General features: G+C 43.6%; 5 protein-coding genes across 12 annotated transcripts; 3 read left to right on the plus strand and 2 right to left on the minus strand.

The window, feature by feature from the left end:
- The first annotated feature begins 2,445 nt into the window (after positions 1–2,445).
- LOC135550700 (active breakpoint cluster region-related protein-like) lies at positions 2,446–265,904 on the plus strand. 6 transcript variants are annotated; one of them, XM_064981734.1, is made up of 23 exons: positions 2,446–3,598; positions 95,381–95,559; positions 110,428–110,526; positions 113,053–113,238; positions 139,890–139,997; positions 140,505–140,565; positions 148,270–148,322; positions 151,198–151,338; positions 152,339–152,460; positions 156,304–156,472; positions 158,617–158,739; positions 164,019–164,094; positions 164,625–164,729; positions 171,997–172,071; positions 194,083–194,180; positions 194,360–194,491; positions 253,344–253,403; positions 253,968–254,077; positions 255,553–255,692; positions 256,842–256,976; positions 257,174–257,279; positions 261,110–261,275; positions 263,844–265,904. In XM_064981734.1, the coding sequence occupies exons 1-23, from the start codon at positions 2,743–2,745 to the stop codon at positions 263,931–263,933; spliced, it is 3,390 nt and encodes a 1,129-aa protein (XP_064837806.1). In that variant the 5' UTR covers positions 2,446–2,742; the 3' UTR covers positions 263,934–265,904. The 6 variants fall into 6 exon arrangements, with proteins under 6 accessions (XP_064837806.1, XP_064837807.1, XP_064837808.1 ...); XM_064981735.1 differs by having other exon boundaries at positions 2,447–3,598; positions 261,110–261,260; XM_064981736.1 differs by lacking the exon at positions 2,446–3,598 and adding an exon at positions 60,855–61,266 and having other exon boundaries at positions 261,110–261,260.
- Positions 265,905–265,933: 29 nt separating this feature from the next.
- On the minus strand, positions 265,934–269,652 carry LOC135550701 (mitochondrial import inner membrane translocase subunit Tim22-like). Of its 2 annotated transcripts, none has more exons than XM_064981741.1 (4): positions 269,365–269,652; positions 268,842–269,038; positions 266,885–266,957; positions 265,934–266,778 (listed from the first exon to the last, which is right to left on the minus strand). In XM_064981741.1, the coding sequence occupies exons 1-4, from the start codon at positions 269,621–269,623 to the stop codon at positions 266,702–266,704; spliced, it is 606 nt and encodes a 201-aa protein (XP_064837813.1). In that variant the 5' UTR covers positions 269,624–269,652; the 3' UTR covers positions 265,934–266,701. The 2 variants fall into 2 exon arrangements, with proteins under 2 accessions (XP_064837813.1, XP_064837814.1); XM_064981742.1 differs by having other exon boundaries at positions 266,688–266,778; positions 266,867–266,957.
- A 48,616-nt stretch (positions 269,653–318,268) lies between these two features.
- LOC135550702 (cytospin-B-like) lies at positions 318,269–469,514 on the plus strand. Of its 2 annotated transcripts, XM_064981743.1 has the most exons (15): positions 318,269–318,504; positions 327,946–328,122; positions 329,691–329,826; positions 389,498–391,044; positions 397,491–397,698; positions 399,143–399,216; positions 399,478–399,653; positions 404,443–404,639; positions 405,083–405,189; positions 405,381–405,453; positions 406,293–406,437; positions 409,876–409,978; positions 438,073–438,189; positions 459,219–459,278; positions 468,434–469,514. In XM_064981743.1, the coding sequence occupies exons 2-15, from the start codon at positions 327,970–327,972 to the stop codon at positions 468,521–468,523; spliced, it is 3,186 nt and encodes a 1,061-aa protein (XP_064837815.1). In that variant the 5' UTR covers positions 318,269–318,504; positions 327,946–327,969; the 3' UTR covers positions 468,524–469,514. The 2 variants fall into 2 exon arrangements, with proteins under 2 accessions (XP_064837815.1, XP_064837816.1); XM_064981744.1 differs by lacking the exons at positions 318,269–318,504; positions 327,946–328,122; positions 329,691–329,826 and adding an exon at positions 366,643–366,762.
- Positions 448,701–449,807, minus strand: LOC135549203 (uncharacterized; the record flags this gene model as incomplete). Its single annotated transcript, XM_064979238.1, has 2 exons — positions 448,701–449,495; positions 449,691–449,807. Coding segments are annotated over 2 exons (912 nt in total), but the record flags the coding sequence as incomplete, so codon positions are not given.
- A 1,085-nt stretch (positions 469,515–470,599) lies between the features above and the next one.
- Positions 470,600–498,156, plus strand: LOC135550703 (adenosine receptor A2b-like). The gene is made up of 3 exons (XM_064981745.1): positions 470,600–470,705; positions 470,940–471,383; positions 492,514–498,156. The coding sequence occupies exons 2-3, from the start codon at positions 471,064–471,066 to the stop codon at positions 493,283–493,285; spliced, it is 1,092 nt and encodes a 363-aa protein (XP_064837817.1). The 5' UTR covers positions 470,600–470,705; positions 470,940–471,063; the 3' UTR covers positions 493,286–498,156.
- The last annotated feature ends 57,364 nt before the right edge of the window (positions 498,157–555,520 follow it).

A 555,520-nucleotide genomic window follows, 5' to 3' on the forward strand; every position in this document is an offset into this window, starting at 1 on the left:
CATGTGGCCTAGTGGACCACGCAAAGGAGGTGTGGGAAGCCCAGCCGACCCCCTTATGCAGCATGGTAGGGCACATGGAGACGATGAGGGAGTGGATGACAGCCATATGGCCAGTAGTAAGGGAATGACCAAAGCACCCAAGCCCAGATCGACAATCGGGGAACCGAATCCAGAGAATTCCAAGTGGGAGACAAGATGCTGGTCTTAATCCCCGTGGCAGAAAGTAAGTTCCTGGCAACATGGCATGGGCCATATGAGGTGATAGAGAAGCTGGGACCTGTCAATTACCGTGTACAGTAGCAGGGGAGACGGAAACCCCAACAGATTTACTATGTGAATCCATTGAAGAGGTGGAACGAGAGGACAGCCTTGGCCGTGTTGTGGTCAAAATCTGGAACGTCAGCGGTACCAGTGGTGGTCCCGAGCAATGAGGACCTCGACCCGGTCCAGAAGCAAACGCTCCGGGAGCTCGTCGATTGGGACACGGCGATGTTCTCCGAGAAGCTGGGCTGCATGACCCTCATTGAACACCACGTCTGCACCCTGCACGGGGAAACGGTATGAAAGAGGCCATACTGGATCCTGGAGGTCCAAAGGAAGGCCGTGAAGCAGGAAGTGGAGGCTATGCTGAGGATGGGGGTCACTGAAGAGTCCCACAGCGCATGGTGCAGCCCCATCGTGTCGGTTCCCAAACCAGACGGTAGCCTGCGCTTCTGTAATTACTTCCAGGGTGTAAATGACATCGAATGTTCGACAGCTACCCCATGCCAAGTTCATCGACCGATTGTGAAAGGCCCGGTACATCAGCACCCTCAAACTGACCAAAGAATATTGGCAGGTACCATTGGCAGCCTCCTCCTGGGAGAAGACAGTGATTTATCTCGACACTGGACGGCTTATATCAGTACCAGGTGCTCCCATTCGGTCTCCACAGAGCCCCGCCCACGTTCCAGCGCCTTATGGGCCGAGTCCTCCGACCCCACCAACAGTACCCAGCGGCCTATTTGGATGATATCATCATCAACAGCCAAGGTTGGGAAGATTACCTGATGTGCGTCAAGGCGGGTGGAGCACCCAATCGTACACATAAACTGATACCAAGAGAAAAAAGTACTTAATTGTTGAGAAAGAGTATCTCTATCGAGAAGGGAGACATACGTCACACTGACGACAGCCCCCTTGCCGACAGAGCTGGTTGTGAGATTGCTCACCTGCTGGACGAGTCCCATAAAGCTGCCAAAAGGGCAGCACATGGGGGTGGGGACTGGGGAAGAGAGGTTACACCCATATAGTTGTGCGCAGTACCAGAGATAATGGAGGTAGCTTGGTTTTGTTCCCCACAGGATACAGCAAGACTCCGGAGCCCACAAGATGGTATCCCGGAGTGGAGACCTATTATTTATTTTTTATGATTTAAATCAACACCCTTAAACTAATACAAGTCTGTCTGTTTTGTGTAAACGTCTTGACCAAACCCCCTGGTCTGCCACAGTAGACACATAGTTCTTAACCATTCTGTCATAGCTGTCCCTGCAGCCAATACAGCTCAGCCTGGACAGCATGATACACATGTAAAATGTCTACTGGGCCTCCTAATGGTGTTGACAGCAGGATAGCAATGGAATGTGCCTTAAAACAGAAAAAGACATGCCTCTATTATATGGACTGGCGACATGTATGATTAACACAAGAACCAATGTAAATGTTAACATAAGATAATATAAAACACTCTCTGAAGCAGACACATGAGGACATTATTCATTAATATAATCTAACAAATCATAGATCCTATTCTAAAATATTATAATTATGTAAGATTATACATTCACATCAGCAGGGGTTTTCCTATTGTCAGAATAGGTCATTCATGCTTGAATGTTCAACGCTTGAACAATCATGTCATTCCATGAGGGAGTTCTATTAACCTGAGCCGCCGTACATCATTCTATGACCGGTGACGTGAACGGGAAGGAAGGAGCCCATCCTAAAAAAAACAACAGTTATCTTCTGCTCTGCTCGGTGATGTTGTCAACAAGGCAGCATGGTGCAACATCCAGAAACATAACATATATTTTCCATAAAATAAATGTTCGAATTTTCTAAAATGTTTTAATTGGGAAGACAGTTAACGCGTTTTTATCAAAAGCAATCACTTTTGCATGTGACAACACCATACATAGCTGGAACACTTCCCTAGTTAAATAAAGGTTAAATAACAAAAATAAAAACACCGAATCCGACTCATTACTCCACGTGCTTAAACTAGCCTCGGCTGCGTCACTTTTGTTTTGATCCGACTTCGCTGTGGGCTTTGAACCAGGCTCCTGGATCACGCCCGGGAGGCAGCCCGGTTCCAAAACGAATGCAATCACATTTTATCCGGGTTAAACTGCTTCCAGCGGGTTAACTCGGGCCAGATCGGATCCCCTCATTCCAAAAAGGAACGCCCCAACAAAATCACTTTGACTGTTGCGTTTAATTGGTTTTACGTCACCACCTATCTGAATACCGGAAGCCGAAAGTTTTTTTTTTATCTGGGTAAAGGAACACTGTATCATATGCCTGCGTGGGAGATGTAACAAGTGTGTGTAGTGCACCAGTACGACGAAGTGTTAAGTTTGGAATGAGTTTGTAGGATTCTTTTGCAGAGGAAAAGGTTCCACATGCGATAGAAACAACAATATAAACAGTATAATCCCCTCAAGGGTGGTTACATCGAATCGCTGATCTTCGCGGGGGAGAATGTGGGAGCAAGATGAATTCGAAAAACATTGGAAGAATGAATTTCCTGACGGAGAAGCACCTAAAATGGATTTAACCTCGATGGAAGATGTCGAGTCAGAGCTGGAGAAATGTAAATCGAATCTCAAAACGCTGCAGCAGGCGCTGTTGGAGGAGAAATTCAAGGTGATATATTTCCAGACCACCATCGCTCGACAGAAGAAAAGTTATGACAAGGTGATGTGGGAAGACGGTAAAGACGAAAACTTGAATCTTGAACATTTATTATCAAGTACAGAAACGGAAAGAAAATCGCTGATGACAAACGAAAAGCTAGACAGGGAATGTATGAACGTTCTTGGTAATGGAAGCATGAAACTGCAGACGCCAGGCAGCAGAGGTACCAAACCAGAGCCGCCGATCAGGATCAGTAGCAGGACAGGTAAACCTATACCCCCCGCTCCCCCGCGCAAGTCCAGCTTCCAGAAACAAGTGAATACGATCTCATCCGAGCTCTCTCAAGCGGATGGAAACTGCATCGGTCGCATAGGGAAATTGAATTCCGTGAGCGAAAGCAACAGCGGAGAGGCCAGTGACCACGAATACGAGGATGCGGAGCTCAATGAGAATTTCGTAAAGGGCAACATGGTGACCCCCAAAACGACCGTCAGAGACAGCCAGAGGTCGAACACCCAACGGGACACCCTGCGTCCGTTGCGGCACAGCAGGGACTTTGACTCCAGTGATGATGGGAGGTTGTCTCCTTCCTGCATTCCTGCGCACTTCAGGGCATCCCGTACCGGTGGGTCCGGGCGCAGCACTCCAGACAGACGCAGTGATGGCAACTTGAGTTCCGACCATGAAGACTCCTCTTCAGGTAAGATATCTGTTTGTTTGGCCACATCAGTTGAGGTTTACACAGCCCTTTATCATGCATGTAATCCGGAAAGAGCTATTTGTAAAGTAATTGTTTAATGGCATGTGCACCAATAAGACAATGATGAGATAATGCTATCGATGTATTGCACTGCATGGCAGCAACATTGAAAGAGATCGTGGCTGTGTAGTGTTGAAAAAGGTGTTAAATACTTTCCATCAGGTTCCACAATGGCAGGTAAAACCATATTCCACATCGAAATAGTTTTAAAGTAGTTAATAACTTGACAGTTCACACATGACTAGGTGAGAGGAAGGAAAAGGTCTTGGAAACGTTTGTCACTCATTTTGTGACACATCCCTCTGCTGTCATCTGTGTCAAAAGTATCTATATAGTTCTGTGATGCACATGTATTTGGGGAAATATGAAGGAGTGGGACTTGAAATGGATGAGTGGTTCATTAGGGACAGTGGAGAGAGCAGAGCTTCCTAGTGCAGACCTAGTGCCATAGCGATGACAATCTAAATGCCTGTGACACAATCCAGTCTGGCACTCAGACAACATCAGTCTCTGGAAGTCGGGGTGCTGAGGGAATTGTTATAACCAATGTAGTGGTCTAGCGCGGGCAAAAACACATTTGTTAGAACCTTTACTTGTTTCATAAAGAAGTGCACTGAGCCATTACTAGTCCTGTGTTATCTGTAGCGAGGGCTACATTGTTAGAGAGGAGAGATGTATCTTGTCAGTATATCCATAATCTTTGCTCCAGCTAAACTTGAAGAAGACAGTAGGTCTAACTACTTACAAAAAGAATGTTTAAAAAAAATGGAAATGTTAGGTGCAGTGAAATGTGGTGGTCTGATGATGGTCTACTAAAGCAAGTAAATGACAGTATGACATGGGACCCAAACCGACTGCACGCGTGTGCCATTGTGTGCCATTGTGTGCCATTGTGCGCCATTGTGTATTGTATTTTGTCCCCCCACACCAAACGCGATCATGACACGCAGGTTAAAATATCAAAACAAACTCTGAACCAATTATATTAATTTGGGGACAGGTCGAAAAGCATTAAACATTTATGGCAATTTAGCTAACTCGCTTGCACTTGCAAGCTAATTTGTCCTGGGATATAAACATTGAGTTGTTATTTGACCTGAACTGCACAAGGTCCTCTACTCCATCAATTAATCCACACACAAAATGGTCAACTGAATAATTTCTAGTCATTTCTCCTCCTTCCAGGCCTTTTTCGTCTGACTTTATATTGCGATTGGCAACTTTCATAAATTAGGTGCATTACCGCCACTGAGTTCATTTGTCTTTCAGACACCCACGTGTGTATAACCAATGAGGAGATGGCACGTGAGTACCTGCTTCTATAAACCAATGAGGAGATGGGACAGGCTGGACTTGCAGCGCGATCTGTGTCACAAATAGAACCGACTTCTATTTAGCCCTTGGCAACGCAGATGTTCGCTGACGTGCGGGAGCAGTGTGGGTGCAATTATTGAATAATATAGATTTCTACATTTATTTTGCAACATGCGCATGCGACGCGAGCGGTGTAGTCAGCCTGTTAGATTGAAAGATATATAAGGTAATTTCGTCAAACTTGAAGCTCTCCATGCTTATTAGTTGCTCATTCAACATATTTGCTTCGACTTCACACAATCCTGTTTTTAACAGTTTCCTTAACTGTTTTACATTCCCTGAGATCAACCAGAAATATTTCCTTGGCCAAATATGACCAGATTTTTATAAAAAGGCTGCACGTGGTCTCTCGTTTGTGCATAGTCAAATTTTGCAGAGGCAAGAAGAAATGGGTAGGTCCTCTTTGGTTCAGTCCGGAGTGCACGGAGCTTAACTACGCCACTTCTAACAATGTTGCTCATTTAGTGAAGTTAGATCATAGCTGAATCAATGTCTTGGGAGATCAGAATGATTAATTAGTATTTTACATAACATAACCAACATGTAATGGCATAGTATAACGTTACTCTTACACCAAAAACAGAGATTTTAGGACATTTATCTCATGTGGCCAAAACTCAACGGGGGGTTCTGACAAATGTTTTTATTCATGTATGCTACAATGTCCCGCAGAGTAAGTCATCATTATGTCCCGCATCCCGTCTCTGTGTTATGTCAGTTGGTGGTAAACGGCTCTGAATGTGTCAGATGCAGACCATTTCCTTCAATGAGCTGTTGGAGTCAGTTGTGTTGTTGAGTGCTCAGCAGGAAACCGTTCTAAAAGAAACTTGCAAATGAGTCATTCTGAGAGCAGGTTACCTCACAAGGCCTGTCTTTGTGTACACTGAGTGAAAGACTGAGTGTGCTCCTAAAAGAAGGCATAAATGTTAGCCAGTTAGAGATGAGTGTTTGCAAATTTGTATTGCATCTTAAGTGTACAAAACATTAGGAACACTTTCAGAACATCCTCAGAACAGCCTCAATTCATCGGGGCATGGACTCTACAAAATGTCGAAAGTGTTCCACCTGGATGCTGGCCCATGTTGACTTCAATGTTTCCCACAGTTGTCAAGTTTGCTGGACATCCTTTGGGTGATTGACCATTCTTGATACGCACAGGAATCTGTTGAGCGTGAAAAATCCAGCATTTCTTGACGCTCAAACTGGCGTGCCTGGCACTTACAGTGCATTCGGAAAGTTTTCAGACCCCTGGACCTCTTCCACATTTTGTTACAGCATTATTCTAAAATTGATTAAAAATGTCCCCTCATTAATCTACTCACTACCCCATACCATAATGACAAGGCAAAAACAGGTTTTTATAAAAACATGCAAAATGATTATTTTTTAAATCACATTTACATACAGTACCAGTCAAAAGTTTGGATGCCTACTTATTCAAGGATTTTTCATTATTTTGACTATTTTCTACATTTTAGAAGACATCAACAACTATGAAATAACACACATTGAATCATGTAGTACCAAAAAAGGTTTGGGCTGCAATCTGAGGTGCAGTTAATTACAGATTCATGAGGCTGATAACTCAAATGAACTTCTCCTCTGCGGCAGAGGCAACTCTGGGTCTTCCTTTCCTGTGGCGGTCCTCATGAGAGCCTGTTTCATCATAGTGCTTGATAGTTTTTGCGACTGCACTTGAAGAAACATTCAAAGTTCTTGAAATGTTCCGGATGGACTGTTGTTTCTCTTTGCTTATTTGGACTGTTCTTGCATAATACGGTCTTTTACCAAATAGGGTTACCACCCCTATCTTGTCACAACTGATTGTCTCCAATGCATTAAGAAGGAAAGGAATTTCACAAATGCATTTTTAACAGGGCACACCTGTTAATTGAAATGCATTCCAGGTGACTACCTCATGAAGGTGCTTGAGAGAATGCCAAGAGTGTGCAAAGCTGTCATCAAGACAAAGGGTGGCTACTTTGAAGAATCTAAAATGTATTTTGATTTTTCTTTAACACTTTTTTGGTTACTATATGATTCCATGTTATATTTTATAGTTTTGATGTCTTCACTATTATTCTACAATGTAGAAAATAGTACAAATAAAGAAACTCCCTTGAATGAGTATGCGTGTCCAAACTTTTGACTGCTACTGTAAGTATTCAGACTTTTTACTCGGTAATTTGTTGAAGCACCTTTGGAAGTGATTAGTCTTCTTGGGTATGACGCTACAAGCTTGGCACACCTGTATTTGGAGTTACTTCCATCCTTCTCTGCAGATCCTCTCAAGCTCTGTCAGGTTGAATGGGGAGTGTCGCTGCACAGCTCTTTTCAGGTCTCTCAAGAGATGTTCGATCTCGTTAAAGTCCGGGCTCAGGCTGGACATTCAGAGACTTGTCCCGAAGCCTCTCCTGCTTTGTCTTGCCTGTGTGTTTAGGGTTGTTGTCCTTTTGGAAGGTTCTCTCATCTCCACAGTGGAACTCTGGCACTCTGTCAGAGTGACCATTGGGTTCTTGGTCACCTCCCTGTCCAAGGCCCTTCTCCCCTGATTGTTCAGTTTGGCCGAGTGGCCAGCTTTCGGAAGTGTCTGTGGTTCCAAACTTCTTCACGTTTTAAGAATGATGGCGGCCACTGTGTTCTTGGGGACCTTCAATACTGCAGAAATGTTTTCGTACCCTTCCCCAGATCTGTGCCTCAACACAATCCTCTCTCGGAGCTCTACGGACAATTCCTTCGACCTCATGGCTTGGTTTTAGCTCTGACATGCACTGTCAACTGTGGGACCTTATATAGACAGGTGTGTGCCTTTCCAAATCATGTCCAATCAATTGAATTTACCACAGGTGGACTCCAATCAATTTGTAGAAACATCTCAAGGATGATCAATGGAAACAGGATGCACCTGAGCTCAGTTTCGAGTCTTATAGCAAAGGGTCTGAATACTTGTAAATAAGGTATTTCAGTTTATTTTTAATTCATTTGCAAACATTTCTAAAGACCTGTTTTAGCTTAGTTATTTTGGGGTATTGTGTGGATTGAGGAACAAGATGTATTTAATCAATTTTATAATAAAGCTGTAACATAACAAAATGTGGAAAAAGTGAAGGGGTCCGAATGCTTTCCGATTGCACTGTATGTCGTGGTGCAATAATGTTTTGTATTTGTATCTATTATGGCTCCCCAATTTCTGCTGCCAAGGCAATTTTTAGGACTAACTTATTCCTTGCTTCCCATTCCGAAACTAACTGCAGCTCTTTAAGTGTTTTAGTCATTTGTCGCTGTAGTAGCTGACATTTGTAGTGTTGAGTCATCCGCATACATAGACACACTGGCCTTACTCAAAGCTAGTGGCATGTTGTTAGTAAAGATAAAAAAAATCAAGGAGCCTAAACCGATACCCTGGGGAATTCCTGATTCTACCTGGATTGTTTGAGGCTTCCATTGAAGAACACCCTATGTTTTCTGTTAGACAAGTAATTCTATCCACATTATAGCATGAGTGTAAAGCCATAACTCAAGTTTTTCCAGCAGCAGACTATGATTGATAATGTCAAAAGCTGCACTGAAGTCTAACAAGACACTCCCCACAATCTATTTATCATGAATTTCTCTCAGCCAATCATCAGTCATTTGTGTAAGTGCTGTGCTTGTTGAGTGTCATTGCCTATAAGTGTGCTGAAAGTCTGTTGTCAATTTGTTTACTGTGAAATAGCATTGTATCTGGTCAAACACAATTTTTTCCAGAAGGTGACTAAGGGTTGGTAACAGGCTGTTTGGTCATCTATTTGAGCCAGGATAGGGGGCTTTACTATTCTTGGGTATCAGAAATACTTTAGCTTCCCTCCAGGCCTGAGGGCCCACGCTTTCTAGTAAGCTGAAATTGAATATCTCGCAAATAAGAGTGGCAACATCGTCCACTATTATCCTCAGTAATTTTCCATCCAGAATGTCAGACCCCGATGTCTTGACATTGTTGATAGACAACAATTTCTTCACCTCTTCCACACGGACTTTATGGAATTCAAAAGTTTGGTCAGATATACTTGGATGTGTAGTGTCAATGTTTGTTGCTGGCATGTCATCCCTAAGTTTGCTTATCTTGCCAATGGAAAAAATAATTAAAGTAGTTGACGATATCAGTTGGTTTTGTGATAACTGATCCATCGAATTCGATGAATGATGGAGCCGTATTTTAAGGTGTTCTAAAGCTTTTTTACTATCATTCTTTATATAATTTCTTTGTTTCATAGAATATTTTTTTATTTAGCTTAGTCACATGATTTGTTAATTTGCAGTACAGTTGGGCTGCCAAACTTTGCCATACCTTTTTCCTCTCAAACATAACATCTTTCAATTCCTCATCAATCCAAGGGGATTTAACAGTTTTTACAGTCATTTTCTTAATGGGTGTGTGCTCATTAGTAACTGGAATAATAAATGTCATAAATGTCAAGTGTAGAATTTGGTTGCTCCTCATTTACACACCATAGATCAGCAAATATTCTTTACATCAACATATGAATCACTGCAAAACTTGTTGTATGACCTCTTATACACTATATTAGGCCCAGCCTTTGGAACTGATATGGCTATTATATTGTGATCACTACATCCTATGGATTTTGATACTGCTTTAAAGCACATTTCTGCAGCATTAGTAAAGTTGTGATCAATACCTGTTGTTGATTTCATTCCTGTGCTGTTTGTAACTTCACTGGTAGGTTGACTGACGTCCTGAATAGAGGTCGACCGATTATGATTTTTCAACGCCGATACAGATTATTGGAGGACCCAAAAAAAAGCAGATACCGATTTAATTGGACAATTATTTATTTGTAATAATGACAATTACAACAATACTAAATACTTATTTGAACTTAATATAATACATCAATAAAATCAATTTAGCCTCAAATAAATAATGAAACCTGTTCAATTTGGTTGAAATAATGCAAAAACAGTGTTGGAGAAGAACGTAAAAGTGCAATATGTGCCATGTAAGAAAGCTTAACGTTCAAAATCCTTGCTCAGAACATGAGAACATATGAAAGCTGGTGGTTCCTTTTAACATGAGTCTTCAATATTCCCTGCTGCCTACCACTGCTCAGTCAGACTGCTCTATCAAATCAGACTTAATTATAACATAATAACACACATAAATACGAGCCTAAGGTCATTAATATGGTCGAATCCGGAAACTATCATCTTGAAAATAAGACGTTTATTCTTTCAGTAAAATACGGAACTGTTCCGTATTTGATCTAAGGGGTGGCATCCATTAGTCTAAATATTCCTGCTACATTGCACAACCTTCAATGTTATGTCATAATTACGTAAAATTCTGGCAAATTAGGCGGCCAAAACTGTTGCATATACTCTGCATGCAATGAACGCAAGAGAAGTGACACAATATCACCTGTTAAATATTGCCTGCTAACCTGGATTTCTTTTAGCTAAATATGCAGGTTTAAAATATATATATACTACTGTGGATTGATTTTAAGAAAGGCGTTGATCTTCATGGTTAGGTACACATTGGAGCAATGATACTCACCGCATCAATTATATGCAACTCAGGACACGCTAGATAAACTAGTAATATCATCAACCATGTGTAGTTAACTAGTGATTATGATTGATTGCTTTTTATAAGATAAGTTTAATGCTAGCTAGCAGCTTACTGCATTTGCGTAACAGGCAGTCTCCTTGTGGAGTGCAACGAGAGAGAGGCAGGTCATTATCGCGTTGGACTAGTTAACTGTAAGGTTGCAAGATTGAATCCCCCAAGCTGACAAGGTGAAAATCTGTCGTTCTGCCCCTGAACGAGGCAGTTAACCCACCGTTCCTTGACCGTCATTGAAAATAAGAATTTTATTTTTTTATTTTTTTATTTCACCTTTATTTAACCAGGTAGGCTAGTTGAGAACAAGTTCTCATTTGCAACTGCGACCTGGCCAAGATAAAGCTTAGCAGTGTGAACAGACAACACAGAGTTACACATGGAGTAAACAATTAACAAGTCAATAACACAGTACAAAAAAGGCGAGTCTATATACATTGTGTGCAAAAGGCATGTGTTCTTAACTGATGTGTTCTTAACTGACTTGCCTAGTTAAATAAAGATGAAATAAAATTTTAAAAAGGCAAAATCGGTGTCCAAAAATACTGATTTCTGATTGTTATGAAAACCTAAAATCGGCCCCAATTAATCGGCCATTCCGATTAATCGGTCGACTTCTAGTCCTGAACCAAGTTGCAGGCACTGGTTACAGTTTGAAGCTTTTTCTTGAGTGGGCAGCTTGATGAGAGCCAGTCAATATTTAAATCACCCAGAAAATATACTTCTCTTTTGATATCACATGCATTTCACACATTATCGAGATACTGAGTTTTAGCACTTGATGGTCTATTGCAGCTTCCCACCAGAATGGGCATTAGGTGAGGCAGATGAACCTGGGATGCTGGCCTTCTAGGCAGAGTTGCAAAGAAAAAGCCATATCTCAGACTGACCAATGAAAAGATTAAGATGGACAAAGGAACTCTTCACCTCTTCACTGTTGATGTTGAGATTTGTGATTTTCAGGTTCGATTTAATGATGCTGCCAGTTGCAGACTTGTGAGGTGTCTGTTTCTCAAACTAGACACTCTAATGTACTTACTTGTCCTCTTGCTCAGTTGTGCACTGGGGCCACCCACTCCTCTTTCTATTCTGGTTAGAGCAAGTTTGCTCTGTTCTGTGAAGGGAGCAGTACACAGTGTTGTACAAGATCAACAGTTTCTTGGCAATTTCTCGCATGGAATAACCCACAAATGCTGATGAAGGCCAGTTTTATTGCTTCTTTAATCAGAACAACAGTTTTCAGCTGTGCTAACATAATTAGAAAAGGGTTTTCTAATGATCAATTAGCCTTTTAAAATGATCAACTTGGATAAGCTAACACAATGTGCCATTGGAAGACAGGAGTGATGGTTGCTAATAATGGGCCTATGGCAGATTGTTTTTATGGAATATCTAAGTTTCCAGCTACAATAGTAATTTACAACATTAACAATGTCTACACTGTATTTCTGATCAATTTGTTGTTATTTTAATGGACAACAAATGTGCTTTTATTTCAACAACAAGGACATTTCTAAGTGACCCCAAATATTTGAACGGTAGTGTATATTTCTACTCTATCCACCAAACAACTGACAAGGCATTCTGTTTTGGTTAGCCTAATGCTATTAAAACTGGGTTAGACTGAACAACATGGCTGCTGTACTTTTCACACGTGTTCCTTTGGAAGAGTGAACAAACCTGTGTTTGTTACGTTGCTGGAGATTCCTTTTATATCTTGTTCATAAGACAAACTGTATTTATTCCTTCCTTTTCCATGTCTCCCTCTCAGAAATGCAGGGCCTGTCGAGGCCCATCCTGCTCTGCCTGTCTGCTCACAAAACAGCCAGCTCTAACTCAGTTGTGTGCGTGCCTGCCCACCCATGGAATATTTTAGTATACTTAGGGGCAATTCCTCAGTAACAGTGATGCTAATTTGTTAAACATTTAATTATATATATATATATTTTTTCATTTTCCAATTCAGAACATTCAAAACAAGTGAAAAGATATTAGACAGCAATAGGACAAAGTGACAGTAACAGACAAGCGTAAATAAATAAATAATAATAATTGTATATACAAACATACAATAAGTAATAATAGAGTAAAATTAATAATGAGACATTGGACCTGCCGTAAGCTACATATATTATACATTACTTGTGAAACATTATATAAGGGTTATATAGACATTCAATCAATGTGATGTGGGGGGAGATTCTCTATATAGTCAAAAGGTTGCCAAATTCTGTAAAATGTTTCAAACTTATTCCACAAGCAGTAAGTGATTTTTCTCCAGTGGGATACAACTATTAACTTCCGATAGCCACATTGCAACTGGCAGGGGGAATCCGATTTCCATTTAAAGACAATATATTGGCAATCGCAAGCAATATTTCTGTTAGCTTTATAGTATGGCTTTGCCTAAGATTGGTGTTAGTAAAGTTACCCAGTAGACAGACCTCTGGGTCTAAAGGGAATGCAACCCCGTGAATTGAGGATATGGTATCGCATACCCCCTGCCAGAAACCGTGTAGTTTTGAACACTGCCAAGTGGAATGGAGGAATGTTCCTTCATCTGAGCCACATCTAAAACATAGGGAGATATCAGGGTGATGGAGGAAATTAAACTGGATCAGTCTGTATCTGGAGTTCAATGTGGATGTAACACCATCCCTGAATAGGCCACTCCATAGACCCTCATCAAGATCAATACCCAGATCTTTTCTAAGTCGGGGTTTATCAAGCTCAGGCGGTGTTTGTCCTGAAATAAGAGCATTGTAAACCCTGGAAATGGTCTTGAATAGTGGTTGGTCTGCGTGGCAAAGTTGTTCAATAGGTGACATCTTAGGTAGGTTCCATTGTCCCTTGAGAGTCACCCTAATAAAGTTTCGTGGTTGTAGGTAGCTAAAGAAGTCCCTGTTTGGCAAGTGGTATTTCTGTTTCAGCTGATCAAAAGATATAAGAACTCCCTCCTCATAACAATGTTCCAGAAGAGTGATCCCCTTATCAGACCATGGTCTAAAGTTACTACTGGAAAACATAGGAATCAATCTATTGTTCCATGAAGGGGTTTTAGGAGAAAGGAATCCCTCTCGTCCGAACAGCTCGTGCAGTTTGCACTATGACGGGACAGAAGGTATGATTAAACAGTTGTCTGTGATGGTTTTTATAGATTTTCTGTCCCATTTGTAAAATAATTCTGCCCTAGTGTCATCATTTACCTCAGACTTTTCAATGTTCAACCTTGAGGGAGAGGGCCCATTGTCAAACCTCTGAGCCAGAAACCTAGACTGTGCAGCCCAGTAGTACATTCTAAAATTGGAGGATTTAAGCCCCCTTGACCGTAATCAAGGGTCAGTTTTTCCAGGCCAACCCTAGGGGTTTTGCCATGCCATATAAACCGTCTGGTCAGCTTGTCGAGAGAGGAAAAGAATGCTGTGGGCACAGGGATAGGGGGAGAGGGTAACAAATAGAAATCAGGGCAGGACATTACATTTTAATAACATTGACTCTATCCAGTAGAGTGAGGTAAATCCATCCATTTACAAAGGTCACCCTCCACCTTTTGTAACAGGCTGGCCAGATTGAGTTTATATTGGTTGTTCAGGTTACCATCCACCATTATGCCCAAATATGTGAAGCCCATAGGCAACCATCTATAAGGAAACTTGTGTTTGATGCTATGGTGGTCAAAGACAGACAGCGGTAAGATTTCGCTTTTATCAAAATTGACATATCTATAGAAAGAACTATAACACTGTTGTAGGATCTGCAAGTGAGAGAGGGAGTGTTCTGGGTTTGTTAGAAATAAGGTAAGGTTGTCCGCAAAGAGTGATAACATATGGGTATGAGAGCCCACCTCAAAGCCATGTATGTCTGGGCACGTTCTAATAACCTCAGCCAACGGTTCGATGGCAAAGAGGTGGGCACTAATTGGGCAACCTTGTTTGTTTCCCCTATAGAGAGGGAAAAAGAAGGAAGTAATCCCATTGGTAGCAATCCTAGCTTTAGGAGATTTGTAGAGGGATTTTATCCAATTTATAAACACGATACCTAAACCAACTTTTCCAAGATGGGAAAAAGGTATGGCCATTCAACTCTATCAAAGGCATTTTCAGCGTTGAGGGAGACTGCGACACAAGGTATTTTGTTTTTGTTAGCAAGGTGAATTATATCAAAGAAGCTTCTGAAATTATTGGAGGACAATCTATTAATTATGAAGCCAGTCGGATCTGGGTTGACCAACAGGGGAAGACATGACTCCAGTCTCTTAGATAGCATCTTGGTGACCAGTTTACAATCCGTGTTAAGGAGAGAGATTGGTCGATAGGAGGCGCACCTTAGCGGGTTTTTCCCTTTTTTGTGGATTACAGTAATCACTGTTTGAGAGAGAGACTCTGGAAAGCAGTTGTCTTCCCTGGCTTTTTTAAGTACCTCCATAAGGTAGGGGACCAACAGCTCCCTAAATTCTTTATACAACTCTGGAGGGAAGCCATCCTCCCCGGGAGATTTATTAGAAGGTAAGGATTTAATGGCCTCCAACTATTCAGGAACTGAAGTGTTCACTCAGGCGGACTCTGTCTTCATCTGACAGGCTTTGGAGGTTGAGATTGGAGAGAAAGGAGTCGATCTCTGATAGATCATCGCTTGATTGGGAAGTGTAGAGGTCTTCGTAGTATTTCTTAAGTATCATTAATTTCAGTTGGGTCGAAAGATATCTCATTAGTATGAGTTTCTATAGCATTAATTGTCCTCTTAGTTTCCTCTGCTTTCAGTTGCCATGCCAATACTTGGTGTGCTTTCTCTCCAAGCTCGTAATAACGCTGTTTTGATTTAGTGATGACCTTCTCAGCTTGATATGTGTTCAGAATATTATATTTCAGTTTTTTTATTTACCAAAAGCCTGTATAGATCATTAGTCGGGCCTCTTTGGTAGGTTTTCTCTAGCTCAGAGATTTCAGATTCAAGGACATTCAGTTCCACACCATGTTTTCTCTTCAGCCCTTTAGTATAGGAAATGATCTGTGCCCCCAGATAGGCCTTCAATGTGTCCCAAAGAATGAAGCTGTCAGGAGCAGAGGGTTTAAACACAAATGCACAAAATTCAGGTTGCTTTAGGAGTGTAGAATTTAGTCTCCATATATATGCTCCATTTACCTTGGTAGGAATGGAGATTGATAATACCAGAGGAGAATGGTCACTAAGCAATCTGGGGAGATACTCAATATCTAACACTCTATGAAACAGTTGGGTCGAAAGTGGGTGTGAATATAAAGAGTAGTCCCTATCCTGTGGGTGCAACTGTCTCCAGATGTCTAACAAATTAAGATCTTTCATGAATAACATGGTGAGCTTGCCGGGTTTGGTAAGAAGTGAGGGTTTATCAGAGGACCTATCAAGAACTGTATCTAAACAAAAATTATAATCTCCTCCAACCAGTAGCCATCCTGGTGGTGCTTGAGCGACCTGAAGGAAGACATTCTGAATAAACATATGGTCATCGAAGTTAGGTGCATAAATAGGGTCCAAGACTGAAAACATATGCCCCCGCACCAAAACAAACCTGCCCGAGGGATCAGAGATGGTGTTGTTGATGCAGAAGGGGATGTGTCTACTTAGCAACATTTCAGTTCCTTTTGCTTAGGAGTTAAAACCTGTCCTACCCATTCCCTCTTCAATTTCTTGTGTTCAATGGCTGTAAGATGTATTTCTTGTAAAAACACAAGTCGGCCTTTAATTTCTTAAGGTATGTATACTCTCTTCCTCATAATCGGGCTGTTAAGACCTTTTACGTTGAATGTGACGTATTTTAGTGGATTAAACATAAGTTGGGTTTCAAATATGTAACCGAATTGAAATCTCTCATATGTAAATTGTGTATGTAATGTTTCAACTTTAGTTTGAACACTAAAGTGACCTATGTGTCTCTTTAGGGAGGAAACAACAATACACATAGAAAAAAAAATCATTTGAAATCCCACCCCGATTGTCGGACTGAAACAACAATCCCAACAATCAAACATGAATACACTTGTAGAGATACGTTGATGCTGGCTTTCCATCTTGCTCTTACTAGCTAAACCTTGGCGTTAACTAAAACCTGTTAGCTTTCTAAGTTGAAAACAAACGTTGTGAATAGACATTTATGGCTGAATATTTACTGCCCTCACTAAGGGCTGCTTGAGTCTCTTTTCAGGAGAGGAGAAACATAAATGGGGGGGAGCAGTGGGCCTAAGCCCACTAATTTGCTTTGCCCAATGGATATTGACTATACCAAAATATACTCTCCTGTAAATGTAATAGAACTCACCCCGGGGAAAAAACGGTTAGTTGAAAATGGACAAATCAATAACAGCGATCAAATTGCGGGGTAAACGGATCCAAATTCCAAGACCATATCAGCAGTTCAGTCCCAGGACAGCACAGATAAGAAAAAAACAAAAACCAGAGAGACCATCCTGGTTCAGACGTGGTTCAGTTCTTTGAGAAAAGTGAACACTTCTCCCACTGTGTTGAAGAGATGGCTTCGGCCTTTGTACTGAACTTTCATCCGCGCAGGGTGGATGAGGTTGCCGGTGATGTTCTTCTCCTTCAGTGCTTTGGCGGCAGGTCTGAACTGTTTGCGACGTCTGGCGAGATCCGCGCTCATATCCGGGAAAAGGCTGACCCTCTTGCCCTCGATGGTGATGTCCCCTATGGCTCTTGCGAGTTGCAGTATCTTCTCTCTGTCCTAGAAATGGAGGAACTTGATCAGGACGGCCCGTGGGGGCTCATCTGGCCTGGGTTTCGGCGCTGATGTTCTGGGGCGCGTTCGATTTCCAACGGCTTGGCGAAGTTTATTTATGTCTTGGACATCTGGGATCCATTGAGTGAAGAAACGGACCGGGTCACGGCCCTCGCTGTCCTCTTTCAATCCCACCACACGGATATTACTACGTCTACTCTGGTTCTCCATCTGGTCTACCTTGTTTTTGAGGTAGGCATTGTCCTTCTGCAGTTGTATCAGAACCTGGTCATGTTGAGCGACGGTATCTTCAACTGTGCTAATGCACAACTCTGCCTCAGTCGTTTTCAAAAGGAAATCATTCATGGAGGATTTCAGGTCGTCAATGGAAGAATGGAGTTAAGCCGATTTCTTGTCAATTTTCAGAGAAAGACCTTTGTTACCATCCCGAATTTCCCAGAGGAGAGTAGCCAGCATGTCGGCAGGCTCGCAAGAGCCTTTGAAGAACTCGGTTTGTCAACGTCTGCTCATCACGTCTGGCATCACGCGCTTCCTCAGACAAATCTTTTACTTTAAAATGTATGCCAAACAAAACCAATGATTGCAAAACAATGCATATAATACATTGGGAAGATAAACAATTAAACAATTTCTACAACCATACAACTCTCTGCACAAGGACAACTTCTAAAGCTGCATTATGTAACTTTTTGGGGTGACTTGACTCAATTCAAGTAGGTATTAGTTATAGATCTCATTGAAATCATGTCTATGAAGCGGTCGATTTGTTCTATGTGCGCTATTTCTATGCTTCCTGTGTTTAAGTTTAGTTCTTGTATCTTTTACTTTCGTGTTTTGTACACCAGCTGAAAATATAATATTTTTAGTTATGGAAAATATGTTACAGCGATTTAGATTTCACTATGATTCTCTACACTATACTTGCTTGTTTTGTCACATAAACTGAAATTAGGCTAACTATTAGAATTTTAGCAGCCAGGAAATGGCGGAGCGATTTCTGAGTAGTGCATCTTCAACAATTTAGACTGAGAATTTGGCAAAAACTCATTTATTTGAAGAACAGTGCAGATGTAAAGTTTGGTAACAGAATGACAAGCAGCACAAACCACGTCTGCAAATTTTGTCAGATTTTGAAATTATGCTTTACAACGAAAGCAATCCAAGCGTTTGTCAGTTTATCGATCGCACGATAAACATTAAGTACACTTAGCATCAGGTAGCTCGGTCACGAAAATCAGAAAAGCAATCAAATTAATCGTTTACCTTTGATCTTCGGATGTTTTCACTCACGAGACTCCCAGTTACACAACAAATGTTCCGTTCCACAAAGATGATTTTTATATCCAAAATATCTCCGTTTGTTTGTCACGTTATGTTCAGAAATCCACAGGAAAGAGCGGTCACGACAACGCAGACAAATTCCAAATAGTATCTGTAATGTCCACAGAAACATGTCAAATGTTTTTTTATAATCAATTCTCAGGGTGTTTTTAAAATATATAATCGATAATATATCAACCTCAAATGTATTTCACAGTAGGAGAGGGGAAAACAATGGTTGTCCAAATTCTGTTGCGTGAGCAAAACTCATGTGACCACTTGACGCGATGTTATTGCTCTGGATCATTTTTCAAAATAAAAGCCTGAAACTGTCTGAAGACTGACACCTTGAGGAAGCGATAGGAAAAGGAATGTGGTTGATATCCCTTTAAATGGAGCAAAGGGAAGCTATGGAACATGGAGATTTCAAAATAGAAGCTACTTCCTGCTTTGATTTTCCTCAGGGTTTCGCCTGCAATATCAGTTCTGTTATACTCACAGACAATATTTGACAGTTTTGGAAGCCTTAGTGTTTTCTATCCAATACTAATAATAATATGCATATATTAGCAACTGAGACTGAGGAGCTGGCCGATTTACAATGGGCACCTTTTCATCCAAGCTACTCAATACTGCCCCTGCAGCCATATGAAGTTAATGTTTAAGAACTATCAGGCAGTGTAGTCAGCTATAACCTTAGACAGAGATAAGGAATGCAATAGTTATTCTGCATTTTAAAGTTGTTTTAAGTTAGGTTATTTTTCTACCAAGCTCTGTTTTGGACGTTGAAACTTAGCAATGTGTAGCCTGTGTCCGAAACACCCTAGTCTTTTCCATTTGTTCAGCTCCAATGCTTTGACCATGTTCGATCCCCTCTCGGTAGTCATACATACTTGACACAAGTCTTTCAAGCCCCAGGATGAAAGTGCCTCTCTCATCCCAGCTACAGTTATTTCGTCCATGTGGTCGTCTGGGAAATGAGAGGTCAGAAGGCATTCGCTTCACAACTTCCAGTTGTCGTCAATGTAATGAATCATGAGGCTAATGTATGGCTCTGTGGTCTGGTTTGACCATAAGTTTGCAGTGACAGAGAAGAATGCAGCGTCATGGATTTCGTTGGCAACTCTGTCCAGACATTCTGTGTAGAGTTTTGGCAGACATGTTTTGCTGAAGTATTTACAGCTTGGGATCTCGTATCTTGGGTCTCGAGTTCAAATTAACTTTCTGAAACAGTCTTTCGAATTGATTCCATGTCTTTCTCTATGTGATACATAATTGCACTCTCTATCTCATTCCACTTGTTACTCTTCTTGTCATAGGGAGTACCACTATTGAATGATGCGTTGAGTGATAGCTGAGTACGGGTCTGGCTTGAAGATTTCTTGGGACTTGCTCCACTGCTCCGGGGATTTGTTGCATGGATTCTGGTAGATGCTTCAAATTCTCGCACATGCAGGGTTTTCAGGCAGTGACAAAGATTGCTGGTGTTTCCACCTTTGGCTGGCACAATGCGTCAACACAACTTACACAGACAGTACTGTTTGTTGGTTGAGGTCTTCAAGCCAAACCAGTTTCCAACTAATTCTTTGTCATCCTGCAAATTTTAAATTTAACCTTTTAATTAGTCAGTTAAGAACAAATTCTTATTTACAATGACCACCTACCGGGCAACAGTGGGTTAACTGCCTTGTGCAGGGGCAGAACAACAGATTTGTTTTTTATTTTTTACCTTGTTAGCTTGGGGATTCGATCCAGAAACCTTTCGGTTACTGGCCCAATGCAAATCACCCTCAATGGCGTCATTTTACTTGTTTTCAGTCGTCCTCAATACTTGATTTTCGGACACTTTTGCTAATTAAAGGAGTTTACTTCACTAAATGTTTGCTCAAATCAATTCAAATTTTATTTGTCAAATACACATGGTTAGCAGATGTTAATGCGAGTGTAGCAAAATGCTTGTGCTTCTAGTTCCGACAATGCGGTAATAACCAACAAGTAACCTAACTAACAATTCCTAAACTACTGTCTTATACACAGTGTAAGGGGATAAAGAATATGTACATAAGGATATATGAATGAGTGATGGTACAGAGCAGCATAGGCAAGATACAGTAGATGGTATCGAGTACAGTATATACATATGAGATGAGTATGTAAACAAAGTGGCATAGTTAAAGTGGCTAGTGATACATGTATTACATAAGGATGCAGTCGATGATATAGAGTACAGTATATACGTATGCATATGAGATGAATAATGTAGGGTAAGTAACATTATATAAGGTAGCATTGTTTAAAGTGGCTAGTAATATATTTACATTTCCCATCAATTCCCATTATTAAAGTGGCTCTGCAGTTGCGCATGCTTGTTTGTTGTATGTTTTTAGTGAAAGAGAAACATTTTGAACTAGCCCACTAGCCTGTATCACTCCACTGAAATGTTGAACGAAACAAAAACACCTTATTTCATACATTTAATTAAATTATCATGATATGCACGATATGGCAAAATCCATATCATGGCACAACACCATACCGGTATTCACGTTCATACCGGTATACCGCACACCCCGTGTGTGTGTGTGTGTGTGTCAAACACTGACCGCTTATTACAGTACAGTAAACTATATGGTAGTGCTGGGACGATACCAGTATCCATACTTGCTACTGTCGTGGCAAGCAAACAAAACACCAAGCGGATTTGACTACTTTAGGAAAACATTTGTTGTCATCCAGAGTCAGAGTGATTTTTCCAAGCTGAAGCACATCATATTTTACATACAGCAGGTTTTGAAAGGACCGAAGAGTTACGTCTGCTTCGTGTTTTCATTTTTGACATTGAAAAAATATTTCGATACTGGTATCATCACTATTTTCAAGTTTGAGTTTCTCTTTCCAAACAAACGTAGGCTACACATCATAGGATAATTGATGTGGCTTATGTCATTATTTAGTTACTTTGTAAGGAGACAGTTGAGACATTTTCAATTATTATAGGCATTTAGAGAATGTGCTTATATATGGATGTCAAGCTGCTGGCTGTTACTGCCAGTTCTCAATGGCCTGTCTGTGGCGTTACCTTGGTGATCAGTGTGTCATCGTGGCAGCTCGGCTGCTTCTTGCAGTACCTCGTCTGCCTTTGTTAATATGAGCAGAAGATGGGCAGGAGCCCACCACACACCATAGCCTGCGCCGAAGGTGTGAACTCTAAGCCCAGGCTTACTCTCTAAGCAGCTGAGCTCAAGTGAAGACAGTGTGGAGAGAAGCTGGCTACACCGTCACTTTTACAGGTGTAGTCTTCTTTTTCTAGGCCGATATGTCTGTTCCCAGGCCTATATTATGTCACTGCCACACTTGTTATTTCCACCATGTAAGTCTAGACTAGTCATCCACCTGCCCCTCAATCACTCTCTTAGGATCCCCAGGGTTTAGTGGGCTACTCTTTGTGACATGTGACAATGTCATCATGTCTGTGGGTCATTCAGATCATGCTGTGCCCTGCTTGTCCTCTCAGTTCCTTCATTGACTCGGGTTGGCAACACTGGAGTCAGCTCATCCCCTTCACTCAACATCCAGTCACAGCAGCAGCCAGACAAGAGGAAAGAGACTTCTTCAGAAGAAAACTGATAGATATGGGGTCTCTTTATAAACAATAGTCTGTTGGTCCCTGGAGTATACAGCATATTGTACCTTCACTTTAAATGTGTAGCTATAGCACTTAATTATGTTGTGTAGTTTCTGTGTTTTCCTGTTTTATGTACAGTCTTTTTAAGCACATGACCAAGTGAATTTCCCCCTGGTGAGTTAATAAAGTTAACACCAGTAGTCGTTTTTATTAACTCAACCCCCCCCCTCCCTAACATAACTAAACTGTAACATAACAACAGTAGTTGTGGAGGGGGGGGTGAGTTAATAAAAATGATTACTGTTGTTATGGTACAGTTTAGTTATGTTAGGGAAGGGGGGGGGCTCATTAGTGGTATTGGGGGTGGGGGAAGGCAGAGTTCCTGGGGGGATCAGGAATTCAGCCAAACACCACATCTTCTATTGTTTGTCTTCTCATCTACTCTGATTGAAGGGGTTTCAAAGGTCAGACTCCTCAGCCAACTCTGCTTGAGTCATTAACAAACTACTGAAGGACAAACATCCCAGCTGTCTGTACTACTGTTTGGGCCAGGTCTCTCCAACTCTGTTCCTGGAGTACTACCTTCCTGTAGATGTTTGCTCCAACCCCAGTTGTAATTAACCTGATTCATCGTATCAATCAGCTAATTATTAGGATCAGGTGTGCTCGATTTAAGAGTTGGAGTGAATGTACATGAGAGTCCTGGCCTATGGTCTATAGCTTTAGACCACATATTTGTAGACTTGGAGTATGGAGAAAAGACCAACACTCCCTCCCTCCCACACACTCACTCACTCACTGTGTCACACAGTCAGGTTCTAATAGCAGGGCAACATGGCCCCTGTTTCTTTCTCTGCCTCCCATTGATCTGAAATCAGAAAAACCACTGCCCTGCTGATTGGTTGCCGGCTCTGGCTGCCATAGAGACCACGGTAAGGTGCAGGAAATGTGGTGGCGAGTTGATGTGATGGTTTGTGGCAGCTGGGTTGTGTCTACTCTGGGCTAATCCTCCATAGAGCTGCTCATTCACTCCTCTCCTTCAGGTTATTTTGTGCCCAATAGAAATTAATGGTAAATAGTGTATTGTCATTGGAGTCACTTTTATTGTAAATAAGAATAGAATGTTTCTAAACACTTCTACAGTAACGTGGATGCTACCATGATTACAGATAATAATGTGTGAGAAAGTTGCAGTCGCATAAAAATCATACCCCCAAGACATGCTAATCTCTCACCATTACTTACGATTTCATTCAGGATTATCCGTAATCATGACAGTATCCACATTAACGTAGAAGTGTTTAGAAACATATTCTTAATTACAATAGGTGACTCCAAAATGACACTACATTATTTACCATTAATTTCTATTGGGCACAAAATAATCATAAACACAACCAAAACAAACAGCAAATGCAGCCAACAAATTTGTAGAGTCACAAGTTTGATGTAGTCATTACGTACTATGAATATGGGACCAACTACTACACTTTTTTAAAAAATACACCGATAAGTGAATTTGTCCCAATACTTTTGGTCCCTTAAAAGGGGGGGGGGGGGGGGGCATAATTTCTAAACGGTTCACCTGATATGATTAAAAATACCCTCAAAATAAAGCTGACTTTCTGCACTTTACCTCCATAGTCATAATAATAATAACTTGGTTCTGCATAGAGAATTAGTTTTATATTGGAATTGTAGCTATGCAACTAAGATACTATGCAGATCATTCCACCAATTCGGTGCCTTTTTGAGATGTGTAACTTGGTTGAAAAATACATTAGATTTGACCTAATTTTAACATTGTCATAAAGAGCAGATGTTCAATTGCATAAAAATTAAAACGATTCCCATCTCAAGAGGTTAAATATAAAAAAGGACCATAGTAAGTAGCTGTTAAGTTACACGGTTTTGACCGTAACGGGTGTTGACCCCAACATGGTTGACAATTTTATTGGAGGGACATGTCAAAATGTGGAATTTTGGCACTTTTTTTTAGCAAGTCTTGATTCATATAAAAATCAGATGTAATGAATTCTCCTTGTGGCCTATATTACAGACCACTTCACTGGATATAACAGGCTTTTAAAATGCAATGTTGGTGCACAAATTCTACTTAAAATATCAGAGACTCAAAAGGCACTCATTTTGTGGAACGAACCATGCAACTATGAGGAAGCACTCAGTCAGAACAGCATCGCATCACTTGTTGTGTATAAAAGTGAAATGCACTTCAATATCATTATGTCAATACATTAGGAAATGTTGAATAAAGGAGCTCCTGCCCACTGTGCTTGCGAAGTATCACTTGTTTGTTTTGTCAACATTTCAGCCTCTCGAGTCACAACTTTTTATTGTTGGTTATGGTGTAAAGCAGGTTGCAACAAATACAATGGGTAACCATGCAACACAATAGGTAACCATGTGCATAGACTTCAGGAAGCATACAACACCTGCATCTGCAACATCTATCAGAAGTCAGAACATAGAGATTGTAAAGGAATATAAATATCTGGGTGTCGTCTTGGACAATAACCTTCAGTTACCCTGTCTCTATCATCAGGCGTCTCACCTACCTCTTCGTTATCCTTCAAGGGACTCACTGCTGTAACTGGCAAACTGCCTTTCCACTCTCCGCTGTCTTTCCAGAGCGCGCGCTGATGCTGCAACTAGCAAGTTGGTTGTCTTCTCTCTTCAGTCACGTGCTGCATTCTGTTATGTGAACGATTAGCTGAGCCTTGGATACAGCCAGTGTTGCTCCAAAACTGCATCGCTCATTCACTTACAGCCAGTAGTGATCACACACTGACACTCAATTTGCTCACACACAAACATGCACACATTTATACTGACTCTACACACACGCACTCACATACACGATGCTGCTTCTCTGTTTATCATATATCCTGATGCTTAGACACCTTTCCCCAATACATATCTACTTCTATCAGTCCAGTATACCTGCACATAGTAAATATGGTGTCGTGTCTTTGGCTTTGCAGGATTAAGTGATATGACATGCTATTCTATAAAATCCTTTCTCTGTAATTAATATTACCTGATTGGGCTAATCATGTAAATGTAATTAACTAGAAAGTCGGGGCATTTAACCCACCGTTCCTAGGCCGTCATTGAAAGTCAGAATGTGTTCTTAACTGACTTGTCTAGTTAAATAAAGGTGAACAAAAGATATACAGTGCCTTGCGAAAGTATTCGGCCCCCTTGAACTTTGCGACCTTTTGCCACATTTCAGGCTTCAAACATAGATATAAAACTGCATTTTTTTGTGAAGAATCAACAACAAGTTGGACACAATCATGAAGTGGAACGACATTTATTGCATATTTCAAACTTTTTTAACAAATCAAAAACTGAAAAATTGGGCGTGCAAAATTATTCAGCCCCTTTACTTTCAGTGCAGCAAACTCTCTCCAGAAGTTCAGTGAGGATCTCTGAATGATCCAATGTTGACCTAAATGACTAATGATGATAAATACAATCCACCTGTGTGTAATCAAGTCTCCGTATAAATGCACCTGCACTGTGATAGTCTCAGAGGTCCGTTAAAAGCGCAGAGAGCATCATGAAGAACAAGGAACACACCAGGCAGGTCCGAGATACTGTTGAAGAAGTTTAAAGCCGGATTTGGATACAAAAAGATTTCCCAAGCTTTAAACATCCCAAGGAGCACTGTGCAAGTGATAATATTGAAATGGAAGGAGTATCAGACCACTGCAAATCTACCAAGACCTGGCCGTCCCTCTAAACTTTCAGCTCATACAAGGAGAAGATTGATCAGAGATGCAGCCAAGAGGCCCATGATCACTCTGGATGAACTGCAGAGATCTACAGCTGAGGTGGGAGACTCTGTCCATAGGACAACAATCAGTCGTATATTGCACAAATCTGGCCTTTATGGAAGAGTGGCAAGAAGAAAGCCATTTCTTAAAGATATCCATAAAAAGTGTCGTTTAAAGTTTGCCACAAGCCACCTGGGAGACACACCAAACATGTGGAAGAAGGTGCTCTGGTCAGATGAAACCAAAATTGTACTTTTTGGCAACAATGCAAAACGTTATGTTTGGCGTAAAAGCAACACAGCTCATCACCCTGAACACACCATACCCAATGTCAAACATGGTGGTGGCAGCATCATGGTTTGGGCCTGCTTTTCTTCAGCAGGGACAGGGAAGATGGTTAAAATTGATGGGAAGATGGATGGAGCCAAATACAGGACCATTCTGGAAGAAAACCTGATGGAGTCTGCAAAAGACCTGAGACTGGGACGGAGATTTGTCTTCCAACAAGACAATGATCCAAAACATAAAGCAAAATCTACAATGGAATGGTTCAAAAATAAACATATCCAGGTGTTAGAATGGCCAAGTCAAAGTCCAGACCTGAATCCAATCGAGAATCTGTGGAAAGAACTGAAAACTGCTGTTCACAAATGCTCTCCATCCAACCTCTCTGAGCTCGAGCTGTTTTGCAAGGAGGAATGGAAAAAATTTCAGTCTCTCGATGTGCAAAACTGATAGAGACATACCCCAAGCGACTTACAGCTGTAATCGCAGCAAAAGGTGGCGCTACAAAGTATTAACTTAAGGGGGCTGAATAATTTTGCACGCCCAATTTTTCAGTTTTTGATTTGTTAAAAAAGTTTGAAATATCCAATAAATGTCGTTCCACTTCATGATTGTGTCCCACTTGTTGTTGATTCTTCACAAAAAAATACAGTTTTATATCTTTATGTTTTGAAGCCTGAAATGTGGCAAAAGGTTGCAAAGTTCAAGGGGGCCAAATACCCTCGCAAGGCACTGTATATATCAGCAAATCGGTGCCCAAAAATACAGATTTACGATTGTTATGAATACTTGAAATCGGCCCTAATTAATCGGCCAATCCGATTAATCGGTCGACCTCTAGTGTGTGTGTGTGTGGTCACAAGCGTTCAATAATAAAGGCTGTCATGGCGAACTGTATTATCAATGTATTGTTTATTCTGTGGACTTGAGTGTAATTTGCAGTAACGTCTAGGTAACAAATAACATTGGACCTATGAGCTAGGTTCACATTTACCACATTTTATTTTACACACAGAGACCGATCATGTAGATCATATTCTTTGTTGTTTAATTAGTTAACCTGTATTTCAAGAAGGGATCCAGCCTAAGTCACTCGAAATTAGCATTTTAAAGTTGGTATATATATTTTCTTATATTTTTTCTTTATTCCGCAAGCAGGCATTTTTTGCATGTTTCTATGCAACAAAAAAGTGTCAGCTTTTTGGGCCCTCACCAGTTTGCATCCCTGTATTTAGCAGTCTTATGGCATGGGGATAAAAGCTGTTCAGGAGCCTGTTGGTGTCAGACTTGATGTACCAGTCCCCACTTTTTTTCACCTTTATTTAACCAGGTAGGCTAGTTGAGAACAAGTTCTCATTTGCAACTGTGACCTGGCCAAGATAAAGCATAGCAGTGTGAACAGACAACACAGAGTTACACATGGAGTAAACAAGTCAATAACACAGCAGAAAAAAAGTCTATATACATTGTGTGCAAAAGGCATGAGGAGGTAGGCAAATAATTACACATTTGCAGATTAACACTGGAGGAGTGATAAATGATCAGATGGTCATGTACAGGTAGAGATATTGGTGTGCAGAAAAGTAAATAAATAAAAACAGTATGGGGATGAGGTAGGTAAAATTGGGTGGGCTATTTACCGATAAGACTATGTACAGCTGCAGCGATCGGTTAGCTGCTCAGATAGCAGATGTTTGAAGTTGGTGAAGGAGATAAAAGTCTCCAACTTCAGCGATTTTTGCAATTCGTTCCAGTCACAGGCAGCAGAGAACTGGAACGAAAGGCGGCCAAATGAGGTGTTGGCTTTAGGGATGATCAGTGAGCTACACCTGCTGGAGCGCGTGCTACGGGTGGGTGTTGCCATCGTGACCAGTGAACTGAGATAAGGCGGAGCTTTACCTAGCATGGACTTGTAGATGACCTGGAACCAGTGGGTCTGGCGACGAATATGTAGCGAGGGCCAGCCGTCTAGAGCATACAAGTCGCAGTGGTGGGTGGTATAAGGTGCTTTAGTGACAAAACGGATTTCACTGTGATAAACTGCATCCAGTTTGCTGAGTAGAGTGTTGGAAGCTATTTTGTAGATGACGTCGCCGAAGTCGAGGATCGGTAGGATAGTCAGTTTTACTAGGGTAAGTTTGGCGGCGTGAGTGAAGGAGGCTTTGTTGCGGAATAGAAAGCCGACTCTAGATTTGATTTTCGATTGGAGATGTTTGATATGAGTCTGGAAGGAGAGTTTACAGTCTAGCCAGACACCTAGGTACTTATAGATGTCCACATATTCAAGGTCGGAACCATCCAGGGTGGTGATACTAGTCAGGCGTGCGGGTGCAGGCAGCGAACGGTTGAAAAGCATGCATTTGGTTTTACTAGCGTATAAGAGCAGTTGGAGGCCACGGAAGGAGTGTTGTATGGCATTGAAGCTTGTTTGGAGGTTAGATAGCACAGTGTCCAAGGATGGGCCTTAAGTATACAGAATGGTGTCGTCTGCGTAGAGGTGGATCAGGGAATCGCCCGCAGCATGAGCAAAATCATTGATATATACAGAGAAAAGAGTTGGCCCGAGAATTGAACCCTGTGGCACCCCCATAGAGACTGCCAGAGGACCGGACAGCATGCCCTCCGATTTGACACACTGCACTCTGTCTGCAAAGTAATTGGTGAACCAGGCAAGGCAGTCATCAGAAAAACCAAGGCTACTGAGTCTGCCGATAAGAATATATGGTGATTGACAGAGTCGAAAGCCTTGGCCAGGTCGATGAAGACGGCTGCACAGTACTGTCTTTTATCGATGGCCGTTATGATATCGTTTAGTACCTTGAGCGTGGCTGAGGTGCACCCGTGACCGGCTCGGAAACCAGATTGCACAGCGGATAAGGTACGGTGTGATTCGAGATGGTCAGTGACCTGTTTGTTGACTTGGCTTTCGAAGACCTTAGATAGGCAGGGCAGGATGGATATAGGTCCGTAACAGTTTGGGTCCAGGGTGTCTCCCCCTTTGAAGAGGGGGATGACTGTGGCAGCTTTCCAATCCTTGGGGATCTCAGACGATATGAAAGAGAGGTTGAACAGGCTGGTAATAGGGGTTGCGACAATGGCGGCGGATAGTTTCAGAAATAGAGGGTTCAGATTGTCAAGCCCAGCTGATTTGTACGGGTCCAGGTTTTGCAGCTCTCTCAGAACATCTGCTATCTGGATTTGGGTAAAGGAGAACCTGGAGAGGCTTGGGCGAGTAGCTGCGGGGGGGGAGCTGTTGGCCGAGGTTGGAGTAGCCAGGCGGAAGGCATGGCCAGCCGTTGAGAAATGCATGTTGAAGTTTTCGATAATCATGGATTTATCGGTGGTGACCGTGTTACCTAGCCTCAGTGCAGTGGGCAGCTGGGAGGAGGTGCTCTTGTTCTCCATGGACTTCAGTGTCCCAGAACCTTTTGGAGTTGGAGCTACAGGATGCAAATTTCTGCCTGAAGAAGCTGGCCTTAGCTTTCCTGACTGACTGCGTGTATTGGTTCCTGACTTCCCTGAACAGTTGCATATCGCAGGGACTATTCGATGCTATTGAAGTCCGCCACAGGATGTTTTTGTGCTGGTCGGTGCAGTCAGGTCTGGAGTGAACCAAGGGCTATATCTGTTCTTAGTTCTGCATTTTTTGAACGGAGCATGCTTATCTAAAATGGTGAGGAAGTTACTTTTAAAGAATGACCAGGCATCCTCAACTGACGGGATGAGGTCAATGTCCTTCCAGGAAACCCGGGCCAGGTCGATTAGAAAGGCTTGCTCAGTGTTTTAGGGAGCATTTGACAGTGATGAGGCGTGATCGTTTGACTGCGGCTCTGTAGCGAATACAGGCAATGAGGCAGTGATCGCTGAGATCCTGGTTGAAGACGGCGGAGGTGTATTTGGAGGGCCAGTTGGTCAGGATGACGTCTATGAGGGTGCCCTTGTTTACAGATTTAGGGTTGTATCTGGTGGGTTCCTTGATGATTTGTGTGAGATTGAGGGCATCTAGCTTAGATTGTAGGACTGCCGGGGTGTTAAGCATATCCCAGTTTAGGTCACCTAACAGAACAAACTCTGAAGCTAGATGGGGTGCGATCAATTCACAAATGGTGTCCAGGGCACAGCTGGGAGCTGAGGGGGGTCGGTAGCAGGCGGCAACAGTGAGTCTTATTTCTGGAGAGAGTAATTTTTAAGATTAGTAGTTCGAACTGTTTGGGTATGGACCTGGAAAGTATAACATTACTTTGCAGGCTATCTCTGCAGTAGACTGCAACTCCTCCCCCTTTTGGCAGTTCTATCTTGACGGAAAATGTTATAGTTGGGTATGGAAATCTCATAATTTTTGGTGGCCTTCTTGAGCCAGGATTCAGACACGGCAAGGACATCAGGGTTAGCAGAGTGTGCTAAAGCAGTGAGTAAAATAAACTTAGGGAGGAGGCTTCTGATGTTGACATGCATGAAACCAATGCTTTTTCGATCACAGAAGTCAACAAATGAGGGTGCCTGGGGATATGCAGGGCCTGGGTTTACCTCCACATCACCCGCGGAACAGAGGAGTAGTAGTATGAGGGTGCGGCTAAAGGCTGGTCGCCTAGAGCGATGGGGACAAAGAATAAAAGGAGCAGATTTCTGGGCATGGTAGAATATATTCAGGGCATAATGCGCAGATGGGTAAGGTGGGGTGCGGGTACAGCGGAGGTGAGCCCAGGCACTGGGTGATGATGAGAGAGGTTGTATCTCTGGACATGCTGGTTGTAATGAGTGAGGTCACCGCATGTGTGGGAGGTGGGACAAAGGGGGTATCAGGGGTATGAAGAGTGGAACTAGGGGCTCCATTGTAAACTAAAACAATGATAACTAACCTGAACAACAGTATACAAGGCATATTGACATTTGAGAGAGACATACAGCGAGGCATACAGTAATCACAGGTGTTGAATTGGGAGAGCTAGCTAAAACCGTAGGTGAGACAACAACAGCTAATCAGCTAGCACAACAACAGCAGGTAAAATGGTGTTGACTAGGCAGGGAGGGTCGGATTAACTACACACAGAGCCTGAGTGCGGCTGGGGCCGACAGATAAAACATAAACAAGCAGAATGGAGTACCGCGATTGTAGCCAAGTAATCAGTGTCCAGGGGGCAGCGGTGGATGGTGCAGGGAAGCTAGACTGGCGAGCATTATCCAGGCAAAAAATAACTGGCTGGCTGTGCAGAAGGTAAAAACCGCTAACAATGACTAAATAGCTTGTAGCTAGTTAGCTGGTTAACTTCTGGAGGTTCTTGAATGTGTTCTAAAAATTAAAAATAATAGCGATTCCGTGTCACATTGGGTGGGGCAGGTTACCGGGAGGTATAATCGAATTAAAAATCGAAAAGAGATTGAAAGTAAATATGGGTCCAGTGAGTGGTTGGGCTGGCTGGGGACGCGGCGATTCAGACAGTTAGCAGGCCTGTGCTAACAAGCTTACAGTTAGTAGGCCGGGGCTAAACAAGCTAGCAGTTAGCAGACAGGGGCTGAGCAAGCTAGCAGTTAGCAGGCCGAGTTAGTGAGCAAGCAGATAGCAAGGTGTTAAATCTGTTTATGCCAGATCCATGCTACATTGGGTGAGGCGGGTTGCAGGAGAGTATTTAGATGTTGAGGTTTAGCAAAATGTTTTAAAAGATATGCGAAGAAAAATATGTAAAAAAAAAACGATATATACAAGGGACACGACACGACAAGACGTCTGACTGCTACGCCATCTTGGATAAGCCTTGCGGAAGTAGAGAGAGAACAGTCTATGGTTTCGGTGGCATGAGTATTTTTAACAATTTTCTGGGCCTTCCTTTCACACTGCCTGATATACAGTTGAAGTTTGAAGTTTTTATACACTTAGGTTGGAGTCATTAAAACTTGTTTTTCAACCACTCCACAAATTTCTTTGGCAAGTCGGTTAGGACATGTACTTTGTACAATGACACAAGTCATTTTTACGACAATTGTTTACAGACAGATTATTTAACTTATAAATCACTGTATCACAATTGCAGTGGGTCAGAAGTTTACATATACTAAGTTGACTATGCCTTTAAACAGCTTGGAAAATTCCAGAAAATGATGTCATGGCTTTAGAAGCTTCTGATAGGCTAATTGACAAAATTTGAGTCAATTGGGGGTGTACCTGTGGATGTATTTCAAGGCCTACCTTCAAACTCAGTGCCTCTTTGCTTGACATCATGGGAAAATCAAAAGAAATCAGCCAAGACCTCAGAAAATAATTGTAGACCCTCACAAGTCTGGTTCATCCTTGGGAGCAATTTCCAGACGCCTGAAGGTACCACGTTCATCTGTACAAACAATAGTACGCAAGTATAAACACCATGGGACCACGCAGTCATCATACCGCTCTCCTTGAGATGAACGTACTTTGGTGCGAAAAGTGCAAATCAATCCCAGAACAACAGCAAAGGACCTTGTGAAGATGCTGGAGGAAACCGGTACAAAAGTATCTATTTCCACAAGGAAGAAGCCACTGCTCCAAAACCACCATAAAAAAAGCCAGACTGTGATTTGCAACTGCATATGGCAACAAAGATCGTACTTTTTGGAGAATTATCCTCTGGTCTGATGAAACAAAAATGGAACTGTTTGACCATAATGACCATCGTTATGTTTGGAGGAAAAAGGGGGAGGCTTGCAACCCGAAGAACACCATCCCAACTGTGAAGCACGGAGGTGGCCGCATCATGTTGAGGGGGTGCTTTGCTACAGGAGGGACTGGTGCACTTCACTAAATAGATGGCTTCATGAGGCAGGAAAATGATGTGGATATATTGAAGCAACATCTCAAGACATCAGTCAGGAAGTTAAAGCTTGGTCGCAAATGGGTCATCCAAATGGACAATGACCCCAAGCATACTTGCAAAATGGCTTAAGGACCACAAAGTCAAGGTATTGGAGTGGCCATCACAAAGCCCTGATCGCAATCCCTTAGAAAATTTGAGGGCAGAACTGGAAAAGTGTGTGCGAGCAAGGAGGCCTACAAACCTGACTCAGTTACACCAGCTCTGTCAGGAGGAATGGGCCAAAATTCACCCAACTTATTGTGGGAAGCTTGTGGAAGGATACCCAAAACATTTGACCCAAGTTAAACAATTTAAATGCAATGCTACCAAATACTAATTGAGTGTATGTAAACATCTGACCCACTGGGAATGCGATGAAAGAAATAAAAGCTGATCTGGCAGAGTTACTACACCTCAAGAATTTAATTTTGCGAAAGGCTTGGCATACTCGGGATACCCGTACTGACTGGCTCTCTTTCAGGCAAATGAGAAATAAGTGGATTCCCAGAAGGCCAAGGTTAGTTACTTTAAGGAGCAGTTCTCTTGCTGTGGGACTAACCACAAGAAGTTCTGGGAAACGGTAAAAACCAGGAACAAATCCTCCCCTTCACAGCTGCCCATGTCCCTTTTAAAGTTGTTGATGTCTTTGTTTACTGACAAGGAGCACATGATTGAGCTCTTTAATCACCACTCCATGCCTCCTTGCCAGTCCAACATTTTCTCATCTCCCAGCCCTTCTAATGTGACTAGCCCTGATGCTCCTCCCTCTTTTTTTCTCTCTCCTGCCCCACTACAAAGTTTCTCCCTGCAGTTAGTCATTGAGTCCGAGGTTCTAAATGATGTCCTTAAACTTGACCCCAAAACACCATCCGGGTCAGATGTTTTGGGTCCTTTCTTCTTTAAGGTTGCCAAGCCTCCCTCTGACCTTTTTATACCTGTTTCCCCTCAGGTTCCCATTGCTTGGAAGGCTGCCATGGTTTCTCCTTAATTTAAAGGGGAGAGCAAGCTGATCCTAACTGTTATAGGCCTATTTCTATTTTGCCCTGTTTATCAAAAGTGTTGGGGAAAAACTGGTCAATAATCAACTGACTGGCTTTCTTGATATCTATAGTATTCTCTCGAGTATGCAATCTGGTTTCTGCTCAGGTTATGGATGTGTCACTGAAACCTCGAGCGGCTAGATGTTCTTTACCATTCGGCCTCAGATTTGCCACCTATGCTCCTTATAAGGACACATCACTACACTCTATGCTCCTCTGTAAACTGGTCATCTCTGTATACCCGTCGCAAGACCCACTGGTTATTGCTTATTTATAAAACTCTCTTAGGCCTCACTCCCCACTTTCTGAAATGCCTACTGCAGCCTTCATCCTCCACATACAACACCCGTTCTGCCAGTCACTTTCTGTTAAAGGTCCCCAAAGCACATCCCCTGGGTCGCTCGTCTTTTCTGTTCGCTGCAGCTAGCGACTGGAACGAGCTGCAACAAACACTCAAACTGGACAGTTTAATCTCAATCTCTTCATTCAAAGACTCAATCATGGACACTCTTACTGACACTTGTGGCTGCTTCGCGTGATGTATTGTAGTCTCTACCTTCTTGCCTTTGTGCTGGTGTCTGTGCCCAATAATGTTTGTACCATGTTTTGTGCTGCTGCCATGTTGTGGTGTTACCATATGCTGTTGTCATGTGTTGCTACCATGTTATGTTGTCTTTGTTTTCTCTTGATGTCGTGTTGTGGTGTCTCTTGTCAATGTGTATTTCATCCTATATTTTTATTTTTAATCCCAGCCCCTGTCCCCGCAGGAGGCCTTTTTGTATGCTGTCATTGTACTTAACTGACTTAAATTTGTTATTTACTGACTTTCCTAGTTAAATACACAAATAATTAAAGGAGAAGAGGTGCTGTCGAGCCTAATTCACAACTGTTTGTGGTGGAGGTGATGTTGCCTACCCTCACCACCTCTGGTCGGCCCGTCAGGAAGTCCAGGATCCAGTTGCAGGGGGAGGTGTTTAGTCCCAGAGTCCTAAGCTTGTTGACCAGCTTTGAGGGGACAATGGTGTTGAGCACTGAGCTGTAGTCGATGAACAGCATTCTCACATGTATTCCTCTTATCTAGGTGGGTGAGGGCCGTGTGGAGTGCAATTGAGATTGTCATTTATGAATCTGTTGGGGCGGTGTGCAAATTTGAGTGGGTCTGGGATGATGGAGTTGATGTGTGCCATAACCAGCCTTTCAAAGCACTTCATGATTACAGATGTGAGTGCTACAGGGTGGTAATAATTGTGGCATGAAGCTTTCAGAGTTCTTGAACAGGAAGGATGATGGTCAACTAAAGATGTGGAGATTATAGACTAGGACAAGAAGATGTTGAAAATGACCTTGAATATGCCTGCCACTTGTTCTGTGCATGCTCTGAGAATGCGCACTGGAATACCTTCCATCCCCGTGACCTTGCGAGTGTTGACCCGATTAAAGACCTTACTCACTTCGGCCTTGGAAAGCGAGATCACCCAGTCCTCTGGGTCAGCGGGGGCCCTCACGCATGGTACGATGTTGTTATTGTGGAAACATGCATAAAATGCATTGAGTTTGCCTGGTAGAAAGGCATTGTTTGGCAGATAATGGCTGGTTCTTTCTTTGTAATCCGTAATGGACTGTAGCCCCTGCCACATGCGGCTAGAACCACTCCCTACTAACTTCTTGGTGACGGGGGCAGTATTGAGTAGCTTGGATGAATAAGGTGCCTAGAGTAAACTGATCTGTCCCAGATGTTAATATATGCATATTATTATTATTAGTAGGATTGGATAGAAAACACTCAAAGTTTCTAAAACTATTTGAATAATGTCTGTGAGTATAACAGAACTCATATGGGAGGCAAAACCTGAGAGAAATCCAACCAGGAAGTGGGAAATCTGAGGCAAGTTTTTTTTTTTTAACTCAACCAATATCCCACTGTATCTACAATAGGGGCTATGTTTCACTTCCTAAGGCTTCCACTAGATGTCAAGTCTTTCGAACTTTGTTGAGGATTCTAATGGGCAGTGGGACCCGAAATGAGAGAGGAATGAGTCGGGTGTCTGGCACATTGCCACAGGCTCTGAGGCGCTGTCACGAGAGAGTTAGCTCTCGTTCCATTGCTTTTCTACAGACAGGAATTCTCTGGTTGAAACATTATTGAAGATTTATGATAAAAACATCCTAAAGATTGATTCTATACTTAGTTTGACAAGTTTTTATGGGCTGTAACGGAACTTTTTGAACTTTTCGTCTGACGTTCAGTGGGACCTGACCACGCTTTTGGATTTGTTTACCAAACGCCCTAACAAAAGTAGCTATTTGGACATAAATGGACATTATCGAACAAATAAACATTTATTGTGGAACTGTGATTCCTGGGAGTGCATTCTGATGAAGATCATCAAAGGTAAGTGAATATTTATAATGCTGTTTATGACTAATGTTGACTACCCAATATGGCGGATATCTTTTTGGCTGCTTTGTTGTCTGAAAGCTGTACTCCATGAAAGCTGTACTCCACTTGCATGGTTTGCCTTTTCTGTAAAGTTTTTTTGAAATTTGACACAGCGGTTGCATTAACTTCTTATGGCTGCAATCCTGTTAACGGGATGATATGACAACAGCCAGTGACCGTGCAGAGCGCCAAATTCAAAACATAAGTCCTCAAACATACATGTACCTTATACCATTTTAAAGGTAGTCTTGTTGTTAATCCCACCACAGTGTCCGATTTCAAATAGGCTTTACGGCAAAGCACCACAAACGATTATTTTAGGTGACCACCAAACCACAATAACAACAGCCATTTTCCCAGCGTAAGAGGAGTCACAAAAAGCACAAATAGAGATACAATTAATCACTAACCTTTGATGATCTTCATCAGATGACACTCATAGGACTTCATGTTACACAATACATGTATGTTTTGTTTGATAAAGTTCATATTTATTAAAATATGAGTTTACATTGGCGCGTTACATTCACTAGTTCCAAAAACATCCAGTGATTTTGCATAGCCATATCATTCAACAGAAATACTCATCATAAATGTAGATGATAATACAAGTTATAAAGATGGAATTATAGATATACCTCTCCTTAATGCAACCGCTGTCAGATAAAAAAAACAAAACTTTACGGAATAAGCAAACCATGCAATATTCTGAAACGGCGCTTAGTCAATAGCCGCCGTGTTGGCGTCAATATAAACAACAAATTACATGATAAATACTCCCTTTGATCTTCATCAGAAAGCATTCCAGGAATCCCAGGTCCACAATAAATGTTTGTTTTGCTCGATAATGTCCGTTATTTATGTCCAAATACCTCCGTTTGTTAGCGCGTTTGGTATACATATCCAAACGCTCATTCTGGTCAGCGTTACATCGGCCAAAAAGTTATATTGCAAGTCGAAGAAACATTTCAAACTAAGCACAGAATCAATCAATTGAATGTTTTTAACATATAGCTTCAATAAAGTTCCAACCGGAGTATTCCTTTGTGTCTTGATGAGCAATGGAACGCAAGTGGATACCATGAAGAATGAGCGTGATCAGAAAATGGCTGACTGCCAGTCACCTGATAGATTCTGTTCTCATTCAGTCCCACAACACAGTAGAAGTCTCATTCAAATGTCTATAGATGGTTGACATCTAGTGGAACCCCTAGGAAGTGGAACATCATTAATATCTCAAGGGGATTTCATTGGGAACATTGGTGAATACATACGAAGCTCAGATTTCTCACTTCCTGTTTTGATTTCTCCTCAGGATTTTGCCTGCCATATGAGTTCTGTTATACTCACAGACATCATTCAAACAGTTTTTAGAAACTTGAGTGTTTTCTATCCAAAACTAATAATAATATGCATATCTTAGAAACTGAGACAGAGGAGCAGGCTGTTTACTTTGGGCAACTTATTCATCCAAGCTACTCAATACTGCCCCCCAGCCATAAGAAGTTTTAAGGAGAAGTATATCTCTAATTCCATGTATAACAGTTGTATTTATCATTTATAATGAGTATTTCTGTAAATAGATGTGGCTCTCTGCACAATCACTGCATGTTTTAGAACTACTGAACGTGACGTGCCAATGTAAAATGAGATTTTTTGATATAAATATGAACTTTATCAAACAACATACATGTATTGTGTAACATGAAGTCCTATGAGTGTCATCTGATGAATATCATCAAAGGTTAGTGATTCATTTTACCTCTGTGCTTTTTGTGACTCCTCTCTTTGGCTGGAAAAATGGCTGGGTTTTTCTGTGACTTTGTGGTGCTTTTGCTGTAAAACATTTTTGAACTCAGACACTGTGGCTGGATTAACGAGAATTTTATCTTTTAAAATGGTGTAAAATACTTGTATTCATGAGGAATTTTAATTATGAGGTTTTTGTTGTTTTGAAGTTGGCGCCCTGCACTTTAACTGGCCGTTGGCGAGATGCGACGCTACCGACCCAGAGAGGTTTTAAACAATATCAAAGGTGATTTGAAATGCATTTAAACACTATACACTTCCCCTTGAAATGATTGTTCTTAGAGCATTTGCCATCATTATCATGCTGACCATGACTGTGATGCTGACAGTAACAATGATAATGTCTGCTGATATATTAGTGTTGGTGAAATGACCATAATTATACTTCTCATAAGAATCTACAATACCAGTATGATGACATGGCAGCATTGAATATGGACACAGAGAGCTACATCCTGTATTTATTTATACAGTGTTCTCTCTCTCTCAACTCCCCCACCAACCACAGCTAGGTTTTAGGTTACCATGGTCACCATATTAAATGTCAGCTGGCACCCATTTACCATAGAGTCAAGAGGGAACAGTTTTCTTGAGTGTATCACAGGTCTTTATTAAACCCAGTCGTTATGTTCCCTCAAAGTTGCGCTTGGGCGTGCAGCTCCCTGCCACTGCCACAGAAGAAATATCAGCCCGCGCAAAGAAGCATTAGATTGAACGTCACTCAACTTTCTAGTTTTCCTGCTTTGTTAATACTATCAACATTTCCCTTTACTGTGGCAATTGTGCCTGAATCAATGCAATATTAGCCACTTTCAATGCAACATACCGAAACAAAACTAACTATGCATTGGATTAACATGATGGCGCCGGAGAGGATGGCTGCTGTTTTATTGGTTCTTAAAACCAACCGCACTATATTTTTTTCCCCCCCCCACAATGTTGCTGCTACCTTCTCATAGGACCGAAAAGAGCTTCTGGACATCAGAACAGCGATTACTCACCTTGAATTGGACGTATAATCTTTATTTTGTGAGTCGGATGGGAAGGATATACTCCAAACACCCGAACAGGCCCTCATCCCCGTCATTCACTGGAGAAAGAAACTTAAGATTTTGCTGAAAGAGACCGGAATGCCTTGTGAGGATCAGGCGACGAGTGACTAAGCTGCCTTTGCCATCCGTACTGTTAGCCAACGTTCAATTGCTGGAAAATAAATGGGATGAACTGAAAGCAGGTATATCCTACCAATGGGATATTAAACTTTATCTTATGTTTCACCGACGACATTAATAACATACAGCTGGTGGATTATACACTATCGTCAGGATAGAATGGCAGCCTTTGGTGAGACACGGGGCGGCGGCCTATGTATATTTGTAAACAACAGCTGGTGCACAATATCTAAGGAAGTCTCGGTTTTTCTCGCCTGAGGTAGAGTATCTCATGATAAGCTGTAAACCACACAATCTACCTAGAGTTTTCAACTGTATTTTTCATAGCTGTCTACATACCACCACAGACCGATGCTGGCACTAAAACCGGGCTCAATGAGCTGTGTACCGCCATAAGCAAACAGGAAAAGGCGGCGCTCCTAGCGGCCGGGGACTCTAATGCAGGGAAACTTAAATCCATTTTACCTAATTTCTATCAGCATGTTAAATGTGCAACCAGAGGGGAAAAATATCTAGACCACCTTTACTCCACACACGAAGACTCATACAAAGCTCTCCCTGACCCTCATTTGGCAAATCTGACTATAATTCTATCCTGGTTCCTGCTTACAACCAAAAATTAAAGCAGGAAGCACCAGTGACTCTGTCTATAAAAAAAGTGGTCAGATGAAGCAGATGCTAAACTACAGGACTGTTTTGCTAGCACAGACTGGAATATGTTTAGCTCAATTACCTTAGCTTTCTTGGGAATAGGAACAATGGTGGCCCTCTTGAAGCATGTGGGAACAGCAGACTGGGATAGGGATTGATTGAATATGTCCGTAAACACACCAGCCAGCTGATCTGCGCATGCTCTGAGGGCGCGGCTGGGGATGCCGTTTGGGCCTGCAGCCTTGCGAGGGTTAACACGTTAAATGTTTTCCTCACGTCGGCTGCAGTGGAGAGTCCGCATGTTTTGGTTGCGGGCCGTGTCAGTGGCACTGTATTGTCCTCAAAGCGGGCAAAAAAGTTATTTAGTCTGCCTGGAAGCAAGACATCCTGGTCCGTGACTGGGCTGGTTTTCTTTTTGTAATCTGTGATTGACTGTAGACTCTGCCACATAGCTCTTGTGTCTGAGCCGTTGAATTGCATTTCTACCTTCTCTATACTGACGTTTAGCTTGTTTGATTGCCTTGCGGAGGGAATAGCTACACTGTTTGTATTCGGTCATGTTTCCGGTCACCTTACCCTGATTAAAAGCAGTGGTTCGCGATTTCAGTTTCACGCGAATGCTGCCATCAATCCACGGTTTCTGTTTTGGGAATGTTTTTATCGTTGCTATGGGAACGACATCTTCAACGCACGTTCTAATGAACTCGCTCACCGAATCAGCGTATTCGTCAATGTTGTTGTTTGACGCAATACGAAACATATCCCAGTCCACGTGATGGAATCAGATTGGTCGGACCAGCGTTGAACAGTCCTGAGCGCGAGAGCTTCTCGTTTCAGTTTCTGTCTGTACGCAGGGAGCAACAAAATGGAGTCGTGGTCAGCTTTTCCGAAAGGAGAGCGGGGGAGGGCCTTATATGCGTCGCGGAAGTTAGAATAGCAATGATCCAAGGTTTTGCCAGCCCTGGTTGCGCAATCAATATGCTGATGCAATTTAGGGAGTCTTGTTTTCAGATTAGCCTTGTTAAAATCCCCAGCTACAATGAATGCAGCCTCAGGATATATGTATTCCAGTTTGCAAGGAGTCAAATAAAGTTTGTTCAGAGCCATCGTTGTGTCTGCTTGGGGGGGAATATATGCGGCTGTGATTATAATTGAAGAGAATTCCCTTGGTAGATAATGCGGTCGACATTTGATTGTGAGGAATTCTAAATCAGGTGAACATAAGGACTTGAGTTCCTGTATGTTGTTGTGACCACACCACGTCTCGTTAACCATGAAGCATACGCCCCGCCCCTCTTCTTACCAGAAAATGTTTGCTTCTGTCGGAAATCCGCTGGCTGCACCGACTCCGATAGCGTCTCTCCAGTGAGCCATGTTTCCGTGAAGCAAAGAACGTTACAGTCTCTGATGTCCCTCTGGAATGCTACCCTTGCTCGGATTTCATCAACCTTATTGTCAAGAGACTGGACATTGGCGAGAAGTATGCTTGGGAGTGGTGCACGATGTGCCCGTCTCCGGTATGAATCGTCAATGGCGAATGAACCTCTTTATGCCGGAGTTTACTACATGGGTTGGTCTTCCAACACACAAACATTACATATTGCCGTTCACCTCAGCTCATTGGCTATCTACCCAGCTAGATTTCAAGATGATCAGTGGTCATTGGGTTAAAATACAGTCAATCAACGAAACAGCAGGCAAATCATTGGTGCATATTGGTTTCATTACTTGTTGCCTTCAAATCGGTTTCTTTCAGTCAATACGTCCCGCGAAATGACCCATCAGGTTTGGTTGTGTTAGAAAGAAACCAGTTGATTGCAATGAAACCAAAGATGACTGGAAAAGTCACGTTTTGCGTGTGTATTTACCTCGAATGTGTCGTCAAATGGAATGAGACGGAATTCACTACACAAGCGGTTCACAAAATGTTTCGTGTTAGGCTATAGAAATGGATTTCATCAAACAAAAGACCATTCATTGTGTAACTTTGAGCATTGGGATTGCAAACAGAGGAAGATCGTCAACGGTGAACAATTTATTTTATTGCAGTTTGTGATTTTGTTACGCCTGTGCTGGTTGAAATAGTTTTTTTATGGGGCTCTATCCTCAGATAATCGCATCGTATTCTTTCGCAGTAAATCCTTTTTTAAATCTGACAATGCAGTTAGCCTAGAATCTTGCTAATCCATCTAAACATGCGAGACACTTCATGAATGTTTAATATGACTATTTATGTAGCGAACACCGTATGAATTTCATCCCGCTACCGGGTTCAGTGCGCAGAGAGTTTAACAACACAGCCATCACGCTGATCCTCAACATGGGGGCCCCTCATGGGTGCGTGCTCAGTCCCCTCCTCTACTCCCTGTTCACTCATGACTGCATGGCCAGGCACGACTCCCACACCATCTTTAAGTTTGACGATGACACTGACAATGATGAGACAGCCTATAGGGAGGAGGTCAGAGATCTGACCATGTGGTGCAAGAACAACAACCTCTCCCTCAATGTGATAAAGAGATCGGCGATGTATGTGGACTAGAGGAAAAGGAGAAGCAAGCACATACCATTTCTCATCAACGGGGCTGTAGTGGAGCAGGTTGAGAGCTTCAAGTTCCTTTGTGTCCATATCACCAACAAACTAACATGGTCCAAGCACACCAAATCAGTCGTGAAGAGGGCATGACAATACCTATTCCCCCTCGGAGACTGAAAATATTTGGCATGGGTCCTCAGATCCTCAAAGTTCTACAGCTGCACCATCGAGAGCATCCTGACTGGTTGCATCACTGCCTGGTATGGCAACTGCTCAGCCTCCGACCACAAGGCACTACAGAGGGTAGTGCGTATGTCCCCGTACATCACTGGGGCTAAGCTTCCTGCCATCCAGGACCTCTGTACCAGGTGTCAGAGAAAGGCCCTAAAAATTGTCAGACTCCAGCCACCCTAGCAATAGACTGTTCTCTCTGCTATTGCACGGCAAGTGGTTCCAGAGCGCCAAGTCTAGGTCCAAAGGCTTCTAAACTCCTGAACATCTAATCAAATGGCTAACTTTTTCATTGCCCCCCCATTCTATGCTGCTGCTACTCTCTGTTATTATCTATGCATCATCACTGTAATAACTCTACCTACATGTACATATTACCTCGACACCCGTGACCCTGCACATTGACTAAATACACTACTCAAAAAAATAAAGGGAACACTAAAATAACACATCCTAGATCTGGATGAATGAAATATTCTTATTAAATATATATTTTTTCTTTTTTTCTTTACATAGTTGAATGTGCTGACAACAAAATCACACAAATTATCAATGGAAATCAAATTGATCAACCCATGGAGGTCTGAATTTGGAGTCACACTCAAAATTAAAGTGGAAAACCACACTACAGGCTGATCCAACTTTGATGTAATGTCCGTAAAACAAGTCAAAATGAGGCTCAGTAGTGTGTGTAGCCTCCACGTGCCTGTATGACCTCCCTACAACGCCTAGGCATGCTCCTGATGAGGTGGCGGATGGTCTCCCGAGGGATCTCCTCCCAGACCTGGACTAAAGCATCGGCCAACTCCTGGACAGTCTGTGGTGCAACGTGGCGTTGGTGGATGGAGCGAGACATGATGTCCCAGATGTGCTCAATTGGATTCAGGTCTGGGGAACGGGCGGGCCAGTCCATAGCATCAAAGCCTTCCTCTTGCAGGAACTGCTGACACACTCCAGCATATGGTCTCACAAGGGGTCATCATGGGGAAGGTGAAGGATCAGCCTAGACCTACACAGCAGGACCTGGTCAATGACCTGAAGAGAACTGGGACCACAGTCTCAAAGAAAACCATTAGTAACATACTACGCCATCATAGATTAAAATCCTGCAGCGCACGCAAGGTCCCCCTGCTCAAGCCAGTGCATGTCAAGGCCCATCTGAAGTTTGCCAATAACCATCTGGATGATCCAGAGGAGGGATGGGAGAAGGTCATGTGGTCTGATGAGACAAAAATAGAGTTTTGGTCTAAACTCCACTCGCCGTGTTTGGAGGAAGAAGAAGGATGAGTACAACCCCAAAAATACTATCCCAACCGTGACGCATGGAGGTGGAAACATCATTCTTTGGGGATGCTTTTCTGCTAAGGGGACAGGACGACTGCACCGTATTGAGGGGAGGATGGATAGGGCCATGTATCGCGAGATCTTGGCCAACAACCTCCTTCCCTCAGTAAGAGCATTGAAGATGGGTCATGGCTGGGTCTTCCAGCATGACAATGACCCGAAACACACAGCCAGGGCAACTAAGGAGTGGCTCCGTAAGAAGCATCTCAAGGTCCTGGAGTGGCCTAGCCAGTCTCCGGACCTGAACCCATTAGAGCATCTTTGGAGGGAGCTGAAAGTCGTATTGCCCAGCGACAGCCCCGAAACCTGAAGGATCTGGAGAAGGTCTGTATGGAGGAGTGGGCCTGCTGCAGTGTGTGCAAACCTGGTCAAGAACTACAGGAAACGTATGATCTCTGTAATTGCAAACAAAGGTTTCTGTACCAAATATTAAGTTATGCTTTTCTGATGTATCAAATACTTATGTCATGCAATCAAATGCAAATGATTACTTAACAATCATACAATTTGATTTTCTGGATTTTTGTTTTAGATTCCGTCTCTCCCAGTTGAAGTGTACTTATGATAAAAAATTACAGACCTCTACATGCTTTGTAAGTAGGAAACACTGCCGATTTTGCAGGTTATCAAATACTTGTTCTCCCCACTGTATGTCTATAATAAAATGTTATGGGATGCCTACATTTTTTTTAGGTAACATTGGTTAGCAGTATGGCTGTCACTTAGACCTAAGCCTACCACCTTTTCATAATGCTTCTCTCAGGATCCCATTCCATTTTGAAGCACTTACGAAATACCTAGCTAATTTTCTGTTTGTCATTATTATAAAACAGCATCTGTGTTTAGAACATGAGACTTTCAGTTCCCTTATTCTCTTGTCTTTGTGTCTGTGTTGTCTTACAATGTTTCCTATGTCCAGTACTCTGTCTCTTTGCACTCCTTGTTCTTCTCAGTTCCCCCTTAGTCAGGTGAGAGGGAAACAGACCGACGAACAAAGGTTTGGGTCTTGCGTAATAACCTACAGCTCACCAGTCAGAAGTCATACTCAGCATAGACTATACAGTGTTTCCTCTTGGATTATTTGCCAATGGCACGGTTTTAGAGACGTTCTTGGCCGCAGAGACAATTTGGCTTATTTGAATCTAATTTCCTGTAATTCTACACATTTCTCATAGAGCTAAGACAACAATTGCAATTGCAAAGCTTGTTTGCTGCAATTCTACACATTTTGCCATGAGGTTGAGATAATTTTCCTTATTAATGTTAGTGTCCTGCAATTATACACATTATGCCTTGTTCTTATGCTATCTGAGTAAATCAAACAACAAAGTCAATTTATTTTAAATTTTAAATTTCCACATGTCCCTTTTGATGCGGTGAATGATGAGGTTCTTGGGGTCATAGGCAGCATTCCTCCTCCTCCAAACACGGCGAGTTGATGCTTTTTGGCATCATCTGACCACAACACTTTCACCCAGTTGTCCTCTGAATCATTCAGATGTTCATTGGCAAACTTCAGACTAGAGGTCGACCGATTATGATTTTTCAACGCCGATACCGATTATTGGAGGACCAAAAAAGCTGATACCGAGTAATCGTCCGATTTTTGTATTTATTTGTAATAATGACAATTACAACAATACTGAATTAACACTTATAATATAAAACATCAATAAAATTAATTTAGCCTCAAATAATGAAACGTGTTCTATTTGGTTTAAATAATGCAAAAAACAAAGTGTTGGAGAAGAAAGTAATATGTGCCATGTAAAAATGTGTGCCATGTAAAAAAGCTAACGTTTACGTTCCTTGCTCAGAACATGAGAACATATGAAAGTTGGTGGTTCCTTTTAACATGAGACTTCAATATTCCAAGGTAAGAGGTTTATGGTTGTAGTTAATATAGTATTTATAGGACTATTTCTCTCTATACCATTTGTATTTCATATACCTTTGACTATTGGATGTTCTTATAGGCACTATAGTATTGCCAGTGTAACAGTATAGCTTCCGTCCTCCTCACAATGCAAAATGTTAAACAATGTATGTTAAAGGAATGGCGTCCTGTCTGATCAGGAGAAATTATGGTCTTCCAATCTAAAGGCCAGGATTTTAGCCAGGATCTTCGTCCGTGTTAAGCGATTTAAATATTTTACCAAATTTTTGATTAGCAGAGTGTCCAAGCTTAGTAGAAAGTGGGGGGGCGGCGGCGTAAGACTCTTTACATCAGTAATGTGGCTGTTTGAACCAATTTTTGTTGTTAGAATTTGAGAGCTGTATATTGAGGTTTAGAAGGATCCCATTACTGGTTATTGGTGATGTGCACAGCACCCGCTTGCCCATAATCTAACATTGAATGTGTGCATGTCTCCTTTCAAACAGACATGGGTCTGGACTGATTCAGTCAGCTGAGGAGAGGAGGAATGAGAGGGAGGCAGAAAGCTCAGTGGGAGCCAGGGGGTTAAACAGACAAGTCTCCTGCATTATTCACTCTCTACAGCATTCTTTACAATGGCTACAGCTCCACTGAGTCACTATAGATACTCACTGGGCTTAGAGAGGAATATGCCAGAGCAGCTAGACTCATAGCTGTAAAGTCGTGACTTTCAACTACTGCCCTCTGGCATGTTAGTAAGGCGTACGTAGTGAACTGATGACACATTAAATAATAAGATAGGGGCACTATTCTCTCAAACACCACATTTTATGCTCCAATTTGATTAGAATTAGCCTGTAATCCTACACTTGGGGTCCTTAATCCGTGTTGGCAGAATCTGAACTCTAGAGGGCTGTAGTGTCTCTGTTAATATGAACATGACAAAGGGAAGAGGGCAATTCCATGGTAAAAGAGTGAGAGTCACTTATTCACTTTTAAAATGAATGCCAAGCAATAACCATTGATTGCAAAGTTTAACAAACTATACACCTTTACTAATTTACTTGAGGAACAGTGTAGATACAAAGTTTGGTAACAGAATCTCCTGCAGTTTTTTGTGTGACCACAATATCCACAAAATATGTACTCCAAATTAAGATGTGACGATGTCAGCTATGATATGACACCTTGAGTTTGTAAAAAAATCTATTTTGGTTCTCGTCATGGTGATGTATTCTGAATAGGTACACAAAGGTAGACAAATATAGTATCCTCATTTGCATGTTTGGTTATTATTCTAATGAGCTCCACCCCCAGACCAGACCAAATTTGTACCAATCACAGGTGTCTGTTTCACAAGTTGGACATCACAGAACAGTTCAGCACATTACGTTCTACTTTATTGTGCTGTACTCTGGGTTCGCACAAGGTGCTTAAAGTACTTGAATTTGGCACTCTGAAATTCAAGTCCTGGAATATCTCAAGTTAGAAATTGAAAAGTACATGATCTAAAATGAGAGAACATAAAAATGTATTTGTTTCAATTGCTTAACACTATGGGCTACTTACTGTATGTTTGAGCTTAAACTCTATTGGACCAGTTCGGTTCGCTACTGGAGCAGTAGGGAGAATTGAAAACCACAACTGAATAATTGAGGAAGAAAATGCCGGCTTGTATTTTGTAAATAAAAATACATAACAAAAAAATGAATCACCTTGAGTTAATAATGATATGTGAAATTTGTACAATGAGCTCAATATGAAAAGACATCAATAGTACAATGGATTTAGATATCGGCCATATATCCTGCCTATAGAGTTGGGTGCACCCTAGTAAACTATCGTAATCTGAGGATCTCTCAGATTTCAAAGTTTAATAGCAATACAATAAACATGAATCCACAGAAAATACTGACACAAACCACTATGAGATGGAATCAATTGCACGGTCACTCACATATCAATAAACACTAAGGTGTCTAAGTGTAGCATGTGCTTATAACAATCCCACTGCAATGTATGTTGCAATGATGTCTTTAAAGAAATGTTTTATCACACCGTAGTATGGCAGTGCAAATTCAGTGTTCTCCAAGGAAAATAAATCTTTGCAAGCATATCTTCTTATTGATGTCCTGGGTTCGGGCGGCTCGCCATCCTTGGTGGAACTGAATCCATACTCAAACACCTGACCTGTTTTACAAACAGGATCACACAATATATATATATATACCATGAGTAACTTTTTATATAACCATTAATATAGTGCTTAGCTTTAATCTCCTACAGGAATAAGAAAATGAAACTTAGTCAAAATGCTTTACACTTTAACTACAGCACTAGGCTCACGTGGACAAAAACTAGCCCGGGCAAATGAAAAGTACTAGTGCTTACACTTACGTCATTTCTTATAAAGTCATCGAAAACAGAAGTGTACCAAAATGATTTATGATACTTTTATATAATGTGATTAACTAGTATGACAACTAAAATAGTTCATGCATGATTACCATGATCACTAACGTTTGCTATTTCAATTGATCGATAACTGAGCTAGCATAAATGTTAACGGCTTGTGCGGATGTATAGTTCAGTATGAACAAGCAAAATGCTAGCAATAGCTTAGCTAGCCTAATCGCTATCAGCTCGTTTTTCCCTCAATCCCTTCACAGTACGTTTGTGTATGACTGTTTGTTAATATCCAGTTCTCTTTTTTTAGATCAGTTTTATACAACTTCTCAACAATTTCAAACTTTGTTTTTCTTCCATGGAATGGCAGTAGCTCTTCACGTTCCATTCTTGCTCTATTTTTATTTTTATTTTTTTGCATGTTGGCGCCAACTGGTGTATAACGTGAGTTTAGTAGAGGGACTAAGAATATTGAGTTTTGATTGGTTCAAAATAAACTGCTAGTCATGCAGCTTCTGACAGCTGATTTGTAATAGCTTTCAATTTAAACATAGCAATATAGTATACTATGATTGGTTGCTGGAATCTCACTTGTAACGATTAGTATCCAACATTAGTTGGCCTGCATTACATATTGGTCTTGAGAATTAATCATGAATGATTCATATATGCTAGTTATGCTCGCCTCCTCCCCCAGATCTGCCTTGTTAGCAGCGGATTCATTCACCACTCTGTCGGGAAACTCCGCCCACGACATAGGCTGAGAGGTGAAACAAACTACCTCAGCCCAGATCTACATTGGCAAGTAGTAGAGACGCCACTGACAGTGGGAATTCCTTTAACGCCCCTCGTCTCCTGCCATGTCAACAAGCATCCCCCCCCCAGAGAATGAGTGTACAGTCATGGCCAAAAGTTGAGAATGACACAAATATTCATTTTCACAAAGTCTGCTGCCTCAGTTTGTATGATGGCTATTCGCATATACTCCAGAATGTTATGAAGAGTGATCCGATGAATTGCAAAGTCCCTATTTGCCATGCAAATGAACTGAATCCCCCAAAAACATTTCCACTGCATTTGAGCCCTGCAACAAAAGGACCAGCTGACATCATGTCAGCGATTCTCTCATTAACACAGGTGTGAGTGTTGATGAGGACAAGGCTGGAGATCACTCTGTCATGCTGATTGAGTTCAAATAACAGACTGGAAGCTTCAAAAGGAGGTTGGTGCTAGGAATCATTGTTCTTCCTTTGTCAACCATGATTACCTGCAAGGAAACACGTGCCGTCATCATTGCTTTGCACAAAAATGGCTTCACAGGCAAGGATATTGCTGCCAGTAAGATTGCATCTAAATCAACCATTTATCGGATCATCAAGAACTTCAAGGAGAAGGAGGCTTCAGGGCGCCCAAGAAAGTCCAGTAAGCTCCAGGACTGTCTCCTAAAGTTGATTCAGCTGCAGGATCGGGGCACCACCAGTACAGAGCTTGCTCAGGAATGGCAGCAGGCAGGTGTGAGTGCATCTGCACGCACAGTGAGGCAAAGACTTTTGGAGGATGGCCTGGTGTCAAGAAGGGCAGCAAAGAAACCACTTCTCTCCAGGAAAAACATCAGGGACAGACTGATATTCTGCAAAAGGTACAGGGTTTGAACTGCTGAGGACTGGTGTAAAGTCATTTTCTCTGATGAATCCCCTTTCTGATTTTTGGGGCATCCGGAAAAAAGCTTGTCCGGAGAAGACAATGTGAGCGCGACCATCAGTCCTGTGTCATGCCAACAGTAAAGCATCCTGAGACCATTCATGTGTGGGGTTGATTCTCAGCCAAGGGAGTGGGCTCACTCACAATTTTGCATAAGAACACAGCCATGAATAAAGAATGGTACCAACACATCCTCTGAGAGCAACTTCTCCCAACAATCCAGGAACAGATGGTGACGAACAATTCCTTTTCCAGCATGATGGAGCACCTTGCCAAAAGTGATAATTAAGTGGCTCAAGGGAACAAAACATTGATATTTTGGGTCCATGGCCAGGAAACTCCCCAGACATTAATCCCATTGAGAACGTGTGGTTAATCCTCAAGAGGTGGGTGGACAAACAAAAACCCACAAATTCTGACAAACTCCAAGCATTGATTATGCAAGAATGGGCTGCCATCAGTCAGGATGTGGTCCAGAAGTTAATTGACAGCATGCCAGGGCGGATTGCAGAGGTCTTGAAAAAGGGTCAACTTTGAAAATATTGACTTTGCATCAACTTCATGTAATTGTCAATTAAAGCTTTTGACACATAGGAAATGTTTAATTATACTTCAGTATTCCATAGTAACATCTGACAAGAATATCTAAAGACACTGAAGCAGCAAACTTTGAAAATGAATATTTGTCTCATTCCCAAAACATTTGGCCCCGACTGTACTACTGGTGAATAAGTCGCTGATATTTCCGTCAGATGTCGAACAAGCTAGGTAGTTATAGCTAGCTACCTGGCTAATAGCCCTTGAACTAACTGGCTAGAAGGATGAAGTTGGACGCTAACGTTGAACGGAGCCTGTTCTCAGCAGGAGCAGTTGACTGAAATTAAGCTAGCGATAATCAAAAGATGGCTACTAGAAGTTTTCATAACAAAATACTTTTTCTTTATAGAGAGTAGTGAGACAGACTGGTGAGTCAGGCTGCAGCGGAGGCGAATGAGATACATAGAGAGAGGAAGCATTGACGCAAGCAGGGAGAGAGGTTAGTAGTAAGTTATAGTGGTTCCCAAATTTGTGGGGTCCCTGAAAATGAAAATAGGATCCCTGGAGGGAGTCTTTTAATCTTAAACACATTAATAACTTGTTGCTCTTCAAATATGTATAGAATACAACAAAGGGCCTTTTAAACTGTCAGAATTCACAGCCTGTGGGACCGAAACGATTTGTAATAAAAATGTACATATTAGTTGGCAGGGGCCTTCAACATGATTGTTTTGATGGATTTCTAATACTGATTCTAATATTGACTCTTAGCTTTCATTTGACACCACATGGTATGTGCCCCTATAAACTTCACGTTGGTGGGTCCTTTTACATGGAAATGACCAATATGATAGTGGCACATTTCCATAGTAGTAATAGTGTCAGTTCTGTGTGTAACTGGGTTAACCAAAGGGCTGTGTTACTGTGACTGATGGCTATGACTCTCCCAGGATGGAACAGTAGACTCCGGGTATGATTCTGGATGATTGATATTTCCACAGTGATTTGTGAGGTGCTACGTGAGTATCTCTCCGCCTACCTCTTATGGATGTTGGTGTGTTGCTTTTTGTCTTGTGTCTGCTGCACGTGCTCTGGTTGTATTATCAAAGGTTTGTTAGATAGCACCAGTTGGTGTCAATTCCATTCCAATCTCCTGTAAAATTCCAGATTAACTTTAAGCAAAACATAACTGGCAACATTATTTCTATGACAAATGTTAAAATATGATGGCCATGCAACGCTTTTGCAAAGAATTGCTTGCTTTTCATTATAAGATCTTCCAACTATCAACCTTGTGAGGCTGCCAGCCAAATAGCGTGGCACTTCTGTTGTCATCTGATGAAAATAAAGCAATTTTCTGCCAAAGTGTTGTACTAATGTATGTTCTGTGAAGGAAAACTAAAGTTTCATGTCCCTGATCACTCTTGAAGCATAGAAATACTTGCTTTCAATATAAATGTGACTCACCTGCTCCCGCTTTCTCTCGTTGTGCTATTTACAAAGTAACGCTGGCTCAACTTCTGGGGAACTACAGTAAGCTTCATAATGTAAAATAAGGTGACTGGTGAAATTAAGAACGAGATCTGCTTTATCTCCTAACGTATTGCACAAGTTGACTACAGGTATTTACTTAGCTTAGTAGCTACAAATATTAACATTTATTGAAAAACTTCAAAGAAATAGCATTTGGTTTTTGCTCTGACATGCACTGTCAACTGTGGGACCTTTATATAGACAGGTGGGTGCTTTTCCAAATCATGTCCAATTATTTGAATTTACCACAGGTGGATTTCAATCAAGTTGTAGAAACATTTCAAGGGAAATCAATTGAAACAAGATGCATCTGAGCTCAATTTAGAGTCATAGCAAAGGGTCTGAATACTTGTGTAAGTATGGTATTTCCGTTTATTTTTATGCATTTGCCAACATTTCTAAACTTGTTTTCACTTTGTCATTATGGGTTATTGTGTGTAGATTTAAAAACAAATAATTTATTATTTAGGCCGTAATGTAACGTGGAAAAAGTCAAGGGGTCTGTCTGATTGCTTTCCGAATGCACTGTATCTGCCATTGTGAATCTTAGACTCCAGTCTGTGAGGCACATCGATCTGCAGGTTGAACATGGTGAGATTGTTGCCTCCTAAATTGATAGTGCAGTTTGTTTAGGTGATTTTACAGCGAACTAGCTCAGTGCTGATATTGTCTTTTGTATTATTGTGTGTAGCTATGTTTGCTAGCCAGCCAGTAGGTGGGTATTAGGAGAAAGTGACTGGTATCAGGATCCATATTCATCCAGGATTTATCAAGCAATGTTTTCCTATCATATCGCAAATCTCAGTTTTGGATGTAACTGAGATGATTCTATTTACACTTTGTAGTCGATTTTGACACTAGAATAAAAAGTAAGATGTGTCCAAAGACAAACCATGGGATTGACAAGGTAAGAGGGAAAGCAGGAGAGAGAGGGAGAGGTGTGGGGACGGAAGATTGATTCGAAAGAAACGGTGCAGGTATGGCAGCAGAGTGAAAGGTGGGTGGGCGAAAGAGAGGGAAGATAGGTGACCGAGAGAGAAGCAGGGATGATCGAGAGGAACCTTAAATTCGGTTGTGAGTAGGTTGGGATTTTAGGTAGGTTGTGGGAGTGTGTCAACCCTGTCCTCACAACTCAATAGTCCCAGCCAATGCCCTTTGGCACAGATCTAGAATCAGCTCACCCTTCCCACATCCTAACCCTAACCATTTGGGATGAAAATACAAAACTTATCTTGATCAGTATCTAGGGGCATCCCCTTCCATCTATCTCTACCAACTATCAACCTTGTCTGCCATGACTAGCACCAGACTACACCCTGAAATCCCCTTTCAATAATGCACACCGATTCCCATGTCTTCTCCCCATCCCCCCTAAACAAAACCAACACCGAGAGATGCAGTCAGAAACATGAACCATCTAATGTCTCCTGTTTCTAATGTGTAGTAGATGACGTTGCTTTGCCTGATAAGCCCTACACACAGGGAGCAGGTTCTGTAGCTGTAGTGATCTTCTGGTGTTCTAGTATAGTTCTACAGTCTTTATCAGAACGCTTCTAATGGCAGTTTTTGGCTCTTTTTTTGGATGATCCTTCCTTTCTTTTTTGTTAAATTGATATTGTACATTTTATCAAAATGTCATTTTTCAAAAGAAAATTTGTGTCATTGGTATGTGTAATGAGTTGACTGAAGTGCCATCACTACTAGAGAAGAGCAGAACACATCTCACACACACTATTCATCCAAGAGCAGCTGTAACCTAGCTTCAGTCTATTATTCTGTGCATCCAGTACACCATCAATGCAGTGTCCCCCCCTCACCCCCCTAGTGAGGTAGCCAGTGAAGTGGAAAACAGAGCTTTCTTCTTGTATATGGAACTAAAGGGGCTGTACAATTCCCCCCCCCCCCCATCACACACTCCGCCCCAATGCCAGCGGCGCTTTGGGGGAGCGGATGCACCCCCCCCCCCCCCCCTGGTAGAGTGGTAGAGACTGACTGCCCCGTAGAGACAGATGAGGGAGGGGAGAATAGCGTAGGTTGAGTGGAGGAGAGGTACTTGTAAGCCCCCCTCTTCCCTCCATCTCTCCTCCCTCTCTTTCCCTAGGGAGACGGGTGGGGCTGGAGTGGGGTGACGGGAGAGGGGTTAGATGAGTGTGAAGAATGGTTCAGGGGGGTATCTGGGCAGAGTAGAGTAGGGGAAAACACAACGTGTTCATTGGCTGGTGGGCCGGCCTGTTAAGTGTGTACGCACACATGAACACACACGTGCATCCCCCTCCCCATACCGATAGGCTGTGTTTGTGCCATAACCAGCAGGATTGGTGAATGCCATAGCCACATATCCTGTGTTGAATAATGTAGGAGTTGGAGCAGTGTATGGGCTGGGTATGGGGTCATACCTGAACTGGGCCCCAAAGTGAAGTGGTTTCCTGCCCCCTGTGACAGCCAGCTAACCTGTCTGTTTTGGGGGTGTTGTGTATGGTTTGATGCCGTGCCATTTTTGCCATCCGTTGTTACCCGGATTCACTGGTCCACTGATTGAGAGTAGTGTAGTTTAGGCCAAATTTGTCTCTGTACACATCACTGAGCCTGTTGTTTGACGAGGATCTACAATGAAGGGAATTGATTACTGGCTGTAATAATTCCCTCATTCATTAGACATTGTAATGAATAATGAGGAGTTTCATGTAATTCATTTCACCGGAATTCTATTCCAGTAACATACATTGGTATTGATTGTGTTGTGTTCTCCTGGCGATGCTGATTAGTGGTTTGTTGGACAGTATTGGCTATGTGTGTTTGATACAGCAGTGTTGTATCTGACGAGATCAACCAGATGTACTGGGGCTGGTGCTCCAAGGCCTTTGTAAGGAGGTGAGAGGTTGTGTGGTTGCTGTGCTTCCCAGAGAGGGTAGTGATAGGGTCATGTTACCCCCTTGGACTGGACTGGATTGGGCTATTTAGTGTGACCCTACCATCTGGTCTCCTAGTCACACAGTATGACCCAGAATTGGACAGAGCATTGAACTGGGTGGAACACTGGGATGCAGGTGTACATCAGATGGACAGACACGGACAGACGGACAATAGTTTTAGAAGTCTATTCTCCTCTCGTGGGAAATCAACCAATACCTTTGTCAGTCTGTCACAGTACTGTAGAGACTGGGTAATGGCCTGTTTTACCCCACAGCGTGACTGCCCATTAATATTTGATGCTGGAAAGAATTGTGTCGCAACGGGAAGGCTAACACACAGCGTTACAAGTGTATTCTCTTTGTTTAGCCTTGCCCGCAGATGATGGCCGTTTTAGTGTGTGTGTGGGGGAGGTTGGTATTGGCTCGCTTCCCAATGCCCTGGAGGATGAAGTATGCTCCCCCCCCACACACACACACACACACACACACACGTGTCGTTCTGTGACTGTGATGTGACAGAATGAGGGAGCGCTGCCCCGTTGTCCCATTTTGAAGACAAAGGATGATGATCAGTGCTCTGCTCCTCATAAATCCAACATTGATGAAGAGCCACTTACCCTCTCACTCTCTCACTCACACGCTGCTCTTTGTCTTTGTTTATCTAAACCCACGTGTGTGTGTGTGTGTGTGTGTGTGTGTGCCTGCCAGCCAGTGTTTGGGAATGTTTGTATGTGACCCTTCAAATGAACTCTCTCGCCTCCATCTACTGTTAGATTCATAATAACATACAATGATATACTTTAGTTTCAATTACAGAATCAGGTGCAAACAGTGGAATGCCATCCAGGACCTATATAATAGATGGTGTCAGAGAAAAACCCATAAAATTGTCAGATTCCAGTCACCCAAGTTATAGACTGTTTTCTCTGCTACTGCACATCAAGCGGTACCGGAGCGCCAAGTCTAGGACCAAAAGGCTCCTCAACAGCATCTACCCTCAAGCCATAAGACTGCTGAACAATTAATCAAATGGCCACCTGGACTATTTATATTGACCCCCCCCCCCCCCCTTTGTACACTGCTGCTACTCACTGTTTATTATCTATGCACAGTCACTTCACCCTACCTAAACTCAGCAAAAAAGAAACGTCCTCTCACTGTCAACTGCATTTCTTTTCAGCAAATTTAACACTTGTAAATATTTGTATGAACATAAGATTCAACAACTGAGACATAAACTGAACATGTTCCACAGACATGTGACTAACAGAAATCGGAATAATGTGTCCCTGAACAAAGGGGGGTCAAAAGCAACAATCAGTATCTGATGTGGCCACCAGCTGCATTAAGTACTGTTGTTTTTATTTCTTTACGTACCTATTGTTTACCTAATATATTTTTTTGCGCTATTGGTTAGAGCCTGTAAGTAAGCATTTCACTGTAAGGTCTACTACACCTGTTGTATTCGGCACACGTGACAAACTTTGATAAGATTTGCAGTGCATCTCCTCCTCATGGACTGCACCCGATTTGCCAGTTCTTGCTGTGAGATGTTACCCCACTCTTCCATCAAAACACCTGCAAGATCCTGGACATTTCTTGGGGGAATGGCCCAAGCCCTCACCCTCCGATCCAACAGGTCCCAGACATGCTCAACGGGATTGAGATCCAGGCTCTTCGCTGGCCATGGCAGAACACTGACATTCCTGTCTTGCAGGAAGTCCCGCACAGAACGAGCAGTTTGGCTGGTGGCATTGTCATGCTGGAGGGCATGTCAGGATGAGCCTGCAGGAAGGGTACCATATGAGGGAGGAGCATGTCTTCCCTGTAACGTACAGCATTGAGATTGCCTGCAATGACAACAAGTTCAGTATGATGATGCTGTGACACACCGCCCCAGACCATGACGGACCCTCCACCTCGGTCCCGCTCCAGAGTACAGGCCTCGATGTAACGTTCATTCCTCGGTGTAAACGCGAATCCGACCATCACCACTGGTGAGACAAAACCGTGACTGATTAGTGAAAAGCACTTTTTGCCAGTCCTGTCTAATTTAGAGACGGTGGGTTTGAGCCCATAGACGACGTTGTTGCCAGTGATGTCTGGTGAGGACCTGCCGTACAACAGGCCTACAACTCCCGAAACCAGCCTCTCTCAGCCTATTGCGGATAGACTGAGCACTGATGGAGGGATTGTGGTTACATCTGCAGTCCTCATGCCTCCTTGCAGCATGCCTAAGGCACGTTAACGCAGATGAGCAGGGACCCTGGGCATCTTTCTTTTGGTGTTTTTCAGAGTCAGTAGAAAAGCCTCTTTAGTGTCCTAAGTTGTCATAACTGTAACCTTAATTGCCTTCTGTCTGTAAGCTGTTAGTGTCTTAACGACCGTACCACAGGTGCATGTTCATTAATTGTTTATGGTTCATTGAATAAGCATGGGAAACAGTGTTTAAATCTCTTTACAATGAAGATCTGTGAAGTTATTTGGATTTTTACGAATTATCTTTGAAAGACTGGGTCCTGAAAAAGGGACGTTTCTTTTTTTGCTGAGTTTACATGTACAAATTACCTCAACTAACCCTTACCGCACACACTGACTCGGTACCGGTGCCCCCTGTATATAGCCTCGTTATTCTTATTGTGTTACTGGCAAATTCCATCTGGCACATTGCGCCCAGTCTATTGGGGAGAGACAGAGCAGCGCTCTGGGCCAACTCTGTCTCAAGGAGGGGATCCTCCCCCTAGGCTTGAAGTTGTTCTGCCACACTTATCCCTCCCATGTATCTGTCCTGTCTTCCCATCCTAAAGGGGAGAGGGAGAGATGTTTTGGCGGGATTAAGGAAAGAAACTAGGGGTGGAAAAGCAGGTGTTGATGAGGTCTGAGGAGAGCACTTCCCTCCTGTTCCCCCCATCTTGAAGGAGAGAGGGGTTGAAAAGAAGGTGTTTAAGGAAAGGGGGGTTGGAGGGGAGAGGGAGCACTTTAGAGTGGCTTTGTTGCCTGCAGCATGACTTTCAAATCTCTCACAGACAGACACACACACAGACAGACACAGACCGTTAATTGGTTCGTTATCGTTAGGGAGGGGCATTGAAACAGTGATTCCTCAGGTCCTGAAGCCGTCAGATGTATCTGCTGCTACAAGCCTCAACACTAATATGGTAATACATAAAACACTCAAAACACTGATAGTAAAGGATTTGATTAATTAGCTGGTCCGCAGTCTATATCAGTGTTCTGTGGCTTATATTAAGAAAAATATATGGTATTATTTTTGCACTGTTGGAGGGAGATACACAAGCATCTGCAAATCTATGTACATGACCAATAAACTTTGATTTGAGTTAAATGCCATTGAGTGACGTGTTTGGTAAACTGAATTTGGGTGAATGCCAAGTTTGCTGTGTGTGTGCTGTATGTGCGTTTCGGTGGGTCAGAGGGAGGGAGAGGGAGGTGGCGGGAGGAGATGGAAAGGGTGAGGGTGGGTGTGGAGGGCGGGTGGGAGAGGGAGGTGGCGGGAGGAGATGGAAAGGGTGAGGGTGGGTGTGGAGGGCGGGTGGGAGAAGATTGGGAGACGGAAAGCACAGACTGTTAACAGGAGTTTCTCGTGATTCCAAAAGTGTTTGAGTTTGTGTGAGAGAGAGAGGGGTCAGCCAAAAGGACTGGAAGACGCTGCTTGTTTCCACGGGAACTGAGGAGAGGAAAGGAAAGATGACATAGCCCATCTTCCCCAGACATGCCTTCTCTACTCCTGCTCTCTCTACCTCTTGTTCTTTCTCTTCAGCACGACCCTTCTCTACACCCACACCTCTCTGACCCTTTACTGTCATCTGTTGTAGACTTCCTTTTATTTTAATCTCTCTCTCTTGTTTCTGATCTCTCCTCTTTTTGATCTCTCCTCTGATCTCTCATCCTCAGCAGGAACTGAGACTCAGTCTCAATGCATTACACACACACACACACACACACACACACACACACACACACACACACACACACACACACACACACACACACACACTTGACATTCACCAAGGTTCAGCTTGCAGTGAACTAATCTATTTTGTCTCTGACACGAGCACAACAACCCTTTTGCCCCCATCACTCCCTAACTCCAACAGTCTCAAACAGAGAAAAACATGGTTCACCTGCATCGACTGGTAGTGAATTGTTAGTAGTGTATACTGTGTCTTTAGTGCGGGCCAGTACAGCCAGCAACTGTTGTTTTGTCCAGTTATGACAGAGGCTTATTTGTGAAGCCACTCATGACACATTAGCACACCCAGGCTTTAGGAGACCAACAGCACAGTCCTCCTAGTCCATGACTACCCAGGCTTTAGGAGACCAACAGCACAGTCCTCCTAGTCCATGACTACCCAGGCTGTAGGAGACCAACAGCACAGTCCTCCTAGTCCATGACTACCCAGGCTGTAGGAGACCAACAGCACAGTCCATAGTCCTCAAGAAAACGGGGCTATTGCAACCTCTTCTGCGAGGGCGAGGAAGATGGGGAAATGAGGAGGAGTGCGAGCGAGTATCAACCATTCAGTTTTGACATCTCTCCCGTCAGATTAACAGACACAACATACACATATAGTGTTCCGTTTTGGATGTTGTTCTCATACAAGAGAAAGAGACAGAAATAAAGAGTGCACAGAAGAGAAGGAGAGCGAGAGTGGATTAGAAGAGAGAGCGAGGGTGGATTAGAAGAGAGAGCGAGGGTGGATTAGAAGAGAGAGCGAGGGTGGATTAGAAGAGAGAGCGAGGGTGGATTAGAAGAGAGAGCGAGGGTGGATTAGAAGAGAGAGCGAGGGTGGATTAGAAGAGAGAGCGAGGGTGGATTAGAAGAGAGAGCGAGGGTGGATTAGAAGAGAGAGCGAGGGTGGATTAGAAGAGAGAGCGAGGGTGGATTAGAAGAGAGAGCGAGGGTGGATTAGAAGAGAGAGCGAGGGTGGATTAGAAGAGAGAGCGAGGGTGGATTAGAAGAAGAGCGAGGGTGGATTAGAAGAGAGAGAGCGAGGGTGGATTAGAAGAGAGAGAGCGAGGGTGGATTAGAAGAGAGAGCGAGGGTGGATTAGAAGAGAGAGCGAGGGTGGATTAGAAGAGAGAGCGAGGGTGGATTAGAAGAGAGAGCGAGGGTGGATTAGAAGAGAGAGAGCGAGGGTGGATTAGAAGAGAGAGAGCGAGGGTGGATTAGAAGAGAGAGAGCGAGGGTGGATTAGAAGAGAGAGAGCGAGGGTGGATTAGAAGAGAGAGCGAGGGTGGATTAGAAGAGAGAGCGAGGGTGGATTAGAAGAGAGAGCGAGGGTGGATTAGAAGAGAGAGCGAGGGTGGATTAGAAGAGAGAGCGAGGGTGGATTAGAAGAGAGAGCGAGGGGCTCTGCGCGCACGCTCAAGAAATAGAAAGAGCGAGAGAGGGGTTGGGAGTGAGTGAGCAAAAGAGAGCTAAGGGGAGGGAGTGCTTTCTGTCTACCCTAGCAACGGTTGGCTGTGGCAGTCTCTAGCCTGCTGTTGGAGCTCAGCCTGACAGCAACTGCTGATGTCGAGGGCTGTGGATACACACATTTTTGTTCTCTCCGCCTGTTGGACCCAGTTTATGTGTATTTTGTCTTCTTTTGTTTCCTGAGATGACGACTGCCTTTCACCCGTGAATAAGAACAACAAAAAGAGTGTGTATTCAGCGGAAGCAGAGGAAGAGAGAAAAGGTATTGAGTGATAGAGAAGGAAGGAGAAGCGGAGAAAGGGAAAGAAGCATTTTTGAAGAGGAATCATTGCTGGAGGATGGAGCCCCTGAGCACTCGTGGCCTCCCCCGACTGTCTTGGATAGATACACTCTACAGCAGTATGTATCACTCTCTCTCCTCTTCTCTTCCTCCATCCCTCACCCACCACGTTCTCTGAGCTGGGAAGTCTGATCTCATTAGGAACAGACACGCTCGCACACTGGGTTGTGTCACGACTCCCAATGAGTGCCCATCACTATAGCTGTCCATAACAACACACCCCAGTCCTATATGTATTATTTTAGCCTTCGAGGAGCACTGTTTTGGCCATTAATCTAAAGTGTGTGTGTACAGAGAAACGTCAGTGCCTGTATATCCCGCTCTTCTAATGGTGATATTAGGTCATGTGTCTACTTTGGAGAGAACAAATATATTAGCATATTTAACCAACCAGGACATGTCGAAAGTGTTGGATGCTACTCTGAAAATGTAGTTTACCAAGCTACCAATCACTTCACACTGGAAGAGGTTCATCTTCATTAAAGCTACCCTTAAGAAAAATTGTAGTTTACTGAAGCTACTTCAAAAAAGTAGTTCACTACATCCAAACTACATATGTACATCTGAAATGTCAGACTATAAATTGAAAGAACAGGTCGCTTTGGTGTCATAAGCTTCCAGAATATGTCATCTTAGCCTATTAAACACAAAAATAATGTTTCAAGTGAGAAGTAGGCAGGTCTGATGCAAAGAATTACAATTATTGCCTTCTTCACCTATATTTAATTTTTTGGCAAAAAAAAATATTGAACTACTTAAAACACTACCTCCATTTGACTTTCGTTCAACTACCACCAAGCTACTGCCAGATGTACTTTCATTATTTTAGTTATCTGTAGTTCACTACTCCCCAACACTGCCACCTGACAGCGTTAATGGTGCAGAGATGTTGGTATAGTGTTCTAACCAGGACACAAGCTGTGATGGTGCATTATTCAGTCATTCCGTTTATTGTCCATGTAGATTCTTCATTGTGGTCAGTGTTTTTATTGGACAATTTCTGTGAATGCATGTTTTTTTTATCATGTAGGGTAGGTTAATGTAGTGCCTGACTAAATGTTTGTATAGAAAATGATTATGAATCATGATGATTAATGTATGTTTCAATGTAGGATTGGAATATTCTTGAAGATCTGTACTTAAGGAGCTAGTTGTTGTCTTTAGTCAGCATTCTATGTATGCAATAGCTTTTAAGCTGAGGTGTGTGTGTGTGTGTGTGTGTGTGTGTGTGTGTGTGTGCGACTTACCCATACATGCATGAGTCGTGATGTGATTCCGATGGTCTCCGAGACTTGTCTCAAAGGAGAGATTAGGTTTATGTAACAGCTTGTGGTCATTTATTCTGCTGTATCGCTATTGTTCCCAGTTAATCTGCCCATTGAGGGGGGACAGAGAGGGATTGAGAGCGGTGAGAGAAAGAGGGGTGGTAGGAAGGTAGAGGAAGAGAATAGGGAAGAGTGAGGGGAAGGTAGAGGAAGAGTGGGGAGAGCGAGGGGAAGGTAGAGGAAGAGTGGGGGAGAGCGAGGGGAAGGTAGAGGAAGAGTGGGGGAGAGCGAGGGGAAGGTAGAGGAAGAGTGAGGGGAAGGTAGAGGAAGAGTGGGGGAGAGCGAGGGGAAGGTAGAGGAAGAGTGGGGGAGAGCGAGGGGAAGGTAGAGGAGGGGTGGCCAGTCCTCTTCTGGCTGTGCCAGGTGGAGATTATAACAGAACATGGCCATTGAGGCCAGATAGTTCTTCATGATGTTCATAGATGACCAGCAGGGTTGTACAGGGTGTAACATGTCAGCACAACCCGCGATCACACAGGGGGTTGTTCACCGGATAAGTACAGTTATTCATCATTAGTCAGGATTATTCATGCATGTTTATTTTTTTCGCAAATGATCACCCTCTTCTCTGCTGCACTACATATTAAAATGCATCAAGCAGACCACATTGAAAAGACTGTATGAGACAGTCAGTGGTGGTCTAACAATGAATAAAGACCATCTGGGCCGGGTGTGAAGTTTGAAGTGGCTAGCAGCCGGTGGTTGAAGAAATTGTCTCGTTTGGCAGCAGCACTGATAAACTAACACAACGAAAGTGTCATTACACATCTCATTTCCTGTGTGAGTAGATGTCTAACGTCTGTACAGCACTTTGAGATATCAGCTGATGTACGAAGGGCTATATAAATTGATTTGAACAAAGACCTTCAAATGAAGGAATAACAAGAGACCGTGTTGACTCAGATGGCCCTGGAGTTTAGTGTTAGATTAAATTGAAGGCTACTTCCATTATATTGAAGGCAATGTATGTTTCTTCCATTTCTTGTCCTCTTTCTCCTCTCTTGTCCTCATCCTTCTATCATCCCTTCATCAGTGGAGTGACAGATCAATTGGACAGTCAGTGAGGGTGATGATTAATGTCGCAGTAAATCACACAGGTTGTGGAGAAATGTTTGACTCTTTACTGCAGCAGTCTTGGCCAAACCACTCATGCCCCTCTGATTATATTCAGTTGCACTCTCGCCGCCTCACACACACTTGTCCCTCATTCATACAAAGTTCTTCCTCTCTTCAGCGAAGAGAGTTCAGATTTCTCATCTGCCCCCCTCTCTGCTAAACCCCTTTTCAGAGAGGCAACCTACAGACTCGTGGAAACTCTGCTTGGGTACAATAACATGCACAGCCGTGTGTGTGTGTGGATAGATCTAGGCTAGCATTATCTAGGCTAGCATTAACAGTTTATCATTTGTTTTGACAAACTCCATATCTTGCAAATAGGATATTTCTGTCCATGTGAGCACTGAGGTTGGTTTCAGCGTCTCGTCTCCAGTATTTTCACTTTAGCTCAATGCCAAAGCCAACGGTACACTTTCACTATATTATATTCAGAGAAATCGTCTGGAGTCATATGACGCTGATGCGTCTCAAAGGAGAGGGATTATGTAAGAGACAGACTATAGCATTAAGTATGGCAGCAGAGGACACACACACACACACCTAATCCTAGTCACTGCAGGGAAGGCTGACTTGGGAGTACCAAGATTTTAGCTCCACACGTGTCAAGAGGCAGTACCACTGCTGTGCCAATCCTGTACACAACTATAGCCAGCTGCCTGCAGTGTTGGTGCACTGGCCACTGTGCTACACTGTGATGCCAGGCACCAGGCCACTAAGCTACACTGATGCCAGGCATCAGGCCACTGAGCTACACTGATGCCAGGCATCAGGCCACTGAGCTATACTGATGCCAGGCATCAGGCCACTGTGATGCCAGGCATCAGGCCACTGTGATGCCAGGCATCAGGCCACTGAGCTACACTGATGCCAGGCATCAGGCCACTGTGCTACACTGTGATGCCAGGCATCAGGCCACTGAGCTACACTGATGCCAGGCATCAGGCCACTGAGCTACACTGATGCCAGGCATCAGGCCACTGTGATGCCAGGCATCAGGCCACTGAGCTACACTGATGCCAGGCATCAGGCCACTGTGATGCCAGGCATCAGGCCACTGTGATGCCAGGCATCAGGCCACTGTGATGCCAGGCATCAGGCCACTGTGATGCCAGGCATCAGGCCACTGTGATGCCAGGCATCAGGCCACTGTGATGCCAGGCATCAGGCCACTGTGATGCCAGGCATCAGGCCACTGTGATGCCAGGCATCAGGCCCTCCTAGTTGGCTGTGTAATGATGTCAGCCATTAGAGCTCCAGCGGAGGTTTGTAATACCCACTACTTCACATACATGTTTAATGGTATTTTCAGATGTGAACACGGCACTGTTTTACTTTAATATTTGTGTTGTGTGGCCGGTATTGAACTCTGATTTGAGTTGAGGGCTGGTTTATGAAGCAGAGACTGAGGTCCAGGGTTTGAAGCCTAAACAGTATGAGAGAAGCTGTTGTAAGGTTAATCTTATGTTCAGAAATGACAATCACCATGGGGTCATTCCATGTGAAAGGTGATTGAATGCAGTGTGGCATTTTGAGCAGGGGGTTAGTTGGATGGTTGGTTCATGGCGGATGCAATGCTAAGACATCTATCTAGACTATTAGGTCTGAGTGCCTGGTTATGAAGCCAGCGTTCTGCTCACTGTAGAAGTGATCACATCAGCAGTCTAACGAAGAGCCTGGTCTGTGTGTTGAACTGTGTATGTCATTGCTAACATAGAGGGAATTGATCCTACTTCTATGAGTTCGCCAAGAGAATAATGGAGTCTGTATGTGGACCTATTTACAGCCACTGTGGATCCATTGTGTTAGCAGTGTACTAACCCCTGATGCCTAAAGAGCTGAGTGCTTAATGATGGTTATTATTGTATCTGAGCATCAGGGTGTGTGTGTTTGTCTCTGTTTTAGCAAATGGGGACAATAAAGTGATTTTGGAGACCTTCCCAGAAACTAGAGTGAGATGGGAAAGAGGGCAGAGAGAGTGAGTGTGTCAGGGGTGATATAATAGGCTACTAGCTGAAGGTGTGTAACCCATTCGTCACATTCACCCCTGCAAAAAACTATCTCATTGTGTCGAAATCAATTGGTCTCCTGTGGATGGATGGTACTGTGGTCTCCTGTGGATGGATGGTACTGTGGTCTCCTGTGGATGGATGGTACTGTGGTCTACTGTGGATGGGATGGTACTGTGGTCTACTGTGGATGGATGCCAGGCATCAGGTCTCCTGTGGATGGATGGTACTGTGGTCTCCTGTGGATGGATGGTACTGTGGTCTCCTGTGGATGGATGGTACTGTGGTCTCCTGTGGATGGATGGTACTGTGGTCTCCTGTGGATGGATGGTACTGTGGTCTACTGTGGATGGATTCTACTGTGGATGGGATGGTACTGTGGTCTACTGTGGATGGGATGGTACTGTGGTCTACTGTGGATGGATGGTACTGTGGTCTACTGTGGATGGATGGTACTGTGGTCTACTGTGGATGGGATGGTACTGTGGTCTACTGTGGATGGGATGGTACTGTGGTCTACTGTGGATGGATGGTACTGTGGTCTACTGTGGATGGATGGTACTGTGGTCTACTGTGGATGGGATGGTACTGTGGTCTACTGTGGATGGATGGTACTGTGGTCTACTGTGGATGGGATGGTACTGTGGTCTACTGTGGATGGATGGTACTGTGGTCTACTGTGGATGGATGGTACTGTGGTCTACTGTGGATGGGATGGTACTGTGGTCTACTGTGGATGGATGGTACTGTGGTCTACTGTGGATGGATGGTACTGTGGTCTACTGTGGATGGATGGTACTGTGGTCTCCTGTGGATGGATGGTACTGTGGTCTCCTGTGGATGGATGGTACAAATAATTCACTAAACCCTTAACCTCAACTAAATCTTGTAATAAATAATGTAAAAATTGAGCAAATTGAGGTGACTAAACTGGTTGGTGTAACCCTGGATTGTAAACTGTCATGGTCAAAACATATTGATACAACAGTGTAGCTGAGATGGGGAGTCCATAATAAAGCGTTACTCTAACTCCTTTACAGCACCATCAACAAGGCAGGTCCTACAGGCCCTAGTTTTGTTGCACCTGGACTACTGTTCAGTCGTGTGGTCAGGTGCCACAAAGAGAGATTTAGGAAAATTGCAATAGGCTCAGAACAGGGCAGCATGACTGGCCCTTGGATGTACACAGAGTGCTAACATTAATAATATGCATGTCAATCTCTCCTGGCTCAAAGTGGAGGAGAGACTGACTTCATCACTACTTGTATTTGTGAGCTGTCAAAATGACTAGCACACAGCTTGGACACCCGTCCATACCCCACAAGACATGCCACCAGAGGTCTCTTCACAGTCCCCAAGTCCAGAACAGACTATGGGAAGCACACAGTACTACATAGAGCCATGACTACATGAAACTCTATTCCACAACAGTTAACTGATACAAGCAGCAGAATCAGATTTAGAAAGCAGGTAAAAATGCACCTCATGGAACAGCAGGGACAGTGAAGCAACACATGCATACATACGTGATAACATACACACGTGAATACATACACATGTGAATACATACACACGTGATAACATACACACGTGATAACATACACACGTGATAACATACACACGTGATAACATACACACGTGATAACATACACACGTGAATACATACACACGTGAATACATACACACGTGAATACATACACACGTGAATACATACACACGTGATAACATACACACGTGAATACATACACACGTGATAACATACACACGTGATAACATACACACGTGAATACATACACACGTGTGCACATGGATTTTATGTTGTAGATATGTGGTAGTGGAGTGGGGGCCCGAGGGCAAACACGCTTAGTGTTATGAATTTATTGTAAGGTTTTAAAAATTGTATTACTGCCTTAATTTTGACAGACCCCAGGAAGAGTAGGGGTCCTCACTATTCTTAGACAATTAAGGCAATGGCTCTATTTTGTCTCCTAACTTCACTGCTGCCTCAACACCAATATGCTGGGCTACAATTTCAGTCATTTCTTAGAGGGATGCATTGTGCCATCCCCACAGCCTCCACAATGGAATAGTCTACTCAGACAGGCGCAAATCAGACAGGTGTCTTGTACACCATACATTTTTTGCTTTATGTTTGACTCAACAAATCTCGGTTGAACAACGGCCTATCGACCAAACAATAGACACAGCCTATAGACACTCATTCTGTGGAAAACAAACAACCAATCTATCACTATCTATTGACTTTTTGCCTTTGTTTGATCCCAGGTGTGAAACCTTTAAACCACACACCCATTAAACTGCTAATTTGAGTCCCTGTGTTTTTCTGTGTGTGATTAAAGATTGATGAAATGGTATGGTGTGCCCTTCCCCCAGTAGGTTCTCCCCCCCACCCCGCTGGTCTCTGAGGTTTCTGTCTCTTGGCTTCTTGCCAGGTAGTGTTACAGTATTTATGGGAGATAAAAACAAAATGGCTTCTCTCCGTGTGTGTCTACACTGAAAAGGTCAGAACCTAGAGAGGGAGAATCACTATTGGGTCCTCTGTTATTGACCCAGTCAAACCCAGCAAATGACTACTATTTCTACTGCTTCAACGTGAGGATTGCTGTTCAGTGTCTTTCTACTACACACACTGCTAACTCTGTCTCTTCAAAGCACCATGTTTTATATGTCGTGACCTTTTGTAATGAGAGCCAAACTAAAATCAATGTTGCACAGGCCTACAAATCAAATGTTATTTGTCACATGCGCCGAATACAACAGGTGTATGTAGACCTTACCATGAAATACTTACTTACGAGCCCTTTTCCAACAATGCAGAGTTACAAAGTAAGAACATTTGCAAATAGAAAATAGTAACACAATAATGAAGCTATGTACAAGGAGTATTGGTACGGAGTCAATGTGCAGGGATATGAGGTAGTTTTAAGGCATCCACCCGCACCTCTCTGATTCAGAGGGGTTGGGTTAAATGCAGAAGACACATTCCAGTTGAAGGCATTAAGTTGTACCACTGACGAGCTATCCCCCTTTCCCTTGTTGAGGTAATATATACATGTAGGTAGGGGTAAAGTTGACTAGGCAATCAGGATAGATAAACAGAGTAGTAGTTGCATATGTAAAAGTGTATGTTGGCGTGGAAGTACAGTATGTGTGAGTGAGAGTCCAGTGAGTGTGTAGGCAGAGTCCAGTGAGAGTCCACTGTAGTTCTCCTACAGTTTCTGTGGCCCTGCAGAAATCTAATTAACATCATAATAAATCCCCAAATCCCCATATTCTCAAACGTCTGTGGCATCTGAACGGTTTGGCCTATAAACTATTTTGTCCCCTCTGTGGAAAGTAGAGGTCGACCAATTAGGATTTTTCAACACTGATTCCGATTATTGGAGGACCAAAAAAAGCTGATACCGATTAATCGGGCGATTTAAAAATAATACATTTTATTTTTATTTGTAATAATGACAATTACAACAATACTGAATACTTATTTTAACTTAATATAATACATCAGTAAAATCAATTTAGCCTCAAAGAAATAATGAAACATTTGTTTTAAATAATGCAAAGACAAAGTGTTGGAGAAGAAAGTAAAAGTGGAATATGTGCCATGTAAAAAAGCTAACGTTTAAGTTCCTTGCTCAGAACATGAGAACATATGAAAGCTGGTGGTTCCTTTTAACATGAGTCTTCAATATTCCCAGCTAAGAAGTTTTAGGTTGTAGTTATTATAGGAATTATAGGACTATTTCTCTCTACGATTTGTATTTCATTCACCTTTTGACTATTGGATGTTCTTATAGGCACTATAGTATTGCCAGTGTAACAGTATAGCTTCCGTCCATCTCCTCGCCCCTACCTGGGCTCGAAACAGGAACACATTGACAACAGCCACCCTCGAAGCAGCCTTATCCATCGCTCCACAAAAGCCGATCAAGGGGAACAACTACTCCAAGTCTCAGAGTGAGTGAGGTATGAAACGCTATTAGCGCGCACCCTTCTAACTAGCTAGCCATTTCATATCAGTTACACCAGCCTAATCTCAGGAGTTGATAGGCTTGAAGTCATAAACAGCGCAATGCTTGAAGCACAGCGAAGAGCTGCTGGCAATACGCGCGAAAGTGCTCTCTGAATGAATGCTTACGAGCCTGCTGGTGCCTACCATCGCTCAGTCAGACTGCTCTATCAAATCATAGACTTAATTATAACATAATAACACACAGAAATACGAGCCTTAGATCATTCATATGGTCATATCCAGAAACTATAATTTCGAAAACAAAACGTTTATTATTTCAGTGAAAAACGGAACCGTTCCGTATTTGATCTAAATATTAGTCTAAATATTCCTGTTACGTCATAATTACGTAAAATTCTAGCAAATTGGTTCGCAACGAGCCAGGCGGCCCAAACTGTTGCATATACCCTGACTCTGCGTGCAATGAATGCAAGAGAAGTGACACAATTTCCCTAGTTTAATATTGCCTGCTAACATGATTTTCTTTTAACTAAATATGCAGGTTTAAAAATATTTAAGGCATTGATGTTTATGGTTTTGTACACATTGGAGCAACGGCAGTCCTTTTTCGCGAATACGCACTGCATCAATTATATGCAATGCAGGACACGCTAGATAAACTAGTAATGTCATCAACCATGTGTAGTTAACTAGTGATTATGATTGAAAGATTGTTTTTTAATAAGATAAGTTTAATGCTAGCTAGCAACTTACCTTGGCTTACTGCATTCGCGTAACAGGCAGTCTCCTCGTGGAGTGCAATGTAATCAGGTGGTTAGAGCATTGGACTAGTTAACTGTAACGTTGTAAGATTGAATCCCCCGAGCTGACAAGGTAAAAATCTTTTGTTCTGCCCCTGAACGAGGCAGTTAACGCATCGTTCCTAGGCTGTCATTGAAAATAAGAATGTGTTCTAAACTAACTTGCCTAGTTAAATAAAGGATAAAAAAATTTGTAAAAAAATATATATATTTAAAAAATAGTCCAAATCGGCGAGGTTGGGTATTGATGTTGGGCCGTCAGGCCTGGCTCACAGTCGGCGTTCCAATTAATCTCAAAGATGTTCAATGGGGTTGAGGTTAGGGCTCTGTGCAGGCCAGTCAAGTTACTCCACACCGATCTCGACAAACCCGTTCTGTATTGTCTTCGCTTTTGGCATGGGGGCGTTGTCATGCTGAAACCGGAAAGGGCCTTCCCCAAACTGTTGCTACAAAGTTGGAAGCACAGAATCGTCTAGAATGTCATTGTATGCTGTAGCGTGAAGATTTCCCTTCACTGGAACTGAGGAGCCTGAACCATGAAAAACAGCCCCAGACCATTATTCCTCTTCCACCAAACTTTACAGTTGGCACTATGCTTTCAGGCAGGTAGCGTTCTCCTGGCATCCGCCAAACCCAGATTCCATCAGACTCTGTAGTGATTCATCACTCCAGAGAATGCGTTTCCACTGCTCCAGTCCAATGGCAGCGGGCTTTACACTACTCCATTCAACATTTGCTATTGCGCATGGTGACCTTAGGCTTGCATGTGGCTGCTTGGCCATAGAAACCCATTTCATGAAGCTGAAAGTTGAAAGTCACCATTGTTTGTCTATGGGGATTGCATGGCTGTGTACTCACTTTTATACACCTGTCAGCAATGGGTGTGGCTGAAATAATAAAATCTGCTTATTTGAAAGGGTGTTCATATACTTTTGTGTATATATAGTGTAGTTTAGTGCCTAAAATAAGGGGTTAAATACATATACAGTACCAGACCAAAAGCTTGGACACACCTACTCATTCCAGGGTTTTTCTTTATTTGTACTATTTTCTACATTGTAGAATAGTAGTGAAGACATCAACACTATGAAATAACACATATGGAATCATGTAGTAACCAAAAAAAATGTTCAACAAATCAAAATATATTTGAGATTCTTCAAAGTCGCCACGCTTTGCCTTGATGACAGCTTTGCACATGTTTGGCAATCTCTCAACCAGCTTCACCTGGAATGCTTTTCCAACAATGTTGAAGGAGTTCCCACGTATACTGATTACTTGTTGGCTGTTTTTCCTTCACTCTGCGGTCCAACTCTTCCCAAACCAGCACTTTTTGAATGAGGTGGTGTGTCCAAACTGTTGGCTCGTTCTGTAGTTTCTTGATATCTCTTAGATATAGTACAGACACTTCAGAACAAACTTCCTTATAGATTTTTTGTTGTTCCATGAAGAGAATCAATGCATTTCTTTGGGCTAATAATTCAAAATGGTCTTAAAATTCAGAATCAAGTAGATAAATTATCCTTGGTCTTATGGCTTGTGGGTAGAAACTATTCAGGAGCATGTTGGTCCTAGACTTGTCTCATTATCTCTATTGCACACAGGAAAGAGTACCAGAATTGATCATATGGGAAGAGAGAATCTTGGATTTTACAACATGACAGCCCCCTCACTCCCTCTCTTACCCTTTCTCCATCTACTTCTCTTTCCTGGTGGGGAGAAACCATAGAGTATTGATTGTCTTGGCTCGCACTGGAGAGAATCAGAGGTGGCGGAATCATTTAAATGTGGCACCCACCATCTGATTGACTTACATCATCAGTATGCTGTACTGGGGAGCTCATGGAGACTGTTGCAGATGGCTGCAAATTTGAAGAGGTGTAAGATGGAGAGGGAGGGACATTTTTCCCATCTGCTCACACGTGGACAGGTAATTTACTTTTGTTTTCAAATCCTGTCCTCCTCCTCCTGTGCAGCCACGTGAGTTCAGTTCACTCTATTTTCCATGGAGAATACTGGATGTGGATGGACTCCACTGTAAGAGCATTACATAACACCCCACATACACCCACACTCCCTCTCTCCACCCCCCTCCTCTTTCTTCACATTCTCTTTACCCTCTCTCGCCGTTGCAGTCTCCCTCTCTTTTTGATCATTGCTCTGTCTTCCTCCCTCTCTCTTTCTCTCTCTTCACACTGTCTCTTTATCGACACACACATCCCCAGCCCCAGTCTCAGGGCTTACAGTAGAGAGGACAGTGAAAGCCTTGTGCAGTGGCTCTGTCAGGGTCTGTCCTGTCATCTCTTATACAAGGGGCTTATTCAGGGGGATGCGATGTTGCACAACATTGCTATAGACACACACACCAGTGTACTGTATTGAGCTGTACTGTATGTGGGTGTATTTTGGCATGAAGTAAGCAGTGATATATAACCCTCTACCTGTGTCAGACTAGAGGACGGGACGCGGTTGAGGGTTTTTAATCTTTGCAACCCTGATTCATGTTATCACAGATTAAAACTGGTTCTTTGGATCCTGGATGTTGATTGGTTGATATGTGGGACAAATACTCCTGCAAAATACCATGACGTGTTAATGTCATAATTCCACTGTCCCACAGCCCCGCAGAAAAATCATCAATTTCTCTCTTGGGAAAAAGGTGACGACACACAATTTTTCCGTGCTCCTATTTGGTTTTCAAAAGTTGGATTGTATATACCGACCTGTCTCCCTCAACAACCTGTGCAACCATGTATCATTTTACAAATGCTATATATCCCGTGCCAGCAAAGAGGCAAGCGCTGGCTGTCACCAACCAGCACCAGTGCCATGGACAGCTCTTCCACTTGTGTGCCATCAATGGAAACGTCACTATTAACATCACCAACTAGCTTGGTTAGCTCGGACTCGCCAATCATAATAGTTGTTGCCTATTTAGGCCTATTAGATATTTATTAAATCATTTTATGTCTCATTATTGAATCTCTGCTAGCTAGCTAAATGCCATTTATTTACTTAGCATTTATTTAGTAGGTCAAAATATGATAAGAACTAACGACTTGCCCGCTTGGGTAGCAACTTCAGAATGCAATAAGAAATTCACCCATTAAAATAATATATTTTTTAAACAAACATCATGGCAAACTTTTTATAAATACAATAATGCCCTTTAAACCGGGAGTTATCGTGTGACAATAATGCCCTTTAAACCGGGAGTTATCGTGTGACAATAATGCCCTTTAAACCGGGAGTTATCGTGTGACAATAATGCCCTTTAAACCGGGAGTTATCGTGTGACAATAATGCCCTTTAAGCCGGGAGTTATCGTGTGACAATAATGCCCTTTAAGCCGGGAGTTATCGTGTGACAATAATGCCCTTTAAGCCGGGAGTTATCGTGTGACAATAATGCCCTTTAAACCGGGAGTTATCGTGTGACAATAATGCCCTTTAAACCGGGAGTTATCGTGTGACAATAATGCCCTTTAAGCCGGGAGTTATCAATAATGCCCTTTGTGACAATAATGCCCTTTAAACCGGGAGTTATCGTGTGACAATAATGCCCTTTAAACCGGGAGTTATCGTGTGACAATAATGCCCTTTAAACCGGGAGTTATCGTGTGACAATAATGCCCTTTAAACCGGGAGTTATCGTGTGACAATAATGCCCTTTAAACCGGGAGTTATCGTGTGACAATAATGCCCTTTAAACCGGGAGTTATCGTGTGACAATAATGCCCTTTAAACCGGGAGTTATCGTGTGACAATAATGCCCTTTAAACCGGGAGTTATCGTGTGACAATAATGCCCTTTAAACCGGGAGTTATCGTGTGACAATAATGCCCTTTAAACCGGGAGTTATCGTGTGACAATAATGCCCTTTAAACCGGGAGTTATCGTGTGACAATAATGCCCTTTAAGCCGGGAGTTATCGTGTGACAATAATGCCCTTTGCCCTTGACAATAAAACCGGGAGTTATCGTGTGACAATAATGCCCTTTAAACCGGGAGTTATCGTGTGACAATAATGCCCTTTGACAAAATGCCCGGGAGTTATCGTGTGACAATAATGCCCTTTAAACCGGGAGTTATCGTGTGACAATAATGCCCTTTAAACCGGGAGTTGTCGTGTGACAATAATGCCCTTTAAACCGGGAGTTGTCGTGTGACAATAATGCCCTTTAAACCGGGAGTTATATTATCACATTATAATTCCCGGGTTCTCAGGAATTATTTCTTAAGTGGCCTACCTATGTCGCCAGTGGCCCGGGTTGGCCAGCTAATTTGCGTGTACGGTGCTGGGTGCCATGGTAACGGTGGTGGTGGTTGATGTATGCATGTGGCATTTGAGAGAGAGAGAGGGTCCTTTATCTCTTTCTCTACAGGCATACGGCTGAACAGCCTCATCTGATGACGAGACCTGCTTCTGTCATTTCCTCTGTTCTCCCTCTCCTGTAAAACATCACTTTCCCTGTCCCTCCTCCTTTCAGTACGGCATGCTATGGTTGTCAATCACTTTGTGTGAGAGGTTGGACTATGCATTTGTGTGTGTGTGTGTGTGTGTGTGTGTGTGTGTGTGTGTGTCTTTTATTATGTTCCCGTCAAGCCCACATGCATATTTCACCAACATATACAAGAAGTGTGTTCAGCCCACTTCGACAAACAATTTGGATCATTTGTCGAGAAATTTGATGACGTGTCATTATAGTTTTGCTCACATTCTAGCCTACTCATGTGATCTAGTGTGAACCCATACTACAGTACCTCTGTGCTCACCATCTCATCTTAACCCCACTGGCGTAGCACACAGTGCCGCATATGAACACGTCATGAGCCATGATTTATTACTATTTTTGAATGACAGGAAACTGCTAACTTTTCCCTCAGGCTCATGTCAAAATGTGTAAAATAGCATGATCTCAGCTATACAACGGCATATGTTTCTCTCTGCCCCAAGGCTAAATAAGTTATCAACATCTACACAGCCTTTAGAAAGTGTTCACCCCCTGTTACTTTTAACACATTTTGTTGTTACAGGCCGAATTTTAAATCCATTCAATTCAGATTTTGTGTCACTGATCTACACACAATACCCCATAATGTCAGAGGAATTATGTTTACAAATGAATGATATCTGAAATGTCTTGAGTTAAGTATTCAACCCTTTTGTTATGCCTAAATAAGTTTTGGAGTAAAAATTTGCTTAACGAGTCACATAATAATTTGCATGGACCTACTCTGTGTGCATTACTTGTGTTTAACATGTTTTTTTTGAGTGACTACCGATCTCTGTACACCGCACATAGAATTATCTGTAAGGTCCCTCAGTCGAGAAGTGAATTTTAAGCACAGTTTTTCCAATGGTTTGCAAAGAAGGGCACCTATTGGTAGAAAAAATAAATAAATAAAGCAGACATTGAATATCCCTTTGAGCATGGTGCAGTTCTTAATTACACTACAAAGATACAGGCGCCCTTCCAAACTCAGTTGCCGTCGAGGAAGGAAACCGCTCAGGGATTTCAACATGGTGGTTTTAAAACCATTAGTTTAATTTGTGTGATAGGAGACAATTGAGGATGGATCAACAACATTGTAGTTACTCCACTATACTAACCTAAACAACAGAGTGAAATTAAGGAAACAGAATAAAAATATTCCAAAACATGCATCCTGTTTGCAACAAGGCACTAAACTAAAACTGCCAACAAGAAATGTCAAAGAAATGAACTGTTTGTCCTGAATACAAAGTGTTATGTTTGGGGCAAATCCAATACAACATATTTTAAAGCATAGTGCTGGCTGCATCATGTTATGGGTAAGCTTGTCATCGGTAAGTAGTTTGTTTTAAGACAAAAATAAACTGAATGGATCTACGCAGACACTGGGAGACACATTCACATTTCTGCAGGACAATTACCTAAAACCCAAGGCCAAATAAACACTGCAGTTTCTAACCAAGACAACATTGAGTTACAGTTTTGACTTAAATTTGCTTGACAATTTATGGCAAGACTTGAAAATGGCTGTCTAGCAATGATCAACATCCAATTTAACAGAACTTGAAGCATTTGTAAAACAATAATGGGCAAATATTGTACAATCCAGGTGTGCAAAGCTCTTGGAGAGTTATCCAGAAAGATCACAGCTGTTATTCTAAAATGGATTAAATTGTTTTTTCCCCCTCATCAATCGACACAGAATACCCATTAATGGTAAAGCAAGAACAGGTTTTTAGAAATGTTAGCACATTTATATAGACGACTGTGCTTTTCCAAATGTTGTCCAATCAATTGAATTCACCACAGGTGGACTCCAAGTTGTAGAAACATCTCAAGGATGATCAATAGAAACTGCACCTGAGCTCAATATTTAGTCTCAATTTTAGAATAAGGCTGTAACTTAACAAAATGTGTAAAAAGTCCAGGGGTCTGAATACTTTCCGAATGCACTGTATACTCAAATCTTTCTAGCGTGCCTCAAACACTCTTTCTTCTAGACCTGTGCACGGCACAAGTGTGCACTTACCTGAGTGTGTTTGTCTCTGTATTGATTTGTGCATAAGATGGATTGATCTCTGCGGTGTCTCATGGGGGAAACGGTACAGGTTGCAGTGGCATCTCTCTCATAAAACAGTCTCTGTCTCACTGCTGCTTCGGTACGGTCTCTATGAACAAATCTGTGTCTTCTCCTTATTTGTCAACAGCCAGGAATGGGCAGCTGGGGTCCTGAAGAGCTGGAGGGTGTGCAGCCTATTGTTTCAGACTGGCACTAACACCAGATGTTTGTTAAAAATGGCGGTCTTCATTCAGACCACTATTTAAATAGGTGTTGGAAATGAGCTGAAACATGAGCTTATACCTTGCAGGCCTCATGTTGAGTTACTTACCTCTGTGCCATAATGATCGTCCTCTGTATCAGTAGATTAAATTACGTTCAAATGATCTCATTATGCCTGCATGTTTCTCCATCCAGTACCATTACCTAGAGGCGTGCTGCTGTAGATGTTCTATAATGTTGTCTTCAGCCCTGGTGGCCATGTTGACTGTTATCACCCTGCCCTGTACAGCACAGTTCAGAGCTAGGCCTTAAAAAAGACCTAATGTCCCTAGTGTCACATCGTGACTTGTGATTGACTGCCAGTACCAGGCCAGGGAATGCATAAAGAGCTGTGCACAGTGACATGCATATGGCTGGCACCTCTCCCTCTCTCTCTTTCCGTAATGTAGTAGTGTGTTTCAGAATATGGCTGTGTTGTAATGTGGGTCCTGTTGCGGTGTTTTGCTAGAGCTCCTTTACATCTTTGGAAAGGTGCACAGATGGTGTTATGGAATCTTGTCAGCAGCCCAACACACACACACACACACACACACACACACACACACTCTCTCTCTCAGGGAAACGGACGCCCACTCATATTTCTCTCCTGTAAAGACCTGTCCATAAAAAAACCAAGGTGCACTGTGATCTTCTTCAGATGAGACTCCGCCCCGACACACACACACTGGATCTCTCCACCCGTGTGTGTCCTGTCCTCACTGGTCGCTAAAGATGAAACTGACTGTGCAGGCTCTCTGTCTAGTGGCAATTTGTTCTGATGCTGAACAAAAAGCTTTACCAGTGCCAGCTGCAGGGTTCGGTGCTGCCTGCCAAACATTACGTAACCACCTCCCACTGTAGGACACTGCAGATAGGTGCTGAGCCAGCCACGCAGGAGAAACTTTCTGATTGGATGTTTTGTTCTCTCCTCACTGCCGCAGAATATATCACATCTGTTATGTGAAAGTGAAACTTGCAGGAAAGTTACTGCACTGTCATTGAACAGGTTTTAAATCATGAATACCTGCTGTTGATGTGGACATGAAGAGAGAAGTGTATCTGTCTGTGTGTCTGTGTGTCTGTCTGTGTGTGTGTCTGTCTGTCTGTGTGTCTGTGTGTCTGTGTGTGTCTGTCTGTGTGTGTGTGTGTCTGTGTGTGTGTCTGTGTGTGTGTGTCTGTGTGTGTGTGTCTGTCTGTGTGTGTCTGTCTGTGTGTCTGTCTGTGTGTGTCTGTCTGTGTGTGTGTCTGTCTGTCTGTGTGTGTCTCTGTCTGTCTGTGTGTGTCTCTGTCTGTCTGTGTGTGTGTGTCTGTGTGTGTGTGTCTGTGTGTGTGTCTGTCTGTGTGTGTGTCTGTCTGTGTGTGTGTGTGTCTGTCTGTCTGTGTGTGTGTCTGTCTGTGTGTGTGTCTGTCTGTCTGTGTGTGTGTCTGTCTCTCTGTCTGTGTGTGTGTCTGTGTGTGTGTCTCTCTCTCTGTCTGTGTGTGTGTCTCTCTCTCTGTCTGTGTGTGTGTGTCTCTCTCTGTCTGTGTGTGTGTGTGTGTGTCTCTCTCTGTCTGTGTGTGTGTGTGTGTGTGTCTCTCTGTCTGTGTGTGTATGTGTGTGTGTCTCTCTCTGTCTCTGTGTGTGTCTCTGTCTCTCTGTCTCTCTGTGTGTGTGTCTCTGTCTCTCTGTCTGTCTGTGTGTGTGTCTCTCTCTCTCTGTCTGTCTGTTTGTGTGTCTCTCTCTGTGTCTGTGTGTCTCTCTCTGTGTGTGTCTCTCTGTGTGTGCTTTTGGAAAAGTCTGTCTCCCTGGGGACTCGCTGCTATTTTAACTCTGCTCTGCTCTGACACGTATTGTTCATGAATATCTTCTATAACATCACACAACATACACCACTGCTGATTGCTTACACATGCCCACATAGAACATGCATACATGCAAGTCTACAAGCCAATGTCACTATGTAATGTCTAAAAATGATAAAACTAGGGGTAATTAGCTATCAACATGAGCTATGACACGATAGACAATCCTTCCTGTGCATTTGATGTACAGTAACAGACATTTTTCTTTGTCAGTTGAAATGTAACGTGTGTGTTGTAAACCGCTTTCCATCTCCACTGGCCTTTAGGATCTCTGAGATGAAGTGTTGTCATTGATGGAGGTGCTGTGCATCAGATCCTCCCCATCTTCTGTGTACTTGATCACCCTGTCACACTGCAGCAGCCTGTGGGGAGCTGTGTGATGCATTAGCAGTGTCTCTGGTCCACTCACCCATCCTCACCACGCCACTACACAGCCACAACCCAGAGAGCCTCTCAGAAGGGCTGAATTCCAGTGTCACGACTGTGTGTGGCGGGGGATGACAAACCCCTGCTGTGTATCACCATCATACGCTCACTGTTGTGCTCGTGTTAAGGAAGTGACAGAGTAGCGGTTCATACCAGCCATTTTGCCTCTGGTCTTGTTCCGATTGTGTCTTCATCAGTGGTAGTGCAGTGAAAACTGCCACCATACCAGCTCCTGGTTGGTTCATCAGACAGCCCATCAGTCAGCATGTTCACACCTATTTACAACTAGTCTGTCTCAGCTGCCGCTAGGGAAAGGGGTGATACATGTTCACCACAACCTAAAGGGCCAGCCCTAACTACATCTATCTGACGTGTGTGTGTGTCTCTGTCAGTCTCCGTCTGTCTCCCTCTCTCCTCTCTCTACGCCAGGGGTTCCCAAACATGTTCACCCGGGGCCCAGCATTGGTGAACATTCCACGCTCCCTGTCTTTCTATGGGCACAAGCACTGTTAATGACAAACTGTTCACACCCTTCTTGTTAGTGGAGAGAATTTTGCAGGTTTAATTATGTATTTATTTAATTCCTGCATTTCTACACGTTTTATGGTGTGCAAAGAACATTTCTACAGTTTTTATGGTGTGCAAATAACATTTCTACACTTTATGGTGTGCAAAGAACATTTCTACACTTTTTATGGTGTGCAAAGAACATTTCTACACTTTTTATGGTGTGCAAAGAACATTTCTACACTTTTTATGGTGTGCAAAGAACATTTATACACTTTTTATGGTGTGCAAAGAACATTTCTACACATTTCTATTTTTTTTTCTTTGCCGTTTTCTACATTTGAAGTTGCAGCTTGTGCGTTCTACTAGTACAACTATCAATAGTAAGTTTTAAATTTTTTTTTTTTTTAATCAAATAAAAAATGGACCCTTTTTCTCCCTATTTTCATGGTATCTAATTGGTAGTTAGTCTTGTCCCATCGCTGCAACTCTCGTACAGACTTGGGAGAGGCGAAGGTAGAGAGCCGTGCATCCTCCAAAACACGACCCAACCAAGCCACCCTGCTTCTTGACACAATGCCCACCTAACCCAGAAGCCAGCCGCACCAATGTGTCGGCGGAAACGCTGTACACCAGGTGACTGTGTCAACGTGCCCTGTGCCCGTCCTGCCACAGGAGTCAGTAGAGCGCGATGGGACAAGGACATCCCTGCCGGCCAAACCCTCCCCTAAACCGGACGACGCTGGCCAATTGTGCGCCACATCATGGGTCTCCTGGTCACGGCCAGCGGCGACAGAGCCTGGACTCCAACCAGGGGGGTGGGGGGGCTCGACCCACAATTTTAATATCCTCGAGCAGTGGTTCCCACACAGCACGCAGCATTCCACTCAAATCATGTCCAGCCCAGTTCACCAATTATCCTTCAAATGACATTAGCAAAACATGTATCTGATTTAATGACAGCTGTCATGACATTCCCTCAGCCCAACAGAGGTGTGTGGGTGTGTGAACAGTCAGTTCAATCAGTGGAGGCAGACCCCATTAACAGTATTGATAAGCCTTGTGTGAAGGTGAGAGAGAGAGAGAAGCAGAGTAAAATAGTGTGAAATGCATTCTCTGTCAGACCGCATTTAGATGGACCTGGAGAATATATTCTCTAAAAAAGGCCCACGTCTCTTCTCTCCGAGTAAACTCCTTTTAATGGTTTGTTTCCCATAATTGGGGCAAGTGGCAGTAATAGGAAACAATGTAGTTAGGCCTGATTTAGCTCAATCAGGAAATAAAGAGCCAGTGAACAGAGGGAATATATGGCCTGCAGTTACTGAAATGACTGCAATTATGCAGGTTTGGTTTTGGTATTTAGGCTACGCAGGGAAGGGAATTGATTTCTTATTGGTTGACTCACACCCTCACACAGTGTGTGTAGTTGCTATGGCGCTAACTCTGACTGATGAGCTCACTGACTGTAACTTCAGCCCACAGCTGTTTACTCTCTGTGTGTGTGCGTGTGTGTGCACTTCAGGTTGCTTTGTATGGTAAATCTCACTAGAAAGCCGCAGTCTGATTGATCCCTGCTGAGACTAGTTATTGACTCAAGCTGTGGCCTTTCCTTCCTAAACTTTCTCAGTATTAACATGGTATAAATAGTCTCATCCCGGTCTGAAGCTTGCCTCTGACACATTCTCATTCAGGGAAGCACAAACGACTGTGGCGCGTTGTCATGACAGCCTTTGCCCTCGCCATGAAGACGGCCTGTGATTGGCTGTGTCAGGGAGGTGCGAGTGTTGGGGAGCGGTCCATCAGGAGAGGTTGGGGGAATGTTAGAAAGTGACAGCAGGGGAGGAAAGGAGAGGAGCGTGTCTGCAGACCAAGGGTTCACTACCCTTCAATGTAACCAGTGGGCCCTAAGGCACCGCTGGTCACACAACACACATCAACACTTAGAAGGGAAGAGGACAGTGATGTATTTGCAGTGGTACATCAGTGCAAGTATTGTGATATATATCTCTCAAAAGTTATTTTCCAAGGCAAAACTACTGTTGTCTTGTAATTGTCTTCTATCTCACCTCTCTCTTTAATGTTTCTATATTTCTTCCTACTCTGGGGTGTTAGATGTCTTAGTAAAGTGATGTCCGGGTGGAACTGCAACAGTCATTGACAGATGGTACTGAGGCAGGGAATGGGGACAGAATACATCATCTGAATTGCAGACCGCTCAACTTCCGAGGGGCGTAGTGGTCTAAGGCACTGCATCTCAGTGCTAGAGGCGTCACTCCAGACCCTGGTTCAATTCCAGGCTGTATCACAACCGGCCATGATTGGGAGACCCGTAGGACGGCACACAATTGGCCCAGCATTGTTAGGTTCTGGCCGGGGTATGCATTGTAAATAAGAATTTGTTCATAACTGACTTTCCCAGTTAAATAAAGGTTAAAAAAGGTTTTTATAAATTAATCTCCAGTCAATCACCTTAAGCACAGTGACACATAAACATATATCTTATAATATAAATGCTTTATTTGTGCATTTAGAACAAATTCGAGACATGGCAGGCTCTGTCACAGAGTTCTACAGTAGCATTAGGACAAAGTGTGTTACAACACTGCCTTGGTGCTGAGGGAGACTACTGCTTGACTTCCAAATGTGCCCATTGTCTCTAGTTCCTAACCCCTACCCCCTATTAGACGGCAAGATGGAGTTAATACCATGTTGCTCATAGCCATCTGATCCTTTCAGAATTACAGGAAGTAGGTCTATCTAGGGGAAAGCGACGAGGAGTTGGATTGAAACAGAATGCTTTAAGCCTGACAGGCCCACAGTGTGAGGCTGTAGAGTATCTGATCCCTTTCATGTCTTCATCAGTTAGTATAACACCTCTAATCATGTTGCTGTGTTTATCAGCCCATTAGCAGGGATCACATTGATCAAACTACAGGCTTCTCCCCTCCTCCCCTAACCTCTAGAGCCGTCATGAATGGAACACGCACGCAATCAGGCACATACATGCACATATGCTGCTGCATTAATTTAATCTGAGAATACAGATAGGACATTGATTAGATTAAGAGGACTGTCATGCAGTCTAATGAGTGACCTCTGAAATCCACACATCTACTTGCTCTACCTCTGTAGGTATTTTTCTGATACCACTGATGTGTGTGTGTCATCCAGTATGAACATACTCCATCCAGTCCCTTGTTTATTTGCCTAAACAGCCTACAACTCCAGCTGCCTCAGGAAGAACCAGCAGTGAAAGTGATTTAGGGTGAGAGCGTAACAATATCACACAAAGACTAACTGTTGGCTATTCAAAGCAGCCCTGAGCTCGGCGCTTTAGGGTCAGGAGAGGTTTTATGTCTGGCTGCAACGGTGATGGAACGCCACAGTACACTAAAGGAATTACAGAACATAGCTTGATATCCAATCATCCTTTTATTTGTTAACACTCCCCTTAAATCACCTGCATTGACCATTAATCAGTATGTAAGATCCTGCTGTGTGAATAACAGCATGTTATAGTACCACTTTCAATCTATCATTTTCAGAACTGTCACTGTTGTAAATCACTGCAAGGTGGTGGTTCCCTACCAGAGGCACTGAGGAAGTCCGTGGAAAACACTCCATAGTTTTTATTAGTTCTATATATAGTTCTTCCTTTGGCACAAGGTAATGACTCCACAATTTAGTCTCATGTATTGGGCCGTTAGTGATGCTAGTCGGGCGGGCGGATGCGGGCAGCGGACGGTTGAAAAGCATGCATTTGGTTTTACTAGCATTTAAGAGCAGTGTGAGGTCACGGAAGGGGTGTTGTATGGCATTGAAGCCCGTTTTGAGGTTAGGTAACAAAGTGTCCAAAGAAGGGCCAGATGTATACAGTGTGGTGTCGTCTGCGTAGAGGTGGATCAGAGAATCACCCGCAGCAAGAGCAACATCGTTGATATTTACAGAGAAAAGAGTCGGCCCGAGAATTGAACCCTTGTAACACCCCCATAGAGACTGCCAGAGGTCCGGACAACAGGCCCTCCGATTTGACACACTGAACTCTGTCTGAGATGTAGTTGGTGAACCAGGCAAGGCAGTCATTTGAGAAGCCAAGGCTAATGAGTCTGCCGATAAGAATACGGGGATTGACAGTCGAAAGCCTTGGCCAGGTCGATGAAGACGGCTACACGGTACTGTCTTTTATCGATGGCAGTTGTGATATCATTTAGTACCTTGAACGTGGCTGAGGTGTGCCCATGACCAGCTCAGAAACCAGATTGCATAGCGGAGAAGGTACGATGGGATTCTAAATGGTCAGTGATCTGTTTATTCACTTGGCTTTCGAAGACTTTAGATAGGCAGGGCAGGATGGATATAGATCTATAACAGATTGGGTTTAGAGTGTCTCCCCCTTTGAAGAGGGGTATGACCGCGGCAGCTTTCCAATCTTTAGGGATCTCGGATGATACAAAAGAGAGGTTGAACAGACTGGTAATAGGAGTTGCAACAATGGCGGGGGATTATTTTAGAAAGAGAGGGTCCATGTTGTCTAGCCCAGCTGATTTGTACGGGTCCAGGTATAGCAGCTGCTATCTGGATTTGGGTGAAGGAGAAGCTGGGGAGGCTTCGGCAAGTAGCTGCGGGGGGGTGCGGAGCTGTTGCCCGGGGTTAGGGTAGCCAGGAGGAAAGCATGGCCAGCCGTAGAGAAATACTTATTGAAATGTTTGATTGTCATGGATTTATCGGTGGTGACAGTGTTACCTAGGTGCTCTTGTTCTCCATGGACTTTACAGTGTCCCAAAACCTTTTGGAGTTAGAGCTACAGGATGCAAATTTCTGTTTGAAACAGCTCGCCTTTGCTTTTCTGACTGAATGTGTATATTGGTTCCTTACTTCCGTGAGCAGTTGCATGTCGCGGGGACTATTCGATGCTATTGCAGTATGTCACAGGATGTTTTTGTGCTGGTCAAGGGCAGTCAGGTCTTGAGTGAACCAAGGACTATATCTGCTCTTAGTTCTATATTTTTTGAAAGGGGCATGCTTATTTGGGATGGTGAGGAAATTACTTTTAAAGAACGATCAGGCATCCTCGACTGACGGGATGAGGTCAATGTCCTTCCAGGATAGCCGGGCCAGGTCGATTAGAAAGGCCTGTTCGCAGAAGTGTTTTAGGAAGCATTTGACAGTGATGAGGGGTGTCGTGGAGAGGTAACACTGCTGTTACTGTCACTCTACTGTAAATCACTGTCTGTTTTCAATGATTTACTATGGCCTTGCCGACATCGTGTAATAGTGCTGCTAATATCTGTGTGTGTGTGTGGTAATGATGTGCGGGTCAGCTGTTTGTTCACCTTCTGCAATTTCTAATAACCCATCCACAACCGCCTGTAAAAATCTGAGGCCCCAACCATAACCGACAAATGGATAACATGCGCTGTACAGGCCTTTTTAGATAGGCTGATATTTCTGCTTTTTTTTGCTAACTTGTTTATAATTAGATGCATGCAGCTTTTCTTCTGTCATTACTTGTTGCCCTAGAATACTAATTATGAATTGTTTGGTTCAAGCTCTGGATGCTGATGGGCTGAAAGCCGTGGTATATTTAAGCTATAAGGCCGGAGGAGGTGTGGTGTATATGGCCAATATACCACGGCTAAGGACTGTTTTTACGCACAAGTCAACGCGGAGTACCTGGACACAGCCCTTAGCCGTTGTATATTGGCCATATATCATGAACCCACAAGGTTCCTTAATGCTGTTATAAACTGGTTACCAACGTAATTAGAGCAGTAAAAATACATGTTTTGTCATACCTGTGGTATACAGTCTGATATACCACGGCTGTCAGCCAATCAGTATTCAGGGCTTGAACCACCCAGTTCATAATAGAAATTATTAACTCGGTGGTTCAAGCCCTGATTGCGGATTGACTGACAGCCGTGGTATATCATGCCCTATACCATGGGTCTGACAAAACATTTATTTTACTGCTCTAATTACGAAATGCAAGCTTCGTTAGCTATTAGCTCCTATCTGATATCTTCAAATAAAATGTTATTGGTCACATACACATGGTTAGCAGATGTTATTGCGAGTGTAGTGAAATGCTTGTACCATGTTTATCTAACCAGCTAGCATAGTAGCTAATATCACTAGCTAGCTAACAACACTGATGAAAGGATTAGTTATCGTAATCAAATCAAATTGTATTTGTCACACATACAACAAGTGTGCAACAGTGAAATGCTTACTTACGAGCCCTTAACCAACAATGCTTTAAGAAGTTAAGTAAAAAAACATATGTTTGAGAAAATACAATTTAACGAATAATTAAACGGCAGCAGTAAAATAACAAGCGAGTCTATATACAGGGGGTACCCGTACAGAGTCTATTTGTGGGGGAACCGGTTAGTCGGATGTTTACATACATACACCTTAGCCAAATGCATTTAAACTCTGTTTTTCACAATTCCTGACATTTAATCCTAGTAAAAATCCCTGTTTTAGGTCAGTTAGGATCACCACTTTATTTTAAGAATGTGAAATGACAGAATGATAGTGTAGAGAATTATTTATTTCAGCTTTTATTTCTTTCATCACATTCCCAGTTGGTCAGAAGTTTACGTACACTCAATTAGTATTTGGTAGCATTGTCTTTAAATTGTTTAACTTGTGTCAAACGTTTCGGGTAGCCTTCCTCAAGCTTCCCACAATAAGTTGGGTGAATTTTGGCCCATTCCTCCTGACAGAGCTGGTGTAACTGAGTCAGGTTTGTAGGCCTCCTTGCTCGCACACTCTTTTTCAGTTCTGCCCACAAATGTTCTATAGGATTGAGGTCAGGGCTTTGTGATGGCCACTCCAATACCTTGAATTGGTTGTCCTTAACTTCTTGAAACTCCCCAACCCGGATCCGGGTTTGTGACTAAAGCCTCAGGCTCATTAGCATAACGCAACGTTAACGATTTCTGAAAATCGCAAATAAAATTAAAATAATGCGTTTGCTCTCAAGCTTAGCCTTTTCTTAACAACACTGTCATCTCAGATTTTCAAAATATGCTTTTGAACCATAGATATTGACTAATTTGTGTAAGAGTATGCAAAGCTAGCATAGCATTTTGTGTAGCATGTAGCACGCAACATTTTCACAAAAACCAGATAACCAAATAAATAAAATCATTTACCTTTGAAGAGCTTCTGATGTTTTCAATGAGGAGACTCTCAGTCACATACCAAATGCGCAGTGTTTCCTGAAAGCGTCTGTGTGTAGGAGAAATCGTTCCGTTTTCTACATTGCGTCTGGCTACCGAAACGAACCGAAAATGCAGTCACCTACAACGTAAAACTTTTTCCGGATTAACTACATAATATCGACCGAAACATGGCAAACGTTGTTTGGAATCAGTCCTCAAGGTGTTTTGTCACATATCTCTTCATTGACATGCAGTTCGTGGAAGCTTGCTTTACTCTCTGTATCGTATGGAAAAATACTGGCAGGTGACTTTTGCGCACCAATTTCGGCGCAGGACACCGGGCGGACACGTGGTAAATGTGGTCTCTTATGGTCAATCTTCCAATGATCTGCCTACAAATACGTCACAATGCTGCAGACACCTTGGGGAAACGACAGAAAGGGCAGACTTACTCCTCTCGCGTTCACAGCCATATAAGGAGATCATGGAAAACAGAGCCTCAAAAATCCTTGTCATTTCCTGGATGCCATCTCATCTTGGTTTTGCCTGAAGCTCACGTTATAGGGCACGCACAGAGAAGATCTTTGTATTTCTGGACACTTCAGAGTGTTTTCTTTCGAACGGTAGCAATTATATGCATAGTCGAGCATCTTTTTGTGACAAAATATCTTGTTTAAAACGGGAACGTTTTTCATCCAAAAATGAAATAGCGCCCCCATAGATGTAAGAGGTTAAGCCATTTTGCAACAACTTTGGTAGCACGCTTGGGGTCATTGTCCATTTGGAAGACCCATTTGCGACCAAGTTTTAACTTCTTGATGTGCTTCAATATATCCACATAATTTTCCTTAATCATGATGCCATCTATTTTGTGAAGTGCACCAGTCCCTCCTGCAGCAAAGCACCCCCACAACATGATGCTGCCACCCCCATGCTTCACGGTTGGGATGGTGTTCTTCAGCTTGCAAGCCTCCCCCTTTTTCCTCCAACATAATCAAACATTATGGCCAAACAGTTATATTTTTGCTTCATCAGACCAGAGGACATTTCTACAAAAAGTACGATCTTTGTCCCCGTGTGCAATTGCGAACCGTAGTCTGGCTTTTTATGGCAGTTTTGGAGCAGTGGCTTATTCCTTGCTGAGCAGCCTTTCAGGTTATGTCGAGATAGGACTTGTTTTACTGTGGATATAGATACGTTTGCACCTGTTTCTTCCAGCATCTTCACACAGTCCTTTTCTGTTGTTCTGGGATTGATTTGCACTTTTTGCACCACAGTATGTTCATCTCTAGGAGACAGAACGCGTCTCCTTCCTGAGCGGTATGACAGCTAGGTGGTCCCATGGTGTTTATTCTTGCATACTGTTGTTTGTACAGATGAACGTGGTACCTTCAGGCATTTGGAAATTGCTCCCAAGGATGAACCAGACTTGTGGAGGTCTAGGCTGATTTCTTTTGATTTTCCCATGATGTCAAGCAAAAAGGCACTGAGTTTGAATGTAGGCCTTGAAATACATCCACAGGTATACCTCCAGTTGACTCAAATGATGTCACTTAGCCTATCAGAAGCTTCTAAAGCCATGACATCATTTTCTGGAATTTTCCAAGCTGTTTAAAGGCACAGTCAACTGAGTGTATGTAAACTTCTGACCTACTGCAATTGTGATATAGTGAATTATACCTGAAATAATCTGTCTGTAAACAATTGTTGGAAAAATGACTTGTGTCATGCACAAAGTAGATCCTAACCGACTTGCCAAAACTATAGTTTGTTAACAAGAAATGTGTGGTTGAAAAATGAGTTTTAATGACTCCAACCTAAGTATGTAAACTTCTGACTTCAACTGCATGTGTAAGTAGAGTTAATGTGGCTATGCATAGATTATAAACAGAGTAGCAGCAGTTTAGAAGAGGGTTCTGGGTAGCCCTTTGATTAGTTGTTCAGGAGTCTTATGGCTTGGGGGTAGAAGCTGTTAAGAAACCTTTTGGACCTTTTGGACCTACCTGGCGCTCCGTTACCGCTTGCCGTGCGGTAGCAGAGAGAACAATCTATTACTAGGGTGGCTGGAGTCTTTGACAACTCTCATGCATGCTTCAGTTTTCTGTTGGAGTAGACAACAGATCTAATGTTTGAGAAAACAGTAAGTGCATTCTACCTCATTAATTACACAATGTGTTCACTGAGGCATCAAGATCTCACCAGAATCTCACTGTCTTAGTTTGACTCATGTTTCTGCCCATTAGAGCAGAAACAGCAGATAACATGCCCATTAGAGCAGAAACAGCAGATAACATGACTCTGCTCCAGACTGGGATGTTCTTTAGGAATGAATGGCCACAGCCAAGTGGCTACTGATACTGTAGTTCCCTGAATTAGTTTTTATTAGTCAGCAAGCTCTATAATGTGTGTTGGTTTCAGAGTTGGCACATGTTTCAGTGTTTCTACAAACTCTGTTTCTAGCAGCTCTCTCTGAAAGACCTTGTTTTGGCGCTGCATCACAACAGATAAAGGCCAGTCTGTCTCTGTGGTATTTCCCTCTGGCCTTTGCCAGAAAATGAGTTAGTGAATCACCAGCACAGTGTGTTTAGTGAAAGACTGTACAGTATGAAGGCAGAAACTGCTTCTCCAATAGAAATCCCACATCACACTTGTAGGTGATGTCATGGCGACGTTGGCGAGCTAAGCTTATGTGTAGAAATATTTAATCGGGTCTAACAGTCATCTCACGCCAAACTCAGCATCTGCACACTGTCAAATCAAAAGAAATCCTTCGATATAATGTTGTTTTTGATGAAAATGAAAATGTCAGTTTGTCACTTTCAGTTTTCTTTAGATTTCGAGACAATTAACATCTCTAATATGGTTATATACGGCGGCCATCTTTATCTCCTTCTACACTAGTCTATGGGAGCTTGTACTTTTTGTCTGAATTCTAGAGCAGTGCCAGACGCGCATGCGCACACACAGCCTTTCTGTGTATTGGTCACAGTTGTACGCTTCATTTTTCCTTGCAGGCAGTTTCACAGTTACACTTCCTTTATTTTATTTTACTTTTAATTCATCCTAATCAGGATAACAGAGTTAATCAGGAGAGATGATGAAGACCACTTCCACACTTATGTACTCTAAACACTCAGACACAAAGTATTCACACTGACTAATATCCACACTTACATACTCTAAACACTCAGACACAAGGTATTCACACTGACTAATAGCCATACTTATGTACTCTAAAACACCCAGACACAAGGTATTCACACTGACTAATAGCCATACTTACGTACTCTAAAACACCCAGACACAAGGTATTCACACTGACTAATAGCCATACTTACGTACTCTAAAACACCCAGACACAAGGTATTCACACTGACTAATAGCCACACTTACGTACTCTAAAACACCCAGACACAAGGTATTCACACGGACTAACCCATTAGCACACATTAATATTCACAGACAAACACGTGCAGAAACAGGTACACACAGATAGAAACACACAGGCACAAAGGAACACACACACGTCCGCGCAAAGAACATGAAAACGGGAACACAGAAACAGACAGACCAGCAAACCTATGAACAGAGAGCAGTGGAGACCGACAGTGAAGGGCAGTGTGTGTCAGTGGAGGCTGTAAATGATACCATTCCAGACTTCTGTGCCAGTCGTTACCACGAGCCCATCCTCCCCAATTAAGGTGCCACCAACCTCCTGTGGTGTGTGTGTGTGTTGGAAAGCTGCAGGCAGTGTAGTGAGAGCGGAGAGGGAGCGGAGGCCCTTTTGCTGGCCTACATTCACCCTATTCCCCGTATTAGACCGGAGGGCCTTCCCAGTCTGCACTGGCCTCATCCCCTCTCAAACCCCTCACACTGGATAGTTGCACCATGATGGGAAGTGGCCTTTTCAGCTTCATCTGTGAATCTTCCCACTGGAAATTTGGGACAGTTACCAGAGTTTTTTGCAACCCTAGGTTCACTATTATAATTTGACTATTTTAGACGATTGTTTGGCTTTCTATTCGTCTTAGGCCTAAATCCATTCTCCTTAAAGTAGATCTGTCTGATATGGTGATTTTTCTCTCACAAGGATTCAGGGCTCTGTGCCTCTGCAGATAATAGAAGGGAAGAGAACCTTTGGGATATGCAATAAAGAATTTAGAGTGTAGCCACGCAGCATGATGATAGGATTATGTATCACATAATAAATAAATACTCTCCTGAGATTGGATTGAATGGGTTCAAGTCCACATTTTGTATTTTAGTTGTCTAGCTCTAGCAGATGCTTTCATCCACAGTGACCTAAATCCATTCTCAAATCAGGCATTCTGATGAGGAGTCTGAATCACATAACAACAACATCGAGGTCAAAACCTTCAGAAAGGTGTTTAGTTCTGGTGTGACTGTGGTGCTAGGCAGTGTTTACACAAGTTAATCCCACCCCCATCATATGTGCTATTCCTTTTCTGGTTTGATCTACCATACACCACATAAGCCATATGGTTGTTGTTAGAGTATATATTCCTGTGCCCAGTCAGCTGGCTCTCAAGTCCCTGTCACCCAGCAAAACAGATGGTCTGCTTCATATTAGGGCTCTATTGTCTATCTAGGCCTATATCCCACTGAGGATTTCAGATTCTGTGTGATACCCCTTTTATTTTTCAATTAGAAGTCATTTGTCAGTGGTATCGCAGCTAGATGCGTTCAAAGCTGCTGCTCTGTGTGGTCTATGGAGACAGTCTTTCTGCTCACGAAATCCAGACAAAAAGAGAGATTTTGGAGATTTTCACAAAATGTAATCCATAGAATAGTCCTTTGGAGAAATTATTGTTGACATTTGACATTTGTATCTAAAAGCATAAAGATTTTTTAATAATCTAAAGCATATTTATGACATTTTGGCCTCACCTAGGGTTCTAAGTTTCATTTGTAGGTGCTGCAAATCAAAGATTGGTATCATATGAAGCTTTACTGCTTGCTCTGTAATATGAGTAGTATTTTAATTTCATTATTATTTCTGTATCTTGTTGAACATGAGATACGCTACAGGCATATCAAAGCCTATTCCAGTGTGGCGTCACTGACCGTTTTAATATATTCAGCACTATTCAAACCTTGTCTCTGGACCACTCAGGAACATTCAACACTTCTTGGAAAGCCATTCTGGCATGTCTTTAGAATTCAAATGTGTGTGATTGTCCCGCTAAAAAATAAAACTCTATTCCAGGGTTAGGTTTTCAGAAGACTGAGGCATGTTTTTCAGAAGACTGAGGCATGTTTTTCAGAAGACTGAGGCATGTTTTTCAGAAGACTGAGGCATGTTTTTCAGAAGACTGAGGCATGTTTTTCAGAAGACTGAGGCAGGTTTTTCAGAAGACTGAGGCAGGTTTTTCAGAAGACTGAGGCATGTTTTTCAGAAGACTGAGGCATGTTTTTCAGAAGACTGAGGCATGTTTTTCAGAAGACTGAGGCATGTTTTTCAGAAGACTGAGGCAGGTTTTTCAGAAGACTGAGGCAGGTTTTTCAGAAGACTGAGGCAGGTTTTTCAGAAGACTGAGGCAGGTTTTCCTCAACGTTTTACCTGGTTTTTGCTCCTTTCAGGTTTCAAGTTGTTATTGTCACATGCCCTAGTACATTGAAATGTATTTATTGCGTGCACTTTTCCAACAGTGCAGTAGTACTATTTAAAGTCCTAAGTGATTTGGAGACCGAAGAAGTCGAAGCTCTTAGGGCCATGCACACACCCCGTGTATACATGGGACCCCAGTGTTGAGGGTCAGCATGGCGGAGCAAATGTTGCCTACCCTTACCACCTGGGGTCGGCCCGTCAGGAAGTCCAGGATCCAGTTGCAGAGGGAGGTGTTTGGTCCCAGGGTCCTTAGCTTAGTGATGAGCTTTGTGGGCACTGTGGTGTTGAAGGCTGAGTTGTAGTCAAGGAACAGCATACTCAGAGGTATTCCTCTCATCGAGGTGGGTAAGGTCAGTGTGGAGTGAGATAGAGATTGCATCGTCTATGGATCTGTTGGAGCGGTATGCAAATTTGAGTGGGTCTAGGATGATGGAGTTGATTTGTGCCATCAAAGCACTTCCTGATTACAGATGAGTGATACAGGACTGTAGTCATTGTGGCAGGTAGCCTAAGAGTTCTTGGGAACAGGTAGGATGGTGGCCAGCTTGAGACATGGGGATTACAGACTGGGACAAGGAGAGGTTGAAAATGACTGTGAATCACCCAGTTCCCTGGGTCAGCGAAGGCCCTCGTGCATGGCTCTGTTTTTTGTCGAAGCATGCATGAAATGCATTGAGTTTGTCTGGTCGAGAGGCATTGTTGGGAAGATCACGGCTGGGTCTTCATTTGGACAGTAGCCCCTGCCACCTGCGTCGGAGCCTGTGTTATAGAATTCCACCTTGTTCTTATATTGTCCTTATGCTTGTTTGATGACTCTGTGGAGGTCGTAGAGGGACTTCTTGTTTGTGTCCTCAGCTGTAGCCTCGGGGTTGGCTGGGATAGCCCTTAGTGCGGTAGCCCAGTCCTTCAGTTTAGTGCCAACCTCAGTCTAAACACAGGGCTTTTGATTGGGGAAGCAAAGAACCTTCACTGTGGATACAAACTCAGCAATGCATTTCCTATTTCTTTTGATCTTGACAAACTCCCCAGTCCCTGCTGGTGACAACCATACCCATAACATGATGCTGCCACCACAATACTTGAAAATACAAATAACACTATTTGACATGTAAAATAACACCTTTTGACCAATCAGGACCTGAATATGACTGCGCGTCAAATAATATTTAATGCGTTCATACGTTTTTTGTGTGTAGTTATTACACGTTGATTACACTCACTCGTATTTCATATGTCACAACGATTCATCGCTACATATGCTATGATGCTGATAAAGTTGTCTCGCTCACCTACAGTACTGGTCATAAGAAAAGCTAGCTAGCTCATGGATGCAAACAATGTTCTTCCCAAAAAACATAGCAAAACGACACAATCTGTTTCAGTAACTATGTTGCTATGTGTCATCATCTAAAATCACCCTAATTTATAAGACAGTTCTTAGATTAATGGTGGTCGGACCCATCTATGTGACGCTAGCCACAATAGTGGACTTTGCGGTTAGCCTTAAATGAAAGTATGGTATAATTCTACAATTTTTATTCATTTGCATCACTGTCAATGACATGCTGTTATTTTGAAGGCAAACCGCAAATTCCACTATTGTGCTTAATTTTTATTGTGGCTATTTTCACAACCGCACTAGCCAGATAAAGCTAGCTGGCTGCTTATAACATTAGATTTGGGTAGCTGGCTAGCTATTAGTTTTCATGAACTGAAGTGCAATTTCAATAGGCAAACAACAAGTGGCAACCTAGCTAATACTTAGTCACAAGGATTCCTAAATCATTGCGAAGAATAATGAAAGTGACTGCAGTTTCTACTGGTCATTGTTTTCAGGCTGGTTGTATTGGTGCTAGCTTGGTACCAAGCTAAAGCTAGCTACCCCAGAAGTTGCTGGTGAACAATTAATGCTTCATTACCTACGCGGTATTGTAAACACATCATTTGTGGCTGGTGTTTGCTTGTTTGCAGAGTTTTATGTACAGCTTTGACAGTACTACTTTATATTTTTTGACACGCAGACCCAAACAGCGTTCCATAGTATGTATGTCGTGAAGCTAATAGCATTGACGCTATTCCTGTGTAACTCTGGTAGGGCAACATCTGAAAAATAGCTCACTTGGTTGTGTTTACTGGTGCTCAACCAGTCGGCCAAAGCCAACATCACCCACAACAGAGAACGGTTGATTGTCAAGGGCAATGAATTATATTTTCTTGGCTTTTATGGATTTCGCCTTCGAGTTGTCTCGCAGACATTTTCTTACTCTTTCAAATGACTGCTCGATCCACACAGCAGACATTATGGCCTAGGTTAGGAATGCTGTGTTGCGTGTGTAGCGCAACATTTTACGTGGCATCATTATACCATGTACCAACGTTATATAGGTATGCACGGTAGCTTTGACATTGGTTTTTAACATTGGCATTAAACTAGACATCGGGCCGATGTTGGCATTTTTAGCTAATATCGGACAATTCCGATATTTTCACCGATGTATCGTGCATCCCTACTACTAACCCCTGTTTCTATCTCTCCCCCAGACTTCAACTATAACACAGACGGGTATGACGGTGACGCAGCAGAGGATCATAAGAGTCAGGACGGTTCAGAGACCATGCCCTTCATAGATGAGTCCCCCACCATGTCCCCGAGCCTGTGTGCCCGTGGCCCCGATGGAGAGGCCATCTCCCCCATCCCCCCAGAGGGCCTGCTGCCCGGGGTGAGTCACACAGGAGGATAGGACCGTATTGTAGAGGTTGCTGGGGCCGAGGTTTCCTCTTACTCCTCACATATTTTGCTGTCAACACTTCCTATTCCTAACATTGTGACTACTTCCTGCAGGCGGATCTCTTCAGGCCTGTGTAATTAACAGTAATTAACCACTAGAGTTTTATCTTCATGGTAACACTACAGGTGTTGCATTCATGCACAGCCTCCGTCTCTGAGACACATGTCAGAACTCAGCACAGAAGCAAACCCATATAATATGGTAGCTTTGCCATCAGTTTAGTATGTAACCTGTATGACAAAGGGACAAGAAATAGTTTAGCTTAGCTTTAGCTAGCTAAATGGTAATGACTGTCTGAATGGTTATACACTAACCCAACAGTATGGAATACCATAAACTCTCTCAATGAGTAGGGGCCAAGGGGTACCATACTAGTGCCAGTGGTGGTAGTAGTGACAGTAGGCCTGTGTGTGTGGGTACGTGCATCTATCATTATCCTCACACACTGACCCTCTCTGCAAGGACAGAGCTGACCCGGTCCTGACCCTTATCTTCCACACAGGCCACTGGCTGACTGAAAGGTCAAATGGATGCCAAAAGGTGATGGAAAATAGCTGATGCTTGGAGTGTGGTTTTTTAGTGTTACTCCCCACCGTAGTGTGAACAAGGAGACTGCGTTTATTCAGACAAGTGTCAGTTGTTCCAACAGAGTAGCCAGCAATCCTCTCTCTCCCTCCTACATCATTATGTGACCCTAGTGTTTCTTCTTGTACTATGGTACAGTCCACTGATACATCTCCGTCTCCACCTGGTGTTGGGAGACGGACAGAGCACCAACAGACCTGCTGTAACTTCTGCAATGGGCTGACACAGCAAATAGACCTGCAAAAGTAGAGGTCTTCTCTCTGACCCTATCCAAATAAATTCATTTTTTAAATATGGACACCCGGTTCGAACGGACCCAAGGACCACCAAACCCAGTCCCATTTATAGCCGGTCGGCTCCACATTCGGTCTGATGAGTGGGAAACAGCAGAAAAATAAAAAAATAGCTTCGTTATTATCTGAAGTTGTAATGCACACAGAGCTGCATGCAGAGCTGAATGGAGCTAGCAGCAGTCACACTGTGTGTGCACCTGAGTGTAGGCGAAGGGTGCAATTGTGGCCCACAATTCAGCACTTTCCTGCATGTTGACATTCTTGCATCTGCAAGAACACCTCTTTATGCTTCTAATTTCTGAGCTAGGACTCGGTAGGACTCTGAACACAAGCGGGAGGCACTCCAGAACAGTAGGTGGCAGTAATGCACGTTAACGTCGGATGTCAACCGTCAATAAACCCAACAGAAGAAGGAGACTCGGGCACTGCTTTGCAGCAGTTGTGTTAATGATGGCGAGGGCAGGTATTTGGCAGGCGTTAGTGAAGGATCCTGGATGCTAGCTAGGACTCCGGTACACAGCTGGCGGGATAGGTAGCTAGCACACCGGTACACAGCTGGCGGGATAGGTAGCTAGCACACCGGTACACAGCTGGCGGGATAGGTAGCTAGCACACCGGTAGACAGCTGGCTGGGATAGGTAGCTAGCACACCGGTAGACAGCTGGCGGGATAGGTAGCTAGCACACCGGTACACAGCTGGCGGGATAGGTAGCTAGCACACCGGTACACAGCTGGTGGGATAGGTAGCTAGCACACCGGTACACAGCACAGCTGGCGGGATAGGTAGTGGCGGGATAGGTACACACAGCTGGCGGGATAGGTAGCTAGCACACCGGTACACAGCTGGTGGGATAGGTAGCTAGCACACCGGTACACAGCTGGCGGGATAGGTAGCTAGCACACCGGTACACAGCTGGCGGGATAGGTAGCTAGCACACCGGTACACAGCTGGTGGGATAGGTAGCTAGCACACCGGTAGACAGCTGGCGGGATAGGTAGCTAGCACACCGGTAGACAGCTGGTGGGATAGGTAGCTAGCACACCGGTAGACAGCTGGCGGGATAGGTAGCTAGCACACCGGTAGACAGCTGGTGGGATAGGTAGCTAGCACACCGGTAGACCGTGTACTTTGCCCCAGCCTGTTGGGCACTGTTTTCCCGCCGTTCTGTTAACAACGGCGAGGGCAGGTGTTCGGTAGGCGGGAATGCCTGCTTCCGCAATTCAGCTTGTTCCTGCGTCACACGCTATTGGAGTGGCGCGAGGAGACGCTGTTCACTTTTTATTTGTTTATTTCACTTTTGTTTACCTACTTTACCTGCTTTGGCAATGTAAACATATATTTCCCATGCCAATAAAGCCCTTTGAATTCAATTGGTAGAAAGAGACTGCAGCAACCAAGCCGACTCGCACTAGTTACTAACTTCTAGCTGCCAAAGCTAGGTAATTTATCACCTGATCTGAATACATAGTACCTGTTTGACTGCATCAATAAACAAAAAGAGAAGCTATAAGGCTCTCCTTCCATCATCTCTATCTCCCATTGGTCAGATGATCAGCATGTTGACCACTGACTGGTTGGCTTGCAGAGCTCTGAGGAAAGGGGAAACACTCAAACCCACATCGAAACCTTTTTCCATGACTTGCAGGAACCATTTCCCTATTTGAAGGGTGAGGAAGACTGGTTGCTGGTGTATTTGAGTTTCACATCCAGTTTCCACTTTATTCATGTAATATCCTCAATTAATTTGATCCAGAATGTAATGTGTCTCTACACTTGAGGCGTGGTCAATAGAGGTGAAAACAAGCCATGTGGTTCCATTATTTGCATATTACATATTTGCAGAACTTAAAAAGCTATAAATGCTTATCTCTTGTGAAATGCAGGTTGAGAGTTTGAGCTTCTGGAATTGTAAATACAGCACCTAACAGAACCTGTAGAAGTGTGTGATTTGACCATAGTTGTATTTTGCTGTGGGTGTGTCAGGTCATCTATGTCTAACAGGGTAGTATAGTACTTTGACTAGATATTTTCATGGACACTTTTTGAGGCCCTCTCCATGGAGCCTTAAGGGAGGACTGTGTATATTGCAATTGGACAGAGGGAGGTCCTCTTCACAGGCCTGACGTGCTGAACCACACAGGGAGCATGGGTATTTTAGGGGAAAACTGTTGTCCATTCGTCTTGCTCTGTACGCTTTGTATGTGGTGGTGTTTCTTTGGTCACAAAGTCATTATGTCAGTCTACTTTGTGGTTGTGCAGAAACCTGTATCTATTCAGGAAACTACATCTGGAAAGCACCTGATGGTGGGAGACCTGAGGGTGGGAGACCTGAGGGTGGGAGACCTGAGGGTGGGAGACCTGAGGGTGGGAGACCTGAGGGTGGGAGACCTGAGGGCGGGCGGCGGAGAGAGCGGGCGGCGGAGAGAGCGGGCGGCGGAGAGAGCGGAGCGTCGGAGAGAGCGGGCGGCGGAGAGAGCGGGCGACGGAGAGAGGAGGGAGGGAGGGAGCGATGCAGGGACGGAGGGAGCGACGGAGGGAGTGAGGGAGGGAGGCAGCGACGCACGGAGGGAGGGAGGTAGGGAGGCAGCGACGCACGGACGGACGGAGGGAGGGACAGACGGAGACGGAGGGAGCGACGGACGGGGGGAGGGGGGAGGGGGGACGGACGGAGGGAGGGAGGGGGGGGCGGAGCGACGGAGGGAGGGGGAGCGACGGAGGGGGAGGGAGGGCGGCGGAGGGAGGGGGGGGAGCGGGGAGGGAGGGGGGGAGGGAGGGGAGGGACGGACGGACGGAGGGGGAGGGAGCGACGCACGGAGGGAGGGGGAGGGAGGGAGGGAGCGACGGACGGAGGGAGGGAGGGGGACGCACGGAGGGACGGAGGGAGGGAGCGGAGGGAGGGAGGGAGGGAGCGACGCACGGAGGAGGGAGGGAGGGGACGCGACGGAGGGAGGGAGCGCGCACGGAGGGAGGGGCGGAGCGACGACGGAGGGAGGGGGACGCACGGGGAGCGACGACGGAGGGAGGAGGGGGAGCGAGGGACGGACGGAGGGAGACTGAGGGAGGGACGCACGGAGGGGGAGACGACGGAGGGGGGAGGGAGGGAGCGACGGAGGGAGGGAGCGACGGAGGGGGAGGGAGCGACGCACGGAGGGAGGGAGGGAGGGACGGACGGAGGGAGGGAGCGACGCACGGAGGGGCGCAGGGAGGGAGGGGGACGACGGAGGGAGGGAGGGAGGGAGGGAGGGAGCGACGCACGGAGAGAGGGAGGGAGGGGAGCGACGGAGGGACGGAGGGACGGGGAGGGGACGACGGAGGGAGGAGGGAGGGACAGACGGAGGGAGGGAGGGGGAGCGACGCAGGGAGGGAGGGAGGGACGGAGGGAGGGAGGGAGCGACGCACGGAGGGAGGGAGGGAGGGAGCGACGCACGGAGGGACGGGGAGGGAGGGAGGGAGGGACGGAGGGAGGGAGGGAGCGACGCACGGAGGGATGGAGGGAGGGGGGACGGACAGACGGAGGGAGGGGGAGCGACGACGGAGGGACGGAGGGGGATGGAGGGAGGACGGAGACGGAGGGGGAGCGACGGAGGGAGGGAGCGCGACGGAGGGAGGGCGAGCGGAGGGACGAGGGAGGGAGGGAGCGACGCACGGAGGGAGGGCGCAGGGAGGGAGCGACGCACGGAGGGAGGGAGGGAGGGAGGGAGCGACGCACGGAGGGACGGACAGACGGAGGGAGGGAGCGACGCACGGAGGGAGGGAGGGAGGGAGGGAGCGACGCACGGAGGGAGGGAGGGAGCGACGGACGGAGGGAGGGAGGGAGGGGGACGGACGGAGGGGGAGGGAGGGACGACAGACTGAGGGAGGGAGGACGACGGAGGGAGCGACGGAGGGCACGGAGGGGAGGGGGAGGGACGGAGGAGGGAGCGGGAGGGAGGCGACGGACGGCGGGGAGGGAGGGAGCGACGGAGGGACGGACAGCACGGAGGGGGAGAGGAGCGACGCACGGAGGGGAGGGAGGGAGGAGGGAGGGAGGGAGGGAGGGGGAGGGGGAGCGACGGAGGGAGGGAGGAGCGACGCACGGAGGGACGGACAGACGGAGGGAGGAGGGAGGGAGGGACGCACGGAGGGGGAGGGGGAGGGGACGGAGGGAGGGAGGGGGACGGAGGGAGGGGGGAGCGACGCACGGAGGGAGGGAGCGACGCACGGAGGGACGGACACGGGGGACGGAGGGAGGGGGAGGGAGGAGCGACGACGGACAGACGGAGGGGAGGGAGGGAGCGACGGAGGGAGGGAGCGACGGAGGGAGAGACGGACGGACGCAGGGAGGGAGGGGGAGGGGAGCGACGGAGGGAGGGACGGACGGAGGGAGAGACGGTGCGACGCACGGAGGGAGGGAGGGAGGGAGCGACGCACGGACGGAGGGAGCGGACGGGGAGGGAGCGACGCACGGAGGGAGGGAGGGAGCGACGCAGGGAGGGAGGGACGGAGGGAGGGAGGGAGGGAGGGACGGACGGAGGGAGGGAGGGAGGGAGGGAGGGAGCGACGCACGCACGGAGGGACAGACAGACGGAGGGAGGGAGCGAAGCACGGACAGACGGAGGGAGGGAGGGAGCAATCCCGTATCCGGGAGCGTAATCATAGCCCCAAGCTCATTAGCATAACGCAACGTTAACTATTCATGAAAGTTGCAAATGAAAGGAAAGAAATATATTCACTCACAAGCTTAGCCTTTTGTTAACAACACTGTCATCTCCGATTTTCAAAATATGCTTTTCAACCATCGCTACACAAGCATTTGTGTAAGAGGTATTGATAGCTAGCATAGCATTAGCCTAGCATTCAGCAGGCAACATTTTCACAAAAACAAGAAAAGCATTCAAATAAAAATAATTTACCTTTGAAGAACTTCAGATGTTTTCAATGAGGAGACTCTCAGTTAGATAGCAAATTTAGCAAGTTTTTCCAAAAAGATTATTGGTGTCGGAGAAATCGCTACGTTTTGTTCATCACGTTTGGCTAAGAAAAACCCTGAAAAATCAGTCATTACAACGCCAAACCTTTTTCCAAATTAACTCCATAATATCGACAGAAACATGGCAAACGTTGTTTAGAATCAATCCTCAAGGTGTTTTTCACATATCTATTCGATGAAAAATCATACGTGGCAGTTGTGTTTCTCCTCTGAAGAAAATGGAAAAATGCACGCAGCTGGAGAGTACGCAATAATTTCGACGGAGGACACCAAGCGGGCACCTGGTAAATGTAGTCTCTTATGGTCAATCTTCCAATGATATGCCTACAAATACGTCACAATGCTGCAGACACCTTGGGGAAATGACAGAAAGTGTAGGCTCATTCCTGGCGCATTCACAGCCATATAAGGAGACATTGGAACACAGCGCCTTCAGAATCTGGGCCATTTCCTGTTTGAAATATCATCTTGGTTTCACCTGTAGCATCAGTTCTGTGGCACTCACAGATAATATCTTTGCAGTTTTGGAAACGTCAGTGTTTTTTTTCCAAAGCTGTCAATTATATGCATAGTTGAGCATCTTTTCGTGACAAAATATCTTGTTTAAAACGGGAACGTTTTTTTATCCAAAAATTAAAAGAGCGCCCCCAATATCGAAGAAGTTAAGAACAAATTCTTATTTACATTGACGGCCTACCCTGGCCAACCCTGGACAACGCTAGGACAATTGTGCGCCGCCCTACGGGACTCCTAATCACAGCCGGTTGTGTTTACTGTGTATGTTTTATTGTTTATTTCACTTTTGTTTGTTTCACATGCCAATTAAGCCCCTTAAATGAAATTGAAATTGAACTGAGTGGCAGAGGCAGAGATAGAGGAGTGTATACCCTGTGAGGAAGTAGAGGCAGAACAGTGACACACCACGAAGACTGAGAGGGAGGGGTGCAGGTAGGCGGGGCTATCGCCCTGCTCATGTCTGTATGTGTTACGAGGTGTGTGTGTGCTGCACACAACACCAGGAACTGCTGAATGAGGTGGAGCTCCGGCTAAAGACTCTCTGGCTCTTAACAGAAAGATGAGAAACTAAGAAAATAAAAAGACAAAAGGAAAAAGAGGCAGTACGTTGAGTGTTTCAGCAGCGCTGAGGAGGGTTGTGGGCCCAGAAGGAAGGAAGGACTAGACTGGCTTGCTGAACTGGAGGAAGGCCTGTGGTGCCTGGGCAGGCCCAGGGACGCCTGAAGAAGGAAGGGAGAGAACAGGGGATTAGGCCCTGTGAGGAGAACCATGGAGGAGGAGGTGTTGTGTTACTTGGACAAAGTGCTGGAAAATGAGGATGTGTTTGAGTGTGGAGACTTGGAGAGTCCTCGAACACCAGGATGCATGCTGATGACTCCTGTCCACAGGCAGTTCAGGGTGAGTCTCAGGATGCATCCACAATGGCATCCTATCCCCTATATAGTGGACTACTTTTGATCAGATAGGGCTTGACCGCATAGGGGTTTGGCTAAATCTGCATCCTACCACTGCCCCTCTACAGGAAGGGAAACAGGATTTGACAGGGGGAAGAAACTGCCAACGCACCACTGCTGGCTCACCCATAGACAGGCTTGGTCTGTACTGTGTGCTTGGATAAAATAACAGAGTGGAAAGTATTATTGGTGTATTTTCACAATGTTAAGAGCAAATTCTTATTTACAATGACGGCCTGGTGCTGTGTATGTAGACCTCTGCTGTGAGGGTTGTGTGTGTGACAGGGTTGTGTGTGTTTGTGACGGGGTTGTGTGTGACGGGGTTGTGTGTGACAGGGTTGTGTGTGATAGGGTTGTGTGTGTGTGTGTGTGGGTGACAGGGTTGTGTGTGTGTGGGTGACAGGGTTGTGTGTGTGTGGGTGACAGGGTTGTGTGTGACAGGGTTGACAGGGTTGTGTGTGTGTGACAGGGTTGTGTGTGTGTGACAGGGTTGTGTGTGTGTGTGTGTGACAGGGTGTGTGTGTGTGTGACAGGGTTGTGTGTGTGTGACAGGGTTGTGTGTGTGTGTGACAGGGTTGTGTGTGTGTGTGACAGGGTTGTGTGTGTGTGTGTGTGTGACAGGGTTGTGTGTGTGTGACAGGGTTGTGTGTGTGTGACAGGGTTGTGTGTGTGTGTGACAGGGTTGTGTGTGTGTGACAGGGTTGTGTGTGTGTGTGACAGGGTTGTGTGTGTGTGACAGGGTTGTGTGTGTGTGACAGGGTTGTGTGTGTGTGACAGGGTTGTGTGTGTGAGACAGAGTTGTGTGTGTGTGTGAGACAGAGTTGTGTGTGTGTGTGTGTGAGACAGAGTTGTGTGTGTGTGTGAGACAGGGTGTGTGTGTGTGTGAGACAGGGTTGTGTGTGTGTGTGAGACAGGTTGTGTGTGTGTGAGACAGAGTTGTGTGTGTGTGTGAGACAGAGTTGTTTGTGTGTGTGTGTGTGTGTGTGTGTGTGACAGGGTTGTGTGTGTGTGTGTGTTGGCCAGAGAGCTCCTATTGACACCAACATGATGGGTGGTGACATGCTCTCTGGATCAGATTTACTCTCTGCCTGTCAAGTTCTATTTATCTCTGGAGAAATGGAACGAGGGAAAAGGAGAACGAGTGAGAGGAACTTAATGCTGTCAGAATGAAACGGTGACGTCCGTCATGCTGACTGACGTGTGTGTCACAGGGAGCCCATTGTGTATGTGTGTTCCTACAGCTGTTCCTCAGCTGCTTTTGCTATAGTGACTGAGTCACAGCTTTAAGACTTGGGCGGGAACACAATACAACACTGACATAAGTAGCCCTCTAGTTGAGGAGGAGATGACCCCCATGGAGAGGTTTTCATTTCCCCCTGTAATGTGGGGCACCTCTATTACACCACTACTTCACACTGGGCCTGGGAATTACACAAGTCTACTGACTGTGTCTCTGTCTGTGTGTCACATCGCAGTGCCTGTCAGCCTGCGGTTGCTCAGTCACATCTGCTGTCTTTGTGCAGAATATAAGCCCGAATTAATAGCCAAGCTGTCAAACCGCCTCAGTGTTGTAAACGTCTGTAAATCCTGCTGTTACCACACTATTACTGTGTGTCCTGGATCTGTTTCATTCCATCCATTTAGTAAAGCCTGGTCAGCTGAAACACCACAGCTGGACAGGACGCCCATGTCTTCTGTTTCATTCCATCCATTTAGTAAAGCCTGGTCAGCTGAAATAAAGCTCCTGTCTTCTGTTTCATTCCATCCATTTAGTAAAGCCTGGCCTGCTGAAACACCACAGCTGCCCATGTCTTCTGTTTCATTCCATCCATTTAGTAAAGCCTGGCCTGCTGAAACACCACAGCTGGACAGGACGCCCATGTCTTCTGTTTCATTCCATCCATTTAGTAAAGCCTGGCCTGCTGAAACACCACAGCTGGACAGGACGCCCATGTCTTCTGTTTCCTTCAGCAGTGTGTTGGGCAACCTGTTGTAATGTCAGCCAGGGTTAATACAGGAACTCCTTCATGTCAGGGGGTTTGTTCTGCTTTATTTATCCAGGTCTCATTGAGATAATCTGTTACAACGGAGACCTGGTAGGACCTGGTAAGAGAGAGACTGTAAAGTCTCAGGCCCTGCTGCCTGACGAGTACTGATGGTTGGATGGCCTCTTCTAGCCATTAAGACATCCTGCCCTTGACAGTGGAAGTGGAACCTCTCATGTCCCGTCACTGTGATGCCATTGGTTTTGGAAAGTGGAACCTGTGAGGTCATTAAGGTTAATATGGAGAGGTCACTGTACAGTGTGCACTCCTTAACTCTCCTTCCTGCCCTCGTCTTATCAGGCTCTGCTCAGCCTGCTGACATCATGTGAAGGATCTGCTCCTGTTAATAATGAATCCATCTCCCGTTTTGTCTGCCCTTTGGTGTGTTCCAGACAGCCACTTCCACTCATTCTACACACACAGGGACGCGCAAGGAGACGCGCAAGGAGACGCGCAAGGAGACGCGCAAGGAGACGCGCAAGGAGACGCGCAAGGAGACGCGCACAGAGACAGAGACGCGCACAGAGACAGAGACGCGCACAGAGAGAGAGACGCGCACAGAGAGAGAGACAGTTCTGCCTCACATTCTCAGTAGAAAGCCTCTGCAACAGTTGTCAGATGGTATCAAAGGTTATGATTTCCATATAGCCGATCATTTGTTTGTCTGTTTGCTCTTATACAGGATGTTACACCTGTTTGTAGCAGCTATATGTCAACCATGTTAAGTGTGGAAGCACTATAAGACACATATGGGACACCTTATCAAAGAGGGAGGATTGTTTTGGGTGTTTTCCTAGTTTGTGTGTTTGGCTGTGCAGTTGACCCTTGAGTCCTCTGGGTAATGGTGAGAGAGACGGTTCACCAGGCTCCTCAGAGGGGGGAGCTCTTCCAACTCAATTTAAATGTATTTCCACCGGGGCCCACCGGTGTAACTGCTTGCTGCTGACTGTACAGTGAACTGCATGATTGTAGCGGGTTTACTAACGTGTTAGTTCTTGTAGCTATGTTGACTGACGTGACAAAGTTGTTTTTTGCCTGGTCACAGACTGCTGATGTGTTGTGCACTGAAGTCCACCAGCGAAGGGAAAAGGTGAGAGGAGGAGAGCGCGTAGATAGATGAAGGAATGATATATTCAGTGAACTGTTTGTATGTGGCTGCTATGAAAGTGATCTGCGTTTACGTGTGATCAGGGGTCTATTCATTGCGCCGATTTTGTTGAAAAAAGTAAATCAAACTGTTTCTAAAAAAGGAAGCGAACGAAACGGGGACAAACATACCTGAATTTGTCCAATAGAAACTCTGGTTTGCAACTGTTGTACCAATGATTACACCCTAGATCAACTAGATGTAGGCAAGAGTGTGCAAGGCGGTATTAAATGTGTAATCTCCTGTCTGTCACTTTGATTACTCAAATTTCACCTACTTTGTAAACTTGTAACCTTTCATTCATAGGCCAGGTTGAAGCAACCTCATGATGGGTACAGGGAACATTTGAGTATCATGTGGTAGCCTGAACCTATCGCTGTTACATTGAGCTGGGTGATTTCTAATATGCATGACAATCATCCACTATTCTGAAATAGAAATAAGGCCCTGTTGAGAAGGAGATGTATCATCTTCATGTTGAACAGCGCCGACCTCCACTGCAGTACACTATAGTAGTACATTCTACTACTGGGCCCTGTTGGAGCGTTTCATCTACAGATGTTAGTACACAGTCCGTTGTTTTCATATGGCTTAATGGGAATACACTACAATAATATCAATGGGAGAGCTCAACAGCCTCTACATTTGGCTAACAGGATGTCCGTTTTAATACAACAACTCTACCTTTTATGTAATCATGTTTCCCAAAGAGAAACAAACCCTTGACTTGTCTTTTACAATAAACAGAGTATTTTATGAATGAATGCTATCTGACTGAGTGCTCTTCTATTATCGTTTCACACAAACTAGTGTTCATACCAAAACCCAGACTGCTTTTAAGGAACTAAATGGACAAAACTACATGAGCTCATTCAACCCTGGGCACAACATGGCTTATTGGCTAACATTTGTAATATTGGTTTGCATTGAGCCCTTTGAAAACACAAAAGCAGCTGTAACTGACATTGTGCTCTCTGGGTGGGCGTGGTTTTGAAAGGCTCCCCTGGTCTGTGTTTTAAGGAGGACAACAGACAGACAGATGTACAACAGACAGGGTGAGCTCTTGGTCCTACTTTAAGAAGGCGTGTCTCATCCTGCCCAGCTCCTTGTCCACACACTCCCTCTCATTCTCTCTTTCAACCTCCTCCCTCACGGTCTTTCAGGGCCAAAACAAACACCTCCACTTGGACTCGACTACCCTATGCCTGCCAGTGCCCATGACTCATTGTGGGAGGCGAGTCCACAAGAAAAATGGCCTCTCTTGTACAAATACAAACAGTAATGCGAGCTACATACACAGTTCAGACACACCAAGTGCAGCTTTTTCCCTTCATGACTTGAGTCCTTTCCATCCTCTGAAACAGGCCGCACTCAGTGTTTGTGCACATGGCTGTGAGCTGACTCTCTCTCCCTCTCGCTCTCTCCTGTCTCTCTCTCCTGTCTCTCTCTCTCTCTCTCTCTCCTGTCTCTCCTCTCTCTCTCTCTTTCTCCTGTCTCTTCTCTCTCTCTTGTCTCTCTCTCTCTCTCCTGTCTCTCTCTCTTGTCTCTCTCTCTCTCTCTCTCTCTCTCTCTCTCTCTCTCTCTCTCCTGTCTCTCTCTCTCTCTCTCTCTCTCTCCTGTCTCTCTCTCCTGTCTCTCCTGTCTCCTCTCTCTCTCTCTCTCTCTCTCTCTCTCTTGTCTCTCTCTCTGTCTCCTGTCTCTCTCTCTCTCTCTCTCTCTCTCTCTCTCTCTCTCTCTCTCTCTCTCTCTCTCTCTCTCCTGTCTCTCTCTCTCTCTCTCTCTCTCTCCTGTCTCTCTCTCTCTCTCTCATGTCTCCTGTCTCTCTCTCTCTCTCTTCTGTCTCTTTCTCTCTCTCTCTCTCTCTCTCTCCTGTCTCTCTCTCTCTCCTGTTTCAAAACAATAACAATATTATATATATATATACAGTGTTTTAACAATGTACAAATGGTAAAAGACACAAGATGAAATAAATAAGCATAAATATGGGTTGTAATTTACAATGGTGTGTGTTCTTCACTGGTTGCCCTTTTTTGGCTCAGTCGGTAGAGCATGGCAACAGGTCACAGGGCCACCCATCTTGCTGCTGTGATGGCACACTGTGGGGTATTCCACCCACCCAATAGATATGGGAGTTTTTCAAAATTGGATTTGTTTTCAAATTATTTGTGGATCTGTGTAATCTGAGGGAAATATGTCTCTCTAATATGGTCATACATTGGGCAGGAGGTTAGGAAGTGCAGCTCAGTTTCCACCTCATTTTGTGGGCAGTGAGCACATAGCCTGTCTTCTCTTGAGAGCCATCTCTGCCTACGGAGGCCTTTCTCAATAGCAAGGCTATGCTCACTGAGCCTGTACATAGTCAAAGCTTTCCTTAATTTTGGGTCACAGTGGTCAGGTATTCTGCCGCTGTGTACTCTCTGTGTAGGGCCAAATAGCATTCTAGTTTGCGCTGTTTTTTGTTAATTCTTTCCAATGTGTCAAGTAATTATCTTTTTGTTTTCTCATGATTTGGTTGGGTCTAATTGTGCTGCTGTCCTGGGACTCTGTAGGGTGTGTTTGTGAACAGAGCCCCAGGACCAACTTGCTTAGGGGACTCTTCTCCAGGTTCATCTCTCTGTAGGTGATGGCTTTGTTGTGGAAGGTTTGGGAATCGCTTCCTTTTAGGTGGTTCTAGAATTTAACAGCTCTTTTCTGGATTTTGATAATTAGTGGGTATCGGCCTAATTCTGCTCTGCATGCATTATTTGGTGTTCTACGTTGTACACGGAGGATATTTTTGCAGAATCCTGCGTGCAGAGTCTCAATTTGGTGTTTGTCCCATTTTGTGAAGTCTTGGTTGGTGAGCGGACCCCAGACCTCACAACCATAAAGGGCAATGGGCTCTATGACTGATTGAAGTATTTTTTAGCCAGATCCTAATTGGTATGTTGAAATTTATGTTCCTTTTGATGGCATAGAATGCCCTGCTTGCCTTGTCTCTCAGATCGTTCACAGCTTTGTGGAAGTTACCTGTGGCGCTGATGTTTAGGCCAAGGTATGTATAGTTTTTTGTGTGCTCTAGGGCAACAGTGTCTAGATGGAATTTGTATTTGTGGTCCTGGTGACTGGACCTTTTTTGGAACACCATTATTTTGGTCTGACTGAGATTTACTGTCAGGGCCCAGGTCTGACAGAATCTGTGCATAAGATCTAGGTGCTGCTGTAGGCCCTCCTTGGTTGGTGACAGAAGCACCAGATCATCAGCAAACAGCAGACATTTGACTTCGGATTCTTCTTTTTTGAAATCAACAAAGCAAAGACTTGGCCTTTTGTTTTGGTTTGTTTGGTTGTCAATTAGGGTGTGCATGGTGAATACATGGTCTGTTGTACGGTAATTTGGTAAAAAGCCAATTTGACATTTGCTCAGTACATTGTTTTCATTGAGGAAATGTACGAGTCTGCTGTTAATGATAATGCAGAGGATTTTCCCAAGGTTACTGTTGACGCATATTCCACTAGTTATTGGGGTCAAATTTGTCTCCACTTTTGTGGATTGGGGTGATCAGTCCTTGGTTCCAAATATTGGGGAAGATGCCAGAGCTAAGGATGATGTTAAAGAGTTTTAGTATAGCCAATTGGAATTTGTTGTCTGTATATTTGATCATTTCATTGAGGATACCATCAACACCACAGGCCTTTTTGGGTTGGAGGGTTTTTATTTTGTCCTGTAACTCATTCAATGTAATTGGAGAATCCAGTGGGTTCTGGTAGTCTTTAATAGTTGATTCTAAGATCTGTATTTGATCATGTATATGTTTTTGCTCTTTATTCTTTGTTATAGAGCCAAAAAGGTTGGAGAAGTGGTTTACCCATACATCTCCATTTTGGATAGATAATTATTTGTGTTGTTGTTTGTTTAGTGTTTTCCAATTTTCCCAGAAGTGGTTAGAGTCTATGGATTATTCAATTACATTGAGCTGATTTCTGACATGCTGTTCCTTCTTTTTCCGTAGTGTATTTCTGTATTGTTTTAGTGATTCATCTCCCTCTCTCTCTCTCTCTCTCTCGCTCCTGTCTCTGTCGCTCTCTCTCTCGCTCTATCTCCTGTCTCTCTCTCTCGCTCCTGTCTCTGTCGCTCTCTCTCTCGCTCTATCTCCTGTCTCACTCTCTCTCTCCTGTCTCTGTCTCGCTCTCTCTCTCCTGTCTCCTGTCTCCTGTCTCTTTCTCTCTCTCTCTCTCTCGCTCTCTCTCTCTCCTGTCGCTCGCTCTCTCTCTCTCTCTCCTGTTTCTCTCTCTCCTTTCGCTCTACAGGGGGACATAGAGAAGGGTCTGGAGATGAAGAAACTGGTTCTGTCTGGCTTCCTGGCCAGTGAGGAGATCTACATCAACCAGCTGGAGGCTCTACTACTGGTGACGCACGCGCGCACACGCACGCACACACACTACCTTAAGAGTGCGGCCTGTATGGGACAGTACAGGACAGCATTAGCCCCTCAGGCCAGTGGCTCCAATTAGAGCAGCATCCGAGAGTGGGTTTCCAAAAGCACTGTGTTTTCAAGAAGCCCAATACTTATCTCTGGGAGTGCTATTAGTGGTTAGGGATCAGTCACATTTACAACAGGACAAGACCAAGTGTTTCCCCAGACCGAAAATTACAATGACTGTCCAACTGCAGCGTGATGCAACTGCAGCATGATGTCATATACTGTCTCTCTCTGCAGGAATGTATGTTCAAAGTGCAGCCTTCTTACATCACATCATGAGCAACATCATGACATTAAGCACTGAACAGGGTCCAATATCCAGTTTTTCAGAATGGTTTTAAAGACCACAACCACCTTATCCTCCAGTTGATCCTGGTTCCTCCCAGGTGTTACCTAGCGCTTATCTTCCTGCAGTGCTAGAGTTGATGCTTATCTTCCCGCAGTGCTAGGGTTGAGGCTTATCTTCCCGCAGTGCTAGAGCTGAGGCTTATCTCCCCGCAGTGCTAGGGTTGAGGCTTATCTCCCCGCAGTGCTAGAGCTGAGGCTTATCTTCCCGCAGTGCTAGGGTTGAGGCTTATCTCCCCGCAGTGCTAGAGCTGAGGCTTATCTCCCCGCAGTGCTAGAGCTGAGGCTTATCTCCCCGCAGTGCTAGAGCTGAGGCTTATCTCCCCGCTGTGCTAGAGCTGAGGCTTATCTCCCCGCAGTGCTAGAGCTGAGGCTTATCTCCCCGCTGTGCTAGGGTTGAGGCTTATCTTCCCGCAGTGCTAGGGTTGAGGCTTATCTTCCCGCAGTGCTAGAGCTGAGGCTTATCTCCCCGCAGTGCTAGAGCTGAGGCTTATCTCCCCGCAGTTCTAGAGCTGAGGCTTATCTCCCCGCAGTGCTAGAGCTGAGGCTTATCTTCCCGCAGTGCTAGAGCTGAGGCTTATCTTCCCGCAGTGCTAGGGTTGAGGCTTATCTTCCCGCAGTGCTAGGGTTGAGGCTTATCTTCCCGCAGTGCTAGGGTTGAGGCTTATCTTCCCGCAGTGCTAGGGTTGAGGCTTATCTTCCCGCAGTGCTAGGGCTGAGGCTTATCTTCCCACAGTGCGCAGTGCTAGTGCTAGGGTTGAGGCTTATCTCCCCGCAGTGCTAGAGCTGAGGCTTATCTCCCCGCAGTGCTAGAGCTGAGGCTTATCTCCCCGCAGTGCTAGAGCTGAGGCTTATCTCCCCGCAGTGCTAGGGTTGAGGCTTATCTCCCCGCAGTGCTAGGGTTATCTCCCGCAGTGCTAGGGTTGAGGCTTATCTTCCCGCAGTGCTAGGGTTGAGGCTTATCTTCCCCAGTGCTAGGGTGCTGAGGCTTATCTTCCCACAGTGCAGGGCTGCTTATCTCCCCGCAGTGCTAGGGTTGAGGCTTATCTCCCGCAGTGCTAGAGCTGAGGCTTATCTCCCGCAGTGCTAGAGCTGAGGCTTATCTCCCCGCAGTGCTAGAGCTGAGGCTTATCTCCCCGCAGTGCTAGGGTTGAGGCTTATCTTCCCGCAGTGCTAGGGTTGAGGCTTATCTTCCCGCAGTGCTAGGGTTGAGGCTTATCTTCCCGCAGTGCTAGGGTTGAGGCTGTTTGACATGTGTGTGTTTGTCCTGGTAAAGTCCAGTGGGCCCGGACGGTCTGGGTCCGTTTCCTGGTTGTGTCTATCTGGTTTGGTCTTCCACCAGCACTCTGCTCAGACAGATTCTGCTGTCTGGCTCTGTCTCAATGAAAACAAAGCCATCCGGCTTCATCCTGCCAAAGTTGTGTTACCTACCTGAACACCGCATTAGCCTGTGAATAACTCATGGTTATGTCAATGGGTCAAAACAAGTGTATTTCGGCCATAGCATCATCATTTGTTATGCTGATGTACTCTAAGCTTATTCATCATTTTTGAACAGTGACGCTATTGTTATGACACTGATTTTCAACCTGGATGTGGAGATGAGTGTGACCTGACCTGGTGATGTGATTCTGTTTTGATTGGAGGGAAGAGATGGATGATCCCAGGCTTATCAAGTCCAGATAAGCCCAGCTGTGGATAAGATTCAGAGATCTGTTGATCTTACTGTCTAACCTGTGTTCTTTTGGATGATTTTTTCCTGTCTGTACCATGCCCAGGTGATCTGTTAATGATTATTTATCGGCCCAGGATAATTTTCCCTCTGTGCAGGATAATGATTAGCATCTGTTGACCACTGCCCAGGATAATGATTATGAGTCATGCTACAGTGACCACTGCCCAGGATAATGATTATTTATCTGTTGACCACTGCCCAGGATAATGATTATTTATCTGTTGACCACTGCCCAGGATAATGATTATTTATCTGTTGACCACTGCCCAGGATAATGATTATTTATCTGTTGAAAGTGTCAGTGCTTGTTTACAGACATACACATATTACACATATATTAACTCTCTTCTGTGTGTGTGTGTGTGTGTGCAGCCCATGCGCCCCCTGAAGGCGACAGCCACCACCTCCCAGCCGGTGCTGACCATACAGCAGGTAGAGACCATCTTCTATAAGATCCAAGACATCTTTGAGATCCACAAGGAGTTCTACGACGCCCTCCTCCCTCACATACAACAGTGGGATGAGAAGGTCGCAGTCGGACACCTCTTCAAGAAACTGGTAAGACTGGCAATCAATCAAATCAACCTATCAACTCATTATCAAGCCCTTGATTTAGTGAATTAGGTGTGTAAGGCTGCGTGCAGACAGGCAGCCCAATTCTGTAATGTTTTTCACGCTCATTGGTCTTTTGACCAATCACATCAGATCTTTTCACGTTAGCTTTTATTCCAGATCTGATTGGTCAAAGGACCAATTAGTGAAAAAAAGATCATATTTGGGCTGCCTGTCTAAATGCAGCCTTAGTAGTATTGGGTTGTAATACAAACCTGCACCCGTGAGTCCCAAGAAGGCTTGAAGAATAGGAAGTTGAAGGACAACTTAGTCTAGTTCCAATAAATCACTGTTTTGAGTGACTATTCACCTTGTTGCAGTAAAATGAAGCACAAGTAGATATGGTGGTATCACATTCCTCTTCTGTTCAATCTACAGTCTATACCCCTCTAGGATAAACATTCAATTAGACCAGGTTCTGCCGAGCCATTAGTCCCTAGTCAGCTCCTACTCTTCTCTTTTCTTTCCTCTCCTCTCCTCTCCTCTCCTCTCCTCTCCTCTCCTCTCCTCTCCTCTCCTCTCCTCTCCTCTCCTCTCCTCTCCTCTCCTCTCCTCTCCTCTCCTCTCCTCTCCTCTCCTCTCCTCTCTTTTCTCCTCTTCTCTTTTTTCTCTTCTCCCCCTTCTATTTTCTCTTCTTTTCTCTCTTCTTTTCTATTTTCTCTCATCTTTCTCTTCTCTTCTCTTTTCTCTCTTCTCCTCTTCTCTCTTCTCCTCTTCTCTCTTTTCTCTTCTCCTCTCCTCTTTTGTCTTTTCTTTTCTTTTTTCTCCTCTTCTCCTCTTTTCTCTTCTCCTCTTCTCTTTTCTCTTCTCCTATCCTCTTTTCTCTTTTCTTTTCTCTCCTTTCTCTTTTCTCTCTTTTCTCTTTTCTTCTCTTCTCTTTTCTTCTCTTCTCTCGCCTTCTCGTTACTCTCTTTTCTCTTCTCTCCTCTTTCTTCCTCTCCTCTTTTTTCCCCTACTCCTTTTCCCCTTCTCTTTTTTCCCCTTCTCTTTTCTCCTCTTTTTTACTCTTCTCTTTTTTCCTCTTTTCTCCTCTTCTCTTTTCTCCTCTTGTCTTCTCTTCTCCCCCCTTCTCTTTTCTCATTGTCTCTCTTCTCCTCTCCTCTTTTTCCTCTTCTCTTTTCTCCTCTTCTCTCTTCTCTTCTCTCCTCTTTTCTCCTTTCTCCTCTTCTCTTTTCTCCTCTTCTCTCCTCTTCTCTCCTCCTCTCCTCTTTTTTCCTCTTCTCTACTCTTTTCTCTTTTCTCCTTCTCTTTTCTCCTCTTCTCTTCTTCTTTTCTCTTTTATCCTCTTCTCTTTTCTCCTCTTCTCTTTTCTCATCTTCTCTTTTCTCATCTTATTTTTTCTCCTCCTCTTTTTTCCTATTCTCTTTTCTCCTCTTTTCTTTTTTCTCCTCTCTTTTTTCCTCCTCTTTTTTTCCTCTCTTTTTTCTCTTTTTTCCTCTTCTCTTTTTTCCTCCTCTTTTTTTCCTCTCTTTTTTCTCTTTTTTCCTCTTCTCTTTTTTCCTCTTCTCTCCCCTTCTTGTTTCTCTCTTTTCTCTTCTCTTTTTTCCCCTTCTCTTTTTTCCCCTTCTCTTTTCTCCGCTTCTCTTCTCCTCTTCCCTCCTCCTCCCTTCTCATCTTCTCTTTTTTCTCCTCTTCTCTTTTCTCTCTCCTCTTCTCTTTTCTTCTCTTCTCTTCTCTCCCCTTCTCGTTTCTCTCTTTTCTCTCCTCTTCTCTCTTCTCCTCTTCTCTTTTCTCCTCTTCTCTTTTCTCCTCTATTTTTCTCTTTCTCTTTTCTCCTCTTTTCTCTTTTTTACTCTTTTTTACTCTTATTTTTTTCCACTTCTCTTTTCTTCTCTTCTCTCCCCTTCTCGTTTCTCTTTTCTCTCCTCTCCTCTTTTTTCCTCTTCTCTTTTCTCTCTCCTCTTCTCTTCTCTTTTCTCCTCTTCTCTTTTCTCCTCTTCTCTTCTCTCCTCTTCTCTTCTCTTCTCTTTTTTCCCCTTCTCTTTTTTCCCCTTCTCTTTTCTCCGCTTCTCTTCTCCTCTTCCCTCCTCCTCTCCTCTCTTCTCATCTTCTCTTTTTTCTCCTCTTCTCTTCTCTTTTCTTCTCTTTTCTTCTCTCCTCTTCTCTTCTCTTTTCTTCTCTTTTCTTCTCTCCTCTTCTCTTCTCTTTTCTTCTCTTCTCTTCTCTTCTCTTCTCTCCCCTCCTCGTTTGTCTCTTTTCTCTCCTATTTTCTCCTCTTCTCTTTTCTCCTCTTTTTTCTCCTTCTCTTTTCTCCTCTTTTCTCTTTTTTTACCATTTTTTACTCTTCTCTTTTTTACTCTTCTCTTTTTCCTCTTCTCTTTTTTCCTCTTCTCTTTTCTTCTCTTCTCTTTTTTCCTCTTCTCTTTTCTTCTCTTCTTCTCTCCCCTTCTCGTTTCTCTCTTTTCTCTCCTCTTCTCCTTTTTCCTCTTCTTTTTTCCTCTTCTCTTTTCTCTTCTTTTCCCCTCTTCTTTTTTCCTCTTCTCTTTTCTCTTCTTTTCTCTTTTCTCTCTTCTCTTTTCTTCTCTTCTCTCCCCTTCTCGTTTCTCTCTTTTCTCCTCTTCTTTTTTTCCCTCTTCTCTTTTCTCCGCTTCTCTTTTTCTCTCTTCTCTTCTCCTCTTCTCATCTTCTCTTTTTTCTCCTCTTCTCTTCGTCTCTTCACTTCTCTTTTCTCTTCGTTTCTTCACTTCTGTTCTCCCTCGGGGAGTTGTGCTCTGTTGACGATGAAGGGGATCTGGAGCTTTCCTTTTAAAACCGTTCAAACTGCTGTACCCATGCTGGTACACATGAGCGCGTTGGTGCATGATTTCAGATGTTTGAATGTTCATGTACTGTAGAGGTTTGACTTGACTCAATTAAGCAGCTTTTAAAATAGTGTCTCTCCCTCCTCCACTCTTTCTCTCCCTCTTCCTCTCCCTATGTCCCTCCTCCACTCTTCATCTCCCTATGTTCCTCCTCCACTCTTCCTCTCCCTATGTCCCTCCTCCACTCTTCCTCTCCCTCTTCCTCTCCCTATGTCCCTCCACTGTTTCTCTCCCTCTTCCTCTCCCTATGTCCCTCTCTCCTGTCTATTCTTTCTCTCCATCTTCCTCTCCCTATGTCCCTCTCTCCTGTCTATTCTTTCTCTCCATCTTCCTCTCCCTATGTCCCTCTCTCCTGTCTATTCTTTCTCTCCATCTTCCTCTCCCTATGTCCCTCTCTCCTGTCTATTCTTTCTCTCCATCTTCCTCTCCCTATGTCCCTCTCTCCTGTCTATTCTTTCTCTCCATCTTCCTCTCCCTATGTCCCTCTCTCCTGTCTATTCTTTCTCTCCATCTTCCTCTCCCTATGTCCCTCTCTCCTGTCTATTCTTTCTCTCCATCTTCCTCTCCCTATGTCCCTCTCTCCTGTCTTTTCTTTCTCTCCATCTTCCTCTCCCTATGTCCCTCTCTCTCCTGTCTATTCTTTCTCTCCATCTTCCTCTCCCTATGTCCCTCTCTCCTGTCTATCTTCCTCTCCCTATGTCCCTCTCTCCTGTCTTTTCTTTCTCTCCACCTTCCTCTCCCTATGTCCCTCTCTCCTGTCTATTCTTTCTCTCCATCTTCCTCTCCCTATGTCCCTCTCTCCTGTCTATTCTTTCTTCCATCTTCTCTCCATGTCTTCCTCTTCCCTCCCTATGTCCCTTCTCTCCTATGTCCCTCCATTCTTTCTCTCCATCTTCCTCTCCCTATGTCCCTCTCTCCTGTCTATTCTTTCTCTCCATCTTCCTCTCCCTATGTCCCTCCTCCACTCTTCCTCTCCCTATGTCCCTCCTCCACTCTTCCTCTCCCTCTTCCTCTCCCTATGTCCCTCCACTCTTTCTCTCCCTCTTCCTCTCCCTATGTCCCTCTCTCCTGTATTTTCTTTCTCTCCCTCTTCCTCTCCCTATGTCCCTCTCTCCTGTCTTTTCTTTCTCTCCATCTTCCTCTCCCTATGCCCCTCTCTCCTGTCTTTTCTTTCTCTCCATCTTCCTCTCCCTATGTCCCTCTCTCCTGTCTATTCTTTCTCTCCATCTTCCTCTCCCTATGTCCCTCTCTCCTGTCTTTTCTTTCTCTCCATCTTCCTCTCCCTATGTCCCTCTCTCCTGTCTTTTCTTTCTCTCCATCTTCCTCTCCCTATGTCCCTCTCTCCTGTCTTTTCTTTCTCTCCATCTTCCTCTCCCTATGTCCCTCTCTCCTGTCTTTTCTTTCTCTCCATCTTCCTCTCCCTATGTCCCTCTCTCCTGTCTTTTCTTTCTCTCCATCTTCCTCTCCCTATGTCCCTCTCTCCTGTCTTTTCTTTCTCTCCATCTTCCTCTCCCTATGTCCCTCTCTCCTGTCTATTCTTTCTCTCCATCTTCCTCTCCCTATGTCCCTCTCTCCTGTCTATTCTTTCTCTCCATCTTCCTCTCCCTATGTCCCTCTCTCCTGTCTATTCTTTCTCTCCATCTTCCTCTCCCTATGTCCCTCTCTCCTGTCTTTTCTTTCTCTCCATCTTCCTCTCCCTATGTCCTGTCTTTTCTTTCTCTCCATCTTCCTCTCCCTATGTCCCTCTCTCTCCTGTCTTTTCTTTCTCTCCATCTTCCTCTCCCTATGTCCCTCTCTCCTGTCTATTCTTTCTCTCCATCTTCCTCTCCCTATGTCCCTCTCTCCTGTCTTTTCTTTCTCTCCATCTTCCTCTCCCTATGTCCCTCTCTCCTGTCTTTTCTTTCTCTCCATCTTCCTCTCCCTATGTCCCTCTCTCCTGTCTATTCTTTCTCTCCATCTTCCTCTCCCTATGTCCCTCTCTCCTGTCTTTCTCTCCATCTTCCTCTCCCTATGTCCATCTTCCTCTCCCTATGTCTATTCTTTCTCTCCATCTTCCTCTCCCTATGTCCCCCTCCTCTCCTGTCTTCCTCTCCCTTTCTCTCCTGTCTTTTCTTTCTCTCCATCTTCCTCTCCCTATGTCCCTCTCTCCTGTCTCCTGTTCTTTCTCTCCATCTTCCTCTCCCTATGTCCCTCTCTCCTGTCTTTTCTTTCTCTCCATCTTCCTCTCCCTATGTCCCTCTCTCCTGTCTATTCTTTCTCTCCATCTTCTCTCCATCTTCCCTCTCCCTATGTCCCTCTCTCCTGTCTTTTCTTTCTCTCCATCTTCCTCTCCCTATGTCTCTCCTGTCTTTTCTTTCTCTCCATCTTCCTCTCCCTATGTCTCTCCATCTTCCTCTCCTATGTCCCTCTCCTGTCTTTTCTTTCTCTCCATCTTCCTCTCCCTATGTCCCTCTCTCCTGTCTTTTCTTTCTCTCCATCTTCCTCTCCCTATGTCCCTCTCTCCTGTCTTTTCTTTCTCTCCATCTTCCTCTCCCTATGTCCCTCTCTCCTGTCTTTCTTTCTCTCCATCTTCCTCTCCCTATGTCCCTCTCTCCTGTCTATTCTTTCTCTCCATCTTCCTCTCCCTATGTCCCTCTCTCCTGTCTTTTCTTTCTCTCCATCTTCCTCTCCCTATGTCTCCATCTCTCCTGTCCCTCTCTCCTGTCTTTTCTTTCTCTCCATCTTCCTCTCCCTATGTCCCTCTATGTCCCTCTGTCTTTTCTTTCTCTCCATCTTCCTCTCCCTATGTCCCTCTCTCCTGTCTATTCTTTCTCTCCATCTTCCTCTCCCTATGTCCCTCTCTCCTGTCTATTCCTTCCTCCCTATGTCCTATTCTCTCTCTCCTGTCTATTCTTTTTCTCTCCATCTTCCTCTCCCTATGTCCCTCTCTCCTGTCTATTCTTTCTCTCCATCTTCCTCTCCCTATGTCCCTCTCTCCTGTCTATTCTTTCTCTCCATCTTCCTCTCCCTATGTCCCTCTCTCCTGTCTATTCTTTCTCTCCACCTTCCTCTCCCTATGTCCCTCTCTCCTGTCTTTTCTTTCTCTCCATCTTCCTCTCCCTATGTCCCTCTCTCCTGTCTATTCTTTCTCTCCATCTTCCTCTCCCTATGTCCCTCTCTCCTGTCTATTCTTTCTCTCCCTCTGCTTCTCTCTCTGTCTGTGTGTAAGCAGACAGTGTTGTATCAGTGAGTGAGTGTTAATGGGATGTAATATCTCACATTAGGCCCAGTCTCTTTCCTGCATTACTCTGCTCATTAATCCGCAGAGTGTGGAGAGGGTGGGGACGTTTCTCCTGATTGGGTAAGGGAAGGCTTCCATTTAATCTGATTGGGTTAGCAGTGTTCTGTCCCTCATAAGGAAGGTCTCTAAAGGAGTTAGGGCTCCTCGTAATACAACACCACTCTGTGACAGAGCAGACTGATGTGATTCACAGTTAGTACAGTGTTCCACTTACTATGGTGTTTTGTGACTGTGTAATGTTTTGTCAGAAGCAACGTTTTAATCTATATTTTAAATTGGATAAAATCATTTGTAATGTGCATTATACTTACATAACTGTATGATTAGCTTAACTCATTTAGTACATATGTTAGTGGAAGACATTAAGCAGATGTCAAATTACACCCGTGCGTACACACACATTTTGTTACACAGACATTTTGTTACTTCCTGATGATGCCATCTATTTTGTGAAGTGCACCAGTCCCTCCTGCAGCAAAGCACCCCCACAACATGATGCTGCCACCCCCGTGTTTCACGGTTGGGATAGTTTATTTCTTTGAGTTTATTTTATTTTTACAAGGACAGTGCACATTAATCAACGTTTCAGTAAAAGTGCCGGTTTTAGCCAGCCGGCTAATTTTCAACCACAGTCCCTGGGCAGGTTATTAAGAACAATTACAATATAGACAATCATTGAGCAGTGAGCACACGCAACATAGGACAAGCAAGACGTAGCATACAGACAGAGCAACATAGGACAAGCAAGACGTAGCATACAGCCAGAGCAACATAGGACAAGCAAGACGTAGCATACAGACAGAGCAACATAGGACAAGTAATACGTAGCATACAGACAGAGCAACATAGAACAAGTAATACGTAGCATACAGACAGAGCAACATAGAACAAGTAATACGTAGCATACAGACAGAGCAACATAGAACAAGTAATACGTAGCATACAGACAGAGCAACATAGAACAAGTAATACGTAGCATACAGACAGAGCAACATAGAACAAGTAATACGTAGCATACAGACAGAGCAACATAGAACAAGTAATACGTAGCATACAGACAGAACAATATAGGACAAGTAAGATGTAGCATACAGACAGAAGAACATAGAACAAAAAGCAGCAAGACAAAATTCATAAAAGCAACAGTGTTTCCACACCTTACAAGCTACAGACAACATGGAAAGCGGCAACACACAGCAAGGGATTATGATCACAAATCTGATTGACCTTTAGCCATGTATTCATACATTATGTGAAAGTGTGATATGTGGTGCAGTTATGTGTGTCTGATGGCAGTGTATTCCAGACATGGGAAGCTCTCACAGAGAAAACGGATTTACTAAAGGTGCTTTTCCTTAAGGGAACTATACAGTCACCTCTCATGGCAGACCTTGTGGATCTGCTGCCATATGTTTGGGTTTTCTGTTTGGAGGAGGAGCCTCCACTCAGTACTTTTGTTAAACAGAAAACCCAAGACATGCGTCGGTGTATTGCACAAGATTTTTCCAACTCAGGAGCTCATGCTTTCTGAGGATGTAACAGTGATGATGCCTATTGGGCTTCCAATCAAGCACTTTGAGAGCCTGTTTGTAGACAGAATGAATAGTTGTTGTACAGCAAGCTTGGTCCCACCTAGTCAAGCAGTATGTTAAGTGGGGGAGTATCATAGATTTGAATTACAGATTTGCTACCTCTGTAGTCAAACAATTTCGTATACATCGGAAATGAGCTAGGTTGAATTTGGTTATCTGAATTACCTTTTTCACATGCTTTTTAAAAGAGAGGTTGGAATCAAGTATGATGCCAAGGTACTTAAAATCATATACCACCTGGAGCTTCTCCCCTGACACATAGACTTCTGGCTCAGTAGCATCTGTTGCCCTCTTTGTGAAGAACATGCAAACAGTTTTTTTCACATTGAGATGCAAACACGAGTCACTGAGACACTTTCTAACCTGGACCATTACAGTAGAGAGTTCTTGTGCAGCTTGTTGTTTGATCTTTGCATGCACATATATCACTGTATCATCTGCATACATTTGAACTTCAGATCCAGTACAGACAGAAGGCAGATCATTAATGTACAGGCTGAACAGGAGGGGCCCCAGTATTGACCCTTGGGGCACGCCCACATCATAGCTAAGAGTGGGCGATAGCTCATTGCTCACTCTGACACACTGAGTTCTGCCTTGAAGGTATGATTTCATCCATCTCAAGGCATCAGGGGAAAAGTTGAACTTGGACAATTTTGTGATGATAATCTCATTGTTAACAGTATCAAAAGCCTTCCTTAGGTCCGGAAACACAGCCCCAACAACACCCCCTTTGTCCATCTTGGACATCACATTTTCCAGAAGAAAGCAGTTGGCCGTTTCTGTGTGTTTCTGAGTGTTTTGCTCTGAAGCCAAACTGCATGGAGTGTAATGTGAAGGGGCTGTTGTTGAGGTGGGCAATCAGTTGTTCTGCTGCACACTGTTCAACAACCTTTGACACCACCGGTAGTATACTAATGGGCCTGTAGTTACTCACGTCAGCAGGGTCACCCGATTTAAAGATGGCTGTTATTATGGCCGACTTCCATACCCTTGGAAACACCCGAGACCAATAGATGTGTTGGTGACCTTAGTAATGGGGCCAATGAGTGACTCTTTGTAGTTTTTAAGAAAGGTAGAGTCCAGCCCAAATACATCTTTGGCTTTAGAGTTCTTTAGTGAGCTAATCACCTTGTTCACCTTTGACTCAGAGACGTCCCTTATGATGAAGACAGGTTGAACATCATTCACTAGCACGAGCCCAAGAAACCAGTGGAGGGGTTCTGTGTCAGTACCCTGACAGAGTCAATAAAGTAGGAATTGAAGGCTATTGCTATTCTGACTGCATCCTGTGTTAGATTGTTATTCACTATGATTTCTAGTCTTTTTGCAGTGTTACTGTGGTCTTTCCCTGTTAACTCTTTTAGATTCTCCCAGATCAGTTTAGAATTTCCCTTTGCTTCACCAATTATGTTAATAAAAAGGTTTGCCTTGGCCTGTCTGATTTCTTTCATCACCTTATTTCTCAACATGGTAAACCTATGTCTGTCATGCTCTAATTTGGACATTAGGACTGTTTTTAGAGCATAATATCGTTCTTTCATCAGTTTCTAGATTTCTCCATTTAGCCAAGGAAGAGTGCTCTTTTGGCCAGGTTTGGATTTGATTTTCTTTAGGAAACCATTTATTGTAGTCTGGATTGTGGATAGAAAAACCTGACTATCAGCTTCCACGTCTGTATAGGTCAAGAGATCATTCCAGTTAATTCCCTTAATTGCATTTTCAAAATAGTTTAATTCACACTTAGGTATACTTAGTTGATCCGGCTTTCTAACAATAGAGAGGTTAAACCTGCTCTTAGACAGCTTTCTGGCTATAAGTGTCAGATTATGATCAGACAGCCCAGTAACCATTATTGAATGATTTAGTCACTTTCTGGTTTATTACTGAACACCAAATCAACCTGTGTTTTAGAGCAACAAGTCACCCTGGTTGGCCCTTAATCTAGCTGTGTAAGGTCAAAGGTATTAGTGATCCGTTTGAGGATTTTCCTACAAGACCTGTCTTCATAATTAATGTTGAAATCCCCCCATTAAGATGACCTCTTTCCCAAAGTCACATTCCATAAGCATGTTATTAAACTGATCAGAAAACACACTTTTGGTGGAAGGTGACCTATACATTCCAATAAGGGTAAAAGACATTTGGGGAGACAGTGTAACGTTCAGGCCAATACGTTCTAGTTCATTTACATCGGATATGTTCTTTAATGTAAATCATCACACCCCCTCTTCTTCCTACCATCCTGTCTCTCCTGAAAACATTGTAGCCAATCACAATCAAAGCAGCAGATGGAGAGGTTTTATGGAGCCGTGTCTCTGACAGGCAGAGGAAGTCAAGGTTGGAGTCTGTGAGTAATGTTGAATTTGATCACTTTTTGGACACTACGAATGTTCAAGTGCCCCCCTAGTAGTCCCTTGCGCTTAGATCGTGGGTCCCAGATGACTTGAGAGTGATTGACACATTGAAAAAAGTTAAATGTTCTGTGTTTTCTGACGGCTGGGTTTAGGCCGTTTTGTTTAGTTTGATTAGGGGCAGTTCGGTAGCGCAATTAACAATCCCTCCCGCCTGCACTGGATGCAGGGAACTAATTAAAACAGCTTGCGTACCAGAAGCCAGGTCAGGGATCTCATATAGCGACTTGGGTATGTTTGAAGAGTCAAAATCTATCCTGGAGTCGGGTGAGTCGAGAGAAACCATGGGACCATAGCACTCACCCACTTCCACAGTGACGACGATCAGTGGATGAGGACATCCACTGCTTTCCACTCTGGTGAGTATCGCTGGCTCGGTGATGTTAGGCCCAGCGTTGAGGCTGGCTCGGTGATGTTAGGCCCAGGGTTGAGGCTGGCTCGGTGATGTTAGGCCAGGGTTGAGGCTGGCTCGGTGATGTTAGGCCCAGGGTTGAGGCTGGCTCGGTGATGTTAGGCACAGGGTTGAGGCTGGCTCGGTGATGTTAGGCCCAGGGTTGAGGCTGGCTCGGTGATGTTAGGCCCAGGGTTGAGGCTGGCTCGGTGATGTTAGGCCCAGGGTTGAGGCTGGCTCGGTGATGTTTGGCCCAGGGTTGAGGCTGGCTCGGTGATGTTAGGCCCAGGGTTGAGGCTGGCTCGGTGATGTTAGGCACAGGGTTGAGGCTGGCTCGGTGATGTTAGGCACAGGGTTGAGGCTGGCTCGGTGATGTTTGGCCCAGGGTTGAGGCTGGCTCGGTGATGTTAGGCCCAGGGTTGAGGCTGGCTCGGTGATGTTAGGCACAGGGTTGAGGCTGGCTCGGTGATGTTAGGCACAGGGTTGAGGCTGGCTCGGTGATGTTAGGCCCAGGGTTGAGGCTGGCTCGGTGATGTTAGGCACAGGGTTGAGGCTGGCTCGGTGATGTTAGGCACAGGGTTGAGGCTGGCTCGGTGATGTTAGGCACAGGGTTGAGGCTGGCTCGGTGATGTTAGGCCCAGGGTTGAGTTATACATCCCCGGAGAGCAGGAGGGTAGTGAACAGGTAGTTTAACAGTTTCCGATAAATGTTGGACTTGTGTTTGTTACGCCTCAGTGGTTCAGTAGAGTAGGGAGCGGGGTAGACTTGGTCGTTATTCGACTTGCCAAAACTATAGTTTGTTCACAAGACATTTGTGGAGAGGTTGAAAAATTTGTTTTAATGACTCCAATTTAAGTGTATGGTAACTTCCTACTTCAACTGCAAGTAGGATTTTTTTGTAGTAGGCCTACTTACTTAATTGCAACTGGTCAAAAATGTCACATCCTACAAAAACAGTCTGCTCGTTCGAACTTAAACAATGTAACTAGTAATGAAAAGCTCACATTTGTAAATCCCAAACTCTTAAAGTAATTAGAAAAGTAGATGCAAGTGACGTGTGACATTGTGGTTACAATAAAGAATGTTAACAAGATGCTGTGTCTCCACAACTGTAGCAGGTGTTGCCCATCATGAAAATGTTTCCTATTAGCAGGACAATTTACTTTTTATAGCCTGGGGATTTTACTGTTGTGAAAATCCCTCCACTTGCAATGTATTCAATGCTTAAGTACTCTAAAGTGTTACATTTTTAACTCAAAACAGCAGTACAGTATTTCTTAATCTACGTCTTTAAGCTTTCGTCAATAAAATAACAAGAAAAAAGACATTCAAATGCTGATGTTTATATAAACTACATTTTTAGTCGCACTTCCACCCAGCTCTATGACCACAGGGAAAACCTTGATGAGATGATCAATGTTTATGTTGCGTTGTTGTATCGTCAATTTCTGTAGCCAAAACATCTTGCTGGCCTCGACCAGTTCATCTTTGCTTGTCGGCTTGGTAGAGTTACGGATGAGAATTGGATGAGGAAGGCTTTCACGTCTCTTCATGAAGATTGAATGGTTATGGCTCTGAATAAATGACTGCTATAGCCTACTGCCATCGCATGTTCGCTCTTCTTTCGAACTACCCATAAGTTCTATTGCCTGCTGTATTAAACATACCGAAAAAAAGAGGTTGCATCCCTGTTCAAATAGAAGAACAAATGTACAGCAAGCTATTCTAGTCTAGCTGTTCCTGCCTGGGACTCCAAGAGTTAAGGAGTGTTTTTTTAAGGAGAGGCCATCGAAGCACAGGTGCTTGTGTATTACCCAAGAGCCAGAGGCTAGAAGTTGAACACTTATTATGGATAACCCACAATTAATTAGCTTAATATAAGGCTAATACTGCATTGCATTTAATACCCGAAAGAGGTAGGCTAGGACATCTATATACAGGCCTATACTGTATCAATCTAGAACAGGATTATCTATTTTGGATGCAATTTGAATGGAATTGATAGAGTGCTTGCGCATGCACTGATTTAAAGCAGCGATGTAAGCGTGCTGGACTGCTTTAAAACTCTGCAGCTGGAACAAACAAATAAATATATATTTACAACAACAAAAAACAAGGTGACCCCAAAAGCCAGATGGAGATGGGTAAATTAGTATTTATATTACTGTGCTGCAGCAAATGTAGCTCTACCTGTCACAAGGTAAAAAGTGACCATAATGAGATGATGTCTACATGCATGGTGAACTTCGCTCCATCCAGAGATGGGATGTCTGTCCCCGCCCTGAGCATTGATTCATCATGCGGATGCTGTAGAGAAGCCAGATCCTGGTAATCATGTTCCTGCCATTCAACCTTTGTGTGTGTGTGTGTGTGTGTGTGTGTGTGTGTGTGTGTGTGTGTGTGCGTGTCCACAAGTCACTGTGTGTGTCTCGTGGCAACTAACTATTTAAACAGGCCTGTCTGTGAGGGAGCCACCAAACTACAATGTAAAGAGGGGGAGGAGACAGAGAGAGGGGGGGGGACAGAGAGAGGGGGGGAGACAGAGAGGGGGGGGACAGAGAGGGGGGGCGAGAGAGGGGGGGGGGGGGGCGAGGAGACAGAGAGGGGGGAGAGACAGAGAGAGGGGGGGACACAGAGAGAGGGGGGGGGACACAGAGAGGGGGGGGGACAGAGAGAGGGGGGGAGACAGAGAGGGGGGAGGAGACAGAGAGGGGGGGGAGAGAGAGGGGGGACAGAGAGAGGGGGAGGGGGGGGGGAGACAGAGAGAAGGGGGAGGAGACAGATAGAAGGGGGAGGAGACAGATAGAAGGGGGGAGGAGACAGAGAGAGGGGGAGGAGGGGAGGATGAGGAGGAAAGAGAGGATGAGGAGGGGGAGAGAGAGGAGGAGGAGGGGGAGAGAGAGGAGGAGGAGGGGGAGAGGGAGGGAGGAGGAGAGAGAGGATGGGGGGAGAAGGGGGAGAGAGAGGGGCATCTTCAGCATCTCAGGAGGGATCACTTCAATGGAATAAATGTGGTGCTCTATCTCTAAAGCTTTACACTGTATAGCACGCTATAGCTTTAGACTGTATAGCAAGCTGTAGCTTTAGACTGTATAGCAAGCTGTAGCTTTTCACTGTATAGCAAGCTGTAGCTTTACACTGTATAGCAAGCTGTAGCTTTACACTGTATAGCACGCTGTAGCTTTAGACTGTATAGCAAGCTGTAGCTTTACCCCGTATAGCAAGCTGTAGCTTTACCCCGTATAGCAAGCTGTAGCTTTACCCTGTATAGCAAGCTGTAGCTTTACCCTGTATAGCAAGCTGTAGCTTTACCCTGTATAGCAAGCTGTAGCTTTACCCTGTATAGCAAGCTGTTGCTTTACCCTGTATAGCAAGCTGTAGCTTTACCCTGTATAGCAAGCTGTAGCTTTTTACCCTGTATAGCAAGCTGTAGCTTTACCCTGTATAGCAAGCTGTAGCTTTACCCTGTATAGCAAGCTGTAGCTTTACCCTGTATAGCAAGCTGTAGCTTTACTGTATAGCAAGCTGTAGCTTTAGCCTGTAGCTGTAGCTTTACCCTGTATAGCAAGCTGGAGCTTTACCCTGTATAGCAAGCTGTAGCTTTACCCTGTATAGCAAGCTGTAGCTTTACACTGTATAGCAAGCTGTAGCTTTACCCTGTATAGCAAGCTGTAGCTTTACAAGCTGTTGCTTTAGCAAGCTGTAGCTTTACCCTGTATAGCAAGCTGTAGCTTTACCCTGTATAGCAAGCTGTAGCTTTACCCTGTATAGCAAGCTGTAGCTTTACCCTGTATAGCAAGCTGTAGCTTTACCCTGTATAGCAAGCTGTAGCTTTACCCTGTATAGCAAGCTGTAGCTTTACCCTGTATAGCAAAGCTTTACCTGTATAGCAAGCTGTAGCTTTACCCTGTATAGCAAGCTGTAGCTTTACCCTGTATAGCAAGCTGTAGCTTTACCCTGTATAGCAAGCTGTAGCTTTACCTTATAGCAAGCTGTAGCTTTACCTGTATAGCAAGCTGTAGCTTTACCCTGTATAGCAAGCTGTAGCTTTACCTGTATAGCAAGCTGTAGCTTTACCCTGTATAGCAAGCTGTAGCTTTACCCTGTATAGCAAGCTGTAGCTTTACCCTAGCAAGTATAGCAAGCTGTAGCTTTACCCTGTATAGCAAGCTGTAGCTTTACCCTGTATAGCAAGCTGTAGCTTTACCCTGTATAGCAAGCTGTAGCTTTACCCTGTATAGCAAGCTGTAGCTTTACCCTGTATAGCAAGCTGTAGCTTTACCCTGTATAGCAAGCTGTAGCTTTACCCTGTATAGCAAGCTGTAGCTTTACCCTGTATGCAAGCTGTAGCTTTATAGCAAGCTGTAGCTTTACCCTGTATAGCAAGCTGTAGCTTTACCCTGTATAGCAAGCTGTAGCTTTACCCTGTATAGCAAGCTGTAGCTTTACCCTGTATAGCAAGCTGTAGCTGTATTACCTGTAGCTTTACCCTGTATAGCAAGCTGTAGCTTTACCCTGTATAGCAAGCTGTAGCTTTACCCTGTATAGCAAGCTGTAGCTGTTAGCAAGCTGTAGCTTTACCCTGTATAGCAAGCTGTAGCTTTACCCTGTATAGCAAGCTGTAGCTTTACCCTGTATAGCAAGCTGTAGCTTTACCCTGTATAGCAAGCTGTAGCTTTACCCTGTATAGCAAGCTGTAGCTTTACCCTGTATAGCTTTACCCTGTATAGCAAGCTGTAGCTTTACCCTGTATAGCAAGCTGTAGCTTTACCCTGTATAGCAAGCTGTAGCTTTACCCTGTATAGCAAGCTGTAGCTTTAGACTGTATAGCAAGCTGTAGCTTTAGACTGTATAGCAAGCTGTAGCTTTACCCCGTATAGCAAGCTGTATAGCAAGCTGTAGCTTTTTACCCTGTATAGCAAGCTGTAGGTTTGCTGTTTAGCTGTTGCTTTACACCGTATAGCAAGCTGTAGCTTTTATAGCTGTACTGTATAGCAAGCTGTAGCTTTACCCTGTATAGCAAGCTGTAGCTTTACCCTGTATAGCAAGCTGTAGCTTTACCCTGTATAGCAAGCTGTTGCTTTACACTGTATAGCAAGCTGTTGCTTTACACTGTATAGCAAGCTGTAGCTTTACCCTGTATAGCAAGCTGTAGTTTTACCCTGTATAGCAAGCTGTAGCTTTACCCTGTATTGCACGCTGTAGCTTTACCCTGTATAGCAAGCTGTAGCTTTACCCTGTATAGCAAGCTGTAGCTTTACCCTGTATAGCAAGCTGTAGCTTTACCCTGTATAGCAAGCTGTAGCTTTACCCTGTATAGCAAGCTGTAGCTTTACACTGTATAGCAAGCTGTTGCTTTAGACTGTATAGCAAGCTGTTGCTTTACCCCGTATAGCAAGCTGTAGCTTTACCCCGTATAGCAAGCTGTAGCTTTACCCCGTATAGCAAGCTGTAGCTTTACCCCGTATAGCAAGCTGTAGCTTTACCCTGTATAGCAAGCTGTAGCTTTACCCTGTATAGCAAGCTGTAGCTTTACCCTGTATAGCAAGCTGTAGCTTTACCCTGTATAGCAAGCTGTAGCTTTACCCTGTATAGCAAGCTGTAGCTTTACCCTGTATAGCAAGCTGTAGCTTTACCCTGTATAGCAAGCTGTAGCTTTAGCTGTATAGCAAGCTGTAGCTTTAACCCTGTATAGCAAGCTGTAGCTTTACCCTGTATAGCAAGCTGTAGCTTTACCCTGTATAGCAAGCTGTAGCTTTACCCTGTATAGCAAGCTGTAGCTTTACCCTGTATAGCAAGCTGTAGCTTTACCCTGTATAGCAAGCTGTAGCTTTACCCTGTATAGCAAGCTGTAGCTTTACCCTGTATAGCAAGCTGTAGCTTTACACTGTATAGCAAGCTGTAGCTTTACACTGTATAGCAAGCTGTAGCTTTAGACTGTATAGCAAGCTGTAGCTTTACCCCGTATAGCAAGCTGTAGCTTTACCCCGTATAGCAAGCTGTAGCTTTACCCCGTATAGCAAGCTGTTGCTTTACACTGTATAGCAAGCTGTAGCTTTACACTGTATAGCAAGCTGTAGCTTTACCTGTATAGCAAGCTGTTGCTTTACACCGTATAGCAAGCTGTAGCTTTACCCCGTATAGCAAGCTGTAGCTTTACCCTGTATAGCAAGCTGTAGCTTTACCCTGTATAGCAAGCTGTTGCTTTACACTGTATAGCAAGCTGTTGCTTTACACTGTATAGCAAGCTGTAGCTTTACCCTGTATAGCAAGCTGTAGCTTTACCCTGTATAGCAAGCTGTAGCTTTACCCTGTATTGCACGCTGTAGCTTTACCCTGTATAGCAAGCTGTAGCTTTACCCTGTATAGCAAGCTGTAGCTTTACCCTGTATAGCAAGCTGTAGCTTTACCCTGTATAGCAAGCTGTAGCTTTACCCTGTATAGCAAGCTGTTGCTTTAGACTGTATAGCAAGCTGTTGCTTTAGACTGTATAGCAAGCCGTTGCTTTACCCCGTATAGCAAGCTGTAGCTTTACCCCATATAGCAAGCTGTAGCTTTACCCTGTATAGCAAGCTGTAGCTTTACATAGTATAGCAAGCTGTAGCTTTACCCTGTATAGCAAGCTGTAGCTTTACATAGTATAGCAAGCTGTAGCTTTACCCTGTATAGCAAGCTGTAGCTTTACCCTGTATAGCAAGCTGTAGCTTTACCCTGTATAGCAAGCTGTAGCTTTACCCTGTATAGCAAGCTGTAGCTTTACCCTGTATAGCAAGCTGTAGCTTTACTCTGTATTGCACGCTGTAGCTTTACCCTGTATAGCAAGCTGTAGCTTTAGCAAGCTGTAGCTTACTCCTATAGCAAGCTGTAGCTTTACCCTGTATAGCAAGCTGTAGCTTTACTCTGTATTGCAAGCTGTAGCTTTACCCTGTATAGCAAGCTGTGCTTTACCCTGTATAGCAAGCTGTAGCTTTACCCTGTATAGCAAGCTGTAGCTTTACCCTGTATAGCAAGCTGTAGCTTTACCTGTATAGCAAGCTGTAGCTTTACCCTGTATTGCAAGCTGTAGCTTTACCCTGTATAGCAAGCTGTAGCTTTACCCTGTATAGCAAGCTGTAGTATAGCAAGCTGTAGCTTTACCCTGTATAGCAAGCTGTAGCTTTACCCTGTATTGCAAGCTGTAGCTGTTACCCTGTAGCTTTAGCAAGCTGTAGCTTTACCCTGTATAGCAAGCTGTAGCTTTACCCTGTATAGCAAGCTGCTGTATAGCTTTACCCTGTATAGCAAGCTGTAGCTTTACCCTGTATAGCAATAGCAAGCTGTAGCAAGCTTTACCCTGTATAGCAAGCTGTAGCTTTACCCTGTATAGCTGTAGCTTTAGACTGTATAGCAAGCTGTAGCTTTACCCTGTATAGCAAGCTGTAGCTTTAGACTGTATAGCAAGCTGTAGCTTTACCCTGTATAGCAAGCTGTAGCTTTACCCCGTATAGCAAGCTGTTGCTTTACACTGTATAGCAAGCTGTAGCTTTACCCTGTATAGCAAGCTGTAGCTTTACCCTGTATAGCAAGCTGTAGCTTTACCCTGTATAGCAAGCTGTAGCTTTACCCTGTATAGCAAGCTGTAGCTTTACCCTGTATAGCAAGCTGTAGCTTTACCCTGTATAGCAAGCTGTAGCTTTACCCTGTATAGCAAGCTGTAGCTTTACCCTGTATAGCAAGCTGTAGCTTTACCCTGTAGTGCAAGCTGTAGCTTTACCCTGTATAGCAAGCTGTAGCTTTACCCTGTATAGCAAGCTGTAGCTTTACCCTGTATAGCAAGCTGTAGCTTTACCCTGTATAGCAAGCTGTAGCTTTACCCTGTATAGCAAGCTGTAGCTTTACCCTGTATAGCACGCTGTAGCTTTAGACTGTATAGCAGCTGTAGCTTTACCCTGTATAGCTGTAGCTTTACCCTGTATAGCAAGCTGTAGCTTTACCCTGTATAGCAAGCTGTAGCTTTACCCCGTATAGCAAGCTGTTGCTTTACACTGTATAGCAAGCTGTAGCTTTACCCTGTATAGCAAGCTGTAGCAAGCTGTAGCTTTACCCCTGTATAGCAAGCTGTAGCTTTACCCTGTATAGCAAGCTGTAGCTTTACCCTGTATAGCAAGCTGTAGCTTTACCCTGTATAGCAAGCTGTAGCTTTACCCTGTATAGCAAGCTGTAGCCCTGTATAGCAAGCTGTAGCTTTACCCTGTATAGCAAGCTGTAGCTTTACCCTGTATAGCAAGCTGTAGCTTTACCCTGTATAGCAAGCTGTAGCTTTACCCTGTATAGCAAGCTGTAGCTTTACCCTGTATAGCAAGCTGTAGCTTTACCCTGTATAGCAAGCTGTAGCTTTACCCTGTATAGCAAGCTGTAGCTTTACCCTGTATAGCAAGCTGTAGCTTTACCCTGTATAGCAAGCTGTAGCTTTACCCTGTATAGCAAGCTGTATAGCAAGCTGTAGCTTTAGCAAGCTGTAGCTTTACCCTGTATAGCAAGCTGTAGCTTTACCCTGTATAGCAAGCTGTAGCTTTACCCTGTATAGCAAGCTGTACCCTGCTTTACCCTGTATAGCAAGCTGTAGCTTTACCCTGTATAGCAAGCTGTAGCTGTATACTGTAGCTTTACATGTATAGCAAGCTGTAGCTTTACCCTGTATAGCAAGCTGTAGCTGTATAGCAAGCTGTAGCTTTAGCCTGTATAGCAAGCTGTAGCTTTAGACTGTATAGCAAGCTGTAGCTTTACCCTGTATAGCAAGCTGTAGCTTTACCCTGTATAGCAAGCTGTAGCTTTACCCTGTATAGCAAGCTGTAGCTTTACCCTGTATAGCAAGCTGTAGCTTTACCCTGTATAGCAAGCTGTAGCTTTACCCTGTATAGCAAGCTGTAGCTTTACCCTGTATAGCAAGCTGTAGCTTTACCCTGTATAGCAAGCTGTAGCTTTACCCTGTATAGCAAGCTGTAGCTTTACCCTGTATAGCAAGCTGTAGCTTTACCCTGTATAGCAAGCTGTAGCTTTACCCTGTATAGCAAGCTGTAGCTTTACCCTGTATAGCAAGCTGTAGCTTTACCCTGTATAGCAAGCTGTAGCTTTACACTGTATAGCAAGCTGTAGCTTTAGACTGTATAGCTGTAGCTTTACCCTGTATAGCTTTACCCCGTATAGCAAGCTGTAGCTTTACCCTGTATAGCAAGCTGTAGCTTTACCCTATAGCAAGCTGTAGCTTTACCCTGTATAGCAAGCTGTAGCTTTACCCTGTATAGCAAGCTGTAGCTTTACCTGTATAGCTGTATAGCAAGCTGTAGCTTTACACTGTATAGCACGCTGTAGCTTTAGACTGTATAGCACGCTGTAGCTTTAGACTGTATAGCAAGCTGTAGCTTTACCTGTATAGCAAGCTGTAGCTTTATACTGTATAGCAAGCTGTAGCTTTACACTGTATAGCTGTAGCTTTACCCTGTATAGCAAGCTTTAGACTGTATAGCAAGCTGTAGCTTTACTGTATAGCAAGCTGTAGCTTTACCCTGTATAGCAAGCTGTAGCTTTACCTGTATAGCAAGCTGTAGCTTTACCCTGTATAGCAAGCTGTAGCTTTACCCTGTATAGCTTTAAGCTGTAGCTTTACCCTGTATAGCAAGCTGTAGCTTTACCCTGTATAGCAAGCTGTAGCTTTACCCTGTATAGCAAGCTGTAGCTTTACCCTGTATAGCAAGCTGTAGCTTTATAGCAAGCTGTAGCTTTACCCTGTATAGCAAGCTGTAGCTTTACCCTGTATAGCAAGCTGTAGCTTTACCCTGTATAGCAAGCTCTAGCTTTATATAGCAAGCTGTAGCTTTACCCTGTATAGCAAGCTGTAGCTTTAGCTTTACCCTGTATAGCAAGCTGTAGCTTTACCCTGTATAGCAAGCTGTAGCTTTACCCTGTATAGCAAGCTGTAGCTTTACCCTGTATAGCAAGCTGTAGCTTTACCCTGTATAGCAAGCTGTAGCTTTACCCTGTATAGCAAGCTGTTGCTTTACCCTGTATAGCAAGCTGTAGCTTTAGACTGTATAGCAAGCTGTAGCTTTACTGTATAGCAAGCTGAGCTTTTGTATAGCAAGCTGGAGCTTTACCCTGTATAGCAAGCTGTAGCTGTATACGCTGTAGCTTTACCCTGTATAGCAAGCTGTAGCTTTACCCTGTATAGCAAGCTGTAGCTTTACCCTGTATAGCAAGCTGTAGCTTACCCTGTATAGCAAGCTGTAGCTTTAGACTGTATAGCAAGCTGAGCCTGTATAGCAAGCTGTAGCTGTATTTAGCTTTACCCTGTATAGCAAGCTGGAGCTTTACCCTGTATAGCACGCTGTAGCTTTACCCTGTATAGCACGCTGTAGCTTTACCCTGTATAGCAAGCTGTAGCTTTACCCTGTATAGCACGCTGTAGCTTTACCCTGTATAGCAAGCTGTAGCTTTACCCTGTATAGCAAGCTGTAGCAAGCTTTACACTGTATAGCAAGCTGTAGCTTTACCCTGTATAGCAAGCTGTAGCTTTACCCTGTATAGCAAGCTGTAGCTTTACACTGTATAGCAAGCTGTAGCTTTACCCGGTATAGCAAGCTGTAGCTTTAAGCTGTAGCTTTACCCTGTATAGCAAGCTGTAGCTTTACCCTGTATAGCAAGCTGTAGCTTTACCCTGTATAGCAAGCTGTAGCTTTACCCTGTATAGCAAGCTGTAGCTTTAGCACTGTATAAGCTGTAGCTTTACCCTGTATAGCAAGCTGTAGCTTTACCCTGTATAGCAAGCTGTAGCTTTACACTGTATAGCACGCTGTAGCTTTATACTGTATAGCAAGCTGTAGCTTTACACTGTATAGCAAGCTGTAGCTTTACACTGTATAGCACGCTGTAGCTTTAGACTGTATAGCAAGCTGTAGCTTTAGACTGTATAGCAAGCTGTAGCTTTACCCCGTATAGCAAGCTGTTGCTTTACCCTGTATAGCAAGCTGTTGCTTTACACTGTATAGCAAGCTGTAGCTTTACCCCGTATAGCAAGCTGTAGCTTTACCCTGTATAGCAAGCTGTAGCTTTACCCTGTATAGCAAGCTGTAGCTTTACCCTGTATAGCAAGCTGTAGCTTTACCCTGTATAGCAAGCTGTAGCTTTACCCTGTATAGCAAGCTGTAGCTTTACCCTGTATAGCAAGCTGTAGCTTTACCCTGTATAGCAAGCTGTAGCTTTACCCTGTATAGCACGCTGTAGCTTTACCCTGTATAGCAAGCTGTAGCTTTACCCTGTATAGCAAGCTGTAGCTTTACCCTGTATAGCAAGCTGTAGCTTTACCCTGCTTTACCCTGTATAGCAAGCTGTAGCTTTACCCTGTATAGCAAGCTGTAGCTTTACCCTGTATAGCAAGCTGTAGCTTTACCCTGTATAGCAAGCTGTAGCTTTACCCTGTATAGCAAGCTGTAGCTTTACCCTGTATAGCAAGCTGTTGCTTTACACTGTATAGCAAGCTGTTGCTTTAGACTGTATAGCAAGCTGTAGCTTTAGACTGTATAGCAAGCTGGAGCTTTACCCTGTATAGCAAGCTGGAGCTTTACCCTGTATAGCACGCTGTAGCTTTACCCTGTATAGCACGCTGTAGCTTTACCCTGTATAGCACGCTGTAGCTTTACCCTGTATAGCACGCTGTAGCTTTACCCTGTATAGCAAGCTGTAGCTTTACAAGCTGTAGCTTTACCCTGTATAGCAGCAGCTGTAGCTTTACCCTGTATAGCACGCTGTAGCTTTACCCTGTATAGCACGCTGTAGCTTTACCCTGTATAGCACGCTGTAGCTTTACCCTGTATAGCAAGCTGTAGCTTTACACTGTATAGCAAGCTGGAGCTTTAGACTGTATAGCAAGCTGTAGCTTTAGACTGTATAGCAAGCTGTAGCTTTAGACTGTATAGCAAGCTGCTGTACTGTATAGCAAGCTGCTTTAGACTGTATAGCAAGCTGTAGCTTTACCCTGTATAGCAAGCTGTAGCTTTACCCTGTATAGCAAGCTTAGCTTTACCCTGTATAGCAAGCTGTAGCTTTACCCTGTATAGCAAGCTGTAGCTTTACCTGTATAGCAAGCTGTGCTTTACCCTGTATAGCAAGCTGTAGCTTTACCCTTTAGCAGCTGTAGCTTTACCCTGTATAGCAAGCTGTAGCTTTACACTGTATAGCTGTAGCTTTAGACTGTATAGCAAGCTGTAGCTTTACACTGTATAGCAAGCTGTAGCTTTACACTGTATAGCAAGCTGTTGCTTTAGACTGTATAGCTTTACTTAGACTGTATAGCAAGCTGTAGCTTTAGACTGTATAGCAAGCTTTACACTGTATAGCAAGCTGTAGCTTTACCCTGTATAGCAAGCTGTAGCTGTATAGCAAGCTGTAGCTTTACCCTGTATAGCAAGCTGTAGCTTTACCCTGTATAGCACGCTGTAGCTTTACCCTGTATAGCACGCTGTAGCTTTACTGTATAGCTGTAGCTTTAGACTGTATAGCAAGCTGTAGCTTTACACTGTAGCTGTAGCTTTATACTGTATAGCAAGCTGTAGCTTTACACTGTATAGCAAGCTGTAGCTTTACACTGTATAGTAGCTGTAGCTTTAGACTGTATAGCAAGCTAGCTTTACTGTATAGCTGTAGCTTTACCCCTATAGCAAGCTGTAGCTTTACCCCGTATAGCAAGCTGTATAGCAAGCTGTAGCTTTACCCTGTATAGCAAGCTGTAGCTTTACCCTGTATAGCATAGCAAGCTGTAGCTACCCTGTATAGCAAGCTGTAGCTTTACTGTATAGCAAGCTGTAGCTTTACCCTGTATAGCAAGCTGTAGCTTTACCCTGTATAGCAAGCTGTAGCTTTACCCTGTATAGCAAGCTGTAGCTTTACCCTGTATAGCAAGCTGTAGCTTTACCCTGTATAGCAAGCTGTAGCTTTACCCTGTATAGCAAGCTGTAGCTTTACCCTGTATAGCAAGCTGTAGCTTTACCCTGTATAGCAAGCTGTAGCTTTACCCTGTATAGCAAGCTGTAGCTTTACCCTGTATTTAGCTTTACCCTGTATAGCAAGCTGTAGCTTTACCTGTATAGCAAGCTGTAGCTTTACCCTGTATAGCAAGCTGTAGCTTTACCCTGTATAGCACGCTGTAGCTTTACCCTGTATAGCAAGCTGTAGCTTTACCCTAGTAAGCTGTAGCTTTACCCTGTATAGCAAGCTGTAGCTTTACCCTGTATAGCAAGCTGTAGCTTTACCCTGTATAGCAAGCTGTAGCTTTACCCTGTATAGCAAGCTGTAGCTTTAGCTTTAGCCCTGTATAGCAAAGCTGTAGCTTTACCCTGTATAGCAAGCTGTAGCTTTACCCTGTATAGCAAGCTGTAGCTTTACCCTGTATAGCAAGCTGTAGCTTTACCCTGTATAGCTTTACCCTGTATAGCAAGCTGTAGCTTTACCCTGTATAGCAAGCTGTAGCTTTACCCTGTATAGCAAGCTGTAGCTTTACCCTGTATAGCAAGCTGTAGCTTTACACTGTATAGCAAGCTGTTGCTTTAGACTGTATAGCAAGCTGTAGCTTAGACTGTATAGCAAGCTGTAACTTTAGACTGTATAGCAAGCTGTAGCTTTTTAGCTGTTGCCCTGTATAGCAAGCTGTAGCTTTACCCTGTATAGCAAGCTGTAGCTTTACCCTGTATAGCAAGCTGTAGCTTTACCCTGTATAGCAAGCTGTAGCTTTACCCTGTATAGCAAGCTGTAGCTTTACCCTGTATAGCACGCTGTAGCTTTAGACTGTATAGCACGCTGTAGCTTTAGACTGTATAGCAAGCTGTAGCTTTACACTGTATAGCAAGCTGTAGCTTTACACTGTATAGCAAGCTGTAGCTTTACACTGTATAGCAAGCTGTAGCTTTAGACTGTATAGCAAGCTGTAGCTTTAGACTGTATAGCAAGCTGTAGCTTTACCCCGTATAGCAAGCTGTAGCTTTACGTATAGCCTGTTGCTTTACACTATAGCAAGCTGTAGCTTTACCCCGTATAGCAAGCTGTAGCTTTACCCTGTATAGCAAGCTGTAGCTTTACCCTGTAGCTTTACCCTGTATAGCAAGCTGTAGCTTTACCCTGTATAGCAAGCTGTAGCTTTACCCTGTATAGCAAGCTGTAGCTTTACCCTGTATAGCAAGCTGTAGCTTTACCCTGTATAGCAAGCTGTAGCTTTAGCTTTACCCTGTATAGCAAGCTGTAGCTTTACCCTGTATAGCAAGCTGTGCTTTACCTTTAGACTGTATAGCAAGCTGTAGCTTTACCCTGTATAGCAAGCTGTAGCTTTACCCTGTATAGCAAGCTGTAGCTTTACCCTGTATAGCAAGCTGTAGCTTTACCCTGTATAGCACGCTGTAGCTTTACCCTGTATAGCACGCTGTAGCTTTAGCTGTAGCCACTGTATAGCAAGCTGTAGCTTTACCCTGTATAGCACGCTGTAGCTTTACCCTGTATAGCACGCTGTAGCTTTACCCTGTATAGCACGCTGTAGCTTTACCCTGTATAGCAAGCTGTAGCTTTACCCTGTATAGCAAGCTGTAGCTTTACCCTGTATAGCAAGCTGTAGCTTTACACTGTATAGCAAGCTGTAGCTTTACACTGTATAGCAAGCTGTAGCTTTACACTGTATAGCAAGCTGGAGCTTTACCCTGTATAGCAAGCTGGAGCTTTACCCTGTATAGCAAGCTGGAGCTTGTTCATTTACTACAGCTCAGCGTTCAACACCATAGTGCCCTCAAACCTCATCACTAAGCTAAGGACCCTGGGACTCAGCACCTCCTTCTGCAACTTGATCCTAGACTTCCTGAATGGCCGCCCCCAGGTAGTAAGGGTGGGTAACAACACATCTGCCATGCTGATCCTTAACACTGGGGCCCCCCAGGGGTGCGTGTTTAGTCCCCTCCTGTACTCCCTGTTCACCCACGACTGAGTGGCCGACTCCAACACCATCATTAAGTTTGCTGACATCACAACAGTGGTAGGCCTGATCATCGACAACGATGGGACAGCCTATAGGGAGGAGGTAAGAGACCTGGCAATGTGGTGCCAGGACAACAACCTCTCCCTCAACATGAGCAAGACAAAGGGGCTTATCAAGTACTACAGGAAAAGTCGGGCCGAACACGCCCTCATTAACATCGACGGGGCTGTAGGGGAGCGTGTCGAGAGTTTCAAGTTCCTTGGTGTCCACATCACCAACGAACTATCATGGTCCAAACACACCAACACAGTCGTGAAGAGGGCACAACAACACCTTTTCCCCCTCAGGAGACTTGGCATGGGTCCCCAGATCCTCAGAAAGTTCTACAGCTGCACCATCAAGAGCATCCTGACCGGTTGCATCACCGCCTGGTATGGCAACTGCTCGGCCTCCGACCTTAAGGCACTACAGAGGGTAATGCGTACGGCCCAGCACATCACTGGGGTCAAGCTTCCTGACATCCAGGACCTAAATACTAGGTGGTGTCAGAGGAAGGCTCAAAAAATTGTCAACGACTCCAGTCACCCAAATCATAGACTGTTCTCTCTGCTACTGCACATCAAGCGGTACCGGATCACTAAGTCTCAGCCAAAAGGCTGCTTAACAGCTTCTACCCCAAGCCATAAGACTGCTGAACAATGAATCAAATGGCCACCTGGACTATTTACATTGACCCTGACCCCCCTCCCCTTTGTTTTTACACTGCTGCTACTCACTGTTTATTATCTATGCATAGTCACTTCACCCTACTGTACCTACATGTACAAATTACCTCGACTAACCTGTACCCCCGCACATTGACTCGGTACCGTTACCCCCTGTATATAGCCTCGTTATTGTTATTGTTGTTAATATTTACTAAATAAAATAAAAGTTTCTTAGCTCTTTTTCTTGAACTGCATTGTTGGTTAAGTGCTTGTAAGTAAGAATCTACACTGTTGTATTCTTCACATGTGACAAATAACATTTGATTTGACTTAGTATTATTTTTCTTCCAGATGCCATCTTTCATTCTCATCCTCCTCTATCTCTCTCCACTGTGTTAATATTGTGTCCTCTCCTCTGTGCTCCAGGCCAGCCAGCTGGGGGTGTACAAGGCCTTTGTTGACAACTACAAGACAGCGGTGGAGACAGCAGAGAAATGCAGCCAGGCCAACACCCAGTTCCAGAAGATCTCTGAGGTAAGTGCAGACTCTCTCTCTCTCGCTCTCTCTCGCTCTCTCTCGCTCTCTCTCAATTATATCAGTTGTGAGTCTCAATCTGTACTCATATAGTCTGTGTGTATATTTGTTGTGTGTGTTTGTCCAGCCCTGCAGTCTGCTGCTGCAGCCCCATTCCTCTTCATTCGTCCTCTCAGCTCAACTCTGCCTCAGTCAGGCTGTTTGTGTCTGTTTGTTTGTGTGCTTGTGTCCTCTTCTATACCCAGCCGTCAATTATATCAGTTGTGAGTGCTGCAATCTGTACTCATATAGTGAGTTGTGTGTGTATATTTGTTGTGTGTGTTTGTCCAGCCCTGCTGCTGCAGCCCCATTCCTCTTCATTAGTCCTCTCAGCTCAACTCTGCCTCAGTCAGGCTGTTTGTTTGTGTGCTTGTGTCCTGCTTCTATACCCTATTCCTATACTGCTAAATTCCTATACTGCAAAAACTGTAATATACCAGTAATCACAAATCATACATTTTCTTCCAGAACCTGAAAGTAAAGGGACCCAAGGACTCTAAGGACTGTACCACAAATGTCACCATGGAAGGTAAAGAGATGCGTTCTTTAATAACTTTAAAAAAACATTTGTTGATTTTACAGAGTAAAAAAACATAAATATAATGGATGTGTGTGTCTGAAGGTACTGAAGCTGCTATGGCTCTTTTAAAGGACTGATGCAGTCAATATTATGTTTTTCCTGTGTTTTAAATAATATTGTACAACAGCTGATTAATCTAACACTGTAAAAGTGTGGAAAAAAATGTATCGGTGTTATTTTCTAATAGTTGCTGGTTGAAAATACAATCTACACAGGGCGGGAGTTTTGACTTTCCATGGTGACCTCACCATGCGTTGAATTGGTTAATGTATCAATAACAAAGAGATTTCCAAACCTCTCTCCGATAACAGCGAGTCTTTAGTTTGCCCCTCCCCACTCCAAGACAGTCCTAGCAAACTACTTGCTTTATAAATCATTTTTTGCTTAAAAGCATTTTTTTCCCATTTGAATAGAAATCTATTACACTAAGATACTCAATTGTTACCCAGAAATATTTTATATTGATATAAAACCGCTGTATTGGACCTTTAACTTCTTCGAGCTAGGGGGCAGTGTTTGGATGAATGAGGTGCCCAAAGTAAACTGCCTGTTACTCAGGCCAAGAAGCTAGGGTATGCATTGGTATTAGAAAACATTCTAAAGATTCCAAAACTGTTAAAATTATGTCTATGAGTATAACAGAACGGATATGCCAGGTGAAAACCCAAGGACAATCCATCCAGAATTATTTTTTTTCAGCTCACCTCTGATTGCAATAGCTGGGAATGGGAATATAAAAAGGAAGTCCTCCCAGATTGCAGTTCCTAGGGATTCCACTAGATGTCAACAGTCGTTAGAAAGAGTTCCAGGCTTGTTTTTTGAAAAATTAGCTAGACTTTGTAGTTTTTCTAAGTGGATCCCCTTTTGGCTGTAGTGTTTGTAGCGTGTTCCGATTAGTGCACGCGCTTCGCTATTTATCTCCGGTAACGGTCTCCGGTATTCTTCGTCTTGAATTTGATATTTTATTTACATAATAGGGTACCTGAAGATTGATTAGGAACGTTTGACTTGTTTAGAAGAAGTTTATTGGTAACTTTTGTGTTCATTTTGTATGCATTTTGAACGAGAGAAACCGGTGGATTACTGAGTCAAGCGCGCCATTGAAACTTACTTTTTACTTTATCGAACAAAAGGACCATTTTTTATGTAGCTGGGACCCTTGTGATTGCAACCAGATGAAGATTTTCAAAGGTAAGTTATTTATTTTATTGCTATTTCTGACTTTCGTGATGCATCTGCTTGGTTGAAAAATGTATGTAATGCTTTTGTGTGCAGGGCGCTGTCCTCAGATAATAGCATGGTGTGCTTTCGCCATAAAGCCTTTTTGAAATCTGACAAAACGCCTGGATTAACAAGAAGTTAAGCTTTTAAATTATGTATGACACTTGTATTTTCATGAATGTTTACTATTACGATTTCTGTATTTTGAATTTGGCGCTATACAATTTCACAGAATGTTGGCCAGGTGGGGAGGGAGGGAGGGAGACGGACGCACAGAGAGACACGCACGGACGCACAGAGAGACACGCACAGAGAGACACGCACGGACGCGCACACAGAGAGACACGCACGGACACGCACACAGAGAGAGAGACGCACGGACGCGCACACAGAGAGAGAGACGCACGGACGCGCACACAGAGAGAGACACGCACGGACGCGCACACAGAGAGAGACACGCACACAGAGAGAGACACGCACACAGAGAGAGACACGCACACAGAGAGAGACACGCACAGAGAGAGACACGCACAGAGAGAGACACGCACAGAGAGAGACACGCACAGAGAGAGACACGCACAGAGAGACATGCACGGACGCCCGCACAGAGAGAGACGCGCACGGACGCCCGCACAGAGAGAGACGCGCACGGACGCGCGCACAGAGAGAGACGCGCACGGACGCGCGCACGCACAGAGACGCGCGCGCACGCACAGAGAGAGACGCGCACGGACGCGCGCACGCACAGAGAGAGACGCGCAGAGAGAGACGCGCACAGAGAGAGATGCGCACGGACGCGCGCACACACAGAGACGCGCACAGAGAGAGACGCGCACGGACGTGCGCACACACAGAGAGAGACGCACGGATGCGCGCACACAGAGAGAGACACACGCACGGACACAGAGAGAGACACACGCACGGACACGCGCACACACAGAGAGAGACACACGCACACACAGAGAGAGACACACGCACGGACGCGCACACACAGAGAGAGACACACGCACGGACGCGCGCACACACAGAGAGAGACACGCACGGACGCGCTTACACACAGAGACACACGCACGGACGCGCGCACACAGAGAGAGACGCACGGACGCGCGCACACAGAGAGAGATGCACGGACGCGCGCACACAGAGAGAGACACGCACGGACGCGCACACAGAGAGAGACACGCACGGACGCGCACACAGAGAGAGACACGCACGGACGCGCACACAGAGAGAGACACGCACGGACGCGCGCACACAGAGACACGCACGGACGCGCGCACACAGAGGGAGACACGGACGCGCGCACACAGAGGGAGACACGGACGCGCACACAGAGAGAGACACGCACGGACGCGCGCACACAGAGAGAGACACGCACGGAGGCGCGCACACACAGAGAGAGAGACGCACGGAGGCGCACACAGAGAGAGAGACGCACGGAGGCGTACACAGAGAGAGAGACGCACGGAGGCACACACAGAGACACGCACGGACGCGCGCACAGAGAGAGACACGCACGGACGCGCGCACAGAGAGAGACACGCACGGACGCGCGCACAGAGAGAAACGCACGGACGCACACACAGAGACACGCACGGACGCGCACACAGAGACGGAGACACGCACGGACGCAGAGAGAGACACGCACACACAGAGAGAGACACGCACGGACGCGCGCACACAGAGAGAGACACGCACGGACGCGCGCACACAGAGAGAGACACGCACGGACGCGCGCACACACAGAGAGAGACACGCACGGACGCGCACACAGAGAGAGACACGCACGGACGCGCGCACACAGAGAGAGACACACGCACGGACGCGCGCACACACAGAGAGAGACACACGCACGGACGCGCGCACACACAGAGAGAGACACGCACGGACGCGCGCACACACACACACACAGAGAGAGAGTCGCACACACACAGAGAGAGAGTCGCACACACACAGAGAGAGAGTCGCACGGACACACACACAGAGAGAGAGACGCACGGACGCGCACACAGAGAGAGAGACGCACGGACGCGCACACAGAGAGAGACACGCACGTACGCGCACACAGAGAGAGACACGCACGTACGCGCACACAGAGAGAGACACGAACGGACGCGCACACAGAGAGAGACACGCACGGACGCGCACACAGAGAGAGACGCACGGACGCGCGCACACAGAGAGACACACGGACGCACAGAGAGACGCGGACGCGCACACAGAGAGAGACGCACGGACGCGCGCACACAGAGAGAGAGACACGCACGGACGCGCGCACACACAGAGAGAGAGACACGCACGGACGCGCGCACACACAGAGAGAGAGACACGCACAGGACGCGACGGACGCGCGCACACAGAGAGAGAGACACGCACGGACGCGCACACACAGAGAGAGACACACACACGGACGCGCGCGCACACACAGAGAGAGACGCGCACGGACGCGCGCGCACACAGAGAGAGACACGCACGGACGCGCGCGCACACAGAGAGAGACACACGCACGGACGCGCACACAGAGAGAGACACGCACGGACGCACACACAGAGACACACGCACGGACGCGCGCACACACAGAGAGAGACACACGCACGGACGCGCACACAGAGAGACACGCACGGCGCGCGCACACAGAGAGAGACGCACCGACGCGCACACAGAGAGAGACACGCACGGACGCGCGCACACAGAGAGAGACACGCACGACGCGCACACAGAGAGAGACACGGACGGACGCACACACAGAGAGACACGCACGGACGCACACACAGAGAGAGACACACGGAGCACACACAGAGAGACACGCACGGACGCGCGCACACACAGACGCAGAGCACACACGCACGGACGCGCACACAGAGAGAGACACGCACGGACGCGCACACACAGAGAGAGACGCACACACGCACAGAGAGGACACGCACGGACGCGCACACAGAGACGCGCGCACACACACGCACGGACGCGCGCACACAGAGAGAGACACACGCACACGCACACACACGGACGCGCGCACACACAGAGAGACACGACGGACGCACACAGAGAGACACACGCACGGACGCGCGCACACAGAGACACACGCGGACGCGCGCACACACAGAGAGAGACACACGCACGGACGCGCACACACACGCACGGACGCGCACACACAGAGAGAGACACACGCACGGACGCACACACACACACACAGAGAGAGAGACGCACACACACACACACAGAGACGACCCACAGAGAGACGCACACACACAGAGAAACAGAGAGATAGAGACGCACACACACAGAGAGACAGAGAGAGAGACGCACACACAAACACAGAGAGACAGAGAGAGACACACAGAGAAACGGAGCGAGAGACACGGACGCACACAGAGAGCGAGACACGCACGGAGAGAGAGAGAGAGAGAGAGAGAGAGAGAGAGAGAGAGAGCTCACAATGGATGGATGGATGATGGGCAACGGTTGGCATTGATCAGTTTAGCCCAGTCAGGGAGCTGGGCTGGCAGAAGCCTCTCTATCTAAGCCATGGCTTTTACCCACATTGACACCCTGGTTACTGAGGAGGAGCTGTCTGTCAGGTTGTCACAGTGACCTTGAGGGTTCCATCACAGGCACCCCACTGTGAAGCTCTATTGGTTACTTATAATCAGCATCCCTCATTCCACCCTCTCTTTCCTCTCTCTGCTGCTGGACTTTGAACTGTGCTTCTATCAGCACTGCAGAGTTCCTGACTGAGTCCTTGGAGATGAAGAGACTGAGACGAAGGCTGTTGAGTCAGTGCAAAGCAGGAGCTAGGAGTTTTTTGGGGAGGGGGAGAATAAGTAAGTGAAGTGTTAGTCAGAGATCATAAGCTGCTCATTATCAAAGCTTAGGATGTTCAGTCAACAGGGGCTTGGATTTCTCTGGCTTTTTTTTTGCATATTCTCCTGTCTATATTTTTCTCCATCTTGCAATCTCTCTCTCGGTTCTCACCCAGTCTGTCACAATACATCTCTCTTTCTGTCTCCGCTGCAAAGCTTCCTGGGATATCAGCTTAGTGTCACAGATCTGGTTGGTAATGGGATTGGCTCCTGAGATGTGAGAGAAGGAGAGGAAGAAGAAAGAGACAGAGACAGGTATCAACATCTCCACCCCGCTAATCCTCAACACTGGGTGCCCCACAAGGGTGCGTTCTGAGCCCTCTCCTGTACTCCCTGTTCACCCACGACTGCGTGGCCATGCACGCCTCCAACTCAATCATCAAGTTTGCGGATGACACTACAGTGGTAGGCTTGATTACCAACAACGACGAGACGGCCTACAGGGAGGAGGTGTGGGCCCTTGGAGTGTGGTGTCAGGAAAATAACCTCACACTCAACGTCAACAAAACAAAGGAGATGATTGTGGACTTCAGGAAACAGCAGAGGGAGCATCCCCCCTATCCTCATCGACAGGACAGTAGTGGAGAGTGTAGTACGTTTTAATTTCCTCATCGTACACATCACGGACAAACTGAATTGGTCCACCCACACAGCAGCGCCTCTTCAACCTCAGGAGGCTGAAGAAATTCGGCTTGTCACCAAAAGCACTCGCAAACTTCTACAGATGCACAATCGAGAGCATCCTGTCGGGCTGTATCACCGCCTTGTACTGCAACTGCTCCGCCCACAACTGTAAGGCTCTCCAGAGCGTAGTGAGGTCTGCACAACACATCACCGGGGGCAAACTACCTGCCCCTCCAGGACACCTACACCACCCGATGTTACAGGAAGGCCATAAAGATCATCAAGGACATCAACCACCCGAGCCACTGCCTGTTCACCCCGCTATCATCCAGAAGGCGAGGTCAGTATAGGTGCATCAAAACAGGTACCGAGAGACTGAAAATCAGCTTCTATCTCAAGGCCATCAGACTGTTAAACAGCCACCACTAACATTGAGTGGCTGCTGCCAACATACTGACTCAACTCCAGCCACTTTAATAACGGGAATTGATGTTAAAATGTATCACTTGCCACTTTAAACAATGCCACTTCATATAATGTTTACATACCCTACATTACTCACCTCATATGTATATACTGTACTCTATACCATCTACTGCATCTTGCCATCTTTATGTAATACATGTATCACTCGCCACTTTAAACTATGCCACTTTATGTTTATATACCCCACATTACTCATCTCTTATGTATATACTGTACTGTAAACCATCTACTGCATCTTGCCTATGCCGCTCTGTACCATCACTCATTCATATATCTGTATGTACATACTCTTCATTCCTTTACACTTGTGTGTATTAGGTAGTTGTTGTGGAATTGTTAGGTTAGATTACTCGTTGGCTATTACTGCATTGTCGGAACTAGAAGCACAAGCTTTTCGCTACACTCGCATTAACATCTGCTTACCATGTGTATGTGACAAATCAGATTTGATTTGATTTAAGAGAAGTTTAGGATAGAAATGTGATTTGGTGTGTGTGCACAAGATTGCGTAGTTTCTGTAGTAGCAGAGTAAATCTGCAATGGAAGCAAACTGCTATGTAACCAATAAGGCTGCTCAGAGTGCTGCGAGGCACTGATGACAGCTTTGCTCACTTGGCATTCTCTCTACCAGCTTCGAGGTAGTCACCTGGAATGCATTTCAATTAACAGGTGTGCCTTGTTAAAAGTTAATTTGTGGAATTTTTTTCCTTCAGTTGTGTTGTGACAAGGTAGGGGTGGTATACAGAAGATAGCCCTATTTGGAGAAAGACCAAGTCCATATTATGGCAAGAACAGCTCAAGTAAGCATAGAGAAATGACAGTCCATCATGGAAAAGTATCTACTTTGAAGAGTCTAAAATATATTTTGATTTGTTTTACACCTTTTTTGGTTACTACATGAATCCATATGTGTTATTTCATAGTTTTGATGTCTTCACTATTATTCTACGATGTAGAAATTAGTCAAAATAAAGAAAAACCCTGGAATGTGTGTGTGTGAGAGAGAGAGAGCACGAACCCGACAAGGAATTACGTAAACCCTGTTACCAACCAGAGTCTATCATTGTGAAGTTGAGCCAAAGGGCTGCAAGTGTGTGAGAGCGAGCACGATCGACTGAGTGTGTGATATATTATTTGAAGAGCGGCGTGAGAACGAGAAATGTAGACCGGGTTAGAAAGTTGATCCTGATGTGGATTGAATGGGAAGGTTTCTGAACACAACCTTGTTCAGCAGGAAGTGAATAGCAGAGCTTAGAGGGAATGACATTAGTGTCTGTGTGTGTCCGTCTCTGCAGGTTAGCTCACACCTGAGATTGTGAATGATAGAATTGTCTGCCCCCTACCGCAAGAAACTTGTGCCCAGCCAATCATGTGATAGGCTTTTTGACTTGTGTTTTTCTGCATTGTCTGTGTGCGTGCCAAACCAAACTGAGTGCCCTCTTCTTGTCTTTTCCCACAGCTCTCCTATACAAGCCAATTGACCGTGTGACCAGAAGCACACTAGTTCTTCATGTGAGTACACACACGTGGTACAGCCATGAGGGATTCCTGATCTGCCTAGAGACAAATGACAAGATTGGACTAGAGGGGACCACAACGTAGAGCTAGATTGAATAGATAGGACAAGATGGATACACATCAGGGATTAAGAGTTAGTGCTGTCACGTTGTGTAGTCATGAGAAACACAGTGATGGAGCTGGGAGGAATTTAACTAGAAAGTCCCGAAGAGCTTAACAATGTAGCTTGGTTCTGAATCCACCTGCAAAGTCAAACGCTGCCTTCGGCTGCTGAGAGGAAGTGTTCCATTCCATTTGCCAAGCGTATACCTTTCCTCTGCACGGTTTATCGAAATGGCATGCTGTTAGAAAGAATATACTCTCCGTTGATGGGCTTCAACCAAGTGAAAAGCGGAAGCCGCCCACAAAGCAGAGATGCCTAGACGTCTCCTCCAGTCTAGCTGCCAGTGCATTTGATGAATAAGTTTTACATAAAGCTCGTGGATCCATGGCTAAACAAACACCAGTTGGTTTCCTACAAACAAAGGTCAGGCCAGATCATGCAAATCGGAGCTACGGCCTGCGTCCCAAATGGCACCCTGTTTTCTATTTATTGCACTTTTGACCAGGGCCCATTGTGTTTGACCAGGGCCCATTGTGTTTGACCAGGGCCCATTGGGTTTGATCAGGGCCCATTGGGTTTGACCAGGACCAATTGGGTTTGACCAGGGCCCATTTGGGTTTGACCAGGGCCCATAGTGCAATATACAGTTGAAGTCGGAAGTCTACATACTTAGGTTGGAGTCATTAAAACTTGTTTTTCAACCACTCCACACATTTGTTGTTAACAAACTATAGTTTTTGCAAGTCTGTTAGGACATCTACTTTGTGCATGACACAAGTAATTTTTCCAACAATTGTTTACAGACAGATTATTTAACTTATAAATCACTGTATCACAATTCCAGTGGGTCAGAAGTTTACATAGACTAAGTTGACTGTGCCTTTAAGCAGCTTGGAACGTTCCAGAAAATGATGTCATGGCTTTAGAAGTTTCTAATAGGCTAATTGACATCATTTGAGTCAATTGGAGGTGTACCTGTGGATGTATTTCAAGGCCTACCTTCAAACTCCGTGCCTCATTGCTTCACGTCATGGGAAAATCAAAAGAAAAGAAATTGTAGACCTCCACAAGTCTGGTTCATACTTTGAAGCAATTTCCAAAAGCCTGAAGGTACCACGTTCATCTGTGCAAACAACAGTATGCAAGTATAAACACTATGGGACCACGCAGCCATCATACTGCTCAGGAAGGAGACGCGTCCTGTGTCCTAGAGATGATCCAACTTTGGTGAGAAAAGTGCAAATCAATCCCAGAACAACAGCAAAGGACTTTGTGAAGATGCTGGAGGAAACGGGTACAAAAGTATCTATATCCACAGTAAAACGAGTCCTATATCGACATAACCTGAAAGGCCGCACAGAAAGGAAGAAGCCACTGCTCCAAAACTGCCATAAAAATGCCAGACTACGGTTTGCAACTGCACATGGGGACAAAGATCGTACATTTTGGAGAAATGTCCCCTGGTCTGATGAAACAAAAATACAATTGTTTGGCCATAATAACCATCGTCATGTTTGGAGGAAAAAGGGGGAGGCTTGCAAGTCAAAGAACACCATCCCAACCGTGAAGCATCATCTTGTGGGTGTGCTTTGCTGCAGGAGGGACTGGTGCACTTCACACAATAGATGGCATCATGAAGAGGGAAAATTGTGGATATATTGAAGCAACATCTCAAGACATCAGTCAGGAAGTTCATGCTTGGTCACAAATGTGTCTTCCAAATGGACAATGACCCCAAGCATACTTTCAAAGTTGTGGCAAAATGGCTTAAGGACAACAAAGTCAAGGTATTGGAGTGGCCATCACAAAGCCCTGATCTCAATCCCGTAGAACTGAAAAGTGTGTGTGTGAGCAAGGAGGCCTACAACCCTGACTCAGTTACACCAGCTCTGTTGGGAGGAAATGGCCAAAATTCACCCAACTTATTGTGGGAAGCTTGTGGAAGACTACCTGAAATGTTTGACCCAAGTTAAACAATTTAAAGGCAATGCTACTAAATACCAATTGAGTGTATGTAAACTTCTGACCCACTGGGAATGTGATGAAAGAAATACAATCTGAAATAAATCATTGTCTCTACTATTATTCTGACATTTCACATTCTTAAAATAAAGTGGTGATCCTAACTGACTGACCTAAGACAGGGACTTTTTACTAGGATTAAATGTCAGGAATTGTGAATAACTTCCTACTTCAACTGTATGTAGTGAATATGGTGCCATTTGGGGCACAGCCACAGACGTGAACGTTTCTGTATTATTGTCTGTCATATACTGTACAAAGACATGTTCTGTACCATCTGCTCAACCTTCCACAGGTTGTCACAATAAATGAACTGAGGTGTGCTGACGAGGCTTTTCTTTCACACGCTCCTCTGAAAAAAGTATTTTAGTTACGCTGAGATAATAAGATATTAGCAATGTGGAGGCAGACTGTCTCAGCTATTAGGTAGCACTTTAAAAGGAAAAGAATTAGTTTTGCCCACTGTTCCATCAAGGAGAGATTCTGATATGCTTTTATTAGAGGAAAAGATTTGTTAGAAAACCCAGCCAAATATCCAAATAGTCCAATTCATCAAAATGGATAAGTAGATCTGGTGTTATAGGTTTAAAAACACCTGCACATTGACTGTCCTTAGACAATTATTTGAATGGATGGGGGTCTCTATGTTTTTAAATGGGTTCTCTGTGACTATTTGAGAGTTGCATTGCGATATTCCCGGCGTGTGTAATATCTAATGGTCTCTCTCTGTGTGTGTTATAATAGGACCTGCTGAAGCACACCCCTAAGGACCACCCAGACTTCCCCCTGCTGCAGGACGCTCTGAGGATCTCCCAGAACTTCCTTTCCTCCATCAATGAAGAGATCGACCCCCGCAGGACCGCCATCACCACGCCTAAGGGAGAGGTGGGGTCTCACACACTCTCTCACACACACACACACACACACCGTTGTGACAGACTACCTAATGCTTTTCAGCAATTCATGTTGTAACCTTGGAAGTGTGTCAATGTATTTGTGAATTGTGTTTTGGGGTCAGAAAGAAACCGACAGTGTCTCTACTCCTCCTGCCCTCATCTTCAATCTCTTCATTACCAGCCGCCTCTATCTATCTCTGTCTCTTTCCCAGCATGCATAGGGTTGTTTGATTTTTCCCTCTTTCTAACACTACCTTTGTTTCGTTCTGTCATTTTTTTCTGCTTTTCTCCTCTTAATGCTCCTCTGAGTTTATACTTTTTACATTCTCTGCCTGCAAAGTCATTCCTCTCTCCCATCCTTTTCCCCCTCTTTCGCTCTCTCCCCCTCTCCTCCTTTCTCCCTCCATCTCTAAACCCTCTCCTTTCTGCTTTCCTCCCTCCACCCCTCTCTTTCTATCCCTCTCCTCCCATCTCTTCCTCGCCCTCCCTCTCTCTATATCCCTATTCCATTCAGTCAGCTTAGTTTTTAGCCTCCCAGTCAGTTCTCCATTCATTGTCTGTCTGCTACCAGAAATGAAAAACTGTCTCTGCTGTCTTTGGCTCACACTTTTCCGATTACTCCAGTTCTGGTTTAGCTCGGCCTTATTTTAGGTTTCCCAGTTGGCTCGCTAGAGATGGACATATGCAGAGAGGGAAAGGGGGCAGTGTTTTGAGTTCTTAGTGGCTTATTTAGCTGATGATTGACACAACTGTCATGGAGAATGTAGACAGCAATAAAATATAGACAACAAGTGATGTTCTTTCATATTGCTGAACTCCGACCTATACCTCCTACAGTACATCCTGTCTATTTAACTGTGAGTGATAGGCAGTATCCCTCAGACTAGGCCCAGGGCTCAGAACAGGAAGTGAATGTTTACAGTTAGGTCAGCTGCCCCGTGCAGTGCGTGCCACAGGAAGTGATGTCATGGAGTTTCTCTCCCTGGTAGGCTCGTCAGCTGGTGAAGGATGGTTTCCTGGTGGAGATGTCAGAGGGTTCCAGGAAACTGCGTCACATCTTCCTCTTTACAGACCTACTGCTCTGTGCCAAAATGAAGAAGACCTCTGCAGGGTAGGTCAACACATACTCATGCACATTCAGGCATAAACATACCCACTGTGCTATTCACTGTGCATATTACATAATACACTCTTAAGTGGTCTCCAGTGTGAGTTGATGAGTGTTTTCATTCTGTTCTGTTGATGGGTGGGTGGGTGAGCAGAGCAGCTGGTTGAGGCCATAGCCCATCAGTGCAGGCCAGTGTGTGTGGCTGGAGAGAGAATAAGTCGTACATATTAACACTAAGACTCTTCTCCTCCGCCTCACTGTGAGAGAATAAACTCCCCATAACAACGTCTCCCTTCATCCCTCTAGCCCCCTCTCTCCAGTGAAGCTACTACAGGTCCATTTCATAGGAGAGAGAGCGAAAGTAAGAGAAACATAGTTAGTGATACAGGGAACATTCTCCAATAGGCTCTCCTTAAATGAGGCAGACTGATAGCTTATCCCGTATTCCTACATAATTCTAATAGGGTTGATCAGGTTTTATGGGGTCCTGTCAGCTCTGCTGTGGCAGTGTATAAAGTATGACAACAGTGTAACAGTGTATGAAGTATGACAAGACTGTATCAGTGTATGAAATATGACAACAGTGTATCAGTGTATGCAGTATGACAACAGTGTATGCAGTATGACAACAGTGTATGAAGTATGACAACAGTGTATGAAGTATGACAACAGTGTATGAAGTATGACAACAGTGTATGAAGTATGACAACAGTGTATGAAATATGACAACAGTGTATCAGTGTATGAAGTATGACAACAGTGTATCAGTGTATGAAGTATGACAACAGTGTATCAGTGTATGAAGTATGACAACAGTGTATCAGTGTATGAAGTATGACAACAGTGTATCAGTGTATGAAGTATGACAACAGTGTATCAGTGTATGAAGTATGACAGTGTATCAGTATGAATGTATGACAACAGTGTATCAGTGTATGAAGTATGACAACAGTGTATGAAGTATGACAACAGTGTGACAACAGTGTATCAGTGTATGAAGTATGACAACAGTGTATCAGTGTATGAAGTATGACAACAGTGTAGCAGGATGAATAACAGCCCTGCTCTGAAGGGATTATCTCTAACTGCGGTTATTATTTCCTCCGTTTTGTAACTCCCAAGTGTTCTTTCATGTCATAATAAAAAGAAAGACAGTCTGGTGCTGTTGACTAATGTGGAGAAAGGGTTTAGAGTAGTGAATGAAGGGCTCGTATAGTGCTGTTGACTAATGTGGAGAAAGGGTTTAGAGTAGTGAATGAAGGGCTCGTATAGTGCTGTTGACTAATGTGGAGAAAGGGTTTAGAGTAGTGAATGAAGGGCTCGTATAGTGCTGTTGACTAATGTGGAGAAAGGGTTTAGAGTAGTGAATGAAGGGCTCGTATAGTGCTGTTGACTAATGTGGAGAAAGGGTTTAGAGTAGTGAATGAAGGGCTCGTATAGTGCTGAATATGAAGCAATTGACTTAGTGGACATCTGGATGTTAGGAAGTACAACAGCAGCAACGCGTGTATTTCAATCTGGTCTCAATCTGGTGTTTGGGCCTGGGGGGGGAGGGGGGGGGTGTAAATTGATGGGAATGACAGCATACACGTCCATAGATGAAGTGTTTAATTTACAGGATTGCCTACCATGGCCCAAAATGTTGTTTTCCTGTCGGCATGGTTAACATTGTTTGCTAGGTTAGGGTTGATTATGATTGACAGTTGTTGCTGCCTGCTACCTAACCGTGTGAAGGACATACAGGCAACTGGCATTGTTAAGGTTACCACCATTCTGTAAATCAATCTGTTTTCTGTAGCTTTAGCTTGTTGTCTCCGTGTCCCTAATTGGCAACTTATTCCCTGTATAGTGCACTAATTTTCAAAAGTAGTGTGCAACATATCGAATAGGGTAGCATTTGGGACTCTACCTATGTGTCCTCTGGTCTGGACTTTAACACCACAGGATTAGGCCAGCAGCCAGATAAAACAAGCAATCCAACTGATAGTTAATCATCAGTATTAACTCACTGTGAAACCTTAATACCGTCCAATACCTCCATATCTACTCAGTCATTGTGGATTATTAATGTTTCTATTGATTCCAAAGCCCTGTTTCTCCTCTTAAATAATTGCTGTATACCATTAAATATACCACCCTTTCCCAAAGTATTCACATGAACCAGAGGTACATTAATGTGTGATTATGGTCAATTACGGCTGTTAAAAGCTCATTTGGGAGCTTGACAGTGCTGTGGACAGCCGGAGATTAGGTATGTAGATTTGATTCAACAGCAGCAATGCCAATGTTGGTCCCTCTGCTGGGGGATCAATACAGATACATATCTTAGAGAACAACAATACAACACCACGGACTACACTGAGACAAAGTGGGTTAGGGTTCCCACTGCTGGGGGATCAATACAGATACATATCTTAGAGAACAACAATACAACACCACGGACTACACTGAGACAAAGTGGGTTAGGGTTCCCACTGCTGGGGGATCAATACAGATACATATCTTAGAGAACAACAATACAACACCACGGACTACACTGAGACAAAGTGGGTTAGGGTTCCCACTGCTGGGGGATCAATACAGATACATATCTTAGAGAACAACAATACAACACCACGGACTACACTGAGACAAAGGGTCTCATAAAACATGGAGGGGTGTGTGCAGGCGAATGAGGGGGTGGGAGTGAGGGTACATACTGGGATGAAGAGACAAAACAAGAGAGAGGTATTTGCGATCTACATCCTCATATAGTTCAATACAGCCAAAACACTTAACTCTATTTTCTTAAAACTGCATGGTTGGTTAAGGGCTTGTAAGTGAGCATTTTGCGGTAAGGTCTACCTGTTGTATTCGGCGCATGTGACAAATAAATTTAGATTTGAACACTCAAGTTATTTAACTAACCAAATAAAATGACAAATCTAAAAAGAGAAGTCTTACTATTTGTTTGTTGTGCTGTATTTTACTTCAGGGTTAAAACAGGCCACAGTATTTAGTTTTGTTGTCATATATTTCCCATCCCATCATTTTTGATGAGGTTTGCACCAATTGGAGGCTTAATGTATTCCTGTGTTAATGAGTGTACGATCCTGCCTTCAGGAATGAAAGCTTGTTAAAGGGAATACAAATACTCCCAACACCATTACATCTCTAACACTATTAAAGACAATTTATGATTCATCCAAAAATATGGTCCGAGGCACTGGATGGATGGTGTGACGCAATTGCAGAGCCTCCGGAGGCATGCATATAATGACAGTATTTCCTCATTGTCTTTGTCCCTCCAGGCTCCTCTAAAAGATATTAATGATATCTCTTTATCTCTCCACTCTCTTTGTCTCGCTCGCTCTCTCTCTGTCTCTCTCTCTCTCTGTCTCGCTCTCTGTCTCTTTTGTCTCGCTCTCTGTCTCTTTTGTCTCGCTCTCTGTCTCTTTTGTCTCTCTCTCTTTCTCTCTCTCTCTTTGTCTCGCTCTCTCTCTCTTTGTCTCGCTCTCTCTCTCTTTGTCTCGCTCTCTCTCTCTTTGTCTCGCTCTCTCTCTCTTTGTCTCGCTCTCTTTGTCTCTCTCTCTCTCTTTGTCTCGCTCTCTCTCTCTTTGTCTCTCTCTCTCTCTCTCTTTGTCTCTCTCTCTCTCTCTTTGTCTCTCTCTCTCTCTCTTTGTCTCGCTCTCTCTCTCTCTTTGTCTCGCTCTCTCTCTCTCTTTGTCTCGCTCTCTCTCTCTCTTTGTCTCGCTCTCTCTCTCTCTTTGTCTCACTCTCTCGCTCTCTTTGTCTCGCTCTCTCTCGCTCTCTCTCTTTGTCTCGCGCTCTCACTCTGTCTCTCTTTGTCTCTCTCTCACTCTCTAGGAGACAACAGCAGTATGAGTGTAAGTGGTATATCCCCCTGGCAGACCTGACCTTCCAGTTGCTGGATGACTCAGATGTCTGCCCCCACATCCAGGTGCTGCCTGAACACGAGATAGAGGAAATAAAGATCAAGATCTCAGTCATCAAGAGTGACATCCAGAAGGAGAAGGTGATTATTATGTTTGTTTCTTTGTTTGTTTTGTTTCTTTGTTTATTTTTTTGTTTCTTTCTATTTAGCCAGGTAAGTCTTTAAGAAGATACTTATTTAAACTAAACCTCATATTTCTTCATTGATCCAAAATGGCGGTGATGCGGCCCTTCCTCTGCCTCCCACTGTGTCAGGTCATGGTCAGGGCTCCAGTCTCTTAAGACCAGACCCCCTATTCCAGTAGGACACTGTGGATGAACAGTCTCCTGCCCAGCCCGGGCCCCCAGGTCTGCGCTGGGTTCCCTGGGTGTGTCCATCCCAGGAGCCCTAGGGTCTGTGTTTCTTACTTTTTCCATTAGAACCTGCCTGCCTGACTGTGTGATTAAGGCTGGGTTCCTCTGGCCTCATCACACTACTGTTATAGTATTGGAGGAGTTCCCCTCACTGTTTCCCTTAGAGGTCGGCCGGGGACTAGAGATCTTTGTGTCTGAACCACACCCACAAAAAGAGAAATCTCATCTGGACAGAGTCAGCACTTTACTGTATGTACAGTGCGTTTGGGAATTTTGTTACGTTACAGCCTTATTTTAAAATGGATTAAACATTTTGGACACAATACCCCATAATGACAAAGCTAAAACAGGTTATATTATTTAAATTAAATAAATACCTTTTTTACTTAAGTATTCAGACCCTTTGTTTTGAGACTCGAATTTAAGCTCAGGTGCATCCTGTTTCCATGGATCATCCTTTAGATGTTTCTAATACTTGATTGAAGTCCACCTGTGGTAAATTCAATTGATTGGACATGATTTGGAAAAGCACACACCTGTCTGTATAAGGACCCACAGTTGACAGTGTATGCCAGAGCAAAAACCAACCCATGAGGTCAAAGGAATTGTCCTTAGAGCTCCGAGACAGGATTGTGTCTTGGCACAAATCTGGGGAAGGGTACCAAAACATTTCTGCAGCATTGAAGGGCCCCAAGAACAAAGAGGCCTCCATCATTCTTAAATGGAAGAAGTTTGGAACCACCAAGATTCTTCCTAGAACTGGCCACACAACCAAACTGAGCAATCGGGGTAGAAGGTCCTTGGCCAGAGAGGTGACCAAGAACCGGATGGTTACTCTGACAGATCTCCAGAGTACCTCTGTGTAGAAGGGAGAACCTTCCAGAGGGACAGCGATCTCTGCAGCACTCCACCAATCAGGCCTTTATGGTAGAGTGGCCAGACAGTAACCACTCCTCAGTAAAAGGCACATGACAGCCCGCTTGGAGTTTGCCAAAAGGCACCTAAATGACTCAGACATGAAACAAGGTTCTCTGGTCTGATGAAACCAAGATTGAATCCCTTGGCCTGTATGCCAAGTGTCACGTCTGGAGGAAACCTGGCAACATCCCTATGGAGAATCATGGTGGTGGCAGAATCATGCTGTGAGGGATGTTTTTCAGCAGGAGGGACTGGGAGACTAGTCAGGATCGAGCAAAAGATGAACTGTGAAATATGGAAGTACAGACATCCTTGATGAAAACCTGCTCCAGAGTGCTCAGGACCACAGACTGGGGCGAAAATTCACCTTCCAACAGGACAACAACCCTAAGCACACAGCCAAGACAATGCAGTAGTCTCTGAATGTCCTTGAGTGGCCCAGCCAGAGACTGGACTTGAACACGATTGATCATCTCTGGAGAGACCTGAAAAAAGCTGTACAGTGATGCTCCCCATTCAACCTGACAGCGCTTGAGAGGATCTGCAGAGAAGAAGGGGAGAAACTCCCCAAATAGAGGTGTGCCAAGCTTGTAGCGTCATACCCAAGAAGACTTGAGGCTGTAATCACTGCCAAGATATAGGTGTGTTGACCGCAATAAAGGCACTGGATTATGAACTGTCTTGTTTGCTAAATGGACAAATGAAGTAGGCAGTGGCATGGTGCATATAGTCATAGAAGCACAGTGACATATGCCTCAATACAGTCATATCTGGGGCTTTTTGGAGGTGTGACTATCAGTTAGTTATTTTTGGCATACCATCCCATGATAGTGAATGTCATTTCAGTTCATCTGAATGTCATTCCAGTGCACTGCTTGCTATGAATTCTACCTGGTGGTGTTTTCATGTTTAGGTAAAATAAATAATGTCCTGTTTGTTTGTGTGTGTGTGTAGAAAGCGCTGAAGGGCCAGAGTCGTAATGTGGAGCGTCTGAGGAAGAAGATGAATGAGCAGGAGTCCTGGCTGCTGTTACACTCTCCCACCATCCCCTTCCGCATCCACAACAAACACGGCAAGGTAAACTACTGCTGTCTAAACACTGGCCCTGGATCAGATCTATTTTGAGCGTCGTTTTGGTTAGATTATCTAAACAAATTATGTTTTGTTCCGAGGGCTTTCAAAAGGGCCGACAGTTGCCCATCCCTGACTTACAGCATGTATTTTCAGGTAGAGATAGCTTGCGAAGCAACTGCTCTCTGTCTCTGTGGCTACCCAGACCGGACAAGAAGGTGTGCAATGGATTATGGGCATTGTAGTTAATTACCATGTTTTCTGAGCTAAAGTATGTCGAATATTGGCCTGTTGGAAACTTTAGGTTACGTTATGTAACCCCAGTCCTCTGAAAGAGTGCATCTCACTATGGGACACGCCCTCTTTTGCAAGTCATTGGGTGAAGCCTTATTCAATCATGCCTAACAGGCCAATCAGAGCTTTATTGGTGTATGGCATGCACATCTATATAAACCCTACACTACTCTGGTTTCCTCATTCGAAGAACTACCTCTTACACAAGTCTGGTGAGATGTCTCTTACAGAGAATCAGGGTTACATACTGTCACACCAAAGTTCTCTTTCAGTCGACTCGGTTCGACACCTCACTATGGGACACTCACAAAACGCCCTGATTGCCAATAGCTTGTTTCCAGAGAAGCCTATTGTGGTACATGGTAATCTACCTGATCCAGCCTACTCAGCTCTAGGGTGCGCTGGGGAGGGTGCAGTAGCATCCAGGAGACAGAACCTCACAAAGGAGTGAGGGGAAGCTAAACTAGCCATCGTACAATTCTCTAAGACGGAGATGTCTCTGTACAGTGCCCGTGACATGGCAATTCCTCTCGTGCAGGTATTCCCAAACTGGGGCACTACCGTCGGGGTTAATCCAATAAAAATGTGATTCACATTTCTTCACGTTTTCTAACAGTCCGTTTATATTTTCCAACAGGGCTATACATTTGGGTGAGTTTTTTTTCTCGCCTGAGTAGCCTCGTTTCACTGCCAAAAATCTAATTAAAAATGTCATTTCATTCACATTAACGTTTTCTGGTGGGAAAACAGTCGAAACATGTTTATATTTTCCAACAGGGCTATACATATCATCAAACAACATAGCAGTGACAGAGATGTTTTGAAACAATTATTGCTTCGCACACAAAGCTAGTGAATTCTATGCGTTTTTATTTTAGTTTTTATTTTACCTTTATTTAACCAGGCAAGTCAGTTAAGAACAAATTCTTATTTTCAATGACGGCCTGGGAACAGTGGGTTAACTGCCTGTTCAGGGGCAGAACGACAGATTTGTACCTTGTCAGCTCAGGGGTTTGAACTTGCAACCTTCCGGTTACTAGTCCAACGCTCTAACCACTAGGCTACCCTGCCGCGTTACATCTGAGTCAACATGCCTGGCACAGCTCCTGGTATATGCCCGTTACGTGTATGGGGGGTCAATTATTAAGGAAGACATCCTTTTCTGCAAACCACTGGAAACCAAGACAACAAGAGAGGATATTCCACAAGTACTGGACAGCTTTGTGACATCAAATGGACTTTGGTGGTCAAGATGTGTTGGTATCTGTACTGATGGCGTAAAAGCCATGACAGGGAGACATAGTAGAGTGGTAGTGCGCGTGCAAGCAGTTGGGTACACTGCAGCATCCACGAGAGGAATGCCTGACATCTTGAAAGATGTTTTGAACACTGCAGTGAAAATAGTTAACTTTGTTAAAGCAAGACCCCTGAACTCCCTGAATGTATTTTCTGCACTATGGAATGATATGGGCAGCGACCATGTAATGCCTTTACAACATACAGAAGTGTGCTGGTTATCAAGGGGCAAAGTATTGACACGTTTGTTTTAATAGAGAGACAAGCTTAAAAAGTGTTCGTTACTGACCATAATTTTCACTTGTCTGACTGCTTGCATGATGATGAGTTTCTCACACGACTGGCCTATCTGGTTGATGTTTTTTTTCACCTGAATGATCTGAATCTAGGATTACAGGGACTCTCGGCAACTATATTCAATGTGCGGGACAAAACTGAGCCTATGACTAAGAAGTTGGAGCTCTTCTCTGTCTGCATTAACAAGGACAACACACAAGTCTTTCCATCATTGTATGATTTTTTTTGTGTGCAAATGAACTCAAGCTTACGGACAATGTCAAATGTGAAAGAGCGAAGCACCTGAGTTGAGTGCGCAATTGAGCAGGTACTTTCCCTGAAATGGACGACACAAACAACTTCATTATCCCTTTCATGCCCTGCCTCCAGTCCACTTGCTGATATCTGAACAAGAGAGCCTCACAAAAATTGCAAGAATTGGTTCTGTGAAAATGTAATTTAATGAGAAGCCACTGCCAGATTTCGGGATTGGGCTGAGCTCAGAGGATCCTGCCTTGGCAAAACACGCTGTTAAGACACTGATTCCCTTTGCAATCACGTACCTATGTGAGAGTGGATTCTCAGCCCTCACTAGCATGAAAATGAAATGCAGGCACAGACTGTGTTGAAAATGATTTGACTGAGACTCTCTCCAATACAACCCAACATTGCAGAGTTAAGTGCATCCTTTCAAGCACACCCTTCTCAACCTGTGGTGAGTTATTCACAATGTTCAATGAACAAATAAAGTTTTATATGTAAGATGGCTAAATAAAAGGGCTAAATGATTGATTATTGTAATATTATTATTTGTTCCCTGGTCCTATAAGAGCTTTGTGTCACTTCCCACAACCCAGGTTGGGACAAAAACTCACTAATTATTATGTTTAATAAATACAGTGTGTGTGGCAGGCTTAAAATGATGGCAAAACACAACATTTGAGAGTGCGTTGACCCTGGTGCTAGAGGTGGTACGCAGCTGGAGATTGAATGTTTGAAGGGGTACGGGACTATAAAAGTTTGGGAAGCACTGTTGTAGTGGAATGTGCATGGGCACCGAGGGGAGACAGCAATCCTCCACAACTGGACAGCTTTGTCCAAACATTGAAAGAGCCATTGATAAACGCCGACGTGGAAATAAGCATCCTTGAGGTCTACTGTGGTGAACAAGACTCAACGATGGTTGTTGAGTTGCCATAAGTCCAGGACGGGGCGTTTATGACCTCTGTTTGACGTACAGTTACAAGAGGACATGGCGTTATACCCTGGGTTGTTCTGAACAGAATGAGCCTTTCTTTGTTTATTGTGAAGGAAATTTGCTGCTGCACAAGCACCTGAATGCAATCATGACTCCTTTCTATGCGCACCAAAATGATGATCTGTTTCCCTGAACTGCATGGGGAAAGCCTAACACGGTAATATTGTATTTTATAACTTAGCTAATAATATTGGCAATAGAAGAAACTTTCAGATCATGCCCACCTGACCCAGATTGTGATTTATAGTGGACCATTGTCCAGGAATGGTCTTATCATGTTACTGAGTGTATCCAGAGTATTTCCGTTATCAACAAAATGTGGGGTAAATGCACATAAAATCAACAGTGTAATGTTTGGATTCAGTCTTGCGTCTAATATTCTTCCCATCTCCAAACTGTTTCCTTTCAACTGGTACCATGGTTATGCATTTGTTTTTCATATTTCTTCCGTAAGAAACATTTACATTTAGCCCTATCCATGTAAGCCAGTTCCCATGAGTGTCAAGGGTTGATGCCTATGTTTGGGGTTGGATAATCTGCCTCTACTAAATTAGAGGTCGACCGGTTTAATCAGAATGGCCGATTAATTTGGCCGATTTCAAGTTTTCATAACAATCGGTAATCTGCATTTTTGGACACCAATCATGGCCGATTACATTGCACTCCACGAGGAGACTGTGTGGCAGGCTGACTACCTGTTATGCGAGTGCAGCAAGGAGCCAAGGTAAGGTGCTAGTTAGCATTAAACTTATCTTATAAAAAACAATCAATCTTAAAATAATCACTAGTTAACTACACATGGATGATGATATTACTAGTTGATCTAGCTTGTCCTGCGTTGCATATAATCATTGCGGTGCCTGTTAATTTATCATCGAATCACAGCCTACTTCGCCAAATGGGTGATGATTTAACAAGCGCATTCGTGAAAAAAGCACTGTCGTTGCACCAATGTGTTACCTAACCATAAACATCAACGCGTTTCTTAAAATCAATACACAAGTAAAACATTTTAAACCTGCATATTTAGTTAATATTGCCTGCTAACATGAATTTATCTTAACTAGGGAAATTGTGTCACTTCTCCTGCGTATTTGCAGCAGTTTGGGCCGCCTGGCTCATTGCGAACTGTGTGAAGACCATTTCTTCCTAACAAAGACCGTAACTAATTTGCCAGAATTTTACGTTATTGTGACGTAACATGGAAGGTTGTGCCATTTAACAGCAATATTTAGACTTATGGATGCCGCCCATTCGATAAAATATGGAATGGTTCCGTATTTCACTAAAAGAATAAACCTTTTGTTTTCGAAATTATAGTTTCCGGATTCAACCATATTAATGACCTAAGGCTCGTATTTCTGTGTTATTTTGTTATAATTTGATGCTTGATAGAGCAGTCTGACTGAGTGGTGGTAGGCAGTAGCAGGATCGTAAGCATTCATTCAAACAGCACTATCCTGTGTTTGCCAGCAGCTCTTCGCTGTGCTTCATTCATTGCGCTGTTTATGACTTCAAGCTTATCAACTCCCGAGATCAGGCTGGCAATACTAAAGTACCTATTAGAACATCCAATAGTCAAAGGTATATGAAATACAAATGGTATATAGAGAAATAGTCCTATAATTCCTGTAATAACTACAACCTAAAACTTCTTACCTGGGAATATTGAAGACTCATGTTAAAAGGAACCACCAGCTTTCATATGTTCTCATGTTCTGAGCAAGGAACTTAAACGTTAGCTTTTTTACATGGCACATATTGCGTTTTTACCTTCTTCAACACTGTTTTTGCATTATTTAAACCAAACTGAACCTGTTTCATTATTTATTTGAGACCAAATTGATCTTATTTATATATTAAATTTAGTTAAAATAAATATGTTCATTCAGTATTGTTGTAATTGTCTTCATTACAAATATATATATTAAAATCAGCCGATTAATGGGAATCGGCTTTTTTTGGTCCTCCATTAATGGGTATCGGCGTTGAAAAATCATAATCGGTCGACCTATACTCTATATCTGTGGTTTAGATTAGCAGCTATGTCCATGATGGCAATATTGATGTACTGTTATTTTTCCATCACTGGAGGGAGCAGTTGTCCTATAAAATGTTATTTCCACTTTTTCCTGAAAGTTTCCCCCTGTTTTGTCCTCAGAGCTACCTGTTCCTCCTGTCTTCAGACTATGAGAGGTCAGAGTGGAGGGAGAGCATCCAGAAACTACAGAAGAAAGGTACAGGAGGAGGCTATGTACATAGACATGAAACACTGGTCACTTGAATAATGTTTACATACTGTTTTACCCATTTCATATGTATATACTGTATTCTAGTCAAGGCCATCCTGTTCAGCTATTGCTGTACATACTATTTTATCCTACGTATTCTTCAGATATACTACATATTCTATCCACATACTGTCCATAATGGCTATACATCCCATCACATATATATACTCCGGACTCCGACATTGCTCGTCCTAATATTTCTATACTTCTTAATTCCATTATTTTATTTTGAGATTTGTTTGCATTGTTAGATATTACTGCACTTTTGGTGCTAGGACATAAGCATTTCGCTACACAAGCAATAACATCTGCTAAACATGTGTATGTGACCAATACAATTTGATTTGAGAGTGAGCAGACAGTGATATTGATTTCTTACCACTTTTTTCAACTCTACCATGGATTCACATTGTACAACCTATAGCCTGGCTTTATGTTCAGGTTTATTGATTGTGTATTTCTGTGTTTGTCTTCAGATCTGCAGACGTGTCAGTTGAGCTCTGTAGAGCTGCAGGTCCTCACCAGCTCCTGCTGCAAACTCCGAACTGTCCACAACATCCCTGTCACCAGTAATAAAGATGGTAGGACACACGCACTCACATTTCCCTTTCTACTTCCTCAGATGGGATGTTTGGATTGGGGTGACATTAAAGCCATCTGGCAGCCCCACTGTGAGCTCCCAGGATGCACTGGGGGACAGGAAATGGCAGGGAGACGCTCAGCTTACACACGCAGCTACAGGAGATACACACACTCACATACACAACTTCACCCACACAGACCCACATTTAACAAACTAGAAACCGTTCATAAGGTTTTAATAAACACGACGCGCCACAAATAACACTATTATACCACAGCACACTTCTATTCACATCTGACTGTGTTTTCATGCTTTTCTTCTACATATCTTAGAGATGCAATAACTGTACTTTATTTGTATTTATTTGACCTTTATTTGACTAGGCAAGTCAGTTAAGAACTTAAGAACAAATTCTTATTTACTATGACGGCCTAGGAACAGTGGGTTAACTGCCTTGTTCAGGGGCAGAACGACAGATTTGTACCTTTTCACCTTAATTTGATCTGGCAACCTTCCGGTTACTAGTCCAACGCTCTAACCACTAGGCTTGCCTGCCTGCCGCCCCAGGTAGCCTCTCTCAGAAGAGAAACATGTTGTCTTGCAAGGCAATGGTGTTTCCAATGTGGCTTTGCTTAAACTGAACGATACGTTGTTATCTTGTTTCTGCTAGACTTCGTGTGCTGAGTTGGATATTGCGAACTGTGTGAAGACCATTTCTTCCTAACAAAGACCGTAACTAATTTGCCAGAATTTTACGTAATTGTGACGTAACATGGAAGGTTGTGCCATTTAACAGCAATATTTAGACTTATGGATGCCGCCCATTCGATAAAATATGGAATGGTTCCGTATTTCACTAAAAGAATAAACCTTTTGTTTTTGAAATGATAGTTTCCGGATTCAACCATATTAATGACAAAAGGCTCGTATTTCCTTGTGTTATTTTGTTATAATTAAGTATATGATTTGATGCTTGATAGAGCAGTCTGACTGAGTGGTGGTAGGCAGTAGCAGGATCGTAAGCATTCATTCAATCAGCATCTTGTTTCTGCTAGACTTCGTGTGCTGAGTTGGATATCATGTAGTCTAAATCTAAATTGGCTCCAGTATTTACCAGTTACATATAGATTTTCTGAGTCAGGCCACAGTATTTTAAAACCTTGATTACAGACAGCGATACACTCTGAACAAAAATATAAATGCAACAGTTTCAATGATGTTACTGACTTACAGTTCATGTAAGGAAATCATTCAATTGAAATACTAAATTAATTAGGCCCTAATCTATGGATTTCACATGACTGGGAATACAGATATGCATCTGTTGGTCACAGATACCTTAAAAAATAAGGTAGAGGCTTGGATCAGAAAACCTTTCCGTATCTGGTGTGAACACCATTTGCCTCATGCAGCGTGACACATCTCCTTTGCAAAGATTTAATCAGGCTGTTGATTGTGGCCCGTGGAATGTTGTCCCACTCATCTTCAATGGCTGTGTGAAGTTGCTGGATATTGGCGGAAAATATCCTCTCTTGTTGTGCTCTCGTACATGTCAATCCAGAGCATCCCAAATATGCTCAGTGGGTGACATGTTTGAGTATGCAGGACATTGAAGAACTGGGACATTTTCAGCTTCCAGGAATTGTGCACAGATCCTTGCAACATTGGGCCGTGCATTATCATGCTGAAACATGAGGTGATGGTGGCAGATGCATGGCACGACAATGGCCCTGAGGATCTCATCTCAGTATCTCTGTGCATTCATATTGCTATCAAAAAAATTTTCATTGTCTGTAGCTTATGCCTGACCATACCATAACCCCACCGCTACCATTGGACACTGTTAAAAATGTTGATATCAGCAATCTGCCCGGTACAGTTGAAACCGGGATTCATCCGTGAAGTGCACACTTTTCCAGTGTGCCAGTGGCCATCGAAGGAGAGCATTTACACACTGAAGTCTGTTACGAAGCCAAAGTGCAGTCGGGTCAAGACCCTGGTGAGGGTGATGAGAATGCAGATGACCTTTCCTGAGACGGTTTCTGAAAATTTGTGCAAAAATGAATTGTTTGTGCAAACCTACAGTTTTATCAGCTGTCCAGGTGGTTAGTCTCAAATGATCCTGCAGGTGAAGAATTCTAATTCTCTAAAACAGCGTTGGAAACGGCTCATGTTCGAGAAATGAACATTCAATTCTCTGGCAACAGCTCTGGTGGACATTCCTGCAGTCAGCATTCCAATTGCACACTCCCTCAACATGAGACATCTGTGGCATTGTTGTGACAAAACTACACATTTTAGAATGGCCTGTTGTCCCTAGCACAAGGTGCACCTGTGTAATGATCATGCTGTTTAATCAGATTCTTGATATGCCACACCTGTCAGGTGGATGGATTATCTTGGCATAGGAGAAATGATCACTAACAGGGATGGAAACATCATTTGTGGGAAATAAGCCAACACTTTACATGTTGCATTTACATTTTTGTTTTCCTTGTGTTGACCTGAAGTACAGCTCCTAGCTTGCACTGAGCGTTCCTGATTGCTTACATTCAGTTCGTCAAAGCAACTCCCTTTATACTGACATCAAACACGTCTGTTCTTACCAGTGTAGAGGCGGTCTGAAATGTCATTAAGCGAAGCAAAGATTTACATTCTTTCTCCTTTATAGTCACTTTACAGCACAGTATGGCAAAGACTCCGGCTCCGGATCATTGGCAGACCATGCTATGAAATGTAAGGAGTAGCGGAGGGGTGAAATAAAGACCAGCTGGAGGAGGAATGTGACCCCTTGTTCCCATGGCTCTTTCTGACGCAACACACTGGCCATTACAGGGACCAGGTAGAAGCAACTAACCACAGATCTAGGCTCCGATTACTATAACTCTGATCCTGACCTTATCCATTACGGGGATATAGGAATACACATTGACAGGTTATTGCTATCATCTCCTTTAGTGAGTCTTTTTGTTGTGGTTAAAATGGACAGAATAACATGTCTGAAAGTGGATGGGGGAAATGAAAGATTTACAGTCTAGATCTTCTCTGCATTCTCCCTCTCTCTTGGTGGCATGACCTGTCTGTGACTGTTCACATACGGTCCATAGCACCATTCATACACGTGACATATTGTTTGTCCAGGGCTCAGTACCTCTCCAGAGCATGACCCGGTGGGCCTGCGGGGATCTCCAAAAGGCCTGCTTCAGTTTCAGCCAATGATGTATACTGAACAAAAATATAAATGCAACGTGCAACAATTTCAAAGGTTCTACTGAGTTACAGTTCAATTTAAATGAATTTAAATGAATTCTGTAGTCCATAATCTATGGATTTCACATGACTGGGAAAACAGATATGCATTTGTTGGTCACAGATACAGTGCATTCTGAAAGTATTCAGACCCTTTGACTTATTCCACATGTTGTTACATCACTGCCTTATTCCCCCCCCCCCCTCATTAACCAACACACAATGCCCCATGATGACAAAGCAAAAAACAGGTTTTTAGACATTTTTGCTAATTTATTAAAAATATAAGACGGAAATATCACATTTACAGAAGTATTCAGACCCTTTACTCATTTTTTTGTTGAACCTTCAGCAGCGATTACAGCCTCGAGTCTTCTTGGGTATGACGCTACAAGCTTGGCACACCTGTATTTGGGGAGATTCTCTCATTCTTCTCTGCAGATCCTCTCAAGCTCTGTCAGGTTGGAAGGGAGCGTCGCTGCACAGCTATTATTATGTCTCTCCTGGACTCCAATCAAGATGAAGAAACATCTCAATGATGTTCAATGGAAATGGGTTGCACTTGAGCTCAATTTCGAATCTCATAGCAAAGGGTTTGAATACTCATGTAAATAAGGTATTTCTGTTTTTATTATTGATAAATGTGCAACATTTTCTAAAAACCTGTTATAGCTTTGTCATTATGCGGTAATTTGTATAGATTGAGGGATTTTATTTTTATTTGATCCATTTTAGAATAAGGCTGTAACGTAACAAAATGTTGAATAACAGGACAGGGTCTGAATACTTTGTGACACTACACACTTGTTGGATGCATTTGCTGTTTGTTTTGGTTGTGTTTCAGATTATTCTGTGCCCAATAGAAATGCATGGTAAATAAAGTGTTATATTTTGGAGACACTTTTATTGTAAATAAGAATATATTGTTTTTCAACACTCATTAATGTGAATGCTGCCATTTTAAATGAAATAATGTTTCATACACCGTTATTTTCAATGAGCAGCAGTTCCTCTCACCAGATTATGATGATTTTCAATGTAACTTCTTGTTGAAAGTTGATCTTGAAAAGGGCAACGCTAAAAAATTAGCAACAACATCCTCTTCAATAACACCTGCTGCAACCACTGCAAACTAGCCTACAACAAAAGATATCTAGACCCTTGGAAAACTACTGCTCACTATTGTGCAGGGACCTGTCAGCCTTCGAGAAGGCAGAAGTTTTCATGAGTTTTTGTAAAAACGGTCACACCCATTACCAGTCAATGGCACCACTCCAAAATTCTTCCCTAATGCAGTTGCATGGCAGAATAGTCTGAGTAACTTTTTGATAAGCTGTTCAGGGATCTTATAGCTTGGGGGTAGAAGCTGTTTTAGAAGCCTCTTGGACCTAGACTTGGCGCTCTGGTACCGCTTGCCGTGCGGTAGCAGAGAGAACAGTCTATGACTAGGGTGGCTGGAGTCTTTGACAATTTTTACTGCCTTCCTCTGACTGGTATAGAGGTCCTGGATGGAAGGAAGCTTGGCCCTGGTGATGTACTGGGCCGTATGCACTAACCTCTAGTGCCTTGCGGTCGGAGGCCGAGCAGTTGCCATACCAGGCAGTGATGCAACCCGTCAGGATGCTCTCGATGGTGCAGCTGTAAAATCTTTTGAGTATCTGAGGACCCATGCCAAATCTTGTCTCGTGAGGGGGAATAGGTTTTTTCGTGCCCTCTTCACGACTGTCTTGGTGTGCTTGGACCATGATAGTTTGTTGTTGATGTGGACGCCAAGGAGCTTGAAGCTCTCAACCTGCTCCACTACAACCCCGTCGATGAGAATGGGGGCGTACTCGTTCCTCTTTTTCCTCTAGTCCACAATCATCTCCTTTGTCTTGATCATGTTGAGGGAGAGGTTGTTGTCCTGGCATCACATGGTCAGGTCTCTGACCTCCTCCCTATAGGTTGTCTCATCATTGTCAGTGATCAGGCCTACCACTGTTGTGTCATCAGCAAACTTAATGATGGTGTTGGGAGATGTGCCTGGCTGTGCAGTCATGAGTGAACACGGAGTATAGGAGGGGACTGAGCACGCATCCCTGAGGGGTACCCGTGTTGAGGATCAGCGTGGCGGATTTGTTGTTTCCCACCCTTACCACCTGGGAGCGACCCGTCAGGAGGTCTAGGATCCAGTTGCAGAGGGAGGGGTTTAGTCCCAGGGTCCTTAGCTTAGTGATGAGGGCACTATGGTGTTGAACACTGAGCTGTAGTCAATGAATAGCATTCTCACATAGGTGTCCCTTTTGTCCAGGTAGGAAAGGGCAGTGTGGAGTGCAATAGAGATTGCATCATCTGTGGATCTGTTTGGGCGGTATGCAAATTGGAGTGGGTCTTGGGTTTCTGGGATAAGGGTGTTGATGTGAGCCATGACCAGCATTTCATGGCTACAGACGTGAGTGCTACGGGTCGGTAGTAATTTAGGCAGGGTACCTTAGTGTTCTTGGGCACAGTGACTATGGTGGTCTGCTTGAAACATGTTGGTATTACAGACTCAGATAGGGAGAAGTTGAAAATGTCGGTGAAGATTCTTTCCGGATGGTCAGCGCATGCTCAGAGTACACGTCCTGGTAATCCGTCTGCCCCAGTTCCTTGTGAATATTGACCTGTTTAAAGGTCTTCCTCACATTGGCTGCGGAGAGCTTAATCACACGGTCATCTGGATAGTTGATGCTCTCATGCATGTTTCAGTGTTACTTGCCTCGAAGCGAGCATAAAGTTATTTAGCTCGTCTGGTAGGCTCATGTCACTGGGCAGCTCTCGGTTGTGCTTCCCTTTGTAGTCTGTAAATAGTTTGCAAGTCCTGCCACATCCGATGAGCATCGGAGCCGGTGTCATATAATTCAATCTTAATCCTGTATTGACATTTTGCCTGTTTGGTGGTTCGTCGGAGGGCATGGCGGGATTTCTTATAAGCTTCCGGGTTAGAGTCTTGCTCCTTGAAAGCGGCAGCTCTACCCTTTAGCTCAGTGCGAATGTTGCCTGTAATCCATGGCTTCTGGTTGGGGCATGTACGTACAGTCACTGTGTGGACGACGTCCTCAATGCACTTATTGATAAAGCCAGTGACTGATGTGGTGTTCTCCTCAATGCCATCAGAAGAATCCCGGAACATGTTCCAGTCTGTGTTAGCAAAACAGTCCTGTAGCTTAGCATCTGCTTCATCTGACCACTTTTTTTATAGTCCGAATCACTGGGGCTTCCTTCTTTCATTTTAGCTTGTAAGCAGGAATCAGGATAGAGTTATTGTCAGATTTGCCAAATGGAGGGCAAGGGGGAGCTTTGTACGCATCTCTGTGTGTGGAGTAGAGGTGGTCTAGAATTGTTTTACCTCTGGTTGCACATTTATCATGTTGTTAGAAATTAGGTAAACGGATTTAAGTTTCTCTGCATTAAAGTCCCCGGCCACTAGGAATGCCACCTCTGGATGAGTGTTTTCCTGTTTGTTTATGGCAGAATACAGTTCATTTAGTGCGGTTTTAGTTCCAACCTCGCTCTGTGGTGGTATGTAGACAGCTACAGAAAAAAGGAATGAAAACTCTGGGTAAATAGTGAGGTCTGCAGCTTATCATAAGATTCTCCACCTCAGGCGATCAAAACTTTGAGACTTCCTTAGATATCGTGCACCAACTGTTGTTTACATAAATGCGTAGGCCCCCGCCCCATGTCTTACCAGAGGCTGCTGTTCTGTCTTGCCGATAGTGTATAACCCGCCAGCTCTATGTTCTTAATGTCGTCGTTCGGCCACGACTCGGTGAAGCATAAAATATTAGTTCTTAATGTCCCATTGGTAGGATATACGTGCTTTCCTATGCTCCCGATCCATGGACCCTGGACAAAAGTAGTACACTATATAGGGAATAGGGTCTCATTTGACACACCCTCGAGGTAATGATAATGAGCTGTCCCAGGCCACTTACAGGTCACTGATAATGAGTGTGACAGACGGTGACTAACTATTGTTGTGCTGTTTGTTTCAGATGAGGAAACCTCAGGCCTGTATGGATTCCTCCATGTGATCGTCCACTCTGCCAAAGGCTTCAAAGAGTCAGCCAGTAAGTCTTTCTCTGTCATACTGGGCTTATACTGCATGTGTTCAGCATCTGCCCATCACCACCCGTGTGTGTATGATGATGATGATGATGGTTGGAGCATATCATTTACAACTTGTGTGGCATCACAACAGAGAAGACTGAGATGACAGCGAGAAAGAGTGTCGTTGTCCCTCTGTCTGTCCCTTCATACTGGTTGTCTTCTTTCCCAAAAATATATCAAATAGACCCCCAGCACAGTGGTAGAAGTCACCCTCTGCCATTGAACCAGGGTCAGTTATTATTTAATCTCCCTAATGGTTATGGATTTACAGTAACGGGATATCTATTATTATTTTTTGACTAACTTTTGATTTTGTTTTGGAATTTTCAAATTCAGAAGGGGGGGTTATAAGTACAAAAACAAAGAAATGCATATGACGATAACACCAACCCATTCCACCGCCTGAGCTGTACCACCACACCCTGAATCAAATCAAATGTATTTATATAGCCCTTCGTACATCAGCTGATATCTCAAAGTGCTGCACAGAAACCCAGCCTAAAACCCCAAACAGCAAGCAATGCAGGTGTAGAAGCACAGTGGCTAGGAAAAACTCCCTAGAAAGGCCAAAACCTAGGAAGAAACCTAGAGAGGAACCAGGCTATGAGGGGTGGCCAGTCCTCTTCTGGCTGTGCCGGGTGGAGATTATAACAGGACATGGCCAAGATGTTCAAATGTTCATAAATGACCAGCATGGTAAAATAATAATAATCACAGTAGTTGTCGAGAGTGCAGCAAGTCAGCACCTCAGGAGTAAATGTCAGTTGGCTTTTCATAGCCGATCATTAAGAGTATCTCTACCGCTCCTGCTGTCTCTAGAGAGTTGAAAACAGCAGGTCTGGGACAGCTAGCACGTCCGGTGAACAGGTCAGGATTCCATAGCCGCAGGCAGAACAGTTGAAACTGGAGCAGCAGCACGGCCAGGTGGACTGGGGACAGCAAGGAGTCATCATGCCAGATAGTCCTGAGGCATGGTCCTAGGGCTCTCAGGTCCTACGAGAGAGATAAAGAAAGAGAGAATTAGAGAGAGCATTCTTAAATTCACACAGGACACCGGATAAGACAGGAGAAGTACTCCAGATTTAACAAACTGACCCTAGCCCCCTGACACACAAACTACTGCAGCATAAATACTGAAGACAGAATGCCTCCTACCCCTTCCTATCCCACCCAGCCACTGAGGTTGCTTATCAGTCCCCCTCCCACCATCCATCCCCAGAGTCTCTCCCAATCCCCCTTGCCCTCCCCCTCAATGACTAGATGCCCACCCACCACCCATTCCCAGTGGGCCTGAAAGCAAAGAAGTCTAAATATACATAATAATTTGTATGTGTGGGGCTTTAGCTGAGATTGTTATTTACAGAGTCAATTATATTTGTTCGGTCTTCAATTGTCCTTTGATTAGCACCATTGAAATGGATGTGCCTGCCTGATTGAGGGGACACGGTGAACAGTTGGAAGTTGGGGCCAAATTTATAGTAAAACATTTCCTTGGTGTTTAAAACATTCTGTGAACAAACTTAAATTATGAACTGGGTTAGGTCGAGTCCTGAATGCTGATTGACTGACAGCCGTGGTATATCAGAACGTATACCACGGTTATGACAAAACATTTATTTTTACTACTCCAATTACATTTATAATAGCAATAAGGCACCTCAGGGGTTTGTGGTATATGGCCAATATACCACTTAACCTCTTGATGCTATGGGGGCGCTATTTCATTTTTGGATGAAAAACGTTCCCGTTTTAAACAAGATATTTTGTCACAAAAAGATGCTCGACTATGCATATAATTGATAGCTTTCGAAAGAAAACACTCTGACGTGTCCAGCACTACCAAGATATTTTCTGTGTGTGCCCTAGAACGTGAGCTTCAGGCAAAACAAAGATGAGACGGCATCCAGGAAATGAGCAGGATTTTTGAGGCTCTGTTTTCCATTGTCTCCTTATATGGCTGTGAATGCGAGAGGAGTAAGTCTGCCCTTTCTGTCGTTTCCCCAAGGTGTCTGCAGCATTGTGACGTATTTGTAGGCATATCATTGGAAGATTGACCATAAGAGACCACATTTACCAGGTGTCCGCCCGGTGTCCTGCGCCAAAATTGGTGCGCAAAAGTCAGCTGCAAGTATTTTTCCATGGAATTTAGAGAAGAATGCAAGCTTCCACGAACGATATATCAATCAAGAGATATGTGAAAAAACACCTTGAGGATTGATTCCAAACAACGTTTGCCATGTTTCGTCGATATTATGGAGTTAATTCGGAAAAAGTTTGACGTTGTAGGTGACTGAATTTTCGGTTCGTTTCGGTAGCCAGATGCGATGTACAAAACGGAACGATTTCTCCTACACACAGACGCTTTCAGGAAAAACTGCGCTTTTGGTATGTAACTGAGAGTCTCCTCATTGAAAACATCCGAAGCTCTTCAAAGGTAAATGATTTTATTTATTTGGTTATCTGGTTTTTGTGAAAATGTTGCGTGCTAAATGCTACTCAAAATGCTAAGCTAGCTTTGCATACTCTTACACAAATTAGTCAATTTCTATGGTTCAAAAGCATATTTTGAAAATCTGAGATGACAGTGTTGTTAAGAAAAGGCTAAGCTTGAGAGCAGACGCATTATTTTCATTTTATTTGCGATTTTCAGAAATCGTTAACGTTGCGTTATGCTAATGAGCCTGAGGCTTTAGTCACGATCCCGGATCCGGGATGGGGAGTTTCAAGAGTTAAGTGCTGTATCCAGGCACTCCGCGTTGCGTTGTGCATAAGAACAGCCCTTAGCCGTGGTATACTGGACATATACCACACCCCCTCAAGCCTTATTTCTTAAATGTATAATTTTTCAATATTCACTTCCAGTTAAAGTGTGTTTCAGATTCAATTACATCTGTGGACAATACGTTTTTAATGACTAGCTCAGAAAAGGAGCTTTCCAAAAGTTGTTTATGTATTATAGAGATCAGTAACAAGTTCAAATCTGTGGTTAGGTGCTTCTGCTACCTCAAGCTATTACCGATGTGTTTGCGGGCTTCTTCTGATAAAAGGGAGAGAAATGGAGAGAAAGAACGAGATGGGGAGAGAGCGAGAGAAAGGGAGATGAGGAAGAGGTGGAGAGAGAGAGAGACCAAGAGAGAGAGAGGTAGAGTGAGAGAGAATGAATTAGGGGGGGCTGGAGGTAGAGTGGTAGAGAGCGCACCACAGGGCCAGTCCCTGAGGAGCAGCTCTGGACCACAGTCACATTCCTGTGGCTGCTTTGATGCTAGGGGCTGTCAAAGACACAGCTACTCCATAAAGAAAGTTGACGGGAACAGAGTGGCCCCTACACAGCCACAGTCGGACCCTCAAGGGACACACACACATGGACTGTGAAGGCCAGGAGAAGTATTTTGTCTGTCTGTCTATCGACACACCCTCTCCCTGCCCGGTGCGTGTGTGTGATAGCTTTAGTATGAGTGATCAGGGTGATATGATGTCAGTGAGCTCTAGAGTGGCTCAGATATGTCTCTACCAGACAGCTGCCACTCCACTGAACACACTCTACTGCCTGTTACAGAAGAAGCACCCTTTCAAATATCACCACAAGAAGAAGAAGAAAAAAAACTGCCTCAGTTTTACCATTACAGCCTGTACTGTACTTTATGAAAGCTTCAGAAATAGATTTTCGTGTGTAATGGATTGGAGAAAAATGGGAAAGCTGTCTCCACTGAAAGCCTGTTTGATCCTCTCCAGAGCAGAGTGGTTTGGTTTTACTTTTCCCTCTGTTTTCTCAGTGGACCAAACCATTATCATGCCCTTCTGATATGCAGGAGAGGAAGGAGTATTGATACCAATGCATTGTTCTGGTAGAGCCTGTCCTCTAATGTAAGATATGCTGTTTTAGTCGAAACACCCCTCCATGGGTAGAGTGTCTCCTATGTCTCCTATGTCTATGTATCAGATAGTAGCTAGTAACGTCACCTACAGTGGGTCCGTAATTATTGGATCCCTTGAAAAAGATAAGCAAAAAAGACAGTATAAAATAAATAATAAAAGTACCTAGATATATTGTATGCACATTTTTATTTATTTTATAATATTTTTTACTAATACAATTGCTCTCATTTACATTTAAGTCATTTAGCAGACGCTCTTATCCAGAGCGACTTACAAATTGGTGAATTCACCTTCTGACATCCAGTGGAACAGCCACTTTACAATAGTGCATCTAAATCATTAAGGGGGGGGTGGTGAGAAGGATTACTTATCTTATCCTAGGTATTCCTTGAAGAGGTGGGGTTTCAGGTGTCTCCGGAAGGTGGTGATTGACTCCGCTGTCCTGGCGTCGTGAGGGAGTTTGTTCCACCATTGGGGGGCCAGAGCAGCGAACAGTTTTGACTGGGCTGAGCGGGAACTGTACTTCCTCAATGGTAGGGAGGCGAGCAGGCCAGAGGTGGATGAACGCAGTGCCCTTGCTTGGGTGTAGGGCCTGATCAGAGCCTGGAGGTACTGCGGTGCCGTTCCCCTCACAGCTCCGTAGGCAAGCACCATGGTCTTGTAGCGGATGCGAGCTTCAACTGGAAGCCAGTGGAGAGAGCGGAGGAGCGGGGTGACGTGAGAGAACTTGGGAAGGTTGAACACCAGACGGGCTGCGGCGTTCTGGATGAGTTGTAGGGTTTAATGGCACAGGCAGGGAGCCCAGCCAACAGCGAGTTGCAGTAATCCAGACGGGAGATGACAAGTGCCTGGATTAGGACCTGCGCCGCTTCCTGTGTGAGGCAGGGTCGTACTCTGCGGATGTTGTAGAGCATGAACCTACAGGAACGGGCCACCGCCATGATGTTGGTTGAGAACGACAGGGTGTTGTCCAGGATCACGCCAAGGTTCTTAGCGCTCTGGGAGGAGGACACAATGGAGTTGTCAACCGTGATGGCGAGATCATGGAACGGGCAGTCCTTCCCGGGAGGAAGAGCAGCTCCGTCTTGCCGAGGTTCAGCTTGAGGTGGTGATCCGTCATCCACACTGATATGTCTGCCAGACATGCAGAGATGCGATTCGCCACCTGGTCATCAGAAGGGGGAAAGGAGAAGATTAATTGTGTGTCGTCTGCATAGCAATGATAGGAGAGACCATGTGAGGTTATGACAGAGCCAAGTGACTTGGTGTATAGCGAGAATAGGAGAGGGCCTAGAACAGAGCCCTGGGGCACACCAGTGGTGAGAGCGCGTGGCGAGGAGACAGATTCTCGCCACGCCACCTGGTAGGAGCGACCTGTCAGGTAGGACGCAATCCAAGCGTGGGCCGCGCCGGAGATGCCCAACTCGGAGAGGGTGGAGAGGAGGATCTGATGGTTCACAGTATCGAAGGCAGCCGATAGGTCTAGAAGGATGAGAGCAGAGGAGAGAGAGTTAACTTTAGCAGTGCGGAGCGCCTCCGTGATACAGAGAAGAGCAGTCTCAGTTGAATGACTAGTCTTGAAACCTGACTGATTAGGATCAAGAAGGTCATTCTGAGAGAGATAGTGGGAGAGCTGGCCAAGGACGGCACGTTCAAGAGTTTTGGAGAGAAAAGAAAGAAGGGATACTGGTCTGTAGTTGTTGACATCGGAGGGATCGAGTGTAGGTTTTTTCAGAAGGGGTGCAACTCTCGCTCTCTTGAAGACGGAAGGGACGTAGCCAGCGGTCAGGGATGAGTTGATGAGCGAGGTGAGGTAAGGGAGAAGGTCCCCGGAAATGGTCTGGAGAAGAGAGGAGGGGATAGGGTCAAGCGGGCAGGTTGTTGGGCGGCCGGCCGTCACAAGAAGCGAGATTTCATCTGGAGAGAGAGGGGAGAAAGAGGTCAGAGCACAGGGTAGGGCAGTGTGAGCAGAACCAGCGGTGTCGTTTGACTTAGCAAACGAGGATCGGATGTCGTCGACCTTCTTTTCAAAATGGTTGACGAAGTCATCTGCAGAGAGGGAGGAGGGGGGGAGGAGGATTCAGGAGGGAGGAGAAGGTGGCAAAGAGCTTCCTAGGGTTAGAGGCAGATGCTTGGAATTTAGAGTGGTAGAAAGTGGCTTTAGCAGCAGAGACAGAGGAGGAAAATGTAGAGAGGAGGAGTGAAAGGATGCCAGGTCCGCAGGGAGGCGAGTTTTCCTCCATTTCCGCTCGGCTGCCCGGAGCTCTGTTCTGTGAGCTCGCAATGAGTCATCGAGCCACGGAGCGGGAGGAGGACCGAGCCGGCCTGGAGGATAGGGGACAAAGAGAGTCAAAGGATGCAGAAAGGGAAGAGAGGAGGGTTGAGGAGGCAGACTCAGGAGAAAGGTTGGAGAAGGTATGAGCAGAGGGAAGAGATGATAGGATGGAAGAGGAGAGAGTAGCGGGGAGAGAGAGCGAAGGTTGGGACGGCGCGATACCATCCGAGTAGGGGTGGGAAGTGTTGGATGAGAGCGAGAGGGAAAAGGATACAAGGTAGTGGTCGGAGACTTGGAGGAGTTGCAATGAGGTTAGTGGAAGAACAGCATCTAGTAAAGATGAGGTCGAGCGTATTGCCTGCCTTGTGAGTAGGGGGAAGGTGAGAGGGTGAGGTCAAAAGAGGAGAGGAGTGGAAAGAAGGAGGCAGAGAGGAATGAGTCAAAGGTAGACGTGGGGAGGTTAAAGTCGCCCAGGACTGTGAGAGGTGAGCCGTCCTCAGGAAAGGAGCTTATCAAGGCATCAAGCTCATTGATGAACTCTCCGAGGAACCTGGAGGGCGATAAATGATAAGGATGTTAAGCTTGAAAGGGCTGGTAACTGTGACAGCATGGAATTCAAAGGAGGCGATAGATAGATGGGTAAGGGGAGAGAGAGAGAATGACCACTTGGGAGAGATGAGGATCCCGGTGCCACCACCCCGCTGACCAGAAGCTCTCGGGGTGTGCGAGAACACGTGGGCGGACGAAGAGAGAGCAGTAGGAGTAGCAGTGTTATCTGTGGTGATCCATGTTTCCGTCAGTGCCAGGAAGTCGAGGGACTGGAGGAGGCATAGGCTGAGATGAACTCTGCCTTGTTGGCCGCAGATCGGCAGTTCCAGAGGCTACCGGAGACCAGGAACTCCACGTGGGTCGTGCGCGCTGGGACCACCAGATTAGGGTGGCCACGGCCACGCGGTGTGGAGCGTTTGTATGGTCTGTGCAGAGAGGAGAGAACAGGGATAGATAGACACATAGTTGACAGGGTACAGAAGAGGCTACGCTAATGCAAAGGAGATTGGAATGACAAGTGGACTACACGTCTCGAATGTTCAGAAAGTTAAGCTTACGTAGCAAGAATCTTATAGACTAAAATGATTGAAATGATACAGTACTGCTGGAGTAGGCTAGCTGGTAGTGGCTGCGATGTAGCTAACCTAGAAAATCGCTCTAGGCTAAACAATTGACTTAGATACAAAGACGGCTATGTAGCTAGCTAGCTACGATCAAACAAAACAAACCGTTGTACTGTAATAGTTACTACAGTGCTGCTATTCGGGGGCTAGCTGGCTAGCTACGTTAAGAGAACGACAATAGCTGGCCAGCTAACCTAGAAAATCGCTCTAGGCTACACAATTGTCTTAGATACAAAGACGGCTATGTAGCTAGCTAGCTACGATCAAACAAAACAAACCGTTGTACTGTAATAGTTACTACAGTGCTGCTATTCGGGGCTAGCTGGCTAGCTACGTTGAAAGACCGACAATAGCTGGCCAGCTAACCTAGAAAATCGCTCTAGACTACACAATTGTCTTAGATACAAAGACGGCTATGTAGCTGGCTAGCTACGATCAAACAAATCAAACCGTTGTACTGTAATGAAGTGAAATTAAAAATGTGATACTACCTGTGGAGCGACGCGGAATGTTGACCGGGTAGTTGGAGTTCAATTCGGTAGAGGTTGGCTAGCTGTTGGCTAGCTAGCTAGCAGCATTTCCTACGTTAAGGACGACAAATAGCTGGCTAGCTAACCTCGGTAAATTAAGATAATCACTCTAAGTCTACACACTCTAAACTGCACAATTATCTTGGATACGAAGACAGCGAAGACAACTATGTAGCTAGCTGACACTACGCTAATCGAGTCGTTCAGTTGAGTGTAATAGTTACTACAGTGCTAGTGGACAGTGGATGTTAGCTAGCTGCTTAGCAGCTGCTGGGCAGATACGTTAGGACGACGAAATACGATAATATGCAATTGTCGTTGATACAAAGATGGCTATGTAGCTAGCTAAGAAGAAATTGCTAAGATAAGACAAATCAAACCGTTGTACTATAACGAAATGTAATGAAATGTAATGAAAAGTTATACTACTCTCAAATAATACTTTTTTTAAACAAGTAATAAAAAAGATGGGGGTAAAACAAGTTGATTCCCGTTTTCAATACTCCAGCACCCTCCCATTGGGAGGATGAAACATTTAGGAAAAGGCTAAGTGTATGAGATTGGAGAACTGGGAGGGATCTTAGACCATCTGTACATAATCTTTCCAGATCCAGATCTGCGCTTATAGACTGCCCTCTTCAATTCAATCCACAGGTTTTCAATGGGGTTCAAGTACAGAGACTGAGGTGGCCAATGCTGATTTTGTCATCAATTAACCATTTTGATGTGTTTTTGGGGTTATTGTCTTGCTGGAAGATTCACTTGCGTCCAAGTTTCGGTCTCCTTGCAGAGGCAACCAGGTTTTTGGCAAAAATGTCCAAGTTCATGATGCTGTTGGAACCACTGGAAGCAAAATAACCCCATAACCTATTTCCCCCCTCCCTTCCTGACACCTGGTTCAGCACAGGGACAAAAAACTGAGGAAATGCCCTGAAGGGAGGTGTGATGGCGGACTGAAGAAGCAATATTCATTATCTCTAAAACTGACTAAATAGTAGCACTACTGATCCATTTACTCACAACAATAACAAGCAATAACAATCTGGATAATAACCCCCAAAAATGTACAAGGCTATTGTATATATTGTGAACGCAGTCGAGGTCAAAACATGTTGGAGTAATCAGGGAAAAAATGGAGAACCAAACTCCATGTAAGAACTACGCGATTCCTCGACAGACACCGATTTATGTTTTTCAACACCTGGTAAGGTAAGAGTGGAAACCGACCTGCTAAAATCAATGAATTGGGAGTATTGAACGTGTCAGTAAAGAAATGAAGGAGCCTTGAAATGAGTGGTGAAAAAGCTGCAACAATGGAGAAAGAAACAAACCAGCTAAAAGGGACAGTCAATACTATTGAAACGGACATTCATTTACTTCATAAGGAGAATGTTTCTGAGAGAAGTCATACTTGTAATACAGATTAGGTCCCAGGCGACAAAATCTGATACTTACTGGTATTAAAGAAAGTTAAGGTGAAGAGCCTGAAAGCGCGTTGAAAGAATTCCCCCTTAAAGCGCTACAGATCCCAGGCGATACTGTCGACAAAATCCGATTTGAACGTGTACAACGTTTCAGAAAGAGAGGATAGCGATACATACATACATATTGATAACCAACTGTTCCGAGACACCACGACTACTCCGTGGCTATTGTAAACAATACAAAGTACCCATAGAGGAGTCAAATAATGGAACACCCAATATTATCCATGGTAGGGATTGTAATACAAATGTAAATACAACACTTGATAAAGAAATAAACTACAAATACACTATACCATTAAAAATAGGGTATCTTGTAAAATAATTAGTACTCAACTTTCTACTTGTAGTATTTATAAATAGATCAAGCCAGCATTAGAAGAAAGGATCAATATTGAAATAATACATCTTCATTTACAAGAAACTGGAACACAAAGTACTCAAAAGCCTGAAGTTAGGTAGGAATCAACACGGTAGGGGTAAAAACATATCAGAGGACATCAAAAGCACACTATGTGGGTGTATTGTGATGGAAGATCGGGTGTATTTTTGTGTTGGGAAAAGTCTGGGGCCTCTCGAGTGGCGCAGTGGTCTAAGTGCTTGAGGCGTCACTACAGACCTGGGTTCGATCACAGACAGTCGCGACCGGGAGACCCATGAGGTGGCACACAATTGGCCCAGCGTCGTCCTGGTTAAGGTAGGGCTTGGTCGGTTGGGAAGTCCTTGTCCCATCGCGCTCTAGCGACTCGCTGACACGGTCGCCAGTTGTACAGCGTTTCCTTCGACACATTGGTGGGACTGGCTTCCGGGTTAAGTGAGCAGTGTGTCAAGAAGCAGTGCGGCTTGGCAGGGTCATGTTTCGGAGGACACATGGCTCTCGACCTTCGCCTCTCCCGAGTCCATACAGGAGTTGCAGTGATGGGACAAGACTGTACCTACTAATTGGATGTCACGAAACTGGGGAGAAAAAGGGTAAGAAGTACAACAACAACAATAATACAAGTATAGAATGCATTGGGAAAGTATTCAGACCCCTTGACTTTTTCCACATGTAATGTTACAGCCTTATTCTAAGATGGATTAAATCATTTTCATTTTATTTTATTTTTTTCCCCTCATCAATCGACACACAATACCCCATAATGACAAAGCAAAACAAGTTTTTAGAAAATTTTGCAAATGTATAGAAACATCATATTTCCGTAAGCATTCAGACCCTTTACTCAGTACTTTGTTGAAGCACCCTTGGCAGCAATTACAGCCTCGAGTCTTCTTGGGTATGACGCAACAAGTTGGCACACCTGTATTTTGTGAGTTTCTCCAATTTTTCTCTGCAGATCCTCTCAAGCTATGGCAGGTTGGATGGGGGAGCATCGCTGCACAGCTATTTTCAGGTCTCTCCAGAGATGTTCGATCGGGTTCAAGTCCGGGTTCTGCTGGACCACTCAAGGACATGTTTTTGCTTTGTAATTATGGAGTATTGTGTGTAGATTGATGAGGGAAAGAAAGTATGTATAATGAATAATGCTGTAACGTAACATTATGTGGAAAAAGTCAAGGGGTCTGAATACTTCCCAAATGCACTGTAATGGAATTTGTGGATATATGGAGGCTTAAATATTCTGACCTAAACTGCACTGTTGGTTAAGGGCTTGCAAGCATTTCACAGTAAGGTCTACACATGTTGTATGTGACAAGTAAAGTTTGATTTAATATACATGGCGGAGGCTCAATTAAGCGAGTTGTCTTGACAACTACCTTATGCCATTTTCTCTGGCACCAAAAGTTCAAGAAGTGTTGATCGGGGATAAAAAGGGGTCGGGCCATCAAATGATTGGCATATACATTACGCTTACAGAATTTACACGTGAGCAAGGATATTGAATGACATCTTGTTTTTAACCAGAACCGAAGAATGAATAACTGACTTTTTCAAACATAACATAGGTACAGCAGGTCCCCTTATTGTATGGGACACTTTTAAATGTGCCCTTAGAGGCCATGCAATTCAATACTCATCTATAAAAGAAAAGTAATTAAAATTAAAATAATCCATATTAAGGAAGGGAATGGAGGGACTAACAGTACAGATGGAAATAAAAGCAGTACCATTGATGCACAGAATACATTAGAGGAAAAACAAAAAGAAATGGAACTTATTCAAGAAAGATCAAGTGTAATTTCTTATAAAAAATTAAGTAAACTGGATAGAATATGGGGAAAAATTCACCAAATATTCTTTTTTTAATCTTCTATATAGAAATTCTACCAAAATAATTTACTGAAACTTGTTGCAAATTGAGTCACCCATGATTCATCAAACTATATTTATGAAAGAGGAAGCAAAGTACTTTAAGCATATGTTTTCGTTTGTCTCCTCCCCATCTCCACTAACCAAAGTTAATTGTTAGGATTGTTTCCTTTTAATAATATAAAATTAACATCTGTACAGAAATACTCATGTGAAGGCCAAATTACATATGAGGAACTTATTGATGCAATTAAAGCCTTTAAGTCAAGGAAAACTCCAGGGCTGGTTGGCCTACCACTTTGAGGAGTAAAACAAGGTTTTTCCATTATCGAGATATCTATTTATTATGGCCATCGAGCTGTTAGCTATTAAAATCAGATCCAACAATAATATCAAGGGCCTAGAAATCCGATACTTAAAAACAAAGGTGTCATTGTACGCTGATTCATGTTTTCTTTTTAATCCACAATTTGGATCCACAGCCTCATAGATGATCTAGATACTTTTCTAACCCCTGGATTACAACCAATTAATGACTTTACTATATGTATTGGATCACACATTTTATTTACATGTAGTTAACCAATGAAATGGTCTGACAGTGAAGTGGGCATATTCGGTATTCATTTCCTGAAAGAAAGAAATTATCTCATTACAATACATTTTAATAAAAAGTTGGATGGATAAGATCTTGCTACTGTGGAAAGGAAAATTACTGTCAATTTGTGGAAAAATCACCCTCATGAACTCTAGTCATATCACAGTTTACCTATTTGCCTATGGCCTTGCCTGCACCTACCAACTTGTTTTGTTTTTAATTATATGAGAAAAAATGATTCCATTTTACTTGGAACGGCAAGCAAGACAAAATTAAACTGGCCTATTTGAATTCAGAGGGCAGAAATGATTAAATATTAAAGCATTACACCTCTCACTAAAGGATTGTCCTTCAAAAGTTATACTTAAATTTGTGCTGGTTCTCTAGCAGATTAGTAATAATGTCTCATCCCATGTTCAAGAATGGCCTTTATTCAGATTACAGCCTCTCATTTTCAGTTATTTGAAAATGAAATAATCTCCAAAATATTGCTATTTTGAAAACAAGCCATAAAAAGTTGGTTGCAATTTCAGTTTAATCCACCAGAAAATACAGAATAAACATTACAAAAATATTATGGTTAAACTCAAATATAATAGTAAAATATATATTAAAACAGGTTTCTTTGTAAATTATATCATAAATAGGAGTGGTGGAGTTATGTCACACATGCAGCTAACAAAAATATGAAAATGTCTGCTGTACCCACAATTACAACCAACTAATTGCAATTTTACTGCAAAAATGGAAGAGAAAGGTGGAAGGTGGAAAAGTAAGGAACTTGTCTGTCGGCCCTGCATTAAAGACCAACATTGGCTAAAGAGAATTGTGATAAATTAAAAGTATACCAGTTTCATTAAAGGACCAACAAATTGACAGATGTGTCATATAGATTGCAAAATAGGAAAAAATTGGGAAGTTTCTCCCATTTTTCTCTGCAGATGGTTTATGAATCAAATCAAATCAAATGTATTTATATAGCCCTTCGTACATCAGCTGATATCTCAAAGTGCTGCACAGAAACCCAGCCTAAAACCCCAAACAGCAAGCAATGCAGGTGTAGAAGCACAGTGGCTAGGAAAAACTCCCTAGAGAGGCCAAAACCTAGGAAGAAACCTAGAGAGGAACCATGCTATGTGGGGTGGCCAGTCCTCTTCTGGCTATGCCGGGTGGAGATTATAACAGAACATGGCCAAGATGTTCAAATGTTCATAAATGACCAGTATGGTCGAATAATAATAAGGCAGAACAGTTGAAACTGGAGCAGCAGCACGGCCAGGTGGACCGGGGACAGCAAGGAGTCATCATGTCAGGTAGTCCTGGGGCATGGTCCTAGGGCTCAGGTCCTCCGAGAGAGAGAAAGAGAGAATTAGAGAGGGTATATGTGGGGTGGCCAGTCCTCTTCTGGCTGTGCCGGGTGGAGATTATAACAGAACATGGCCAAGATGTTCAAATGTTCATAAATGACCAGTATGGTCGAATAATAATAAGGCAGAACAGTTGAAACTGGAGCAGCAGCACGGCCAGGTGGACCGGGGACAGCAAGGAGTCATCATGTCAGGTAGTCCTGGGGCATGGTCCTAGGGTTCAGGTCCTTCGAGAGAGAGCAAGAGCGAGAGAAGGAGAGAATTAGAGAATGCACACTTAGATTCACACAGGACACCGAATAGGACAGGAGAAGTACTCCAGATATAACAAACTGACCCTAGCCCCCGACACATAAACTACTGCAGCACAACCCAGACAGGATGACCACATCAGTGAATCAACCCACTCAGGTGACACACCCCTTCCAGGGACGACATGAGAGAGCCCCAGTAAGCCAGTGACTCAGCCCCTGTAATAGGGTTAGAGGCAGAGAATCCCAGTGGAAAGAGGGAAACCGGCCAGGCAGAGACAGCAAGGGCGGTTCGTTGCTCCAGAGCCTTTCCGTTCACCTTCCCACTCCTGGGCCAGACTACACAATCATATAACACACTGAAGAGATGAGTCTTCAGTAAAGACTTAAAGGTTGAGACTGAGTTTGTGTCTCTGACATGGGTAGGCAGACCATAAAAATGGAGCTCTATAGGAGAAAGCCCTGCCTCCAGCTGTTTGCTTAGAAATTCTAGGGACAATTAGGAGGCCTGCGTCTTGTGACCGTAGCGTACGTGAAGGTATGTACGGCAGGACCAAATCAGAGAGATAGGTAGGAGCAAGCCCATGTAATGCTTTGTAGGTTAGCGGTAAAACCTTGAAATCAGCCCTTGCTTTGACAGGAAGCCAGTGTAGAGAGGCTAGCACTGGAGTAATATGATCAAAGTTTTGGGTTCTAGTCAGGATTCTAGCAGCCGTATTTAGCACTAACTGAAGTTTATTTAGTGCTTTATCCGGGTAGCCGGAAAGTAGAGCTTTGCAGTAGTCTAACCTAGAAGTGACAAAGGCATGGATTAATTTTTCTGCATCATTTTTGGACAAAGTTTCTGATTTTTGCAATGTTATGTAGATGGAAAAAAGCTGTCCTTGAAATGGTCTTGATATGTTCTTCAAAAGAGAGATCAGGGTCCAGAGTAACACCGAGGTCCTTCAGTTTTATTTGAGACGACTGTACAACCATTAAGAATAATTGTCAGATTCAACAGAAGATCTCTTTGTTTCTTGGGACCTAGAACAAGCATCTCTGTTTTGTCCGAGTTTAAAAGTAGAAAGTTTGCCGCCATCCACTTCCTTATGTCTGAAACACATGCTTCTAGCAAGGGCAATTTTGGGGCTTCACCATGTTTCATTGAAATGTACAGCTGTGTGTCATCCGTATAGCAGTGGAAAAAAAATAATATATATATATATATATATATACAGTACCAGTCAAACGTTTGGTGTACTTGGCCAAAGAGCTCTATTTTCATGCCATCTAACCATAGCATCGCATGAAGTTTGCTAAATCACATTGGCACTTGGATTGGAACCTGTGATATGGTCGAAAATATTATGTTGTTTAACTTGTAATAAAGTAAGTACTTGTACAAACGTGTTTGTCTGTGTATGATGCCGTTTGGACACCATCTTATAGAGAGGTCTTAGTTTGTTAGGAAATCCCCTGATTCTTTAGAAACGGGTCGTTATGTAGACTGGAGACCATCTGTCATTTAATGTTTCGTTTTATTGTCGGCTTCCCTCACATTTTGTATTGCTCTGATTCTGCCTTTAGGGCATAATGTTTGTGTACAAGTCATCTGTCACCCATTTTCTCCCTTGCATAAGAGTGTGTGCCTGTGTGTTGGTATGATTGTGTGTATGTATAATAATACAGTAGCCCATAGCACACTACAACATATGGCTCCTACAGTCATTACAATATGATTAAGGCACACAGTTCTGGAGTATGTACAAACATGTCCTATTAAAATGGTCTTATCACTGTTGCCACACACAGTTTCATCCAATAGGAAGCAGAGTTCAATTTCATCTCAGGGCAACATTTCAGAAGTGGGTCAGTGGAAGATTATAGAAGTCTACTTGTTCGCCCCAAAAATACGATACAAAAATGAGGGGAAACATTGACCTAGAATAAAGGTGGCATCGTCTACACCACTGAACATTATAATAACACATCTATAAGATAGAGATTTGGTGGTTTCATACAGCATTATAATACACACAACACATATACAGTAAAATACCATATTGGGGTTTTGAACTAGTACTGCATAATGCTTCATGTTATCCAGCCCTCTGCTTTTCTCATTCAACTGTTTTTCCTTCACTCCTTTTATTAGTGTCATCATTCTGGAGCCAATGAAAAGTAATTTGATTACACAGTTTCCTTCTTCATAATGTTCCTTTTGAGTTCCGATTTCTTCCAATATGTTCTAAATAAAGCGGTAGATTGTTCATGTTACAATAAGGATCTGTGTTTGGGAGGTGGTTGGAAAACACAGAGGGGAAGGGACTCCCACACTATAAAGCAGCCTACCCCCCCCCAAAAAATAAGACAACCCCTACTTTAAGTCTTCAGCATGACTGTTTGTGTCTCTGTTTTCCTGCCCACTGTTTCACCTACCACTTAACACACAGCTACAGGCTAGGATTAGGTAAGGGAGGGGGTCACACAAAAATGGAGGGGGTCAACTTCCAGGTCATCTGGACAGAGTCAGGACAGTATCCATTAACCCCGATAGACAGTATGTGTGTGTGACCTCGCTCAGACCCCTCACTGACCACCAGATTTAACCCTTTTACAACAGCAGGAAGAGGTCTGCCAATGAAATGACAGCCCTCAGGGCTTATTCAACCAATCACCTTCAGTCGCCAGCTCTCTTTCACTTCCTCATGTCCCATTTCTGAATTCTCCTCTGGCAACACTACTAGCTAGGACAAATGAAAACGAGGCTAAATATGTTCCCTCTGGCCCTGTTTTTTAGTGCAAGATTTCAGGCATATAAACCTATTTCAGATATGGAGGAAAAATAAACTTCTCGATAAATCTGAGTGGTCCAGGAGTATGAATGTTTCCTTGAGTGGTTTTTGTTTTACACACCGTCTGAACAGTTTGCCGGTGTGTAAATCTGACACATTGGGGAGTTGTGCTTCCCAAATGGTTCTTCTCTTAACAGAGCCAAATGCTATTTCTGTGGTCATTAACAGTGATAAACTACCCTGTTCTAACTCTCTATGAACTCACTTCAATGGAGGAGCACACTAGGCCTATGTCCAAATATGTACAGTGGTCTTAAATGTAACATTTTCTGCGTACCAAATGCACCCTATTCACTATAGTGCACTACTTTTGACCAGAGCTTTTTGACCAGGGTCCATAAGTCTCTGGTCAAAAGTAGTGCACTGTGGGAAGGTAGTCTTTGACTTACTAAATTATATTGACAGTAGTTAGTGTCAGAGATGATCGTGGTACTGTGACAGGGCCCCTTCCTCTCACTTTGTTAAATCAACCATGTGGCGAATGTTGTATAATTATTAAAACGTGACTCCATTTTGAAAACACTCCAGATGGTCAGTTTGCCCACCTGTGAGGTTGACCATGTGGTTGGGTTGGAACAGTGAGGAAGCAGACAGGGAAGATGTGGTTTTTCTTTCCCAGACAGCAGCTTTGTATTAGCAAACGTGAAGATAATAAGCTGGTGACTGTGCAATTATTTACCAAAACAAATAAACAGGACAATGAATAAAAAGTAGGCCTAATCAACTCAAAAGAAATGCCAGGCTTCAATCATTCCTGTACCCGGCAGTATGCCAATCTTACCCTGTTTGTCTTAGTCTGTACTCACATAGAAATTACAGGGTTTAATTATCAAAACCGATCATGCATCTGACCAATGGGAAGAAGCCCTTTCACATCCTGTTCAATTAACATTCAACAGCATGAATTAGTGTCTAAACATCTTCACACACACACCAATAACGGTGCAACCATGTTTTTATCAAAAATACCATCTGGGATATGAACAGGTATGTCCATCCGGGATAAGAAACTATTCCTTTACACTGAATAAACCATGCTTTCTTGAACGTTTCCCATTGTCCGTCAGTTCTCTGACCAGGATATTAACAGATAACCCTCTATAATCAATGAGGAAATACCAGGTAATAATTTACAAAAAGGACATTATTCCATTAATAAATATGTGCTTATCATAAACCATTTAACTGTTTGCAGTGTCTGATTATTGATATAAGGCCTGTTTTTATATTGTGACAAGAGATCATAGGACTATGGTCACACTCCCCATACTAAATGATTCCTCATTGTGAGTGATGATTACATCAGAGGTTCAGTGTGCTGGAAAACGAGCAGGAATTAAATGGATCCTGGATTAAATTATCCTGCTACACCTCAACTGGGTACTATCCCCCACCTAATATCTACCTTATCCAAGACAGAAGAATATGCCAGTCCTCTCTCTTGTTTGGATCCCTGTGCTGTTCTTGTTCTATGACAGAAGACTGACGGTCATCCATACCTCAACTGGTATGATACCCTAACCCAGAGATGAATATAGGTATATGAGCCAGATCCAGACAGACATGGGTCATGCCATTGTTTTCATGTTGCTAAGTCATGTGTGACTGTGCTACAGTGTAAACACTGTCTCGAGTTCTGTGCCTGGGTGATGCGACAGTGTGTGTAGCTGTGGTGACTCCCAGGGTCAGGGGCATAGTAGGTAGCCATCCATCATGCTGTCAGAGAGCAGTGGAGACCCCAGGGACCCCAGCAGGGATGACGAGAGAGGTAATGGTGATATTGTAATGGTGTGCTGTGCCCAGTCATGTCTGTGTTCCGTGTTCATTCTGTCGGTAATGCAGGCCTCTACCATTCGGTGGTAAGGGGTTGAGAAACACATTTTCAGTGGATTGACAATTAATATAGAAATGGTCTAACTCCATACAGTTGTGGTACAATTATGAAAATTAGGACAGGGACAATATCAGTGTTGCGATACTCATTAGTATTGTGGCATGGAAACAAAACATGAAGCGATTTAACTTCTTTAGGAAAACAGCCCAAATGTTGGAAACAAACATCATTATGTTGTCATCCAGAGTCACATGAATTGATTTTCCAAGCTGAAGCATATCATATTTTACATACAGCAGGTTTTTAAAGGACCAAAGGACCGTATTTTAGCCATGGAACAAAATCTGACGATACTGGTATCATCCTGGCACTAAGGAAAATGTTTATCCATTTACTGTTGATGTTGATATTATTGTGTTATAATTGCTGATTATTTTAGATCCACTCACTGTGATGTCTAATCTGTATTGTACTCTGTGTGTCTGTGCTGTTCAGATCTGTACTGTACCCTGTGTCTCTGTGTCCTGTTCAGATATGTACTGTACCCTGTGTCTGTCCTGTTCAGATCTGTACTGTACCCTGTGTCTCTGTGCTGTTCAGATCTGTACTGTACCCTGTGTCTCTGTGTCCTGTTCAGATATGTACTTTACCCTGTGTCTCTGTGTCCTGTTCAGATCTGTACTGTACCCTGTGTCTCTGTGTCCTGTTCAGATATGTACTGTACCCTGTGTCTCTGTGTCCTGTTCAGATATGTACTGTACCCTGTGTCTCTGTGTCCTGTTCAGATATGTACTTTACCCTGTCTCTGTGTCCTGTTCAGATATGTACTTTACCCTGTCTCTGTGTCCTGTTCAGATATGTACTTTACCCTGTGTCTCTGTGTCCTGTTCAGATATGTACTTTACCCTGTCTCTGTGTCCTGTTCAGATATGTACTTTACCCTGTGTCTCTGTTCTGTTCAGATATGTACTGTACCCTGTCTCTGTGTCCTGTTCAGATATGTACTGTACCCTGTGTCTCTGTGTCCTGTTCAGATGTGTACTGTACCCTGTGTCTCTGTGTCCTGTTCAGATATGTGTACCCTGTGTCCTGTTCAGATCTGTACTGTACCCTGTGTCTCTGTGTCCTGTTCAGATATGTACTGTACCCTGTGTCTCTGTCCTGTTCAGATCTGTACTGTACCCTGTGTCTCTGTGTCCTGTTCAGATCTGTACTGTACCCTGTGTCTCTGTTCTGTTCAGATCTGTACTGTACCCTGTGTCTCTGTGTCCTGTTCAGATATGTACTTTACCCTGTGTCTCTGTGTCCTGTTCAGATCTGTACTTTACCCTGTCTCTGTGTCCTGTTCAGATCTGTACTTTACCCTGTGTCTCTGTGTCCTGTTCAGATCTGTACTTTACCCTGTGTCTCTGTTCTGTTCAGATATGTACTGTACCCTGTCTCTGTGTCCTGTTCAGATATGTACTGTACACCCTGTGTCTCTGTGTCCTGTTCAGATGTGTACTGTACCCTGTGTCTCTGTGTCCTGTTCAGATATGTACTGTACCCTGTGTCCTGTTCAGATCTGTACTGTACCCTGTGTCTCTGTGTCCTGTTCAGATATGTACTTTACCCTGTCTCTGTGTCCTGTTCAGATGTGTACTGTACCCTGTGTCTCTGTGTCCTGTTCAGATGTGTACTGTACCCTGTGTCTCTGTGTCCTGTTCAGATATGTACTGTACCCTGTGTCCTGTTCAGATCTGTACTGTACCCTGTGTCTCTGTGTCCTGTTCAGATATGTACTGTACCCTGTGTCTCTGTCCTGTTCAGATATGTACTGTACCCTGTGTCTCAGTGTCCTGTTCAGATCTGTACTGTACCCTGTGTCTCTGTTCTGTTCAGATCTGTACTGTACCCTGTGTCTCTGTGTCCTGTTCAGATATGTACTGTACCCTGTGTCTCTGTGTCCTGTTCAGATATGTACTTTACCCTGTCTCTGTGTCCTGTTCAGATATGTACTTTACCCTGTGTCTCTGTGTCCTGTTCAGATATGTACTTTACCCTGTGTCTCTGTTCTGTTCAGATATGTCTGTACCCTGTCTCTGTGTCCTGTTCAGATATGTACTGTACCCTGTGTCTCTGTGTCCTGTTCAGATGTGTACTGTACCCTGTGTCTCTGTGTCCTGTTCAGATATACCCTGTGTCCTGTTATCTGTACTGTACCCTGTGTCTCTGTGTCCTGTTCAGATATGTACTGTACCCTGTCTCTGTGTCCTGTTCAGATATGTACTGTACCCTGTGTCTCTGTGTCCTGTTCAGATGTGTACTGTACCCTGTGTCTCTGTGTCCTGTTCAGATATGTACTGTACCCTGTGTCCTGTTCAGATCTGTACTGTACCCTGTGTCTCTGTGTCCTGTTCAGATATGTACTGTACCCTGTGTCTCTGTCCTGTTCAGATATGTACTGTACCCTGTGTCTCAGTGTCCTGTTCAGATCTGTACTTTACCCTGTCTCTGTGTCCTGTTCAGATCTGTACTGTACCCTGTGTCTCTGTGTCCTGTTCAGATATGTACTGTACCCTGTGTCTCTGTGTCCTGTTCAGATATGTACTTTACCCTGTCTCTGTGTCCTGTTCAGATGTGTACTGTACCCTGTGTCTCTGTGTCCTGTTCAGATATGTACTTTACCCTGTGTCTCTGTTCTGTTCAGATATGTACTGTACCCTGTCTCTGTGTCCTGTTCAGATATGTACTGTACCCTGTGTCCTGTTCAGATGTGTACTGTACCCTGTGTCTCTGTGTCCTGTTCAGATATGTACTTTACCCTGTCTCTGTGTCCTGTTCAGATGTGTACTGTACCCTGTGTCTCTGTGTCCTGTTCAGATGTGTACTGTACCCTGTGTCTCTGTGTCCTGTTCAGATATGTACTGTACCCTGTGTCCTGTTCAGATCTGTACTGTACCCTGTGTCTCTGTGTCCTGTTCAGATATGTACTGTACCCTGTGTCTCTGTCCTGTTCAGATATGTACTGTACCCTGTGTCTCAGTGTCCTGTTCAGATCTGTACTGTACCCTGTGTCTCTGTTCTGTTCAGATCTGTACTGTACCCTGTGTCTCTGTGTCCTGTTCAGATCTGTACTGTACCCTGTGTCTCTGTGTCCTGTTCAGATCTGTACTGTACCCTGTGTCTCTGTGTCCTGTTCAGATCTGTACTGTACCCTGTGTCTCTGTGTCCTGTTCAGATATGTACTGTACCCTGTGTCTCTGTGTCCTGTTCAGAGACTGTACCCTGTGTCTCTGTGTCCTGTTCAGATCTGTACTGTACCCTGTGTCTCTGTGTCCTGTTCAGATCTGTGTCTCTGTGTCCTGTTCAGATCTGTACTGTACCCTGTGTCTCTGTTCTGTTCAGATCTGTACTGTACCCTGTGTCTCTGTGTCCTGTTCAGATCTGTACTGTACCCTGTGTCTCTGTGTCCTGTTCAGATCTGTACTGTACCCTGTCTCTGTGTCCTGTTCAGATCTGTACTGTACCCTGGAGGTGGACTCTTATGGCTACTTTGTCAGCAAGGCCAAGACCCGCGTCTTCAGAGACACCACTGAACCACAGTGGAACGAGGTGAGAGACCAACACCACACAGAGCTCCAATATTCAGATCATATTACTGTCAGTTATGTTGTCAAGAGGACATTTTACTCAAATTCACTCCAATTCCAGTACTCCATCATACAGAATGTTCTCTGGTCAATAGGACATTGAAGCCTGCTCTCCTGTCCTGACTGTACATTGTCCAATAGGAGTTTGAAATTGAGCTGGAGGGTTCTCAGTGCCTTCGGATCCTGTGCTACGAGAAATGTTACGACAAGACCAAGCTCAACAAAGATGACAATGAGATCGTGGACATCATCATGGGCAAGGGCCAGGTGCAGGTAAGGAGAGAGTGGGGGAAAAACTCACATCATGAAACCAAACTCACTGTATGCTTATTCCATACGCATGTATGGACTTGTTTTCTTTATAGACCTTGGCAGAAACATAGTGTACCACAAGCTCCTATGTACATCAGTAGACTATGGAGATATACATTCAGCTCAGACTCTTCTCCGTCGTGTGACTCACACTTGTTGTTGTCTGGCCTCTTGTGTACAATAGATGAGTTTCGTGATGGTGGGCTGCCATTGGTGTGTGTGTGTGGGTGTGTGTGTGTGTGTGTGTGTGTGCGAGAGTTAGGGGTTTTCCTCCTTGTGTGAAAATACCCTATAAAACCCTCTCACTCAGAATGTCCTGTGACTGTAACATGTTTGGTTTGTGTATTACAGTCTGTGGTTAGGTTGTTGTTCCTCCCTCATATGGTAGCAGGCCTCTACGCTGACCTTTTAACAAGGAGCACGTGTGTGTCTAAGTTGAAACATGTAGGAGCACACAAAGGAATTTAGGAGCACAATGACAAATATTTGAGGCCTTAAAGCTAGAATCTTTACATTTTCTAGCCACACTGGTGCTTCTAAATGTACATTTCCAGTCCCACAGCTAAATATTTAGGCACATATGCAAATAAAATGTTGGCACTGTTTGAGCCCTGGGGCGTCTCAGGAACCAGGCCCCTGGTATAGAGGAGTAGTCAGAAGTAGAAATACTGAGGGACATGTACATTATTCCTTTCAGATCAGTCATAGACAGTTGTTTTCTACAAATGATGCAACATGAACTCGTGTTGTGTGGAGAACATACAGTTGTATTAAGATGTCCTACTTTGATACATACTATATGAATAACAAACTATTGTCCAGGATTGTGGTTGTGTTCCTTTCCTAACTTACACTCCAGCATCTCTTAGGTTATTTGAAGTTTGTCTTGTGTTTTCTGTCCTTGACTGACGTGTCTTCCTCTTCAAGTGTGGTGATGAATGACACTTCCCTGCCCCCACATTGGCAGTCCAATTTGAAGAGAGTTTGTTTTTAGAGGGCTGTTTAAATGGTTCCCTGTTTCCTTTTCTCTGACTAACTGTGGAAATGCTGTTTAGATAGAGAAGGTTTTATTTGCCTCTAGTGAACCAGAGAGGACCTCTGGGCTGTTAGTTGAATGGTCCTCTGTGCGTACTAACTCTTCGTACTAACTGAGGAATGTCCACATTTTCTAGCAATGCAATGCTGAGATGTCAGGCATCATCATAGCCCATATGTGGAATCCATTTTGTCCCTGCATGTGACATTCCACTGTTCCTTTAGTGATAGTCTCTAAGGGTTTCTGAAGTATCATAAATTATTATTGGTTGTTGTAATGTTTATCAGAAACATGCAGTACTCCATACAGTAAACACACCTGCTACTACTGCTCCACAAACTCCTACTGTGCAATATACACTTTTACTTTGCAGTACAGTAAAGCAGATTTTCCCAACTCCATCACTCCCACCGCCACATTTTTGTTGTTGCCCTGGACAAACTCACCTAATTCAACTCATTGAGGGCTTGATGATTAGTTTTTACAATACAAATGTGTACTGTTGGGGGTACAGGAGGACTGGAGTTGGGAACCGTTTGCAGTAGAGCACCAACAATAATGAGATTACTACCAATGATGTATTCTATTACTATCAGGTTTTATTTCCTGCTCTGAACTGCAGAAATGGAGGGTCAATGGAGGGAAAGGGGCTAATTAAAAGCTTAATTAAAACACCTTCTGATCTTTGGCCAGGCACCTGTTGAACCAGATTATATTCCACTGTAATTCTTATCAGCTGTAACCCCCGCTAATTGGTTAATGAGGATTCTCTTCTTCCTGCACAGCTGCAGAGCAGGAGGAGTGGATGGGTCGGCCTGTAAGCTCTTTGACAGGAGTGGAACGCTAGACTCTGGAGGCTGTGTTGGATAAGTGTGTGTGTGTGTGGGGTGGGGGGGGGGCACTGAGCTGCAGACCTGCTTCATACCAACTTCACTGCAGCCTGTCATGTCCATGGCTAAAATATGTGCCCACTACTCACTCACAGGGGTTCAACGGCCTGGCAGAGAGGCACGCTGTCTTCTGGGAAAACACACTGCCTCCCAGCTAATAGCCATGTTGCTGAAAATGAACAAATAGTTCTGTTATTCACCACTGCTAGCTTGATTTGGGGAAGAGGAAGGGTTAAAAGTGAAGAAAATGGCATGTTCAGTCCCAGGATGGGAGATTGTGGGAAAAGGATTGGTGATGTTGTGGTTGCTGGGTGAGAGGAGAGAGTTCCACTCTGCAGTAAGAGGGCATGAGAGAAAGAGGGGAGCAGCCAGTGACTCAACAGAGAGAGAGAGAGAGGGGCTTGGTTGAGCTGAAAAGAGAGAAACTTGTCAGTATTTGCTGTGATGGCATCAGTTCTCTGGGGTGAGAGTGAGAGACCTCGTCCCTGATAGAATGTGACTGTTGTTGTGTGGAATAGTGCTGCTTAAGGGATAGGGACACTGTAGAGAGGGACCTTGTAAAAATGTATTTAACCTTGATATAACTCTAGCAGACAGACAATAACACTTCCAGAACCTTAAATGGAGTATAGGGGACATTGTAGTAAACGGACAGAGATGTTTATTAAGGGACTTCACAGTAGTTTACATGCAAACACTTAGTTACTAACATGTAGTTTAGGTGATCTAAGGCTACAGAGTTTACATGGATGAAGTCATTCCCTTTCTTCCGGAGGTCATACCTCGTGGGTCGGAGGTCATACCTCGTGGGTCGGAGGTCATACCTCGTGGGTCGGAGGTCATACCTCGTGGGTCAGAGGTCATACCTCGTGGGTCAGAGGTCATACCTCGTGGGTCAGAGGTCATACCTCGTGGGTCAGACTTTTTCTTGGAGCTCTTCTGTTTCGTTTCTCGTCAAGCTCCTCTGAAAGGAGCGGAAATGTTTTGTTGTCCTCTCTTGAGACCTAACAGATTTGTTTAACAAGACTCCAGAATGCTAAAAGGCCTTACATGGGCGTATCATGCAGCAAAGTTGCTTTTTATTTATTTTCTTCACAGATGAAAGTTTAGATACTATAAGTAAAATATGTCCTGTAATGACTTTTCAATATTGCCATTTTCCGTCAGAGAATATTTTGTTTCTGTAAAGAAGGTGTCAAGTTAAGTTGGCTCGTGCTATATCAATATACAAAGTGACATGTGCAGTAAGATGCTGTTTTAGTATGCATTGAAACTATTAGACAGTCATGCCACTGAAGAATACTGCAGTGCCCGTCCCACTCAGATTGCCATAAGTAAGGGTCTCTTTTAGTTCTGATCAATCAGAGTTATTTCCATGGAAACAGGGGTCCCTGTGGTGCCTGGTGAGGTCAAACTGGTGTGTGTCTCTCTGAGGGTCAGCCACTCCAATGCACACACACACAGCATACACAGTTAGTCCTGGTAGTTAAATAGTTAGTCCTGGTAGTGTCACGAACCGGCTCAAAGCCCGTAACAAAAGGGAGACAACGTGGAGATAAGGAGTAACAAAATATGTATTTATTAAATAAGTAACTAAGTATAATATACAATGGTGTCTGTAATTAGTCATCAGTAGTGTGAGTGTTTTGCATGCATGAATGTGATAATGCAGGGTGTTGAAAGATGCTAAAGCAAACAACCAAAAAACCACCAAATCTATAAAGGTGTCTGCATGGAGAGAGTCTCCTCCATGAATGGGGAAGTGGTGTATTTATCCTGGGAGACACCAGGCCCAGGTGTTTCCCATGTAGCTGACGACCCTCCCAACTCCGCCCACCAGCATCCTAATAAGGAAATACCAAAGAGAGAATACGGCAGACACAGTGGGAGGGTCGTCACAGTAGTTAAATAGTTAGTCCTGGTAGTTAAATAGTTAGTCCTGGTAGTTAAATAGTTAGTCCTGGTAGTTAACCTCTAGCGTCGAGCAATCCCGTATCCGGGAGCGTAATCATAGATTCAAGCTCATTAGCATAACACATTTACATTTACATTTAAGTCATTTAGCAGACGCTCTTATCCAGAGCGACTTACAAATTGGTGAATTCACCTTCTGACATCCAGTGGAACAGCCACTTTACAATAGTGCATCTAAATCATTAATGAGAAGGATTACTTATCTTAAGGTATTCCTTAGGTGGGGTTTCAGGTGTCTCCGGAAGGTGGTGATTGACTCCGCTGTCCTGGCGTCGTGAGGGAGTTTGTTCCACCATTGGGGGGCCAGAGCAGCGAACAGTTTTGACTGGGCTGAGCGGGAACTGTACTTCCTCAATGGTAGGGAGGCGAGCAGGCCAGAGGTGGATCATAGGGCCTGATCAGAGCCTGGAGTACTGCGGTGCCGTTTTTAGGCAAACCATGGTCTTGTAGCGGATGCGAGCTTCAACTGGAAGCCAGTGGAGAGAGCGGAGGAGCGGGGTGACGTGAGAGAACTTGGGAAGGTTGAACACCAGACGGGCTGCGGCGTTCTGGATGAGTTGTAGGGGTTTAATGGCACAGGCAGGGAGCCCAGCCAACAGCGAGTTGCAGTAATCCAGACGGGAGATGACAAGTGCCTGGATTAGGACCTGCGCCGCTTCCTGTGTGAAGGGTCGTAGCGGATGTTTAGAGCATGAACCTACAGGAACGGGCCACCGCCATGATGTTGGTTGAGAACGACAGGGTGTTGTCCAGGAAGAAGGTTCTTAGCGCTCTGGGAGGAGGACACAATGGAGTTGTCAACCGTGATGGCGAGATCATGGAACGGGCAGTCCTTCCCCGGGAGGAAGAGCAGCTCCGTCTTGCCGAGGTTCAGCTTGAGGTGGTGATCCGTCATCCACACTGATATGTCTGCCAGACATGCAGAGATTTCGCCACCTGGTCATCAGAAGGGGAAAGGAAAGATTAATTGTGTGTCGTCTGCATAGCAATGATAGGAGAGACCATGTGAGGTTATGACAGAGCCAAGTGACTTGGTGTATAGCGAGAATTAGAACAGAGCCCTGGGGGACACCAGTGGTGAGAGCGCGTGGCGAGGAGACAGATTCTCGCCACGCCACCTGGTAGGAGCGACCTGTCAGGTAGGAAACAAGCGTGGGCCGCGCCGGAGATGCCCAACTCGGAGAGGGTGGAGAGGAGGATCTGATGGTTCACAGTATCGAAGGCAGCCGATAGGTCTAGAAGGATGAGAGCAGAGTTAGCTTTAGCAGTTCCGTGATACAGAGAAGAGCAGTCTCAGTTGAATGACTAGTCTTGAAACCTGACTGATTTGGATCAAGAAGGTCATTCTGAGAGAGATAGCGGGAGAGCTGGCCAAGGACGGCACGTTCAAGAGTTTTGGAGAGAAAAGAAAGAAGGGATACTGGTCTGTAGTTGTTGACATCGGAGGGATCGAGTGTAGGTTTTTCAGAAGGGGTGCAACTCTCGCTCTCTTGAAGACGGAAGGGACGTAGCCAGCGGTCAGGGATGAGTTGATGAGCGAGGTGAGGTAAGGGAGAAGGTCTCCGGAAATGGTCTGGAGAAGAGAGGAGGGGATAGGGTCAAGCGGGCAGGTTGTTGGGCGGCCGGCCGTCACAAGAAGCGAGATTTCATCTGGAGAGAGAGGGGAGAAAGAGGTCAGAGCACAAGGGCAGTGTGAGCAGAACCAGCGGTGTCGTTTGACTTAGCCGAGGATCGGATGTCGTCGACCTTCTTTTCAAAATGGTTGACGAAGTCATCTGCAGAGAGGGAGGAGGGGGGAGGGGGAGGAGGATTCAGGAGGGAGGAGAAGGTGGCAAAGAGCTTCCTAGGGTTAGAGGCAGATGCTTGGAATTTAGAGTTAGAAATAGCAGCAGAGACAGAGGAGGAAAATGTAGAGAGGAGGGAGTGAAAGGATGCCAGGTCCGAAGGAGTTTTCCTCCATTTCCGCTCGGCTGCCCGGAGCTCTTAAGCTCGCAATGAGTCATCGGGAGGACCGAGCCGGCCTGGAGGATAGGGGACATAGAGAGTCAAAGGATGCCGAAAGGGAAGAGAGGAGGGTTGAGGAGGCAGACTCAGGAGAAAGGTTGGAGAAGGTATGAGCCGGGGAGAAGAGCGAAGGTTGGGACGGCGCGATACCATCCGAGTAGGGGCAGTGTGGGAAGTGTTGGATGAGAGCGAGAGGGAAAAGGATACAAGGTAGTGGTCGGAGACTTGGAGGGGAGTTGCAATGAGGTTAGTGGAAGAACAGCATCTAGTAAAGATGAGGTCGAGCGTATTGCCTGCCTTGTGAGTAGGGGGAAGGTGAGAGGGTGAGGTCAAAAGAGGAGAGGAGTGGAAAGAAGGAGGCAGAGAGGAATGAGTCAAAGGTAGACGTGGGGATCAGGACTGTGAGAGGTGAGCCGTCCTCAGGAAAGGACCTTATCAAGGCATCAAGCTCATTGATGAACTCTCCGAGGAACCTGGAGGGCGATAAATGATAAGGATGTTAAGCTTGAAAGGGCTGGTAACTGTGACAGCATGGAATTCAAAGGAGGCGATAGATAGATGGGTAAGGGGAGAGAGAGAGAATGACCACTTGGGAGAGATGAGGATCCCTGCCACCACCCCGCTGACCAGAAGCTCTCGGGGTGTGCGAGAACACGTGGGCGGACGAAGAGAGAGCAGTAGGAGTAGCAGTGTTATCTGTGGTGATCCATGTTTCCGTCAGTGCCAGGAAGTCGAGGACTGGAGGGAGGCATAGGCTGAGATGAACTCTGCCTTGTTGGCCGCAGATCGGCAGTTCCAGAGGCTACCGGAGACCAGGAACTCCACGTTATGCGCGCTGGGACCACCAGATTAGGGTTCTTCGCGGCCACGCGGTGTGGAGCGTTTGTATGGTCTGTGCAGAGAGGAGAGAACAGGGATAGATAGACACATAGTTGACAGGGTACAGAAGAGGCTACGCTAATGCAAAGGAGATTGGAATGACAAGTGGACTACACGTCTCGAATGTTCAGAAAGTTAAGCTTACGTAGCAAGAATCTTATAGACTAAAATGATTGAAATGATACAGTACTGCTGGAGTAGGCTAGCTGGTAGTGGCTGCGATGTAGCTAACCTAGAAAATCGCTCTAGGCTAAACAATTGATTTAGATACCGGCTATGTAGCTAGCTAGCTACGATCAAACAAAACAAACCGTTGTACTGTAATAGTTACTACAGTGCTGCTATTCGGGGGCTAGCTGGCTAGCTACGTTAAGAGAACGACAATAGCTGGCCAGCTAACCTAGAAAATCGCTCTGGGCTACACAATTGTCTTAGATACAAAGACGGCTATGTAGCTAGCTAGCTACGATCAAACAAAACAAACCGTTGTACTGTAATAGTTACTACAGTGCTGCTATTCGGGGGCTAGCTGGCTAGCTACGTTGAAAGACCGACAATAGCTGGCCAGCTAACCTAGAAAATCGCTCTAGACTACACAATTGTCTTAGATACAAAGACGGCTATGTAGCTGGCTAGCTACGATCAAACAAATCAAACCGTTGTACTGTAATGAAGTGAAATGAAAAATGTGATACTACCTGTGGAGCGACGCGGAATGTTGACCGGGTAGTTGGAGTTCAATTCGGTAGAGGTTGGCTAGCTGTTGGCTAGCTAGCTAGCAGCATTTCCACGTTAAGGACGACAAATAGCTGGCTAGCTAACCTCGGTAAATTAAGATAATCACTCTAAGTCTACACACTTAAACTGCACAATTATCTTGGATACGAAGACAGCGAAGACAACTATGTAGCTAGCTGACACTACGCTAATCGAGTCGTTCAGTTGAGTGTAATAGTTTCTACAGTGCTAGTGGACAGTGGACAGTGGATGTTAGCTAGCTGCTTAGCTAGCAACGTTAACTATTCATGAAAATCACAAATGAAATGAAATAAATATATTGGCTCGCAAGCTTAGCCTTTTGTTAACAACACTGTCATCTCAGATTTTCAAAATATGCTTTTCAAAAATAGCTACACAAGCATTTGTGTAAGAGTATTGATAGCTAGCATAGCATTAAGCCTAGCATTCAGCAGGCAGCATTTTCACAAAAACAAGAAAAGCATTCAAATAAAATCATTTACCTTTGAAGAACTTCGGATGTTTTCAATGAGGAGACTCTCAGTTAGATAGCAAATGTTCAGTTTTTCCAAAAAGATTACTTGTGTAGGAGAAGTCGCTCCATTTTGTTCATCACGTTTGGCTAAGAAAAAAACCCTGAAAATTCAGTCATTACAAAGCCAAACTTTTTCCCAAATTAACTCCATAATATCGACAGAAACATGGCAAATGTTGTTTAGAATCAATCCTCAAGGTGTTTTTCACATGTCTATTCGATGATAAATCATTCGTGGCAGTTGCCTTTCTCCTCTGAACCAAATGGAAAAGTGCACGCAGCTGGAGATTGCACAATAATTTTGACGGAGGACACCAAGCGGACACCTGGTAAATGTAGTCTCTTATGGTCAATCTTCCAATGATATGCCTACAAATACGTCACAATGCTGCAGACACCTTGGGGAAACGACAGAAAGTGTAGGCTCATTCCTGGCGCATTCACAGCCATATAAGGAGACATTGGAACACAGCGCATTCAAAATCTGGGCCATTTCCTGTATGAAATTTCATATTGGTTTTGCCTGTAGCATTGGTTCTGTGGCACTCACAGACAATATCTTTGCAGTTTTGGAAATGTCAAAGTGTTTTCTTTCCAAAGCTGTCAATTATATGCATAGTCGAGCATCTTTTCGTGACAAAATATCTTGTTTAATACGGGAACGATTTTTTATCCAAAAATTAAAAGAGCGCCCCCTATATCGAAGAAGTTAAGCAGTTAGTCCTGGTAGTTAAATAGTTAGTCCTGGTAGTTAAATAGTCAGTCCTTATAGTTAAATAGTTAGGTCTGGTAGTTTAATAGTTAGTCCTGGAAGTTAAATAGTTAGTCCTGGAAGTTAAATAGTTAGTCCTGGAAGTTAAATAGTTAGTCCTGGTAGTTAAATAGTTAGTCCTGGTAGTTAAATAGTTAGTCCTGGTAGTTAAATAGTTAGTCCTGGTAGTTAAATAGTTAGTCCTGGTTGTTAAATAGTTAGTCCTGGTAGTGAAATAGTTAGTCCTGGTAGTTAAATGGTGATCCAATAGCTATCTGTATTGACCCTTTTTGCACTCATTTATTTTGACTCACATACGCTGCTGTTACTGTTTATCTATACTGTTAACTAGTCACTTTATTCCTAGTTATATGTACATATTTCCCTCAATTATCTTGTACCCCTTCACATCGACTCTGTACTGGTACCCCTGTATATCGCCATGTTATCGTTACTCATTGTGTATTTATTATAACTTTTATTATTACATGTTATTATTTCTCTATTTTCTTCCTCTCTGCGTTGTTGGGAAGGGCCCGTAAATAAGCATTTCACTGTTAGTCCACACCTGTTGTTTACGAGGCATGTGACAAATAAAATGCATGCCTGTGATCTTTCTCTCTCTGCCTAATAATCAATTATTTAGTACCAGCTGGCAGGCAGCAATTCATTTCCACACACAGCTCTGACCCCCAGGAGATAACCTCTGACCCCTGACCTCTAGGGGTGAAAGCACTAATCCTCCATTAAACGACAACATGTTAGAGGCTATTTCCCCCCGTCTGTCTCAGCTCACACTGGGAACATTAATGGCTCTTAAACTCCTTTGAGGTTGGCTATCACAGTACTGATCAATATCTGTCCTCCAGGCTGTCAGTTAAAACAGCAGAAAAGGGCTTTATTTCTTCTCTCTAGCTGGTCCCTGCTGGATGAGGACTGTGTCTGAAATGGAACTACTTTTTGCCAGGGCCTGCTTTGGGGATATATAGGGAATAAGGTGCCTTTTCAGACCCAGGTGAGGTTGGAAAGGCCTTTGTGTTGGACTGGCTGTGACTGACTTTCCATTTCAGCCTTTTTAAATTTCAGAAATGACTCTTATCACATTTAAGTGCCTGATTTCTAAGATGATGTTGACTTGAAAGGGGACCGGTCACGCAACGCTTGGGACGACAACCCCGACCGGTGCTTTTATACAGCGGAAATGCATCAGTCTAGGCAGCTAAAGCCAGCAATGCTTTATGTAGTGACCCCCCCACACACCCTCTGCTCACCCCATCCCCTGGGCTCAGGCCTTTCATTTCTGTCTTATCTGAGAACAGAGTGTTGTCTTCCATAGACCCACCATGGTTCACATAGCCATCTGTCTGGGTGTGTTGGCCTCGAGCACAGAAGAGACTGGGACCGGAGAAGATTGTGGCGATACTGATGGTATGACTCTGATTTTGATAGTCTGATATTCTCTGTTAGTTAACATGTCTCTCCACTGAATGTTATCACCAATGAGCTTTTCTCATAACAGTTGCCAGTAATGAGACCACACTCTGAATTCCACTGCGGTGAAATGGCTGCGCTTAAAATACCTGGTGTTCCTCTGTGGTGGATTCTGGTAGTTGATAATCGAGCTGTTTGGTTTCCCCCTTTTAGTCAATAAAAGTATAATTTATAGAAATGCGTATATTTCTATGGGTCAGTCCCTGTGATGTCCAACTGTTGACCCTGATGTCCGTGTGCTTTCTAATCTCATCTCTACAATCACCTCAACCCTTCTGATCCATCTTACACCCACATGGGCCATTCTTCTCCCTATCCTTCCTCTCCTCTTCTATCCCCATCTCCTCCACTCCTCTCTACCTACTCCATTATTCTCCATATCCTTCCTCTCCTCTTCTATCCCCATCTCCTCCACTCCTCTCTACCTACTCCATTCTTCTCCCTATCCTTCCTCTCCTCTTCTATCCCCATCTCCTCCACTCCTCTCTACCTACTCCATTATTCTCCATATCCTTCCTCTCCTCTTCTATCCCCATCTCCTCCACTCCTCTCTACCTACTCCATTATTCTCCATATCCTTCCTCTCCTCTTCTATCCCCATCTCCTCCACTCCTCTCTACCTACTCCATTCTTCTCCCTATAATTCCTCTCCTCTTCTATCCCCATCTCCTCCACTCCTCTCTACCTCCCACTGTGCTGTAGCAGGGTCCTTTTGATTGGGTCCTACTCCAGGGTGAGAACATGTCACGGACCCCTTTCTCTCTTCTCTGTTATTGTGCCTGTAGAATGATTAACCTGAACTAGTTGAACCAGAGATAATGGGAGACCGAGTTCAGGCGCTGGAGGAGAATTGTGTGTCTGTGTGGTGAAGGGGGGCACAAAGCTTTGTTCCTGGCAGCCCTTACTGTCAGGCTACAGCAGAACCACACAGTGCGCTGTGGTACATTACAGTAACAGAACATTGCATTAAAACAGGGTTTAGCTCTCACTTATACAAAATCAGACTTGGGGCCCCAAAATGTAAACATCAAGCGCCAGGATGTTGGAAGCTTGATTTTAAAAACAGAGTCCGTGGTTAATAGGCATCTGTTTCTTTGTTTGGGCCAGTGCAGAACGTGTGTGTTCATGTGTGTGGGTTCACGTATGTGCGCCAGCGTAATATAAATGAATGTATTTTTAATAGACCTGCTCATCTATCATGCTCTGGCTCCCACCATGTAGTGGTGTAATCTGTCATGTCCTCCCCCTGCTACGTACCCCCACCCTGGGGCCGCACATGCAGCAGCGTCTGTCAACACTGACAGATGGCCCACAAGGGTGTGTGTTCTGACACATCCTGAGCAAAAACACACACACAAACACTAATGGGGGGCAAAATCATACATCCATGTAAATGATATCAATCGCTCCAACCTGCCACATGCCCTACTGTGTACTACCTGGTGGTGGTGTGGGGAGGGAGGGAGGGTGAGTGTGTACTACCTGCTGTGTGGTGGTGGTGTGGGGAGGGAGGGAGGGAGGAAGGGTGAGTGTGTACTACCTGCTGTGTGGTGGTGGTGTGGGGAGGGAGGGAGGGAGGGTGAGTGTGTACTACCTGCTGTGTGGTGGTGGTGTGGTGTGGGGAGGGAGGGAGGGTGAGTGTGTACTGTATGTTTTACATGAATTGACAAAGGAAAGGTTTTATTACATACAGTTGGAGCTTGTCAATGACCAACAACACACAAATTAGTGTATTTTGGACTTTTAAAGATGAACATAAATTTTACCCTCAATTTTACCTAGCATTGTTACAGTATGGGATCGGGATCATCCTTCATATAGTCAATGTGCTCCTCTTCAAGCATCTGGTGCTCTTTATTGACAGGGTAGTTGGGGACCAGCCGTCTCTGATCATTATTCGTCCACAACTGGTGCTCTTTATTGATGGAGGGTAGTTGGGGACCAGCCGTCTCTGATCGTGATTCTTCCACATCTGGTTCTCTTTGTTGATGGAGGGTAGTTGGGGACCAGCCGTCTCTGATCATGATTCTTCCACATCTGGTGCTCTTTATTGATGGAGGGTAGTTGGGGACCAGCCGTGCCCTGATCGTGATTCTTCCACATCTGGTTCTCTTTATTGATGGAGGGTAGTTGGGGACCAGCTGTCTCTGATCGTGATTCTTCCACATCTGGTTCTCTTTATTGATGGAGGGTAGTTGGGGACCAGCCGTCTCTGATCATATGATTCTTCCACATCTGGTGCTCTTTATTGATGGAGGGTAGTTGGGGACCAGCCGTCTCTGATCATGATTCTTCCATATCTGGTGCTCTTTATTGATGGAGGGTAGTTGGGGACCAGCCGTCTCTGATCATGATTCTTCCACATCTGGTGCTCTTTATTGATGGAGGGTAGTTGGGGACCAGCCGTCTCTGATCATGATTCTTCCACATCTGGTGCTCTTTATTGATGGAGGGTAGTTGGGGACCAGCCGTCTCTGATCATGATTCTTCCATATCTGGTGCTCTTTATTGATGGAGGGTAGTTGGGGACCAGCCGTCTCTGATCATGATTCTTCCACATCTGGTGCTCTTTATTGATGGAGGGTAGTTGGGGACCAGCCGTCTCTGATCATGATTCTTCCACATCTGGTGCTCTTTATTGATGGAGGGTAGTTGGGGACCAGCTGTCTCTGATCGTGATTCTTCCACATCTCTATCCGATGACAGATTGGTGTTCTTCTCCTCCATTTCCTAATAAATAACCCTTTTCCTCATCCTTGCCCTCTATTTGTCAGCGTTTGTTATACACAAACAGCACACTGGGACTATGTGCCCTAAATAACTAGGTTGTGTTTTTAAATGAACAATCTGATTATCTAAGACTGTAGAGAAAATCCTTTATTTTGTTTGAGAAAGAAATAAACAATTAATGAAAGAATCTCCTTCCAGATTGAGTTGATATAAAATGGTTCTGATGACGAACCAGGGGGCCATATTGGATCGTCCGTCCTTTATATTTAGACTGCTGCCTAATCCAATGTCTCTGACGGGATGGATGGAGAAGGGAACACATGGACTTTAAGTGTATTATGACATCATTTGTCTGTCTCTATATCTTTGTAAAAAGAGTTGAATGGATTCTAGTCCTCTATAGTGGGATGTGTACTGTCAGTGTGATCCTGTATATACTGTATGTTAACTCCCTCTCGCTATGATAGACATAATTATGCAGTGGCATACAAGTCCCTCTATTACTCTGACAGGACTGTGGATTCTCAACCAGATACATAGAGAGATGAATGGGGGTCGGCTATGGTGTCCAAACCCAGCAGACACGCTGTACTGTTCTGCTGATGGACCAGGAAGGCAGGCAGTGTGGGTAATTGGATGTTATTAAAGTTACATAATCAGGGAGGAGGGAAGTGTAAGTGATTACCAGCAGATGTAAATGCTCCCCTGGACATGTAACCCAGCTGTTTAGAGAGGAGGAGGGAGGGAGTGACAGAGACCAAGGGAGAGCGGGGGAGAAGAGGAGTTGGGAGAGCGAAAGTGCGACAGCGAGAGAGGGGGAGAGAGAGGGACCCAGAGGGTGACCAATTACAGGTTGTGAATTAAGGGGAGATCAAAAGAGGAGAACCAGTTTTGATGCATAGAGATACAATATAGTTCTGTTTAACTCTGTTTCCCACTCACATTGACTCAAACTGTTACAAAAGGGATGTAACGTAATGCTGTTATTCTCTCTTGGGTCACAGTTAAAGCCTGGCTTTAACTAGTCTTTCGAAATATGGTTTTGACTATTTTGTGGCTCACAAAAGAATGTGAAAGGCTTTAGATGGATGATGGATCCCAATGTTGAAACGTTTTGGGACCCACTGACATATACAGTGCGCTGTAATGAATGGCTTTCGAGTGGAAGGGTCCTATTGTTTTCAGACAGTGGTGCTGTGTAGAGGAACATTGACTCCCCTTTGCCATGCCAATGGTGCTATCCTGTAGCAGGACCAGTAGTGCTCTAGAACCATTCAACAGCAAAGCTTCCAGAAGGCTCCTATTACAACTCTGACATTTTTAATGCTTATCTCTGAGGGACTAATAATTAATAAGAACATGCATTAAACATGCACCTGTTATGAAACGTTATGATAGAACTTATGATAGAACTGGATTGATGGAATTGAATGAATTGATGAGATATTGAAAAACTGTATGGTTGAAAGAGATGGGGTGAATGGAGTGGCTGGAGTATGGCTGCACATCTGACTTACTTCAAACTGAGAAATGATGTGACTAAACTCAACAAAAAGAAGAAGAAACTGTATTATGAAGCCAAGATCAATGGTATAAAACTTTAACGTACTTTAAATTAAATTATCGTCTCAAAGACAAATTCAATTCAGTCTTTTAATCAAATCAGATGGCTTATTCATCACAAAACTATTTGATGTTGCCAGTTATTTTAATGATTACTTCATTGCCAAAGTGGGTAAAACTTGAGCAGGAAATGCCAACAAACAGCGAGCCATAGTATTCATGCATAAAATATATATATATAATTAAAGAAAGCATTGTAAGTTAGTGTGGGACAAGTGAGAAAATAATTGTTATCGATCAATTATGACCTCCTGGCATTGAAAACTTAAATGGAAGGCTACTGAGGATGGTAGCTGACTCTATGGCCACTGCTGTCTGTCATATCTTCAATCTGAGTCTAGAGAAAGGTGTTTGTCGTCAGGCATGGAGGGAAGCCAAAGTTATTCAGAGTGGTGGAGAGTGGTGGAGGGGAGTGGAGGAGAGTGGAGGAGAGTGGTAGAGAGGCCTTTACTGGTTGAAACTGCAGACAAATCAGCTTGCTGCCAGCTCTTAGCAAACTGTTGGAAAAAATGGTGTTTGATCAAATACAATGCTATTTCTCTGTAAACAAATTGACAACATACTTTCAGCATGCTTATAGAGGAGGCCACTCAACATGTACTGCACTGACACAAATGACTGTTGAAAGAAATTGATAACAGAAGGCAGCACCTTATAGTACAATGCTCCTCCCCTATTTGACCTAGATTTTGTGTGTATGTATTGATATGTAGGCTCTGTGTGCCATTTTTAAATGTATGTAGTTCTGTCCTTGAGCTGTTCTTGTTTATTAATGTTCTGTATTATGTCATGTTTCATGTTCTGTTTGGACCCCAGGAAGTAGTTGCTGCTTTCGCAACAGCTAATGGGGATCCTAATAAAATAGCAATATCAAGAGACAACCCTGTGTTAGCTCCAGCTGTGGAATATACCAGGTATGGAGGGAACAATAGCTCCTGCTGATTTCTGTCAGAAAGGGGGGGATTGGAACAGAGGCACAGAGAACAAAGTAGAGAAAGACTGGTTGTTGGCAGTCAGTGTGTCAGTCATAAATCACCAACAGAGAACACACACGTACATACCATGCAGAGTGTCAGACACCCCTACCCCCCGCTGCTCCAAGAGGGGACGTGTGTATGTCCCCCAAACCCCATCAAATAACCCCCATCTCCCTGCACACCGTTGCTAAGGAAATCTGAAACCTGAGCCAGCAGTGCCAAGGTGGCAAGGCCAAGGTGAACTTAAGGAGATGCGTGTGTGTGCCTCCCATTGTGTGTGTTATTAGGGGAGTAATAACACGACGTAGTACATTAGCACTCTGCTCCTACAACCTGCTGTGTCAGTCACATCTACCAATCTCATCAACACTTTATTCTGTTCATCATTTTTCCCCATTATGGCTAAATGCTTTTATCTGTGACGACACCCCACTAGTAGGCCAAAATGAGAAACATTAAATAGCTGTCTCTTAAGTGAAATAATAATTTTCTACTGATATAATTCAATCAAAAACACAATTTTATAAAGAAAACGACTAAGTGTCTCAGTTATGGCTTCTCTCTCTGACAGAAATGGTTTTCTACTCATCCTTAGTGAGGGAAAAGGGACTACTTCTCCTTCCATTAGCAGGAAACACACGCGGTTCCAGGGACAGTGAATTCCTGAGATGGTTCTTTCTTTCAGGAGCCACAACCTGGGGCCAGAGCATTCTTCTCCTTTCTTCTCTCTCTCTGTCTTTGGATTTATTGATAGCAGATGATGGAAGAAACAACAACTTCACCTCTCCTCCACCCTGAAGTAATTTCATGCATGGCTCTTCTCTGCCTTCCGATGTACTGATCGATTAGAATTTCACACGACCACATTGACTCTGTGAAATCTAAATGTGTTGTGTTGTATGAACCAGAGCATCCCAAAAAGCTCCCTTCGACTCTCTCTCGCTCGCCCTCTCTCTTGAGCCAAGATTGGCAGGGCAAACAGTGTGTGGCAATATCTTGTTGGGAGCTCAGCCACCCTGGCCTGGACTATGGAAACCAGAGCGGCCCTCTCCCCCAGATGAGATCATGCTTTACTGTTACTGTGGTTAGGGGTGTCTTAGTGGGACAGAAACCAAAGGGATGGTAGAAGGTAAACTCACTTTTATTTTACTACCCTTATGCACCCTCTTCCCCTTACAGAAAGAAGTGTTCTCTCACCCTCCTCTTTCCCCCCTCTCAATTCAATTTGCTTTATTGACATGATGTAACACTCCTTCCACATTTTGTTACATTACAGCCTTATTTAAAATGGATAAAAAAAGATGAGGATTTTTAATTCTATCTACACACAAAACCCCATAATGACAAAGCAAAAACAGTTTTTCTGACATATTTGCAAATGTATTGTAAATGTAAAACCTGAAATCACATTTACACATATATTCAGATCCTTTAATCAGTACTTTGCTGTAGCAGATATGTTCGATCGGGTCCAAGCCCGGGCTCTGCCTGGGCTACTCAAGGACATTCAGAGACTTGTCCCGAAGCCACTCCTGAGTTGTCTTGGCTGTGTGCTTAGGTTCGTTGTCCTGTTGGAAGGTGAACCTTCACCCCAGTCTGAGGTCCTGAGCACTCTGGAGCAGGTTTTCATCAAGGATCTCTTTGTACTTTTCTTCATTCATCTTTCCCTCGATCCTGACTAGTCTCCCAGTCCCTGCTGCTGAAAAAAATGATCCCCACAGCCTGATGCTGCCACCACCATGCTTCACCGTAGGGATGGGTTTGGCAGGTGATGAGCGGCGCCTGGTTTCCTCCAGAGGTGACGTTTGTCACTCAGGCCAAAGAGTTCAACCTTGGTTTCATCAGACCAGAGAATCTTGTATCTAATGGTCTGAGAGTCCTTTTAAGTGCCTTTTGGGAAACTCCAAGCGGGGCACATGTGCCTTTACTGAGGAGTGGCTTCCATCTGGCCGCTCTACCATAATGACCTGATTGGTCCATCTGGAAGGTTCTCCCTTCTCCACAGAGGAACTCTGGAGCGCTGTCAGATTAACTGTTGGGTTCTTGGTCACCTCCCTGACCAAGACCCTTCTCTACCGGTTGCTCAGTTTGGCTGGACGACCAGCTCTAAGAAGAGTCTTGGTGGTTCTAAACTTCTTCCATTGAAGAATGATGGATGCAATTGTGTTATTTGGGACCTTCAGTGCTGCAGACATTTTTTGGTACCCTTTCCCAGATCTATGCCTCAACACAATCCTGGCTCGGAGCTCTACGGACAATTCCTTCAACCTCATAGCTTGGTTTTTGCTCTGACATGCACTGCCAACTGTGGGACCTTTTATAGGCAGGTGGGTGCCTTTCCAAATCATGTCCAATCAATTGAATTTACCACAGGTGGACTCCAATCAAGATGAAGAAACATCTCAATGATGATCAATGGTAACAGGATATACCTGAGCTCAATTTCGAGTGTCATTAACAAAGGGTCTGAATAATTATGGTTTAAATTAAATGTTTTCCCCATCAAAAAAACAACTACCCCTTTTTATTTTTTATATATTTGCAAAAATGTCTAAAACCTGTTTTCACTTTGTCATTATGGGGTATTGTGTGTAGATTGAGGAAACAATTAAATGTAATCCATTTTAGAATAACACTGTAACATATAATAAAATGTGGAAAAAGTGAAGGGGTCTGAATTTTTTACAAATGCATATTCCTCTTTCTCTCTCTCCTGGCAGACTGAGGGGTAGTGGAGAACCCCCCCCAGGCCTCTTCTTTTCATTCTCTCCTCTTTTCTGTTAATCAGATTTCACATGAACACCGGGGCCAAATCTCCCCCAGTGCAATTGCTTTTTCCCCCTTTATCCCGCGAACACCCCCAGAGAACAGCACCACTTTCACCCTCCCTGGCTCTCCCTCCCTGCCAATCTCTCTTTCCCTGTGCTGTTGTTGGCAGTCTCCTCAACCATATTTTAGTAATGGGCCCCAGCAGAAATTCAGTATCCTAGTGAAACCGGGCCTCGTAGGCTTTGAAAAGTGTGTGTGTGTGAGTGTGTGTGTGTAAGTCGGATAGAGAGCTGACTCTGGTGCTGTGTGATATCCAGTGATACTGACGCCTTGGCCCGTCCTTCACACAATGGACCTGTGGAGAGAGGGAGTGATGGAGGAACAGGGATAGAATACCCCCAAGAGAAGGGCCTGATATGGTTAGAAAGCTGGATAGTTTGTGGAAGTGGCACTTTGTTGTAAAGAGCCCCTCTGTTTGTTTTGATGATGTGATTGTGGCGATTAGGAGATGTGTTCCATATGCACGGAGGTTGAGGTTGAGCAACACTCCACTGTGATGGTACATCTCATTATACCCAGAGATGGACCTCTCTGTGGAGGGACAACAGGGGTTTTCTATACTCTGGGTTCATGGTATTTTTACTGGAAGTTGCTCACATGTACAGCCAGCCCTTCCCATTCAGCCGTGATCGTCCACTCACCTTTTACTGTGAACCGTGCTCGATGTAAGACACATGGTTCTCACACAGCTCCAGACGTTTCCTGCTGCTTACTCACACTGTTGCCAAAACAGTCAAACGTAAAAGGATGTTGTGTGAGCCGTATGGTTCCACTGCCCCTCTGCAGTGCCAACCCCTCTCCACAGACTCCTAAATGCCAGCCAGGTATCTTCAGCAGCACCCTGTCTACAGACCAGACCAGGGCTAACAGGATGAACTTATAGGTTCACCCCTCACACTGACCAGATGCTGCCTATAGCCTCACATTGCCCTCCATACACTCTGCCCACCTCACACATCTCACACGCTGTGAGCCCGATGCAAACATGAACTCTATCATAGAACCCTATTGGCTTACATGCTGACCACACCGCTTGCGTCATGTACACATACATGTTATTCAATCATTGCACCCACACTGCTCACGAGCGTCTGCATGGCCAGGCGCTAAAATAGAACTTGGTTCTATTTGTGATTCTCAAACCTGCTGCAAGTCTCGCCTCTCCCATCTTCTCATTTGTTTTTAGGAGCATATACCCACGTGCCATCTTCTCCTTTGTTTTTAGGAGCATATACCCACGTGCCATCTTCTCATTTGTTTTTAGGAGCATATACCCATGTGCCATCTCCTCATTGGTTTTTAGGAGCATATACCCACGTGCCATCTTCTCATTTGTTTTTAGGAGCATATACCCACGTGCCATCTTCTCATTTGTTTTTAGGAGCATATACCCACGTGCCATCTTCTCATTTGTTTTTAGGAGCATATACCCATGTGCCATCTCCTCGTTGGTTTTTAGGATATAGCATATACCCACGTGGGTGATTGAAAGATGATCTGAGGTCCACACTCAGCCTATCTTTGTAATAATGCACCGTAAAGTTGGTGGCCAGCCACCATATATAAAGTCCAAAGAAGAAAAAGTAGCCTGAAGGAAGGAGGAGAGATGTCACATCTGTAGCAGACCTTTGCTCATGGTAGAGTGTCCTCCCTCCACCATTCAGATGACAGCATCTCTGCAGCCTGTTGGTTATCATGCTGAGCTTTCTCATCACATACACAAACTAATGAGTTTGTCTGTGTTAGGAATTAAATGTCCATTCGTATGAGCTGTTTTGTTGACCACACACACACACACACATACTGATTTGGAATGGAAAGGTTACATCTCTCATTCATTAAGTTTGAATCTTTGTCATTTTCTAGACAGATTCTTTCCATTGTCAGTGTTTTCGCTTTGAACGAACAAACAGCCTGAGTCGAGAGGAGAGCCAGAATGAAAATGTCAGTGATACATTTGAATTCACTTGTAAATGTCATTTATTTATCAAGCCCTTCCTTCTCCTGCCACTTTTGTCTGCCAAACACTTCTTCATCCACCAAGATGAGGCCTTTTCAATTGCCCCTCTTTTTCATTTACTGAGATGTCAAACTATGTGGCCATGTTTTGATAGTTAACGTGAGAAAGAATGTTTGTTTTTAATGGATATTTTGACTGTCAGTGATCTCTTACTCACAGCTATCTCTCTAAAGGGATGCTGTGATGTTTTGAGGTTTAGGTAATTTTTCTACTTACCGGTGTCAGATAAACTGCATGCAGTTTGGAGATGATTGAAGTTAGCATACCGTTATCTTATTGCAATTGATGAAAGTAGAGTATCCAGCTCCTCTCAAAAGCAGAAAATAGACCTTCTAACGACTCCAAGGCTGGGTGGTTGGTCAGATATAATCTTACGAAGCTATACATAGTAATTTATATTTTTTTATACGTTTGTTAATTTTTACTGCCAATCATAAGAAACAAGATTCTATCCACTTCCTCATTCTCTGTCCCGTTAGAGATCTCAATGGCGCTGCCTTCAATCATCTCCAAACTGCACGCAGAGACATAACAATGGCATGAGTTCGTCTGACTCTGGGTACTGTAAGCAGAAAAATAACCTAAATGTCGAGATCTCGCAGTATCGCTTTAAATGGTTGGGGAGATTGTCTTGAATGTGTGTTTGTGTCACTAAACTCCAAGGGTGTTTTTTTGATGGTGTATTTATCAGGAACCCCATTATCTGCTGCAGCAGCTCCTCCTCCTGGTGTCCAATCAGGGTTAAAACAATTACACAGCAAGTCAAGTAGATAATAAACTAAAGTGAAATAAACAATCAACATTAACTGTAAGCATTACACTCGCAGAAGTTCCAAAATAATAAAGACATTTCAAATGTCATTATGTCTATATACAGTGTTGTAATGATGTACAAATAGTTAAAGTACAAAAAGGGCAAATAAACATAAATATGGGTTGAATTTACAATAGTGTTTGTTCTTCACTGGTTGCCCTTTTCTTGTGGCAACAGGTCCCAAATCTTGCTGCTGTGATGGAATACTGTGGTACTTCACCCAGTAGATATGGGAGATTATCAAAATGGGGTTTGTTTTCAGACTGATAACAAACAGAACATTGTCTGAAGTAGCAGAGCCATTGCCTGTCTGCCTGCCTGTCTGTCTGCCTGCTTGACTCCGCCCAGCATAGTCATCCCATCCCTAAGATACAAGGTCCATCCTCCACTAGGATAGCTATGCAGGACACAACCTAATGTAGTCTTGAATTACAAATCAAATGTAATGGTTAGAACAGTGTTTCAGTATGAGTCAAACAGACAGCCCCCAGCTGTACAGACACAGAACAAGAGCAGCCTTACTCACAGGACACAGAGGTCATGGCATTGCTGTTTCGAACTCATGCTCACACACTCTCAGTCATGTGCTACACACACAGACACACACACACACTGATGTTTTCTGACAGTCAGTCTCGTATGGGTGAGCAGCAGAGCAGGCCTCTGAAACAGTTTGTCGTTTCAAAGCAAACCCACATACTAATTGGAAAAATCCTCCTAAGGCTTGAAAGTTTAAAACTGGGTCCAGCTCTTCAAATAACTTATGTGGCCTGTAGGGGCTGGACTATAACCCATGATCTCTGACCCCTGACCTGAGCAGTAAACAGGAGATACCACCCCAAAGTGGGGTGTTGGGAATAGGAGGGATGTTTTTAAAAGGGGATTTAATAGTTAGAATTACAAAAACCTTATTGTCCGTTCAATATGTCAAATTCTTGATGTGAATCATAGTGGAGGGATTGTGATTTAGTGGATAAGCCCAGTGGATCAGGATCCAGATAGGTCTGTTCTGGATACAGCATCCTGCATCCGGAAAACCCAGAAGTGACAGCTAACTTTATTGAAGGGGATCAAATGGTCAAATCTGGATGAAAGGTGAAAATATTCTCTGCTTTTGTAAACCAATATTGTGCCAATATTGAACTGAGAACTTAAACCTTCTTCCTTTTTAACCTTAAAAAGCATATGCACACTATCACTTCACTATTTCATAACCTTTCACATTTACATACCTGCACACTACCACGTTGATGCTCAGTATATCAGCACTGTACCGTTCCTTCCACTTAAGACTTGGTGTGGAGGTCTAGGAACCGGTAAGTGTATGCAAGGCTCTTGACTGGATGCTGTGCGCTTGCTGTGCTGTGTTCTTGCCGTGCGGACGGTTGTGGGTCTCTCCTCCTCGTAGACTCCGGTCTCTGCTGACCTTTCAGTGTTCATTCCCCTCCACTGGTCTGATGAGGGTGGAGAGGCAGAGCGCTGGCTGGGCAGGCAGAGAGCTGACAACGTGATAAGCCTGTCTATACATAATACATGAAGGGATCAGTTGGTTACTGCAGGCTTGGAGGAGGAGGGGTGGCGTTATCAGCTAGTGACTGGCCTTTCCATAAGCCATGTGCCATGTGCCAAAGCCTTTTTTTCATCTTGTTTTTGACCACATAGTGTGATGGGGGGGTCTTACCACAGTAGTCACTGATGGGGGGGGTCTTACCACAGTAGTCACCGATGGGGGGGTCTTACCACAGTAGTCACTGATGGGGGCGGGGGTCTAACCACAGTAATCACTGATGGGGGGGTCTTACCACAGTGATCACTGATGGGGGGGTCTTACCACAGTGATCACTGATGGGGGGGGGGGGGGTCTTACCACTGTGATCACTGATGGGGGGGGGGTCTTACCACAGTGATCACTGATGGGGGGTCTTACCACAGTGATCACTGATGGGGGGTCTTACCACAGTGATCACTGATGGGGGGTCTTACCACAGTGATCACTGATGGGGGGTCTTACCACAGTGATCACTGATGGGGGTCTTACCACAGTAATCACTGATGGGGGGTCTTACCACAGTGATCACTGATCTTACCACAGTGATCACTGGGGGGGGGGGTCTTACCACAGTGATCACTGATGGGGGTCTTACCACAGTGATCACTGATGGGGGGTCTTACCACAGTGATCACTGATGGGGGGTCTTACCACAGTGATCACTGATGGGGGGTCTTACCACAGTGATCACTGATGGGGGGGGGGTCTTACCACAGTAATCACTGATGGGGGTCTTACCACAGTGATCACTGATGGGGGTCTTACCACAGTAATCACTGACGGGGGGGGCTTACCACAGTGATCACTGATGGGGGGGTCTTACCACAGTGATCACTGATGGGGTCTTACCACAGTAATCACTGATGGGGGGTCTTACCACAGTAATCACTGATGGGGGGGTCTTACCACAGTAATCACTGATGGGGGGTCTTACCACAGTAATCACTGATGGGGGGGCTTACCACAGTAATCACTGATGGGGGGGGCTTACCACAGTGATCACTGATGGGGGGGGGTCTTACCACAGTGATCACTGATGGGGGTCTTACCACAGTGATCACTGATGGGGGGGTCTTACCACAGTAATCACTGATGGGGGGGGGTCTTACCACAGTGATCACTGATGGGGGGTCTTACCACAGTAATCACTGATGGGGGGTCTTACCATAGTGATCACTGATGGGGGGTCTTACCACAGTAGTCACTAATGGGGCGGGGGTCTAACCACAGTAATCACTGATGGGGGTCTTACCACAGTGATCACTGATGGGGGGTCTTACCACAGTGATCACTGATGGGGGTCTTACCACAGTAATCACTGATGGGGGTCTTACCACAGTGATCACTGATGGGGGGGCTTACCACAGTGATCACTGATGGGGGGGGCTTACCACAGTGATCACTGATGGGGGGGTCTTACCACAGTGATCACTGATGGGGGGGTCTTACCACAGTAATCACTGATGGGGGGTCTTACCACAGTAATCACTGATGGGGGGCTTACCACAGTGATCACTGATGGGGGGGGGTCTTACCACAGTGATCACTGATGGGGGGGGGTCTTACCACAGTGATCACTGATGGGGGGGGGTCTTACCACAGTAATCACTGATGGGGGTCTTACCACAGTGATCACTGATGGGGGGTCTTACCACAGTAATCACTGATGGGGGGGCTTACCACAGTAATCACTGATGGGGGGGGGGCTTACCACAGTGATCACTGATGGGGGTCTTACCACAGTGATCACTGATGGGGGTCTTACCACAGTGATCACTGATGGGGGTCTTACCACAGTAATCACTGATGGGGGGGTCTTACCACAGTGATCACTGATGGGTCTTACCACAGTAATCACTGATGGGGGTCTTACCATAGTGATCACTGATGGGGGGTCTTACCACAGTAGTCACTGATGGGGGCGGGGGTCTAACCACAGTAATCACTGATGGGGGTCTTACCACAGTGATCACTGATGGGGGTCTTACCACAGTGATCACTGATGGGGGGTCTTACCACAGTAATCACTGATGGGGGGTCTTACCACAGTGATCACTGATGGGGGGGCTTACCACAGTGATCACTGATGGGGGGGGCTTACCACAGTGATCACTGATGGGGGGGGTCTTACCACAGTGATCACTGATGGGGGGTCTTACCACAGTAATCACTGATGGGGGGTCTTACCACAGTAATCACTGATGGGGGGGCTTACCACAGTGATCACTGATGGGGGGTCTTACCACAGTGATCACTGATGGGGGGTCTTACCACAGTAATCACTGATGGGGGGTCTTACCACAGTGATCACTGATGGGGGTCTTACCACAGTGATCACTGATGGGGGTCTTACCACAGTGATCACTGATGGGGGTCTTACCACAGTGATCACTGATGGGGGTCTTACCACAGTAATCACTGATGGGGGGTCTTACCACAGTAATCACTGATGGGGGGGTCTTACCACAGTAATCACTGATGGGGGGGTCTTACCACAGTAATCACTGGGGGGGGGCTTACCACAGTAATCACTGATGGGGGGGGCTTACCACAGTGATCACTGATGGGGGGGTCTTACCACAGTGATCACTGATGGGGGTCTTACCACAGTGATCACTGATGGGGGGTCTTACCACAGTAATCACTGATGGGGGGTCTTACCACAGTGATCACTGATGGGGGTCTTACCACAGTAATCACTGATGGGGGGGTCTTACCATAGTGATCACTGATGGGGGGTCTTACCACAGTAGTCACTAATGGGGGCGGGGGTCTAACCACAGTAATCACTGATGGGGGTCTTACCACAGTGATCACTGATGGGGGTCTTACCACAGTGATCACTGATAGTCTTACCACAGTAATCACTGATGGGGGGGTCTTACCACAGTGATCACTGATGGGGGCTTACCACAGTGATCACTGATGGGGGGGCTTACCACAGTGATCACTGATGATGGGGGGTCTTACCACAGTGATCACTGATGGGGGGGTCTTACCACAGTAATCACTGATGGGGGTCTTACCACAGTAATCACTGATGGGGGGCTTACCACAGTGATCACTGATGGGGGGGGGTCTTACCACAGTGATCACTGATGGGGGGGTCTTACCACAGTGATCACTGATGGGGGGGGTCTTACCACAGTAATCACTGATGGGGGGGGTCTTACCACAGTGATCACTGATGGGGGTCTTACCACAGTAATCACTGATGGGGGGGCTTACCACAGTAATCACTGATTACCACAGTGATCACTGATGGGGGTCTTACCACAGTGATCACTGATGGGGGTCTTACCACAGTGATCACTGATGGGGGTCTTACCACAGTAATCACTGATGGGGGGTCTTACCACAGTGATCACTGATGGGGGGGTCTTACCACAGTAATCACTGATGGGGGGTCTTACCATAGTGATCACTGATGGGGGGGGTCTTACCACAGTAGTCACTGATGGGGGGGGGGGTCTAACCACAGTAATCACTGATGGGGGGTCTTACCACAGTGATCACTGATGGGGGGTCTTACCACAGTGATCACTGATGGGGGGGTCTTACCACAGTAATCACTGATGGGGGTCTTACCACAGTGATCACTGATGGGGGGGCTTACCACAGTGATCACTGATAGCCTAAAACAGTGATCACTGATGGGGGGGTCTTACCACAGTGATCACTGATGGGGGGTAATCACTGATGGGGGGTCTTACCACAGTAATCACTGATGGGGGGGCTTACCACAGTGATCACTGATGGGGGTCTTACCACAGTGATCACTGATGGGGGGGGTCTTACCACAGTAATCACTGATGGGGGTCTTACCACAGTGATCACTGATGGGGGTCTTACCACAGTGATCACTGATGGGGGTCTTACCACAGTGATCACTGATGGGGGTCTTACCACAGTGATCACTGATGGGGGGTCTTACCACTGTGATCACTGATGGGGGGGGGGGTCTTACCACAGTGATCACTGATACCACAGTGATCACTGATGGGGGGGTCTTACCACAGTGATCACTGATGGGGGTCTTACCACAGTGGGTCTTACCACAGTGATCACTGATGGGGGGGGGGTCTTACCACAGTGATCACTGATGGGGGTCTTACCACAGTGATCACTGATGGGGGGGGGGTCTTACCACAGTGGGGGTCTTACCACAGTGATCACTGATGGGGGGGTCTTACCACAGTGATCACTGATGGGGGGTCTTACCACAGTGATGGGGGTCTTACCACAGTAATCACTGATGGGGGGTCTTACCACAGTGATCACTGATGGGGGTCTTACCACAGTAATCACTTTCTTACCACAGTGATCACTGATGGGGGGGTCTTACCACAGTGATCACTGATGGGGGGTCTTACCACAGTAATCACTGATGGGGGGTCTTACCACAGTAATCACTGATGGGGGGTCTTACCACAGTAATCACTGATGGGGGGGGGGGTCTTACCACAGTAATCACTGATGGGGGGGGGGGGCTTACCACAGTAATCACTGATGGGGGGGGCTTACCACAGTGATCACTGATGGGGGGTCTTACCACAGTGATCACTGATGGGGGTCTTACCACAGTGATCACTGATGGGGGTCTTACCACAGTAATCACTGATGGGGGGTCTTACCACAGTGATCACTGATGGGGGGGTCTTACCACAGTAATCACTGATGGGGGGTCTTACCATAGTGATCACTGATGGGGGGTCTTACCACAGTAGTCACTGATGGGGGCGGGGTCTAACCACAGTAATCACTGATGGGGGTCTTACCACAGTGATCACTGATTCTTACCACAGTAATCACTGATGGGGGTCTTACCACAGTGATCACTGATGGGGGGCTTACCACAGTGATCACTGATGGGGGGGCTTACCACAGTGATCACTGATGGGGGGTCTTACCACAGTGATCACTGATGGGGGGTCTTACCACAGTAATCACTGATGGGGGTCTTACCACAGTAATCACTGATGGGGGGGGGCTTACCACAGTGATCACTGATGGGGGGTCTTACCACAGTGATCACTGATGGGGGGTCTTACCACAGTGATCACTGATGGGGGGTCTTACCACAGTAATCACTGATGGGGGGTCTTACCACAGTGATCACTGATGGGGGGTCTTACCACAGTGATCACTGATGGGGGGGGTCTTACCATAGTGATCACTGATGGGGGGGGGTCTTACCACAGTAGTCACTGATGGGGGGGGTCTTACCACAGTAATCACTGATGGTCTCATCTGTGGCCATGGCCGTCCGGCCACGAGGGTCTGCTCTGCCTTTGTTGATGGACTGAATACCTGCTTGGCCTCTCAGAGCTGTGGTATGCTGCTGTTGATGATGATGATGTTGTTTTTGCTTTTTTTTTCGTAGTGTCCAATTGTTAGTAGCTACTATCTTGTCTCATCGCTACAACTCCCATAAGGGCTCGGGAGAGACGAAGGTTGAAAGTCATGCGTCCTCCGATACACAACCCAATCAAGCCGCACTGCTTCTTAACACAGCGCGCATCCAACCTGGAAGCCAGCCGCAGCAATGTGTCGGAGGAAACACCGTGCACCTGGCAACCTTGGTTAGCGTGCACTGCGCCCGGCCCGCCACGGGAGTCACTGGTGCGGGATGAGACAAGGATATCCCTACCGGCTAAGCCCTCCGTAACCCGGACAACGCTACGCCAATTGTTCGTCGCCACCCGGAAGGCCCTGGTTTTGCTTTTTTTGATTGAATTAGTGAGATTAACCATTAACCAACATTTGTTTAGTTTTTTAGTTTCTTTTTAGTTTCTAACAGGACAATATTCTACATAGTTTAGCGCAGAAAATGTGGTAATTAACTACAATGACAATAATCAATTGCGCACCTACTTGTCATTTCTGTGGGCACGGAGACAGCGAGGAGAGAAGACCTTGCGATCGAGAGGCATAGATAGCAGTTGCTTCGTGAGGTATCTATACCTTATATTACATGACCTAAGTGATTGATTGTTGGTATTCATAAAAATATGTATTATTTACTTTGAAGAACTACTAAAATAGTGATGTTGGCAGCAGCTCTATAGAGATGAGGACTTGAATTATAAAAGTCCTAAAACAAATGTAATATTTGATTAAAGTAATGTGAATGATTGTTAATAAGTGAAGAGCAGTAATGGACAGTCATTTACCATCATGGGTCTTTGATTTAATGTTTTATTCTGTTACAGCATTCAACCCACACAATGCATAGTGCATTTAATGTCATTAAAAAAAAATCTAAAACAAAACCCGTATTTATTTTTTAAATAATCGAACCAAAACCGAACCGACCTCAAACAGCACTAATCGCACAGCACTACAATGAAATCAGCCAGGAAACCTCTCCCTTGTTTATCAATATGTGATATAAATCGGCAGATTTTCTACATTTGATTTTGTGGTATTAATATCATGTTGCAAGAATTCCTAATGATTTCAGCTTCAGTATTTGTATTGTATTATGTTCACTACAGCTCCACCTCTCTCTTTCTAAACTTAATGACTGATATTCATGTTTCCAGCTCTACAGTCATTCATCTGGCCAATACCCCAGTCTGATAATAGTTTGTCTACAGTATTAAAGCAGGCATTCCTTCCTATGAGAAATGTTTTGCTGCAACAGATTGAGATGTCATAAACACCATGATGGTTAAATCATATTGTTTTGCCCCTGTCACAACCTGCACTGCTGTGAATGATGGGTAGCCATTTCTCTTGACTTCCTGGATTCCCAAACTGGGCCCCCCAATTGGGCCCCTCTGCCACTAGACATTAGCCTGGCTGTCTGATGTAATTGTTTTCATCTGGGGTTGAAATATCCCTAACCCCTCCAGGACCCTCCCAGGCTGTTCCACCTGTCAGTCCTCTGAGAGATGAAGTATGATCAGGTATCATTCTTTCAGTCCCATCTTCTGACGTGGAGAACAAAGGTTCGCGGACACAGCATGACTTTCCTTTAACAACTATGTTTCCAGGTCTCTATGGCACCCGATATATCATGAGTGTGTATGGCTACGGCTGTAGTGTAGAAGCAGCTGACTGGTCTCTATGGCACCCGATATATCATGAGTGTGTATGGCTACGGCTGTAGTGTAGAAGCAGCTGACTGGTCTCTATGGCACCTGATATATCATGAGTGTGTATGGCTACGGCTGTAGTGTAGAAGCAGCTGACTGGTCTCTATGGCACCTGATATATCATGAGTGTGTATGGCTACGGCTGTAGTGTAGAAGCAGCTGACTGGTCTCTATGGCACCTGATATATCATGAGTGTGTATGGCTACGGCTGTAGTGTAGAAGCAGCTGACTGGTCTCTATGGCACCCTGATATATCATGAGTGTGTATGGCTACGGCTGTAGTGTAGAAGCAGCTGACTGGTCTCTATGGCACCTGATATATCATGAGTGTGTATGGCTACGGCTGTAGTGTAGAAGCAGCTGACTGGTCTCTATGGCACCTGATATATCATGAGTGTGTATGGCTACGGCTGTAGTGTAGAAGCAGCTGACTGGTCTCTATGGCACCTGATATATCATGAGTGTGTATGGCTACGGCTGTAGTGTAGAAGCAGCTGACTGGTCTCTATGATGAGCATGGCTGCGCCACACAGACACACTGTTCTTTCTACTTTGACTGTCTTTACTGTCTTGACTGTCCCTGTGGGGAAGTGTTGTTACAGTAACATGTACCCTATAAATACTATAGACAACACATTGACAATGCAAAATTCATAGCAGTAACATATAGTATATACCGATGAAAGAAAACCAGCCTGCTGGCCTTACTGGGTGGATAGGAACATTAATCCCAGCTGTTTAGGAGGGATTTCACACCAAATGAGTGTCTTGTTGTATTGTTGCTGCCAGGGGTTGGCCTATACCTGCACCCAGAGGGGAGTCGTTTCAAATCCAGGTACGGGGTGTGACTTGGGAATCAAATGATTTTGTAATCACTATGGCTCAACATCTCCCTGCTTCAAGCACCTTCTCTTGTGTAACAAACTTGCCATGCTGAATTAGTCTGAATATAACCTGGCAGGAACAAGGTTATCCTGTTTGCACGGCTAGAGTGGCTAACTTCAAAGATCTGAGTGGGTGTGGGAGCGCATTCACAGTAATAATATCTATTTCAGAAACACGGAGAACGATGAATGATGTCGTGTTGTATAATAGATGGAGTTTTTGAGAGAGAGAGAGAGAGAGCGAGAGAGAGAGAGAGAGAGAGAATCCATGCATGGAGTATAGATGTAGAGTAGATAGAACTGCAACAGGGCTCTGACCATGAGACTGGGAGGAGAGATGATGGTGGGGCTGGAGAAAGGCCAGGGCTCACTGAATAGGAGGAAGGAGAGGGAAAGGAGAAGACATCCCATTTTTATGCTCACAATCACAAATGTGATTTTATCTTATGGTTTGTTGACAGGAAGTGTAATGTAGTCTGCTAAAATGTACTGAATGACTATTTTGGAACATTAGTTCCAATGTCTAAGGTTCTCTGCAGTATTCAGCTGTTTTTATAAAGTGAACAACATGCTATTTCAGCAGCATGATTATCATACCGTGTGCTGCCAACATCTGGCCTCTCCCAACACTGGTAACCTGAGCTGTGTTTATGCTGGAAGAACAACTCTGAGAGGCCAGGTCAGGATAGACAGCACTACAGACCCACAGAACCAAGGCCACCAGGACTGCTGCTGTGCTGCTCAGCATCATATGGAAGCCATTATGGTTCAGGCTGCTTCACTAATTCTGCCATTAGCTACTAAGTATTGATTAACTGAGAACCACAGCCTTGTTATTTTTCATGCTACTTTTTAATCTGTTAGAGGGAGGGCGGGAGGGAGAGAATGAGGGTGACAAAGAGGGAGAGAGAGACAGAAATAAATAAAGAGAACTTTATAGTGTGTCAGCCTCAGTTTAGAGCTACACATCAGTCTAAGGAGGGTTGTTTTGTCCTCATGTGTTCATCTGTTGTTAAAGTAGTGTTTGGCCCTGTGTAACAATCTCCTTTGGCTACATCAGGAGAGCTGTGTTAGGAGAGTATTGATTTCTCTCTGTTAGTCTCACCTGTTTATAGATGTGTTTCGTTCCACACTCTGCCTGGAACTGATGGTTTCTCCACCTTGTGAAGGGGAACAGACCTTTTCATGATTGTTTAAAGGTGGTGGGCATTGCCAACGATGATGATGTTTTGAGCTTCTCCGTGACCTTGAGTTGAATGGAGACCTATTTGTGACTGACTGGCTGACTGGCTGACTGGCTGGCTGGCTGGCTGGCTGGCTGACTGGCTGACTGGCTGACTGGCTGAAATGACTGAATTATTTAAACCTGTGGAACTCCACTGAGATCCTCTCCATCTCAGAAGTAGGTGAAACAGCACAGGTCCTGACTGCTTCATATCTGATGTACTACCACCGACTCAATGTGTCAAACACAAGGGACAGCAGCAGGAACGTATTCACCATAAACACATCGTGACATGGTGTTAATATATTTGTAGAAGTTTGGCATGGTCAGTTTTATCTCAGCTAGGCCTGTATGCTCAGTTCTTTTAGATTTTATTGACATTCTAGTTGTGGATTCTGAAATAGCTTTACAGTTTGGACTGTTCTACTACAGGTGGACTTTTAACTAGGAGTTCTACATGTTTAACCTCTACTAAAACCCCTGAAGACCAAACATCAAGTCTTACCCACAAATGGAGACTAGCTTCTCTCAGGTTTCTATTCCATGTCCTTCCTGATCCCCTCCATGTCCCCTGTCTGGTATGTGAGTAACCATATGCATGTACCGTATGTATACATAATGATGTGCTGAACACAGTATGGGCTCCACTTTAACAGTGTGTGACTGAACACTCACCCTCATCCACTGCTGGCTGGTTGCCTGTGGATTGTCCTCCTGGGGGTGGGGTTACTGGGTTGCTCAAAGTATGGAGCATTTTACAGGTCAGCGGTATGTGATTGAAACAGTGTGTGTGTGACGCATGTATGTATTGTGTGTCTGCGCAGGGGTAAGGGGCTCTGCGGGGATGCATATGTCACTCACAGACCTGCTGCTACTACACCGGTGCACCCAGGGGGCAGTGGAATGTGGGTCCACCAACTAACCCCTGTCTAGGGCAAGTGCCACCTCCCCTTTTACCTCTGTAGCCAGCACCACCTCCCCCTTTACCTCTGTAGCCAGCACCACCCCCCCCCTTTACCTCTGTAGCCAACACCACCTCCTCTTCTGTAGCCAACAACACCTCCCCCTCTGTAGCCAGCACCACCTCCCCCTTTACCTTTTACCTCTGTAGCCAGCACCACCTCCCCCTTTACCTTTTACCTCTGTAGCCAGCACCACCTCCCCCTTTACCTTTTACCTCTGTAGCCAGCACCACCTCCCCCTCTGTAGCCAGCACCACCTCCCCCTCTGTAGCCAACAACACCTCCCCCTCTGTAGCCAGCACCACCTTCCCCTTTGTAGCCAGCACCACCTCCCCCTCTGTAGCCAACAACACCTCCCCCTCTGTAGCCAACAACACCTCCCCCTCTGTAGCCAACAACACCTCCCCCTCTGTAGCCAACAACACCTCCCCCTCTGTTGCCAGCACCACCTCCCCCTCTGTTGCCAGCACCACCTCCCCCTCTGTAGCCAGCACCACCTCCCCCTCTGTAGCCAGCAACACCTCCCCCTCTGTAGCCAGCACCACCTTCCCCTCTGTAGCCAGCACCACCTCCCCCTCTGTAGCCAGCACCACCTCCCCCTCTGTAGCCAACAACACCTCCCCCTCTGTAGCCAGCACCACCTCCCCCTCTGTAGCCAGCACCACCTCCCCCTCTGTAGCCAGCACCACCTCCCCCTCTGTAGCCAGCACCACCTCCCCCTTTACCTCTGTAGCCAGCACCACCTCCTCCTCTGTAGCCAGCACCACCTCCTCCTCTGTAGCCAGCACCACCTCCCCCTTTACCTCTGTAGCCAGCACCACCTCCCCCTCTGTAGCCAGCACCACCTCCCCCTCTGTAGCCAGCACCACCTCCCCCTTTACCTCTGTAGCCAGCACCACCTCCTCCTCTGTAGCCAGCACCACCTCCCCCTCTGTAGCCAGCACATGGAGAGTCCACATCATCCCTCAGCCACACTGCCTTTCCTGGAGATTAGAGAACAGCCATCACCGGCACATCCTATAAATTAAAGATGGTGCCATGTTTATTATGCTGTTCAGCCATCTCTCTGCTGGGTAAGGGAGAACCAGCTACGCTACAGTAGTGCTGTATATGCAGGATTCTTGTCAGCCAGGCACAGAGATAGTTAGCAAGGTACTGTTCCTCGTTACTGCTTCTCGCTCGGGTCTTGCATCACTCTGACTGTCTCTCCCCCTTTGGCCCTCGTGGCATTTTGCTGCAGAAGCACCATATTGAGCTTAGAGAGCCCTGTACGTACAGTACTGCAAATATCTTCTCCATGACAACGGCATGGTTGAAGGTGAGCCCCCTAGGGGGTGATTGGTCAGGATTGTGAACCTACACCGGACGCAACCCCCGACACCCCTCCATATGCCTAACTCCATTCCTTCCATCACACTCTTCCCTCACCTCCCTCAATCTGCACGCATCACAGTGAATACTCTATGCTAATGATAGCCCCTTGTCTCCTTTTGTTCTCAGTCTGTAGTGATGATAGTGTTTAATCTGAGTTCTGTCCCCGGACCACTCGCATGAACCAGGAGCCTCTCACCCTGGGCTCCCCGCACATGAAAGACCTGAGACACATATGGTCACACACACATACACAAGCATGTACACACACAATACAGTAAGGTCCATAATTATTGGCACCCTTGATAAAGATGAAAACGGAGCTTTTTGGCCACGCACACCAGTGGTTCGGCGTTGAAAAACAGAATCATATGCAGAAAAGTACTTCATAGCTACGGTAAAATATGGTGGTGGATCTTTGGTGTTATGGGGCTATTTTGTTTCAACTGGACCTGGGGCCCGTTAAGGTCAACAGCATCATGAACTTTACCAAATACCTGGACATTTTAGCCAAAAATCTGGTTGCCTCTGACAGGAGGCTTGACACCTGGCCACAAGTAGATCAACCTGAAACACTAATCAAAATCCACAAAGAAACGGTAAATGGCCATGGCCATCTGTCTCCAGACTTAAAACACATTTAAAACCTGTGGTTTGAATTATAGACCCAGTTCAGTTTAAAGTTTGTCACATACACAAGTACAGTGAAATGCCTTTCTTCAAACTCCAAACCCAACAATGCAGTAATCAATAACAATGTAGTACTAAAATAAGGTAGAACAAGAACACAAAGTAAGCATACTATATACAGGGTCAGTTCAAGTACCATATTTACAATGTGCAGGAATACTGGATTGATAGAGGTAGAAATGTGTAGGGGTAAGGTGACAAGGCATCTGGATATATGATAAACAGAGTAGCAGCAGTGTATATGATGATTGTATGTGAGTGTGTGTAGAGTCAGTATAAATGTATGTGTGTGATAAAACTATGTGTGTGTGTGAGCAAATGATGGATTGAATGTGTGTATGTATGTGTGTTGGAGTGTCAGTGTGTGTAGGGTCCTGTGAGTGTGAATGGAGACACATAGGAATAACATGTAAAGGTCAACTCAGATTGTCTGTGTAGCCCATAAGAACAGATGAAGGATATCAAGGATCTGGAAAGATGCTGTACAGAAGAATGGTCTAAGATCCCTCCCAATGGGTTCTCCAGTCTCAAAATACAGTTTAGAAAAAGCCTCAGTGTTGTTATCATCGCAGGGGAAGGGTGCTGGAGTATTGAAAACAGGGGTGTCAATAATTCTGACCCTTATCTTTTTTGTATTTTCTATTAGTATAAAATAATATTTTCAAATGTTATGATCATACAATACAGCTCAGTATTTGTGTTATTTATTTTATACAGTCTTTTTTGCTCATCTTTATCAAGGGATCCAATAATTCTAGACCTGACTGTGTATATGCCTTACCCTCTCCCCTCTTCACAACCCCCATCTCTCATTCCATTGTGATTCTGAGCATCACAGCAGTCTCTACCACCCCCTCCTATGTACAGGAAAGGAGGAGGGAAGATGGGGGATGGGGTAATTTAGCAGTGATATTTCTAGAGGTGGTCGGCCATGGTGGTGGTGTATTAAAGCTGATCAAATTATCCACTCAGGATATGGCTTATGGCTATCTGTATCGGCCAGCTGTCACAACGACCAATCACACGCCTCTGCCACAGCCCCCTAGCTTCGCCGTCATAACACACATATACACACACACACACACACACACACAATGACCCATAGATTAATCCACTGTAGTTTGTCATTTTTTATGAGGAATCTTAATAACCCCAAAGCATCGCCACTTTCATTAGATTTCATCATGTGTTATGATCCTGTGTTCTCATATCACAGTGATTTCATTCTGGTTAAAGATAATGTCCTGCTGTGTCTGTGATGCATCCATGCACTAACTAACATATCGTTCTCTAGGATGGTTTGGGCTGTACTTTTTACACGGTTGTAGTAAAAGTGTATGTCGGTTCATGTTACCAGGTGGTATCAGTTCAAGGTCCTCATCATGAACATAAAAGAACCACCACCATCGAGACATGCTGTTTGTTAACAATAGACCATATCCATCATGATATCCCAGTCATGCACTGGCGTCCTGTAGCCATCCATCCAAGTATCACCAGCTCAAAACCTCTATGAGGAAACACATTTCCATAACAAAACCTCTGAGGAAACACATTTCCATAACAAAACCTCTATGAGGAAACACATTTCCATAACAAAACATCTCTATGAGGAAACACATTTCCATAACAAAACCTCTATGAGGAAACACATTTCCATAACAAAACCTCTATGAGGAAAAAACATTTCCATAACAAAACCTCTGAGGAAAATACATTTCCATAACAAAACCTCTATGAGGAAACACATTTCCATAACAAAACCTCTGAGGAAACACATTTCCATAACAAAACCTCTATGAGGAAAACACATTTCCATAACAAAACATCTCTATGAGGAAACACATTTCCATAACAAAACACCTCTATGAGGAAACACATTTTCATAACAAAACCTGTATGAGGAAACACATTTCCATAACAAAACATCTCTATGAGGAAACACATTTCCATAACAAAACCTCTATGAGGAAACACATTTCCATAACAAAACATCTCTATGAGGAAACACATTTCCATAACAAAACCTCTATGAGGAAACACATTTCCATAACAAAACACCTCTATGAGGAAACACATTTCCATAACAAAACCTCTATGAGGAAACACATTTCCATAACAAAACCTCTCTACTAGTTTGGCTACACTCTAGAGTGAGATTCTTCATATTGGAAACCAAGCTGTACTTGCCAATGGAATGAATGGCTGATTACCTGCTAATGCACAAAACAACCCTAGTGGCTAATTAGCAACTGGCTCACACAGACTCCCTCCCATACATTAGGATTTTCCTATTTGAAGCCAGGGTTATTTAAGGCTACTTCAAATACATTTGGGAATAGAGCTGTGAAAGTCAAGTGCACCGTGATGTATCCCAGGCAGGCAGGCTGGTGGGCTGTCCTAGATTGACTGTGTAGTGGGGATGAAACCAGTCCAGGTTTGCGTCCAAAATGGCACCCTATTCCCAACACAGTACACTACTTTTGACCAGAGCCCTTTGGGTCCTTGTCAAAAGTAGTGCACTACATGGAGAATAGGGTGCCATTTGTGATGCAGACCAGGAACCACTTCAGTCCTGTTTCTCGTATGGAGCTGCTATATAATGGAGCAGTCTTTATAGAGGGCTGTGGCTGTGAGCCTAACTAACTGTACCACCTAGGTCATCTATAATTAAGACACAGGCCTGACGATGATGTCAGAACTAAGTCAGGCTCTTAGCCATGGTCATGTTCTCCCTCTTTCTTTCCCAGTAAAGCTCTACACATTCCAAGACCTGACAACAGTATTGTGTGTGTGTGTGTTGCTGGCAAAGCAAGGGTCTCAGAATATATCCCACATTCTGCAGCATTGCCTAACATTATTGTACAGCCCTTTCCTATTATTATGCTACCTTTACAGTGCCTTCAGAAAGTATTCACGCCCTTGAATTATAGCCTTATTCTTAAATTGATTGATGAGGGGAAAAAAACAATTTAATCTACACACAATACCCTCATAATGACAAATCAAAAACAGATTTTTAGAAATGTTTGCTAATTATTATTATTTTTTATTTTTTAAATCTATCACATTTACATACGTATTCAGACCCTTTAACCAGTTCTTTGTTGAAGCACCTTTGGCAGCGATGACAGCATCGAGTCTTCTTGGGTTTGACGCTACACATGTGAGTTTCTCCCATTCCTCTCTGCAGATCCTCTCAAGCTCTGTCAGGTTGGATGGGGAGCGTTGCACACAGCTATTTTCAGGTCTCTCCAGAGATGTTCGATCGGGTTCAAGTCCAGGCTCTGGCTGGGCCACTCAAGGACATTCAGAAACTTGTCTTGGCTGTGTGCTTAGGTTTGTTGTCCTGTTGGAAGGTGAACCTTCGCCCCAGTCTGAGGTCCTGAGCGCTCTGGAGCAGGTCTTCATCAAGGATCTCTCTGTACATCCCCACAGCATGATGCTGCCACAATCATGCTTCACCGTAGGGATGGTCCCAGGTTTCCTCCAGACGTGACACTTGGCATTCCGGCCAAAGAGTTCAATCTTGGTTTCATCAGACCAGAGAATCTTGTTTCTCATGGTCTGAGAGTCGTTAGATGCCTTTTGGCAAACTCCAAGCAGGCTGTCATGTGCCTTTTACTGAGGAGTGGACTCTGTCTGGCCACTCTACCATAAAGGCCTGATATGTGGAGTGCTGCAGAGATGGTTGTCCTTCTGGAAGGTTATCCCATCTCCACAGAGGAACTATGGAGCTCCAATCAAGTTGTAGAAACATCTCAAGGATGATCAATGGAAACAGGATGCACCTAAGCTCAAGTTCAAGTCTTATAACAAAGGTTCTGAATACTTATGTAAATAAGGCATTTCCGTTTTTGATTTGTCATTCTGGTGTATTGTGTATAGATTGCTGAGGAAAATGTTTTATTTCATCCATTTTAGAATAATGCTGTAACATAATGTAGAAAAAGTCAAGGGGTCTGAATACTTTCCGAAGGCACTGTAATTCATTTATGGAAAAAAGGGAGGCTTTCAGAGTGTGGCTGGTATATAGGAAAACATGCTGTGCTCTGAGTGTTGAGCTGTGTGAATACTACTCTGGGTGAGCATGCCTTGTGTAGACATGTTATTAACACTATAAATAAGGCAAGAAGAAATGCCGTGAGGGGGGTATTTGTAGTTGACTGGATTTCAGAGAGTTGGAGTGTTTGTGTGTGCGGTTGAGCGAATGTATTTTTATATGGGCCAGGTGCATGTGTGTGATGTCATTGATGTGATGTGGAGTGATGGACTCCATCTGAACTGTCAATCTTCAAGAGAGAGCATTGCTGCAACGTTGATGAAGCGCTCTGCTTTCACCTCAACCCCTGTGTCCTGTACTAGAGCTGTCTGGTGGAAGGCAACACTGTCAAACACAGACATAGATTGACAAACCATCTGACAGGCCCGCAAATGTGTTATATTATCCTGTTGTATGTAGCCTAAACCCCAGACCTTAAAACAGGAAAAACTAGAAAGAAAGAGTGGAGGAAAATGCCCTATATTTAAAAAAATAATAATATTTGTATTTGTTTAATGAATTCAAAGAGTATAGGCCTAATCTCCGATCTCAGCTCTGAATCATGACATCCCATTGAAGACGCAGAGAACAAAGAGAGACGAGTGTTTAACGACTAACTAGACATCATCCAAAAAAGATGGGAAGGCGACATGCTGATGCGTTGCCTTTTGTTGTTGTTGTCAGGATGATCGGGCTATAAGGTGGAAAGAGGAGACAGTTGGCAGTTGAAAGAGAAGCTGTGGAACACTAAAAGCCAGTTGACTCCAGTGTACCTCCCAGTATAGATGGGGTCTAATGGGAGCGGATTGTTCCAGTTGACTCCAATGCGCCTCCCAGTATGATTCCCAGTATAGATGGGGTCTAATGGGAGCGGATTGTTCCAGTTGACTCCAATGCGCCTCCCAGTATGATTCCCAGTATAGATGGGGTCTAATGGGAGCGGATTGTTCCAGTTGACTCCAATGTGCCTCCCAGTATGATTCCCAATATAGATAGGGTCTAATGGGAGCGGATTGTTCCAGTTGACTCCAATGCGCCTCCCAGTATGATTCCCAGTATAATTCCCAGTATAGATGGGGTCTAATGGGAGCGGATTGTTCCAGTTGACTCCAATGTGCCTCGCAGTATGATTCCCAGTATAGATAGGGTCTAATGGGAGCGGATTGTTGCAGTTGACGCCAATGTGCCTCCCAGTATGATTCCCAATATAGATAGGGTCTAATGGGAGTGGATTGTTGCAGTTGACTCCAATGTGCCTCCCAGTATGATTCCCAGTATAGATGGGGTCTAATGGGAGCGGATTGTTCCAGTTGACTCCAATGCGCCTCCCAGTATGATTCCCAGTATAGATGGGGTCTAATGGGAGCGGATTGTTCCAGTTGACTCCAATGCGCCTCCCAGTATGATTCCCAGTATGATTCCCAGTATAGATGGGGTCTAATGGGAGCGGATTGTTCCAGTTGACTCCAATGTGCCTCCCAGTATGATTCCCAGTATAGATAGGGTCTAATGGGAGCGGATTGTTGCAGTTGACGCCAATGTGCCTCCCAGTATGATTCCCAATATAGATAGGGTCTAATGGGAGTGGATTGTTGCAGTTGACTCCAATGTGCCTCCCAGTATGATTCCCAGTATAGATAGGGTCTAATGGGAGCGGATTGTTGCAGTTGACTCCAATGTGCCTCCCAGTATGATTCCCAGTATAGATGGGGTCTAATGGGAGTGGATTGTTCCAGTTGACTCCAATGTGCCTCCCAGTATGATTCCCAGTATAGATAGGGTCTAATGGGAGCGGATTGTTCCAGTTGACTCCAATGTGCCTCCCAGTATGATTCCCAGTATAGATGGGGTCTAATGGGAGCGGATTGTTCCAGTTGACTCCAATGTGCCTCCCAGTATGATTCCCAGTATGATTCCCAGTATAGATGGGGTCTAATGGGAGCGGATTGTTCCAGTTGACTCCAATGCGCCTCCCAGTATGATTCCCAGTATAGATGGGGTCTAATGGGAGCGGATTGTTCCAGTTGACTCCAATGTGCCTCCCAGTATGATTCCCAGTATAGATGGGGTCTAATGGGAGCGGATTGTTCCAGTTGACTCCAATGTGCCTCCCAGTATGATTCCCAGTATGATTCCCAGTATAGATGGGGTCTAATGAGAGCGGATTGTTCCAGTTGACTCCAATGTGCCTCCCAGTATGATTCCCAGTATAGATGGGGTCTAATGGGAGCGGATTGTTCCAGTTGACTCCAATGTGCCTCCCAGTATGATTCCCAGTATAGATGGGGTCTAATGGGAGCGGATTGTTCCAGTTGACTGAAGTGGAGACTTCCTGCTAGAACTGGCAAATATTTTTTTAAAGGCCCATTGCCATTAATTCACAGTCGGCGGAAGTGGTTAGTTGCAACAATGTTGGATTCAGGTCATACCCATTTGTTATTTATCTTTGTGCCTACACATTCTGAATATGGTGACTGATTCGGTGACTTGTTTTAACTGAATATACAGTGAAACCCTTGCTAGCGATGTCGCTGAGGAGTTGTTTCTCTGCTACTTGCAGTGCTGTACCATAGTTGTCTGCCCCTAAAAATGAGTGACTCAGACTCCATTTGTCATTAAAAACAAAATCAGTTTCCCAGATGTGACACACAATACTGTGTACATGTCTCATGCATGTACATGTCTCATGCTTACAATCCTGAGTTAAAAAAATACCCTGCATGGCTGAGTTCTTACCACTATGGTCAAACCCCTGATTGAAAGCAGCAGGTGACTGACAACCACATTCACCCTTAGCACAGATAGACCTAACACACACTCACAGCTAAGGGTGCTGTCTCATATCTCGTCTTTCTTTATTTTACCAGGTAAGTTGACTGAGAACATATTCTCATTTATATCAGTGACCTGGGGAATCGTTACAGGGGAGAGGAGGGGGACGAATGAGTCAATTGGAAGCTGGGGATGATTAGGTGGCCATTATGGTATGAGGGCCAGATTGGGAATTTAGCCAGGATACCAGAGTTAACACCCCTACTCTTTTTTATTTAACTTTTTGACCTTTATTTAACTAAGCAAGTCAGTTAAGAACAAATTCTTATTTTCAATGACGGCCTAGGAACAGTGCCTTGTTCAGGGGCAGAACGACAGATTTTCACCTTGTCAGCTCGGGGATTTGATCTTGCAACCTTTCAGTTACTAGTCCAACGCTCTAACCACTAGGCTACCTGACGCCCCATGATAAGTATCATGGCATCTTTAGTGACCACAGAGAGTCAGGACACCGTTTAATGTCCCTTCCAAATGACTGCACCCTACACAAGGGCAATGTCGCATTGGAAATGTTTTTAGACCAGAGGAAAGGGTGCCTTCTACTGGCCCTCCAACACCACTTCCAACAACATCTGGTCTCCCATCCAGGGACCAACCAGGATCAACCTTGCTTAGTTTCAGAAGCAAGCCAGCAGTGAGATGCAGGGTGGTATGCTGCTGCAGTGTTATTATCATCATTACCAGATGTCATTCACGTAACCCTCCATGCTCTGTTACAGTCAGGTATGACATCATATAGTCCATTCCTCTCAGAGGCAAGGCTAAAGGCTGACAACACTGACGGGCTTTGTTTAACTTGTGATAAGTGTTGTTGAGAGAACATGTGTTTGAATGGAATCATCAGTGACCGACTACTGTACTGAACGGAGTAGTTGGCTTACCTTGTCCCTAGCTTTTGACTTAGGTTCCACTTTGATGTTTTGATTTAGTCTCGCTTCGGCCGAACTGATAGGTCTGTAGACATAGTGGCTGTGGGAAGAGACTATTTAGATTGGCTTCCAATCAAACATGTAGATAATGCTCTATGAAAATCAATGGTCCAAACCTTATGTCTCTAACATAATCTGATTAAAAGTGATTGTATTTTTTACCCTTGTAGCATGGCTAAAATAAGTGTGACTAAATCAACGGAGGCCAGAAAAAAAAGCGGTCAAAATCAGGAAAATTGCATAGGGTCCGCTAGGCTGGATTCTGTGCAAGAATTAAAAGTTACTTTGAGATTATGGCAATGTGGCCTTTTATCTACTCTCCCAGAGTCAGATGAACTTCAGAAACCATCTTTATGTCTGTGTCCAGTATGTAACAAGTTAGAGGTAGTTTTGCGAGCCAATGCTAATTAGCGTTTGTGCAATGACTGGAAGTCTGAGTATCTGCTAGCATGATAGTAGTTCATCTGACTCTGGTGAAGGAGATAAAAGGCCTCATTGCCAAAATTCCAAAGTATCCCTTTAAGGCTATTGGCTACCTGATAGGCTCACTTTCCCGTTGAATTCCTCGTCTTTCTTCTCGTTTCTGCAGAACATAAAACAGAGGTAAGATGGATATTGATTTTCAGACATGACATGGAGTATTTTCAGGTTTTATTATACACTTTTCATATTAATTGGAAATGTCTTCTTTTTAGAAGATGTCTCACAAAAACAGGTGTATCTGTGAAATGTCAATGGAGCACTGAGAGTATACCAAGCTTTTAATTTTCAATGCATTTTACATTTAATTCAGCTCGTGTCATGCTAATTTAGATTTGTACTTTTTACTCATTTTTCTCCCTAGTTTTGTGATATCCAAAAGGTAGTTAGTCTTGTCCCATCACTGCAACTTCACAATGGGCTCGGGAGGCGAAGGTCGAGTCATGCGTCCTCCAAAACATGACCCGCCAAACTGCGCTTCTTAACATCCGCCCGCTTAACCCAGAAGCCAGCCGCACCAATGTGTCGGTTCAACTGACGACCGAGGTCAGCCTGCAGGCGCCCGGCCCGCCACAAGGAGTTGCTAGAGGGCGATGAGCCAAGAAAAGCCCCCCCCAGCCAAACTCTCTCCTAACCCGGATGACGCTGGGCTAATTGTGCGCCACCCTATGGGACTCCCAATCACGGCAGGTTGTGATACAGCCAGGGATCGAACCTGGTTCTGTAGTGGCACCTCTAGACCGCTGCGCCACTCGGGAGGCCCCAAAAGTTTTTTGTTTTTTTTTGTAGTCGGGACCCGCGGTCCTTATTGACCCTGTTCTGGGTCCAGAACGCAGTCCACCAGTGAGATATAAGGGGCCCTACTGTATGTGTCTGTGCAATCAATGCATGTGTTCCTCCTTTCATGGGTGATACTACATGTTTATCTGCCCCGTTCCCTCTCTGTGCTCCCCTCCCATGACTCAGTGCTGCGATCTGAAGGTATCAGGTACCTCAGAACGGGTAGCGAGTCTGACCATAGACTAAATACTAGCTACTGTTCAGGAGAGGAGACTGAGTGTAATGCAGCCTTCTGACTTTTTCCTTTTCTCCTTCAGATATTAATGGAGAATAGACATGAACCAAGATGGAATATGACAAGCATGGCTTTGACATCCCTTCCCAGATTGAAACACCCATTATACAATGTACTATTTCCTACTCCTCTTGGTATTGCTATTTTATTAGGATCCCCATTAGCTGTTGCGAAAGCAGCAACTACTTCCTGGGGTCCAAACAGAACATGAAACATGACATAATACAGAACATTAATAAACAAGAACAGAACTACATACGTTTAAAAATGGCACACAGAGCCTACATATCAATACATACAATATCTAGGTCAAATAGGGGAGAGGCGTTGTACTGTGAGGTGTTGCTTTATCTATTTTTTGAAACCAGGTTTGTTGTTCATGAGATGGAAGGGAGTTCCATGCAATAATGACTCTATATAGTACTAGACGTCTTGAATTTGTTCTGGATTTGGGGACTGTGAAAATATCCCTGGTGGCAAGTCTGGTGGGTGTGTGTGTGTCAGAGCTGTGTGTAAGTTGACTATGCAAACAATTTGAAATTTAACACAATGTTTCTTATAAAGTTAAGAAGTGCTGCATTCAGTCTCTCCTCAACTCTTAGCTAAGAGAGACTAGCATGCATAGTATTGATATTAGCCCTCTGATTACAGTGAAGAGCAAAATGTGCCGTTGTGTTCTGGGCCTGCGGCAGTTTTTCTAGGTCTTTCTTTGCAACACCTGACCACATGGCTGGACAATAATCAGACAAGACAAAACTAGAGGCTGCAGAACTTGCTTTTTGGACTGATTCACTCTGGTGGTCTCCAGAGAGGGTGGATAGATATGAGTGATTTCCTGATGTGTGTGGATGGATGGCTGAGGGAGGTGGTGTGTAAGGGGTTAACCAGCGTTAACCGCTGGGGGTCAATTCGTCCTGTGTCTGTCCCGGTGGACCTGGTGAGAGAGCGGGGGTGTGGGGAGGCAGGGGAGAGTGGTTGGAGTACAGCCATGCACACAAGCACACATGGATATGCATGCGCACGCACCTGGTTGGGAACAGACACGCACACACACACACATAATGGACGGAGGACTCAGAGGAGTGTGGAAGCCCACACACACATAATGGACGGAGGACTCAGAGGAGCCCACACACACACATAATGGACGGAGGACTCAGGGAGCCTACACACACATGTGGAAGCCCACACACACACATAATGGACGGAGGACTCAGTGGAGTGTGGAAGCCCACACACACATAATGGACGGAGGACTCAGAGGAGTGTGGAAGCCCACACACACATAATGGACGGAGGACTCAGTGGAGTGTGGAATCCCACACACACATAATGGACGGAGGACTCAGTGGAGTGTGGAATCCCACACACACATAATGGACGGAGGACTCAGTGGAGTGTGGAATCCCACACACACATAATGGACAGAGGACTCAGTGGAGTGTGGAATCCCACACACACATAATGGACGGAGGACTCAGTGGAGTGTGGAAGCCCACACACACATAATGGACAGAGGACTCAGTGGAGTGTGGAAGCCCACACACACATAATGGACAGAGGACTCAGTGGAGTGTGGAAGCCCACACACACATAATGGACAGAGGACTCAGTGGAGTGTGGAAGCCCACACACACATAATGGACAGAGGACTCAGTGGAGTGTGGAAGCCCACACACACATAATGGACAGAGGACTCAGTGGAGTGTGGAAGCCCACACACACATAATGGACAGAGGACTCAGTGGAGTGTGGAAGCCCACACACACATAATGGACAGAGGACTCAGTGGAGTGTGGAAGCCCACACACACATAATGGACAGAGGACTCAGTGGAGTGTGGAAGCCCACACACACATAATGGACGGAGGACTCAGTGGAGTGTGGAAGCCCACACACACATAATGGACGGAGGACTCAGTGGTGTGTGGAAGCCCACACACACATAATGGACGGAGGACTCAGTGGAGTGTGGAAGCCCACACACACATAATGGACAGAGGACTCAGTGGAGTGTGGAAGCGTGGAGGAGAAGTCATCTAGAGAAAACGCATGGCAACAGGCACACAGGACGACAGAGGGAGAAAGAGAAGGACAGAAAGGGGAAGATAAAGAGGGTGAGGAGAGAGCGGGAGCGAGGGGGGTGGAAGGTTTAGAGTACAAAAACGTGCTTCTTGTCACGATACGAGAAGGTGTCCGTGTTTGGTGCTAAAATGATTTAGCCTCTTTTTCCCCACCGTTGTTAAACTGATTTGTGGAGAGTATGTTCTTTTGAGGTTCTGTTATATGTTGTGGAAATATGGTTGTTTCTGATGGGATCTAAATCACCCTGTTATAGGTCGCATCTCCCTCTTCTCTCTTTCCTTCTCTTCTTCACCTTCCTTATTCCTTTTTTACACACTTCCTCAATTGGTTAACCAATTATGGGAAAGGATAAGAGGCATGAAGGCTATGAGGAAAGGCACAGAGCAGGGTTTGTCATCTCTCTCGCTCTCCTACTCTCTGTTATTTGGAGGTGTGTTCTCACATCTGGAGTAACAGAAAATGGGTGTTAACAGCAGCAGCTCATTCACTCCCCCTCCTCCTGCATCACCCTCCCTCCCGGTCTCTCTGCTTCCCTCCTCTTTCTCTCTCTCGCTCCACTTCTCCCTCTCTGCTTGCATTACTGAAAATCAGATTGTGAGCTGTGGAGATGCTGGCAGCAGCACAGTGTGGAATTAGCTTGACATCCCAGAGAGGAACCAGTGTGGAATTAGCTTGACATCCCAGAGAGGAACCAGTGTTGAATTGTCCGGCTTTAGAAGAATGAAAACCATGTCAGGATCAGGATTCTCTGTTCTCACAGACTGAAGCTGCCTCTCAAACTTTGCCTTCCTTATCTGCCTTATCTTCAATTTTCACCTTATTTTATTCATCTTAGTTTCCAAACGAACATCAACTGAGAGAGACTTTTCTAGTCTCCACATTTAAAAGAGAATCCCAACCTTGGTATTTAGTGTTGATCTTTGACGTGAGGTTTTTCTGGACAGCGGCTACCTTGGGGCTTTTGTTCCTAGTTAGTTCATATTATAACCCCGTGGGCCGACGCCTCAGGTAGGATGACGGAAATCCTGGTGTCAGATGTGAACCTGAACACCGTGTGTGAGCGGCTGGAGCAGCAGTGCTGTGTGGAGGATGACCAGCAGAACAACCAGCAGCAGCTTCAGCAGCCTAAAACCCCCGCCTCAGCCATCAAGAGGCACACCAACACCGGGGCCAAGCTATGGGGTCGTGTACGCAGCAAACTACTCAGACAAAAGGTCCCCCTTTTTCCTTTCTTTCTTTCTCTTGATCAGCTAAGTCACGGTTGTCCCTCTGTCATTGTGTTCATCTTTTTACTCTCTTTCCTGTGTGTGTTTGTTTTCATCCCTTTCTCTCTGTACTTGTATTCACTGTGGTGAAATATACACCTGTAACTGGTACTGCTACTCCAGCTAAAGCCTCCATGCTCTGTGCTGATGTTATTAGATGACGCTGGTATAGAAATGAAAGATTTAGGTAGAGGAGATCATTTACTTGTATAATGTACTGTTGGTGCAGAACTGCAGTAACTGTCTCATTGCCCTGAGTACTGTGTATGTGTGAGATGCTCCAGTAAATTGAATTCACAGCCTTGACCATTACTCCCCTACACCCTCCCCACCCCCTTTTCACTTTCTTACCCTCTCATCCTCCTTCCACATCTACCACTCTGATCTTCCAAGCTCTCTCCTCAGTGTAAAGCCAGTGAAGCTGAGTGGTGATACACCTCTGTCTGTGTGGTTGCTGATCTGTTAAGGTAATCAGAGGTGTTTTGGTGTAGCGGAGAGTGTGATACTGCTCCCTCTGCTGTCCTGTAGAGGAATTACCCTGAGACACTGATCTAAGGCCAGTGTTGTTGGTAGAGCTTAATTATGACCCACAATCCTCTCAGCAGGGTACATGGTAACCCGGGGAGAGACTAATTACTGATCCGACAGGTTAATTACTGTCATCTCAATGACACGTTGTGGAGACGCATGGTGCAGTTCACTACTCTTTCAAGTTTGACTGACTTCTCTGTCTGGGGAGCACGCACGCACGCAGACCTTAGCATCAGGTTCTAGGTCAGGACTCATGCGTGAGAGGAAGGAGAAAGAGGCTATTTTTAGTCAATACTGTTTTTATCCCCTGTGCAGATGTGCAAGCACACATATTTTACAGAGGCAGTCAATATATGGCAGTTTGATATCAGTATGCTGGTATCCATTAGCCACTATACTGCGTCATACACTGAGTACAAAGCATTAGGATCATTATGCTCTTTCCTTGACAGACTGACCAGGTGAATCCAGGTGAAAGCTATGATCCCTTATTGATGTGACTTGTTAAATCCACTTCAATCAGAATAGATGAAGGGGGGATAGCACATTTACATTTAATGAAATTATTTCAATAGATTGCGCTTCTATGGCAAAATGTGGAAGCAATGTAATGAACCCTGAGCAGCTTATTGTGAATTCCAGATCTATAGACAGGTCAATAAAGACCCTCCTGCTGCTGCTGGTGGCTGGAGTTGACAGGTCTATCTCTCTGCTGGTCTCGCCTGACACTGCAGACCTGGATTACAGGCAGAAATCCCCCCATTGATCTCAGCTGATCCCAGACCTATCCACAGCCCTGGCTGAGTCCTCTCACACTTCAGGCTTGATCTGGGAATCTGGGAGAGAGGACAGTCTTATCTGTTTGGGCTGTTTTGCTTCTTCTATTTAAATGACATAGACAATTGGTTTGTTCAGTGCTGCACACTCACAATGTTAGTTTCCTATATATACTGATACTCAGTTTACACACAGAGCCATATTGACTCTCTGTACCTCTTTCATAATCACAGTATAGTACACACCTTCACACACACATGCCTACTCTCACACTTGCACATATTTTCACACACTTGATCATGCACTTTCATGTTCATCTCTCGTCTCTCTATCACATACACATCCTCCCATAGAAGCATACGTTCACACAGCTATGTGGTCTCAGTCATTCATGTTGAGTGAGTCTTTGATGGTGGAGTCTGAATAAACGTCAGGTCTATGAATGAACTCTGTCTGGTCCGGATCCAAACCTGACTGGGTCTGAATTATTCCCCACCATATTCATCCTACAGCAGCACAGAGAATCAGGCATTGAACTGGAGGGATTATAGTATCCCTGACATTTCTGCTATACCACTCTCATGCTGTCAAAGGATGCTAAGGAAGGAAAGAGAGAGTGGGTGTGGAAGAGGAAGGAAAGAGAGAGTGGGTGTGGAAGAGGAAGGAAAGAGTGGGTGTGGAAGAGGAAGGAAAGAGAGAGTGGGTGTGGAAGAGGAAGGAAAGAGTGGGTGTGGAAGAGGAAGGAAAGAGAGAGTGGGTGTGGAAGAGGAAGGAAAGAGAGAGTGGGTGTGGAAGATGAAGAGGAAGGAAAGAGTGGGTGTGGAAGAGGAAGAGGAAGGAAAGAGAGAGTGGGTGTGGAAGAGGGAGAGGAAGGAAAGAGAAAGTGGGTGTGGAAGAGGGAGAGGAAGGAAGGAAAGAGTGGGTGTGGAAGAGGGAGAGGAAGGAATTAAAGAGTGGGTGTGGAAGAGTGAGAGGAAGGAAGGAAAGAGAGTGGGTGTGGAAGAGGGAGAGGAAGGAAGTAAAGAGAGTGGGTGTGGAAGAGGGAGAGCGGATTGCAGTGTGTTTTTGTTGAACGGACTGCAGTGTGTTTTTGTTGAACGGACTGCAGTGTGTTTTTGTTGAACGGACTGCAGTGTGTTTTTGTTGAACGGACTGCAGTGTGTTTTTGTTGAACGGACTGCAGTGTGTTTTTGTTGAACGGACTGCAGTGTGTTTTTGTTGAACGGACTGCAGTGTGTTTTTGTTGAACGGACTGCAGTGTGTTTTTGTTTGAACGGACTGCAGTGTGTTTTTGTTGAACGGACTGCAGTGTGTTTTTGTTGAACGGACTGCAGTGTGTTTTTGTTGAACGGACTGCAGTGTGTTTTTGTTGAACGGACTGCAGTGTGTTTTTGTTGAACGGACTGCTGTGTGTTTTTGTTGAACGGGACTGCTGTGTGTTTTTGTTGAACAGACTGCTGTGTGTTTTTGTTGAACAGACTGCAGCAGTGTTTTTGTTGAACAGACTGCTGTGTGTTTTTGTTGAACAGACTGCAGCAGTGTTTTTGTTGAACAGACTGCTGTGTGTTTTTGTTGAACAGACTGCAGCAGTGTTTTTGTTGAACAGACTGCAGCAGTGTTTTTGTTGAACAGACTGCAGTGTGTGTGTTTGCCATGAAAATAAACATTTTAGGCTGAGAGGTTGATGGTAGATAGGAAGCCGAGCGTGTGTGTTGAGAACAGATTTAGATTCGATAGTGAGATTTAGACAGAGAAAGAGGAGTGTGTTGAGTAAGCTGCAGCGTGTTGATGAGTTTTAAACTGGGAGGGAGGTGCTTACAGGACAATGCCTCTTACAACACTAATTAAGGCAATGCAGAGGAAGCAGAAGCAGGGACTCCAGTAGAGCTTAGGCTGGCTGAGAGAAGGCTGGCTGAGAGAAGGCTGGCTGAGAGAAGGCTGGTTGAGAGAAGGCTGGCTGAGAGAAGGCTGGCTGAGAGAAGGCTGGCTGAGAGAAGGCTGGCTGAGAGAAGGCTGGCTGAGAGAAGGCTGGCTGAGGCCGAATCAGATATTATACTCTTTTAACACCATGATCATGATGTTTACATTTGTTCTGAACCCATGTCCTCTCCCATACTGATTTCCATTTTGCTGTGTTATTGTGTTTTACACCTTGGTGGGCGTCAGTTACAGTATCCCTAGAAGTCCCATTAAATAATGATGAAAAGCAAACGCCTTAAAACCGGAACAAAAGCAGTGTTCTGCTGGTTTGGGTATGACAGAAAGTATAACCATAATTCTACCAATCCCTAAATATATTTCTCAACACATAAAAGGGTGGTGTTCCATTTCAGTATGCTGATTAGTGTAGATGACATGTTACTGTTTCATCACACTTGCCTCTTTCAAGGGCTTTAAAATGCCAGTCATAAATCTGACTGTCACTACAGGGGGGGTCCAGCACTTCACCCCCATCTATCACCAACCAGACACCCTCAGACTGGCCAGTGAGCTCCAGAGGGGTGGAGGGAGGCAAGGGAGCATCCTCAGGCTGGTACCCAGGATGACTTTCTCCCGGCTGGGCTGGATCAAACCCGCTGCCCCTGGTGGGTATTTTTTGGCTAAGTGGGAATATCAGGGTTGTTCTCTCTCTCTCTCGCTCTATCCCTCCCTCGATGGGGCCTACATGAATCATCCAATTAGTCTAGGAGTGTTAAACCACTCGACCCTTTGGTATGGCTCATTACAAACCCTCCGTGGTCTGGGTTCATAAGAGTGGTGGGTCGGTTTGGCTAACCAGTGTCTACCAAAAGGATTTTCCAATCGTTCCGAACAGAACCACTATTTTTCTAATAAAGGTCTGTATAATAAAGTTCTGAACCGTTTCGAACCAAAAAAGTAATGGTTTATAAAGTTCCTTTTCATTCATTTTTTTAACACATGAAATCAACAGAGGCATTAGAAACCGGTTCTCAAGAATTTAAAATAACGGTTCTGTTCCAGAACACCAGAGAACTTTCGTTCCCGGTTCTGTTTCCGCTCCCCGGTTCTGTTCCTTGAACCGGTTCCAACCCCTGCTACTGTACCTACACAAAGAGTGTTAGCATTCGGCTGGACTAGAGTAATGAAAGGGAAGCAAAAGACCCTCTCATACGGTATCAATGGTGTTTCCAAATGCTGTTTATCTAGCTGCCTATAAATGACCTATACAAGCACTTTTTAGGATGACCCATATTATCACTGTAAATACTCTAATTACAGCTACATTATGGACTAATACCAAGACCAAAAGAAGGTCATCAAGGGATTGATAATGTGTTTGATAATGCGATTGGAAACCCCTTCTACATATGATTGAGTTAACAGAAGATAAAACAGATAAGTTGTGGTAACAGCCAAGGAAGTGTATTTTATTTATTTTATTATTATTTTACTGTATTTTATTCTCGGGTTTGACATAAGGAAGCCCAAGGACTCAACATACTCTCTTTCTCCCTTTCGCTCTGACTTTGTCTCTTTCTCTTCCTCTCTGTCCTTTTTGTCCAGGCTACTGTGAGGCTGGCCCGCATGGGACCACACGCTGTAGTGTACAGAACTGTGAGAACATTAGTGTCCCTGCTGGTGATTATCAGAGGTCACCCTCTCCTGTACTACCTGTAAATCATCAGTGTTACTCGTGCTGCTGCAGGCAGGAACATGCTGTTGTGTTAGCCTTGTCTTAAAGCAGATGCCTTTATGTTGCATGATGTTTATGAAGTTGGTTCTTATACTGTATGCCTGAGACACATTGCCCTTAGGGGCTGTGATAGGATGCTTGGGCTGGTCCTTGGCCAATCATAACTCTCTGCCTGCTGAGAACGCGTGCTGGTTAGGCTCAAACCAGGAAGTCTTGTCAGGAAGCTCATCACAACAGAGTCAAAAGGCCTTACATTTCACTTGTCTATAATGACATCAGCAGCTGTTTACCAAAGCGTCATATTATTAATAAGTGGAGTGATGTTCACATTTTACAAAGCTATGTTATGTTATGTATATTCACTCTTATGTTCATCTGCAGCTAAATTTAGATTCAAAATATTGTCAACTCATATGGCTTTGTTTTTGTTACAATCATCAGGCCAGTAATATAATCTGTCAGCAGAAAAAATAATGATGCTCTTGTTTGTAGAGGTCTTAATAAAGAAAAGAACAATCCCAGGTTGCTGTTTTTAATTAAATGAAACCCACTGCCCATGCATTTGAGCTGGTTAGTTTCTAATTAAACCGGATGGGAACATTGCTGCTTATTGTTAATTTAAAACAGAACAGTCAGCCACAGAATGAATATTTAAATGTAATCTCCCAGTGAACAGAAAGTGAGAGGTACAAGGAAAGTAGCAAAGCACAAAGGAAATATTAAGACGAATTAATGAATTTGCCGTATCAAAAGTTCATACTTCATCATAATTAAGTTCTGCTTTAAAAAATCATTCCCTGTTAATCTAACAATGGATTAATTAAAGACTTTGGCAAGCGTCTGTGTAATCAGAGTTCACACTTTTCTTCCCTGATGGCATTGTTCACATACTATATTGCCATGTTTTGATAACTTCCAGTGCTTTGAAGTTCCACATACATCTTAGAGGTTGTTTTCCTTCCTCAGAAAGGAAGCCATGACAGTTTTTTTTTTTTTACATGCATCATCCATAAACCAATATATTTGACCAAAATCTTGATCTGTCATTTTATGTCCTATGTGAGAAGCAGGTACCTGGGTTATGGTGATGGAGACTGGCTGTGTTGTAGATACATTATACCACAGTATCCTCAGGAGGGTTGCGGATAGTTCAGTAAGAGATGGATTTAGAATAGAACATCTCCAGAGGGACCTCGGCATCTGTTTTTCAAACTACTTCAACCCTGCCTGTGCTGTGCTCTGTCCCCTGTTGGCAACAGCAGTGGGATCAGTAGAAGGGCTTCTCACTATGTACGGTACAGTATGTGTGTGTACTGTGTGTTTTGCCTGCCTTTCTGCACATGTATGTTTGATGTATACTCAGTGGAGGCACTTTAGAACAAGTGTCAGCCACTGGTCTATACCACACTATACATAGAAGAGAGCTGACATTACAGTAACCTGAGTGGCTCTCTTCTCATCCACTGACTTTCCATGTATCAATTCTTTCCCCCTCTCGCTTGTCATATTAAGTGTGTGTGTGTGTGTGTGTGTGTGTGTGTGTGTGTGTGTGTGTGTGTGTGTGTGTGTGTGTGTGCTGGTGATGTCTAGCTAGGTCTCTCAAACAGGTGCTCTGTACTGGCTGTGTTGAGATAGGGAGGGACCACTAACTTCCCCAGCTGAGCCCCCCGATCCACAGCCAGATCACCATGTCCCCAGCCCACTCAAATAGCATTGCAACAGACACACACACACACCAGGAGAGTCGGCCCTCAGCCTAGGGGTCGCTCAGAGAACAGTGTGTTCCCACAAAATAGAGCATCATGCTGGCTAAAAGGAACACACCTCATTGCTACTCATCCTTCTCGAACTCACACTCTCAGAATTCATGTTTTTCCTCTTCTGTTTTTCTATATGCAGTATGTTCTGTTCCACATGAAAGCTGATTGTACAGTGTAGTCAGTGTGGATATGCATTGTTACAGTATCATCTGACCTACATCATGTATTATGATCCTCTCCCCAGTCAGTCACGGTGTTTTAGGCCGCATAAAGGAGGCTTTGACCTCTGGAGGAGTGACAAGGTCCTAATTGGAACCATTGTTTGGTTTAGGATTTCCTATATTTGTGATTTACTGATTTTAATATCCCATATCCTTCCACCAGCCTGTGTTTCACCAGCCTGTCTTTCTTCTACAAACACAGGCTAATAATATGTTTCAAGGATTCTCTGGAGAGAGAGGATTTGGCTTTGTGATTCATCTCTTGGATTTGGAATAAAAAATACTTTGAGGACCCGCCCCCTTTCTGTTTTTGTTCATGCTTCACCTCATATAGTCTTCCCTCTGATTGGTTTCACTCAAGACAACTTATTTTTTTCCTCATCTCCTGTTGTTTTACTAGCCAGATGGGCATAACCCCTAGTCACGTTGGGGAGATCATTTTTTCCAAAGCAACCTATCTATCTTGCCCCCCCCCCCCCCATCTATCCATCCTCTGTGATAGGTTAAGAATATAGTGTAGCACCGTACTGAATCAGTGGCACTTTGGTCTCTCCTCCTTCCCAGGCAAGGAAAGGAAAATGATAAATTGGGTCAGAAGTTCTTCCTGGAGTTTTGAATAAAGCAGCAGAGTATTAGAGGTGAACGGTGGAGTGATTGAGGGGAAATGGGTGCCCTTGACTCTGCTCAGCTGCATAAAAATTTAAAATAAATATGTTTTATTGTCACATACACCAGATAGGTGCAGTGAAATGTGTTATTTTACACGGTCAGACGTAGTAGTTAGGCTCTTCGTATTTGTATAACCCAATTTGACAACAAAAAATTGTCTATTGAGAAGTGCGTAGAGCCGTAGACCGTAATTGAGAGAGGGGAGAGGTACTGCATGAAGTTTTTAGGGATTGATTTGGGGGGATTACAGTACAGTAGTGAGGACGCCATAGCCATGATTAGGGCAACCTTGTTAAATGCCCAAACCCTGTTGACAAAATTTCCCCTAATGGTAATAGGTGTCAGAGTAATTGATTCAAAAACGTTTTTTATTAGGTTATTAGACTCCCTAAATACAAACTTTTATGAGTGCTAGCTTAATGTAAAGTTACGAGAATGTGAGTGTGTTGGCCTTGCGCTCGCTCAGCAATAAACGATTATGCGGCTTAAGACAGACAAGCACATCATCTAGGAAGGTAGTAATGGTATACACAGGGAGCTGCTGAATCCGTGTATTAAAGGCATTAGCTCCTTGTTGTAGAACTGCTATGCTAGTCAGTGGCTGCGGTGTGTGTATCTAACACAGCAGGTTCAGTGTAAGCTAGGTGAAAGGCTGTCTGAGACTTATATAGAGTGCCTTCAGAGAGTATTTACACACTTGGTCTTTTTGACATTTAGTTGTTACAAATTGGGATTCAAATGGATATAATTGTATTTTTGTTTAACAATCTACAAAAAATACTCAAAGGTCAAAGTGTAAGAAAAATTCTAGTATTTTTTAAAGATGAATGACAAAAAAAACCAATATAATAGCTTGATTAAGATAAGTATAAGATAAGTCAACACCTTTGGCAGCGATCTTTTTGGGTAAGTCTCTAAGAGCTTTGCACACCGTGAAATATTTGCTCATTATTCTTTTTTTAAATTCTTCAAGCTCTGTCAAGTTGGTTGTTCATCATTGCTAGACAGACATTTGAAAGTCTTGCCATAGATTTTCAAGCTGATTTAAGTAACAACTTTAACTAGGCCACTCAGAAACATCCAATGTCGTCTTGGTAAGCAACTCCAGTGTATATTTGCCCTTGTGTTTTTAGGTTATTGTCCTGCTTTAAGGTGAATTTGTTTCCCAGTGTCTGTTTGAAAGCAGACTGAACCAAGTTTTCCTCTAGGATTTTGCCTGTGCTTAGCTCTATCCCATTTATTTTATACCTTAACATGATGCAGCCACCACCGTTCTTGAAAATATGAAGTGGTACTCAGGGATGTTGTCGGATTTTCCCCAAACATAATGATTTGTGTTAGGAAGGACGCCTGTGTCTTTGTAGTAACTGGTTGTATTGATACCCCATCCAAAGTGTAATTAATAACTTCACCATGCTCAAAGGGATATTCCATGTCTGCTTTTTTTTTAAATCTACCAATGGGTGCCCTTCTTCTTGAGGCATTGGAAAACCTCTCTTGTCTTTGTGGTTGAATCTATGCTTGAAATTCGCTACTCAAATTACAAATAATTGTATGTGTGGGGTACAGCGATGGGGTACTCATTCAAAAATCATGTAATCACTATTATTGCACACAGTGAGTACAGGCAACTTATTATGTTAATTGTTAGGCATATTTTTACTCCTGAATGTATTTAGGCTTGTCATAACAAAGGGGGTTTAATACTTATTGACTCAAGACATTTCAGCTTTTAATTAATTTGTAAAAATGTCTAAAAACAAAATTCCACTCTGACATTGTGTTGTGTGTAGATCAGTGGCACAAAATCAAAATGTAATCCATTTTGAATTCAGGCGGATGTCTCTGGGGTTTGCTTCTCATCATACATCATGTCGGAGCTCTATTCTCCCAAGGCAGCATGAGAAAACTGCCCAGCTCTACCTCTGCTACTGAGTAGGCTGAAGCTTGTGACGCAGTCATTTTCATGGCCACTGCTTACCCCTAGAGACAGCCATACGTAAATGGGAAAAACACAACCCCTGTCCCTGTCTCACTTTCTTAAAGAACACACTGCCCTGTCTCTACCCACAAGCATTTCAGCAGAGCTACAAAGAACTTGGCCTACAACCAGATGACAGTTCAGCTTACAAGAACTAACAGGAACAAGATGAATCTGGGCACTAGAAATATCAATAAAATGGTAGTGAACAGAAAGGGCAGCAGCAGTGCTTCCATTGTTGTGTGTTAGCCTATATTTGTGATTTACTGATTTGAAAAAGGGGGCTTTCTTGTGTGGTGTATTTTCATCTCAATCAATGTGATTCTTGTTCACAGTAGTGAAAGGAGGGAAATGTGACACATTAGTTAGTTAGCCCAGTAGAGGACTGATGGGGTGAATGGACTGTTTCATGATGCATGAAAGAGGAAATATTGTGTGTTTTAATGTAGAGATGATCAATGTCATTAGGTAGGGACATACCCATACAGAGCCCTCAGGCTGGCTAGGCTACAGAGGTTCCTCTCAGTCTAAACATACACACACACATTACCCAGCGTGCACCACTGCTCCATCCACACATGGGGCAAAGCCCATTTAACTTTATCAGATGTCAGCATCCTGTAAATTTTATATGGAGGAGAAAAGAAAAACTGCAGTTGAATCTGAAGTTCCCAGGGATTTTTGGTTATTTAAATATAGACAGGCCAGTCTGGGAATTTCCATTGAGGAGGCAAAAGGAAAACGGGGTCTTATTTTCTCTCCACGTAGCAGCAGTCAGAAAATAGCCCCCCTCCTCCTGCCCATGTTGAAGGGAGAGTCTCGTCTCGGAAAACAAACTGTAACGTGGCTTCTTTGTTCTCTTGGCTGGACTTTAAAGGAGCTCTTCAGAACCTCACCAGAGCATGACGGGAGGGACACATATGGGACAGGTGCTTGAAAGAGAGAGCGAGAGAGCAGTGAACCCTGGGTAGGCAGAAGTCCAGAGCTGGCTAGGTCCAGGGGTGTGGTTGTAGAAGAACAAGTACTACACAAAACATAGTTGAAGTTAACATAACATGGACGTCTTTATGTCTGTGTCCTAATAAACAGACTAATTCATCCAATGCAGTGAACCCTGGGTACTCAGAGAGCTGGCTAGGTACTGTGGTGTAGTGACAGTCAGATTAAGTTAACACAAGAAGAACACATCACACAGGCACCATGCCAGAAATAAGGCTTTAGTGTCTCTGCTAGAGTGCAGTTGTACATTTACGATACAAGGAGTGTGTTCTGTGAGGGTCCATGTGATTGTGTCCATGATACTGTACGTGTATTTGAAAACTCACTGCTCTTGTCATACCTTCTCTCAGTCTCCTATGAGGTTATGCATCGATTATGGCATGGGCAGAGAATATATAACGAAGGAAACTTAATCACGTTCTTTCTCTTTGTATTTCAGCTGGACCCCCAGACGGTGCAGTCCAAGAACTGGCACGTGGACGTCATAGAGATGAATGGGGTAAGGGACACCAGGAACCTTTGGGGCCAGTTTGCCAGACCCAGATCGAGCCTATTCTTGGACTAAGAAGCTCTTTCAATGTTGAATCTCCACTGAACATGCTTATTAATCTAGGACTAGGCTTCATCTGTGTCCAGGAAACCAGCCCTTGGTTTCCTAATTCCATTCCTGGTCCTGTCAGTCATTTACCCATTCAACCCCATCAATAGAAGAGGACTTGTCAGGGCTTAGTGTGTGGATATTATAATGTAGCTTGTTATAGTTGGCCAGAGACAATGCAATATTATCTTTATGAGCTTGGCCAACTCTGATTTCTCTGCAACAGTGTTTTTAAACAGCTGTAACACCTAACCACTCTGGATCTTCTTAAACTCCTGGATGTTGTGAAATGATCAAAAAGAAAGCACTTGGAAGCTGTGTATTTTCAACTCATTTTAAATCAGGGACTGCAGATGAGCTGTGTCACTAAAAGCTGCTGCAATGTTCACGGTACATAATCCCTGTCAAATAAGAAAAGAAAATAATGCAGATTGTTTGACACTTTGTATGTATTGTTTCCCACAGATCAAGGTGGAGTTCTCCATGAAGTTTACTAGTCGGGACTTGAGTCTGAAGAGAACGCCCTCCAAAAAACAGAGTGGGGTGTTCGGGGTCAAAATCAGTATTGTGACAAAGTAAGCCATGTTGAATTGCTCTCATAATAAACTAATGAACAAACTACAGTGCCTTCAGAAAGTATTCACACCCTTTGACCTGTTACATATTTTGTTGTGTTACAGCCTGAATTTAAAATGGATTCAATTAGATTTCAATTTGTGTCACTTGCTGACACATAAATACCCCATAATGTCAAAGTGGAATTATGTTTTTTGATATTTCTACAAATGTATTAAAAATTAAAAGCTGAAATGTCTTGAGTCAATAAGTATTCAACCCCTTTGTTATAGCAAGGCTAAATAAGTTCAGGAGTAAAAATTTGCTTAACAAGTCACATAATAAGTTGCATGTGTGCAATAATAGTGTTTAACATTTTTTTATGACTTCCTCATCTTTGTACCCTACACATACAATTATCTGTAAGGTCCCTCAGTCAAGCAGTTCATTTCAAACACAGATTCAACCACAAAGACCAATGCCTCGCAAAGAAGGGCACCTATAGGTAGATGACGTTTAAAAAAATATATTATAAACAGACATTGAATATCCCTTTCAGCATGATGATGTTATTATTTATAATTTACATGGTGTATCACTACAATGATATAGGCATCTTTCCTGACTCAAGTTGCCGGAGAGGAAGGAAATCGCTCAAGAATTTCACTATGAGGCCGGTTAGTTTAATTGGTGTGTAGGAGAAAACTGAGGATGGATCAACAACGTTAGTTACTCCACAATACTAACCTAAATGACATGTGAAAAGAAGTCTGTACAGAATAAAAATATTCCAAAATATGCATCATGTTTGCAATAACGCATTAAAATAAAACTGCAAAAAAAAAATGGGATTAGAACTTAACTTTGTCCTGAATACAAAGCCTTATGTTTGGGGCAAATCCTACTCAACACATCACTGAATACCACTTTTCCTATTTTCAAGCATGGTGGTGGCTGCATCATGTTATGGATATGCTTGTCATTGGCAATGACTTGGGAGTTTTTTTAGGATAAAAATCAATGCAATAGAGCAGAACAATAACCTAAAACATAAGGCCAAATATACACTGGAGTTGCTTAAGAAGACTAGATGAATGAATGATCTTGAGTGGTGTGGTTAGTTTTTACTTAATTTGGCTTGAAAATCTATAGCAAGACAAGAAAATGGCTGTCTAGCAATGATCAACAATCAACTTGACAGCGCTTGAATCGCTGCCAAAGGTGATTCTAACGAGTTGACTTGGGGTTGAATTTAGAATTTAATCCATTTTAATCCTACCTTGCAAAACAACAAAACGTGGAAAAAGTCAAGGGGTGTGAATACTTTCTGAAGGAGCACTGTATGTCACTATGTGTAGTTAAAACTTCAGGATAAACCCCTTTCTATAATCTTTCTGTACAGTTTGTCTGATTGCTACGATTAGCATTATCGTTATTTGAAAGGGACCGTGCTGTAATATCAATTCTGATGTGTGTTGGTTTTGTCCCCCAACAGGCGTGAGCGCTCCAAGGTGCCTTACATAGTCCGTCAGTGCATTGAGGAGGTGGAGAAGAGGGGGATCGATGAGGTGGGAATCTACAGGATCTCAGGGGTGGCCACTGACATCCAGGCCCTCAAAGCAGCATTCGACACCAGTAAGAAACACTCATACTACCAACACTGTAAAATACACCTGTCTTCATCAATAGAACCAGGAGTTTGTCTTGGCCATGGGACCTGACCAGGCATAACTCTGGGCCTATAAACTGAGTATAGAAAACATTAAGGACACCTGCTCTTTCAATGACATAGACTGACCAGGTGAATCCAGGTGAACGCTATGATCCCTTATGGATGTCACCTGTTAAATCCACTTCAATCAGTGTAGATGAAGGGGAGGAGACGGGTTAAAGAAGGATTTTTAAGCTTTGAGACAATTGAGACATGGATTGTGTATGTGTCCCATTCAGAGGGTGAAAGGGCAAGACAAAACATGTGATTGTAGAGTCCATGGCCCAACGAATTAAGGCTATTCTGAACGGCAAAATGGGGGGGGGGGGCTGAAACTCAATATTAGGAAGGTGTTCCTATTGTTTGCTATACTCAGTGTGTATATAAGCTAGAACTAGGGCCATGAGTTTTTCCTGGTCAGGTTACATTATCAGAAATAACTCTAGACCCTACATTATCAACACAAGTCTCCTCTTGAGCTGTCCTGTTGTTCCTCTCCTTCCATCCTCCATGTTGTATGTTGTGCCGGGGTCAGGCTAGCAGACCCATGGCAGAGCGTCTTCAGCCTGGCTATTAACAGAGCGAGTTGTGGGAAAGGGCAGGAAGAGCACAGGGGAGCTGCAGCTGTCAGCTGTGTGTTGTCCTCCCTGGGAGTACCAGGGTGCATCCCAAATGGCACCCTATTACTTCTATATTTCATTGCTTTTGACCAGAGCCCTATGGCTCTTTACTACAGCCAGGCTGAAGGTCCCCCTATGGTCAAAAGTTGTGCACTGTATATGGAAATGGGTGCCATTTGGGATGCAACCCATGTCTCTGTCACGGCCCCTAGACCAAACCAAAGATAACCCCCTCTGGGTCTCTGCTGTGTTCATGGCTCACTGAGCTGAGATCACTGGTGGTTTGGGTTTTAAACAGTGTTGTTGCTTGTTATGTCATCTCTGGAGCCAGAATGATCAGTTTGGAAATGAAGTAGTTGTTTGGTTGAGGCTGATGCTCTTCCCTTGAGCTCATGTGTGTTTTTGTTTTCTCTCTCCCCCTTTTCTCTCCCCCTCCCTCTCTCCCCTCCACAGATAGCAAAGACATCCTGGTGATGTTGAGTGACATGGACATCAATGCCATTGCAGGGACTCTGAAGCTGTACTTCCGTGAGCTGCCAGAGCCCCTGCTCACTGACCGCCTGTACCCAGCCTTCATGGAGGGCATAGGTACGACCTCTGACCCAGACCATACCAATACAATTAGGATGCATCTCAATAGTCAGTTATAGGGGAGTTATTCCTTGTTTTTTATTGAAACCACAACATTGAAATGATGGTTCATATTCCCCCGTAGAGGGGTAATTTTTAAATTCTCTTCTGTTCTTCTCCTCTTTCCCCTCTCTTCCTCTTCCTCTTCTCTACAGCTCTGTCAGACCCTGCAGCCAAGGAGAACTGCATGATGCACCTGCTGCGCTCTCTGCCTGACCCTAACCTCATTACCTTCCTCAGCCTGCTGGAGCATCTCAAGAGGTACACACACACATAATCTACCATAAAGGCTAGTAACCATTACTGTTGACAGTTGGGCCAAATTAACTGGCAGCCTAATACATTCAGATCGGATATTGGAGGAGTTCTGGCCAGAGTACGGTACATGTGCGAGTGGTTCTTTAAGCCTGCTATAAAACTGTGTTCTGGAGAGCTTCACGTTCAGCTGCACTCTGCCTGAGGTCATGAGGTGTGCTCCTGCTACTGTGACCGCACAACGCTCATTAGCCACTGACTGACTGCCCCAATAAGACCGAGGACAGAGGGAAAAGTCATCAGTGCTCAGGCCAGACATTGTGTGGTTAACAGAGCATACGAATGCCAGGCCCTGGAGAGACGACAAGTATACACTGGCCCTTTTAAGCCAACCCGTTAGTGGTGAGGTTAAGGAGCTAGAGTTATGGTCCAGTTGGAAGGACGCATTTATGTCAATGAAAAATGACTTCCCTACTGCTGAAATGACTTCCCTACTGCTAAAATGACATCCCTACTGCTGAAATGACATCCCTACTGCTAAAATGACTTCCCTACTGCTAAAATGACTTCTCTACTGCTAAAATGACATCCCTACTCCTAAAATGACTTCTCTACTGCTAAAATGACATCCCTACTGCTAAAATGACATCTCTACTGCTGAAATGACATCCCTACTGCTAAAATGACTTCCCTACTGCTAAAATGACATCCCTACTGCTAAAATGACTTCTCTACCGCTAAAATGACATCCCTACTGCTAAAATGACTTCCCTACTGCTAAAATGACTTCTCTACTGCTAAAATGACTTCTCTACTGCTAAAATGACTTCTCTACTGCTATAATGACTTCTTCTACTGCTAAAATGACTTCTTCTACTGCTAAAATGACTTCCCTACTGCTAAAATGACTTCCCTACTGCTAAAATGACATCCCTACTGCTAAAATGACATCCCTACTGCTAAAATGACTTCCCTACTGCTAAAATGACTTCTCTACTGCTAAAATGACATCCCTACTGCTAAAATGACATCTCTACTGCTGAAATGACATCCCTACTGCTAAAATGACTTCCCTACTGCTAAAATGACATCCCTACTGCTAAAATGACTTCTCTACCGCTAAAATGACATCCCTACTGCTAAAATGACTTTCCTACTGCTAAAATGACTTCTCTACTGCTAAAATGACTTCTCTACTGCTAAAATGACATCCCTACTGCTAAAATGACATCTCTACTGCTAAAATGACATCCCTACTGCTAAAATGACTTCTCTACTGCTAAAATGACTTCTCTACTGCTAAAATGACATCCCTACTGCTAAAATGACATCCCTACTGCTAAAATGACATCCCTACTGCTAAAATGACTTCTCTACTGCTAAAATGACTTCTCTACTGCTAAAATGACTTCTCTACTGCTAAAATGACTTCTTCTACTGCTAAAATGACTTCCCTACTGCTGAAATGACTTCCCTACTGCTAAAATGACATCCCTACTGCTAAAATGACTTCCCTACTGCTAAAATGACTTCCCTACTGCTAAAATGACATCCCTACTGCTAAAATGACATCCCTACTGCTAAAATGACATCCCTACTGCTAAAATGACATCCCTACTGCTAAAATGACTGCTGAAATCTCTAAAATGACCTACTGCTAAAATGACATCCCTACTGCTAAAATGACTTCCCTACTGCTAAAATGACATCTCTACTGCTAAAATGACATCCCTACTGCTAAAATGACTTCTCTACTGCTAAAATGACATCCCTACTGCTAAAATGACATCCCTACTGCTAAAATGACTTCTCTACTGCTAAAATGACTTCTCTACTGCTAAAATGACTTCTCTACTGCTAAAATGACTTATTCTACTGCTAAAATGACTTCTCTACTGCTAAAATGACTTCCCTACTGCTGAAATGACTTCCCTACTGCTAAAATGACTTCCCTACTGCTAAAATGACTTCCCTACTGCTAAAATGACATCCCTACTGCTAAAATGACTTCCCTACTGCTAAAATGACATCCCTACTGCTAAAATGACATCCCTACTGCTAAAATGACATCCCTACTGCTAAAATGACATCCCTACTGCTAAAATGACATCCCTACTGCTAAAATGACATCCCTACTGCTAAAATTACTTCTCTACTGCTAAAATGACATCCCTACTGCTAAAATGACTTCTCTACTGCTAAAATGACATCCCTACTGCTAAAATGACATCCCTACTGCTAAAATGACATCCCTACTGCTAAAATGACATCCCTACTGCTAAAATGACATCCCTACTGCTAAAATGACTTCCCTACTGCTAAAATGACTTCCCTACTGCTAAAATGACATCCCTACTGCTAAAATGACATCCCTACTGCTAAAATGACTTCCTTACTGCTGAAATGACTTCCCTACTGCTGAAATGACTTCCCTACTGCTAAAATGACTTCCCTACTGCTAAAATGACTTCCCTACTGCCATTTTGTCTTTGAATATAGCTGTGATGGTCTCAGTTGGCCAATCATGTGCCAGTCTGGAAAGGCAGTGTGTAACCACATGTGATGACATGGTGGTGCCTGTTAAAACTGCAAGGGCATGGTAGGGCATGGTAGAGGAGGGCACAACCACAGACTGGTAACCACTAGCATTGGCAGGAACACTTAGGAAACACTTATGGGTCTCCTCCAATCACCCACATCTGTCATCAGCTACAGTAGTAATGGCCTGTGTGGGGACTTATTCATACTCTGAGTACAGTAATAGTTTTCACCACCAGACTTTTAAAAGATCAGGTTCATGTGTTTGTTATGGTTTCCTACTGCAGGGCAGACAATGGTTTTATTTCACTTTTATTTGAACAGGCAGTCATGTTGAGACCAAGGTCTCTTTTACAGATGTGTAATTACAAAAATACAAAAATATACACATCAATACAATATGAAAAGCAGAGATACAAAACAGTCATAGAAAACAAACACATTCTACATTTAAAGGGTCCTCAATCAGCTGTCTGATATGCCGTCTGAGGCACTAATTCATCACATTTTACAATGACAAATGAGACTGAAAAATGTGTTAAGTCAGAGAGTATATCATTCTCCTCTAGCTATATAACAGGAACTAGGGGGAACTAAGACCAAGTTTAATGCGTAGTGCTGCTTGCCAGTTTCAGTCACACATTACTTCACTCACGCCTCCTTCCAGAAGTTGGTGTTCAGTTAATCCTTGCAGTGAGATTGAAAAATGAGAAAGGAAAGCTTAGAGCGGTGTGTATCCCCAGTAGAGGGGTTATATAGTGTGTGTGAAGCTGCTGCAATAGAAATGGATGTCAGAGTTTGGCAGGCAAGCACGAAGGTGCATAGATATTAATCAGATTTCTACCTATGCGCAGGCCTGAGGTCAGTTTACAGGGCTAGCGCTGGGTCAGAATACAACCCTACTGCGCCATGTAGCCATTATGGTGGCCTGATCCCCGTACAGCTCTTTAACATCCATCAGTGCAGACAGTGCACTCTGCAGTCAGTCAGCAGAATGTACACAGAATGCTCTCATAAACACGCTGAGGATACCCGCTGGAAGCTCTGGTGACATGAATGGCTTTGCAGTTCCCATGAAGAACATTAATAGCAGATGGCAATTTAGTTCAGAAATTCAATGGTCCTTGTAGAGAAAACATATTGTGCTGCACTGACGGTCACTGCTACGGGAAGATGAGTCATCATAGTAACATGGCAAGACCAGCAAACATGTCGCTTGACTAGAAAAATAACTAATACTGATCTGTCCCTGTGATCGCTGTAGTCTGACTGGTCTATCTGTCTGTTTTGTGTTCCAGAGTTGCTGACAAGGAGCCCATTAACAAGATGTCCCTCCACAACCTGGGCACAGTGTTTGGCCCCACCCTGCTCAGACCCTCTGAGTCAGAGGTCACCAAGGGACACATTACACTGGCCTCTGACATCTGGTCACACGACGTGATGGCGCAGGTCAGTGTGACTTGGGTGCGTACATCTGTGTGTGTGTGTGCATGTGCTTGTGAGAAGGTAAGCAAGTGAGTGAGTGGGAATCTACATACATCTGTGTGGGTGGGTGGGAATCTACATACATCTGTGTTGGTGGGTGGGAATCTACATACAGTGCCTTGCGAAAGTATTCGGCCCCCTTGAACTTTGCGACCTTTTGCCACATTTCAGGCTTCAAACACAAAGATATAAAACTATTTTTTTGTGAAGAATCAACAACAAGTGGGACGCAATCATGAAGTGGAACGACATTTATTGGATATTTCAAACTTTTTTAACAAATCAAAAAGTGAAAAATTGGGCGTGCAAAATTATTCAGCCCCTTTACTTTCGGTGCAGCAAAATCTCTCCAGAAGTTCAGTGAGGATCTCTGAATGATCCAATGTTGACCTAAATGACTAATGATGATAAATACAATCCACCTGTGTGTAATCAAGTGTCCGTATAAATGCACCTGCACTGTGATAGTCTCAGAGGGCCGTTAAAAGCGCAGAGAGCATCATGAAGAACAAGGAACACACCAGGCATGTCCGAGATACTGTTGTGAAGAAGTTTAAAGCCGGATTTGGATACAAAACGATTTCCCAAGCTTTAAACATCCCAAGGAGCACTGTGCAAGCGATAATATTGAAATGGAATGAGTATCAGACCACTGCAAATCTACCAAGACCTGGCCGTCCCTCTAAACATTCAGCTCATACAAGGAGAAGACTGATCAGAGATGCAGCCAAGAGGCCCATGATCACTCTGGATGAACTGCAGAGATCTACAGCTGAGGTGGGAGACTCTGTCCATAGGACAACAATCAGTCGTATATTGCACAAATCTGGCCTTTATGGAAGTGACAAGAAGAAAGCCATTTCTTAAAGATATCCATAAAAAGTGTTGTTTAAAGTTTGCCACAAGCCACCTGGGAGCCACACCAAACATGTGGAAGAAGGTGCTCTGGTCAGATGAAACCAAAATTGATCTTTTTGGCAACAATGCAAAATGTTATGTTTGGCGTAAAAGCAACACAGCTCATCACAATGAACACACCATCCCCACTGTCAAACATGGTGGTGGCAGCAACATGGTTTGGGCCTGCTTTTCTTCAGCAGGGACAGGGAAGATGGTTAAAATTGATGGGAAGATGGATGGAGCCAAATACAGGACCATTCTGGAAGAAAACCTGATGGAGTCTGCAAAAGACCTGAGACTGGGACGGAGATTTGTCTTCCAACAAGACAATGATCCAAAACATAAAGCAAAATCTACAATGGAATGGTTCAAAAAGAAACATATCCAGGTGTTAGAATGGCCAAGTCAAAGTCCAGACCTGAATCCAATCGAGAATCTGTGGAAAGAACTGAAAACTGCTGTTCCCAAATGCTCTCCATCCAACCTCACTGAGCTCGAGCTGTTTTGCAAGGAGGAATGGGAAAAAAATTTCAGTCTCTCGATGTGCAAAACTGATAGAGACATACCCCAAGCGACTTACAGCTGTAATCGCAGCAAAAGGTGGTGCTACAAAGTATTAACTTAAGGGGGCTGAATAATTTTGCACGCCCAATTTTTCAGTTTTTGATTTGTTAAAAACGTTTGAAATATCCAATAAATGTTGTTCCACTTCATGATTGTGTCCCACTTGTTGATTCTTCACAAAAAATACAGTTTTATATCTTTATGTTTGAAGCCTGAAATGTGGCAAAAGGTCGCAAAGTTCAAGGGGGCCGAATACTTTCGCAAGGCACTGTACATCTGTGTGGGTGGGTGGGTGGGAATATACATACATCTGTGTGGGTGGGTGGGAATCTTCTTACATCTGTGTGGGTGGGTGGGAATCTACATACATCTGTGTGGTTGGGTGGGTGGGTGTGAATCTACATACATCTGTGTGGTTGGGTGTGAATCTACATACATCTGTGTGGTTGGGTGGGTGGGTGTGAATCTACATACATCTGTGTGTGAATCTGCATACATCTGGGTGGGTGTGTGTGTGTGTGTGTGTGTGTGTGTGTGTGTGTGTGTGTGTGTGTGTGTGTGTGAGAATCTACATACATGTGTGGGTGTGTGTACTCCAATGTAGCTTAGTGGGTTGTGTGTGTTTTACCCGTGTCAGCCAGGTCTGGCCTCCCAGCTGTATTTATAATTAGGAAGCCCCACTTGGAGCTCTGCCCGGTGCTGAGAGAGAGAAACCGCTTCATGTTCACAAATGACTTATTCTAGGGCGCATATAAACAGTGACTACTGTAAATCACAATAAAGGCCCCAATGCTAACAATAGAATGTTATATTTCATCATTAACTGTAAAGACAGCGACAACTATTGTGCAGTGACTTATTAAATCTCCTTATGTTTAGTGGATAGATGAGTATGCAGATACTCAGATATCATGGAGAGATGCTTCGTCACATACTGAGTCATGTACAGAATGTGTAGTCACATGGCTTTATGTAATGCGCCATATCCTAGTCCTTTTTTGGTTAGAACTATGATTAGTGGTATTTGAACAAAACACAATTGATTTTAGGCTCAAGCTCCTTATTTCTCTCTCCCCATCTCAGGTCCAGGTGTTGCTGTACTACCTGCAGCATCCTCCCATCTCCTTCGCTGAGCTGAAGCGGAACACACTCTACTTTTCCACTGACGTTTAATCCCTTGGGGGTCCAGAGAGAAAGACTCAACTGCAAGTCCCCCCCACCCCCATACCACCCAGCTCCCTTTTAAAACTGGACAGCCCCCGCTGGGAGAAGAGATGGAGTTAGACGTGAGGGAAGAGGAGACATGGTGCTCCCCCTGGATCCCATAGTCACGTCTTCTAGTGTCATGTTAGTGTGCAGTACATCCATCTGGTGAAGTGCAGGTGTGGAGGGAGCAGTAGACCTCTGGCCCACAGTAACCCCACAGACAGCCACCATTCTGGGACCTCTATCAGTGAGGGGTTAAAGGTCAGGGTCTGGTATGTTACTGACTCCATTTCTCTCTTTTTTTTCTCCAGAGGCATTCCAAGAAAAATTGCATTTACATATTTTATAAATATTATTTGCTCAATAGTTCCATTGTTTCTATCAGGCTTTGTGCATGTGGTGGAGGAGGGTTCTGTGTGTGTGTAGAACCGCGTAGGAGCGTTAAAGCAAGGAGCCGAGGACTGAGCTTGCAAGCCGCCAGTAAATGGTCACTGTCAGATTTTCTCTCCATGTGCAAAGACGAGAGCACAGCCCTCCCTCTGTCTGAGTCTTGGCCAAATTTGCCCCTATTATTTATAAATAAATATATTACGTGTGCCTGTACAGTCCAGTACAATTACGAGAATTGCGCAACGGAGTCTGTTTGAAGTTTTTTCTTAGCTTATTCTTATTCACAGCCAAGGTTGGCTGAGCTGTACTGAAACGATCACAGCAACAGTGTAAAATCTGAGTTTATTCTGAACCAGTCTTTAAAAAGATATCATCAACCTGTGAGATGAGGGTTATGGAAAAATGTAACACATTTTTGAACATTTGCTTTTTTTTCGTCATTACATTGCAAGCCGGTTCTGAGTGTCCAATGACACCAGTTATAATCTATGGGATGATGTTTGTAGTGTAATGCCCTCATTGCATGTTCAGCTTGTCAATCATATCAGGCTGGGTGACAAAGGTAGGTTGTCACTGCTAGTTTGTTGCACCAGCAATCTCCATCAATGCTGTACAAATCCAACCTTTCTGCTATCAAGCCTGAGACATATCTTAAAATAAGCACTGTTAGATGAGTCCTATTTGATATTTTAAATAAGATTTTAAAAAACATGTATTTTACTTCCTTTGAGAACAATGAGTATACTGTATTAACAAGGATAAATGTTGATGTTAACTTCTTTTTAGTAAAATAAGTGTACCAAAATGAAGTTGTCTAACTTTTATTGCAAGTAATTATTTTTTTGGTACTTATGTTTTGGTTTGGTGCATCATACTGCACTTTGTGATAGTTGGGAAGTGACATTCATGTATTATAATTTTATCCGTACTGTCCAAACTCAATTTTTTGCACTGCAATCTTAAGTGTTCCGAATCTATTAAGCATGCAGTTACCAAACAAATCATTAGAATTGAAAAATGAATACAAATCTACAAGAGCAATTAGCAGTGGTTTGTGTTTTAATTGATAACCAGTCCTGCAATTAAATGACACATCGAACTCACAACTCTTGAGTTCATATTATTCACCATGAATGAATTTTAAACATCTGTAGATCTTATCTGGGTGGGCACGTCCAGTCATGTAATGCATTGCTTAATAACTTTAAACAATTTACACCGGTGACTTGTTTCAGTTAACTATAAATTGGATGGATTCTGTAAATGTTGCTTTTACAGTAAGACTGTTTGAGTCCGAGACTATAAAACAATTAGTTGCATTAGTGCGGCTAACTTTTGTCAAGTCATCGCCTTTCAAAGTGTGTTGCGTTCTGGAGCTTAGAAATCTTCTGACTCATGAACTTTTCAGTATAGGTTTCTGCAGCCATCACCTGCATTGTAGATTTTTTTGGTCACGTTTGCATGGGTCTAAGACATGAAACAAATTTTCCGCAATTCATGTGTACAGTAAATATATACAAATAAATGACTCACTGATTGTATAATGTACACACGATTTCAGTTTGAGTGTAATATGGGTGTTGGAGGATGCAGATGTTTATTTTGACACAGAAAACCTTTTATAAACAATGGCACATTTAGTGTATGTTGCTTTAGCCTTAACACTCAAACACACCCATTGACCTGGACTCAAACGTTTGACTTAATGTCACCAGGCTGTATTTTACCCACAACTAAAGGAGAGAATAGCCAGCTCTAATCTAAAACCGACAGTTTCATCTCAATGATGAAGTTTAACTTCGATAAAGGAAAAGCCAGCATGCCCAGTATGACATCACTGTGCACAGGATACAGTCAACATAAAGTAATTTACTCCTGAGGTGCTGACCTGTTGCACCCTCTACAACCAATGTGATTATTATTATTTGACCCTGCTGGTCATCTATGAACATCTTGGCCATGTTATGTTATAATCTCCACCTGGCACAGCCAGAAGAGGACTGGCCACTCCTCATAGCCTGGTTCCTCTAGGTTTCTTCCTGGGTTCTGGCCTTTCTAGGGAGTTTTTCCTAGCCACTGTGCTTCTACACCTGCTTTTTAGCATTTTAGGCTGGGTTTCTGTACAGCACTTTGTGACATCAGCTGATGTAAGAAGGGCTTTATAAATGTAATTGATTGATGAAGACCAGGATGGAATTGTCCAACTGTAATAATCCTCATGACCAGATGTGCCATCTGCAGAGCAGTGTTCTCTGGGATGTGTTTCTTTCCATGAGGTATAAAGTCTGTTACTGGGACAGTCACCTCAACCATATTCCACAAGGGTAACGAAGGCCCCCTGGTTTTCACCGGAGATAGTACTCAATGGCAGCAGAGAAGGCAGCGAAACCTCCACATCCCAGCACTCCAGCCTTCGCCCCAGCTATAAGAAAGGACACAATCACAGCTTAAAACCAATTATCGTTTAACAATCAGTCAGTGATATCAATGCATGGGACATTTGAACTTACATTAAGTAGTTAACTCACCACGAAATCCTATTGCTCCCCCAGTAACACAACCACTGTAGACAGCATTCTTCCAGTCTGACTTTCCCCTATGCTGTAACATACAATATAGACCACAGGAGGGCAGTATAAGACTGATGACAAATACACAGTACTAGTATCAGAGTTTTCAAATTCTCTTTGGTATTTCTCAAAACAATGATTACATAATCACGGTATGAATTTCATCAGCCATTAGCCTAGAAGATTAACGTTGTGATTTGTGGAACAAAGTTAAGGTAATAAAATTGTCCAAGAATTACAGGCTGTCTCATGCTTGGGATGAATTGACACATTTGCCAGAATAAGGACGGACCTAGTGCTAAGTTTCAATATATAGCTTTAGTTCCACTAATCAGACTACTCTCACTTTGCATAGTGTAACGACCCTGGGTTAATAAGCATGGATATTGACTCTGCCGCTCGAGCATGCTTTTGCAGCACAGTCGATAGCGTGCTGGACTCCGGGCTAGAAGATTGAGGGTTCGAGGCCTGCTTCATTACATTGGTGTCAGAAGTGATCGGACCTTGCATCCTACAAATGCATCCTCGCATTACATTGGCCTAGTGGTTAGAGCGTTGGACTAGTAACCGAAAGGTTGCAAGTTCGAATCCCCGAGCTGATAAGGTACAAAGCTGTCGTTCTGCCCCTGAACAGGCAGTTAACCCACTGTTCCTAACTGACTTGCCTAGTAAAATAAAAATAAAAAACATTGGTGTCAGAAGTGATCGGACCTTGCATCCTCGCATTACATTGGTGTCAGAAGAGATCAGACCTTGCATCCTCACATTACATTGGTGTCAGAAGTGATCAGACCTTGCATCCTCGCATTACATTGGTGTCAGAAGAGATCAGACCTCGCATTACATTGGTGTCAGAAGAGATCAGACCTTGCATCCTCGCATTACATTGGTGTCAGAAGAGATCAGACCTCGCATTACATTGGTGTCAGAAGTGATCAGACCTTGCATCCTCGCATTACATTGGTGTCAGAAGTGATCAGAAGTGCATTACATTGGTGTCAGAAGAGATCAGACCTCGCATTACATTGGTGTCAGAAGTGATCAGACCTTGCATCCTCGCATTACATTGGTGTCAGAAGTGATCAGACCTTGCATCCTCGCATTACATTGGTGTCAGAAGTGATCAGACTTTGCATCCTCGCATTACATTGGTCTCAGAAGAGATTAGACCTTGCATCCTCGCATTACATTGGTGTCAGAAGAGATCAGACCTTGCATCCTCGCATTACATTGGTGTCAGAAGTGATCAGACCTTGCATCCTTGCATTAAATTGGTGTCAGAAGTGATCAGACCTTGCATCCTTGCATTACATTGGTGTGTGATGTCGCATTACATTGGTGTCAGAAGTGATCAGACCTTGCATCCTCGCATTACATTGGTGTCAGAAGTGATCAGACCTTGCATCCTTGCATTACATTGGTGTCAGAAGTGATCAGACCTTGCATCCTCACATTACATTGGTGTCAGAAGTGATCAGACCTTGCATCCTCACATTACATTGGTGTCAGAAGAGATCAGACCTCGCATTACATTGGTGTCAGAAGTGATCAGACCTTGCATCCTCGCATTACATTGGTGTCAGAAGAGATCAGACCTTGCATCCTCGCATTACATTGGTGTCAGAAGTGATCGGACCTTGCATCCACGACAGTGCGTGTGCTTGGCCGGTGAGCGCATTCCTATAAGACGTTGAGTCGCAAGCGAGCGCAAGGACGTGCTCTTTGAAAGGAGTGTAATGACCCTGGCTTAATAAGCATGGATATCGATTCTGCTGCTGGAGCATGCTTTTGCGGCACAGTCGATAGCGTGCTGGACCTCGGGGTTGAGGGTTCGAGACCTGCTCCCTGCCAATTTCATTACAATATTATTTTCGGATGTTTTCAAGCAGGAAAAAAAAACGTCAAGACAACCTACCGATTCAATGATGCACTCTGTGCAGGAGAACATTGCTCCAATGACTGCAAAGTTTTTGGCGTAGGACATTCCCCTCTGGCCCATGTCTTTAAGGACTTCTCTGGCAGTAGGTGTTCTCATGGGGTCTTTGGGGTCAAATCCCACATTGGTATCTATGCCAGCCGTGAACACACCAAACGCTCCCCCAAGAACAAACCCTGTGGGGAAAACACAATGTCACAAGATTGTTTTAGCTACAGCAAATATGGGCATAGTAATGTTATAGTGAAAATTAACAACATCACAGAGAGACGTCAAGGGCTCATATCATCACTAAGATACCAACACAATAAAGATACATAATTTGGAACAACTGTGTGCATTATAAGTGGTTGGCCTCTTGCATGGAGAGAAACTGCTGTAGCTAGCTGCAATCAACGGTCACCATGGGTTCGTTATGTCAGACAGCAACACCCCCGAAAAAGAAATGCACCAAGCAAGTTGCAATTGTAATATCGTCGACAATAGTGAAAGACGAGCTAACCTCCAACACATGCCAACACCGCCTTGAAGGCACAGCTCTCCATTCCCCGTTCGATCATCTTCTGGTCGTCGGTTTTCATGGGATTGGGAAGACCTCCCATAACGGTTGGATTCAAATCTTTAATCGGCCTCTTCTCCCCGATTAGGTGCTCCAGGAGCATGCTGTACTGGAATGTTGAACCTTCATAGCGTGGATCAGCCGAGGTTGAGGATTGTGTGTCCGACACAGGGACATTTCCACTATTCACGGTCGTCGCCATGATGTTCGTGAACCGCTGGTCAATTCAAGAAAGACGTTATTTAAAAACGGTAGATTCGCCAAATGTATGGCAGTTTGAGGTTAACTATATTACTTCTTTGTGTAAAAACTATTACGTTCAGGAATAACATGGAAATTCTGTTTTATTATTTTAGAAAATGTTTGTCAATTTATAGGAATTAACCTTTTCTACTTGCTTTAGCATGCAAGTGAAGTGCACCGGAGTCTTCCTATCTGTATTAGCAGATTCGACTAAAACAATTGCTGGAGATATAATTGACCTTGAGCATATCCTCTCCCAATCAATCCACAGTTTTAATATATGCTATATTAAATATGTCCAGATTCCAGTCATAAACATGAAATCCCTGCATCAGCCATATCATCTTAGATCAATATTGGCACAGCACTTCTCACTATATATACAGTTGAATTTAGTTTGTTTACCTTTATTTAACTAGGCAAGTCAGTTAAGAACAAATTCTTAGTTAGAATGACAGCCTAGGAACAGTAGGTTAACTGCCTTGTTCAGGACAACATTTTTACCTTGTCAGCTCAGGGATTTGATCTAACAACTCTCTGGTTACTGGGCCAACACTCTAACCACTAGGCTACTGGCCTCCCCAAAATTTATTTTAACTCTGCAGGAAATAGATGAGGAGAGTGTCAATTTAATAAAATGTTTATCATACACTGAACAACAATATAAAAACGCAACAATTTCAAAGATTTTACAGTTACAGGTCATAAGGAAATAAGTCAAAGGAAATACATTTATTAGACTCTAATCTATGGATTTCATGACTGGTCAAACAGATATGCATATGTTGGTCACAGATACCTTAAAAAAAAAGTAGGGTCTTGAATTGAAAAACCAGTCAGTATCTAGTGTGACCACCATTTGCCCCATGCATAGAGTTGATCATGCTGTTGATTGTGGCCTGTGGAATGCTGTCTCACTTCTCTTCAAAGGCTGTGTGAAGTTGCTGGGTTTGACGGGAACTGGAACACGCTGTTCGTGCATGTCGAGCCAGAGCATCCCAAACATGCTCAATGGGTGACATGTCAGGTTAGTATGCAGACCATGGAAGAACTGGGACATTTTCAGCTTCCAGGAATTGTGTACAGATCCTTGCGACTTGGGGCTGTGCATTGTCATGTTGAAACATGAGGTGATAGTGGCAGATGACAATGGGCCTCAGGATCTTGTCACGGTATCTCTGTGGATTCAAATTGCCATTGATAAAATGTAATTGTGTTCATTGTCCGTAACTTATACCTGCCTATACCATAACCCCACCGCCACCATGGAGCACTCTGTTCACAACATTGACGTAAGCAAACCGCTCTCCCACACAGCGCCATACACGTGTTCTGCGGGTGTGAGGCCGGTTGGACGTACTGCCAAATTCTCTAAAAACGACGTTGGAGGTGGCTTATGGTAGAGAAATAAACATTAAATACTCTGGCAACAAGTCTAGTGGACTTTCCTGCAGTCAGCATGCAAAAAAACCAAAAACAATTGCACACTCCCACAAAACTTGAGGCATTTGTGGTATTGTGTTGTGTGACAAAACTTCACATTTTAGAGTGGCGCACATTTTTAATGATCATGCTGTTTAATCAATTTCTTGATATGCCACACCTGTCAAGTGGATGGATTATCTTGACAATGGAGAAACTCTGACTAACAGGGATGTAAACACATATGAGTCTGGAAAATTTCTGGGATTTTTTATTTCAGCTCATCAAACATGACCAACGCTTTACATGTTACGTATTGTAGCGACCCTGGGTTTATAAGCGCGGAAATCGACTCTGCCGCACGAGCATGCTTTTGCGGTACAGTCGATAGCGCGCCGGACCTCGGGCTCGGAGGTCGAGGGTTTGAGACCTGCTCCCTGCTGTTTCATTACAGTATATTTTCATCAACGAACACACTATTTAAAAACCACTACCCCATCATTGATGCAGATACAGCACCAAACTCGTGCGCTCTACATGCAGGCGCAGTTCCTGCCGTGTTTAAGTGCTCGTCAGAACTAGGAAAGCTAACGATTCCGATTTGCTAATTTATACACGTGCCGCGTTTTACGAATCAGCAAGTCAGACCTTTCCGAGTTTCCTAGTTCCGAGTAGTATTGAACGCTGCATATATCCACACACGAGCGTCATCGTCACATCACCTCATCATCAGCAGCAGCGAGTGCGCTAGCGGCAGAGTTAAAAAGAGCAGGTGAGGTGAGGGAAACATTTATATTATTTTGCGTTTTTTGTCGAAAATAACATGTTTGGAACCAACAATGATAATGTTAACCGTTTTTACCATTTCGTCATACACGTTTCACATATATTTTGTGAGGCTGTGATAGAGTCGTTATGACGACCAGTTGGCTAGCAATACTGTAGTTCACAGCGGCTGACGTTTTGGTGTTGATCAACGACAAGGGGTTTGTCTCATGACAGCCACAGTACCCTCAGCTCGTGGTTCTTTTTTATTTACCTGTGTTTAAAAAATGTATGTTCAGCTCGAGTCGACATCTTCAGGGCCACATATTTTACAATTAGAGAACAGTGCAGTTATACTTCTGTGATGGTAAAGCTGAGTCAACCGAAGACATCTGTCATGTCATTTTTGGAGACAGGGTGGAATTATTCACACTGGACCTCTTCCCATTGTGAATAAGAGAGCTCTGGTGCCTTTGCTAATTTGTGTGTCTCTGTTTGAAGTTCAACAGGGTGTTGTTTCTGTCTGCTGCCTCCACCTGTAAATTTGGTGACAGAGAAAAGCAACCTCCTGCCTACTAAAATAGGTTAGCTCTTCCAAGCTGACATATTCCCATTGCGTAGCCTATATTGTCTAAGTGCTTATAAACTGCTTAAGCTATTAGTAGATCATCAATACAAGAATTAGCCTATGTCATACGTAACGTTGTAATTATATATTTTCTGTTGGCATTTTAACACGTATAGGCCACACATAATGTGTGAACTTTTACAAATGTGTAATTACGTTACATTTACATTTAAGTCATTTAGCAGATGCTCTTATCCAGAGCGACTTACAATTACTGTGCTCAACTATGTTGATATGTCCTTAGTGGATACATTGGCTGTATTTGAAACCTGCCACATGCTACTGTTGCGAACGGATACAGTATTTTTCACACGATCAGCCTGCCATTTGTTCCTTATTATAGCTATACGTGTAGCTTAGGCTTTGTCAAGGCTTTGTTGTAGTTAGTCTCGTCATCTGTGAAAGTTTGCTGTTTATTTCTTTAATAGAGCCCTTAGTGATTCCTTATGGTCAATGTTGTTATGACTGAGCTACGGTGTGCTGTACTGGCTGTGCCATAATCAGCTGCAGCCCTATTACATTTATCTGCCTATAAACTACACAGTCACAGCCTCCAGGCTTCGTCAAACGACGGTCTCAAAACGATGCTTAGGTTTAAACTTGTAAACTGCTGCTATTTTGGGTCTTGGTTTACTGCGTGTTATAATGAGAAAAGTAGCCTACCTAGGGGAAAGCCAGTCTAGACCCTAGACTCCCCCTAAATTCAGACTGTTCCCTTTAAGATGTTTATATATTTTTACATTAAATGTTTTCAAGAGGTAAACAAGCACTGCGTCATTCATGTCATGTGTCATTCACACAGCCAATTAGTTATAGTATCAAGGCACAAGGCGGGACCCAAGTGCAGACACAGGAGGCAGATGGTTGGAGTCTTACAATGGCTATCTATCCAAACGCGTAGGCAAGAGAATGGTCGTGGACAGGCAAAAAGGTCAAAACCAGATCAGAGTCCAGGAGGTACAGAGTGGCAGACAGGCTCAGGGTCAGGCAGGCGGGTACAAAGTCCAGAAACAGGCAAGGGTCAAAACCGGGAGGACTAGAAAAAGGAGAATGGGAAAACCGCTGGTTGACTTGGAAACATACAATACAAACTCACATAGAGACAGGAAACACAAGGATAAATACACTGGGGTAAACGAGTGACACCTGGAGGGGGTGGAGACAATAACGAGGACAGGTGAAACTGATCAGAGTGTGACAGTACCCCCCAGGACGCCACTTGGTGTCCTACCTGGGCGCATACCTTGTAGACTGGGGTGTTGGCGGTGGAAGTCGGTGATGAGGGCTGAATCAAGGATTCTCTAGTGGGAACCCAGCACCTCAGGTTAGGCAAGTCGGTTAGGACGTCTACTTTGTGCATGACAAGTAATTTTTCAACAATTGTTTACAGGCAGATTATTTCACTTAATCACAATTCCAGTGGGTCAGAAGTCTACATACATTAAGTTGACTGTGCCTTTAAACAGCTTGGAACATTTCAGAAAATGATGTCATGGCTTTAGAAGCTTCGGATAGGCTAATTGACATAATTTGAGTCAATTGGAGGTGTACCTGTGGATGTATTTCAAGGCCGACCTTCAAACTCAGTGCCTTTTTGCTTGACATCATGGGAAAATCAAAAGAAATCAGCCAAGACCTCAGAAAAATAATGTTGACCTCCACAAGTCTGGTTCATCCTTGGGAGCAATTTCCAAATCTCTGAAGGTATCACGTTAATTTGTACAAACAACAGTACGCATGTATAAACACCATGGGACCACGAAACCGTCATATTGCTCAGGAAGGAGACGCGTTCTGTCTCCTAGAGATGAACGTACTTTGATGCGAAAAGTGCAAATCAATCCCAGAACAACAGCAAAGGACCTTGTGAACATGCTGGAGGAAACGGGTACAAAAATATCTATATTCCCAGTAAAACGAGTCCTACATCGACATAACCTGAAAGGCCGCTCAGCAAGGAACAAGCCACTGCTTCAAAACCGTCATAAAAAAGCTAGACTACAGTTTGCAACTGCACACAGGGACAAAGATTGTACTTTTTGGAGAAATATCTTCTGGTCTGATGAAACAAAAATAGAACTGTTTGGCCATAATGACCATCGTTATGTTTGGAGGAAAAAGGGGGTGGCTTGCATGCTGAAGAACACCATCCTAACGGTGAAGCACGGGGGTGGCAGTATCATGTTGTGGGGGTGCTTTGCTTCAGGAGGGACTGGTGCACTTCACAAAATAGATGGCATCTTGAGGCAGGAAAATTATGTGGATATATTGAAGCAAGACATCAGTCAGGATGTTCAAGCTTGGTTGCAAATGGGTCTTCCAAATGGACAATGACCCCAAGTATACTTCCAAAGTTGTGGCAAAATGGCTTAAGGACAACAAAGTCAAGGTATTGGGAGTGGCCATCACAAAGCCTTGACCTCAATCCCATAAAACATTTGTGGGCAGAACTGAAAAAAAGTGTGTGCGAGCAAGGAGGCCTACAAACCTGACTCAGTTACATCAGCTCTGTCAGCAGAATGGGCCAACATTCACCCAACCTATTGTGGGAAGTTTGTGGAAGGCTACCCAAAACATTTGACCCAAGATAAGCAATTTAAAGGCAATGCTACCAAATACTAATTGAGTGTATGTAAACTAGAGGTTAACCGATTATGATTTTTCAACGCCGATACAAATTTTTGGAGGGCCCAAAAAAAGCCGATACCGATTAATTGGGCGATTTAAAAAAAAATATATATATATATATATATTTGTAATTGTGACAATTACAACAATACTAAATACTTATTTGAACTTAATATAATACATCAATAAAATCAATTTAGCCTCAAAGAAATAATGAAACATGTTCAATTTGGTTTAAATAATGCAAAAACAAAGTGTTGGAGAAGAAAGTAAAAGTGCAATATGTGCCATGTAAGAAAGCTAACGTTTAAGTTCCTTGCTCAGAACATGAGAACATATGAAAGCTGGTGGTTCCTTTTAACATGAGTCTTCAATATTCCCAGGTAAGAAGTTTTAGGTTGTAGTTATTATAGAGAGAAATAGTCCTATAATTCCTATACGATTTGTATTTCATATACCTTTGACTATTGGATGTTATTATAGGCACTTTAGTATTGCCAGTGTAACAGTATAGCTTCCGTCCCTCTCCTCGCTCCTACCTGGGCTCGAACCAGGAACACATCGACAACAGCCACCCTCGAAGCAGCGTTACCCATGCAGAGCAAGGGGAACAACTACTCCAAGTCTCAGAGTGAGTGACGTTTGAAACGCTATTAGCGCACACCCCTCTAACTAGCTAGCCATTTCACATTGGTTACACCAGCCTAATCTCGGGAGTTGATAGGCTTGAAGTCATAAACAACGCAATGCTTGAAGCACAGCGAAAGTACTGTTTGAAGAGCTGCTTGCAAAACATTGCAGACTGATCAAATACTGTTTGAATGAATGCTTTTGCGAGCCTGCTGGTGCATAACTACCATCGCAGACTGCTCTATCAAATCAAAGACTTAATTATAACATAAGAACACACAGAAATACGAGCCTTAGATCATTGACTTGTCTTGGTTTCCCCTTTTCCACCAGCAATCAAACACAAACACCATAACCAAAAACAATACTCACAGGTGATGACAAAGTGCTATGAGGTGCTTATGGTCATACCTGGAAACTATATCCGGAAACTATAATTTCAAAAACAAAACGTTTATTCTTTCAGGGAAATACGGAACCATTCCGTATTTCATCTAACGGGTGGCATCCCTAAGTCTAAATATTCCTGTTACATTGCACAACCTTCAATGTTATGTCATAATTATGTAAAATTATGGCAAATTAGTTCGCAACGAGCCAGGCGGCCCAAACTGTTGCGTATACCCTGACTCTGCGTGCAATGAACGCAAGAGAAGTGACACAATTTCACCTGGTTAATATTGCCTGCTAACCTGGATGTCTTTTAGCTAAATATGCAGGTTTAAAAATATATACTTGTGTATTGATTTTAAGAAAGGCATTGATGTTTATGGTAGGGTACACGTTGGAGCAACGACAGTCCTTTTTCGCGAATGCACACCTCATCGATTATATGCAATGCAGGACAAGTGTAGATAAACTAGTAATATCATCAACCATGTGTAGTTAACTAGTGAATATGATTGATTGTTTTTTATAAGATAAATTTAATGCAAGCTAGAAACTTACCTTGGCTTTTTACTGCATTCGCGTAACTGGCTGTCTCCTCGTGGGGCAGGTGGTGCGTTGGACTAGTTAACTGTAAGGTTGCAAGATTGAATCCGCGAGCTGACAAGGTAAAAATCTGTCATTCTGCCCCTGAACAAGGCAGTTAACCCACTGTACCTAGGCCATCATTGAAAATAAGAATGTGGTCTTAACTGACTTGCATAGTTTTTAATTATTTTTTTTTTTTACCTTTATTTAACTAGACAAGTCAGTTAAGAACAAATTCTTATTTTCAATGACGGCATAGGAACAGTGGGTTAACTGCCTGTTCAGGGGCAGAACAACAGATTTGTACCTTGTCATCTCGAGGGTTTGAACTTGCAACCTTCCAGTTACTAGTCCAACACTCTAACCACTAGGCTACCCTGCCGCACCAGTTAAATAAAAGTAAAATAAAAAATGAGCTAGCTGCTCGGGAAATGCTGGTGGACCTCAACTCCCTTATCGCTTTAACCACTAAAATTGATGGACGCCTTAAGGGAACGCAAGAGTGAGAGGAGGTCTGGTCTTAGGCACACTCGTGCACCCGATATGGCGCGTTCACCTCCTATGGAATCCGGAAGTTTCCGAAGGCAGCTCTTCCGAGAGGAGTCGAAACCACCCGAGCTCTCTCATGACTCTACGATGGGTGAGTTGGATACTCCTGAGCCTATACAGTTGGGAAGAAAAAGTCTATCAGTTTGGGAGCGACCACGGAGGATAAATAATAACTGTTGTCTGTACTGTGGAGGGGCAGGACATTTTATAGCTACCTGCCCTATTAGGAAACCCTTGTCTCTAGTGGATACTATGGTGAGTCAGACTGGGAGTTCCCTATTTTCCATCACCCCCACACCCCTTTTTGCTCTTGTGCTGTTGGAAGATTAATGTAAGTCTCTCCGAGTGTTCATTGGGGTGGCAGGGTAGCCTAGTGGTTAGAGCATTGGACTAGTAACCGTAAGGTTACTAGTCCCCGAGCTGACAAGGTACATATCTGTTGTTCTGCCCCTGAACAGGCAGTTAACCCACTGTTCCTAGGCCATCATTGAAAATAAGAATTTGTTCTTAACTGACTTGCCTAGTAAAATAAAGGTAAAAAAAATTGACTCTGAGGCTGATGAAAATCTTATGGATGCCACGATAGTTTCTGAGCTTGGTATTCCCTTTCAGCCTCTCTCTGTGCCCATGGATGCTAGGGCACTGGACGGCCACTCTATTGGGGAAGTCACCCATAGTACTGTGCCCATTCAATTATGGGTTTCTGGTAACCACAGTGAGACAATACAGTTCCTCCTCATTACCTCTCCCCATGTTTTGGTGGTTTTTGGGATTTTCCTGGCTTCAAAAGCATAATCCGATGATTGATTGGACCACAAGCTCCATCCTGGGTTGGAGCCCATTTTGCCATTCCCACTGCCTTCAAGCAGCACAGCCTTCCTCAAGTCATCTTCCTCAGGATGCTAGCAAGACTGTGGAAGTCTCTGCTATCCCCATATAATTCCATGACCTCCTGGAAGTGTTCAGTAAGGCACGTGCTACTTCCCTTCCCCTGCACCGTCCTCATGATTGTGCCATTGACCTTCTCCCAGGCACTACACCACCTCGGGGTCGATTGTATTCTCTGTCTGTACCAGGGATCAAAGCTATGGAGGAGTACATAATGGAGTCTCTGGCCACTGGGGCGGTCCATCTGTCTGCATCTCCTGGGTTTTTCTTTGTGGAGAAGAAGAACAAGACCCTGTGTCCGTTCATTGATTACCGGGGACATAATGACGTTACTGTCAAGAATCGTTACCCCCTACCTCTCCCCTCCTCGGTGTTTGAACCTCTCCAGGGGGCCACCATATTTTCCAAGTTGGACCTTCGAAATGCCTACCACCTGGTTCAGATACGCGAGGGGGATGAGTGGAAGACAGCCTTCAACACAGCCAGTGGACATTATCAGTACTGTTTTCCAGGCTTTGGTAAATGATGTACTTCCGGACATGCTAAATCGGTTTGTGTTCGTGTACCTTGACGACATCCTGTTTTTTTCCCCCAATCTGCACAAGAACATGTTCTTCATGTCAGACAGGTCCTTCAGCGCCTCCTATAGAACCAACTGTTCGTGAAAGCCTTTTGTGGACCTGAAGCATTGGTTCACAACAGCACCCATCCTCATCAATCCGGGCCCCTTGCATCAATTTATGGTGGAAGTGGATGCTTCAGATGTTGGAGTGGGGTCCATCCTGTCCCAGCGATCTGCCCAGGATCAGAAGCTTCATCCCTGTGCCTTCCTGTCCCATCGTCTCAATCCTGCTGAAAGGAACTACGATGTTGGCAACCGAGAACTACTGGAGGTGTAGATGACTTTGGAAGAGTGGAGGCACTGGCTGGAAGGAGCAGAACAGTCATTCCTGGTCTGGACTGACCATAAAACCCTGGAATATCTCTGTACAGCCAAGCGCCTCAACTCCAGGCAGGCCCAGTGGGCCCTCCTGTTCACCAGATTTAACCATCTCCTATCGCACAGGGTCAAAGAATGTTAAGCCTGATGCCCTCTCCCGCCTATACAGTTCCTCTGCCACACCCTCGACCTCTGAAACTATTCTCCCTACCTCATACCATGCTGCCACTGTGGATTGGGGTATTGAGAACCTGGTCCGCGAGGCTCAACGCTCTCAGCCTGGACCTGAAGGGGGCCCGGCTAACCGGCTGTTTGTACCTAATCCAATCCGGTCCCGGGTCCTGGAACGGGCTCAATCATCCAGGGTGACCTGTCATCCAGGGTCCCGTCGAACACTAGCCTTTCTTCGACAGCATTTCTGGTGGCCCAAAATGGTCCCTGACGTCTCTGCCTTCATCACCACACAATGTGTGTGCTTAAAACAAGACTCCATGGCAAGCTTCTGACCTCCTGCAGCGACTACCTCATCATCCCTGGTCTCATAAGTTTACATACACCTTAGCAAAATGTATTTCACAATTCCTGACATTTAATCCTAGTAAAAATTCAGTCTTAGGTCAGTTCGGATCACCACTTTATTTTAAGAATGTGAAACGTCAGAATAATAGTAGAGAGAATGATTGATTTATTTCAGTTTTTATTTCTTTCATCACATTCCCAGTGGGTCAGAAGTTTACATTAGAGGTCAACAGATTAATCGGAATGGCCGATTAATTAGGGCCGATTTCAAGTATAGCTATTAGGTATTTTTGGATGTCGATTTTGGCCGATTTAAAAAAACATTTTTAACACCTTTATTGAACCAGGTAGGCAAGTTGAGAACAAGTTCTCATTTACAACTGCGACCTGGCCAAGATAAAGCAAAGCAATTCGACACATATAACAACACAGAGTTACACATGGAGTAAAACAAACATACAGTCAATAATACAGTAGAAAAATAAGTCTATATACAATGTGAGCAAATGAGGTGAGATATGGGGGGTAAAGGCAATAAATAGGCCATGTTGGCGAAGTAAATATAATATAGCAATTAAAACACTAGAATGGTAGATTTGACAGTAGAGAGTGCAAAGTAGAAATACTGGGGTGCAAAGGAGCAAAATTAATAAATACAGTAAGGGAAGAGGTAATTGTTTAGGCTATTTATAGATGGGCTATGTCCAGGTGCAGTGATCTGTGAGCTGCTCTGACAGCTGGTGCTTAAAGCTAGTGAGGGAGATAAGTGTTTCCAGTTTCAGAGATTTTTGTTGTTCATTCCAGTCATTGGCAGCAGAGAACTGGAAGGAGAGGCGGCCAAAGGAGGAATTGGCTTTGGGGGTGACAAGTGAGATATACCTGCTGGAATGCGTGCTACGGGTGGGTGCAGCTATGGTGACCAGCGAGCAGAGATAAGGCGGGACTTTACCTAGCAGGGTCTTGTAGATAACCTGGAACCAGTGGGTTTGGTGACGAGTATGAAGCGAGGGCCAGCCAACGAGAGAGTACAGGTCACAGTGGTGGGTAGTATATGGGGCTTTGGTGACAAAACAGATGGCACTGTGATAGACTGCATCCAATTTGTTGAGTAGGGTGCTGGAGGCTATTTTGTAAATGACATCACCAAAGTCAAGGATTGGTAAGATGGTCAGTTTTACGAGAGTATGTTTGGCAGCATGAGTGAAGGATGCTTTGGTTCGAAATAGGAAGCCAATTCTAGATTTAACTTTGGATTGGAGATGTTGTATGTGAGTCTGGAAGGAGAGTTTACAGTCTAACCAGACACCTAGGTATTTGTAGTTGTCCACGTATTCTAAGTCAGAACCGTCCAGAGTAGTGATGCTGGGCGGGCAGGTAGCGATTGGTTGAAGAGCGTGCATTTAGTTTTACTTGTATTAAAGAGCAGTTGGAGGCCATGGAAGGAGAGTTGTATGGCATTGAAGCTCGTCTGGAGGGTTGTTAACACGGTGTCCAAAGAAGGGCCAGAAGTATACAGAATGGTGTCGTCTGCGTAGAGGTGGATCAGAGACTCACCAGCAGCAAGAGCGACATCATTGACATATACAGAGAAGAGAGTTGGCCCAAGAATTGAAACCTGTGGCACCCCCATAGAGAGTGCCAGAGGCCCCCCCATAGAGAGTGCCAGAGGCCCGGACAACAGGCCCTCAGATTTGACACACTGAACTCTGTCGGAGAAGTAGTTGGTGAACCAGGCGAGGCAATTATTTGAGAAACCAAGGCTGTTGAGTCTGCCGATGAGGATGTGGTGATTGACAGAGTCGAAAGCCTTGGCCAGGTCAATGAATACAGCTGCACAGTATTGTTTCTTATCAATGATGGTTAAGATATCGTTTAGAACCTTGAGCGTGGATGAGGTGTACCCATGACCAGCTCTGAAACCAGATTGCATAGCGGAGAAGGTATGGTGGGATTCGAAATGGTCGGTGATCTGTTTGTTAACTTGGCTTTCGAAGACCTTAGAAAGGCAGGGTAGGATAGATATAGGTCTGTAGCAGTTTGGGTCAAGAGTTACCAATCTTTGGGAATCTCAGACGACACGAAAGAGAGGTTTAACAGGCTAGTAATAGAGGTTGCAACAATTTGGCAGATAATTTTAGAAAGAAAGGGTCCAGATTGTCTAGCCCGGCTGATTTGTAGGGGTCCAGATTTTGCAGCTCTTTCAGAACATCAGCTGAATGGATTTGGGAGAAGGAGAAATGGGGAAGGCTTGGTCGAGTTGCTGTGGGGAGTACAGTGCTGTTGACCGGGGTAGGGGTGGCCAGGTGGAAAGCATGGCCAGCCGTAGAAAAATGCTTATTGAAATTCTCAATTATAGTGGATTTATCGGTGGTGACAGTTTCCTATCCTCAGTGCAGTGGGCAGCTGGGAGGAGGTGCTCTTTTTCTCCATGGACTTTACAATGTCCCATAACTTTTTTGAGTTTGTGTTGCAGGAAGCAAATTTCTGCTTGGAAAAGCTAGCCTTGGCTTTTCTAACTGCCTGTAGATATTGGTTTCTAACTTCCCTAAAAAGTTGCATTTCACAGGGGCTGTAGGATGCTAATGCAGAACGCCACAGGATGTTTTTGTGTTAGTTAAGACTAGTCAGGTCTGGAGAGAACCAAGGGCTATATCTGTTCCTGGATCTAAATTTATTGAATGGGGCATGCTTATTTAAGATGGTGAGGAAGGCATTTAAAAATAAGCAGGCATCCTCTACTGACGGGATGAAGTCGATATCCTTCGATATTCTTCCAGCATACCCGGGCCAGGTCGATTAGAAAGGCCTGCTCGCTGAAGCGTTTCAGGGAGCGTTTGATAGTGATAATTGGAGGTCGTTTGACCGCTGACCCATTACGGATGCAGGCAATGAGGCAGTTATCACTGAGATCTTGGTTGAAAACAGCAGAGGTGTATTTAGAGGGCAAGTTGGTTAGGATGATATCTATGAGGGTGCCCGTGTTTACGGCTTTGGGGTTGTACCTGGTAGGTTCATTGATAATTTGTGTGAGATTGAGGGCATCAAGCTTAGATTGTAGAATGGCCGGGGTGTTACGCATGTCACAGTTTAGGTCACCTAGCAGCACAAGCTCTCAAGTAGTAAGACATATATAAAAGCAACAGATACCATGAATAAGAAGGGGCTAGAAGTGTCTTATATGGTGAGCTACTGAGTGGGTATGACAGGCAAACCCCATACTATTGTGGAGGACTTAATTCTTCCTGCTGCCGTGGATATGCCTGGGACAATGCTGGGGGAAAAGGCCCGCATCAGTGACATGACAGGAGATGTTTTGAAACAATTATTGCTTCGCATTCAAGCTAGTGAATTCTATGCGTTACATCTAGATGAGTCAACATGCCTGGCACAGCTCCTGGTATATGCCCGTTACGTGTATGGGGGGTCAATTATTAAGGAAGACATCCTTTTCTGCAAACCACTGGAAACCAAGACAACAAGAGAGGATATTTTTAAAGTACTGGACAGCTTTGTGACATCAAATGGACTTTGGTGGTCAAGATGTGTTGGTATCTGTACTGATGGCGTAAAAGCCATGACAGGGAGACAGAGTAGAGTGGTAGTGCGCGTGCAAGCACTTGGGTACACTGCAGCATCCACGAGAGGAATGCCTGACATCTTGAAAGATGTTTTGAACACTGCAGTGAAAATAGTTAACTTTGTTAAAGCAAGACCCCTGAACTCTCATGTATTTTCTGCACTCTGCAATGATATGGGCAGCGACCATGTAATGCCTTTACAACATACAGAAGTGTGCTGGTTATCAAGGGGCAAAGTATTGACACGTTTGTTTTAATAGAGAGACAAGCTTAAAAAGTGTTCGTTCCTGACCATAATTTTCACTTGTCTGACTGCTTGCATGATGATGAGTTTCTCACACGACTGGCCTATCTGGGTGATGTTTTTTTTCACCTGAATGATCTGAATCTAGGATTACAGGGACTCTCGGCAACTATATTCAATGTGCGGGACAAAACTGAGCCTATGACTAAGAAGTTGGAGCTCTTCTCTGTCTGCATTAACAAGGACAACACACAGGTCTTTCCATCATTGTATGATTTTTTTGTGTGCAAATGAACTCAAGCTTACGGACGATGTCAAATGTGATATAGCGAAGCACCTGAGTGAGTTGGGTGCGCAATTGAGCAGATACTTTCCCTAAATGGACAACACAAACAACTGGATTCGTTATCCCTTTCATGCCCTGCCTCCAGTCCACTTACCGATATCTGAACAAGAGAGCCTCACAAAAATTGCAACAAGTGGTTCTGTGAAAATGTAATTTAATGAGAAGCCACTGCCAGATTTCGGGATTGGGCTGAGCTCAGAGTATCCTGCCTTAGCAAATCGCGCTGTTAAGACACTGATTCCCTTTGCAATCACGTACCTATGTGAGAGTGGATTCTTGGCCCTCACTAGCATGAAAATTAAATACAGGCACAGACTGTGTGTTGAAAATGATTTAAGACTGAGACTCTCTAATACAACACAACATTGCAGACTTATGTGCATCTTTTCAAGCACACCCTTCTCATTAACCTGTGGTGAGTTATTCACAATTTTTGATGAACAAATTAAGTTTTATATGAAAGATGGCTAAATAAAGAGCAAAATTATTGATTATCATTATTATTTGTGCCCTGGTCCTATAAGAGCTCTTTGTCACTTCCCACGAGCTGGAGGTTGAATGTTTAAAGGGGTACGGGACTATAAAAAGTTTGGGAACCACTGACAGAGACAGAGTCTCTGCTGTGTGTGTGCCCTGAATTTTTATTGATGTATTGTGTTTGCAATATTATTGTATTCTGTCAGTGTGTACAGAGATGTGCAGTGAGCGCACCCCCTATAGCACTGCAGTATTTGCCTCTAGAACTGCCTGCCTGCATGGATGCTTGCCTGCTGCAGATGGAAAAGTTGACACCAACAGATCTTCCCCTCATCCATCTCCCCACTTTACATCACACACCCACTATGCACATTGCACATGCACACATGCACAAACATTGGTAAAGCTGTGCAAAAAAAATATAGCTTACAGTCGCATACCAAAAATTAGGCTAGGTGAATCGAGGACAGCGATACTAGTGCACATTCCTGAATCTCGAATTTGTGGAACAGAAACTATACAGCAGAGAACTTGAAATCCCTTTTGAAATAAGGCCACACTTAGCGTCGGACTGAAACGGTATAATGATGACGCAGGGGGACAGCCAGGACACTCCAGTCAATACCCCCTGCATCTCCTCTCCCCACATATGTCCCACCCTTCAGTGCTCAATCTACCCCCACCCTCCTCCCAGGTTTTGGACACTGTGTTCTGAGCGTAGCCATCGGCCAAATACATTGCATTCGGAAAGTATTCAGACCGTTTGACTTTTTCCACATTTTGTTACGTTACAGCGTTATTCTAAAAGGGATTAAATAGTTCCCCCCCTCCCCACCCCCCCATCAATCTACACACATACCTCATAATAACAAAGCAAAAACAGGTTTTTAGTCATTTTTGCAAAAGTATTAAAAATAATAAACAGAAATATCAAATTTACATAAGTAATTCAGACCCTTTACTCAGTACTTTGTTGAAGCACCTTTGGCAGCAATTACGGACTCGAGTCTTCTTGGGTATGGCGCTACAAGCTTGGCACACGTGTATTTCTGCACAGCTATTTTCAGGTCTCTCCAGAGATGTTCGATCTGGTTCAACTATGGGTTCTGGCTGGGCCACTCAAGGACATTTAGAGACTTGTCCTGTAGCCACTCCTGCGTTGTCTTAGCTGTGTGCTTAGGGTCATTGTCCTGTTGGAAGGTGAACCTTCGCCCCAGTCTGTGGTCCTGAGCGCCTTGGAGCAGGTTTTCATCACGGATCTCTATGTTCTTTTCTCCGTTCATTTTTACCTCAATCCTGACTAGTCTCCCAGTCCCTGCCGCTGAAAAACATCCCCACAGTATGACACTGCCACCACCATGCTTCACCGCAGGTATGGTGCCAGGTTTCCTCCAAACGTAACACTTGGCATTCAGGCCAAAGAGTTCAATCAGAGAATTTTGTTTCAAATGGTCTGAGAGTCATTAGGTTCCTTTTGGAAAACTCCAAGTGGGCTGTCATATGCCTTTTACTGAAGAGTGGCTTCTGTCTGGCCACTCTACCATAAAGGCCTGATTGGTGGAGTGCTGCAGAGATGGTTGTCCTTCTGGAACTCTGTCAGAGTCACCATTATATTGACAGATTTGTGCCCTTCCAAATCATGTCCAATCAATTGAATTTGCCACAGGTGGACTCTAATCAAGTTGTAGAACCATATCAAGGATAATCAATGGAAACAGGATGCACCTGAGCTCAATGAGTCTCATAGCAAAGGGTCTGAATACTTACGTAAATGTAATATTTAAAAAAAATATATTGTTTTTTTATTGCTAAAATGTTATTCCTAAAATGGCTAAATAAACAGTTACCCATTATTGGGTATTGTGTGTAGATTGATCAGGGGGAAAAAACAATTGAATCCATTTAGAATACGGCTGTGATGTAACAAAATGTGGAAAAATTCAAGGGGTCTGAATACTTTCCAAATGCACTCTATTTCTTTGAGCTATTTATATTTCTTGGATGGTTTGCCATGAGAAAAACAAGGGGTGTAATTATCTATGCCCACTGTACAAATGACTCTTGCATAACTGGGAGAGGAAGGACACTTTATTTATAGTTATTTTCTTCCTTTATTGAGTACTATCAAAGAAAGAATAATGGAACGTAGAACTGTGATTTGTTTCCCATTATATAGTCTTGTCCTACCCCAGCCAGTTAGACTATATATCACACCCTGATAAGTTTCACCTGTCCTCGTTATTGTCTCCACCCCCTCCAGGTGTCGCTTGTTTTCCCCAGTGTATTAATCCCTGTGTGTCTCTGGGCCAGTTCGTCTTGTATGTTTCCAAGTCAACCAGCGGTTTTCCCATTCGCCTTCTTTTTGCATTGTCCTTTTTCTAGTCCTCCCAGTTTTGACCCTTGCTTGTTTCTGGAATTTGTACCCGCCTGTCTGACCATTCTGCCTGCCTTGACAATGAGCCTGTTTGCCACTCTGTACCTCCTGGACTCTGATCTGCTTTTGACCTTTTTGCCTGTCCATGGCCATTCTCTTGCCTACGCCTTTGGATTAATAAAGATTGTGAAACTCCAACCATCTGCCTCCTGTGTCTGCATTTGGGTCTCGCCTTGTGCCTTGATAGTACGAACTGGCCATTACAGATCAGGCAGACTTGGACCTGCTTGATTTACGTCAAACTGCTTGATTTACGTCAAAATTCCCGTAGTGTGGCAGAGTACATGGTGGACTTTCGTACGTTGGCCGCTGAGAGTGCCTGGAATCCGGAGTCTTTTTTTCAATACTTTTTTTGCACGGATAATCTGAGGAGGTTAAGGATGAGGATCTATCACTCCAGTGTTTAATTGCTAAATTGTAAATATTTTGCCACTATGGCCTATTTATTGCCTTACCTCCCTTATCTTACCTCATTTCCACATACTGTATAAATACTTTTTTTCTCTGTTGTGTTATTGACTGTAGGTTTGTTTATTCCATGTGTAACTCTGTGTTGTTTGTGTCGCACTGCTTTGCTTCATCTTGGCCAGGTCGCAGTTGTAAATGAGAACTTGTTCTCAACTAGCCTACCTAGTTAAATAAAGGTGAAATAAAAAATGTAAAACTTGAAAGTTGTCTTAATTCTCGCTCCCAAAACTCCCGTGGCTTATTTTTCAAATTGACATGATTTGTTTCTAAATGTCTGCGCAAGAGTGAAGGTTTCATCGAGTTGTGAGATAGTACTTTTACACATATAACACACTGTGACTGGAGAAAGGCACTACGCCCAACATAAGTGATCCCCAAATAAATGTAGTTCTCATCATATTTGAGCCTCTTCGATGGTCCAACATCCCTGTCTGTTGTTTGGTGCTTTCCTGAGTACATATGGACCGTTAGTGGAATGCCCGCAAGAGTAACGGTTAATGTGATTGGCTTTTAATTATTTGACTAGGCTACAGTACCTGTATTTGCCATTGTGTTGTTATTTCGCTGAACACCAAATGGTTTAATTGTATTGTTGGCAGTGAAACGAGGATACTCAGGTGAGAAAAAACCTCACCGAAATGTATAGCCCCGTTGGAAAATATAAATGGACTGTTTGAAAATGTGAATATTTTGTAAAAAAAAAAGTATTATTATTATTAAATATTACCCCCGGCGGCATTGCGCATGAACCCCAGTTTGATTCAATTAAGTGCATTCTTACACTCCTGATTCGTGTGGCGAGTGGTGTAGACTAGAGCAGGGAGTCCCAGGTACTACCCACCATGCCGTTTTGGATGTGAGTCTAGGGAGAGGCTCCTGGCTGGACCGAGGCCAAGTTGTCAGGGGAATCACAGGCTGATAGTCCCTGACACCTGATCCATTATCAGCTAGCCTGGTCCCAGATCTGTTTCTGCTCTATAGCCAACTCCTGCTAAAACAGCACAAACAGATCTGGGACCAGGCTAAAGAGACGTACACAGCGACACTTGTAATGTACTTTATTAGCTAAATAACATTTAGCTAAATGTTGTGGCAGTTTTGTTTGCACTGGCTGATTCTGCTTTGTGTGTTTTGGCTCTTGTTTGGACTGATTGATTGCCATCTATCCGCAATTAACCACTACAGTCAAATTAGGCCTGTACCACTCTCCCTGTACTATATAGAATCCCTAGAAACTTAATGAGTGCTATTTTCTCCTCTCATCATTAGGAGTTTAAGGAAATTGCTATCGTCATCCCTTCTCCCCTCACACACACACACACACACTAGTTCTTCTGACACCACTGGCTGAAGAAGCAAACCCTGACAATATGTATTATAAAGCAATCTATTCTAGAAACACACACATAAACATGTGCACACACACACACACACACACACACACACACACACACACACACACACACACACACACACACACACACACACACACACACACACACACACACACACACACACACACACACACACACACACACACACACACACACAGTACACAAGGCAGTACCATTTGAAAGGAACAATCGCTGAGTTATCAATGCCCAGGAGGGTAGGCCTGGTCTGCATACCATTGGACTGGCACGTCCTTTGCTGCAGTAAGATGCAGGGTGGCTCTAATTGCAAAGATAAGGGGAGTTGGACTGGGCAGAGGGTAGTTCGGACAGGCGCTGGTTTGGCTGGTACCTTTAGACTGGTGGGGAACAGTTACACCTCTCAAATTTTGCTAGACTTTCATTGAGAGGTTCTTGTGTGCTTCTGAGTGCAGTGTGTCTAGCAAGTCTTGCAAGTGTCCTGTATGGTAGTGTATGAAACAAACAGAGGTATGGGTTAAGGGCAGTCCTGATCTGTCATCTAATAAGTCTTCTCCATGCTGTCACCAGTAGATAAGGTATAGTTACTGATAGTCATTTGGATTAACAGTGTTCATGTGAAAATAACAAATATTTTATGTTTCTATTAGCTGTCAATCAGTCTAACTCTTTTGGTGAACATACCCAGCGAGCATTGCCATTGCAATCTATGAACACAGCATTGCAAACAGTCAGAGAAAATGTATTAATTTCTCAATATTCAATGTGACAATATCCAACAATCTCACTGTGAGGATTAATACATTGACACAGTGAGGAGGTGCAGGCCTGACTCTCCTCCAAGCCTTTTCCCGCAGGTCGATTTTGAGATGCTGGAATGTGCAGGAAACAGACTGCATACTTGGACACTGACAGCCTCACTAACTGTGTGGAATGCTACTGAAAATCACCCAGCTAGCACATAATGTTCTGATAACCATATGTTTCTTAGAGCTTGGTAAGAGTGTGGTTATCCTATGGTTATTTAGCATACAACCTTCGTACAACTTTTTGGGAATGGTGCAGGCTTTGGAACGTTCTCAGAACATTTAAGGAACTTGACAAAATAACGTTATTTTCTTGGTCTTTCATTACTTTAAAGCTGAAATATCAAACTTTTTGGCCGACCTGACCAAATTCACCTAGAACTACAATGAAAATACAATATTTTTGGTTCTTGAAAATATATTTCACAGTGGTTTAAATGGTACAATGATTCTCTTGTTTTGTCTCATAAACTCAAATTAGGCAAACTATTCGAATTTTAGCAATCTGGAAATGGCGGAGTGATTTCCGCATATTGCACCTTTAACGAAACGTTTCCTAAAATGTCAAACATGGTTACATTTTCGTGGTATTTACAGACTCGGGAGAGGCAAAGGTCGAGAGCTGTGCTTCCTCCGAAACACAACCCAACCAAGCTGTACTGCTTCTTGACACAATGCCCACTTAACCCAGAAGCCAGCCGCACCAATATGTTGGCGAAAACACCGCACACCTGGTTACCGTGTCAGCGTGCACTGCGCACGGCCAGCCACAGGAGTTGCTCGAGCGCGATGGGACAAGGACATCCCTGCCGGCCAAACCCTCCCCTAACCAAGACGACGCTGGACCAATCGCAGCCGGTTGTGGCCGGCTGCGACAGAGCCTGGACTCAAACCCAGAATCTCTAGTGGCACAGCTAGCACTGCTAGCACAGCAAATTATTATTTGTAATAATGACAATTACAACAATACTGAATGAACAATAAACACTTTTATTTTAACTTAATATAATGCATCAATAAATAAATGTAGTCTCAAAAAAATAATGAAACATGTTCAATTTGGTTTAATTTAAAAATAATGCAAAAACAAAGTGTTGGAGAAGAAAGTAAAAGTGCAATATGTGCCATGTGAAAAAGCTAACGTTTAAGTTCCTTGCTCAGAACATGAGAACATATGAAAGCTGGTGGTTCCTTTTAACATGAGTCTTCAATATTCCCAGGTAAGAGGTTTTAGGTTGTAGTTATTATAGGACTATTTCTCAATACCATTTGTATTTCATATACCTTTGACTGTTGGATGTTCTAATAGGTACTTTAGTATTGCCAGCCTAATCTCGGGAGTTGATAGGCTTGAAGTCATAAACAGCGCAATGCTTGAAGCACAGCGAAGAGCTGCTGGCAAATGCAGGAAAGTGCTGTTTGAATGAATGCTTACAAGCATGCTGTTGCCTACCACCGCTCAGTCAGACTGCTCTATCAAATCATAAACTTAATTATAATATAATAACACACAGAAATATGAGCCTTAGATCATTCATATGGTCATGTCCGGAAACTATCATTTAGAAAACAAAATGTTTATTCTTTCAGTGAAATACGGAACCATTACGTATTTTATCTAACGGGTGGCATCCATAAGTCTAAATATTGCTGTTACATTGCACAACCTTCAATGTCATAATTATGTAAAATTCTGGAAAACTAGTTCACAACGAGACAGGCAGCCCAAACTGTTGCATATACCCTGACTGCGTGCAATGAACGCAAGAGAATTGACACAATTTCCTTAGTTAATATTGCCTGTGTAACGGCTGTTGTTGGTGGAAGAAGGTGAGGACCAAGGTGCAGCGTGGTATATGTCCATATTTATTTAAACGGGAGACTCTGGCAGCTCAGGACAGACGGGCGGCTCTGGCAGCTCAGGACAGACGGGAGACTCTGGCAGCTCAGGACAGACGGGAGACTCTGGCAGCCCAGGACAGACGGGAGACTCTGGCAGCTCAGGACAGACGGGAGACTCTGGCAGCTCAGGACAGACGGGAGACTCTGGCAGCTCAGGACAGACGGGAGACTCTGGCAGCTCAGGACAGACGGGAGACTCTGGCAGCTCAGGACAGACGGGAGACTCTGGCAGCTCAGGACAGACGGGAGACTCTGGCAGCTCAGGACAGACGGGCGACTCTGGCAGCTCAGGACAGACGGGAGACTCTAGCAGCACTGGGCAGGAGGGAGACTCTGGCAGCGCTGGACAGGGGGGAGCACCTGTAGGGAGGAGACGGAGAGACAGCCTGGTGCGTGGGGCTGCCACCGGAGTGCTGGTGCGTGGAGGTGGCACCGGATAGACCGGACCGTGAAGGCGCACTGGAGCTCTCGAGCACCGAGCCTGCCCAACCTTACCTGGTTGAATGCTCCCCGTATCCAGGCCAGTGCGGCGAGGTGGAATAGCCCGCACTGGGCTGTGCTGGTGAACCGGGGACACCATGCGTAAGGCTGGTGCCATGTACCCCGGCCCGAGGACACGCCCTGGAGACCAGATGCGCTGAGCCGGCTTCATGGCACCTGGCTCGATGCCCAGCCAATACGAGGCGCTGCTATGTATCGCACCGGGCTATGCCTGTGCACCGGGGACACTGTGCGCCTCACGGCATAACACGGTGTCTGCCCGGTCCCTCTCTCTCCACGGTAAGCACGGGGAGTTGGCACAGGTCTCCTACCTCCACCCATTACATTTTTGGGGCTGCCTCTCGGGCTTCCTTGACCACCGTGCCAACTCCATTCTCCGGTATCCCTCCTCACATTGTTCCAGAGAATCCCAGGCGGGCTCCGGCACTCTCCCTGGGTCGACCGACCACCTCTCTATTTTGTCCCATGTTGTAACCTCCTCCAGATAGCGCTGCTCCTTACCACACTGCTTGGTCCTTTGGTGGTGGGTGATTCTGTAACGGCCATTGTTGGTGGAAGAAGGTGAGGACCAAGGTGCAGCGTGGTATGTTTCCATATTTATTTAAAATGAACACGGAAATAACATAAATACCAAAGAGAAACGACCGAAAACAGTACTGGCTGGTGCAGACACACAACAGAAAACAGAAAATAATCACCCACGAAACACAATAGAAAACAGGCTACCTAAATATGGTTCTCAAACAGGGACAACGATTGACAGCTGCCTCTGATTGAGAACCATACCAGGCCAAACACAGAAATAGCAAATCATAGAAAAACTAACATAGACAACCCACCCAACTCATGCCCTGACCAACTAAAACAAAGACATAACAAAATAACTAAGGTCAGAACGTGACAGCCTGCTAACATTAATTTATTTTAACTAAATATGCAGGTTTATAAAAATATACTTCTGTGTATTGATTTTAAGAAAGGCATTGATGTTTATGGTTAGGTACATTCGTGCAACGACTGCTTTTGTTTTGCAAATGCACTTTTGTTAAATCATCCCCCATTTGGCGAAGTTGGCTGTCTTTGTGAGAAAGAAATGGTCTTCACACAGTTCACAATGAGCCAGGCGGCCCAAACTGCTGCATTTACCCTGACATTGTTGCACAGAACGCAAGAGAAGTGACACAATTTCCCTCGTTAAAAGAAATTCATGTTAGCAGGAAATATTAACTAAATATGCAGGTTTAAAAATATATACTTGTGTATAGATTTTAAGAAAGGCGTTGATGTTCATGGTTAGGTACACATTGCTAGTTTCACGAATGCGCTTGTTAAATCACCCGTTTGGCGAAGTAGGCTGTGATTCAATGACAAATTAACAGGCACCGCATCGATTATATGCAACGCAGGACAAGCTAGATAAACTAGTAATATCATCAACCATGTGTAGTTAACTAGTGATTATGTTAAGATTGATTGTTTTTTATAAGATAAGTTTAATGCTAACTAGCACCTTACCTTGGCTCCTTGCTGCACTCGCGTAACAGATAGTCAGCCTGCCACACAGTCTCCTCGTGGAGTGCAATGTAATCGGCCATGATTGGTGTCCAAAAATGCAGATTACCGATTGTTATGAAAACTTGAAACTTAATCGGTCGACCTCTAATTGGGAGTGTTATTACCTATTTATTATCTTATTTCCAAATATCTTCTAAACTACCCAAAATGCTCTATTTCTCAAGGTCATATGGAGGCTCTACTCTGTGCTACCGAGTTCGTATGCTAGCTAAGTAGCTAGCTCAAGCTTCATAGACTTTGTGGCTGTGTTATTTAGTGGGAACTTGTTAGCACAGCAGGCTGTGGTGCCTTCTTGCCGTGGGCTCAAACCCAGAGAGAAAATCGTGTTGGCGAACCGGGGACACCATGCGTAAGTCTGGTGCCATGTACCCCGGCCCGAGGAGACGCTCTGGAGATCAGATGCGCTGAGCCGAAAAGAGAGAAAAGCATGCCTGCTTGCTCTAATTGTGTAGTACCTGGCCTGTTTCCTTTTTTTGTCAACTTTTCGGCATGTTCTCTGTGAAATAGGCTACCAAACTTTTGTAACTTTTTCCATCTTGGCTGAGTGCTAGCGCCAGGGTTTCTGTTAGGAAAATGTGGCGCTGGACGTTTGCCCGGCAGCATTTCAATTTACTGGACTTTTAAGAAATTGAACGGATCTATATGCATTGGTTGCACAACCTTATTAGGGTGTCCAACCAATGTATTCAGAATGGCAGAAATCACATTTAGTTTATGGTAAATCATCTTCACAGGACATGCAACGGCGTGTGTCATTCTTACAGAATTCTGATGAGCGATTTGAAGATGTTAGAATACATAGGCAGCCCGTTTCATAAGGCAGCCCGTTTCATAATTAAATTGGTCGATATATATTGTGTTTATCTTTATTTATTTGGTCAGGCCAGGGTGTGACATGGGTTTATTGTGGTGTGTTTTGTCTTGGGGTTTTGTTAGGCATTGGGTGTGTGGTTTAGTGGGGGTATCTAGCATAGTCTATAGCTGTCTGGAGTGGTTCTCAATCAGAGGCAGGTGTTTATCATTGTCTCTGATTGGGAACCATATTTAGGCAGCCATATTCCTTGAGTATTTTGTGGGTGATTGTTCCTGTCTCTGTGTTTGTGTTCACCAGATAGGCTGTATAGGTTTTCACGTTCCGTTTGTTTTTGTTTTTATTGTTCAGTTTTTCGTCGTCATTAAACATGTATCAAAAATACCACGCTACATTTTGGTCCGCTTCTCTTCCACCAGACGAAAGCCGTTACACAGCCAGGCAAATCGCGATATAAAAAAAATACTGTCACAGAAAACTGTTTGGAAATGGCTATCGCTGTAGGCCTAAATAGAAGATAAATAAAATACCTATTGGAGTCTTTTCATTATCAAAATTCTCTACTTACAGTGCCTTCGGAAAGTGTTCAGACCCATTGACACATTTTGTTACATTACAGCTTTATTCAAAAATTGATTTTTTTTTTACAGTTTCCTCATCAATCTACACAAAATACTCCATATTGACAAAGCAAAAAGAGGTTTTTAGGAATTTTTGCTAATTTAGAAAAATAAAAATAAAATATATATACAGTATCACATTTACATAAGTATTCAGACCCTTTAATCAGTACTTTGTTGAAGCAACTTTGGCAGCGATTATAGCATTGAGTATTCTTTGGTATGACACTACAAGCTTGGCACACCTGTGTTTTGGGAGTTTCTCCCATTCTTCTCTGCAGATCCTCTCAAGCTCTGTCAGTTTGGATGGGGAGCAATGCAGCATAGCTATTTTCAGGTCTCTCCGGAGATGTTCGATTGGGTTTAAGTCCGGGCTCTGGCTGGGCCACTCAAGGACATTTAGAGACTTGTCCTGATGCCTCTCCTGTGTTGTCTTGGCTATGTGCTTAGGGTCGTTCTCCTGTTGGGAGGTGAACCTTCGCCCAGTCTGAGGTCCTGAGCGCTCTGGAGCAGGTTTTCATCAAGGATCTCTATGTACTTTTCTCTGTTCATCTTTCCCTAAATCCTTACTAGTCTCCCAGTCCCTGCCCCTGAAAAACATCCCCACAGCATGATGCTGCCACCACCATGCTTCACCATAGGGATGGTGCCAGGTTTCCTCCAGACGTGACGCTTGGCATTCAGGCCAAAGAGTTCAATCTTGGTTTCATCCGACCAGAGAATCTTGTTTCTCATGGTCTGAGAGTCTTTAGGTGCCTTTTGGCAAACTCCAAACAGGCTGTCATGTGCCTTTTACTAAGGAGAACACCAATATGAAGAAGAGACTTGCTTGGGCCATGAAACACGAGCAAAGGACATTAGACCGGTGGAAATGTGTCCTTTAGTCTGGAGACCAAATTGGAGATTTTTGGTTCCAACCGCCATTTCTTTGTGAGACGCAGTGTGGGTGAACGGATCATCTCTGCATGTGTATTTCCCACCATAAAGCATGGAGGTGTTATGGTGTGGGGGTGCTTTGCTGGTGACACTGTCTGTGATTTATATAGAATTCAAGGCACACTTAACCAGCATGGCTACCACAGCATTCTGCAGTGATACGCCATCCCATCTGGTTTGGGCTTAGAGGGACTATCATTTGTTTTTCTACAGGATAGTGACCTCCAGGCTATGTAAGGGCTATTTGACCAAGAATGAGAGTGATGGAGTGTTGCATTAGATGATCTGGCCTCCACAATCCCCAGACCTTAACCAAATTGAGATGGTTTGGGATGAGTCAGACCACAGAGTGAAGGAAAATTAGCCAACAAGTGCTCAGCATATGTGGGAACTCCTTCAAGACTGTTGTGAAAGCATTTCAGGTGAAGCTGGTTGAGAAAATGCCAAGAGTGTGCAAAGATGTCAGGAAGGCAAAGGGTGGGTATTTGAAGAATCTCAAATATAAAATATATTTGTTTAACACTTTTGTTGTTGCTACATAATTATATATGTGTTATTTCATAGTTTTGATGTCTTCACTATTATTCTACAATGTAGAAAATAGTAAAAACCCTTGAATGAGTAGGTGTTCTAAAACTTTTGACCAGAAGTGTAGCTATTTGGATTTCCTGACTCTCCCTCGGCCCGGTGAAGCGCCCGCCTCCACCTCGCTTTGGTAGCTAACTCAGCCTGCACTCTTTTAAAAGTTTTACCATTGGATGGACCCCATCCATCAATATGTAGCATAAGTCACTGCACTCTCTTCGCTTTTGATCTGCGGTTGTTTTAGTTGTGTTCTAACTGGTCTCCAGTAGTTGGGCTTTAGCTTGCTGACCATAATCTTGGCAGTTGGCTAGGCCTGCTAGGCTAATAGCTAGTTGGCTAAATAGCTCATGTTAACTGGCTGGCTAGCTTGCTGGCTAAGATGACTGGATATAGCTAACATTATGTGATAACTGATTAGATGGTGTTATGTATTTCCAAAACTTTGGTTTACTTTAATGTAGCTGTAAGCTAGGTTTTGATAGTAATTGGCTAACTCATGCAGTGCTAACATAATGTTAGCAGGCTGGTAGTAGGGCTGGGCGATATATCAAGTTCATTTGAATGTATGTTTTAGTGCAATGTTCCAAATGCCTGTAAAGCAAGAATCAAGGTATTTTGTTTTGTTTTTATCATTCTGTCTTTTGGTCTCTTCTCCTTCACTCCTTCTGTGTGTACTGTGCACCTTCCCACTCACACACAGACACCTAGCCCCTCAACCTACCATTCGCAACAACAACAATGAAAGATAACTTCTTCCTCTCTGACAATAAGCAGTTTAAACTCGCTATTTGAGTTTTGGTCCAACCTAATTGGTCATATAGACACCGAAATGTTTAGACCTTATTTTACTGTAATAGACGAGATGTTAACCTTTCTAACGATAACCTTTAAAAAAAATTGTCTCATCTACCAAAATGTAGAACAAAGCAGAGAGTATTAATGAGCATGAATGTGAAGGAAAATGAATGCTCTGTTTCTATCGCGCGCTTCATTGCGGTACCACACACTGCTAGTAGCATTTTAGCCACAGACTGTCATGTGCTACCTGTCTAGTCTGTGTTTTATAAACATGCAATGAAAGTACATTTATATCAGGAATTGGCTACTTGTTTTCATTCTGAAAAAATAAGCATTTTCTTAACCAGGTAGGCCGCTTGATTTCAGTATCTTAACAAGGTGAACAAGCTGTTGTTCAAACAGTTGGAGACGGACTGGAGGGTGTATTCATAACAGTTCAACTGTTCTACCTTGTTCGCAAGCAAATAGATCCAAGTTGGCTAGACTTTAAATATAAAGATTAACTGGCTACTCACTAGCACGAGGGCTTGTACTTGAGAGATTGTTTATGAGACCAGACCTGTGTTAATTTTCTATAAAGCCTGCTGCAAGAAGTTGGTCATTAGTGGATATGCTTTGTGCAAGGCTTATATTTAGCTTAGGTATGATTTTACATGCAGTGTATTGACCTTTAATAGTTCAACAAAGCTTATTCAGAGAAATTTTTTTATTTTATTTTATTAGATACACACTATGTACACAAAAGTATGTGGACACACCATCAAATGAGTGGATTGAGCTATTTCAGCCACACCCATTGCTGACAGGTGTATAAAGTCGACCACACAGCCATGTAATCTCCATAGACAAACATTGGCAGTAGAATAACCTTACTGAAGAGCTCAGTGACTTTCAACGTGGCACTGTCATAGGATGCCACCTTTGTCAAATATCTGCCCTGCTAGAGCTGCCTCGGTCAACTGTAAGTGCTGTTATTGTGAAGTGGGAATGTCTAGGAGCAACAATGGCTCAGCCGTGAAGTGGTAGGCCACACAAGCTCACAGAACGGAACTGCGGAGTGCTGTAATGTGTAAAAATCAACGTCAGCACAAGAACTGTTCGTCTGGAGCTTCATGAAATAGGTTTCCATGGCTGAGCAGCTGCCCACAGGACTAAGATCACCATGTGTAATGCCAAGCGTTGGCTGGAGTGGGGTAAAGCTCGCCACCATTGGACTCTGGAGCATTGGAAACGCATTCTCTGGAGTGATGAATCACGTTTTACCATCTAGCAGTCCAACGGACAAATCTGGGTTTGGCGTATGCCAGGAGAACACTACCTGCCCGAATGTATAGTGACAACTGTAAAGTTTGGTGGAGGAGGAATAATGGTCTGGGGCTGTTTTCCATGGTTTGGGCTAGGCCCCTTAGTTCCAGTGAAGGGAAATCTACAAACAACATACAAACGATTCTGTCCTTCCAACTTTGTGGCAACAGTTTAGGTAAGGCCCTTTCCTGTTTCAGCATGACAATGCCCCCGTGCACAAAGCGAGGTCCATACTGAAATGGTTTGTCGAGATCAGTGTGGAAGAACTTAACTGGCTTGCACAGAAACCTGATGTCCCGCCCTGACCTTAGTTATCTTTGTTTTCTTTATTATTTGGTTTGGTCAGGGTGTGACAAGGGTGGTGTGTTTCGTTTTTGTATTGTCTAGGAGTTTTTGTATGTCTAGGGTTTTTCTAGTCTATGGGTTTATATGTCTATGGTTGCCTCGATTGGTTCTCAATCAGGCTATGGGTTTATATGTCTATGGTTGCTTGGATTGGTTCTCAATCAGAGGCAGCTGTTTATCATTGTCTCTGATTGGGAACCATATTTAGGTAGCCATATTCCTTGTTTTATCTGTGGGTTATTGTCTATGTGTAGTTGCAAGTCAGCACTTGTTGTATTAGCGGCACTGTTGTTTTGTATAGTTTGTTAAGTGTTTTTCATTTATTAAAAGAAGATGTATTCATATCACGCTGCGCCTTGATCTCCTCGTTACGACGAACGTGTCAGAATAACCCACCAAACCAGGACCAAGCAGCGTGAAAGGGAGGAACAGCGCTTGCTGGAAAAATGGACCCTGGAGAAGGATGAGTGGGTGACAACCTGGGAGGTGTCCTGGGAGGAGATAGAGGTGGTTGATCGATCCAGGGAGAGAGCCCGCCTGGGATTCAATGGAACAGTGCAAGGAGGGATACATGAGAATGGAGGAACAGCGATGATATAAGGGTACACGGCTAGCACTGAAGCCCGAGAGGCAGCCCCAAGATTTTTTTGGGTGGTGGCACACGATGAGATTGGCTGAGTCAGGTAGGAGACCTGAGCCAACTCCTCGTGCTTACTGTGGGGAGCGTGTTACTGGGCAGGCACCGTGTTATGCGGTGGAATGCACGGTGCCTCCAGTATGCTATTCTAGCCCGGTGCGCTCTATTCGGGCTCCTCGCATTGGCCGGGCTAGAATGGGCATCCAGCCAGGAAGAAGGGTGCCGGCTCAGCGCTCCTGGTCTCCAGTATACCTCCTTGGACCAGGATATCCCGCGCCGGCTCTGCGTACTGTGTCTCCGGTGAGCCTGCACAGCCCAGTGCGTCCTGTGCCATGCAAGGCGAAAATAAACATCCAGACAGTACGGGTTGTGTCAATTCTACACTCCAGACCTCCAGTGCGCCTCCACAGTCCAGTACGTCCTGTGCCTGCTCTCCGCACTCGCCCTGAGGTGCGTGTCCTCAGCCCAGTACCACCAGTGCCAACACCACGCACCAGACTTCCTGTGCGTCTCCAGAGCCCTGTACGCCCTGTTCCTCCTCCCCGCACTCGTCCTGAGGTGCGTGTCCCCAGCCCGGTACCACCAGTGCCACGTTCGTTTTGTTGTTTTGTATAGTTTAAGTTTTCCATGTTTATTAAAATGTGTATTCATATTACGCTGCACCTTGGTTGTCATAGTTACAACGAACGTGACACCTGACCTCAACCCCATTGCACACCTTTGGGATGAATTGGAATGCCGACTGTGAGCCAGGACTAATCGCCCGACCTCACTAGTGCTGTTGTAGCTGAATGGAAGCAAGTCCCTGCAGCAATGTTCCAAAATCTACTGGAAAGCCTTCCCAGAAGAGTGGAGATTGTTATAGCAGCAAACGGAGTTGGTGTTATAGCACAAACTCCATATTAATTCCCATGATTTTGGAATGAGGTGTTCGACAAGCAAGTGTCACATACTTTTGGTCATGTAGTGTATATCGTGAATTGGCAAAAATAAAATGCAAAATTGAGATATGATTTTTAGGCCATTTCGACCAGCCGTAGCTGGGGGGGCTAACGTTAGCAGGCTAGTTGGCTAGCAAACTTGCAAGTTGATTTGTAACAATCAATTCATAAGGTATTTGCTTGTAAGGTGGCTTGAAATTAAAACAAGACCGGTAGTGCAAACGATCTGGTTAATTTGAAGTTATACATTTTAAGTTATTTCTGTTGGAGTTCACGTTATGGGGAACAGGTTTGGCTTGCTGGGTCCTCCATATTACAGCCACAGAAAATAATTGACACTAAGCTTTTAATTTGGCACGTCAAATAACACAGTTCTATTATAGAATCTTGTGTGTTCTGAATTTGCTCGTGCAAGCCAAGCACCACCACTACTATCAGTAGCACTGTCAAAGCTGTACAAAAAAGTCTGCAAACAAGTAAACACTGGTCACGAACGATGTGTTTACAATACTGCGTTAATAATAAAGCATTATTTGTTCGACCTCAACTTCTGGGTAGCTAGCTAGCTTTAGCTTGGTACCTAGCTAGCACCAATACAATCAGCCTGAAAACAATGAACAGTAGAAACTGCAGTCATTTTCATTATTCTTAGCAATGATTTAAGAATACTTGTGACTAAGTATTAGCTAGGTAGCCACTTGTTGTTTGCCTATTGAAATTGCACTTCAGTTCATAAAAATAAATAGCTAGCCAGATAGCCAGCAAGTTTAGCTTTTGGGGCGGCAGGTAGCCTAGTGGTTAGAGTGTTGGGCTAGTAACCGAAAGGTTGCTTGATCGAATCCCCGAGCTGACAAGGTAAAAATCTGTCATTCTGCCCATTCTACCCACTGTTCCCCAGTAGGCCGTCATTGTAAATAAGAATTTGTTCTTAACTGACTTAGTTAAATAAAGGTAAATATATATATATATTTAATCTGGCTAGTGAGGCTCGACCGGACCGGGTTATGTGTTGTGAAGCTAGCCACAATAAGCATTCGGCACAATAGTGGAATTTGTGGTTTGCCTGCTAAATAAAAGTACCTCTTTGAAAGTGATGCAGAAGGTTACAATTGGTGGAATCATGCCATATTTAGACTAGATAATGTTAAACAAGGTTGGAATGTGAAGCAATTAAATGGGGTATCAGTCTACTCGGTGACACCCACAGAACACATCTGTGAAAAGTTTACGCAAATATTAGCGTTGTAGCTCTTATCGCAGGACTGTGAAATCACCTCCCCAGTCAGCCTATTGTGTGTACATTCATATTGCACTGTACAGCTTTACCTAAGGATTGGGGATCAATGAAATGGGATATCAGTTTACTCAATACCCAATATATTTTTTCTCAATGTCCTCCTCAGACTTATCAGACATCCACGCAGTATTGTTTTTCCTCTGGAATAGTGTTCAATACACAAAGGTTGACAATAAATGTGGCTCAATGTACAGTTGTTTCAGAGTCCTGCAATAAGAGCTATGACGCTAATGCTCTCTGGGTGTCACTGAGTAGACTGATACCCCATGTCATTGATCCACAATCCATAGGTAAGGCTGTACAGTGAAATAAGTATGTCCCAATGCAATTCTAAAGTATAATACATCCAGTGTGATTTGATATAGTTTTGGCAAGTCGGTTAGGACGTCTACTTTGTGTATGACACAAGTAATTTTTCCAACAATTGTTCACAGACAGATTATTTCACTTATAATACACTGTATCACAATTGCAGTGGGTCAGAAGTTTACATACACTAAGTTGACTGTGCCTTTAAACAGCTTGGAAAATTTCAGAAAATGATGTCATGGCTTTAGAAGCTTCTGATAGGCTAATTGACATAATTTGAGTCAATTGGAGGTGTACCTGTGGATGTATTTCAAGGCCTACCTTCACACTCAGTGCCTCTTTGCTTGACATCATGGGGAAATTTAAAGAAATCAGCCAAAGAAATGATAGACCTCCACAAGTCTGGTTCATTCTTGGGAGCAATTTCCAAACGCCTGAAGGTACCACATTCATCTGTACAAACAATAGCACGCAAGTATAAACACCATGGGACCACACAGCCTTCATACCGCTCAAGAAGGAGATGCGTTCTGTCTCCTAGAGATGAACGTACTTTGGTGCAAAAAGTGCAAATCAATCCCAGAACAACAGCAAAGGACCTTTTGAAGATTCTGGAAGAAACGGGTACAAAAGTATCTATATCCACACTTAAACGAGTCCTATATCAACATAACCTGAAAACCGCCATAAAAAAAGCCAGACTACGGTTTGCAATTGCACATGGGGACAAAGATCATACTTTTTTGAGAAATGTCCTCCGGTCTGATGAAACCAAAATAGGACTGTTTGGCCATAATGACCATCATTATGTTTGGAGGAAAAAGGGGAGGCTTTCAAGCCGTAGAACAACTTCCCAACCGTGAAGCACGGGGGTGGCAGCATCATGTTGTGGGGGTGCTTTGCTGCAGGAGGGACTGGTGCACTTCACAAAATAGATGGCATCATGATTAAGGAAAATTATGTGGATATATTGAAGCAACATCTCAAGACATCAGTCAGGAAGTTCAAGCTTGGTCGCAAATGGGTCTTCCAAATGGACAATGACCCCAAGCATACTTCCAAAGTCGTGGCAAAATGGCTTAAGGACAACAAAGTCAAGGTATTGGAGTGGCCATCACAAATCTCTGATGTCAATCCTATAGAACATTTGTGGGCAGAACTGAAAAGGCATGTGTGAGCAAGGAGGCCTACAAACCTGACTCAGTTACACCAGCTCTGTTAGGAGGAATGGGCCAAAATTCACCCAACGGGAAGCTTGTGGAAGGCTACCCGAAACATTTGACCCAATTTAAAAAATTTAAAGGCAATACACTAAATTAGTATTTGGTAGCATGTAAACTTCTGACCCACTGGGAATGTGATGAAAGAAATAAAAGCTGAAAGAAATAATTCTCTCTACTATTATTCTGACATTTCACATTCTTAAAATAAAGTGGTGTTCCTAACTGACCTAAGACAGGGAATTTGTACTAGGATTAAATGTCAGGAATTGTGAAAAACTGAGTTTAAATGTTTACGGTGTATGTAAACCTCCGACTTCAACTGTACATTCCGTTCTCAGAACGTTAAGAAAACTTTCCACAAAAAAACATACAACTGTTGTGACATTCAGGAAACATTCTAAGAATGTTATTTAAAAACATATACATTCTGTTCTCAACATCAACAAAACGTTCTCTATCCTCTAACTTGTTCTGTTTTCTGTGGTGTTGGCCATGCACACCTGATCAAATCAAATCAAATTTATTTATATAGCCCTTCGTACATCAGCTGATATCTCAAAGTGCTGTACAGAAACCCAGCCTAAAACCCCAAACAGCAAGCAATGCAGGTGTAGAAGCACGGTGGTTAGGAAAAACTCCCTAGAAAGGCCAAAACCTAGGAAGAAACCTAGAGAGGAACCAGGCTATGTGGGGTGGCCAGTCCTCTTCTGGCTGTGCCGGGTAGAGATTATAACAGAACATGGCCAAGATGTTCAAATGTTCATAAATGACCAGCATGGTCGAATAATAATAAGGCAGAACAGTTGAAACTGGAGCAGCAGCACGGCCAGGTGGACTGGGGATGAGTGCTTGTATCCATTGAAATGGGGTCTATTTGAATAGAGTAAAATTAAGAGCTTTGTACGTGTAAAAGACATGTTATGCTAGCTCCATCCTTGTGGCTCAATGGACTAATTCCATGGATAGAAAACAGAAGATTATAGTTCCGAATCTCACTGATTCCATGTCACAATATAAAATACATTAATGCCTAAATATATTTACATTTGTCCTATCTGTGCATGGAGTAACAAAAATGTTAACCCAAAATAAGCTAGCAGTGTTATTAAAAGTCTTCTTGAAACATTCAGTGAAAGTTAAGAAAGCTGTTCAAAAACCTCAAAATAACCTATAGTTTCCAGGAAAACTCCCAGGAAAACTTTAAAGGAACCAGAATAAAACGTTCTAAGAACCTCCCTGCAATCTAAATAAATAATATAATATATATATAAACATTCCCAGAACAGGCAAAATTCCCAGAAGGTTCACTTCTGTTCTCAGAACTTAAAAAAAAAAAAAAAAAAATGTTTTTACCATTTTGTACCAGTCAGGAGTCAGGAAACGTATGACTTCATTCCCAGAACCAATGGGAAACCAAACATGTACATTCCCACAACTTCCAAGGAACCAAATGTGCTAGCTGGGCAGTCATCTGGGCCAAGCCATTCAGTCAGATATATAAGCATTCCTAGAGTCTTTGCACATGGCTGTCTAGCCTAGCTGTTTTGGATGACTATGTCCAGTACTTAAGTAGCCTATTTTTACTTAATTCATATTCAATTTTATGCTTAAAATGAGCTTTTGCATCAGCAGTAAAAACATGATCTGAAATGATGGTCCAGAGGTATTCAGGCAACCATTCAAGGTAAACAGGGGTAGCAGGTTTATGGATGTCTATGACGTCCGTGTGTGGGAGTCAGTGGCGGCATGAAATGTTTGTTCACCACAGCTGGGAGGCGGCCCAGCTATTATAGTCTGATGTGGCTGATACTTAAAACACCCATAATGAAATGAGCATCAAATAGCTCTCATGCCATAGCTCTGTGTAGCTAACACATAAGCCTAGGTGACACACCTTTTAAGGGATCAGAGAATATTTGTGGCATCGTAGACAATAGTACTACTGGTATGTCACTGTGCTATTGCAGTAATGGGTATCCTAGCTTCTTTCACTGGTAGGACTATGCCATTGTGGTATTAGGCCTACACATTAACAAATAGCTTCCAGCAGTTCCAGAGCTTTGTTTAAGCTGTGTCAAAGTTCTATGGATGGGTCTCTATGACAGGGATCATGAACTAGATTTTTTTTTTGAGCTGATGTTCGGGGGCCCCGGAACATAATTACAAATAATGTGTAGACTGCAAATTGACCGTAAGAAACCCAAAAATATATAATATTTAATTAAAGCGTAATAATTTCAAACCTTGTTTACAGTTGTATACAATCATGTCTCTCTATTATGAGTGTGAATACTTGGGAACAGATTTCCTAAATTAAAATCACTTGGAGCTGATTGTCTGGTGTTTTTACAGTCTTTTATGTCCAACAAGGAAAACTTGTTTTTGCTCAGAAAACTTGGAGGCCCAAATAAAACCACCCGCAGGCCAAATTCCTCCCGCAGGCTGCCTGTTGGGAAACCCTGCTCAATGGAATACACCACACACACTTTGGAACAAGGCCGGCAGCTGAGGTTGAGTTTGCTGAGATGTGTCTTTGACCTGCTGTGATTATTGCGAGAGAGCTTTGACACTGGCAGTACAGGAAGTTTGGCCCTTGGGGAGTCCAGCTCTGACTCTGAGAAAAATACTAAATATACATGAAAGACTAGCTCAGCTTCTGGATAGTGGTGAAGTGTGTGTGTGTGTGTGGGGGGGGGGGGGGGCTTGACATCAACGTTTTTTAGCCTCTAGACTGATGTTTTACTTGTCCAAAAGTCACTGGGACAGTTCTGGGATGACAGATCCAAAATTCATACATTCACTGCACATTTTTTTTTTTTAAAGCACAAAAAAAAGCAATGAGGCTAATGCAACAGATCAGACTGTTTAGATTAAAATGTTGATACAGTTTGATTTCTGCATATTATAAGCTCAACAGTGGGAATGTTCCAAAATACCATTAGCAGGAAAACATTGTTCTCTTGCTTTATTTTGTTTATTTTTTTATTCCACACCAGATACAAACATACACATGCGAACAACAATTTACAGATGCACACAATGACTAAATCTAATCTCCCCAGATCCGCATACTCACACCCCCATCCCTAGTGCCTGCATTATTGTTTGCGGCATGGCCTTAAATTGTACCAATTTGTTTTTCTTGGTCGCCCAAGTTATTTCAATAATATACCATTTGATTTTTCCATTGTGTTAATGATGGCGGATTGATTGATTTCCACGTTTTTTTGAATACGTCTTTTCAAGATAAATGATGAGAAGAGAATCATCCAGGCCATTGGGTATCTCACTACACCCCCATATGCATGTCTTGAAATATGCAGACATATGGACTAAAAGTAAGTTTACATTGTAAAACTTCTGACAACCAACTTTCTTGCTCTGCCAATGACTTTTGGACTTTATAACATTCCCAGAAAGCATGGATATTTGAGTCATTATTAGTTTTACACTTAAGACATGACTCTGCTTGTTGTGCTGTAGAATTTGTGAACTTTGTCTCTTGTATAATAAATTATATACATTAGTTTATATTAGATTAAGCATACATTTACGTTAACTGTAATTTCGTTAGTTATGCTCCAACAGTCCCTCCATCTTGTGCCAACATCAGTTCTTTTTATGTCTTGGTTCCAATACAAACATTGTTTCTGATGAGCAGTTTCATGTGACAGAGATGAAAAGTAAGAAAAGGGAGAGATATAAAGATGCATCAACTAGCATGGGTTACATATATGACTAGGATTATGCCTTATGCTGCTGGACATTAAAAAATAATTTGGTTTGAAAACCAATAGAATATGAGAAAAATGCTGGTTTCAATGGCATATTAAGATTTTATCAAATAATTCCCTCAACATTTCTAATTTAGTATTTTGGCTAGGCTAGGCTACTTTGGAACAAGGTAAGACATGCTTCATAAAATGTCCAGGTTTTAAACAATTAAGTTTATTGTTAAAGCGTTTCAAAATGCTGACCGCCTCTGCTCAGATTCAAGGTGGGTTATGTGCGGTTCTCAATAGGCACTGTCCTTAACTCTCCGGTCTTGTAACCATTATCTGAACAAACCGTGCCTTGTCGATAGAATCAAGCCTTTTAACATTAATGCTAATTGTCCGTTGTTATATTTGTCATACATGATTGGCGTTTAGCCTATATTTATGCTATTAAGTCTCATTAACTTTTGCCAAAAATGTCTGGCTCTTCCCTCATGTCAGCATTGGTTTAGTATGCATAACATCTCTACTTTGACATGTAGGCTTTTTTTATTTGAGTGGCCTAAATAAAATAAAAATTGATTTGAATATTATTTCAATGTTGGCCTCTGATTCAATTCTGATCTGAGTAATTGTTTGATTTTGTGATTATTTGTACTTTTTTTCTTGTCAAATCAATATTCTTCTTGTCAGCCAATTTTATTTTCTTGTCCCAGACAAGAGGACAAGCATTTATGTCGAGCCCTGGTGTGTGTGTATGTGTACGTGCACACGTTTCTGGGTATGTGTGTGTGTGTGTGTGTCTACGATACATATTGTCAGGGTTTGCTTTCTCAGTCAGTGGTGTCAGAACTACATTAGGGTTGGGCGGTATCCAGATTTCCATACTTTCATATCGTGCCTGTGCCATCCCAGGATATACAGTATTACTGGTAGTGCACACAAGGGGAGCCTTTTCTTTAAAAAACATTCAAAAGTAACTTGCCAGAATGCTAACAAAATGCTAACAAGTACTAAGGAATCCCCGTAGAAGATGCTAGTTAAATGCTAAGGAGCACATACATTTTTTTACTACTAAGACAGACAACCCAGCTCATAAAGTTATGCAAGTATCTCAAAACGCAGTTTGCAACATTCACAAAATAAATATTAGATAGTAGGGACTTTAATCCAGGAGGGGATTGTCTCTGCTGCAGTTACATTGAAGCTTGATCTTGCAAGCTAATGTGAGCAACTTAGCTAGCATTAGCAAGTTAGAAAAACCCAACTTGAGAGAATTTATTCGTCACATTAGATTTGGCACATTAGATAGTTCACTTAATAGCAGGCAAACATTAGTAGTGAATTTCATACAAGTGTAACTTGATCACCTCACTTAAGTTGCGCTGCAGATGTAGCTGACCTCAAGAAGCTCCCGTTTTGCTCGTTGTGCTTCTTTGTAAACAAACAACTGTTTTGGGACACTTTGCCTCAAACAACTGTTTTGGGACACAAGTACCCTTAAGCTTCATAATAAAAATTATGTGAGAGGCGAAATGATGATCTGCTTTATCTATTACCTAGTGCACAAGTTGACTGCAGGTATTTATTTATTTTTTAAACGTATGAATATTCCAATTTAGGTATATACACTACCGTTCAAAAGTTTGGGGCCACTTAGAAATGTTCTTGTTTTTGAAAGACATTTTTTGACTATTAAACTAACATCACAATGATCCGAAATACAGTGTCGCCATTGTTAATGTTGTAAATGACTATTGTAGCTGGAAAGGGCAGATTTCTAATGGAATATCTACATAGGCTTACAGAGGCCCATTATCAGCAACCGTCACTTCTGTGTTGCAATGGCACGTTGTGTTAGCTAATCCAAGTATATCATTTTAAAAGACTAATTGATCATTAGAAAACCCTTTTGCAATTAGCACAGCTGTTGTTCTGATTAAAGAAGCAATAAAACTGGCCTTCTTTAGACTAGTTGAGTATCTGGAGCGTCAGCATTTGTGGGTTCGATTACAGGCACAAAATGGCCAGAAACAAATAACTTTCTTCTGAGACTCGTCAGTCTATTCTTGTTCTGAGAAATGAAGGCTATTCCATGCGAGCAATTGCCAAGAAATTGAACAACGTTGTGTACTATTCCCTTCACAGAACAGCGCAATCTGTCTTTAACCAGAATAGAAAGAGGAGTGGGAGGCCCCGGTGCACAACTGAGCGAGAGGACAAGTACATTAGAGTGTCTAGTTTGAGAACCAGACGCCTCACAAGTCCTCAACTGGCAGCTTCATTAAATAGTACCCACAAAACACCAGTCTCAACATCAACAGTGAAGAGGTAACTCCAGGATGCTGGCCTTCTAGTACACAGGGAGAGGGCAGAGACTGTCTCACAGCATGGGGGATGGGATTATTTCTACACACTTCCTGATTCACTTTAGGTTACTTTGAGGATGAGGCCATGGTTTAGCACACACATCAGTTTCCTTAGTCCCAGGTGCTGCACAGATGCTCTGGAGCTGCTGACGTGGACAGACACACACACACACAAATACAAAAAAAGTCTTATGCACATGTGGTGAAAGTAGCTGACACATTTGATTTAACATTCAGTCTATGTGTTGCCCTGAAACATGTACAATTGAAATAGAGAGAATTTAATCTCATGTCATTTCCAAGAAATTATAAACTGGTGAAATGCTGTTACACCACATTCACAGCGTCTGTTTTTGTCCGGGACAACAGGTTGGCTAACTAACGCTAAGTCGGGACCTTGGTAAATTTAAAGCGGCAATATGTAACATTTGGTGTGACCTGACCAAATTCACATAGAAATGTGTGTTATAGATCTGTCATTCTCATTGAAAGCAAGTCTAGGAAGTGGGAGATATATTTTATGTGCGCTATTTCTATGCTTTCCTTTTTCAAGTTTTAATTTTGTGTCTTTTACTTTCGGTTTTGTACACCAGCTTCAAACAGCTGAAAATACGATATTTTTGGTTATAAAAATATATTTCACAGCGGTTTAGATTCTCGACACTATATTTGCTTGTTTCGTCACATAAACTGAAATAAAGCAAACTATTTCAATTTTAGCAACCAGGAAATGGCGGAGCATTTTAAGCAGTGAGTGAGTGAGTGATGACCATGAAAACATGCAAGACTGATGGCTATAGCTATGTTCCACAAATGTATTTTTCTGGCTTTATCTCTCTATTTGTGGTATTTTACCTGGCCTCTAATATTTTTTTTTACTTTGATCCATTCATGCAAGTGTTTCACAGGGACAAGTTTTTCACAGTCTTTCGCTTTGTGTGTTTGCTGAACTGCACTAGTTGGTAAGTGGTAGGGCAATCTTGCCCAAGCACAAATAGTCTCTGCGTCTGTGTACATTTTTCCTCCTTCAATTTTTATATTGTCAGTCAATAATTCAATATGATTTGAGGTCAGTCAAATGTGGCAAGAAAGGGATAAGGCAACATACATTTCACACATTTTTCCTTGGAGAGAAGAGAATACTCTCAATGAGTTTACAAAGAGAGAATATTCCTCTCCCAATATGATTCAGGGTTCTACTCTAACTTTTTCCACTGGTGGCACTGGCACATGATTTGGCCACACCAATTTTATAAAAAAAAAAAAATCATTGCTAATGACCTGGCCTGTGTCACATAAAGTTCCTGCATTCCATACAGAGCCCATGTGTTTGGATGCACTGTAACAGCAAAGAAAAGAGACTGTTAAAATTAAGCGCACATTTTGTTATTGCAGATTTCAAAGTGCCATGTGTTCTTTTCTGTGAAATTATCTTGAGGGCAGAATTTGATAAACGATACTTGATACCAAAATGATAACAAGGCAACAAAAGAAATGGTGATTCACCCAATTTTTCCAGGTTTTTGCTCTCATAATCACACTTTTTTGGTTGTTGTTGAAAAACAACCAAATTGGATGTTCTAAGTCTACAACAATGATTAAACCACATAATTTTTGAGGTCTGGGAAAAATCAGAAAACATGTTATTTTTTATGTAGTTACTCTTTAATTCAGGTGTGCACAAGCCAGACAGATGTGTTTGGCTAGCGGTGTTTCTGTAGCGCACCTGTGATGGAGTTTTCACAACAAATGGCAACAGGATGCTGCAAATAATCATGATTCTGCCAGGTAGGCATAGGCTACTTTGTAGTTACCTTTTAATTGCCTATCCATCTACCCAGAGTACCCAGAGCATCGCTAATGACTACACTAAGTGGTAGACATGTAGGCCCTACGCGCACACTGTACACAACAGGGCTCGACATTCAGGTAGATTTGTCAGTGGCAACTGAAAGATACTGGCCCGAATGAAAGGAATACTGGCTCGCCGCCTGGGTCAAGATCTGACAGGAAAGTGAATGATGTTTGCATAGTTTCAGTAGCAGGTGATCCAGTCCTTGAGTCCCCCCATCAGCACACATTTTTGTTGTAGCCCAGGACAAAAAACATCTGATTGGTCATTGTGTACTGTTGGTGGTACTCGAGGACTGGAGTTGGGAATCACTGTTGTATGCAATAAAACACTGAAATGGTGCGGTTAGCTGTTATTTCCATTTTCAAGAGTGTAAGAATTGCATTCTAGTGATTAGTAACCGGAAGTCAGGCGAAGTGGTGTGAGCTTAATCCAACTCTAAATCTGAATGTGTGTTTCTGTGTGGAGTGTCAATCAGGATGTGGGGCCTGTAAAGCACTCTGCTCTCTAAAACATTTGTCAGTCATTAATGTCAGTCAGACTTTAATACAACCGTTTGTGTAGTATAGTACAGTGCGGTACTCAGGTGTGGTCCCTGTTTTGCCACTCACCGAAAACTGAGAGAGTAAAATAGAGAGAGAGATGAGGTAGAGATGGCCAGTCTCTCCTCTTTTATTCTCTCCTTCCCTTTGGTATTTCTCTCTGAGGAATGAGATATATTGAGACACAGCTAGGGCTTTTGCGGTGACCGTATTACCACTACATCGGCAGTCATGACCTCAGTAAAATTCCACATTATACAACGGTCACGGTAATCTCCTCTTATGTACTCTGGACATGCTTTGGTACTGTAGTACCCAACTTACTAATGACCGTCAAGTCCTAATGGCCTGGTACTCAGGGCGCTATTATTCCTCTAACATCAATGCAAATACAATCGAAAATCAAACACTTATCATCAAAACAGTATGTGCTTTTAAAACTCACCTCATTGTGATTGATCAATTTGGTGAAAGAAGTTCAACAACAGGTTGAAACTGAGTGTAAAACATGGTTGGTGTTTCAGAGCCTAACACAACAAAATGGACAGCGCTTTCTAAGGTGATGATGATTAATTAAAAACACCAATACACATATTAGAGCTTATGCATACGCTTAGGCCTATATACACAGGTGTATAAAATCGAGCACACAGCCATGCAATTTCCATAGACGAAAATTGGCAGTAGAATGGCCTTACAGAAGAGCTCTGTGACTTTCAACGTGGCACTGTCATAGGATGCCACCTTTCCAACAAGTCAGTTCATAAAATATCTGCCTGAGTCAACTTTAAGTGCTATTATTGTGAAGTGGAAAAGTCTAGGAGCAACAACGACTCAGCCGTGAAGTAGTAGGCCACACAAGCTCACAGAACGAGACCGCGAGTGCTGAAGCACATGGAGTTCCAAATTTTACTGAGGTCATGACTGCCGATGTAGTGGTAATACGGTCACCGCAAAAGCCCTAGCTGTGTCTCAATAGGTCCACAGATGATGCAATCTCAACCACACTGCACACTGCCCTAACCCATCTGAACAAGAGGAATACCTATGTGAGAATGCTGTTCATTGACGACAACTCAGCATTTAACACCATAGTACCCTCCAAACTCGTCATCAAGCTTGAGACCCTGGGTCTCGACCCCGCCCCGTGCAACTGGGTACTGGACTTACTGACGGGCTGCCCCCAGGTGGTGAGCGTAGGTAACAACATCTCCACCCAGCTGATCCTCAACACTGGGGTCCCACAAGGGTGCGTTCTGAGCCCACTCCAGTACTCCCTGTTCACCCACGACTGCGTGGCCATGCACGCCTCCAACTCAATCATCAAGTTTGCGGACGACACTACAGTGGTAGGCTTGATTACCAACAACGACGAGACGGCCTACAGAGAGGAGGTGAGGGCCCTCGGAGTGTGGTGTCAGGAAAATAACCTCACACTCAACGTCAACAAAACTAAGGAGATGATTGTGGACTTCAGGAAACAGTAGAGGGAGCATCCCCCCTATCCACATCGATAGGACAGTAGTGGAGAGGGAAGTGCGTTTTAATTTCCTCATCGTACACATTACGGACAAACTGAATTGGTCCACCCACACAGACAGCGTTGTGAAGAAGGCGCTGCAGCGCCTCTTCAACCTCAGGAGGCTGAAGAAATTTGGCTTGTCACCAAAAGCACTCACAAACTTCTACAGATGCATCTCTCCAGAAGTTCAGTGAGGATCTCTGAATGATCCAATGTTGACCTAAATGACTAATGATGATAAATACAATCCACCTGTGTGTAATCAAGTCTCCGTATAAATGCACCTGCACTGTGATAGTCTCAGAGGTCCGTTAAAAGCGCAGAGAGCATCATGAAGAACAAGGAACACACCAGGCAGGTCTGAGATACTGTTGTGAAGAAGTTTAAAGCCGGATTTGGATACAAAAAGATTTCCCAAGCTTTAAACATCCCAAGGAGCACTGTGCAAGCGATAATATTGAAATGGATAGGACAACAATCAGTCGTATATTGCACAAATCTGGCCTTTATGGAAGAGTGGCAAGAAGAAAGCCATTTCTTAAATATATCCATAAAAAGTGTTGTTTAAAGTTTGCCACAAGCCACCTGGGAGACACACCAAACATGTGGAAGAAGGTGCTCTGGTCAGATGAAACCAAAATTGAACTTTTTGGCAACAATGCAAAATATTATGTTTGGCGTAAAAGCAACACAGCTCATCACACTGAACACACCATCCCCACTGTCAAACATGGTGGTGGCAGCATCATGGTTTGGGCCTGCTTTTCTTCAGCAGGGACAGGGAAGATGGTTAAAAATGATGGGAAGATGGATGGAGCCAAATACAGGACCATTCTGGAAGAAAACCTGATGGAGTCTGCAAAAGACCTGAGACTGGGACGGATATTTGTCTTCCAACAAGACAATGATCCAAAACATATAGCAAAATCTACAATGGAATGGTTCAAAAATAAACATATCCAGGTGTTAGAATGGCCAAGTCAAAGTCCAGACCTGAATCCAATCGAGAATCTGTGGAAAGAACTGAAAACTGCTGTTCACAAATGCTCTCCATCCAACCTCACTGAGCTCGAGCTGTTTTGCAAGGAGGAATGGCTAAAAATTTCAGTCTCTCGGTGTGCAAAACTGATAGAGACATACCCCAAGCGACTTACAGCTGTAATCGCAGCAAAAGGTGGCGCTACAAAGTATTAACTTAAGGGGGCTGAATAATTTTGCACGCCCAATTTTTCAGTTTTTGATTTGTTAAAAAAGTTTGAATTATCCAATAAATGTCGTTCCACTTCATGATTGTGTCCCACTTGTTGTTGATTCTTCACAAAAAAATACAGTTTTATATCTTTATGTTTGAAGCCTGAAATGTGGCAAAAGGTCGCAAAGTTCAAGGGGGCCGAATACTTTCGCAAGGCACTGTACATCCTGAGCAACCAGTAAACATTCCCCCGTAACAATGCATCCATTTTGCTCTCATGTGTTACGGTGTTTGTTATAACCAATTTATTGATGTGATTTAGATAATGCTATACGTCAGACCCTATTGGTCACATGCATGAGATGCATAGAATACGGAATATTTTTCCTAAATAGATTAGGGATTTCGGTAACATAACTTTTCAATCAAAAATTGCTGTAATTATGTTGCAGCTTCAGCAACATGGACACTGCGATACACAATGTTGATGTTATGTGGTGGTCGCAGCAGCAGGGAGGAGATAGAGACAGCGGGTGCTAGTCACCCAGTCACTCGCTGTCTTTTTTTTAAAACACAGCACAGACCTGGCACAATCAAATCAATTGCGGTCAGATTCCCTCTAGTCATTTGTGTGTCTTAATTATTTCCTCAAACAGTTGGCTTAAAGCATCAGACAAGCTCAGTGCATATAGTTGATTTGATTCAAATACATAGGATGTGTCTATATATGGAAAAATGTACGTTTTAGAATTTCAACCAATCGATTGGTCGAAAGACCATACGACTCTTGGTCAAGCAAGATTTTCTTTAGTCAGGGACAGTCCTAACATGAAGCCAGAGTAAAGTGACTCGGTGTCAGGTTAGATAATAATAAGAGTCAAATAATAAAGAGTAGGAGCATATGATGAGTGTAAAAGTGTGTGAGTATATGTGTGTGTGCGTGTGTGTTTGTCTGGTGTCAGTAGGCGTATGTGTTTGTGTGGTGTCGGTATGCGTGTGTGTGCGTATGTAGTGTCTGTGTAGTTTGTATGTAGTGTGTATATACACAGTGAGCTCCAAAAGTATTGGGACAGTGACACATGTTTTGTTATTTTTGCTCTGTACTCCTGCACTTTAGATTTAAATTGATACAATGAGTACGTTTACATGCACACTAATAATTCGATATTTAACTAATTATGGCAGTAGGCAGATTATGCAATAAACAGAGTAAGGTGTTTACATGACTATCTTAATATGGCGTTAAAACACCGGCTTTTCTGAGCAATATTTCAAATTATTAGGACATTAAAATGCATTAATTGGCGTTCTAGAAGTGTATTTGATCTACGCATGTGCTAGCACCAGTTTAGCGAGCCTCCCTCTTTAGCTCAAGTGACGTGAGTTCGGAACAACTGAATGTATGCGTCTTAGAAGTAGTTTTCACGTGCAAACTTTAAACTTCATGTCCAAACTCAGAATTTAAATATGCTTCCCAAAAATAACATGTTCGCTGTGGTAGAACATTTATTTTGATTGCCGATTTTCTGCATTTATCAGAGTGCTATCAGGTAGCCTGATTTCAGATGTGTCCATGTAAACAGGATTATTAGGGGAATCGTTATTGAATTATTATAATAATCCACAATAATCACAATTTGTGTGCATGTAACCCTAGTCAATGACTATGAGGATAAAGTGCAGACTGTCAGCTTTAATTTGATGGTATTTTCATCCATAACCGTTTAGAAATTAGAGCCGTTTTTGTACATAGTCCCCCCATTTTCAGGGGGCCAAAAGTATCTAGACAAGTTCACGTATATATGTTTTAAAGTAGTCAAATGTTTAGTATTTGGTCCCATATTCCTAGCACACAATGATTACATCAAGCTTGTGACTCAACAAACTTATTGGATGCCTTTGCAGTTTGTTTTGGTTGTGTTTCAGATTATTTTGTGCACTTTTTGTGCCCTCTTCACGACTGTGTGGACCAAGTTAAGTCCTTAGTGATGTGGACGCCAACTTGAATCTCTCAATCCGCTTTACTGCAGCCCTGTCAGGGTAAATGCTCTCCCCTCTTTCTCCTGTAGTCCACGATCAGCTCCTTAGTCTTATTGACGTTGAGAGAGAGGTTGTTATCCTGGCACCGTACTGCTAAGTCTCTGACCTCCTCCTTGCAGGCTGTCTCATCGCCATTGGTGATCAGGACTACCACCGTTGTGTCGTCAGCAAACTTGATGATGGTGTTGGAGTCGTGCATGGCCACGCAGTCGTGGGTGACCAGGGAGAGCATCTTTTCCTATGGTCATTGTTATTGTCAGACTCGTGGCCTCACTAATGACTACTGTAAATCAGTAGTAAATCCATAGTGGTTGCCCGATGACATGGATTACCAATGTGACTTGTGAGTCAGTTGTCTACTTGTTATAAATCTCAATATTGTATGACAGTGGTTCCCAACTCCAGTCCTCGAGGACCCCCAACAGCACACATTTTTGTTGTAGCCCAGGACAAAAAACACCTGATTCTACTTATTGAGGGCCTGATGATTAGTTGCCAAGTTGAATCAGGTGTGCTTCACAACACAACCGGCAGCAGCACAACATGGTAGCAGCACAAACATGGTACAAACATTGTTAGGGACGGACAACAGAACGAAGGGAAAAAGGTACAGACAACATTACATCATACGAAGCAGACACAAGTGTCAGTATGACTGTCCATTATTGAGCCTTTCAATGTAGAGATGGAGACAAAACTGTACAGTTTGAGTGTTTGTTGCAGCTTATTCCAGTCGCTAGCTGCAGCAAACTGAAAAGTGGAGACGTTTTACAGAATGTGACTGGCAAACGGGTGTTGTATGTTTCGCTTTTAAAATAAAATCTGGGGAGGGGCTGAGTATAAGACTGTATCAGCTGCATATAAATGGATGAGAGAGCTTCCTACTACCGGCTTAATCCTGCTCTAAATCTGAATGTGTGTTTCTGTGTGTGGTGTCAAACAGGATGTGGGGCCTCTAACCTGCTCTGCTCTCTCAAAAAATTCTCAGTCATTAGCCAGCCTTTAAAACAACCTTTTGTGTGGTATTGTACAGTGTAGTACAGGGGTGTGGTCAGGGTTTCCTATTTTACCACTCACAAAAAACTTGAGCTTTTTGCATCACAACCCAGTGCAGCAATATTCTCCAGCTTATTATTACCCACATTTTCTATGGCCTTGGCATGTCATAGGTTGACCGTTTCAAATTTGAACATTTGGAAAATGTGTAAAATGCGGGCCCCACCACAAATGTTCAACCCTCGGCCCTCCCTCTTCTCTACTGAAGCTAAAGCTATTTTCCTATGAGACAAAGATGAGCTTTGTCAGTGTTATCCTAGTGTTTGGACTTCACTTCAACACAGCCAGGACATTTGGAAGTGAGAAATGTTGTCCACCAAAAGGTATCTGCCGCTTTTGATTTAAAAAATAGTGGTATAGTCAAGGACATGAATAAAAGAAGAAAACATCTTACTGAAGTGGCTCAACACAGACTCAGTTCTCTAAAGTGATATAACCATACAATGGGGTGGTTGTGTCCTCTACAATCTCTCCTACACATGATCTAAGCCTAAGGTAGCTGGAATTAAATGACAAGCTACAGTGTCCTGAGGGGAGGGAACCAAAGCACAGGATACAAAGAAAGCAATGAGACATGCCATAATCAATTTCAAAAATAATTTGTGACAAAATGCTGAATATTAAAGTTAGTTAATATCTTACATGATCATGTGAAATAAAATAACATCTGTCTCCTGTCTCCTCTCCCACCGTCTGTACCTCAGCCTGGAAAAATAGTCAAAGTAGGGAGGGAGACTTCATCTCTGTGTGTGTGTGTGTGTGTGTGTGTGAGTGAGTGAGTGAGTGAGTGAGTGAGAGAGAGAGAGCCACACATAACCAGCACAGGGGCAGGCTGCTTCCGTGTCTTGATCCGTGTATGTGAAGGCAGCTGAACTGCTCTTGGCCCTGCTGCTCATTCTCAGTGCCTCTCTGAACCAGAGGTCTGGCTGTCGCATTGCCCTCCAGTCGCAGTGCTTTGTGTGTAGTCTGTCCAGCTCAACTCTGTCTGTAGTCAGTGCCTCTATAGTGGGAGGTACTGTTTACAGGGCAGGGTCAGCTTCTGGGAAGGAGTCATCAAAACACTTTGTGCGTGAGGCTGCTCAAGACCAGTGCGTTTTCTGTGAGTACACTTCTTCTCTGCCTAGCCCTAGCCTAAGTGTTACTGTTTTGAGCAATGTTTTAGAGATCTTACAGGGGCATGGGAAACTCAGAGCATTGGAGGCTTTGAACAGGAAACTTTGAAGTCATTTGAGGCTTGAGAAAAGTTGTAGGAAACCGTTGAACTTGAAAATGTATGTTTGTTATGACCATATCCGTAAATCTGTTATAGAACAAATATCCACAGATCTTTTAACATTCCAACAGTAAAAAAATGTATCTGAAGTCACTGCTATAGTACTAATGTTGTTTGTCATAGTTCTCCAGCAGTACCTCTCCTTTGGACTCTAGGTTATTTAAAAGACTACATTATTTAAAGACTAAGGCAGCGGCTACTCTTCCTGGGGTCCAAAGAGAAAATGGAACACAACAAATAAAATACATAATATACATACCACTACATAATACAATTCAAATGCATAATACAAAATGTATAAAAATGTCTCTTCACAGTCCTTGTGATGCTGTAAGGTGTTCTTTTATCTGTTTTTTTTTATCTGGTTTTATTGCTAGCTTGAGCTACCTGGGGTAGCAGCGAGTTCCATGTAGTAATGGATCTATTTAATACTGTGTGTTTCCCAGCCCCTGTTGGACCTGGGGACTGTGAAGAGACCTCTGGTTGCATGTCTTGTGTTGTACGGATGAGTGTCTGCACTGTGTGCCAACTGTTTGAACAGACAGTTCAGTACCTTTAACATATCAACACTTGCACAAAGACCAATAGTGATGCGATCTGTCTCTCCTCAACTTTGAGCCAGGAGAGATTGACATGCATACCACTAACATTCGCCCTCCGTGTACATCTACACTACTGCTCAAAAGTTTGGGGTCACTTAGAAATGTCCTTGTTGTTGAAAGAAAAGCACATTTTTTGTCCATTAAAATAACATCAAATTGATCAGAAATACAGTGTAGACATTGTTAATGTTGTAAATGACTATTGTAGCTGGAAACAACTGATTTTATAAATGGAACATCTACATAGGTGTACAGAGGCCCATTTTCAGCAACCATCACTCCTGTGTTCCAATGGCACGTTGTGTTAGCTAATCCAAGTTGATCATTTTAAAAGGCTAATTGATCATTAGAAAACCCTTTTGCAATTATGTTAGCACAGGTGAAAGCGGTTGTTCTGATTAAAGAAGCAATAAAACTGGCCTTCTTTAGACTAGTTGAGTATCTGGAGCATCAGCATTTGTGGGTTCGATTACAGACTCAAAATGGCCAGAAACAAAGCACTTTCTCCTGAAACTCATCAGTCTATTATTGTTCTGAGAAATGAAGGCTATTTGTGTCAGTGCTGAGCATGTTGAGTGCCGCGTAGCGGAGCACATATCAGAGGATGTGATGAAGCAGTGCAATATTCAACCTAACATCCTTTCTGCAACCAACTGCCAAATTGAGACCAGCAAGGACTCAGGAGCCCCCTGCTCATGTTCTTACTGTGGCGGTGGATGATGCTAAGGGAATGAATCAGGTTCCTTCACACCAATGTTAGCTACAGTATGTTCAGCTAGCGTTAGGCTAATTGTGCACATCTGCTCCCTCAGACAAAGACAGAGACACTGAGCCTGGACTGGGTAGAGAGACAGTACTGGAAGCCCGCCCACATAACCTGTTTTACTATACCTTCTCTTTGAGATCAGCACACAGTTTATGGAGGGAGGTCTCCCACTGTTTGACATTATAGACTCTAAAACGTTTGAAGTTAAGCTTTTTGTAGACTTATTTCATAGGGTAACTTGCTTTTGAATGTGAGATCAGAAGTGTTGGTTTGATCGTTGTAACTCACTGAATGTGTGTTGTTAAAAGGATAGCCTAGCTATGTTATCCATACAGTTTGTTGTCTCCCCTTCAGGAGAAGGCAACTAGGTTCAGCCGTGGGACAATTTTTGGCGGAGCTGTTGGTTGGGGGGATAATAACTTGGACACTGCAATTTGAGCACAACTAAGCCCAAAAAAATATTGTAATTCTAAAATAACGATAATTCCATACCTTGATTACATGGAGACATGATCGCATGTCTCTTTAGTGAACAGATTTCCTAAATTAAACACATTTTCTGGTGAATTCATGGTGGGTTGTTCCACCCCAAAAGCACAAGAAAGGGGATTTCGACACCCACCATCTCAGATTGTTCTGAAATCGTTTATGTTGTTAGAAACAGATAAGATTAGCATTCCTGCATATTGTTTTGTTTAAGTACAATTTGATCTCTGAGAAATTAATCAAATTTATTGCACCCAAATTGGTCATTTTATGTACAGGATTCATATAATATTCAATAAATATAGAACCTAAGATCTAAATTGGACCAAACTTTTTTCGAACAATGACTTAGACATGAGGAATCCAAAGAAATGGTCAAAAGCCACCCACGGACCTCCCCCCACACACCACACCAATCCCACCCCAACAACAAGTATATAGAGTATATAGTATCAGTTGTCTATGTTTGACAAGTAGTATGGAGCTGCGGATTGGAGTATTGTTTCTTTATTCTATGTAATGTATTCCCAGTGAACTTGGTGATGTTTTTCCCCTGTTCAGTGAAATTAGTAATTGAAGTTGTTAGGTTTATGTCCCGTCCTACATCCTGATATTACCAAATGCTGACCACTAGATGGTGCTGTTCCAGCTATTGGGTGAACTATCCTTTTATCATAAAAAAATATATCACAGAATAGCAGGAACAGAACCAGTTAGTGGTCAGAACCTGGTAATATCAGGATGTAGGATAGGAGATAAACCTAACAACTTCAATGAATAAAACATCACCAAATTCCCTGAGAATACATTAGCCTACATTATGATGAAGAAACAATACTCCGAACCGCAGTTCCATACTAGTTGTCAGATATAGAGAACTGATACAGTTTACTTGCCTGTTGCTCATCCCTGAATTAGAGGATGTCTCAGAAGTGTTTCACTCACATCTTAATCCCAAACTGATAAGAAATGTTCGTTGGCACAAGCATTCCTTATCTAAACTCAGCAGCCTTTTGGAGTGTTGTTAGCCCAACAGATGTAGGATCTTAATTTGATCACACATGAACGTGTATTGTATTCAAGGTTAAAAAGCCTTCTAAAGTTTGTAATTTCCACTTTAAAATGTCAGACTTGATTTTCCCAAACAAAAAATGTATCAACTCCTACAAAAAATGTCTGTTAATTATAATCCACATAATATTTTACATTTCCTGTTGCTACAGGATTAGTTTCATGCTATATCAAACTTGCTCAAATTATGATCCTACGTATGTCTAAGTATTGCAACAGAAAACCCCATCAGATCTCTGTATTTGTAATGTCTTTACATCGCCTAGATGTCATAGCCAATGTAATTAGGGAAGAACAACCCAATAGTTAGGGCAGTGGCTTTGGTAACTATAAATCATATTGTACTTTTTAATTTGTGGGTATGCTGCTGACCAAATGCCATATTTAGCCTAGCTTTCCCATAAACCCATTTAGCTACATTACTCATATTTCCTGAGAAATATTGTATGTTTTCTGAAAATGTTTGAAGCAAAATGAGGGAAAACCACTGTCATCAGGAAGACTATTACGTTTTGTAAAATGCCTCTTGCTCTCTCTCGCTATCGCTCTTTATCTCTCCCTCTCGATCTCTTTATATAACATTGGGTTTGTTGAAATTAGGTCATTTTGATGTCGGACACACTCCCAGTGTAGTAGGCCTAATTGTCCTTCTGTCTCTGCTGAGGAACAATAAAGGTTGTCTTTACATAGCTGTGTCCCGGCAGTAGGAAAACTAAAACTAAACGCTACTATGAAGGTGGAAACAAATTAGGCCCATGTGTCTGTCAGGGTACTACAGAGACAAGGTCAGTGTTTTCATAGGGAGTTTTACACATAGTGGAGTACTTTTAAAACATCTTAGCTGATAAGTCTTTCTCTGTAAAGATAGGCTAACTCGTTGTGACTATTCAATAGACATTACCTCAGTGTTTGCTTCCTCAATTTCTGCCATTTCTCAATTTCACCTTTTCACATTTAAAAGCAGCTCTTTGCTATTCCTCAATTTGGTCTCACTTCCTCATCTTGGAGTTCCGAACATGTTCTAGAAACATTGAACATGTTTTACTAACCTGGATATGATTTATACATGTGACAATGGTTAGGCCTATCTAGCTGAGGTACATTACCAGACTTGTCTGTGAAAAGGCCAGTGAGGATGGATGATATTGGGCCCTACAGCAACATCATATGACGGGCCACACACCACACACACACAGACACACACACACGCACAGTGCACAGATAATCAGATAAGGCTGTAAGGACCTGCAGGCGTTCTCTAATTACAATTCAATGTTATAAAAAGGTAGCAGTGGGAACTTTTCTAAGGAGACAACCACCTTCTATCAATCAACAGACCTGGGTTCAAAGGATTCAAATAGTATTTGAGGTCTATGAAAAACTTTAGGTGCACATGATTTAACTTTCCCTGCGTAATGGAACTAAGGGAAAAGTACCAAAAGTGCAAACCCCCGCCCACCTGGAACTCGAGACCAGCTCAAACTATTTGAAAGATTTAAAATACCATTTGAACTCAGATCTGGGTAGATGGTTTTGCTGTGAAGCCAGCTTGTTTAATTCCTGCTCAGGCTGCCTGTCATTATACACCCCTGGAGGTTGTGAGAAAGACTGGGCTAAAATAGGATGTGGGCTGCTTGTACAATGTCACGTTAAATGTGCTAAATGCCTTGCAGCGTTAGAGGTAGACTAATTGTTAATGTTTGAAGAACACATCCATCCAGCAATTTATTTATATTATCCAGCTATTTTGTTCATTGTAGGGTTTAAGTACCTTGGAGAACCACTCAATTTGAATCTAAATGGGACTTCTTGCAATGTAAATGTTAACTTGAGGTCTATACTGTGTGCTGCAGTAAGTAAACGCTGAGGGAAATGCTGCAAGAATTATAATAATTTAGATCAGAGAGTGGGGGAAGGGGATGTCTGCACTCAGCCGACCCCTTTTATTGATGGAGGACACCAGTGTTGGGTATCTCTGTTCACAGGCACTCTCACTCTAACATTGTGTGAGTGTGTTATGCGTGCGTGTTAGTCAGTAATGATTGGGATACACTTCCCTGAGACCTCACCTCCCCACCTTGGTTCAAATCAATGAGTCAGTTCCACAGCGAACAGTGGTACAGGTCATTACAGTAAAGAGTGGGGCGCCCCCTATTGGATGGGCACGGGTGGGGGGTGCTCCCTACCCAGCCGTGGACCCCTTGCTACCCCTAATGGCATTACAAACCATTTTTAAAATGTGCTCCTGGTAATCTGTTCCAATCACCATGTGCATGGCTGTGCATTTGCAGTATGTTTCAATGTGCATTTACCATCACGAATTTATCATGCACAAAAATACTGCAGAAATGCAAAATTGACTGGCCTGATGAACTCGGGATGGTCGGGCAGTGATAGTGGTTCCTCTCCATCGCTCGTTGGTGTTGATTTCAGAATGTCATTTTGGTATCTCACTGTTTAAACATATTGACATTCTGACACCAAACTGATGCAAACTGACACCACATCCACTTTTTCGAACTCGTTTAGAAGCAAACTATCGCATATTTCAGAGCAGGCCCAAAATTCACAGTGCCTTCTGTTCAAACCATAATAAAACCATAAAACACGTAGTTACGTTCTAGCTGCAGGTCCAGTTCTGACATTATATGTAGGCCTAGCTGAGGCGACCCCGAATCCCAAGTTTCGTCTCGATAGGTCATTCGGTGCCCGAGCTTAATTGGTGCTGAAAATCCACTTTTTTCCATGCCTTGCTACGGAGTCCTTGAATGAGCTATCGGACAGAAACATTGGGGTCCGTCTTTATGGGCCGAGCCGGTTTCAATGGACCTAGTCTTGCGACTCTGGGACTAAATGTCGTCATTTTCGTAATGGTCAAAATGAATTGAAGTCATTGCAAATGTACAAGGCTGTTTGTCCGTCAAGGAACCTTCTAGAGCCACATAACTCACCACGCACTATCGACCTGAGCTGTAGAACATGTTTCTAAAGTTTCAGACCTCTAGGTCTTTAATAGTTTGAACAAAGGTAACTATTGCAGGCTCTGTCTGTCTCTACGCACCACACTCTGTCCCTCCGTCCAAGCTGTGTGTGTGTGTGTGAGTTTTTCTTGGAAATTTTATGGGAGACATGACTGATTTACAGTTCATGAGGGTTGCCAAATCGCACATATGAAGTTTTGGAAAGATCTGACCCTTCGAAACAGCCCCTATGACACCAATTATGGCACTTCCGGTTGGCACAGGAAGCTAAAAGTAAACACATATCCTCGTTGGGGTATGCTTTTCCAGAATCCTGAGTTTAGTCTTTACGTTAAGAACTGAATGATTTACACGGGGTTGAATGCACTATTTCTATCAAACATCAGGTTGAGTGTGGAAAAACACTTTTAGGGTGATTTTACCCACTTCCGGTTGCTTCAGGAAGCTCAGAATCAACACAGGAAGACCTCATATTGGCCTGATGGATTGTCATCGAACACAGGTTCATTAGGCATTATTAACCCACATAGGCTCTAGGTTGAATTTAGGGGAGCAGGCAATGTATTCCTATAAGGAGAGATGTCATTGTAATCTGTGAGATCAAAAAACCCTGATTTACTGTTAAGGGTTAATGCCACACGGTCAAGGTTGGGCTTGCACAGATCGGGAGGACCTCAGGAACGTACCTGAGGTCGAATTGTGCTTCTCACCCTAACGGTTCTCTCACTGTCATCCAAAAGCAAATTAAATTTAGGGCCAGGCTTAATTTTGGGCCTACTTTTTTCACGGTCGATGCACTCAGAGCGAGCTACGGTCAAGCGGGGCATCTCATTGAACTCGGCACAGCCTTGAGAATATGGTAATGCCATTGCAGGCTCTGTGTGTCTTTAAGCACCGCCCTTTGTCACTCCATCCGTGTGTGTGTGTGTGTGTGTGTGTGTGTGAGAGCTTTACTTTGACATCTGTTGGGAAAAATGACTGATTTACGGTTCATGAGGGTTGCTTAATCACACATATGAAGTTTTAACAATATCTGACCTTTCTAACCCGTCAAAACAGCACCTATGACACCATTTTAAGGCACTTCCGCTTGACACAGGAAGCTATAAGTAAACACATATCTTGATTGGGGTAGGCTCTTACAGAGTTTTAAGTCTATACGTTAAGAACTGACTGATTTACACAGCGTTGAATGCACTATTTCTCACAAACTGCAGGTTGGGTATGGCAAAACACTTTAGGGTGATTTTAATGACTTCCGGTTGCTTCAGGAAGCTTAGAATCAACACAGGTGGACCTCATAGTGGCCTGATGGATTGTCATGGAAGACAGGTTCATAAGACATTCATAACCTACATAGGCTTCAGGTTGAATTTAGGGGTGCAGGCAATGTATTCCGATGGGGAGAGAAGTCATTGAAAACTGTTTGATGTAAACACCTTCTTTTAACTGTTAAGGGTTAATGCCACATGGTCAAGGTTAGGCTTGCACAGATCGGGAGGACCTCAGGAATGTTCCTGAGGTCTCATTGTGCTTCTCACCCTAACTGTTCTCCCGCTGTCACCCAAAAGCACCTGCAATTTAGGGCCAGGCTTCATTATGAGCTCAGGCCGAGCAAGCTACGGTCTAGCGGGGCATCTCGTTGAACTCGGTGTAACAGTATAGGTTCGCGCCCAACCAGGGACGCTCTGCACACGTCAACAGTCACCCTCGAAGCATCGTTACCCATCGCTGTATGTGTGAGAGAGAGAGCTTTTCTTTGACATCTGTTGGGAGAAATTACTGATTTACAGTTCATGAGGGTTGCCTAATAACACATATGAAGTTTTGAAAAGATCAGACCTTTTTAACCCTTCGAAACAGCACCTATGACACCGTTTTAAGGCACTTCCGGTTTACACAGGAAGCTGAAAGTGAACACATATCCTACTTGGGGTAGGCACTTATAGAATATGGAGTTAAGTCTTTATGTTAAGAACTGACTTATTTGCAGAGGGTTGAATGAGTGTGTGTTATTTCAGAAAATCACAGAAATCTCGCATAGCTTGGAAACACAATTCAAATAGATTCGTCTGAACACGCTGAAACTGGATTTGTAACTTTTTACATTGTATGATTTCTCTTAAATTACGATAGATAAATGGCTGATTCTTTTTTTATTGACACCATAGGTTCATTTACTTTGACGTGAAGCGTCAACTTTTTGACCTTTAATCCCAGAAAAATGACCATAACTCAAAAACCGTTGAGGCCTAGAAGCCATCTTGTTCGGGGCCAACTGCACATTATGCCAAACCTATGCTCACCAAGTTTCGTCTTCGAAATCTTTTCCGTTTAGGAGATAAGGCCACGTTGTGATTGGTGATGTTTTGTGCATTTGCAATAGGATTCCATTCGCCCTCTTGTGGGATTTACCGGGAGAGCGGAATTGTTTTTTTGTTTTTTTTATAATTATGAAACGGAAACCGAATGTCCGAGAGAGTTTGTTTGATGACTTCCTGGAAGATCCGGCCCTGCTGCACGGCCCGACGCCGTCCGTGAATTTTAGAAACTTTGTCAGACGTCTAGTAAGGGAACGTACATTTGCAATGTGGACTTTCTCACTAACCATATGGTGAATGTCAAAATGTTCTCCTAAGGTATGTCCGGGATGGTATTGTGTAATTTACTTTTTTTTGTGCTTCAAAATTAGATGTTATATGATTGAATTCCAATTTGCGTATTCCCCTGGTTAAGTGAATCCAGACCACCTACCACCAACTAGTGTGCTGTGATCTGGGTGTGTTGTGTTACATTTGATTTCCCAGTCCCAGTGGTGTCGAAGGATATCTGATTGGAGGATATCTGACAGGAGGCTGTGTTTTCTCAGTTCTGTAACAGGAAGTGTCCTGACCAGCGGGGGGCTGATCGTCTCACTTCCTTGGCTGCCCTCTCACTCTGCTCAGACTACCTAATGTTGACTTGTGTCTTGTATGTCTTAGCACAGGCTGTTATGCCATCAGTTGCAGCACCATATCCTCTAACCACCCCTTCACTCTGGACTCTCTCTTGTCTCAGATACATAGGCCCTTTCTCTTTACAACTATACCAAATGTACCCAAGGTCTACTTGATTAGATGTAGCACTCTTTTCCTGTACATATTGTCCTGCACATTATTTTGATGTGGATCTGGAATACTATGTCTACTACTGAGGGCCATGTTTAATAGTTTTTATTGAAATAGGCTAAATAGAGTAAACCCGTACTGAAATGATTTAATTTAAACCAGCAGAGGTCATAATGACTGAAGCATTTTTGTCATACCCATGTATCCATAATAATATGTATACCCTGTTCTCTCTCTCTCTCTCTCTCTCGTAGGCTGCAGGTATAGCAGACAGAGCCATGCTGAAAGGGGGTTCCGCCAAGGTGGGGCTACCCAAGCCAGGGCTTCAAGAGAGGGCCAAGCAAGTCTCCCTCACCACTTCCACCACAGCTACAGGCATCAAGACATCCAGGTCCTCCAACACCCTGGCCACAGACCTGCGCCTCAGCAGGGTGAGTTATACCAGACAGGAGAGTAACTTCACACCACTGAACACACCCAACATCTCCTTAATGAATGGTGGGAGGTTGGAAGTGGGACAGGTAGGAGGGAGATGGGGCAAGTTACCACCCCTTTACTTTGTCTAAGAGCCACTCTGTTCATTTAGATACTTGATAATGTTCAATTGCATTAATCTACCTCTGCATCTCCTGCAGACACTCTGACCTCGGTTGGGTGTCACAAAGCATAGACTAACAACATATCACACTATAGTACAGTACGAGTGCTATTACAATTTCATACTAGTAGATTGAGTAGTTTACTAGTAGTTTTCCAATTGGTAAGGTAATCTGTGGTTTCCTAATCCGTGACTGTGTCAAGCCTGCTCCCGCTTCTCCTCTATGGCGCTCGAGGGCACCAGGCAGCCCATCCTTACGCACACCTATCATCTTCACTCATGCTGCCAAACATACCCTCGTAAAACTGACCATCCTACCGATCCTTGGCTTCGGCGATGTCATCTATAAAATAGCCTCCAACACTTTACTCAGCAAACTGGATGTAGTCTATCACAGTGCCATCCATTTTGTCACCAAAGCCCCATATACTACCCACCACTGCGACCTGTACGCTCTCGTTTGCTGGCCCTCGCTTCATACTCGTCGCCAAACCCACTGGCTACAGGTTGTCTACAAGTCTCTGCTAGGTAAAGCCCCGCCTTATCTCAGCTCGCTGGTCACCATAGCAGCACCCACTCGTAGCACACGCTCCAGCAGGTATATCTCACTGGTCACCCCCAAAGCCAATTCCTCCTTTGGTCGCCTTTTCTTCCAGTTCTCTGCTGCCACTGACTGGAACAAACTGCAAAAATCACTGAAGCTGGAGATTCCCATCTCCCTCACTAGCATTAAGAACCAGCTGTCAGAGCAGCTCACAGATCACTGCACCTGTTCATAGCCCATCTGTATACAGCCCATCTATCTACCTCATTCCCATACTGTATTTATTTATTTAGCTCCTTTTGCACCACAGTATCTCTACTTGCACATCCATCCATTCCAGTGTTTAATTGCCGTATTGTAATTACTTCGCCACCATGGCCTATTTATTGCCTTAACTCCCTTATTTGACCTTATTTGCACTCACTGTATATAGACTTTGTTTTATTTTTTTTCTACTGTATTATTGATTGTATGTTTTGTTCATTCCATGTGCAACTCTGTGTTGTCGTATGTGTCGAACTGCTATGCTTTATCTTGGCCAGGTCGCAGTTGCAAATGAGAACTTGTTCTCAACTAGCTTACCTGGTTAAATAAAGGTTAAATAAAAAATTGTTAATTGCATCAGCGCTTCATGGGACTCACCTGGAGTCTATTACTTTATTGATTGCCTCCTCTATATTTGTCACTTCCTCAGTTTCTTTCCCGTGTCTACATTAGTGTCGTTTTGTTCCCCCGTCCAGACGCTGTTCTTGTTTTGTTATATGTCCTTTTGTCCATTAAATCTTCACTCCCTGTACTTACTTCTCGTCTCCCAGTGTCTGTCCTCACAGACTGTATGTTGTATGTGTGTCTAATAGCTGAAGAGAGCCAGTAGTGATGACACCCTGGCCAAGCCTGCCCTGGGGGCAGTAGCCACAGGCTCCCGAATGAAGAAGACTGTCACTACAGGGGCCATCTCTGACCTGGCTGACGCAAGACCTCGCAGCCTCTCAGGTAGGGGACCATAGACCATAGGGCTGGCAGTTAGCCAAGTGGTTAGAGTGTTGGGCCAGTAACCGAAATGTTGCTGGATCAAATCCCTGAGCTGCCAAGGAAAAAACTGTCGTTCTGCCCCTGAACAAGGCAGTTAACCTGCTGTTCCCAGGCCGTCATTGTAAATAAGAATTTGTTCTTAACTGACTTTAAAAATAGATCAGACCACACACACACAAGACTCATCATAATTGTTTATGGTTAAATTCAAATGTATTATTTATGCAATGTATTCATACTGAAATAACAACTTCACTTATCGCATTTTATCTTATCTACTACTACTACTACTTCTACTACTACTACAACAATGTAATTCAACATGGGTATAGTGCATTCACATTACTTCATTAGAAAAGAGCCACTGATTTTAGAACTCACACCCAAGCCTTTCTCTTCTCTTCTTGTATGAGTCTATCTAGGGTCTCTTTCACTGTCACTCTGTAAAAGAGAAACCTGTGCCTCACCTCCTTGTACAAGTCGACCAGGCGGCTCTGCTTCTGCTCAGGGAGGTGCTGGCTGTGCTCAAGGATCATAGCCATGTGTCTGTGGCACACAATTGGCCCAGCGTCATCTGGGTTAGGGGAGGGTTGGACCGGCAGGGATGTCCTTGTCCCATAGCGCATTAGCGACTCCTGTGGCGGGCCCGGCGCAGGGCATGCTGACAAGGTCGCCAGGTGTACGGTGTTTCCGCTGACACATTGGTGCAGCTGGCTTGGTTGGATTATGTTTCGGAGGACGCACGACTCTCGACCTTCGGCTCTCCCGAGTTCGTACGGGAGTTGCAGCAATGAGACAAGACTGTAACTTCCAATTGGATACCACGAAATTAGGGAGAAAAATGGCTAAAAAATAAAATAATTAAAACTGGATCAATCATAGCAAAAGCAAAAAAGTATTTAGTCAGCCACCAATTGTGAAAGTTCTCCCACTTAAAAAGATGAGAGGCCTGTAATTTTCATCATAGGTACACTTCAACTATGACAGACAAAATTAGGAGAAAGAAATCCAGAAAATCACATTGTAGGATTTTTAATGAATTTATTTGCAAATTATTGTGGAAAATAAGTATTTGCTCACCTACAAACAAGCAAGATTTCTGGCTCTCACAGACCTGTAACTTCTTCTTTAAGAGGCTCCTCTGTCCTCCACTACCTGTATTAATGGCACTTGTTTGAACTTGTTATCAGTATAAAAAACACCTGTCCACAACCTCAAACAGTCACACTCCAAACCCCACTATGGCCAAGACCAAAGAGCTATCAAAGGACACCAGAAACAAAATTGTAGACCTGCACCAGGCTGGGAAGACTGAATCTGCAATAGGTAAGCAGCTTGGTTTGAAGAAATCAACTGTGGGAGCAATTATTAGGAAATGGAAGACATACAAGACCACTGATAATCTCCCTCGATCTGGGGCTCCACACAAGATCTCACCCCGTGGGGTCAAAATGATCACAAGAACGGTGAGCAAAAATCCCAGAACCACACGGGGGGACCTAGTGAATGACCTGCAGAGAGCTGGGACCAAAGTAACAAAGCCTACCATCAGTAACACACTACACCGCAGGGACTCAAATCCTTCAGTGCCAGACGTGCCCCCCTGCTTAAGCCAGTACATGTCCAGGCCCGTCTGAAGTTTGCTAGAGAGCATTTGGATGATCCAGAAGAAGATTTGGAGAATGTCAGATGAAACCTAAATATAACTTTTTGGTAAAAACTCTACTCATCGTGTTTGGAGGACAAAGAATGCTGAGTTGCATCCAAAGAACACCATACCTACTGTGAAGCATGGGGGTGGAAACATCATGCTTTGGGGCTGTTTTTCTGCAAAGGGACCAGGACGACTGATCCATGTAAAGGAAAGAATGAATGGGGCCAGATTTTGAGTGAAAACCTACTTCCATCAGCAAGGGCATTGAAGATGAAACGTGGCTGGGTCTTTCAGCATGACAATGATCCCAAACACACCGCCCGGGCAACGAAGTAGTGTCTTCGTAAGAAGCATTTCAAGGTCCTGGAGTGGCCTAGCCAGTTTCCAGATCTCAACACCATAGAAAATCTTTGGAGGGAGTTGAAAGTCCATGTTGCCCAGCAACAGCCCCAAAACATCACTGCTCTAGAGGAGATCTGCATGGAGGAATGGGCCAAAATACCAGCAACAGTGTGTGAAAACCTTGTGAAGACTTACAGAAAACGTTTGACCTCTGTCATTGCCAACAAAGGGTATATAACAAAGTATTGAGATAAGTATTTGGTCAATAACAAAAGTTTATTTTCCACCATAATTTGCAAATAGATTCATTAAAAATCCTACAATGTGATTTTCTGGAATTTTTTCTTCTCATGTTGTCTGTCATAGTTGAAGTGTACCTATGATGAAAATTACAGGCCTCTCATCTTTTTAAGTGGGAGAACTTGCACAATTGGTGGCTGACTAAATACTTTTTTGCCCCACTGTAAGCTAGTTAGCATAGCTAGCATACAGAAATTGGTGATGTTGGTAAATCGTTTTAAACTGTAATGCAGTTGACTGGTGACGATGACATGAACATGTGTTGGATTTGACTTCCATACAAGCATTATACTCCGATTTCTACCTCAACAGTGTGAAGTACACGGAGACAGTGCATTCAGAAGGTATTCAGACCCCTTGACCTTTTGCACATTTTGTTACGTTACAGCCTTTTTCTAATATTAATTAAATTATTTTTTCCCCCTTATCAATCTAGCACAATACCCGATAATGAGGTTTGTACAAAATTGACCAAATGTATATAAAAACTGAAATATCACATTTACATAAGTATTCAGACCCTTTACTCAGTACTTTTTTGAAGCACCTATTACAGCGATTACGCTACAAACATGACATACCTTTATTTGGGGAGTTTCTCCCATTCTTCCCTGCAGATCCTCTCAAACTCTGTCAGGTTGGATGGGGAGCATCGCTGCACAGCTATTTTCAGGTTTCTCTCCAGAGATGTTTGATTAGGTTCAAGTCCGGGCTCTGGCTGGGTCACTCAAGAACATTCAGAGATTTGTCCCAAAGCCACTCCTGAGTTGTCTTGGCTGTGTGCCTAGGTTCATTGTCCTGTTGGAAGGTGAACCTTTGCCCCAGTCTGAGGTCCTGAGCACTCTGGAGCAGGATCTATCTTTCATTTGCTACGTTCATCTTTCCCTCGATCACAACTAGTCTCCCAGTCCCTGCTGCTGAAAAACATCGTCACAGCATGATGCTGCCACCACCATGCTTCACCGTAGGGTTGTGCCAGGTTTCCTCCAGACATGATCATTGGCATTCAGGCCAAAGAGTTCAATCTTGGTTTCATCAGACCAGAGAATCTTGTTTCTCATTGTCTGAGAGTCCTTTAGGTGCTTTTTGGCAAACTCCAAGCGGGCGTCATGTGCCTTTTACTGAGGAGTTGCTTCCGTCTGGCAAGGCTACCATAAAGGCCTGATTGGTGGAGTGCTGCAGAGATGGTTGTCCTTCTGGAAGTTTCTCACATCTCCACAGAGGAACTCTGGAGCTCTTTCAGAGTGACCATCGGGTTCTTGGTCACCTCCCTGACCAAGGCCACTTCTCCCCCCGATTGCTCAGCTTGGCTGGGCGGCCAGCTGTAGGAAGAGTTTTGGTGGTTCAAACTTCTTCCATTTAAAAATGATGGAGACCACTGTGTTCTTGGGGACCTTCAATGCTGCAGACATTTTTTGGTACCATTCCCCAGACCTGTGCCTTGACACAATCATGTCTCGGAGCTCTACAGACAATTATTTTGACCTCATGGCTTTGTTTTTGCTAGACATGCACTGTCAACTGTGGGACCTTATATAGACAGGTGTGTGCCTTTCCAAATCATGTCCAATCAATTGAATTTACCACAGGTGGACTCCAATCAATTTGTAGAAACATCTCAAGGATGATCAATGGGAACAGGATGCACCTGAGCTCAGTTTCGAGTCTCATAGCAAAGGGTCTGAATACTTATGTAAATAAAGTATTTCTGTTTTTTATTTGTAATAAATTAGCAACATTTTCTAAACCTGTTTTCGCTTTGTCATTACATGGTATTGTGTATTTAATACATTTTAGAATAAGGCTAAAACATAACAACATGTGGGAAAAGGGAAGGTGTCTGAATAGTTTCTGAATGCACTGTAAACAATAGCCTAAATGTAGGGTACTTTTCCTGGGGAGCAATGAGGAGATTTGAGATCTTTCCCCCATGGCCCTTTTCCCCACGAGTTTCCATGGCATTTCCATTGTTTTGGTCGAGTTCGATTTACCTCTTTACCCCATCTATTGTTGATATTGCACCACACACACTCACAATCACAGTTCCCTTTTACTTCCTCTTTTATTGTTAACCTTATAAAACAATTTTCCACCTGAAAATAACATTTCAACTCTGGGTCCTTCCTACAAAGAGTAAATGAATGGCCAAGTATCAATAATATTCTGATATATCACTGCTTCCTATCAAATATTGTCGTTGGCTTCTTATATGCTCAGTCGCCTGTCTGTGTGAAATAATCAAACACAGTGCGGTGACGTACAGGTCAAAAGTTTGGACACTCATTCAAGGGTTTTTCTTTATTGTTACTATTTTCTGCATTGTAAGGATCAATAGTGAAGACGTTAAAACTATGAAATAACACATATGGAATTATGTAGTAACCAAAAAAGTGTTAAACAAATCAAAACAGATTTTAGATTCTTCAAAGTAGCTACCCTTTGACTTGATGACAGCTTTGCACACTCTTGGCATCCTCTCAACCAGCTTCACCTGGAATGTTTTTCCATCAGTATTGAAGCAGTTCCCACATATGCTGAGCACTTATTGGCTGCTTTTCCTTCACTCTGCAGTCCAACTCATCAACCATCTCAATTGGGTTAAGGTTGGGTGATTGTGGAGACCAGGTCATCTGATGCAGAACTCCATCACTCTCCTTGATCAAATAGCCTTTACACAGTCTGGAGGTGTGTTGGGTCATTGTCCTGTTGAAAAACAAATGATAGTCCCACTAAGCGCAAACCAGATGGGATGGCGTATCGCTGCAGAATGCTGTGGTAGCCAAGCTGGTTAAGTGTGCCTTGAATTCTAGATAAATCAATGACAGTGTCACAAGCAAAATACCCTAACACCATCACACCTCCTACTCAATGCTTCACGGTGGGAAACACACATGCGGAGATCATCTGATCACCTACTCTGCATCTCCCAAAGACCCAGCGGCTGGAACCAAAACTCAAATTTGGACACATCAGACCAAAGGACAGATTTCTACCGGTCTAATGTCCATTGCTTGTGTTTCTTGGCCCATGCAAGTCTCTTCTTCTTATATGTGTCCTTTAGTAGTGGTTTCTTTGCAGCAATTCGATCATGAAGGCCGGATTCACACAGTCTCCTCTGAACAGTTGATGTTGAGATGTTTCTGTTACTTGAACTCTGTGAAGCATTTATTTGGGCTGCAATTTCTAAGGATGGTAACTCTAATGGACTGATCTTCTGCAGCAGAGGTAACTCTGGGTCTTCTTTTCCAAGGCGGTCCTCATGAGAGCCAGTTTCATCATAGCGCTTGATGGTTTTTCTGACTGCACTTGAAGAGACTTTCAAAGTTCTTAATGTTACGCATTGACTGACCTTCATGTCTTAAAGTAATGATGGACTGTCGTTCCTCTTTGCTTATTTGAACTGTTCTTGCCATAATATGGACTTGGTCTTTTACCAAATAGGGTTATCTTGTATATACCAACCCTACCTTGTCACAACACAATTGATTGGCTGAAACGCATTAAGTAGGAAAGAAATTCCACAAATTAACTTTTAACAAGGCACACCTGTTAATTGAAATGCATTCCAGGTGAAGCTGGTTGAGAGAATGCTAAGAGTGTGCAAAGTTGTTGTCATCAAGGCAAATGGTGGCTACTTTGAAGAATCTCAAATATTAAATATATTTTGATTTGTTTAACACTTCTTTGGTTATGTATTATTTCATAGTTTTGATGTCTTCACTATTATTCTACAATATAGAAAATAGTAAAAGTAAAGAAAAACCCTTGAATGAGTAGGTGTGTCCAAACGTTTGACTGGTACTGTAAGTATTCAAATCAAATTAAATGTATTTATATAGCCCTTCTTACATCAGCTGATATCTCAAAGTGCTGTACACAAACCCAGCCCAAAGCCCCAAACAGCAAGCAATGCAGGTGTAGAAGCACGGTGGCTAGGGAAAACTCCCTAGAAAGGCAAAAACCTAGGAAGAAACCTAGAGAGGAACCAGGCTATGAGGGGTGGCAAGTCCTCTTCTGGCTGTGCCGGGTGGAGATTATAACAAAACATGGCCAAGATGTTCAAATGTTCATAAATGACCAGCATGGTCAAATAATAATAATCACAGTAGTTGTCAAGGGTGCAGCAAGTCAGCACCTCAGGAGTAAATGTCAGTTGGCTTTTCATAGCCGATCATTAAGAGTATCTCTACCGCTCCTGCTGTCTCTAGAGAGTTGAAAACAGCAGGTCTGGGACAGGTAGCACGTCCGGTGAACAGGTCAGGGTTCCATAGCCGCAGGCAGAACAGTTGAAACTGGAGCAGCAGCACGGCCAGGTGGACTGGGGACAGCAAGGAGTCATCATGCCAGGTAGTCCTGAGGCATGGTACTAGGGCTCAGGTCCTCCGAGAGAGAGAAAGAACGAAAGAAAGAGAGAATTAGAGAGAGCATACTTAAATTCACACAGGACACCAGGTAAGACAGGAGAAGTACTCCAGATATAACAAACTGACCCTAGCCCCCCGACACATAAACTACTGCAGCATAAATACTGGAGGCCGAGACAGGAGGGGTCAGGAGACACTGTTCACACTGGAGACCTGATTCACACCTGAGTCAATGCTTTGTTGAAATACCTTAGGCAGCGATTACAGCTGTAAATCTTTCTGGGTGAGTCTCTAAGAGTTTTCCACACCTGGATGGTGCAATATTTGCCCATCAAAATTCTTCAAGGTTGTTGATGATTGCTAGAAAACCATATTCAGTTCTTGACATAGATTTTCAAGTAGATTAGGGTCAAAACTGTAACTCGGCCACTCAGGAACATTCACTGTCTTCTTGTTAAGCAACCCCAGTGCAGATTTGGCTTTGTGTTTTAGGTTATTGTCCTGCTGAAAGGTGAATTAATTTCCCAGTGTCTGCTGGAAAGCAGACTGACTGAACCAAGTTTTCCTCTAGGATTTAGCCTGTGCTTAGCTCCATTCCGTTTATTTTTTTCCTGAAAAACTCCCTAGTCCTTAACAATTGCAAGCATGCCCATAACATGATGCAGCCACCACTATGCTTGACAATATGGAGAGTGGTACTCGTGTTTTATTTGCCCCAAACGTAACACTTTGTATTCAGGACATAAAGTTAATTGCTTTGCCATTTTTTTTGCAGTATTACATTACTGCTGCCTTGTTGCAAACAGGATGCATGTTTTGGAATATTTTTATTCTGTAAAGGCTTCCTTTTCCCTCTGTCAATTAGGTTAGTATTGTGGAGTAACTACAATGTTGTTAATCTATCCTCTGTTTTCTCCTATCACAGCCATTAAAAACTCTGTAACTGTTTGGCCTCAAGTCACCATTGGCCTCATGGTGAAAACCCTGTGCGGTTTCCTTCCTCTCCAGCAACTGACGCCTGTATCTTTGTAGTGACTGTATGTATTTACACACCATCTAAAGTGTAATTAATAACTTCACCATGCTCAAAGGAAATATTCCATTTCTGCTTTTTAGATTTTTTGTAATAGGTGCCCTTCTTTGCGAGGCATTAGAAAACCTGGTCTTTGGGGTTGAATCAGTGTTTGAAATTCACTACTCGACTGACGGACCTTACTATAACAATACAGGGCGAAACCCAGATGCAGACACGGGAGGCAGATGGTTTGAGTCTCTGATATGTATTATAATCCAAGGGGCTGGCAAGAGACAGGTCATAGACAGGCGACAGATTAGAAACCAGGTCAGAGTTCAGGAGGTACAGAGTGACAGGCAGGCAAAATGGTCAGGCAGGCGGGCTCAGAATCAGGTCAGGCAAGGGTCAAAACTGGGAGGACTAGAAAAACAGAGATAAGGAAAAAGCAGGCGCACAGAAAAACACGCTGGTTGATTTGACAAGACGAACTGGCAACAGACAAACAGAGAACACAGGAATAAATTCCCAGTGACTAATGGGGAAAACAGGTAACACCTGAAGATGGGTGGAGACAATCATAAAGGAAGGTGAAAAAGATCAGGGCGTGACACTTACAGATAATTGTATATGTGGGGTACAGAGATGAGGTAGCCATTCAAAAATAATTTTAAACACTATTATTGTACACAGAGTGAGTCCATGCAACTTATGTGACTTCTTAAGCACATTTGTACTCCTGACCTTATTTAGGCTTGCCATAACAAAGGGGTTGAATACTTATTCACTCAAGACATTTCAGCTTTTCATTTTTAAGTCATTTGTAAAATTAAAACATAATTACACTTTGACATTATGGAGTATTGTGTGTAGGCTACTGAAAAAAAATCTACATTTAAACCATTTTAAATTCAGGCTGTAACACTAAAAAATGGGGAAAAGATCAAGGGGTGTGAATACTTTCTGAGGGTATCAGGTTATAGGGTGAAATGTCCCCTGATGGACACTAGAGGGCCATAGATCATCACTCTGATTTGCCTAACTGCTCAAGGTCCAGAAAACAAGCCTCCACTTTCCCCAAAATCCCCTCTTTATTTTCCATAACTGTTCTGTGTCTTGCTGGCCTGTTGGGATGCAGGTAGTTGTCTTATGACTCTTAATGTTTCTGGGACAAAACCTGACACAGTGAGTGGACATTCTTATCGTCTGCCCCTCTAACAACCCCTGATTAGCTCTCTGAACTGTGGTCATTTGTTCTGTCATGATACTGTGTGTGTGTGTGTGTGTGTGTGTGTGTGTGTGTGTGTGTGTGTGTGTGTGTGTGTGTGTGTGTGTGTGTGTGTGTGTGTGTGTGTGTGTGTGTGTGTGTGTGTGTTAGGGATTGTCAGTCAGTCACATGGGTGAAAATGAGGCGCTGGAACAAAAGAACACCCAGTGCTCAGTGTGTTTGAACCTCAACAACAACCTCAGCAAATTAACCCGATACTCTGTCATTGTGACAGTATAATACTGTAACTGTATCACACTTTCACCCACAGGACACATACTGGACACATCAATCATGAAGGTAGATCTCTCAATTACAGCAGTCATCCATTTTAGGCTGCATTTTCTAAACATTTCGGCTATTTTACTTTGCTCAGACTTTTGTTCATCACACAGTTAAACCAGGCTCCACTCCTCTAATTAATTTGTGTGAATAACAAACTAAACACTTAGGCCTAGCTGTTATATAAACCCTGTCTGTGTTTTGACTGAACTAAGCACAAGGTCTTTGAAAGTAGAATTAAAAAGTGGAATGTTTGATTGTTTACAGGGTCCCAGTCTGAAGTATGTTGTTGCTGCTGATGCTGCGTCAGAGGAGGTTACTTCTTTATACAGCCTGCTGTTGTTTAGTCTGCTGCCTGTCTGTCTTTGCTGCTGTTTTTGCTTGGCTGGCTGCTCATTTCAACAGAAAATGTGTAGGTGCATGTGTGCATGTGCTGTGCCTACCCTCCAGTGTGGGTGTGGCTGGCCAGGCAGAGCATAACTGAATTAACTGAGCAATATTTAGTCTTACAATGTGGAGGAATGCTGTGCTATTTCATGGGTTTGGCAGCATTGTGTGTGAATACCACTGAATAGGGTGGAGCAGTCAGGGGCTGATCACACTAGGCCTACTTTAACTATCTCTGACTGACTGGCTGACTTTACCTCAGGTTAAGGTTGGTAGAACTCAGTAGACTTGTTTTTCTGCCTCAGCTCTAGCTGTTCCTACTGTACTGTATACGTTGGGTGTGTTCTGAATTCCATACATACAGGTTTGAGGCATATAACACGGTGGGGCAAAAATGTATTTAGTCAGCCACCAATTGTGCAAGTTCTCCCACTTAAAAAGATGAGAGAGGCCTGTAATTTTCATCATAGGTACACTTCAACTATGACAGACAAAATGAGAAGGAAAAAATCCAGAAAATCACATTGTAGCATTTTTTATGAATTTATTTGCAAATTATGGTGGAAAATAAGTATTTGGTCAATAACAAAAGTTTGTTATATATACCCTTTGTTGGCAATGACAGAGGTCAAAAGTTTTCTGTAAGTCTTCACCAGGATTTCACACACTGTTGCTGGTATTTTGGCCCATTCCTCCATGCAGATCTCCTCTAGAGCAGTGATGTTTTGGGGCTGTTGCTGGGCAACACGGACTTTCAACTCCCTCCAAAGATTTTCTATGGTGTTGAGATCTGGAGACTGGCTAGGCCACTCCAGGACCTTGAAATGCGTCTTACGAAGCCACTCCTTCGTTGCCCGGGCGGTGTGTTTGGGATCATTGTCATGCTGAAAGACCCAGCCACGTTTCATCTTCAATGCCCTTGCTGATGGAAGGAGGTTTTCACTTAAAATCTCACGATACATGGTCCCATTTTTTTAACCTTTATTTAACTAGGCAAGTCAGTTAAGAACGAATTCACTCTTTCCTTTACACGGATCAGTCATCCTGGTCCCTTTGCAGAAAAACAGCCCCAAAGCATGATGTTTCCACCCCCATGCTTCACAGTAGGTATGGTGTTCTTTGGATGCAACTCAGCATTCTTTGTCCTCCAAACACGACGAGTTGAGTTCTTACCAAAAGGTTCAATTTTGGTTTCATCTGACCATATGACATTCTCCCAATCATCTTCTGGATCATCCAAATGCTCTCTAGCAAACTTCAGATGGGCCTGGACATGTGCTGGCTTAAGCAGGGGGACACTGCAGGATTTGAATCCCTGGCGGCGTAGTGTGTTACTGATGGTAGGCTTTGTTACTTTGGTCCCAGCTCTCTGCAGGTCATTCACTAGGTCCCCCCGTGAGGTTCTGGGATTTTTGCTCACCGTTCTTTTTGACCCCATGGGGTGAGATCTAATGTGGAGCCCTAGATCGAGGGAGATTATCAGTGTTCTTGTATGTCTTCCATGTTCCTAATAATTGCTCCCACAGTTTATTAAAACCAAGCTGCTTACCTATTGCAGATTCAGTCTTCCCAGCCTGGTGCAGGTCTACAATTTTGTTTCTGGTGTCCTTTGACAGCTCTTTGGTCTTGGCCATAGTGGAGTTTGGAGTGTGACTGTGGACAGGTGTCTTTTATACTGATAACAAGTTCAAACCGTTGCCATTAATACAGGTAACGAGTAGAGGACAGAGGACCCTCTTAAAGAAGAAGTTAAAGGTCTGTGAGAGCCAGAAATCTTGCTTGTTTGTAGGTGACCAAATACTTATTTTCCACCATAATTTGCAAATAAATTCATTAAAAATCCTACAATGTGATTTTCTGGATTTTTTTTCTAATTTTGTCTGTCGTTGTCACGCCTTGGTCTTAGTATTTTGTGTTTTAGTTTATTAGTTAGTCAGACCAGGGTGTGACATGGGGTTATTATGTATTGTATTTCCGTATTGGGGTTTGTAGTGTTTGGGATTGTAGTTGATTAGGGGTGTGTGTGTGTGTTAATTAGGTTGGCTGCCTGAGGCGGTTCTCAATCAGAGTCAGGTGCTTCTCGTTGTCGCTGATTGGGAACCGTATTTAGGTAGCCTGTTGTTCGCCTTGTATTTCGTGGGTGATTGTTCCTGTTCTCTTTGTAGGTTGCACCAGTCAGGCTGTATTAGCTTTCGTTCTGTTTGTTGTTTTGTATTTATGTAGTTATTCGTGTTTTGTTCGTTCGTTTGTCTTCTTTAATAAACATGAGTAACTTACACGCTGCATTTCGGTCCAACTCTCCTTCAACAAAAAAAGAACGCCGTTACAGAATCACCCACCAAACACGGACCGAGCAGCGTGTCAACAGGCAGGAGCAGCGCAAAGAGGAGCCGCGCAAAGAGGAGCCTCGTTTTAAGGATTTCTGGACATGGGAGGAAATCCTGGACGGAAGAGGACCCTGGGCTAAACCAGAAGAGTGTAGCCGCCCTAAAGCGCAGCAGGCGAAGAGTAAACAGGAGCAGCGTGTTAACAGGCAGCGACAGCTGGAGCAGCAAAGGGAGGAGGAATTATTCAGAGAATGGACATGGGATTTAACGACGTGGGAAGAAATAGATAGGTGGGCGGCCGACCCAGAGAGAGTGCCGGAGCCCGCCTGGGATTCACTGGAGCAGTGTGAAGAGGGCTATCGAAGAATGGAGTTGAAAAGAAAGTCACGGCGGCGCAGAGCGAAAACCGAAAAGCAGCCCCAAAAATTTTTTTGTGGGGGGCTATCAGGGAGTATGGCTGCGTCAGGTAGGAGACCTGCGCAATCTCCCTGTGCTTACCGGGGGGCTAGAGAGACCGGGCAGGCACCGTGTTATGCAGTGGTGCGCACGGTGTCCCCAGTGCGGGTGCATAGCCCGGTGCGGTATATTTCAGCTCCGCGTATCGGCCGGGCTAGATTGAGCGTCGAGCCAAATGCTATGAAGCCGGCTCTACGCATCTGGTCTCCAGTGCGTCACCTTGGGCCGGTTTTCATGGCACCAGCCTTGCGCTCTGTGTCTCCGGTTCGCCTACATAGCCCAGTGCGGGCTATTTCTCCTCACAGCACTGGCAGGGCAACCGAGAGTATTCAACCAGGTAAGGTTGGGCAGGCTCGGTGCTCAAGAGCTCCAGTGCGCCTGCACGGTCCGGTCTATCCAGAACCACCTCCACACCCCAGCCCTCCAGTAGCAGCTCCCCGCACTAGGCTTCCTGTGCGTGTCCTCGGCCAAATACCACCAGTGCCAGCACCACGCATCAGGCCTACAGTGCGCCTTGCCTGTTCAGCGCAGCCAGCGCTTTCTCCCTCTCCTGCGCTGTCGGAGTCTCCCGTCTGTTCAGCGGTTCTAGAGCCTTCCTCCTCTACAGCGCTGCCGGAGCCTCCTGTCTGTATACAGCAGCCTGAGCTGCTAGTCTGCATGGAGCAGCTAGTCTGCATGGAGCAGCCAGAGCTGTCAGTTTGCATAGAGCAGCCTGAACTGCTAGTCTGCATGGAGCAGCTAGTCTGCATGGAGCAGCCAGATCTGCCAGTCAACCAGACTCTTCCAGATCTGCCAGTCAACCAGACTCTTCCAGATCTGCCAGTCAACCAGACTCTTCCAGATCTGCCAGTCAGCCAGACTCTTCCAGTCAGCCAGACTCTTCCAGTCAACCAGACCCTTCCAGATCTGCCAGTCAACCAGACCCTTCCAGATCTGCCAGTCAACCAGACCCTTCCAGATCTGCCAGTCAACCAGACTCTTCCAGATCTGCCAGTCAACCAGACTCTTCCAGATCTGCCAGTCAACCAGACTCTTCCAGATCTGCCAGTCAACCAGACTCTTCCAGATCTGCCAGTCAACCAGACTCTTCCAGATCTGCCAGTCAGCCAGACTCTTCCAGTCAGCCAGACTCTACCAGTCAGCCAGACTCTTCCAGATCTGCCAGTCAGCCAGACTCTTCCAGTCAGCCAGTCCGACCAGACTCTTCCAGATCTGCCAGTCAGCCAGACTCTTCCAGTCAGCCAGACTCTTCCAGTCAGCCAGACTCTTCCAGATCTGCCAGTCAGCCAGACTCTTCCAGATCTGCCAGTCAACCAGACTCTTCCAGATCTGCCAGTTAACCAGACTCTTCCAGATCTGCCAGTCTACCAGACTCTTCCAGATCTGCCAGTCAACCAGACTCTTCCAGATCTGCCAGTCAACCAGACTCTTCCAGATCTGCCAGTCAACCAGACTCTTCCAGATCTGCCAGTCAACCAGACTCTTCCAGATCTGCCAGTCAACCAGACTCTTCCAGATCTGCCAGTCAACCAGACTCTTCCAGATCTGCCAGTCAACCAGACCCTTCCAGATCTGCCAGTCAACCAGACCCTTCCAGATCTGCCAGTCAACCAGACTCTTCCAGATCTGCCAGTCAACCAGACTCTTCCAGATCTGCCAGTCAACCAGACTCTTCCAGATCTGCCAGTCAACCAGACCCTTCCAGATCTGCCAGTCAACCAGACTCTTCCAGATCTGCCAGTCAACCAGACTCTTCCAGATCTGCCAGTCAACCAGACCCTTCCAGATCTGCCAGTCAACCAGACTCTTCCAGATCTACTAGTCAGCCAGGATCCGCCAGTAAACCAGGATCTGCCAGTCAGCCAGGATCCGCCAGTCAGCCAGGATCTGCCAGATCTGCTAGTCAGCCAGGATCCTCCAGTCAGCCTGGATCTGCCGGATTCAACTTCCTGGCTGGGCTTCATCTCAGTACTGGGCTTTTTCTCAGTACTGGGCTTTTTCTCAGTGCTGAGCTGCCCCTCAGTCCCGAGCTGCCCCTCAGTCCCGAGCTGCCCCTCAGTCCCGAGCTGTCCCTCAGTCCCGAGCTGCCTCAGTCCCGAGCTACCTCTCAGTCACGAGCTGCTCCTCTATTATGTAGGGTTCTGGGTGAGGACTATTCGGCCATGGTCGGCGGTTAGGGTGGATTATCCATGGACGCGAAGGGGAGGAACAATGACAATTATGAAGTGGGGTCCATGTCCGGAGCCGGAACCGCCACCATGGACAGACGCCCACCCGGACCCTCCCTATGGTTTTGAGGTGCGTTCGGGAGTCCGCACCTTAGGGGGGGGGGAGTTCTGTCACGCCTTGGTCTTAGTATTTTGTGTTTTAGTTTATTAGTTAGTCAGACCAGGGTGTGACATGGGGTTATTATGTATTGTATTTCCGTATTGGGGTTTGTAGTGTTTGGGATTGTAGTTGATTAGGGGTGTGTGTGTGTGTGTTAATTAGGTTGGCTGCCTGAGGCGGTTCTCAATCAGAGTCAGGTGCTTCTCGTTGTCGCTGATTGGGAACCGTATTTAGGTAGCCTGTTTTTCGCCTTGTATTTCGTGGGTGATTGTTCCTGTTCTCTGTGTAGGTTGCACCAGTCAGGCTGTATTAGGTTTCGTTCTGTTTGTTGTTTTGTATTTATGTAGTTATTCGTGTTTAGTTCGTTCGTTTGTCTTCTTTAATAAACATGAGTAACTTACACGCTGCATTTCGGTCCGACTCTCCTTCAACAAAAAAAGAACGCTGTTACAGTCGTAGTTGAAGTGTACCTATGTTGAAAACTACAGGCCTCTCTCATCTTTTTAAGTGGGAGAACTTGCACAATTGGTGGCTGACTAAATACTTTTTTGCCCCACTGTATAATGATGAATCCCGTTAGGTCATGCTTGCCTCTTTGTCTGTGATGAATTACGCGTGTTAAAGTATATTAATGGCTTCCCGAATACCTGGACATACAGTACCAGTCAAAAGTTTGGACACACCTACTCATTCAAAGGTTTTTCTTTATTTTTACTATTTTCTACATTGTAGAATAATAGTAAAGACATCAAAACTTTGATATAACACATATGGAATCATTTGTTTAACACCCCAAAAGTGTTTAACAAATCAAAATAGATTTTAGATTCTTCATAGTAGCCACCCTTTGGCTTGTTGACAGCTTTGCACACTCTTGGCATTCTCTCAACCAGCTTCACCAGGAATGCTTTTCCAACAGTTTTAAAGGAGTTACCACAAATGCTGAGCACTTGTTGACTACTTTTCCTTCACTCTGTGGTCCAACTCATCCCAAACCATCTCAATTTGGTTGAGGTCGGGTGATTGTGGAGGCGAGGTCATCTGATGCAGCACTCCATCACTCTCCTTATTGGTCAAATAGCCCTTACACAGCTTGGAGGGTGTCTTGTTGAAAAACATATGATAGTCCCACTAAGCACAAAGCAGATGGGATGCCGTGTTGCTGTAGAATGCTGTGGTAGCCATGATGGTTAAGTGTGCGTTGAATTCTAAATAAATCACAGTGTCACCAGCAAAGCACCGTCACACCTCCTCCTCCATGCTTCACGGTAGGAACCACACAAGCGGATATCATCCGTTCACCTACTCTGCGTCTCACAAAGACACGGCAGTTGGAACCAAAAATTTCAAATTTGGATTCATCAGACCAAAGGACAGATTTCCACTGGTCTAATGTCCATTGCTCGTGTTTCTTGGCCCAAGCAAGTCTCTTCTTCTTATTGGTGTACTTTAGTAACAATTCGACCATGAAGGCCTGATTCACGCAGTCTCCTCTGAACAGTTGATTTTGAGATGTCTGTTACTTGAACTATATGAAGCATTTATTTGTGCTGCAAGCTGAGGTGCAGTTGATTGCTCATTTGGAAACTGGTAACTCTAATGAACTTATCCTCTGCAGCAAAGGTAACTCTGGGTCTTCCTTTCCTGTTGCGGTCCTCATGAGAGCCAGTTTCATCATAGCTCTTGATGGTTTTTGTGACTGAACTTGAAAAAACGTTCAAAGTTCTTGAAATTTTCCCGCATTGACTGACCTTCATGTCTTAAAGTAATGATGGACTGTCGTCCCTCTGCTTATTTGAACTGTTCTTGCCATAATATAGACTCTTTTACCAAATAGGGCTATCTTCTGTATACCTACCCTACCTTGTCACAACACAATTGATTGGCTGAAACGCATTAAGAAGGAAAGAGTTTGAGTTTATTTTTTATTTTTACAGGGACAGTGCACATTAATCAACGTTTCAGTAAAAGTGCCGGTTTTAGCCAGCCGGCTAATTTTCAACCGCAGTCCCTGGGCAGGTTATTAAAAACAATTAGAATATAGACAATAGCAACATAGAACAAGCAAGACATAGCAACATAGGACAAGCAAGACATAGCATACAGACAGAGCAACATAGGACAAGCAAGACGTAGCATACAGACAGAGCAACATAGAACAAAAAGCAGCAAGACAAAATTCATAAAAGCAACAAAGTGTTTCCACACCTCACAAGCTACAGACAACAGACAACATGGAAAGCGGCAACACACAGCTAGGGACCATGTTCACAAATCTGATTGACCTTTAGCCATGTCTTCAAGCATTTTGTGAAAGTGTGATATGTGGTGCAGTTATGTGTGTCTGATGGCAGTGTATTCCAGACATGGGAAGCTCTCACAGAGAATGCAGATTTACTAAAGGTGCTTTTCCTTAGGGGAACTTTACAGTCACCTCTCATGGCAGACATTTACATTTAAGTCATTTAGCAGACGCTCTTATCCAGAGCGACCTTGGGGATCTGCTGCCATATGTCTGGGTTTTCTGTTTAACAAAAATATTGAGTGGAGGGGGAGCCAGGCCATTAAGGATCTTGAATACAAGACATGCGTTGGTGTATTGCACAATATTTTCCCAACTCAAGAGCTCATGCTTTCTAAGGATGTGACAATGATGATGGCTATTGGGCTTCCTATCAAGCACTTTGAGAGCCTGTTTGTAGACAGACTGAATAGGTTTTAATGTTGTACAGCAAGCTTGGGCCCAACTAGTCAAGCAGTATGTTAAGTGGGGGAGTATCATAGAGTTGAAGTACAGTTTTGCTACCTCTGTAGTCAAACAATTTCGTATAAATCGGAAGTTAGCTAGGTTGAATTTAGTTATTTGAACGACCTTTTTCACATGCTTTTTAAAAGAGAGGTTGGAATCAAGTATGATGCCAAGGTACTTAAAATCGGATACCACCTGGAGCTTTTCTCCTGACACATAGACATCTGGCTCAGTAGCATCTGTTACCCTCTTTGTGAAGAGCATGCAAACAGTTTTTTTCACATTGAGATGCAAACACGAGTCACTGAGCCACTTTGTAACCTGGACCATTACAGTAGTGAGTTCTTGTGCAGCTTGTTGTTTGCTCTTTGCATGCACATATATCACTGTATCATCTGCATACATTTGAACTTCAGACCCAGTACAGACAGAAGGCAGATCATTAATGTACAGGTTGAACAGGAGGGGCCCCAGTATTGACCCTTGGGGCACGCCCACATCATAGCTACGAGTGGGCGACAGCTCATTGCTCACTCTGACACACTGAGTTCTGCCTTCAAGGTATGATTTCATCCATCTCAAGGCATCAGGGGAAGAGTTGAACTTGGACAATTTTGTGATGAGAATCTCATGGTTAACAGTATCAAAAGCCTTCCTTAGGTCCAGAAACACAGCCCCAACAGCACCCCCTTTGTCCATCTTGGACTTTTCTAGAAGAAAGCAGTTGGCCGTTTCTGTGGAGTGTTTCGCTCTGAAGCCAAACTGCATGGAGTGTAATGTGAAGGGGCTGTTGTTGAGGTGGGCAATCAGTTGTTCTGCTACACACTTTTCAACAACCTTTGACACCACAGGTAGTATACTAATGGGTCTGTAGTTACTCACGTCAGCAGGGTCGCCTGATTTAAAGAAATTCCACAAATTAACTTTTAACAAGGCGCACCTGTTAATTGAAATGCATTCCATGTGACTACCTCATGAAACTGGTTGAGAGAATGCCAATAGTGTGCAAAGCTGTCAGCAAGGCAAATAGTGGCTACTTTGAAGAATATCTCATATAAAATATTTGTTTAACATATTTTTGGTTCATACATGATTCCATATGTGTTATTTCATAGTTTTGATGTCTTCACTATTATTCTACAATATAGAAAATAGTAAAAATAAAGAAAAACCCTTGAATAAGTAGGTGTGTGCAAACTTTTGACTGGTACTGTGTATGACCAAGGACATTCCAGTTTTCTGCTAGTGATGAATTGTTGGTAGGCCTAACCATCAGTTTGGTTCTGTTTTGAATCAGCTGTGTCAGTAGTATATTTGTGAAGAATAGCTTCATCCAACAAACCTCAACAAATAGTAGGCCTACAGTTAGTATTAGACGGACATAGATTTGTGTACAGTAACCATATTGTCTTAGCATTTCCCTTTTAAAATCCCACTGTGGTAGCAGACTAGCAGTGTTTGTTTATCGAGCCCCATCCACACAGTGTTTGCTAATTGCTAATTCACATCTCTCTTTAGTTCTGTTGTATGGAGGAAAACATTTATTTTCTCCATTTAACAAAGGTCTTCTGGGAGCTGAGTGAAAGTGTGAAACCAAGCAAAAAGTGTTGTGCAGAGTATCATTCTCAAGTTGTCACACAATGAATCCCTGATTGGCTTTTAAATGTATCAAGGAGCTTTAATTAAATAATTTTGTTTTGAAGGTTTTCACACCACAGGATAGAAATGAGATTTGTATATTTTTTTGTCCTGCCTGTATAATGTTTTAATTAGGCAACTTCCTAAATAATTCCTTACTATTCAGCTTCCAGTCCAATGTCAGAGGGACTGATTTGTTTAGATTAACACTTGAAAAGCACTCTGCAGCTTAAGGATGAGTGCACCAAGTACACTTAGCCTTGTTATGTAATCGCAAGCTGCACCAGTCTATTCCCCCAGGAAAAGATGTTGTAGTCAAAATAAGCTAAGTTGGCCTTTATTTAAAGGTTGTTTTGCACCCTTATCTCTTTTAGATAAAAAGCAGCAGTGTGAGAGATGTTGTATTCTCCAGAGACAGATGGGGTATTTTTTTTTTACCCACAGGGATTTCATGTTTGAGTTTGTACTTGCATCAACCAAACCGAATCGTTTATGTGTCCAACAGGGAAAAGACAGAGGATTTCAGCTGACTAGTGCCCTAACATACTTAATTAGTGGGTAGAAGACGTTCCCTGCACTTAGCTAACTCAGACCAACATGGATGAATAGAGATCGAGAAAGAGTCATCATGTTATTGGCTACATTGTATAGCTGGGGATGATAAACTGAAAATTATAGACACCGACCATACGGATGACTTATTGCAGGCAGAGATGTGGTAGAGAAATGTGAAGTTTGAAATGAAATAAGTTTGCTAATATGGGTGATTTTTAATGATTGATGGCTACAACCATCAAAGTAGTAGTAGTAAAGAGTTTAAAGGATATTTTAAAACACTGTGGTGCACATTAATGTTATAAACTTATCACTCTGTTTATTCATCAATTCAGGCAATGTATTGCAATATGGATTTTTGTCCATATCGCCTAGCTCCACTACATTGGCTATAGCATGAGCTATAGCATGACTATTATCGAGTCTAACAATCACTCAAGTCAACAACTAGAATGGACCTATCATGAGCACATGCTTAGCATACTCCCCTCAGCAGGCTGTATTGTGTTGTGTTCTACGTGTCTATGTCTATCTGCCTCCTTCACACCAGTGAGTACCTGTTGAGACAGATTAACCTGACAGTCAGTGGACAGGTCAGGCAGGTCTGAAGAAAAACTCCCATTCGGCATGATCATGTGATGAAGGAGTGTTAGCCTAGTCAACCATGTATACAACCTGGGTTGACAGTTGAGGCCTACATAATGGTTATGATATAATGATGGTGGTTGAAAGGAACCCAAGCAAAAGGATGTTGATTGACACACCTTGGCTGTTTCTCAATATGCATACTGCCTTGCTCCACACTCATGCTCCGAATGCATTCTCCGACAACGTTCTCTTGAGTAAGTTCTTGTGAGGATGAGAGTGTGGAGAATGCATAAAACATTACATTTGATAAGCACCCTACTGTATTACCTCATGTTTCACCTCCCCATTCACTGAACCTTCTTCCAGCCAGGACAGTGGCAACAATAGATGAAACAAGATATACACAAAGCAAATGTTTTCATAATTATCAGCTAGTTATGGGAATCGTAGTAATCTAGTTAGCCAGCTAGTTAAACAGGCAAAAATTACCTACAACTAATGTTATGCAAGGTAGATGTACATTTTTCGTGGCTTGCTAGTTAACGAGTTAGCCCTGTTGACTTACCCATTCACTGAACCGTCTTCCAGCCAGACCACTGGCAATAGAGACAAAACAAGATATACACAAAGCAACCATTTCAATTCATAACAATCAGCTAGCTATATGTGAATCATAATAATGTAGCTAACCAGATAGTTTAACAGGCAAAATTACATAAAACTAATATTACACAGTATAGTTGTCAATTCTTTGTGGGTAGCTAGCTAACAGTAGTAGTTATCTCTATTGACTTATTATGGACTTGCAATCTATGGTACATAGGTAGGTAAACATGCCAAAATTAACACAGCATGTATTTATTAACTTCTCAAGATGAAATATTGTAGTCAGGCAACATATGCGATGTGAATAGGCTACATTTCATTCCCGAAGTCGGAACTCACCACAGTGTTTTATATCAAAATGTGGGTTGGACTTCGTTGTCCATGAGACGAGAACAACATGCTCTCGTGTTTGTCTATAAAGCGCTTCTGAATAAACGACCTTCTTATTTATCATCACTTATCAACATCAGAAATATAATTCATTAAACCTGGTCTCAAGCATGGATTACACTTGAGGCCCCTGCGATCTCCACAGAGCTGGGTATGGTTGCCTTTTCCTGTTACACTCCTTGCTTATGGCATAGACTGCAGACCAAATTTAAACTTGAGACTCTTGTTCCCCTTGCCCATTTTAATTATTTATTGGAGGATTTGTATTTTTGTATTGCTTGTAACTGCTTCGGGTAATGCAAGTTAGGAATAACCTATGTGTAAATGTAACAATCTGCTGTTTGTATTTTTTTGTTTTCTGTGATCGTTTGGTTTGTCTTGTGTAATTTCTTAATCATTGTACCTAAACTGTATGTGTAAACATGTATACACAGGGTCCAGCTGTAAAAGAGACCTTGGTCTCAGTCTGTGTTCCTTGTTGAAATGAAAGTTATATTAATTGTCTCCATTGATTTTATTTTAATTCGTTTTTTTTTAGGGGTTGCATCATATTTCTTTGCGTACTTTCCGTTGAAGCTTGCATTGATGCATACCTCTAAATATGTACAAACGGAGTACGGACTCGAGAAGTGCCCTCCATGCTCTGTTTCGCATACTTTGATTTGGACTCATATTCCGGCCCTCCCGTGCTCCCAATTTGCGTGTTCGGGGTACGGTAGTATGCATTATGAGAAACACCCCTTGTTTTCTGAATGTCTGAGATGTCATTGTTCTGGGTGAATGGAATAAGGCGGAGTCAGGCGCTGGACACAGGTATGAGTAAAGCCACGATATTTTCTCAAATTAAACAATAATCAAACAAGGATAAACATAAACAATCCAGATTACGTACACGGAACCACTTGACAAAAACAATCACGCACAACACAAAAGGGGAAGCCAGAGGGTGAAACAAGGAACACTGATTATGGAATAGAAACCAGGTGAGTATAATGAAGACAAAACAAAACAAAAATGAAACATGGATCGGTGGTGACTAGAAAGCCGAATATGAAACATGGATCGGTGGTGACTAGAAAGCCGATGACGTCGACCGCCGAACGCCACCCGAACAAGGAGAAGGGAAGTTGTGACAGTACCCCCCCGACACGCGGTTCCAGCTGCGTGCCGACACCGGCCTCGGGGATGACCCGGAGGACGAGACGCAGGGCGACCCGGATGGAAACGGTGAAATTCCTGCAGTAAGGACGGATCCAGGATTTCCTCCACCGGCACCCAGCATCTCTCCTCCAGACAGTACCCCTCCCACTCCACGAGGTACTGGAGGCTTCTCGCCCGACTCCTTGAGTCCATGATGGCTCGCACCGTATATGCCGGGGATGGAACAAGGGGTTAATACGGTAATCAGGGGAAGTTGTAACTTATAACAAACCTTGTTAAGTCTCCTCAGGACTTTAAATGGCCCCACAAACCGCGGACCCAACTTCCGGCAGGGCAGACGAAGGGGCAGGTTTTGGGTCGAGAGCCAGTCCCGGTCCCCTGGTGCATACACTGGGGCCTCACTGCGATGGCGGTCGGCACTCGACTTCTGCCGCCTGATGGCCCGTTGTAGACGCATATGGGCAGCGCCCCATGTTTCCTCTGAGTGCCGAAACCATTCATCCATCGCAGGAGCCTCAATCTGGCCCTGATGCCATGGTGCCAGAACCGGCTGATAACCCAGCACACACTGAAAAGGTGACAGGTTAGTGGCGGAGGGAGTTCTGGGCCATCTCCGCCCAAGGGATGAAAACCGCCCACTCCCCCGGCCGGTCCTGGCAATAGGACTGCAGAAACCTACCCACATCCTGGTTAACGCTCTCCACCTGCCCGTTACTCTCGGGGTGAAAACCTGTGGTGAGGCTGACCGAGACCCCCAGGCGTTCCATAAACACCCTCCAGACTTTAGACGTGAATTAGGGACCCCAATCAGAAACTATATCCTCAGGCACCCCGTAGTGCAGGAATACGTGGGTGAACAGGGCCTCCGCAGTCTGTAGGGCTGTAGGGAGACCGGGCAAAGGAAGGAGACTGCAAGACTTAGAAAACCGATCCACATCAGACGGAACGTACAGATGCCCAACTGGACACTGTGCGGGAGTGGGCTCTGTACGTGACGCCCGCTCGATGTCCGCGTCCACCACCCATACCACCAGTGCCACCAGGCAAACAGCCGGAATTATGGGAGTGGGATCCACGGACCACTCCTCTGTGTCATACATCCGGGACAGCGCGTCTGCCTTCACGTTCTGGGAACCTGGTCTGTATAATAGGGTGAAAGCAAAGCGGGTAAAAAACATGGCCCACCTCGCCTGGCGAGGGTTCAGTCTCCTCGCCGCCCGGCTGTACTCCAGATTTAGGTGGTCAGTCCAAATGAGAGAGGGTGTCTAGCTCCGTCAAGCCAATGTCTCCACGCCTTCAGAGCCCCGACAACAGCTCCCGGTCCCCCACATCATAGTTCCGCTCCGCCGGGCTGAGCTTCTTCAAAAAGGAAGCACAGGGGCGGAGCTTTAGTGGCGTACCCGAGCGCTGAGACAGCACAGCTCCTATCCCAGCCTTGGACCCGTCCACCTCTACTATGAATGCCAAAGAGGGATCAGGATGAGCCAGCACGGGAGCCAAGGTAACAGAGCCTTCAGGTGACTAAAAGCCCTGTCCGCCCCAGCTGACCACTGCAGTTGCACCGGTCCCCCTTCAGCAATGAGGTAATGGGAGCCGCTACCTGACCAAAGCCCCGGATAAACCTCCGGTAGTAGTTGGCAAACCCTAAGAACCGCTGCACCTCCTTAACCGTGGTTGAGTCGGCCAATTACGCACGGCTGAAATGCGGTCATTTTCCATCTCGGAAAAGCAGTACCCTAGGAATGAGACGGACTGTTGGAAGAACAGACATTTCTCAGCCTTGACGTATAGGTCATGCTCCAACAGTCGACCAAGCACCCTGCGTACCAGGGACACATGCTCGGCACGTGTGGCAGAGTATATTAGAATGTCATCTATATATACCACCACACCCTGCCCGTGCAGGTCCCTAAAAATCTCATCTACAAAGGATTGGAAGACTGATGGAGCCTTCATCAACCAGTACGGCATGACGAGGTACTCATAGTGCCCAGAAGTGGTACTAAATGCCGTCTTCCACTTATCCCCCGCCTGGATATGCACCAGGTTGTAAGTGCTCCTGAGATCCAATTTTGTGAAGTAGCTCGCCCCGTGCAATGACTCTGTCACACTGGCTATGAGAGGTAGCGGGTAACTGTACTTTACCGTGATCTGATTAAGACCTCGATAGTCAATACACGGGCGTAAACCTTCATCCTTCTTCTTCACAAAAAAGAAACTTGAGGAGGCAGGTGAAGTGGAAGGCCGAATGTATCCCTGTCCCAGAGATTCTGTGACATGTTTCCATAGCCGCTGTCTCCTCCTGTGACAGAGGGTACACGTGACTCCTGGGAGGTGTTGCATCTACCAAGAGATTTATCGCACAATCCCTCCGTCGATGGGATGGTAATTGAGTCGCCTTCTTTTTACAGAAGGTGAGTGCCAAATCGGCATATTCGGGGGGGAATGTGCGTGATGGAGACCTGGTTTGGACTCTCCACCGTAGTTGCACCTAAGGAAACACCTACACACTTCCCTGAGCACTGATGGGACCATCCGTTTGAGAGCCCTCTGTTGCCACGAAATAGTGGGGTCATGTGAGCCCAACCAGGGAATGCCCAACACAACAGAAAACGCAGGGGAGTCGATCAGGAAGAGACTAATTCTCTCCTCATGACCCTCCTGCGTTATCATACAGAGTGGAGCTGTGACCTCCCTAATTAGCCCCGACCCCAAAGGATGACTATCTAAGGCATGTACAGGGAAGGGAACATCAACAGGGACAATAGGGATCCCTAATCTAGGTGCAATGGAACGGTCAATAAAGTTCCCAGCTGTGCCTGAATCGACCAGCGCCTTATGCTGGGAATGCAGGGAAAACTATATTACTAAATTCTATATACAACCACATGTGCGCAACAGGGAGTCGGGTGCCTACTCACCTTGGATGATCCCCAGCGCTCCACCTGCTACCTCGACTCCCTGGGGAACCTCCCCTGCACCGACCAGCAGTGTGCCCTCTGCGGCCACTGGGGTCGCAGGGCATAGTCCCCCTTCCGGTCCCCCTCATAGCAGCACCTCCCAGCTCCATCGGCATTGGATCGGAAGTGCTGGGGGATGGAAACGACGGACCCCGATCCGGACGTCCGCGGGAGGCCAACAGGTTAAGGGTGGTGTCCCTGCAGGCTAGCTCCCTACGAACGTCCTCGCGTAAACTACACCTGTAGTGGTCGATCAGGGCTCGCTCATCCCATCCCGTGCCGGAGGCCAGAGTTCGAAAGTCCAGCGTTGGCCCATTCAAGTGCTTTACTTGTCAGACAGGAGATGAGGGCGTTCACACTCTCTCGTCCCGAAGGAGCTGGCCGAACGGTTTCCAGGTAGAGCTCCAGCTGGAGAAGGAACCCCTGGCACCCGGCAGCCGTTCCGTCATATACCCCGGGAGTGATAGCCGAATTCCACTGGATGCTGGTGAAGGAGGGGTGGACATTGAGGTAGATTGTTGTGGGAGCTGGGGTGATGATGATGGGGTTGCCAGAAAACCCCTCTCTCCCATCTCTCCATAGTTTTGCAGCACGCAATCCATGGCAGTACCGAGACTCTGCAACATAGTCACGTGTTGCTGGACGCGCTCCTCCATGGGTAGAGGAGGGCTGGATGCACCTGCTGACTCCATTTTGTAGGTGCATGATTCTGTCAATGTTCTTGGTGAATGGAATAAGGCGGAGTCAGGCGCATGACACAGGTATGAGTAAAGCCACGATATTTACTCAAATTCAACAATAATCCAACAAGGGTAAACATAAACAATCCAGATCACGTAAACGGAACCACTTGACAAAAACAATCACGCACAACACAAAAGGGGAAGCCAGAGGGTTAAATAAGGAACACTGATTATGGAATAGAAACCAGGTGAGTATAATGAAGACAAAACAAAACAAAAATGAAACATGGATCGGTGGTGACTAGAAAGCCGGTAACGTCGACCGCCGAACGCCGCCCGAACAAGGAGAGGGACCAACTTCGGTAGAAGTCATGACATGAGATGAGATATCAGGCAGGGAAAATGTAATATTTTAATATAGATTTGGCTTGTGGTCTGATAATTAAACGTATGATGTGATCTTATATTTTGAGTGAAATATCTGTGTTTTATCTTGATGTATTGATAAGGATATGCAAGGACAATGCTCAGAGTTTAGTGAAATCTACTGTAGCTTTTGAGTATTTGTACCATGCTGTCAGTCACAATGAATGAAATATGGTTATGTTCTGTATGTGCTGGTGGAGGTAAATTACCTCTATTGATTTATGTCAATGTATTATTTTCTTGATTTACTTGATCTTCTCACCACCTTGCTCTGTGGTAAGTATTTTGTACCAAAACCAGTTTTTATTGCTGGATTATGTAACTGTCAGCATTGTCGTGTTAGTCTTGTAAACTCCATTCTGCTCCTATTCAGGCAATCTGGACCTGCAAGGCTTTGAGCCACAGTTTTCATTACCCTAGCATTGTTCAGACTTGTCAGACATTACACATGTTCTATACATCAAAATCTGCTTTCATTCGTGATGTTTGATGTTTCTTCCAAATACCAGATTGAACATTTTATTGAAAGATAATGTTTCACTTGTTCTATGTAGTCTGTGTGAGCGTGTAGTAGGCTACTCTCTCAAATGCCACAGTTAAAGGTAAGTTATGCATCAGCCATGTCTGTCTTACACTGTTCCAACAACGTGATTCATTATTTTGTGCCAGAACATCTTACATACCATACTATCACCTAACTAGTTAAAGCAAAATGTTAGGCTACATTCTTGTGAGGTACTGATAGAATCCCAATGTTCTTGGAGGTATGAATAAATTAACTTGATGTCACTCTGCTTATTTAGTAAAGTGACATATTTTTGTTGTGATCATCACACCAGTGTCATCTAGAGACCATGACTCCACTCTCTGCTGTTCCACTCCATCAGCTGCTGAGAACCAGCCAGAGCCTGTCCCACAGCTCGAGAGAGAGAGAGAGAGAGAGAGAGAGAGAGAGAGAGAGAGAGAGAGAGAGAGAGAGAGAGAGAGAGAGAGAGAGAGAGAGAGAGAGAGAGAGAGAGAGAGAAGCCCTGTGGATCCACTGTAATGTGTTTCAATGGAAAGCCCTGTGTTTCAATGTCCACAGTAACGCAGACACAGTGTCTACCAACCAGCCATCACAATAAAAAAGGGATCTATGAATAGGGTTGAATGATTGACCCCTGATGATGACAATCACAGCATCATATTAACACTGCATCACAACTGAGCTTCAATCTGAGTGTGAAACAGAGATTTATATTCACACTGTGCCATCAGACGAGGGTTTAACACCACAGCCACGTCCAGATGACTTATTTAAGCACTTCATCAATATTTAAATGAAAAGGGTAGAGGATCCCCTGTGGAGTGCCAGGATGAGAGAAGACGGAGCAGTTGCTACTCTATAAATAACATTTTTATCATCAGCCCTGATGAGATAAGATGATGTGCACTAGTAGCTACTTCATGGATGGGTACTCCCTTTACCTCACACCTGTTCTGATTTACACACTGTTGTTCTGGAATGGATGCAGAGCACAGCCAAAACAAATATATCTGCTGTTAGAACACAGTGTCCACAGCTGTAACTGGTGGCTTGACAGTGTTCTAAACTACTAGAAGGCAAAGAAGATCATTGTGATGACTGATTCAGCCCAGACGCTAATTCTGGAGCCCCTCTGGCCCTGTCTGACACTCACACTGTGCCACGGTCATTAGGAGGTCAGTATTTGTCATCAGGACCAACTTAGGTTAGGAAGCCTTCACACCTGCTGCCACGTTTTCCGCACACTCTTCACTTCCATTTCATTAAGAACCCACTGAACTTACTTGCTGTAAACATGGACCACAAACTGATTAGCTAGCATAGTTCGTTAGCTGTAATAATGGGGGACCCACCCAACAATGTCTCTCTCTGTTTCTCACAAACTATAGTTTTGCAAGTCGGTTAGGACATCTACTTTGTGCATGACACAAGTAATTGTTCCAACAATTGTTTACAGACTATTTCACTGTATCACAATTCCAGTGCGTCAGAAGTTTACATACACTGTGCCTTTAAACAGCTGTGCCTTTGACTGTGCCTTTAAACAGCTTGGAAAATTCCAGGAAATGATGTCATTGCTTTAGAAGCTTCTGACAGACAAATTGACATCATTTGAGTCAATTGGAGGTATACCTGTGGATGTATTTCAAGGCCTACCTTCAAACCCAGTGCCTCTGCTTGTCATCATCGGAAAACCAAATGAAATCAGCCAAGACCTTAGAAAAAAATTGTAGACCTCCACAAGTCTGGTTCTTCCATGAGAGTATTTTCCAAATGCCTGAAAGAATCATGTTCATCTGAACAAACAGTACATAAGTATAAACACCATGGGACCACGCAGCCGTCATACCGCTCAGGAAGGAGATGCGTTCTGTCTCCTAGAGATGATCGTACTTTGGTGTGAATGGTGCAAATCAATCCCAGAACAACAGCAAAGGACCTTGTGAAGATGCTAGAGGAAACAGGTACAAAAGTATCTACAGTGCCTTGCGAAAGTATTCGGCCCCCTTGAACTTTGCGACCTTTTGCCACATTTCAGGCTTCAAACATAAAGATATAAAACTGTATTTTTTGTGAAGAATCAACAACAAGTGGGACACAATCATGAAGTGGAACGACATTTATCGGATATTTCAAACTTTTTTAACAAATCAAAAACTGAAAAATTGGGCGTGCAAAATTATTCAGCCCCTTTACTTTCAGTGCAGCAAACTCTCTCCAGAAGTTCAGTGAGGATCTCTGAATGATCCAATGTTGACCTAAATGACTAATGATGATAAATACAATCCACCTGTGTGTAATCAAGTCTCCGTATAAATGCACCTGCAATGTGATAGTCTCAGAGGTCCGTTAAAAGCGCAGAGAGCATCATGAAGAACAAGGAACACACCAGGCAGGTCCGAGATACTGTTGTGAAGAAGTTTAAAGCCGGATTTGGATACAAAAAGATTTCCCAAGCTTTAAACATCCCAAGGAGCACTGTGCAAGCGATAATATTGAAATGGAAGGAGTATCAGACCACTGCAAATCTACCAAGACCTGGCCGTCCCTCTAAACTTTCAGCTCATACAAGGAGAAGACTGATCAGAGATGCAGCCAAGAGGCCCATGATCACTCTGGATGAACTGCAGAGATCTACAGCTGAGGTGGGAGACTCTGTCCATAGGACAACAATCAGTCGTATATTGCACAAATCTGGCCTTTATGGAAGAGTGGCAAGAAGAAAGCCATTTCTTAAAGATATCCATAAAAAGTGTCATTTAAAGTTTGCCACAAGCCACCTGGGAGACACACCAAACATGTGGAAGAAGGTGCTCTGGTCAGATGAAACCACAATGTAACTTTTTGGCAACAATGCAAAACGTTATGTTTGGCGTAAAAGCAACACAGCTCATAACCCTGAACACACCATCCCCACTGTCAAACATGGTGGTGACAGCATCATGGTTTGGGCCTGCTTTTCTTCAGCAGGGACAGGGAAGATGGTTAAAATTGATGGGAAGATGGATGGAGCCAAATAAAGGACCATTCTGGAAGAAAACCTGATGGAGTCTCCAAAAGACCTGAGACTGGGACGGAGATTTGTCTTCCAACAAGACAATGATCCAAAACATAAAACAAAATCGACAATGGAATGGTTCAAAAATAAACATATCCAGGTGTTAGAATGGCCAAGTCAAAGTCCAGACCTGAATCCAATCAAGAATCTGTGGAAAGAACTGAAAACTGCTGTTCACAAATGCTCTCCATCCAACCTCACTGAGCTCGAGCTGTTTTGCAAGGAGGAATGGGAAAAAAATTCAGTCTCTCGATGTGCAAAACTGATAGAGACATACCCCAAGCAACTTACAGCTGTAATCACAGCAAAAGGTGGCGCTACAAAGTATTAACTTAAGGGGGCTGAATAATTTTTCAGTTTTTGATTTGTTAAAAAAGTTTGAATTATCCAATAAATGTCGTTCCACTTCATGATTGTGTCCCACTTGTTGTTGATTCTTCACAAAAAAATACAGTTTTATATCTTTATGTTTGAAGCCTGAAATGTGGCAAAAGGTCGCAAAGTTCAAGGGGGCCGAATACTTTCGCAAGGCACTGTATATCCACAGTAAAACAAGTCGTATATCGACATAAACTAAAAGGCCGCTCAGCAAGGAAGAAGCCACTGTGTAGTGCATTATGTAGTAATTAGGGTGACATTTTGGACACACTCTGGGCCATGAAGTGACAGTGTGTATCTGTGGGTCGCAATGGAGACCACCTGACTGGGGCACAATCACTCTCTGTAGCTCCTCCTCATCACTGCCATATGAATTAATCCAACATGCCTCAATACCACTGGGACTCCTCAGTCCTCTTTAGCCTCCATAAGCATTCTACCATGACAGACACACACACACACACACAGTCACGTAGAGTAGGCCAGAAGGCTATACTGGAAAACCTGACCTCTATCAAAATAAAAAAGATGGCGGAGCCACAAAAGTTGCGAGGTGAAGTTTGTCCCTTGGTCCGTCAGGATTTCATCTGGGATTCCTACACGACAGAAGAGCTGAACAAGAGCACTGATTTATTTTTGGAGTGGTTATGGAACGGAGTGGGAAGGCTTCTGGGAACTGGGTGGCATAGTCACAGATCACCAATATATACTTGTAATCTGCACTACTCTTCTCCAAGGGTCCAACAATGTCTATTGTAATTCTCTTGAATGGGGTAGAGATAACTTGCAGATAACTTGCAGTAGAGGAGCCCGGTCAGACCTACGGACAGCACTGGTTTTCTGGCACGTGGGGCATGATTTGCAGTAGGTTTGTACATCAGTATACATGGAGGGCCAAAAGAAACGGGAGCCTAGCCTAAGATAGGTCTTATGTTGCCCTAGATGACCTGACTGCCAATGGAACTGTATGTGCAATGTTTGAGAACAAGTGCTCTACAGGTAGATGGCACCACCAACTTCCTGCTATCTGCCTCTGACCCAAGGTAGAGTATGTGGTGGTCTACTGTGTAAGTCCCCCCACATGAAGATTGACTGTCCCCAGCTAAGGCCTTGTCAAGCAAACATTTCAAGGTTGCATCAGACTCCTGCAGTGTAGCAAAATTTTGTGGAACATCCCATTGCACCTCTAACCCAGACACATCAGCAACAGGTACAGGGGTTCCCACATACTTCTCAAGACGCCGCTGGCGGCGTGACTTTCTGGGCCCTTTGGTTCCTGCCTCGCACAGACTATCACACAAGTCAGGCAGAGGTTGTAAACCAGCTTTGGCCTGGGCACGAGTGACAACTGAACATGACACCTGAACATCAGACTGGTCAACTGACTGCTCATATAGTTGACCCCCCACACTTCCCAACAGATCAGAGAGTACAGGCACATCCCTCCCCAAAATCATCTCAAAAGGTAGCTTTTCCATTACCCCAACTTGGAGGAGGTATTTCTGACCCTGAATCTCCACTGTGAGTTCAGCTGTGGGCTGCTGTGACTGGCCACCATGGACGTATTGGATCAGTGTCTGGTGACCGTAATCAATGTCATTAACACGTACATTACATTTTCTGATCAACGACAGGAAACTGCCGGTGTCAATCATTGCAGTAAGACTTTTACCATTCACTTTAACAAGTACCAAGCCTGACCCTTCCCCAGTCTGTCTATTCTGAACACCATACCCCTCTCTGGGCACATAATAGTAACCTGAGAGCTTGGATTTACGTAGCGGACACATTGAAGCTTTGTGCCCCTGCTGCCGGCAGTAAAAACATGCATGATCCCTTACCTCCCTCTTCCCAGACACATAACCCCCAGAGTTACCTCCACCATCTCTGGCATCTCTGCTGTCCATTGTGTGTCTGAGACTCCTTGGAGCGGGTGCTGCAGGTCGTGGTGGTCCTCCTTTACATGCATTAAGGTACTGCAGTGCAAGCTTGGCCGCAATAAGCCCGTCCTTGGGCTCGTACTCTCGGACCCAGGTTTGAATGTTGTGTGGTAGAACTTGTAGAAGTTGCTCGAGGGTGATGACCTCACCGATTTCGTCCTGTGTCTTCTCCTCTGGTCGAACCCATCGTCGGTAGAGACCCTTAAGGCGGTGGTACGTCTCTGTCGGTGACTCACCCGATGGCGTCGATGCCCCTCTGAAGCGTTGACGGTAGGTCTCTGGGGAGATGTCAAACTTCATCATCAGTGCTTCCTTCTAGCCCTTGTAGACATTGGATAGCCCCTCATCCATTGCTGTGTAACCCTCTAAGGCCTTGCCCGTGAGCATTGGGACAAGCCTGCAGGCCCACTCTACCTCCGGCCACTGCCACGTCTTGGCCATGCGCTCAAACCTCAGCAGGTAGTTTTCAATGTCCTCCCCCTGCTGGGATGAGGGCATCTTTGGCTCCTTCCTCAAGAATGCTGGAAGCTGGACGTTAACACTGCTGGACTGGTCTCCTGGTGCTGGGGCTGGCCTCATTACTGCTTGGGGATCCAGCTGTGAAGTTGAAGTCCCTGCTGCGTCGAGCCTTTGTTGTCCTGGTGTTGGCAGACCAAATCTTGGGCTCTCACTGACGAGTTCCGCTTGGTGAGGAGCTGTGAGGATAGATTGGCGTAGCCCCCGTAAGTCCTGCTTGAGGTCTTCGTCCCTCCTCTCAAGGCAGGTGAACAGTTGCTGGAAAAGGGCTAGCATGGTTGGGTGTGGTTCTGGTCTCCCAACTGCTCCTTCAGTCAGCTGGTCTTTTCTGGCTGTATCTGCTGGTTCAAACGGTAGCTCAAACGGTTCTGGTTGTGTTTGGCCCCTTGGTCGGGCTCCTAGTTTCTCATACTTGTCCTCTTCTTCACTAGAAGATTCCAATGTATTCCACCCCGGTTCAACTTCAGGTACCTTTTCTGACAGTTGATCCTGCTGCTGAGAACGCAATCCTCTACGCATTCCTTTACCTCTCTTGTTGGAATTCACTGATTTGCGGTTCTTTATCCCACCACTGCCACCATATGTCACGTAGAGTAGGCCAGAAGGCTAAACTGGAAAACCTGATCTCTATCAAAATAAAAAGATGGCGGAGCCGCAAAAGTTCTTCTGTGCAAGGGTGTTTATTTACAAAGTGATTCCGGAACAAAAACAACAGTACTGCCATCATATACCTTATGAGCCAGCTAAAAACAATGCTGCCCCATTCACAGCTCAATCCAAAAAGCCTCCCCATGAACTGAAAGAGAGGCTCCTTTTGTAGGGCTAGCCCCTCCCCTCAGAACAATTAACACCAATTAATTAAGCAATTACCTCGTCAAACCTACATTTTCCATTAACTAAACATACTAAAGTATATACATTGCAACATGTTTATGAAACAATATCACAACAATATGCACATTTACATTAATGAGCCATTTGGGGCAGGCACTACAAAGTCAGCCCAATTCCCTTTGCTCGGGTCCTTATCCAGCATACCCGGAAGCTACAGAGATGGAAAGAGAGAGGAACAGAACAAACAAACAACGTGCTCATCCATAACATCGATAAGTAAAATACATATTGCTTGTATTAAATATGAACATTAACATAAGTGTGAAATGTATGTACTAAGACAGAGAAGTTAACTTGTGTCGACCCACATTGTTAACTTATCTTATAATGGAGCAGGGAGGAGTGATGAATGTGTTCGTGCGTTAAAGAACCAAATACTGCCCGTGGCCAGTGACGGACTTCTACGTCAAACACACATACACACACACACAGGCATACATGCTTACAGAGAGTGAGAGAAACACACACAAGTACTGGTGGTGCGCGGGTCAGCTGTTTGTTCACCTGCCTGCAATTGCTAATAACCCATCCACAACTGACTGAAAATGAAAATATGAGGCCCTAACACGCAAATATAGAAAATGCACTGTTGGCTACAGTCAGAGACAGCGTAACAATATTTTGCCTAATTTAGATATGTTTCTGCTGATCATTTTAAAATAACACCTTTACAGACGGTCCTTAACTGCGTATTCACATTCTCTCAAGATGCTGAATGAAAGAAATCATATTTCTTCACTCCTATTCCCGAGTCAAAATATACTTTCAGTGTATCATTTTTCTGCAAGAAATGCTTAATTCTGCAGGAGTTAATATTAATGCTATTAAGGCTATTAAGAAGTTATAGACCATCAGTCACTCTCCAGATTTCAGTTTCCATTTAACCCATCTGAACGATAGTCTACACTTCCCTTGATGTGCCTCACAAGCATCACACATAACATAGGCACTGCTAACATCCTTTTTTTAACACCACCATTGCTAAACATTACATTTCTGTCCCTCCCTTCTCATTATTTTCAACTCTGCGTTTCACAGCTTTTCTCTTATTGAATAAAACTCTTGACATTGTCCTTTTTGCCTTAGTATATTGACCTTAACTTTTTCTGCCCGTTCCCAAAAGCGTTTGGTGATTGGCATGTAGTCTTTGGCGCGTGTACAGTTAAGCCCTAAAGCTTAGGCTTACGCACTAATGTCAAATAGCCTACAAATAATCAAATAAAAACCTAAATGTAGCCTATATATAGATCGATAGAAATGGATACATTTGTGGATGTTTTGATATATTTATATATATATATATATATGTTTTTTTTTCTACTCGACCGCCACACACCCGCCATTCATCCACACAATATTTCATGGCCACCCAGTATATCTTCAAAGTATAGGATTAACATGCAAATATAGGGCTATTAAGCCTAGTCCTGGACTAAGAAGTGCTTTCAATGGAGAATCTCCATTGAGAACGATTTTTAGTACAATACTAAATTTGTGTCTAGGAAACCGGCCCATGGTCTATTTAGGAAAAATATATGTAGATATTCTGACATAAGGTTTGTGTCGACTAAAGTACATACAACATCCATCTATGTCATGAGAAGACTGTGCCCCAAGCAACCCCCAAATACTGAAATTATTCTAAATGTTTCTTGGAGGCCATAGAAATGGTGCTCCTGTGGCGAGGAGGACATTCTTAACTGGATTAGAGCTATGTTTGTTTATCGAGGGTGGTTCTGCAGTGATGGGCTCAGACAGGAGAGAGGATCAGTAGAGAACACTGAAGGAGGAGGAGAATGATGAGGAGGAGAAGGAGGCACCACCGCACCATCTCTTAGACTTTCTAAACTATTACGCCCATAATGAGATTTTTCAAAATGCTTAATGTTGCAACAGATAGAGGCTCTTATAACTTTAATAGCACAATAAAATAAAAGCGAGAGAAAGACAAAGGCACACATACAATCACACACATAGTGACAGAGAGGGAGGCACTGAATGATGGAGGGAAAGAGAAAGAGAGGCCTTAAAGTCACGTCGCTCAAAAAAGGACCAATCGAACTGGAGATGACACATTAATTCACTCCCGACTTTATTTCTCCTACTGTGGCTTTTATCATCATGAATATTTCAGACACATACATTGTGAATGAGGGAGAAGGGAAAAACAAGCTATCCTCTCCTCACCCCCACTGCACCGCCCTCCCCTCACACACACAACTTCCCAATGTTTACATACACACTCACCCCAAAACAGCCCCCCAGTCTTGCTATGAAAACACTGGCAGTGTGTGTGCACATGAATGCGTGTATGTGAAAGGAGGAGAAAGATACTGCATGTACTGTATGCGTGTGTTAAGAGTTCGCTCCAGCTAATCGGTGATCCTTCTCTCTGCCGGACGGATGATGTCAGGAGAGTTAACATGAAAGGGAAGAGAAGAGAGAGCTCTGCTGTAAGTCCCTGCTAACAAGACAAAATGTCCTTTTCCTCCTTATTTTTCCTTCCTTTCATCCTCCTCTATCAGTCTCTCTCTCTTTCATTATACTCTACCAGAAAGAGGGGATTACTTTGTTAAGGTACAGTACACTGTTAAAAAGCAGCAGTCATTTCTGCTCTACTGTGATAGAGTGTAGAACAGCTCTGGGAGAGTCTGTGAGACAGGGAAGGAGGAGGAGCAGAGAAGGAGGATCGGTGGGTGTGGGTGTGTGTGGGGCCTGGAGAAGCCACTCCTCCTCTGTGCTGATTCCAGCCGTCACTGGGCTAATGAAGCCCACACTGCTCTGCCAGTGTGTCATACTGTCACCAGCCTGGAGGACTGAGCACACACACGGCAGCGGGACAGTCTGCCTCGTCTCACTCGGCCTCAGGAAGAGCTGGAGAGAAGAGAGGGGAAGGAAGGAGGGGATATTATTTTTATCTCCTGTATTTATCTCTGCCGGTGGATCAGACTGAGACTACATACTTTAACATAGAGAGTTTCTCTGAGCAAAGCCACCTCCCCCGCGGCCGGGGTTCTTGGATTAGTCCTTCCTGGTGTGGATAGTGAATAGACCTGCGGACCGAACCAGCATGGGGAACCAGGCGGGTAGGCTGGAGGAACCTGAGTCAGGTCTGCTACCTTACCGTACTGTATCGTATGCCAGCTTAGCTCTTTTCACTCACCACTATTCTCTCCATCACTGAGGCTATCTATACTCATTCACTTCATCAGTATCTCTTTCACTCACTCTCTCTCCCCCCTCTCTGTCCCTCTTTGCTCTATTGATGTGAGGCAAACAAAGCCATGCATTGCCAAAAAGGCTTAGTTATGAATCTGATGCCATGTCAGAAAATCCCATTTAAAGGTTAATTATCAGACATAGAGAGCTGTACAGTGCAAGTGGCTCTGTTTGTACTGTAGGTTTACTTGGCCCTTCTCTTATTCATCAGATTCTAAGAAGAAGGATATTCATTGACTAGTAGTGTGTGTGTGTCTGTGTGTGTGGTTCACGATATCTGGACATGAAAAGTGCTGAGTGTGTTTTATCTTCCAGCAGCTTCCTCTCTGTCAGAGGCAGGCAGGGAATCAGCCAGATGAGATGGTATCACTGTCCCATGCAGCTTCTCTCTCTTTCTGTCTCTCGCCTCTCTCTTTCGCCTCTCGCTCGCTCTCTCTATCTCTCTCGCCTCTCTCTCTGTCTCTCTCTCTCCCTCTGCTGCCCTAAGGATAGACTGCTTAATACATTTACATTTCAAAGTCTCTGTTAACTTAATTTAGCAGCCTTTAACTTCACATTAGTCAGAGAAACCATTGGTATCTCTGTCTCCCTTCTTGCTTCTTTCTGTTCTCTCATCAACAAATGTTCCTTTCAGGTTGTGTCCTACTTCTGTCCTATCCATGAACAGCATATCCGCATTATCAGCTCCTGTCTGTGGGCTCATTGCCTCCTCTAGTGTAAAATAACTTGTGGCACAGCTGACAAAGAGGTGTGTGTGTGTGTGTAAGTTCTGCGTATGCATCTTTGTGTGCGCATGTATGTGTTTAGGAGTGTGTGTGTGGGAGCACCTCTGTAGCCGGATCTCTTTCCACCCAGTGTGTGCAGCCAGTGAAGTCCCTGTGTCACTCACAGTGTGGCCAAGAAGGCAATAGAGAAAAGCCAGGCAGGCAGCCTGTGAGGCAACAGCCCACACCTCAAAGTGTAGCGTTGTCAGTTAGTGAGTGTTGTCGTGTCATTTTGGAGCGGTAGTGTGTGTGTGGTGTGAGAGAGCACGGTAGGCTCTGATTCGGAGGCTACAGTATAGCTGCTGCATGCCAGCAGGAGAGATTAGACTCTTGGTTCCTGTCACACACATTTCTCTACTATACTTCTCTCTAACAGGTCGCTCAAATGAGGGAGAACATTGGCTATTTCATACACAGACTACAGTATATTGTTATTGACTTATCATGTAGGTGTTTTTGTTGTTTACATTTAGGATTTGGTTTCTGGCCAAGGCGTAATGAAGACATCAATGAAGTCATCTGAATTTTGTCATTGAGGATTTCATAACTGTTCTTATTACTGTAGATTTATATCGGCCAAATTTGGGGTAAAAACCAGTTCAGACATGAGTCCTCTGTACTGAACACACAGTGTGAGGTGAGGTGTCCTCAAGCTTCTCATGGTGACTTGTACTCTAGAACAACTGGAAGGCGTCCCATAAGCCCTGTGGTGTGATCCATCTATGCTGTCACTTCCTGCTGTCTGTCTGACACTGTGTTTTCCTCCATCGGAATGTATGTGTGTGCATGCGCGTGTGCGCACTTGTGTGTGTCCATTTCATATGAGGCTAAACATCATCCAATTACAGCCTCCTTGGGTAGCATCTGTCATCTGTCAAGTATTTGTATCACGTACAGTATGTTTCATATACAGTGTACAAAACAATAAGCTATTCCCATAACACAGACTGACCAGGTGAATCCCGGTGTAAACTATGATCCCTTATTAATATCACTTGTTAAATCAACTGCAATCAGTCTAAATGAAGGGGAGGAGACGGGTTAAAGAAGGATTTTTAAGCCTTGAGACAATTGAGACATGGATTGTTTATGTGTGCCATTCAGAGGGGGAATGACAAGAAAAAAGATTTAAGTGCCTTTAAAAGGGGTATGGTAGTAGGTGTCAGGTGCACCAGTTTGTGTCAAGAACTGCAACACTGCTGGATTTTTCATGCTCAACAATTTCCTGTGTGTATCAAGAATGGTCCACTATCCAAAGGACATCCAGCCAAGAGTTCATGTCCCAACGAATTGAGGGTGTTCTGAGGGTAAAGTATTCTTAATATAGAGAGAGCTTTTTACTATCCTCAGTGGAGTCACAAACACTAGGCTACATATCAAATGTGTTGTTATTATAAATTGATCATGACTATGTTTGATATGAAGCCATAGATAGAGGTTATTTTAAGATGATAGTGTTAGAGAGTTGAGTGAGGGCGTAACTATCCTCAATGGAGTCACACACAGATTACATCAAATGTAAAGTGTCATGAACTGACCGTGACTATGTTTGATATGGATCCACAGATACAGGTTATTTTAGGATGTTGGAGAGTGCTGTGGGCCTGATGTTCAATGAAGTAACTAGAGGAGTAATCTCTTGTGATGAACTTTGATGAAAAAATGTAATCTAGTTAGCTAGCTAGCTAGCGCAGGATTGGTTATGGGTTCTGAGATTAGGCTACTAAAGAAGAGAAACTGGCCTTGGATCAGGTGCTGGAAACAGTGTTTGATTGTTTCATCTTTACCATCTCCTTCTAACGGAGTTTAGAATCTAAACAGATGGTTTATCTGTGATATCATTAGGACTAATTCTGGGAAGTCTTTAATAATCAGAGTAATGATCACTCCTCTTTAGTTGGGTCGTTACAGTGTAATGCATCAGCAATCACAGTAATTTCACTCTACGATCCATCACAATATAAGGTTTTCAATACCAGGCTCGGAAGAGTAATTTACACTCCTTTACACATACAGTACCAGTCAAAAGTTTGGACACGTCTACTCATGCAAGGGTTTTTCTTTATATTTTACTATTTTCTACATTGTAGAATAATAGTGAAGACATCAAAACTATAAAATAACACACATGGAATCATGTAGTAACCAAAAAAGTGTTAAACAAATCAGATTCTTCAAAGTAGCCACCCTTTCTCTTGATGACAGCTTTGCTCACTCTTGGCATTCTCTCAACCAGCTTCATGAGGTAGTCACCTAGAACACATTTCAGTTAATAGGTGTGCCTTGTTATAAGCTAATTTGTGGAATTTCTTTCCTTCTTAATGCGTTTGAGCAAATCAGTGGTGTTGTGACATGGTAGGGGTGGTATACAGAAGATAACCCTATTTGGTAAAAGACCAAGTCCATATTATGGCAATAACAGCTCAAATAAGAAAATGGAAACGATAGTCCATCAATATTCTATGTATTGAAGGTCAGTCAATCCGGGAAAATATTAAGAACTTTGAAAGTCTCTTCAAGTGCAGTTGGAAAAACCATCATGCGCTATGATGAAACTGGCTCTCATGAGGACCGTCACAGGAAAGGAAAACCCAGAGTTCATTGGAGTTACCAGCCTCAGAAATGACAGCCCAAATATATGCTTCACAGAGCTCAAGTAACAGACACATCTCAACATCAACTGTTCAGAGGAGATTCTGTTAATTATTTTATTTATTTATTTCACCTTTATTTAACCAGGTAGGCCAGTTGAGAACAAGTTCTCATTTACAACTTCGACCTGGCCAAGATAAAGCAAAGCAGTGCGACATAAACAACAACACAGAGTTACACATAAACAAACGGACAGTCAATAACACAAAAGAAAAGAAAATATAGAAAAATCTGTGTACAGTGTGTGCAAATGTAGAAGAGTAGGGAGGTAGGCAATAAATAGACCATAGAGGCGAAAATAATTACAATTTAGCATTAATACTGGAGTGATAGATGTGCAGATGATGATGTGCAAGTAGAGATACTGGGCTACAAAAGAGCAAGAGTGTAAGTAATGTTATGGGGATGAGGTAGTCGGGTGTGCTATTTACAGATTGGCTGTGTACAGGTACAGTGATCGGTAAGCTGCTCTGACAGCTGATGCTTAAAGTTAGAGAGGGAGATACAGTGGGGCAAAAAAAGTATTTAGTCAGCAACCAATTGTGCAAGTTCTCCCACTTAAAAAGATGAGAGAGGCCGGTAATTTTCATCATAGGTGCACTTCAACAATGGCAGACAAAATGGGGGGAAAAAATCCAGAAAATCACATTGTAGGATTTTTTATTTATTTATTTGCAAATGATGGTGGAAAATAAGTATTTGGTCAAAAACAAAAGTTTATCTGAATACTTTGTTATATACCCTTTGTTGGCAATGACAGAGGTCAAAAGTTTTCTGAAAGTCTTCACAAGGTTTTCACACACTGTTGCTGGTATTTTGGCCCATTCCTCCATGCAGATCTCCTCTAGAGCAGTGATGTTTTGGGGCTGTTGCTGGGCAACACGGACTTTCAACTCCCTCCAAAGATTTTCTATGGTGTTGAGATGTGGAGACTGGCTAGGCCACTCCAGGACCTTGAAATGCTTCTTACGAAGCCACTCCTTCGTTGCCCCGGCGGTGTGTTTGGGATCATTGTCATGCTGAAAGACCCAGCCACGTTTCATCTTCAATGCCCTTGCTGATGGAAGGGGGTTTTCACTCAAAATCTCACGATACATGACCCCATTCATTCTTTCCTTTACACGGATCAGTCGTCCTGGTCCCTTTGCAGAAAAACATCCCCAAAGCATGATGTTTCCACCACCATGCTTCACAGTAGGTATGGTGTTCTTTGGATGCAACTCAGCATTCTTTGTCCTCCAAACACGACGAGTTGAGTTTTTACCAAAAAGTTATATTTTGGTTTCATCTGACCATATGACATTCTCCCAATTTTCTTCTGGATCATCCAAATGCTCTCTAGCAAACTTCAGATGGGCCTGGACATGTACTGGCTTAAGCAGGGGGACACGTCTGGCACTGCAGGATTTGAGTCCCTGGCGGTGTAGTGTGTTACTGATGGTAGGCTTTGTTACTTTGGTCCCAGCTCTCTGCAGGTCATTCACTAGGTCCCCGTGAGGTTCTGGGATTTTTGCTCACCGTTCTTTTTGACCCCATGGGGTGAGATCTTGTGTGGAGCCCCAGATCGAGGGAGATTATCAGTGGTCTTGTATGTCAACCATTTTCCTTATAATTGCCCCCACAGTTTCTTCAAACCAAGCTGCTTACTTATTGCAGATTCAGTCTTCCCAGCCTGGTGCAGGTCTACAATTTTGTTTCTGGTGTCCTTTGACAGCTCTTTGCTCTTGGCCATAGTGGAGTTTGGAGTGTGACTGTTTGAGGTTGTGGACAGGTGTCTTTTATACTGATAACAAGTTCAAACAGGTGCCATTAATACAGGTAACGAGTGGAGGACAGAGGAGCCTCTTAAAGAAGAAGTTACAGGTCTGTGAGAGCCAGAAATCTTGCTTGTTTGTAGGTGACCAAATACTTATTTTCCAGCATAATTTGCAAATAAATTCACTAAAAATCCTACAATCTGATTTTCTGGAATTCTGTTTCTCATTTTGTCTGTTATAGTTGAAGTGTACCTATGATGAAAATTACAGGCCTCTCTCATCTTTTTAAGTAGGAGAACTTGCACAATTGGTGGCTGACTAAATACTTTTTTGCCCCACTGTATAAGACTCCAGCTTCAGAGATTTTTGCAATTCGTTCCAGTCATTGTCCGCAAAGAACTGGAAGGAAAGGTGGCCAAAGGAAGTGTTGGGTTTGGGGATGACCAGTGCAATATACCTGCTGGAGCGTGTGCTATGGTTGGGTGTTGCTATGGTGACCAGTGAGCTGAGATAAGGTGGGGCTTTACCGATCAAAGACTTATAGATGACCTGGAGCCAGTGGGTTTGACGACGGATATATAGTGAGGGCCAGCCAACGAGAGCATACAGGTTGCAGTGGTGGGTAGTATATGGGGCTTTGGTGATAAAACCAGGCCTTTATGGTCAAATTGCTGCAAATAAACCACTACTAAAGGACAGCAATAAGAAGAAAATACTTGCTTGGGCCAAGAAACATGAGCAATGGACATTAGACCTGTGGAAATCTGTCCTTTGATCTAATGAGTCCAAATTTGAGACTTTTGGTTCCAACCACCGTGACTTTGTGAGATGCAGAGTAGGTGAACAGATGATCTCCTCATGTGTGTTTCCCACAGTGAAGCATGTAGAAGGAGGTGTGATGGTGTGGGGGTGCTTTGCTGGTGACACTGTCTGTGATTTATTTTGAATTCAAGGCACACTTAAGCAGCATGGCTACATCAGCATTCTGCAGCGATACACCATCCCATCTGGTTTGAGCTTAGTGTGACTTTCATTTGTTTTTCAACAGGACAATGACCCAACACACCTCCAGGTTGTGTAAGGGCTATTTGACCAAGAAGGAGAGTGATGGAGTGCTGCATCACAATCCCCTGACTTCAACCCAATTGAGATGGTTTGGGATGAGTCAGACCGGAGAAAAGGCAAGGAAAAGCAACAAGTGCTCAGCATATGTGGGAACTCCTTCAAGACTGTTGGAAAAGCATTCCAGGTGAAGCTGGTTGAGAGAAAGCCAAGAGTGTGCAAAGGGTGGCTACTTTGAAGAATCTAAATTATAAAATATATATTGATTTGTTTAACACTTTTTGGGTTACTACATGATTCCATGTGATTTCATAGTTTTGATGTCTTCAGTATTATTCTACAATTTAGAAAATAGTAAAAATTAAGAACACTTGAATGAGTAGGTGTGTCCAAACTTTTGACTGATACTGTATGTATACAAACACACACACACACACACACACACACACACACACACACACACACACACACACACACACACACACACACACACACACGCTCTGTTCGATCCCATAAAGACCCTTATTATAATTTGAATCGGTCTACTGTAATGTTTATCAATCATGCTATTATTATTCACAGAACAGTGTTCAGCCATACTGGCCCACTTTCAGATCCGAATCCATGTAAACCAGAGCCGTCTGGGGGCAGAATAAAAGCCCCGTCCATGGTGAACTGTGGCGACTGGCAAGATGTTTGTCAAGTGAGGTGAGAAGGGGAGTCAGAGAGAGGGTTAGAGCGTTTCTCATGCTCAAAAAAGGATAGTGAGCTTGCACGGTCCTGTGGGTTTCTTGCCCATGCAGCATTGCCAGGATGTTTGGAGGTAGTGGTAATGCAGGAAAAGCTGCCAGAATGTTGGGAAAGCAGAGAAGCGTTTGATAGTTCTGGAGTGTTTTTGTCTGATATCAATGCAGCAATAACAATGGTGGTCACTGGAACAACATGACTGTTTGTTGTCTTTGCTCACACTTGGGCATCAGAAGTTTCAGTGAAGGAGAGCGATAGGCTAGACAGTCTACTACACACAGTGCTGGAGAGACTTTCTCAGGACACACAACAACAACCCACAGGAAAAGATTCCTCATCCGAAACAACACTATGTAACCAAACTAATCAGACTGTGATAACACAGGCTTTGTCTCTCAGGGAATTGCAGTGTGTCTGCTGAGAAAGTACATGTACAGTTCTTATTGTTCTGATAAACGTCTGTTCCTGACCTGACACTTTCACAATAGTAGACTTATCACATTCAGTATACACTAAGTATAAAGCAAGAGCAGAGTGGGTTGGGTGGGCTCCTGGGGCTGCTGGCAGACGATGGATAGCTCCTTATGTTTATGAGGGCGAGGCTTGGATAGATTTGGTATTTTAAGGAAGAGTGTATAGTATGGAAGGGAGAAGGAAGAATCGATGTTGTACTTTGAAGTTTTCTGGCTGTGTATTTTTTCCAGATATGCTTGTTTTGATATAGGCTAAATTGTATCCAATAGTTTATACAAAAGAGCGAAATATAGAAAATAATTTACCCTTTTGCCTTTATATGCTCACTGAGTGTACAAAATATTGAGTTGCACCCCCTTTTGCCCTCAGAACAGCCTCAATTCGCCTGGGAATGGACTCTACAAGGTGTTGAAAGCGTTCCACAGGGATGCTGGCCCATGTTGACTCCAATGCTAACAAGTGACATCAATAAGGGATCATAGCTTTCACCTGGAATCACCTGGCCAGCGTAGGTCATGTTTTGTACACATTGTGTATAATACTGTATGTGTTATACATACCGAAACAGAGAGTCTATTCTGAGAGAGAGAGAGAGAGGTAGTGAGTGATGTAGTGTTCAGGTTATGCGATGCAATCACCTGCAGATGGGCGGCAACGTGCTGCTGGGTTCTTGGGTGAAGCTGTGTGTGCGTGCGTGCGTGCATCCCCGTCAGCAGAATTCACACACCACACCTCCCTGACAGCTGGGCTGCTTTAATACATGCAGGGCAATCAGGGCATTGTCTCTCACATTCCTCCTTTCACTGGGAGGGATACCTCTCATTATGACATTTACTGTACTGTTTGTCTGTCCATCCGTTTTGCTGACTCACCCATAGAAAGTGCTTAGACTATTATAGGCCTGCCCTTTTTTACACTGTCGTGTCAAACCCAACCATAGTGTACTGGCTTGTAGAAACTACAGCCACTATGTTAGATGTAGCATAATTCTCAACATGTCATGTTGACATTGACAACTGAAAGCCTCTCTCTTAATTAATAAACAATACGTTCATTGTTTTTGACATCAATATCTAATTTGTTTGCAGAAATGTTTGTGATTTTGTTGAGATCCATTGCACCTGGTGGATACTCCTCAAGAGCTGGGCAGAGTCAGACCATGACACGATGAGCATTAGCAAAACACCAAAGAATGTGGAAAGAAAGACAAGAGGAATCTGCAGCCACAGCACTATTTTATTACATAAATATTCTCATTGGAGACAGACCAACATCAGGATTCAGGAAACAGGCCAAAAAGAGGAGGCTCGGTGAGTTGCTGTATCCAGAGGTAGCAGATAAACCTGTGTTCAAATACTATTCATAATAATTGTAAGTACGTTATCTGTGTTTGATTGACCTTACCTGGCTTAATGGATCAATAAAATAGTTCCAAATATCTGTAAACCCTGCCCATCTGATGCTCCAGGACAACACTTTTTTTAAAGATTTCAAATAGTTTTTGAACCCAGGTCTGGAAGTATCACCAGTGAGGCTTTCCAGTTTCCACCACTGCAGTTACCAGGGAGCAGCCAGTACAGGACTGTAAACACAGAGCTATTCTATGTGTTCTGTGTTTGCAAAGCAAGGTGTGTTTAAATGTCCTGTTTGTGTGATGAAACATGGGCTCATACCCAAATCAAATCAAATTTTATTTGTCACAGTAGGGGAGAGTGGGGTAAGTTGAGCCAAAGGGGTAAGTTGAGCCACATTTGTTTCCAGGAAACCATACACAAGATGAATAATTTTACCAAATATTTAGGAAGAGGTCATCATTTCATGGAATCTGTGAAAGAAGAAACCACATGGAAAAAGTGGTGAGCCAACTCAAATCAAGGTCGCGACAATTGCAGTGAGGTCGAGTGATAATAATTAACTAATTAATTAACATCCTGCATCTGTATACATCAGTTGGGGTCTCTATAAGATTCAATACGGGGTATTGAAAGTGCATCCTTGTAACTGTGTGGGCTAATATAGTCAACAATGTTTGCCTTTGGGTAAGTTGAGGCAGTAGTTGAGCAAATTGAAGTGTTTTCTACCCAGGTGTAATGTAAGGCATTATTACTGGGATAACAGGGCCTGGCCTTCTAGGAGTTCCTCTGTCCAGTGTCTGTGTTATTTTGCCCATCTTAATCATTTATTTTTATTGGCCAGTCTGAGATATGGCTTTTTCTTTGCAACTCTGCCTAGAAGGCCAGCATCCCGGAGTCGCCTCTTCACTGTTGACATTGAGACTGGTGTTTTGCAGATACTATTTAATGAAGCTGCCAGTTGAGAACTTGTGAGGTGTCTGTTTCTCAAACTAGACACTGTAATGTACTTGTCCGCTTGCTCAGTTGTGCGCTTTCTATTCTGGTTAGAGCCAGTTTGCACTGTTCTGTGAAGGTAGTAGTACACAGCGTTATATGATACCTCCAGTTTCTTGGCAATTGCTTGCATGGAATAGCCTTCATTTCTCAGAACAAGAATAGACTGACGAGTTTCAGAAGAAAGTTCTTTGTTTCTAGCCATTTTGAGCCTGTAATCGAACCCACAAATGCTGATGCTCGAGATACTCAACTAGTCTAAAGAAGGCCAGTTGTATTGCTTCTTTAATTAGAACAACAGTTTTCACCTGTGCTAACATAATTGCAAATGTGTTTTCTAATGATCAATTAGCCTTTTAAAATGATCAACTTGGATTAGCTAACACTACGTGCCATTGGAACACAGGAGTGATGGTTGCTGATAATGGGCCTCTGTACCCCTATGTCGATATTCCATTTTTAAAAATCATTCGTTTCCAGCTACAATAGCCATTTACAACATTAACAATGTCTACGCTCCATTTCTGATCAATTTGATGTTCTTTTAATTGACAAAATATGTACTTTTCTTACGTGTTGCATTTATATTTTTGTTCAGTGTAGATCAATAATTGATCATTTGAGAGCGAAATGTTGCTACCGTGACTCAAGAGGGAAAAATAACTATAACTGCCATGGTACGATATAGAGATCATAACATACCCACATCGAATCAAGAAGATGCAAATCTAATTTTTTCTTAACAAAAGCAGCAGGAAAACACATGCGGAATTTGTGAGTTCAGCCCCCCTTTAAGTTGTTTGTCTCATCTCTTGATAAACATTTAATTTCAAACACCCCCTGTTAGCAACATATGCCGATATCCTCACTACTGTACAATGTAATTAGTTTGACTTTTGGTCGTCTGGGGAAAGGGTGGGGAAGGGAGGTGAACAAGTCTTTTTCTCAATAATACCTTCTAAGTCCTCTGTGTGGAAATCTCTCTGCCATTCTCAGCTTAATCCAAAACCCATAAATATATTAGGGATTCCAGGGATTGTTCCAGGAAAAATAATATCCAAATAATTTCCAAAATCATGTAGGATGTGTATTTGGATCATGAGAGAAATGTAAAAGTCAAGGATAAAAGGTCAACCCCTCTAGTTTATATTTGAAATAGAGAAAGGCTGATGTTTTCAGAGCCTGAGAATGTGTGTGACCGGCATGAGCATCAAATTGAAAGGTTGAGATGTTTTGATTTGTAGATTGATGTTGAAGCCGAAAGAACCGTTGACTAGTTGTCCTCTGACTGTATCTTGGCTAAAAGTGCTTGATTTCTAAAAATGACCATCTGATGTCAATACTTTTGATTTAGCAGATAGCCAGCCGTCTTAGCTGTAACTGTAGCTGTCCCCTTTAACTCTTTCTGGAGAGAAAAATCTAATCTACTGTGCTCATCCTCTGATGTGAAGTACCAAATGTATGCCTTTGTAGAAAGTGTACCTTCCTAAAGCAGAGTTCTGCAGCATGCACATTTAGTTCAGTTTATACCCTCAAAAGGAACATCCTTAACTTTGTAATTGAATGTAAATGTTGTAAATGACTCTACTACTGCTTTCCAACTCCCCCCAGCAAAGCACATCATGCTATTTCCATGGTGCCGCATTTCAACAGTGACAGTGCAGACTTGCAGGTAAGATAAGTTTCCACTTCTCAGCAGTGTTTGATGAATGATATGCCACCTGCTGACAGTAGACTCACTCACTACCCATAATGACTTGGACACAGGAATACATGAGTATGGGCTATTTCACTTTTGCTTACAGTAGAGGTTGTTGTGAATACTAGCCAGGGATCTATACCTCTACTCCTCCTTCCTTCCCAGCTGCTAGTCTGCTCTTGGTGTTTTTGTACTTGTTTCCAGCACAGCAAGAGCTCCCCTTGTCTGTGTAATCAAGTAATGGTTTTTCTATGTGCTGCATACAGAGAATTTCCGAACCATCACAACTCAAAATGTCACCCTCTGTGAGTCAGCTTTTTAATCACATACTGTACATACGGTAACTCTACTTATTTTCCTCCACTCCATTGAGCAATTTACATTCTCCATTTAGCCCAGCCAAAACCCATCCATTCTGCCCTCCCTCTCCCCTGCATTTCTCCTTATTTATATGCAGGATTATTGGCCGGCCCCAAGAGGGGAAATATCATCTCAGCCAATGTGGTGGCCGATTCCATCCACTCTCTGTCTCTCCACACTGACCCTACTACTTATCCCTCACAGCCAGACATGCCCAACGGTCTCCCTTCCTCCATTCTTTCAGCAAATTAGTTCACATAAATATTGTCAGACTGGCAAACAGAATTGAAAAAGCCTCTGAAACTCTTTAAAAGGCTCCAATGCTCTCTCAAAGGAATGTGTTACTCAACTCAAAAATGTTGATTGTACTGTACATACAGTATGGACTTTATGCTATAGCTTATAGGTACTGCACATATTATACAACTACTGTACTATCTATATACTCCTGAAGGCCAGCATTGTGGCCAGATTTTACTATCATAGTAAAATATTTTCAGTCTTGTTTGGTTCTTGAAAAGCAAACTGTCCGGCCCATGGTCTGGCAGGGATGTGGTGGATCACTGCTGAAGATGAAGAGTGGGGATCTGAGCCCATTGGTTATTATTACTGGTCAAAATCTCTGGTGGGAAGGTTATGGTACTATGGTAATAATCCCTCTATAGACATGATGGCAGCGTGTAAGATCTACAGGAGTAAAGATATTAAGATATAATCACAAAGAACAAGGGAAAGGTTTGTTGGGTTTGAGGATCAGATACTGGACTTTTCCCAGCTACAGATATAATATATCCAGTCAATTCCCCAATGCAATAATTTCCTAAACTCAGTAGTCTGGAAAGCCCATACAATGCCAGACAAAGACCCTATACTTTTGTACACTATTTCCAAACCAGCCCCAAAGCGCACACTCGCAAAGCACTAACGTTATGTGCTGCTGCTGCTGCTGCTGCTTACCCTCCATGGTCCTAGTAACTGTCTGTGTATCCAGATCATTCCCTGATTTACACCACCCCCCGATCACCAGCAAGTGCAATTGCACCACTTTTTACACCACAGATTCCTTTTCATTGACGTGCCGCTTTAGTGGTGTACTGTCGTCTATGGAAAATGGGGGGCTTATTGAAATCCTGCATAAATAATGATTGTCTGTTTACTATATTCCCTGCTGCTACAGTAGGACCATAACATGTATCTTGTGACATTGTAGAACATTCTGGGCTCTAAATCAGATGTGATCTGCAGATCCGCTCTCTAATGATATTGTACGTCGTCCTCATTATAATGTCATGTCCTGAATCTGACCTGAGTCTTTGGGACCTGGATCCTTGGGGCCAAGAAATGATGTAGAACCTAAATGCACAGTGTAACTGCATTTAGGCTAGACCTTCTGTCTAACTTTTACTTTCATGAACTCATATTCAGGAACTATTGTGGAATATGTGTCCATTCTTTGGGACCTGAAGCCAAGAGATGAAGTTTTGGCCCGTGTGAATTTAAACCATCATCTGACTTTCAGGAACCATAGTGGAATATCTGTCCAGTTACTATAGTATTGCAAATAGAGATAGCCTATAATAAGTAGAATACCATTTCAGATTCTATGTTTCTTTAAGTGGTGACTTTGCTAACTTCTGATCGGTGGTATTAATTTCTACTAGAAGAGTTAGGATGGTGATAATTGTTGTCTGATGTTTGTGTGATGATGACAGACCTGGTTTTTGTCTGGCTGCTGGCAATATGGAAACAATGGATAAGTCCCAAATATGCAAACCTGTCCATATTATGGCACCCCAGACAGGCTCAATCAAATGCTCAATGTATTATTTGAAAGAGGGTTTGGATGATGGGTTACCTGTACTGTGCCAGTCAGCACGGACATCTACCTCCCCTGTCCTTGACTGACTGAGTTTGCTATTCCATCCTGTCTGACTGACCATGCTGGTTGACCATTCCATTCGCTGTGTCACAGTAGTGACGCACATGGAAACCCCGCTCTGTGTCTCTCTTCCTCACCAGCGAGAGGAGTGGAATGCCTGTGTGAGCCCAGGGTCTGAGAGATAAGCTCCAGTCTACCCACTCACTCCTCATCCATGTCCTGTCTAGCCTGGTCACACATCTGTTTGTGCTGTCTTGCCAACTCCTGTGTTGAGTTGGCAAGACAGCATAAACAGATCTGGGACCACCAGGCTATGTCCTGTCCATTTGCTGCCTGTACAACAGGAAACCCCAGACAGGCAGAGAGTGACTGATATTGTTTCTGTCTGACTGCTCTGTACCCCCAACATCCACCTGACTGGAAAACATTAGACAGCACTTCCTGGAACTCCAGGGGGTGGAAATGGTACGTGTGCGTGGACGCATGTATGTCTGTTTGTTTGCGTGCGTGTGTGTGGTGGGGAAATGAGATGGGCGGGGGGGGGGGTTCTTTCCCTCTCAAAGATAATCCACTGATTGCAGTGAGCTACTGACTATGTCACTGTGTCATCTCAGATGCCAACGGTTGTTCTGACACTTGACCTGCCTGACCAGCCCCAGACACTAATCTGTTATCACTCCTTCTCCTATCCCCCCGTGGCTGTAAATTAAAGACTGGCTGGGCCAGGGGCTGCCTTCCCTTCACAATGCATCCTGTTACTTCTTGGCTGCTGGCTTGGCTGGCTGGTAATGCTGGATGGTGTCCAGAAGCCACTCAGGCACATGTCCCTTGGCCTGCTGTGATTTTAAACCTAATCTTCATTAAAGAGATAGCTATGAACCAGAGTGCATTATTGTGATGAAGTACTCACACCTGAGTACTCTCGGTTTATCGGGAGACTGACTGTGTGTTATTAATTAATCAAACAATTACTTAATGTAAACAAAGCAATTACAGGAGGCCATTTCAGCAGGATTCAAGGTGATCAAAAGTGGGGTTACTAACAAGGTTTTCTCTGTGTGGACATGTGATTTCTGGTGCACACCACAAATTCTCCACTGTTGAATCAATTCTGAGAGTGTTAAATGTAACACTATTCCAGTGTCTATATGGGTCCACACTTTTGAGTGTTTAATTAAAACTTTGCTTAGTGTAATGCCTTATTTGCATATTCCCCAGTGTGCCTTTCGAGTTAATTATAGAGTTACAACACATGACGGTATTTGTTAGTGACAGAGACAGAGACACATTTTTGGTCCTGTGGCCATCACCAAGTGAGATCCTAAGCGAATATGTTTTCATTCAATTTGAAACTCATGGTTTACAGGTTACATCAGGCCTGCATGTCACATTATGCTTTCTTGCAAAGTGATTTGTATTTTGGGGCAGGGGAATCCAACCAGAGTGGGGATATATAGAAAATATATCAAACATTTTCTTAGCAGTCTGATCCAATAGAAAGGTATCGATACTTGTGTCAAAATAAAAATGTCACTTGATTGATGACATTTAAAGATTTGTACATTACTCAACCAACTTAAAGGGTGTCGGAACTGCGGGACAGAGAGCGACAAACCTCTGCTGAAAGGTTATTGTTTTTATCTAGATAGCTCAGGGCGTAGAACCACACAACAGAGGAATCCACAGTATATTGAAATTGCAGCACACTAGTATCGAATCTTGAAAGAACCTATTAAGATTCCCCCTCCCCAAACAATGATTGTAAATTATACATCTCTAGTTTTTATTGGTAATTATTGAATTATGGATCCACATTTTTTTATGCATTTAATTCGGAAAGTATTCAGACCCCTTACATTTTGTTACAGCCTTATTCTAAAATGTGTTACATTTTTTCCTCATCAATCTACACACAATACCCCATAATGACAACACAAACACTGGTTTTTAGAAACATGAAATATCACATTTACAAAAGTATTCATACCCTTTACTCAGTACTTTGTTGAAGCACCGTTATCAGCGATTACAGCCTCAAATCTTCTTGGGTATGAAGCTACAAACTTGGCACACTATATTTCGGGAGTTTCTCCCATTCATCTCTGCAGATACTCTCAAGCTTTGTCAGGTCGGATGGGGAGCTTCGCTGCACATCTGTTTTCAGGTCTCTAGAGATGTTCGATTGGGTTCAAGACCAGGCTCAGGCTGGGCCACTCAAGGACATTCAGAGACTTGTCCTGAAGCCACTCCTGCATTGTCTTTGCTGTCTGCTTAGGGTCTTTGTCCTCTTGGAAGGTGAACCTTCGCCCCAGTCCGAGGTCCTGAGCTCTCTGTAGGTTTTCATCAAGGATGTCTCTGTACTTTGCTCAGTTCATCTTTCCGATTCTGACTAGTCTCCCAGTCCCTGCCGATGAAAAACATCCCCACAGCATGATGCTACCACCATGCTTCACCGTAGGGATGGTGCCAGGTTTTCTCCAGACGTGATCATTGGCATTCAGGCCAAAGAGTGCAATCTTGGTTTCATCAGACCAGAGAATCTTGTTTCTCATGGTCTGAGAGTCCTTTAGGTACCTTTTGGCAAACTCCCAGTGGGCTTTCATGTGCCTTTTACTGAGGTGTGGCTTCCATCTGGCCACTCTATCATAAAGGCCTGATTGGTGGAGTGCTGCAGAGATGGTTGCCCTTCTGGAAAGTGTTCCCCTCTCCACAGAGGAGCTCTGTCAGTTACCATCGGGTTCTTGGTCATCTCTCTGATCAAGGCCCTTCCCCCTGATTTCTCAGTTTGTCCGGGCATTCAGCTCTAAGAAGAGTCTTGGTGGTTCCAAACTTCTTCCATTTAAGAATGATGGACGCCACTGTGTTCTTGGGGATCTTCAATGCTTCAGAAATGTTTTGGTACCCTTCCCCAGATCTGTGCCTCGACACATTCCTATCTCGGAGCTCTACGGACAATTCCTTCAACCTCATGGCTTGGATTTTGCTCTGACATGCACTGTCAATTGTAAGACCTTATATAGGCAGGTGTGTGCCTTTCCAAATCATGTCCAATCAATTGAATTTAACACAGGTGGACTCCAATCAAGATTTAGAAACATCTCAAATATGATCAATGGAACAGGAAGCACCTGAGCTCAATTTCGAGTCTAATAGCAAAGGGTCTGAATACTTGTGTAAATAGGTATTTCTGTTTTTTATTTGTAATACATTTGCAAAAATGTCTAAAAACCTGTTTTCACTTTCATTACAGGGTATTATGTGTAGATTGATGAGCAAAACAATTAATTTAATACATTTTAGAACAAGGCTGTAACGTAACAAAATGTGGAAAAAGTCAAGGGGTCTGAATACTTTCCGAATGCACTGTATACAGTATCAGTCAAAAATGTGGACACACCTACTCATTCCAGGGTTTTTCTTTATTTTTCCAATTTATACATTGTAGAATAATAGCGAAGACATCAACACCATGAAATAGCACATATGGAATCATGTAGTAACCAAAAAAGTTATAAACAAATCAAAATATATTTAGTATTTAAGATTTTTAAAGTAGCCACCCTTTGCCTTGATGACAGATTTGTACACTCTTTGTTCTCTCAACCAGCTCATGAGGAATGCTTTTCCAACAGTCGTGAAGGAGCCCACAATGCTGAGGACCTGTTGGCTGCTTTTCCTTAACCCTGCGTTCCAACTCATCCCAAACTTTCTCAATTGGGTTGAGGTCGGTGATTGTGGAGGCCAGGTCATCTGATGCAGCACTCCCACTTAAACAGCCTGGAGGTGTGTTTTGGGTCATTGTCCTGTTGAAGAACAAATGATAGTCCCCACTAATTGGCCAATCACATCAGATCTGTTCACATCAGATCTTTTTCAGAGCTGATCTGATTAGTCAAAATACTAATTTCTGAAAAAAAGATTAGAAATGGACTTGCCTGTCTAAACTCAGCCTTTGAAACACTGGCTACATTGTATTTCTAACTTTGAGCCTAGTTGCTTTCAACCACCGACTTCTACTGGACACCTTATTTACCAATTTATTTAGATTTTATTCAATACATAGCACCTGGACGGTAACTCGGCAGGTAGGGTTGAGGAATACGGAGCAATCAGATACCTTAGGCGCAGAATCGAATCCTGGCTAAATTTGGAAAATAACTTTCTGTGAATCCCCACTATCTGCACATTGTAAAATTGTTGTTCAAATAATTTGTTTAGTTTAGTTTATCCTATCATAATATTTTGTCTTCAGCATCTTAAACAATACCACAGATGCAGCTTTATTTTTTGAAAAATAATTGTGAACCAGGACTCAAAAAAGGTAAGCAGGATGTGGAATGCAAACCCAACTTTAGTTTATAAAAATTCACACCTATCCATTGCGCCACAACGTTTTGATGAATGCAGGGGTGAAAAGTGTCTGTATAAACATCAAATATATAGATATTTAGACATATATTCCCACTGTAATCAGCCTATACCCAACAGTTTTATGTTTACAGTTCTGATATTGTATATTCTGTATGACGTCTGTGTCTGTATTCTGTTTGTATGTTGTCTATTGCTGGCAGCACTTTCTCACTCAGACACATTCCGGTATGTGTAAATGTACTTGCCGTATGAAGGTGATTCTGAAACATGCTGATATTTATTTATTGACCAGCAGATGTCACTAATGTGCATTGCGTTTAAAGCTTTGAGGAACAATTTGGTGAAAGTCCCATAGGCTTCAGAAAGCCTCAGTTTCCAATCACTAGGGATATCCAACATTTGGACAAACATTTATTCACCTGCAACCTAAAGCATCTAAACTGGAACAACCATTTCAGTAACGGGTGCAATAATTCCAACTAACAAATTGAATTTGTTTAGAAAAATTGTATCTAAATTTGAGTAGCATAAGATTAACTAATCAATCAATTTATTCACATGCAATCTGCATTCAGAATGACTGTCAGGGTTGGGAAGACTAAGATATAGCATTACCTAAAGCATATAAACAATAATAACCTGCAATAGAGCATGCTGGGCAATATGTTAATGATGGGCGTGGTTTTTGCTCAACGTTTGTTATTAACACCAATACTGGTGTTCTTTTACACCACTGATTGTTAATTAAACTCTTTGCTGAGTTAATTTAACACTTGAATCAACACTAGAAATGTTACACTGAAAAATCAACACTAGTTAATTAACACTAGCCAATTTCTTTGTGTAGAAACATGAATGTTTTAAGTTTAAAGTTTGGGTTAATGACTTTGGCCCGGCCTGTTAAACTTGGCTGCCACTGTCGGCTTTATTTGCCCATCTGCAATCTAAACCCTCTTACTATGGCTTCTCATCCAAAACGACATGATTTGACCATGCTCTCAATTCACTATTGTGAAATTATATTTCTTACCATATGAGAAAAGACATGCTTTCAGCACAAAAACCTCTCTGTTACGAAATGTTATGTATTATAATTTCTCTTGTTCCTCAACATAAAGGGGCCCTTTATGAGAGAAAGCCCATTCTACTTGGCAGTGATATTTCTCTTTCTCTCCAAAGCTTGTGTTTCACATTATTTACACTTTGCTATAAATGAGAGACAGTCTCCAGAGGCTGTGGGGGGAGCATCTCTCAGAGGCATTCAAACCCCCGCCCCCCCCCCAGCTCAGACACCCTACAGGGGGCTGATTTAGTTCATCCCAGAGCTGCCTGTGTGTGAATGGACCATGAGTTGAGCCGTACGGCATGGAAGACAAAGATAAATTAGGATTGAGGGAACGCTGCAGTCATCCCCCTCCTTGTTTCACTTTCACTCGTGCTCTCTTTCTCTTTTACACTCTCTCTCTCACTTACACTCTCTCTCTTTTACACTCTCTCCACCTTACACTCTCTCTCCCCTCTCTGCCGTTCTCTCTCATCTGTTTCTCCCTCCACCCCCTCCCTTTCCCTCTTTCAATAGCCTCTAAAATGGGGAGTTTTCATTGTCTATCAAAGGCTTGGCAAGTCAGACCCAGATAACTTTAGAGTCAGGAAGCGTTTGTCCCAACTGAGGGATTTAAATAGTTTCTCTTGACTATTCATTCACAGCTTGTCTTGTTTGTGCTTTCTTTTAAATTCTGAAAAACATGGTGGCTATCATCACTGAGGATAACTTTGTGATCTATGAATATCATGAAAGAAGTCTTGTTGAGAAAAAGCTGTTGATCAATAAAAAAATGCATGGTTTGAATGATCAGACTGTCAAATAGGCCTTTCTTCTGTGCCTTTTTAAGGCATCGCTATTTTATATTATTATTCATTATTTTATAACAATGTATATTGTATACATTATTGCTTTGGCAATATTGACACAATTATTTTCATGCCAATAAAGCAGTTTGAATTTGAGAGAGAGAGTAACCATTTTAATGTTGTTATTTCTGTTATTTATTTTTATAATAACTTTTTTGAATATCACTGTTTTATATTATTATTAATTATTGATGCATTGAACCTGAGAGAGAGTGAGTTCCATTGTGAGACATCTTTATATGAGATGTGGACAGTAAGACCACATTTGAAAGACTCGTATTTGTTTTCTCTACAGTGCCAGGGAAGCTCAATAAAGCACAACTAATTTTAAATACTATTTGAACCCAGGTCTGGACAGTCTGTGTTCCAGTGTCACTGTTCCAGCCAGCCTCCCTTTTGCGGTATTGTATTATAGTGTACTGGAACTGTTCACGTATTAGTTGGCTCGTTTCACACACAGATTTATGTCATGGCTATGTGCGCAGGGACAAGCTGTAGTGAAGTCATGGTAAAAGGGAGGTGACTACTTAAACGAGGAACGTCATTTCATACAGTCCATATGGGTTTTATTCAGTTGGACTGGGAAGGATCATTTGAATGTATGTGGGGGCTGTGAATGGGAGATGTCCCAGAATCTCACTTCAACTCCAAACATTAGTCATCTTAATAATGAAAACGGATTGCGCTTAAACACATCCGCCTCTCTCTCATTTCTCTCTCCTTCTATTTCTCTCTCCCTTTATTTCTTTCCCTCTGTCTCCCTTTGCTTTTCTTCCCCTATAAGTAATGAGAATAAGAGAATTTACATGAATATGTCCCATATGACCTATAGGTGTGACCTACTGTATATGCTGTCTTTGTCACGTTCTGTCTGTCTGTTTCGGTTTGTACATAAAGTACATGCACCCCCAAACATCTTAATATGTCAATCTGTAATGCATTATGATAAGTCATTTTTAACCTTTCATTTCATCACTGTCTTTGTTCATATACAAGTAGGTGTTAAAATCTTCCATGTGATAATACATAATTTAGGAGTGTATGGCCTCATTTTTTCTGTAACGGAGGCATCCACTGTAAAATGTATGAGAAGTGAGTGATTATAGATTTTTCATGGCAGCCTGGGATCTTGGCAGGCTCGTCTAGTGGGAATTTCACTGGAGTTCACTTGACCTGACTGATAGAGAACCAATGCGAAGGTGATTAATGGGAATTTAAATGACTGGCTTTTGCTTGCTCTCACTCATGCTGAGTATTTAGGTTCTTATTTTTAAGCACAGTTTGTCTGAAGGCCAAACCATACTATCTGCAGTCACTCTGTGTGCCAGCCAATCTGACCTGGTATTTTTATAGCTTTTTAATGTTTTACCGGAACTATTTGGCGTTTTATTGTGATTTTTCGCGAATATAAGAATTTACGATAGTGTTATTATTAAAAGAAAGCATCCTAATGGCCTTGCTATATATATAAATGTGGCATTTTAATTTATGATTATATTATCAAAAAAATATTGAATGGAAACTGAGTTCTGAGCTCCTTGTTTTATATAGAAGAAGCATATTTGAGTGCTGATAAAGTAAGTTATGTTTCCGGCCTCATCAGCAACTCTTTATCCACAAAGCCCTACTTTAGGAATGCTAATCCACGCTGTGCCCCTGAGATTGTCTGAGGCTTGGCAGGCACACCCTGCAAAGTGGCCATCAATGGAGAAGTGCTTTAAGAGCCCAGAGGGGTGTAGGATTTCCATTCCGAGACCCTTTGTTTGTGAGTGTGTGTGTGTGTTTGTAGGTGTGGATGTGAGCCAACTTGCCAGTGTATCTTGAAAGGTTCCGTGTGTGTGTGTGTGTGTGTGTGTGTGTGTGTGTGTGTGTGTGTGTGTGTGTGTGTGTGTGTGTGTGTGTGTGTGTGTGTGTGTGTGTGTGTGTGTGTTGTTTATGGTGTTATGCAGTAGCCTACTTTATCTCTTCTTGCCCAGGCTGTGCAGTAGTCTGTGCCCTCTGGGGTTGATAGAAGTCAGTGTAGTGTCACCAACACAGCGCTCTCTTTGTGTCTGTCCACTGATGGTCTGCTTTGTGCTGGAATGTTCCACGTGCCCCAGACCATTGTCATCCCTGGTAACAAGAACCCCCCTGTGTCTGTGTTGCTGTTTGCTGATTATTTCAAAACAAACAATAAAAGCCTTTCAGACAGCGTCCTGCTCACGCAGGAGATGAATCAGAGAGAGAGAGAGAGAGAGAGCGAGAGAGAGCGAGCCAGTCAAGCCCTGTGGATCCACTGAAATGTGTTTCAACGGAAAGCCCTGTGTTTCAATTTTTTATTTTTATTTTTACGCAGACACAGTGTCTACCAACCAGCCATCACAATAAAAAAGGGATCTATGAATAGGGTTGAATGATTGACCCCTGATGATGACAATCACAGCATCATATTAACACTGCATCACAACTGAGCTTCAATCTGAGTGTGAAATTGTTTCTATTGAATCGTGAGGACATTACAGACATTAATCAAATGCATTACCACTTTTACTAGTGGATTTTCATAAAAAATAAGAAGAAAGAAAGCAGAAGACTGAATGTGTGTTTTGATTATATTTTCCAGGTGTTCAATCAGGATCTAAGAAGTCTGGAATCCCTGCCCCCAGGGAGATCCCCCCCACCATGACCAGAGACCGTGTGTCGCTGAGGGACCAGTTGAGGACCTCCACGAACAAGAAGATGGTTCCCAGCGCAAGCACCTCCAGCCTGGCCACCCTAGCAACCAAGCACCAGCGCGGCTCCACCACCACAAAGCCCAAGATAGACGCTGAGGGCTCTGAGAGAGGCTTCCTGGAGTGCCAGATTAAGGAGCTGCTGGCTGAAGCCAAGGCGAAGGAGTTTGAGATCAGCAAGCTGAGGATGGAGCTGCAGCGCTGCCGGGGGAAAGCCTCGTCGTCCTCGCCTCACAACACCCCCGAGCAGGGCCAAAGCCCAACCCAGCAGGTTACAGACGCCCAGGCCCTGGTTGGAGAGCTGAGGGAGAAGAACGGGAAGTTCCAGAGGGAGCTGGCGGCTCTGAGGGAGGAGAACCAGGTCCTGAAGGAGAAGCTTTTCTCCCTGGAGTCCTCGCCTGCCTCTCCTCTGTCCAACAACACTACCACCACCACCAGCCCCTCCAAGCCCTCCATCAATGGCCTCTCTTTAGACCACAACACCACTCCCCCAGCCGAGTCAGCCATACCCAGCCCACTCAAAACCTCAGTCTCCTCCAGCAGTGACATCACCAAAGGCTCGCCCTCGCCTGACTCCTCAGAGTTTGAGAAGATCCCGTCGCGGTCTGACTCAGTGAGCAGCAGTGATGGGGGCTGTGGTGGTGTAGGGGTTGTAGGTGTGGGGAAGGGTCAGGGTCGCGACCCCTCAGTGGAGAGGCTGACAGAGCAGATCCAGAAGATGGAGGAGAGTCAGCACAGCACGGCAGAGGAGCTCCAGGCCACACTACAGGAGCTGGCCGATCAGCAGCAGGTGGTCCAGGAGCTGACGGCTGAGAACGAGCGATTGGCCCAGGAGAAGGGCCTCCTACAGACGTCGCTGCAGCAGCAGAGGGAGAGGGTGGAGCTGCTGGCCCAGAAGAACGAGGCCCTGGCCGGGAGGCTGCAGGTGGCAACCCAGGCCCAGAGCGGGGACGAGGACCGGGCAGTGGAACTGGAGCAGCGCTACACTGACCTGGTGCAGAGCTCTCGATTCGAGAGGGAAAAGCTGGTGGACATCCAGCAGCAGCTGACGGGGAGCTTGAGGGCCCTGGAGCAGGAGCACCAGGAGGCCCAGGGGCAGGTGAGGTCCCTCAGAGAAGAGAGGGACGGCCTACAGTGCCGGGTGGAGAGGGAGGAGGAGGCCGGGGGTGAGATGACACGGGCGGCTGAGGAACACAAGGCAGCAGCGGACGCCCTGAGGGTGAAGAACGGACGGCTCAAAGCCCAGGTGGACATAGAGAGGCAGAAGGTTGGGGAACTGAAGGCCATGCAGAGTGCTGGGGACAGCACAGAGCTGCAGAGGCTGCTGAAGGTGGCCCACGCTGAGAGAGACAGACTGGAGGGGGAGGTAACAGGGCTACGGCAGGAGCTGCTACAGGCCCAGACCGACACTGAACACGCCCAGGGACTGCTGTCCAAGGTGGGTGGGACACCAAGCCATATAGAATAGAATAGAGTAGAAACTTTATTGCTCACCAAGGTGGGTGGGATACCAAGCTACAACTTATCCTCTGGCAGTGTGTAGCCCTAAATCGTCCTTTTAACTTCTTCAGTGTAGGCTGTAATTTATGGATCTTGTGGTTTATTATTCTACAGCAGTGGTCACCAACCTTTTCTGAGTCAAGATCACTTTCTGAGTCAAAATGCAAGCCGAGATCTACCGCTCAGATTATATTTTTTTTTGATGACACAAGCCACAAATAATAACAACGCAAGCTTATCAAATATGCATTTTATGGCTTATAAAACCTTTGAACAAAGACAGTGCTGAATAACAACTTAAACATGAATTTACTCATAAAAACATCAGCTCTTTGCTGTATTCCTTGAGTCTCTCTCTAGTCTTGGTTTTAAAGTCTTGAAATCTCACATTATCAACTTTGCTGTGTGTTCGAGGCCTATTTCTACAGTCTATGGCGCAAGGAAACTGCAGACATGGATCTTGGCTATCTGATTGGCCAGTGGTAGGCCTATACTGTAAGTGCACTTGATTTGCTCTTTGGGCCTGCCGGGAACACTTTGCCTTCCTGGCGGTAGGGCTTCTGGATCGAGTGCACCTACCGTCAACAGCGCAAAACAAGTTAGGATCGCAAGTCTTTATCGCTGGGTTTTTTACAGAAATTTTTGGTGATCGACTAGGAATGGCTTGGAGATTACGATCGACCAGTTGGTGACAACGGTTTTACAGTATGTACAGGTAACTGCCAAAATAAAGGAAACACCAACATAGTGTCTTAATAGGGTTTTGTACCACCACGAGCCAGAACAGCTTCAATGCACCTTGGCATAGATTCTACACGTTTCTGGAGCTCTATTGGAGGGATGAAACACCATTCTTTCGTGAGAAATTCCCTCATTTGGTGTTTTGTTTTGTTGATAGTTGTGGAAAACGCTGTCTCAGGCACCGCTCCAGAATTTGAGTGTTCAATTGGGTTGAGATCTGGTGACTGAGTGACCATGGCATATGGTTTATATAGTTTTCATGCTCATCAAACCACTTGTGCCCTGTTGATGGGGGCATTATCATCCTATGGGGGCATAGCCACGGTTGCCAAAATAATGGCCTGCCCAGCATTTTTATACATGACCCTAAGCATGATGGGATTTTAATTGCTTCGTGAACTTAGGATACACAGCTGTGTGGAAGCACCTGCTTTCAATATACTTTGTATCACTCATTTACTCAAGTTTTTCCATTATTTTGACAGTTACCTGTACATTGCATTCGGAAAGTATTCAGACCCCTTGACGTTTTCCACATTTTGTTACGTTACAGCCTTATTCTGAAATATATTAAATTGTCTTTTTCCCTCATCAATCTGCACACAATGCCCCACAATGACAAAGCAAAAACAGGTTTTTAGAATATTTTGCTGAACTGAAATATCCCATTTACATCAGTATTCAGACCCTTTGTTGAAGCAACTTTGGCGGCGATTACAGCCTTGAGTCTTCCTGGGTATGACACTACAAGCTTGGCACACCTGTATTTGGGGAGTTTCTCCCATTCTTCTCTGCAGATCCTCTCAAGCGCTTGTCAGGTTGGATGGGGAGCATCGCTACACAGCTATTTTCAGGTTTCTCCAGAGAGAGTCCGGGCTCTGACCGAGCCAATCAAGGACATTCAGAGACTTGTCCCGAAGCCACTTCTGCTTTGTCTTGGCTGTGTGCTTAGGGTTGTTGTCCTGTTGGAAGGTGAACCTTCGCCCCAGTCTGAGGTCCTGAGCGCTCTGTAGCAGGTTTTCCTCAGAGATCTCTCTGTACTTTTCTCCGTTCTCCGTTTATCTTTGCCTCGATCCTGACTAGTCTTCCAGTCCCTGCCGCTGAAAACATCCCCACAGCATGATGCTACCACCACCATGCTTCACCGTAGGGATGGTGCCAGGTTTCCTCCAGATGTGATGCTTGGCATTCAGGCCAAAGAGTTCAATCTAGGTTTCATCAGACCAGAGAATCTTGTTTCTCAGGGTCTGAGAGTCCTCTAGGTGCCTTTTGGCAAATTCCAAGCAGGCTGTCGTGCCTTTTACTGAGGAGTGGCTTCCATCTGGCCACTCTATCATAAAGACCTGATTGGTGGAGTGCTGCAGAGATGGTTTTCCTTCTGGAAGGTTCTCCCATCTCTACAGAGGAACTCTTGAGCGCTGTCAGAATGACCATCGGGTTCTTGGTCACCTCCTTGACCAAGGCCCTTCTCCCCGATTTCTCAGTTTGGCCGGGTGTTCAGCTCTAGGACGAGTCTTGGTGGTTCCAAACTTCTTCCATTTAAGAATGATGGACGCCACTGTGTTCTTGGGGAGCTTCAATGCTGCAGAAATGTGTTTGTACCCTTCCCCAGATTTGTGCCTCGACACAATCCTGTCTCGGAGCTCTGCAGATTATTCCTTCGACCTCATGGCTTGGTTTTTGCTCTGACATGCACTGGCAACTGTGGGACCTTATATAGACAGGTGTGTGCATTTCCAAATCATGTCCAATCAATTGAATTTACCATAGGTGGACTCCAATCAAGATGTAGAAACATCTCAATGATGATCATGGGAACAGGATGCCCCTGAGTTCAATTTTGAGTCTCATATCAAAGGGTCTGAATACTTATGTAAATAAGGTATTTCTGTTTTTAATTTGTAATACAGTTGCAAAAATGTCGCTTTGTCGATATTGGGTTTTGTGTGTCAAATGATAAATCCATTTTAGAATAAGGCTGTAACAAAATGTGGAAAAAGTCAAAGGGTCTGAATGCACTGTATATACAGTATGCTGCATTCCAGCCGCTGTCTATTCCACAAGTTACCACCGGCTAAAGTTATAATGTTGAAATGCCTATTCACTCTGTTCCATCTCACTGCGCAAATCCACTGTCTCGTCAGCCCAGCAAGGCAATTTATAAACTTGATCTCCACTATAAAAAGCATCTAGACATTATTTCCCATTTCTTTTAAAACTAGCATTTGGTTTTCAACAGCAGAGATTTGTATAAACCTTATTGTCTGTCTTTCCAACATTTGCAACTTCGTTTAAATATTGAAATTTGATCTACAGCTGTCCCATAGTAATGAACATGTCGGGAGTCGGGACGAGACAGACAGGCGTAAAACTTTTCTCTGCCAGTCTAAATCATGAATCAGCTGGCATCGTTTTTATTGATATATACAAATAAATGTCAATAGAAAACAGGTAAAACTAAACAAAATGCAGCTAGTTTACAGTCTTACCAGCATCAGTTGAAGGGATTGTATTAGCTGTGTTTTTGGCTATCTCCTCTGAACAACAATGTCCTGACCAGAGAGCACATTTACTATGCCAGGTGAAATGCACATCATTAGCTTGTTATTATGGATGTATCCAAATAAATGTCACTAGAAAACAGCTTAAACAAACACAAACGCAGCTAGCCTGCTGTTATTCTGGCTGCACTGTTTGACATGACTGGAAGTTAGCCGTAGTTGGCTACCTAGCAAGCAAGGGATAAGAGTTTTGCCAGCCAGTATGGCAATGGAACATTTAGAACAAACGACTGGGTTTAGTACAGAGGAAAAAGTCTTAACGACTGTGTCGCATCTCTGGCATCCAAACAGACAGAACCAATGTCCAGCCAGCTTGGGTAGCAACCTTAGATTTGTGTCGGGACTATATACTATATATGCAAAAGTATGTGGACACCCCTTCAAATGAGTGGATTTGGCTATTTCAGCCACACCTGTTGCTGACGAGCACACAGCCATGCCACTCCATAGACAAACATTGTCAGTAGAATGGCCTTACTAAAGAGCTCAGTGACTTTCAACGTGGCACTGGTCATAGGATGACACCTTTCCAACAAGTCAGTTTGTCAAATTGGTGGGAACGTAGAAACGTCTAGTGGAAATGTCTAGGAGCAACAACGTCTCAATCACTAAATTGTAGACCACACAAGCTCACAGAACGGGACCAGAGTGTCCTGAAGCGCCTATCACATAAAAATATTCTGTCCTCAGTTGCAACTCTCACTACCAATTTCCAAACTGCCTTTGGAAGCAACGTCAGCACACGAACTGTTAGTCGGGAGTTTCGTGAAATGGGTTTCCATGGCCGAGCAGCCGCACACAAGCCTAGGATCACTATGTGCTATGCCAAGCGTTGGCTGTAGTGGTGTAAAGCTTGCCGCCATTAGACTCTACAGCAGTGAAAATGCATTCTCTGGAGTGATGAATCACACTTCTCCATCTGGCAGTCCGACGGATGGATCTGGGATTGGCGGATGCCAGGAAAACACTACCTGCCCCAATGCATAGTGCAAACTGTAAAGTTTGGTGGAGGAAGAATAATGTTCTGGGGCTGTTTTTCATGGTTCAGGCTTGGCCCCTTAGTTCCAGTGAAGGGAAATCTTCTTTTTGTTGTTGTCCTAAGACAATTACAGTTTCAAGATACAATGCTTGCAAATATGTACAGTTCAATAGGGAGAAAACACAAAAACAACATTAAATAGCAAAGGTATAAACAACAGGATGAATAAGGACAAAACCAAACAAATGAAAAACAAATAGGTTTCAGTATTTACAAATTAAATCGGCCTATTCAAATGTCAATCTCAAAGGCTACCAGAGCCACATAGGAATATAAAAGGTAGACAGAGCAGGGCAATCCCATCACCCATCCACAAGACCAAACATAGTTGTTAAATTAGGTTAGGTGAAGGGAAATCTTAACACTACAGCATACAATGACATTCTAGACAATTCTGTGCTTCCAACTTTGTGGCAACAGTTTGGGGAAGGCCCTTTCCTGTTTCAGCATGACAATGCCCCCGTGGGAGGACGCATGGCTTCCGACGTTCGCCTCTCCCGAGTTCGCACAGGAGTTGCAGCGATGGGACAAGACTGTAACTACCAATTGGATATCATGAAATTGGATAAAAAGGGGTATAAAGTACACAAAAAACAACAATAACAAAAAAAGAAAATGCCCCCGTGCACAAAGTGAGGTTCATACAGATCGGTGTGGAAGATCTTGACTGGCCCTGACATCACCAAATCAATCACCTTTGGGATGAATTGGAACGCCAACTGCGAGCCAAGCCTAATCGTCCAACATCAGTGCCAGAGCTTACTAATGCTCTTGTGGTTATGAATATGTTAGTAAACCGTTGTATAAAAGTGATAATGCACTCGAAGTCGGTGTTTGGATGATATACAGTGTGTTCGGAAAGTATTCAGACCCCTTCCTTTTTCCACATTTTGTTATGTTACAGCCTTATTCTAAAATTGATTAAGTAAAAAATGTTCATCATCAATCTACACACAATACCCAATAATGACAAAGTGAAAACAGTTTTTTGGAAATTTTGGCAAATGTTTTAAAAATAAGGAACAGAAATATCTTATTCACATAAGTATTCAAACCCTTTGCTATTAGACTCAAAATTGAGCTCAAGTGCCATCCTCTCTCTATTAATCATCCTTGAGATGTTTCTAGATATTGATTGGAGTCCACTTGTGCTAGATTCAATTGATGGGAAATGATTTGGAAAGGCACTGTGTATATAAGGTCCTACAGTTGACAGTGCATGTCAGAGAAAAATCAAGCCATGAGGTCAAAGGAACTGTCCGTAGAGCTCCGAAACAGGATTGTGTTGAGGCACAGATCTGGGGAAGGACACCAAAACATGTCTGCAGCATTGAAGGTCCCCAAGAACAATTTAACCTCTGAGATATCAGACTACAGTTATACACAATACCTCGTCTGCCATGATGGTTTAAATTAAATATTGTATTGCTAGTGAAGAGAAGCTTTGTGATAGTTCAGGACTTTCCCTCACCACTCTCCAGCATATGAGCTGATGTTCAATGAAATTGTTTTCATCTGCTTGTAGGTTCAGAAAGCCTGAGTGAGCAGTGGTTTCAACATCACAACATCACACTAATGGACTCTGTGCCGAGTAGTGCCCACACTGGGGTGATCCAGTCAGGGCAGTCTTGGGTTAAAATAGTATGTGTTTGTAGTGTATCAGGAAGTGTATTAGCTGCAGCAGGAGACAAGGGCTTTAGACACTTAACTGTAAAATCAATGAGTCATCATCACCTGTTTACCCAGCAGCCAGTTACACTGTAGTGTAGGGTAGGCTATCAAAATGGCTTTGGAGGAGATCCTGCTAGGCTATTGTGTCAATGAGTCTCTGTAGACACTGACAGGCCTGATGTCCAACAGCTTTTATCATCTTTTTTTACTACGTCAGACTAGAAGGGCGTATTAGCAGGTACAGTCACAGAGTCATATGTAGATAGATCTAAGGCTCTGCTTACAGTAATGGGCCCCTTGATGGACCAACGAACCAAACATGTCAGCTATACATGTGACTAACCAATCAGATGGTCTCCTACTATGTCCCAGGTGGAGGCTGAGTGCCAGCAGGTGGCAGAGCGAGCCGGGAGCCGGGAGGAGGAGCTGAGTGGCCGGGTCAGTGCCCTAGAGAATGGGGGTCGGCAGGCCGACAGCCAGATCAAGGACCTGAAGGAGACCATTTTTGAGCTGGAGGACCAGGTGGAGCAGCAGAGGGCTGTCCACCTCCACACCAACCAGACCATCCTGGACCTAGAGAGTATGTTCACTAGTGTATATATCATCAGTCTACTACTGTACTACTCTACCTCCTCCATCCTAACTTTTACTTGTTATAGGAGCACAGCACTCCTAAGCACATAGGGACGATTTCCCTGGCTCAGATTAAGCCAACACCTGGACTAAATATGTGTAGCGGTATGCATTGTTTGAGTCCTTTTATTTGGTCAGTGGTGAGGCTTGCGACACATGGATTAAGTATGAGTTATGGATATAAAGTTGAAGTCAGAAGTTTACATACACCTTAGCCAAATACATTTAAACTCAGTTTTTCACAATTCCTGACATTTAATCCTAGTAAAAAATAGTTAGGAGCCTCCTCCTTTTTCTTCTAAACATAACGATGGTCATTATGGCCAAACAGTTCTATTTTTGTTTCATCAGACCAGAGGACATTTCTCAAAAAAGTACGATCTTTGTCCCCATGTGCAGATGCAAACCGTAGTCTGACTTTTTTATGACGGTTTTGGAGCCGTGGCTTCTTCCTTGCTGAGAGGCCTTTCAGGTTATGTCGATATAGGACTTGTTTTACTGTGGATATAGATACTTTTATACCTGTTTCCTCCAACATCTTCACAAGATCCTTTGCTGTTGTTCTGGGATTGATTTGCACTTTTTGCACCAGAGTTTGTTCAACTCTAGGATGCGTCCTGAGCGGTATGATGGCTGCGTGGTCCCATGGTGTTTATACTTGCGTACTATTGTTTGTACAGATGAATGTGGTACCTTCAGGCGCTTGGAAATTGCTTCCAAGAATGAACCAGACTTGTGGAGGTCTATAATTTATTTTCTGAGGTCTTTTGATTTTCCCATGATGTCAAGCAAAGAGGCACTGAGTTTGAAGGTAGGCCTTGAAATACATCCACAGGTACACCTACAATTGACTCAAATGATGTCACTTAGCCTATCAGAAGCTTCTAAAGCCATGACATCATTTTCTGGAATTTTCCAAGCTGTTTAAAGGCACAGTCAACTTAGTGTATGTAAACTTCTGACCCACTGGAATTGTGATACAGTGAACTATAAGTGAAATAATCTATCTGTAAACAATTGTTGGAAAAATGACTTGTGTCATGCACAAAGTAGTTGTCCTAACAAACTTGCAAAAACTATAGTTTGTTAACAAGACATTTGTGGAGTGGTTAAAAAACAAGTTTTAATGACTCCAACCAAAGTGTATGTAAATTTCCGACTTCAACTGTAGCAATGCAGATTTAACTGATAGCAGGCTCATAATAACCATACTATATAATGAGAAAGACATTTTGAATGGATATAAATTATCCCTGTAGTTCCACTGGTAAAAGAGGTTAGATTTACCGAAGAAATGGTTGCAGCAATGGCTTTGTTTATGATGTGTCTTTCGCAGATGTATTCTGTGGTTGATGTTCTCAAAGTAATGATATATTTATCTTTCTTTACAGACCAACTCAAGAAGCTGGAGGAGCAGAAGGCTGAAGTGGAGAGGCAGCTGAAGATCTTGAGTAAGCAGATGAAGGTAGGAGTGATCTGACTGTTAGTGGTTATATACTTTCAGGTGGTTTGCTGGTGGTCAAGATGGTCAAGGTTTGTGACTCCTATGATGCAAAGAGAATCACAATCCTCATATGGTATACTGTGTGTGTGTGTGTGTGTGTGTGTGTGTGTGTGTGTGTGTGTGTGTGTGTGTGTGTGTGTGTGTGTGTGTGTGTGTGTGTGTGTGTGTGTGTGTGCGCGTGCGCGCGCGCGCGTGCGTGCGTGCGTGCGTGTGTGTGTTCAGGATGAGACGGAGGAGTGGCGACGGTTCCAGGCAGACCTCCAGACAGCCGTAGTGGTGGCCAACGACATCAAGGTGGAGGCCCAGCAGGAGATCCGCTCTCTGAGGAGGAGATTACAGGAGGAGCAGGGTCGCAGCGCAAAGCTCTCCTCAGACCTGGAGCAGCTGCAGGGAGTCAGGTATGTACTGTATGGCTGGGAGCGTTTAGTACCTACAGCAGTACTATTCAATTACGGTCCTGGAGGGCCGAAACACTTCTGGTTTTTGTTTCTACCTGAATGTACTCATCTGATGTTCCAGGTCTAAATCAGCCCCTTATGAGATAGGAAGAATGTAACCCAGAAGTGTAATTGGTCTAAAGGGTCCAGATTTGAATAGCCCTGACCTACAGTATACCTCTCCTACTACTCCCTCTGTTTCTATCCAACCTCCTCTCCTTTCCCCTAGCCTTTCCCCTCTTGCTCCATCTTAGCACTGGGCCTCTCTCTATCCTAGCTAACACACTCTGTCCTGGAGCTGCAGCTACTATAAGGCTTGCCATATCCCACTGATGGTGTGAGTGTTCAATGTAGTAGTCAGATTCATATAGCATGCAGTGTGGGAGGCTATTGCCGAGCTGGAAGGAACCATTTGTATTTCCATATGCCATTAATCGGTTCCCTTTTAAATATTTTAAGAGGCTACCCCAAAATTCTGATTTGATGTCATGGTAGCTTATGATGTTCAGCATTTTGGGGGTGGGGGATGCATAGAAACGAGGTGACGCTAGCTGCCAATTTAGGATATGATTCACCATTAAGTCCAATAATAATAATATCTTAATAGCCTCAAATCCTGGGATTTTGGGGGGCTTCAAATCCTGGGCTTTGGCAAACCTTGCTAATAGAGGATTAGCAGTCAGTCTCCTCATGCATTATCCTGGTCTGTCTATCTGGTTCCTGCTGCAAATACACTGACTGCTCTATCAGTCTGTCTACCACTCACCACCACCGAGATTGTAACACACTGGACCAGCAATGGACCCTAGCACTGAGACAAGCTGTTTTATCGGCATAGTGTAGCACTAATATAGTGGCCTAAGCTCTGTCTAGAAATGCTGCTGCCCAGACTGCAGTGACGGCAGCACTAAACTGTTTGAGTCGGTTCTCTTCAAAAAATAAAATGAGACAGACACTTTAGGGGCCATAGCATCATTCCTCTGTTTTGTTTCATGTGGCTACCTGTACACCATGGTCTGTGCTGCCAGGGACGTGATTGGAAAGAGAAAGGGGGGATATCTAGTCAGTTGTACAACTGAATGCATTCAACTGAAATGTGTCTTCTGCATTTAACCCAACCCCTCTGAATCAGAGAGGTGCGGGGGGCTGCCTTAATCGACATCCACATCTTCGGCTCCCGGGGAACACTGGGTTTAACTGCCTTGCTCAGGGACAGAACAACATATTTTTTACCTTGTCACCTCAGGGATTCAATCCAGCAACCTTTCGGTTACTGGCCCAACGCTCTAAACACTAGGCTACCTGCCATGATTGGTTGGTTTGTTGATGAAAAGCTCAGCCTATTGGTCCTGTGTCTTGTGTGCAGTGACAGTGGCAGTGACAGTATGATGAGAGGCAAATTGGCTAGTATTGTTAGTATTACAGAGCTCATCAGTTAGTTTCTAATATAGCTGGCCTGACATAAAACATATAAACGTGTCATTTAGAACGTAAAGAAGAATGCGGTATTTTACTTTACTTTCCCCGTACGTACTTGGGACGTACCAGACCAGAAGCTCCCCTCCTCCCTGAGATCGTTCGTTCTCTCAAGGATGTCCCCCTCTCAGACATGGCTCCTTATAGAAAGCCCAGGTGAGTCCACTGCACTGCCAGCTCAGTGAATGATGCCTTTAGAGGGAATGCTACTGCTGATCTAGAACTGCTGATTTTCCTTCCTACTGCTTCCTGCTGCTTCCTACTGCTTCCTGCTGATTGTCTGTCTGACTGGCTGGCAGCTGCACAAACTATCTATCAGCTGCCTGTGTCCTTTCATTTGAGTGGGCTGGGGTTTGCTTCGCTTAATTAAAAACAAAAACTGCTACTAAAATGTTATTTTGGTACTTGGCGCCACCTGCTGTTCTGTTGAATCAATCCTTTATCTAGTCTCTCGGTTCCTCTAGAGAATTGTCTAGTAGTATGACACGGCATGATTTGTACTCATGCTATCATCTGCTTTATTAACTAAACAACATTTGGTCTGTATAGCATTGTATACTGATCGCAGAGACATATAGACAGATTTGATTTCATAGCCAGCTAAGAGACCCATGGAGAGAGGGACAGACAGAGGAAATAGCCTTTATTGCTATAGTGACTTTAGAGAAATAAACCACTCTGGCTGTGCTATGTCCAGTTGGGGTCTTAAACAAATTACAGGTAGACAAGTACATGGATTTTTAAGAGGGTATATTCTCTATTTATTTCAACTCATGTTGTCTCTGGTTTCGGTCTTGTTTTTCAGACTTGGGGCTGGAGCCAGTTTTGATACCAAGACTGCAGTAGAGGGGCGGTAGAAAAGTCCAACCACAACACATCTGGACCCTCTGAAGACAGACTGACAGTATTATTGTACAGAGTTGCTTTATTCAGTATTACCATAAAAACAGTTATGTGGTATGTAATTCTGATGGGTTAATTAGCAAGGTTGGTTTACCAGACAGACAGAGTCAGACTGTGGTTTACTGTTAATCCAATCTATTGTGAAACAGCACTTGGCTGCCAAATTAACACATATTTGTTTGTGAAATCTTTCTAAAATGCTGTACACCTTTTTATCTGTATTGTTTGCAGTGTTTTCAGATGTATTTGTGTTGATGAATCTCTCCTCTCTATCGGTCAAGAGAGGGGACTGATGATAAGATAGGAGGGGTTTCTGTTACTGATTCCTATTTGCTTTTGTGCCTTTTAGACACTTAAATTGCCTCAGTGGTGAATTTTCACTTACTCAATATGTTGCTAAGGAAGAGTCACTGATTTGTTAAGAAAACAAGTGATGAGAATGAGACATATTTTTGTTCAGTTCTCTGAAAAAAACTGGAGCCAAAACAGTCTGTTTATCAGCTCTACGCTGCCAGTTATCATTGAGTCAGATTATTTTCTTCTGTTAGGCTTCATTACTTTGTTTCAGGCCAAGTGCAACTTAAAAAAAGCTAAATAGAAAAAATGTCAAGTTATATTTGTTGATCACAGCTGGTTTTATTGTTCTAGTAAGTTGTGCATCTGTGGTTATTATTATGATTCGTTTCATATAAATGACCATTTGGAATATCTGTTACTTCAAAAAGTGCTTGGATGATATTGACGTTTTTTTATGGTAATAATCAACAATCAGTTCACTTTAGAGTATTCACGGCTACTTAGATCCGATAATGTGGTGTGATAATGTATCTCTAGATGGCGTTATTTACCAGAATATCAAGAATGACAAAACATCAATTACCTGCGCTGGTCAGTAGTCCTACGTTGTGTGTGTAATCACTGAGCTACAGTTGAAGTTCAGCTCACCAGTTTGAGTTCTGCCTACAGACAACAACACTGAACCACAGACAGTATATTATTACATTATCACTGGTCATTATCACGTTATCACTAATAATGTCCTCTCAGGAAGGACACTGTGAATTTAAGCCATAAGGGTAATCAACTGCTGATCACTGACCAATTCAAACAGTCTTCTGCCTCAGATTTACAGCCGTGCCTAAAAGTCATTATGAACTGGCCTAACTCATCAAAATGTCCTGTAGTTCTATAGGCCATAATATTCCACTCTGAACTTCAGGGAGCTAAAAGCATTGTGAAGGGTTTATCACTCATTCTGAAGTACTTCTAACGCAACCCCAGCAGGTCAAATAAAAAGCCTCTCATTTCTGATGACTGCTTCAGGGTAGACGTCAGATCGTTGAAGTGATGCTGGCGTCGTGACACCCATTAGAAGTGTATAATGACCAACTGCCATCCTGTAAACCTCAGGTTATAGTGATTATTATTACCTAGTAACAGGTCTATTCAATAGATGCAGTCATACACAAGCCATTGTTTTTGACCAGAGACAGATAGATGTGCTGGTTAAGTTTAACTTCGATATTGCCAAAAAAGGCCACCTCATCGTAAGACATATGGTGCTAACTGTGTTGATTTCCTTTTCTCTGCCTTTGATTTAAAGCCATGCTCAACAGTTCAACAAGTGAATGTGCAACATTTTGGTGTGTTATTTTCGGTGTGAAATCTTATTGAGACTTGGACTCTGGTTTTAATACCTGTGACATATCAAAAATACAATACTATTTATCTAGAGAAATAGTCAATATAATGTGTTTGTCTGTCTGTTTAAAAGTATTTTGTATTTGTTCATTGGAAAGTCAATAAATGAAATGACTCTAGTCTTGACTTTGATTGCATGCATTTGTTTGAGGCCACTGTCTTTGGGAGGTTGACATTACAGTAGTTCTGCTTCCTCCTCACCAGTTTCCTTACTTCAGTTCCCTTCTCAGCCCTTCCATATCCATCCATTAGTGACGATACTCCCTCAGGCTCTTTCTGTTCATAATCTGCAGTCTAATGTCCACAAGGAAAGGATGGAGTAAACTTTGTACATACTTTTTGTTGCAGTTCGGGTGTTGTTGCGTAAAATTAGACCCAGTTATTGACTTTCACATGTGGAACTTGTACGTAATCATACAACACCCAAGTAAAATACAATGTCATGTTATTTAACACATGCGGCCAATACAACTGGTGTAGACTTTACAGTGAAATGCTTGATTACAAACCACTTAGTAAACCAATGTAATGATAAGAATCCCTCATAAGGTATAGACTACAGCCACACACACATCTGCCATCCTCTTAAATAAAACAGCGCTCCTACCTGCTACAGTATGTGTTGTGTCATATTGTACTGTGAGCATCTCTTTCCCCTTGTCTCTCTCAGGTTGTTGCGTGGCGACTCTGAGAGTTTGTCGGAATCAGACGGCAGTCCTCACTGGTGTGGCATCTCTATGACCCAGACCACCCAGACACCGCCCACCTCCTTATCAATCAACACCAACAGCAATGCTGCCTCCTCACCCTCGGAGCCTGGAGCCACCGTCAAATCCCTCATCAAGTCCTTTGACACAGCAGTACAGAGTGAGCACAGAGCATCCCTCCTTCTCACTCCTCCACACAGACCAGCAGACCTGAGTTAAAATAATATTTCAAAGTTCTTTGAGCGTTTGATTGCACCTGCTTGGAGTGCCGGGTGGGGGGGATTGCACTTTTGTGACTATTCCTTTGGTTCCATTGCACTAGGCAAGTTCAATCAAGCACAGATGACTGGCCGACAGGCTGTTGAGGGGAAACATTCTTGGCTTAGCAGCAGTGATAGAGAAGGAACCCTTACCAATAACATCATACTTAAACAGTCTAACCTTGGAGGTCTATTTGCTTAACAAGGTGTAAAAGATAGTCGTAGGAGTCCATGGGACATAATCATGGAATACGGTATCAATTGATCACTTCCTCATTCACTTTCCACTTAAACGTCCACCCCATGGCTTGGCTATTGTACACTCATGTGTTGAGCATTGCAGATGGACCTGGGCCTGGACACACGGTACAGATACACTCCTCACCTAGAAGCCTTCTAAGTGGGATCCCCGTCCGCACAGCACCTGCAGCTGCAGTCTCCCCCATTCAGGTACAGTACAGGCCCTCTTCAGTATGCACTACAATATCAACCAAGGTGTTATAACAGTTTGTTACCGAATTATCTATAAACTAATAATTTATAATTTATAAACTAGCTACTTAATACCTTTATAAAGCCATTAAGTAAAGTATGTCTGGGACATGAATTGGACTGTTAAAAGTCTGTTTTGTTTTGGATAGAGGCATTCGTCTATCAAACCACTCTCAAAGACACTGGAGAAAAGGATCAACCATGGAGATTTCTCTCATCCAGGTAAGTGACACACCCCGTAGAGAAAGCAAGTACAGATGTACTGTATGATCTTAGTTTGAGCCTGTTTGCTACAGCAGGAAAAGAATCCTGCAGCAACAGGAAATGTGTATTATAATTAATGGAAATTTTGCAAGGGTTTATACATTTTAAGTTAGGGCAAATTAAGTCTGAAATGTAAAGTGGATGTTACAAAGTTTATAAGCCTTTTTAAACCTTGAATACACTACAAGTTAGCATTCTCAACAACAAAACAGTGATCAAATTAAGATCCTACATCTATAGAAACAGTATCAGAGTATAAATCTAACTAATCCTGCAGACAGCAGTCCCATCTTTTTGATGAAGTTCATTGTGACTGAACATTAGCTTTGAATGACTCATTGCTCTGACCAAGGATTGGCCAATGACTCAAACTCAAATGTCTACTCTGATTAGCCTAGTTATTTTGTTCAGTTGAAACAGTGCATGTTTAGTTAGAACCACAGCTGCATTATGTTACTTGAGTAAAGAAACTGGAGAATATGTGAACATTTTCTTTCATCTCCCTTTTGGGGATTGAACTTTGAGAAGCTAGAGTTTATTTTGCCAAATGACAGCAAAAAGGACAGCACATTATGTAGTTCTACTACACCCAAACAATTTAATCACCAACTATACCACTGCACAATATAACCTAATTTGGTCTTTGGCCTTGTTCTATTATGTTCAGATCAGTAGTATTCTGTGGGCCAGAGAGATTTCAGGGGGAGGAAGAGACCATGGCCTTCCAGTGAAATATGCGCTTTCTCTCACTGTCCACGTCTCCCTTCCTCCCTGTTTCCTGATGTTGTGTTTCCCAGATAAGTTCGGGGGCTCTGGGGATGAGCTGAAGCCCAGCAGCCTTATGAGGAAGAGTCCCTCCCTGGAGTCGGTCATCAAGTCCCCAGCAACCCTCAGCAGCTGCAGCCACTACATGAGCTACAACAGGAACAACAGCAAGCTCAGGTGGGCCCTCCATCCTGGAGACACACTCAGAGGCACTCTGGCACCAAAACTAATGCACACGTACAGTGCCTTGCGAAAGTATTCGGCCCCCTTGAACTTTGCGACCTTTTGCCACATTTCAGGCTTCAAACATAAAGATATAAAACTGTATTTTTTTGTGAAGAATCAACAACAAGTGGGACACAATCATGAAGTGGAATGACATTTATTGGATATTTCAAACTTTTTTAACAAATCAAAAACGGAAAAATTGGGCGTGCAAAATTATTCAGCCCCTTTACTTTCAGTGCAGCAAACTCTCTCCAGAAGTTCAGTGAGGATCTCTGAATGATGCAATGTTGACCTAAATGACTAATGATGATAAATACAATCCACCTGTGTGTAATCAAGTCTCCGTATAAATGCACCTGCACTGTGATAGTCTCAGTGGTCCGTTAAAAGCGCAGAGAGCATCATGAAGAACAAGGAACACACCAGGCAGGTCCGAGATACTGTTGTGAAGAAGTTTAAAGCCGGATTTGGATACAAAAATATTTCCCAAGCTTTAAACATCCCAAGGAGCACTGTGCAAGCGATAATATTGAAATGGAAGGAGTATCAGACCACTGCAAATCTACCAAGACCTGGCCATCCCTCTAAACTTTCAGCTCATACAAGGAGAAGACTGATCAGAGATGCAGCCAAGAGGCCCATGATCACTCTGGATGAACTGCAGAGATCTACAGCTGAGGTGGGAGACTCTGTCCATAGGACAACAATCAGTCGTATATTGCACAAATCTGGCCTTTATGGAAGAGTGGCAAGAAGAAAGCCATTTCTTAAAGATATCCATAAAAAGTGTTGTTTAAAGTTTGCCACAAGCCACACACCAAACATGTGGAAGAAGGTGCTCTGGTCAGATGAAACCAAAATTGAACTTTTTGGCAACAATGCAAAATGTTATGTTTGGCGTAAAAGCAACACAGCTCATCACACTGAACACACCATCCCCACTGTCAAACATGTTGGTGGCAGCATCATGGTTTGGGCCTGCTTTTCTTCAGCAGGGACAGGGAAGATGGTTAAAATTGATGGGAAGATGGATGGAGCCAAATACAGGACCATTCTGGAAGAAAACCTGATGGAGTCTGCAAAAGACCTGAGACTGGGACGGAGATTTGTCTTCCAACAAGACAATGATCCAAAACATAAAGCAAAATCTACAATGGAATGGTTCAAAAATAAACATATCCAGGTGTTAGAATGGCCAAGTCAAAGTCCAGACCTGAATCCAATCGAGAATCTGTGGAAAGAACTGGAAACTGCTGTTCACAAATGCTCTCCATCCAACCTCACTGAGCTCGAGCTGTTTTGCAAGGAGGAATGGGAAAAAATTTCAGTCTCTCGATGTGCAAAACTGATAGAGACATACCCCAAGCGACTTACAGCTGTAATCGCAGCAAAAGGTGGCGCTACAAAGTATTAACTTAAGGGGGCTGAATAATTTTGCACGCCCAATTTTTCAGTTTTTGATTTGTTAAAAAAGTTTGAAATATCCAATAAATGTCGTTCCACTTCATGATTGTGTCCCACTTGTTGTTGATTCTTCACAAAACAATACAGTTTTATATCTTTATGTTTGAAGCCTGAAAAGTTCAAGCGGGCTGAATACTTTCGCAAGGCACTGTATGTTCGCTACCTTTCAAAGGTTTAGGGTCACTTAGAAATGTCCTTGTTTTTGAATGAAAAACAAAACAAATTGTCCATAAAAGAACATCAAATTGATCAGAAATACAGTGTAGACATTGTTAATGTTGTAAATGACAATTGTAGCTGGAAACAGCTGATTTTTAATGGAATATCTACATAGGGGTACAGAGGCCCATTATCAGCAACCATCACTCCTGTGTTCCAATGGCATGTAGTGTTAGCTTATCCAAGTTTATCATTTTAAAAGGCCTATTGATTATTATAAAACTATTTTGCAATTATGTTAGCACAGCTGAAAACTGTTGTGCTGATTAAAGAAGCAATAAAACTGGCCTTTGTTAGACTAGTTGAGTATCTGGAGCATCAGCATGTGTGGGTTCGATTACAGGCTCAAAATGGCCAGAAACAAAGAACTTCCTTCTGAAACTCATTCGTCTATTCTGTTCTGAGAAATTAAGGCTATTCCATTCAAGAAATTGCCAAGAAATTGAAGATCTCGTACAACGCTGTGTACTACTCCCTTCACAGAACAGTGCAAACAGTCTCTAACCAGAATAGAAAGAGGAGTGGGAGGCTCCGGTGCACAACTGAGTAAGAGGACAAGTACATTAGAGTGTCTAGTTTGAGAAACAGACACCTTACAAGTCCTCAACTGGCAGCCTCATTAAATAGTATCTGCAAAACACCAGTCTCAACGTCAACAGTGAAGAGGCGACTCCGGGATGCTGGCCTTTTCAAAAGCAAGGACATTTCTAAGTGACACAAAACTTTTGAACGGTAGTGTACCTGTGCTTGCGCAGACTTTAGTTAACAGTACTGTTCTTGCTACTACAAAGTAAAGTATGAATACAGAGAAAGAGAGCTCCAGAGACTTTCATGAATCACCTGTAACATCACACATCACCACCGTTCCATACACATAGAGTAGATGACACACACTTACACACACCTTCATACACATTCATACCGATAGATCTTAACAGTCATACTCAGTGACACAGTTTCAACTGAATTCGATTCACCGTTAGATCAGTGATGAACTGAGAGAGGATTACAGTAGGGTCACTGAACATATCTGTATATATCACCTGATTGCCCCAGTTTTTACTGACTGCCATTGTTTATCTTGAGCTAATGACAAAGATGCATAACTAATGTGATATTGAGGGTGACCCAATATTCTACTATTAAAATCTCATCACACACAACACACACACACTAGATTGTGCATGTGAAAGTGTTTGTTGCTCCTTGTTATTGTTTTCTCCACAGTATATCACTCTAGTGAATTCATACACAGGCTTTTCGACAGCAACATTTGTTAAGACAATTCCCGACTCCCCAAGCTAAAGTATGTTGTGACTCACAGCATGTGTTTCATGTTGACCATGTTGCTAAGTGAGAGCAATGACCAGGGTGTCTCCTGATGTTCCCATGGCCACAGAGACTACTCTTCTCTGATTAGCTTTCATTATGACAGCCCAGGGGATCACATCAGCTCCAGGGTGTGTGTGTGTGTGTGTGTGTGTGTGTGTGTGTGTGTGTGTGTGTGTGTGTGTGTGTGTGTGTGTGTGTGTGTGTGTGTGTGTGTGTGTGTGTGTGTGTGTGTGTGTGTGTGCGTGCGTGCGTGCGTGTATGTGAGGTTGCTGGTTTTATGAGGATACACGTCCCCACACACAGGTCAGATGTCATAACATTACTGTTGTTTCCTTCTCCGTCCATGGCTGTGGTGTCTGTCCCTGGTGTCAGTGTGGAAAGAAAGGACCCCTTGGCTGCACTGGCGCGGGAGTACGGGGGTTCTAAGAGGAACGCGCTACTGAAGTGGTGCCAGATGAAAACCGAAGGCTATCCGGTAAGGGCCCTGGGTCAGAGACTCAAATCATAACCTCATCTCCCTCTCTCTCACTCGCCCTCCCGTTCTCCTTTCACTCTCACTCGTTCTCTCTTTTCCTATCTCGCTCTCTCTAGATTTCAGGCACCCAAAAATTGCATACATTATAGAGTCCATACTGTGCAGTGAATGTTCCTTCAATCCAAGGTTTGGTGGGTAACACTTTTAGTTTAGGGAAGCCATCTTAAAGATGGAGACTTCTAAGTATTTTTTAAACCTCCCGCATTGGGCTGGATGTGTCAATGTGTAGTTTATATAGTACATACATAATCTATGAGCAGAATTACTGTCACCTCAATTAGCCACAAAATCCCTAGTTTGAAAACAACTGTTTGGCATGCCCCCTAGCAACTCAAGTTCACCCAATAAACTTCAGGCCCTCGCCATATGGGGGGTGACAGCTAGCAAGATGCACATGATGAACCCACAGAGCTGCGAGAGAGAGAGAGTAATGACGCCGTGCACATATCTACACATATTTGACGTAGTACCTAATTTTCAGGGTCCACTTTTGGCTCGTAAGCGCTACTTTGAGAACTAGTGGCTTAAAAGTATACGAAAGTACCCGAGAATTCCTTTACAGTACTATGTCCTTATTAGTCTCACATTGAGACAGCTTACTAAGAATCTCTTGGTTTATAACTTGCTCTTTATTAAATAATGTTATGACTAACAATGGGTTTCTTAAAGATTGGCCAGTAACACATGACTTTTTGAGGTTTTAGGCTGTTTTGACATAATAGCTTGCTGTGTTTATAGACAAACCATCGCCTCACCTGTCCTCACTGTGTGCCTATAAGATGATATCATCAATGTCAGAAAATCAAAGAAAAGTGATTCAGCTCAAAGAATACAGTGGAATTGATCAAATCAAAGTGTATTGGTCACCCACACAGATTTGCAGATCTAAACAAGAAATACAAAAATAACAATCCAAGTAAAGTGAGCATGTATGAGAATCCAGAATGTAAATATGTGGTGTGTATAGACCGTATATAATTTGGAAGGAAAATAGTAGGTATATTAGGATGAGATATGTTGAGAATACAGTATAAACATACACAGTGAGTAAACAACAGTATATAAACTAAATATGAGGTGACCAGCGTGCATGGGGCATTAGTCTCAAGGTGCAGTGCCGGACAAGAGTCGGCTGGTGACAGTGTCTAAGGTGCCAGGCAGAGTACCAGGCGGTGATGCAGCCCGACAGAATGGTCTCAATGGTGTATTTGTAGAATTTTGTGAGAGTCTTAGGGGCCATGGCAAATATCTTCAGCCACCTGAGGTTGAAGAGGCGATGTTGTGCCTTCTTCATCACGGTGTTGGTGTGGTGGCACCATTTCAAGTCCTCAGTGATGTGCTCGCCTAGGAACTTGAAGCTTTTGACCCTCTCCACTGTAGCCCCGTCGATGAGGATGGGGGCGGGCTCTCTCTTCTGTCTCCTGTAGTCCACAAGTCAACGATCAGCTCCTGAGTTCCATGATCACCTGATGTGTGTCTACGGAACTGGCGTGTAAACGCAAGTGTGTGTGTGTGTGTGTGTGTGTGTGTGTGTGTGTGTGTGTGTGTGTGTGCGCGCGCGCGCTTGTGTGAATTCGTGTGCACGTGCTTGTGTGAATTCGTGTGCACGTGTGTGTCTGAGCAGACATGTAAGTGATAGCGTGCATGAGCGTGAATATGTGTGTTCCCTTTCTAGGCCCTGTGTCCAACGTCCATTGCACTCACATTCACCTGGCTTAGCCTTCCGCTAATAGCCAGTTTTAGGAGTCCATTAAGCCCAGTGGCATTAGTACTGGGTCTCTGTGATGTGATCCATGTGTGAGGGCCAGTGTGCCGTGCCAGACCAGCTAATGTAGCTAACACTCTCAGAGGGGATATTGGTTTGAGCCGGTAAACAAAAGCTAAGGAATGAAGTTGGGGTTCTGCCTGGTCTCTGCACCATTCTGTTCTCCCTCTTAGCTACATTCCATCGCAGTATGGGGTGTGCTAGCTAGCTTACAGTAGCACCAAGTCTGCAACTGACATAGCACCCTAGAGAATAGTCCAGGGGTTTGACTTCAGTCAATTGACAGACTACTGTACCTTGCTCGACCAAGCAGATACTTGTGTTAAGACAAGTTTAAAGGCGACTTTACGGCAAAACATGTCCTAGCTTTACTTACGTCTGATAAATGGTCCCTGATAAATGGTCAGAAATTATTGGATGAGTTTTCAGATCAATTGTTCCTGTTTTCAGGCACGTTGGATTGTGAACTTTGAGTCATCCCTCCACCCTGTGCTACCTTCATGCCCTCTCCCTGGCCTGGTTGCACAGTGTTCCAGTGGTACTTTTTTCATCATTCTGACTCGATGCCTGTGTTCCTAACTCACTGCAAATCCTCTGTGATGAAAACAGGAGACCAGGAGATGAGATATCTGGTCAGCAGATAGTCTGATCTTGATAGAGACTAGTGAACGTTAGAGTAGATTAGTTGCACACAAACTGCATCTGAATGGGCTCTACTATACTGTACACTGGCTGTTGTATTTTCACCTATGATCTCCTTTAACTGGGAGATGGACATGGTCCCAATCTTGATGGAGACTTGTGACTGCTTATCTGTTTTCTGATCATTTATTTCATACACAAACTGTATCTCAATGCTTCTAGCTGTGGGGTATTGGCACCTACCAGTATTATATGATCTCTTTTTACACACAGTAGCTCTGCTGGAGGGAATAATAATTAGCTGGTTTCTGGAATGTAATAAGAGGCTTTGGCTAATAGCTGGATGGGAATGTATTTCTGTTCATGGAATGACTAACCCTTTACATTTAAGGGAATTGGCCTATATGGATAGGACTAAATTGAAATGTTTCTTACAGAATACATATGAAAAGCATATGCATAAGTATGGTTGCGATTTGACAGGAAACATTTTGGAAATGATTAGACCAAAGTTCAGGAAAAAGTTCCTGACACAGGACTGAATCCAAGCATTACACTATTGATTTATTTTATGTGCATTTTACATTTACTGTACGTTGTGCTGCATTTCTTTATAACGAAATTTCAAAATACTCTGTACTTTGATTACAATATTCCTGTGGGGTAGTTGGTGCAACATAAGACAATAACAAGGGTTTGAATGAGAGGACTAACTGGTGTCTCCAAGTGACTACACACCTCTCTATATTGTACACTTATTAAGTCATTTCAATGCACTTTTATGACTCAAAGAAGAGTCTTCCAACGATAAGGTGCTTTTTTTGAGCTATCCTAGCTGTGTAGTTGAGGAAATAGAGCAAGCACACTTGTATTTTTTTTGTTTGGAACACAAATTTGCATCCCCGCCATTAGAGATGGCCGCCGCGCTTCGCGTTCCTAGGAAACTATGCAGTATTTTTTTTTTTTTTTATGTGTTATTTCTTACATTGTTACCCCAGGAAATCTTAGGTTTTATTACATACAGTCGGGGGGAACTATTGGATATAAGAGCAACGTCAACTCACCAACATTACGACCAGGAATACGACTTTCTCGAAGCAGATCCTCTGTTTGGTCCACCACCCAGGACAATGGATCGGATCCCAGCCGGCGATCCAAAACAACGACACCGCAGAAGGGTCCTACGGAGCGTTCTTCTGGTCAGGCACGGTAGACGGGCACATCGCGCACCGCTCCCGAGCATACTACTCGCCAATGTCCAGTCCCTTGACAACAAGGTAGACGAAATCCGAGCAAGGGTTGCTTCCAGAGAGACATCAGAGACTGTAACGTTCTTTGTTTCACGGAAACATGGCTCACTCGAGACACGTTATCGGAGTCGGTACAGCCACCAGGTTTCTTCGCGCATCGCGCAGACAGAAACAAGTATCTCTCTGGTAAGAAGAAGGGCGGGGGTGTATGCCTTATGATTAATGAGACGTGGTGTGATCATAGCAACATACAGGAACTCAAGTCCTTTTGTTCACCTGGCCATGAATTCCTTACAATCAAATGCTGACCGCATTATCTACCAAGAGAATTCTCTTCGATCATAATCACAGTCGTGTATATTCCTCCCCAAGCAGAGACATCGACGGCCTTGAAAGAAATTAATTTGACTCTATGTAAACTGGAAACCACATATTCTGAGTCTGCATTTATTGTAGCTGGGGATTTTAACAAGGCTAATCTGAAAACAAGGCTCCCTAAATTTTATCAGCATATTGATTGCACGACCCGGGCTGGCAAAACCCTGGATCATTCCACTACGCATATAAAGCCCTCCCCCGCCCCCCTTTCAGAAAAGCTGACCACAATTCCATTTTGTTGCTCCCAGCCTATAGACAGAAACTAAAACAGGAAGCCCCCGTGCTCAGGTCTGTTCAACGCTGGTCCGACCAATCAGATTCCACGCTTCAAGATTGCTTCGATCACGTGGACTGGGATACATTCCGCATGGCGGCAAACAACAACATTGATGAATACGCTGATTCGGTGAGCAAGTTTATTAGCAAGTGCATCGGTGATGCTCTACCCACAGCGTCTATTAAAACATTCCCCAACCAGAAACCGTGGATTGATGGCAGCATTCGCGCAAAACTGAAGGCGCAAACCACTGCTTTTAATGATGCCAAGGCAACCAGAAACATGACCGAATACAAACAGTGCAGCTATTCCCTCCGCAAGGCAATCAAACAAGCTTAGCGTCAGTATAGAGACAAAGTAGAGTCGCAATTCAACGACTCAGACACGAGAGGTATGTGGCAGGGTCAACAGTCAATCACAGACTACAAAAGGAAAACCAGCCCCGTCGCGGACCACGATGTCTTGCTCTACTCTCTCTCGGAGGACCTGAGCACTAGGACCATGCCCCAGGACTACCTGACATGATGACTCCTTGCTGTCCCCAGTCCACCTGGCCGTGCTGCTGCTCCAGTTTCAACTGTTCTACCTTATTATTATTCGACCATGCTGGTCATTTATGAACATTTGAACATCTTGGCCATGTTCTGTTATAATCTCTACCCGGCACAGCCAGAAGAGGACTGGCCACCCCACATAGCCTGGTTCCTCTCTAGGTTTCTTCCTAGGTTTTGGCCTTTCTAGGGAGTTTTTCCTAACCACCGTGCTTCTACACCTGCATTGCTTGCTGTTTGGGGTTTTAGGCTGGGTTTCTGTACAGCACTTTGAGATATCAGCTGATGTACAAAGGGCTATATAAATAAATTTGATTTGATTTGATTTGCTCCCAGACAAATTAAACAACTTCTTTGCTCTCTTTGAGGATAATACTGTGCCAGACGGCATCCCCAGCCGTGTCCTCAGAGCATGCGCAGACCAGCTGGCTGGTGTGTTTACGGACATATTCAATCAATCCTTATCCCAGTCTACTGTTCCCACATGCTTCAAAAGGGCCACCATTGTTCCTGTTCCCAAGACAGCTAAGGTAACTGAGCTAAATGACTACCGCCCCGTAGCACTCATTTCTGTCATCATGAAGTGCTTTGAGAGACTAATCAAGGACCATATCACCTCCACCCTACCTGACACCCTAGACCCACTCCAATTTTCTTACCGCCCCAATAGGTCCACAGACGACGCAATCGCAATCACACTGCACACTACACACTGCCCTAACCCATCTGGACAATAGGAATACCTATGTAAGAATGCTGTTCATCAACTACAGCTCAGCATTTAACACCATAGTACCCTCCAAACTCGTCATCCTGGGTCTCGACCCCGCCCTGTGCAACTGGGTCCTGGACTTCCTGATGGGCCGCCCCCAGGTGGTGAGGGTAGGTAACAACCTCTCCACCCCGCTGATCCTCAACACTGGGGCCCCACAATGGTGTGTTCTCAGCCCTCTCCTGTACTCCCTGTTCACCCATGACTGCGTGGCCATGCACGCCTCCAACTCAATCATCAAGTTTGCAGACGACACTACAGTGGTAGGCTTGATTACCAACAACGACGAGACGGCCTACAGGTAGGTGGCGAGGGCACTCGGAGTGTGGTGTCAGGAAAATAACCTCACACTCAACGTCAACAAAACAAAGGAGATGATTGTGGACTTCAGGAAACAGCAGAGGGAGCAGCCCCCTATCCACATCGACTGGACAGTAGTGGAGAAGGTGGGAAGTTTTAAGTTCCTCGGCGTACACATCACTGAAATGGTCAACCCACACAGACAGCGTGGTGAAGAAGGCGCAGCAGCGCCTCTTCAACATCAGGAGGCTGAAGGAATTCGGCTTGTCACCAAAAACACTAACAAACTTTTACAGATGCACAATGAAGAGCATCCTGACGGGCTGTATCACCGCCTGGTACGGCAACTGCTGATCCCACAACTGCAAGGCTCTCCAGAGGGTAGTGATGTCTGCACAACGCATCACCGGGGGCAAACTACCTGCCCTCCAGGGCACCTACACCACCCGATGTCACAGGAAGGCCAAATAGATCATCAAGTACAACAACCACCCGAGCCACTGCCTGTTCACCCTGCTATCATCCAGAAGGCGAGATCAGTACAGGTGCATCAAAGTGGGGACCGAGAGACTGAATAACAACTTCTATCTCAAGTCCATCAGACGAGCCACTTTATTAAACAATGCACTCTATATAATGTTTAAATACCCTACATTACTCATCTCATATGTATATACTGTTCTCTATACCATCTACTGCATCATGCCTATGCTGTTCGGCCATCACTCATTCATATATTTGTATGTACATATTCTTATTCATTCCTTTACACTTGTGTGTATAAGGTAGTTGTTGAGAAATTGTTAGGTTAGATTACTTGTTAGATATTACTGCATGGACGGAACTAGAAGCACAAGCATTTCTCTACACTCGCATTAACATCTGCTAACCACGTGTATGTGACAAATCAAATTACGCAATCCAAAAACGTTCCTTTAGAAATTGCAATCTGGGTCAGGTGGGCATGATTTCAAAGCTTCTATTGCCAACATGACTAGCTAATTTATAAAATGATCAGGATAAGGTAAGACCCAGATGCAGACCGTGTCAAAGTAACAATGTTTATTACAGCAACAGGGGCAAAGGTACAGGATGACAGGCAGGTTCAGGGTCAGGTCAGGTAGAGGTTGGTAATCCTTAGACGGGGCAAAGGTATAGGATGGCAGTCAGGGTCAGGGGCAGGCAGAATGGTCACACGGGTCGGACTCGAGGTCAGGACAGGCAAGGCTCAAAAACAGGAGGACGAGAAAAGAGAGACTTGGGAAAAGCAGGAGCTGATACAAAAAACACTGGTTGACTTGACGAACTGGCAACAGACAAACAGAGAACACAGGTGTAAGTACCCAGGGGATAATGGGGAAGATGAGCGACACCTGGAGGGGGGGTATAGACAAGCACAAGGACAGGTGAAACAGACCAGGACGTGACAAAAATACGATCTTAGGCTTTCACAAGGTAATTCAGAGAAACAGATCTTAATTTTAGTCCGCATAGAAAGGAGTCATGAGTGCATTCAGGTGCGTGTGCAGCAGCGAACATAATTTATAGACAAACATAAGCTTATTCTGTTCAGAGCAACCCAGGCTATGATGCCATGTCATCTTGTACATTTAACATAGTGATTATAAATGTTGACACTGTACAGATGTAGGATCTTAGTTTGATCACTCTTTTGTTGCTGAGAATTGTCCTGCATTTTTCTGTCATGTCTTGAAACACCTTGGAGGTCATAAATCCACTATCAGACATCAAGATATCACCTCGCCAGTTGCTAGACACTTTATAGAACAAAATCATTATATTAATTAATTGCATTGCATCGGGATCTAAAAAGTTCATCCACCACGTAGAGAAGGTGATTACGACAACAAATGACTCCAAAGAGAAGCCATGTGGATATACTGTATAAATTAAGTTCTATATCTCCACACGGGTTAAACAAAGAACTAGATTTCACCTCCTTCCTATGTTTTACAAGAACACTGTCCATATCAGATTTTGCATATTGTTTGTGAGTCAGTCCCACACATTTATGAATGGCTGAGCCTGATGTCCATTGTGGTAAGCTGTTTCGTGAATTGGTATAATGTATCCAAGTGAGCAGACACCTAAGTCAAATGATTAATGAATTGCCCTTCGTGCCCGCTGCCTTAGCCGATAATTCTGTATTTCTTGGTGACTAACTTGTATACAGGTAGCCCAGAAAAGCCACATCCCTGATTGGAAGATGAGTGACAACCCTGATTAGAAGCACCTGCTGCTCATCGGTTGTTCCTTAAAATTGCTGTTTTGAATTCAAATTAAATTGTACCTACACACTGAAGAAGGCTGCAAATCCGAAACGTCTGTGTACGCTAACCCTGATGCAGTGAAAATAATATAAATAATATAAAACTAAAAATGAAGTCTAGCAACGTCTTTTTGAGTGCGGACCCCTTACACCTTTTGTTTGTCAGAATTTAGGGGTTTAAAGCACCAGCCAAACCTCTGGGAGAGCACGATGGTCCCCTTTCGATCACTTTAAAATGTCTGTTGTCGGAAGAATGAGAAGACCAAGGTGCAGCGTGGTAAGTATTCAGAATATCTTTTTATCAATACGAGTACTTGAACAAAAAAACAACAAAACAACAAACGAACAGTTCTGCAAGGTGCAATTCACAAAACAGAAAACAACTACCCACAAACACCAGGTGGGAACAGGCTACCTAAGTATGGTCCCAATCAGAGACAACGATTGACAGCTGCCTCTGATTGGGAAACATACCAGGCCAAACACATAGAACTATAACACACAGAACAAACAGAATGCCCACCCCAACTCATGCCCTGACCAAACTAAAATAGAGACATGACAGTACCCCCCCCAAAGGTGCGGACTCCTAAACCCATAGGGGAAGGTCTGTGTGGGCATCTGTCCGCGGTGGCGGCTCTGGTGCGGGACGTGAACCCCACTCCACCTTAGTCTTGGCCCACTTAGGTGGCGCCTTTGGAGCGGCGACCCTCACCGCCAACCCCGGACTGGGGACCCTTGCAGCAGGCCCCGAATAGACGGGAGACTCTGACAGCGCCCGACAGGCGGGAGACTCTGGCAGTGCCGGACAGGCGGGAGACTCTGGCAGCGCCGGACAGGCGGGAGACTCTGGCAGCGCCGGACAGGCGGGAGTCTCTGGCAGCGCCAGACAGGCGGGAGACTCTGGCAGCGCCGGACAGGCGGGAGACTCTGGCAGCGCCGGACAGGCGGGAGACTCTGGCAGCGCCGGACAGGCGGGAGACTCTGGCAGCGCCGGACAGGCGGGAGACTCTGGCAGCGCCGGACAGGCGGGAGACTCTGGCAGCGCCGGACAGGCGGGAGACTCTGGCAGCGCCGGAGTGAAGGGCGACTCTGGCAGCTCCGGAGTGAAGGGCGACTCTGGCAGCTCCGGAGTGAAGGGCGACTCTGGCAGCTCCGGAGTGAAGGGCGACTCTGGCAGATCCTGACTGACGGGCGGCTCTGGCAGCTCCTGACTGACGGGCGGCTCTGGCCAGGAGGGAGACTCTGGAAGCGCCGGACAGACGGGAGAACCTGGAGGGAGGAGACGGAGAGACAGCCTGGTGCGTGGAGCTGCCACAGGACCCACCAGGCTGGGGAGACCTACAGGAGGCCTGGTGCGTGGAGGAGGCACCGGATGGACCGGGCTGTGGGGAGCACTGGAGCTCTGGTGCGCAGCCTTGGCACCATTCCTCCTGGCTGGATGACCACTTTAGCCCGGACCCTCCAGAGTGCAGGCACATGTTGAACCGTGTGTGGGGTAGCACTGGAGATCTGGTGCATACCTCTCGCACCTCTCCCTTAGGCTCAATGCCCACATTCGCCCGGCACGGTTGGAGCGCAGGCATAGGGCGAACTGCACCCTCCCAGCGCCCCGGAGACACAGCACGCAGAGCCGGCGCAAGATACCCTGGGCCGAAACGGCGTACCGGAGACCAAACACGCTGAGCTGGCACAACACACCCTGGCTGGTTGCCCACTCTCGCATGGCACTTGCGGGGGGCTGGCCTATAGCGCTTCGGGCTATGAGCGTGCACTGGCGACCGTGCGCTTCACCGCATAACACGGTGCCTGACCAGTACTACACCTCTCCCGGTAAGCATGGGGAGTTTGCTCAGGTCTATCGCCTGACTCCGCCAATCTCCCCGGCTGCCTCTCGTGCCTGTTGCGCTGCCTTACCTCATATCGCCGCCGCTCAGCTTTTGCTGCCTCCAGTTCTTCTTTGCGGCCGCGATATTCCCCAGCTTGACTCCAGGGTCCCTTACCGTCTAGTATCTCCTCCCAAGTCCAGGAGTCCAGAACCCTCTGCTCCTTGTTACCACGCTGCTTGGTCCTTTTTTGGTGGGTAGTTCTGTAACGTCTGTTGTCGCGAGAAGGAGAAGACCAAGGTGCAGCGTGGTAAGTATTCATAATACATTTTAATCAATACGAATACTTGAACAAAAAAAACAACAAAACGACAAACGAACAGTTCTGCAAGGTGCAATTCACAAACAGAAAACATCTACCCACAAACACCAGGTGGGAACAGGCTACCTAAGTATGGTTCCCAATCAGAGACAACTATTGACAGCTGCCTCTGATTGGGAACCATACCAGGCCAAACACATAGAACTATAACACACAGAACAAACATAGAATGCCCACCCCAACTCACGCCCTGACCAAACTAAAATAGAGACATAATAAAGGAACCAAGGTCAGGACGTGACAGTCAGACTTTATTTGCCCTAACGAAAAATGGATTAACCCTTAAACAAAGTGTCCATGAATTATAATAATTCACATTTCCTTTTGGTGCAAGGTTATTTTCCTGGTCTAGCAAACGGTTTCAAATTAATATCCTACATCTGTATATGACATGAGTTTTACGATATGGAACTGTGAAGTGTACATTTGGACTCACGGGTGTTTGGCTTTCTTGTATGAAATCAAATCAGTATTTTAAAATATGTCTTATCTTTTAAAATAGATCGAGTCCTCTTAATTTACATATTTCCCTCACTCAGACAACAAAACATTTGCAAAAGTTGCCCAATATCGGGAGGGATGGGGGGAAACTTCTTGTCACGTGAGGTGCTCAAGTTCGGAACAGCTGTCAGTCAAACCCATACAGATAGAGAGCTGTGAGGCGCAGAACCTGAACTCTGATGACATTCATAGCATGTTACTGTACAGCCACTGCGTTCCAATTTATCTTATCAGCGTCCAAATCTGCCATTTTCAACCCGTATACGGGTATGAGTGTAAAGGGTTAACATTGAGTGGTGCATAATTCTGCAGACACATCTATTGTTTTTGTGTCAGGACAACAGCCATTCATGTCTAAATCATTCATTAATTGATTCATTTGATTTCTTCTGCATAATTTTCAAGCTCTAAAATTACATTCCAGTACTAGGAACGGATATGGCCACAGGCCTCCTCTGAGCACATGTTGGTCTGCCTGGTGAAAGGAAAAGGTTAATGCTAGAGCTGTGCCACAAATTAAGCTTAATATCAGGCCAGTAAAGGTCAGAGCAGACAACCAACGGTGTTCCACCATCATGGCCGACCGGGCCTGGTCCAACAGCGGCCCACTAATTACCTGCTAATGTCTGGAGACACACAGTCCTGTCACAGTCAAACACCTCTCCTTAAGGCTGCTGGCTAACCAGGCTGAGGCAACGGTGTTGATAGTGTTACACAGAATGGGAGGTTGGGCAGTTGAGATTACCCCCCTCTTTCTACCTAACCGTCATTCTGGCTTGATAAAGGTTAGAGGGGGTTTATAAATCTTTCAACAGATTCTGATTCCCAGATCCCAGACTGTAACTTTAAACGTTAGTGGGGTTTATACCTTTCAGTTTCAACAGATTCCAGTGTATTGTTCTGTAGGATACCTCTTTTGCTCCATTTAGTAAGGTGGGTCTTGAGGCGATATTTCCCTACTAACAGGACTCTAAAATCGGTAATTCATGTTTTCAGAGTTGAAGAGGTATATTGAATCTGCTGTGTGTGTGTGTGTATGTTGTGTGTGCGTGTGCAAGTGTGCATGTCCTCTCCGCTGCACGGTTCATCTGAGGTAGGTGTCAGAAACTGTCATATATTACCTCATCTGTCTGTGGAGCCGGAATGGCCTCTCTCTCAGACAGCCCCTCCCCCTGGCCAGAGTGGAGGGGAGGGGTCAGCTCTCTGTCAGACAGCCCCTCCCTTTTTTATTATACCACAGCCGTATTGTTATAAGGCCTGTGGTCAAACAAGACTAATTAAACTGAGATGGAAAAACAGGCACCACTGTAATGAAGAGGGGGATTATTTCCCGTTTAAAATGAAAACCACTAAATACAATGTGTGTCCCAAATGGCACCCTATTCCCTATAGTGCATTACTTTTGACCATAGCCCTATGCGCCCTGGTCAAAAGTAGGAAATAGAGAATAGAGTGCCCATTGGGATGCATCCTATGAAGCGCTAATCCTATTGGGGATATAGAGCATTATTACAACCATTTACTGTGGTCAATAATAATTACTGTGATGGATTTAATTTAATATACTAGGATTGAATTTGATTTGGTAGCTACTGTATTAGATCACACTACCAGCAAAATAAAGCTAGGGTCTTTAGTGATCACGATAAAGGGCTAACTTGGCTAATATGTGTTTGATTTTGAACATCATCTTCCTGTGATCCTGTCACATATAAAACTAAAAGAGGATGGCAGATTTAATGCAGTTTTTGATGTTGAAAGTGAAATAGGTTTTTAGACATTTTTGCAAATGTATTGAAAATAAAAAACAGAAATTACTTACACTCTATGAATGAATGAATCACATTTTATTTTTGTATCAAATCGCCAATTGGCAACCCATCCCTTATGGTATTAATTGACACATAAACAAACATTACTATAGTTCACTGTGATAATTCAGTGATAATTCTTCTTCCTGTGTTCTCTGCAGTGCGCATTGCATAAAGAGTGAAAAAATGTAAGCTAAAAATCTATACATAATAGTAAATAAGCTTATCCAAACAATAATGATATACCTAGAGCAGTAAAAAAATATACATACAGTGCATTCGGAAAGTAATCAGACCTGTTCCCTTTTTCACATTTTGTTATGTTACAGCCTTATTCTAAAATGGATAAAACAAAAAAATCCTCATCAATGTACACACAATACCCCATAATAACAAAGCGAAAACAGGTTTTTAGAAATGTTTGCAAATGTATTAAACATAAAAAATAAAAAATACCTTATTTTGCTATGAGACTCGAAATTGAGCTCAGGTGCATCTTATTTCCATTGATCATCCTTGAGAAGTTTCTAAAACTTGATTGGAGTCCACTTGTGGTAAATTCAATTGATTGAACATGTTTTGGAAATGCATACATCTGTCTATATAAGGTCCCACAGTTGACAGTGCATGTCAGAGCAAAAACCAAGCCATGAGGTCAAAGGATTTGTCCGTAGAGAGGATTGTGTCGATGCACAGATCTAGGGAAGGGTACAAACAAATGTCTGCAGCATTGAAGGTCCCCAAGAACACAGTAGCCGCCATCATTCTTAAATGGAAGAAGTTTGGAACCTCCAAGACTCTTCCTAGCTTGGCCAAGCTGAGCAATCGTAGGACAAGAGATGGGAGAACCTTCCAGAAGGACAACCATCTCAGTAGCACTCCACCAATCAGGCCTTTATGGGAAAGTGGCCAGACTGAAGCCACTCCTCCACATGGAGTTTGCCAGATGGCGCCTAAAGGACTCTCAGATCATGAGAAACAAGATTCTCTGGTCTGATGAAACCAAGATTGCACTCTTTGGCCTGAATGCCAAGCGTCATGTCTGGAGGAAACCTGGCACTTTCCCTACGGTGAAGCATGGTGGTAGCAGCATCATGCTGTAGGAATGTTTTTTAGCAGCAGAGACTGGGAGACTAGTCAGGATCGAGGGAAAGATGAACGGAGCAAAGTACAGAGAGGTCCTTAATGAAAACCTGATCCAGAGCGCTCAGGACCTCAGACTGGGGCGAAGGTTCACCTTCCAACAGGATAACGACCCTAAGCCAAGACAATGCAGGAGTGGCTTCGGGACAAGTCTCTGAATGTCCTTGAGTGGCCCAGCCAGAGCCTGGACTTGAACGCGACCGAACATTTCTGGAGAGACCTGAAAACAGCTGTGCAACGACGCTCCCCATCCAACCTGACAGAGCTTGAGAGGATCTGCAGAGAGGAATGGGAGAATCTCCCCAAATATAGGTGTACCAAGCTTGTAGTGTCATACCCAAGAAGACTCAAGGCTGTAATTACTGCCAACGGTGCTTCAACAAAGTACTGAGTAAAGAAAGTGTCTGAATACTTATGTAAATGTGATATTTCCGCAAAACACCAGTCTCAACGTCAACAGTGAAGAGGCGACTCCGGGATGCTGGCCTTCTAGGCAGAGTTCCTCTGGCCAGTGTCTATGTTCTTTTGCCCATCTTAATCTTTTATTTTTATTGGCCAGTCCCGGAGTCGCCTCTTCACTGTTGAAGTTGAGACTGTGTTTTGCGGGTATACTATTTAATGAACCTGCCAGTTGAGGACTTATGAGGCGCCTGATTCTCAAACTAGACACTCTAATGTACTTGTCCTCTTGCTCAGTTGTGCACTGGGGCCTCCCACTCCTCTTTCTTTTCTGGTAAGAGCCAGTTTGCGCTGTTCTGTGAAGGGAGTAGTACACAGGGTTGTACGAGATCTTCAGTTTCTTGGCAATTTCTCGCATGGAAAGTCTTAATTTCTCAGAACAAGAATAGACTGAAGAGTTTCAGAAGAATGTTATTTGTTTCTGGCCATTTTGATCCTGTAATCAAACCCACAAATGCTGATGCTCCAGATACTCAACTAGTCTAACGAAGGACAGTTATATTGCTTCTTCAATTAGAACAACAGTTTTCACCTGTGCTAACATAATTGCAAAAGGATTTTCTAATGATCAATTAGCCTTTAAAATGATCAACTTGGAAAAGCTAACACAACGTGTCATTGGAACACAGGCGTGATAGTTGCTGATAATGGGCCTCTGTACGCCTATGTAGATATTCCAAAAAAATCTGCCATTTCCAGCTACAATACAACATGAGCATGTTGACACTGTATTTCTGATCAATTTGATGTTCTTTTAATGGTAAAAAAACATGTTTTTCTTCCAAAAACAAGGACACTTCTAAGTGACCCCAAACATTTGAACGGTAGTATACATACATTGAGTCATACAGTACAAGTCAAAAGTTTGAACACTACCTATTCCAGGATTTTTCTTTATTCTTACTATTTTCTACATAAAATCTATGAAATAACACTAATAGAATAATGTATTTGAGATTCTTCAAAGTAGCCACCCTTTGCCTTGATGACAGCTTTGCACAACAGCAGTCACAACATACATAACATATATATAAATACAGAAAAGTTTAACAGAAGGTATTTGTATGTAAATGTGATATTTCTGTTTTTCATTTTTTTTATAGATTTGCAACAATTCTAAAAAATGTTTTTTGCTTTGTCATTATAGGGAATTGTGTGAAGATTGATGAGGGGGGGGGATTATTTAATACATTTTAGTAAATTAACAAAATGTGGGAAAAGGTCAAGGGGTGTGTACTGTATGTGTTGATATACCCATACATCCCACCTGAGCCTTCTCCCCATATATGTATGGCCTTGCCCCTATGTATGCGCCCATTCAGGCGGAGCGTGCCTGCGTCTCGTGGGTGTGTGTTGAAGGCTCTTGCCACTGGCCATACTCTGACGACTAACAAGGTCAACCGTTGAGAGAGTTACCGGTAAACGTGGTAAACAACACACACACTGACGTGAGAGCTTCAGGTGGCTGTGCTGTCGCCATGGTGATGAAGAGCTCAAACCACCCCAGGGTAGAGGGGGAGAAGGGGTAAACACAGCACTGTGGTAATGTGACCAAGATTAGTAGACACACACTGGGATCTGAAGGATGTTCTCCATTGGTGTATGTCAACATCTGGAGGCGAGGCATGTGCTGGGTGGGACTGCTGTCAGCACACCTCAAATGTCAGCTTCTCAGAAGAGACAATCAATCAGCAAATACCTTAAGGAGGCTCTGATTGACTGGGCCCTGTGGGAGCTAGCTAGCCTCTCTGAGTGGAGGGGAGGGTTTGCTCTCACATTTACTGTCTGTGGATCTCACACAGACACATGCACCTCCACATGCACGTCAAACAGAGCTGATCATACTTATATGCCTCGGTCAAAGGCGATGCAGAAAACATTATCATGACAAATGAACTGTTTGAATGACAATTCAATTATCTCAGTTGAACTGAAATCCACTGCTTGTCACAAACAGTTAATCACTTTCAATATAGTCTTTTAAATCAAAAGGTTTCATTCTGATAATCTTTTAGAACCTGTTCTGGTTTCCCAAGGATTTTTATCACAGTGGTCTTTGATGTTGTTTGGGTCAGCAAAACATTTTTTTTAAAGCCTTGTTTATTGTTTAGGATGGGAACAATGAGGAGAAGAATGGCCTGGCTGGGAGTCTCAGTCTGGGCTGGACAGAACATAGGCTCAGCTGGGACACACTGACGAGATCGGCCCCCCTCGGTCATCCGGCCCTCTCTGAGAAACAACACCCCTGCATTGCCTGGAGGGAAAGGGAGGGGGCAAGGGGGTGAGCTAGGACCCCCAGCGGGGTGAGGAAGAGGGAAGAGGCTGAGGAATGTAGGGGGCGGGGGTCATCTAGACATTATAAGAACTATCTTGATATACCCTCATATTAGTCTTCAAGACTGAAGTTTAAATAGTGGGAAATGTCTTCTTTGAAAATGACCTGATATACTTGTATTGCATTGGATGCTGCAGATGCATAGGTTAAAATACCATGTATATGGCAGATAAATACAAACTTCCTCAACCCAATTCAAACTGACACAAAGGACATAGTATCCCTGTATCCTATTTGACTTCAGCTACTCTTATTAACACCCCACTAAGAGAGACAGAGAGAGAGAGAGAGATTGAGGGAGAGAGAGATGACGCCGACAGACATGGCATGGTTTCTAGCCCCTAAGCAACTTCACAGTATTTTTATTTTTTGTGTGTTATTTCCTAAATTATTAGCCCAGAATTGTTTTTATGTTATTACATACATCCGGAAATAACTTTTGGATATCAGAGTGGCGGTAACTCACCAGCATTACGACCAGAAATACGACTTTTCCGAATTGGAACCTTTGTTCGTACCCCACAGGGCAATTTAACTTATTCCAGTGGCTGCTTCAAGACAAGATGAGTTATTCTGAGTGGACTTCTAGTCCGACTCAGGAGGCGTGCGCACCATCCATCGCTTCCGAGTGTTTTACTCGCTAATGTCCCTGGACAATAAAGTAGACAAGCTCAGGGCAAGGATCTCCTTCCAGAGAGACATCAGGGACTGTAACATACTCTGTTTCACTGAATCATGGCTCTCTCCGGATATACTGTCCCTGTCCATACAGCCAGCTGGGTTCTCAGTACATCGCGCAGACAGGAATAAAGAACTCTCCGGGAAGAAGAAAGGCAGTGGTGTATGTTGCATGATTAACTACTCATAGTGTGATTGTGATAACGTACAGGATCTCAAGTCCTTTTGTTTACCCATCCTAGAATATCTCACTGTCAAATGTCGACCTCACAAAATAATTATTTTTGGTTATAGTTACAGCTGTGTATATTCCCCCTCAAGCCGATACCACAATGACCCTTAAGGAACGACACAGGACTTTGTGCAAACTGGAAACCACATATCCTGAGGCCGCATTTATTGTAGCTGGGATTTTAACAAAGCAAATTTGAGGAAAATGAGCCCATTGCCTGTAGTACTCGCGCTTCAAAAATTCTCAACCATTGTTACTTTCCCTTCCGGGATGGATACAAGACCCTCCCCTTCCATATCTTTGGCAAATCAGATCATGACTCCATTCTGCTTCTCCCTTCCTATGGGCAGAAACTTAAACAGGAAGTACCCGTGCTCAGGTCTATTCCATGCTTGTCTGACCAATCAGAATCCAAGCTTCAAGATTGTTTCGATCACATGGACTGGGATATGCTCCGGGTTGCATCTGAGAATAACATTGATGTATACACAGACACGGTGACTGAGTTCATTAGGAAGTGTATAGGGGATGTTGTTCCCACTGTGATTACAAACCTACCCAAACCAAAAACCATGGATAGGTGGCAGCATTCGCACAAAACTGAAAGTGCGAACTCCCGCATTTAACCATGACAAGGTGACTGGGAATATGGTCGAATACAAACAGTGTAATTATTCCTTCCGTAAGGCAATCAAACAGGCAAAATGTCAGTTCAGAGACAGAGTGAAGTCGCAATTCAACGGCTCAGACACAAGACATATGTGGCAGACAATCATCGATTACAAAGGGAAAAACAGCCATGTCTAGGACACCGACGTCTTGCTTCCCGCAAGCTAAACACCTTCTTCACCCGCTTTGAGGATAAAACAGTGCCGCTGACGTAGTCCGCTCACAAGGACTGTGGGCTCTCGTTTTCCGTGGCTGATGTAAGACATTTAAGTGTGTTAACCCTCACAAAGCCACTGGCCCAGACGGTATCCCTAGCCTCGTCCTCAGAGCATGCGCAGATCAGCTGGCTGGAGTGTTTACAGACATATTCAATCTCTCCCTATCCCAGTGTGCTGTCCCTACTTGCTTGTCTACCACTTGCTTTTCCACCATAGTTCCTGTACCCAAGAAAGCAAAGGTAACTGAACTAAATGACTATCGACCCATAACACTAACTACAGTCATTTTGAAGTGCTGGTACCGAGAAACTGAAAAACAGCTTCTATCTCAAGGCCATCAGACTGTTAAATAGCCACCACAAGCCGGCTACCACCTGGTTACTCAACCTTGTACCTTAGAGGCTGCTGCCTTATGTACATAGACATATGTATCACTGGTCACTTTAAATGGAACACTAGTCACTTTAATCATGTTTACATAATGTTTAACTAATTTCATATGTATATATTGTATTCTACTGTATTTTAGTCAATGCCACTCAGACAGGACTCGTCTTAATATTTATATATTTCTTAATTTAATTATTTTACTTTTAGATTTGTGTGCATTGTTGTGAATTGTTAGATACTACTGCACTGTCGGAGCTAGGAACACAAGCATTTTGCTACACCCGCAATAACATCTGCTAAATATGTGTATGTGACCAATACGATTTGATTTGAGAGAGAGAGTGAACACACAGTCCAACACAGCCGACTGAGCAGACTTCTCTAGAGTGCTGCATCCGTAGTTACTTCAACATATTACGTACACTATATATTTGTATATATTAGTCCTTGCCTGCTGCTCCTGTGTGTGTGTGTCGGGGTAGGTTCCTTGTTCCTTGTCAATCATTGGCTTATTGGTGAAATCAGCAGTCAGACAATATCTTCTTTAAGTAAGTCAATTAAACCTTTATTAATGCAATTGCAGATAGAAGTTGACAATGGAAAATAGCATGTGTGTTTCAGAGTAAGTTCTGCACCCCACCTAAGTGTGTATGATCACCTAAGTCAATGTACAGGTGAAGTCGGAGGTTTACATACACCTTACCAAGTACATTCAAACTCAGTTTTTCACAATTCCTGATATTTGATCCTAGTAGAAATTCCCTGTCCTAGGTCAGTTAGGATCACCATTTTATTTTAAGAATGTGAAATGTCAGAATAATAGTAGAGAGAATTATTTATTTCAACTTTTATTTCTTCCATCATATTCCCAGTGGGTCTGAAGTTTACATGCACTCAATTAGTATTTGGTAGCATTGCCTTTAAATTGTTTAACTTGGGTCAAACGTTTCGGGTAGTCTTCCACAAGCTTCCCACAATAAGTTGGGTGAATTGTGGCCCATTCCACCTTACAGAGCTGGTGTAACTGAGTCAGGTTTGTAGGCCTCCTTGCTCGCACACGCTTTTTCAGTTCTGCCCACAAATGTTCTATGGGATTGAGGTCAGGGCTTTGTGATGGCCACTCCGATGCATTGACTTTGTTGTCCTTAACCCATTTTGCCACAACTTTAGAAGTATGCTTGGGGTCATTGTTCATTTGGAGAACCATTTGCGACCAAGCTTTAACTTCCTGACTGATGTCTTGAGATGTTGCTTCAATATATCCACATCATTTTCCTGCCTCATGATGCCATTTATTTTGTGAAGTGCACCAGTCCCTCCTGCAGCAAAGAACCCCCACAACATGATGCTGCCACCCCCATGCTTTACTGTTGGGATGGTGTTCTTCGGCTTGCAAGCCTCCCCCTTTTTCCTCCAAACATAACGATGGTCATTATGGCCAAACAGTTATTTTTTGTTTTGTTTCATCAGACCAGAGGAGATTTCTCCAGAAAGTACAATCTTTGTCCCCATGTGCAGTTGCAAACCATAGTCTGTTTCTTTTATAGTGGTTTTTGAGCAGTGGCTTTTTCCTTGCTGAGTGGCCTTTCAGGTTATATCGATATTGGACTCGTTTTTACTGTGGATATAGATACTTTTGTACCTGTTTCCTCCAGCATCTTCACAGGGTCCTTTGCTGTTGTTCTGGGATTGATTTGCACTTTTCGCACCAAAGTACGTTCATCTCTAGGAGACAGTCTCTCTCCTTCCTGAGCAGTATGAAGGCTGCGTGGTCCCATGGTGTTTATACTTGCCTACTGTTGTTTGTACAGATGAACGTGATTCTTTCAGGCATTTGGAAAATACTCCCAAGGAAGAACCAAACTTGTGGAGGTCTACAATTTGTTTTCTGCGGTCTTGGCTGATTTCTTTTGATTTTCCCATGATGTCAAGCAAAGAGGCACTGAGTTTGAAGGTAGGCCTTGAAATACATCCACAGGTACACCTCCAATTGACTCAAACTATGTCAGTTAGCCTATCAGCAGCTTCTGAAGCCATGACATCATTTTCTGGAATTTTCCAAGCTGTTTAAAGGCACAGTCAACTTAGTGTATGCAAACTTCTGACCCACTGGAATTGTGATACTGTGAATTATAAGTTAAATAATTTGTCTGTAAACAATTGTTGGAAAAATGATTTGTGTCATGCATCCTAACCGACTTGCCAAAACTATAGTTTGGTAACAAGAAATTTGTGGAGTGGTTGAAAAATGAGTTTTATTGACTCCAACCTTATTGTATGTAAACTTCTGACTACAACTGTATATATACAGCAATTTGCTGAGGTTACCTTATAAGGTAACCTAGTAACCTAGTACAGTAGCTTCTCTGAATTCATTAGCATTGTCCACTGTCACACAAGATCAATGTCTAAACCAGACAGTGGTTACTTCACTTTATCTAGTTTAGGTCTGACTCAGACCTAGCCCGCAAGCAAACTCTTGCAACAGCTAGGGCTTAAGTACAAAGACTAATATAGATGGCTTGTGCAACATATAGTGGCAGAGTTTTTAGGCACATGGCAACAGTATTTATTATAAGGCCTGCAGCAAAACATATGGATCTTACTTAATCAATAATGGGGAGGGTCTTTGGGACCCTAACCCCTTCATGTATGTCCCTGTCCGGCACTGGCTGCACCTAACTTTCAGGCTGTCATTGCTCATGATGATGATTCTTTGCATGACCCATTACTGCTGCTTCCCTTTTCTTTGTTTTGCCTTTCTTTGTGTTTTTTCTTTGTTCACACACTACTCAAATAGAGACAGACAGAGAGAAACAGAGAGAGGTGCTCAGGGCTTAATGGTGGTAGTACGGACACTGATGGAGAGTACCTCATCAGTTGTACAACTCTCAGTGAATGTGGACTTTCCTGCTTTAGCAGACCAGGCTGATTGGTTTTACCAGGCTGTGTGTGTGTGTGTGTGTGTGTGTGTGTGTGTGTGTGTGTGTGTGTGTGTGTGTGTGTGTGTGTGTGTGTGTGTGTGTGTGTGTGTGTGCGTGTGCGCGTGCGCGTGCGTGCGTGCGTGCGTGCACACGTTCTCCATCATCAGGCAGTATGAGTGTGTTTTCTCTCATTGGTCATGGAGCCCTCAGATGGTGAGAGTGTGTGTGCTCCATCATCAGCCAGTGGGCAGTGGATTTCCTCTCTCCACTTCAGCACCATAATGTGATAATGGCACACTGTCATCTGGGTGTCAAGTGTCATAATAACAGGCTGGCTTTCACCCACTTAATTTAGCTATTATCTACATGTTATCCACTTGCACTTTTGTACTGTCACAGGAAGTTAAATAACACTTGCAGTGAATTTCTATATATATATACATTTTCTTGTGAAAATGGGGTCAGTGTGGTTGATGTGAGAGAGATGACAGTTGGTTTGTGCTGTAGTGTAGAGAGCTTTATTAAAAGTATTGGAATACAGCCTTCTCTGTTATCTCAGCTGCTGGCAATATTGTATTTTGAGGCCTTCTGACTGGCTGGCTGACATGCTGACTGGACCTCTTAATGCAATCATACTGTAGATGTTATTTTAAAGCTGGATTTCTGCCAAAGCAAGTGTTTAGGCTTGCTATCAACCTCATGCTCGCTCAATCCATCTCTGTCTCGCCCACTCCCCCCTCTTCTCGCTCTCCCTTCTTCTCCTTGTCGCCCACTCCCCCGCTCTCGCTTTCCCATTCTCTCTCTCTCTCACCCCCCCCCCACACTCTGTCTCACTCTCTCTCTCTCTCTCTCTCTCTCTCTCTCTCTCTCTCTCTCTCTCTTTGGTTCTTTTAACCGGGCAGCTCAGTATTCTGTGTGGAGCGAGACGTTTCCTGTCGCTTGATGCTGTGTTTGCTTTTCTGAGCCTGGTCCCAGAGTGCTCATCCCGTCTGCTGTTGTTTTAACATTCATGGCGCCCCTCTCTCCCCCTGTCTCTCCCCATCCCCCCTTTCTCTACCCTCGCCCGAGCATGGCCTGGCCAGACCAAGATGTAAGTCTGTGCTCCACACACACAAAGGCACAAACACGCAGAAAGACTCAGCTGTAATCACTGCCAAAGATGCTTCTACAAAGTATTGAATACTTGTGTAAATTAGATATTTCTGTATTTCATATTCAATAAATCTGCAGAAGTTTCTAAAAACATGTTTTCACTTTGTCATCATGGGGTATTGTGTGTAGAGGAGTGATAATCAATTTAATAGATTTTGATTTCAGGCTGTAACACAAACAAATGTGACTGACCGGCTCAAATTGGTCTTATGTAGCAAAATTTGTGGAACAAAATTAGTTTTTTTACATTGGATTAAAGTACAGACTCAGAGATAGAACATTTTATATAATACACTACAGTTGAGGAACAATGGGAAAGTAATTCTGCTTTGAAAGTTGATACATTTGTAACCTCACTTTTGAGAAAATGGACCTTGAATAATTTGGTAAGCTCTTCTTTGTCTACACCCATTCAGCATCGTTCACACCCTCTTAAGCCTTACCCCAACCCATTTCTTTAAGGATTCACATGTGAGGCCATAAACTAAACAACAAAAGACTTAAAGACTAAAGGCTGGTTTATACTATGTCTATGTCGCAGTGACATCATGAATATTCTATTGTCGTCCTACATCAAATAAACCCACCCGTTTAAAAGGGAATTTAGTATATGTCAATCTAGCAAACCAGGCAGCTAAAAACAACTTTCTAAACAAAGTTTTGGTTTGTTTCTAGCTTGTTAACTAACTAGCTAATGTTAAGTTAGCTGGCTAGCCAGTTAAAATAATGACCATATCTTATAGCTGACAACGTCTTCACTTTAGCTCATTTGTCTTCTTTATTACAGGAAAATAAACTCAAAACAAGATCATTATTTGCACATTAATGGTGAGCCAATTACAGAAAAATGGCTTACGATTGTGAGTGTGATGAAATAAAAGCAGGGCATTCTACTGGAGAATTTTAGAATTTGGACACTGTCTCGTTGGCCTAACGTTATATCCTAATTTTACTTTGGTGCAGGTTATGTTCTTCACATTATCGTCTCTGGTAAGCACATACTAAATCAAATACGACCAAAGTTTTGTCACATGCACTGGGTACAGAAGGTGTAATGAAGTGGTTACTTGCATAGTGGAGTCTTTTGTTTAGACATGTAGCTAGCTAAACAATTAAACATAATCCCTCATTCATAACATTACTACCCTGAATCTGTAGGTAGCTAACCAACCAGGTTTAATGTTAGCTAGCGAGCTAGCTAGAATTAGGCAATAACTAGCAATGCAAATGGCTCTGAGATACAAATAATATTACTATACAGATCATACACTTAAAGTTAGCTAGCAAGCTAACAGTAGGATTTAACTTGAAATGAAAACTACTTTCTGACCAAATTTAAAATAATATAATATCTGAAAATGTAGCTAGCTAGACTATCTTACCCATATACATCGATGGACGCATGTCATGGTTGCCCTTAGATTGAAGATGTAATCCGGAGACAGGTGTTTTATACAACAGCCTTCTGTGCATTTTCTTTTTGCAATCAAACACCAGCATTTTTTTACATCTCCTTGGCTATCATTTCCACCAGGCATTCCACTGATTTCAAAACTCAGTCCTCCAGAAAATGGAGAGCAACACTTTTGCAGTTCTACTAGGTGATATCTTTCAAAAAAGCAACGTTAGAAAGGATTACCTACACATAGTGACCAGCTCATGTTAATGGTAGAATGGAGCCAAAGAGGATGGCTGACGTTTTACATGCCCGTAATCAATTGTGCTATTTTTTTTTTTTTTTTGCGTTGCTTGTAAAAATGGTTTACTTATCTTGTACGTAATGTTGCTGCTACCGTCTCTTATGACCAAAAATAACTTCTGGACATCAGAACTGGGATGACTCACCACGGACTGGAAGAAGCTTTTTCCTTTAACAAGTCCGACGAGAAAGATATACTGCTCTCCCGGGAACAGGCCCAGATCCACGTCATTTGCGTGAAGAAAAGACAAAGGAAAAGAGGACGCCGATCAGGCTGCCTTTTGAGAATCTGTAGGTGAGCGAGTAAACTCCCATTGCCATCAATTCTACTTGCTAACATGGATTCATTGGAAAATCAAATGGATGATCTACGATTATGATTATCCTACCAACTGGACATGAAGAACTGTAATTTCCTATGTTTCACCGAGTCGTGGCTGAAAGACAAAACGAACGATATAGAGCTGGAGGGATTTTCATGCACCAGCAGAACAGAGAAGCTACTTCTGGTAAGACGAGGGGTGGGGGTGTGTGTCTTTTTGTCAATAACAGCTGGTGCGCGATATCTGATATTAAAGATGTCTCTAGGTATTGCTCGCCTGAGGAAGAGTAACTTATGATAAGCTGTAGACCACACTATCTACCAAGAGAGTTCTCATCTATATTATTTGTAGCCGTCTATTTACCACCACAGACTGATGCTGGCACTAAGTGCGCACTCAACCAACTCTATAAGGCCATAAGCAAACAAGAAAATGATCACCCAAAAGCGGCGCTTCTAGTGGCCAGGGATGTTAATGCAGTTTTTATCCTCAATCATTTTCAATGCATGCAATGTTGTCTCCTGCTGGAGCAGCCTACTGCTTTCAGTTATCCAATAAATGAAATCTATCAACCAGCAATAAAAGTAACTCTCCAATTGTACTTAGTAGGAAACATGACCTAGCATATTGATCCGCTATGGACAGGGTATGTAGATTAAACAACACCATTAGTTTTCATTTGTATGTTGCTCTATATGTTAATGTGCTTGAGTGGGGGGTTTAATGTGCTTCCGCATATCCTAACCATGTTCTAGGGATGTTCTAAGTGGGTTGTTCCACAAAATGAGTGAATGTAGCATTCCTTTGATATTTTAAGTAGAAATTGTTCACCAATATCATATTTTAAAAGCCTGTTATATTCAATAAAGTGCCCTTTAATATTAGCCTCGTGAAGCCTCCTTATCCCGCGAGCTTACATCTGCAACATTCATACAAGCTCACCAGATCAGGCGGCTTTGTGAGGCTACTTTAATGTGAGAATGCTATGTGAGAATGCTGTTCACTGACTACAGCTCAGCGTTCAACACCATAGTGCCCACAAAGCTCATCACTAAGCTAAGGAACCTAGAACTAAACACCTCCCTCTGCAATTGGATCCTGGACTTGACTGGTCGTCCCCAGGTGTTAAGGGTAGGCAACAACCTGTCTGCTACGCTGATCCTCAACATTGGGGCCCCACAGGGGTGTGCGCTTAGTCCCCTCCTGTACTCCCTGTTCACCCACGACTGCATGAACAAACACGACTCCAACACCATAATTAAGTTTGCAGACGACACAACAATGGTAGGCCTGATCACCGACAACGATGAGACAGCCTACAGGGAGGAGGTCAAAGACCTGGCAGTGTGATGCCAAGACAACAACCTCTCCTTCAATGTGAGAAAGACAAAGGAGCTGATCGTGGACTACAGGAAAAGGCCCCCATTAACATCGACGGGGCTGTAGGGGAGCGGGTCGAGAGTTTCAAGTTCCTTGGTGTCCACATCACCAACGAACTATCAGGGTTCGAACACACCAAAACAGTTGTAAAGAGGGCACAACAACACCTTTTCCCCCTTAGGAGACTGAAAAGATTTGGCATGGGTCCCCAGATCCTCAAAAAGTTCTACAGCTGCACCATCGAGAGCATCCTGACCGGTTGCTCACCGCCTGGTATGGTAACTGCTCGGCATCTGACAGCAAGGCGCTACAGAAGGTGCTGCCTACGACCCAGTACATCACTGGGGCCAAGCTTCCTGACCCCCCCACACATTTGTTTTTTGCACCGCTGCTCCTCGCTGTTTATTATCTATGCATAGTCACTTCACCCTACTGTACCTACATGCACAAATTACCTCGACTAACCTGTACCCCCCCCCGCACATTGGCTTGGTACCGGTACCCCCTGTGTATAGCCTCGCTATTGTTATTTTATTGTGTAACTTTTGATTATTTTTCACTTTAGTTTATTTGGTAAATATTTTCTTAACTCTTTCTTGAACTGCACTGTTGGTTAAGGGCTTGTAAGTAAGCATTTCATGTTGTATTCGAAGCATGTGAAAAACAAAGTTTGATTTAATTTAATTTAGACCACATGGAGAATTCAATAAATCAGATATTTTTATATAAATAATACTTGCTAAAGAGCAATATTGTGCATTTTGACATGTCCTTCTGTGCACCCACTGTGATTTTAACCCACTTAACACCAACATTTCTCCAAGTTTTCACCATCATTATAATGCCCTAGATATTTTGTGGTTTGACAAAGTCATTTCTGAAGATTATTATTTATTTAATGTGATTAGTGATTCATTTTAAGGTCAAGAAAACTCATCTATGAAATTAAATGAACTATTACTTTTAAAATATTATCTAATAGTCAAATTATAGTGTAAAAGCAGGTGAGTTGGTTCTACTCTTTTTTACCATTTTCCGGTATTTTTGTGGTGGAAAACTGAGTAGGTCGAGCATTACACGTCAACACTGTTACCCATAGATAGACAGGCTAGAAATGTTTAAACAATAGTGTTTTTTTTGTGAAGCTTGTATTCAATTGCCCCTCCCTGTTGCACACAACAAGCTTCCATTTCCCCTGTCACAGGGGGATTTATGGCCATCAACCCTGTTACAGTCAACCCTGTTACTTTATTTGGCACTCACTATCGTACATTTTAATTTAAAAAAATTATTTACTTGAGATGAGAAAATATGTTTTTTATTATTAAGTTGAACATGACAGAATATTCTTTATGGCAATGTTAAAATTAGGTGAAATCAAAAGTTTATTTTCACCACGTTACACATCTCAAAAGGCACTGATTTGGTGGACCGACCCAAGTAGATAATTCCTTGAGGAATGAGCAAGAACTAAATGCAAACTAAAGCAAGTTGTCAGTGTTATATTTGTGGAAAAGGAAGGTTGAGCAGGTTGTTTCCATGCTCTCCGTTATGCATATTTACTCTATGTTAATAAATGCTTAATTTGAGCTCATATTGTTGTTCGAAATTCTTATTGAGACATCCACTGTTGGTACTAGAAGAAGAATGATGCCTTCCTCTCTCTCTCCATCTATCTCTCTTGTAGAACATTGATGTGACAAACTTCAGCAGCAGCTGGAGTGATGGCCTTGCATTCTGTGCTCTCCTCCACACCTACCTGCCTGCACATATCCCTTACCAGGAACTCATCAGTCAAGACAAGGTACCCACCTCACACACACACATGCACACATGCAGACAATTGCACGAACACACACACACTCATTCATCATTCCAATTAAGAGCTCATGAAATGGACACCCACACTGACGTGACATTTCAGATACACGCATGGATACCAGTAACATGATGACCTTCTACGTTCTCAATAAATGTTTTCTTCAAGTACATTCTTCTTCGAGTACCTCCAAAGCACCATTCATAGCGCTACACTTTAATACCTTACACTAAAGGCTATTGTATGGGAAACATAGGCCCAGATTTACTGAAGGTGTGAGGGGGCACACAACATGTTTTGTGTGTAAAGTAGCATTTCACTGTGGTGCGCAAGCGTTTGCAGCATGTAAAACCAATTGTCACGGTTTTCTTCCGTCGAAGGAGAGGACCAAAATGCAGCGTTGTTAGAGTTCATGGTTTTAATATGAAAACTCAACATGAACACAATAACAAAAAAACGTGGCAAAACCCGAAACAGTCCTATCTGGCGCAGAGAACACATAGACAAGAAACAATCACCCACAAAGTACCCACAGAATATGGCTGCCTAAATATGGTTCACAATCAGAGACAACGATAGACAGATGCCTATAGTTGACAACCAATCTAGGCAACCATAGACATACAATATACCTAGAAAGGAGACAGCCCCATAAACATACAAAACCCCTAGACAAGACAAAAAAGACATACATCACCCATGTCACACCCTGACCTAACAGGGTCATAACAAGGAAAACAAAGAATACTAAGGTCAGGGTGTGACACCAATAAAACATGGTGGAGCATGTAGCTTTACATTTGGGAGATCCTCCAAAGCACCAATGATAGCACCACAATTGAATCCCTTAGACTAAGGCCTAGATTCATTCCGGACCATGGAAGACCCGTGCTAAAGCGCAATTACAATTTAAAGGTAATGTTTCCACGCTCGCGAAGGCAGCGTTCACTGTAAACGTTGCGTATGTCGGCTATTTCCAGAATGAAGTCCAGAATGAATCTAGTCCCAAAGGCTTTTGTATGAGAAACACATAGCATGTAACTATAAGGATAACCTCTCTCACCTGGTGTTAAAGAGAAACAGCTATATATTAGTTTTGACAGAGACACTAATGCTGTATGTACAGTACCAGTCAAAGGTTTGGACACACCTACTCTTTGAAGGGTTTTTCTTAATTTTGAATATTCTCTATGTTGTCGAATAATAGTGAAGACATCAAAACTATGAAATAACACATATGGAATAATGTAGTGACCAAAATAGACTCTCTTTGCCTTGATGACATCTTTGGCATTCTATTGGCATTCTCCCAACCAGCTTCTTGAGGTAGTCACCGGAATGCATTTCAATTAACAGGTGTGCCTTGTTTAAAGTTAATATGTGGAATTTATTTTTTTCTTTGAGCCAATCAGTTGTTTTGTGACAAGGTAGGGATGGTATAGGGATGGTATACAGAAGATAGCCCTATTTAGTAAAAGACCAAGTCCATATTATGGCAAGAACAGCTCAAATAAGCAAAGAGAATAAACAGTCCATCATTACTTTAAGACATGAAGGTCAGTCAATCCGGAAAAAGTTTCCTCAAGTGCAGTTGCAAAAACCATTAAGCGCTATGATGAAACTAGCTCTCATGAGGACCGCCACAGGAAAGGAAGACCCAGAGTTACCTCTACTGCAGAGGATATGTTCATTAGAGTTACCCGCCTCAGAAATTGCAGCCCAAATAAATGCTTCACAGAGCTCAAGTAACAGACACATCTCAACATCAACTGTTCAGAGGAGACTGCGTGAATCAGGCCTTCACGGTCAAATTGCTGCAAAGAAACCATTGTAAATAAGACTTGCCTAGTTAAATAAAGGTTAAATAAATTAAATAAAAACACTAAAGGACACCATGACACCAATAAGAAGAAGAGACTTGCTTGGGCCAAGAAACACGAGCAATGGACATTAGACCGGTGGAAATCTGTCCTTTTGGTCTGATGAGTCCACATTTTGTGTCTTTGTGAGACGCAGAGTAGGTGAACGGATGATCTCCCGCCAGGAAGTTTGGAGAAGGAGGTGTGATGGTGTGGAGTTGCTTTGTTGGTGACACTGTCAGTGATTTATTTAGAATTCAAGGCACACTTCCATCACTCTCCTTCTTGGTCAAATATCCCTTATGCCGCCTGGAGGTGTGTTAGTCCCACAAATTATAGTCCCACTAAGCGCAAAACAGATGGGATGGCATATCGCTACAGAATGTTGTGGTGGAAATCTGTCCTTTGGTTTGATGAGTCCAAATTTGGTGTCTTTGTGAGACACAGAGAAGGTGAACGGATGATCTCCGCATGTGTAGTTCCCACTGTAGTATCTGTGATCTACATCTGTTTATATTAGTTACTATGCTGTTACTAAGCAGTAATGTATTACGGCAGTGTTATGTTACTACACCTAATAGGAAATGCACATGCTCACTGTAGAGCACGAGGCATTTTGACTAAACAAAACTAACTGTACTCCTGTCTCCTGCCTGGTCATTTCTCCACAACACAAATATTACAGTGGCGACGAGGTGATTAAGCTTCTTAAACGGACATTGATTGAAGGGAAGAATGTTGCATGAGTAATGAAACTCAAAATAATTATGTAAATCGTCAGTTATTTTTTTATTTTTTTGCCAGTAGAAAAGGCTAAGCACTGCTCGGAGGTAAAGTGTTCAGGAGCTGACAAGTAGCAAGCCTATTGGAGTCCAGAAAAGAGACACTGCCCTCTGGTGGTTAAATAAATAAACGGTAACTGAACCCATTGAAATTAGGCGATCTCAGTGGAGAAATATTGTAAAACAAGAAGAAGCGTAACACATTATTACAAATGAGTGCAGTGAATGAAGTAATTGCAGAAACTTCTGAAATGAAGAAAGTGAAGAATTAGATGAAAATTAAGGAATACAAGGAATAAGGAAACTGAACAATTAACTGTGAAAATGGCAACCATTTGGTCGAGTACCAGAGTTTGAGGCTACAAAAGAGGATTTTGATTCCTATTTAGAGCGTTTTGAGGGTTGGCTGGCTGCAAATGAAATCAAAGATGAAAAGATAGCAGATGTATTTCTCAGTGATTGCTGAAAGGTCTCTTTGAACCAATAAAAGCAGTGGAGTTGAATTATGCAGAACTGACTGAAACTCTTTTAAGCCAATTCTCATTGCAGAACGTTTCAGATTTGACCAACGTCACCAGAGTCAAAAGGGAAACCTTGGCTGACTACATCCTTTCTTTGAAAAGGCTGGCAAGTACATGTGAGTTTGCATGATTTCTTGATGATGCTCTCCTAGACAAATTTGTATGTGGTCTCACAGGTGAAGCATATCACAGAAGGCTTCTGTCAGAGAAGTACCTGACCTTTAAGAATGCCTGTGATATCGCACTTGGACTTGAGCTTGTCCACAGGGATACTATTGAGCTATCGGGACATGCAGAACGTCAGAAAGGTGTTCACAAGGTCAGTGACACATGTGGAGGAAAAGATTCACAAACGCCACACTTTTCTCAGTCCTGTCCTCAAGGTTACACAAGAACAAAGCAGTCCACATCACAAAGGTCTAAGCCAAGTTGCTACAGATGTGGGGGAGATAATCATCAGCACAGTGAATGTCGATTCCAAAATGAAAAGTGACACAATTGCGGAAAGGTTGGACTTCTACAGAGAGTATCAAAAGCTCCAAAACAGCAGGAGCGCACAAAGTGCCAGACGCAGCACAAGAAGAGGAAGGTACAACTGAAACAGTATTGGAACTGTTTACAGTGTACACAGCTCAACAACAAAAAGATGGAATCTATCTCAACATGGAGTTAGCGGGAAAACCAGTAAACATGCAGCTGGACACAGGAGAGTCTGAATCACTTGTTCCAGAAAGACTCTACAAAGAAAAACTGAAAGACTGCCCTCTTCAGCCAGCGTTCATCTGCATTTCTTCATACACTGGTGACACTATTCCTGTGTTAGGGCAGATCCAGGTACCAGTACCAGTCCGGTATAAGGAGAAGGAGTGGACGCTACTGTTTGTCATTGTTAAAGGAGAAAAATCACCCTTGCTAGGCAGAAACTGGCTACAAAAGATCAAGTTGAACTGGGGAGAAATCTTCAGTCTGAGAAATGACACACCAGTGAGTCAGGCTACACTCACTAACATGCTGGAGAAGCACAAATAACTTTTCAAAGATGTCTACGGCAAAATACAAGACTTCACAGCAAAAGTTAGAGTGCAAGAAGGAACCAAGCCTATCTTTCACTAACCATGTCCAGTTCCCTATGCTCTTAAGGAAGCACTAGAGAAGGAACTGTACCACCTACAGAAGAATTACATCCTCACGGAAGTAGAACGCTGAAGATCTGTTTGCCACTCTAGCTGGTGGGAAGGTTTTCAGTAAGCTGGACCTGTCATTCGCTTATCAGCAACTGAAGCTGGATCTGGAGTCGGAACAGTTTCTGACCATCAATACACACAAGGGGCTATTCAGATTCAATCGCTTGGCCTATGGAATCTCGACAGCTCCAGCGATATTCCAACACACAATGGATCAGCTCTTGGACGGTATAGACAATGTTGTGTGCTTCATGGACGACATCCTCATGTCAGCACCAACCATTGGAGAGCACCTTGCTCCTGAACTATTGCGGAAAGTTTGTGGCAAAGTTGTCCACATTGTTGCATCTGCTTCACCAACTGCTGCAGGCCGATACAAAGTCGAATTGGTCCCCACAATGCGAAGAAGCATTCAAGACTTGCAAACAGCGTCTGTTAAAGAGCAAGTGGCTTGCCCACTATGACACAGAGATTAAGCTGAGACTCGCGTGTAATGCATCTCCATACAGAGTAGGAGCCGTCATCTCACATGTTCTACCATCAGGTGAAGAACACCCTATTGCATTTGCATCACAGACTCTGTCACTAAGTGAGAAAAATTATGCTCAAATTGAGAAGGAAGCCCTGAACATAATATTCGGAGTGAAGAAGTTTCACAAATATCTCTACAGAAGGAAGTTCCAACTGCTGACAGATCACAAGCCTCTGTTGGCCATCCTTGGACCAGAATCAGCCATACCAACCATTGCTGCACTTCGAATGCAACGTTGGGCTCTGATATTGCTAGCCTACGACTATGAGATCGAGTACAGACGAGCAGTGATCACGCAAATGCAGATGCACTATCAAAACTACCATGCAATAGTGACTCCGACAGTAAAGATGATAGAGCAGTCTTCCAGATCTCTCTCATCAATGAACTTCCCATATCTGCTTTCCTTGTTGTCGTCGATGTCCATTCCAAGTGGATGGAAGTGTTCCCTACTCAACTGACCACAGCTGAGAAGACCATCAATATTCTCAGACATCTGTTCACAACCTTTGGACTAGTCAAGGAGCTCATATTGGACAATGGCCCTCCTTTCACCTCAAACGATTTTGAAATGTTTCTCAAGAACAACGGAGTAAGGCACACCTGTACCTTACCATTCGGCATCAAACGGAGCAGCGGAGAGAGCCGTGCAAACCTTTAAGAAGGCCTGGACTAGACTAGAGGTTCAGTCTGTTCCTACCCTCCAAAGGCTTCCCCAGTTCCTGTTTACTTACCGTAACACACCACACACAGTAACGGAACGTACACCAGCTGAACTGTTTCTGAAACGCCAACCACGTACCCGCCTGACATTGTTGAAACCAGACTTGTCAAGCATTGTGGCAAAGCACCAGCCACAGCAGAATAAAGCTTATGACAGACACTCAGACTGTTAGAGAATTCAAAGAGGGAGAGAGGGTGATGGTACGTGATTTCAGACACCCCAAGCGCCTGTGGAACTCAGGTGTGATCTTGCAACGCAGAGGACCTTTGACTTACCAAGTTCAAATTGGTAATCGCCATGTCAACGTTCATGTGGATCTTATTCTACGGTCCAACGCCCCAGCAGAGACATGCCGAGAGAACAAGAACAATAACGACCCCAGGACTATTCTCCTGACTGTGGACGTATGGGAGAGACCGAGCCTGAACTTCCACCCGAACCTGGCCCCACCACCGGAAGCCCAGGAGGAGCAGAGATATCCTATTCGACAGCAAAGGGCACCTCAAAAGCTTGACCTGAGTTGAGCTGTTTCAGGAGGTAACAGACAGTAAAACAAACAAACACTTTAATATGTCCCAGATAAAAGGAAAGAAAAAGGACATCACCTGGGTTAGTTATTAGGACACAAACTCCATCTTCGGGGAAGAATAATCCCCTAGATTTGTGCTGGGCTCTGAAAAGTCTGTTTCAACCCAGTAGTTGAAAACATTTTAAGAATGCATTGTTCAGATATTGCATTAGTATTTCGCTAACATATTTACCTTGTTCTCTGGGAGTTAAACACCATGGGGGAGGAGTGTAGTATCTGTGATCTTCAGCTGTTTATATTAGTTGCTATGCTGTTACTAAGCAGTAACGTATTACGGCAGTGTTACGTTACTACACCTAATAGGAAATGCACATGCGCACTATCGGGCCTGGGGCTGTAGAGCACGAGGCGTTTTTGACTAAACAAAACTTTCTGTCCTCCAGTCTCCTGCCTAGTCATTTCTCCACAACACAAATATTACACCCACCAGGAAGAATGGAGGAGGAGGTGTGATGGTGTGGGGTTGTTTTGTTGGTGGCACACTTGAATTCTAATTGAATGCTTATTTGGCTGTTCTTGCCATAATATGGACTTGGTCTTTTAACAAATAGGGCTATCAGAGTAGGTGATCATCCGTTCACCTACTCTGCGTCTCACAAAGACACCAAATTTGGACTCATCAGACCAAAGGACAGATTTCCACCACAACATTCTGCAGCGATATGCCATCCCATCTGTTTTGCGCTTAGTGGGATTATCATTTGTTTTTCAACAGGACAATGACAAATCACACCTCCAGGCTGCATAAGGGCTATTTGACCAAGAAGGAGAGTGATGGAGTGCTGCATCCGATGACCTGACCTCCACAATCACCCAACCTCAACCCAATTGAGATTGTTTGGGATGAGTTGGACCGCAGAGTGAAGGAAAAGCAGCCAACAAGTGCTCAGCATATGTGGGAACTCTTTCATGACTGTTGGAAAAGCATTCCAGGTGAAGCTGGTTGAGAGAATGCCAAGAGTGTCCTAAGCTGTCATCAAGGCAAATGGTGGCTACTTTGAATAATGTCAAGTATTTTGATTTGATTAACACTTTTTAGGTTACTACATGATTTTATATGTGTTATTTCATATTTTTGATGTCTCTTCACTATCATTCTAAAATTTAGAAAATAGTACAAATAAAGAAACATCCTTAAGTAAGTAGGTGTGTCCAAACTTTTGACTTGTACTGTATATGTAGGTGGCATATGGAAAGGAGAAAGAAGGGCACAAAAACAAAGCAAACAGACAGCAAACAGACAACCCATGCCATGCGTTGGGTTTAGCAGCCCTGTATTAATTCAATCAGCTCACCATAAACAATTAAGGACTAAACCTAGGCACACGCACACACAAGCACATACACCTCGATGCCGCATGTTGTACGTGACAAATAAGACAGGTTGATTACTATGGTAACACCCCCACGTGCCATCCTGATGATAGCGCCACGGCTAGCCCATCCCCAGTGGGTCGTTCCATCTCAAAAAGTAATAGAAACAATCTCAGATTGTTGTGAAATTGTTTCTGTGGTTACAAAAAGATAAGATAAGCATTCCTGCAATATTATTTTGTTGAAATATAATTTGATCTCTGAAAAATTAAGCTAATTGATTCCACGCAAATTGGCCATTTTAATTCATAGGATTCATATAATATTCAATAAATATAGTACCGGACATCCAATTTGGAACTAACTTTTTTCTACCAATGAGTAAGACATGTGCAAACAAACAAAAATTGTCAAAAGACACCCACGCCAATTCCACCTCAACAACCAGTATCAAGTATCAGTTCTCTGTCTGACAAGTAGTATGGAGTATTGTTTCTTCATACTATGTAATGTATTCCCAGCAATTTTGTGAGGTTTATGTCCCGTCATACATTCTGATATAACCAGGTTCTGACCACTAGATGGTGCTTTTCATTCTATTAGGTTTGTTTCCTTACGCTGTTAGCAGTTTATGGGCAAGTTATGACAACAGTCCATGCTTTGTTTTTTTTAACTGGCCACTGTTTCAAATGCAAACTTTTTATTATTGTGGCACAAATCCAATGCAAGCCAATGGTACCTATTTGAGCAATTCGAGCTTAATGTCCAACTCATCCTAAAGTATCTAAAAATGTATTGTGTAACTCAATGAAGTTAATTATGATTTGGTCATGAAGTGCAAACATGCTAATATAGGTACCATTTGTACCATAAATAAAAAATAGTTAGCATTTGAAACAGGGGCCAGGGAAACAAACCCAAAGCATGAATTCAAATCAAATCAAACTTTATTTGTCACATGTGCCAAATACAACAAGTTTAGACCTTACAGTGAAATGCTTACTTACAAGCCCTTAACCAACGGTGCAGTTCAAGAAGAGTTAAGAAAATATTTACCAAATAAACTAAAGTAAAAAATAATACTGTACCGAGTCAGTGTGCGGAGGTACGGGTAAGTTGAGGTAATTTGTACATGTAGGTACAGTAGGGTGAAGTGACTATGCATAGATAATATATAGAGATGATGTGATGTGGACACCAACGAACTTGAAACTCTCGACCCGCTCCACTACAGCCCCATCGATGTTAATGGGGGCCTGTTCGGCCCGCCTTTTCCTGTAGTCCACGATCAGCTCATTTGTCTTGCTCACATTGAGGGAGAGGATGTTGTCGTGGCATCACATTGCCCGTTCTCTGACCTCCTCCCTATAGGCTGACTCATCGTTATCGGTGATCAGGTCCTACCATTGTTGTGTCGTCTGCAAACTTAATGATGGTATTGGAATCGTGTTTGGTTACGCAGTCATGGGTGAACAGGGAGTACAGGAGGGGACTAAGTACACACCCCTGAGGAGCCCCAGTATTGAGGATCAGCGTGGCAGACGTGTTGTTGCCTACCCTTACCACCTGGGGGAGTCCCGTCAGGAAGTCCTGGATCCAGTTGTAGAGGGAGGTGTTTCGTCCCAGGGTACTTAGCTATGGATGAGCTTCGTGGGCACTATGGTGTTGAACGCTGAGCTGTAGTCAATGAACAGCATTCTCACATAGGTGTTCCTTTTGTCCTGGTGGGAAAGGGCAATGTAGAGTGTGATTGAGATTGTGTAATCTGTGGATATGTTGGGGCATTATGCGAATTGGAGTGGATCTAGGGTATCCGGGAGGATGCTGTTGATGTGAGCCATGACCAGCCTTTCAAAGCATTTCATGGCTACCGACGTGAGTGCTACGGGGCAGTAATTATTTAAGCAGGTTACCTTTGCTTCATTGGGCACAGGGACTATGGTGGTCTGCTTGAAACATATTACAGACTCGGTCAGGGAGAGGTTGAAAATGTCAATGAAGACACTTACCAGTTGGTCCACGCATGCTTTGAGTACACGTCCTGGTAATCTGTCTGGCCCCGTGGCTTTGTGAATGTTGACCTGTTTAAAGGTCTTGCTCACAGCTGATGCTCTCGTGCATGCTTCAGTGTTGCTTGCCCCAAACGAGCATAAAAGGCATTTATGTCATCTGGGCAGCTTGTGTCTGGGTTTCCCTTTGAAGTCTGTAATAGTTTTCAAGCCCTTCCACATCCGATGAGAGTCAGAGCCGGTGTAGTAGCATTCAATCTTAATCCTGTATTGACACTTTTCTTGTTTGATGGTTCATCTGAGGGCAAAGCGGGATTTCTTATAGGCGTCCGGATTAATGTCCCGCTCCTTGAAAGCGGCAGCTGTAGCCTTTAGCTCAATGCTTGATGTTGCCTGTAATCCTTGGCTTCTGGTTGGTATATGTCACTGTGGGTACGCACTTATTGATGAAGCCGATGACTGAGGTGGTATATGCCATTGGATGAATCCCAGAACATATTCCAGTCTGTGCTAGCAAAACAGTCCTGTAGCGTAGCATCCGCGTCATCTGACCACTTCTGTATTGAACATGTCACTGGTACTTCCTGCTCTAGTTCTTGCTTGAAAGCAGGATTCAGGAGGATATAATTATGGTCAGATTTTCCAACTGGAGGGTGAGGGAGAGCTTTGTATGCATCTCTGTGTGTGGAGTAAAGGTGGTCTAGAGTTTTTCTTCTCTGGTTGCACATGTGACATGCTGGTAAAAATTTGGTAAAACTGATTTAAGTTTGCCTGCATTAAAGTCCCTGACCACTAGGAGTGCCGCCTTTGGATGAGCATTTTCTTGTTTGCTTATTTACATTTACATTTAAGTCATTTAGCAGACGCTCTTATCCAGAGCGACTTACAAATTGGTGAATTCACCTTCTGACATCCAGTGGAACAGCCACTTTACAATAGTGCATCTAAATCATTTAAGGGGGGGTGAGAAGGATTACTTATCCTATCCTAGGTATTCCTTGAAGAGGTGGGGTTTCAGGTGTCTCCGGAAGGTGGTGATTGACTCCGCTGTCCTGGCATCGTGAGGGAGTTTGTTCCACCATTGGGGGGCCAGAGCAGCGAACAGTTTTGACTGGGCTGAGCGGGAACTGTACTTCCTCAGTGGTAGGGAGGCGAGCAGGCCAGAGGTGGATGAACGCAGTGCCCTTGTTTGGGTGTAGGGCCTGATCAGAGCCTGGAGGTACTGCGGTGCCGTTCCCCTCACAGCTCCGTAGGCAAGCACCATGGTCTTGTAGCGGATGCGAGCTTCAACTGGAAGCCAGTGGAGAGAGCGGAGGAGCGGGGTGACGTGAGAGAACTTGGGAAGGTTGAACACCAGACGGGCTGCGGCGTTCTGGATGAGTTGTAGGGGTTTAATGGCACAGGCAGGGAGCCCAGCCAACAGCGAGTTGCAGTAATCCAGACGGGAGATGACAAGTGCCTGGATTAGGACCTGCGCCGCTTCCTGTGTGAGGCAGGGTCGTACTCTGCGGATGTTGTAGAGCATGAACCTACAGGAACGGGCCACCGCCATGATGTTGGTTGAGAACGACAGGGTGTTGTCCAGGATCATGCCAAGGTTCTTAGCGCTCTGGGAGGAGGACACAATGGAGTTGTCAACCGTGATGGCGAGATCATGGAACGGGCAGTCCTTCCCCGGGAGGAAGAGCAGCTCCGTCTTGCCGAGGTTCAGCTTGAGGTGGTGATCCGTCATCCACACTGATATGTCTGCCAGACATGCAGAGATGCGATTCGCCACCTGGTCATCAGAAGGGGGAAAGGACAAGATTAATTGTGTGTCGTCTGCATAGCAATGATAGGAGAGACCATGTGAGGTTATGACAGAGCCAAGTGACTTGGTGTATAGCGAGAATAGGAGAGGGCCTAGAACAGAGCCCTGGGGGACACCAGTGGTGAGAGCGCGTGGCGAGGAGACAGATTCTCGCCACGCCACCTGGTAGGAGCGACCTGTCAGGTAGGACGCAATCCAAGCGTGGGCCGCGCCGGAGATGCCCAACTCAGAGAGGGTGGAGAGGAGGATCTGATGGTTCACAGTATCGAAGGCAGCCGATAGGTCTAGAAGGATGAGAGCAGAGGAGGAGAGAGTTAGCTTTAGCAGTGCGGAGCGCCTCCGTGATACAGAGAAGAGCAGTCTCAGTTGAATGACTAGTCTTGAAACCTGACTGATTTGGATCAAGAAGGTCATTCTGAGAGAGATAGGGGGAGAGCTGGCCAAGGACGGCACGTTCAAGAGTTTTGGAGAGAAAAGAAAGAAGGGATACTGGTCTGTAGTTGTTGACATCGGAGGGATCGAGTGTAGGTTTTTTCAGAAGGGGTGCAACTCTCACTCTCTTGAAGACGGAAGGGACGTAGCCAGCGGTCAGGGATGAGTTGATGAGCGAGGTGAGGTAAGGGAGAAGGTCTCCGGAAATGGTCTGGAGAAGAGAGGAGGGGATAGGGTCAAGCGGGCAGGTTGTTGGGCGGCCGGCCGTCACAAAGAGGTCAGAGCACAGGGTAGGGCAGTGTGAGCAGAACCAGCGGTGTCGTTTGACTTAGCAAACGAGGATCGGATGTTGTCGACCTTCTTTTCAAAATGGTTGACGAAGTCATCTGCAGAGAGGGAGGAGGGGGAGGGGGAGGAGGATTCAGGAGGGAGGAGAAGGTGGCAAAGAGCTTCCTAGGGTTAGAGGCAGATGCTTGGAATTTAGAGTGGTAGAAAGTGGCTTTAGCAGCAGAGACAGAGGAGGAAAATGTAGAGAGGAGGGAGTGAAAGGATGCCAGGTCCGCAGGGAGGCGAGTTTTCCTCCATTTCCGCTCGGCTGCCCGGAGCTCTGTTCTGTGAGCTCGCAATGAGTCGTCGAGTCACGGAGCGGGAGGGGAGGACCGAGCCGGCCTGGAGGATGGGGGACATAGAGATTCAAAGGATGCAGAAAGGGAAGATAGGAGGGTTGAGGAGGTAGAATCAGGAGATAGGTTGGAGAAGGTATGAGCAGAGGGAAGAGATGATAGGATGGAAGAGGAGAGAGTAGCGGGGGAGAGAGAGCGAAGGTTGGGACGGCGCGATACCATCCGAGTAGGGGCAGTGTGGGAAGTGTTGGATGAGAGCGAGAGGGAAAAGGATACAAGGTAGTGGTCGGAGACTTGGAGGGGAGTTGCAATGAGGTTAGTGGAAGAACAGCATCTAGTAAAGATGAGGTCGAGCGTATTGCCTGCCTTGTGAGTAGGGGGGAAGGTGAGAGGGTGAGGTCAAAAGAGGAGAGGAGTGGAAAGAAGGAGGCAGAGAGGAATGAGTCAAAGGTAGACGTGGGGAGGTTAAAGTCGCCCAGGACTGTGAGAGGTGAGCCGTCCTCAGGAAAGGAGCTTATCAAGGCATCAAGCTCATTGATGAACTCTCCGAGGGAACCTGGAGGGCGATAAATGATAAGGATGTTAAGCTTGAAAGGGCTGGTAACTGTGACAGCATGGAATTCAAAGGAGGCGATAGACAGATGGGTAAGGGGAGAAAGAGAGAATGACCACTTGGGAGAGATGAGGATCCCGGTGCCACCACCCCGCTGACTAGAAGCTCTCGGGGTGTGCGAGAACACGTGGGCGGACGAAGAGAGAGCAGTAGGAGTAGCAGTGTTATCTGTGGTGATCCATGTTTCCGTCAGTGCCAAGAAGTCGAGGGACTGGAGGGAGGCATAGGCTGAGATGAACTCTGCCTTGTTGGCCGCAGATCGGCAGTTCCAGAGGCTACCGGAGACCTGGAACTCCACATGGGTCGTGCGCGCTGGGACCACCAGATTAGGGTGGCCGCGGCCACGCGGTGTGGAGCGTTTGTATGGTCTGTGCAGAGAGGAGAGAACAGGGATAGATAGACACATAGTTGACAGGCTACAGAAGAGGCTACGCTAATGCAAAGGAGATTGGAATGACAAGTGGACTACACGTCTCGAATGTTCAGAAAGTTAAGCTTACGTAGCAAGAATCTTATTGACTAAAATGATTGAAATGATACAGTACTGCTGGAGTAGGCTAGCTGGCAGTGGCTGCGTTGTTGACTTTGTAGGCTAGCTGGCAGTGGCTGCGTTGTTGACACTACACTAATCAAGTCGTTCCGTCGAGTGTAATAGTTTCTACAGTGCTGCTATTCGGGGGCTAGCTGGCTAGCTAGCAGTGTTGATTGCATTACGTTACGTTAAAAGAACGACAATAGCTGGCTAGCTAACCTAGAAAATCGCTCTAGACTACACAATTGTCTTAATTGGCTTATGGCCTTATAGAGTTGGTTGAGTGCGGTCTTAGTGCCAGCATCTGTGGTGGTAAATAGACAGCTACAAATAATATAGATGAGAACTCTCTTGGCAGATTGTGTGGTCTACAGATTATCATAAAGTTCTCTACCTCAGGTGAGCAATACCCTCGAGACTTCTTTAATATTAGACATTGCGCACCAACTGTTATTGACAAATAGACACACACCCCCATCCCTCGTATTACCAGACGTAGCTTCTCTGTTCTGCTGGTGCATGGAAAATCCCGCCAGCTTTATATTATCCGTGTCAGCGTTCATCCATGATCCAATTCTTGCATGTTAGCCATTAGAACGAATGGCAGTGGGAGTTTATCGATTCTCAGCCGGCTGCCCGACCTGCTCCCCCTTTACCTCCGTACTTTCTTCACGCAAATTACGTTTGGGCCTTTTCCCTGTAAAGCAGTATATCCTCGTCGGACTCGTTATAGGCAAAAGCTTCATCCAGTTCGAGGTGAGCAATGGCTGTTCTGATGTCGTTATTTATGGTCAGAAGTTATTTTTGGTCATAAGAGACGGTAGCAGCAACATTATGTAAAAAAAAATAAGTTCAAAAATAAGTTAAAAACTCATTAATTGCACAGTTGGATAGGAGCATGTAAAACATCAGCCATCCTCTTTGGCACCATCTTAATCGTATGCCATCGTCAATCAGATTGATGTCCATAGACTGCTTACAGTGTAAGGAAACCAATATGTAATTTTGTAATTCGGGTTATCTATCCCTTTGATATTGAGGAGGGGGATCACACTTGTTTCCACCTAATAACAGGAACAGAACCATCTAGTGGTCAGATGGTGTCTATTGTCTATTCTGTATATTCCAAGATGGCGTAGCAGTAAGACGTCCTGTCGTGTCGTGTCCCTTGTATATATCGTTTTTTTTCGTTTTTACATATTTTTCTTCGCATATCTTTTAAAACATTTTGCTAAACCTCAGCTTCCAAATACTCTCCTGCAACCCGCCTCACCCAATGTAGCTATTTTTCCTAAAGTATTTATATTTACTTCGGAACCGGAACCCCTCAACTGAAGCTAGCCAGCTAACTACCAGCTATGCTAGCGGTCTTCAGCTAACCGGTCATCAGCTAACCTTTAGCTCGGAAAGCTCTCACCAGTTCGAACAACGCGACTCTAACCAGGGCATAACGGACCAATTTATTTTTTATCCCCGGATTCCCACCGCAAACGGAACATTTTTCAGCTGGATCTTCACAACTAGCTATCTAGCTAAACCGGAACCCCGGATGATTACTCCTGGCTAGCGTTTCCACCCACTTAGCTTGAAGCTAGCCCGGCCAGAGCCCCTGTGCTACCACCGTAGCATACTCCTGGGCTACAATACCCGGACCCACGACCGGTCTATCGATGTCACCGCATGAAGAGGAATAAACAGACTCACCCCATCGCGACGTCCCCCAAAGGCTAACTCTCTAGCCCTTGCTATCTCCTTGCTTGCTAATTCGGCCTGCTAACTGCTAGCTTGTCTAGCCCCGGTCCGCTAACTGCTACCTTGTTTAGCCCCGGCCTACTAACTGTTAGCTTGTTAGCACAGGCCTGCTAACCGTCTGAATCGCCGCGTCCCAAACACTCACTGGACCCAGATTTACTTTCTATCTCTTTTTGATTTTTAATTTGTTTATACCTTCCGGTAACCTGCCTCACCCAATGTGATACGGAATCACTATTATTTTTAATTTTTAGAATACACTCAAGAACCTCCAGAAGCTAACCAGCTAACTAGCTACAAGCTATTTAGTCATTGTTAGTTTTTTTTACCTGGATAACACTCGCCAGTCCAGCTTCCCTGCCCCATCCACCGCTGCCCCCTGGACACTGATCACTTGGCTACATAGCTGATGCACGCTGGACTGTCCATTAATCACGGTACTCCATTCTGCTTGTTTTATCTGTCGGCCCCGTTGCCTAGTCAACGCCATTTTACCTGCTGTTGTTGTGCTAGCTGATTAGCTGTTGTTGTCTCACCTACTGTTTTAGCTAGCTTTCCCAATTCAACACCTGTGATTACTGTATGCCTCGCTGTATGTCTCTCTCAAATGTCAATATGCCTTGTATACTGTTGTTCAGGTTAGTTATCATTGTTTTAGTTCACAATGTAGCCCCTAGTTCCACTCTTCATACCCCTGATACCTCCTTTGTCCCACCTCCCACACATGCGGTGACCTCACCCATTACAACCAGCATGTCCAGAGATACAACCTCTCTCATCATCACCCAGTGCCTGGGCTTACCTCAGCTGTACCCGCACCCCACCATACCCCTGTCTGCGCATTATGCCCTGAATATATTCTACCATGCCCAGAAACCTGCTCCTCTTATTCTCTGTCCCCAATGCTCTAGGCGACCAGTTTTGATAGCCTTTAGCCGCACCCTCATACTACTCCTTCTCTGTTCCGCGGGTGATGTGGAGGTAAACCCAGGCCCTGCATGTCCCCAGGCACCCTCATTTGTTGACTTCTGTGATTGAAAAAGCCTTAGTTTCATGAATGTCAACATCAGAAGCCTCCTCCCTAAGTTTGTTTTACTCACTGCTTTAGCACACTCTGCTAACCCTGATGTCCTTGCCGTGTCTGAATCCTGGCTCAGGAAGGCCACCAAAAATTCAGAGATTTCCATACCCAACTATAACATCTTCCGTCAAGATAGAACTGGCAAAGGGGGAGGAGTTGCAGTCTACTGCAGAGATAGCCTGCAAAGTAATGTCATACTTTCCAGGTCCATACCCAAACAGTTCGAACTACTAATTTTGAAAATGACTCTCTCCAGAAATAAGTCTCTCACTGTTGCCGCCTGCTACCGACCCCCCTCAGCTCCCAGCTGTGCCATGGACACCATTTGTGAATTGATCGCCCCCCATCTAGCTTCAGAGTTTGTTCTGTTAGGTGACCTAAACTGGGATATGCTTAACACCCCGGCAGTCCTACAATCTAAGTTAGATGCCCTCAATCTCACACAAATCATCAAGGAACCCACCAGGTACAACCCTAACTCTGTAAACAAGGGCACCCTCATAGACGTCATCCTGACCAACTGGCCCTCCAAATACACCTCCGTTGTATTCAACCAGGATCTCAGCGATCACTGCCTCGTTGCCTGTATCCACTACGGAGCCGCAGTCAAACGACCACCCCTCATCACTGTCAAACGCTCCCTAAAACACTTCTGTGAGCAGGCCTTTCTAATCGACCTGGCCCGGGTATCCTGGAAGGACATTGACCTCATCCCGTCAGTTGAGGATGCCTGGTCATTCTTTAAAAGTAACTTTCTCACCATTTTAGATAAGCATGCTCCGTTCAAAAAATGCAGAACTAAGAACAGATACAGCCCCTGGTTCACTCCAGACCTGACTGCCCTCGACCAGCACAAAAACATCCTGTGGCGGACTGCAATAGCATCGAATAGTCCCCGCGATATGCAACTGTTCAGGGAAGTCAGGAACCAATACACGCAGTCAGTCAGGAAAGCAAAGGCCAGCTTCTTCAGGCAGAAGTTTGCATCCTGTAGCTCCAACTCCAAAAAGTTCTGGGACACTGTGAAGTCCATGGAGAACAAGAGCACCTCCTCCCAGCTGCCCACTGCACTGAGGCTAGGCAACACGGTCACCACCGATAAATCCATGATTATCGAAAACTTCAACAAGCATTTCTCAACGGCTGGCCATGCCTTCCTCCTGGCTACTCCAACCTCGGCCAACAGCTCCGCCCCCCCCCGCAGCTCCTCGCCCAAGCCTCTCCAGGTTCTCCTTTACCCAAATCCAGATAGCAGATGTTCTGAAAGAGCTGCAAAACCTGGACCCGTACAAATCAGCTGGGCTTGACAATCTGGACCCTCTATTTCTGAAACTATCCGCGGCCATTGTCGCAACCCCTATTACCAGCCTGTTCAACCTCTCTTTCATATCGTCTGAGATCCCCAAGGATTGGAAAGCTGCCGCAGTCATCCCCCTCTTCAAAGGGGGAGACACCCTGGACCCAAACTGTTACGGACCTATATCCATCCTGCCCTGCCTAAGGTCTTCGAAAGCCAAGTCAACAAACAGGTCACTGACCATCTTGAATCCCACCGTACCTTCTCCGCTGTGCAATCTGGTTTCCGAGCCGGTCACGGGTGCACCTCAGCCACACTCAATGTACTAAACGATAACATAACCGCCATCGATAAAAGACAGTACTGTGCAGCCGTCTTCATCGACCTTGCCAAGGCTTTCGACTCTGTCAATCACCATTTTCTTATCGGCAGACTCAGTAGCCTCGGTTTTTCGGATGACTGCCTTGCCTGGTTCACCAATTACTTTGCAGACAGAGTTCAGTGTGTCAAATCGGAGGGCATGCTGTCCGGTCCTCTGGCAGTCTCTATGGGGTTGCCACAGGGTTCAATTCTCGGGCCGACTCTTTTCTCTGTATATATCAATGATGTTGCTCTTTTTGCTGGCGATTCCCTGATCCACCTCTACGCAGACGACACCATTCTATATACTTCCGGCCCGTCCTTGGACACTGTGCTATCTAACCTCCAAACGAGCTTCAATGCCATACAACACTCCTTCCGTGGCCTCCAACTGCTCTTAAACGCTAGTAAAACCAAATGCATGCTTTTCAACCGATCGCTGCCTGCACCCGCATGCCCGACGAGCATCACCACCCTGGATGGTTCCGACCTTGAATATGTGGACACCTATAAGTACCTAGGTGTCTGGCTAGACTGTAAACTCTCCTTTCAGACTCATATCAAACATCTCCAATCGAAAATCAAACCAAGAGTCGGCTTTCTATTCCGCAACAAAGCCTCCTTCACTCACGCCGCCAAACTTACCCTAGTAAAACTGACTATCCTACCGATCCTCGACTTCGGCGATGTCATCTACAAAATTGCTTCCAACACTCTACTCAGCAAACTGGATGCAGTTTATCACAGTGCCATCCGTTTTGTCACTTATACCATCCACCACTGCAACTTGTATGCTCTAATCGGCTGGCCCTCGCTACATATTCGTCGCCAGACCCACTGGCTCCAGGTCATCTACAAGTCCATGCTAGGTAAAGCTCCGCCTTATGTCAGTTCACTGGTCACGATGGCAACACCCATCCGTAGCACCCGCTCCAGCAGGTGTATCTCACTGATCATCCCTAAAGCCAACACCTCATTTGGCCGCCTTTCGTTCCAGTACTCTGCTGCCTGTGACTGGAACGAATTGCAAAAATCCCTGAAGTTGGAGACTTTTATCTCCCTTACCAACTTCAAACATATGCTATCTGAGCAGCTAACCGATTGCTGCAGCTGTACATAGTCTATTGGTAAATAGCCCACCCATTTTCACCTTCCTCATCCCCATACTGTTTTTATTTATTTACTTTTCTGCTCTTTTGCACACCAATATCTCTACCTGTACATGACCATCTGATCATTTATCACTCCAGTGTTAATCTGCAAAATTGTAATTATTCGCCTACCTCCTCATGCCTTTTGCACACAATGTATATAGACTCCCCTTTTTTTCTACTGTGTTATTGACTTGTTAATTGTTTACTCCATGTGTAACTCTGTGTTGTCTGTTCACACTGCTATGCTTAATCTTGGCCAGGTTGCAGTTGCAAATGAGAACTTGTTCTCAACTAGCCTACCTGGTTAAATAAAGGTGAAATAAAAAAATAAAAAAATAAAAATTTCAGGATGTATAATGGGACTCTAGAGAGTTTTTCCTAGCCACCTTGCTTCTACATCAGCATTGCTTGCTCTCTGGGGTTTTAGGTTCAGTTTCTGTATAAGCACTTTATGACAACTGCTGATGTAAAAAGGGCTTTATAAATAAATGTGATTGTTTGATTGACATAAACCTATTAACTTCAATGACAAAAATTAATCTGAGCAGTGGGAACAGCCATCACCAAATTTGGTGGTCATATATGACATAGTAAGAAAAATAGCCGCAGCTCCATATTACTTGTCAGACACAGAGAACTGATTCTGTATAATGGTTGTTGGGTACGATTAGCATGGGGTGTCCGTGGCTTTTGACATTTTTGTTTCCTCATGTCTTACTCATTGGTAGAAAAAAGTTTGGTCCAAACCGGAAGTTGGGTATTGAATATTATATGAATCCTATAAAATAATATGGCCAATTTAGGTGCACTTAGCTTAATTTCTCAGAGATATAATTACAGTGGGGCAAAAAAGTATTTAGTCAGCCACCAATTGTGCAAGTTCTCCCACTTAAAAAGATGAGAGAGGCCTGTAATTTTCATCATAGGTGCACTTCAACTGTGACAGACAAAATTAGAAAAAAAATCCAGAAAATCACATTGTAGGATTTTTAATGCATTTATTTGAATATTATGGTGGAAAATAAATATTTGGTCAATAAAAAAAGTTTATCTCAATACTTTGTTATATACCCTTTGTTGGCAATGACAGAGGTCAAACGTTTTCTGTAAGTCTTCACAAGGTTTTCACACACTGTTGCTGGTATTTTGGCCCAGTCCTCCATGCAGATCTCCTCTAGAGCAGTGATGTTTTGGGGCTGTTGCTGGGCAACACGGACTTTCAACTCCCTCCAAATATTTTATATTTTCTGTGTCTTTCTGTTATTTAGATCTTTTATCATTGCATTCATCCAAGCTCTCTGTCATGGTTGAAAAGAATGTTATTTATACCAAAATATTTACTGTTGGACTCCAACACCATATGTTCAGCCTCTTCATGCAGCAGATATTATGGGCCTGTCCAAAGCAAACAACCTAGGCTATCTGTTCAAAAATAATATTGAAATAATCATCATCTTGAATGTTTCCTAGTCCCAAAGACAAACACTTTGATGGTCAAAGTAATTCTACGTCTCAGAGAGGTCAGTGACTCTTTGACTCTCCTCCCCCTCTCCTCGTACCACTCCCTCCCCCTCATTCAAACATTTTGGTGTAGTTTCCAGAAGGAATATGCCCTGTGTGTTTAGAAGTTGTTTTCTTTAGAGATGTGTTCTGTTTGTTGTTGTTTGCAGCGCTCTGTGTGATAATGAGTGAGGAAGAAAAGGGGGGGAGGAGGAGGGCCCTGCAGTGTGTTATGAGTAAGGAGGAGGAGGAGGAGGGAGGCTCTGTAGTGTGTTATGAATGACGAAGAGGAAGAATAGGAGGAGTGAGGCCCTCTAATGATCAACCCTGTTTGTTTTTCCTACAGGGGCGGAATCTGTCCCTGGCATTTCAGGCTGCAGAAAGCATCGGCATCAAACCCTCCCTGGTGAGTTGAACTGAACAACTAGAGACCAGACAATACACCGAAGTAGCATAGACGCTTTGATCTTGTTTATTACTAAACAAATTACCTGATTTGATTAACTACAGAATGACTATGCTGCTTTGATTTATCTACAGAAGCAACATTTGATTAGATTATTGTATTTTATCGAGTGATAGTGATCAGCGTTCAATACCATAGTCCCCTCAAAGCTCGGGACCCTGGGATTGAACTCCAACCTATGCAACTTGATCCTGGACTTCCTGACGGGCCGACCCCATGTGGTGAGGGTAGGCAACAACACCTCCGCCACCCTGGTCCCCCCAGGGGTGTGTGCATGTTCACCCACAACTGCGAGGCCAAGCACGACTCCAACACTATCATTAACTTTGCTGACGACACAATGGTGGTCCTAATAAAGCATCTTACTTTGACCAGTTTCACACAGCAAGAAAATGATACTGCAGCAAGAGGAAATGTTAATTATTATGTGGATTATAATTATTTATCTTTTTTGTAGGGGTTGATACATTGTTTGTTAAGGCAAATCAAGTCTGAAATTACAAACTTTAGAAGCATTTTTAAACCTTGAATACACTAGAAGATTGCATTTCCTGCTATGCAGGAAATTTTCTGCAACAACAGTGTGAACAAATTAAGATCCAACATCTGTAGGCCCGATCACCGACAGCGATGAGACCTGTCAGCATGGTGCCAGGACAACAACCTCTCCCTCAATGTCAGCAAGACCAAAGAGCTAAACGAGCACTACAGGAAACTGGGGGGGAACTTCACATTGGCATGGCTGCAGTGGAGAGGTTCAAGAGCTTCAAGTTCCTCAGGTGTCGACATCACTTAGGACTTAACATGGTCAAAACACACCGGCACAGTTGTGAGGAGGGCGCAACAGCGCCTCTTCTCCCTCAGGAGGCTGAAGAGATATGGCATGGGACCTCAGCTCCTCAGGAAGTTCTGCAGCTGCAGCATAGAGAAATTATGGACTGGCTGCATCACCACCTGGTATGGCAACTGCAACCGTAAACCTCTACAGTAAATCATTTGGGCCGAGCTCCCAGCCATCCAGGACATTAATACCAGGCGGTGTCTGAGGAAGACCCGGATAATTGCCAGACTTCACCACCCCAGCCATGGACTGTTCTCTCCGCTACCTGCTAGCAAGCGTTACCAGAGCATCAGGTCTTGGACCAACAGGCTCCGAGACAGCTTCTATCACCAAGCAATAAGACTGTTGACCGGCTAACCAATAGCTGCCCACCCTCACCCACAGACTACCTGCACTGACTCCACCATAATTTGCAAATAAATTAATAAAAAATCCTACAAAGTGATTTTCTGGATTTTTTTTCCTCATTTTGTCTGTCATAGTAGAAGTGTACCTATGATGAAAATTACAGGCCACTCTCATCTTTTTTAGTGGGAGAACTTGCATAATTGGTCGCTGACTAAATACTTTTTTGCCCCACTGTACATATACAATAGACTTGCGAAAGTGTTCATCCCCCTTGGCAATTTTGCTATTTTGTTGCCTTACAACCTGGAATTAAAATTTATTTTTGAGGGGCGTTGTATCATTTGATTTACACAACATGTCTACCACTTTGAAGATGCAAAATGTGAAACAAGCAAGAAATAAGTCAAAAAAACAGAGAACTTGAGCGTGCATAACTATTTACCCTACCAAGTCAATGCATTGTAGAGCCACATATTGCAGCAATTACAGCTGCAAGTCTTTTGGGGTATGTCTTTATAAGCTTGGCGCATCAAGCCACAGGGATTTTTGCCCATTCTTCAAGGCAAAACTGCTCCAGCTCCTTCAAGTTGGATGGGTTCCACTGGTGTACAGCAATCATACCACATATTCTCAATTGGATTTAGGTCTGGGCTTTGACTAGGCCATTCCAAGACATTTAAATGTTTCCCATTAAACCACTCGAGTGTTGCTTTTGCAGCATGCTGGAAGGTGAACCTCCGTCCCAGTCTCAAATCTCTGGAAGACTGAAACAGGTTTCCCTCAAGAATTTCCCTGTATTTAGCTCCATCCATCATTCCTTCAATTTCCCAGTCCCTGCCGATGAAAAACATCCACACAACATGATGCTGCCACCACCACGCTTCACTGTGGGGATGGTATTCTCGGGGTGATGAGATGTGTTGGGTTTGCGCCTGGCAACTAGCGCAAACCCAACACCTTGGGGCGGCTACACTCCCCTGGTTTAGACCAGGGTCCTCTCCCGTCGAGGATTTCCTCCCAAGTCCAGAAAGTTTTGTCAACCTGCTCCTGCTGCGGCTGTTGCCTGTTACCACGCCGCTTGGTCCTGTTGTGGTGGGTGATTCTGTAATGACGTTCTTCTGTTGAAGGAGGAGCGGACCAAAATGCAGCGTGGTAGTTACTCATATTTATTAATGAAAGTAGACTAGACGAGAAATAACTGACATGTACAAAAACAACAGATGGAAACGTGAAAAAAACTATACAGCCTGTCTGGTGAAACATAAACACAGAGACAATCACCCACGAAACACTCAAAGAATATGGCTGCCTAAATATGGTTCCCAATCAGAGACAACGATAATCACCTGACTCTGATTGAGAACCACCTCAGGCAGCCATAGACTACGCTAGACATCCCACAAAACCCCAAGACAAAAACACACCACAATAACCCATGTCACACCCTGGCCTGACCGAATAAATGAAGAATAAACATAATATATTTCGACCAGGGCGTGACAGGGGATGAATACATATTCACACACAACTTTCCTTTTTCTCATTGAAACAAGTCATTTTTCCACTTCACTTCACTTTTTATTTCATTTCACCAATTTGGACTATTTTGTTTATGTCCATTACATAAAATCCAAATAAAAATCCATTCAAATTACAGGTTGTAATGCAACAAAATAGGAAAAAATGCCAAGGGGGATGAATTCTTTTGCAAGGCACTGTATATACAGTGCCTTGCGAAAGTATTCGGCCCCCTTGAACTTTGCGACCTTTTGCCACATTTCAGGCTTCAAACATAAAGATATAAAACTGTATTTTTTTGTGAAGAATCAACAACAAGTGGGACACAATCATGAAGTGGAACAACATTTATTGGATATTTCAAACTTTTTTAACAAATCAAAAACTGAAAAATTGGGGGTGCAAAATTATTCAGCCCCTTTACTTTCAGTGCAGCAAACTCTCTCCAGAAGTTCAGTGAGGATCTCTGAATGATCCAATGTTGACCTAAATGAATAATGATGATAAATACTATCCACCTGTGTGTAATCAATTCCCCGTATAAATGCACCTGCACTGTGATAGTCTCAGAGGTCCGTTAAAAGCGCAGAGATACAGTTGTGAAGAAGTTTAAAGCCGGATTTGGATACAAATTTTTTTCCCAAGCCTTAAACATCCCAAGGAGCACTGTGCAAGCGATAATATTGAAATGGAAGGAGTATCAGACCACTGCAAATCTACCAAGACCTGGCCGTCCATCTAAACTTTCAGCTCATACAAGGAGAAGACTGATCAGAGATGCAGCCAAGAGGCCCATGATCACTCTGGATGAACTGCAGAGATCTACAGCTGAGGTGGGAGATTCTGTCCATAGGACAACAATCAGTCGTATATTGCACAAATCTGGCCTTTATGGAAGAATGGCAAGAAGAAAGCCATTTCTTAAAGATATCCATAAAAAGTGTTGTTTAAAGTTTGCCACAAGCCACCTGGGAGACACACCAAACATGTGGAAGAAGGTGCTCTGGTCAGATGAAACCAAAATTGAACTTTTTGGCAACAATGCAAAACGTTATGTTTGGCGTAAAAGCAACACAGCTCATCACCCTGAAACCCTATCCCCACTGTCAAACATGGTGGTGGCAGCATCATGGTTTGGGCCTGCTTTTTTTCAGCAGGGACAGGGAAGATGGTTAAAATTGATGGGAAGATGGATGGAGCCAAATACAGGACAATTCTGGAAGAAAACCTGATGGAGTCTGCAAAAGACCTGAGACTGGGACGGAGATTTGTCTTCCAACAAGACAATGATCCAAAACATAAAGCAAAATCTACAATGGAATGGTTAAAAAATAAACATATCCAGGTGTTAGAATGGCCAAGTCAAAGTCCAGACCTGAATCCAATCGAGAATCTGTGGAAAGAACTGAAAACTGCTGTTCACAAATGCTCTCCATCCAACCTCACTGAGCTCGAGCTGTTTTGCAAGGAGGAATGGGAAAAAATTTCAGTCTCTCGATGTGCAAAACTGATAGAGACATATCCCAAGCGACTTACAGCTGTAATCGCAGCAAAAGGTGGCGCTACAAAGTATTAACTTAAGGGGGCTGAATAATTTTGCACGCCCAATTTTTCAGTTTTTGATTTGTTAAAAAAGTTTGAAATATCCAATAAATGTCGTTCCACTTCATGATTGTGTCCCACTTGTTGTTGATTCTTCACAAAAAAATACAGTTTTATATCTTTATGTTTGAAGCCTGAAATGTGGCAAAAGGTCGCAAAGTTCAAGGGGGCCGAATACTTTCGCAAGGCACTGTATATTGCTCGTTCTGATATTTATTTGTACACTGCTCAAAAAAATAAAGGGAACACTTAAACAACACAATGTAACTCCAAGTCAATCACACTTCTGTGAAATCAAACTGTCCACTTAGGAAGCAACACTGATTGACAATAAATTTCACATGCTGTTGTGAAAATGGAATAGACAACAGGTGTAAATTATAGGCAATTAGCAAGACACCCCCAATAAAGGAGTGGTTCTGCAGGTGGGGACCACAGACCACATCTCAGTTCCTATGCTTCCTGGCTGATGTTTATGTCACTTTTGAATGCTGGTGGTGCTTTCACTCTAGTGGTAGCATGAGACGGAGTCTACAACCCACACAAGTGGCTCAGGTAGTGCAGCTCATCCAGGATGGCACATCAATGCGAGCTGTGGCAAGAAGGTTTGCTGTGTCTGTCAGCGTAGTGTCTAGAGCATGGAGGCGCTACCAGGAGACAGGCCAGTACATCAGGAGACGTGGAGGAGGCCGTAGGAGGGCAACAACCCAGCAGCAGGACCGCTACCTCCGCCTTTGTGCAAGGAGGAGCAGGAGGAGCACTGCCAGAGCCCTGCAAAATGACCTCCAGCAGGCAACAAATGTGCATGTGTCTGCTCAAACGGTCAGAAACAGACTCCATGAGGGTGGTGTAAGGGCCCGAATTTCACAGGTGGGGGTTGTGCTTACAGCCCAACACCGTGCAGGACGTTTTTCATTTGCCAGAGAACATCAAGATTGGCAAATTCGCCACTGGCGCCCTGTGCTCTTCACAGATGAAAGCAGGTTCACACTGAGCACATGTGACAGACGTGACAGTCTGGAGACGCCATGGAGAACGTTCTGCTGCCTGCAACATCCTCCAGCATGACCGGTTTGGCGGTGGGTCAGTCATGGTGTGGGGTGGTATTTCCTCCATGTGCTCGCCAGAGGTAGCCTGACTGCCATTAGGTACCGAGATGAGATCCTCAGACCCCTTGTGAGACCATATGCTGGTGTGGTTGGCCCTGGGTTCCTCCTAATGCAAGACAATGCTTGACCTCATGTGGCTGGAGTGTGTCAGCAGTTCCTGCAAGAGGAAGGCATTGATGCTATGGACTGGCCCGCCCGTTCCCCAGACCTTAATCCAATTGAGCACATCTGGGACATCATGTCTCGCTCCATCCACCAACGACACGTTTCAATTGAATTGAAAAAAATGCACAATACCCCAAAGCAAAAACGGGTTTAGATGTCTTTCAGAAACATTTACGTATTACCACTATTACCACGTAAAACCTTTTTTTAAAGAATAGAAAACAAAGTGATAACTGGCTCAGGCCACAGTGTACTGTGCATTAGTTTGGTCCTCTAGAAAGTGAATTGTTCCATTTCAATCTTCAGGCCACTGCTAAAATTAAAACAGTATATTCAGTTAAAAGCTAGCCTTTGATGAGTTATTGTTCTCTACCTCACTAGTCAGGCAAACACTACATGATATAAAACAAGAACCTTCAAGTTTCACCTACTGTCCCGTATAATCTCCTGACTGTCCAGGAGTTGACGGATGCTTTAGTCCAGGGCTGGGAGGAGATCCCTCAGGAAACCATTCGCCACCTCATCAGGAGCATGCCCAGGCGTTGTAGGGAGGTCATACACACTACTGAGCCTCATTTTGACTTGTCTTAAGGACAGTACATCAAAGTTGGATCAGCCTGTAGTGTAGTTTTCCACTTTAATTTTGAGTGTGACTCCAAATCCAGACCTCCATGGGTTGATACATTTGATTTCCATTGATAATTTTTGTGTGATTTTGTTGACAGCACATTCAACTATGTAAAGAAAAAAATATTTAATAAGAATATTTCATTCATTCAGATCTAGGATGTGTTATTTTTGTGTTCCCTTTATTTTTTTGAGCAGTGTATTATTTTTTTTATTTTTTTATGTGTGTATTGTTATCGTATTGCTAGGTATAACTGCATTTCACTGCACCTGCGATAACTTTGATTTGATTCTAATAGTATGATTAATGAATAACTAAAGGAATGCAAATCCTTCTGAGTCAACACACACATGACTAATAGTTATTTTAAAATAAATATTTGCACTGTGATTTCCCTGTGAACATAGTGGAGGGGATATCTGTGTGGATGTATCAGGCTTAGGCATTGGTACACTATGTGTTCTTTATGTGTATGTTAGGTCTAGTCTATGTTAACTGAACTTGACAATGGTGTTTTCCATGTCCTACATTATATGTGACGTTTTGTCCTCCTCTGTGAAGAGCAAGCCAAGGCTCACTATGGTAGCTGGGTGTTTGGGAGAGTCAGGCTTGTTACAGTCAGGATGCAAGTTGGGTCTAGCTAGCTAATAATACATCTTTACTTACTTGAATAGGTTCTCCCACTGTCTCCGATTTTTGGATCCTTACACAAACAAAATAATGGGAAATCTTTTAGGTGGTAGCAAAGCGCAGCCAGAAGCCATGTGGACAAATGGTCAAGGACAAGGGAAAACGTGTGTTTGTCACCAGAGGAGTTTAGAACGTGTTGTGACATTTGACTTTACCAGTGTAATTTCAATAAATATAAATCACAAACTGTCAGTATCAAGTGTACTGCCGGTACACTTTATAACTTGAAAACTGTCTCTTTAAACTAGAATAGACAACAACAACCCAGACGGAAAACAGTGACGCACATAACACACAACACCCCTTCTACGGGCGTGTGGGGGAGGGTTTTTGAAATGTAACTGTAACCGATGTGAAATGGCTAGCTAGTTAGTGTGGTGCACGCTAATAACGTTTCAATCGGTGACGTCACTCGCTCTGAGACCTTGAAGTAGTTGTTCCCCTTGCTCTGCAAGAGCTGCAGCCTTTGTGGAATGATGGGTAACAATGCTTTGTGGGAGGCAGTTGTTGACATGTGCAGAGGGTCCCTGGTTCAAGCCCAGGTAGGGGCGAGGAGAGGGACGGAAGCTATACCGTTATGTAATATCCAATCAAAATCTTGTCGCTGGGAGTCAACAGACCATTCAAACTTTTTTTGAGAAAAAAAATCATCTCCAGACCTCCAAGGAATTCATTGCAACATTGTGATTTTGGAGGTATAGCAACGTGAGACTACCGAAGTCCAAACCAACTGGATGTCTGTGTCAAGACGTTTGCCAACCAACTAAGTCTTAGGCCTCGATTCAATCAGATCGAGCGTTAATGGTGTTTGAGGTGTAACTGCGGTATGAAATGACAAATCGGCGAGTGCTGCTCTTGTGTGTCACTAATCCCTCCCTTCTTTATCCATACCACATTAGAAGTTGGGGTTGCAGGTAGCCTAGCGGTTAGCTCGTTGGATCAGTAACCAAAAGGTTGCTAGATCAAATCCCTGAGCTGACAAGGTATAAATCTGTTACTCTGCCCCTGAACAAGGCAGTTGACTCACTGATCATAGGCTGTCATTGTAAATCATAATTTGCTCTTAACTGACTTGCCTTGTTAAATACATTTAAAAAAATAAGTTCAATAATAACAGGCGACTGCATGTTTTCATGCTCATTTGGATTGGGGGATTCAAATTGCCAACGATACAATGCAATTGTGTTCGTTGTCTGTAGCTTATGCCTGCCCATACTATACCCCACCCCACTATGGGGCACTCTGTTCACAACGTTGGCATCAGCAAACCACTCGCCCACACACACATGGTCTGCAGTTGTGAGGCCGGTTGGAAGTTTTGCCAAATTCTCTAAAACAACGTTGGAGGCTGCTTATGGTAGAGAAATCCACATTCAATTCTCTGGCAAAAGCTCTGGTGGACATTCCTGCAGTCAGTATGCCAATTGCACGCTCCCTCAAAACTTTAGACATCTGTGGCATTGTGTTTTGTGACAAAACAACACATTGTATAGAGGTATTTTATTGTCCCCAGCACAATGTTTACCTGTGTAATGATCATACTGTTTAATCAGCTTCTTGATATGCCACACCTGTCAGGTGGATAGATTATCTTGGCAAAGGAGAAATGCTCACTAACAGGGATGTAAACAAATTTGTGCACAAAATTTGAGAGAAATTCGATTTTTGTGCGTATAGAACATTTCTGGGATCTTTTATTTCAGCTCATGAAACATGAGACCAACGCTTTACATGTTGCGTTTATATTTTTGTTCAGTGTACATTGTTTATGGGTTTCCCAGATCTATGCCATTGTCATGAAACCCAAACGAACGCTTTCAGCCCAGACGACAGACTGATTACGTCTGACAGTTGACCGTATGGTGGTGGTGACGCACGAGTAAACACGACTAAAGCTAAGGCTGCTATATAAAGCTGACCCAAACCTGGCGAGGGCTGCTTTGAAGGCAGTGTCACAGTAAAGAACAGGTAGTCTGACCCTGTATAAGCCAGCTTGTTTCTCTAAGGGCTAAGCCTTCGATGTCTGTCTCTCATTATTATTACCTCTGATTTGTGTCAATCTTGTATATTATATAATATATGTAGAATATGCCCATGTTTATATATAGCATCAATGTATGTTATGTATTATGCTCCTACATCATACTGTTGAGTGAACTCTATTTTTTCTCTGTCTGTGTGTCTGTCCTTGCAGGACATTGATGAGTTGATGCACACGGACAGACCGGACTGGCAGAGAGTAATGCAGTATGTTTCTCAGATCTACAAGTACTTTGAGACTTGACCAGAGAAGAGGAGAAGGAGGATTAGGAGGAGGAGGAAGAAGAAGAGGAAGAATGGAGGCACAGCAGCACTTTTTGTCCAGTCCAAGTCTCCTTCTCTCAACATGGAACCCTAGAACACTGTCTCAACCCCCTCAACACTTGCATCCATCTCGACACTAAATGCACGAAGAACCCTCGTGTTCATTTGAAATTTGATCTTGCTTACTGTTACTGTTTTGCACATAATGGTACAACTGACGCTGAGTGTCAGAATGTTGAATTCTCTGACTGCATATAAGAAGACACGCTGCAATTATATTGGATTGTTTATGTTGAAGTCAAATTATTATTTTGAAATTATACTTTAAAGGAAGAGTTTGATTTTACATGAGAAGCCTATATCAAATAAAATTGCCTGGTTTCTGATTATCCAAAAGAAACCATTGCCTTTGTTTTTGTTTTTAGACCGACCCATGTTGCCATCTATGATGTCATACTAAAATGAATTGACAACACTACATGTAGCTCTGAATAATTAGATTTTACATTCACTTTGTTATTATTAATACAGAATGTATTCGCTGTTTGTATGCTGTGGGACTGACTGACTGACTCAATCAAACCATTGTATGATGTGTCCTTTAGCAAGTGTTGTTTCTAGTTCTTGCACAGCAATATGGTTTTGTCTCCAGCAAGCATCTTTCAGCTGGAGCTATCATACTGGGGATGGTCGAATGAACAAGAACTGCAAAATGTATTCAAACTATGACATTCATCCAACTGTACCATGAAGTACACTTTATACTATCTGGAATCAATCAAACAACCTTGAATTTGCAGCTTCAGTTATGGTTTGTCTCTTATAAAGAAGGAAGTGCTGTATCGTGTTTATTTATTTACACATGTGCTGGGAAATGTGAGAATGATGCAGGAAATGTATGTGAGCATTTTTAATTTACTGAGATTTCAGAGATTTACTCAGAGGTGGATGTTGTTAAATAAAGTATTTTGTCAATCAGCACTGGTCATTCTCACACTTTCTAGTGTGCGTGCGCGCGTGCACCTGCATGTGTGTTAGCTGAGATTGGTTGTCATCTGAGTGAGTTACTGTAGGTACTGTAGGTATATATTAATTTCCCCTCTCCTTTTGTTACAGGCTATAGAGGGAAGTGGGAAAGTGTTTCATGATTGGATGAAAGCTTTTGATATAATCCGGAATACAAGTAGGCGAAGTAAATTACCAATAAGTACCAGTAAATAACACCACATGAGAGGTTATGTTACAGATTTCAACATTGCACAACATTAGTGTTGTCAGTATCTATCGCCCTGACTGGTACCACTTTTAATTGGGTTTACAAAAAGCCTATTAAACCCTCTATGCCAGGGTTGTAAAAGTATTTATGTGTGGGAAAACAGAGTGGAAAATGGAGAGGTATTTTTGTTTTGCCATCAGGGCCATTCTTATATCCTAATGCATTTCTAAAGTTACTCCATAGTGCAGACAGGCTGGTACATGCCATTCAAACAGGTGAGTGTATTCTCTATCCTGCATGCAAACGTCACTTAAAAAGAAGTAGAGGATCCTAGACTGACAGTGTATATATATATATATATATATATATATATATATATATATATATATATATATATATATATATATATATATATATATATATATATATATATATATAATATCTTTGATGATTCTGACTGAGGGAGGACAGTTACAAGTGGGTGGAATTTTAAGTGGATGAATCAATCCACCACATATTTTAGACATTCGTGAAGGGATAGCCTTGAAATTAAAGACATATGTAGATGCCTTGGGTGGGATTTTGCCTGCACAGTAAAAAAAACTACTACATCAACCTGAAAGCATGTTAGTTCATTGTTTACACCACATTTAATGGGTGCGTAACGGGTGCCCAATTACGCTTTTACACACGATGACTCTTGTCTCAGCTTCATTAAAGAGGAACTGTGGTTTGCAGAATTGCACGTCGTCTGTAGACATCGCTGAATTTGAGGCGTGGCTAGCCTACTCTGTAATATATATTTTTTCGTTACTTCAAATACCATGTGTTGAACGGAACTAGTGAGTCTCCAAAGTGAGTCTCCAATACCGCCTCGCAACAGATACTTGGAGGAGTGTAGTATATTTTCAAAGGACCGGCAAATCATGCAAAGTTTCAAGAGGGGGTAAGCAACCCAAAAAGAAATTCAGAAATTGTTTGCAGATATTAGTTTACATGTTTTTGAAGTCTATTGGCAAACATGTGGCTTGGTTAGACTAGTTGTAATAGGTTACCATATCATTGTTGTTAGACGCATGATAACGAAGCTGCAAATAATTCACATTTCAAACAATTGTAATTACAGGGTTTGCGTTGGAGAACAGTAAAGTATCCTATATGGTATTTTCTCTTTTCACAGATGGCTGTTTTCGCAAACCATACTTTTGGAATTTTCTTGGAATACAGCAAAAACACTATCTCTTTTGGACCCACTAGAACACTTTTATTTCTGACAGACCTAATGTTCTGAAATATTTGCGGAGATGATTCAGTACTACATTGTATTTGAGATATTTATAGCTATTTTATCCATCTCTGGCAATGTATTGGTTTGCTGGGCTGTCGCCATCAACACCACTCTGAAAACCACTACGAACTACTTTTTGGTGTCTTTGGCTGTGGCAGATATTTTGGTGGGTTGCCTTGCCATCCCCTTTGCCATAACCATAAGCATCGGTATATTTTTGGACTTCTATGGATGTCTTTTCCTTGCCTGTTTTGTTTTGGTACTGACTCAAAGCTCAATTTTTAGTCTCCTTGCAGTTGCAATTGATAGATATTTGGCCGTCAAAATACCCCTCAGGTGAGTACCCTATTATGCATTTTGATAGCTTGACAAACATTGAGCGTCTGTGTTTTGTGATTTAAGTGAATCAATAGCATGTACTTAGGAGTAATTAAGGAAAGATACAAATAATTAACCCGATACAAATGTTTTTTAAGACTGACTTCAATTAGGGCTACTTTACTGACCTTATTGTATCATGTACACGTTTAAAATGGCGTTAAGAAAAAGGACAAGAACAATACAGTAGACAACACGTTCACAATACAAATTCATAACAGCCTGCAAACAACATTTAATGAGTTGTTAGGACAACCCCTGGAACGTCACAAAATGGTTGGTGGTCAGGCCACTGTGTCATTGTCCCCTAGAGGTTTTGTCTAATTCCCGGTTCATCGCAGGGACATTTTTAGGACATTCTTGGGACGTTGTGTCATGGTCTCTTGGAGGTTTTGTCTAGTTCACTGTTTGTCCAGGGGACATCAAAAGGATGTTTTTAGGACGTTATTGGGATGTTGTGTCTTGGTCCCCTGGAGGTTTTGTCTAGTTCTCTGTTTGTTCTGTGTACGTCCCTGAAGACTTTTTCAGGACGTTATGTCATGGTCCACTTGAGATTTTTGGCTAGTTCCCAGGCTTGTTCCAGGGACATCCCTTAAAAAGGTTTTTGGGCAGTTCCCAGGACATAATTTTTGCCTGTCATTGGGACGGCTCGTGATGGTCACAGGAGAATGTTCTCGGGACCTCATTGTAAACCACGTCAGAACGTTTTTAGGATGTTGCCAGGACATTCAGTGTACCAGTTGTCAGGACGTTGCCATATGGACCCAAAAGAATGTTGTTTAAGAAATAAATCTTCCTACCGACCTACCTGGGTATGCCCACTCTGATTTCATTACACATCACCATTTGGTACTGTTGCTGAGCCCATAATGGCTGTGATTGGTGAACCACCAATCCATTCAGTGGTCTTTGTCTGTTGGCAAGGTTAGGGACATACACACAAACAACCCGTCTTACAAACAGTGATCACATGAGCATCTTTGACATACATGATTACATTGTGCATGTTCATACATGTACAGTAATAATTCTTCACCATGTTGTTACCTGGGATTTTAACTGCATTCTTATCATCCCTCTATGCCACCTCATCTGTGTCTATAACTATTGCTACACTTTGGGCTCTATTCAATCTGTATTGTTGAAGCGATAGAATTTTAAAGGTAATTTCCGATTGAGCCGACTTATGCAGCGTTTACCATATCTGCTATTGTGGGAACATTGCCTATACATTTAAATCACCCTGTAATGCTGAACTTCCACAATACGGATTGAATAGAGCCCTTTGTTTGAACTTGCTCTCAGCTCTCTTAGACAGACAGTACTAGTCAGAAGTTTGGACACACCTACTCATTCAAGGGTTTTCTTCATTGTAGAACAATAGTGAAGACATCAAAACTATGTAATAACACATATGGAATCATGTAGTAACCAAAAAAGTGTTAAACAAATCTACAAATATTTGATATATTTTAGAAATATCACACCTGGTTGACTTGGAACATACAAGACGAACTGGCACAGACAGACAGAAAACACAGGTTTAAATAACTAGGGGATAATGGGGAAGATGAGCGACACCTGGAGGGGGTGGAGACAAGCACAAGGACAGGTGAAACAGATCAGGGTGTGCCACTTTTTGTAGATCAGGCCTGCACATTTACTCCACTGAATGTTATTGTCCAAGAGGACGCCCAGATATTTGTATTCAACTACAAACTCTTATGACCTGACCTGATAGATGTTGCAGGGGTGGGTGTTGTCCGCTTCCTGAAATCTGTACACCTCTTTGGTCTTGTTGGTTTTGAGGACCAAGTGTGATTCATCACACCTTTTTCCAAAGTCATTTAGGATTGGGCCACGGTGTTCATCATCATAATGCAACAGGCAATTCAGGGCAGTGTCATCAGCAAACTTGATGAGGTGTCTGTCAGGATGGGAAAGTACAGAAAGTGTACAGGACTGGGCACAAAACACATCCATGTGGGGAGCCTGTGTTGGTGGGTATTTTTTGTCTGACACATGGGGACCCACCTTTCAGTTGATTTATTTGTCCCTCAGTAACAAGGTTTCCATTCAACCTTTTTATGCAAGTAAAATACATGTTGGATAAGAAATGTCATGACAGGCCTGATGGAAACAGCAAATTTGTCAGTAAACTTTCCAAATGCCGACAATACAAAATACCCTCGACAAGGTTGGATCTTTCTGTGTCTGTAAAATGTATTATGCCAGAAATGGCGATGGAAATGCCTTTATGCACCAATATTGATATAATAGCCATCAAATCGAAGTAAACTTGAAGTCTCTCGATAGATAGATTCTGTTGTCCTCCCACTATGATTTTGGAAAGAATGCAGTTTATTAGGCTACAGATTAAATATATTATGATGAACTTCACACAAGGTGGTGAAAGTGCGCGTGGTGATTGATTCTCCTTTCCAATAAATATTGAGGGTCTTATTCTGGAGACATGATGATCGATACTTGTCTGCAGTTTGACAAATACAAATAATCTTGTTTTTTCTCCCATATTAATCTCATCATGTAGGTTATCCTACCTGCACTGTATCTGCTAACTGTTGGCTAGAGCACACCTGCCACGACCAGAGTGGACACATTCACTATATAACGTCAACATTTTTTGTGACAAAATCATCAGTAGAGTTGAACGTGATGGAAACCCATTGAACTTGTATTTTTTATTTGGTGCAATGGGAATTTAACCCCAAAAGTTTTTTATGTGCACTACTTCATTATCTTTATGCAACAAGTATATTTGAGGGAAAGACATATCTAGTGGGAAAATGTGCATATTGTTTTTATGCAGATTTTTGGAATATTCACATAAAAATCTGTTGCCAATTGGATGGAAAACTAGCTACTCCAATAGAAATTGTCAATTTGAACCAATTTAGGAGATGCCTTGCCTTGATTTATAATTATAATAATCCATAAATCAAGGTAAACTTTTACTTGTAATCGGTGGTATAGAAGTGATGTCTCTGTTCAAAATAGAAAATATGTTTATGTCTGTACTGATATGGTTTTAGGCCTAATTCAGAAGTCTTGAGAAAATGTGAGAGAAGGACATTGGCGGTTAACATTTTACTTCAGGCCTACAGCCTTGGGGCCAATAAAAGTCTGGGGCACTGAATAAATGTTATAAAAATAAGGCAATGTAAAATAGGCCTTAGTTGAGACCAGGTATTCAGCCTGCTAATAATCAGCCCGATAATCAAATGACCGTGGCTCATCCGGAGTGTGCCTCCTTGTGCTGCCCTAATATTTCCAAAGACAAGCAACTTAAAAAATCTGCAGTCGAAGTAGACAAGTCATTTAGGCGTACAACTACAACACACCACACAGACCAACGCATTCCTGGTGGTTTATTTCGTGACTGTTAATCTTCATTGTATAGATAACCCTAGGCCTATACTTTCAGTAGGCCTATAAAAACCTATGTTATAGTGTGGGGGGCACTGGGCTCTGGCTTGTTTTTTTGATAGGCAATGGGTGCCCGAAGAGACATTGGAAAAGCAGCTGTAGATCATTGGAAAAGCAGTAAGATTGTAATGGCATATTGATGTACACCTTAAGGCACCGCCCCTGGTACACTTTAAAGGGCGCTATAGTAGATAATCAGACCTCTCTCACCCTCTCAGTCTGAGTCTGAGACAATGGCTGGGCCCACTGGATCGATAGCTAGCCGGCTGGCCTCAGAGTGTCATCTTATTGATATAGAGCTGGAGGCGGCAGAGGAGCACACTGGTAGTGGCACACAGTCTGCCAGCCTGGCAGCCCAATGACAGAGGAGACAAATTGGTTCAGATAGAGAAAAAAATCTTTGCACCTTCTGTCTCACAAGACAAGAACTGGAACATCAACTGGGTATTTATTTTGAAATTGCAGTTTATCAGCATATAGTATGACTAAGGGCAGGAGTTTCTCCTGCTCACAGGAATCCAGAGGCCTGATTGGTCCTGCAGCCAGGAGGAAAACTAAAGGCCCTAACTAGACGTGATCACCTGTATGTGGCCACCTAACAGTTATGTACTACTTTCCTCAATTTGATGCATATACCCCCCCCCCCCCCCCCCACTGCCAATCACATCACAGACAAACTCATAAACATCATACAAGAATACTCATAGTGAACTCAACGTGGGGTGTCAGGTAGCCTAGTGGTTAGAGCGTTGGACTAGTTACCAAAAGGTTGCAAGATTGAATCCCTGAGCTGACAAGGTAAATATCTATCGTTCTGCCCCTGAACAAGGCAGTTAACCCACTGTTCCTAGGCCGTCATTGAAAATAAGAACTTGTTCTTAACTGACTTGCCTTGTTAAATAAAGGAAAAATAAAAACTTGCCTGAAACCTGAAGACTTGCATTAGTTCCACAAGCTCACACCTTGGCTTCAGCTCAACAGAGGCTATCAACGTCTTGTGCTGCGCAGAACTAAACCAGTCAATAACACCATCAAACTCAATTTAACCAGGTATTTGTAATATAACATAACTTATAATACTGTAATGAAAACAGGACTTTTGTTTTGAAATTACATATGATTGAAGTTTAATGTGTTATGAAAGTTAGGGTGAATGATACTGCAACATTCATGAAGGGGTTATGGATGATTTCATAAAGATTTTATCAATGCATATGTATACCACCTTTGGTGTACTGGTATATATGCGCACATACAGACTCAACCTGTATTACACACACATGCACAGACACTCACAGGAACAGGAACAAAATAACACACACACACATTCAGGCAACATTTTATTTAAAAATAAAGTCTGTTGTATAATGGAAACATGTATTTTTGTTGTTACTGTACCCACCAAAGACGGAACAGTGTCAGCCGTTCCCTTGTAGCAGGGGTCAAAGTGCCTTTAGACATGGCCACCAAGGCTGTAGGGGATAGCACCTGAAATGCGATGTAGGTGTAATTAAACTTGTCTGAGACCTAAAGATTTGTGTAAGCTCCCTGATCTAATGCCTACGTTTAAACTTAGCAGGGTAAAATTATTGTGGCCTGCAGGAGACCTAGGTATGATACTAGTCTGTCCCATTGGTGCTGTGACCTGAATAGGTACATTACCGGTCAAAGGTTTTAGAACACCTACTGATTCAAGGGTTCTTCTTTATTTTTTACCATTTTCTACATTGTAGAATAATACTGAAGACATCAAAACTATGAAATAACACATATGGAATCATGAGGTAGCCAAAAAAGTGTTAAACAAATCTAAATATATTTTAAATTTGAGATTCTTCAAAGTAGCCACCCTTTGCCTTCATTCCATCTTTGCACACTCTTGGCATTCTCTCAACCAGCTTCACCTGGAATGCTTTTCCAACTGTCTTGAAGGAGTTCCCACATATGCTGAGCACTTGTTGGCTGCTTTTCCTTCATTCTCCAGTCCGACTCATCCCAAACCATCACAATTTGGTTGAGGTTGTGGGATTGTGGAGGCCAGGTCATCTGATGCAGCACTCCATCACCCTCCTTCTTGGTAAAATAGCCCTTACACAGCCTGAAGGTGTGTTGGGTCATTGTCCTGTTGAGAAACCAATTATAGTGCCACTAAGCACAAACCAGATGGGTTGGCTTATCGCTGCAGAATGCTGTGGTAGCCATGCTGGTTGAGTGTGCCTTGAATTCGAAATAAACCACAGACAGTGTCACCATGAAGCACCATCACACCTCCTCATCCATGCTTCACTGTTGGAAATACACATGCGGAGATCATCATTTCACCCGTTCACCAACACTACTCACAAAGACACGGCGGTTGGAACCAAAAATCTCCAATTTGGACTCCAGACCAAAGGACAAATTTCCACCGGCCTAATGTCCATTGCTCGTGTTTTTTGGCCCAAGCAAGTCTCTTCTTCTTATTGGTGTCCTGTAGTAGTGGTTTGTTTGCAGCAATTCTACCATGAAGGCCAAATTCACACAGTCACAGTTGATGTGTCTGTTACTTGAACTCTGTGAAGCATTTATTTGGACTGCAATTTCTGAGGCTGATAACTATAATGAACTTATCCTCTGCAGCAGAGGTAACTCTGGGTCTTCCTTTCCTGCGGCGATCCTCATGAGAGCCAGTTTCATCATAGCACTTGATGGTTTTTGCGACTGCACTTGAAGAAACTGTCAAAGTTCTTTACATTTTCTGTATTGACTGACCTTCATGTCTTAAAGTAATGATGGAGTGTCTCTTTGCTTATTCGAGCTGTTCTTGCCATAATTTGGACTTGGTCTTTTACCAAACAGGTAAAACACAACTGATTGGCTCAAAAGCATTAAGAAGGAAAGAAATTCCACAAATTAACTTTTAACAAGGCACACCTGTTAATTGAAATGCATTCCAGGTGACCACCTCATGAACCTTTGTCCCCAGGGATGTTTTTAGGACACTCTTGGGATGTTGTGTCATGATCCCCTGGAGGTTTTGTCTAGTTCCTAGTTGGTCCCGGGTCATCACTGAGGACAGTTTTAGGACGTTCTTGCGACATTGTGTCATGGTCCACTGGACGGACTGTAACATCGGTGGTCAGTGCACAGAACCTGTTTTTAGCCTCAGATTCATGGTGACTCCACTGTTGGTAGTAGAGGTCGACCGATTAATCGGGATGGCCGATTAATTAGGGCCGATTTCAAGTTTTCATAACAATTGGAAATCGGTAATTTTGGGGCGCCGATTTCCGATTTTTTAAATGTTTTTTTTTATATACCTTTATTTAACTAGGCAAGTCAGTTAAGAACACATTCTTATTTTCAATGACGGCCTAGGAACGGTGGGTTAACTGCCTTGTTCAGGGGCAGAACGACAGATTTTCACCTTGTCAGCTCAGGGGTTTCAATCTTGCAACCGTACAGTTAACTAGTCCAACGCTCTAACCATTGCACTCCACGAGTAGCCTGCCTGTTACGCGAATGCAGTAGAAGCCAAGGTAAATTGCTAGCTAGCATTAAACTTATCTTATAAAAAACAATCAATCATAATCACTAATTATAACTACTAATCCAGTTTAGCAGGCAATATTAATCCGGTGAAATTGTGTCATTTCTCTTGCGTTCATTACACGCAGAGTCAGGGTATATGCAACAGTTTGGGCTGCCTGGCTCATTGCGAACTAATTTGCCAGAATTTTACTTAATTATGACATAACATTGAAGGTTGTGCAATGTAACAAAAATATTTAGACTTAGGGATTCCACCCGTTAGATAAAATACCGAACGGTTCCGTATTTCACTGAAATAATAAACGTTTTGTTTTCGAAATGATAATTTAAAAATAAAAGCCTGAAACTATGTATAAAGACTGTTGACACCTTAGGGAAGCCATAGAAAAAGGAATCTGGTTGATATCCCTTTAAATGGAGGATAGGCATGCTGTAACGGTTTTCTTTTGGTGAAGGAGAGGCGGACCAAAACGCAGCGTGGTGGTTATTCATGTTTTTTAATAAAGACACTATACATGAATAAACTAACAAAAAACAATAAACATGAGAAAACCTAAACAGCCTATCTGGTGAAAACAAACACAGAGACAGGAACAATCACCCACAAACACACAGTGAAACCCAGGCTACCTAAGTATGATTCTCAATCAGAGACAACTAATGACACCTGCCTCTGATTGAGAACCATACTAGGCCAAAACATAGAAATACCCAAATCATAGAAAAACAAACATAGACTGCCCACCCCAACTCACGCCCTGACCATACTAAATAATGACGAAACAAAGGAAATAAAGGTCAGAACGTGACACATGCATAGGAACAGAGAGGTTTCAAAATAAGAGGCACTTCCTGATTGGATTTCCCTCAGGCTTTCGCCTGCAATATCAGTTCTGTTATACTCACAGACAATATTTTTTACAGTTTTGGAAACTGAGTGTTTTCTATCCTAATCTGACAATTATATGCATATTCTCGTTTCTGGGGCTGAGAAATAGGCCGTTTCAAATGGGTACGTTTTTTAGCCAAAAATGAAAATACTTCCCCCTACACGCAAAAGGTTAAACCAAATTGAACATGTTTCATTATTTATTTGAGGCTAAATTGATTTTATTGATGTATTATATTAAGTTAAAATAAGTGTTAATTCAGTATTGTTGTAATTGTCATTATTACAAATAAATAAACACATTTTAAAAATCAGCCAAATAATCGGTATCGGCTTTTTTTGGTCCTCCAATAATCGGTATCGGCGTTGAAAAATCATAATCGGCTCTAGTTGGTAGTCGTCGTAATCATTTGGTACAAAGTAGGACCCGCATATGACTGAAGGGCTTTTTTGATAAATGTAATTTAAATTGTGAAAATAGAAGTGTAAAATGTGTTTATTTTATAAACTTTTGCATAAAGACCGTTTCGAATGAAATATCATCAATCTACGTTGTTAGATTTGTGGAAATATTTTGTGCAACCTGCCCTTTAAGGCAAACTGCTGCTTTTCCATTTACAGATGTTTCCCAAGAATGTCCTCAATCAGTCAAATTTTATTTTCCCTTCCCAGTATGTAATTCACATTATTTCCTTCATGGGTGAAGAGTCAGACAGACTATTCCTCAGGGGGTGTTAAATAAAAGGACATCTCATAATCATATACAGAAAGGTTGCTGCTCAATGCCAGCAAATGTATTATATAGTCTCATAACTACATTCCATTTTAGAAATCCAGACGGATTTAAACATCCTTTTTTACGGTTTTCCCCTTTACCTCAGACCCACATCACACACGTGGTAATGAGAAAGGTATATGGTCAGCTCAAATTACTCTACTCTAGTAATTTATTTAGTTTGTGTATGTGTTTGTGAGTGTGTGCCTGTGTGTGTGTGTGTGTGTGTGTGTGTGTGTGTGTGTGTGTGTGTGTGTGTGTGTGTGTGTGTGTGTGTGTGTGTGTGTGTGTGTGTGTGACTGTGTGTGACTGTGTGTGTGTGTGTGTGTGTGTGTGTGTGTGTGTGTGTGTGTGTGTGTGTGTGTGTGTGTGTGTGTGTGTGTGTGTGTGTGTGTGTGTGTGTGTGTGTGTGTGCCTGGGCCTTCGTCTTGTGGGACTGTGGTTCCCTCAGATCAGAGTGTTTTCACAGCTGGCTCTGGTGGAAGTGAAAAGGCAGACTCAAATGCTTCAAACCATGAGAGATGGAGCTCTGTTCTGCACCCTCTGACAACACTAATACACACCCATTTTAGGGCCTTTGTCTCCTTTTCATGTTTCCCAGAAAGAGACATCAAACTATTTATGTATTTTCTTCCACCCACACCATACCGTTTGAAGGGAAAGATCCAATAGCATAGCCTCTGGCTATCCATGTTTCAAGAGTTAACAAACCTGCCAGGGCTTTCTTCACCTAGCTGTCTCTCACCAGCAGTCTCTTCAGTTCATGTTCTCAGGCCCCACATGTTTCTCTCTGCTCAGAAAGAACCAGTGTTGTGTCCTTGAAAAGCTGCTTTCCTCTGCTAATGAGACTAAACTGGTTTTTAGAGGCTTTTTTCAGAAGGATGGTATTGCCAAACTAAGTGTGTGGACTTGCCACTATTGAGCCCCAAACATTGTCAGGCTGTCTCAATAAAGTTAGTCTTTGGCTTTTGCAGTTGTTTCAGGCAACAGGTCTTTTCTACTACATTAATGTCATCACACATAACAGATAATGTACAGTGGGGCAAAAAAGTATTTAGTCAGCCACCAATTGTGCAAGTTCTCCCACTTAAAAAGATGAGAGAGGCCTGTACTTTTCATCATAGGTACACTTCAACTATGACAGACACAATTAGAAAAAAAATCCAGAAAATCACATTGTAGGATTTTTAATGAATTTATTTGCAAATTATGGTGGAAAATAAGTATTTGGTCACCTACAAATAAGCAAGATTTCTGGCTCTCACAGACCTGTAACTTCTTCTTTAAGAGGCTCCTCTGTCCTCCACTCGTTACCTGTATTAATGGCACCTGTTTGAACTTGTTATCAGTATAAAAGACACCTGTCCACAACCTCAAACAGTCACACTCCAAACTCCACTATGGCCAAGACCAAAGAGCTGTCAAAGGACACCAGAAACAAAATTGTAGACCTGCACCAGGCTGGGAAGACTGAATCTGCAATAGGTAAGCAGCTTGGTTTGAAGAAATCAACTCTGGGAGCAATTATTAGGAAATGGAAGACATACAAGACCACTGATAATCTCCCTCGATCTGGGGCTCCACGCAAGATCTCACCCCGTGGGGTCAAAATGATCACAAGAACGGTGAGCAAAAATCCCAGAGCCACACGGAGGGACCTAGTGAATGACCTGCAGAGAGCTGGGACCAAAGTAACAAAGCCTACCATCAGTAACACACTACGCCGCCAGGGACTCAAATCCTGCAGTGCCAGACGTGTCCCCCTGCTTAAGCCAGTACATGTCCAGGCCCGTCTGAAATTTGCTAGAGAGCATTTGAATGATCCAGAAGAAGATTGGGAGAATGTCATATGGTCAGATGAAACCAAAATATAACTTTTTGGTAAAAACTCATCGTGTTTGGATGACAAAGAATGCTGAGTTGCATCCAAAGAACACCATACCTACTGTGAAGCATGAGGGTGGAAACATCATGCTTTGGGGCTTTTCTTCTGCAAAGGGACCAGGACGACTGATCCGTGTAATGGAAAGAATGAATGGGGCCATGTATCGTGAGATTTTGAGTGAAAACCTCCATCCATCAGCAAGGGCATTGAAGATGAAACGTGGCTGGGTCTTTCAGCATGACAATGATCCCAAACACGGGCAACGAAGGAGTGGCTTCGTAAGAAGCATTTCAAGGTCCTGGAGTGGCCTAGCCAGTCTCCAGATCTCAACCCCATAGCAAATCTTTGGAGGGAGTTGAAAGTCCATGTTGCCCAGCAACAGCCCCAAAACATCACTGCTCTAGAGGAGATCTGCATGGAGGAATGGGCCAAAATACCAGCAACAGTGTGTGAAAACCTTGTGAAGACTTAACAGAAAACGTTTGACCTCTGTCATTGCCAACAAAGGGTACATAACAAAGTATTGAGATAAACTTTTGTTATTGACCAAACACTTATTTTCCACCATAATTTGCAAATAAATTCATAGAAAATCCTACAATGTGATTTTCTGGATTTTTTTCTTCTCATTTCGTCTGTCATAGTTGAAGTGTACCTATGATGAAAATTACAGGCATCTCTCATCTTTTTAAGTGGGAGAACTTGCACAATTGGTGGCTGACTAAATACTTTTTTGCCCCACTGTATATATGATGTAAATACAGCAACAAAGAGTGTAAATAGTAACCACTCCTCACCACCTTTATCTATCACAATTCTGCAACACATTGAAGAAAATTCACACATGTCATTTGTACAAAACCATAAAGCCAAGCCTCATACACACCAGCATTATTCATTGTTTCCATCCAAGCAATACATTTACTGTATGGCTCTGGGTTGCGTTAAAGTGTTGATGATAATTCCATTTCCCAGACCAGATTCCACCTGAGAGTCTTACTGTTAGACCTACTCTCTTCTATAGTGACAGCAGAATGTGCTCACAAGGTGTGGCACCTCATCGCCATGAATCCAAGCCTCTAAATCCTGGTATGACTGTACTAGTTTGGCCTGTGGCTACAGATAATATCACACATCTCACATAGAGATATCACACCTTCAAATCTCTTGAGCCGATCTATAAGTACTGCTGGTGCTATGCCATGTGAGGGCAGGATATTTACATAATCAAAGTGATATTTGATTTGCATAATCAAAGTGTCGCCTAATGCAAATAGTCTGGGTAGCCATTTGACTAGATGTTCAGGAGTCTTATGGCTTGGGGGTAGAATCATGAGGTTGCCACTGGGTCAAAGAGAAACACCTGTTCCCCTTGAGGCTATACTGAAGACATCTCTGTTTGAGGCTATACTGTGGACATCTCTGTTTGAGGCTATACTGTGGACATCTCTGTTTGAGGCTATACTGTGGACATCTCTGTTTGAGACTATACTGTGGACATCTCTGTTTGAGACTATACTGTGGACATCTCTGTTTGAGACTATACTGTGGACATCTCTGTTTGAGACTATACTGTGGACATCTCTGTTTGAGACTATACTGTGGACATCTCTGTTTGAGACTATACTGTGGACATCTCTGTTTGAGACTATACCGTGGATGTCAGGACCCGGTTACGAACCTGGGTCTCCGGAGTGAGAAACAGTCACTTAACCAACTGAGCCACGAATAGTCAGCAGAACCCAGAAGATGAGGCAGACACAGCAGTACTTAAGACGGTGTATTTAATTAAAAAGGAGAAGTCCTTCAATACAAAATTGGCAAACAAAAGGTGTAGGAATAGCACAAAAAAAGCCTCAAGAGATATTCAAAAACAAAAACAGAATTCCACAAGAGCATGAAGACAAGAATACACAGAACACTATAACATACAAACACAGAGCACAGAACTGAGGGAAACTAAGGGTTTAAATACAATCAGGGGAAAACGAGGCACAGGTGCAAATAATAATGGGGAACAAGGGAAAAAACATAAGGTCAAAAAGCACAATGGGGGCATCTAGTGACCAAAACCCGAAACAACCCTGGCCAAATCCTGACAGTGGACATCTTTGTTTGAGGCTATACTGTGGACATCTCTGTTTGGGACTATACTGTGGACATCTCTGTTTGACACTATACTGTGGACATCTCTGTTTGAGACTATACTGTGGACATCTTTGTTTGAGGCTATACTGTGGACATCTCTGTTTGAGGCTATACTGTGGACATCTCTGTTTGGACATCTCTGTTTGAGACTATACTGTGGACATCTCTGTTTGAGACTATACTGTGGACATCTCTGTTTGAGACTATACTGTGGACATCTCTGTTTGAGGCTATACTGTGGACATCTCTGTTTGAGACTATACTGTGGACATCTCTGTTTGAGACTATACTGTGGACATCTCTGTTTGAGACTATACTGTGGACATCTCTGTTCGAGGCTATACTGTGGACATCTCTGTCATGTTTAAGCGGATGTGCTTTGTGATTACTGACTCTGTGTACTAGCCTGGCAGAGGTTTGTGGGCTTCAATGTGCACCAGGCGGAAGCCCAGGAACCATGGGGTTAGAAAAGGGATGTGTGGGGAGAGAGGGACAGAAAAAAGGGAGACAGAGAGAGAGTGAGAGAGATGCCAGCGTGCTGTCGTCATGCCAGAACTAATCTGCTCAGCCGCTCATTTACTGGCCCTCACAGTGAGAAATGTCACCAGCCCATCAGAGAGAGCGAGACAGAGATAGGGAGATAATATATAGAAAGTGAGACAGAGATAGGGAGATAATATATAGAGAGTGAGAGAGGGCCCGAGGGAGAGTGAGATAGAGAGTAGGAGAAAGAGACAGAGAAGGAGAGAGAGGAAGACAGAAATAGAGAGTGTGTGAGGGGGAGAGAGAAAGAGGGAGCATGTGAGGGAGACAGAGAGAGTGAGAGAGCTGTCCACCCCCAGATATTAGTCACTGTCTGGAACACAAACCTTTCTGGGCTTGACTTACAGGTTAGAGGACTAAGACGAGAGAGAGAGACTGAGAAATGTATGGATAATGAGAGAAGAAGAGAGAGGAAGGAGTGATGTGTGTGTCCACCCTATAGCCTTAGGGCCCATCACTTCAGGTCCCTAAACATGGTCATGGCTGTCTGTGGATTATTGATGGCACTGGGGGCACAGCATTCTTCACTGAGGTGATGGGAAATGGAGAAATAGGGAGAGAGGTAGAATCATTTACTGCTGCATTATTAAAGTCCCAGTCATCTGTTTTGAGGCCTTGGCGTCTGAGGAGCTACAATACTAACACTGTAGGTAATGATTGAAAGCCACGGTTATCTTGTCAATTGAGCTACTGTTGCCTGTGAAACTTAACTTGTATGAAATTTGTCCTGGCAAATTGTGGCTGTTTCATGAGGAGGGATGGGAAAAACATTTGCATCAGAGAACGACCACTTCATCTTTTTGAATTAAACCAAAAAGTAATTTTTTCCATTGCACTTAACTATTAGTCTGTATAGAAATATCATATGCCTTACCAGAGTGAATGTAGATTACTTTAATAGTCGTTGATATTTGTCGTCCTAGAGGAAATATCATGTGGAAATATCGTTTACATGATTATCGTGGCTAGTGACTCAACTATAATGACATTACATGTCATTATTACATGCTATAATCAGAGCAATGTGAAGTCACATGAGCAGTGACAACAAATGTTCATGCTTAAACTGTGTACATGACCAATAAACTTTGATTTGATTATCCTATATCTACTGTATATTTGCTATATGGTTTCATGGTTTGGTGTGAGAACTCAGTGTTAGGACTCTGTTCAATCTGTATCGCTGAAGCGTTACACCTTGCGTAATAGAAAATGAAAACTGCAATATGCAACTTTTTGGGTGACCCAACCAAATTCACCTTGAAATGTGAGTTTTAGCAACCACGAAATGGCAGAGCGATTTCTGTATAGTGCACCTTTAAAGGTCATTTTTGATTAAGCCGACATATGCAGCGTTTTTGGCAGTGTAGAACCAGAGGAGGAAGCTGGTGTGGGTACACGTGTCTGTGGTTGTGTGACCGGTTGGACGTACTGACAAAATGACGGTGGAAGCAGTTTATGGTTGAGAAATGAACATTCAATTCTCTGGCAACAGCTCTGGTGGACATTCCTGCAGTCAGCATGCCATTTGCACACTCAAAACTTGAGACATCTGTGGCATTGTGTGTGTAACAAAAATGCTCATTTTAGAGTGGCCTTTTATTGGTGCACCTGTAAATGATCATGCTTCTTGATATGCCACACCTGCCAGGTGGATGGATTATCTTGGCAAAGGAGAAATTCTCATGAGCAGGGATGTAAACAAACCAATCACAGTTTGACTTGCAATGGGTGGGACCGTTTAAAAAAAGTGACGGGCCTAGACATTTCTCTAGTGAGAGCAAAGTAAAATAATCATTGGGTCAAGCAGTAGTTTTCCCACGTTGGCTCTGCATGGTTAATCTGAAGTCTGCAGTGGCCCGTACAGCATTTACTGTGATACAGGCCTCTGCAGAAGTCAGAGCAATCATACTTCGGGCGCATCGGGAAGCTCTCATATGCATCCAATAAATTGGTCTGCACCGCGTCACTCATAGTGATTCAAGGCTAATCTCTATAGCCTTCCAGGTAATTACAAGCAACTGACTAAACGAAAAGACCTCACCTCTTCTGAGATGTTGGAATCTGTTTCCCAGTGCTTGACAATAGAAGCTCAGCCAAGACAGCATGAAGTAAAAAGATTGCACCATTTTCCCACCTGCATCTCCATCCCGAATCTCCCCCAAACAAAATTACCCTACATTTAGGCTATTATTTATATGTGTATTTCACACTATGTTGAGGTAAAAACCAGAGTATAATGCTTGTATGGATGTCAACCCCAACACATGTTCATGTCATCGTTACCAATCAACTGCATTACAGTTCAAAACTGATTTCTGTGTGCTAGTTACCGTAATTTCTGGACTATAACCGCTACTTTATTCCCACGCTTTGAACCTCGCGGTTTATACAATGACGCGGCTAATTTAAGGCTTTTTCCCGCTTTCACAAGATTCATGCCGCCAAAAAGCTGAGCACCGTCACATAATGTGACGTAAATCGAGCGCGCTCAAACTTCCCATCATTCTGATTACGGTAGTAATTTTGTCACCCTCATCATGGCAAAGACACGGAGAAATGCATATGATGCAGCTTTCAAGTTGAAGGCGATCGATCTGTCTGTTGGAAAATGAAATAGAGCTGCTGCATGGGAGCTTGGCCTTAATGAGTCGATGATAAGACGTTGGAAACAGCAGCGTGAGGAACTGACTCAGTGCAAAAAGACAACAAAAGCTTTCAGAGGGAAGAAAAGCAGATGGCCCAAAGTATTTGCAGCCACTCGACATCAGTGTAAATCGTGCATTTAAGGTGGCGCTCCTTGTTCAGTGGGAGGCTTGGATGACAAGTGGGGAGAAATCCTTCACTAAAACGGGCCGCAGGCGAAGAGCATCTTCTGGTCATGTCTGCCAGTGAGTCCTGACAGTGTGGAGCATTGTCAAAAAATCCACTATCATCAACGGGTTTCGAAAGGCTGGACTGCCTCGTGTTGAAAGGGCAGCATGAGCTCAGCGGGGTATTTGCCTCCGGATGAAAGTGACGAGAGCGACAAGGAAAATGATCCAACATTGGATGAAGCAATTCTGAGGCTATTCAACTCCGACACCGAAGGAGATGACTTCAGTGGTTTCAGTGCACAGGAGGAGGAAGATAGTGATCAATGACTTTCTTGGTAGGCTACTGTTTTAATTTTAGTTACAGGCCGTGTTTCGTTAAAGCCTATTTATTTTTGTTACAAGCCGTGTTTCGTTAAAGCCTATTTATTTTTGTTACAGGCCGTGTTTCGTTAAAGCCTATTTATTTTTGTTACAGGCCGTGTTTGTTAAAATTTATTTTTGTTAATTTGTTTCTATTTATTTTTGTTACAGGCCGTGTTTCGTTTAAAGGCTGTGTAAAGTTCATTGTTTCAATGTACCGGTAGGCACCTGCGGCTTATAGACATGTGCGGCTTATTTATGTACAAAATACATATTTTTTAATAATTCAGTGGGTGCGGTTTATATTCAGGTGTGCTTAATAGTCCAGCAATTACGGTATTCTAAAAGCTTATACAAATGGGAGTTTAGCAGTCACTTTTTCTAAACCGTAAAAGGGAACTCTTCTACATGTTATGCAGCAATAACCACATTGTGGCCTGTTGCAACACATAAATCATGACGGAAATATCCGCTTTCTTAGATCAGATTTGTCGAATGTGCGCCAATCCAGCATCCATCTATCCCCCACAGTATGAATTCCATTGACCTCTTTACCACATCTATCACAATTACCTCCCTGATATCTTTCCAGTAGTTCAAACTCATTTCCGTATCTTTAAAATCCCTTTATGAGGAATAAATATGTTTTTTTATTTGTAAACTTGTTCTGACAGATTTCCTCAAAGTTCTTGTTTGTTGTCAAGGAAGTGAGTTTGTGTTTATACAGGATGATCAAGATGAACTTCTTTCAAACTTCTTTTCCAAATGATCATCATCTGGTGAGTGGTGCTGTTTAGTTGCAGCTTGCTTGCTGTTAGACAGCTCTTTGAAAATAATGACTGTGAATCATTGTTGCATTTAAACCTCAGATCACCGGTTAGTGTGATGAACGTGATCAAATATATTTGCAAAGGGAAGTAATATCTGGTTTGTTAATTTCCTTTTGGAAATGAAATGGTTGTGCTTTTGTATTGTTCTGATTTCAAGGGGCCTACTGGAGTGAATGGGATGCTTTATCTTTAACGTTATTTGATGCTGTGTGTGACTGCTGTTGCCTGTCTTATCAGCCGTGTCTATGTGTTTGACCAAACCTGTCTCTCCTTCAGCTCCATGGAGTGCACAGGTATTAGCCTGCGGTCGCTGTCCATTCAGCACCTTGAGCCTGTCACTGTTGATGTGACACTGTTGTTATTACTATGGGTGATAGTGTGATAGTGGTGTTAGGCTACTATAGGTTATGTAAACAGTGTGTTTTTTGTTTTGCTAGTTGCATTATTTTATTCTGTGTGTCATGTTGTGTCCATGCTGAACTGTCACTGTGTGTGCGGCAGCCTGAAGCACGGACAGGTCTGTTTGATTCATTCATAATGTCATCAAAAAGCATTGCTCCTCCTTCACTACAACTAGAATGGTCTGACTACAACATATACAATGTCGGGTTCATAAAGTGATGCTATGTTTTCAATTTTTTATTTTATTTCTGAGTTTGATACAACGTAATGGAAGATGTTTGGTTCCTCTGAAGGCCTAGGTCCTATAGTCATGGTTTGCCACTGGTTTACATTCTCCGCTAACGCAGGAACATTGTTTTTCAATTTAAATCCTGCCGTAACGCTGAACTTCCGCCGTAAGGAAATCTCTGAATCAGAGAGGTGCGGGGGGCTGCCTTAATCGACATCCACATCTTCGGCGCCCGGGGAACCCGGAATAGGCTATGTTGTGCCCTCTTCAAGACTGTCTTAGTGTGTTTAAGACCATGATAGTTTGTTGGTGATGTTGACACCAAGGAACTTGAAGCTCTCAACCTGCTCCACTACAGCCCCATCGATGAGAATGTGGGCGTGCTCAGTCCACTTGTTCCTGTAGTCCAAATCAAATCAAAAATCAAATGTATTTATATAGCCCTTCGTACATCAGCTGATATCTCAAAGTGCTATACAGAAACCCAGCCTAAAACCACAAACAGCAAGCAATGCAGGTGTAGAAGCACGGTGGCTAGGAAAAACTCCCTAGAAAGGCCAAAACCTAGGAAGAAACCTAGAGAGGAATCAGGCTATGTGGGGTGGCCAGTCCTCTTCTGGCTGTGCCGGGTGGAGATTATAACAGAACATGGCCAAGATGTTCAAATGTTCATAAATGACCAGCATAGTCCAATATTAATAAGGCAGAACAGTTGAAACTGGAGCAGCAGCACGGCCAGGTGGACTGGGGACAGCAAGGAGTCATCATGTCAGGTAGTCCTGAGGCATGGTCCTAGGGCTCAGGTCCTCCGAAAGAGAGAAAGAAAGAGAGAATTAGAGAGAGCACACTTAAATTCACACAGGACAACGAATAGGACAGGAGAAGTACTCCAGATATAACAAACTGACCTTAGCCCCCCGACACATAAACTACTGCAGCATAAATACTGGAGGCTGAGACAGGAGGGGTCAGGAGACACTGTGGCCCCATCCGAGGACACCCCCGGACAGGGCCAAACAGGACAGGGCCACGATCATCTCCTTTGTCTTGTTCACATTGAGGGAGAGGTTGTTATCCTGGCACCACACGGCCAGGTCTCTGACCTCCTCACCATAGGCTGTCTCATCTTTGTCTGTGATCAGGCCTACCACTTGTGTTGTCGGAAAACTTAATGATGATGTTGGAGTCGTGCCTGGCCATGCAGTCATGAGTGAACAGGGAGTACAGGAGGGGACTGAACACACACCCCTGAGGGGCCCCTGTGTTGAGGATCCATGTGGTGGATGTGTTGTTACCTAACCTTACCTCCTGGGGGTGGCCCGTCAGGAAGTCCAGGATCCAGTTGCAGAGGGAGGTGTTTAGTCCCAGGGTCCTTAGCTTAGTGATGAGCTTTGAGGGCACTGTGGTGTTGAGCGCTGAGCTGTAGTCAATGAATAGCATTCTCACATAGGTGTTCTTTTTGTCCAGGTGGGAAAGGACAGTGTGGAGTGCAATAGAGGTTGCATCATCAGTGGATCTGTTGGGGTGGTATGCAAATTGGAGTGGGTCTAGGGTTTCTGGGATAATGTTGTTGATGTGAGCCATGACCAGTCTTTCAGAGCACTTCATGACTACAGACGTGAGTGCTACGGGTAGGTCTGACATGCACTGTCAACTGTGGGACCTTATATAGACATGTTGTGGGTACTTTCCGAAGGCACTGTATAACTTCTGTGTGTTCATCACTGTATAGATAGACTGTTGTTCTTAGACAGGTGATGAGTTGTACTCTGACGGTTTTTCCTTTCACATGCCTGTCTCGGAGTCAATGTGCTCACTGAAATGTGGTGTAACAGTTAGCCAATACATAAGTAAATTCTTAACTTCTTACTTGTTCAACACATCACAAATTGCCAAATTCTCATTCTTTGTGCAATACTCCTGTTCGCTGCAGCTGATTCAGCTTTTTTGCTCTTAGGCAAATTCTTACATTGATTACATCATAGATTACGCAACGTTCCAATATTAATACTAACATGCCACTTAGAATGCATTCCCTATACAACACATTCCTTAATAAGTGGTAGCCTATGCTATGGATATTGGAACAGAGCATATGGAGCCCAATGGCATTCATACGCAGACCTCGATCAATAGAAAGGTCGTTCCACGAAATGAGTGTCTTTTATTTTAAGTAGAAATTGTGCACAAATTTGTCATTTTAAAAGCCTGTTATTTTAAATAAAGTGCCCTTTAGTGTAGACCACATGGAAAGTTCAATAAATCAGGTTTTTTATATGAATAAAGACTTGCTAAAGAGCAATAATTGTGCATTTTGACATGTCCCTCTGTGCACCCACTGTGATTTTAACCCACTTAACACCAACATTTTTCCAAGTTTTCACCATCATTATAAAGCCCTAGAGATTTTGTGGTTTGACAAAGTCATTTCTGAAGATTATTATTTATTTCATATGATTTAGTGATTCATAAAAACTGTCCCTTGTTTTAAGATCAACTCTGTTACGTGAACTGAACTTTTGTTTTAATATGGTGAAACTATGCTTTAAAAAAAATCTTATTCAAGGAAACATTGAACATCTAATAGTCAAATCATAGTGTTAAAGTAGGTGAGCTGGATCTGGTCCTTTTCTTTTTGGTTCGAGCATAACACGCCAATGTTACCCACAGATAGACAGGCTAGAAACGTTTTCACAATTTCAATTGTTTTGTGAAGCTTTTATTCCCCCATTCCCTCTGTCACAATGGGATTTATAACTGAATTACGATGAAATCGGTAACACTTTTTGGTATTGAACCTCTTGAGATGGGAAAACATGATTATATATTTTTTTTACCAAGTTACACTACTCAAAAGGCACCTAATTGGTGGAACCACCCAGAAGTCTGTTGGAATGATGTCTCGTTATGTTTTGGTACCCTGCTTTAGACAGTAAGATGGAAATGATATATTACTCCTATCACAGGCTCTAATTTAATGTTCAGTTGGAAGAACTTTAAGGACAGCATATTTGCTTCTCTATTGCCCTATTGTCTTTCTGTAATAACTCTATATTACGTTATTTTAATCATGAATAGGTGTGCAGCATAAGCACCATAATGCTTGATAGAGGGCCACTGTGGCCGTTAAGGGCACTCAGTCACAACTCTTAGGGAAAGAAAATAAGACCCATTAATAACCCCCATGGATATTAACCAGCGTCTTTTTGGTCTTCCCTCATCCTCTTATCCAGGTACAAGGAGCTGGTGACGGGTACGAGGGCCAGACGAATCATCGCCATCTTATGGATCCTGTCTTTCGTCATCGGCCTCATCCCATTCCTGGGTTGGAACCTGAAGGAGACTTCCTGCCGTCAGAATGTCTCCAGTAGCCTGACGAATGGCAAGTCTTTGGGGGACAATGCCAGTACCACCATCCCCCCCCTGGTGGATGATCTGGGCAGTGCAAGTGACTTCCTGAGCAGCTGCAAGCTTAACTGCCTGTTTGAGAGTGTGGTGGACATGCACTACATGGTCTACTTCAACTTCTTTGGCTGCGTCCTGCCTCCTCTGTTTATCATGCTGGGCATCTATGTGAAGATCTTCACCGTGGCCCGCAAGCAGATGCACCAGATTGAACTCAAGTGCTCAGTGAGCAGCAATGGGGACAGCCACCATCACGGGCTCCTGCAACGCGAGATCCGTGCCGCCAAGTCTCTGTCCATCATTGTGGGGCTGTTTGCCCTATGCTGGCTGCCCGTGCACATCCTCAACTGCCTGACCCTGTTTTACAAGGACCTGTGCAAGCCGGCCCCCGTCATGTACATAGCCATCATGCTGTCACATGCCAACTCAGCCGTCAACCCCGTTATCTATGCCTACCGCATCCAGGACTTCAGGAACACATTCCGAAAGATCCTGACGCGTCATGTCCTATGTCAGAAGGATGAGCCTTACCTCCACTCCTCCAATGGGAGCAGGCGGAACAGAGACCAGATCCACATGACCATTGACCCTTTACTCTGAGGGGTGGGGCTACATGGGGCATGACCCTTTACTGTAAGGGAAGACACCAGTGTTCGTGAGGCGACTAGCCCCGCCTACATAACTTTACTTCAAGTGTGGGGCCACAGGCCAGGGGTATGACTCAAGGAGAGACCCAACCCCCCAAAATACTATCTGTGTTCATGTTATTGTTGTATTGTATTCTTCAATGACATTTTAAGTGAGATTATAAATGTTTACAGAACAAAGAGAGTGGGTATGATGAAATGTGAAACTGAATAGATGATCTGCCTTGAATGGGGAGAATTGCTTATGAGTTAATCTGAGTATCAGGGGCCAGGTGATGAAAAGGTAGCCTGGTCCCAGACGTGTTTGTGCTGTCTTTCCCACTCCTATGGTCATTGTCATGGCCACAGGAGTTGGCAAGACACCACAAACACATCTGGGACCAGGCAAGTGAAAAGCAGGCAAGAGTCTTATTTACTTTAAAGCTGGAATCCGTATTAGGTAAAACTGCCTTTTGCAATTTATAACAACAAATAAGTTACTTCAAACAACGAACTTCTAGTTTTTTTTCCCTCTGATATAACTTCACATGCATTAGAACAGCCACTCTGCTGGATGCTTCTCTCCTCTGTTTCATCAACAAAACAAAAACAATAACAAATGCACTGGGGTGAACAATGGCACAGTTCACCTTATGATTTCAACTGTTAAGGATTTTATTTTTATTTTGTCAAAGCGAACTGGATTTGCAGGACTGTGAAATGAACCGATTACTACAAGATAACACATAATTTACCATTCCTACACATTAATCATAACTCAAAACATTGCTTTTTCTAAGCCTTAACTTTTCAAAATAATATACATCAATTGTTCAACTTTTATACCAATGTTTGGTATTTTATTTATTGTCATGTAGCAAACATTTATTTAACCTGGCTGAGATGTGTACTGTATTGTTCATCATGGGCTACATCGCACTTGCTCAGTACAGGTCTTGTGTAAAAAACAGACATAGGAAAGTCTGCCCAGTGGAACAATTTATGACAGCAACATCAGTAAACTCTCCAGTGAGAGGGCATAACACACACGCAACACAGCTCGGAGTGGAAAAGTATTTTTAAACAGAATATAAACTTGTGGAGTGTTATTGTGCTCTGCTTAAATTTAGAAAATGTCATGGCTTCTTTAGTGTCATGGAGAAAGCTCAGGAATATACAGAATGTGGTGAGGAAGACTGACTGAGTGGTGAAAAAATACATCTGAAATTCACAGACACAGAGGATATTTGTAGGTTGAGACGTCTGGCAAAAAAAAAACAATATTTAAATCATCACTCACAAATACAGTTGAAGTCATAAGTTTACATACATTTAGGTTGGAGTCATTATATCTCGTTTTTCAACCACTCCACAAATGTCTAGTTAACAAACTATAGTTTTGGCAAGTCGGTTAGGACATCTACTTTGTGCGTGACACAAGCCATTTTTCCAACAATTGTTTACAGATAGATTATTTAACTTGTAATTCACTGTATCACAATTCCAGTAGGTCAGAAGTTTACATACACTAAGTTGACTGTGCCTTTAAACAGCTTGGAAAATTCCAGAAAATTATGTCATGGCTTCAGAAGCTTCTGATAGACTAATTGACATCATTTTAATCAATTGGAGGTGTACCTGTGGATGTATTTCAAGGCCTACCTTCAAACTCAGTGCCTCTTTGCTTGACATCATGGGAAAATCAAAAGAAATCAGCCCAATACCATATTCATCTGTACAAACAATAGTACACAAGTATAAACACCAGGGGACCACCTAGCTGTCATACCGCTCAGGAAGGAGACGCGTTCTGTCTCCTAGAGATGAACGTACTTTGGTGCGAAAAGTGCAAATCAATCCCAGAACAATAGCAAAGGACCTTGTGAAGATGCTTGAGGAAACAGGTACAAAAGTATCTATATCCACAGTAGAACGAGTCCTATATCGACGTAACCTGAAAGGCCACTCAGCAAGGAAGAAGCCACCACTCCAAGACAGCCATAAAAAAGCCCGACTACGGTTTGCAACTGCACATGGGGACAAAGATTGTACTTTTTTGAGAAATGTCCTCTGGTCTGATGAAACAAAAATAGAACTGTTTGGCCATAATGACCATCATTATTTTTGGAGGAAAAGGGGGAGGCTTGCAAGTCAACATCATCCCAACCGTGAAGCACGGGGGTGGCAGCATCATGTTGTGGGGGTGCTTTGCTGCAGGAGGGACTGGTGCACTTCACAAAATAGATGGCATCATGAGTTAGGAAAAATATGTGGATATATTGAAGCAACATCTCAAGACATCAGTCAGAAAGTTAAAGCTTGGTTGCAAATGGGTCTTCCAAATGGACAATGACCCCAAGCATACTCCCAAAGTTGTGGCAAAATGGCTTAAGGACAACAAAGTCAAGGTATTGGAGTGGCCATCACAAAGTCCTGACCTCAATCCTATAGAAAATTTGTGGGCAGAACTGAAAAAGCGTGTGCGAGCAAGGAGGCCTACAAACCTGACTCAGTTATGCCAGCTCTGTCAAGAGGAATAGGCCAAAATTCACACAACTTATTGTGGGAAGCTTGTGGAAGGCTATCCGAAACGTTTGATCCAAGTTAAACAATTTAGAGGCAATGCTACCAAATACTAATTGAATGTATGTAAACTTCTGACCGACTGTGAATGTGATGAAAGAAATAATAGCTGAAATAAATCATTCTCTCTTCTATTATTCTGACATTTCACATTCTTAAAATAAAGTTATGATCTTAACTGACCTAAGACAGGGAATTTTTACAAGGATTAAATGTCAGGAATTGTCAAAAACTAAGTTTAAATTTATTTGGCTAAGGTGTATGTAAACCTCCGACTTCAACTGTATATGCCTCATTATTTGAAAGGTTGATTATTACTTACTCATGACATCCCTTTTTAAAATTAAAGATTTACATTATCTGTTCTGACAAATGACTTATTTTAGGGTCTTACTGTAGCCTAAATTATATGAGAAAACAAATCTAGGATACCCTCTTCCCTTGGCATCCCTAGAAGGGCCATTATACAACCCTAACATGGACACACACATCCCTCACATGAACACAGCTCTGATAATTTGCCTAAATGTCTCTCTGTAACAAAAGGAGAAGAGAGAGAGGCTGGCGTCTCCACATGGACACTTAGATTTAAGTGTCAACTGAAACAAACCAGGTGGCTTCTAATACTCAATAATGTCAGACTGTAACGACTTCCACTGCTTACTGTCTGTCCTTGTCCTCAGCATGGCAGTTAAGAGCCATGTGTTTCCACCCCCTCACTCAGTCAGAACTCCTAAATTCACCACTTCACTCCACCAAGCCAAATCAGTCAACACAATGCTAAGGAGGTCCCTCTTTATTGAACGAATCAAGGATCCAGGGTCCATTCAGAATTGAGTTGCTGAAATAGAAAGTAGGATTAAATTAAATTCAAATGGGTTATTTATTCTGAATTGCTTTGAATTCTATTCTACTTCCTTCAATTCAAAATCATGGTTTGCATTTAAATACATTTAAAAAATCCAAATTGACCCCAACCCTGCTAAGAACACTTCAGCCTAACCAAATTGTAGGGGGCTGACAAGTTCTTGTTCTGTGAAAGACAAAAACATGCTTTGTCAGTGTAAGAGTGTCATTGCGGTATTGTATCTGTGAGTCTGAGACAGATCTGTTAAATAGACGGTGCATTGCTCTTGGTTTGAATTCCAAGATGTCTCTCTCTACTTGACCACCCAATGTATGGTCTTGCACATATTTCCTGTGTGGAGATAGAAAACCAAACCTCAAAATAATTCCAGTTTAAGGAGGCTCCGTTTGGACATAATGGCACACAATTGGTGCTAAAACGAAGGTGGTTTTCCCCTCTGTTTTGAGAAGAGCCATCCTCCGTGTGGTCAGATGAGGATTTAAATGCACTGACATTTTAGATAACGCTATTACATTTTTATGCTTTAAGATAAAATGTGTTGTGTAGTGTTGTTCGAGTGTTCACAAGGTTAAAGAGATTGAACGGGATCTTAAGCACTTACAAATTCGTAATATATTGTACAAATTGGAGGACAGTATTTCCATTTCCTTGTTTTTTTTTTATTTCTTCACCATACTCATCAACCTTGACCTCTTCAACTTCAAGGGCTAAACTATAGGAGTGTGTAGAACCTCAAGTACATTCCATTTGAGACTGCACTGTACTGGTATTACTATCATTTCTTCACTCAAATGTGACCTTAGCATCAAGATACCAGGGCTGGGGTCAATTCCATTCCACTTCAGTCAATAAACTAAAATTCCAATTTCCCAAAGTGCTTCTCAATTAGCAAAATGTGGAATTGGAATCTCAGTTTACTTCCAGAGTTGACTGAATTGAAATGGAATTGATCCCAACCCTGCTAGATACTGTGGGTTGTAAAAGCCTTCAACAAGCATGACTTGTGAATGATGAATGAAAGAGAAAAAAACATAAAAACAAGCTTTTCATAGTGATCCTGCCTTCCATTCCAACCTGTGTGTTTGCACATGTTATAGTATTGATGCCACTAATCAGTAGACTAAACAGTCCACTGTGGTTCACGTCTATGATGTTCAATGTTTAAATAATTATCCTTTCACTCAACTGACTACAACTGTAAACCAATACTGCTATTTAACACGAGAAGATCTGTATGTATGGCAAATGATTTTGTTAATAAAAGCTATGCTTATATTGTTACAGGTCAGACTTTCATATTCTTATAGGAAGAGTTTACAAACCTATACAACAATTTTCAATGATTTTAGTTTAGAACAAATAATAAATATACAAAGCCTTCTGAAAAACTGAAACATCTTTGTCGTCTCTGGTCACTGAACCACTGGACTGAGTAAAATTTATCTTACCTTGACAGTTCCCTTTCAGCAGGCAGCACCACAGGGTGACTGACTTGTCTTCAAATAAAAGGAGAGTCTAAAACTAAAGTCAATGAACAGATGCACATTCTCTGGCAACATATTAAGAACACTTACACAGTCACAAACAAATGCAACGTCTGTTAACAGATTTTCAGAAAGCAGAGAACCACACCAAACGTCCAGAAGAACAGCACAATGACCTAAAAGCCATAGAAATAATCTTTACACATGCAGATAGACTGGAGGAGACCATGCAGCAGCAGTAGGCTTTGGCTTTTAAACATCTTTCCCCAGGATGTGCTTTAGCAGCTTGGTCTTAGATGGTTCTGCAAGGCTTTGAGTCTGTTTCAGTGACCTGTTGGGCTGTGATGTACGTGTCTGTGCTTTGGGTCTGTCATAGCTGCAGTCTGGTGGTCTATGTATAGGTCTGGATGAGTGTCCAGGGGTCAGGTGGTCTACTTCTAAGTCTGGATAAGTGTCCTGGGGTTGGGTGGTCTACCTAAAGGTCTGGGTGAGTGTCCTGGGGTCAGGTGGTCTACCTGTTCCCATCAAATTGATATGTTGCGGATAAAAGGCTGTGTCTGATGATGTAGTGTACATAAAAATAACTTTTGCTGTTAAATTCACACGTACCAAATAAGGAATACAAGTTAAATGGGTTTCCAAAGCATTTTCAACTCTACTGATGGTTTTGTAAAACAATATGTATATTGCGATTGTGCGTTCCCACTCTGGTTGTGGCAGGTGTGCTCTAGCCAACAGTTAGCAGATACAGTGCGGGTAGGATAACCTACATGATGAGATTAATATGGGAGAAAAAATAAGATTATTTGTATTTGTCAAACTGCAGACAAGTATCGATCATCATGTCTCTAGAATAAGACCCTCAATATTTATTGGAAAGGAGAACTTTCACTTTCACCACCTTGTGAAGTTCATCATACTATATTTAATCTGTAGCCTAATAAACTGCATTCTTTCCAAAACTAATTTCTCACAGAATAAATTTTACTGACACAAAAAGATTGAGCATATATGGTTTTGTCGACATTTGTACATTTTACCGACCGATTTGCTGTTTCCATCATGCATGTCATGACATTTTTTATCCGACATGTACTTTAGTCCCATAAAAAGGTTGAATGGAATCATGGTTACTAACCACTTTTCCATCCACAATTTTTATTGCGTAAAGTCATACTGCATAAAATAATGACAGCTGTGATGGAAACAGCAAATGTGTTGGGAAACTTTACTAATCTCGACAAAACCAAATACGCTCGATGGGTGGGACTTTTTTTGTGTCTGTAAAATAACTTATGCCAGAAATGACAATGGAAATGTCTTTATGTGCAAAAATTGATATAATACCCATCATATCGAAGTAAATTTGGAGTCACCGACGATATGGTGTGTGGTCCTCCTACTACGACTCGGGAAACCATGGAATACATCCACAGGTACACCTCCAATTTGATGATGATGCACTTCCCAGGGTGGTGAAAGTGCATGGTGATGAGCTTGATTATCCTTTCCAATAAATATTGAGGTTCTTATTCTGGTGACATGATGATTGATGCTTGACTGCCATTAGAAAAATATTCTCGCTCTTCTGATGTGGTGAGGTTGGACCCAGGTGCAGAGAAGAGACCAGAAATCAGTGTTTAAGGATAAACATAGTACTGAGAAACAGTAGCCGCAGGATCACAGTACACTTGAAAAACACCAAACACTAAGTGACACAAACGCACACAGTAAACAATTCAGTCCTCGGGACCTGTTTGGTGTCACACTTTTGCCCCAGCTAACACACCTGACTCCAATTATCAACTAATCATGATCTTCAGTTAAGAATGCAATTAGTTTAATCAACTGTGTTTGCTAGGGATGGGGAAAAACTGTGAAAAATGTCTGCTTGTTTTGCATGCATGGCTGCAGCAAGATGTTTCGGGGTGGGGGGGGGGCGTCATTTTTTTGTTGATGGCTGATGGCTATTTTGGTCTGCAAATACAGGAGTAATAAAGGCCCAGTAGACTACTTTTGTGGGAAAATATATTTTTCACAAAAAAAAGGATACACACTGAACAAGAATATAAATGCAACATGTAAAGTGTTGGTCCCATGTTTCATGAGCTGAAATAAAAGATCCCAGAAATGTTCCATATGCACAAAAAGCTAATTTCTCTAAAATTGTGTCCACAAATGTGTTTACATCCCTGTTCGTGAGCATTTTCCAAGTGTGGCATATCAAGAGGCTGATTAAACAGTATGATCATTACACAGGTACACCTTGTGCTGGGGACAGTATAAGGCCACTATAAAATGTGTAGTTTTGTCACACAACAAAATACAACAGATGTCTCAGATTTTGAGGGAGCATGCAATTGGCATGCTGACCGCAGGAATGTCCACCAGAGCTGTTGCCAGAGAATTGAATGTTAATTTCTCTACCATAATCCGACCTCCAATGTCGTTTTAGAGAATTTGGCAGTACATCCAACCCGCCTCACAACCGCAGACCACGTGTATGGCATCGTGTGGGCGAGTGGTTTTGCTGTTGTCAATTGTGAACAGAGTGCCCCATGGTGGCGGTGGGTATTTAAAAAAATATATATATTTTTTTTTTAAATTTTACTAGGCAAGTCAGTTAAGAACAAATTCTTACTTTCAATGACGGCCTAGGAACTGTGGGTTAACTGCCTGTACAGGGGCAGAATGACAGATTTGTACCTTTTCAGCTCGGGGATTCGAACTTGCAACCTTTCGGTTACTAGACCAACGCTCTAACCACTAGGCTACCCTTTCACCCCATGGTATGGGCAGGCATAAACTACGGACAACGAACACAATTATATTTTATCGTTGGCAATTTGAATGCACAGACATACCGTGATGAGATCCTGAGGCCCATTTTCGTGCCATTCATCTGCCGCCCTCACCTCACATTTCAGCATGATAGCCGCGGCCCCATGTTGCAAGGATCTGTACACAATTCCGGGAAGAAGAAAATGGCCCAGTTCTTCCATGGCCTGCATACTTACCAGACATTTCACCCATTGAGCACGTTTGGGATGCTCTGGATTGACGTGTAGGATGGAGTGTTCCAGTTCCCGCCAATATCCAGCAACTTGGCACAGCCATTGAAGAGGAGTGGGACAAGATTCCATAGGCCACAGGCCACAGTCAACTGCCTGATAAACTCCATGCAAAGAAAATGTGAGGCATTGCATGAGGCAAATGTTGGTCCCACCAGATACTGACTGGTTTTCTGATCCACGCCCCTACTTTAAAAAAAGTTATCTGTGACCAACAGATGCATATCTGTATTCCCTTTCACGTGAAATACATAGATTATGGTCTAATTTATTTATTTCAATTGACTGATTTCCTTATATGAACAGTAACTCAGTAAAATCTTTGAAATTGTTGCATTTATATATATATTCAGATTTATCAGGGGATGCTGCAGCACCCTCAGCACCAGTAATTCCCGCAGCTATGTTTACATGGGTGGAGTTTTGGCCTGCCGCAGTAGAAATGAATAGACCAATAACAAAGACAGTTTTTTATTTAACTAGGCAAGTCAGTAAAGAACAAATTCTTATTTTCAATGACGGCCTAGGAACAGTGGGTTAACTGCCTGTTCAGGGGCAGAACGACAGTTTTGTAACTTGTCAGCTCAGGGGTCTGAACTTGCAACCTTGCGGTTACTAGAACAACGCTCTAACCACTAGGCTACCCTGCCGCCCCAGTTTCAAAGCTCTCTACCAATAACAGGTAGTTTTCAGGTGACATATCCCTCCCATTAGGCTCATCCAACTAGGCCCCTTACTCAGACCACTCCCAGACAGCCCTAGCTAAATTCTAGCTTGAGAAATTGCTCTTTTCTAAGAAGCCATTTTTGTTTATTTTTGACCCTTTTAATTGAAAGCAATCATTGTAAGGTACTTGAAATGATTTGATATTGAGATACAAATGGTTGCATCCTGTAAAACAACACAGACAGCTCTGGCTCTATGTGGGAGAGGGGGGAGAAGTGTGGTCAACCTCACTGTGAGGTATGGATATAGAGCATTCTGTTTTCAGGGATATATTCAGAGGCAGCTGAGGGTTGATGGGATTTTGGGGTCTTTTTGGTTTTGGGCTCCTGGGTGTCATATGGGATGGACAGGTTTAAATGAGACGTAAAAAGACCCCTAGTGCCAGTGTCCAGTAAGGATCTCTTTTGTCTCATAGACATCAATGTTAGAAGTAGACTTTAAGAATATACAGTACATGGTGAACCCTTTAGTCTCTTGCTGCTTTCTGTTTCTCAGGCTGATTTTTAGCTCGGCCTCTCTAGGGACTGGAGTTGTCCTTATGCAAGGGGTAGCTAGGGGCTCATGTTGTTTTGTAGAAAAAATATGATATTTACAATCAAAATAGAAACATTCAATCAAAGATGAGACCTGACCAAAATATCCCCTGTCTGCTCAGTGCAACTGCTATACACATCAACATGTGCATAGCCACATAAAAATGTTTGGGGGTGCTGCATTTTTTGACGTGGGGTGTATATCAGTCTGCTACTGATGGCTATATCGGTCCGCTAATACAGGACTAATAAAGGCCCAGTGCACTACTTTTGTGAATTTCTTTAATGTTTACAGAACAAAGAGAGTGGTATGATGATATGTGAAGCTGAATAGATTAATCAGTCAAAAGCGCCTTGAATGGGGAGCATTATCAGGGGCCAGTTGATGAAAAGCTAGCCTGTTCCCAGATCTGTTTGTGCTGTCTTGGCCATCGGAGTTGGCCAGACTATTCAAACACATCTGGGACCAGGCTTGTGAAACGCAGTCTTATTTAAAAAAAGAAATCCCACTCTGCTGGAAGCTTCTCTCCTCTGTTTCATCAACAAAACAAAAACAATAACAAATGCACTGGGGTGAACAATGGCACAGTTCACCTTATGATTCCAGCTTTAACTGTTAAGGATTTTATTTTTATTTTGTCAAAGCTAACTGGATTTGCAGGACTGTGAAATGAATCCATTACTACAAGATAACACATCATTTACCATTCCTTACAATTCCTACAAATTCCTACAAAACGTTGCTTTTTCTAAGCCTTAACTTTTCAAAATAATATGTTTTTTTTTACCAATGTTTGGTATTTTATATATTGTCACTAAGCTAAGAAACCTGGCAGAGGTGTGTACTGTATTGTTCATCATGGACTTCCTCAGTACAGGTTGTGTGTAAAAAGACATAGGAAAGTCTGGACAGTGGAACAATTTACGACTGCAACATCAGCAAAATCTCCAGTGAGAGGGCATAACACACACGCAACACAGCTCGGAGTGGAAAAGTATTTTTAAACATAATATAAACTTGTGGAGTGTTATTGTGCTCTGCTTAAATTTAGCAAATGTCATGGCTTCTTTAGTGTCATGGAGAAAGCTCAGGAATATACAGAAAAGATGGCGCCGGAGACGAAGGCAGACGTTTTACGTACCCCCAGCCGATTGTGTTTTTTTGTTTGTTTGTTTATTTACGTTGTTTGTGACTTGTTTTTTTTACTTATTTTGTACATATAGTTGCCGCTACCATCTCTTATGACCGAAAATAACTTCTAGACATCAGGACTGCGATACTCACCAAGGACCTTCAGAATCCTTATTTTTTTCACGACTCTGACGAGCCCGATGCGAAGGATATACTGCTTCCTCGGGAACAGGCCCAGATCCCCATGATCTGCGTGAAGAGGAGGCGGAGAAAGAGGGGCCGAAGGGTGGGCTGCCTTCTGAGAATTCGTAGGCGATCGAATAAACCCCCACATCCCTCCATTCTGCTAGCAAACGTGCAATCATTGGAGAATAAAATCACAGAGTTACGCAGAAGATTAAACTACCAACGGGACATTAAAAACGGTAACATCTTATGCTTCATGGAGTCATGGCTGAACGATGACAATATCAACATACAGCTGGCTGGTTATACGATGTCCCGGAAGGTTAGAACAGCAGCATCTGGTAAGACAAGGGGCGGCGGACTATGTATTTTTGAAAAAGAAACAGCTGGTTCACGATATCTAAGGAAGTCTCGAGCTATTGCTCGCCTGAGGTAGAATATCTCATGATAAGCTGTAGACCACACTACCTACCAGGAGAGTTTTCATCTGTTCTTCATAGCTGTTTACATACCACCACAGTCAGAGGCTGGCACTAAGACAGCATTGAATGAGCTGTATTCCGCCATAAACAAACAATAAAACGTGCACCCAGAGGCGGCGCTCCTACTAGCAGGGAAACTTAAATCCCGTTTTACCAAATTTCTATCAGCATGTCACATGTGCAACTCTGGACCACCTATATTCCACACACAGAGACACATACAAAGCTCTCCCTCACCCTCCATTTGGCAAATCTGACCATAATTCTATCCTCCTGATTCCTGCATACAAGCAAAAAATAAAGCAGGAAGCACAAGTGACAAGATCAATAGAAAAGTGGTCAGATGAAGCAGATGCTAAACTACAGGATTGTTTTGCTTGGATAGACTGGAATATGTTCTGGTATTCCTCAGATGGCATTGAGGAGTACACCACATCAGTCATTGGCTTCATAAATAAGTGCATCGATGACGTCGTCCCTACAGTGACTGTACGTACATACCCCAACCAGAAGCCATGGATTACAGGCAGCATTCGCACTGAGCTAAAGGCTAGAGCTGCCACTTTCAAGGAGCAGGACTCTAACCCAGAAGCTTATAAGAAATCCCGCTATGCCCTCCAACAAACCATCAAACAGGCAAAGCGTCAATACGTCAATACATCAAATCGTACTCCACCGGCTCTGATGCTTGTCGGATGTGGCAGAGCTGGCAAACCATTACAGACTACGAAGGGAAGTACAGCCGAGAGCTGCCCAGTGACAAGAGCCTACCAGACGAGCTAAACTACTTCTATGCTCACTTCGAGGCAAATAGCACTGAAACATGCATGAGAGAACCAGCTGTTCAGGAAGACTGTGTGATCACACTCTCCGAAGCCGATGTGAGTAAGACCTTTAAACAGGTCAACATTTGCAAGGCCGCAGAGCCAGTCGGATTACCAGGACGTGTATTGCGAGCATGTGCTGACCAACTGGAAAGTGTCTTCACTGACATTTTCAACCTCTCCCTGTTCGAGTGTGTAATACCAACATGTTTTAAGCAGACCACCATAGTGCCTATGCCCAAGAACACTAATGTAACCTGCCTAAATTACTACCGACCCGTAGCACTCATGTCTGTAGTCATGAAGTGCTCTGAAAGACTGGTCATGGCTCATATCAACACCATTATCCCAGAAACCCTAGACCCACTCCAATTTGCATACCACCCCAACAGATCCACAGATGATGCAATTTCTATTGCACTCCACACTTCCCTTTCCCACCTGGACAAAAGGAACATCTATGTGAGAATGCTATTAATTGACTACAGCTCAGCGTTCAACACCATAGTGCCCTCAAAGCTCATCACTAAGCTAAGGACCTTGGGACTTAACAACTCCCTCTGCAACTGGATCCTGGACTTCCTGATGGGCCGCCTCCAGGTGGTAAGGGTGGGCAACAACACATCTGCCACGCTGATCCTCAACACAGAGGCCCCACAGGGGTGCATGCTTAGTCCCCTCCTGTACTCCCTGTTAACTTATGACTGCACGGCCAGGCATGACTCCAACAACATTATTCAATTTGCCAATGACACCGACAAAGGCGAGACAGCCTATAAGGGAGGAGATCAGAGACCTGACCGTGTGGTGCCAGGAGAACAAGCTCTCCCTCAACTTGATCATGACATAGGAGATGATTGTGGACAACAGGAAAAAGACGACAGAGCACACCCCCATTCTCTTCGATGGGGCTGCAATGGAGCAGGTTGAGAGTTTCAAGTTCCTTGGTGTCCACATCACCAACAAACTATCATCGTCCAAGGATACCAAGACAGTCATGAAGAGGGCACGACAAAACCTATTCCCACTCAGGAGACTGAAAAGATTTGGCAAGGGTCCTCAGATCCTCAAAAGGTTCTACAGCTGCACCATCAAGAGCATCCTGACTGGTTGTATCACTGCCTGATATGGCAACTGCTCAGCCTCTGACCGCAAGGCACTACAGAGGGGCCAAGCTTCCCAACATCCAGGCGGTGTCAGAGGAAGGCCCTAAAAATTGTCAAAGTCTCCAGCCACCCTAGTCATAGACAGTTCTCTCTGTTACCGTACGGCAAGCGGTACCGGAGCGTCAAGTCTAGGTCCAAGAGGCTTCTAAACAGCTTCTAGCCCCAAGCTATAAGACTCCTGAACATCTAGTCAAATGGCTACCCAGACTATTTGCATTGCCCCTCCTCACTCTTTACACTACTGCTACTCTCTGTTGTCATATATGCATAGTCACTTTAATAACTCTACCTACATGCAAATACTACCTCAACTAACCGGTGCCCCCCGCACATTAACTCTGTATCGGTACCCCTCTCAATATAGCCTCGCTACTGTTATTTTACTGCTGCTCTTTAATTACTTGTTACTTTTATATTTATATATATATATTCTTATCCATATATTTTTTTAACTGCATTGTTGGTTAGGGGCTCGTAAGTAAACATTGTATTTAATTTTATTTTATTGAATGTAGTGAGGAAGACTGACTGATTCATGTGAAAAAAATACATCTGAAATGCACAGACACAGAGGATATTTAGAGGTTGAGACCTTTGGCAAGAAAACCATGTAAATCATTACTAACAAATACATGCCTCATTATTTGATACATTATTATTCCTGACAAAATGCAGACATATTTTAGGGTCTTGTTCAACATAGCCTAAATCATATGGGAAAAGCAAATCTAGGATATGATGTCACCCTCTTCTCTTGACATCCCTAAAAGGCATTTTATACAACCCTCACATGGACACATATACACAAACACAGACTCGCACACACAGACACAAACACACAGACACCTACACACCCTTCACATGGACACAGCTGTGATCATTTGCCCAACTGGCACATTCCATTCCACCACAGGCCACCATCGTCATAGAGTGGCAACTGTGACTAACTGCCTCTGTAATAAAAGAGAAAAGAGAGAGGCTGGCGTCTCCACAAGGACAAGCTTTTAACACTCAATATTGTCAAACTGCATACTGTCTGTCCTTGTCCTAGCAGTTAAGTGCCATGTGACTCTAGTTTTTAATTTCTTCACCATACTCATCAACCTTGACCTCTTCAACTTCAAGGGCTAAACTATAGGAGTGTGTAGAACCTCAAGTACATTACATTTGAGACTGCACTGTACTGGTATTACTATCATTTCTTCACTCAAATGTGACCTTAGCATCAAGATACCAGGGCTGGGGTCAATTCCATTCCACTTCAGTCAATAAACTAAAATTCCAATTTCCCTAAGTGCTTCTCAATTAGCAAAATGTGGAATTGGAATCTCAGTTTACTTCCAGAGTTGACTGAATTGAAATGGAATTGATCCCAACCCTGCTAGATACTGTGGGTTGTAAAAGCCTTCAACAAGCATGACTTGTGAATGATGAATGAAAGAGAAAAACCATATAAAAACAAGCTTTTCATAGTGATCCTGCCTTCCATTCCAACCTGTGTGTTTGCACATGTGTTATAGTATTGATGTCACTAATCAGTAGCCTAAACAGTCAACTGTGGTTCACGTCTATGATGTTCAATGTTAAATAATTATTCTTTCACTCAACTGGCTACAACTGTAAACCAATACTGTTATTTAACATGAGAAGATCTGTATGTACTGTGGCGACCTGTCATTCAAGGCTGTTTTGAGCAGCTTTGAAATGCAGGTGTTTCATCATCCTAGTGCTTTCTGTGGTGGTGGGGCAGCCAGCGAAGAATAACAAGCGTAGGGTTGGTAATGTTCTCTAGTTGCACCGTAGATTGGTTCAGTGTTCTGTCACTCATGCGGACACTACGTCACCGCAAAATCTACGCGGAGAGCTTGAAAATTCAAGCCCCTTGGGTGCTACCGTAGAGTTGCATTAGAAGTGCCCATTCAAGAAGGCTCAAGGTCATTGGCCACAGATAAAAGGACGTCAAATCACGTTATACCATAGTGTTGATTGGACTGATCATGTCAACATCATACTTTCAACATATTAGCTAGCAAGCTAGCATTCATCATCATACAGTGCCTTGCGAAGGTATTCGGCCCCCTTGAACTTTGCGACCTTTTGCCACATTTCAGGCTTCAAACATAAAGATATAAAACTGTATTTTTTTGTGAAGAATCAACAACAAGTGGGACACAATCATGAAGTGGAACGACATTTATTGGATATTTCAAACTTTTTTAACAAATCAAAAACTGAAAAATTGGGCGTGCAAAATTATTCAGCCCCTTTACTTTCAGTGCAGCAAACTCTCTCCAGAAGTTCAGTGAGGATCTCTGAATGATCCAATGTTGACCTAAATGACTAATGATGATAAATACAATCCACCTGTGTGTAATCAAGTCTCCGTATAAATGCACCTGCAATGTGATAGTCTCAGAGGTCCGTTAAAAGCGCAGAGAGCATCATGAAGAACAAGGAACACACCAGGCAGGTCCGAGATACTGTTGTGAAGAAGTTTAAAGCCGGATTTGGATACAAAAAGATTTCCCAAGCTTTAAACATCCCAAGGAGCACTGTGCAAGCGATAATATTGAAATGGAAGGAGTATCAGACCACTGCAAATCTACCAAGACCTGGCCGTCCCTCTAAACTTTCAGCTCATACAAGGAGAAGACTGATCAGAGATGCAGCCAAGAGGCCCATGATCACTCTGGTTGAACTGCAGAGATCTAAAGCTGTGGTGGGAGACTCTGTCCATAGGACAACAATCAGTCGTATATTGCACAAATCTGGCCTTTATGGAAGAGTGGCAAGAAGAAAGCCATTTCTTAAAGATATCCATAAAAAGTGTCGTTTAAAGTTTGCCACAAGCCACCTGGGAGACACCAAACAAGTGAAAGAAGGTGCTCTGGTCAGATGAAACCAAAATTGAACTTTTTGGCAACAATGCAAAACGTTATGTTTGGCGTAAAAGCAACACAGCTCATCACCCTGAACACACCATACCCACTGTCAAACATGGTGGTGGCAGCATCATGGTTTGGGACTGCTTTTCTTCAGCAGGGACAGGGAAGATGGTTAAAATTGATGGGAAGATGGATGGAGCAAAATACAGGACCATTCTGGAAGAAAACCTGATGGAGTCTGCTAAAAGCCTGAGACTGGGACGGAGATTTGTCTTCCAACAAGACAATGATCCAAAACATAAAGCAAAATCTACAATGGAATGGTTAAAAAATAAACATATCCAGGTATTAGAATGGCCAAGTCAAAGTCCAGACCTGAATCCAATCGAGAATCTGTGGAAAGAACTGAAAACTGCTTTTCACAAATGCTCTCCATCCAACCTCACTGAGCTCGAGCTGTTTTGCAAGGAGAAATAGGAAAAAACTTCAGTCTCTCGATGTGCAAAACTGATAGAGACATACCCCAAGCGACTTACAGCTGTAATCGCAGCAAAAGGTGGCGCTACAAAGTATTAACTTAAGGGGGTTGATTCTTCACAAAAAAATACAGTTTTATATCTTTATGTTTGGAGCCTGAAATGTGGCAAAAGGTTGCAAAGTTCAAGGGGCCGAATACTTTCGCAAGGCACTGTATATCAAGTCGATTATCTACTGGCAAATCCTTTACAATCCTTGTCATATGAAGAGAAATTATAGATAAAATGTATCGGTGCTCATCGGCCATTGGACATAAACATTACACAATAAGTTTGAAATTGCAAATTCCACAATGAGTGGTTTGGAAGGAATCAGTGGCTAACTGCAAGCATTACAAAGCAATCACTAGCCTGCTATTCAGTAGAGTGGGTGTGTGGTCCAAGTCTGGGTTTAAGGGTCTCTTTTCCAAGCTTAAAATTATAAACATTCAACATTGCACCATCTTCATTGCTGCACCATCTTCCTGTTCACATGAGCACAACAAGGTGAGTCCAAAAATGTATTGTATGCTGCTGCATATTGTATGCAATATGCCAGGGAGATACTAAGAAAGTAATACTAAGTGTATGTTGTGTAGTAAGATGTTAGTAGCCCATGTTCCTCACTCTAATCATTTGGTCCCTTTTCCCCTCATAACTTAGCCTATTGTTCTGACTTGGTGGTACACATTTAGCCTATAGCCTGTTTTAGAGAAATGTAATCATTGAATATTGTAAGAGCTTTCATTGTCTGCATATATGCCCCCTTTATTTATCCTACAGTTCAGACTTGGTGTACAGGGAGAATAACATAAGAATTGCCCATGTTCTGAATTCAAAAGTGCTGAACAAATAGTTATATTGACTACATCCGTCCTAGCTCGATCATTAATGTCTTAATTTGTAACGCTCTGATCTGTTTCACCTGTCTTTGTGATTGTCTCCACCAATCTCCTGGTGTCACCTGTTTTCCCAATTAGTCCCTGGGTATTTACTCCTGTGTTCTCTGTTTATCTGTTGCCAGTTTGTCTTGTTTTGTCAACCAGCGTGTTTTTTTTCAGTGCTCCTGATTTTTTCCTTATCTCCGTTTTTGTAGTCCTCCCAGTTTTGACCCTTGCCTGCCCTGACTCTGAGCCTGCCTGCCACTCTGTACCTCCTGGACTCTGACCTGGTTTATGATCTTTGGCCTGTCCATGACCTGTCTCGTCTGCCCCTTGGATTATAATAAATATCAGAGACTCAAACCATCTGCCTCCTGTGTCTGCATCTGGGTCTCGCCCTGTATCGTTATATAATCTAAATTACGGATTGCCTCTTATTTGCTTGAAGTCCCCTTATGCCATAGTTTGTACATCTCAGTTGTCAGTAGAAACCACATTTGTTTAAGCAAGTCAGCAATATCAGCTATGTTTTTTTTAAAGACAGTAAATGAGGCTGAATGAACTGTTTCGCTGTCAGACAAGGCTCCGCTGATAGCCAGGTGTAACAGTGGTAAGGTGTTGGGACTGCCGTTGGGACAGCTTTATGTAGGCCCTAACAGTTTCTGGGCAACCTTTGTTACCGTTATAGTGCAATTAATGTATTGTTTAGTGTTGTGTTGTGTAGTGGCTTTGCTGGCATGCATCTAAAACATGTTTTAGGAGTTTTCCCCACCAAGATTTACATGCTAAAATTGCCAATGTGTATGTATGGTGAATTATTTTGTTAATAAAAGCTGTGCCTATATTGTTACAGGTCAAATTGTCCTATTCTTACAAGAAGAGTTTACAAACCCACATATAACAATGTTCAATGTCTTAAGTTCAAAACAAATAATAAATATACAAAGCCTTCTGAAAAACTGAAACATCTTTGTTGTCTCTGGTCACTGAACCACTGGACTGAGTAAAATGTATCTTACCTTGACAGTTCCCTTTCAGCAGGCAGCACCACAGGGTGACTGACTTCTCTTATAAAAAAGGAGAGTCTAAAACTAAAGTCAATGAACAGATGCACATTCTCTGGCAACATATTAAGAACACTTACACAGTCACAAACAAATGCAACGTCTGTTAACAGATTTTCAGAAAGCAGAGAACCACACCAAACGTCCAGAAGAACAGCACAATGACCTAAAAGCCATAGAAATAATCTTCACACATGCAGATAGACTGGAGGAGACCATGCAGCAGCAGTAGGCTTTGGCTTTTAAACATCTTTCCCCAGGATGTGCTTTAGCAGCTTGGTCTTAGATGGTTCTGCAAGGCTTTGAGTCTGTTTCAGTGACCTGTTGGGTTGAGCTCTACGTGTCTGTTTTGGGATTGGTATAGCTGTCCTGCTGGGACAGTCCCATGGCATGACTGAGGTCAGCCACCAGGATATGCTTACACTGACACAGGAGGAGGAATTTTAGGAATTTTAGCTAGCTTATTAAATCTAATGCGTTGGAGCCATGAGAGTGTGCAGCTTTTCTTTTCTGTGTGTGTGTGTGTCACAAACAGATTTCAACATCAGGCAAGTTTGCAGATACACTTATCATCATCATGATTAATATATGTATGACTCATTTGTTTTTAACTTACGGTTATTAAATATATAAAAAATGTAATAACCACAACGTCAGTATTTGTCATACCAATGTAATAAGGTAGGAAGAATGTATTATATTCCCCAAAAACATTTGGAAAAAATAAGTTCCATCATCTCAGGGATATTTTTCAGAGTAACAGTTCAGTACACAGTGGTCTCTCTCATGCTGGTCTGCGGTCCTGGATCCGGGAGCCTCGGCTTTCAAGGTCTGTAGACTGTCCAGGCAGTACGCTCCATGTGAAACCCCCAGTGGCCCACTAGGGTGACCTAGTTCTGTTTGATAGACGTAGACCAATGATGCGGGTGATGACGCGGTCTACAGTGAGACTGTGGCCCTGCCCCTGGTCTGGCCCTGATTTGTCCTAACTGACCCATGACGGGGTCACAATGACGATGACAAGGTCTGCAGTGTCCTTAAAACAACACAGACAGCTCTGGCTCTGTGTGGGAGAGAGGGGAGAAGTGTGGTCAACCTCACTGTGAGGTATGGATATACAGTATTCTGTTTTCAGGGATATATTCAGAGGCAGATGAGGGTTGATGGGATTTTGGGGTCTTTTTGGTTTTGACCCCCCCCCCCCATAACTCTTTTGACCCATCCACTTATTATTTATCCTGTTGCCTAGTCACTTCACCCCTTCCCATACGTACATACAGTATCTATCTCAATTACCTCGTACCCCTGCACATTGACTTGGTACTGGTACCCCGTGAATATTTGGCTCCATCCATCTTCCTATCGTTACTCATTGTGTATTTATTCCTGGTTTTATTATGTTTCTATTATTTTTTTATGTTTCTCTCTGCATTGTTGGGAAGGGCCCGTAAGTAAGCATTTAACTGTTAGTCTACACCTGTTGTTTACAAAGCATATGACAAATACCATTTGATTTGATTTAAAGTGTACAGCAGCCCTGACCCGACCATTACATTCAACAAAACCATTTTTAAAATAAAAAAATGTAACCTTTATTTAACTAGGCAAGTCAGTTAAGAACAAATTCTTATTTACAATGATGGCCTACACCGGCCAAACCCGGACGACGCTGGACCAATTGTGAGCCGCTTGATGGGACACCCAATTACGGCCGGTTGTGATACAGACTGGATTCGAACCAGGGTGTCCGTATTGACGCCTCAAGCACTGAGTTGGAGTGCCTTAGACCGCTACAGACACAGTAACAAAAACAACAAGTAGGAGTCAAAGACAAAGGCAGAGCTGGACAAAAACACAGGTGTCCTGGACTGTGGATTTATGCAAACAAGGAAATAAACAACCATGGAAAGATTCTCTGAATCATCACAGTGTTGTAGAAGAGAGAGAATGTCTTGTGTCTCTAGCAAGTACAGTGCCTTGCGAAAGTATTCGGCCCCCTTGAACTTTGCGACCTTTTGCCACATTTCAGGCTCCAAACATAAAGATATAAAACTGTATTTTTTGTGAAGAATCAACAACAAGTGGGACACAATCATGAAGTGGAATGACATTTATTGGATATTTCAAACTTTTTTAACAAATCAAAAACTGAAAAATTGGGCGTGCAAAATTATTCAGCCCCCTTAAGTTAATACTTTGTAGCGCCACCTTTTGCTGCGATTACAGCTGTAAGTTGCTTGGGGTATGTCTCTATCAGTTTTGCACATCGAGAGACTGAAATTTTTTCCCATTCCTCCTTGCAAAACAGCTCTAGCTCAGTGAGGTTGGATGGAGAGCATTTGTGAACAGCAGTTTTCAGTTCTTTGCACAGATTCTCGATTGGATTCAGGTCTGGACTTTGACTTGGCCATTCTAACACCTGGATATGTTTATTTTTTAACCATTCCATTGTAGATTTTGCTTTATGTTTTGGATCATTGTCTTGTTGGAAGACAAATCTCCGTCCCAGTCTCAGGTCTTTTGCAGACTCCATCAGGTTTTCTTCCAGAAGGGTCCTGTATTTGGCTCCATCCATCTTCCCATCAATTTTAACCATCTTCCCTGTCCCTGCTGAAGAAAAGCAGGCCCAAACCATGATGCTGCCACCACCATGTTTGACAGTGGGGATGGTGTGTTCAGGGTGATGAGCTGTGCTGCTTTTACGCCAAACATAACGTTTTGCATTGTTGCCAAAAAGTTCAATTTTTGTTTCATCTGACCAGAGCACCTTCTTCCACATGTTTGGTGTGTCTCCCAGGACATTTTTTATGGATATCTTTAAGAAACCACTCTTCCATAAAGGCCAGATTTGTGCAATATACGACTGATTGTTGTCCTATGGACAGAGTCTCCCACCTCAGCTGTAGATCTCTGCAGTTCATCCAGAGTGATCATGGGCCTCTTGGCTGCATCTCTGATCAGTCTTCTCCTTGTATGAGCTGAAAGTTTAGAGGGACGGCCAGGTCTTGGCAGATTAGCAGTGGTCTAATACTCCTTCCATTTCAATATTATCGCTTGCACAGTGTTCCTTGGTATGTTTAAAGCTTGGGAAATCTTTTTGTATCCAAATCCGGCTTTAAACGTCTTCACAACAGTATCTCGGACCTGCCTGGTGGGCTGAATAAACTTGCTCGCCCAATTTTTCAGTTTTTGATTTGTTAAAAAAGTTTGAAATATCCAATAAATGTCGTTCCACTTCATGATTGTGTCCCACCTGTTGTTGATTCCTCACAAAAAAATACAGTTTTATATCTTTATGTTTGAAGCCTGAAATGTGGCAAAAGGTTGCAAAGTTCAAGGGGGCCGAATACTTTCGCAAGGCACTGTACTTGATCGAACAAAGTTTTCCAAAAATGATGTGAATTCTGTTCATACTTATACTGCCTTTGTCTGCCAGTGATAACAGCTTGAGTCAATTCCACACATGTTCACAACAGCTGAGGAAGGAGCTCTGAAAACTGTCGATCAGTAGAACTGGTTGAGGAATGAGGTGAAACAAGCTCCCACTGACCTCATCTCATCCTTATCTCACCAATCCCTGAGCTCCTCCAAAGAGCCCTAACACATCCTGCTAACTTCACCCCAAGTGGTGAGGGTAGGCAACATCACCCCCGCCGTGCTGACCCTCAACACGAGGGCCCCACAGGGATGTGTGCTTAGTTCCACCCACTACCGCGTGGTCATGCACGACTCCAACACCATCATTAAGTTTGCTGATGACACAACGGTGGTAGGCCTGATCACTGGCGGCGATGAGACAGTCTACAGGAAGGAGGTCAGTAACCTGGCATTGTGGGGCTGGAACAACCACCTCTCCCTTAACGTAACTAAGACCAAGGAGCTGATCGTGGACTACAGGAAACGGGAGGGGGCAAGCACACCCCCAGTCACATCGACGGGGCTGTAGTGGAGCAGGTCGAGAGCTTCAAGTTCCTCGGTGTCGACAGCACCTCTTCCCCCTCGGGAGGTTGAAAAGGTTTGGCATGGACCCTCAAATCCTCAAAATGTTCTACAGCTGTACAATTAAGAGCATATTGACTGGCTTCATCACTGATTGGTATGGCAATAGCACTGCCTCGAGCACTACCTTGATCGCTACAGAGGGTGGTCAGGACAGCCCAGCACATCACATCACTGGATCTGAGCTCCCTGCCATCCTGGACCTCTATATCAGGCGGTGTGAAAGGATGGACCAGAAAATAGTTAAAGTGTACGTTCCTGTACGTTCCAAGATGGCGTAGCAGTAAGTCGTCCTGTCGTATCGTCTCTCTGTAAATATCGTCTCTTTTTCGTTTTAGATATTTTTTTTAGATATTTTTCTTCGCATATCTTTAAAAACATTTTTGCTCGCTTCCAAATACTCTCCTGCAACCCGCCTCACCCAATGTAGCTACTTTTCCTAAAGTATTTATATTTACTTCGGAACCGGAACCCCTCAACTGAAGCTAGCCAGCTAACCACCTGCTATGCTAGCGGTCTTCAGCTAACCGGTCATCAGCTAACCCTTAGCTCGGAAAGCTCTCGCCAGTTCGAACAACGCGACGCTAACCAGAGCATTACGGACCTATTTATTTTTTTTAACCCCGGATTCCCACCGCAAACGGAACATCTTTCAGCTGGATCTTCACAACTAGCTATCGAGCTAAACCGCAACCCTGGTTGATTACTCCTGGCCAGCGTTTCCACCCACGTAGCTTGAAGCTAGCCCGGCCAGAGCTCCTGTGCTCATAGCATACTCCTGGGCTACAATACCGGACCCACGACCGGTCTATCGATGTCACTGCATGAAGAGGAATAAACAGACTCACCTCATCGCGACGTCCTCCAAAGGCTAACTCTCTAGCCCCCGCTATCTCCTTGCTTGCTAATTCGGCATGCTAACTGCTAGCTTGTTTAGCCCAGGTCCGCTAACTACTACCTTGTTTACCCCGGCCTGCTAATCTGTTAGCTTGTTAGCACAGGCCTGCTAATCTGTTAGCTTGTTAGCACAGGCCTGCTAACCGTCTGCATCGCCGCGTCCCAAACACGCAGTGGCCCATATGTACTTTCTATCTCTTCCCGATTTTTTAAAATTTGTTTATACCTTCCAGAAACCTGCCTCACCCAATGTGATACGGAATCGCTATTATTTTTAATTTTTAGAACACACTCAAGAACCTCCAGAAGCTAACCAGCTAACTAGCTACAAGCTATTTAGTCATTGTTGTTTTTTAACCTGGATAACACTCGCCAGTCCAGCCCCCCTGCCCCCTGGACTCTGATCACTTGGCTACATAGCTGATGCAGGCTGGACTGTCCATTAATCACAGTACTTCATTCTGCTTGTTTGTTTTATCTGTCGGCCCTGTTGCCTAGTCAATGCCATTTTACCTGCTGTTGTTATGCTAGCTGATTAGCTGTTGTCTCACCCACTGTTTTAGCTAGCTTTCCCAGTTCAACACCTGTGATTACTGTATGCCTCGCTGTATGTCTCTCTCAATTGTCAATATGCCTTGTATACTGTTGCTCAGGTTAGTTATCATTGTTTTAGTTCACAATGGAGCCCCTTGTCCCACTCCTCATACCCCTGATACCTCCTTTGTCCCACCTCCCACATATGCGGTGACCTCACCCATTACAACCAGTATGTCCAGAGATAAAACCTCTCTCATCATCACCCAGTGCCTGGGCTTACCTCCGCCGTACCCGCACCCCACCATACCCCTGTCTGCGCATTATGCCCTGAATATATTCTACCATGCCCAGATAACTGCTCCTCTTATTCTCTGTCCCCAAAGCTCTAGGCGACCAGTTTTGATAGCCTTTAGCCACACCCTCATACTACTCCTTCTCTGTTCCGCAGGTGATGTGGAGGTAAACCCAGGCCCTGCATGTCCCCAGGCACCCTCATTTGTTGACTTCTGTGATCGAAAAAGCCTTGGTTTCATGCATGTCAACATCAGAAGCCTTTTCCCTAAGTTTGTTTTAATCACTGCTTTAGCACACTCTGCTAACCCTGATGTCCTTGCCGTGTCTGAATCCTGGCTCAGGAAGGCCACCAAAAATTTAGAGATTTCCATACCCAACTATAACATCTTCCGTCAAGATAGAACTGGCAAAGGGGGAGGAGTTGCAGTCTACTGCAGAGATAGCCTGCAAAGTAATGTCATACTTTCCAGGTCCATACCCAAACAGTTCAAACTACTAATTCTGAAAATTACTCTCTCCAGAAATAAGTCGCTCACTGTTGCCGCCTGCTACCGACCCCCCTCAGCTCCCAGCTGTGCCCTGGACACCATTTGTGAATTGATTGCCCCTCATCTAGCTTCAGAGTTTGTTCTGTTAGGTGACCTAAACTGGGATATGCTTAACACCCCGGCAGTCCTACAATCTAAGCTAGATGCCCTCAATCTCACACAAATCAACAAGGAACCGACCAGGTACAACCCTAACTCTGTAAGCAAGGGCACCCTCATAGACGTCATCCTGACCAACTGGCCCTCCAAATACACCTCCGCTGTCTTCAATCAGGATCTCAGCGACCACTGCCTCATTGCCTGTATCCGCTACGGAGCCGCAGTCAAACGACCACCCCTCATCACTGTCAAACGCTCCCTAAAACACTTCTGTGAGCAGGCCTTTCTAATCGACCTGGCCTGGGTACCCTGGAAGGACATTGACCTCATCCCGTCAGTTGAGGATGCCTGGTCATTCTTTAAGAGTAACTTCCTCACCATTTTAGATAAGCATGCTCCGTTCAAAAAATGCAGAACTAAGAACAGATACAGCCCTTGGTTCACTCCAGACCTGACTGCCCTCGACCAGCACAAAAACATCCTGTGGCGGACTGCAATAGCATCGAACAGTCCCCGCGATATGCAACTGTTCAGGGAAGTCAGGAACCAATACACGCAGTCAGTCAGGAAAGCTAAGGCCAGCTTCTTCAGGCAGAAGTTTGCATCCTGTAGCTCCAACTCCAAAAAGTTCTGGGACACTGTGAAGTCCATGGAGAACAAGAGCACCTCCTCCCAGCTGCCCACTGCACTGAGGCTAGGGAACACGGTCACCACCGACAAATCCATGATTATTGAAAACTTCAACAAGCATTTCTCAACGGCTGGCCATGCCTTCCGCCTGGCTACTCCAACCTTGGCCAACAGCTCCGGCCCCCCCGCAGCTCCTCGCCCAAGCCTCTCCAGGTTCTCCTTTACCCAAATCCAGATAGCAGATGTTCTGAAAGAGCTGCAAAACCTGGACCCGTATAAATCAGCTGGGCTTGACAATCTGGACCCTCTATTTCTGAAACTATCCGCCGCCATTGTCGCAACCCCTATTACCAGCCTGTTCAACCTCTCTTTCATATCGTCTGAGATCCCCAAGGATTGGAAAGCTGCCGCAGTCATCCCCCTCTTCAAAGGGGGAGACACCCTGGACCCAAACTGTTACAGACCTATATCCATCCTGCCCTGCCTATCTAAGGTCTTCGAAAGCCAAGTCAACAAACAGGTCACTGACCATCTCGAATCCCACCGTACCTTCTCCGCTATGCAATCTGGTTTCCGAGCCAGTCACGGGTGCACCTCAGCTACACTCAAGGTACTAAACGACATCATAACCGCCATCGATGAAAGACAGTACTGTGCAGCCGTCTTCATCGACCTTGCCAAGGCTTTTGACTCTGTCAATCACCATATTCTTATCGGCAGACTCAGTAGCCTCGGTTTTTCGGATGACTGCCTTGCCTGGTTCACCAATTACTTTGCAGACAGAGTTCAGTGTGTCAAATCGGAGGGCATGCTGTCCGGTCCTCTGGCAGTTTCTATGGGGGTGCCACAGGGTTCAATTCTCGGGCCGACTCTTTTCTCTGTATATATCAATGATGTTGCTCTTGCTGTGGGCGATTCCCTGATCCACCTCTACGCAGACGACACCATTCTATATACTTTCGGCCCGTCATTGGACACTGTGCTATCTAACCTCCAAACGAGCTTCTATGCCATACAACACTCCTTCCGTGGCCTCCAACTGCTCTTAAACGCTAGTAAAACCAAATGCATGCTTTTCAACCGATCGCTGCCTGCACCCGCATGCCCGACTAGCATCACCACACTGGATGGTTCCGACCTTGAATATGTGGACACCTATAAGTACCTAGGTGTCTGGCTAGACTGCAAACTCTCCTTCCAGACCCATATCAAACATCTCCAATCGAAAATCAAATCAAGAGTCGGCTTTCTATTCCGTAACAAAGCCTCCTTCACTCACTCTGCCAAGCTTACCCTAGTAAAACTGACTATCCTACCGATCCTCGACTTCGGCGATGTCATCTACAAAATTGCTTCCAACACTCTACTCAGCAAACTGGATGCAGTTTATCACAGTGCCATCCGTTTTGTCACTAAAGCACCTTATACTACCCACCACTGCGACTTGTATGCTCTAGTCGGCTGGCCCTCGCTACATATTCGTCGCAAGACGCACTGGCTCCAGGTCATCTACAAGGCCATGCTAGGTAAAGCTCCGCCTTATCTCAGTTCACTGGTCATGATGGCAACACCCATCCGTAGCACGCGCTCCAGCAGGTGTATCTCACTGATCATCCCTAAAGCCAACACCTCATTCGGCCGCCTTTCGTTCCAGTACTCTGCTGCCTGTGACTGGAACGAATTGCAAAAATCGCTGAAGTTGGAGACCTTTATCTCCCTCACCAACTTCAAACATCAGCTATCTGAGCAGCTAACCGATTGCTGCAGCTGTACATAATCTATTGGTAAATAGCCCACCCATTTTCACCTACCTCATCCCCACAGTTTTTATTTATTTACTTTTCTGCTCTTTTACACACCAATATCTCTACCTGTACATGATCATCTGATCATTTATCACTCCAGTGTTAATCTGCAATATTGTAATCATTCGCCTACCTCCTCATGCCTTTTGCACACATTGTATATAGACTCCCCTTTTTTTTGTCTACTGTGTTATTGACTTGTTAATTGTTTACTCCATGTGTAACTCTGTGTTGTCTGTTCACACTGCTATGCTTTATCTTGGCCAGGTCGCAGTTGTAAATGAGAACTTGTTCTCAACTAGCCTACCTGGTTAAATAAAGGTGAAAAAAAATAAAAAAAAATAAAAAAGACTCAAACCACCCAAGCCATGGACTGTTCTCTCTGCTTCCGCACAGCAAGCGGTACCAGTGCATTTAGTCTGACACCAACAGGCTCCTGAACAGCTTCTATCCCCATGCCATAAGACTGCTAAATAGCTAACTAAATAGCAAACAAAATGGCTACACGGACAACCATGTTGACTTTTGTATTTTATTCTTATTTTTGCACTGTCTCCATTCACACTCACAGGGCCCTACACACTATGCACACTGACACTCCAACACACATACAAACACTCAATCCATTATTTGCTCACACACACACATACATTTATACTGACTCTACACACACACACCCACAAACAATCATCATACACGCTGCTGCTACTCTGTTTATCATATATCCTGATGCCGAGTCACCTTACCCCTACACATTACTACCTCTATCGATCCAGTATCCCTGCACATTGTAAATATGGTATTGTAACTGACCTTGTATATAGAATGCTTACTTACTTTATCGTGTTCTTCTTATTTCTTGTTTGTATATATTGTGTGTTTATGTTCTACCTTGTTATTTGTATTATTACATTGATATAGATTACTCCATTGTTGGGGTTAGAGCTTGCAAGAAAGGCATTTCACTGTACTTGTCCATGTGTCATTAAACCTTGGGGCTTGTTCAGGATGATGTTACGTTACAGAACATTCTGATAGGAATAAATGTATGGTGTAGAGCAAATATGATTGTCCGTCAGATAGAATATGGAATTGTGTCAGGTCTGTTCATTCCATTTTTACCTGAAACATCCACAATGTTTTACATCACTAAATAAACCCCCGGTGTCTGGAAGAGGGAGCATGTTAAACATCTATTGGATTTAAAAGTGGTAGACAGTAATCTCTTAAAGCTAGCCAGGTTTCTCCAAATATTGCATATACTCCTACAAATACTGTAGCTGTAAAGTATACCTAAACTCGCATGCCAGACAACAACTCCTGGCCATACCAGACACTTAGTCCATACTCAGTGGTGGAAAAAGTACCCAATGTCATACTTAAGTAAAAGTATATATACCTTAATAGAAAGTTACTCAAGTAAAAGTAAAAGTTACCAAGTAAAATACTACTTGAGTAAAAGTCTAAAAGTATTTGGTTCTAAATATACTTAAGTATCAAAAGTAGAAGTTAAAATATAAATCATGTCAAAGTCCTTATATTAAGCAAAGCAGACGGCATCATTTTCAGGTTTTTAAATGTATGTATAGCCTGGTGCCACTCCAACACTCAGACATCATTTACAAATGCTGCATTTATGTTTAGTGAGCCCGCCAGATCAGAGGCAATAGAGATGACCACGTATTCTCTTGATATGTGTGTGAATCGGACCATTTTCCTGCCCTGCTAAGCATTCAAAATGTAACGAGTACTTGTGGGTGTCAAGGAAAATGTAAGGAGTAAAAAGTACATTATTTTCTTTAGGAATGTAGTGAAGTAAAAGTTGTCAGAAATATAAATAGTATAGTACAGATACCCCAAAGTACAAAGTATTTCTACTTAAGTACTTTATGCCACTGTCCATACTTTGTGATGGACTCAGCTCCAGACCCATTCTGAAGATGACGCATGAGGGCATTAATTCAGAAGATTACACAGCCTCGTCACCACAACTAATGACTCTCAACATGGCAGAAACAGGCTCCATTATTCACAGTCGTGTAGTCCCTTCCTAGTGACCTACAAAATAAAACACCTCATTCATTGAAATGTTACATTATAAACAAGTTACTCCGCAGGGACAATTCCATGGAATCGATATAAAAAGTGACAAAAGCAGAGTAACGAGACTGAAAACCACCCAGCTGAGAGCACTGGAGGGAGACTGTAACCGTGGTGTGTATTCGTTCACTCCCCCTCAAGGATTTAAGAGCATTCAATTTATATAACAATGCCGGTATGGTAGACAATACATCTACAAACCAACTCAATGCTTTTACAGTAGTTGAGGGGGAGTGAACAAGTGCACACTTCAAAGAGAAAGAGAAAATGGTAAATTTGGCCTGACATATTGTTAGGTTCTAATTCTCAGTGTAAAAAACTCAACGGACATTATGAAAGCTTAACCAAGTTTATTCTTCCCAGAGGATCAATACAGCAGCATTAGACAAATACATTTTCACACAACCACTGATATTTAACCCTTCCTCCTAAGCTGAGTCTCCTCCTACACATCTGAACAAACATTGTGTCTTTACTGCTAGGCAGGAAACAAAGTGATACGGGCCATAAACTTTTATTTCTCCCTTAACGTTACCTGACCTGATCTCGACCCCCTTCATCAGTAATACATGGCTCTCTCCCATTATCAATGCCTGCCATGTGACCTGATATAATGTAAACGTTATACATTACCCTCTCTCCCTCAGTGACATGAATAAGTATATTTCATATTCTCAGAACCCAGCAGTATGAAGGACTGGCCATACAAGATACCTTGGCAAACAAAACTACCATCTGTGTAACTGAAACCAGGGAAATGAAAAGAAAGGACAGCAGATGAACAAAAGAGGAGAAGGGAGTCTCATTTATCAACCTCTTGTTCAAAAAACAAACTCATGAGAGAGGCAACATGGCTACTATTAGTTAGTGTCCCACACTAGAACTAAGGGAGCCTCTAGCCAGGGCTAACAAGGTAATACAGACACTGTACTGTAGGCTACTGTCTGACTCGGGATTCTGCAGCGAGGCATTTTAAAGAGAGAACATAAAACACACACTGTCAATAGCCCTGGTTTTCATTTGGAGGATTGCCAAATATAAGAAAAATAGGATGCAGGTGCTGTGGCAATCCTCCACCACCATGAACAACACCATGACATGCAACGTTGTGCCACTTGGACAGCAGTGTTAATTTCGTCAACAAAACTCTTTGTTTAACACTGACTAAATTGCCCCAGAAAAAACTATAACTAAACAAAAACTATTTGTGACTAAAATCTGACTACTAAGTGGACTGGAAAAAACTACACCGGGCACACACAGCCTCCATCAGCTGGTGAACTACGGGGGAGCAAGCGATGAGTGTGGGCAGACAGGCAGACAGGCTCCGCTCCAGCTCCAATTATACACATGTGACTCTCTTGCTTCCCCATAGCTAACCAGTTACCACCATCATTCTAGTTTGCTACCCTTTGCTTGGTTAAGAAACCCAAGCTGCTTTATGAAATAAAAAAACAATAGCAACATTGTGGCGGCAGGGTAGCCTAGTGGTTAGAGCGTTGAACTAGTAACCGAAAGGTTGCAAGTTCGAATCCCGAGCTGTTGTTCTGCCCCTGAACAGGCAGTTAACCCACTGTTCCTAGGCCGTCATTGAAAATAAGAATTTGTTCTTAACTGACTTGCCTAGTAAAATAAAGAAAAAATTAAGTTTAATAGTAAAAATAGTCTAGTTATGTTTTTCTCTACCTTGAGTATAGAAAATGAATTTGTAGTTTCGCTCAATCCTACCATTTTCCCCACTGAATTTCATAGCCAGGTTCTGTAGCCAATGTACAAGTCAAGTCTCCTACTTTTCCTCAGAGAAAACAGCTTGAGAGATTACCGTTCAGAAGATATGACCCATAATACGGGCGCAATTTTTTTTCTATCGTGCATTGGTGGGCCGCATTTTACATTAAAAAAGCATATTGCGGGCTGTTCTAAAACTAGGCTACTTGTGGACCAGACCGTTAATCACTTGTTTAGGTTACACCTTGTTCAGTCATGTTACCTCATTAGCTAGCTATAGGCCTAGCTAACAACCTGGGGCGTGTTCAGTAGAACGCAACGTTTTGGAACGTTCAGAAAGAAATATACTATGTAGAACAAACATGCCTCTGACATGTTGAATAAGAAATAACCTTGGCTCTATTCATGGAATGCAACGTTTGAGAACATTTTGCAACTGAACGTGGCCCTGGTAATATTACCAGTGGCCTATATGCAAACACAGAAAGAAAGAAAAGGCAAACAATTTATTGACTAAATTCTTCTTGCCACTACACTATGTCTAACTGGTTGAGAGAATGCCAAGAGTGTGCAAAGCTGTCATCAAGGCAAAGTGTGGCTACTTTGAAAAATCTAAAATATGTTTTGTTTAATACTTTTTTGGTCACTACATGATTCCGTATGTGTTTTTTAATAGTTTTGATGTCTTCACTATTATTATGCCATGTAGAAAATAGTACAAATAACGAAAAACCCTTGAATAAGTAGGTGTGTCCAAACTTTTGACTGGTACTGTATATTTGTCATATTTATACTTTTGGGAAGAGAATAGGATGTTACGATGAAAAATATGTTGGTAGGACAAGGCTATGTATGTTTGTGCACATGGAAATCAGGGATTTATGTTTACTATGGGTTAATGATCCAATTCAAATATGATGTGACTAAAATTAAAGGGCATTTAGTTGACTAAAATGGCCCACTGTTTTTGTCATTTTGACAGTAACTAGACTAAATAATTATTCAACTGACAAAAATGTGACTAGGCTTACGATTTTTTTAAAGGCTGACAAAATTAACACCGTGACAATTAACCCAGGTTGCGTTGTTGTATTGCCCATTATAATTGACATGTTGATTAAAATCCCCCAGAGATCAAAGTTCAATTCAAATAAAGGACAAAGTATTCCTTCCTGGCTAAGAACTCAGTGGAGAAGAGAAATAAAAGGTCTTTCACTACTGAATCAGAGGAAACCTTGAACCTTAACCGCCCAAATATGGTGTGCCCTCCCCCTCAGACCACAAAACAAGGCACCCTAACCTAAATGAAGACCATGTTATCCCAAACATAAACACCCACACACTTTTGCACTCAGGGGCAGCAGGTAGTCTAGCGGTTAAGAGCATTGGGCTAGTATCTGAAAGGTCGCTGGTTCGATTCCCCGAGCTGACTAGGTGAGCAATGTCTTAAATGTTAAAAATATGATGAATTTTATTTCCATGGGACCGGCCTAGGCCAATCAGAGATGCTGAAGCTTCTAAAGCATTAGAGGAATTGAAAACCAGCTCACATTTGGGTATTTTTTTGTCCTTTGTTGGCATTTCAGAATGTACTACTGTTAAGCTCTGGCCACAAAGTCAACAGGTAGGCCCAACATAAAACCACACTTAAACGCTCCCTGGTATTCTCCTTCCACTGTTTGGCAGTTGTACAAGCTATCCTAAACAGGGGACTCCACAGTCAGCTAGACTGCAAATCAAGCACGAGCTACTTCAATCTCAGCAAATGACATGAACATGAGATTCAGCTCCAGTGTGACTGGAGTTGGCTTCTCTATTTTTATGGTAGAAATGCTGGGTTCTCGCGGCACTACTTAGAGGGAAGCCATCATGTGCCAGAGAGCTCAGAGGTTTGGAAGGACGGCTTTGTCATCAGTGCATCTGTGCCAGCCCCAATTATCAGTTACAACCCGTCAGGGAGGACTGTAGTTGTTTGTGGGAAGTCACGACAGGCACAGGGCCAATGATGCATCTTACGCAAGGCTTCAGACTGCATCATAACATTCAAATGTTGGGCTAGATTTGTCATAAAGGGGTGAAATGTCTGCCTTTGAGCGTTAACTCAGTCATATTTCAACCAAACGTGGTAAATATTTAACCATATTTAAGGCCTCAAACTATAACCACATGGCAGAGATCCATGTAAAACTTTATTGCAGGAAGGAAAGAGGAAAAGTGACAAAAACTCAAGTCAGCAGATTCAACACGTGCATGAATCTGCAAACTGTTAACTTTTCCTTTTAAAGCAATAAACTGACTTTTTAAAAGTCACTGAGGGCGACACTGATTACATTTCAACAGGAAGGATGGTTTGGAAAAACAAAGGCTGAGTGGGTGAAATGATAACACAATTGGAGAGCTGCTGCTACTGCCTGGGGTTTACACAGGGCGAATATCCAGGGACTAAGATTTGGTGAGGACTCATCACCAACACCCCCCAACCCCCCTCTCTACCCTGTAGCCCCATAGACTACATTAATGGGGAGACAGAAACATAATTAGAGACTTGGGGCCTGAGCAAAGGTGCAAACGGAGCAGCTGCACCCCCACTTTCAAAGTGGGGGTGCAGAAATCCTTCTTTAACCTGTCTCCTCCCCCTTCATCTACACTGATTGAAGCGGTTTGAACAACTGACATCAATAAGGGATCATAGCTTTCACATGGATTCATCTGGTCAGTCTACATCATGGAAAAGGCAGGAATTCTTAACGTTTTGTATACTCAGTGTATGGTATATAATAATTAGCAGATTGCATTTTGCACCCCCTTACCCCATTGCTCCCAAGCCACTGTCTTGGTTCAGTGCAGTTAGAAAGCACTAATGGCACCACTGGTGTTTAAATTAAAAGGCACCTGCAAAGTAAAATTGGTTAACTATAGTTGAAGTCGGAAGTTTACATACACCTTAGCCAAATACATTTAGACTCAGATTTTCATAATTCCTGACATTTAATCCTAGTAAAACTTCCCTGTCTTAGGTTAGTTAGGATCACCACTTTATTTTAAGAATGTGAAACGTCAGAATAATATTAGAGAGAATGATTTATTTCAGCTTTAATTTCTTTCATCACATTCCCAGTGAGTCAGAAGTTTACATACACTTAATTAGTATTTGGTAGCATTGCCTTTAAATTGTTTAACTTGGGTCAAACATTTTCGGTTGCCTTCCACAAGCTTCCCACAATAAGTTAGGTGATTTTTGGCCCATTCCTCCTGACAGAGCTGGTGCAACTGAGTCAGGTTTGCCGGCCTCCTTGCTCACACACGCTTTTTCAGTTCTGCCCACAAATGTTCTATGGGATTGAGGTCAGGGCTTTGTGATGGCCACTCCAATGCCTTGACTTTGTTGTCCTTAAGCCATTTTGCCACAACTTCGTAAGTATGCTTGGGGTCATTGTCCATTTGGAGACCCATTTGCGACCAAGCTTTAATTTCCTGACTGATGTCTTGAGATGTTGCTTCAATATATCCACATAATTTTGCTTCCTCATGATGCCATCTATTTTATGAAGTGCACCAGTCCCTCCTGCAGCAAAGCACCCCCACAACATGATGCTGCCACCCCCGTGCTTCATGGTTGGAATGGTGTTCTTCGGCTTGCAAGTGTACCCCTTTCTCCTCCCAACATAACGATGGTCATTATGGCCAAATAGTTCCATTTTTGTTTCATCAGACCAGAGGACATTTCTCCAAAAATAACTATCTTCGTCCCCATGTGCAGTTGCAAACCCTAGTCTGGCTTTTTTTATGGCGGTTTTGGAGCAGTGGTCCCTTCCTTGCTGAGCAGCCTTTCAGGTTATGTCGTGTGACGACCCTCCCACTCTGTCTGCCGTATTCTCTCTTTGTTGTTTCCTTATTAGGTTGCTGGTGGGCGGAGTTGGGAGGGTCGTCAGCTACATGGGAAACACCTGGGCCCGGTGTCTCCCGGGATAAATACACCACTTCCCCATTCATGGAGGAGACTCTCTCCATGCAGACACCTTTATAGATTTTGTTGTGTTTCTTGGTGGTTTTTTGGTTGTTTGCTTGTCACGAACCGGCTCAAAGCCCGTAACAAAAGGGAGACAACGTGGAGATAAGGAGTAACTTCTGACCCACTGGAATTGTGATACAATGAATTATAAGTGAAATGAAATGATCTGTCTGTAAACAATTGTTGGAAAAATTACTTGTGTCAAAAAAAGGAATTGTTTTACTGTGGATACAGGTCCTTCACAAGGTCCTTTGCTGTTGTTCTGGGATTGATTTGCACTTTTCGCACCAAAGTACGTTCATCTCTAGGAGACAGAACATGTCTCCTCCTTGAGCGGTATGACGGTTGCGTGGTCCCATGGTGTTTTTACTTGCGTACTATTGTTTGTGCAGATGAACGTGGTACCTTCAGGCGTTTGGAAATTGCTCGGATGAACCAGACTTGTGGAGGTCTACAATTTTTTTCTGAGGTCTTGACTGATTTCTTTTGATTTTCCCATGATGTCAAGCAAAGAGGCACTGAGTTTGACGGTAGGCCTTGAAATACATCCACAGGTACACCTCCAATTGACTCAAATGATGTCAGTTAGCCTATCTGAAGCTTCTAAAGCCATAATTTTCTGGAATTTTCCAAGCTGTTTAAAGGCACAGTCAACTTAGTGTATGTAAATTTCTGACCCACTGGAATTGTGATACAATGAATTATAAGTGAAATGATCTGTCTGTAAACAATTGTTGGAAAAATGACTTGTGTCATGCAAATAGTAGATGTCCTAAACAACTTGTCAAAACTATAGTTAAGTTTGTGGAGGGGTTGAAAAACGAGTTATAAAAACTCCAACCTAAGTGAATGTAAACTTCCGACTTCAACTGTATTTTGTTGTGCTACAGTATTGTTACATTTAGAAAAAAAACATGTTCGATGGTGTTGCTACATACAGTACCAGTCAAAAGGTTGGACACCCCGACTCATTCCAGGGTTTTTCTTTATTTTTATTTTTATCGACATTGATAGTGAAAACTTATTGATAGTGAAAACTTATTGATAGTGAAAACATCAAATCTTTGAAATAACAGATATGGAATAATGTAGTAACCAAAAACGTGTTAAACAAATCTAAATATATTTTATATTTGAGATTCTTCAAAGTAGCCACCCTTTGCCTTGATGACAGCTTTGCACACTCTTGCATTATCTCAACCAGCTTCATGAGGTGGTCACCTGAAATGTATTTCAATTAACAGGTGTGCCTTGTTAAAAGACCAAGTCCATATTATGCAAGAACAGCTCAAATATACAACAGGAAACAACAGTCCATCGTTTCTTTAACCTCTGGGCTAGGGGGCAGTATTTTCACGCCCGGATGAAAAGTGTGCCCAAAGTAAACTGCCTGCTACTCAGGCCCAGAATAGGATATGCATATTATTAGTAGACTTGGATAGAAACACTCTGACGTTTCTAAAACTGTTTGAATCATGTCTGTGAGTATAACAGAACTTATTTGGCAGGTAAAACCCCGAGGACAAACCATCCAGGAAAAAAACACATTTTTGAGGTCACTCTTTTCAATGGGTTTTCTTTGTGGATCTAGATTTGCTTGCAGTGCAAGCACTTGCTTGCAGTTCCTATCGCTTCAACTAGATGTCAACAGTCTTTAGAAATTGGTTGATGTTTTTCCTTTGAGAAATGAAGAAGTAGGGTTGTTCAAAATGAGGGTTGAGTCTAGTGTACTGTTGTGGTTGGGGCGCGCGACCTGAAAGCTCGCTCCATAATGTTTTTATCCGCTATTGAACGCAGTTTATCCCGTCTTAAATTGTATTGATTATTTGCATTAAAAATACCTTAAGTTGTATTAGGAAAGTTGTTTGAAATGTTTGGACAAAGATTACAGGTAACTTATTAGATATTTTGTAGTCATGTTGCGCAAGTTGGAACCGGTGTTTTTCTGGATCAAACGTGCCTAATAAATGGACATTTTGGAGATATAACGACAGAATTAATTTTAAAAAAGGACCATTTGTGATGTTTATGGGACATATTGGAGTACCAACAGAAGAAGCTCTTCAAAGGCAGGGCATGAATTTTATTGTTATTTCTGAGTTTTGTGTCGCGCCTGGCGGGATGAAATATGTCTTTGTTTATTTGATGGGGTGCTGTCCTCAGATAATCACATGGTTTGCTTTCGCCATAAAGCCTTTTTGAAATCTGACACCGTGGCTGGATTAACAAGAAGTTAAGCTTCATTTGGACATATTGCATGTGTATTTTCACGAATGTTAAATATTTACAATTCTGTAGTTTGAATATGGCGCCCTGCACATTCACTGGACATTGGCCAAGTGGGACGGTACCGTTTTAAGACATGAAGGTCAGTCAATGCGTGGCTACTTTGAAGAATCTCAAATATAAAATTGATTTATATTTGTTTAACACTTTTTTGGTTACTACATGATTCAATATGTGTTATTTCATAGTTTAGATGTCTTCACTATTATTATTAAATATAAAAATAAAGAAAAACCCTGGAATGAGAGGGTCTGTCCAAACTTTTGACTGGTACTGTATAATTTGAGCTGCGAGCACCACGAGCAAATTCACTGTATCATTTCACATTGCCTGCTCTAAAAATGAAGGGTTCAATGAGGGTTCTAAGATCTTCAAAGTTCCTCGAAGAACCTTAGGCTTCTTGGCACTGAAAAATGCCCCCAAAAGGCTCTTCCAAGAACCCCATTGGTGGTGGGGTTAATTGAGGAACCTATTTAGTTCTTGGGGGTTCTTGCAGAAACCTAACAGCACAACCAAAATGTTTCGATTTGAATTTAGCACTTAACTGAAAAATGTAAAGATCTCAATTTAAGTTAAGGTTTCTCCATTTATGATCTAAATTAAAATTGTCTTTATGATGACACCATTGATGAGATCGGACTCTAAACATGAAATATTGTTAATTATCAGGTATCCTATTGAAATATTGAGTGCCATAGTCTGATTTCTACACCAGAAGTGAATTGTTATCTGTAGGAGGAATGTATATGGTAGAGACAATTAAGCTTGGAATGTACTGAGTAAAGGAAAGTCAATCACATGTTGGCAGGCACTGATAAGGGTGGAGAGATGTGGTTTGAAGAATGGGGGGCCTAGGTTAGGTCAGGTCACATTAAAGGAGAAGGAACAATTTATTATGCGCATCATATGATTTCCTGACTAGCAATAAAGATGTAATGTTTAGAGAGAAGGAAAACATCACCCAAATTGGGGTATATATACTACCACTGGTGGAGCCATGTCTTTGTCTTATGCAGCTGTATGACCCAATGGGTCAATAAACTTGGTTTAAGTTTTACTAGTCGTCCGTGAGTTTTACTCACATGTGTAACGGTTGTCGTCTTCCTCTTCTGAGGAGGAGTAGGAAATATCGGACCAATATGCAGTGTGGTAAGTGTTCGTCATATTTATTCCACTGAACACAGAAAACAAACGAACAAGCGAATAAAGAAAAAACTAAACAGTCCCGTATGGTGGAAAACACTGAAACGGAAAATAACCACCCACCAACAAGAGTGGGAAAACAGGCTACCTAAATATGGTTCTCAAACAGAGACAACGATGACAGCTGCCTCTGATTGGAAACTATACCAGGCCAAACACATAGAAATATAAACACAAGAACAAAACATAGAATGCCCACCCCAACTCACACCCTGACTAATCTAAAATAGAAACAAACAAAAGGAACTAAGGTCAGGACGTGACAACATTGTTGTTTGACACTTTCTCCCCTTTTAAAATTATTTCCCCCAAAAAATTCAATCCAGAAAATTGAATCAGTTCAAAGGATATCAATAAAAAAAGAGGTAAGAATATGTAAGAATACGTTAAAGGGTATTGCTGCATTGGGCGCAGATGACTAAACTGCTCTCTTATTTGTGTGTGTCTGTGTCTGCTTGCTGATGAGAAGTCACACAAAGGTATGTACAATTGGTATTGGGTTGCCGCATAATGTTATGCAGATCACATGTATCATCTACAGTTAATTTGTATTAATGGTTTATCTAAAACCTTATAGTACTCTGTCACAGCAGCCATCTTCTTCCTCCCATAACTCTTCAATGAAGATCCCAAAGCACTCTCTGTCACCGATGTGAAATGGCTAGCTAGTTAGCGGGGTGAGCGCTAATAGCGTTGCAATTGGTGACGTAACTCGCTCTGAGACCTTGAAGTAGTTGATCCCCTTGCTCTGCAAGGGCCGCAGCTTTTGTGGAGCGATGGGTAACGGTGCTTTGTGGGTATCAGTTGTTGATGTGTGCAGAGGGTCCCTGGTTCGAGCCCAGGTAGGGGCGAGGAGAGGGACAGAAGCTATACTGCTACATTGGTGCTGTGACCCGGATCACTGGTTGCTGTGGAAAAGGAGGAGGTCAAAAGGGGGGTGAGTGTAACCAATGTGAAATGGCTAGCTAGTTAGCGGGGTGCGTGCTAATAGTGTTTCAATTGGTGACGTCACTCGCTCTGAGACCTTGAAGTAGTTGCTACCCTTGCTCTGCAAGGCCCGTGGCTTTTGTGGAGCGATGGGTAGCGATGCTTCGTGGGTGTCAGTTGTTGATGTGTGCAGAGGTTCCCTGGTTTGAGCCCAGGTATTGGCGAGAAGAGGGACGGAAGCTATACTGTTACATCTCTACATTATGAACAAGGTATGTGTATGAAAATCATTGTCAAAAGTGAAAATATGTTGCATTCAAATTTACCACAAAAACCAAGGTGCTAATCAATCATCTGTATAATTACTATTTTTTGCATTTATAGACTTCACCCTCCCTACACCTCTGATGAATATAATAGGAAACCTGTTTGATCACCATGCACTTCAAAATCATTCTGGCTATGGATAGCCTGCAAAGGCCATTCAACACATCAACATCAACACGTCAGAGGATATATCCAATGGACTTTCGGCTCTGCTGGATGTTTACCTCGTATTTGTTTTATTCTGCTTTTATGCTTTTAACTAAAACCACAATAAACACTGACAACTAAAATGTTGTGTTATTGTTATGCTGATTATTATTATTATTATTAATAATAATAGGGGGGTTGAACTTTTTACCCCAAAAGGTTATTTGAGGAACCATTAATGGAAGTTATTTGAAGAACTTATAGGGGTTGCCCAAGTTTCAATTTGAAGAACCCATAAAGGATCCTCCAGGAACCTTTTCTTTTTAGAGTGTGTAATAACCATAATGAGCACGGGCATGTCTGATTAGGCTTCGCTGTAGTGCAGATTCTGACTTTGTAGCCTTCCATCAGCAGCTGTGTCGATATAACAGAGGTAGAAAAGAGTCAATTATTGTGAGTTACTGGACACATTATTTGTGGCCTTGCTCATGCATACTGTATGGTGTGGGTCTTCAAGATTCAGCATCATACGGCCATGTAAATGCATCATACGGCCATATTTCTGTATTTCAAAAGTAACATATGTTAAACTTGATTGCTGACATGGAAAGCATGTGGGTCTATAACAACAATGGACTAATGAAACAAATACCAAAATAGTTTTTGAGTTTTCTTTTAATCCGGCCCTGACTACTCCAAGTAGGTGTAGTGTAGACTATTCTGACATTTCTTTGCCCATAAACATGATGCCAGCTGATTCATAATTTCAACTGGCTGAGAAAAGCTGTTTGTCTGTCTGTCTCGTCCCGACTCCTGACACGTTCATTACTATGGGACAGCTGGAGATGGAATTCCAATATTGAAACAAAGTTGCAAATGTCGGACAAACAGACACCAAGGTTTATACAAATCTCTGCTGTTGAAAACCAAATGCTAGTTTTAAAAGAAATGGGAGATAATGTATAGATGCTTTTTATATTAGAGATACATTTTATAAATTGCCTGCATGGGTTGATGAGACAGTGGATTGCGCAGTGAGATGGAACAGAGTAAATAGGCATTAACCAATCAGCATCCAGGATTAGATTGACCCAGCGCTTAATTAACAATTGATATTACTGTCAGCCATTAAACTATTGTCAATTTAATCTTATCTTTAGGCCACATCTTTTATTATATGTGTGAAATTAGTTTCAATATAGTTTAGGTGTAGTTTGGACAGGCAAACTGAGCAGGCAACTGTTGTCTTTTAGTCAGAAAATACACTATAATTATTTTAGTATTTACATTTACATCCAATCAATACATTTTCCGATTGATTCAATTTGCATTTGGTGTCCTGAGGTTTCTTATGACCTATTTTAACATAATAAACTACTCTCACTGTCAACTGCGTTTCTTTTCAGCAAACTTAACATGTGTAAATATTTGCATGAACATAACAAGATTCAACAACTGAGACATACACTGAACAAGTTCCACAGACATGTGACTAACAGAAATGGAATAATGCGTCCCTGAACAAAGGGAGGGTCCAAATCAAAAGTATCAGTCGGTATCTGGTGTGGCCACCAGCTGCATTAAGTACTGCAGTACATCTCCTCCTCAATGGATTGCACGAGATTTGCCAGTTCTTGCTGTGAGATGTTACTCCACTCTTCCACCAAGGCACCTGTGTCACGTTCTGACCTTTATTTCCTTTGTTTTGTATTTATTTAGTATGGTCAGGGCGTGAGTTGGGTGGGCAGTCTATGTTTGTTTTTCTATGATTTGGGGATTTGTATGTTTCGGCCTAGTATGGTTCTCAATCAGAGGCAGGTGTCATTAGTTGTCTCTGTTTGAGAATCATACTTAGGTAGCCTGGGTTGCACTGTTTGTTTGTGGGTGATTGTCTATGTTGATTGCTTGTGTCAGCACAGTTCTCATTAGCTTCACGGTCGTTATTTCGTTTATTGTTTTTGTATAGTGTTTCAGTGTTCAGTGTTTTCGTTATTAAAATTCATGATGAACACATATCATACCGCATTTTGGTCCTCCGATCCTTCTCGCCTCTCCTCTTCAGATGAAGAGGAGGGCGACCGTGACAACCTGCAAGTTCCCGGACATTTCTGGGGGGAATGGCCCGAGCCCTCACCCTCCGATCCAACAGGTCCCAGACGTGCTCAATGAGATTGAGATCCGGGCTCTTCTCTGGCCATGGCAGAACACTGACATTCCTGTCTTGCAGGAAATCACACACAGAATGGGCAGCATGGCTGGTGGCATTGTCATGCTGGAGGGTCAGGTCAGGATGAGCCTGCAGGAAGGGTACCACATGAGGGAGGAGGATGTCTTCCCTGTAACTCACAGTGTTAAGATTGCCTGCAATGACAACAAGCTCAGTCCGATGATGCTGTTACACACCGCCCCAGACCATGACGGACCCTCCACCTCCAAATCGATCCAACTCAAGAGTACAGGCCTTGGTGTAACGCTCATTCCTTCGACGATAAGCGCAAATCCGACCATCACCCCTGGTGAGACAAAACCTTGACTCGTCAATGAAGAACACTTTTTGCCCGTCCTGTCTGGTCCAGCGACGGTCGGTTTGTGCCCATAGGCGACATTGTTGGTGATGTCTGGTGAGGACTTGCCTTACAACAGGCCTACAAGCCCTCAGTCTAGCCTCTCTCAGCCTATTGCAGACAGTCTGAGCACTGATGGAGCGATTGTGCGTTCCTGATGTTACCTGGGCAGTTGTTGTTGCCATCCTGTACCTGTCCAGCAGGTGTGATGTTTGGATGTACTGATCCTGTGCAGGTGCAGCTGTCCGTCCTGTCTCCCTGTAGTGCTGTCTTAGGTGTCTCACAGTACGGACATTGCAATTTATTGCCCTGGCCACATCTGCAGTCCTCATGCCTCCTTGCAGCATGCCTAAGGCACGTTCACACAGATGAGCAGGGACCCTGGGCATCTTTCTTTTGGGGTTTTTCAGAGTCAGTAGAAATCCTCTTTACTGTCCAAAGATTTCATAACTGTGACCTTAATTCATTGAACAAGCATGGGAAACAGTGTTGAAACCGTTTACAATGAAGATCTGGAAAGTTATTTGAATTTTTACGAATTGTCTTTGAAAGACAGGATCCTGAAAAGGGAACTTTTCTTTTTTTGATGAGGTTAAATGTATTCATTTAGCAATATTTATACAATTTAAATAGAAATGGTCAGAATGAACATCATGGCCTTTATAGTTATGACAGGGTTTCACAAAATCGGGCCTTGGGACCCCAAGAGGTGCACGTTTTGGTTTTAGCCCTAGAATTATAGAGCTGATTCAAATAATCAACTAATCATCAAACCCAAAAACGAAAAAGTGCACCCCTTGGGATCCCGAGTACCGAGTTTGGGAAACGCTGAGTTATGGAATTCTGGTGCTCTGAGTGTTAAAACACTTCTTCAATATAATTTATTGTAGCAAAACCTGTGTTATGGTCATACATATGGATTCCCCTTGTTAAGAAACAGTGTAGTCTTGGCTTAGTTACAGTAGACATGTCAATCTCACTCACCAAAACAGGGCTGGTGTTGCGACACATATCAGGTCTAATCCTTACAAAGAGAAGGCAACTGCAGAGAGCTAAACATGTATGTTTAATTGTTCCTAATATTCCAAATATTAGCCAGTACCCAATGCTGTGGCCAAATGGTCACCTAAAGTTATGGATGAGCCAATGTGGCAAACAAAGAGTAGCAACCTATGAGCAGGGAAAGGCCAGCTTATTCATTAGTTTCACAGCAGACATAAAAATAAATCAAAGACCAGAGCAACAAGTCCCAGAGTGGCTCCTCTCCCTAGCCCAGAGCTACAAAGTAGCATTAGGCTAAGCTCCTCAGACGAAGGTAGGTGTTATTGCAAGCTTCTCTCAGAAGTGACGTCCAAGTGGCTGTGTCATGGTTCCAGACACTAAATCCAGGGTCTGAAGTTTCTGACCTCATAAAATCATTGAGCTGCTGGACAGAGTCAGGGGCGTGGGTTTGTGAGATGACAGTGGCCAGACATGACGCTACTGACGTATCTGACCTTGTAGGTGGGTCTTAGACATTTGGGATTTAAGACCCACCTACTGTCACACCCTGATCTGTTTCACCAGTCTTTGTGATTTTCTCCATCCCCTTCCAGCTGTTGCACATCTTGCCCATTTTTTAAATATTTTTTTAAATTTTATTTCACCTTTATTTAACCAGGTATGCTAGTTGAGAACAAGTTCTCATTTACAACTGCGACCTGGCCAAGATAAAACAAAGCAGTGTGACACAAACAACAACACAGAGTTACACATGAAATAAACAAGAGTACAGTCAATAACACAATAAAAAAAGAAAGTCTATATACAGTGTGTGGAAATGGCGTGAGGAGGTAAGGCAATAAATAGGCCATAGTAGCAAGTGATTATAATTTAGCAAATTAACACTGGAGTAGGTCTCCCCAGCCTGGTGGGCCCTGTGTCAGCCCCACGCACCAGGCTATCTCTGTGTCTTCTCCCTCCAGAGTCTCCCTCCAGTCCGGACCTCCCGTCTGTCCGGAGCTGCCAGAGCCGCCCGTCAGTCGGGAGCTGCCAGAGCCGCCCGTCAGTCCGGAGCTGCCAGAGCCGCCCTTCACTCCGGAGCTGCCAGATTCGCCCTTCACTCCGGAGCTGCCAGAGTTGCCCTTCACTCCGGCGCTGCCAGAGTCTCCCGCCTGTCTGGCGCTGCCAGAGTCTCCAGCCTGTTCGGCGCTGCCAGAGTCTCCCATCAATTCGGGGCACGCTGCAAGGGGCCCCAGTCCGGGGTCGGCGGCAAGGGTCGCCGCTCCAAAGGCACCACCTAAGTGGGCCAAGACTAAGGTGGAGTGGGGTCCACGTCCCGCGCCAGAGCCGCAACCGTGGACAGATGCCCACCCAGACCCTCCCCTATGGGTTTAGGTTTTGCGGCCGGAGTCCGCACCTTTGGGGGGAGGTACAGTCACGTCCTGACCTTAGTTCCTTTTTTATGTCTCTATTTTAGTTTGGTCAGGGCGTGAGTTGAGGTGGGCATTCTATGTTTTGGTTCTGTGTGTTATATTTCTAGGTGTTTGGCCAGGTATGGTTCCCAATCAGAGGCAGCTGTCAATCGTTGTCTCTGATTGAGAACCATACTTAGGCAGCCTGTTTTCCCACTATGGGTTGTGGGTAGTTGTTTCAGTGTTTGCACCATACGGGACTGTTTCGGATTTCATTTATTCTCTTGTTCTTTTGTATTTAGTGTTCAGTTAATTAAAGGTAATATGAACATGTACCACGCTGCGCTTTGGTCTACTCCTTCTTCCTCAGACGAACATTGTTACAAAGGATGGCACTGTGATAGACTGCATCCAGTTTGCTGAGTAGAGTGTTGGAGGCTATTTTGTAAATGACATCAGCGAAGTTGAGGATTGGTAAGATAGTCAGTTCTACTAGGGTATGTTTGGCGGCATGAGTGAACAAGGCTTTGTTGCGAAATTGAAAGCCGATTCTAGATTTAATTTTAGATTGAATACGGTGATTGACAGAGTCGGAAGCCTTGGCCAGGTCGATGAAGACGGCTGCACAGTACAATCTTTTATCGATGGTGGTGATATCGTTTAGTACCTTGAGCGTGGCTGAGATGCACCCGTGACCAGCTCAGAAACCGGATTGCACAGCGGAGAAGGTACGGTGGGATTCAAAATGGTCAGTGATCTGTTTATTAACTTGGCTTTCGAAGACCTTAGAAAGGCAGGGCAGGATGGATATAGGTCTATAACAGTTTGGGTCTAGAGTGTCACCCCCTTTGAAGAGGGGGATGTCTGCGGCAGGTTTCCAATCTTTAGGGATCCCATTATCCCCTGTGTATTTATACCTGTGGTTTCTGTTTGAGTGTTGCCAGTTCGTCTTGTTTGTTTACGTCAACCAGCAGTTTGTGTCTCAGCTCCTGCATTTTCCCAAACTCTCTTTTCTTGTCCTCCCGGTTTTGACACTTGCCTGTCCTGGCTCTGAGTCCGCCTGCCTGACCACTCTGCCTGTCCCTGAGCCCACCTGCCTGACCACTCTGCCTGTCCCTGAGCCTGCATGCCGATCGGTACCTCTGCTCCCCTCTGGATTACCGACCTCTGCCTATCCTGAGCCTGCTGGCCGTCCTGTACCTTTGCTCTTACTCTGGATTATCGACCCCTGCCTGCCTTGACCTGTCTTTGCTTGCCCCTGTTGCTACAATAAACATTGTTACTTCGACAGTCTGTATCTGGGTCTTATCTTGATACATGATACCTACAAGGTCGGATACTTAATGATACAGTATGTAAAAGAAAAACATTTGCAGCATAAAAAAGTTGCTTTCCAAGAATTATGCCCTTTGAAAAGCTGCTTCAAAAGAACATGTTGCTATTCTGCCAAAAACTTTCCCCTGATTCTCTGTGCCCTGTCACAACCAATGGGTCACAACTGTCAACCAGTGCACAACCTCATATCCTCATGGAAAAGATCACCTAAAGTTATGGATGAGCCAATGTGGCAAACAAACAGAAGCAAGCTATGAGCAGGGGAAAGGCCAGCTTATTCATTAGTTTCACAGCAGGCACAATAACAAAACAAAGACCAGAGCAACAAGTCCCAGAGCGGCTCCCCTCCCTAGCCCAGAGCTACAAAGTACATAGGAAAAGGAGGTTAAAGTAGGCTAAGCTCCTCCGACTGAGTTAGGTGTTATTGCAAGCTTCTCCTCAGAAGTGATGTCCAAGTAACTGTGTCATGGTTCCAGACACTAAAGTCTCTGACCTCATAAAAGCATTGAGCTGCTGGACAGACGCGTGGTTTGGTGAGATGACAGTAGCCAGACACCTACATGATGCTGACAGATTTACCCTAAATAATGCTCCTGGAATCTTTCTAGAAAATGTTTTCGTAAAAGACGGGGCAGAGTACCCCTGCTAACATCTGTCCACACAACAGCCTACATAAGGTCCCCTAGCCTATTTTTCAATGATTTGGACAGAAATACTCACACTTGTCTCACAAATGTATTCTTGAGTTAATGTCTTCCATAAGTGGTGCTAAATGCCATAATAGTGTAAATCAATCCAACACTGTGGAAGCAATGTGCAATCAATCAAACAGATTCATTCATCATGTGTCCTCGGGTACTGGGGTGAGGAACATATTGTGTCCTTCACAGGCAGAAAGGTGATATTAGTAGTCATGATACAGAACAATCAGGTAGAGATAATTATATGTAACTCCATGGGTTACATCCTGGTTATGAGCGTGGAACACAGAGAATAGGGCAGGTTTTTAACAATGATTTACAATTATAGATAAAACTATAGACCACTACTACAAGATATATTGGTAAGCATACAGTGGGGCAAAAAAAATATTTAGTCAGCCACCAATTGTGCAAGTTCTCCCACTTAAAAAGATGAGAGAGGCCTGTAATTTTCATCATAGATACACTTCAACTATGACAGACAAAATGAGAGAAAAAAATCCATAAAATCACATTGTAGGATTTTTAATGAATTTATTTGCAAATTATGGTGGAAAATAAGTATTTGGTCAATAACAAAAGTTGATCTCAGTACTTTGTTATATACCCTTTGTTGGCAATGACAGAGGTCAAACGTTTTCTTCAAGTCTTCACAAGGTTTTCACACACTGTTGCTGGTATTTTGGCCCATTCCTCCATGCAGATCTCCTCTAGAGCAGTGATGTTTTGGGGCTGTTGCTGGGCAACACGGACTTTCAAATCCAAAATTCAAATCCAAACTTTCAAATTTTGAGATCTGGAGACTGGCTAGGCCACTCCAGGACCTTGAAATACTTCTTACGAAGCCACTCCTTCGCTGCCCGGGCGGTGTGTTTGGGATCATTGTCATGTTGAAAGACCCAGCCACGTTTCATCTTCAATACCCTTGCTGATGGAAGGAGGTTTTCACTCAAAATCTCACGATACATGGCCCCATTCATTCTTTCCGTTACACGGATCAGTCGTCCTGGTCCCTTTGCAGAAAAACAGCCCCAAAGCATGATGTTTCCACCCCCATGCTTCACAGTAGGTATGGTGTTCTTTGGATGCAACTCAGCATTCTTTGTCCTCCAAATACGTTGAGTTTTTAACCAAAAAGTTATATTTTGGTTTCATCTGACCATATGACATTCTCCCCATCTTCTGGATCATCCAAATGCTCTCTAGCAAACTTCAGACGGGCCTGGACATGTACTGGCTTAAGCAGGGGGACACGTCTGGCACTGCAGGATTTGAGTTCCTGGCGGCGTAGTGTGTTACTGACGGTAGGCTTTGTTACTTTGGTGCCAGCTCTCTGCAGGTCATTCACTAGGTCCCCCTGTGAGGTTCTGGGATTTTTGCTCACCTTTCTTGTGATCATTTTCACCCCACGGGGTGAGATCTTGCGTGGAGCCCCAGATCAAGGGAGATTATCAGTGGTCTTGTATGTCTTCCATTTCCTAATAATTGCTCCCACAGTTGATTTCTTCAAACCAAGCTGCTAACCTATTGCAGATTCAGTCTTCCCAGCCTGGTGCAGGTCTACAATTTTGTTTCTGGTGTCCTTTGACAGCTCTTTGGTCTTGGCCATAGTGGAGTTTGGAGTGTGACTGTTTGAGGTTGTGGACAGGTGTCTTTTATACTGATAACAAGTTCAAACAGGTGCCATTAATACAGGTAACGAGTGGAGGACAGAGGAGCCTCTTAAAGAAGAAGTTACAGGTCTATCTTGCTTGTTTGTAAGTGACCAAATACTTATTTTCCACCATAATTTGCAAATAAATTCATTACAAATCCTACAATGTGATTTTCTGGATTTTTTTCTCATTTTGTCTATCATAGTTGAAGTGTACCTATGATGAAAATTACAGGCCTCTGTCATCTTTTTAGGTGGGAGAACTTGCACAATTGGTGGCTGACTAAATACTTTTTTGCCCCCCTGTAACTAACTACCATCTGTGTAATTGAACACTGAGAAATGAGAAGGGATAGCAGAAGAGAAGAAGAGGAGAAGGGAAAGCAGGAGTCACATTTATCAACCTCTTGTTTATGTAAAACAAACTCATGAGAGAGGCAACATGGCTACTATCAGTTAGTATCCCACACTAGAACTATCCTCTATCCTCTGGCTAGCCTCTAGCCAGGGCTGACATTATCACGACTTAGGATATGACCCAGATGCAGACCCAGGCAGATAGTACAGTTTTCTATTTATTAGAAACAATGAGCAGACAAAGGGCAGGTCGAGGTTTGTGATCAGGTCAGAGTCAGGCAGGTACAGGACGGCAGGCAGGCTCAGGGTCAGGACAGGCAGAATGGTCTGCAGAATGGTCAGAACCGGGAAAAACTAGGAAACAGAACTAGAGTAACAGGAAGGTGGTAAAGTCTGCTGGTAAGACCTAACAATCCTCCACCACCATGAACAACACCATGACATTCAACGTTGTACCACTTGGACAGTTGCCCCAGGTTACATTGTTGTATTGCCCATTATAATATATTTGACATGTTGATTAAAATCCCCTGGAGACCAAAGTTCAATTAAATTCAGCGAAGGACAAACTATTTCCTCCTGACTAAGAATTCAGGGGAGGAGAGAAAGAAAAGGTCTTCCAATACTGAATCAGTGGAAACCTTGAATCTCAACTGCCCAAATATGGTGTACCCTCCCCCTCAGACCACAAAACAAGGCACCCTAACCTAAATGAAGATCAGGTTAACACAAACACCCACACATTTACGCACTTCCTCCCTCGGGATGTGTCCCAATACTTCTGAATGACCTCCTTTCCTCCATGGACAGAAATGTCCAGGGGAGGGGTAGATTGAAAACAATAGCTAGGTGACATTTGCTCTCAAATCACATCCTCCCTAAAGATTAGTGGTCAAAAGTAAAAGACAGGAGGAGAAAAAAGTTATCTAAAGAAATGACATAGCTAGCATTTCATGATTTTGGGGGTTTATGTTTTTAAAGAACAACAAAGCCACGGTAATGAGTTACTCCAAATATATTGGAAGATAGCACAGCTCACTGATGCTGTACAGAATCTTTCCAGATCCTTGATATCCTTCGTCTTCACTTATGGACTGCCCTCTTCAATTCAAACCACAGGTTTTCAATGGGGTTCAACCAGTAGAAGCAAAATAGCCCCTTAACATCTGACCATAGATCCGCCTACAATGGCACTTGGATTGAACCGGTGCTTATGGTCATATGACACAAAAATAGAGGTCTTTGGCCAAGCACACCAGCGGTGTAGCGCAGATGAAGGATATCAAGGATCTGGAAGGATTCTGTATGGAGGAATGTTCTGAGATCTCTCCCAACGTGTTCTCCAATCTCATAACAATTTTTAGAATGTGTCTTAAGTAATGAAAAAGTCATGAAAATAGGGGATTTTCAAAAGGGGATTTTAATTTATACAGTCTTTTGGCTCATCTCTATCAAGGAATCAAATAACTTTTGACCTGACTATATGTTGTAAATGGTGTGATTGGAAGTGTGATTCTTTTAAGGCTTTCCAACACTTTATCTACGTGGTAGGATTTGTGCTTTCTTTTCACTCACACATATGTTTTAATCACATCATTAAAAATATTGACATTTCTTTTTAAATGTAGAACTGAATTTGTGCCCGGAACCACATCATATTATAGCTTAATCATTTTGAATAAACATCACATCATTTTACCACAGAGGCAACCAAAACCTTGAGGGAAAGGGGATAAAACAGAAACCACTCTCTGTATTTAGCCTCATTGTGTTTTTTCTGTCCCATTATATAAAAGCAGTCGAAGGCATTTACAGGAAACTTAAGTCACAATGACCACAAACTGAAGTACACTGACTGGACTGGACAGGCCCTGCTATCAGCCAAGACAACATGACCTACAGGGAGTCTGGGACTGGTACTGTAGGGAACAGTTATGGATTCTGCTGCTTTTCCATGAGAATGAACACAGCAATATATGTTAAGAACTTTTTTGAAAGAGCACAGTTTGAAAGATATGGCAAATAGAACCAGGTGGACATCATAAATATATAGGAGAGGTTGAGGGTAGAGGAAGGACGAGAATAAAAAAAATAAAAAGAATCTATTGTAAAATAGACTGTGTCCATAAAATGTATATAGTACAGTGTGTATAAGCTGGAAATACAGGCCTAAGCATTGTTGTTCACTAGTTTGCTCCAACTGGGGGAGGGGTGGAAGGGTTGGAGGGTAATAAATGAAATATAAATATATATATATAAAAAATATATGTGTATATACTGTATGTATGTGTATGTATGTATATATTTGCCAAAAAATATATGGGGAATTTGAAGTGATGCAGGCTACAGTCTATCTGCAATATTAAAGTTGATCTACCCCCTAAAGAAAGAAAAAAAATCAATGAAATAACCCATATGGTATCATGTAGTAACCAAAAGACAAAACAAATCAAAATATATTTTAGATTCTTCAAAGTAGCCACCCTTTGCCTTGATGAGAGCTTTGCACACTCTTGGCATTCTCTCAACCAGCTTCATGAGGTAGTCACCTGGAATGCAATTAACATGTGTGCCTTATTAAAAGTTAATTTGGGGGATTTCTTTCCTTCTTTTAATGTGTGTGAGCCAATCAGTTGTGTTGTGACAAGGTAGGGTTGGTATACAGAAGATAGTCCTATTTGGTAAAACACCAAGTCCATATTATGGCAAGAACAGCTAAAATAAGCAAAGAGAAATGACGGTCTAACATTACTTTAAGATATGAAAGTCAGTCAATATGGAAAATTTCAAGACCTTTGAAAGTTTCTTCAAGTGCAGTCTCAAAAAACATCAAGCGCTATGATGAAATTGGCTCTTATGAGGACCTCCACAGGAAATTAAGACCCAGTTGCCTCTGCTGCAGAGGATAAGTTCATTAGAGTTACAAGCCTCAGAAATTGCAGCCCAAATAAAGGCTTCACAGAGTTCAAGTAACGGACACATCTCAACATAAACTGTTCAGAGGAGACTATGTGAATCAGGCCATCATGGTTGAATTGCTGCAAAGAAACCACTACTAAAGTGAAGCATGGAGGAGGAGGTGTGATGGTGCTTTGCTGGTGACACTGTCTGTGATTAATTTCAGTGTGGTAGCCACACTTTACCAGCATGGCTACCACAGCATTCTGTAGCGATACTCCATCCCATCTGGGTTGTGCTTAGTGGGACTATTATTTGATTTTCAACAGGACAATGACCCAACACACATCCAGGCTGTGTATATTTACTTTTTTAGCTATTGTTTTGTAAACATTGCCTGATTTAAGGTCAACAACCATTTGTCTATTTCTATTTGTGAGTTCTTTGCCTTTCACCATGGGGATAAATTAAAAATGTTTTTTACATACGTGTTACCTCATTTTAATACATCAGTGACACAGGACGCAATGGAAGGCCACAATACAGTTTTTAAAATTAGATGAATTTATGAATGCAATTTTATTTGTAAGAATCTTTATGGATGACAATAATTTTGTACTTGTTCAACAAAATCTCTTTCTCTGAGCAACTGTATCGGTATAAAATAATATAATTTTCCTTTTTCTGCATACAATATAGCTGAGTTTGTATTATTTATTTCATACAGTATTTTATGTTCGTCTTTATCAAGGGTGCTAATAATTTTGGAGCTGACTGTAAGTCCACGGTAACCGTCGGGATATCTCGGGATACCAGTCACCAGTATTAAACCCTAGTACAAAGTGGGTAGCAGATGTTCACCTGATATGCTGTCCATCCACTGGAGGATGAGACACAGGTGACAGAGCGCTGGTCCACCAGGTCCAGGGCCTGCAGGGCACAGGAGCCAAACACAAATCTTATCCTGGGAGAGAGACAGGGACAGGGGACAGGCAGGGAGAAGGACCCATATTAAGGCTAGCTCTTTTAATGGAGAAAATACTAAACCAGGCAAATTACCCTTCAGAATTAACAAAACACAGGACAGGATGTGACCCAGCCACAGCTATGGCCACAGCACCCACTACATCAGGAAAGGCCTCACCAACCAGCCAACCAATAAGGGAGGGTATGTCTGTGTAGGTGACAGTGACGGCATCTCCATCTCACTGTGGCCACAAAAGGCCACAAAAGGCCATTCACTCATCCACCAGTTTCCCCAATAAAACACACTCACTCAGTATCAGTAACGTGAGACCGTTTTTAGAAGGATCACCCCTACAAAAAGCTATGATTATTGTGTTGTGGTGTATTTTGATTGTCGTGGAGTGTTCCAAACTATTTTTAGTGACCTTAAATGTGACGTGTGTAGGATTGGCAAAAAAGATGTCCAGAATGGTAAATGTGATTATTGGTAAAACAAGGTATGTCCAAGATGAGAAAGGGTCTGGTGCAACACCATGAGAAGAATCCCAAGTCAAATAGAGGTGAAAGGTACAGTAACACGCAATGAGCAGATCATCAGCAACTGCAAAGAAAACACAATAAGCTATAGGCCTAAAATAGGATCTTATTTTTTTAAATGTAACCTTTATTTAACTAGGCAAGTCAGTTAAAAACAAATTCTTATTCACAATGATGGCCTACCCCGGAAGACGCTGGGCCAATTGTGGGCCGCCATATGGGACTCCCAATCACAGCTGGATGTAATGCAGCCTGGATCTGAACCAGGTACTGCAATGACCCCTCTTGCACTGAGATGCAGTGCCTTAGACCGCTGTGCCACTTGGGAGCCCTTATTGCTAAATAATTCCACAGAGACAGTATAATGAAAAGTGAATTCGCAATTTGCTTTTATTTCCTTAATTATCATGAAGACAGTAAGAGAGGAGTAGGCTGACAGCTTCTGGAGAAAGTAAGGGCTTGACCTCAATGAAGAGGAGTGTAGCTACTGACATCATGAAGGGCATAGAATAGCCTAGGTATACTATCTCTCCCTAGCCCACATCATGCAATGCCTTCTGCAGTCCTCCCTATTGTGCAATAGCATGCCAGGATTGTTTCTATTTTTAATTCTCAGGAAGCCTGCTATAGGGTATACTATATTCACAGGAAAGATTCAGGTTATAAATCAGCACTTGGTCATCTTTTCTTGAAATATGTTTTCAAAGACGTTCAACATTTGGTTGGGAAAGGAGGAGTTCATTTCAATCTCTTTGATCCAGAGGCCATTATTCAAAGTCTGGTCTCTGATACAAACATAGTCTACTGGTGATGACTAAACCAGTGTGTGTTAATCTCAGGGGGCAGAGAGGAAATATCAGTGGTGCAAAGTAAAGAGAGAAATTACAAAAAAACGTTTAGAATTAAATCCATGTCCAAAATGTTGAAGGGAGAATATGGCTGGCTGATACAATTAATGGAACAGTATTCAGTCCAATGAGAGTTGTGTTGTGTTGTCTCAACAGATGTGATAAAAACAGGAAACTCAGACAAAATGGTCAGTCATAACAAAGCCATAACAACAGTGCCATCTGCTGGCTAGCACATCTGATTAGAGATGTGTTTGCATGACATTCACAGATGAGATAACTAGTGGGTTTTATTCAAGCTATAACTCACTTAGAGTTTTCTCTTCTGTCTTCTGTCTGTCTTTGAAGATTTGTTCGGACACCGCAGGCAAAAGTAAAGGCATCTCAGAACCTGAAGATGTGCCAGAGAAATGTTTATGGGCAAAGCGCAACATTAAAGCACAAGATACAAAATATATGATACAAAATTAATCAAAGGTACCTGTAATCCACTAGAAGCTCGCAATATGTATAGTGCATATTGGGATTGGGATATGTGTTGGTCAAAGTACTAAGTTGTTTACATTATATTTAGCCAATAGTAAAATAATAGCTACAGTAATTTGTATCCCTCATTTATTCAATTGTTTCCTTTATTTTGGACCTGTAATTCATTCAGTGCCTGTAGAAAGTCTACAGCCCTTTGGATATCTTCACATTTTATTGTGTAACAAAGTGGGATTAAAATGGATTTAATTAGCATTTTTTTGTCAACGATCTCCACAAAAATACTCTTTAAAAAATCTATAATTTTTGAAAGATGAATAGAAACAAACAACACTAAAATACCTTGAATAGATATGGATTCACATGTTAGAAACACCTTTGGCAGTGATTAACGCTATGAGTCTTCTTGGGTAAGTCTCATAAGAGCTTTGCAAACCTGTGTGGTGCAATATTTGCCCATTATTCTTTTCATGGCTAGACAGCAATTTTTATGTCTTGCTATAGATTTTCATGTGGACTTAAATCAAAACTGTTATTTGACCACTAAGGAACATTCACTGTCTTCTTGGTAAGAATCTCCAGTGTAGATTTGGCTTTGTGTTGTAGGTTATTGTATTGCCAAAAGGTACATTCCTCTCCCAGTGTAAAGCAGACTGAAGCAGGTTTTCCTTTAGGATTTTGCCTGTGCTTAGCTCCATCACGTTTTTTTTTTCATCCTGAAAAACTCCCCAGTCTTTGCCAATGTCAACCATACCCACATGATGCAGCCACCACCATGCTTGACAATAGGGAGGCAGTTACTCAGCGATGTGTTGGATTTGCCCAAAATCAAGTCTTTGCATTTAGGCCAAAACGTGTATTCCTTTGCAGTGTTTTTTTTCTTGCAGTATACTTTAGTGCCTCACAGTACATATGCATGTTTTGGAATATTTTAATTCTTAATATTTGTGTTCTTCTTTTCACTCTGTCATTTAGGTCATTATTGTGGAGTCACTACAAAGGATGACTGCATCTTTGATGTGTCAGGGTGGTATAATACATGATCCACAGCATAATTATTAACTTGAACATGCGTAAAGATACAGTATATTCAGTGTCTGTTTTATTGTTGTTACTCATCTACCAATCACTGCCCTTCTTTGAGGCTTTTGAAAAGCTCTCTGGTCTTTGTAGTTGAATCTGTGCTTGAAATTCAACACTTGACTGAGAGACCTTACAGATCTATGTTTGGGGGACAGAGGACGGGGTAGTCATTCAAAAATGATGTCAACCCTATTATGTATTTATGCAATGACTACGTTTTAGTTATGTAATTTGTATTAATTTGTCAAAATTCATATATTAAAAAAAATCATTTCGAAATGGAGTATTTTGTGTAAATCAATGAAAGAAAAAGTACAATTAAATCATTTTCAATCCTCCCCAAGTTTCTAACAATTGAGAAAGGGGTTGTTTAAAATATAAACTCTGTAGGCCTACAAGAAATAAGAGACAGGGAAATCTCCATGTCAGCCATTTTCCCCACTTTTCTGCAATCACATAATCTACATCAGCCATACTGAACAGGCAGACCGTAGTCCGGATCCGGACACAGAACGGGGTCAAATAAGGACCGCGAGTCCCAACTTCATTGTTTTATTTTTAAGAACTCAGTCAGGTTTTTAATGTAATGCTGTTGGGAGTTGTAATAGTAGAATGCACAAGATGAAATGTTGACATGTGGTAGTGCATGGGCAGTTTTCCTCTTGTTAAGTCCTTCACTGACAGGTCTCAGAGAGCTATTTATAACCTGACAAAAATGTCCAGTTGACCAACTAGCCCATGTTTGCTAAGTAAATTAGGCTAACCAGCTATCTAAATCTTGTAGTTATCATGGCCGGATTACGTGACCAGTGAACTCGACTCCCATTGATTTTGTTGAGTCACTCAGGTATCATATGAACACACATAAGACATGCCAAAATGAGTAGAATTACAGGAAATTAGCCTTAAAACTGTAAAAATGTATCTCCACCCCATGGCAAAATGTGTTGAATTGCAGGAAATTAGCTTACAAACTGCAACATTTTCTTTCTGCCAACAAGAGGTTTGTGAACAGTTTGGGGTCACATGGGTTGCGAGGTGAGGGTTTGTTACTACAAGATAAATTACATATCCATCTGGACCTTTTGCCACCTAGGAAATGTGTGGCCTTCCCAAATAGTAGTTGAGTACCCCTGATCTACATCCATCCTTGACACTGAGGCCTGCATACACACTGTATGTTAGTAAAACATTTCCTAAATGACACACCTTGCCATATGGAGAATTATACACTGCTCAACAAAAATAAAGGGAACACTAAAATAACACATCCTAGATCTGAATGAATGAAATATTCTTATTAAATACTTTTTTCTTTACATAGTTGAATGCGCTGACAACAAAATCACACAAAAATGATCAATGGAAATCAAATTTATCAACCCATGGAGGTCTGGATTTGGAGTTACACTCAAAATTAAAGTGGAAAACCACACTACAGGCTGATCCAACTTTGATGTAATGTCCTTATAACAAGTCAAAATGAGGCTCAGTAGTGTGTGTGGCCTCCACGTGCCTGTATGACCTCCCTACAAGGCCTGGGCATGCTCCTGATGAGGTGGCGGATGGTCTCCTGAGGGATCTCCTCCCAAACCTGGACTAAAGCATCCGCCAACTCCTGGACAGTCTGTGGTGCAACATGGCGTTGGTGGATGGAGCGAGACATGATGTCCCAGATGTGCTCAATTGGATTCAGGTCTGGGGAATGGGCGGGCCAGTCCATAGCATCAATGCCTTCCTCTTGCAGGAACTGCTGACACACTCCAGCCACATGAGGTCTAGCATTGTCTTGCATTAGGAGGAACCCAGGGCCAACCGCACCAGCATATGGTCTCACAAGGGATCTGAGGATCTCATCTCGGTACCTAATGGCAGTCAGGCTATCTCTGGCGAGCACATGGAGGGCTGTGCAGCCCCCCAAAGAAATGCCACCCCACACCATGACTGACCCACCGCCAAACCGGTCATGCTGGAGGATGTTGCAGGCAGCAGAACGTTCTCCACGGCATCTCCAGACTCTGTCACGTCTGTCATGTGCTCAGTGTGAACCTGCTTTCATCTGTGAAGAGCACAGGGCGCCAGTGGCGAATTTGCCAATCTTGGTGTTCTCTGGCAAATGCCAAACGTCCTGCACGGTGGTGAGCTGTAAGCACAACCCCCACCTGTGGACGTCGGGCCCTCATACCACCCTCATGGAGTCTGTTTCTGACCGTTTGAGCAGACACATGCACATTTGTGGCCTGCTGGAGGTCATTTTGCAGGGCTCTGGCAGTGCTTCTCCTACTCCTCCTTGCACAAAGGCGGAGGTAGCGGTCCTGCTGCTGGGTTGTTGCCTTCCTACGACCTCCTCCACATCTCCTGATGTACTGACCTGTCTCCTGGTAGCGCCTCCATGCTCTGGACACTACGCTGACAGACACAGCAAACCTACTTGCCACAGCTCACATTGATGTGCCATCCTGGATGAGCTGCACTACCTGGGTTGTAGACTCCGTCTCATGCTACCACTAGAGTGAAAGCACCGCCAGCATTCAAAAGTGACCAAAACATCAGCCAAGAAGCATAGGAACTGAGAAGTGGTTTGTTGTCAGCACCTGCAGAACCACTCCTTTATTGGGGGTGTCTTGCTAATTGCCTATAATTTCCACCTGTTGTCTATTCCATTTGCACAATAGCATGTGAAATGTATTGTCAATCAGTGTTGCTTCCTAAGTGGACAGTTTGATTTTACAGAAGTGTGATTGACTTGGAGTTACATTGTGTTGTTTAAGTGTTCCCTTTACTTTTTTGAGCAGTGTATGAGAACTACCCTACTTTAAAAAAAACGGATAGACCAGCCTACATTTTCAAGCTGGTCCATGCTGGTTTATGCTGATCCATGCTATTCTATGCTGGTCTGACCAGTATGGTCTAGCTAGCTGGTTAAGCTGGCTGACCAGCTGATCAAGCTGGTGATGCTGGTGACCAGCTCATGCTTGTATGCTGGTGACTAGCTAATACTAGTAGGGTATGCTGGTGATGCTGGTGACCAAGCTGGTCTATACTGGCCTATGCTGGTCCTACATAGTCTAGCTCCCTCAAACTCAACTCTGGACTTCAAAGCTAGTTTCACTTCATTGTTTCATTGTTCCACACTAATCGGGGACTTAGACCTGGGACACCAGGTGGGTGCAATTAATCTTCAGGTAGGACAGAAAACCAGTAGGCTCCGGATCTTGTTGTTTAAGAGTTGAATATCCCTGGTCTAGCTGGTCAAGCTTGACTGGCAAAACCACAGCCATCATTATCACATTTACCAGCATACTCTATTGCAGTTAGATTTTTATATATTTTCAATATATTTTTTGTTTGTTGTGTTTTGCATTGATTGATTTATAAATGTTATGCACAAAGATAAATAACATACATGTTTCTAAACTAATGGAATATGTTAGTTGGATTTATTGCACCCGTTACTGAAATGGTTGTTCCAGTTTAAATGGTTTGTTAGTCTCACTTATATAGCTGGTCAAGCTTGACTGGCAAAACCACAGCCATCATTATCACATTTACCAGCATACTCTATTGCAGTTAGATTTTTATATATTTTCAATATATTTTTTGTTTGTTGTGTTTTGCATTGATTGATTTATAAATGTTATGCACAAAGATAAATAACATACATGTTTCTAAACTAATGGAATATGTTAGTTGGATTTATTGCACCCGTTACTGAAATGGTTGTTCCAGTTTAAATGGTTTGTTAGTCTCACTTATATATTTGTCTTTCTAACCTTGACAGTCATTCTGAATGCAGATTTTGGGTATATAAAAGTTTCTTGGATATCACCAGTATTGCTGGATTCCAATAGGAATTAAATATCACTTTGCAAGCTGGCATAATATGACTTGCAGGTCTGATATGGCCACTGTATATTAGAGACAAACTTAGCTGAGGAACGCTCAACTCAGTAGAGGACAGGGCTACTGCATACAGGGCTACTGCATACAGGGCTACTGCATACAGGGCTACTGCAGACAACCCTGAGGCGACGACTGAGGAGAGAAACAAGTACAGGAAGTCCCTCTACGATCTTTGCAGAGTCATCTAACGAGTTAAAGGACAATATAGGAATAATGTGGACTGATACTACACAGGTTCCAACGCATGTGGCAGGGTCTACAGTTCATTATGGATTACAAGCGAAGACCTAGTCCTGATCTGCCCAATGATGCCTCTCTTCCAGACGAACTCAATGCATTTTATGCACGCTTCCACAATAACAACATCGTACCATGCGTGAGGGCCCCCACTGACCCAGAGAACCTGGTGATCTCTCTTTCCCAGGTCAAAGTGAGTAAGGTCTTTAGGTCAGGTCAGAACTAGCAGCAGGGGTGGACGGTATTCCAGGGCGCGTTCTCAGAGCATGTGTAGATCAGGTGGCAGGCATATTCATGGTAATATTCAACCGTAATTTTCAGTCTGTAATTCCCACGTCTTAAAATGGCTACCATCATTCCTATTGGAATGAACTCTAAAGCTTCATGCCACAATTACTACCACCCTGTAGCACTCACATCTGTAATTATGAAGTGCTTTGAAAGGCTGGTATGGAACACAACTCCATCATCCCAGACACCCTAGGCCCACTCCAATTTGCATATTGCCCTAACAGATCCATAGACAACGCAATCTTAATTGCACTCTACACTGCCCTCGCGCACTTAGATAAGAGGAATACCTATGTGAGAATGCTTGAGCTCAGCGTGCAACACCATTGTTCCCTCCAAGCTCGTCACCAAACTTAGGACTCAGGGACAGCTGCATCACTGAGAGCATCTTGACTGGCTGCATCACTGATTGGTATGGCAACAGCACCTCCCTCAATTGCATGGCGGTACAGAGGGTGGTGCAGACAGCCAGGTACATGTCTGGGGCGGAGCTCCCTGCCATCCAGGACCTTTATATCAGGCAGTTTGAAAGGAAGGCCCGGAAAATCGTTAGACTTCAGCCACCCAAGCCATAGACTGGTCTCTCTGCTTCCGCACGGCAAGCGGTACCAAGGAATCAAGTCTGACACCAACAGGCTCCTGAACAGCTTCTATCCCCAAGCCATCAGACTGCCAAATAGCTAACAGAATGGCTACACGGACTATCTGAGGTGACCCTTGTATTTTATTTTTGTACTGTCTCTATGCACACTCAAAGGACTCTACACACACTGACACTCCAACACACACATAACATGCACACACATTTATACTGACTCGACACCTGCACGCACACACACTCACATACAATCAGAATTTACGCTGCTCCTACTCTATCATATACCCTGACACCTAATCACCTCACCCCTACACATATCTAAAAGAGTAGGCTGGTGGGAGGAGCTATAGGAGGATGGGCTCGTTGTAATAGCTGGAATGGAATCCTTAAAATGGTACCAACCACATCAAACATGGAAAGGTGTTTGACTCTGTTCCAATATTCCATTCCAGCCATTACAATGAACCTGTTCTCCTATAGCTCCTCCCAACAAGCTCTGATATCTACAGCTATCACTCCAGTGTCCCTGCAAAATATGGTATTAGAACTGGTTCTGTATATAGCTTCTTACTTTCTCGTGTTAGTTCTTATTTCTTGTGTGGTTTTGTTCTACTTTATTTTTAGCTTTACATATAGATTACTGCATTGTTGGGTTTGGAGCTTGCAAGAAAGGCATTTCATTGTACTTGTGCACGTGACATTTAAACTTGAAACTTGAGTTGAGCGTTCCTCAGCTACATTTCTAGTTGAACAAGCAAGGCATGTTGTTTTGTTTTCACACGGTTGACTGGCCTGCCCTGCTGATCCTGAGAAATGTGTGGGGGTGGTTGTTGATAGATTATTGAGTTTGCAACACCAGGTTTGTAATAGCTTTGTAATAGTTCTCTCTAGCTGCTCTATTTATATTTCTTTGAGCATGTTTAGGTTGTATTTATCCCATACAATTACTGGGATGAATTTGACTCCAATGGAAAGGTGGTATGATATGTTTGATGCAAGATGAAATGGGTGTTTCTATAAATGTAGACTGTTGAGTGTATTGCTTTATACCAAGCTGCAATCCTATACCTGGGCAATTACATTAGTTTCTCAAATTACATGTTCTGAATTGAAGACCACCGGACTGCTTTAAGCGATACATTTCCTATTTTTCAAGAACTTGGACAAGATGAGGGAAGGAGCTGTTGAGGTCTCAGGTCTCTACGGCACCTGTGGTGTGTCGTTGCAGAAGGATGGACGAGGGTGCCTGACCTTATCCAGGATCCTCATGATGGACTTAAGAGGGGCCAGCCATCTGGCTTAAAAAGCATGAGTCTGTTATGGGCAGTGAGGTATTCATATGGGACTGCCCAAATTAGGAGGCCCGAAGCACACATTGACCAAATGTATGCTAACTGACTGTCATGGCTTATACAACAA

Source organism: Oncorhynchus masou, chromosome 12, assembly GCF_036934945.1.
Source record: "Oncorhynchus masou masou isolate Uvic2021 chromosome 12, UVic_Omas_1.1, whole genome shotgun sequence".
In the NCBI taxonomy this organism is placed as follows: domain Eukaryota; kingdom Metazoa; phylum Chordata; class Actinopteri; order Salmoniformes; family Salmonidae; genus Oncorhynchus; species Oncorhynchus masou.

Bases quoted from the DNA above. Each gene is read 5' to 3' on its own strand.
- LOC135550700 (XM_064981734.1), top strand. From the start codon at position 2,743: ATGTGGGAGCAAGATGAATTCGAAAAACATTGGAAGAATGAATTTCCT. The intron at 113,239-139,889 runs GTAAGACTGGCA...TCTGTGCTCCAG, and splicing joins GACACCTCTTCAAGAAACTG to GCCAGCCAGCTGGGGGTGTA. The intron at 164,095-164,624 runs GTACAGGAGGAG...GTTTGTCTTCAG, and splicing joins CCAGAAACTACAGAAGAAAG to ATCTGCAGACGTGTCAGTTG.
- LOC135550701 (XM_064981741.1), bottom strand. From the start codon at position 269,623: ATGGCGACGACCGTGAATAGTGGAAATGTCCCTGTGTCGGACACACAA. The intron at 266,958-268,841 runs GTAGGTTGTCTT...TGTATGTTACAG, and splicing joins CAGAGTGCATCATTGAATCG to CATAGGGGAAAGTCAGACTG. The intron at 266,779-266,884 runs GTGAGTTAACTA...CCTTTCTTATAG, and splicing joins GGGAGCAATAGGATTTCGTG to CTGGGGCGAAGGCTGGAGTG.
- LOC135550702 (XM_064981743.1), top strand. From the start codon at position 327,970: ATGCTGAAAGGGGGTTCCGCCAAGGTGGGGCTACCCAAGCCAGGGCTT. The intron at 404,640-405,082 runs GTGAGCACAGAG...TGAGCATTGCAG, and splicing joins CTTTGACACAGCAGTACAGA to ATGGACCTGGGCCTGGACAC. The intron at 459,279-468,433 runs GTGAGTTGAACT...CTGTCCTTGCAG, and splicing joins TCGGCATCAAACCCTCCCTG to GACATTGATGAGTTGATGCA.
- LOC135550703 (XM_064981745.1), top strand. From the start codon at position 471,064: ATGATTCAGTACTACATTGTATTTGAGATATTTATAGCTATTTTATCC. The intron at 471,384-492,513 runs GTGAGTACCCTA...CCTCTTATCCAG, and splicing joins GCCGTCAAAATACCCCTCAG to GTACAAGGAGCTGGTGACGG.